Raw genomic sequence first — 482887 nt, 5'->3', positions numbered from 1 at the left:
CAGGAGAAGTAGTGAATATATAAGTGTAATCATACTGTAGCTTTGCCATTTGCTATTGTGAACGTTATTTAACTTGCCCTTCCACTTGATTTCCTTGCTTGTAAAATGAGTATAATGCTACCTTATCTGCTAGAGCTCCATAGTTTGTTTTATTTAAAGAAAATGGTGTGTGCAAGTATATAAACCATAAAATGGTGACTAAGTGTGAGATTATGTTAGTATTGGATTTGAGATCAGAAGATTTTAATTTCCTAGGGAGAATATGAATATAGGCAGTTATTAATTTTGGATGTAACATCCTAAAGTTTCTTAACTCTGCCCAGTGCAAATGGGCAGAGTTAAGAATGTTATTCCCACATTTATGAGGTGGTCAGCACACTTGAGTAAGTAGTGTTTGTTAACTATTGCTGTGCAAGAAACCAAAATTGGGTAGCTAGAAACAATAGCTGTTTTGCTTATGATTTTAGAGAAAACTGGAGTGAATGTAGCTGGGCCATTTTGATCTTCACTGGGTTCCCCTGTCAGCTGCAGGTGAACTGAGAGTTCAGTTTCTGGGAGTTAACTGGATATTGGAACTGAGTTTTGTTGGGGCTGAGCTCTCCTCATGGTACTTGATCCTCAAGATAGGCTATCTTGGCCTTGCTCCATTGTGGGTGGTACTTGTCCAAGACAAGAGGTGCTCAAAGTATTGAGGGTCCTAGTCTCAGAACGGGCACTGAATTATACTCCTGTTGTGTTCTTTTGGCCAAATTAATTATAGTCCCGAATTAAGAAGTGGGAATGGAGTTTACTTCTTGAATTGAGGAAATGTGAAGTTCCTTGAAAGATAGGGATACAGAGCTGGGTGAGATATTGTGACCACTTTTGCAATCAGTCTGCCATACCTCCATTCTGGCTGGCCTGGGATACTCCTGATTGTATCAGTGACCCCTGGGTCTCATTTAGCATTTGTCCTAGACAAAAATGTCCTGGTAAATACTCCGAATTACCATCCTGGTCACAAGGAACTTCTTCCCATCCTTTTTGTGATCATGCTGATTTAGAAGAGAGAAGGGGCAATAAATTTGCAGAAAAAGAGCATTCTCTTAGGCTTTTCCTCTCAATTAAACACTGTAGTCTCTGTAATTGAAGAGAACTGCTTCACTTCTTCCATTTTCAGATTTGTCCATTTTATATTATTCTGGTTCTCTCTCACTTTTGTACCTGTTCATGCTTTGCCACTTCTATCCTGTGTATAAAAGCATATCATAATGCTTCCAGAATATTTTATTGTGAGTTAATAATTACCTTTTCCTATTTCTCTGCCCTTAACATACTTTGTTTTGAATGCAAAATGATTCTTACTGTGTTATTCTGCATTTGCCTTAACAACATACTTTTTCAATAATAATCTTATTTTTTAATTTTTTTATTTTTCAGGGCCTTTTCTTATTTCACATCTGAAGTTTTAACTTCTAAAGCTCTCAGAATCCTAACAACCTGTTTTCTTTTTCAGCCTTTAACTTCTCTTTCTCATGTGTTCATGCTTTTATATACACACCAGGCAGTGTTTTGCATAGTGCCTTAATTAAAATCCAGTTGAGGATTATCTGTCAACTGTATCTCTGAAAATCTCCCTTAATGCATTTCAAAAGGGATTTAGCCTATGTATAGCTGGAAGACAGCTGGAGAAGAACATATCCTCTTGGGAAAAAAATAGGCAAATTGGTTGCTTAAACCTCAGAAGATTAATTTACCACTGAGGATAGAAGCATTGAGACTATACTGTTAATGCTTTAGGATGAAATTAAGAAATGACAATAATTATAGAATTTTAAATTGTGAAATATTTTGAGATTTTGAAAATCTCAATGATTTTCATCAGTAAAATACCCTTTATTATTTACCACTTATTTTTATGCTGTAAATTATCTTTTTAAAAATAAATTGGAATATGAAGTCCTCTAAAATCAATTCAGATTTAAATCTCCATTTCCAACATTTGAACTGAACTATAAACCTGTATATCCAATTTTTACAAGCACCTTACCCTATATTTTGCTGTTTTTTTCAAATATATTATGGATGTCAGAACTGAATTCATTAGCTTCTTTCTCTAATGAATCCTTTTTTGCTCTGCAGTGGTGCTATTTATTTGTACCTGGTTGTTTGGAAATTTTAAAGTTTTCTTCAAATCCCTTGCTTCCTCCTTCTTCTCAAATTGTTGCTCAAATTCTTTCTTTCCTTCAAGTAATTGCTCAGATCAGCCTCCTCCAAGCTCACATGTTTTTAGTGTGGAGGCATCTTCAGCCTGTATTCCAGTAGCCTCCTCAGTTTTTTCTGATGAATCCTCCTGCATGACACTTTCAGAACAGATTTCCCAGAATATGGTTCTTTGATGTCCTGAGACTTGACAGGATATAAAGTGGTGGAAGAGAAGCAGAGCTCAGGAAATACCTTAGGCTAGTCCCAGCTCTGCTTCATCTTCTGGGTGGTATTAGGCAATCAAGTCTCTGAGCCTCACTGTTCTTGTCTGTTACATACATATTAGTTCCTTACCCAACTCTCACCATGTTTGGGATGACGATACACAAGAATGTAGTTTAAAATTAATAAGCAACTTAGAAAATAATTGACTATAATTAAGAGAGGTAGATCACATCAGTATAAAATACATACAGAAATAAATACTGTTTTTATACCCTCCACTATCATAGGTGTGGAAGCATACAGAGGAAAATTTACTCCATATTTTAACTCATAGGTTTTCTGTGTGTAATTTTCTAATACAAAGCCTCAACCATGCTCTCTATTTTCACCAGTTATTTGTTTTAACATTGTTATGGTTTGGAAATGGGATGACACCCCTCTCCCCAAACTCACATGTGAGACAATGTAGGATTGTTTAGAGGTGATATAATTAGATTATGAAAACTAACCTAATCAGTAGATTAACCCATTTTATGGGTTAATAATTTGAATAGATTGATGGCTGGTCACTATAGGCAGGTAGGGTGTGGCTGAAGGAAGTAAGTGACTAAAGAATATTGTGGGGTTTATATGTTGTCCCTTGTAAGTAGGGACAACATATAAACTCAGCTTCCTTACTGTCATGTCCTGAGTTTTTCCTCCACCAAGATGCTCACCTCATCTTTGGGCCAGAACAATGGAGTCAGCCAACCAAATTGAACCTCTGAAACTGATCAAAAATAAACATTTCCTCTAAGTTGTTCTTGTTGTGTCTTTTGGTAACAACAACAACAAACCCTGACAAATACATTATTGAAAAGCCTAATTAATTAATTAAGCAGCTTGGAGGTATTACAGATTTATCACCCCTGAAGAATCTCTCTCATTCCATTGGGCATAAAATGTAAAATCTGTAAAAGGAACTGTAGAGGCATAGATACTCAAACTTGGAACCGAACATAAGAAATAATACATTAGAAACATGACAGCCTGGCTGGTGGCCACTGAGGAAAAGAGGAATGTAGGCACAGAATTTAAAAATGATCATTTTGGCTTGGGGGAACCTCTGTATTAGAGAGGGAAGCTGATTTGAATAAGTACAGAGTTGGTAGTGGGAGGGGTTCAGTTAAACTAACTGAATTTTTTGGTTTGATTTGTTTTTGGGTTCCTCTGTATGGGGCACAGGATTCAGTGGGAACAGATCCTGATGTGGAAATTGACCACAGGCATGGCAGTCAGCAGAGACAAATCAGGATCACATAGCCAGCAGTCACAGTTTATGACTTGTGAAGTGCACCTGAACCTGATTGAAATAGCCAAACAAAAAAATTATACTTGACTCAAGTGTGTGTGTGTGTGTGCTCTAGATGCACCAACAGGCTTGGAAAAATACATATACATTTATATAAATTGACCTTCACATTAATAGTTTGGATTTGACTTCGGTTGCATATAATTATATGGGAGTTCAAGTAGTTTTAATCTCACATTTGTGGGTTTGTTTATACCTTGGTTCCTGTCCCACCTATCTCCTATTTTTTATTCTCTTTCCCCACTAACAGCCACATTTTCCTGTTCCCTCTCCTCTTTTATTCATTACTTTCAGTTAATTATTTCTTGTTTACATTCAACATCTGCTACTTAACTCCTATCTCTCCTCTGATAATTTTCCAAAATATTTCAAACTCTCACCTTCCTACCCCATTTTCTCTTACTTAAAAAATAGTAATCTCACTAAGTAACAGGACTAAATAGTTTATGCAATTCCTACCCCATTCATGGTGTTGTAATTATGGATACAGTGGATGACCTAGTAGACACCTGATTTGGTTCACAGTTTTTTATTCTTGGTGTTGATGCTAAATGCTAACCTTACCATTCCTATATAAATGACAATTAGTGTTAAAGTAGACACTGGATGTGTATATTAAGGTTGTACATCTGTTGCTCACATTAATGCTATCCTTGGTTCCCCCTCTAAGAAGGGATGGAAAATGATTGGAATACTTCAAGATCATAGAGTAGAGCTCGTGCTATTGAGAAATACAACTCAGCAAAACAATTGTGTGTTTCACCCCACACATAATCTAGCTCCACCTAAACCTTACCATTGCTTCAACTCTTAGAAATGGGGAGGCAAAAACCTCAAAACAACCAGGTCCCAAGGAAGAACAACCAGAGCGAGACCTCAGGTTCTACCCTTAACATCTACTCACATATCAAAAACAGAAATCCCATAACAAAAAAGATAACTACACACTAAAGGACATATGTATAAAAGGCAAGAGGAATCCATCTCAGTTGATGGATGTGTAAATCCAAGACCTCTAAAAACATAAGGAAAACAAATCTCCCAAAATTCACAGTCCCCTAACAAAAGATCCCATAGATATGGAAGGACATGGAATTCCAGAAAAAGATTATTTTTAAAAACCTGATTATTGATATGTTCAAAGAAGACCTAAGTAATTAATTAAGTGAGCAAATACAGGAGATGAAAGACTATTTCAACAAAGAAATAAAGATACTGAAAATATACCAATCTGAATTCATGGAAATGAAAGACACAATCAAACCAAAAAATTCACTTGAAATCATCACGAAAAGAGTTGATTGTCTATAAAATAGAACTTTTGCCAACCAGCAAAACCTCTCTCAAATTTGAGGAGGAAATAAAAACTTTCCATGACAAGGATAAACTAAAAAAATCATGAGCACTAAACCATCATTATAAAGAATATTCAAACTACATACAGAGCAACCCAAAAACAAAACTTAAAATTCCTGTATAGAAGATAGATAGGAGAGTAATCTACTAAATGAAAATCAAGGCAGAATTAGATTCAGCAAAAAAATCAAAATGCAGGAAACCACAACCATATATCCATATCAACACTGAATGTACATGGTCTCAACTCCCCAATTAAAAGACATAAATTATCAAAATGGATCAAAAACAAGATCCAACTATATGCTGTTTGCAAGAAACTCATTTCACAGGCAAAGACACAGGCTGGAGGTAAAAGGATGGAAAAAAAGTATTTCATGCAAATGAAGTCCAAAAACATGTAGAACTTTTTATTCTCATATCTGACAAAGCAGATTTCAAAAATTAATCAGAAGAGACAAGGAAGGCCACTGCATAATGGTAAAGGGAATAATCCAAGCAGTATAACAATAGTAAGTATATATGTGCCAAATATCAGTGCACCAAATTACATACAAAAAAAGTACTCCTTGCTATTAATCTCAAATATACCCCAATACAATAATACTGGGAGATTTTGACATATCCTTATTACCAATAGACAGGTCATCAAAACATAAAATCAATAAAAAATTTCCAACTTAGAAATAGTATAAATCAAATGGACCTAATAGACATCTAAAGAATATTTCACCCCAAAACTGCCTGAATCTACCTTCTCAGCAGCTCATGGAACCTTTTACAAAATAAACTATATTCTGTGTCATAGTGTAAGTATTAGCAAATACAAAAATTTAAATTTAAACCAATGTATCTCATTGGATCAGAATTAAATAAAACTAGAAATCAATAACAAAAATAATAGAAACCACATAAACACATGGAGAATTAACAATAATATTCCTTGTGCTTTTTCAGATGAGTTTTTTTTTAAATTGATTTTTTTATTCTTTTTAGTTATATATTACAGTAGAATGTATTTTGACATATCTTCCATACATGGGGTATAACTTTCCATTCTTGTGGTTGTACTTGATGTGGAGATACACTGGTTGTGTATTCACTTATGAACATAGGAAAGTTATGTCTGATTCATTCTAGTCTTTCCCATTCCCAACCCCCTCCTTTTCCTCCATTCCCCCTGTCCAATATGGTGAAACTCCGCTCCTCACTGCCCCCAGCCACAACCTAGTGTGAGTCAGCATCTGCATATCAAGAGAGAACATTTGGCTATTGAGTTTTGGAGATTGGCTTATTTTACTTAATCATGATGGATTCCATTCCATTTTATTTACCAGCAAATGCCAAATTTCATTCTTCTTTTTGGCTGAGTAATATTCAATTGTGTATATGTACCACATTTTCCTTATCCACTCATTGGTTGAGGGGCACCTAAATTGATTCCATAACTTAGCTATTGTGAATTGAGCTGCTCTGAAAATTGATATGGCCACATCACTATAGTATGCTGATTTTAAGTCCTTTGGGTATAGGCCAAGGAGTGGGATAACTGGGTCAAATGGTGGTTTCATTCCAAGTTTTCTAAAGAATATCCATACTGCTTTCCAGAGTGGTTGCACCAATTTGCAGTCCCACCAGTAACATATGAGTGTATCTTTTCCCCACATTCTCTCCAACATTTATTGTTACTTGTGTTTTTGATAATTGCCATTCTGACTGGAGTGAACTGAAATTTAGAGTAGTTTTAATTTGCATTTCTCTAATTGCTAGTGATGTTTAACATTTTTTTTTCATATATTTTTGACCATTCATATTTCTTCTGTGAATTGTCTTGAACAATACTCTTTTATGTATAAATACACACAGACACACACACACACTTGTATATATATGTTTTTGATAGACCAATACTCTTTTAAATGAATAATGTATTAAAGAAGAAATGAGAGAAGAAATTCTTAGAAACAAATAAGAACAAAGATACAACATATCAAAATCTCTGGGACAGTATGAAAACAGATCTAAGAAGAAAATTTATAGCATTAAATGCCTATATTAAAAGAATAAATAAATAAATAAGCTTATGCTTCACCTTAATGTTCTAGAAAATTAAAAACAAACTAATTCCAAAGTTAGTAGAAGACAGGAGATAATTAAGTTCAGAGCCAAAATTAATGAAATTGAGAATTTAAAAAAATGATACACAGGATCAACTCAATGAAAAGTTGTTTTTTTTTTTTTCAAAAGATAAGATTGACAAATCCTTAGCCAAACTAACCAAAACTAAGATATAAAGGACCCAAATAAATAAAATTAGAGATGAAAAAGGAGATATCACCACAGACACTTCTGGTATCCAGAGGATCATTAGAAACTATTTTGAAAATTTATCCTCTGAAAAAACTTGAAAATCTGGAGCACACGGACAAATTTATAGACACATATGACCTGCCCAAATTGAACCACCAGGAAGATATAAAAAAAACCTAAACAGACAATATCAAGTAATGAAATTGAAACAGCAATTAAAATCATTCCAAAAAAGAAAAACCCAGGACCACATGGACTCTCAACTGAGTCTTAGCAGAACTTTAAAGAACTACTAACACCAGTCTTTCTCAAATTATTCCACGTAATTGAAAGGGTAGGAACACTCCCAAACACAATCTATAAAGTTAGTAACCCTGATACCAAAACCAGACAAAGACACATCAAAAAAAAAAAAAAAAAGAAAAGAAAAAGAAAAACAAAACTACATAACAATATCCCTGATGAACATAGATGTAAAAATCTTTAAGAAGACATTAAAAAACTACCTTCAAAAACATATTAAGGAAATAGTACAACAAGATTAAGTGGATTTTATCCTAGAGATGCAAATCAATATATGCAATTCATCACTTATATAGAATTAAGGACAAGAATCACATAATCATCTCAATAGATGCAGAAAGGTCTGTGATAAAATCCAACACCCATTCACATTTAAAAGGCTGGAGAAGGTAGGGATCAAAGGAACTTACTTAAATATTGTAAAGAATATTTATGACAAACCCTAAGCCAACATAATATTGAATGGAGAAGCTCTAAAGTATTTCCTCTAAAATCAGAAAGAAGACAAGGATGTCCACTCACCCCACCTCTATTCAACATAGTTCTTGAAACTGTAGCTAGAGCAATCAGGCAATAGAAGGAATTTTAAGGAACACTAATAGGAAAGGAAGTCAAACCCTCTTTGTTTGCTGATGACAAGATTCTATATCTAGAACACTAAAAACTCCACTGGAAGACTTCTATAGCTGATAGATGAATATAGGAAAGTAGCAGGATACATGATCAACATCCACAAATCAATTACTTTCCTATAATCAAACAGTGATTCAGTTGAGAAAGAAATCAGAAAAACCATCACATTCACAATAACCTCAAACACACACACACACACACACACACACACACACCAAAAAAAAAAAAAAAAAACCCTTGGGAATAATCTAACCAAGGAGGTAAGAGATCTCTACAATGAAAATTATAAAACACTAGAATACTGAAAAGAGAAATTGAAGAAGGCCTTAGAAGATGGAAAGACCTCCCATGTTCTTGCATAGGCAGAATTAATATTGTCAAAATGACCATACTATAAAAAACAGTGTACGGATTCAATGCAATCTCTTATCTAAATACCAAAACATTCTTCACAGAAAGAGAAAAATGTCCTTAAAATCATTTAAAAGAATAAGAGACCCAGAAGAGTCAAAGCAATACTGAACAAGAAAAGATATGCAGGAGGCACCACAATATCTGATCTGAAATTATACTACATAGGTATATTATGAAAAACAGCATGATATTTGCATCTAAATAGGCATGAAGACTAGTGGGATACAATAGAAGAAACAGAGATAAATCCACATACTCACAGCCATCTGATACTGGAAAAGGTGCCAATATTTTTGTTGGAGAAACACAGTCCTTTTAACAAATGGTGCTGAGAAAACTGGGTAGTCACATGTAGAAGAACAAAACTAGATCCCTTTCTCTCATCCTGCACAAAGTGGACCAGAAACCTTGCAACTGCTAGAAGAAAACAGAGGGTCAACACTCTATCAAATTTGTGCTTCCTAAACAAGATACCTAAAGCTCAAGAAATAAAACCAAGAATAAATAAGTAAGATGCTATCAAATTAAAAATCTTCTGCACTGCAAAGGAAACAATTAAAAGCATGATGAGAGAGCCTACTAAATGGAAGAAAATCTTTGCCAGCTGCTTCTGTCATAGCTGATTAGTATCCAGAATATATAAAGAACTCAAAAAGCTTAACACCCCAAAATCAAATAACCCAATCAATAAATGGGTAAATGTTGAAGGCCGGCTGGCTGGGCAAAATAACCTGGGGGTGACGAATAACTTGTGTACGTTGATACAGCAGGAGTAGGAGCCGTTTATTGCAGGACAGGAGCAGTATTTATACATTCCACACAGCTTATCTAATTAGCATAAACTAGATACATCAGTCAACCAATAAGGAATCTCCACACTTAATGGCTCGCTTTTGTTACTTCTCAAACCACTCCCTCTGGCATTTTGCCAGGCACCATCCAGACTTGTTTACGAACTCTAACATTCCCCTGGCTAAACGCCAGGTGTTATTTTGACTTGTTTACAGACTCTAACATTTCCCCCTTTTGTTTAATTTAAATAATGACCATAGTGGTTTTTACACAAACACCACAAATAACCTGCTACAAACAGAAAGGGAGGATACAAAATGCCACAATACCAAGCCAATTGATGGCTCCATGCAAGAAGCCCTTGGAAAAATTATATCAGCAATGACACCATTTGCAAAGATACAAAGAGTTACAATTTGTTGTAGATTACAGTTTGTTGTCTCAGTCCAGGTAAAGCAGTGTCTCAATAGATTAACTCACAGTCCAGGTAAATCACAGTCCAGGTAAGTTCTGCAGGCAGCTAGCTTAAATCACAGTCCAGGTAAGTTCTGCAGGCAGCTAGCTAGATCAGAAGTTTTGTCCGGTTCTCAGCCGAAGTCTCGTCCGGTTTTCAGCAACACTGGAAATTCTTCCACCTTGGTCTTTACCGGCACTGGGACGAAGGCAGGAACTCCGGATGGCTAAAGAAAATCCTGTAGTATTCTACTAAGAAAACAACCTTTTGAACAATTTAGTACATTATCTCAAGGTTTTTTTGCATTTGAAATAAGCATTAATAGTACTCATTATTTATCAGCCTCCAGGTCAGGGAGAACCATTGTAGCTTAGTTATTGGCATTGAAAATGACCAAACATCAGGGACGCTGGTAGTGTCTTCTGCTGGCTGTAGCGCCTGGGCAGCCCCAGATCGCCCTGGGGAGTGTCCCGGACTCAAACTGCTACTGGGCACAGGGAGCAAGAGCCTGCGAGACTGTGCCTCCAGGTCAGGTCTAGATTTGGGCTCACGGCAGTGGAAGAGCCAGCTCCCCGGCCAGGAGGCGGGGAAGGGCCAGTCGATGCCGCCTCTTGGAAAATCCTTGCTGCGCTGTGATCGGCTTGCACACTCGGCAGGCGCCTCTCCGCTTCACGCACCCTCCGGTAACGAAAAGTATTTAGTAATAGCCTTTTGCTGCAACTTTTTTCCTGATAATCCTTCTTCTTCTGAACTTTCTTTTTCTTTCTGACTAGAGTTCCTGGGCTCTTATCAACACATGCCCTAACTATTCTTGGTTCCACTGGGGTGCCTTCTTCCCTTAGTAATTTACTTCTCACCCCTTCCATATTTTCATCACAAAGACAATACAACATTTCAAGACAAAACAAGACACAAACATACTGTATCAATCTTCTCCATCTTCTTAAAATGGCCATTTTTCCTCTCGCCCTATCTGCCTAGGGACGAGCAGATTTGCTCCCGTCCTATCTATGGACGGGCAGCTTTTTTCGTCACTTACCCCCGAGTGTCCCGGGGCTCCCCGTACGGGCCACCATCTGTTGAAGGCCGGCTGGCTGGGCAAAATAACCGGGGGGTGACGAATAACTTGTGTACGTTGATACAGCAGGAGTAGGAGCCGTTTATTGCAGGACAGGAGCAGTATTTATACATTCCACACAGCTTATCTAATTAGCATAAACTAGATACATCAGTCAACCAATAAGGAATCTCCACACTTAATGGCTCGCTTTTGTTACTTCTCAAACCACTCCCTCTGGCATTTTGCCAGGCACCATCCAGACTTGTTTACGAACTCTAACATTCCCCTGGCTAAACGCCAGGTGTTATTTTGACTTGTTTACAGACTCTAACAGGTAAAAGAACTCAACTGATATTTCTCAAAAGATGCATCTGTAAGGGGATCCTGTCAGGGAAGGCAGGAAGAGTAGAAAGAAGTTGAGTCTTTGATGACATAATGTGAACTGCTGGATCAATCTCACTTGATATTGGAGCTGATTCTGAATTTTCAGTTTTGCTTATTAGTAAATTTCTTCCTGATCTGTACTTTTAAACATATATTTGTTTATGTGGCATCCATTCATCATAGTGTCAATTATATTCACTATGTATTTTCTTATTTTATGTACATTATTATGGATGCTTTGGCCTTGGTGACCTTTCTGACTCCAGACAGATTGTCCAGGCCTAGCTATTTTTTAGAAATAGTAAAGGAGACCAATTGCCACACATGTGCCTGGAACCAAAGCCAGGGCTAAAACTAAACCCAGGCCTCCCTCATGGCAGGAGAGAATTCTACCACTGGACCATCCATGTACCTAAAATAAAAACAAACATAAAAACTCTTTAACAAATAAAATAATATATGAAAAATAAAAACTATACTTATTAATATTTGCAAATTTGCAACAGTTTCAATAAAGTAAAGTCAATGAAAGTTATTTAAGATCTTTGCTTAAGAGAAATTGCTGATTAATATCCAGAATATATAAAGAACTCAAAAAACTTAACACAAATACATCAATACTCTTAGTTGAAAGATATGCAAAGAGTAGACTTCAAAAATATCATCAACAAATTTAAACTTTCTTCTTCTAAAGCTAAGAAAATAAAATTATAATAAATTCTGGTTTTGATATAAATATTTAAAATAAAAATAATGTTGAGTTTTAATAGATCTCTCTTTCAAATTTTTGTTATTTTTCAACCTCTTTAATATTCTTTAAGTTAACCTTATTAAACATACAAACATGTAGCTAGGCATGGTGGCATACACCTTCCTAGTCCCAGCTAGTTGGAAGGCTGAGACAAGAGGATCTCAAGTTCCATGTCAGTCTGGGCAATTTAGTGAGACCCTGTTTCAAAGTAAAAATTTTTTAAAATTAGCTTCAGATATAGATCAAAGGTAGAATCCTCCTGGGTTCAGTCCCCAGTAGCATCATCCATCCATCCATCCATCCATCCATCCATCCATCCATCCATCCATGTAAATAGGGTCATATTTTTTTTTTTGCCCCTAGGGTTCCATATGATTTGGCACAGCACTGTCTAATCTTCCCTTGATTTAAAGTTTTGTTAGTTCATCATTAATTCTATGAAAAAACAATTTCACTAAAATTGTATTTACCTTAATTATTAAGCTTTTGTCTTCCTTTAAAATTTTGCATTTGAAGCAAATGCCTCATTTGCCCTACCCAAATCCTGGCCCTGGAAAAGGAGTTAGGTTAATTTTAAAAAATACCATATTCACAACGTTAATACTACTAATTAATTTTCTGAGTGGTTTAACGTGATAATAATTAACTAAATCTAGCCTCACCCTGATGCTAGTAATATAAACATTACATAATGACCAGGCTTATTTAAGCATAATTAAGAATTATTTATTCTTCTACAACCTATTGTATAGCAGGGGATCACAGAATTTTAGAATTTTTAAACCTTAGCATAACTATACTGTAAACTATATTAATATTTTACAAGCCTTGTTTTTTTTTACTTCATTCATTGTAACTTAGAACTTGCATGAAAATAAAATAAATATTTGAAATTTTAGGCTAAGTTTTGAAAAAAAGTATATATGTATCCATGATTTTTTTCTGATTTATAACCCACTAGTTATTTAAATTTTTCCTCAACAATTATATTTTTCTATATTTACAAATTCCATGAATTTACTTAATGATTTGAATCAAGCATTTTAATATATGCCTATTATTGTATTTGTGACTATGGTTATATTTTAAGTGGATTTCTCACAGGTAGCGTATTGGTTGGGTTTCATTTTTTTCTCTACTCTGCAATTTCTTCATTTAATAGGTATATTTAGATCATTAACATTTAATATTGTTGATATGATTGTATTTAAATCTGCTCATCTTGTGAGTTGCTTTATATTTGCACTGATTTTTTTGTTCCTTTTTAAATGTTTTCTCTTGGGTTTCACTTTATGATTCTATTTGAATTCCAGTAATGACTTACTGGTTATAATTATTTTTATAAAATTTTGTAGTACTTCTCCAAGGGTTTACAATACACATCTCCTACTTATCAAATCTACACTCAAATAAAAAATACTATTGCATGTATAGTATAAAAATCTTCAAATAATGTATCTTCAAATTTTCCCTCTCATCCTTTACACTATTCTTGTGACCCATTTCACTTTTACATATGGTTTAAATCTTAGTTTCTTGCCACGTGGCAGTTCATAATTGATTGATTTTCTTTTAGGCTGACAGCCACACATCTCTGCAGCTTCTGTTCCAACTTCTGAATGTCCTTTTCAGAACTCACCTTACTAGGTGAGTTCTACCTAGGATAATCTTCCTTTTGAATTCGACTGATTAGGATCCTTAATGACAATCTGAGAAAAAAAATCACTTTTCATATTCTGTTTTATAGTTGTGCATCTATTGTGCTCTCATATCTACAAATCTCCCCCATACCCAACAAGACAATATGACAAAAGGACTCTCATCATTATGGGTCATCTTGGCATTTTGCCAAGGCTAAAGTTTAAAGTCTCTGTTTTATAGTTCTAATACCTGAATATGTGAGGTGTTCCAACACCTGAATATGGTTCTGGTTATTGTTTTATTTCCTGATAATGGAGTATTTTTTTCTTTGCTTTGTGTATCTATCTTATAATCTTTTTGTGAAATACTGAACATTGTAGGTAGAAGAATTGTAGAAACTGAAGTGCGTGGCATTTACATATGAAAATGGCACCTCCCTTTATCTGCCAGTATATATATATATTTTTGGAGGGGGGCTGAGTAAATCTATTTCAGAATTCACCCAGATTTGGGTTTTGTAGTTGGTATCACCATCTTCAGTGCACTGACCTATCTAATAATATGCTCTTTTCTTCTTGCTCTGTGCTTAATGAAGACACCAAGGTGTCAGAAAGTTTTTCTTAATTTCTGCCTATCCTGATTTCAGTAATTAAGCCTACATTTGCCATGATGGAGGCCTCCTTATCCCTCCTAGCAGAAGACAGGGGTTGTTGGCTAATAAGTACAAGACTTGTAGAAGAAGCAAGCAAGATTTAGTCTCATGTTGTCCAATCTTCCCTTCTCTTCTTGAAGGGGTTTGTACTTCTTCAGAATTCAGTTTGCTTGGCTGCCCTGAACAGTTCTCTGATTTGCACACAAAAAGTTATGATTTTGTAAATTATTTGGTGTTTCTCCTACTTATGAAGAAAGTGACATTTTTTTAAAAGCTTTTTATTTCCTAGGTAGAAGCAGAAGCCCAGGGCTATAAAGAGGAAATACAGTTTTATTTATTGAAATTCATGACCAGATGCTGTGATAAGTAATTTATAAACATTCATTCTCAACTTCATAACAGTATCAAATTCTCAGTATTGTTGTTCCCACTTTACATAGCTTTTTCTAAGGCCAGAACAAAGATTCATGCTTAGTTTTGTTTGCCTCTAATGCTCAAAATTACTTCTGTTCCTTACTCCTTGTTCCCTCTACAACTAAAGAACCTAGAGAAAGTAGTTTATAAAAGAAATTGTATAACAATGGTATATGTGCTGCTTTTTTATTTTTTAAAAATTGCTTTTATTTTTTAAATACATGGCAGCAGAATGATATGTGCTGTTTAAAGGTAATTAGGACATAAAGAGATGAAAAGGAGGGACCTCCAAACTGAATGTCTACCTGAGGATATAATTTCTAGAAAACTTCTTGATGGCAAAGTAGGAATTAGGCACAAAGGGTTTGTGTTTATTCGGCTCCTTTGAATATATTCCTATGTTTATTTCTCACAATATGCCTCCCTAAAATGAAAACCAGTACTCGGTTTCCCTGCCTTTTCTTTTGCTAGTTCGTAGCCTCATTAGCCGATTTCCAAAGGTTCAAATTGGTAAGAAGTGGTTCAGGGAATCCCTTTCTTGAGAAGGTGATGGAACATGTTAAGAGGGATCCTACTTCTGATGCAGTCCAAACAGAAATCCCAGCAGCAGTGTCCCTTATTCAATGTTTTTGCTGCAAATTCTGATATATGTGTCCACTAATAATTGGGATAGATTGGTGACATAATTTGTCCCTTGTTCTTGGCGTCTTTGCCTACAGACCTGGTTCTCTGTCTTTGCCCCTGGGAAACTATCTAATATCCATTCTGTGAACTTTGAACTTTAATTAATAAATTCACTTTTTGCTTAACCAACTTAGAATGGATTCTGTTGATTATAGTTAAGAACTCTATCTGAAATAGACAACCCAATTAGAGGAAATAATTGGAAAATTTTTGAAGGGAAAGAACATGAAGCATTCTGGAAACTGGAATGGTGAATAATTTGGTGTTAGTGTTGTAGAAAGTAGTTGAGAGAAGATGTTGAAGATATGGACAGCCTTCATATAATGGACATCAAATTATCTAACTAGATGGTAGCAGAATTATATTAATGATCATAAAGTTAGCTCTTGTCCTTTGGCACGAATGATTTAAATAGCATACAGGTTGGGTTGGAGTTGTAGCTCAGTTGTGGAATACCTGCCTGGCATGTGTGAGGCCCTGTGCTCAATCCTCAGCACAATATAAAAATAAATACATAAAATTAAAAATAATTAAAAAGAAATAAATAACATATTGGCAAAGATCAATGGGGAGTCAAGGAATTGTAGGGTCAGCGGTCAAATGAAGCATCTGTACTAACCTTTAAGTTGTTCAGGATGGTAATAGAACTTAGGGTGCACTGAAAGAATAAGTCAGATTCCAAAGTCTTTGATGAATGTGCAGCAATGACAGAGAAGTCAGTAGACAAATAGGTAGTCCATATTAGTAGCAGGGTTAGACAATACACTGGCAGAGGTGTCATTTTTAAGGGTTGCCATTTCTTTTCCTTCTGGGTTTGTAATACATGGAGTGATGCTGTAAGAAAATGGGATAGTGCTCTAGGGAGAAGTTGAGGATGTTTGGAGTTTCCTTACTTTGTACCAAGGGCAATAAAAAGAATGGTGGCAACATCAGGGAAAGAGGTTAAAAGTGGGAAAATGAATGTGGAGAAGAAAAATGCAGAAGAATATTGGGAGAAAATGTGGACAAGACACAGAGGGATTATTGGGATGATTTTGATATGAGGTTGTGAACAAGAGTGGTATGGATACAGATCTATTGAGTTGAGCCTTAGGATTTTGAGCAAAACTCAAGTTAATATGTTATAGTTCCTGTGCAAGTCTGAGTCCCAGTGATCCTGAAGCTACCTGCTCTAATGGTGATCTTAGAAACTTAATGATTCTGGAAGACTTTGTGCTTAGATTTAAAAATAGACTATTGATGGGAAATATGACTCTAGAGAAATTCCATGTCTTAGAAGTTTGAAGGTAACCAAAGGATTCACTGAATCTGTAGATGAAGCCATCTATGAACTAAAAATTTCCCAATCCCTTCTTTGTTAAAAAATGTTGAAAACATTCATATTTATGTCAAGAAATTAACTCCAAAAAACTGGCAGACATTTCTATACAGGCAATAATCACTAACTTTTTATCATTAACCACAACAGAGGACTTAGAATTTTCTACTTGATTCCTTCCTTCAAGACAACCATGACATCAATCTGTGCCATGTAAGAAAACTTAAACGAGGTATGCAGATCTTAGGAAGAGAAACACATCAAAATCACACACTTGGAGGTGTAAAAGCCATATGCCAAACCTTTCTGTCTCCCAAGTCCTTTTGACCGCCAGGGGCGTCTTGCTGGCTTTTTACACAGGCTTTTACTTTCTTATGGTCTCCTTTCCCTTTATGTTTCGTTTTTCCAGATTCTTTTGCCGACTTTCCTCACTCACCCCAAGGAAAATAAAATCAATATAAAGCAAACAAACAGTATTTTCTTATTTCAAAGGAAGCAATTTAATTCTTGTTATCTGAGATAATTATCCAGCTCTCAACTTTTTCTCATAATAATTTACCAAAATCTTAAATAGTTCTTTTTTGAAAAGACTACTCATATCAACTGCTTGGGAAAATGTATAATTAAGCCCCCTATTATATTTGCAATTGGTTTTACAAATACTAAGACTCTAGCCTGCTGGACTGTGTGAAACTGAAACCACTTTGTGAACATATATGAAAAGACATACTTCCACACAGCATCTATTAATAAATTTAAGGCAGATGACTTTATCAAATTCGTCTTTTCATCAACTCTCCAGGATACCACTTTTCATTTATTTCTTACTGCTATTACCACCACATTGGGTGGTGCAAATTGGGATAAGAGGTTTTCTTACAAAATTATTTAAACATTTTTCCCCTCCGCTGATACTGACTTAATATATAAAGTTGTGTTCGTGCATGGACAAATAAATGTGACACAGTTATCATGTACTATGCCTTAGGGAAAAAGAATTAATTGATCACCCTCAGGTGGGTAAACCAGGGAACTAATAACCTGAAAATATGCAGCAACCTGAAGCAAGTGCAGCCTTGGTGAGATGGGCATTTCAATGAGTTGTGACTGAATTGAACCAAGTGGTTCTCTTTAGATCTTTCAACTGTGGTCATTGCATATGTATATCCAGCTGATAGAGCTACATAGTTGGCTTTGTCTGGTATGTTCAGCATCACTAAGTTGTGATCTTTTCTTTTTGGTAAATGAGGTTTTTTAACTTTGTAGAATCAAAAATTTTAACTTAAATGTTTTAAACTTAAACATGTTTTAAAAACACATTTCCATGTTTAAGAGCATTTGGTCAGACTGAAATTCAGAGAGGTATCCCTTTTCACCAATGTAAAACAAACAAACAAAAAACCTCCGACTTTTCAGTAAAATTATTCTATTATTCTTTACTGTAAGAAATATAACTCTCCAACTACAATATAAATCCATTCCAAGGCTTCAATGAAAGCTATCCTTAGTAATATATCTAAAAAACAAACCAAAATTCTTGTTCTGAATTAGTTTTCTTATGACAATTTCTCTTGCTAAACAAATTGTACCACATCTTTGTATGATTATATACAGAAACTTCTCATCGGATCAGAAAATTAACCAAACATATTCTTTTGGTTCCTTTAAGCCATATTTTCCAGTGACATAAGGAAATGTCATAAAATGAGCCAAACTTCAGCCTTTATTTTGACCCACTGTATACTTAGTGAACACTCCAGGGAACTTCAGTGAGGAAACAGTTGTCTTTCTGCTTTCCCTTAATTAAATTAATTCAATTCATTTCATTTTTTCATTCAACAAATATTTATTAAGCACCTACAATATGCCAGGCACTGTGCTGGGTGCTGGGGATACAACTGTGAACAAGATAGACACAGTCCCTGCCCTCAAGGAGCTTACAGTCTAGTAGTTTACAGACAAATACACAGGCAATTACAATGCAGTATGGCAAGTGCCGTGATGGGGGAGAAACATTAAGAGTGGCACCTAACTCGTAGGCAGGGGTGGTGGGCAGTCGTGAAAGTCCTCCCAGGACAAGTACAATTCAATTTGAGTACTGAAGGATGAGTGTTAGTCCGGTAAGGAGGAGACAGGGAAGAGTTATAGACTGAGGAAATAATACACGCAGTGTTCCATGTGCTGCTTGGGAGGTTCATTTTCTGTCAGAGGAGTTAGATAGAAGTGAGAGAAGTCCTTGAAGATACACAGCAAGGGCCTGATCACAAAGGGATTCGTTTGCTCAAGAACTTGGAATATTTCTTGAAGGAACAGTGCACTTGTGCATTATCAGATTTATACTTTTAAAGATTGCTCTTCCTGTGGCAGAGATTGAATGAGGGATGGTAATCTCAAGAGGTAAGGGAAGGAAATTAACCCTTCACCTTCTCCATATTATTTTGCATGATTATCACACTAGTGCTCTTGCCAGCTCACCTAGGTGCATACATTCCTCAAGCAAGCCATTGACATGCATGGTGTTGGACACTGCTCATCCATAAGGCTCTCAACACCTTCTCCTCCTTTTAAAACTTGACTCATCCTTCAAGGACAGAGTTTTGAAATCATCCTAACTTGTGCTTTCTGCCAAGATCCCTAAGTATGTGATTTTTATCTGTACTAGAGTACTTATTTATTATTTCAAATGAGCCAAATCTTCCTTTGAACCTTGTTTATTTACTACATGTATAACAAATTAATTTTTATTAATGAATATAGATATAATTTTCATTATAATTTCCAGGTGAAATCAAGGACTAATTATTCATTTGTGATCCACCCCAAACTATTACTAGTGCCTTCAAAGGATTTAAATGGAACAATAGGAATGGGGGAAGAAGCCCACCAAACACATAATTTTATGCAGCAAAATACAGTCAAGTAAAATTTCAGCACAGGTACAGGGTATGGTTGCTGTAGGACAATGATTCATTCCAGACTCAAAGACTCCATCTTTAACAATTTAACCTGCTAACCAAAGATCTGCAACAAAAGGACAGTTTAGTATGCAAAAAGAATAAGGGCTAGCTACATTTTCCAATATGGCCCACCATTTGACTTCTACAATCCTTTGTATACTCTTGTAATTTCTCAAATAATGTTTATAATGATAAAAAAAAAAAAAACCTTTTAAGCTTTGTAGATATTGTAAGAACATCTGCTGTTTTTTTCTTTTTGGTGGGTACAAAAACCACAATTTTGTACACAGAACAAGATTATAAATAAGATCGATAACATGAGTGACCCGTAGTCTCTGTTGATTCTACATTGTAGACTGATGATTTAACGTCAACATTTTCTTCATTTTGTTTTTGTTCCTGGTAGTGGAGATGGATGCAATCTGTGAACCGGCTCATGTGACAGAGTGAAGGTTACAGCAAACAAGAAGATGACCAACAACTTTTATAGAAAAAAGTCTCTAAAGTTTATTACAGTGATGGCATTTATATCAATTATTGCAATGTATTGTTCCCTAAGATGGTTAGAAAAAAGAATCGTGTTGTCCTCTACTGAATTTACGTCAGTTAAAAAGCAAGCATGTTTCAGTATTTTTTTTTTCTCCAAAGTAAGTGTAAATACTTCCTTTAATTTTTTTTTTCACAGGATTTACATGTTTGTTTATTATTTTCTTATCACAGTTTAGTGATTTGTTTCCTCAGCTGGATATTCTTCCATTGACTATATGGGTGTTCTGGAGACGCAGGTTAGCATGTTCATTGACTTCTATTATCTATTTTATCCCTTTCCGTGACGACAAAGGCCTTTCTGAGCAAGAACTTCAGTGTAATGCGCTAACAGGCAAGTCTGATTAGTTTTTAAGTCCACTCAGTGAAATTTGTTGTTGTTAATACACCCGTCCCGGCTCCCCCCCCCCCCACTCCCCGAAAAAACCTAAATTGTGAGTTTTCCTGATATAAAATCTGAGTTTGGGTTTCCGAGCTGAGCTCATGCACACGTTGCTGCTGCGGCTGAGGTCCCCGCGCTTTAGGACGTACTTCCCGCTCTCAGCCAAAAGATTGGTTTAGCAAAGACCCGCGCTTGCGGTGTCCCTCAGGGCTGTGTTTCCATCAGTCACCAACACAGTTTAATTAAGGCACTCAATTATTTTTTTGGTTTTTATGGTAGGTCCGATGCAATGACAGCCAATCCTGAACTTTGTCTAATTGCAGTTCCCGTGTGTACAGCCTTTGGGCAGTCTGGTGTCAAGACGCGGCCGTTTTCTCCCACGCTCCCAGTGATGGATAACCTGGCTTTGTTTCTTATGGCTTCAGAAAAGGTCAGCTGGGTTGCATGGAAAGGAAACAGAGAATGTGGTGTGTTATGATATTACTGTTTGTTCAACAAAATATGACACAACAAACACCGAAATATCAATAATTAGACATCTGCATTTTTTTTCCATATTTTTTGGTCATATGCAAACTGTTTATGAGGGAAAGAAAAGCTGAACTACCCCAAAGAAGCCAAGCTTCAACTACCCTGAAGTTTTTCTCTGCAGTCTAGAGCTTGTGGTCCTACCTATTTAAAAAAACTAATTCTAAAACCAAAAAATTAGGTTCCATTTAGCAAATTTTGGGCAGGAAACATCTTTGAACTTGCTCTGCTCCATACCCTAGAACTTCTAGTGAAACTCAGAAGTTCTTTTAGGTTTTACAGTATTCTTTAAATCATATTATTGTTTTGTTAGACTGTCTTCTTCATGGTGCATGGATTAGACTCTTCAAATTATAATAAATTGCCTAAAATACTATATGTATAAATACTGATGACAGATATTCCTGTTTCTATAACACAAACCTATGCACAGACACTTTCATTCATTCACACCCATTATAGACATGACTCAGAACAGCACAGTTACTGACAGCTGGTTCATTCTATGCCTATTATGGAGGCAAGGGTCATATTTCAAAACTAAGCTTCAAGAGGGGACAGCAAAAAGAGGCCTGTCTCAAGACCTGCTAAATGGCCATCAATAGGAAACTTCCCAGATTAAGGCTAAGGGGTCAGGTCTCTCAACTCCTCATTCCATTCCTATTCCCAATTTATTAGGTAGCAGATAACAGTACTCAGAGGAGAAGCAGACATTGGTATGTAAATCTAATTACTATCCATTCACAACCTCTGAATTCTTTCTAGTAACTGACTTATAATGTTAACTCAAGATGTTCCTCAAGTTTTTTAATGACTTAGATCATAATTCTCTCACAATTCATAATGTAGTAAATTTCCTGTTGTGAATTTAAGTTTATCTAATTTTTTATGAAATTCTATCCCTGTATTTATTCTGCTCTGGATTCTAATATCAGAATAATTATACATTAAAACAAGTAAGTTAATAAGTAGGTTAAAAACTGTTTGAGTAAACAATGTTTGAAAGTAATTTGTCCTGATAACTTCAAAAAGTTGAAATCAAATTGTTGGTAATGATATATTTATGATAAAATCCAAGGTAAATTTCATAGTTCCGTTTTAGTGAACAGTTTAAAAAAATTAATACTTATTTTCATAATCAGGACTTGGCATACATCCTTTACAGAAACATTAATATTTTTTATATTTAGAAATTATGGAAATACAATGAAGATTTTAGGGGAAAACAGCAATATTCCCCTTGCCTTAGCCTGAGTTCCTGGGATTGCATATTGATTTAAATTGAACAGAAGGTGAATTTTAGTATGCAAATGAGGAAATTAGAAATGAAATTATTCCATCCAATTAATATACTGATTGGATTCCTTAATCAAGGACCTCACTCATATGGCAGACTCTTACCTGAGGACTAGAGAATCTCGCCAGATAACAAACATGTCTGTAATAATCTTGTTCTTTGGAGTAAGACTCTTGGGGGGTTGTTATTAGAGATGAATATTTTCCTACTCAATATTAGAGTGAATATGCTTTGGGATATTTGTAAAAAAAAAGTATTATCAAAATAGTACCATCGTATCAGGAAAATATAACAATGGAATCTTACATTTACAAAACAGGCAGGGATTGCTATCATGATTTCTGGATAACTTTCCCATGTTATACTGTTTTTCACTGTTGTGTTAGATGGATAGTTTGGGGGTCAGAGCTATGGGTTCTTGGATGTTTGGAATACTCCAGTGCTTTTTCTATGAGCTTCTAGAAAAAAATAATTTGGGGGGGCAGTTTTGACAGCTTAGGTTAAGTAAAGAAAAACTAGAAAAATGTATATCTATGAGTTTAATCCAAGCCAATATATTAGCCCATCTTCAACATTAGGAAGCTTTGGAATCCTAAGACCACTCAGGCTTGTTTATAGAGGACTCAGTAAGTGGTTCCAGATAATTCAAGTTTTCTACAGATACTACACTTAAATAAAACTGAGGCCAAAGTCTCAATATGTTTCTCTAGATTCCATTTCAATAAAATAGATAATTATTAAAAAGTTTAGATTTGTTTTAATTTTTATGAAACACTAGAATATGATTAATAAAAACAGTATAATGTTTTTAAAGCATTTACAGAGGCTTTTGCCATGAATCTGTTTTTGTTTTCTTTCTTTTCTTGATCAGGTTTGTGAGGAAAAGAAAACCTTCAAAGCTCTGAAAATTTCATATACTCTCAAATAACCTCTCCTCTTTTATATTAATGCAAATGAGTGTATTATTTAATGAATTTTTAACAACTTTCTGTTATCTTTTTAAATATGCTCTGCCATTTTTACATTCTATACTTACATCACCCACTTCTTCCATAAAATGTCTTTTCTATTCCTTTTGGTTGACCCTACGGAGCCCCCTCAGACTGGAAGATGTCCTACAAGTTTATCTATGGTGTGGATTCGGTTACATTATCATGGCTCTCACCGTTATTGTGCATGTTCCCCTTAAGGGATGGTGACTTTTAAGTAGATTTTCCAATATTTCTAGAAATTTGCAAGGTTTTTTGTTTTTATTTTGGTTTTTATTCTGTGACAATATTATCTAACTTATAAATCATTTATATAATTAAGTCAATAGAGTTTTTGAAAGGAAAAAGTCTTTTAATTTTATAGTAAAGTAAAAACTGCTTATGCTCAAGGCTTCTCTACAGGTGCAGATCATTTCATTCACCCTGAATGCCAGTGTCTTTTAAAATTTCAGATCTGAATGCCTTCCTTTTATTTAAAATGTATTGACTTAAAAGTTAAAATTTAGCTTTAAAGGTAATTCATATGATGAACTTCAATGCCAGGTTCTGACTCCAAAAATATTATTTAGTGCAAATCATATATGTATAACCTGGGAATTCATATCACTTTTTAGCAATTTCCCAGAACTTTGTAATAAACTGTTATCCTTGAGTATTTCTTTCTAAAGGTTTTAAATATTCTCTTTCTTTTTCTTTGCTTTCCAACCCTTGGACCTTGCTAATGGCTGGCATGCCAAAGAAACATCAGTTTTAATGAACTAATAACAACAAATTTTAGGCGTCTTGTAAAATTCATCTCAGAATGCAGTCCAAGTAATTGGCTCCACAAACTTATCAGATATTGCTTTCTTAGTTTTGGAGAGTTTCTCCTTAACTCTGTAAAGGTTAAGATGACAGCATTCTCCAGATGGACAAGGTACCTTGACACCATCTCTGTTTGCTCTTTTGCTATTTAGAAGACATGGTCAGCATGTCTTAATCTGAGGGAATTGAGGTTTAGTTCTTAATTCTTTTACACAAAACTTGAAAGAACCACCTTGGAATTATCTGTGTGCAGTTGTTCTCAGCCATTAATTTCTAGATTGTGGATAAAAGCAATTAGATCTTGGTAAACAGGGATGACTTTGTTCTTTAACATGCCAACAAGTACTTGAATAATTTCTATATGAATAAATATCAAAATCGGGCACATTTATTTGGTATAACCTCAGATGTATGTCTTATTACAATTTATTTTGATTTTGAGTTTAGAGTACATCAAGTACTGAATGTCTCTTGAAGGTTCAAAGACTTATTTATCATGTAATCAGAATGAGAAGCCTATTCACTAGACTATTATATGTCATTTTAGAAAATAGTTTTTAAAGTTCTGGTTTTAGGAAGAACAATAAAAAATCCATTCAGGTCTTACTTTAAAATCACTTCCTATCATTAGAGGAAAGAAGAAGTGGACATTTAGATTCTTATAAAAAAAAAAATCTCTATCTCCTGTGTTTTACTGAATGTGTACAATTTTTTATTGTGACAGGATGAGAGAATGTGAATAAGTAAGGCTGACCTGGCTTGTATAAAAGCAATTGAAATAAAAAAAGTATGTAGTAACTCACTGCAATTTTTTATCATTTACTGTATCACTCCTATAGAACACATATATTGCTGACATCTTTGATGGAAAAACTGCTCAATTGTCTAAAATGCCTGTTTATTTTAGTGCAACTGTGTATTGTAGTCAGAATTCTGACAAATACTCCTCCCTAAAGGGTTGACTCAAGGACTTCTGTCATATGAACAAAACCAAGGATTTATGCTTTGAAAATATAGAAAGACCACTAATGGTCAACAAATTAGAATAGGAGCTGAAATTCCTTGAGAACATACTATGTGCCTTGGAGTTTTTACATGTATTGTTTCTCAGAAAACAATATGACCTTATCAAAATAAGTAACTGCCTAGGTTTCCATCATTCAAAACAGATTTTGTTTTCATTTTTTCAGCACTTATCCTAAACATGGGCTATTACAGAGAAGATTTGCCTGGTCTGTGTGCATGGAGGCCCAGATCTAATTTCCAATTTTCCCCAAATTTCAGGAAAATAATACTGTTTAAATCATTTTGCAGAGCAATTCTGGTGCTTTTTTTGTCTTTCTGAACCTTGCAATGCAGATATCTATTGACAACACAAAATTTCAAACAGTACATCTGCAGCCAAAGAAAACCGAACCACTTTGCACTGAAGTTTTCAAAAATATAAAGCTCTAATTAGAAGCAAGCAATACCACCACTGGACAGACAGGTCACAACACTGCGTTCACAGGATGCATCCCCCACTCACTGGAGTAGGCCCTAAGTCCTACCCCTAAATTTTAATACTTTCGGTTCCATATACGTTGTAACCTTCTCTATAGGTTGCTAAATTCTGGGTATTCTGCGAGGAAGTTGGGTTAAAAGTCTGTGCACTCTTTGCCACCTTCATTCTCTTCGCTTCTGCCCTGGACTTGTAACAGAACTCTATCAAAGCCACCAGCATTGCCAAGCCCAAGCCGCCAACCAGAATGTAGAAGACGCCTGCTACGTTGCTCAGGCTCAAGGCACTCGTCTTGTCCTGGGGGGATAAAGACACTTTAGTTAACTGTGGAAATGTCACATTCAAAAGATAAAAGAAATACATGAAATCCAAATAGCCAATTAAAGTAAATGCTTAATTTAAACTGAAATTATCTATAAGTGACTGATGCAGGTTTATAAATTTAACTATAAAGCTTATAACTTTCAGGAGAAGTGAAATTATGATAATTATCAATATATTGAATATAATTGCATTCATTAAAATCTGTATCATTTTACCATTATGAAATATGCAATGAAAACCACTATACTTAGCCATATATAAGCATTTATATATTTACACATAGGGTGCCAGAAGTGGGTTTATTATAGAGTTTGAAAATGACATATTTAAAATCCAATTATGTAAGAAAGGGGACTTCTTTTTGGCTTTGCTTCCTTTAAAACTCAGTTTTAATGTTTGAAATTCCTCTTGAATAAATCTAACTCCATAAATCTCCTACTGAAGGAACAAGGATCTTCTAAGCTGATAGTTTCACATTTTGTTTATCATTACTTTACAAACTATATAAAAACAATATACTATGGTACATATAATTTCTTTCTTTCTGTTATGTCTATATGGGAAATCTCATGAAAAATATCACTTTTGCATATTGAATACTATTTAGGAATAATTATATAGGCATAATACTTGGGTAGTCTTTTTAAGATAATTTTTAAAAATACATAAATTATCATGGTCAATTGAGAAATAAGTTATTTATATATGGACAAATTTATAATTATTTTTAATGCTTTAAAAATACAATTCCATTCCCACTTAAATATATTAGAGATTGATTAATATTTTAGACATTATTCTTCAGTTTTACTATATTACTGTCTCATAATTAATAGTCAAACATATGATTAGAAAATATTAAATTTTAAGAAAAATTCAGAATTTCCTTAATAAATTAAAATAGTTTTATTATATAACATTATTTCCAAAAGTATTTTTTAGACAACCTGGAAGATGCTTTGTGGTCATCATTTTCTCAGCAGTATGTTTTGTTCAAAATGTGAATCAGAACCTTAAATAGTTTTATTAGGAAAGTGTTCATTTCAAAAGATGTATTATATATGTTGTTTACTTAGTCATGATATCAACTAACTAGGCCAAAAATTTAGGGTAATTTCAGTTTTAAAATAATCTTTCATTAATTGTTTGTGTCTCTCAAACTTTACATCAGAATTTGAGATTGGTTCCTTTTCTGGCCAATCTTCTGGTTCAAATGCAGATGAAAGTGGTTGATATGGAGATCAGATCTGCAGAAGAATCAATTAACCTGACTTTCTTTCCTTCTTAAATTAACTGAGGTTCTCCAATTTAAGCCAGCTACTTGTTTAATGTCTTAGAATGACGAATAATTCATTTATTTTCTAGGAGAAGATACAGAAAAAAATAAAAGGGGATTCAAAGAACCTTCAACTATGACTTTCAGGCACTGTTAACTATTTTCTATTAACATGTTTAAGTACCTTATTCAAAGATATACATTATATATTGTTTTCTTCAGAATAAAAATATAGCTGTACTTCACAGAATTTGGTCTATAGGTTTCTGCATTGTTCTGAAAAGAATTCATAAATTAAAGGTCTTAGAACTTGAGGATATTATTTGTAAACATTGATTACTAAAATAACTTTGATTGGAGAATAGAATTGGAAAGTTCATTCTGTTTATCTGTTAGCACAGAAGTATCAAAGGGCCTCTTCAAATCAAAGTGGAGTGTGTGGCAATATGATAACAAAAGATTGAACTTTGGAATAAACATTTATTTAATATTTAGCATCTTTTTTTCTGGATGACTATGGATTAATTTCCCATTTTGAGAATGTATCAGTTCTTGAAATAATTGATTTCATAATCTTTAGCTCCATAAGGAAAACCTAAACCAAAAAAAAGCCACTACTTTTATTAGTGGTACGTAGTTTGAGAATAACAAGGAATTTTGTTATTTTATATATATTTGCAGTTAATTTAAATTATTTAAAAGCCTTAATATTGGGGAGCACGTTGTGATTCCCTGGAAAGTTAATCCCTGTGGTTGGAATTCATGATATTAGCTTCTGATTTAGGCTGTGGTTCAGTGCATAGAGAAATGTTCAGTTTTTAAGGTTTCCATATGATTTTGACAATTGCTCCCGTTTATTGTTTTGTGAACACAAGAGGAGGCCCGAACTGCAGCGACTGACCTTGCTTCCCGAGTCCTTGGGTCCACATTCACCTTTATCGTACCACCATTTGTTTTTCAGCTTGTCTAAGACGCCTGCCTCACTGAGTTTCAAAACGGCAAGGTTTACAGGAGTTCTTCACGTGGAAAATAACATAAATAACATTATATATGTTATTTTATGTTATTCAAGTAAAACTACATTAGAATCGCATGGTAAAGTGACAGAGCAAAGGCCACAGTAGGTGTTATGTCTTGTACTGTAGGCCCAGGTTTAGGATCAGACATAAAACTGGGGCCTGCTCCATCGCTTTAGGTAACAGGCACATACTGCTAGGGAGGATCTTTAAATAAAATGTATGCAATTACTGTGAATCCAAAACTATTGGCCTGGGTTGGGTTCCTTGAGCATTTATAATTTCCCCACATAAATGTGAGTCTCAATATCCAGAAGCTTTCTTCTTTCCTCTTTAAGACTTAATGAAAGTGGCTGCAAGTTGACAGACAGACATAAGCAGAAGGTAGACAGGACTGCTTTCACTTCTGACATGCATTATGATTCAGCTACTAGGACTTTGCTTTCTGCTCTAAAAGTATGTCCACAGTATCCATCAATAGATTGACTCCTTACCCACTGTATTCTAAGACCTCATTGAAAGAAGAGAGTGACTCTAGTGTCACAGACTAAGAGCATCTCATAACTCATGCAAAGATCCTCATAAGTCTAATATGTAAATTATTATTTAAAAATCATAGCCCATGCTGATATTTTGCTTCTGAATTGCAGTATTTACCCTAAATAATATCACCAGAGCCATTTTCATCTATCTTATCTTGAGTTTACTATGTTAATATACTCAAAGTACAGGTGAAGTGATTTTAAGTTAGTAATGATAGGTTAGGGGTTACTAAAATTTTTCTGACTAGAAAATGATTCTTACTATAAAGTCATTTGAAAAATGTTCTTCTGTCTTTGATTCTTTCAATACTAATAGTGTATAATGAGTCTGAGTGAGATGTCAGCTATCATCTAGTATCAATATCTTGAGTAATATAAAATTATCCCAGCCTTTCATTTTCTATACAACAATATGAAAGTCAAGAAGATGAATAGGAAGCACTATCTGCTAGGATCATTTGTTGTTACTATCTTTATGGTTGGTTGGTTTTGGTTTCTTTCTGCTGGAGGTTGGCTACATTCCTATGGACATTTTTCAGGCTGCCACAGTCATTTTGTCTGGTGTATGATTCAGAGCCTTACATCTGATTGAGTGCATTTGGTGAAACACAGCATGCATTTATTTGGCTACCAGAAGATTAATTCCATAAACCCAGCTACATAACTAGGTGATGTATTAATAATGACAGTGATAATGATTAATGCTTATTGTACACTGACTGTGTACCAGACAGTTTAAAAAACATTTTACCTCTTTAATACTGTCATTCAGATTTTGCAAATGAGAAAAACAATGAGAGCTTAACTCAACTATTTACATGGCTAGGTGATAGCTGAATCAGGATTTGTCATAATCTGACTTCATAGCATATGCAATTAAAAATATAACTGAAGAATCAGAAAATGGGTTTTCTGGGTGTAATTAAATTTTTTTCTAAAAGTTAAACTAAAATCTATTACTTTCCATAATTTAGTTTTGAAAAATGTTTCCAAAATACCACTTTTTCATTTTGTTTGTATGGTTTTTGAATACAACTTAAATTTTGTATCAGTGTTGTAAGATCTTACTATGGCTTATATTCACTAATCCATTGAAGAAGTAATATGCATTTGCCAGGATCCCAGAATATTAGGTTGTTTTTTTGGGCTGAAATCTGACATAAGCATGATTTAACACTCTAAATGCTGTTTGGAGATGGGGTAGTTAATTGAAGTGCTTAAGATGAACCAGAGGAATCTAGGTTTTACTAACTATACCGTGCCTCTTCCATACATACTTCAGTTCTACCTCCATTTATGAAATGATTGTTAAAAAGTCAACAAATGGGCTGATGGTAAACTGTGAAGGAATGAATTAAAAAACCCTTACACCTCTAAAATTATACCTTTTCACTTATCCTTTTTGAAAGATGTAGGGCCCTTTCTTCATACCTTTTGTTAAATTTTTATGGCCAAAGATTCCTTCACTCAGAATTTCCTAATACTGGGAATGGCTACCAGGTGAGTAAGGATGCTGATTATCTCACATCGTGGAGTGTGAAATGGAAGCTGAATAGTTCAGTTGTTGGTCATATAAGTAATAAATCCCTTGAAGGAAAGTACAGTGGTTAATTCTCTTTTTCTCCACAGGTTCTACCACACCCCCCAATCAAAGCAGAAGTTACATAATTTGGTGTTGAATGGAAGGTTGGAGATGTGTTCCATTCCCTCAACTCCATCCATTACAATCCTATGAATGACAGGGGATCAATTTTCTTTGTATAGGAACCTTTCCATGTGTGGCACTTGTTTCTGTGTTTTCTCCATTCACGAGATGAAACACTTAGGAAAATTAGTGTTTTCCTACCAAGATTCTATATTTCAAAATCAGATCAGCCAGGACTTTAGCAGTCTTGTGCTAAGATCTCTTGGTATGCTCCCTCTACACTCAGTTGGCAGCAATTGTCTCTCCTGCTTCAGCTTCCCAATCAACAAAAGCTTTAGAGCCAGCTGCATTCCTGGATTCTGTACTTTTCCTTCATATTTTACCTCTTTTGAGGGAGATCAGGTCAAAGGGAGGGGTGAAGTAAGTTTAAAGAGAAGATCAGTCACCCGAAGAAGTCCAAAATGAAAATGAAAAAACAACAAATGATGTCTGATAATTTAGTTTGATCTAAGGTAGGTCAGGCCATTTAAAATAGCACCTTTCATTACAAATTCAAAGTAGGGCATTATTACCATTTAGATTGCAACAACCTATTCTGTTGGTGATAAACTTTAGGTCAATGTACAACCTACTAGGTTTTTTTGTTTGTTTTTTATGCAAACAAAATTCTTGAGGGAAAATAGAACATACTATAAATTTCATTTTAGGTGAACATTTTATGTTAATTTTTATAACATTTTGGAAAGCTACTTGTTAAGATTTGAAATAACTTTTTAAAATAAACTTTTCTGGTTCATATTTGTGAAAGCAATGACTACGCACCTGAAAGAAGAAGCAATTTAATTTTGGAAATGATAAGATTAGATTCACATTTATTCTTTTGGACAACAAATATTTACTGAGTGTCTAGTATATAACAAACAATGTGTTCAACAAACAATGTGTTGAAATTGATTAGATCTAAGTTGTTTAATCATTCATTTAAATCAATTACAATGATTTTTATTACATAATTTTGTTCCCTAATATATGTACATTTCTGCTATATTTTTCTGTTTTTCTCTGGAAGGTCTTAAGTATCCACTAAAATGGAACTTCAGTATATTTTTAGAAAATTTTATCTGTTATAGCTTTGTTATACTTCTTATGTTTGTGATAAAAATAAAGTAAAATTTGCAAACAAAAATTTTCTAGTTGGAATAATATATATGTTTTTATTCTTTCTGGTGTTACTATAGGACTTTTTGATCTTTCTAGTTTACATAGAGGAATGCTAGAATATTAGTATAAACTTGAATAATTTTGTCTGTATATATATATATATATATATATATATATATATATACACTTATTTATACGCTTATAGAAACTATCAGAAAAATTCTAGGTAATTTGGGGCTCCAAAATTAATTAATACTCCTTAAAATGATATTATCATGCAAATGTGATTCTTCTCCCTCAAGGCTCAGATTGAGGCTTAAACTCTCAATGTAACAGTAGTGTGGTGAGAATCTTTAAGAAGCCTTTGGTGATGAGAGAGCTCTGTCCTCACAAATGGATTAATGCTTTTTTTTGAGACAGGGTGTTTCCTCAAGATTAGATTAGGTTTCATGAGACTGGGCCTCTGGGTCTCTTGCTTCCTCTCTTACACAAGACCTCTTTCTCTCTTCTCTTTCCCGCTCTTCACTATGAGATGCCATATGGAATTTTAAGGTGTGTCCAGGTATCCTAATCCACTCTGCTTCGACTTTCTATCCACCATAATGATGAGCCAAATAAATGTCTTTTCTTTACATATTACCCAGAGTTGGGTATTTTGTTGGAGCATTTCAGAATGGATTAAGACAGATGGTGCCTAGGATACAGGCAAACTTTTTACTTCCTCTTTCTGAAGTAGATAGACTCCTAATAACAATTTGAAAGGCTTTTGAGAATGGGTTTAGGAAGGATTAATTGCAGCCACCCCGAGAAAGATACTCCCTGATAACAGTATTGTTGTGTGAATTAGATGGCCAAGTGAGATAACATATAATCCAATGAAGTTGCAGATAAGCAGATTTGGACAAATTTCTAGATTAAAAAAAAATCTATACTCTTAAATAGATACTTTAAAATTTTCATTATTTTTACTTATCAGTTGGAGGTAGTTATTCAGTCAGAATTTTTCCATCTGTGGATTGGTTTCTTTAAGTCTATAAAGAGGAATGCTAGAATATTAGTATATAGGGGACACTATGTAGTATGTTCTGCTAATTGTATTTTTATTGCCACATTATTTTATGAAGATGAAAATATGACATGGATGAAGTAATGATAGATTTGTTCTTATTTTTCTGGCCTGATAATTTTGTAATTGATCCATTAATGGAAGGCAAAAAAAAATGTGTACTTTACATAACTATCTTTGAGTTCTTATTTTTTCAATAGAAGCCTGAGGGTTTTATATGGAAAAAAAAAACTTTCTGGTAGGATTTCTTAGTTCAAGGTGGAGCCATATCATTGCTGTTATTTACAAATAATTGGTAAAATTTCTGGCCAAGTAATGGTGAAGAAAATAAAACAGATTTACCTTCTCTGTTCTTTGTCATCTCTTCACTAAATTGCTCTGCTCTTATAGAAATTTGCATCTCTTCCTGTTTTTCGAAAACATGGCTCTGAGGACTATCAAAAAAAATGTCTGATCCACAGCCTTTTCTAACTACAGTTTTTCAGTGAGTATTTTCATCAGATTTTTTAATGTGTCAACAAATTGATAATAGTTGCAAATATTTTTGCTTTGACAGTAATTGCATACTTAGTTTGTGAAGGGATTTGACAAGCAATTCAACTGGTATTAGTAGGTCCAAACCATATGTCTCCCAGCAGATGCACCTATTACTTTACATACTGTTTACCCGCTTTTGGTGACATTGAGGCTAACCTTGGAGTCACCTCCCCCGCTGCCACATTCTCCTTTGTCGTACCACCATTTGTTTTTCAATTTGTCCAAGAGGCCTTGTTCATTCAGTTTTAAAACTGCGAGGTTAACAGCATTTCTTGAAACGATAAAACATATTTTGTAAGAAACTGCACAGCTGTTAAGATGTTAGAAGGAATGAGGACTTAAGCTCTTTTATAAGCTTCTCCCAGACGCTAAATAAACCTCTCATTTTGCCATCCTGCAGTCCCTTCCACCAGAGTCCAAACCAAAGGCAATTGTAACCAATTTCAAATGTATTAAACATGCAGTATTTGGTGCTGTTCATTTTCATGGTTCTTTTATTGTCAAATAACTGATCTCATCAAACAAATATATGATTTTTTTTTTTTTTGCACAACAGTAATAAACTTGTATTTACTCTTAATTGAGAAAAAATTGTGTCTCTAATTCCTTTACCTCTAAGAATGTCAATGACCCAAGAGAGACTGGAATGAAAATTCATTCTCAGAAGGTAAAACCAAATGGCATAAACAAACCAACAAAGCAGTCATTAATTTTGTATACTGATTTTCTGACAGCAAAGATTATGGCTTAATTACTATTCCCTTTATTTATGTGGGTTTAGTTTGCTTGATTTAATTGGTCTCAGAATCCAGGTTAGCTCGGTTTCATGGGCTGAAAAGGACAGGCTAGTCAAGAGACAGTAGTAGCAGCTCTTAGGGATAAGTTCTTACATATAAAGTTCTTGTTGCTTCTTGAAGGCATTAGATTCTATTTAGAAATTAGGATCACATATCCAATTTGACTGTTTAAATTAAGCAATTAAACCCAGGAAGCAATGCTGCATGTGATATGGACTTTATAAACAAACACTTTAGATTAGATTTTCTCTATGTTTATGGGGGAATAGGGACAGCAAATTCAAATTATTCTAAGAGGATTGAAAAAAAAATGTTATGGGCTTTTGTTTCCCATGCATTTGGTTTCTTTCCTGCTTTCAAGTTACAGTTTTTAATGAACCATTAACTTTTCCAAGAGGTTTCTCCAGAATTTAATGAAATTTCTGTTTTACCTAAGGAGTGGTTTATACACGGAGGAATTCTGGCTACAGTCTGTGCTATTTGAGAAACACTGAATTTGGTGATTACCTAATGCCAAATGAATTACAGAGCAGATGAAACAACTACAACTGTATTGATGAATAGCATGATTTGCAAGTAAAATGTCATTTAGCTGACTAATAAAGTGTTGGCTATTTTACTACTAAATAGCCTGTTAAAGTGTAAAATGTTTTCATGGTATTTCAGGTGAATAATGTACTTTTCCACTGTTGTGATGTGTTAATCCACTTGAAGAGTGGACATTTCCCATGAGCAAACCATACGCTTTAGGAGCATTAACTCTCTTTAAGACTGCCATTTACTACATAGATAATTAAATGATTAGGTGTTCCCACATTCCCAAGTGTCACGTTACTGGCATAAAATAATTAATATATTTCAAAATGAACAATATCAGGTGATCAGTTTAATCACCAAAAGGACCAAATTAAAATGTAAAAATAAATAAATACTCAGTGAAGCTAGAAACATCTATTTTTTTTTTAATTATGTTGGGAATTTTGTATTTATAAGAAACTACATTTGTCTTTCAATGAATTGAAACTACTAAAGTTTTCCTATTTTGGAGAAAATGACTCTTATAATTCACTTTATTTTAGCTTTAAATATTCATTTTAGGTTTTTTTTTTTTTTTTTAGTGAAGCAGTATCCAAATTATTTTATATGTTGGTTTAGACCATTCCTTTGATAAAATTAAAACCATTTCATGAGAGGGTTATTTAACAGGGTTATTAGCCATATCCAAAGACAGTTTCACAGCACAATAAAAAACAAAAAAGCAAAATAAAGGAATGGATAAGGAAAAAAAGCTTTATGTTGGTAAAATTGTTTGGAATCAAGCTATCTACAAAAATTATTCTAAAACATTGTCTTTCTAATACCATATAATAGGCCATGTAAAAACAGATTAGTTTCACACTGCTATCCATATGTGTGTACATATCTATATTTGATTTTACATTTGATTAATAAATAAGTCATTGCCCCGTTCACAAGTAATTCACATTTTCCTTCCAGAAATATGTGCTCCCTCAGTAAAGTCCACTTAATATCATCATATATAAAATTTTCTTTTCTTTGATGATATATAGTGGAAGGCACTTATAATTAATATCTTCAGCATTTCAAAATTTCTTGATAGAGCCTGTTATTTTCTGTAATTGTCAAATTAATATGTCATTTCCTTACATAATAAATTTAGGTCTAAAGGCCTCCTTGGATTGCTATTTATACTGCAACATAAACCACATATATCAGGACCATTTGGACATCTGTTCTATTTTATGGAATGACTAGTCTTTTCATATTGTTAATAAGAATCATTAAATGGTTAAAAAAAGTATAAAGTTGTTTCTGTCACTTTACTACACTAGGTTAAAAAGTATTTTTTTATTCAGCAAAAGTGACAAGGGAATCCTGAAAGAATTGTAGTAAACAAGGTCAGGGCACCCTAAGCAGTCAGGTAAACGAGGGACACAGGAAGAGATCCTTACTGAAGCACATTTAACTACTGCTTTGGAATCTCCTTGATACATCTGAGAACTTGATTTCAAAATCAATGTCAGAAACTCATATCGATTATAAGGGATATTTGTACTTTAGTTAATTATTAAAGAAGGCGTAATAGTGGTCTGCTAAGCAAAATAGAGAAGAAAAATATTGTGGGTTATTTCTTACATTAATTATACCTTTTATTGTATTAAATACAACTTTTACAGAATAAAGTCAATTAAAATGATTTTTTTTTTCCCCATTTAAAAATGGGAGGGAAGGAAGAAATAGTAGCTGAACACATTCTTGCTGGATATATAAACCACACTGGAAAACCCTGGTGTGTTGACAATGGCCTTTTACAGAGTGCAATAGAACCCAGGAAATTTTCTTATTTGCCTTTGCCTTTTATGCATCATGTGAAGTCTACGTAAGAAAAAGTCTCCAATTAGTTTTTTTTCCTAGTGGTGAAATGATACGGAATTTGACTATGGGATGAAAATGCTCACTTGATCAAATTCCAGGACCTCTGGAAAACCTCCAAAGGTTTTATTCCTGGAATTCCCTTCAATTGAGCTTGAGATTATAAAATTTTACCTTACTGCCTGATTTGGGACTTAATTTTGTTAAGGATGTAGTTGAAATGTTACCTAAAACAAAACTTTTAAAGCAGGAAACTAACAGATTTACTTTCTTCATTTATTAATTTTGGGTAAATTTAAAAAATTAAAAGTAAGACTTTTCTTATAAAAAGCATGCTTAACAACAGGCTAACACATTTGCCACTCCCTTGACTCTTCCATAATGACTTATCACCAAATTCTGTAGAGTCGAATATGCTCGGGATTACTTTATGCCTTATGCGTTATATTTACTTCTAAACTATCTGTCTTATAGTGTAATTTCCCGTTGGTGAGGTATTAAAGTGTACATTTGCTAAAACATGTATATAAATTAATGGGACAAATTTATAAAGCTTAAGTTTAGTAAAGTGTTTTTATGATTTCCTGTATTATTGTAAAGAACTGATGATATAAACACTTAGAATTAGTTTCCGACCGATCACAGGATATTCAGGGCATGTGTAGTTTGTAGAATAAATAATTTGCAATAACAGGTTTAGCCTGGCTAAAACAAATTCAATTCTTTTTCACTTACTTGGACAAACACTTTAATGTTGGATGGCCATAGTATGTGGCCCCACTACAATTTATTTCTCTAACCATTGTGTGGTGTTAGTGCTCTATTATCCTGTTAAAAAAGGATTCCTTAGTTTTATACATATGAAAACATCTCACTGATTTTAAGATGGCTGTTTTCACTGACATGCTATCTTTGTACTATGTTCTTTATAAAATTTAAATACCAGGTGTTATGATGTCTAAAATATTTATCAAAACAAGACTGAGATTTTTTTCATAGTTTCCATCCAGCACATCCTAATGTAGTTTAAAACAACTTAAAAATGATGTGAATTAACAAGAAATTGTGTAATGAAATAAGGAAATTCCTTTTGAATCATCAAAGGGCTTTGATAGATAATTTATGCAGGAAGAAATACAAATCATATACAAGTAATTCAATCTTAGTTGGAATTAGTGAGTTAAAGTACTATAAATTCATTTTTCTTCATTCATATTAGAAAAACAAAAGTAAACATGATGTTCAATATTGTCAAGAATTTAATATTGTGGGCAATCTCATAGATTGATGACAGTGTTAAAAACCAGAAAAAAAAATTTGCCTTGATAAAACAGAAGCTTTAACCCAATCCTTATCCTTGATCCAATAATTCCTCTTTTAGCAATCAATCCTAAGAAATTAGTCAAAGATGTTGGCAAAGTAACTTGTAATAAATCTAATGGTATATTTCTTTTTGTTTCAAAACATAGAAGACAATGTGCATGTCCCAAAGAAAGGGAGAATTAAATAATTTTCTGTTCAGACCACTATCTAGAAGCTTGATTTAAGCCTCAAAACTTACAAACACAGATGCTCAGACCTAAGCCTATTCTATCAGATTCTTCTGGATTACATGTAAATGTATGTAGGTTTTTATAAAGCTTTTGAGGTAGTAGTGACAAGTACCATTTATTCCTATGACATATTTCATAACTATTAAAATTTAATGACTAGGGAAAATACTGACAGTATGATGTTAAGTGCAAAAAAAAAAAAAAGAAATTTGTATATTCTTTGTGATATTAGTCTGACAATAAGCTATACATATATTTAATACTAATAAAAATATTGGCTAAAGATACAACAAATTTTTTTTTTTCTGGGTGGAGGGTTTGTGATTAATTTGGATTCCATTTGTTTTTTATGCTTCCTCACTCATTTAAAATTTTTTACAATGGGCAGTGATACTTTAGTAATTGGGAAAAAGCAAACCAAAAGACTATTCTCATTTATTTTATAAATACAATGCCTTATAGAATTGTTCTCTTCAAGCCAAAATTTATACTCTACTTTGTATCAAATATAATTTGAGAGAGAAGTAAAATCTAGGGGTTATTCTTCAGGATCTCAGAAAAACATTAATTGTTCTTAATTATATGATTTGCTTTGGTGCACTTGGTTTTGTGCCTCTGATCACAGGATGGAGAACATGTGCAGTACTTGGCTTCTATCAAGGTTCTACTTTATTTGTGGGGCATGGGTCAGGCAGAGAAGTATGAACACTGTAGGAGTTTCAGGCCTGCCCCATCAGGTAGAATCTGCAGGAGGTTAATAGAACTTTCAGTGGCCCAGAGAGAAGGCTTGCCCTTTCATACATATTTAGATAGACAAGGTGAGTCTTCTCCCTCAGGCTCCATTAAATGAAAGTGACTGAAATAGACTTGAGTCCTGGTAAGTGGGCCATTTATATTAGAAAAAAATGTATATAGATCTATTTCTAGAAAAAGAGGTTTCATGGCTAACAACTCTGTTCTTTCCCCATTAAGTGTTAGGGATCTTCAGAAAAATTATCTTTTTTTTTGGTAGGAATTTTATAAAACACAATTTGTTTTCCATCATACTATATATTGACTATATCCCTTCCTTGAAACCAAATTTAAATTCCGAATTGGAAAACTCATCTGATTTAAAATTCATTGTAATGCAGATACACACACACACAAACACATTCACCCATACATGCTAAATTTTGGGGGGAACTATTTTAATAAGAAAATAACAATTTTATGTAAAATGAATACAAATTAACTGTATATAGACTATTCATTTTGTTATTAAATGATGGCTGCAGTGTAAATATTGTTACAAGAGTTGCATGCATGAAATCCTGTTCCATATAACAATATGAGTTAGGTAGAAGAGCAATATATAGGTAGAAGAGCAAATATCAACTAGGATCTACTTCTGTAATTTCATTAACGATGCTTTTCCAAATAAAGGTGGATGAAGCAAGTTAGCAGAAAAACAGAGTTTATAACTAAAAATCACAACTTTATATTGTCTATTAAAAACCAACTGCAAAAAATAACTTATCAATCAGGAAAATATAAAAAATAAATAAAAATCAATAGAATGGCATATGATAAGAAGTCAAGAGCTAAATATGTCTAAACTTAAAGAAAGGCATTTGTATTCACATTTCTAAACTTTATCGACTATTTAGGCCTGGAAGAGTAACCAGTCCTAAGCATTATCAATGCTCCACTTAGTTTTCAATTTCACTTGTAGCTGTGCTATTACTTTTCTTGGCAAATTATTCCTTTCGATAGACAAGCACAAGGCACTTTTTTGCTTCATTGGATTTGTGCACTCATTTCCAAAAGCAGACTTTGGGCCAAATTGCTCCACACATACATGCAAAAATTTTAAAAAAATGATAATATGTTTTCACTTCAGTTTGCCTTTTCAATGACAAATAAGGTTTGCAAAAGTTTTGTAGGTGAAAAGACAACTCATATCCAGCATAATTTATGAGTATTTGAAAAACAATTTGATAAATCAAGATGGATTTATGTCTTTACATTGGATTTTATATAAGCAAGTTAATATACAGACCTTTGTATTTCATATTCCAAGTACTTGTATTCATATTGATTCCTAAACAAATGAAGTAGGTACTGGCTTAGCTTTCAAAAATTGTCTCTAAATTTCTTATTCTTTGGAATTGCATGACTAATTCTTATTGGAGAATTGAGCCTGAAGGATGTGAATCTTTGAAAGAGCATGGTGATTTTTAGGAGATTGTCTGTCAGCAGTTATAGCCAGAGCATTAGCTAAGGATTGTGATAATTTTAATTGTGTATTTTATGTTGAATGTTTTCAATGGTAACCCTTACATATATTTTATGCAGTTTGGTTTCATGATTTCATCAATTTGAGATCACAGAGTAAATTCTCTAACCTACTTTGGGTCATGGATTTCTTTAAGAATTTAATGAAAGCTGGATACATTCTCAGAAAAATATACATAAACATATAAGAATTGACTGGCATACAATTCTAAGAGATTCACAGACTTTGGAAAGAAAATAATGAATATGGATTTAAAAAATCTGTTCTAGATTTTAGTACACTATTTTAAAATTAACTAATAATTCCTTTTATGTAGAAGAAATTAAATGACATTTTTATCGCAAAGATGTCTCCTTTCAATAGAGAAGGAGTTTTAAGACTGTCATTTTTCAGGAAGGGACTTCTAAGCTAGTGGTCTCAATCTATTATTATTCTGCAAACATATTATGTGTGAGACTCTTCACAAGACTGCATATTAAATTGACAAAATAAAAAACAAAACTGTAGAAGGATACTTTTAGTTATAGTTAAATAAATTGATAGAATATCAAATATTCATTTTATATAGTGTAAATTTTATTTATGGTATCCTTGGGGTACTTTTGAGATTATGAGGGCTAAAGACTTTCATCCAATTCACACTGTTGTTATTATTATCTGTGTTCGAATCATATAAAAGGGAGCTTTGTTTCCAGGTCAAATCATGTCTGCCTAGATTGTGAAGCACTTCACGTATCCTCTGAATATTATTCGCGTTTCAAGTTGTGGTTATTATTAGTCTAAAGTACAATTTCAAAAATGAGAGTGCTGGTCACTGTCACATTCACAGCATGTGGGTGGTTCATCAGTTCTGGGCCTTTCATGCAGATGCCTTCCCTGGACCAAGATGTGCTGTGTGGACTTGCCCCTGTGGCTGACTTGGATGCTTCATCCTCTAAACCATGCTCCTTTCTCTCTTTCAATGATAACCAAAATACAAAACCATTCTATGAACCACAGGTCATGTTTCTTTTTCTAGTCTATGCTGAGGCTAAAAACTTTCATCAACTGCTTTAAAGACTTAGAATCCTAGAATTTTTGAGTCAAAATGTAGGTTAGAGGTTATCTCCAACCTTTTCATTTTACTGATGGTCACTGGGGCCTAAAGAAAGTTAGGTGACTTGTCCATCAAAGCCCAGCTGGACACAGGTCTTCTGCCTTCTGGTCCAGTGCTCTTTCCTAAGTACTGTGATGCTCTTTTGCTTCCTGTTGGTGCCCTTTCCTATATAGTTATGCTATTTATTCAGTCCTTCTCTGTCTTGCTATTTCTCTTTTTTCCTGAGAAGTTTCCTAGGTGTCAAAGAATTTTCCCTAATTAAGCTTTAGAATCAGACTTTCATATCCCCTTTACTAGTAAGTTGGCAACTTCTGATATCTCTGGCTAAATCCTCCTTGAGTTGAGATAAAACCTGAAAGGCAGTTAGTCTTGTTAACTAAATTGATCTTTCCTAAATACCCAAGAAGGAAGAGGAGCAGATAATTTTCTTTAAAAAGCATCCCAATTAATTATATGCTGACTTGATTTAATTAGATGGTAACATTTATTTTCTCCCAAGGTTAAAATGGGGTGTCTATTTAAATACATACAAAATTCTTCATGTTCTAAGTTCTAATCTTTCAGTACATATACTTTTGGATATCCAAGCATAATATCACAAAGAAATTTTCTAATCCAATATAACAGATTAGAACATTTTTCCCCCCAGAAGAAATAGAACTGTAAAAATAAATAATAAAATAACAGCCATAAAAATTCAATTGACTACTTAAATTTTCATTTCCCTTCTTTTCCTAAAGCAAGTTATTCAGTAAGAACTGTTTTTCTGAAAAGTGCCTCCCAAATTCATACTCTCATTTCTACTAGACTGGCATCATGCAGTTGAGGCCCTTCTAACCCAAGACCAATGGTTATTTCGATCCATACTCTGCCACCCACAGTCAGAACAACCTTGCTCTTGTGCTTGTTTATAGTGCTTTGTTAAAAGCCTTCAGCAACTCATGATTACCTTTTTCTGACAGATGAGGTTTCTCAACAATTTACTTATAAAAGCTTTTAAAGTATAAATTTGGTACATTTTATTGAGCCAGATAGTGCATCAAGTTTTCATTGAATTCTAGTAATTGAATATAATAGATTTATTTCTACATTTTATAAATGAGCAAAGTAAAGCCTAAAAATTGCACAGCTAGTAAATGGCAAAGGTGGGATTAGAACCTGTGTCTGTCTAACACGGGAGTCTATTCTATGACACACTAAGCCCCCTGCAGGCTCTCTGCCTCCAGTCATGCTAGTTTTTTTCTAGTCCCAAAGGTATTTTGTTTAGAATTGATTCCACAGTCAAAATAGAACTTTCACCAGGAATTCCTTTTTTCCTTTCCCTTGTTGTTTCTGAATTTCTTATCATTTTCAGTAATCACTCACGACTCATTTATTTAATTAATATTTATCAGCTAATATGTCTGAAACTTACTTACTTGGAGTTATACATTACTTTGTGATGATACATGTGCACATATTTTTTCCCTCTTGGAGGGAAGCAACTGTGTCTTATGGTATATTATACCATTCTCAGCTCCAGTGTAGAGCAAGAAATGCAGATGATATGCAAATGACAACATACGGAATTGATATAACATTGAATTAACTTGAGCTGCTATTTTGCAAGTTACTCATTATAACAAAAGAACAGTGTGCTGGGTGGTGACAGGCACGCCTTCAACTGTGAAACCAAACAGATTTGGGGAAGACCTGATATAAAATGTATTTCAAAATTAAATTTAACAAGATTCTTTAAAACTACCTATAAAATGTTGGCAAGAGGAGCATCAAAATATTATTGACACTAGATCCTATTATAGCAGATAATTTGGTACATTGTGTAAACAAAATAATCTAGGAAGGTTCTTCAGTGAGATTATAGGTGGTTAAAATAAAGGGGTCACCAGTTCACTTCGTGTGGCAAAATAAGAACACTAAATGATTAAATCTATTACAATTTTGGCAGCATTATCTAGGGAAATATGATACTCCCATATAATTTAATTAAAATGAAAGTCCCAAGTAATGGTATTTTTATAAATAAATTTCAATATATTTATGTTTAATAAATAAAACATATCACCTTTGTAAAATTCTTCTCACCTTACCAATTAGAATATTTTAGCCTATTTTAGAAATTAAAAGTATTTATCATTAACAGATACTTAATGCCAGCTGTATATTTGGTTTAACTTGATTAAGATTTACTTCACTGAATAACTCACTAAATATGTCTAGCTAATCTTTGCATTCCAAGATTTTACATTTTCTGTCTGATTCTTGAGAGTAAACAAAAATTCAATTTGAACTTTTTTCTCTTATTTAGGGTTTCAGGTTCCTTAGCAGAAGGCAAGTATTTGGGTATAACTCTTATCATGTCAAATATGTTTTAATTGCTCTTGTTTCACCTACTTTGTTTTGTCTTTGCTTTTGTCTTGGTGGGATGACAGCACAAATAGAAAAAGAAGCTTGGGTGATAAATATATAGCTTTGTATAGAAAGAGGCCTTACAAATCAATGAAAGGAAGCTGTCTGCACTTCCATTAAAAGTTCAGAACTATAGCAATTAACATAAAATCAGGTTTGCACTACACTAAACAACAAAGCCAAGGAAATGGTGTTTTCATCTCAATTTCAGGTTGTCCTAAAGAATGTCACCACCCATTCTTTCCTTGAATGATATTACCATAAAATATTTCATAAGAATTCAAAGCACAAAACAAAGCTTCCTGACATAACTATTGTCCTTGCAGACATCAAATTCAACACATAAACAGTTTACTAAAAGTATTGTGACAATTTCCTTGTATTCTTTGGGTACAATTTCTTAAGCAGATATCCCATATGTCTGGCATATGGAATCAGGAATGAATAATGTGACTCAGATATATCCTGTTCTCTTTCCTAAAGGGGACAATGTGTGAGACAGTCTAACCTAGGTTTTGTGTGATGATCTGACAATAAATGCACCATGTGCTAAAAGTCCAATGCTTAGGTTTCTGGATTTGGCAGCCATTACAGTATAATCATCTGCATGAACAGCATGCATTGATATTAACATCATCTTCTTGATTTGTATATGTCCTTTCATTTATGTTCTCAATCACATGACTACTATTGTTCCTGATCAGAAGACAACAGTCTGTAATAAAAATACAACTTTCTGAAATACTTTTCTTTCATTAAAAATCTCCAAGTCTCTTATATCAGGATTTTAAACACATTTGTAACAAAATGATATAGTTACATTTCTGAAAGATGACTCAATTTTCGTACAATAAATTGATAAAATTCTTGTTCTTTGGGTATGTTTCTTTCTTACAAAGAATCCCTTCTTCTTGAAGCTCAAGTGCTTTATTTAATGGATACTAAAATATTTCTAAAATCTACTTTAATAATATGAGATCTAGCCTCTTTGGAGGACAATGGCAACAAAGAATTCTTGCTGAATAGGATCTAGAAGCTGGTGTCTTTTGTAAATTCCATGTGATCCATACTTGGACAATCTCAAATTCTAGTGGCTTTTTAGATCTCTCACTTGTATCTCCCCTGGGGTTCTCCCCTAAGGAAGGACCAATTTGGAAAAGATACTGAAGTCAGTGATTACTGATGATTTCCAAAGACAACATAAAGATAGAGAGTACAGTGAAAATCACTAAAAGCAATATTAAAGAGGTCTGGGAAGGGTGTATCAGCACTGGGAAATAATGCTCAAGATAATACTTCCTCCCTTTCCTCTTATTTTTCTAATCATTTGAATCATTTCATTAAAAATCTCATTAAGTCTATATTACTTCAGATCAAAAGTTTTGTTTGATTATATTTCAAAATTATTGAAATTATATCAGTGGCTTCTTTTATTAAAAACAATTTTAATAGTGACATATTTCATTGAATTTTAGTTTTAATATTTTAGTGCCTTCTTATTACTCATTATGGTTTTATTGTCAGTAACTATGCATAATTCTACATATAGAGAAATTAACAGCTGAAGAATATAAGCCTTAATGGAAGACTGGTGCTAATATTTAATGATGATGGAAAACACAAAAGTAGTAGCATATAACTGGTATGATTTGTGTGAAAATTTTTCTTTTTGCTTGCTATAACATTTGTAGGTGGATGTTCAGATAACTATTATGCACAGGTGGCAAGCTGGTTTCCTAATGCTGGTGGGTTAAAAAATATAAATGTATAAATAAAAAGGGATTAAAAAATAGGTGGGGGAGGGGTTTCCTTCAAATGGATGGAACCCATTCTTTTGAAAGAAAACTCCCCTCTTACCTTGGTCCTGGAGCTGGTTAGTTCTCCTCTGTCCTCCTCCTAGGGGAGAAATACCCAAAGTTAAACAATAATAGAACATGGTCTTGTATTAAAGTCAAGTTCAGTTCTGGCCAACCCTTTCCTCAGGTCTCACAAGACCCTACCAACTGTCTGATATACTGGGGCTTTCACAGAATTGAATTTTAAACCCGTTTTAAGGATTAAGCCAAAGGGGAATGAACATTAGCTTTGTAAAGGGGGAAAAATGTGTCTGCTTTTCAGTCATTTTGTCTTGTCAGAGAGCTCTTATAAATCAAAGATTGACTAAGAGCATGGAATTCAGGGAAGGGAATTGCTGGGTTAATTTTCATCAGCTGCAGTGAATAATGGAGGCTGTACCATGGGGAGCACCAAGAGTTTCCTAGGGAGCAGGAGGTGTGCTGTGGTGTTCTCTGCCAACCTCCCTGGTATGCTCCTGGTCTGTTGATAATAAAATGATGGTGCTACAAGCAACACCCTGTGTAAAATGGCACTTAATCTCATATGAACAATAATGATTGTAAAAATCTAAGAAATAAAGGCTTATTAGATGTAAATATTAGAAAAAAGTCTGAGAAATGGGTATTATTAGATACTAAGTGCTTTTTAATTTTTTCAAAACAGGGAATTACATATTAAATAAATATAAGATGTTTCCCCCTTCCCATCCAAGTACTAACCAGGCCCAACACTGCTTAGCTTCCAAGATCAGGCAAGTTCAGGGCAGTATGGCCATTATTAGATGACTTTCTTTTCCCCTTAATGTGTCTCTGGCTAACTGGGACTCCAGGTGTCATTGGAGAGAAACAGGAAGCACAGAGAAGGAAGTATGGATTTGGGAATTCAACACTAATGGCCCCAATACTATTTCCGTCACTCATTAGCTATCTGACCTGAGATTCAGTAGCAGCATTTGGCCAGATAAAGATAACGGCACCAACTTCAAGGAGTTTTGGAAGTCGAGTTAGAAATACATTCATATACATATGCTTGGTATTTGGTATTTGGTTATTAAATTTTGACTTTTTTTCATTTATGTAGTCTCTGACATGGTTTTATTTGACTTATCTTTTTTGAGATTAACCCCCAATTAACTGGGCTTAGAGTCAGTTCTTAGTTACCCTTTGGCATAATTTCAGAGAAGGTGGGTGACTGGCTCCCATATAAAATAAAATACCAGACAATCGATTGAATTCTGTGAGACGTGAAGGAGAGTGGAGACCGAGAGTGAACCTGAACCCATACAAGATCATGTGCTATTGTTATTTAACTTTGGGTAACTTATTAAAATTCTTCATCAAGTAAAATGACAGTAGGTGAGAAGATGGATGTGCTTTGGAACCTCGGTGTGTCCCAGTGTATTCCAGAGACATTAAAATGAGGGATGTTGTCATCATTATTCTAATGGCCATCATGAAAATGTGCAGGGAAAAAACACTACATGACAGGTTCTATGTTACACAATGACATCTTGTATCCATATGTTACTGTCACCATTTGTTTTGCATTAGATTAATACTATGATCTTTAGTCACCTTAAAGTTTCATGATATAATATGGTATAATAAAATTCCTATAACTATAATATACATATATTCCCTGTGTTCTTGTCTGGGAACTTTAATTTCATTCATTATCTTTAATGAATGTACTAAAATTGGCTACTTTGACAAACCAACCTTTTACCCACAAAATGCTATAAAATCCAAAAAATGTATATATAAGGAGAATTTCCTTTTTTTCTGAAATAAATACAACCAGAAATTGTAAAGTTATGCTTACAATGGGCAAAAGAATTAAATTGTGTTTATGGAACACCTACTTCATCTACGAAAGTCAATTATATGACAGTTTTAAAGGAAATATCCTTTTATTTAGAAATAAGCTGGGAATCTATGAATAAGAACAACTATAGGTATACTGCATAGATTGAGTAAAATTATAGTGGCTGTGCAATATTCATGCTCCAGGGCATAAACTGATTGCTATTCTTGATGAAGAGAAAAATGGAAAAAGGATTAAATAGTACTGAAGTTGTTAGGGTTATTATGATGTCCTTAAAAATCACCTTCCCAAGCATTTTACATTGAAATGCCACAGGATACAACATTACATCAATATCAGTTTTTATCATATCTAGATGTAGAAATACAAGCTTTGTTTTGAAAAAAATCAGAACAATTCCTTATATACTCATGTGCCTTACTTTTGCTGTTTTATCCCCCCTTTTAAATAATCCAATGAATTTTGTCAGGTTTGAACCTTGTCAACATATAATTTTAAATGTCTGCTATATAGGAGCACAAAACCTACATCTATTTGCAGCTCTGTTGGTTTACACAGAGAAGTGCTCTCCTTAAATATCTTTCCATTTCACAATGTAGTCTGCAATGAAAGTAGCTATTCAATAACAAAATGATTTATTTAATTCCAAAATCAGATGAGCTTCTATCAAGGTTCTGAGATTGAATTTTCTCACAGTCTGATTAAGTGTCCACACTCCAAAGAGGTATAAGAGAATTCTTAGGTTGTTCTGATAAATGTAGCCCAGGGTATACTTCAGAATTGCAATAGTCTCAAAGTAGGAAGAGAATACAGTGGTCACTATCACTATCTCCTTTCTCTGAGATGTGAGAATCTTTTCTGCTTTCACTTGGACAAGTCTGATTTTTGGGGATCCTAAGCCAATTTTCTCCACATTTATTGGAACCAGCTTTAATTGTTGTAAAATCTTTCTTTGTGCTAACCTGAAATCTATCTTTGTGAAAGTTCTTCAACTCAACAAGAATATTCAATTTTTAACATAAATTTGAAATTGGGAAAATCGACCTCTATGTGGGTATTTCCAATATGCCTTGAAATTGCCAGTGTTGTCAAAACTGTAGCAGGGAAGAATCACAGATAGTGTTTAGTAAGTTTTAAGAGTAAACTGTATTTTATATAAGAAATACTTTTCGTTGTTGTTGTTCTTTTCCTACAAGAGCACTGGAGAAAGTCAGAAGATCTTAGTTCTAACCTCAGCTGACAGTGGGCAAGTCACTTAACGTTTAATTTACAGTGTCTCTATGATAAAATGACATCATAAAAGAGTTAAATGGAGCAAGTTATAAAATATATGTGGAATTTGTTTGAAAAGTATAACATTATACTATTATTGTTAATGTTATATTTAAGAAATATAGTGCTGTAATTTTTAGTTTTCTATATATGATATTCTCATTGTATCATTTAGTAAAAAGTAACTTTTTTCTTTTTTTTCAGTCTATATTATTTGCTTTTTTACTCAGGGAGACAATCTGAGGTCAACTGTACTTGTATCCTATTTATGTTTACCTTTACTAGCTTCAAATTTAAGGTAAAGGTTAGGGTACTGTCTTAGGACTCTGAAACCTGCTTACATTTTAAATTTCTCTGTTTTTTTTTTTTTTTCTGCTAAAGACATTAGCAACATAAAGGAGTTGTACTTGCTGATAATGCTTTATGAGTATTTTTTTGTGGTTCTAGTTGTAAATTCCTGGAAAGAGGAGACACTGTGGACTGGGGAGCTGAAGATGCTTTTCTTGGTTACTATTGGAACTTTTGCCTATTACCATGTCAAAGGGGGAGATTCAGAAACTGCAGATCTTTCAGCACCATATATGAAATAACCAGAATTTTATAGCAGCAGAAATCCTATAGGTGGCTCCTGACAATTTTTATATCTTCTGTGAAGTGAAGCAACAAGGAAGAGAATCTGTATATTCTTTTATTTGCTTTAAAATCACAGAACTGTTTTTGTCACATTTGTTTGTTTAACTTGAATTTAATTCTTATTGCAGTTAACTCCCTCATATTTAATGCTTAGAGAAAAGATTGATTTTTTAACATTTCTGTAAGAATGTATTCATGGGTCAGTTTCTTCATTGAGCACTCAGAATTAAGAAGAAATGAAAGCCAAATAAAATCTAATTTATTTCAGCATGATAAGAATAAGACTTAGTATTGTCAATGGTATTTTAAAATCATAGATCTCTCCAACATTTCAGCATTGTACATACACTTAATGTTTTTGTGTCTTTAATTTTTCTTTATTGTTGAGTTGGGTGACATTAAAGGATGCATTTAAAGAGTTTCACAAGCATCTTGAAAGTATATTTCATTATATATATTTTAAAAGTGAACTTTATATTTTCAGAAAGTATGAAATCTGTCCATTTAAAAGAAAATATTTTCAATTATGAAAAAGATTTTATATTAAGGAGGATAAATAATGCATTAGTTCATGGTATATATGAATTTTGTTAGTGTAATTATTGTTTATAGAATATTCAGACAATTAAAATCATTCTTTTTCTGAACAGGCTCAGGACCCAGACTGAATAGTGATTTTCTAAGGTGTTGCTGGGGGGTATGCTGCTATATATTTGTGGCAAAGTTATCTCAGATATATGTTATTTCACTGTGAAAACAGAGCTATAAGACTGATTTGTGCATAGAACAATCTTTAAAATAAATGATCTATGGTTTCTTATTCTCAGCTAAATTAAACTTGAAGAGACATCATGAAGAGAATCATGACCATATTCTAATCCATTCTTTTAAGTGGATGTTGATTATTAGCATAAAACTTCTTTACAGCAGCACAGTATAGAATTCTACACTAAAGAGTAGATTGTATCTCCATAACAAAGTGGACTTTATAGTATTTTATAACAGGCATTTTGGAGTTTTATGGTAAACTTGATTGTCACTCCCTCCAAAGCCCTGTTTTAGTTTAGTGTGTGTGTGTGTGTGTGTGTGTGTGTGCGCGCGCGTGTGTACATAAAACATTCTCTATGTATCTAATTATTGAAAGCATCAAGAGCCCCTTCTACTATTCTTCAGTTTCTCCCCACTTTACCTCCACATTCTCAGCTGAGAGGTGGGAATTTACTTCAGCATGATTTGAATACTTCTCTTTTAGTCCCCATGAAACTATTTAGAGTTGTAAGAGTTATCTAAGAGTTACAATCTCTCTGAGCATCCTGTGCTGTCATCTTCCTGGCATACTTATGTTTAGGAAGGTGGCTCTTGAAGAATAGAATCCTACAGAAGAGATGTGCAAACAAGAGCAACGCAGAACTTGTCCTTGCACCTTTGCTCATGTTCTGAGGATAAATGAAGAACTACTCATAAAATAAATACAGATAACGGTGTAATTGTGAGTGTTTCCTAGCTATAGAAATCATGGTCCCATACCCTGAGATCCTATAGTGAAGAAAATTAACCTCAAACATTTTCTTTAGTTTTGTCTGTTTATTTTTGTTGTGCTGGGGATTGAATCCAGGCCTTTGTACATGCAGGGAAAACTCTGTACCACTGAGCTACTTCCCCACACTTATTTTCTTAAATAATTGAATTATTATTAAAGTGGTTCATGAGTGGCTTTGTAGTAGTTATCAAACGTCATATTATGCAGAGAAAAAAATAAAACACCTTCTTTCTTGGAGGATTTAAATCTTGTTCTGGAGAATTCCAAGAATGAGGAAATGAAAAGAAATTCAATAGCAAGGGAATACTATTGAAATCTGACATATTCAAATCTACTTTGACCACTTCTGAAGGCAAACAGGCACTGCCCTCCATACATGGATCTCCTGCATTTCTTAACTCCTTACCTTTAATCTGAATGCCTGCTCATAATGACATGGCATGCCTTAGTGTCCTTTCCTGTCATGGGAGTGCAGACCTCTTCTGCCTGCACACTTTGTCAATTCCTTGCCAGTTGAATCTGGGGATACTGAAAGCCTCAAATGGATAATTTCTCTGGCGCAGGACTTTTGTCCTCCAGCTAAGACTTAAATGTGAACAACAACATACCCATACAATATAAAAGCCGAAACAGTAGCTCCCACATACTGATATCTGCTGCTCTTCCTTTCTTCAAGCTTTAGGATTCCTGGTTCCATAAATTTCCCTTCCATTTCTTTCTCCTACCTCCCAATTTTTGTTAGACAATCCTTTCAGATGCTTTGCTTTGACTGACTGGATTTCTTTCTTTCTTTTTTTTCCTCATTAGGATGTCTTAGTTGTGCTTCTTTCTAGATCTTAGCATTGCCGGAAACCTCAGGGGGACTGTTTTTCCTCCATTGCTTTATAGCTTTAGTTCCAGAAAACTCATATCTGGGCTTCTGCCCATCAGTAGAGAAAGGGGATCCAAATTCACTGAAAGTTTCACACACTTGTTCTGTTCCCATGCCTCTTCTTAACCTGACTACTGTGTGTGTGTGTGTGTGTGTGTGTGTGTGTGGTGGAGAGGGGAGTGTGAATTGTATCTGGAGATTATTCCTTATGTGGAGATGATCTGTGATCTGTGAAGATCAGTGACATAATATGAAACCTGAATGGCTGCTTGTCATATACCAAGAAAATACTTAAATGTAATATTAATGTATGGGTAAATTCACCTAGAGATTGTTCAGCACACTTATTATTAATCATATTATGAGTTTTGATTTTAGAATGATTTTGTTTCCAAAATACAGTTGGCATGTGGAGGTCCAGGCCACTTAACCTGGTGGCTACAGGTTCTGCACTCATGTCAGGTGTATGCTGCCATGTTCAATTGTATGGGATACAGATATTCTTTGTGTGGAGATTCTTTACAATATTTGTCTATGAGGCAACTGCATGGATCAAAAGAACAACAGTTTGAAACTCTGACTTTTCTTAGAACCATCAGAATTAAGATCTAGTCTGAGATGGCTCATCAAATCAAGTTGTCAATATTTAAATAAGCTGCTAACTTTCTTTTATAGCAGTTTAATCTTATTAAATTTATCATTGTTGAAGTGATAGCAACTAAAATGGTGACAAACTTTCCATTTTCTCAGGAACATTGCTAAAGTAGAATTCTAAGAATAGTGGTGAAAAGAACAAGTGTTAAAAAAAAACAAAAACCACAACAAGTTTAAAAACTTTTCCACCTATTGTTGCAAAACATCCCCAAAGTGAACAATTTAAAAACTACATGATAAATTATCAGCTGGAAACTAGCAACCAAATATTGAATTATTTGTCAAAAGACAGAGTGAAAATCATTTCAGAATTTTAAAAAATCTAATGAGGAGGGCACAAATGTACAGTGCCTGGTTAGTCTAACACAATGTGGAAAAAAAAGTTTGTTTCCTCTTTATGAGGAGTTATGATTTTAGTCATTTTTTAATTATAGGAAAGAAGTAAATGAAAAAACTTGGAATTTTAAATGGTAATAGAAAGTTTTATGTTCCCTATTGTGTTCAGATTCTGAAAGGGAAGGTTGAAGTATACGGATCTTACTGTGCAATTATTTTCTCCTGGGACACATGTCCTATCGATACGTTTACCATGTGACATCTCAGTTTGTGAATGCAAAATACTTGGTGCCCACAATAAATATCAGCATCCCTAACAGCAAACTGAATAGTTATTTAACATAGTACCACAGGGAATTTTGTGTACATTTGTGTGTATGTTGAGAGGCGCAATTGACTTTTTTTCTGTTTGTCTAATCCTTAGCCTGAGAGACTATATTCAAAACATAATGAAATCACAAAAACAAAGTTAGCTGTAGCAACTTTTAATGTGGCACTAAGAAAAATGGCATTTCTTTCCTCAATGTTAATATAAAAAATTGTGTACTAACCTACTGCAATTCCTTCCCAGAAGACATATATAAGTTTATTCATTTGAGGTCAAGAGATGCTTAGTAATATTAAGTACTCAGCCTCACATTTCTATGATTTTAAGCTTTTCTATTATTATGGTGCATACTAATAATTGACTTATTTTTAATAATAATGAAAAAAGAATACTCTTCTCACATACACTGTCTAGCGAATTTCTTTTTTCTAAACCTTCTAAGTACTTCTGAACTTGTGACTTGGTATGTGTTACAGGTTTATATAAGAAAGTGGTTCCTTAGGATAATACACTTTTCATACATGAATTGGAATATTAATTTTAATACATCTACTCTATAAAATGCTCCAAAGTGGAGGAAATACCATTTGTCCTACGGAGAATTCTACTCATTGTGAAGCAGAACTAGACTTGGGCCAAGTATCTGCGAGGTCAGTGATTTTGTTAAATACTGAGAGAGGTGGTATTAGACTTGCCTTTCTTAGTACTTCCTCCCCCCTGCTGTGGTATTTTGTGAGGCAGGGAGCTGCCTGTTGCATAGGAACTGTGATAGGCCTGCTTTCAAAAGCTTAGCTCTTGTTGCCATGGGTGCCTGCAACTGGGCATTGCCAAGTCCAACTGGGCATCATATTCTCCAGAGCTCACCCAGTGATGCAAGTTTCATTCTAGCTATTTTCTATTGAAGCATCTTTTTTTTTTTCTTTTTCCTCCCTCTTTTTTTTTGCTGACACGATATTTGTCTTATTTTTAGACACAGTCCTACAAACATCTTTTCAGCAAGCAAATTTGTATGGGAATTATTTCTATTAAATGGTAAAAGTATAGAAGAGTACAGTATTTAAATTTGCTTTCAAATATAGGGGTCAAGTATATGAATTCTTATAAGGGCCAGCAGAAGTCTTCAGATAAGATCCACTGCCTTGTTCAATGGAGACACTTCTGATTCTAAATATCGTGAATCTCTTTAAAAGGAGTATTCTCATCTAATAGCAGCTTAGTCAGTAAATCTGTGTTAATCAAATTATGATTCACTCTTAACTACTTTTAGTAGGTTTGTTTATTGCATAGTAAAATCAATAGTATAGTAACTAGTGTAGTATGGTTAAAATATAGTAAAGTTGATAGTATTTTGATAATAAAGTATATATTTATTATAGTGTGTATCTATACTATAGTCAATTTATATAATAAAGTTGATAGTGTTGATAGAATTATTAGTAAAGTCAAAATAAATACAATTCTTCTTTCACTTAAATTTTATGTTTCATTACAATATCATCTGAAATGTATATTTTAAAACAACCTTTCACAATTTCTCAGCCAGAAGAAGTCTTTCACTATTCTTTTGGGTTGTCAAGGGTACTGGAGTAGGGAAGAGGAGGAAGACAGAGTATTGATTAAAGTATAAATAGTATTGTGAGTGTAGAAAAAAAAGATTCAGGAGAAATAAAAAGATTGATATACCTGATATTGTTCTGTCACCTAAAAATGGCAGAATTTACGTCAAAGTACAATAAACCAATAATTTCTGGGAATTGTCATTGGCCATCTAATGGATAGGTCAATTGATTTAATTCTCAGGTATATGGCCAGGTAATGCTCGTCTGAAATAGTCTATCTGAGAGCTCTGTATATCATTCTCCACCATAAAGATGTGTGATAGTCATCACTGTTGTGATATTTTTTCAGTCTAGTCACAAATATGCTGTAATGATCCTGACTGAATTTGTTTTAAAGTCTACAGTTAAGACCCAAGTCCTGATTTTCCATCCTGATTGAGTATCACATGCTTCCTTTTTCTGTGACATTTATTTTTAAGCATTTTGAACAGAAAGCAGGGATTGAAAACTTAAAACTCCCTAGACCAAAGGAACATTGCTAGTCATTTGTTGGCATTTTCTGGTTAAGCTTACATAGAAGAAACAATTACTATTTTTTCTTAAAGCCTTATGTTGCCTAATGAATCAAAACAGCAATCTGTGAAAAAGCCATCATTAATGACATTGAAATACACATGTCTGATCATATCCAGAGCAATTAACCTAAAGACCTGGTTAAGAAAAGATAGATCCTATAGGAGAAAAGACCTAAGTCTCTACTGAACTGAATAAGACAGAAGGCTTCAAAGACACTTGATACAGTTATGCCCTCTGGAACTTGTTCTGATGAATACAATTAATTTGAACTTGCTTCTACAAACTAAATAATTTATGCAGATGCCTGTTAGTTCATCTCTATATTAGTTTGTCTCTTTGAAACAAAACAATCCTAGTGGAATAAGAATGAGATTTAAATCTAGCAAGTCTTCTGCTTAGAGGGATGGGGGAGTGGGGAGGGAGGGGGCAAGGTGAACGCTGGTTAGCCTTCAGTGTCCTTCTAATGTTCTAAAAAATAGGGCAAAATAACTGTAGTATTGGCATGCAGGGGCCAGCTTGCTCAGGAAACTGTGGCATATATAAAACAAAGTGCATAAACAAACTCTCCATCCAGGAAGCCGAGTTTAACAATTGCCTCATTAACAAGATCCAGGCAAGGACAGGAAAAGAGGGGGAAGCCAATGGCTGATTATTAAACAGTTCTAGACAGATGAAGCCCTTCAGCATCTTCCCAAACAATCCCTGTAGTGTGGATTTGACAAAGTGGCACATTTAAGAGGGAACTCTCTTGCCATCAATGGCAGTCAGACACTCCGGTATCTTAGGGCCAATTTTAGTCCCTGGAGCTTGACTTTATCAGTACACACAAGACAGAGGACAAGGCAGCTACATCCACAGAGAATTAATTAAGAGCAAAAGAGACATCCAGTGAATGTAATCAATAGTCCTAACACTGATCTACATATCAACCACTGTCTCTTTCACCCCTTCTATTTTTTTTAAAAAAATATTTATGTTAAGGTGCTCTTGTGACTACTATTACAACAGAAATTTATTAGCTTACTCAACCTCATTGAAATTACATATTTTTCATACTGCATCATACAAAATATATCATCAAAGGCCAACTACCCTGATGCCAGTTTAGGTTTCTGAATGATTGAAACCTTTTTGGATAGAATTCTATTATGGATAATTTATTAGTTTGGCTTTCTCCCTGCACATTTTTCCAGTTTTGTATGGGATGTATGTTCAAATAAACCAGACTTCAGAATTGCCAAAGTTCACACCCAAATTTGTCTTTACTAACTTTTATCAATCTTCTTTTGAAAACCATTCCTTTCATAATATACCATAAAACCCCTATTAGTGATTACAGTGTTGCTTGCAAACACACAATATTGGTTTAATGCAACCCTTTTCAGTACTGGTATTTGTTTCTTATATCTCTCAACCCTTCCCCCACCCAATGCACATTTTAAAGTATTCTGTAGTTCCCCTTTTGAAATCAATGAAAACAATCATATGATGTTTATATTGCTTTCATTTGTGCTGGGCAATAGTATAAGTCTTATTACCTTCATTTTTGAATGGCTTACCAGAGACATCATTTTTCAAGACCAGGTTCTTGGTTAAGTCCTTTAGCAAACATTCTGATTTCCTCTTGAATCTGTGCTTTGTGTGCATCTCTCCTAAGCAGCACTGAGACCAGAGTAATCTGTCAGTCATCACTTGTGATGGGCTCTAGCCCCATCAATTCAACAGCAGCCTTTATTGCTTAAGGAAAATAGGAAATTCTGCCTCCTGGACATAAACATGTGAATTTTCTATGTCCAGGACCAAGAGGATAAAAAGGGCAGATTTAACCAATATTTCCATAAGAATGAAAGTCTCACTTTTACCCCACATGTGTAACACTTGACTCACGAAGCACATTTAAGGGGCTTCTCTATAAACATTTTTTGTATTGTCATTGGATCTAATTTTACAGATCTTACTTACACCACACTCCCTTTAAAATAGGTGGGAGTGTGACTTGAGTAAGCACCATAAAACCAGAGCCTGTTTTTCCCTGATCTTGGTTGCTTTTATAAATAGATGTGGTTTTAAACTTAGCACCAATGTAATCTCAAGATAATATAAAATAGAATGACACCATAATAAATGAAACATCAAAATGGAAAAAAAATATAGTTGGCTGGCAAGAAGCCAATTTCTTCTTAGTCAGAAACTAGAGGCCAGGCAATGTGTTTAAAAAAAAATAATGATAAAATGTAGAGTTATTACTGACACAATGACAGTGTAGATTTGGGTGGCCAAAAAAAAATGTTGATGAGATTTAGAAGTATATGCTACCCCTGTTTTAGGCCCACTGGAAACAGCTAGTGTTCAACCAGTTTGGTTTTTATATGGCCTTCAAAGGTTTATATCAACTAGATTATTCTAAAATTAAGAAAAAAAATTTACCTGATTGTTGACCAAAAAATATGAAATGGAGAAAAAGAAAATAAAACAAACAAACATACCATGTTTACACACAAAACAAAATAATTCTTTCAGGGACATCAGGGAAGGTGGAATACTATAACAACACATGTTATATTGTTATACTATTCCACCCACCTTAATGAGGAACCCTTGGGCGTTGCTACTCCATAGCCTTTCGAATCCAGATTTCCTCCCACTTTCATCGTGTCACATGGCTTTCGCTGCTCAATGTATTCATTCATAGTGGACTCCAGGAGAAAGGCAAATTTGCCCTTGGATTTGCGGACACGAGCCACTCCCTCAGCTGTAGTCCTAGTGAACACTGATGGCTCTGCTGATCGCATGTAGGTCCACATCTTTTCATACACTGCTATTTTTGATCTCTGGAGGAAATTAAAATAAAATTAAATACAGGAAAGAAGGGAACAACATGTTAAAATTGATCGAAGGAAAAAGAATGATAAAGCCCTTTAGTATCTTCCCATTGCCCTCTAATTTGCTATACAGTAACATAATAGTAAGGTTATTCTTTCACTATTGGAAAAATATCATTTGAAACTATTTAAGGAAATCACTGAAATGACAAATATTCAAAAATAATATTTTAAGAGGCCTGTACCTCCTGCCATAATAAAAAATTACTATACTCAATTATTTTTAAATACCAACTTATTATTCATCTTAAACATACAAGGCCATGAACAGCAATGAACATTTAAAATCATGTTTTATATCACAGTCATGATAAACTTGAAAAAGACCAGACTGATCTAGTCCTTTTATCTTGACAGAACTCCTTTTAATATTATATCTGAATTAAAACCAATAAGGATAGTTATTTTATTTTTATCTTTCTTCATACCTCAAAGTAAGACATACATAAATGTATGGGTCATATCAAGTCAGTAATTGAACATCAAAGAAAGAAGAGAAATCTGCTATAGTATAAAAAGCAAATATCTACAACATACGAATCAAATTCTAGTTTAGTCAAAACATTTTTTTAGACATTGTCTGACAAAATCTCCAGATAGAATATACATCAAACTTTAAGGAGAAGTGATTCCTGTTTTCCTGCTTTGTGTTTTGATGAGTCATTCTCATATCCTGACTCCAGCCAAGAAACATTTATTTCTATAAATTACTTCTGTCTACCTGAGCTCCGGCTACTTAATTTACCCAGGTCCTTTTATTAGAATCTGCATTGACATATTTTTTTTTTCATTCACACATACATTTTTAATGTGAAATTATACCCAAATGAACTCAAATGTCTTTCAAACATACATTTAGTAAGATACAAAGTCTAACTCCATTTGATGTTTGATAATAGGATAATGCACACAAACTTTTATGATTACATTTTTTTCAATAACAAGTGCAAAAATTTTGTATCTGGATCTAAATAAAAAAAAAGTAATTGAGACTTCATTTAGATTTCATGTGTGAGGCATAACTGTAAATAATAAACACATTTATTTATATTAATATTCCTTTGTTTACCAAATATAGAATCTGATAAAGAAGCAGTTCTTCTTATCCTGAATAGCAAATTTAGGGATACATGTATTTGGGCAAAAGCAAATTATTCAGGTGGACAAAGAAAAAAACTGATAAAAGTGGGATTCAAAGTTTTGACTTTCTAAGATGGGAAACTAGTAATCAATAAACCTAAATAATAAGCAAAACAAGGATTGACTCAAATATTTGAACCAAAGCAAAGTATATTCAAACACTGATAAATGTCAAATGGAAAATAGACATGCTGAGTTGTTCTGTGAAATAGTTTTATGCTACAAACACTTGAAAATATCCCATAATGTGGATTGTGGGGTCTGTGTGTATGTGTGTGTGTGTGTGTGTGTATGTGTGTGTGTATGTGTGTGTGTGTGTGTGTATGTTTAGGTGTTTGACAGGTTAATTCTGGTGGGAAATTCTCATGTTAGGAAATTCTAAGTCAACATGTCAATTCAGTTGCAAATATTCTATGTGCATCCCAGATAGAGGAGTTCTGGGGTTCAAACCCAGCCACAGGATCCATTAAGCCACATTGGTAGGCCTCATTCAGCCTTTCTTTAAAACTAGAGTTCTGCTCCAGAGAATGATCTCTTTCATTTTATAATTAATTCTGAAAAATACAAACTCCATGGATCACATAATAGAGATTGTCCTCATATATTTACTCTGATGATTCCAAAATCAGACAAATGTTGGTAAACAACATCCTTTAGACATATGATCACTTTTTTAAAAATATAACTTCAGAGTTTCACCTCAAAAGGTACAGGTCTCCACATATACTGTAAACCCTACTATGTATAATACATTAAAAACAGAAGAAATAAAATCAGTGAATTGTTTTAATTGAAATATTTTTTGAACATTTTAAGAAATCAGAAACCTGCCATTTATTTGGCAATGTTCCAGTTCCAGTTAAGTAGCATATTAAAGGAACAGGATAGTTAAATTAAACTAGCCTAGCAAAATGGGAAAAAATATTCTTAGGGCTTAGGACTTTTAGTTCACTGATAATTTTTGATAGTCCATTCTTATAATGCCAATGTGAATAAAATTACTGCTGCTTTTGTTTAAGTAAATTGAATTATGTATACTTAAATGAGAAAGAATTGAACTCAAACTTTTTTTTTCTTTGTGGTACTGGGGATTGAACCCAGTGGTGTTTTACCATTGAGCCACATCCCCCAGTCCTTTATATATTTCAAATTTTGAGATAGTGTCTTGCCAAGTTTCCCAGGCTGGCTTCAAACTTCAGATCCTACTGCCTCAGCCTCCAGAGTTGCTAACATCACAGGCATGCAATACCATGCCTGGCTTGATTCGATCTCTTTAAAATCAAGAAAAGGAAGAATCTGTAGAACAGTTGTGCTAAATTTGGGAGGTCTCAGGTACAATAGAAACTGTAAAATACAGACTGTCAGTGAAAAAAATTAGGAAGATGCAAGCAACTTTCTTTGGGTGGGGGAACAGCCCATTTGTCACCATGTTAATATTCAGGAATTCTGATTCTGATTTAAAGGGACATGATGCAGATAAGACCAGGTACATGGTAAAAGAATGAGGGGAAATCAAGAGGCAAAGAACTGGAAATGGCATGCATCACACTGCTTTTTTTGTGACTGAAAGAGAATGTTTGTTGCAGGGTTAAAACAAGCAAATATTTATAAATTTGATGAGAAAGGCTAAGATGAGGAAATTTTTGCAGACTCAGTAAGCTCATAAATACAATGAAAATGGAACTTTTAATTTACTTAAATTTTCCACTGTAGCATGTACTTTAAGGTCAGGCATGGGGAGTAAATATGCTGTTAGGTAATAAGCAAAGATAATTTGAGAGTTTTTTTTTTTTTTTTTGTAATTAGGAAATTAAGCTTGGGTCTATTTGTCTCATCACTATTGTAAAAAATACTTAGGAAGCTATCTGATTTAAAGCATTATTTTATTGTTTAAAACAATTCTTGGAGTTTAAAAAATGTGCTATCCTTTTAATTTCTCAAAAATTAAGTGTTTTTTGCTTGGTACATTTGTAATCTCAGTGGCTTGGGAGACTGAGGCAGAAGGATTGAAAGTTCAAAGCCAGTCTCAGCAACTTACCAAGGCCCTAAGCAACTGAGAGAGACCCTGTCTCAAAATAAAAAATAAAAAGTGCTGGGGATATGGCTTAGGGATTGAGAGCCTCTGGTTTAAATCCCTGGTACAAAAATAGATAAATAAAAATATTTTTCCATACCTTATTTTAATAGAAAATATGTATAAATATAATGCATTACAGTTAATGGTCACGTTTCTATCAGGTGGATTGCTTTCCCCTTCTTGTAGCTTATGCAGCAAGACTGGTATTCTAGTGATAGCTCATCAGTAGTAATTTGATAACATTATAAATCTTGAGATAGTAATCTACCCCACTTATGCATTCATGATTGCAGAAGACAATATCTGAATTGAAATGAAAACCAGTATGCTTGAATCAGGTGTGTAATATGCAAGCGTCTAAACAGCAAAATTACCAGTAAGCGACAAGTACAGATGTTCTTCTAATGTCTCTGTGTTTGTGCTTAAAAAGGTGCAGAGAACATGAAACATATTAAGTGTCATAATGGGGCAAAAACAAGATAAGATAACATATTAATTCAATGTCACCTTGACATGGCCTAATTCTTTTTTCAGTTGATTATAACTGCAACTTTTTTTGAAGTGTTGAGTATAGGTCACTGCCCGAGGCAGCTTAGTGGGGCTGATAGATATGCCATTACTGGGTTCCTAGGTGAAGATATTTTTGACAGGTACAAAAATACCCTTCACATTCCGTTTCTTCCACCCATCAGACAAATCATTTATTGAAACCAGGTCATTGCAAAAAAGAAAGGAAGGAGGCAAACAAGGTAGGAAATGAATGACAATTTTACAAGAAAACTCCAATTTATGCATTCTTGAAAGTGTGCTACCCAGGGAAAATATTATTTTGTTCCATTGGGATTCAGAGTGCTCTACAGCAATAAATACCTATGCTTATAAATTTTTTCCCCCAATTTTAAAACTGAAGTTGTGGAGAGAGAAAGGAAACAAGGCATAGTGCTTGCCCAGCTTGCATGGAAAGACTCTGAACTTGGAAGACATGTTCTGTAGCCCCACACTTCTGATCAATATATTCTCTTGTCCACTTCCCCACTCTTGAGAATTTGAGCAATGCTTTTAAATTGTGTAAAGGTTATAAATACATATTTTAACTGGGCTTGTTGTTAAAGAGCTTTATAATGTGTTATTTGTGAGAAATTTTCAGGAAATCAATGTGACAATTCTTTTTACATTATCACTCAAGGCAGAATGATGAGCCCGCAAATATTTTCTTTATTTAAATGACAATCAGCCATCACTTTTCAGTAAAATGCAAGTGACAGCAAAAACTTGAATTCTATTTTGATATATACACAGAATTGGTTCTAGGCAAAGCCAGTAAATTTTACCCACTTACTTTTCTGTAGAAGCAGTTTTAAACTGACAGACTTTCTGCAAGATACTAAAATTATGCTAAAATGCATTGAGGTAGCATGTTTCTATTAAGCTTTAGTAGTGGGGACATGATTACTAAGTTAAAAGAAAGGTTTGGTCAATTAATCTTATTCATAGGCTATTGTTAGTAAAACCTGCCATCATGACAATTACTTGAGTTTTAGAAAAATCTACAAATACTTTTCCACTACTTTTTAAGTTATATCTATTAACAATGCTTTAAATCATTGAAAATCATGTTGTTCATTGATTTCTTTAAAAAGATGCCCAAAGATGTGTTTGACTGAGTTTTTGAGTGATTTGTTCCTGATTTAATTTTATGTAAACATTCGTAGTATCTTAGGATATCATTATCAAATCTTTTTTGAAAAGGCACTTAACTGAAATTCAAGTACATGAAACTTAAAACTGTCTTAAAGAATAGTTCATTTCATTTTAATTTTACAAGCTGAGTGAGAATATTTTAAATATTAATATATGAAATGAAATGTAATATGTCAAATGTTGTATATAAGCATGAATAATGAGCTATCATTAAAACTTAAAAATAATGAAATATATGTCTTCCAAACTATTAAATATTATTAAAATTCTAGTCTTTGAACAATAGATATTAAATACAAAATGTGTTCTATATTACCTAGTTCAATATTTGTGAAAATTTCAGTCTGGCTATTTTTTTTTTTCTGTTCTGAAGTCACAAAAAAACTCTTCTTAGTGATCAGACATTATCAAGTATATCTCTGGATTTAAGTGGAACCAGAATAAAAAGAGGATACACTGATCAAATAATTGAACCACATAATGAACCAAATATCTACAAACAGCAGCAACAATAAAACTTGGTTATACTGATAGAAAACTCAAGGAATCATATCTATACATGTAAAACAATTGTATAAGTTTGAAAATTGTTATCTGCAAGCAGAGAAGTCTGCACAAACTAAACATCATACAATGTCTTACAGAAGGACCTTGAACTTAATAAGATCTTGCTATTAATATTTTGTGAGAAAACATACATTACTTTGAAACCCATTGTTACAGAATATATTACAGAATAATGAAACTCATAAAAGTTGTATAATCTGCAAATAAGGTTTTCAGGTTCAAATGCAGCAAGTTAAATGTTTCCTTTGAAAGTAAAGCTTGCTTTCATTTTTAGGCTCTTAGTGCAAAAATGTACAGAAATCCAATCTTTTCCAATCCAACAAATTATCACAGCATTACCAACATTGGAAAGTTTTGAATAAATTATTCTATAAAGTTGCTTTAGTTACCTTTTCACTGATATGTCTTAGGGTTCCTCTTGCAATGTGAAAAAATCAATTTGGTTTTACAAATTAAATTAATTAAAAATTCAAGAAGTATTAGCATTAAACACAGTTGTTACCATTGTGTGTGCAGACTCTATAATAACTAAATCAATAATATAATTATTAAGGGAATGCCTGAATTTCAAAATGAGGAACATGTGATTTGTCATTGTTGGTTTTTATTTTTATTTTTTTTCTTAACTTACTCTGAAGAATTCTTTTGTTGACCCTGAATCCAGAGTTCCATAGGCAATTTCTGTTTGTTTGGCCAGGTCTTCTGCACTTTCTATTGGGGAGACCATTCGCTCAACAGTCAGAAAAGCAGCCAGGTTAGCAGTATAAGATGATATAATGATGAGTGTAAAGAACCACCAAACACCTCCAACGATTCGACCTGAGAGGGATCTAAACATGGATAAGGTAATTCATGTTTTTCTTTCTCCAACCAACATAGAAGAAACACCCTCAAGTCACTGAGCCTATTTACAAATAACAATTGCAAGTATCATTTTATTTTCTGATAGTCTATTCAAGAATGATTCTAGTGTTTCTGTATAATCTTATATTTTGTATCTTAATATACAAGTGCCTCTGGAAATATGGAAAAAATTTCCTATTTGTCATTTCATTGACAGAAAAGTGGAATTAATGGAGTTCCTTTAAATAAAGAAGAGAAATACATGCATAAACCCACTAATACCTTATGTCCCTTAAATTTTATCACTTCTGAAATTAGGCTAAGGTTGATGAGATAAAATATAGTATCATAGTTTATTTGGTAATGTTGTTACTCTCTTAATGGTACATAAAACAGCAATACATCTGGACAATGATGGGATCTTAGATTTGATAAAGTCATAGATACAGACCTTGTGTTTACCTTCCATCAGAGCCTGGCAAGGACGGATGGAACACAGGCTAAGGTGAGGCTAGACCAGAGGAGAGCCTAGAATTGGTCTCAAATTGATGATCATAGTTGAGGATAGCTTTTCATTTGGCATTCCAATTCTGAGCCAAGTGGAGGATAAGCCATGTCCTAAAATATCTTTCCATACCGGTATGAACATTTTCTCCCTTCACCTTTTCTCTGGTTATCAAGGATGTATAGGTGAGTGTGAATGCAGAGGAAAAGTTAAAATGGGATGAACCAGAAATCCAGGGAATACACACAATTTATTTCACTCATGGGGATCAGTAAACTATTTAAAATTCTTGTGGAAAACAGTTTTTAAACATGTTTCATGTTAAACATGAAATGTGAAGTATCGTTTCATATTTTCCATGGAATTGGTAACTTTAAAGTGCTCCCTTATTACTCGTCATTATAAAAATGTTGCTGGGCACCAACTGTGCATGCCTGTCATCCCAGCAACTGGGAGGCTGAGGCATGAGGATTGTAAGTTTGAAGCCATCCTAGGTGACTTAGAGAGACCCTGTCTCAAAATTAAAAATAAAAGGGACTGGGGATGTAACTCAATAGTAAAACACCCTTGGGTTGACTTCACTATGTGTGTGTGTGTGTGTGTGTGTGTGTGTGTATGTATGTATATATATATATTTATATATATATATATACATATATGTATATGTATATATATATTTTACTGGTTTTAACTTAATGTTTGCTTTACCTTGTCTTTTTAAAAACACACTACTTGATTTACTTTAATTCTTTCTCTTTTCATTAATTGAAAGTTACTAATTTAGATTTCTATGTTACTGGAAATTAAGCATTTATAGTTTTCCTGGGTCTTAGGAATACCAATTACATTGTGGTTAAAATGCTTTTTTGAGAAATTTATATAAAAGAATGTATTTCCCTATTTCTTTCTGTCTCTCTCTCTGTGTATGTGTATAGTGCTAGTAAACAGTCAATTAAATTCACAAGCTTTGTTTTTGGTGAACACAGTAACTGAGAAATGTCTAAATGTTAGAAAAAGGAAGGGTACCATAGTCCTGTGCCTAAATGGTTATTTTTTCTCCTACTGCTGAGCTTATTTATGTGTTGTTATGTAAAACAATCTCTGGTACAAAGCATATTGACTGAAATTTTAGGAAACTCTACGGCAGAAATTTCCATTAAACTAGTGGGGTTGAATATCAAATGCAACATTAATTTTTTAATGATGAACAGTAAAAGCAACATTTGTTTTTGAAAAGGATACACAATGAAAAGGAGTTCTATTTCAGTTTCCTTCTGTCAAAAGAGTGAGTGAAATATTGATACAAAATGATTTTCAAGAGTTCCTACACGTTTCATAGTTACTTTTCTATTGGTAAACTTGATCTATGAATATATTTATATTAATTTGGGAATTGAATTTTTTTCCCTGAATTTCAAATAATGCTGTGCAGCCAGGAAAAGAACTCAGAGAGATACTCCGTACAACATTTGGAATTACTTGGAAATTAGTGGAGAATGTGAGTTTTGAAACTAACCTGGGTGAGATGTCACATCCTTGCTGCATGAAAGCACCCAGGGAAAACCAGAGGCTGTTAAAGATGCCAAACTCATTGGGAGGCTGGTCGCTGGGTCCTTCTTTTCCATCCTCTGGCTCTTCTGTGTGCCACTCATACGGACTAAATCTACTAACTAGGAACAAGACCACGCTGACACCAATGTAGGCAAAGACTATGCACATCCAAATCTCATAGGCCAGAGGATCCAAGAAGGAAAACACTCCTGGTTTAGATTTCTGAGGCTTTTTGATCATGATAGATATACCCAAACTCATGAAGGGCTTAGAGAAGTCAATGACCTCCTCTCGTACCAAAGTGATTGTCAGAGGGGCAATAGCAATCTCTGCTTTCTATAAGAGAAAAGACACATGGAAACATACAGGTTAATGAATTTCATAAGCAATCAGCTCTGGGGTGATTCATTCAAAGGTAACTAGTCATGCACTCATTCTAATTTCTTTCTTTCTTCTTTTTTTAGTATCAACAACAAATGATCCTAGATATAGGAATAAATATCAATAGTAATTTGTTTCCATAAGATATTACTTAAATTCCATGAAACATTTTAATTGGTGCTGGCAGTTAGATAAAAGGATGAGAAACAGAAAGAGTAAATAAGCAAAAGTAACTTGAACTCCAGTTACTGCTATTAGTCTTTAAAGAACTGGGACAGTGCAGCATTAGAGAAGTAATAGTCTTTCCGTATGGCTGAATTTCGGAATTCTTGGCCAGGAATGTGCTATGCTGCTGCCTTTTCTGTTGCACTTGGAATGTTGCCACTGATTCATTCCGTGGCCAGCCCTTAAGTTTATGAATTGCAAATTTCAAATAGTCTGTTCTTATTTCTTACCAACTCTGAGAAAACCAGTCATAAAGTCTGTGTTTGTATGATAAAAAGAAAACCCATTGTTTGACAATATTTTCCAATTAAGAGCACGCACAAAAATCTGGAAACTGGCATTTATTTCTTGCTATTCACATACTTTATTTTCTACTTCCAATTAAAAAAATAATTTTGGAACAAAGTTTCAATTCTCAGATATTATGATCATAAGACACCAACTTCCTTTTCAGAGTTCTGTGATTCTGAACAAAATTTTGAGCCTGTTTCTGTGTCTCTAAAATGAGGACATTTTTTTTTGCCTGTTTACCTTATTGGGTTTATTGTATTATATATTAAAACCATTAATAATGGCATTTATTAAGAGATTGTGTATCTGATGCTCATTTAAATGTTTTAAACTGCTCATTTAGTCTTCCCAACAATCTTGTGTTTATTGTTGTCTTGTAGATGATGGGACTAAGACTCAGCCTGAGGGTTTCACACATTATGGCAGCTCTGGGGCCCAAGCTGCCTCTAAAATCAATAAAATAAAATAATCAAACAAAATTAAATCCTGCCCCCTCTAAAATCAAACTATGTGAAATATGGTGTAAAAAACAAGCAGTTACATGATCTAGCCGAAAAGCAATTTTGATTACTTCTTTTAAAAAGAAAATATCTGACATAAAAATAGAGTCAGAAACAGCCAGACACAAGCTGCTACTTATAGGCTGCCACTCTTACATTAACTCCTGTACATTCCAAGCTCCTGGTTTGATGCAGTGACCTCAGTTCCATACAAAAGCCAGTGGGATGGGAGTCTGGGTAAGGCACTTGTAGTGATGCTCTCTGCTGGGAGACCAGGAACTGGCCATATATATCTTCATGTGGGATTGAACTTCAATCTCATCACAAATGCTCACAATATGCAAGAGCCAGAATATTAAGGAAAGCTATCATTTTTTCTATAGTAAGATATATGTAATTTTTCTTAAACAAGTAACATATGAACTGGCTATAAAAATTAGTATATAAAAACAGATAGAAAATTAGAAAATTATCTTATTCCTATCACTCTTTTTTATCTTACAATATACCTTACTAGACTTTGCTCTACAAATATTTTTTTCTTTTTTAAAATATTTGATACTACAGAACATTATGCTTTATAATTTCTTTTCTCTTTCCAAAGAATATGACTAACACTTTTCCACTTCAGCTCCCAAATTATAAATAAGTTTTAATGCTTGCAAATATTTTATTAAATGAAAATATAAAATTTTATTCAAACACTCATATCATGGAATTTATTTATTTATTTATTTTACTTTTATGTAATTTAAAACAGTGACTGCAGATATGTTTAAAGGCAAATCCTCACATACATCTTACTATTTAAAATAAATTTCTATGGTTTGAGGGGTAGCACAGCAGTAAAGCACTTGCCAAGCCCTGAATTCAGTTCCCAGTACTGCAAAACCCAAAAGCAAACAAATGAATGAAAAACCAATCCAGTTTCCATAGGAAATTGTTAGTCCAAACAACAATGACCTTTTTAATGCTCATGATATATTTTACTTTACTTTTCTTCAGAAAAACAATGCAGATTTCTACTGGCACCAGCACTATGTGAAAAGCACATATAGCCTTGAACATCTCTTGTTGTTCTTTAATCTTATTTATCATTATCTGTTTTCTTTGTGAAAAATTAAATTTCATTGTTCTGATTTGGATTTTTTAATAAAAAATGGCTACTTTCACCTCTTTTATTCATTAACTATCAGAATCTGGCCCCATTTTTTTCATATAGAGTATTGATTTTTACTTTCCAATTTAAGAGTGGTTTTATTCTTTGTTTTTGTAGTACTGATGATTGAGCCAGGGGTGCATAACCACGGAGGCACAGCACCAGTCCTTTTTAAAAACTATTTCTTTTCATTGTAGTTGGACACAACTTTATTTTATTTATTTATTTATTTATTTATTTTTGTGATGCTAGTCGAGTGCTCTACCGCTGAGCCACAACCCCAGCCCCAGTACCAGTCCTTTTTATTTTTTATTTTGAGACAAGGTATCACTAAGTTGCTGAGGCTGGCTTTGAACTTATGATCCTCCTGCCTTAGCCTCTCAAGTTGCTGGGATTACAGGCCTGTGTGTGTCACCACACCCAGCTATATGTGGTTTTAAATTGATAAAATGTTAACTTTTATTTTCTGTATATGTTTCTATATATTGTTTTGTTTTCACAACTTAGTTAATGGTGTTTTTCCACAATATATATGTTTTAAATTCGTTGTAGCTACATAAAATTATCTTTTTGGGTTAGCAGCCTTTGTTTCATACTTTAGAAAAATCTTTCTCATATCAATATTATTTTTTCTAGTATTTATAGTAAGTTTATAATTTATTTTGGTATATTCCATGATGAAGTGTTACAGAATTACTAATTTTCCAATTGGTTGTTCTGCTGTCCCAAAAGGAATGAAAGAATAATGTTTGCATCCATTCACTGATGTGAAATGTCACTTTAAACATACTTTGTTCTATGTAGCATCTTCTAGAATGTTTTAATTTACACATTATCACTGGTGGCACAAGAAACCTTAAAACAAAAGAAATGTAAACAGAAATTAAGGTGTTTTCAGCATACAAAAATAGATGCAACTGAAGGTGAACATTGGATGAAGGTGGTGAGAACAAATTCCAATAAAAGACATATTTTTGAAGCCTGAGATTTATGGGAGTTCTGAAAAAGACCAGTTAAGAAGACATAAATAGGCTTTCTCTAATAACATTGGGGATGTGTGTCTGCCTTGTCCTATGACCTCTCGGTGATGCCCAAAAGATAGTATGTAATATGTCTCTTTTAGTAGTTGGGAAGATTTGTATTCTTGAACATCTCTGGATGAGAGAGGGGTGAGGCTCATGAATCAACATTTTCATGCAGTAGTAAAATAGAACAATCTTTACATGCCATAGGTAACTGTGATGCTAGTGGTCCATAGTTTGTGTTTTGAGAAATATTTCCTTAAACACACACACACACACACACACACACACACACACACACATATATATATTCACACACACACAGTATGGCAGGGCCCAGTAGAAGGCACCCTAGGGCAGCAGCACATCACAGGAAATCTGAGTGAACTTGATATACAGGCAGGATCTAAAAATGTAAGAGAGGCTCTGAGCTCCTGGGCCTCTGTGTGGTGGGGTGTTGTGTCTCAGATGTGTGTTCACAAGCAAGAAATCTGTTCATACAGTTATAGTAGCAAAGTTGGAAAAGAGCAAGTGAAAAAAAATTGATTCAAAGTAAATAATTCAGCAGTCTAACAGGCTTTGTCTAGAAAAAGAGAAAAGATTGAGTTTTACCTGGAACTCTGTAAAGTGGATAATCATGTTTGTGTTAGCAGTAAAAAAGAAAAAAGAAATCTGAGAAGCAAGGAAGGATTTTGTAGACATCAGAAAAGAAAGTATAACACCTGTGGAAAGTTGAAGAGACATGGAAAAAAGATTCCTTTTGGGACAACTGCGGGCAACTCAAGTGGCAAAGATTGAGGTCTTCAAACACAGGTTAGCTGAAAAAATAGGATGACATTATTAATACCTATTATGTTAAACTTTTCTCTCTCTGAGAACTGGATGGCTTTGGAACTTTTTGTTAATGTGACATGTATTACTGATGTGTTTTTTGGTGTTAATTATGCTATTATCTTCATATCATTTGTTTTCATTATTTAAACAATTGCCCCCGAATAAAATTTGGTCAAAACCCTTGCCAAGAGGTGGTCCTGTGATGCTCAGTGGCTGGGGGAACATTACAGGATAGATGTAATTTGTGTAACAAATGCCCTAGAAAGTAACTCAGCTAGTGGATCCACAGTTAATTAGTAATCCAAGTATGATTTTTTTTTTTTAGATAAAATACTCAGTAGTGTTTTCTGAAGGAATTGATTTACTGCCCATGTTGAACATCCCTAATCTGAAAATCTGTAGTCTGCTAAAATGCTACAAATCTAAATGCTCTAAAATCCAAAATTTTTTTGATTGCCAACATAATACCACAAATGCAAAATTCTATATCTGTCCTCATGTGATAGGTTAGAGTCAACATATGGTTTCACATATAGAAACTCTGTTTCATGCATAACATTATTTTAAAATATTTCATGAAATTACCCTCAAGCTATGTGTATAGGTTTATATGAACCATAAATTAATTTTGTGTTTCAGATTTGTGCCTCCAGGTATCTCATTATGTGTATGTGAATATCCCTAAATCTGAAAGAAATAAAAATTTTAAAAGCCTTCTGATCACAAGTAATTCAGATAAAGGATACCACACTGTAGTTTTGGCAACTTGGATAAGGTCCTTGTCTAAAAGTTGCTTACTGTAACAAAAGTTTAAAATATTAACCAAAGAATCTTTATGTTAGGAGTCCATTTTCCCTGGAACTTAAAACTCAATATGAACTGTCCAGGAATCCTGTGGTAAAATGTGTCTTGCTTTTTGTAAACTGCATTTTCTCCCTCATTTAGGGCCACTTAAGCAGTCAGCAGTTCTTTTCTCATGGATATAAAACTGATTGCTTTATAATGTCAAACAATTTCCTCTTTCTGCTGAGGTTGTACCTGCTGTACTGTGCTGTACAGAAAATGGTCATTGCTTCATGGTCTGAAAAGCAGGATACAGAATCATGAAACTATTGAATTGCAGTTCTGGTTGGAAAAGTGAGTCCCTCTGTAGACTTCAGTAATGTTCTAAATCTTTCTATCTTTACTCTTTTTACACTCTGTGTCATTTTTCATTTCAAAGGAGTCTTATGAGGATTAATCAGATAGAGTATACTTTGAAAATGAGATCTGTGAATTATGAATTGGCTCTTATAAAATTTCAGAATATATTTCAAGTGTATGTTACTTTTATTGATTACTGAATGAATAGAGCTGACTGTAAGCTACAGTTTTGGATTCTGGACTTTTGAAATATCATAGCACCACTAGCATTTGATAACTGCCAGTTTGATTTTGACACTGCAGTGGTAGCCAAAGAGAATGATCCTGATCTTGTTCATTCAGGCACGAATGTCGGCGCTATGTTTGTCCTCAGCTATCAATATATACACTAGATGTCTGACACACTCCAGGGAAGGGAATGGTGCACTTTGTGGGAAGCTCACTTCAGGAAAAATTCTAGCTTTTGTATTTTGCTCTGTATACTAGTGTGAAAAAAAAGATGGCATTATATAAAGTTTAAATATACTGTGTTTCTGCAAAATTGGGAGAATTTTGCATGGTTGATGAATATTTTATAGAAACTAAAGCAGTGTAGTGATTGCTTCATCAGTTACTTTAAAGCTACTAATGAGTAATCACAAACAACAAGGATACAAATAACTAGGTAAAATAATGACCAACTTTATACCATTGAAGGAAGTCTGCTCTTGTAATTATCAAATGACAGACTTTGAATGGATTTGCTTTGTAGGTCTAAGGTTCTCTAGTATACCAGTCTCAAGCTTAAGGGTATCCTCAAGACAGATCCTGAAGCAAATGCTTTTGTTTTTTTCCCTGAATTCCTACCCCCCTTTTTTTCTGATTTTGAAGCTATCAAACATCAGTTTAATAATTTGGAAATCACATTTTTACTGAAATGGGGAAATTATTGAATAACATTATGCCTCTTGAAACATCACTCTAAACTTAATAAAATAGTAATAGACATTTGAAAATTGATATGTGCCCAAGTGAAAAGTAATTTCAGGCCATGTAAGTAAATTCTTCAATAAATTGATTTGCTTACCCCGTAAACAAGTTCTCCTACCATCCCATTCCAGATTTTTGTGTCTGCATCCCTTGCTCCATATTTTCCATCAGGGACAATGGCAATTTTATACTTGATACCAATATGTTTTGCAATTTCAGATGCCAAATCTACACAGTATCCTTCATACTTGTCATTTCCTTCAAACATTTCGTGATTTTTCTTGTACATAACATAGGGGGATTCCTATAATGAGAGAAGCGAAACTGTAAAGGAGAAATTATAAAAACATTTGAAAACCTTTATGTAATTTGCCTTTACATAATTTTCAGAATTTGACATAAATAGTATATTCAGCACTGTTACACATGTGATTTTGAGTGGTCAGAAATTAATAAATAAAACAGATGAATACATAAATATGCTTAGGGTTATATTAAATTGCTTTACATTGGATAATAAAAGTAAATCTTTAAAATAGTTTTCCACAGAATTATTATTACATATCCAGTACTGTGACTGTAATAAAAAAAAAGTCCATTATTAATTCTCTATAGAGCAGCTTAAGTTATCTTCTTTGGCAATGAAATTATATTCCCAAAATATCTCATGAAATTAGAGACTATTGAGTAGTCAGCTTCATTCAAAGTCATGTGTCTTAATATTCTTCTGTACTTTTTTAAAGCTATATTTAGCTGTGACTTCCTTTAGAAAGAGGCCTATATAATTTGTCTTTGATTTCTAATAATTAGTAAGATAATCTTTCTTAGAGCAGGCATTTGTCATACACAAAGTAGAAATAAATCAGTAATTTAAAAAATTTTACATAGTTAGTTATTTGCATTAAATTTACTTTCCTAAAGTTGTCCAGTATTTTGGCTTTAAATGCATGTGCTCTATGCATTTTAAGTCTATTATGAAATATGTTCCTATTGAAAGTTAATAATTTTCCTTCAGCTGTGATGAACACACACTTCAAGTGGTATTTCTATTTAGTTTTATGAGTGAGTTAGAAAATAGGAGCATCCTTACAATGTGGAAGTTTACCAGTGGCTAATAATTATGGGACAGGTTTCAGTTAAAACACATACTCCTAAACTGAAGCATTTAAAGGCCCTAACTAAAGAGACATGTTAGCAAAAGGCATTTTGTTTTTGCAAATGCCACCTAAGGCCTGGTGAACATGAGATAGGGATCTGTCACACTTCAGCTTTTTTTTTTTTAAATATTTTTTTAGTTGTTGATAGACCTTTATTTTATTTATTTATATGTGGTGCTGAGAATCGAACCCAGTGCCTCACACATGCCAGGCAAGTGTGCTACTGCTGACCCCCAGCCTCAGCCCACACTTCAGCTTTTTTAATCATATGCAGATAAGGACTGACCACTTTTGGCCACAGATTTATTGATATAATGCATTTGTATTTTATAAAATTTTATTATAACTTTAATTGTTCCTAAGAATCTTTTTTCCCTAGAAAATTCACAGTCAAGGAAGCTGAGCTCTGGATTAGAAGGCAATTTATTTTATATAAAATAGTAGTCCTACACTAATTCTGAATTTGCTTATAAGTACTTTGCAAATGTTGAAGCCCATTTTAAAAATAATAAAATGTGTGAATTACATGATATTTTCTCATAGAGATGCCCTAAATAATTACACAGTGGGAAATTGTTCATACTATTTTATTAAATACTACCCTGATAGGCATTATCAAGTGACCCAGAGGTCTCCTAATTCTTTGAATTTGATGAATATTCTAACTGGAATTGGGTAAAGAAAGTTTATTCACCTATAAAATTAAAGCACTCTCTCTTCTTCAAAATGAAAATTATTAGCTTACAGAAAATATTCTGAAATTTAAAGCATTTTCTAAATTATGAGTGTGATTATAGAGATTGGTGAATTGCTACAAAGCATTTCAATTTCTAAAATATGGTATAAAATCTTAGTTATTATAAGCCTACTCTTTTGTTTTCTCTTTTTTTATAATAACCTAATCAAAATATGAAAGATAATGCAGAAAAAAGCAAGAGCACATATTTGTAAAATATTTTACATTCAAGTACATATATTGTATAGAAGTTTTCCTGGCTAGCAAATAATCAACTTTACTAAAGTGTCTTTTTACTACATAGTGAAAATTTTGCTTAATTAAAACAGCACATTTATTATTTAATCAGACATTTATTAGACACCCATTGTATGCCACGCAATTTGCTGGGACCTAGGAATATAAAAATAAATAAAATAATAAAATATCCCCCTCTTCTAATCAAATTACTCTAAATTCTTTGTAATAAGGGTAAAAGAGTGTAAATGGGTGAGGAGCAATAATGAAATTTAGTACTAAGAATGATAATAGTTCTTGCTTATTTAGTGCTTACTCTGTATCAAGTATGATGGGTTAATTATGTTCTTTCATTAACATTTTATATTGACATTTTAAAGTAGGCATTTCTTTTTTGCAGATGGAAAAGTTAAAAGACTGAGGGAATTTAAGCATTCTTCTGAAATAGAACTAACAAGTAACCAATGTGGGAGTTAGGCATACATTTTGAAATATCTGGAAAATTTTAAATTTATTATCGTACCCATTAAAAGATGTGCAACTAAGATTTCATATGATTTAACAAGAGAGGTAACAAGAATAAAGAAAACTATTTCTGTATTTTTAGCAAATGAAGTTGTTTATTTTATATTGTCTTTTGAGAAAACTATGTAAACCTTTCATTTCTCCTCATGGTGTCTGCCATATAGAAGGCACTCAATAAATCAGTACTTCCTAAATAAGAATTTCATTGCAAAATAATTATAGTAGAACTTCTGATTTAGTTCTTCAAAAAGGGAGGTAAAAACTGACAAGTGCTAGGTTGTCCCTTTTGAATAAGGCATATGTATATATCAGTGAAATACTTAGTATCTTCTTTCATTTTTTTATTTTATTTTATTTTTGGAGGGGGGTGGAAGTGCTGCAGGTCTTTGTTTTCCTGCCAAACACACCAGCCAAGGCTAGAAAAATCTTCAGCTTATTGAAGATGTTGATTGTGAATTGAGCTAGATGTTTTGCATAACTAGGACCATAAATAATGACTGGGATTCAGAATGAATGATGCATATAGCTTAAAAGAAACAAGATGACCACCCTCCAGGAGGTGGGAAGAACAAAGAGAGAAAAACTAGGCTTTTCTTGCACAAAGTCTACCATGTTGCTCAACTCTACCCAGTTTCTTTGAGTGTGGCTCATTTTGCTTTCCCTGCATGACAAATCCATATGAGTAGCAAGCAAATCCTCAACACTCCCAACTCTATTCGTCTCATCACTAATATGACGAGTTGTTTGCATGTTTCTCTCAGAACACACTATCCTGGGGAAATTTATTACAATGTTTTAGGGTTACTAGGGGTGAACAAAATACCAAATCTTTTCAATATAACAACAACAACAAAAAAAGAATTCTAGAAAACCCTTAAGAGGAACTTGTGAAGTATCTCTGCAAATCAATCCTATTGAGCCCCAAGTGTTCAATTTTGAATCACAATGGAAGGATCAGAGAGTGAAATATAACTTCTTCCTTTCAAACAGTGTAACCTTCCTTATTTATTATCAAGTACTGTGCTCTATGGAACAATAATTTCTTAGAAATTATTTTATATGAATTACTTGTTAGTGATTGTCAGTTTATTAAAACGATTTCCATAATAAATGTTGGTATTTATCTTAGTTTGCACTTGACATTTTTAAAGCTTAATTAGGAGAAACACAGTTGGATATTCTACATTTCCTTTTTTTCTTTTCTTTTCTTCTTCTTTTTTTTAATGTGGCACAGATTTGGATTTGACCTCCTTAGGTTGTTATATAAATGATTACTTTGAAGGCAAAAAGTTAAATCAGTATCATCATCAGTTCAATAATACTACAGATTTTATAAAACTTCTAGTTAATGAGACTTAAAGATAAAAAATTATGATAGTGTCAATTTTATTTTCTATTTAGATTTAGCTATACTATATTCAGTATGGTTATATTCAAGTAAAATAAACTCATCATTAAAATGAAGATCACATTATAGATATATAACACTGTTGTAAGAAAAATAAAATTTTAGCAGTATAAAAAGTGACACCACATTTTGTTTAGGAATGAGAGCTATAATAATCATGGATTATGTTTCTTATCTGCTTTTTCTTACTAGGATATAAATTCCACCGAGTGCAAGATTTTTGTCCGTTTGTTTTCTGACATATCCCCGGGGTCTATAACTGTGCCTAGCACACAGCAGACGCTCAATAAATATTTGTAAATGAATATTGGGAATTTCTCAATCAGTTTTATTTAACAATAGCATATATCATTACAGTGTATCAACATATAAATAACAGCATACACGAAGAAAAGACAAATGTAAAAACAGCAATATCATATCAATTTTGATCAAAATGGATGATTTCCAGTGCTCATTCTCAGACTTCTGTATCTAGAGATCTGTATTGTACATATTACAATGACCAGCGAACTCATCTGTATTGGGTATTTTCAGTTGAACTTGGGGAAGTATTACATGCAGTTATAAATATTAATCTACATGGAATCATATTTCTTTCAAAATGAATGAGGTGATAGAGTTGTCGTAAGTACTGGGCTACCATTTTCCACAAAAGCAAATAAAAATAACACTTCCAGGGAAAGAATTCTAGTATGTATTTTTGAATTACTGAAAGATTATTCAGTTGCAAATACCAGAGGTATTATTTATATGAAGATTACAATTCATACAAAAAAGATAGATACTAGTATTACACTATTCGATAGCAAAAATAATGATGGCATCATTGTCAAACCACAGATAATTTTACAGAATATTCTTCATATAGAGAGAAAACAACTGGATTTTCAGTGACTTTTACTAATTTTTTGAGAGCATGCTTCCTGAAAACTAGCCATGCTTGCAAAATTAATCCAATATTTTGTTTTTAAGAATTTTATATCCAACCCTTTTAATAAAAGGGATGGAAAGGAGATTCTCTACATTGTATCTATAATGCACAATAATACATTTCATTTCACAAAAAAACAAGCAAAATTTTCAAAAATCTCTAAAGAAAACAATTGCATATATTCAGAAAACAAGCACAGGAATTCAGAGATTTTTACTTTTAGAAAATCTACCCTTGGAAATAGGAGTGGTATAGTTCCATCATTTGTATACAAGGACCTCATTTCATGAGATGGGAACTGATATGTGATATCACTAAGTAATTTCTTTTTTGACATATATTTTCTTGGGGAAGATGAGGATTTATTCTTCTTTTCTTTTTCAGAAAAGTCACAGACAATTTTTTTTAAAATTGTTTTCTGGTAGTCCAGAGTTGGTCATCCAAGAAGATTCCCACATGAAAAATAAGCTTAAATTATTACACAGTAGAACAAGACTGGAGCCTTAGTTAGGAATGGTCGAACAGCGTGGAACTCTTTTCTTTCTTGATCAATTTCTTAAAATAGGATTCTTCATCAGAGGCTGAAAAGAGGAGGACTGTACTGAAGTATGACTTTCCATTACTGTGTCTTTTTTTTTTTTTTTGGAAAAGAAATATAAATATATATTGCTTTTCAAGTCCCATGCAAATATTACACAATTAAATTAGAAGGTATACACAAACACTGCAGTTGGTTGGTTTGTATACTAAAATCATAAATTTCCAATCAGGGTTTGTCAGATTACATTAAATTGCTAACTGGTGATCCAACACAGATGTAGCTAATTGAAACATGTAAACGCTTCTCTATGGAATTTTCATGCTTTGACCTCAATGTCAGTTTTAGAAAAAGCGTGACATTACTAAAAACCTAAAGCTAAAAATTAAAATTCTGTAAGCTATAAACTAAGTTATATAAAACACTTCCATTTTATTAGAGTAGGGATTCCATAAATAATTGATGATATATTTTGCCTGAAGAGACAGTAAGCTGAAGACGTTATAGCTTTAGATAGGAAATGTCACTGATTGTTGATCTCCTTTCACCACCATCGATTCTAATGAGCATGTTTGACTTTAGAAAAGAAAAGTACATAACATATTCTATTATTTAAATGATAATTTCATAAGAATCTCTTGGAAAGTATAGCCTTAAAATTTAGAGTGTTTTTTCATTTCATGATGTGAGCAAATGAAGCAATCACATTTTTCTTAATTCCTAGAAGTCCAATAGTTCATATGTGTATTTCTCACTAGACAATGAGAAAAATAATAAGTGCAAAAAACTCTGTTCACATTAAGAATAAATGCAAAACAAAATCAATTACTAAAACATTCGTTGTATAAAACATGCCCATTAAAATCTCTACATTTACATCTTTACTGTTATAAACAGACAATGTAAATCATTATCCAATGATTAAACTACCTGAAAAATTATAATTTTAAACACTATTAACTATTATTACATTGATGTTAAAGAAACATAATGACGATAATAATATGGTGTTTACTCCCAGATATCTTTATGATTGGAAGTTGGCCTTTTGCATGTTCACTGTTTGGTGTTTGGGTCTCAACACTTCACACATTTCCAACTAGATTTTGACAGTCTCATTTTTTTTTTTTTTAACATCCGAGCACTTTTGCAAAAACAATAAATGCAACAAAAGATAACACAAATAACAGTACAGAAAAGACTCAAAGCTCAGGACAAACCTATTCGATAGATTTTGGTGGGTCAGAACACTCCCATCATCACTAAGATTCAGTTTCTGCCCTCCCTGTTCACTTTAGTTGGGGAGTTAATATTGCCTGTGGACAAAACGGAACACCACAAAGCATACACCAAAACTTACCATGATTGTGGTCACAACCACTGTTCTGTTCTCAATGGCTGCTGTGTCATTGCCAAGAGTAGGGACATCCTGAATCAAGACTAATTTGTCCATATCATTCCAGTAACCAACCTGCCAAACAGAAAAAATACTTGAAAACATGGAGAAGTGTTGGCTCTAGCTTTCTTTGGGATAGTGAGTGCTATAAATAACTAAGCAACCCAAACAAATTTAAAATGCAAATAAAAAGGAGTGCTTGCAAGTTTTGTTAATTGATAATGAGCCGGTTTTCTTGGTTTTAAAGATACTGCCTTATTACATATTTACAACTTATTATCATGGTGTAGCCAAGATTTGGGAAGGGCTGGTTCCAAAGGGCATATGAGTTAGATGGAACACCATTTATGGTGATTCTCTCTTCTAGTGGTATAGACTGGCATAGCCTAAAATTGATTTATATGATCTTAAAATTAAAGCTACAAGTTGTATAGTAAAGGAAATAGCCAGCCTTTTAAGCAAAAGAAAATTTCATATTTGTTTATTTGTATATTCATTTATTTGGTACTGGGGATTGAACCCAGGGATGTTTTACCACTGAGCTACATCCCATCTCCCTCCTTCCTTCCTTCCTTCCTTCCTTCCTTCCTTCCTTCATCCCTCCCTCCCTCCCTTCCTTCCTTCCTTCCTAAATTTTGAGATAGGTTCTCACTAAGTTGCTGAAGGTCTTGATAAGTTGTTGGAACTGTCCTTGAATGTGAGAACCTCCTGACTCAGCCTCCCAATTACAAAGTATGTGCTACTATGCTCAGCAGAAACTTGTTTATTTAAAAAAAAAACATAGAAATGGACTTTGTCTTGCTACAATCTAACCACTAGATAATAATAATATCATTTTTGAAATGCTAACTATATCACAAATGAATATTAATGAATAATGTTTACAGTTTCAAAGCTTATATTTAAGATTACTTTTTTTGAGAGAGAGAAAGAGAGAGAATTTTTTAATATTTATTTTTTTAGTTTTCAGCGAACACAACATCTTTGTTTGTATGTGGTGCTGAGGATCGAACCTGGGCCGCACGCATGCCAGGCAAGCGCGCTACCGCTTGAGCCACATCCCCAGCCCCTATTTAAGATTATTATTTTTTTTAAAAAATTTTTTATTGTTGGCTGTTCAAAACATTACATAGTTCTTGATATATCATATTTCACACTTTGATTCAAGTGGGTTATGAGCTCCCATTTTTACCCCATATACAGATTGCAGAATCACATCAGTTACACATCCATTGATTTACATATTGCCATACTAGTGTCTGTTGTGTTCTGCTGCCTTTTCTATCCTCTACTATCCCCCCTCCCCTCCCCTCCCCTCCCCTCCCCTCTTCTCTCTTTGCCCCCTCTACTGACATTCATTTGTCCCCCTTGTATTATTTTTCCCTTTCCCCTCACTTCCTCTTGTATGTACTTTTGTATAACTCTGAGGGTCTCCTTCCATTTCCATGCAATTTCCCTTCTCTCTCCCTTTCCCTCCCACCTCTCATCCCTGTTTAATGTTAATCTTCTTCTCATGCTCTTCGACCCTACTCTGTTCTTAGTTACTCTCCTTATATCAAAGAAGACATTTGGCATTTGTTTTTTAGGGATTGGCTAGCTTCACTTAGCATAATCTGCTCTAATGCCATCCATTTCCCTGCAAATTCTATGATTTTGTCATTTTTTAATGCAGAGTAATACTCCATTGTGTATAAATGCCACATTTTTTTTTATCCATTCATCTATTGAAGGGCATCTAGGTTGGTTCCACAGTCTTGCTGTTGTGAATTGTGCTGCTATGAACATCGATGTAGCAGTGTCCCTGTAGCATGCTCTTTTTAGGTCTTTAGGGAATAGACCGAGAAGGGGAATAGCTGGGTCAAATGGTGGCTCCATTCCCAGCTTTCCAAGAAATCTCCATACTGCTTTCCAAATTGGCTGCACCAATTTGCAGTCCCACCAGCAATGTACAAGTGTACCCTTTTCCCCACATCCTCGCCAGCACTTGTTGTTGTTTGACTTCATAATGGCTGCCAATCTAACTGGAGTGAGATGGTATCTTAGGGTGGTTTTGATTTGCATTTCTCTGACTGCTAGAGATGGTGAGCATTTTTTCATGTACTTGTTGATTGATTGTATGTCCTCCTCTGAGAAGTGTCTGTTCAGGTCCTTGGCCCATTTGTTGATTGGGTTGTTTGTTCTCTTATTGTCTAATTTTTTGAGTTCTTTGTATACTCTGGATATTAGGGCTCTATCTGAAGTGTGAGGAGTAAAGATTTGTTCCCAGGATGTAGGCTCTCTATTTACCTCTCTTATTGTTTCTTTTGCTGAGAAAAAACTTTTTAGTTTGAGTAAGTCCCATTTGTTGATTCTAGTTATTAACTTTTGTGCTATGGGTGTCCTATTGAGGAATTTGGAGCCCGACCCCACAGTATGTAGATCGTAGCCAACTTTTTCTTCTATCAGACGGCGTGTCTCTGATTTGATATCAAGCTCCTTGATCCATTTTGAATTCACTTTTGTGCATGGCGAGAGAAAGGGATTCAGTTTCATTTTGTTGCATATGGATTTCCAGTTTTCCCAGCACCATTTGTTGAAGATGCTATCCTTCCTCCATTGCATGCTTTTAGCCCCTTTATCAAATATAAGATAGTTGTAGTTTTGTGGATTGGTTTCTGTGTCCTCTATTCTGTACCATTGGTCCACCCGCCTGTTTTGGTACCAGTACCATGCTGTTTTTGTTACTATTGCTCTGTAGTATAGTTTGAAGTCTGGTATCGCTATACCGCCTGATTCACACTTCCTGCTTAGCATTGTTTTTGCTTTTCTGGGTCGTTTATTTTTCCATATGAATTTCATGATTGCTTTCTCTATTTCTACAAGAAATGCCGTTGGGATTTTGATTGGCATTGCATTAAACCTATAGAGAACTTTTGGTAATATCGCCATTTTGATGATGTTAGTTCTGCCTATCCATGAACAGGGTATATTTTTCCATCTTCTAAGATCTTCTTCTATTTCTCTCTTTAGGGTTCTGTAGTTTTCATTGTATAAGTCTTTCACCTCTTTTGTTAGGTTGATTCCCAAGTATTTTATTTTTTTTGAAGATATTATGAATGGAGTGGTTGTCCTCATTTCCATTTCAGAGGATTTGTCGCTGATATACAGGAATGCCTTTGATTTATGCGTGTTGATTTTATATCCTGCCACTTTGCTGAATTCATTTATTAGCTCTAATAGTTTCTTTGTAGACCCTTTTGGGTCTGCTAGGTATAAAATAAGATTATTTTTGTATGCTTTTTTTTCTTCCTTCCCGGTACTAGGGATTGAGTCCAGGACCTAGCCCTGGCTAGGCAAGTGTTATACCACTGAGCTCCATCACCAGACCTTTTTTATTTTACTTTGAGATGGGGTCTTGATAAGTTGCTTGCCTTGAAATTGTAATCCTCCTGCCTTCAGCCTCCCAAAGTTATTAAGATTACAGGCATATACCAATATATGTGCACCTGGCAATATAGGTATTTGAAAGTTAACACATGTAGAAAATCTAAAAGTTGGTCCAAATATCTGCATTTTACAGATGAAGATTCATCTAAGAAGGTTTTAAACAAATCATACAAGGTTATGCTTTTGTGAGGCCAGAATTAAAAACCCAAGGTCTACATGACACCAAGTCCAAATACTTAACTCTTATGCTAAACAGACTTCCAAAAATAGTGTTCATTTAATTCTTCCAAACCTCCTTCTTGAATTTCCTGATGCTGTTTTTTTTTTAAATATTTGCTTTGTTTTAGTTGTAGTTGGACATAATACCTTTACTCTATTTTTATGTGTTGCTGAGGATCGAACCCAATGCCCCACATGTGCTAGGCGAGTGCTCTACTGCTGAGCCACAACCCCAGCCCCCAGTAAAATGCATGTATTTGCTCACTGATCTGCATTCACTATTTGTTCTAATATGTTTGAGGAGTCTCTCTCTTGCCTCCTCCAAGTTTCTTAACTGCCATGTTAGTATTCAGGAACATATTACAATAAGGCAAACACTAACATGTCAGCAAGAGGTGCTACAAGTATTGTGTATGTGATTCAGTAACAGAATGGACAGGAGAAAGAACTTCCATTAACATGGCTAACTATACTTTTTGGTTTGACCCAAAATCATGGTATATTTACATTCAGCAATTGTTTTCAATTGTCCATGTGGATCCATTTCTAGCTGACATTTATTTAGCAATTCTATGAAAATTTCAACTTAAAAACAAGTATGCCTTTGAGACTCTCCCTTTACTCAACTCCTGTGTGTACTTAAAAAAATGCCAGTTGCTTCCTCTTAATTCTCCTTCTCACGTGACAGTTGTGTGACATGAAAATGGATTTTACGGTTTAGTGCTTCATTAATGTGCAGCCACCCTACAGATCACAATAGTCCATTTTCAGGAAAGATAATTTTTCTTTATTAATGAGTCCCATCATGGAAAAAAAAACAGAAATCTGGGGCACATTTTGGAGAGTATTCAATTATTGGCAAGACCTTAACATTTTTTACTTAACCTGTGTATTTGCAATGATCCCTTCAAAGAAAAATGATTCAAAAGTGCTGCAAAATTAAAATAATAATCAAAATTTTGTCACCTTGTTTTTTATTTACACGCAATTCTAGTGAAAAGCCACATTGTGGGCTGGTGATATATATAGCTCAGTTGGTAGAGTGTTTGCCTTGCATGCCAAGGGCCTGAGTTCAATCCCCAGCAACACACACACACACACACACACACACACACACACACACACACACAAAGCCACATTGTGAGATATACATTCAATTAATGGTAGATTTCATGAAGGCCATGGATTTATGGAAAAGTTAGCCCATATAGGGGTTATTTCCTAAAGAAAGGAATTTAAAGTTTGGACCTAGACCCTCATTGGAGGTGGAGTTTCCCTCTAGTTAGTTTCAACACATTTTACTTTTAACTAAGAACTTTTCCCTTGCCTGGTCTCATTTAATCACACAGGGAAATAGCTATTTTTGCTAGAGAAAGAAAATAATGAAAAGTGGTTTTGTAAAACTGGAGCAAAAATATGAAAGCATTTAAATCACTAAACTTGTGTCAGATTAAATATCCATTAAATAGGGATGCCAGAAAAATACTTATCTTCTTTAGATTCTGAAAGGTAAATTGTGTGCAAATATAACCAGAACAAAGCATGTGGGTGAAAGTCCATGCATTTGTTGGAGGGTTTGGAGCCCAAAGCTGAGGGATTTGTTTGTATCGAGGAAGCCCCTGTTCCTCCTGTAAGGAACCCCTGTTCTATTTAAAGGTGGTTACTTTGAGAGCAACTTGGAGCTGTCCCGAAAAATCTGGCTTATTCTCCCACCAACCCTAAAAAGAATCTTATTAGCACTGGCACTGATGTTTCATAGCAGTCAAGAGAGTAGTCTCAGGAGGTATAGCAATTTTGTTCTGGCTCCCCTTGTTTCTAGCTGACTATCCATGGGTAGGTTAGTGTCTCTGAGTCTTTTTAGTAAAATGAGAAAAATATATCTTATTTCCATGTCATCATGAGGCTTAAATGTAAGAATGCACATCAATTTCCCATGACAGTGCCTGGTATATAACCTACTCTCAATAAGTCAAAGTTTCACAATTAAATCTGGTCTTGGAACACTGTCTCTGGAGCCCTGGCTGTCACTGTAATGTTAAGAAGATTCCACTGCATGTAGGGGCCTGGACTTAGAAAGAGCTTTGTGGCTTCAGCTTAATGAGACTCTCAATCTGTGTTTCTGTTATTGAAGTCAGACAAACTGATGGGTTGACTCTCTGATCTATTTTCAAAGATTGCTCCCTGGTTGGCAAGTGTTCAATTTACAAGAACGATCACTCACTTTGCAGACATATTGCCTGGTCTCAGCAGCATAGTGTTTCTCACTGTGGCTCATTTTTAAGTTTAATATTCTTGACAGAATGCCCAAGTTGATCATTGCCACAGGTAAAGGAAGACAGATGAATCTGCACCATTTTACACTTCACAGTTCTTTAAAGAGTCTTAGATGAATGTCAGCTGGGTGTGAAGATGTACTGTTCATTACTCTCCTGACTTACTCTAACTTTCTCCTCAAAAAACCCTAATGCTTGTTACCATCATGGTTCAATAAACCATGAAAAGATTCAGTAATATATAGACCACTTGATATTATTGCTCTACTTCCTGCTTCCTTTCCCCATGATTGTTTCTCTTATGGAGAATGATTTGAATTTCTGTACTTACTTTACAAAAGCATAGAGTTGTCTTTTGCCTTTTGAAAAGCTTCTGCTTTATGTGAATTTTGCAAGATCTGGTGCATGATGGGAAGGTGGCCTACCTTACCTCTCCCATTCCTTGGTCAAGGGTTTTAGGGGCCTCTGGAGTGCTCTGTCTGCTCCACAGCTAGTGGTTCTTTCACACTTTGCTGAAAATGGGCCTTTTCCTTTCTTGTTGCTGGTGGTGTGGTAGCAGAGTGGGTAAAGTGGTATTGATGTGGGAACCCATGACTTTCTTTTTCCTTTGCTTTGGGCAGTTTCTTGTGGAGCTTAGAGGTGGTACAGCTAGGCTCCTCACCTGTCATCCAGCTTCCACTCTATCTGACCTACAGCTCCAGCCCAATGTGTGTCAGCGGCAACCTGCACAGAAGAAGATGCATCGAGAGGCCGACAAGCTGGAGGGGTTTCCATGCCAGGTGTCTCCTCACATGGATACAGATGAAACTGAACACCATGCACTGGAGCAAAACACAACTTGGAAAGCCTTGGCCAGTTTCCATGAATGACCACAACTGCCCTGTCTCTAAGTCATTCCTCGGGTTGTTGCCTCTGCCTTGTCTGCCTACCTGAACCCTAGCTTCATGGATAAATTGAAATTCTCCTCCACGCAGCCTTCCTTCATCTCTTTCCCTCCAACTGGAAGTGGCTCTTCCTTTTAGAAATTCTACATGCCTTGTTTCTTTGTCACATGGACCATATATCCATCTCAGTAGAAGATAAACTTCTGGAAATGAGGGTCCACATAAGACAAGGTGTGAGAAGGTTCTGGAACCAGACTAATGAGAATTAAAATTCTCTGTTTTCTCTTACAGGCTTTACATAAGTAACCATAATGTATTTGGACATAATTTTCTTGTTTAGAAAAAGGGAGATAATAATACTCAATTTTTTGTTCTTCTTGTTGTTTTGTTCTTGTTCTTGTAAATTCTGAAAGTACCAGGTCAAGTCCTTGAGACTTAAAAGGAATTTCAGAAAGTACAGGTATTATTATTATTTTATTAAAGCAGGAAAATATATTTTGGAAAGATTTTAAACAGCCAAGTATTGACCCAGAGTATTTATTTATTTACTTATTTTAGTAAATATTTTTACTAAATATTTACTTATTTTTAGACACAGGGTTTTTAGATAAGTTAAACTGAATATCTCTTCCCTTGAAATCCTAGCCAAGCCTAGAGAAAAGGAATAGTAGAAATCACATGTGTTAGCTATAAAATGCTTACAACTAATTACTGTGGTACGATTGTATGGTTCCATTGTATAAAGTACTTTTTTTGATATTGGGAAAACTGCTGATGTATCTTAAGATATCTAGTTATATCTTAGGACCTACAGTTATCTTCTGAAATCCAAGACCCTGAAACCAGTACCTTCCTGAACTCAACTGGGGATTTGCTCTCCTACTCAGCCCAATAATAATAATCCTCATAATCTTATCTTCCACTTGTTTTCTCCTTTGCTCTTTTGAATTTGTCTACTTGCTTATTTCAACATCTATCCTGTTCTAAATACAACCACCCATTAGAACTAGTTTTTAAAACTTTGTACTCTAGTGACTTCATACAAGGTATACAGAGGTGCTATGTCTCTTTATTGAATTGTGTTCTTTCCTGCACAGTAGAGTTATGTTTTGTGGAATTTTTTTTCTGAAGCCCTTCCCCAAATATTGCTTCCATTGTGGAAAAAAATCACATAAATAGTGCATAATAAATTAGTAGTTTTAGCTTTGTCACACCACTGAACATACGATACCAGAATTTACCTCAGCACAGATTATCAAGATAGTACTATTTGTAAGTATTCACATTAAAAAAAGAAAGAAAGAAAGAAAGAAAGAAAGAAAGAAAGAAAGAAAGAAAGAAAGAAAGAAAGAAAGAAAGAAAGAAAGAAGGAAAGATCATGTAGAATATCCAGCTGGCTTTCTCCTAATTAGGCTTTAAAAATGTCAGGTGCAAATTAAGAAACAAGATTTCCTTTTTTTGCAGTTTGATAGTGGCTTACCTTTCGAGGTCCTGTGCTCTTTAGCTCAAACACATCCATTGTGTAATTTACTCTACGTCCATAGTGGTCAAACTGAACATTCCCAGTCAGCCCTTGAATCCGAACCTATGAGAAAAAGAGAAAACCTATGCATGTATTTGTTTGCCACTTCACTACTAGAAATCTCAACTTCAGCTGCTGGGCTTATGACCACACACTGTGTGGAACTATAAGCCAAAACCACTCACTGGAATGCCATTGAGCATTTGAGTTTTGGAGTTAGAACCTGAAAGAGGGATATCACATTGAGGTAAAAGTGATTCTGCTTTATACCTAGAAGATGAATACACTTCATTTCTTTTTATATTGTAAAGTTTCCCTTTTAACAACAAGATTCTTCCTCAATATTGAAGTATTCTTTATAGAATAGAAATGTCATTTGTTTACAGCTAGTTTTCAATTTTATCTACGTATCTACATAATATATTAGATACCCTTATTCCCATGTCAGATCATATTTTCTCCTTGATAATACCAAGATATAAGAAACTAAAAAGTTGAATGTATTTTTGAAAAAATTCAAGTACATTTGATCCCAAATTTCCTTTTCATTCACTTTTACTTATGCTTTACCATGGCATTTAAAAACTTTTAAATTATAATATTTATATATGTAACATTCTGATATAATATATAGCATTATTTGAAAAATGGTATCCATATAATTATAAAAGAACAAAATAAATTGATTACTTAATACAAAGTGACAATTTAAAGATCTTCTGAAGTAGTCATTAGCTGTGTTTGCCAAATATTTCTTGTTCTTCTACATTCTGGGCCCAAGGTAGGCTTGTACTTCCTGAGTACCTTCTGGTTAGCTAGCATTATGTAATTCTTTCTGATATATAACTTGTAAACAGATGTGATGAGCCACGTACAGCATTTAACTGCCAATTCAAAACCTGCCTGTAAGAATCTTTTTTCCTTTGCAGCAATCAAGATGACAGCTGTTTTGCCAGCCTGAGCCCCCTGAGTGACTATAGTGGGCAGAGAGCCCTTGCTAATGTAGAGTGTGGCTAGTGAGCAAAGCTCCTTTGATTTTTGAGCCACAGGGATGGGGGGATTACTATATCACAACCCTGCTTGCTCTGACTATGCTGGTATGTTAAGATTAAAGCATCAAAATTTTTACTCTGCATTTAGAAAAAGATAATGATCCCTTGACTTATTAAATTGGCAATCGTAAATATGCATTTATGCTCAGAAAAATTAGTCAGCTTACTTGAACATTTCACTTAAACAAGATTGTCACATAAATTAAGCTTAATAAAAGTGCGAGTTACCTGTTTGAGTGTCCTCTCCATGTCAATTCCCTGGCCCCATGGGGCAGCAGGGTTTGCCAGACAATCTCCAGCATTTCCTCTCCTTGAGATATCGATTTTCTGCCTTCTGAGGCTTCGGAATGTTTCAGCCATCACCAGGACTCCGTCATAAGTCAGGGCAGAAGTGTACTAATCGAATGGAAGTGATTATAATGGTAAATGTTAAAAAGGTTATTTAACTCTAGAAATGGTCTGTGGGCTCTGTGGGCTCAATGACAAAGCCCAGTGTCTGGAGGATGATGAGATTAATGATGACTGATTCACTCTAGCCTCAAAAATTTGTACTGTCACTTAAATACAAAGACTGTATGCCAAATCTTATCACCCTAATTAAAAAGGCAAAAACACATTCTGAAAAATGGAGGGTATTAAACAGATTCCATCAGATGGGAGAAACAAGACCTCAGATGAAGACTTTCTGTTGTGTCCAAATATAAACAGCAGTGGAATAACAAAATCCTAGGTTCAGCATTCTTGGAATCTTCCTTGTCTGTTGCAGTTGGTAAGCTCCAGGAGTGCTGGGCTGTCTTATGCTATTCCTTCCCCAAAATGTCTATAGGGATTCTCTGAGATTTAATTTATCTATAATGACTTGAAGTGTGTATCTTTGTTCAGTCTTCCAGAAGAATTAATGGGATTGTTTGTTGTTATTCAAAAATATGATGCCAGAAATTACATCTCCTTGCTCAACAAATGTGTATTCACCAGTTACTGCACTAAATATGAACAAGGATCATTCAGGAGGGTTAAATCATTTCTTGTAAGTTTCCATTATAATCTTGGATCAAAGTGCAGAGACAAAGCATAGACCATCTGCTTTCCAATGACCACCCCTGCTTCTTTGCAAAAAACAGTGAATTCCCCAGGAAAAATTATTAAGGTAAGAGAAGACATGACAAAAGACTCAGTAATTTGTTTAAGCTGAAAATGAAAACAATAGGGGGTTACATTTGGAAGAATTTGATTAGAGAGTTACCAAAAACATGGGAAGCAGGATACATTTTTCTTGGTGCAAGGCTGAGCATCAATGACTAAGCATGACAAAAACTGTCATCTCTTTCAGAAATTCCATATGGCCATTTCCATGTGATGAATACCACCTCCACCTGTATGAGAGTAGATTTGTGCTGTGGAAAGTGGAGGATGATTTTGATTTTTACTTGCAAATGAAGAAATTTCAATTGTAGAAAGTAAACATAGGCAATATGACAGAGCAATCACTATTCCAGGGAAGAGAAAATCTAAATTACATATAAAAATAAGTTCTAATGCAGAACCTTTCAATAGTAGAGGACCTAACCATTAGGCTTGTATTAGGATTTATTAAGATTCATGTAAATTAAAAGACTTGCTGTATATATGTAAAGGACATGATAAAAAATAAAAGAAAAATAAACTTAAGAATATGTACTCCCCCTCAAAACTGGGGTAGGATAGCTGAAGGACATTCAGGTGATTAGCAAGGTGATGTATCAACATAAATATGGCACGACTGTCCAAACCAATGCATCTTTCAGTAGAGAAAGTCATCAAATCATCTTTATATAGGACAAGAAAATAAAAAATAAATAAAGTGAAACTTGCCAAAGGCATGAAGGTCAAGAGAAAAATGAATTACCAGTATTTCATGATCTACAGAGAGAAAAAAAGAAATACACTGTTGCTTTTTCAGTAGGAAGAAAGAAACTAAGAAGAGATGACATCAAAAATCAAATGCACTTGCTATGGTTTTAAAAAGTTTATCCATTTTTGTGAAACAAGTACACTAGAAAAAAGAACAGGTATCACACAGGGTGGAGCATTAGCAAAGGAGATAGTCAGAGCAGCAAAGACCTGGGCTTTGACAGGTCATAGAACTGGTAGATAGAAGCTATAGTTCAAATAAGTTTTCCCTTTTCAAGGGAGGTAGCCCTTTTCCATGTGCCTTATTGTATTACAACCCAGGAAACCACAATTATGGGCACACAACTTCTAGATGGCATCTAGAAAATCCCTATTAAATAAATATTTGGAAAAACTTGATCTTGGCTTAGAGTTATTTACAGCTCTAACCAATGATCAGAATGGTGGGAGGAGTTCTGTTTTCCAGGGTATAAGACAGAGATGAGCAGAATCATACTAAGTGGAAAGAATGTGGGCTTTGAAAAGAAAGAACTGAGATGAATTCTAATTCTGCTACTCATGGATGAATGGAAGAAAATGTGAAACCCCTTTTTTTTCAGTTATGAAACATTAAACAGAGGAGTTAAATAAGAAAAGATAACAACAACTATATACCATGGTCTTTTCCAGGATGAAATTTTGTATCATATTTGAGAACTCTAAGAAAGATGTACTGAAACAGTGGGTAGGAACTGGAAGAACGACAAAGGAGAGTGATAGATGGTTATTGCCCCAAAGGAGTTAATAGTTGTGAAACAGTAAGTATGCAAAGAAATAATGTTAAATCCTTGGTGAGAATTACACACTCAAATATTATGGAGAGTACAAAGGAGAAAGAAATGGACATTTACTGGAGAAAAAAGAAAAAGTTTCAAAGAGAAATTGAAATTGAGATAAAGCTTTGGAAGATGGTTGGATCTAGACAGGCAGAAATGAAGGTGGAGGACAATGGAAATGGAATCCCAGTCCTGGAGTGAGACAAGCATAGGGGCAGTTCTGATTGGAGCATTGGAAAGAGAGCACAGGGTCATGAAATAGGAATTGTTTAGCCTGCATTGGTGGAAGATATTTATTCCAGAAGATTGTTTAAAGCAGATATGTTTTAATATCAGAAATCATGCTGTTAATCTTGGCTGAAAAACTAAACAATTAATTACAATTGATCCTCATTATTTGCAGATTCTGTGTTTTTAAACTTGCCTACTTGCTAGTATTTGTTTTGTGATCCTCAAATCAATACTGGCAATCCTTTTTTTTTTGGTTATTTGTGGTCATGTATGGAGTAGTAAAAATCTGAATTCACTCAACATTGCAAATTCCCAGTTGTGATTGAACAAGGAAACACTTCCTTTTCTTGTTTCTGCTCACATATTGGAAGCAAATAGCCTTTCTGTGGTCTATTTAGTGCTGTTTTTGCCAATTTTGTGCTTTTTGTTGATAATTTTACTGTTTAAAATGGACCTAAAGCATAGTGTTGAGTGCTGTCTAATATTTCTAAGTGCAAGAAGGTTGTGATGTGTTTATGAAGAAAATATGAATGTTAAACAAGCTTTATTAAGGCACAAGTTATAGAGTGGCTGGCCTTTAGTGCAATGATAATGAGTCAAGGACACATTAAACAGAAACACATAAACCAAGGTTATGCATTGACTGGTTGATGAAAAGGTTATATCCAGAGGCTCACAAAAGGTAACCCTATATTCTCCTAAGTGCAATGGCTTCATATTTACAGATTCATTATTTGTAGAGACTTTATATAACTATCATAAATACTGAAAATTGACTGTATATATTTAATAATTGGCTTCTAAATGCATAGAATCATGACAAGAGCTATGAATAATTACATATATTTATATGCATATATATTTGATATCTATTATATTGTGTCATAAAAGCTGTGTTTGTGAAAATATTGAAAATTGGCTTAAATTTAAATAGGTGTCAACAAAGTAGATTATCACAAACAAATGCCATAAACTAAGCTGTGGCCCAGACAAGTCTAGTTGGAGATTGTCAAACAGGAGACATTAAAAACGATTCTATGCTAGTATTTCATGAATTTGGTCCTCAATTTGAGGATAGCCAGTTAACATATCCATTTAACTTCTTGCATGTATTAATCTTCAATATCAGAAAGTAGGAATGCAGTGCTTGGCAGAGTGAATTCCCAATAAATGCTTTGTTTTGAAATTCCATGATTTTTTTTTTTTTTTTTTTTTAGAGAGAGAGAGAGAGAGAGAAAAAGAAAGAGAGAGAATTTTTTGAATATTCATTTTTTAGTTTTCGGTGGACACAACATCTTTATTTTATTTTTATGTGGTGCTGAGGATTGAACCCAGCGCCCTGCGCATGCCAGGCTAGCGCGCTACAGATTGAGCCACATCCCCAGCCCTCCATGATTTTTATAGGGTAACCATCCAGATCCCAATATGGTAGTGGGGAAGTTGACAGTAGCAGTATGAAAAATTTTATAATTAAGAAATGGAATAGCTGAGACTCTCTGCGAGTAGATCTTAGTCTGTGCTTGAACGACCAAATTGTGTTTTAAGTCTCTACTGAAAAACACTGTCAGTGAGAGATTAGTAAATATTGATGGTGATGATGTCTTATTATGTGGGAGCTCACAAAACTGGAGTTGATATGTTATGCCATTATTTAATGATGTCTTAGAAAATCAGCTGTCATTTTTGATGAGAAAAAATGTACTCATTACCAGAAATTTACCAGCTTCCTTTGAAAATATTAACAAACACAACATGTAGTCTTTGTCAGAGAAAGAGTCAATGAATATGACTTTTACTGTATTTCTAAAAATAATTTTGCAAAAGTTCTACATTTTGCATTTCTACCAATTTCCCAATATTTCTACTCTTTATAAATAATCATTTTGCAGATATAGTTATTATCAAGGTAGAAAAATTAATAGTGGCCATTCACATTTGAAATAGTTAGAAAACAATGACCTATAAGTAAATTGGATATTAAAAAATAAAGTTATAAGAATAGTGCACTGTTTGAGTTAATATCTAAAAAACCCTTAAATACAGAAATTTAGAAATTTTGCTTGGGCAGTGCAGTATAATACCAAAGAGTTGCTTTCCCGAGCCATGCCATATCTGATGAAATGTTAGAGAAACTGTATAATGAACTTTTTATCATAAATTTTAAAAATACTAACAGTACATGAAATAAAAACAAACAAATACCTTTGGGGGAGTCTCAGATCCTGGATACTCTCTCTGATCTAGTTTCTTCCAGCGATCCATTAATTTGGTTACCATAGGTGTATTAAAATCTACCAACTGGAATCCTGTCACATTGGCTCCACCATGTATAAACCTCTCAAGTGAAATGTCCTTGAATCCCTATAAAATCCATAGAAAAAGTTGTTAAATTTACTTCATAACGATACATTTCAATTCTTTAATAGTAACACAAATTAATGACTAAGATATATTTTAACAGATTTCTAATAGAGCAATGGCTAGTTGTCAGCTATTGAATTATGCCACTGTAGGCATTGAATCTGTCAGTCAAAATCCAATACATGAAAAAGCATATAAATATTTTCAGTTTAGCTCAACACAAGTATTTCTTGGATGCCTCTATGAATGCATGAGGGTATGGGAGACAAATAAAACAACATCAAAAAGTCTCCTGTTCAGGACGTAATTGTCCTCTGATACAGATATGTGCAAATGTGTATTATATAAAGGCAATATCAAGGTATAATGACATTCTGTGTTGCTGATAGGCGAAGTCATTTTAAGTGTTTTTGGTTTAATTGTAAAGTGGTCTAAAAGCAGAGAGAGCTGGGAATTTGAACCAGAGAATATAAAAAACTTTGATTATGTTAGTTACTACCATCCTGAGAATCCTGGGATACACTACTGCAAGAGAGGAGAGCAAGCAAGGCCATGCATGGGTTCCTGTGTTGTGGGAAAAAAGATGGTTTCCACTGGGAGGAATGAAGAAGCCTGGAGGAAAAGCGGTGTTATATTTTTGGCATAGAAATAGTAACCTGGGTTTCAAAAATTCTAGAAAGCTATTAATTTTCTATTGATTGATCAGTTGTTTTCTGTTGTGTATCAATTATATCTCCTCCTTCCCATCTTCCCTCTCTTCCTTTCTTTCTGCTTTCCTTCCTTCCTTTCTTTTATACCTAGCCCCTTTTCTCCATTAAGAATTTAAAGTGTCTTACAAAAATATGCACTCAAAGCAGGAAGAGGGAAAATGCATATTAAGGAAGTAAACTGATGAAGCCCAAAACATTATTAGCTCAGGGAAAGTGAACCACACTCTCACACACACACATACACGTGTACATACGTGCACACATAAACAGGCTTGGAGCATCTGTCATTGCTTTTTGCTTTAATTTCTTTTAGTGTTTTGTAAAGGATTTTAAAAATATATATATACAAGGAAATTTATTGCAGGATAATTTGGAATGGCAAGACCTAGAAACAATCTGGGTATTCTCAATAGGAGAATGATTAACTAAAATCATGGTGTTGATACTTTTTTTATTTGTTTATTTTATTTTTGTTTTTAGATATGCATGACAGTAGAGTATATTTGGGCATATTATACATACATGGAGTATTAAGTTACCATTCTTGTGGTTGTACATGATGTGGACTTACACTGGTTGTTTATTTATATATGAACATAGGAAAGTATGTCTGATTCATTCTGTCTTTCCTATTCCCATCTCCCCTCTCTTCCCTTCCATTCAGTCCCCTTCATCTAATCCATTGAAACACCGACTTTTCAGTTTTCATCTTATGCTCCTGTGTATTTTCTTTATTTCCTTCTTGCTTTATTCCTTCCTTCCTTCTTTCCTTTTTAATTTTTTTTTTATTTTTTCTACTTAGTTGTATATGGTAGCAGAATGCATTTCAATTTATCATACACAAATGGAGTGCAACATTTCAATTCTCTGGTTATACATGGTATAGAGACGCACCATTCATGCAGTCACACATGTACCTAGGGTAATGATATCCATCTCATTCCACCATCTTTCCTATCCTCATAATTCTTTTTCTTTTTGGTTTGGGAGATTGAACCCAGGGGTACTTAACCACTAAGTTACATCCCCAAGCCTTTTATTTTTTATTTTATGACAAGGTGTCTCTAAGGTGCCAAGGCTGGTTTTGAACTTGTGATTCTTTTGCTTCAGCCTCCTAAGTCACTGGGATTACAGGCATATGTGGTTTTGCCCAGCTCTTATGCTTCTGTGCACAAAGATGTGTTTTAATTTTATTAATTATCAAAGCCCTGGCAGAGGCACCATAATACCATCAAAAATAAAATAAAATAATAGCCCTGCCTTTGAATCCCACCTTTGTTACTTTCTAACTTAGGCTTCCTACATGCAAAGTGAGAAGGATTATTCAAAAGTAACTAGCACATCAGATTTGAATTCAGTAATTGATAGCAATTATTAATTAATTCACTCAACAAATATTTATTTCATGCCTTTTTATATGCCAGCTACTTTGACAGATAATCAGTAACATTCTGATTTCATTGAGAAATAAAGTAGATACCAGAAAGCAAATCTGTGTTTTGGAAATGGGAAAAACACTGACCATCAATTTTTAGCTACTAAAATGTCAGTTGAACATTTGTTTGCTTTTACCAGAGTATAGTGCAAACCCACAGGCAGGCAAATAATTTCAATATTTTCTAAAAAGGCACAGTAATTTAACTGTTGCATCGGTTGCTAATTGATGACAATATTATTTCCTTTCAGCCATGGCTGAAATGGAAGGTCTGTCAAGCCTTTTATAGCATTATCCACAGCTGCAAGACACTCAGGCAAAGCTGCAGCCTTCAGAAAAAAAAAAAAAAACAAAACAAACAACAACAACAACAAAAAAACATCTGATGTAAAGCCTGTCTAATAAACAACAGCCTACATTTCTCTTATTCCATCCTATTGTTACACTGAAGATAAGGGAAGAATTACCTTGTCACGATAAACTCATTTTACTTATGATTTGAATGAATGGTGGGTGGCTTAGTTAATTTTTGCTATGTCTGTTCTAGTACAGGAAATATTTTCTCTTTCATATATTTTCTTAAAATTTTATATAGAAAATGGATAGGATCTAGACAGAAAAGCAGTTTCCTTGGAAACAGTTACTTTAGTAGCCATTAAGTTTCAGTTTGTATCCATATAATATTGTGGAACTGAAAGTTCTGGGGCAACAATGTCATAAAATCATTTACTCTGCAGTCAGGGGGAAATCAGTGGGTGAGTGTCTTAAGCAAATTCTGCTTAGGGCTGGGTGATCAGAAGAAAGGCCCTCTACCTGTTGAAATTGGCTACTAAATTGCTTGTATTTCACCATGGTTAATGACCTTTCCAGATTAATTCCCATCTTAGTTTTCCTTAAATTTCCATTTGCAATTCACACATTCTCTAGGGGGAGAGGGGGAAATGTTTAAAATTATTAGCATCAGTTATCCTGCTGACCATGTTAATCTGTAGGTCCAATCACATCACTGATATTTACTAAATGTTCATCCTTTAAGTTTTATCTAATTCATGCAAATTTTCTGCTTCTTTGAATTTCAGGTTCACAGGTTGACTAAATCATATCAAGAAAGTTCCAGTGCAGTTTGCAGAAGGAACATCAAACAGAATGGGGGAAATTCTCTCTCCTCATCTTTTAAAAATTAGTTTGAAGGAATGGACTTAAAGTATGTGCTTTTGATGTACATGTAGATGGTGGAGTGAGACCTGCTCCATGCAGAAAAGTTGAAACATAGGAAGCAGAAAGAAAAATGTAAAACAATATTGCCAAGTTGGTAAAATCTTTAACTGGAGTCACTGGACTTGAATTGCCTGAATAAAAATGTGTTAGATTGGGAATCTGGGGCACTGTTTCTAGGCCCCATTCTGAAATAAACCATACATACAAATGCAGACAAGTCACTTTGCTCTCTGTATATTTGTTTGCTTTGTAGGTGAGACATGAGTAGTATATTACATGTATGTGGCAGGTTGTGTGTGTGTGTGTGTGTGTGTGTGTGTGTGATGTGATGTGATAAGGGAGAGGTGAAGCATAGGTTTAGTTAGTCTTTAATTATATACCCTAAACATGTTATAGTTTTGAATTTCTTTATGTCAGAACCAGGTGTTTGCCTATATATGAAATGAATATATTTTTTAAAAATTAAAAATTCAAGTGATTGCAAGATTCTGACTTTGCCTTGCAGGTGGAACAAATGCCTTGTTGCTGTGGATGGCCACATAACTGTGAAGGAGGAGTGAATATCAATACCGAGCAATGTCCAAAACCAGATTCCCCTCAGGGTGATGTGGGGGATGCTTAAATGAATGGTCACTTTGTGGCATTATTGTCACTGTGTGGCATTTCCCTGGGAGTTTAAATAACTCATATGTTATTTATTCATTAGTGAATTTATTTAATTTTTGCAAGTAGACAGGCCAGAGCTTCAAATTTGTCTTTGAGACTTAATGGTCTGTGTGATATTGGGTAAATTATATTGACCCTCATTTTCCAGTCTATAAAATAAACATCTATTTTTAAGGACTAATTAAAATAATTATAGTAACAAAACAAACACAATGACCATAGCTGGGTTCTGGAGGAAAAGCAGAAGTTGAACAGATAAAGAGGAAGGAAAAAGACCTGTTTCATAGACATTGTAGGAACAACATCTTAAAGAGCCTGTGGTGTGCTAATGCCTTATTCACAGTTGTGCTACAGGCTGTTGGACAGTACTTGCTTCAAAGGAGGTTTTGATAAAGGAGAAAGAAGCCTTCACCAATACCAGTGACATACTATCAAAGGCAAAAGGTGATGTTGAACACAGAAAAGGGGTCATCATCATGGTACTTAAGGACTGCTTTCAAAAAGAAATGGCTGTAACAATTAATTAAGATTGGGTGGGACAAATGCTTTGAAGTAGAGACAGTGGCCAAGCTAAAGCTTCCAAGAGAAAAGCAGGTGTTTGGGAGTCAGTTTGATTAGGAGAACAGTTACACATGGGGTGGGCTCTGCATTGAGTAGGAATAAAGTCATTTCTTTTTTTTCCCTGTGGTACTGGGGAGTGTGTGTGTGTGTGTGTGTGTGTGTGTGTGTGTGTGTGCATGTTAAAGCACTAAGGGTGCTTTAACACTGAGCTATATCCCCAGCCCTCCTTATTTTTTATTTTGAGACAGGGTTTTTGCTAATTTGCTGAGGTTGACTTCCAATGTGTGTTCCTCTTGCTTCAGCCTTTCCAGTTCCTGGGATTACAGGTATGTACCACCACACTTGATAAGGGTGATAAAAACCTTAAAGGGCTATTTGCATTAAATAGTACAAAGAGTTGATCCTAAAGAATTTAAGTAGAGCAATGCTTCACTTTAGAATGCTTATTCTGGTAGAAGATTGTGAAAACTGGGGCAATGACTCAGAGTTAGACAGTATGTCATTTTAGAGAAACGAAAGTCCTATGGAGAGGTGAGACAAGTATTAGCAGGTAGGGCTGCAAGTCCACAGGACAGCATATCATAAAGGGTCTGATGTCTTTAACTCTATTTGCAGTCTGGGACCATGGAAAAAAAATTAAGCAGGGAAATGATACAATCATGCCTGTGTTTAAAAAAATAACTGGCAGATCAGTGAAAGAACTAGAAAAGAGAAACTGTAAGGACTAAGAAATTGATTTCCTTACTTCAGTCTCTGAAAAACAACAACAACACAACAACAAAACAACAACGACATCAAAAAAAAAAAAAAAAAAAAAAAAGCAGACTACATGAACTGACAGATAACATATTCCTACTTCTATATCCTGGAAGAGAACACAATCTATTGAGAAACAATATTCTTTTCTAGTACCGCTAGATGGTTGGTGTATTGAAATAAAACATACATATGCCCACATACAAATCATATACAGGACACAGAAAAGATAAAGAGATTCTAGCAATCTCCCTTTCCTTGTGTTACTTATTCTTAATATGCAACAGTTAATGACAGTGGCAGTGAAGGTCATCGAGAAATTTCAAGAATCAGGGAGAGCTGTACTCCTTCCTTTAGCTATCAGCATAGTTCAAGCCCGTCAGATGATGTCAACTTCCTGTGGAGCTTATTAGACCCACTGCAGGCTGTGTGTGGCCTGAGTAATATGAGAAGGGATTATCATTTCTTTTAATCTGGCTAGAAATGAGATAATAGCACACTGCTGATAGTTGCAAAGGCTAGGGAGATCACTGCATGTAAAAAATGATTTCCTTTTTGTCAGGACAGACTGCTGTATGAGCTGGATGAGGATGATAGTTAATTAAGGAAGATAACTTCAACTCAGATAATGACAAGGCAGACTAAAGCAATGCAAAACAGAATTTCCAACTTACTTGCAGCCTTAGTCATAAATAAACTGAATATTATTTTATTTAAATACTTGGAATCTGTCTTCTTTTTTTCAGCCAAAGAGTTTAATGACCCTTGGGAAGTCAATATTTCTGTGACCTTCTTTACATTGATTCTTGGCTGAGAGGATTATCACCTTAAAAGACTCTAAAGGGTACTTAGATTTAAATTGTTTCTCCAGGGAGTTTAACTTGTGTAAATAAGGGATGTTCTTGGCTTTTACAAAATTCGTGTTTATAAACTGATGATACAATTGCTCTCATATTGAGAGCAATTGTATCATCTCATATCTGCTAGTTTCATTCTTCCCTTTTTGATAAATATAGGTTGGACTTTACACTTTCTGCTTTGATTTTCAACATTGTACTTAAAATATTTGTTAGAATATTTCAAAAGAATATTTTAAATCTTCTGGAATATTTATAGCCAAAGGCAACCAGTAAGAATTGCTCTTTGAAAAATCAGTTCTTACATATTAAATCAGTCTTGAAGAGTTGGTTAATTAGCATATTTTTTAAATTATAAAATCTGAATTGTAAATTTTATATGAAATTATTTTCTTCATTTATTATAGAATGCTGCTATTATGTAGATTTACAATAGATTTTTGACTATTAACCTTGTATCCTGTGCTGGGAGCCATTAGCCAAGTAGGTATGACAATTTCCTTGCCAGCGTACCCCATGTTGCAGTGACATTGAATGTAGGTGACCTTGCTCAAGGACCAAGGCGGATTAGGGCGTTCCCGGTTTAGGTTCCAGGTTTAAGGTTTAAGATTATTCCTGCTGGGAATAGGGCGTATCCTGCTGCCTGAGTTCCCCTTGAGTTCTCACGGGATTCAGACAGTATATTTTGGAGATAGAAGCCCAGTGGAGGTGGATTTGGGCAGAGAACATGGATTTCCCCAGAACGTGATTGTAGACGGCTGGTGTGAGTTCGGGAATAAAGAGTTGCTGTTTGAATCTACAAGCTGTGTGGTGGCTCGTGATTGTGTGCCCAGCCAGACTGCGGCATTTGTGCCCAGCCAGACTGTGGCAATCCTGCAACCCTGCTAAACTCACTTATTGGTTTTATGATAATGTTCTGATTTCTTAGATTTTTTTTTATAACAAAATCTTGTTCCTTTTAAATCTGGATTCCTTTTATTTATTTTCTCACTTAATTGACCTTGATGGGATCCTTGGTATGATATTCAATAGAAGTGGTGAGAAGATACCTCCTTATCTTATTTTCAGATATTAGGGAAATCATTCAGTCTTTCAACATTAAGTGTAATGTTAATGTAGCTTTTTATTTTGATTCTTGATTGGCTTCACATTTAAGACTCTTATGCACATAATTCTCAATAAATAGTTATTGATTGACCAAATGAAACAAAAATCACTCTGGTCTTGTAATTAAGAGTCCTTTAGGGATAAATGAATGTCAACAGAATCTATCTGAGTACACTATATTATACAGACATGTTCATGTCAGTGATCTAATCATGTGATACAAAGATATCAACTGCATATGACAAAAACTTATTTTTAAGTGAAAGTGATGGTTCTATTGCTACCACAAGCAAAAGAGTTTTCCTGCTTCATATGTTGGTATTTTGGATAGCTTAAATATGCTGCCATCTACTAGGGCTGTTTATGACAGGTTATGCTATCCATTAGAGTGCTATAAATATTAATTCTTTCCATTTTGTGCTGGTTTATTTATTTTTGTTGCCAATGTCAGCAACTCACTTCTGGAAAGATAGTTTATAACATTGATTTTTTTTCCCCTGCACTCTGTTGTTTGGAAAGAATAAATGTCAAACCCCTCTATTTGCAGTAAAGTAATTAATTAGAATCTCATTATATAATGTCACTGTAGATACAGACATCCCATAATCATAGGATCTTTTATAGTGATTAATGACAGAATATATTTGCTTTAAGATTTGAATCTTTATAAAAATAATAAAACACATCTATTGGATTATTAAAAGTAATGGAAAAGACAAGTAAAAAATTTCCAGTATTTATATGATAATCCATTAAGTTGCAAAATTATAGTTTATTCAAGAAATGCAATACAGTAATGACTCACAATCTATTGCTGCATTTCATTACCTTAGCTCCACACTGAAATCCTATTCACTAAAGACTAAAAATTTCTATCTTAACATGTGATGTTCCGCTCACTATATGAAATGAGGGACAAAGCTGAATCTCTTTTGTATCCTTTAGTTTCTTTCCTACTTCACTCAAAAGATACTCACCAAAGAAATGTGTCATGGGGGTAGATTAGAAAGGAGAAAGCATTCCTGACTTTTCCAGGATAAGCCACTTTGGGGATCAAGCCCTCAGGGCAGGTGGTACTTTAATAAAGCAAGAGAGAATGAACCTCCAGAGACAATTCCAGTGCATACCCCAACCCACACAGACATTGAAGGGCTAGCAAGAAGTATGTAGTGGGCCTTGTCAAGAGATCTATGAGTCCCTGTCTTAGCCCTCTAAGAACTTCATTAATGTGCATGTATCCTGTTCATTAGCCATCTCTGTGTAATATGTGAAAATTTGATGTAGTTTTTAAAAAATGTATTACTTCCAGTCAAAAGATTCAGTTATAATTATTATATTTTTCTTGAATTGGAGAACATAGGTTATTAGTTTAGATGATTCATGAAATACCCAAGTATTGGCAATCTTCATCCATAGAGAAGCATTTATCATTTAGACAGACAAACCAGTATTTAACTTGACAAGTAATAAACACCACAATGAATTTTTAAGTCTCTTTGGCAGATACCCAGCTAATTTGCATAAAAAATATTGAATTCTACATTAGAAATGTGATGATCATTGTAATAAAATAGTCCATGAGTTAGAAACACAGTAGGCAATGTTGTTTGACCATTTATTGTAGCATTATTTTAAGGCATGGTTAAAATAGTTTTAATGCATGAGTGATTCATATGAAAAGTAGAAAAGAAAGAATTCTTACCAAATTTGCAATGATATAATGGTAGCCTTTAACATGCTTTCCAACACTCACAATCTGTGGAGATATAAGGAAATAAAATAAACTATTGTAGCATAATTTCATGTGGAAATATGATGGGGGAAATAATATAGTTTTCCTTATAAAAGTCAGATATTCTAATTAGAAGAACTTTATAAGCCACACTAAATATAAGTGGTTAAAATAAAAACAAACATTATTTTATTTCATTCATTCACTTTTGCTTCATTTATAACTAACCAATTATTTTATTGTACTTTGTTTCAAAAGTAGTTTAATTTCCTTAGAGAAAATGAAAAAGCTAAGAACCAACGATTTATTTCTAAAGAGAAATAAACTATTTCTAAAGAGAATATATTTCTAAATGTATCTATTTCTAAAGAGATTGCACTAACATAAATAATTATGACCTGAAGAATTTAGATGTAGTTTATTTATTGATAACAACTTTATTTTTCCTTTGGAGATTAAAAAATTCTTATTTTCTATAAAACTGAAAATTCCTTGAATAAGAGAAAATCTAATTGTAATTGCTAATGAGCAGCTTTGCAACCTCTGATAGCCTAAAAAATAAAACAAGATTTTCATACTTTTTCATTATTAAGGAAAAAATTCATTTTTTAGCATTTTGATATCCTCAGAAATTCTTTTTGCATTTGAATGACTTGAGTATGAAATAAAGAAAAACCCCTGTAATACCAGAACTCAATTATGTTTCATGGGTGAAATGAAACTTCTGCCCGTCTTTTCATTTCGATAGCATCATAGATACTCGTTGACTTCAAATTTCTACATTTTCACTATGACTAGTTTGAATTTCTAACTTTTCATTATTCAGGGTTTGTTCTACTGCCTATGAGGATTGCCCTTCAATTCTGGATAATTATCAGCCAAAATCCCTTAAATTATTACCACAAAGTGTTTTGAATTTGGTTCTAATAGATACTATGATACTAGAATCACCAACCTGTGGCTACTTTTTGATAATTTCTCAGATTATAGATCAGTGTGTGTGTGTGTGTGTGTGTGTGTGTGTGTGTGTGTGTGTGTATTCAAAATATAATCTGCATGAAGAAAAAGGCTCTGATAATTTTTGGCGAAATATTTCCCTCACCTCACTCAGCCCAATTGGGGACAGAAAAGACATAACTGACTTCAGGTATACATGGTGGATATTTTTCTCCTCCAGCTTTATTAGATTGTTACCTTTCGATGATTACACTTTATAAGGAGTCTAAGATCTAATTTGTTGCCTTGGCTGACCCCAAAGCTCTTGTTCTTGGATGAGCACTGAATCCCCAGTTGGTTACCTAATCTGGTGAGTTCTCTAAAGCTCTTGGCCCCTGAAGATTTCCTTTACTTTCTCGAAATTCAGCTTTACATTTGTAACTTTATAGAGCTGTTCTACATTTTTAAAATTGCCAGATGTGCCATCAAGAAAAGGACAAGCAATAAAAAGATAAACTTATAAAGAGAGTTGAATAAAGAAGCATTTTAATGAATTGTTGTATTGGATGATCCAAACCTGTGTGATTTAGTATGAGTGTAGCAGGTTAGAGCCATTTTATTGTTTGGGATTCTCAGATATAGCTTGTGTAAAAGGGGAAGGGTAAACTTGATAATTGGTACTTGGTTAGGAAACTGCATACTCTAGTACTGAGTCTACCATAGATTCCTGCACTTTGGCCTCAGCAGGGATTGTTGCATTATTATTTTCTTTCTGATTCACTACCACTTTCTCTTGTATGATTATTTAAGGCTTCTCTGCACTCTCTTTAAGCCTCCATGCCCAACCTGCTTCTTTTTATAACACTCTCAACTTATGGTCTTTGCATGACTACAGTCAAACACTTATGCCAGTTTTATAAAATATTCACTTTAAGGTATAATACAGTTGTAAATGTTAAAATATGTGGAACCACTGGAAAATTGGTACTGGGTATTTCCATAAAAATCATTACTGTCCATCAAAGAACTGTAATCAATTAAAGCCACAAATAACTGAAAGGGATAAAAATCCTGACAGAAAAGTTCTCTCAGAACTCCATATACCTCAAGACAGGAGAATGTAGAGGTGAAGAGGCTGCATCTTTTAAATAGAAACAGATGATGCATCTAGACAAAGAATAACAACCCAGAGTCTGTTTAGAGTTCTGAAGATTAGATGAGGAAGGATACACGTTATATTGATCTCTGCTTTCAAAAGGCCCATCTTCACAAGAATTAAACATGTTATTGATTAATTGAATCCTTTAATTACTTTTTTTGTTTATTTTCAGTAAATAAATAATTCTTTAGAAACATCAATGGTGTTGGCTGAATAATTTAGTTTTAAACTCAGGGTTATGTATATTTATAAGTTAAATACCAGATATAAACACTGTAATTGTTTTATTAACAAATTATGGCTTCATCAGTCTTTGTGAGTGTAACTTCTAAGTCTTTTTTCTTTAATTAAAGTTAGAAAAAAATATATCCAAAGCACCATTTCTTCATGAGTTCACCTGTCAATTCAGCTTAATTCAGTGAAGTGCCTTCTATGTTTCAGTTTTGGGGGTAGGAGATTCAAGGAGCAGGATGGTAAATCAGTCAGTGTTACTGTCACAAGATTGTTTATTATTCATAAGGGGATAAGACCCAAAGAGAAAAATCATAAATATAAGGAAAAGTGAGGAGAGTACTGTGGCTTTCAAAAAGAAAGCTATATTATTTGCTTGGGAGAACAAGGCAGATTTTTTTCCCTTCTTTCCACATTTTTTTTGGTGTATTGTAGTTATATATATTGATGAGATTTGTGTTACATATATGCACATGTACACGATATTAAAATATAGTTTGGCCAATATCACTCCCCAGCACTTCACCCTTCTTCCCCAACTCCCACCCAGCCAACAAGATAGATTTTAAGACAATAGACACTAAATATTGACTGAATGGTTGAATCTTAAGTTTAAGAGAATACAAATGCCACAAATATTAAAATAGTGAGGTTAACTTGAAACATGCAGATAAATAAAAGTTTGGCCTTCAATGCATAGACAGATCTTGTGGTAATTCTTTGTGGATCAATGGTTTATAAAGCACTCAGGAGTCCTTCTATAAGGGATGTCACATAATACCTGAAAGCATTATGAAACTGATTCTGTATCAAGCAATACCTTCTGCTAAAGACATGCAGTGGCACATTCAAGTATGAATGGTTCTGTTTTTCCTTTGAGTGTGATCTTATAAGTCATCTGGAACTTCTCTCAGATGTCATCATGTTCCAGAGAATTCACTGACATCAAGAAAAGAGTACAATGTGTATGGTTGTGTTTGGGTCACTACACTGGTAAATGCTGGAAGCTTACTCTCGTTAATCCTCCTTTATTTTTTATTATTAGTTGTTCAAAACATTAATAGCTCTTGACATATCATATTTCATACATTTGATTCAAGTGGGTTATGAGCTCCCATTTTTACCCCGTATACAGATTGCAGAATCACATCGGTTACACATCCATGTTTTTACATATTGCCATACTAGTGTCTGTTGTATTCTGCTGCTTTTCCTATCCTCTACTATCCCTCCTCCCCTCCTCTCCCCTCCCATCTTCTCTCTCTACCCCATCTACTGTACTTCATTTATCTCCCTTGTTTTTTTCCCTTTCCCCTCACTTCCTCTTATATGTAATTTTGTATAACAATGAGACCCTCATTGTTATACAAAAGTTAATCCTCCTTTAGATAGAGTTCCTAACTCCCACATATCCCCCCAATGTTGATTTTTAAAGTGCTTCACTACACACACACACACACACACACTTCTTTCCTTCCTTCTTTCCTTCCTTCCTTTTTTCCTTCCTTCCTTCCTTCCTTCCTTCCTTCCTTCCTTCCTCCTTTCATCCCTTTCTTCCTTCCTTTGCACATTGAACCTTGAACCTCTGAGCCATATTCCTAGCTCTTTTGATTTTTTATTTTGAGACAGGGTCTGTCCAAATTGCTTAGGGCCTCACTAAGATGCTGAGGCTGGCTTTTAAAAACAAAAACAAAACAAAACAAAACAAAGAAACACCTTTTAGTTGTTAATGAACGTTTATTTATTTATTTATTTTACTTATTTATGTGTGGTGCTGAGGATCAAACCCAGGCTCTCACACATGTGAGACAAGAACTCTCCCACTGAGCCCCAGCCCCAGCCCCAGCCCCCTAGGGTGGCTTTCACTTGGGATCCTCCTGCTGGGATGCTTCACAATATATTTTGGAAACAAAACTTTGGTTTTCACTGAAGAAAAAGGTAAGGCAAGGTGCTTTAGTAAAAAGGTTGCAGACTGAAACTACAATCTTGAAAAATAATATCACAACTTTAGTTTCAAGGAAAGATACATAAATGAAGTGAGGAAAATAAAGTACCCCAGACAAAGAACTAAGGCTGTTAAGTAACCAGAATTTAGGGAAAGAATAGAAATGTGAGTTCTCATCTGATATTTGAAGATAAAGATATGTATGTCTATGAGTATTGCATATGCCTGCATGTATATGTGTATGTGCATATATTTTTTATATTCTTCTATACTTGGAGAGGTTAGAGATTATAAAAGTTTCTAATTAGGAAAAATCCTTTTTTAGTGAAAGAGAAGGGTGCGAGAATTGCATGTAAAAGATTGGCTGCTTCTTAATGTAGTGGCCTTTCTCTCACTGAAGTTCAGTGATTCATTCCCAGTAAAGGATGTTGGGGTAAGGTCCTTCTTTGGGTATAGAGTCCTATGTATCTTTGTGTCTTCATCAGGGACTATAATAGACTCTACTTACCCACCTTATCATTTCAATGCATACACACTCACATGCCCAAATTAGCACCTAGGTTTTCTTTCATCAGAGTTTCCTCTGGTCTTTAGATCCCATTCTGCCCTAGGAAGAGGGAAGTGGTCAGAAGTGACAGTGTGTTAAAGCCCTCTTCTGCTCTAGTAGTCTTCATTCAGTGTCTGACAAGTTGCTGTGTAAATCCTCCAAATCTTTCCCCTTCACAAGAGAAATGATCCCTATCTATGTGTCCTGCACTAGCTTCCTCCAGTAATTAGTTTACACTCATTCCAAACTGGATTAAACCTTTGTCACCCACATGCTAATTTGCTTGATGAATACACCTTTGATCCACTACATTTCTCTACTCCCTTTCCAGTATATTTTTCACCTCCCACACAGTTTGCACAAAAATTCTTGTCTTAAGGCTGGCTTCTGAGGAAAATCAAGCTATGCCAGTCTCCAAGTAAAAATCTCAGTGATATGGGAACAGAATCAGTAATGTAAGGGGTGGGGGAAGCTTACCTTTGTTGGCTTACTGTGTCATACTTTCATCTCAAGTGTAACACCTCTGTGTTATATCTAAGTCCCTAATCTGTATGCATAACCAAGGACTCAAATTGCACAAACTGCCAGACTGTTATTTGGATATCTAAAATTAGTGAAAACTATTTATTCTCTCACATATATAAACAGGAATGATTTAGTGTCATTTTTTGATAATTTCTTTGTATTCTTAACACAGGATCTCCCCCCCACCCCCATATTGTCTTATATACCCATTTTAAGCACTTATTTGTTACTGTTTCTTCTTTACCTTTATCCAGAATGTCTCAACACATTCTTTAGTTGTTATCTTTTCCTGTAATAGAATTTGTATCAGTCTTTACCAATTTTACTAATTAGCAAATTGAAGGCCCTATAAGGTATACTGCACAAAGAGGGTCTTAGAGCTACAGGGTAAAAAGCTAGTGCTGAAATTCCGATGTTTAATTCCTGCTTTTGTGTGACATCCATTCATCCCTCTGTGGTATCCATAACTGACTACAGAAAGCATATTAAAGACTGTGTATACCCTTCCCTCTGCCTATTATGATGGTTCTAAAATTCTACATCCATAAAGCTTGAATAATATGATTCTCATAATGTTAACTATGAACATCCCTTAGCAGATCTTCATTTTGATTTAACAGCATTTTAATTTACTGACTTAGATTATTTTCATAGAAGCACCAAAGATTCTATAGCATATGTGATTATACATTTGAAGCACATATAATAGCTTGAAAGAACCAGTTAGAAACATGCTATTTTTTAATTAAAGACACATTTTGTAAGAAGCAATATAAAAGTAATTTGTATGAGATATAAATGGAAGAGGGTAAACTCTTGAAGGGGGTAAACAAACATATTTTTTAAAGATCAGTAAGTGATGAAACTGGGTCTCCAGTTCAGGTATTTTGAATATAGTTTTTGTATTTCTTTTATTACAGTCTTTCCCTTTAGACCATAGCCATTCACAAAAATGACTAATTTTGGAGCAATGATAATATATTTTTCATGAGAGGAGAATGAATAAAACATACTTAAAAGGGTGACATGCTTTATCACATTTGATATTTGATGAATATCATACTGGTTGATGAGAAAAATCAGCTTTCTCATAATGAAGCAAATGACACAATCCTTTTCTTGTAAATATCTCCTGTTTGAACATACTTCTTATTTGAATAATATATATATATATATATATATATATATATATATATATATATATATATATATATTTGAATAATATACTTCTTATTTGAACAATGTTCTTTGTTCTATTTTGTGTGAGATAGGGATAGAGACATATGGATGGAGAGCTACCAGGTAGGCTTAATGCATCCAAGTGTAGGTTTGCAGCTTCATCATACATCTCTAAGAAAGCTAATTAGCAGAAAAGCTTAAATAACTTAGATTTAATTTTAAATGGCTTGTACTTTACTAGATCTATATTTAAAATAACAGTTTGAGTATACCCCCTAAATTTAATACTCAACTAAATCCAATAAATGATTTATCAATTACAAGTTAAGCCATGTACACTATAATTCGGTATTAAATACCTTTTATGGTTCTCTCTTTGAAAAATGGCAATTCCATAAACAGAAGTACATAGTTAACATTTATTAATCAATAATAATAAGACTATTTCATCTCTTGAGCTGTCCCTTATTGGATATATCATCAACAAATCAACATCCATCCCTGCAAAACTTGAGGGGACTGTTGATGATAGAAATACCAGTTATTTTTATTTATTTATTTTTTCTTTTTTGGTACCGGGGATTGAACTCCCAGGCACTCAATCACTGAGCCACATTCCCAGCCCCATGTTGTATTTTATTTAGAGACAGAGAGTCTCACTGAGTTGTTTAGCAACTCGCTGTTGCTGAGGTTGGCTTTGAACTTGAAATCCTTCTGTCTCAGCCTCTAGAGCCGCTGGGATGAGAGGCATGTGCCGCCAGTCCAGGCCGTAAGTTATTTTTCAATGTCATATATATCCCAAACAAATATATATTTATGATAAAATATTTGCTGAATTTTAAGACCAAATATGCTCAAGATGAAACCATTTGTTCAAACATGGCTGCATAGGCACCCTGTGGACATGGTGGTGGATGGATGACTTCTGAGACCCAGTCTCTCTGAGAGTCTGATTCTGTCACTGGTATAGAGGACTGTGTGAGCCACTAGTTCTGGGAGGCTTCTATTAATATAGCAGATTTCCACTCTATCCCCTTGATTTTATATTTCTTTCTTCATCATATTTGCACTATTATCATCTGAACATTCTTTCCTCTCTCATTTTAATTCAAGATTTCTGTAATCTTCTTGGATGAATACTAGGCAAATAAAATGTAAAGAGTGGCTGTGAAAAAATTGTTCTGTTGCCAATTTTGCATGGAACAGTAGGTTAAATAAGGCTTGGGAGGTTTCTTCTCTTTAGGAATTTTTAGAGACTTTAATATGTTAATGTACACTGAAATCTCAAGAGCCAGATAGTGTTCAGTTGTGTTGAAGTTTTAAAAGGTGGTTTAAGGACATCCTTCCTCCAGCATTGACTTTCACTTACTTACCTCCTTCCTTAACTTTCACATGCAAGTCACACTTTGTTACTTTAGCACAAACATAAATGTTGCTGTAGAAACATTTAAAAATTTTCTTTCAGTATTGATTACTTTTTATCCACATTAACTCAACCAGATCATTTGAAGCATATTTAAAGTAAGTTCTGTCCATAACTTTTGGTAAAGCACCTTCCTCACTCTTTAATAACTTCAGTTAATAACTTTTTGATCACAAGTTTTAAAATTTGCATATGTAGTTATATTCAATGGATGAAAATGTGATCAATTAAATATATAAGACATATGATCCTGAAGTTATACTACTTGCATTTATTTTAGTAGGATAGTTCCTTTGCATTTGAGTTTATTTGGACTTTTTAATGGTACTCATCAAAAAAAGTCAGGTAGTAGAGAATCAGATCCCTATATGGTAAATTCAGAGAGGAAGCAGATAAATGAGTATAAAAGTTTTACATAAACCCTTCACATTTTTTGAATGATTAACCCTAATATTATTTTAAAGAAGAAAAAAGTCATGACTACAGAGATAAAAGCCAGGAAAAAAATACCTCTCATAAATCAGATTGACCTATGTACTATAGGTATGTAATATTTACACCGCAAACTCCATAATAAGCATTTTGCCCGCATTTTATATGTGTCAGTCAAAATTTAAAGGCTATTATCTATATTGACTAATGATATTGTTAAAATTGCCAAAGGGATTTTCCTTTTTTTAAAAAAAACCTAGTTAGGTCAGATCAGTTGTATTTCTCAAAAGCTTAATAAAGTAATGAAAACTATTAATCCCTAAAATAAGTGTGTATCATGGTTCTTGGCAAAGTAGACATTTAGTAAATAAGTTTAGTAAATGTTATGAGTTGAATGTGAGATATCCCAAAGCTCATGTGTGAGACAATGCAAGAAGGTTTGGAGGAGAAATGAATGTGTTGTAACCTTAACCTAATCAGTAAATTAATCCCTGATGTGATTAACTAGTGGTGACTGGAGACAGGTGGGGTATGGCTGGAGGAAGTGGTTCACTGGGGGCGTGGCTTTTAGGTACATAATTTTTTGTATTTGGAGAGTGGAATCTTTCTCTCGCTTTCTGATCACCATGAGAACTGTTTCCCTCCACCATACTCCTCCATCATGATGTCAGCCTCACCTTGAGTCCCAAGAAATGGAACTGGTCTTCTATGAACTAAGAACTCTGAAACTGTGAGCCCTCAAATAAACTTTTCCTCCTTTGAAATTGTCCTGGTTGGGTCTTTTAGTGCCAACAGTGAAAAAGCTGACTAAAACAGTAAATGACTTTTCATTTTCAGCTTTTGGCACCATCAGTTTGCTTGTTTGCCTTGATCATCTCCTTTTTCCCCTGTATTTGATGCTCAGTCACACTTACAAGCTTGCCCTGGATATACAGCTTTCTGTTGCTCTGTATTCGCAGGTCATCTGCCTCAAATTCCCATTCCCTGCTTTCCTTTCTGAGAAATTCTAATTTATCTTTCAACAATTGTATTTCATCTTTTCTTCACTTTTACACATTGTGGTAAATTATTTGTGTTCCTCTTTTTTCTATTTGGAGTTTCTTCAAGAGATGAATTGAACTTTCATAAAAGACTTGGAACTTGTATGTATTAGTAAATTTGGGTAAAATAGTGACCAAAAGGATGAGCATTGCATTCATGTATAAGACAGAAAACTTATTGTATGAAATGGGAAGACATAGAAAATCTGTTTATCTTGTGTTGCCTGCAATATGTTTATATTGTTATGTCATTTTATCATAAGCACAACATTATAAAAGTGAAACATTGGTTCTGGTTCTGTGCTTTTAAAGGGGAGGACAAATGGCGAGTACAGAGGTAATTGAGGATTAGACATTAGAATATAACAATTGTTTGTTATAATTGCTCTCAGAAAAACCTTAAAAAAACAGAAAATAAATATCTTATGAACCATGTTAATCTTCTATTTTTTCATTTTTTTTGCAAAAGCAATAGTAGTTTTATTTCCTTCCATAATATTAAACTTGAAACAAATTATATGCAAGCTTGGAGAAAACCTACATCAGTAGAAAAGTCATGTTCAGTTATGTGGTTTATTTTAAGGGGAGAGTTAAGAATAAATTTGTTTCCTTACCTTTCTGACGGAATCAAAATGATTAAAAATGCATTATTTCATTTATTGGTGGCTATTTTGTTTTGTTGCAGAACTATATAAGTACTCTATGATTTATAAAAGTGTAGTTATATTTTTGATGCTTGAAAGACTCAGGACAGTGTCTTCAAAGGTACTATTGAATGTTTTCCTTCCTTTTTGTTACCCTCACCATCTTTTTAACATTTAGAGAGTAGATGTAAAATTCTATGGAAATGAATTATGAATTTATTTTCTCTTTTCTAATTAATAAGGAGTATTACATGCTTTTTCTTAAACCATAGTTAAATACTGGGGTGCAGCTTAGTCCGATTTAAGGCTAGAGAAACTAATTAATTTTAAACCTCTAAATTATCAAGGAGATTTTGCTTAATCTTTTTTAAAAGACTGAACTTTTGAATCTTCACATCCAAACAACAGAGGAAATTATCCTAAAAACTGTTCTTGTAACTAAAACAATTTAGTTGAACCAAACCTAATCCGAGAATTCTGAATTCTCCCAAGACAAAAAAAAATAATTGCATTCTGACAATCATACTTTTCTTCTTTCTTGAAAAACTTATATCCTTTATTTTCATCATTTAAAAAACTTTATAAATGAGGTATAGCTGCAACATTGCAACAGTTGCTAGGAGACAATGAAACACACCCTGTTTCCATTTGCACTAGTCTGGCTGACATCTGTAAAGGTGTTTCTGTTTTCCATGAGAACAATCAGCTCAGTGTATTCTAATGGGACTTGTCCATTCAAACCAATTCAGACAAAAAGTAAGATTAAAGAAGTAAAATTCACTTTCTTAGAATAATTTTAAATCTTTTGAACTTCTTGTTTTGTTGCAGATCCTGACTGAGCAAAGCTTGATATGCAAAAGGAATTTTATAATGAAGCAAAAGCAGCCAGCTCTGCCAATGCTGCAGTGCGGGAAAACGCTGATATGATTTTTTTTTTGCTGTAGTAATTTCTTTGGGTGCTTAATTTGTTCCTGCTGCATCTCATTCATTGTTACTTTAATATATGGAAATGAAACTCTAGTGGGTTTTTTAGCCTACACAACAAATTCTAGAATACATAGGTTTTCCTTCATTTTTTGGGGGTAAGAGTCTGAATAAGAAAGCTTTCCAGGTAATTGAAAGCTCACCTTCAGGAGCTCCAGGACTGCTGGGTGCTCTTTCCTTAAACACATAGAAGCAATGTCTCCTGCCCATGTTTTCAAGTAAGGCATATTCAGATTTTCAATTATTCGACAATTAGTTTTTGAGTGATATATTGGTAAATGATAAACTCTGCTCTGATGGAAAATGCATTTAATAAGGAAAGACAATTAGCTAAACTGATGCAATATAAGGGACCTACCCCTTTTCTCCCTCTAATCTTTACAACTTCATCCTCAATAATATTCCATTTTAATTTCTTCCTTTCCCCTTTACTCAGCTTTTATCATATAGAATACTCTTCACCTTCTTTGTATTTTTTTTCTGCCCTGGACTATTCTTGCCCCTTTTCTGTACTTGGAAAAACACAATGCAATTTTAATTGAAATACCTGTTTTCTCTCTCAAACATTCCTGATTGCAGTGGACTTTACTTGTCATCCCATCTGCTGACTTCTGGATACATTTCATAATATTTCTGTTCCTGAAGCCATCAAATGGTCTTGTAATGATTCATTCATGCTTTTTAGCTCCCCGCTTGAGTGCAAGTATTCGTTGCAGGGATCTTCTATGACACTGCAGATCCTGCCTGGAACAACATCTGGCACGTAGATGTTGTATGAACCTACAAGGTGTGGAGCACAGAGTTGTTCTTCCCACTGCTATCCAGATGTTTGCTACCTCATCCTTGTATAAAAGACTTGAATGACCAAAGCCATGATCTCTAATTATCAGACAGCTTCTGGAGTGACTCCTTCTCCTCATAACTAAGGATCTTTCTTTTCTTCTTTTTGCTTCTTTTTGTCTCTTCTGTCTCTTCAAGTTTGGTTCTGAGTTTTTAAAAAATTAATTTGATATGAAAAAAGAAAAAGATTTTATAGCCATTAGCCAGTAGCTAAAATTCCTCAACCAACTATGGGGTACAGTGGCTTTAAATCTCTAGCTTAAAAAAAAAATCCTTTATTTAATGTCTTTTTTGGGAAGTATAGGTAGAACATACAGAGTTTCAGATTTGGTATAATTCCTAATGTTTGAGAATTGTAAAAATTTGTAAATGCAGACTGTGGATGTACAATCTTGATCTTTCAGTCAGTGTTGTCATGCAATTGCCAATTTGCCCTAGATTCTGCCTGGGACCTGAGATCTCACTTTGGTGGTGCTAGACATGTAGATATCTCTGAGCTTAGAATAAGTTAATAGGAGCTAAGCCCATATTTCACCCTTATGCAAAAATGGTCACATTTATGTTGGGGGGGGGGAATTTCTTCTTTCTAATTGATCTTGCCCTGAGGTAGGATTATTGGTTTTCTTTGGTGATGCAATAAGCTTCTCAAAGGTCAATCATAGCCTCTAGGGATTTTTGATTAATTTGTAAACAGAATTGGGGAGGTCACTGGGTTTGCCAATTATCTGAGGTTTACATTGTATCTCTTGGGACACTGACTTTCCCTCTCATATAGTGAAACTGGCAATACTGCTGAAAGGGGTGCCAATTAAATCTGAGATATGTCATAAAGAGACAGTTTGAGATATGCATGAGCCAAATGTAGAGCTGTTTCCCCGCCCCCTGTCCTTTTATTAAATATCAGTTTCATACTGTAAGGCCAGCCTTTACTGTCTTTTCCTGATAAATACTAAGAATCCTTATCCAGCCATGGTATGTCCTGGGGTTGATAGAGTTCCTATTCTCTTCCTAATGCCTTTTATGTCATCATCAATTCATGAAAACTGGCATTCATAGCAGATCCCTGAGGCAGTGTGAAATTCTTCTTCTCTTTCTATGAATTATATTTCTAAAAGAAAGAATATATTTTAATGGGATTTTGGCAAACAGCTTTGGTTTAAACTTAAGTAGATAGGAGTTACTAACCAAACATAAAAATTGTCTGTTTAGTTTGTAATTTAGCAGAATATAGTACCTGCATTTATGTGGCTGTGTAGATACCTGAGAAATATCTGAAGAATTAATAACTGTACAGAAAAGGCCACCCAATTGAGGTTTTACATCATACTTCTTTTCAAAACATATTCCATGTATAAAGTTATATATTTCTTCATGATCAAACACAATACATAAATACTCCATTGGAAAGAGCATTATTGATTTTTAGAGCAAGCAAGGTTTTTCAAGACAATCTCAGATAAATTTTTCTTATTTAAAGTGAGAAGACAAAACATAGGTGATTCAAGAATAAAGTAATTCAATGTACTTTTTTAAAAAAATAAGCAATTGAAGATTTTTTATCTATCTCTCAAAGAGTGAAAATACCTCTGTTTTTAAACACTATAGTTCAGTTTATCTGTTCCACAGTATTAGAGTTGGAGGCTCAGTAACAAAAGAAAACCAAACATCTAACTGCAGGACCCCAGGGTGTTTTCACAGTGAAGTGAAAGGTCTGAGCAGTCACTAAGTCTTAAGTGATATTTTGCCAAAATGTATTTTGATGCCAAAAAGATAATTAAGGTCTAGTTTGTTGTTTTTTTGCTACTGGGTTAAAAATGTACATCAAAATCTAATATATTTAAATGTTCAATTGATAAGGTATAATGTAGAAACCCTAGGAATTCTGCAAGTATGAAATTGGGGATTTAAAAGTAATAGAAATGTGTGAAAATAACAGGTAGAAGGCTCTTATTGTAATCTGCTTATTTTGACATAAAAGCAGTTTATTCAATTTCAGTTATATTAACTCATTGTTCGATGTTTTTATTTCTGTGAATATTTTAACAAAATCAACACATGTGCTTTAAGTTGGTTGGAAATCTTAATCTAGAGATTATATATATTTTATGTATATTTTCACGTATAGGAGAAATATGTTTATATTTTTTTCAAAGATTTTAATCATTCACCTATTTTCTTAAATGAATAGAACTCTAAAACATTTATTTATAAAGTTACCATAAGTGCTTTATATGTTGCTCAATTTAAATTGTCATGTGTCCCACCTTAAAGATGATGGGACTTAACAAGTTTGAGCTATTGAAAGCTATTCTAAAACCACTGATGCAAAATTACTCAAGAAAATTACGTGAGATGAATAAAGCTAGTGTCCCAGATGGTACTTTATAATAGTGCTGAGGATTGAACCCTGGGGAATTTACCCATGAGCCATCTTCCCAGCGCTTTTTTTATTTTTTATTTTCAGACAGAGTCTTGCTAAGTTGCTTACGGCCTCGCTAAATAGCTGAAGATGGCTTTGAACTTGTGATCTTCCTGCTTCAGCCTTCCAAGTTGCTGGGATTATAGGCATGTGCTATTGTGCTGGCTGTACTAACTTCTAGTTCAGCTAGTAGTATTAATTCAAGCACAACTAGAGCCTTTTATCAAAAATTAATCACAAATACATCCAACATTTGAAAAATATTGTAAATTTCTTTAAAAAAATTTTTCCCCCTGGAGATGGTGGACTGACTGAATGGTCCATTGAATTTAGAGAGCCAAAAATACAATTTGTTTGATTAAATTTGATACAAAGAAAGTCACAGTAGACCTAACTTTGTAGTTTCATTATATTTCTATTGCCTTAAATGGCCCAGTGGTGTTATTTACACAAATTCTTCCATTTTCTTATGTCATTTCATGAAAGGAAAAAATATCTTAAACTACACTTTCAAATATTTATTCTTGTCAAAAGATCAACATACAACTTTAAACATCTTAATTGACTTTATTTAAGATTCTAGAATTGGACAGGCCCTCAGAACTAGAGCAGGTTCAAAGATTTCCAGGGTTGTAAAGTAGTCAGACAACATTTATGGACAGAAAACAGAAGTGACATAAATGACAGCTTAATTGGTTACATTTCAGTGTTTTGCCTAGTTTTGAAAAAGCTGGCTGCCAGTGACTGTGCAGCTCAGCAGCTGTGGTGGACTAAGCCTCAGCTACCTGCAATAGGTTAGGTTGCACATCACACATCACTCAAGGATTCAAGGAGATAGCCTCAGGGCTAAACTTAATTTAATATTCTGATGCTCACTTTTTGAAATGTTTGAATGGGTATATGGCTAACTGCAATTTTATACAGAAACACATTTATAAGAATTAATTAGTTCATGGCATAAAAATAAGTTAAAAAACATTTACAGAAGATGAAACGCTTCTCTATCCATTAACATATGGTTGTTGTCCATTAATATATGTTGAAAGAATATCATGTGGGCTATTTCTGTTATGTTTTTGCAAATTGATACAAATTAAAGTGTCAGGGAATTGATTACTGACAGCATGCCACATAATGTAAAGTGTGCTTGTCCTTCTAAAAATTTAATAATATATCCTCTTATCTTCATTTGGATTAATTTCATCATCTTCTGAGAGAAGGGCTACTTTTTCAAAAGCAATTGGCTGACTAAGTTTATTTAGCATTTCACCTTTTATTTTTAAAATTTTATTAAAACAATTTTTATTGCTGTAGTAATTGTACATCTTTATGGGTAAAAGTCTGATATTTTGGTACATGTACGTTGTATACTGATCAACCCAGGATAGTTAGTTTATCCATCATACACATACATACACACACACACACACACACCCCCCAGGGATTAAAACCAGGGCTACTTAACCACTGAACCACATCCCCAGCCCCCCCCCCCTTTTTTTTTTGAGACAGGGACTCACTGAGTTGCTTAGGGTTCACTAATTTGCTGAGGCTGACTTTGATCCTCCTGTCTTAGCCTCCTGAGCCATTTGCATTACGGGTGTGCCCCACTGGGCCAGGCTTCAAACATTTATTTTTTTCTTTGTGTTCAGGACATGTAAAATTCTCTTTGGTTATTTTTAAATGTACAATACAACCTTGTTAACTGTAATCACCCAACTGTATAATAGGACATCAGAACTTATTTCTCCTATCTGGCTGTGAGCTCATATTCCTTGACTAATCTCTTCCCATCTCCCCCCTTGCTTCCCTCCCCAGTTTCTGGTAACCACTATTTGAAAAATGGTTGATTCTCTAAAATTATTTAATGGTTGGTTCTCTAAAATTATTTTCTATGTTATCTTAATTTATGAAAGAATTTTAAAATACAGATGTATTGTTGAAACTCAGGGTTATGTACAAATTTCTGACAAAATTTGGATTAGTTCTTCTGTTTGAATAAGAATAAAACCAAGAAATACTAGAAGTCATTTTGCCTAAAACAATGAGGAATTAAATTACATATAATAAAAAATTATGTTCAGAATTGTTTTTAAAGTTTTTTTGGGGGGGAGGAGGGAAAGTTATGGGAAAATTAAGAGTGCATTACTTTCTCACAATAGAATAGGTTTGTTCTAATTTATGAGCTGTGTACCTGAGAGGCAGTTAAAGGGACAAGAGACTATTACCATTCTCATTTTTCCTATATAGTCTTGATAGAAACAAAACCTTTTAGAATTCAGCAAAAAGAATAGGCAAGGTAGGCACTCAAATTTTTACATTTCTTCAGGAAAAAAAAAAAAAAAAAGAAAGTCCAGTTCCCTTAGCAGGAGCTCCTTTAAGGCTTATTCAGAGTTTATCCAAAGCACACGAGTGTGCTGATTTTCTTCTTAGAAACCAGCTAAGCCTCTGAAACGGGTCAGTGTGCTTTGGGCACTCAATTGCCTCCTCCAGACTGCATCTTTTAAGCACAGGTGCTAAGTGGAGGGTCTTTCTGAGCCTTACTCGCCCTCTGACAGGAACTTGGCAATGCAGGCAGTTCTTAGAATTGGCTGTTCTGTGGGATCATCATGAGTTATTTACAAAGCTTCAGTTGTTCAGGTCTAACAACTCAAACTCTCAATACAGGGTCGGGAGTGGGAGGGAAAGAGAAGGGGAGTTGGAGCTCAAGTGACTGCATTGCTTAAGAAAGTAGGGGAGAAAGTTTTTCTTGGATTCTATAAATACTACTTAAAAATGTTCACATGTCTTGAATAGCTGCAAGCTTAATAATTTTGTTTTTGTAATCCTTCAGGAATAAACCTCAGTGATATATATATAAGCTTATAACTAATATTTCCTAGAAAAACAAATATACAATTGTATATACCTTTCTTCAGTGAAGTGTTTTTGTATTTAGTTGGTGCTTTTTCTTCTATAAAGGGATAATAGGAGGTAAATACTTTGTCAACTTCTCTTATAATGTTCTGGATTCAAGTCTTGAAAAAGCAACACACTTTTTACCATTATTATTATTATTATTTTTACAAATGCTAGCATATAGTTGAGGAATAAGACATCTAGTTCAGTGCCTTTAAGTATTAAGGAGGAACCTCTGAAACAATTTTGGTTTTGATGTTTTATAATTGAGTACTAAAATTATACTTAGAAATCAGCCTCCCAATTGCTAAGTTTACTATTACAAATCAAATCACATAATGATGCAGTAAAACAAAGTCATCAACTCCAAATCATGTTGCCTAGCCATTGTAGATAAATGAGTATGCATTTGTAAAACCACTAGAGGGCATACAGTCACTGCATTTTTGCTGAAGACTTCCACAAACCTTTATCATGATATGCAGGATTGGGGGAAAGCAAATATTATCTATTATCGGACAATATTTTCCTATCACTTAATGCAATGGCAAAGCTCAGTTTTATCTTTTCCTGCCTCCTTTAAAGCAAATAAAAATATTTATTGAAAGCTTGATTAAAGGATTCTTCCTTTGCAAAGGAGAGTTAAAGATCATCTTTACCATAGTAGATAATGTATTTACTTATAACATCTAGTAGAAAAATTGACCACACACAGTATTTACTTTAATTTTTTATATCAGTGCTTTGCCAGTTTGTGTTGCTGTTTTTCATGAAGCTGATTCTCTAAAGGATAAAAGGCCTACATTTTAAAATTTTGTAATATTTTCATAGCTGTAATCTTCAAAATTATTATTTCTTTAAAAGAAAGCCAAGAAGGAGCTCATGATGATTCACTGAGGGTACTTCTATTATTAAGAGTTAAAAACTGAGTAGAAATAGTGATCCTAAGTTCACGAGACCTAAGAACCAAAATGGACTTTGGTGATCAAGGAGTATGATTTGGTCCCAGGGAAAAATCATGCAAAACTCACACTCTAAAATTCGATGGTTGGGAGAAGATATTATTTGAGACAAATTGGGCAAAGGTTGCCATTACAAGAATAATTAGATAATAGGACTTACCTGTTCTAATATATTTTGAAGTCTCTCTATCTCACAGTCTATCACAAATTTCTTCTCTTGTCTTCTGTCAAGTTCTTCTAGAAGTTGTCTGTAGCTGACGTCATTAAAATTTTCCACACATATAGCGCTGACATGCCAACCATTTTGTCCTGCTTTTTCCATTATAGCTTGAAGTATTGAGTATCCTATTGGGCAGGAAAAAGAGTTACTAAAAACCTGTTTATACTCTTTTTTAATGACATATGCAGGCAGTGAGTCTCCATCAATATTTTTAAGCTCCAAAATATACACTGATTGCTTAGAAACTTAAAAATCTGAGTGGCTGTTTCAGAATCATTTGATCTTACTTTCTGTATTCAGGGCAAAAAAAAATCTTGTAAGCTATTGATTGAATGAAGTAGCAACACCATTTCTTGTAAAAGCTCACAAAACTGCTCTATTGGAGAATATTCCATTGGTCTAGACACATTTTCGATGAGAAAACTAAAAACCAAGTCTACCATCACTTGTAGTCAATATCAATTTCATAAATGCTTTTTGTTTTTTTGCTCACTAGACAGAATTCATTTTGAAGAAATGTTTTGACTTCCCATTGGAGCAAAGTAGTAACAGCTTCGGTTCCACCATGGCAGAGAAGACGTAAAAGAAACAGTACAATGGTATTCATAGGAGAGCCATTACCAGCAGAGCCTCGTTTGATGATATGGACAGATTTATACTGCAAAGGCTTTATGTATTAAGCTTGTCCTCTCTTTACAGGAGTGATGTAGATTGGGAGTGAGTTGAATAATCACTTGGTAAGGGACTGGGTACTCATAAGACAACAGAAGAGACAGGCATTCAAATAAACAAATGCAACTTAGTTTTTAAAAGTGCAGTGATAGAGTACTCAGGATAAAGTGTTGACCAAAGGGAAGGCTAGGCTATGTCTGCCTGGGCTAGGTTATGTCTGCCTGGGACAAAAACAAACAAACAAACAAATAAACAAATAAACAAATAAAAACCCACAAAGGAGAAACCACTTGCATTGGTTTTGAGGGCTGAAAAGTGCTGGAGGTGAAGGTATTTTTTATGTGAAGACAGGAAGGTAGAACCACCACACAGATCTACCTGTGGGGAAGGAAAAACACCTGGTACAAGCATCTGGTTAAGGGAGGAATTATAAATTTATAATCATAGTACTGGAGTTATATCTTCATACTGCTTTCTCTAGCTCTCAGTTTTGAATTGTAATTTTAGTGAAGAGAAAAGATCCTTCAAACCTATAAATACCCTTAAACATGGATTGGTTAGGATCACAGACTTTAGTAATTTTTTCACTTTACAGCTTAGCATAAACAAAACATTCTAATCCTCTTTAAGAAAATCCAACACTTATTTGAGCTCATGCTATATCACTTGCCTATAATTTCTCCCTCCCTAAATTCTGGAGTTAGGATAGGGAGCTGGTGGTGGTAAAAGTGAAATGAATACACAGTGCTTGCAGGATAAGAGCACATTTTTTTTTTTTTTTTTTTTGGCTTTCTGATTATATGTGAGTCAGATTCAGAGACTTTGATTTTGAGTTATGTTTTCCACATGTCAGAGTTTCAAACATTACGATGCTCAGGTAATATCAACAGATGGAACTGATGATGAGATCATATTTGAAATATAAATTACCTGATATCCTGCCAAATGAAATACTGCAGCAGTCAGGATTCATTTTTAGCTAAATGAAAAAAAAATCCCCAAAGAAGATAAAAGGGGGCATATTAATTACTCTGTTATTATTATGGTGTATCTGTTGCTTTGCTTAGTCTTTCCTTTTGTAATGCAGGCCAGTAATTACCTTTTGAAATCTTCCCTAGCCCTCCCCACCTCTGTACCTTCCTGGAAACTTGGGACTCTTTATCAAAATTCCTATTCAATACATATGTAACATGATGGTATGCAGCCTTTCTTAATGCACATTTTCAGACCTCATTTCTTCTGTTGCTGGGAATTGCTCTCTGATGGAAATGAAGGCAACATTTCTTCTTTCTACTAACATTTTGACACCTATGAATGTGTTCTTTGACTTCAAAGTAATACTTTAAAAAAATGCCTATTGACATTTTCCCCCTTTTCTCCTTTGACTTATTGTCATACAAAAATAATTCTAAGATTTTTTTGTTTGCTTGATTGTTTTAGAAATGATAAAGATGGGCCACACACAGAGAAATAGTTTTTCTACTCCCTGTGATCAATCCACATCTTAGCTTAGTTCTCCAGACATTGCTGCTATTTTTCGGCCTCGTGTGGCTGTCAGGACTCATGTCGGTACTAGGCATCCTTGTTGTTATTCTACTGCTGATGTGACTTGTACAGGATGCAGAGACACACACCTTCTGAACAAAATTTACATGTTTCTACACAGAATAATGAAAAGATTTACAATAATAAATCCATAATTCAAGTTTAGCATTTTATTATCTAATTGATTGGATTTAGAAATGATGCTAGACTTGAAATAAGAAAAAAACCCTCGGACACAATCTTTGTTAAATGTCAAAGAAAGTTGGCCACCTAAAAAGCCCCATTAATCAAAGTCAGAAATGAATGGCATCTTTTCAATGTGGTGCAAAGGACACACAGGTACAGTTTCAGAGCCCTAGCTGAAAACTTACATTCTTTTATAAGCTATGTTTAATTTTAACATGCTCTCATATTATTCATTGCTGCTCAGATGTGTGTGTGTGTGTGTGTGTCTTATTTATTTGCCAAGATAGCTGGGAATAAATTGTAACTAGGAGAAAATACTGCTGTTGAATCTATGATTATGTAACTTAGTTGTTATATAAACTAGAAAGTCACATGTCAGGTCATACTATTTCTACATCTGGCTATAATTTATACCTTCTAGCTATTAAAAATGTGTAATATAATATATTGTGGTCAAAATATGAAGGCTGCAGATTTAGGTGAATTTCAAATGGTTGAAAGGAGATTTTCTACTGTAAAGAATATTTTAAATCTTGCTTCTCCTTAAAAAGCTGTTTTAACACTTTCATGTGTACTATTTACTGAAGACCTAAACCATCCACAATTTTATAAGGTATATCTAGATAAACAAAGATGTGATTCTTGTCTAGTAAAACTGATAGTTAGGTAACTAACCATTAATCAAAATATACAGAATTATATAAATAACTTCAAAGGAATAAAAAAAAATTAGAATAATAGGGAGAGCATGCCATAGACATGATCACATTATCAGATTACAATAAGTAACCAAAGCCTTTTGCATAGACATCAGAGAATACTATCAACTGCACATAAAATATTCTAAAATATGTTATCATACATATAATTATATGCACAATTTTTTTGAAATAAAATGACAGTGGGGTAAGAAGTCCTAAGCTACTGCATTCTTACACATCAACAATTTTTATATCATCCACAGATAATGACCTTTTTGGATGAGTAGCATCTCAGAGTTGCTGCTAACCACACAAATTCAGTTTATTTATTTGATATTCTTTTGCAAGAGTTATTTGATGCAATTGTCTGTACACAGAGCAGCAGGAAGAGAAGCCGGAGATATTTATGCCAGGGAGGAAATAATTTTTGAAGGACAGGAATCGTCCATATGCCATAAAAATTTTCACTTTGGAGAGGACAGAAAAGTGGCTGTTGTATTTTCAGTGAGAAGGACATTGACATATTTAACATGATCAGGCAATGAAATGCTGGATATAGAAGTCATATTTCAGATGGGTGAGACATTGAGGAGAAAACAGGAAGAGCTGACAATATAGAAATTTTCAAGGAATATAGTCAGGATAACAAAGTCATTAGATGAAGCATATGTCATTTTGATGAAGATGAGATAGAGAAACATCTAGGTTACGGGAACTAGTTTGGGAAGGAGAGACCTAACTGTGCCATAGGGTGTCACTTAATCTGAAAAGGAGAAGTAATAAAGGGAGATAGCAGCAGTTTGTACCTATTCACATTAGAGCCACCCTCATTGGTCTTACCAGTTGCTCTATAGGCACCTGCTACTTCATCATCACTTGATTAATACAGTCATGTAGCTAGTATTCTCATCTATCTGCCACAGACTCAAAACTCACTTTATCTGGTCTAGTGGACTTCAGGAGAAAGGTGTGTGTATGTTTGGAAATCTACTTCATGTTGCATATTGACTTGAGCGTAGGAGAGGAATAAAATTCTTCAATCCTCAGTGCATTTAACGTCACCAGACTGGAATTATAGAGCAGATTTAGTGACCATTTAGTTTGGACTCCAGCCAAAGCAACTTAGTCCTGAAATAATGTGTTCAAAGGCCACACTCTGAACCTCAAGTTCTCAGTACACAGAAGGAGTAACCAACATTGTAGCTTGGTTAAAATTATCTGCAGCTGTGACTATGGCATTTACTTATGCCACAGTTCAAGAAGGGCATAATGAAATAAGCAATGATTTTCTTACTTACACACCTAGAAGCTATCTATGTAAACATGAGATAAGATGGAATTTTTTTTTTTTTGCTGCAAATGCAAAAATGGTTAAAAGAATAAATCTATCTTCAGAGATGGATAGAAAATGACTATTTTCAAACATGGTCATTTTAGGTCCTATATTTTCCCCAAGTGTTTTTTAAAATATATTTTTAGTTGTAGATGGACACAAAACCTTTATTTAATTTCTTTATTTTTATGTGGTGTGGAGAATTGAATCTAGTGCCTCACATGTGCTAGGCAAGAGCTCTATCACTGAGCTACAAGCCCAGCCCCTCTTGTATTTTTTGACAAAAAGATTTATTGTCTTGTGACCCTTATATTACAGTGCTCCTACCTAGTTCAGATGACACTTTATGAAGGAATTTGACAGATTAAAATTTTAAAGCATTATAGTAGAGTTTATTTTTTTTTAAACTATCAAATCTCTCTTTATCCAAGACAATGGGATTTCATCCTTCACCATGTAAACAGTCACAATAAATGCATTTTCTTAACTCTTATTCAGCTGGATATGGCTCTGTGACTGAGCTTTGGCCGACAGTTTTGTGTAGAAGCTTCAGGAAATTATCCTCCAAAGAGCATATAAGTATGCTTTATATCTTGTCTATTTGACCCTTCCTTCACCTTGCTGCCTAAATGGGAATTTCTGCCATTTGGTCATGGACTGTGAATGACAGAATGACCACACAGAAGGACCCTGGGTCTCTGGTGGACTACTCCTTCCTGGTCACCCATCCATATTTTCATATGACAGAAATAAATATATTATCTTGTTTTATCTGTTAATATGGCTTAAGCAAAGTTTTCTGTCAGTTACAATTGAACCTAATCTTGATTAATACAATCATGTAGCTAGTATTCTCATCTATTTGCCACAGACTCAAAGCACTAATCATCTCCTCCAAAGAATGCCCAATTTTCTCTTGTTTATCTTGACATGTTCCAAAACTGGGCCACTGGGAAACTCTTATTTCAATATTACAAATGGTTGATTCCCTTGATTCATATGTCCACTCATTTGCATAGCAACTGTATTGATTTCTGTAAACAGAAACTCTAATTATGGCATTTATTTACATAAATCCTTCAATGTTTTCATATTATTTTTATGATCCATACCAACAGCTGGTCATGCTTGTCCCCTACCTCTCTCTCCATGCTCATACTGGATCACTATCCTCCTTTCTCTCTCTAGCACTGGCCTTCTAGAGGAACCAGAAGGCACCACACAGTCTCAACCCAGGGTCTTTACATATACTAGTGCTCCCTTTGAAGGACGACTTCCTTCCTCTTTTGCCTTCTATTTATCTTTAAGATATCATCTAAAACATCACATACTCCCTGACTAAAACACTTTCCACTGAAATAAACTCTCATAGCTTTCTGCACATTTTTTCAAAGATTTTTATTATAGTTTCTAATTATACATTTAAATGATGATCAGATGGGAGTCTTGTTTCTCTTACTATGCTATAGTTTCCATGAAAGTAGAAACTATTTCTGTCCAGTACTTTTCCTGGTAGCTACTCAGCAAAGTGACGTTTGGATGCATGAGTAAAGTAATGGCCAGCCTGGCATGGTGGGCATACCTGTAATCCCAGTGGCTCTGGAAGCTGAGGCAGAAGGATCTCAAGTTCAAAGCCAGCCTCAGCAACTTAGCAAGACCCTGTCTCAAAATAAAAAATTCAAAAAAAAAAAAAAAGGGTAGGGACAGGGGATGTAGCTCAGTGGTTTAGCACCCTTGGGTTCAATCCCCAGTACCTTCCCCCCCCCAAAAAAAAAAAAAAAAAGTAGCAGCCAGTTCACAAACAGAATCAGGGTATCAAAAGGCTCAGAGCTGAGAGGGAGCATGGCAGGTCACATGCAGGACCTAACTACTTCATTTTATCTTCTGTGTTTAAAAGGACAAGGAGTGTATGTGGCATGTGAAAAAACTTCTAAGGCTGGAGAGATAAACAGACAAGTGACAAATCAGAAAAACCTTTTGTATAATCTTAAGGAATTTGGTCTTTGATTCTCAAGGACTTAAGAAGAGATCCACAGTACAGAATGTGTCTTAGAGGGATACTTGTAGCTGAAATGAGGAAAATGTGATATATATGGGTGACGCAGAAAAAGAAAAGTCACTTAAAAGACCTTACTGCAATAAGAGAGATGCAAAGTAATCGGAGTGAGATTTGGGATCATGTAGAGATAGATTCTGGATTAAAAGGGAAGAATAAATCAACCTGGTGATAAATGAAACATAAGACAAAAAGAAAAGGATTTTGAATGCCACACTATGTTCTGGTGTTCATTCTACATTCTACTTTTTATTTTCAGAGGGAAGTCAGGTCTTTCAGGGGATATAGCTTAGTATTAGAGCACTTGCCTCATATACAGGAAATTAAAAAAAAGAAAAGAAAGAGATGGAACTCAGATCTTTTTGGATCTCCAGAAGGAATGCCTATTTTTCTATATGAATTTCAAGTGTCAATTAACTTCTGATGAAAAAAATTTTAGAGCCACCTCTCTTTTCACCCAAAGCAGTATGATAAATTTTGATACAAGTTGAAGACACTCAGTTTTCTCTCTTGCTACAGGAATCAATTATTCCAGAGGTTTGAGTATTCTCTACAAATGCATTAAATCTCTTCAAGTTTGCCTCCAACACATTTTTTAAAAAAATTTTGTCTCATTTCCTGTGGGCCTTTACCAAAATCTTTTTGTAATATAAGCCAAAGTTTTAAAAATAAGCCATTCTTGAAGACTGATTTTCTACTTACAATAAATATTAAACATAATTTCTATATAATTACTGTTTTGCTTATAAAGTGAGATTTTAGCTGGGTATAGTGGTGCATGCCTATAATTGCAACTACTCTGGGGACTGAGGCAGAGGGATCTCAAGTCAGCCTGGACAACTTAGTGAGAACTTGTCTCATGTAAAAACAAGAGGTCTGAGGTTGTAGCTTAGTTGTAGAGCACTTGGCTAAAATATATGAAGCCCTGGGTTCAATCCCCAGTAACACACACACAAAAAGTGAGATTTTTATCTGTTTTCATATCACAGAATGTAAATTCACAATTCTAATTTTATTAATTTTTATATTACACTATACAAAATTTACAACTGAAACTTTCATAAAAACACAGCCATTGTATTCTCAAAAGGGAAGTAAAACATACGTTTGTGAATTGTCAAGAATCTGATGCCTTTGTCTTCTGTTAAGCATTTAAAATCCTTAAGACAAAAATCTTCAATGTTTAACTTATTCAATATCCAGCACTTGAGGGGAAAAAAAAGTGTTAAGAGGGAAAAGAGGGTCAGAAGTGACTTCACAGAGGAAGAATGCTCTGGACTACCAAGTGGTCCTTAGAGAATGAGGAGGGTCTACTGAATGGAGATGGTGAGGAAGAAAGAGCCACTATACCACAAGGCCCATCCACAGATGCAGGAGGCTTGGGGAGCCCACAGTGCACATGAACAGTGGCTAGTTACTAGATTAGCTTGCCTGAGTAGAGGATTTACAAATGACATTCTGACCTAGTAGTGTTTAATAATATAATCAGAAGATCTTATCACAGCCCTATGAAGTAAGAATCATCCTGCCCTACGAAAAGGTTTACATGATTTCTATGAAATCATAACCCCACTAAGTGGCCAAGCTGTAAACTGAACTCAAGACTTCAGTTCTCAAGTTGAAGGAGTTTTCATCACACTTTCTCCTGCAGATGATGAAATTAACAAGGAAGGGTGAGGCCATTTTGTGAAGGCCATTAAATAGCAGACAACATCAATTCTTCTTTCTCTCACAGTCCCAGCCCATATCATATCATATGCTGTCAGTGCTACTTTAAAAATATACCAAGAATTTCTCCTTACCTGAGCCACCTCCACCTTAGCCCAAGTTTTTGGACAGGATTATTTCTAAGTAGCTGCATGGGTTTCTGGCTCAGACTTTGTTCTATTCTGTCAGTGCAGAAGCCAGCTTTGAGAATCAAACTTTTTAAGTAAGCCAATTCATACTACTAAAGGTCAAAACCCTCCAACTGCTTCTGTACACCAGCCTGCAAGACTCCAGAGCTCTGGCCTCCTGTAGGCTATCTCATGCTCAAACATCATGCTCAAACTGACCCCAAGTTTTGCCTTGGAGCGCTGTCCCCAAAGGTGGAGGTTCACTATTTCACTTCCTTTAGGTCCTTATCCAAATGCTGTCTTTTAAGTGAGGCCATCCCAGGTTACTTGATCTAAAATTTCAGCTCCCTCATCCTGGATCTCCTATCCTGCTTCTCTGCTTTACTTTCTCCAAGGCATTTGCTGCTATCTAGTGTACTCTTCATTTTCTTCACTCATCTTGTTTACTTTCTGTTTCTTCCACAGAATGTAAGCTTATGAAGTCAGGACTTTTGTTTTGTTCACTCTGCCTTTCAGGGCCTGGCATTTAAAAGGCATACAATAAACAATTTTAAAAAAATAATTAAATACTGTAAGTTAGAAATTCTTCCATTGATAGTAATAAAATATTGAAGCTTTGGAGGAAGGAAGAGACAGATTTTTAAATCTGCTTTTATCATGTTAGCTAGATATAGTGAAAATGATGGATGAGTGGAAAGAAGGAAGAAAAGGAATCCAAATGGGAGTTGACTAAAATTAACACAGGTATAATTCAATGACTCCTCTCGTCTAGCCTGATTCTGGGGGGCGTGGGATGGGAAGAAAGGAGACTGTCAGTTGCTTGTTTTATTCTAAATTATATTCTTGTTCTCTCATTCTGTACTTATCCATATATGATGAGGCCAATTTTTCTTACATCAACTGAAGCCATATGAAATTGCTATTTCTTCTGATCAAAAATAGTGAAATATCAGCAATATCTTATTGTTTGACCTAGAGATATCTTTTAAATTAATAATAAATAGCACTCAGTGTTGTGAAAATACCTAAAAACTACTTAATTTGCAGTTTACACATTAAATCCTAAAAGAAGTAGGAAAATATAAAAATTCCCAAACCTAGGAATAGGGAGGTCATGAGTTGTAGGACCCAGGAGTATTATATGGGATATCTCAAGTTTTTCCCAAATATTACTCCAGTATTTATTATTCAATATTTATAACAAACATCCTGAGTCATTAATGAAAGTTAAAATAAACTTCAAAAATTTCAGAATTAAAGTAAGTTTGAAATACATTTTAAAGAGCTCCATTCTTGATTCCTTCGAAAGCTTGAAATGGCACCACTATTTGACCCAGCTATCCCTCTCCTCCATCTATACCCAAAGGACTTAAAAGCAGCATATACAGTGACACAGCCACATTAATGTTTATAGCAGCACAATTCACAATAGCTAAACTGTGGAACCAACCTAGATGTCCCTCAGTAGATGAATGGATAAAGAAAATGTGGTATATAAACACAATGGAATATTAGTCAGCAATAAAAGATAATAAAATCACGGCATTTGCAGTTAAATGGGTGGAGTTGGAGAATATAATGCAAAGTGAAGTTAGCCAATCATAAAAAAAATGCTGAATGTTTTCTTTGATATAAGGATGCTGATTCATGATGAGGTTGGCTCAGGGAGCATTGGAGGAATAGATGAACACTAGATAGGGCAAAGAGTTGGGAGGGGAAATGGGGATAAAAAAGATGGTGGCATGAGGTCGATATCATTACTCTAAAAACATGTATGAAGACACGAATGGTGCGAATATACTTTGTATACAACCAGACACATGAAAAATTGTGCTCTATATGTGTAATATGAATTTTAATGCACTCTGCTGTCATATATAACAAATTAGAATAGAAAAAGAAAAAAAATAGCTCCATTCTAAATGATTAAAAACAGAAATACTTTTGGCTTATAAAAACAAAAATGGAAACAATCAGGCATGGTGGCACAAGCCTGTATTCCTAGTGACTTGGGAGGCTGAGTCAGAGGGATGGCAAGTTCTAGGCCGGCCTTGGCTACTTAGTGAAACTCTGTCTCAAAAATAAACAAACAAACAAACAAATAAATAAATAAATAAAAAGGGTTGGGATGTATCTCAGTGTTAAAGCACTCCTGGATTCAATCTCCACTGCTCCAAAATACAAAACTAAAAACAAAATAAAATGATTAATTCTGAAATATTGGCTCATTGGTTGAGCAAGATAACCAATACTACATATAATTCTGGTTTTTAAAAGATCAATTAATTTATTCTACCTATGCTGAAGTTTGAGTCCAATAGATCTCATTAATTAATCATGAAAACAATCACTAGCAACAAAACACAGACATGTTACACAACATATTAAATATCAGTTTGTTATATTCACATGCCAAGCTGTGTACTGTAAATAATATTAATTTGCATCTGGCTTTTATACACAGAGCCAAAACCATTCATTTTGGTTGATTTGAAAGTGATGTTTTAAAATGTTACTTTTGTCTTTTCTTCAGCACAGGAGTAGCAGTACATAATTTTCTTGTGAAGATTCTGGTGAAAGGATTTGCATACAATTATCAAGACAATTTCTGCTCCTAGCAGGAACAAACACAGGATGAAGTAAGTATTCACAATATGATTAGCCTAATTTTCATATCCCACCGAGGCTAGCTCAATTCCAAGAAGTAATTGTAAGCTCGTGTCAGTGACTGAGAGTGAATACATTTGATTACTCACTATTAAATGTCTTTAGTGGGGAAATGGCCCTGAGCTGATCATCTAAACTCAGAGTGACTTCTTGAACGGCATGCCAGGCAACAAATGGTGGGTTCCTTGGCAGACTTAGTTACCTTCAACCATGAAAGCTGAGTTTCTTATTTTCACTCTGGTTCTAAGGCAGGTTATTTGAATTCCTTAACTTTCTACTGTTGCTTTCTATGTAACAAAGATGATTAATGTTGGGTTTTTATCAGTCATGATGTTTTTCATATTTATAATTCTGGACAATCATGGTGTATACTCAATATCCCACACTTCCCTCAAAAAGAAAAACAGAAACCTATCTCTTACTCTTGGTTCCTCATTTGGTTATTAGATACTCAGCCTCTTTATTCAGAAACACAAGAGATAGTCTCAAACTTGTCCCTCTTCTCACCTTTATGGAAACCAGTCCTGCTCTTTCTTCCTAAACTTGATATTTAAGACATTTTGTGACAATTACCTACTTGTTTATTCTTTCATTTTCATTCACTGTTTGTTTACCAAGTGCTGACTGTATGCAAGTCCACTGCTCCAGATGTTGTAGATACACAAATAAGCAAAGTAGTAAGAGGAATCCTCTTTACAAAGTCTATGCTGAGACACACAATTAAAAAATACTAAATACATAAATGCATTTATAATATAATGACAAGAGGTAATAAGTGCTATGAAGAAAGGGTTGTAGGAGAGATGCTTATCTTCCCAAACCAAGTTCTCTCATATCAAAAAGTATAGTTCTCTGAATAAACCAGATTCACTGCTGTCTCAATGCTTTGTGAGGGCTGCTACCTGTGCTAAAATGCCTGCTTTCCCCACACTCTCTGGCAACTTCCAACCTTTCCTTCAGCTTCAGCTTCAGACCATTTTAGAAGACTCCCTTGATGTGTTCTATGTTGAGCCCCTTTTCTTTATAGTTCCCTAGCTAACTGTCTGAATGGTAATCACAGTTCATGCTACCTTGAAAATATTTATTTATTTATTTATTTATTAAATAAGTAAATCCTATATGGTATTTTTGAAAGTACTAAATACAGTACTTGAGCCAGTCACTGATCTCAAGGATGTTCAATTACACAAAGTGTTAATTGCTGGTTTGCCTATTTAGCTCCCTTAAAGTCTAAGACTACTTTATTCATTTTTGTTTTCCTAGTTTTTTCCTAAATATGAAGAATGTATCAATAAGAGTTAATCAAAGGAGACAAGTAAAACTCCTGCCTTTAAAAAATGCCACCCCCCATTTGATCAAGTCTAATAATTATAAAGATAATAACAATAACACTTATGGAGGGCCTGCCTAATCCAGGAATATTGAATTAAGTGCTTTGTGGGAATAGTGTTAGTTTTATTATCTTCATTTTATCTAAAAGAAACTGGTGATAGAGAACTTAAGTTTTTGGCCAAGATCACTTAGCTTAATTGGTAGAGACTCATTCTGTCTGACATTAGAGCCTGCTTTTTATTCTTCTCTGAGATATGCTCTGTAATACAATGAAAACTTAATTCCATTCAGTTTGGGTTAATTTTATTCTCCTATTAAGAATTCATTTTTGGCCAAGAAATATCCCTGACCACAAAGCACTTCTAGGTTCTGTGGGTACTTTCAAGGATTGCTGTGGCTTCTGCTTTTCACATTGGGAATGTGCTTGCTTTTTTCCTCCAAGCTCCCAGGGAACTGATAGCCCCTCCTGACAGCCTCTGCCAGATCTGGCCTCAGTGTTACAACTGCTACCAAGATTATAGTAACAAATACAGTTTCTTTTTCAGAGTAGATAGTTGATGCAGACCTGTGGTCCAGTTTGGTTAATGATGTGGCCCCTGGCACTGCTAAGGACACAACAGCAACTGCCCTCACTCTGCAGGACATCAAACATAAATCTAGAATTAGGTCAACTTTAGTCAAAAGCTTTTGAATCATTACTTAGATCCATCTATATGCTTGCCCAAGTTCTTCCCTTCTAGAAACAGTCACTAAGACCCCATGGGAGTATTTCACAAATTAAATCTGAATCACAGTGTGAAATGACTTGTTGATGCCAGGATTAATGTAGGCAAGTTTTCTGAATAGGTATTAATACAGCAAATCAAAAATGTATTTCTAATTAGGATGAAGTTTTCCTGAAAGTTGTATTATATATTATAATGGATATAGAAATGTTTGTCTATAATTTATAATTTTAACAAATTTGGAGCCAAGTTGGTATTATCAACATGACATATGAGATCAAACTATTTTTAATCAATTATTTAATGTCAGTAAGTCATGATGTCACTCCCTCTTTTGCTTTCTGAATTGATCTGTACTGTTACCACTGACATCTTGGTTGAAACTTAATAAAGTTTTCACTCATTCTGATGAAACAAGGAGGCCCTATCGAATTAGTTGTGCTATTGAGTTTGATTTTATATAGATTTGGGAAAACATTGCTGTGATTTTTTTCTAAAACTGGAGAATTTAGGAAGGCAGTATGATATACAGAACATATAGAAATTATTAAGCAATTTATTAGGCTTGGTTCTTTTTAGAAATTTTGTTTTAAAAAATCCTGAGAACCATAAATTTGCGTGGGACATTTTAGGGTTGTTTTTTTAGGGCTAATTATAAAGTTTGATATTTCAGTGCCTATGATAAATCTTTGGTAACCAAGTTTGCAGGAGGGAAGGGATTGACATTGCTGTATGAAGTTCTATGCTTCTAAGTTTATATAGCTTGTCTCATGTGGGACTCGTATGCTGGTTCTGACTCATTCCATCCACTGCCTGTCAGTGAAGTCTGCTTTGGCTGTGCTGTTGCTGCCAATCTGCTTAAACAGGTAGTCCAGCAGCACTGCCAAATTAACTACTTCAAGCGATGCCTCTGGAAATTTATCTTTAAGCTAGTGGGAAGGTAGGACCACCTTAAAAGGTTGTAATGATTAAATATAACATTTTAGGAAAGAGTGAAGTCAGTGTATTTTTCCCCATGATCCCTTTCCTACCAGGTTCATGTGGGACCTAGTACATCACATAAATACTGACCATCCTCTTTGTTATTCAGTGTTCTCTATAAAACCAGTCGTCCCCTGCCTTGTCCATTCAGACTTATGGTGGTAAAGGCTCTGTGCTGTTGCTCCCTCTGGGATAAGGGCACCACCCTTTTCCTTATTGGTGTTCCTAAATCCTGTCTGCACCTTAAGTAGTTCCATTATTAAGCATTTCCTGATCACCCCATTAGTGCATACCATTGGTTTCCCAACAGCATAGCAACTAATTGAATTAACTTTAGTGTAAAGCAGTAAATTTGGTAGAATGAATATATAGGTATGATTTTTCCATCTATCTCTTCTTGCTTTAATGTAATTTCCAAGAACTGTATGAGACAGTTTGTAACTTTTATTATGTTTTCACATCTTTCAGGAGATAAAAAAGGACAATGCTCAAGACTTATATTCTGAGGTATCACTCCTTTCAAATAAACTACATTTTAATACTGTGTCAAGTATTAAGAATGCATACACATATTGAGTCATATTATATATACAGATATATATATATATATATATATATATATATATATATATATATATAACAATATATATGTATACATTGAATATATACAATCTTCAATAAAATATATATATATATGTGTGTGTGTGTGTGTGTGTGTGTATATATATATATATATATTTTTTTTTTTTTTCTTTTTTTAAAATAAGGTGAGCTGGGTTTGTGGCTCAGAGGTAGAGCGTTTGCCATGCATGCATGAGGCACTGGGTTCGATACTCAGCACCACATAAAAATAAAATAAAGGTATGTGTTCACCTACAGCTAAAAAATATATTAAAAAATAAGGCAAACAATAGTTTATAATTACAGTGTTTTAAAAAAGCTACGTTTCAACCCTCTTTATTTTGGGGTTATACCTTAATTATCTTGCATTCCCTTAAAATTTAGACAAAGGAAAAAAAAAATGTTTTCCATTGTGATCATTATATATTGTTTTTATGAAGTAGATGCGCTAGAATAAAAAGGCTTTTGCTATCCAATTGCTGCCACAAATGATAGCTTACCTGACACAAACATGTCAAAATTAAAATTATTATTTTTGGTAGACATTATTCAAAATTAAATTGGTTAATTCTACAAACCCCTATCCAGCAAGTCTACTAATTAAATTACATGGAGTATATAGTCCAGTTTACTCAGCTGGCAGACACCTCAGATCTTTACAAGGTCTCTAATGAGATGAGATATTTAATAGAGGCATTTATAGGGGATTGTCAGTGGTTCAAGGATCAATTTTAATATCTATTCAGTACAGTTTTCCCAAATCTAAATATCTCTTCATTAGGATATGAAATTATAGGGTCACAATCAAAAAAATATATAAATGTTTGACCTGCCAGATCCAAAATTTCCTTGTGGGGAAAATGCTAGCTTTGTTGACAAGTAGCTTTCCACTGGGGAAGGGCGTTCCTTTTCTGTATGCTTTTAAGCCTGCAAAATAAAACGTCCTACCTTGCCACCTCATCATCTTTTTCTCAAAACATTTGATGCTGACTCAGTAAGTAGCAACAACAATAACAAAAAACCAGTGTTTTAGGCTCTCATTAAGCATACTCTTGAATTATCTGTTATTTTGGTATCAAATGCTGATAGAGGAAAAAAAAAAAAGATTAGTTATGGACTGTTCCCTCTTCAGTTGTTTTTTTATTTTACATACAGCCTATATCCAAGTGAGTTATTGGATGGTATCTGGTCAGCCCCCACTGCACACATGGGTCAACAAGGTAAACAGTAATGTTATAACTTCAATTTTTATTGAAGGTCTTGGCAGTTAGTAGCAGTATGTAGATAATTTCTGATTTGTTGTAAACCTCTTTAAAGAAAATATTCGTACTCAATGTCCTTAAAGAAAGGTTTCATATTTCACCTTATTTTAAGACTTTCATCATCAGGGTGATCCTTGGAAAATTGGCATACTCAACGTGTGTGTGTGTGTGTGTGTGTGTGTGTGTGTGTGTTAATATGAATTAAACAATAAGTAATTTTCCACTTTCCCTACTGATTATCAAGAAGTTCAGAGCAAATGTTATGTTTAATCATTGCAATTGTTTTAGCCTTTATGTTTGCAAGTAAGTTTTTCATTCTTCATGACATTGGCTCCTAATTATTTATAAATACTAGGCACATGTGAAAATGTGTATGTGTGTGATAGTCATATATATATATATATATATATATATATATATATATATATATACACACACACACACATATTGCATATTTACATGTGTCTATTGAACATATATAAAAACATATATGTACATTACATAATATATATTATGTATCTATGCATTCTTTACATTATAAAACCAGCACCCACCTTTTTTGTAGAAACAAGATATAAATATATATGAAAATACTTTCTGAAGTTATTATAGTCAATACTTCACATCTTCCAAATTATAGGTAATTGTCAAAATAACTTATATATAATGGAAATTAGAAAATCAGTAATTTAAAAGAGGACTTTCTTTTCAAAAATCTAAATCCAAGTCTTCTAATTTTTAGAATAAAGAAATATTATATATGTACCAAAGGAAAGAGTATATATAGATTTCCAATGTTTAAATGTTGAGTCAGAAGACTATTCTTACCATTAATTTTACAGATAAACAACATAAATAGTTCTTGATCAATTATTTGTCATTTTTGCTTGACAAAATGTGTTTCTCTATAGTTTGATTTTCTTAATTTTCTCAAAATAACTGTATAGTATAGGTATTTTTATCCACATTTAATTTCAGATGAAGAAACTGGACTAGCAAATCTAATGGCAGATTGTATTTTCCAAGAGAGCTACAACAAAATCTCCTTTCTGACATGCTTCTCCTACCCTGCAACCCTGACCCTCCAAAATGTGAGAGTCAAGATTCACCTCCTCTTGAAACAAGGCAGGCCACTGACCATCAAGGAGGTGATGATACATGGCTTCCCAGATTGATCATGAGAAGCCAGTATTGTTTCTGCCTGGTTCTCTTGAGAAGGCTACTTTCAGAGTGCCAAACAGTCAGAGAAAAGGCTATCTTCATGTGTTAACAGCTAACAATCCCAGATGAAGCTTCAGTTGACAAGTGACAGCCATGATCAACCACCATACAAGAGTGAGAGATCTTTGAGGCCACCCAATTCCAATGACCATCTGACTGAAATTTCATGAGAGATTCCTGAGTGAGAATCACCTGGTTAAGCCCAGTCACCCCTACAACCATATGAGATACTAATAAAATACTGATTGTTGTTTCAAGTCATTAAATTGGAAAGGTTTTCCTACAGTAATAGATTACCAGAAGACTGACCAAATTCACAAACTGGGAGGCAGATCTTGGACATAGACCTTGCCAGTCCTATTTCATCATCTACACTTTCTAATACACCACTCTACATCTAATTTACATCATTTATAAACTGTAGAGAAACTCAGGTTTCTGTGTATGGATGCATGGAGCATTGTGTGTGTGTGTTTGTGCACATGGGTGTATGTGCACTAGAAGTAGCTGTATTAGCAGCAGCTGCAGCAGCAGCAGTAATAGAGTCTAGATGGCTCTGGCAGTAGAAATAATAGTAGTCTCAGGATAGCATCAGTGTATATTCTTTTAAAATGCTAAATAAAGGAAATCATTTCACAGAATAATTTGACTTTTAGAATCTTTAGAGAAATGTCTAGATTCTTAAAATATATTCCAAGTAATATAAATCCTATAAACATACACAGACTACATTATACCCTGGATGGATAGTTACTTTAAAAGCTGTTACCAAATAGTTTGTTCTTAATGCCAAAGGTCTTGTTTTACAATTGCTCTGCAATTCGTTAATTTTCATTTTATTCCCTACAAGGACATTTAGAGTCTGGGTTATACATTTGTAAAATATAGCTCTCACTAGAATTATAATTTACTAGGCCTTAATACTCCATTTGAAGGGGTTCTTGGAACATGATGAGGTCAGAGGAGAATTAAAAAAGAAAACCATTTCCCATATCTAATAATAGACTATTTGTCCACAGAATAATCTGAAATGTTCTCAAGCATGACTGAAGGTGACTTGTATCTCCAATTCATTCAGATCGGTCAATTTATAGGAATTGGAAGAGGAGGTTATATACATTTAATTAAAATTTAGCTCAATGATATTAACTTTGGTGGCTTTTAATAAGTGGGTGACTCTACAATTTATCATACAGTCAGAGACATTTTCAAGAGAGAAAGTAGGCCCTTTTAATATTAAAGCAGGAGATTCTGGACAAACCAGGACTGTGTAGGTAAACCTCTATGCATGAACCAGTTACAAGGCTGAATTGTAGAGGAGAATAGATAAAGACACTGAAAGGAGTTCATAATCTTCAAATTGTCTCTGTTTTCACTGAGAGCTAGCAAAAACATCGACAGAAAAAAAGATGACCAATGTAAAAGGACATGTGAAAATCCAGAGGTCTTATCTGTGAAGATGCTGTAGGTGTCCAGACAACGCTGTGCTTTTCTTTTTTTTTAATTAATTTCTCATTATTATGTGGATTTAGAAGAATTACATGTGATCTCTCAACATTTGTATTTTGTTATCTCAGAAAGTTATGACCATCAGCCTTTCAGCTAGCTAGAGCTGGAGGGAGGATATCTAGTGTTTGAGAACAGATAATTCTAGATCTCCAATGTTTGCAGGATGTTGAGACCAAGATTACTGGGATTGCGTTGCAATTCAATAGCAATGAAGGTTTTCTTAACTTGGGAAGGCAAGGACTTTTCAGTGCCTTCATTTCATCTTTAATGTGTTTGGGTTGAAGAATTTCATGGATTTTATTCCCCCAAAGCTTAATTAATATTTAGAGATATGAGAATGTCCAAACATAGGCTACAACAATTTATATATTGAATTTTGTTGATTGTATTATGTACTCTATGTTTTCAAACCAGTTTAAAAGTGTTGACAAATAAATGTAATAGTAACTTTTACAAAACAACATATTCTAGTAGATTGGAAGATCAAATGACCCTATTACACAAGCAAATTCTACTTCCAATTCTATCCATGTGGAATCAAAGCATCTTCCAGATGGGAAGAATCATAGTGACAATTTAATCAAACTCCTGACATGGACACAAAGGATGAGCAAGAGTGGCCACATGCCTTGCCCAAGGCAGAGTTAGTTATGGGAAAAGATAGTTGTTGGCAGATAAGAATCTTAAAACGTATTCCTTTCTTATGGTTCTGAGGACAGCAGTGTCCTAACCCTTGGTGAAATCAGGGTAGGGAAAAATTTAGAGAAAGTTGTGTCTTCAAGAGAATTTGAGCCATTTGCCATAGTTGATATGAACTTTTGTTATGTCTGGGCAAAAGAGAGTGAAAAAAGTAAAAAGAGCAAAATAAGAATATGCCTATGGAATTTCCATTAAAATAAATCCTTTAAAAAGGCACTTTAAGCGTCTGGGGTTGTGGCTTAGTGGTAAAGTTCTTGCTTAGCATGTTTGAGGCACTGGATTCAATTCTCAGCAACACATGTGAATAAATGAATAAAATAAAAGCCCATCAACATCTTAAAAATATATATAAATATATGCATATATTTAAAAGGCACTTTAATATGATCTAAAACTTTGGTTTTCTTTCGCTTAACAGTATATTCTTCCAGAAATAGAGGTGCATTTAGAAATTCTTGAATCATTCAGTGATTGGCTGGTTCCAGTCTCAGCAGACTAGAAAGCCTACTGTCCTGTGTGTTTCAGGGAAGTAGTCAGCTTTCTCACATCTCATTTGTCTTTAACTCTTTCATTTCATCTTTAAAATTAGTGGTTGCCTCATCATTGGAAGAGATCAAGAGGATGCTGTCTAAGAATTATTACATGATCGTCTGATGGCCTGCTCCAGAAAATTGACAGCTCAAGTATCTGCTGGAAGGTGACCTAGAAAGTGGCCAGTTACCCGTTCACGCCAGAAAAATAAACTTGTCAGTAAATCCTTCTGGATCTGTCTTCAAAATATATCTGGAAGCTTATCAACAGCTCAACAACTACTGTCTGGGTCCAATCCTTATCACCTCTCCTCTCAGTTACTGCAATGGCCCCCAGAGAGCTATTTCTCTTTTGGCCTTGGACCCCTTTCACTCTGTCCTCAATGCGGAAGACAGACTGATGCTTTTAGATTGAGTCATATTATGTATGCTGTGCCTTGCTCAAAATCTTCCAATAGCTCTCCACATTACTTAGGTCAAAAGAAAACATCCTCACAATGTCATTTTCCCTCTGTACTTTTACATCTTGGGCTGCTTCTCTTCTCCTTGCTCCTTGATGTCTCATGTCCTAAGTAAACTGGCTTCATTGCTGAGCCTCAGTCAGCCAAGGCCCTTTACAGGTCTTCACACATGCTCTCCCCTCTTCCAGAAAGCCACTTGGCCCTGTCATCTTTTTCAGATTTCACCCATATAGTTCCTTCTCAATGAGATCTTATCTAAGAACCCTATTTTTAAAAATCAAGTTTAAAAATTTTTCAGAATTCCTATGTCCCTCATGCTTAGGACATAGTAGCCATTCAATAAAGGTTCATTTAGTGAAAGAAGGACAGTTGTTTTTATAAGCTGTGTGCCATTCACAGTTACCAGAACTAGGGCATTTCTTCTAAAATATGTCTGGCTCCTCAAACTTGTTTAGATTTGAGGACTGCAAACCCAGAACTGGAATTAGGTCTTCCTGTGATGTTGGATCCAAGGGCTCTGCAGTCTTTAGGATGGCAACAACAACAACAACAACAAAAATGGAGGCATCCACTTGGATTTGCCAAATTTTTTATCTTAACAAGTTAGGATGAGTTTTAAAAATGCAAAAACTTACAGCTACCCTCCATATCTGCATGGTTTATAAAAGACAATATCTTAAAGGAAAGGTAATTTTAAAATAAAGAATTTTTTTTTTTCAAAATGAAAAAATTAGCTTCAAAGAAAACTCTCACTGCAATTCTGATTTTCTTCCCACCAACTCTGAAGGTAGGTACATAGGAAAGCTGGGCATTGGACTTCAGGCCCACAATCCTGCCTTAACTGAGTCCCAACCATCCACAAGCAGAGATGGCTCCTTCTGTCCACAAGGTCACAAATAAAAAAACATTGTGTCTGAATTTTGTCATCAAAAACCTAAGGGTTTAGGGAAACATGCCAGGGGTAAGATATTAATTGTAGAAATAAGGGTGTAGTACAAAGATGTTACAACTTTTCTTGGGAAAATCTACTGTTCATCCCATTTTCAGTTCAAGTGTCTGAATGTTGACTTTTTTGACTTTTCCAGTGAAAAATCACATCAGAGAGAAATGAGGGCAAAAGAGAAATCATTCAAATATACAGAAGAATGTTAATCATCTGAATTTTGTCATGGAGCAAATTGGATGCTTAAAAACATATTAAGTAGAATCAAACCTGTAAGGCTCCTTAATAAACAAGTACCTATTTCTACACAGGCCAACTTGTTTTCTTGCATTTGCAGCTTTCCATAAGTCATGGAGGGCAGGAGCATATTTTCTGAGGATTTAGGATGGTTGATTATGAAAAGGTCTACAAAGGTAAGGAAAGGTCAAAACCTTGTGGTTAATAATAGATGAAAAGGGAAAATTTATGAAACCACAGACATATTCAAATGGAGGAACACTTCTGACTCTAGCTTCTATATGAGATCGTAAGTTTGTTACTCAGTGCACAATTTTTAATCATTTGAGTTTGTGAGTTGTTTGTAGTATTTTAGGTTTAATAAAAATCAAACTTAAGGAAAAAAAAAAACTTCCAAAATTGTTCAAGGGCCTCTTTGAAGTAGTTTTGGTAGATTTTGTAATATAGTAAAGAAACTACATTATTCAAACCTTCTAAGTACATAAGTGCATGGCATCCAAACAACAATAATACACAACACCATGGGGTATATTCTTAAATGCCACACACACATAGACTGCAAATATATTTGGATGTTTCTGTCAAAATAAATCATTTGGGGGTCCCGCTACCATATTATATTTATTAAATTCCATAAGTTGTGCTGTCAATTTTGAGGCAGTCTTAGAGTTCCAAGCAAAATAATGTACTTAGAGAGCATTTATCTATGGTTCATCTAGTGCAAAAGAATAAATATGTTTTGGTACCAATATGACCCACTTTGATGTGGACAGAAAATTGGATATTGAAAATTTTGGATAGCATCAGAGAGAAAATCTTCTCTCCAAAATTTATAATGGTAGAGAATTTTAAGGTAATTTCTCCAAAGAAAAGTTTATTGCCTAAAATTTGAATGAAGGTCCTCAGGGATTTTAATATACTATTTTAAAAAAGAAACTTTGGTTTGTGTAGTGGGGAGTGAGTGGAGGGGTGGGGTGGTGGGGATGGGAAGGATGGTAGAAAGAGACTGACACTATTACCCTATATACATGTATGATTGCACTACTGGAGAGATTTTGCACCATGTACAGCTAGAGGAACGAGAAGTTGTGCTCCATTTGTGTACAATATGTTAAAATGCATTCTACCATAAAATAAATTAATTAACTAAAAAAAAAATCAAAAAAATTCAGAGACAGAAAGGAGAATTGTGGTTGTCAAGGGCTGGAAGGAAGAAAGAATATGGGTCACTGCTTGATGAGTGCAGTTTTACCTGGGGAGAATGAACATATTTTGGAGGTGGATGGTGGTGATAGTTGTCCAACAAGGAATATATTTAATGCCAATAAACTATATGCTTAAAAACACATGAAATGGTAAATTTTATGGTAAGTATATTTTATCACAAAGAAAATAATATAAAAAAGGAAAACAATTTGAAATGTTATAATTTTATCTGTCAAATATTGGTCAAATTGTTTTAAAGTATACAATTTCTTTAGGTTATTTTCCAGGGTGGGACTGAACTCTGTATTCAGACATTTGTCTGGGGTCCTTGAGAGTTTAAGGTATGTAACTATAAGGTAGTGGACTGCGTCTGTGCATCCCCCAGTGGAAGAAATCCCGTAACTTTATACAGAAGGAAATGGGCCTTGGTCCTATGTAGGCACACAGGCTATATGATCACGCAGAAAAAGGCTAATATGTTGCTTAATTTGTAGGAATCGGACTTCCAAGTTTTAATTTAAAACTTAAACATTTTAACTCATAAAAGAACCATAATTATATGATTAGATTAGAAAACAATGCTAATGTTAGATCATTCCTGAAAACTTTATCTTCTATTACTGAGCATGGTAATCAGCTTTTTATCAAACTGTAATTTATTTTAATGATCGAAACCTTAGCACAGATTTGAAAATTACTAGAAATAGGTCAATAATTTTTAAACAATCCAAGTAAAGTGTCTTCAGATGAGAGGGGCTGAATGGGTTTTATCTTTCCCATCTCATTATAACTGATTGTAATAGAAAAAGAATTAATCATTCTGTCATGTTTTTTTCACCTAGCATTGCAAATCACAATAATAGTTCTTACTTCATAATTATAATGTGCCAACACTCAAATTTTCAATATTGTTGATAAAATTAAAAGATAAAGACAGTAAGTATTATATTAGAACTCAAGGAAAGTGACATTCAGGGGTTTCTGATTCAAAACAACTTCACACTTTAAGAACCTACCTCATGGTATGAAATGACCTCATTGATTTCTGATTGTTCCACCTGATAGTTTTCTTTTCCCTTGTGATTTCAAAATCTACTCTCCCTCTGTCTGTACTAATCTCCCCTTTAGTGCTTGTCCTTGCTGTTCATCCTTACTGAGAAGATGAAGGGCATCTGGATCCATTTCCTTCTGTTACCTTTAGCACAAATGAACATTTGAATCCACACTGTGCTATTATCTTTCCTTCAATAATGAAGGGACTAGGTGTACTTCCTATTCCTAATGCCAATGACTCTCTGGTGGTCTTGGTTCCAGCATGTGAAGATATAGTGTCTTGAGGTATTCATGAGAATATCCTCAGTCCTGGGAAGCATTAATTTTAAGTATGTTACTTGAATTATCCTATTGATAATTCAAGAGTACTATAAAATTGATCAACAAATATATGAAAAAATGTTCAGTTTCTCTAGTAATTAAAGAAATGCAAATCAAAACTATTCTAAGGAGCTGGGGTTGTGGCTCAGTGGTAGAGAGCTCGCCTAGCATATGTGGGGCACTGGGTTCGATCCTCAGCACCACATAAAAAAATAAAATAAAGGTATTGTGTCCACCTATAATAAAAAGATGCTTAAAAAAACTAAGATTTCATCTCATTCCAGTCATAATGGCAATTTTCAAGAATACAAGCAATAAATAAGTATCAGCAAGGATGTAGAGAAAAAGGTACACTCATACAATGCTGGTGGCACTGCAAATTGATGCAAGCACTATGGAAAGCAGTATGAAGATTCCTTAGAAAAGTTGTAATAGAACCACCATTTGACCCAGCTATCCCTCTCCTCCATCTATAGCCAAAGGACTTAAAATCAGTAGTCTATAGTGACACAGCCACATCAATGTACACAGCAGCTCAATTCATAATAACTAAATTGTGGAACCAATCTAGATGTCCTTCAATAGAAGAATGGGTAAAAAAAAACTGTGGTACATACACACAATGGACTATTACTCAGCTGTAAAAGAGAATAAAACCATGGCATTTGAAGGCAAATGGATGGAGTTGGAGAATATCATGGTAAGCGAAGTAAGCCAATCCCCCAAACCAAAGGCTGAATGGTCTCTCTGATAAGTGGATGCTGATCCATAATGAGGAGTGGTGGCATGGGGAGAATGGAGGAACTTTGGGCAAAGGGGAGAGGGTTGAGGGCAGGAAAGATGGTGGAATGAGATAAACATCATTATTCTAGACACATATGTGACTGCTCATATGGTGCAACTCTACATGGTGTACAACCAGAGAAATGAAAAGTTGTGCTGCAGTTGTCTACAATGAATTGAAGTGCATTCTGCTGTCATATATAACTAATTAGAAAAAAAATTAAAAAAAGAAAATGTTGATTGCAATATGGATTATCATACACATAAAATATAAATTCAAAGCTACCATTAGTAGAAGTAAAGTACATATTATAGTAAAGCCATCCTTGCATATTATTTAAGACTACTTCTCAATGTGTGATGTTTAGATCATCTACATCAGAATCACTACTCTGCTTTTTAAAAAGAACATCTTGGGCTGTACATTAGACCTACTGCATCAGAACCTCTCAGTGTGGGACTTAGAAGGTTCACATCTGATCATTATGGAAAATAAAGTTTGTGAATTATTGATTTAATATGATGACAGAGATAGTATCATCTCTGAGTGCTCTGAATGTAAAGTTTAAGATAAAGAAAAAAGTCCATAGCATGAGGTATGAAGATCTGCTAGGCAGGGAACCAGAGTTGAGTGTGCAGATGGCCTAACAGAGAGGACAGGTAACTACATCTTCAGCTAATCTGTGCTCTTCATGTCTCCATATCGCCTCCCAATTACTCCTAGTTGAAAGGTTAAAACCATTCAATTAAGTCACCCCCAAAATAAAACATCTCAATGGACAGCATTCACATTAAAATTAAGTCAGCCCAATATACACTCCCTGTCACTCTACCACCTACTCCCCCTTCCTGCCTTGTCCCAGCAAAGTAAGCTGGTCAAATAGAGCAAGTCAGCAACCTTTGCTTTCTCTGGGTCTGAGGGGAGAAAAGAGGAATGCAATAAAATTGATCCTAAAAGGGCCCCATGCTTCCATGACTATTTACTTTCCTTTTGAGGAGCTTATTTACTAGCCTAGGGGCTTAAACTCTTTACCACTGAGAAAGGCCAAAGAAGCAAGGAGTGAACTGAAATTCCATTGATTCACAATACATCTTTGTTATCACTTTTATCTCCTCCATGATGTTCTGAAACTCCCTTCTTTTATTGCCTCTTAGCTTCTACTCCCCAGTACATTGGAATGCTTCCATCTTGATAAACTTTGTTTTATCCTGTCCCTTTTCACCGTATCAATTGTTTTCTTATTTTTATCCTTTCTTTCTTTACAGATTTCTCAAATGATTAGCATATATCTTCAGGTTCATTTTCTTATAATTCTCTTTATTTTTAGTCCTTCACTTTAATGAGGCTGCTCTCTCAAATATCACAGTGTCTCTACTTTCCCAAATCTAGTAACTTTTACTCTTTTTCATATTAATTAAAAACCGTAAAGAACAATGGAGTTCAATGTGTATCAGCTGGGAATTCTCCAACCAAACTGCTAATTAATTATGAGTCTTAGTATAATAATCATTTCATAAATGCCCATGGATTTGCAGGTCTTTACTTGGATATACATGGATATATGTGGTTGCATTTCATCAACATTTGCTCACTGTTGCATTTAGAACTTAATTTATTTATTATTTCAGGCAGAGGATGAGAAAGGAAAATCATAGCATGATATGAATTAAATATGTCACATCACATAGAGCAATACTTTTATAGATTTGGACCCTTGTCTAATTTATCATATGGTACACTACAAATGTATTATTCACCATGCCAGGAAACAGATGTATCACTCATGCATAAATCAAATTTTACATATCTGGTCACAGGAAAATTCTCTACTAAAACATTGGCAATGTAATAAAAATTTTTGCTTTGTTTTACTCCAATTTTAAATAAGTAAGTAGAAAATGTAATAATAAAATTACATAAAATATTAAGAGAAATTGTTAAATAAACCATAAAAAAGAGGGAAAAAAAGAATAATACATCTTAGCTCTTTTGGATTTTCTACTTAATATTATCATTCCCTTCATATATTATGACAAAATATAAGTAATTGGAAATCTTAACTATCCTCTGATAACTTACATGTACATTGATCAGAAACTCTTAAACCAAATACACTGTACTAATAAACTATAATTACTAGGATGATGTTAAAATTTGTGGAAGACTATTTGCAGCAGGTGACATTTAAACAGCCAACCTGAATAGGTTCTCTCTTTGTCAGTACATCAACTTGCTGCCAGCATGCTCAAGGCCTGGATGTCTGCTCCAACCCAGAGGGAACTGAACTTATAGGCTCCACCACACAGTGGTATCTAAAAATGGTCTTTAGGTAGCAGGATGGCAATACTTACATCTGAAAGTTTCTTTAAATAACTCTTTATGTTCCATTGCTTATTTCTAGGTAAAGGCCACGTTTTCCATAGCTTCTTTGATTCACTTAAGACCTTTTCTATCCTCTTATCCTTAAAATGCCAGTACGCTCCCCACAGAGAATATGAGCATTGTTCTCTCAAAACACACTTCATTAGTGGAGTCCAAGCATAGCTGCATGCCACCATGTCACACCAGTTCGTGTCATCATAGTCACATAGTGTCTGGAAATATTTTAAAATGGTCAGAGCTCTACAATGCATGGGGCAGATGTAAGGGCTCCATCCCTTATCTGTCCTCATGTACTTTTCCACTGATCTTCTATTATACTTGTACAGATTAATTTTTCCATACTAATAATTACTATCCTGAATAAGATAGTAATTTAATCTCTTGGAAGAGATTAAAGATTGATATATGGAGAAGAAAATACATTTACATATATTTACATTATACACATTTTTTTTTCGTGTGGAGACATAAAGACAAAAACTTCTGGAACAATGTCCGCTTCTGTGTAGAGAATGTACATTTTATTTTATCTAATTATGATTTATTCTTGGATATTCCTCTTGGTAGACCATAATGATAATATGGTATCATTCCAAAATCATGGTAATTAACACACCTAATTATAACTGTCATTTACATTGACTTCCTTGACACAATCCAAATAATCAACATGAGAATTAAAAGAAAGTATTCTAGAATGGAAAGGCACAGTAAAATGATTGCTGATGGATATTGATTCCATTAAATAAACAATTGAGACTTAACCAGGAATTATGGCTACAGGAAAGCAATATGAAAGTAATAAATATTAACCGTGTGAGATAATAATGTAATAACATTGGAAGGTGGCTCGGATGGGTGAGAGAATATGTAATGCCCCTCTATTCTGTACCTCTGACAACCCAGAGCCAATCTTGCTTCTTAAAATAGAAACATAGCTAAGAATGATTATACTGACTTCAGCCTCTTAATATTGTTTATGATCTTATTCTTAATATTAAAAGAATTTCAAGGGAAGCAACATCTTCTTCAAAATTTACTTGAAGTTCATTGATTGCTTAAGCTTTTCCCCTTGGTCTGTTTCTATTTATCTATTTATTTAGTAGTGGTGGAGATTGAATCCAGCATTGTGTATTTTGTGGTTGTACATTCAACTCCCTCTCTTTCTGGGGTATTAATTTCAGAGTATGGCATGAAGAAGGTTGATTGGTTATGTCTGTGTTTAGTGGTGCTGCTGAACAAAGCTTACAACTAGGAAAATGAACATGCTGCTTTTGTTGATAGAAGCGTCTGCCATTCTCTTCTCAGCACCCCATGAGAAGGGGCATTGTGCATGGTAGGCAAGTGCTGTACCACTGAGCCAGATCCTTGGACAGTGATTATTTTATGTATAAAAACAGCATTAGTGTTTGAACTCAACTTTGTAAAATTATTTCTATCCTACAAAGTTTATCTTTCTTTCTATCTATATTTTTCATTATATTCACACAGTTTGATTTGCCAGGTTAATAATTATTATATTGGATAATTTAAATGTCATTAAAGATGGAAGAATTGAGATAGAGAATGTGTGTGTGTGTGTGTGTGTGTATGTGTGTGTGTGTGTATAAGAGAAAGAATGATAGCTGAAATAATGTTCACTAAATGCTAACACTGGTTACTTTTGAAAAATACCCTATTGTTACCTAAGACTCTTAGAAAATGTCTAATGTCTGTTCAGCATCCTGTATATATTTGTTGCATGAATGATGAGAAAGGACAAGCTCTGCTCAGATATATAGGGTGAAACCTCTGTAGGGGAACACTGAAAGAAGGGGCTGCTGAAAGATGTGGAGACTTGAAGGAAATAGTATTGTTAGATTGCAAAAAAATTCATAATAATATGTTTATAATTGTATACGTTTGGGGCTGAGAAGATAACGAGAGATGCTTCTATCAATAAAAGCAGCATGTTCATTTTTCTACTTGCAAGCTTTTTTCAGTAGCCTCACTAAAGGCAGAGATAACCAATTAACCTTCTTCATGTCATACTCTGAAATTAATGCCCCAGAAAGAGAGGGAGTTGAATGCACAACCACAAAAGCTCAGGACAGGTGTCAGCCATCCTCAGATCCCAGCTCCTGTGACACCTTCTCTGCCCAGACCGATAACGGTAAGACAGAAAACTCCCAATTTAGATAACCCAGGTATCTTCATGGCCGAATGAAAAGCAAGGATTTGATCCTTAATGTAATCTAGTGGCTTGGCGGAAACAGAATTGAATTGGGAGTCAGAGGACAGTTCCATTTTGGAATAATCACTTCTCTCAACTTCAGTTTGCTCATCTGTAAAATGAAGATACTAATATTTGCCCTTCGTACTTCAGGGGGTTGTGGTAGAGAAATAATTAGATAAGGGAAAAGAACATGGCTTGTAAACTGTAAGGCACTACATATGGCAAATTTATTATTTGAGGTCATCCTTGATGCTCTACAGCAGGAAGAAAGAGAGGAAAGAAAAATCAGCTTTCCTGTCAGTTAACACCTTGTCTCTGGGAGCCCCTCAGGGAGATTGTGTAAAGACAGTGAAAGAAAGCTAATTGTCCCTAAGTAAAGATCTTTATGTTCATTCTAAGGAAATGGCTTTTACTGATCTGTCATTTTAGCAGACAGAGGTCAAGTTGCTGCAGCTTTCTGATTGTTCTTTCTCAGGATGCTTCTTCAGCTCCCACCTTTCCATCCCACCTTTCTATCACATCATTCCAGAGCTATTGTTTTAGGCTCTTCTTCCCCAATTTCTTTTCCTTTAATGACCCTGTATATCTTCTGCGTTATTCAGTTCTATATTAACATTCCTGGTCCATCACATACCTAGATAAGGATGTTGCATAGACCTCTCAAATACAGCCCATTCAAAATGGAGCTCATCTTTTCTACTACACTTCCCCCAGGTTTTGCATAAACAGTTACTCTGCATTTCAATTTGGAAACTATAGAACAAGGGATATGGTGGATGGTTTTGTACTGCAAAATTTTAAGAGGTAGCACTCATGCAGAAGAGTCTCTGAATGGAGCCAAAGCTATGCAGTGTACAATCTGTGTACTGAGCATGGACACCCTCCCAATACCACAGCCATTTGCTTCTTTACTCAGTGGTTACTAATTCCTTGATTTTATTCAACAGAGAAAAGTCTACAGATAATTATTATCAATTTATCAGAGGTGTTCACTTAAACACTAGTGGTATTTCACAATGGGTTCTATTTTCAGTTGATCAGTGCAGGGGAAATATCCTGAGTATGGGTTGTTGTGTGTGAAAATTACAGTGCAGGAAAGTTATTTATTTATTTACTTGGTTCTGGGGATTGAATTCAGGGGCACTCACTCGACCACTGAGCCACATCCTCAGCCCTATTTTATATTTTGTTTAGAGACAAGGTCTCACTGAGTTGCTTAGCATCTTGCTTTTGCAGAGGTTGGGTTTGAATTTGAGATCCTCCTGCCTCAGCCTCCTTAGCAGCTGGATTACAGGCATGCACCACTGCGCCCAGCCAGGAAGGTTTTTAATATTCATTTAAAATGCATATTTTTAACACTATATACAGGTGTGTGTTTGTGTGTGTGTGTGTGTGTGTGTGTGTATGTATGTATGTATTTAATAGAGTCTCCAAAGATAGCCCCCAACAATTTCCTTTCTGTACATGTTCATTCTGCTCCATGAAGCAGACATGAAGAAGTACAGCCAATTGTTCCTCCCTTTGATCTGTCCATGGTAGCCACATGCCTAGCCTTGGCCAAGGAGATGTTATCAAGAGAGTTGCGGCTGAAAGTTTGCCGAGCACTTGCACACTGCAACTTGCCCTTTGAATCACTCCTTTTTTGGCACTTGGATGTCATGTTTTGAGAAAGCTGCAAAGAGGAGGGATTAAAACAAAAAGCAAAAAATGCATGTTGGCAAACAGAACCAGTTGAGATTTCAACTGATTGTACCAACCTACCAGGCATGTGTATAAGTCATCTTGGATGGTCCAGTACCATCAAGTCCCTGAATAAATATGGCCCTAGCCATTATCATAGTGAGCAGAATTGCCTCACTAAGTCAATCACAGAAAGTCACTGGAAATAATAAATGCTTTTTAAAAGTCACTAAATTTGGGGTGGATGATAAACCTTGTATGTTGTGTGTGTGTGTGTATGTGTGTGTGTGTGTGTGTGTGTATGTTTATAAAACTCATGTCTTTTATGAATCTAAGATAGAGAAGATCATGAGCTAAAAATGATATGTATAGTTTTGATTAAAATCGTTTTCAAAATAATTCTCTGCAATATTCAGTGAAACTATTTGTAAAGGCAGTGGGATCAATAACAGGAATGAAGAGGGGAAGGCTCCAGAGATGAGGTAAATGGGCCACTGACCTGAGTGGAAAATGTGGGAGGCGGGTCTCCTAAAGGACTTTCTGGCAACCCTGTAATATATTACGCCTATGTCCAATTGAGTACATAGGACTTAAAGCAAGTGAATATAATCTATGGCTGAGCTTGAAACACTTTTTCTACCATGAAATTCCATAATTAGAGCCCTTATCATCTTCTCACCTATCAGACCTGACAACCTGCTGAAATCTAGTACCATCATCTTGTGTAAGGGAGCTATGATCCAGCCAGCAGAGGAGTCTGCCTTTTTCCTATTAAGTCCTGATTTTGTGTGGAGCCTCCAGATTTCATATGAATAGCCTCATACAAAATATTTTGCATTCAAATAAACTTGATAAATATTAGGTAGAATTTGGAAACCCAAACCCAGCAAAATTCCCATTTTCATTTTCATTATTGTAGTTCATATCCTTGTCACCTTTGAGACTAACCTGAAACACTAATTTCCTACATACCAGTCACCCTGTTTATATATAGTTCTATGTCCTTTTACCAATGTTTCACACTATTACCAGCGTTATTTTAAAAAGACAAATCTGTGACCTCACTGCTCAGTTAGAAAATTTGCAACTGAAATCCTCAACATACAAAATGGTATAATTGTCAAAAGCAGCACTAGACAGTGGATGTCAGGCTAAAGAGTTGGGCTTTCTGCAGCAGGCAATAGGGAGCTGATAATGATTTTTGTGGAGGGGAATGAAAAAAAATCAGTATTTTGCAAATATCCTTTCTATCCTCTCAATTTCAGATTCATTAATTACTATTTATTTTGACAAGGCTTACCCAACTATGTGGTCCAGCTTATAAAAAATTATGTTTTGCTGGCTCCTTTTTTATATTTTTCCAACTTTCAACTGCACATTTTCTCATGCTCTAATTAATATCATATTCATATGCTTCCCAAACTCAGCTCTGCCCATGTCTCTTTGAGTCCATAACTTTAAGCATATATTTCATATAGTTACATATGGATAAAATAGCTTCTGGTAATTTCTATCTTATACAAATTTCTATCATATGCCAAAAAGTGGAGCCATTCCCGGTGGGTGATCTGAAACTCTCCCTTTCCTTTAAGCCTCTCCCCCAAACAAATATCAGCACCTCTGTTATTATATGTTAACATGATGGAAGGAACATGTCTTATAGATGGGCAACTCTAAGGGTCCCTCTGGTACTGGCACAAACTCTCTCGGTGTTGTTGATCGTGTTTCCGTTTAAACTGCCTGGCAAAGTCCTTTCACTTTCCACAAACTCGATTGTGCCGGCTGTTCCTGGAAGCTAGCAATCCTGACTGGTTTTGTCACTGGCAGATAGCAGTGATAATTAAAATCGTTCCATAGCCATCCGCTGAAGTCTGCTCAGTTTGTGGCAGATTGACTGAGTAAGAAGATTAAACATTAGGAGGCATTTCTTTTCCTGAATCTTTATATAACTCCTGCTAAAGAGCTAGTCATTCTTCTTGTGTTGCCAGAAGTTGAGATAGATGTCAGCTCAGAAGGGGCTTGATGTTTCAGTTCCTCATTTTAGGCATGTCTGTATCTCTTCATCTTACTGATTAGATGGTCTGCTGTGATTTACTATCTTAACAAGTCTCATTTTTCTCACCTATAAAAGAGTTACTATGTCATGTGCTAAGAATTAGAGATTATCTCTCTCTGTGTGTGCACTGCTTAATGTAATATGCAATAAATAGTAGCTATTACTATTAGGTGATTCTTACTCTTTCACCTGTTTCGGATCTGTCTCAGAATACTGAAAACTCTCTCTCCTTCTCAATTCAAAGTCTCTCATTTCTAACATCAGCAAGTCATTCTCTGTGGGTAAGATTACAATTTTTTCTCTGAACATTTGGGGTGCTTTAAGTAGCTAACTATAAGGAATTTTATGTCAAAATCATGTCTTGGTATATCTCATGATGTAAGAGATAGTCCCCAAAGACATGAGTCTATGATGCTTTCTGATAAATCATTCTTCAAGTATTGTTCTCATTGTTTGAGAATTTTGTTACACCATATATTGAAAATCAGGTCATGGGGCACATAAAAATTGAAAGTCTGAAAGCTGTAGACTCTTTTTTATAAAAAACACTGGGATTTGTTTCACCAGTCTTTCATCTTTTAGAATGTCTGCTGACTGGCAAAATGTCATGTTTAAATCTGTTCTCATTATGCATTTTGACTGGGAAATGCTAGCTTTCCTAAACGTGGTTTTCATCCATTTTGGTAGGCTCAGTAATATCCCACATTAGTAGTCTCAAGTAGAAACTGCCAATGTGCTTAGGTAGCGTTTCTAACATATGGAATTATCTGGGTACATACCACACACAGGCTCAGTGGTGGCTACTGTGCCAACCACCGTTTCTCATGCATAAGAAATGTATCCTGGGCTATGTCATTTGTCCACCTTTAGAAATCCTCTAGGTTCAGCATGAGTACAGTGGCTCTTAAACAGAACAAAGTGGCTTGGGAGATTTTATTTTCCCTCTACAAAAGCCCTGAGGCTCTAGTTCAGTTAAAAAGCAAATTAAATTTTGTGGAGGAGAAACTAATATATTTGAAATATCCAGAGATGTCCCCCTTCACTTGTATTTAAAAATGGCCAAACTGATTTAGTTCATGTTTGTGATGTCAGTGGTGATACTGGAATAAGATCTTGTGGGCCTCTCTTTAATGAGTAAAAATAGAGTGGAAATAGCAGTTCAACTGAAAAATCTGCCTTGTTCCTCTGATAGTACCTTTACAAAGCATGCTATATAAAACATGCTTGCCACATGGTCTTTTCTATTGTGCACTAAAAACCTTCCTTGTACTAGAAACATAACAAAGTGTCTGGTAGAATATGATTCCTTATTTTAGCCTTGTGCACATAAGAAAGCAAATTTAGTTAATAGCCTATTGATTTAACTAACAATTATTGATTTAAAAAATTTTCTAGAGTATAATAAAATATAAGGAGATTTAATAAATACATATTTTCCTTGTTGGTAACTCAAATAATTTCCAATTAATTGATAGCTTGATTTCTATCTCTGCCCATAGTGCTGAGAAATGGAAGAAGATTTCAATAGTTTTTTTTTTTTTAAAGCTCTCATTGTCTTTTCCTTTTATGAAGGTGGTGGTACCAGAATAGCCAAGCCATTCTCTTCTCTATCATTCTCTAACCATAAAATATAACTGGAGGACATTTCAATAAACCTCTGAAATGAAGATTTATTTTAAGATAAGTTGCTTCAACATGAGAAATATTTTGAAGTAGAAATTCAACATTGGGTTATTTTTTTCCAGTTTGGTGTTCTGTTGGTTTCTTCCAAATATTTTTTTTATGCAGTTAAACAGTAATCTATCTGTAATACAATAACAATCACCACTATACTAATATCATTGATATTAGTAACTGGTCATATATAACACATAATCATTATTTTACTGTGGAAATATTTTCTGAATTTTTAGTTTGAATGAATAGTTTTAGAATTTGTTCAGATTCTAGGTATATATTTGGGAATTATACATGTCTGAAAACTATTTTCACATCCTGTTTTAAAGCAAGAACTAAATATTCTGCAAGGTCGTTAGAAAATAATAGCTGATCTTAAGGTTCTATGTGTGTTATCTGTGGAGCTCTTAAAAGCAATGATGCTAAATGATACTATATGCCCCAATTTCTCCTATGAGAAGTTAGAGTCCTTAATATTTTGCTTCTCCCGACCTCAATAGGCTCTTTATTTCCTCAAAAGGCTGTCATTCTACTTAAACATGGCAGACTGAATATTCAAACATGCATTTTTTCTTCCTCCTGGAATCCAACTAGGATGACATTGTAAAGAGATAAAACTGAGGTAGAAATCTACAAGTGGAGGAAATACAACAGCACATAAGAGATGTCAACAAAATATTGAAAGCTAGAAAGCAGATGGATGAGTGATGACATATTTAGACAAGAAGGGGAAACTGAAAGCCATGTGCTATTTGTTTAGAAAGCTAGAATCAAGACAAAAATCCTGCAAAACACCAAAACATAGGAACTGGAGGAGTCAGATGCTTCTGAAGGCTAAACCCATTAACATAATGGGTTAATCCCCTTTCTTCTGAATTTTGTCAGGAGACAAGTAGCAGTTCAGGTGCTGCACTGGATAGAGGAGGTAAAGTGAATGTGTATAAGTGAAAAGGTGAAGAAGCCAGTCCTTTCCTCTAGGTCGTTTTTGAGAATTCTGGAAACCAGGATAGTAAGAGACTGAGAATTCCTCTATGGGCATATTATCTACCCATGAAGAAAGGCCTAGGAAACAGAAAGAGCTGGGTTCTTGTCCAGTCTTCCACAGTGAGTGGGGCCAACCTCTTGACAAGCTCTACCTTCCCCCAGTGTTTCTAGTCAGCTCATGGTGCCTCAGTCTTACATGAGAGTAAATATGTTAGGAGTACCACACATTTCAAAGACTGTATGATAAAAGACTGACATCAAAACAAACAAACAAGGAACTTGAAGGTAACATGAAAATGTAGGGAACAAAATACGACTTAGGAGAAAAACCCACATTAAAAAAAAATTCTTATTATAGAATTAAGAGAAAACACTATATCCATAAAACAAAAGATAATAAAATTTTGAAAAGAATCTTTTAGAAATTTTTATTAAAAAAACAAAGATTTTCAGAATTAAAAAAAGATAGTGGCCATTAAAATTTTAATAACTGAAACCTGAGGAAGAGAACATTGAGGAAATATCTAAGAAGGTAGAACAAAAAGAAAAGAAGAGAAAAAAGAGAAGATACACAAAAAATTAGAAAATAACTCCAGAATAACCTACACTTAAATAATAGAAGTTTCAGAAATGGAAAATGGGGGTCGGGTTGGAGGGAGGGAGATAGAGAAAAAATTACAAAAGAAACAATAAAAGATTCCCAGAAATGAAGGATATAAATTTTCACATTGAAATAATTTATTCAGCAATTAATTCAAGAACAAATATTTATCTCACAACTTCCATTGAGAGGCAGTTCTCCAAGGATTTCTCAAGTTTTAAATGTCTTGTGAGATTTGACTGCTTTTATTCCAGACTGCCTTTTCAAGGATACTTGGATAGCAAGAAGCTTTGGAAAATAGATAAAGTAACTTCCCCTGGAGCAAAAGGTAGGTTTTTTCTTTCTTTCTTTTTCTTTTTTTTCTTCCTTTATAGTTTTGAAAGTTCGCGTACCTCCATATGGTTGCAGGGCAAGTGTGCTTACTATCCATGATAAAAGATTCAGGATCCCTAAGCTTAGGGTTCCTTTCTTTTGATGCAATATTCTGAGTATTCAGGTGTCATATGATCTTCTTAGTTTCACACTCTGGAAGATTTCACACTTGGAACTCGGGGAACTAGTACCATATAACAGATGATATCTAGTTGTGACAGTTGTTGAGAATAATAAGTAGTCCTCTGTCTTTAAACCAGGAGTCTTATGACATTTGCCAGCAATCATGGAACTATGGAAAGGTAATTTGTCTGCTTGAAGTTTGGGTCAAACCTCAGACCCATCACAGTTGTTGACAATTTTGGCAATAATGATGAAATACATAGAGACATTGTTTTCAAGAAGAGGAAGGGTGGAGATATTACAGGTGATTTTAAGAAATCCATAAGAATCAGTAGCAAAGATGTTGACTAAACTGTATGGTTAACAAAACAATAAATTACCCTCCAGTAGATTGTCTATTAATAAGAAGGAATTGGCATGGTAATAGCTGACCAAGTAGCAGGAGGTAGAATCAAAGACAGCTACCCCAATAGTGCTCTATTGTTCTTAACTCTACTCAGGATGGGAACTATTGCTAATTTGGTGTTAAGTCTCAAGTCTGCCCTCGTGTACCAAGTATAGAATGAATTATAGTGATTTCTTCCTTTTAGAAAATAATACAAAGGTACGCTTGCTGAGTGAGAAAGGAGAGAAATATGCCTAACTGTTATGATCAGAAACTAAATTAGTTGTTGGGACTTTGTGTAATTTGCTTTAAAGATGAGAAATGCAGGTTATGCTTATTAAGGAAGATTGTCAACAGCAAGAGCTTCTAGGGGCTCAGACCCTCTTGTAGAGATAGCAGTCTATCATGATAGGCCTAAATTCATTTAAAAACAATAAAAGATCTAAGAGTTTATTTGTTTTTGCAGTGGGTGTTGGCTGTTATAAGGGGGAACTTTTGCTCTTTTGGAACTCCAGTAGGAAATCAGAAATGAGGCATTGATTAACTGTCAAACTCTTAATGCCCTGGGTTTGGCTTACAATGCTGACACAGGTGTCCTCCTGGAAAATGAGAAGATGACATAAAGAAGTCTAGAATTCTAGCAGCAGCACAGCTTGAAATGGAAATTGAAAGCAAAGCCTTGTTACTGGCTCAGTCTTTCTCTCCGAGCCCTCTCTTCTTTATCCACATCTCTCCCATCCTCCTCCAACTGCAGTTGCTATAAGGAGAGAGATGTTTAGTGGTGGCACTGAGGCCTCTGTCCTCAAAGGGAACTGAAGACTATATACATTCATTTGAATATTTGGGGGAGGGAAAGAACTCAAACTTCTATGGTTCTGTTGTGTTCACATATCCACCATCCCATCTATCCTGCTTGGGAGAACACACACTCAAATTCACCTGATGGGGTTTGGATGGAGTTCACTGTGGGAAGGGAAGGTGAAGTGACCTCATGAGTCAAACCCTTTGGGAGAATTCAATATACTATTCTTGTGGCTTCCACTGTGGTGTATATTAATTGCTAATGTATGTCTCTATTGTGATTGTTCATAAATGCCAGAAGAAATTTTCTCAATTGGGAAGAGCCACAAAATAGCATCTTTGATGCCTCACCATCCTCATGACCTTTTGAGCTAATTGCCTCTGTGACTGATAACTTTTCCAATTGGAGTCATCAGTTACTCCCTGGGGTTTGGGACTCTTTCTCTTTGACACAGCTACAAGGTAGGTATCTGCTTTGGTAAAGCAGCTATTAACTTGCTACTGAATTTTTATTGAAACTGAATGTCTGATGTGTATAAGCCTTGTGACTCTTTGACCTGATATTTCTGTTTTGGAATAGGCCAGCTTCTACTCTGCCTAACAAGGTGAACAGGACCACCTTGATTGTTAGATGGAAGTGATGTATTCAAGACTATAGATGGCTTGGAACGAGTAACATTTTAGCTTTCAGTGAAAGATGGCATTTCACTGCATGAAACCTTCCAGTTCACAGTATTTCCCCTAAATGTCTCAGCCTAGTTCACTGATGGCTCAGCTAAGCTGAAATCCAATGATGTTCTTCAAATGGCCACAGCTGTATGTGCTTTGCCAGCTATGCAAAATTGAAAATAGACATAGTCACTTTGCTCAGTGGGCAGAACTCAGGGCTGCTCTCAGAGGTCTGGCCAATATTCTCCTTGATGAACCTTGTTATGTTTTTACCGACATAATGTCCCAGCTTTTTTGTCTGACGCTTGAAAAATTATACACTGACAATTTGTGAAACCCCTTTTCAGACCATGAATTGTGTAAACAAATTGTGACTGCTGATTGAACACCGCAGTTGCTCACTGGACTCAGTGACTAATGATAGGGAAGGGATGGTTTTCAGAGACTGTGCTTGAAGCCCATTCTCTCTGTTCCTAGAATCTAGAGCTGATCCAGCCTGTATCACCTGGATTGCTACCATCCTCTCTGATGAATCATCACATGGGCCATGGCAACACAAAATGAAGAACTTTAACTGTTGAGACAATCTCCAGCTGTAGCTAAGAGAGCCTACAAATGACTTCTCTCCAAAATGAGAATAACCTTGGTGCCACAGTCTGGCTGGGCACAAATGCCGCAGTCTGGCTGGGCACACAATCACGAGCCACCACACAGCTTGTAGATTCAAACAGCAACTCTTTATTCCCGAACTCACACCAGCCGTCTACAATCACGTTCTGGCGAAATCCACGTTCTCTGCCCAAATTCACGTTCTCTGCCCAAATCCACCTCCACTGGGCTTCTATCTCCAAAATATACTGTCTGAATCCCGTGAGAACTCAAGGGGAACTCAGGCAGCAGGATACGCCCTATTCCCAGCAGGAATAATCTTAAACCTTAAACCTGGAACCTAAACTGGGAACGCCCTAAACACGATTATCTTAAAACCGGGAACACCCTAATCTGCCTTGGTCCTTGAGCAAGGTCACCTACATTCAATGTCGCTGCAACATGTCAGCAACATGGGGTACGCTGGCAAGGAAATTGTCATACCTACTTGGCTAATGGCTCCCAGCACCTTGGTTTCTTGGGAAACCGTCCCTTTTTTTTTAAAGAGAGAGAGAAAGAGAATTTTTTAATATTTATTTTTTAGCTTTTGGCGGACACAACATCTTTGTTTTTATGTGGTGCTGAGGATCGAACCTGGGCCGCATGCATGCCAGGCGAGGGCGCTACCGCTTGAGCCACATCCCCAGCCCAGGAAACCGTCCTTGACTTCTTATTTATGCACACTTGTGAGGCAATTATAATTTCAGAGAAAACAAAATATGGAACAGATATAATCATGCTCTATATGGCTTGACTATCAATAATATTGAAATAGACATAGAAATGAAAACACAAAATATTTTGATCAAGTGCATTGTGAGACAAGAGGAATTTGCATATGGGTGTGTTTTGTAATAGAATAAGTTTTTGAAGAGCTAAATCCCCATCTTCCATTGTAGGAAATCAAGACGCTATCTAATTTAAAATTTGAGAAATGGTATAAAATGCTATTTAAGAAAAAGAAAATATAGCCAGAAGAAACAACTGAAAGAACTAAAAGTGATTGTCTTTGGGGAAATGGAATTGGGGTGAACAGGGGTAGAACAAGAAACTTTGAGTTATTTCTAAGCTTAACTAAACTGACTTTTAAAATCATATTCCCTCTATATTTGTGTGCTTGAGCTGCCACAACAAATTACCACATAATGAAAGGCTTAAATAACAGAAATGTATTATCTCATAGTTCTGGAGAATAGAAGTAAAAGGTCAAGGTGTAGGAAAGTTTCATCTCTTCTGAGGTCTTTCTCCCAGCAGGTGTCCTCACACAGTCTACTGTCTGTGTTCATGCATCACTAGTGTCTCCTTGTGTCCAAGTTTCTTCTATTAAGGACAGCAGTCAAAAAGGATTAGGGTCTACCCTAATGCTTTCATTTTAACTTAATGCCTTCTTCAAAGGCTAATCTCAAATTAAGTTCTGAAGAACTGAAGTTTAGGGTATCCACATATGACTGGGGAGATGAATTTCAACTCAGAACACAAGCATTAATTAAAATTTTAAAATTTCTTTCTCTAAAACATCCTTCAGAACCAGGTATGATGTTGCATGCCTATAATCCCAGCAACTTGGGATGCTGAGGCAAGAGGATTATAAATTCAAGGCCAGCCAGGACAACTTTGCAAGATCCTGTCTCAAAATGAAAAGTTAAAAGGGTTGAGGGTGTAGGCCAGTGGAAGAGTGCCCTGGGTTCAATCTAATTGCAATGTCTGTAGATATTATTATACTTTGCACATTATACCATGACTTGGAAAGTAACTTTTTTTTTTTTTTTTTAAGATTTATTTATCACATTTCAAGGAAAACAGCAGTAACCACAATGCCACACCCACTAATTCTAGCAGTCCTTTCCTCTCAGTCCTGGAAAACAGCTGCTTTTTTTGAGTTCACATCAGTTCTCCGAGCTTCTTATTCATGTTTCTCTGCTATTGTTTTTAAACCTCCTCTCTGGCTTAGGACCTAATTTTTTTCCACAAGAACCTAACTGCAGAATTTTTACTTTTCTTGTAGAAGAAATTGGGTGTTAATGACAAAAGAAAAACAGAAATCTACCTTTCAGGTCTGTAACTAGTTACTTCTATAATTCAAGCTGTGCTGTCTAATAAGTCAAGACTAGCTATGGTTAAATCTGTGGGGAGATATATGTGAATCTGCCAACAAGCATTGCAATTCAAAATGAAGTTTCGTAAGTAATGATAAGAATTCTGCTTTATCACAATGCATTTGAGAAGATCCTGACAGAAATCCTGAAGAAGATTAATGAGAAAATATGAAATAGCATTGAACTGAGGGAAAGTTAATATATTGCCTAGCAGTACTGTCTTTCTAAAATAACCAAAAAACATTCGGAAGAGTCTATAAATACTGAAAAGAAATGAATGCTTAGAAACTACAGAAGAAACATTCAAAAGGATTATTTGCATTAGAGATAGCAGGAAGGAAATGGTCAACAAAAATATATTTATTTGACATTTACATTGTATTTGGACTTTGCAAATAATTTCCAAATTTTATACATTCCCAGGAAAAAAAAAGAAAGAAAGAAAAACTGTATTGGGAACTGTAGGTGTTGATATATCAAAAGGCTAACCAAATCAACTTCACCATAGTTTTTTTTTTTAACTAATTACCAAAACACATAAAATTTTAGTAAACTTATAAGAATGTAAAAAAGCACATATGCAAATTCAAAATGAAAATTCAGGTAGAAAAATCAGTGCTTTCCCTGAGCACTCTACAATTTGCCAGAAAGTATGTTAAATATTATAGACAGGGAAAGTATTCAAAATATATTTCCTTCCCAAGAGTTGACAATCTACTTGATGACATCGATCTGCATAAACAAACACTTATAGTGAGTATTTAACTTGCACATAATTCTCTAAAATCAAACAAAAGAAAAGAGAAAGGTCAATGGACTCCAGATTCCTTTACTCAGAGACCCACTCTGCCTTCCTCTGGAGGAAGCCTCTGGCAACTCTTCTAGCAATGCCTTCTGGCTGGCATTTAAACTTTATCTTGGTTATTATTGCTTACCAGTCCTGAAAGTATATTTATATTATTTGTCAAGCCTTATTACTCTTGAAGAATGAGAGATGCTACAGGAGTTAAAATAACATTATGTCTACAAAGGGATGGCCTGGATTAAAGCTAAGCATTTCAGTTCCACTTAAGCTTTAGGTATTACTCTCTCTTTGTGATGCAAATTGTTCTACAGCACAAGGATTTTCTTGGTTCTGGGAACCATCATGGGGAGCAAAGCTGAAACTAGCTCATCTGCAGTCTGCAACCATTCTGCTGCATTATGTGGATACCTCAGAGCAGCAGTGAAATCAGCCTGACTCTGTTTAACAGGATAAGTCATGGCTTAGGCCAGCCACTGGCCTAATGTGGAGGGTGTGTGTGTGTGTGTAGAATATCTTTTCAGCATAAATTTTATGGAGAAATTGTGAATAAGAAACAAAAGATATAAATTCAAATTATTAAGACCCTGGTACAATTTCTTCAGAAGGAGCAATCTTACAAAAATTAAATTGCTTCAATACAATTTAGTAAAATCAGCACCACAATAAAAATAAATAAATAAAGGGTATTGTGTCCATCTAAAACTAAAAAAAAAGAATTTGGACTTTTTTCTTTGTTTTTCAAGCATTTTTATGAAAATGTTTTTTAAAATATGACTTTGAGTTATAAGTTTTCATCTCACCCTTGTATTGAGACTAAGTGAGCTTTCAGCTAAATATTCAGTAAAATTTTAAATTTAGCAGAAGTTTCGTGATTAAAGAAAAAGGGTCAACCATGATATAAGTAGAAAACAATGACAACAACAACAACAAAACAAAATACTGTAAGACCAGGCCTCATATACTATCCTGATGTTTTCCCCTACTTCCTCTGTCCCTAACACACTACTGATCAATTTCTGGGTTGGAGAATAGGACGAAGATTGCATGCAGGATATTCAAATCATCAAAAACTACATTTCAAAATTGTTGAGTTACATAACATTTTCAGAATCTTAGTTTATTGTTCCTTAAAGGACTATTACCTTTTTCATCTTCTGTCTAAAGACAGACTGCTGTAGACTACTAATTGTGTACAAACACAATGAAAAGAAATTAGAAATAAATGGAATAAGGAGGGATGAGATACAGAAACAAATCAGAAAAAAAGAGTAATTTTGACTATGTAGATAAAAAAAATTCATGAGTTTGGAGCACTGGTGTTGGCAATTAAAGGATGAAGATTTTCATGTGAGAAAATTGGTAGAAAACTCATTTCACGTTGAGAGAACATATGAAGATTGCCTGAGTGATGCCTGCTACGGAGGAGCTAGTTAATAAATAGATTTTCCTTTCTGTGATCAATAAACAAAGCATGACAATGCCTGAATGTTTGAAGAAGGGTTAGTTTGAAGATCATAGCTCGAGTGGACAGTGTGTGAAGGACCCATGAAAAGAGACAAGATGCTGGAAGCGAAGGAGTACAGTTTTTGAAGCCAGAAATAGGTTTCATTATTTACTATTTGTATAATCTTGCATAAATTTCTTCCTTGCGGGCCTGAATTTTCTCATTTGAGACATAGAGATTGTTTTGTTTCTTAGGGGCTATGGTAACAAAGTGCCACAACCTGGGTCATTTAATACAAAATAAATACACTGTCTCATAATTCTGGGGGCCACAAGTCTGAATCTAAGGTGTTAGTAGGGCTATGCTCCCTTTGAAGGCTGTAGGAGAATCCTTTCTTGGCTCTTCATAACTTCCGGTGTTTGTTGCAGATCTCTGATGCTTCATTTTTGCCTCGAGGTTTATAACTCGTATCTCTGCCTTCATTGTCACAAGGCTTTATCTTTATTAGTCTCTGTTTTCACGGCCATCTTCTTTTTTTTTTTTAATTTTTATTGTTGGTTGTTCAAAACATTACATAGTTCTTGATATATCATATTTCACACTTTGATTCAAGTGGGTTATGAACTCCCATTTTTACCCCGTATACAGATTGCAGAATCACATCAGTTACACATCCATTACATGGCCATCTTCTTATAAAGACATTAGTTACATTTGATTAGGAGTCTACCTAACTCTAATATGGCCTCATCTTAGCTAATTATATCTGCAGTGGCCCTATCTCCAATAAAGTCAAGTTTTGAAGTACTTGAGTGTTAGGATTTTAATATTTCCTTTTTGGGAACAGTGATTCTTATGGTTTGGATCTGGAGTGTCCCACCAAAATATCATGTGTTAGGCAATGCAGTAATGTTCAGAGATGAAAATATTGGATTATCAGAGCTCACAAGGGGATTAGACCATTTGATGGATTAATAATTTGTATGGGCTACTACTGGGCAATGTAGTCCCTCTTTCTCTGCCTCCTGGCTGCCATGAGCCAAGCAGCTTTCCTCTGCCACTTGTTTCTTCCATGATGTTCTGCTTCCCCTCAGGCCCCAGAGCAAGACAGTCCCCTGATCATTTACTGAGACCATAAACCCAAAATGAAATTTCCTCTTCTAAATTGTTCTTGTCAGTTTTTTTTTGATCACAGAGATAAAAAGTTGACTAATATAGAAATAAAATTCAACACACAGCAGGAGTAGTAATACCTTCTAATTTCATTATGTTAATAGGAGGCTTAAATATGACAATGATGATGATGTATATATGTTATAACATACAACTTATCAGGTAATCTACATTTAACTTCACCTAAGAGAGTTTCATGCAGCCATCACACCCTTAACCTATGTGCCTCATATGCTCCCTCAGAAATAAGAGAGCCTCCACAAATGTTATGTTTGAAACACTAATATGAAGTACAGTTGTTCCTCAACTGAATTTGTGGGAAATCATCAATGATATCTAATTTGATATATTTTTGTAATGGATTATGATTTCCTGATTGCTTATAAAAACGCAATTAAGAAGAGTTAAAATCAATTGAGTGCATGCTATGTGCTGAGCAAGGCTATGAATGATTTATGAAAATTAACTGTCACCCAAATAGTTACAGGAACACTCTCATTTTAACAAATGAGGAAAGTGAGGTACAGAGATGTTAATTGACTTGCACAAGATCACATAAAGAGTAGAATCCAAAATCCAATGGTATAGATTTACGTCACAGGTTCTAAGATTCTACCCTCTCTGTCTCATAGAGAGCAAACACATCAATAAATAAAGGAAAGAACCATTTCCATTTTTTCCCCCTTAGTTGCCCTAGTTTTTCCTGAAATCATAGGATGTTTCACCATGCCTCCAGGGACAAATTATATACTAAAATAAACTGACAGTGTCTCAACTCAAATGGCTGCTTTTTCCGTCCTTAATCCATGTTCTTTGGAAAGATGAAGGGAACAATTTCTTCCATTGTCCTGATTTCTTTATCTAAAATGCCTGGTCATAAAATTTAACCTAATTCACATAGCTGGACTTCGTTATACAATTATAAAAAGTAAATTAAAAACAGGGTAAGAGTTTAGGTTTAAAATGTGACTTCTAAAATCCCCATATCAAACTTGTAGCAATTTTCAAAGACCTATATTAAATGCATGTCAGCATCATTGAGTAAAGGTTACTTATGCAGGGCTATTAGCTCAAGCCCTCCTTTGCCTGCCTTTTCTGTCCTGCTGCTTGTCCTTTGGCCATTTTGTTCCCATTATGCCCTTGCCAGTGCGTATGAAGGAAAGATATCAGTATATGAAAGTTGTGTTTGTCATGCAATTACTCTAGGCAAGCATTTTATGCTCTAGGCAATTAAAGCTTCATTCAGAGGATATGTTTGTGAACATTCTGAGATTGACATCAACCTAAACTATCTCTGTCACAGTTACTAGGTATAATAAAATATTAATTAAATATTTGGAAAAAAATTATATTTTTTAATTAAAAATTAAAATTTTTTATTTTTTAATTAAAAAAAAGCAAGCAAGGAAGGAGACTAGTTTTTCACTTGTAAGTATTAGTTGTTACAATGAAAGAAATTTTCACCAACCCACATGTATGTTATTGCCACTCTCTGAACATGAAGGAAATGTAACCATGGAGTTGAATTTGACTCTCCCCTAAGTAACAGACCTGTGCTTCTAGTCCTGCAAGAGATGTCCCCACATAAGTACAGCACAGGCAGTTCTAACTCCTTAGGGTCCAAACCAAGCATCATCTTTTCTTAGCCAACATGTGGTACTGAGACTATGCATTTGAGGGATCTCCTTGGATTATCTTCAAAACCTGCAAGATGCTATCTAATCCTTTAAAAATGTTTAGCTATTTTAATTTTGGGTCACTTTTTGTGATCCAAACTATATTTTTGACAATGATGATTCTCTCTTGTCCTTTTAATTTTATCTTTATTTTGGGGGTTTAATTTTTTTCTTTCATTACCTTCTTGAGTTCTATTCTAGAGCACTTGTATCTCTGATTTGTGACCTTGCTTCAAATAGTTGTTTACATGATGAAATTAAAATTATGAATTGTAATGCTTTCTTTTCTGCTGTTATGTATAACAAATTAGAATAAATAAATTTTAAAAAGAGAGATGAAGTTTTGCTTATGAGATTGTTAAGTTTCTTGTGTTTTCTAGGTAAAAAAATAAAATAAAATAAATACTTCCAGTGAAATAAATTTTGCACCTTGTGACATCTGATATGTGAATTAATCATTCAATCAATACATATTTATTGAGTATTTACTTTATGCTTATATATTTCCATGTCATAATAATATGTCTATCATTTAAATTTGTCGTGACTATCAGAATTTTTTTTTTTATTTTGGTAATCTGCAAAATTAGTTAGAAGTCACAAATAGGTAAAAATACACCATAAATGTAACTTACTAATAATTTTCTGCAATATATTTAAAATACAAATTTTCTAAGAATAAATTGCATTTTCATGAAGGATTGTAATTATTTTAAAAATAGTATTTATTCTATTATTTAAAAACATCATTATGAGATATTTTTGTGTCTGAAAATTTCAAAGTATCCTCTTTACATGGCAATTCTTGGAAATGGATGATATACCTAATATATCTAATATCTGACTGACATTTATAGTTATAAAAGGAAAGAATAGAAAAATATTTTTAAAAATTTTAGTGTTTTACTCTGGACACAATACATAAATGCTGTTCAAATTACTATAAAATACAGTGTTAATCAGCATTATATAACTAGAAACACATAAACACCATGAGGGTAAAAGTCTTTGTCACTGTTCTATGACATATACCCCAAACAGGCGTGGGACACAGTAGATGCTTGATAATTCCTGGATTCCCTCTCAGGTCATTCTGTAAGAATGTTCCTGTGTGAGAAGAAAGCAATAGTGTTGCTTTTGTGATAATTCTCTATTATTTCACTATGTAAGTTTTAGGAAAATGATGATTCATCAGTATTTCACTTAACTGCCAGGGCCAATTAATGAGATAGAAGGAGTCAACATTCTTTCATTACAGATGAGGATATTTCAGCTTTGGAAGGATAAATAACTTGTCTAACAGAGCAAATCTTGTAAATATAGGAGCTGGGATTCAAACCCAGGCCACTAGGTTTCAGAGCCTGAGCTTTTTAACCACTACACTCTGCTGATAGAATCTAGTACAGTATGTATGATCCTATTAGACATGATACACGCACTAGTTCTAAATATGAGTAATCTTAAAGGGCAAGTATTATTTTCTTGACAAGGAAACCAATGCTTAAATAAGTAAAGTATTTGGCCCAATGTCACAGACCTAGGGTAAGTGGGAAGGGACCTGGGCATTAGTAACTCAAAGCCCATTGTCACAGACCTAGGGTGAGTGGGAAGGGACCTGGGCATTAGTAACTCAAAGCCCATACGTTCTATATCACACTGTGATGCTTCTTACCACTTGGTGCTTTCTCACATACCCAGAGTGCAAGTTGGAGTCAAAAGCATGGTATGTATCACATGGTGGGAGGGAGTGGATACTGGGGAGCAAGGAGAGGTGGTGCCTTGGTCCATTCCTGGAAACTCATAGATTTACTGCGTGCATAAATATCCTGGCACACTATTAAACCAAACCAACTTCAAAGTGATGGAGATTTTGTGAGATGATAAGATCGTAAAATCATATGCTTTGAAGCTATTGGTCTTTCTATAATATCTACTGAAAATTTAGATACAGAAAAAATTATTTCCAAACTCTGCTCTACTTTAGAAGTAATGAAGAAGATATACTCCTCTCAGGACTTATCCACACATTTCTTCTTTGGTCTTCTTTTTTTGGTCATTTCTTATTCATATAAATGCTTTAAACATAACTAACACTGTATCTAAAAGTTTTGTACTGAGGTTTTAGCAGTAACAGCTGGAGTAGTGTCAACAGCAGATGGAGCAGGAAGCAGAAAAGAGCCTAGAGAACTTTTAAAATTGGGGGTGACCTGGCATGTAAGCGAGATCAGGAGTTGGGTGAGAGGAAAGATAGATGGGAGAAGGAAGAATAGCAAGGCTCTGGGAGGGTAAATCCATTCCCATTTACTTTTCTGTAAAAAGGAAGTATTTTAATAGCAACCCTGTTCATGGAACCTGATAGTATTTCAAGTCCCTTTATCTAAAGCAGGTAAAAGATATAGTTTAGGAAATAAAATTTGTGATCAAAATAGATGAATGTACTTCTAGAACTGATTGTAAATTGCATTAGTCTATTAAGGAGGATTCTTTGATTATTTATTCATACTGGTTTATAAAAGTGGAAATGTTCAGTGGAAAGGGTAGCTTTATATATTGCTTTAGGGCCTTAAACATTGTCACCAGGACTCTGTATCTCTGTCACTTAGCAAAAAGGACTAGTAGTAGCCCCTGAGTCAATTTATATATTCATCCACTCTAGAAAAGTCAGTCTTTTCTTATTGCTGTGCCATAAATGTTCCTGGATGAACTCTTTTGCTTGGGTAACTTGCCCTCTTTGCACCAATCATCATGGCTTATTAAAGAACTGTAGTTTGTCTACTTGTTAAGGGAAAGCAAGGTCTACTTTACCCTTGGTAATGACTCTTTATATACTAATTGGTGGAGATTCCCCATAAGAAAGGAATAAGAGGAAGAACTATGTAAGAATATAAGACAAAGGATGTTTATGCTTAAAGCTTTGCATTTATTTCTGTATGTTTCATGTTCCTAAGAGTCTGAAGCTGAAAAATGTATCCAATTATGTTTTCCCTTTGTGTATCCACTTAAAATGGTAATAATGGGTAACATTTGTTATTTGCTACTATCTGCTGCTACACTAGGCATCTTATATGTTTTCTCATTTAAATCCTACAATAGCCTTATCACCATTTTGCAAATCCAGAGATTGAAGTTCAGAGAGGTTAACTTGCTCAAGGCTACACATAAAGCAACATTTGCTGCAAAATAATTTATTCTACTGGATGGTAGTTACCATGTCATTTTAATTTTGCGAATGGTCATCATGACACGTCGCCATCATTAATACCCTGGGTGTGCATCAATAGTAATATAAAGAATAAAGAATAGTAAAGGTATCATTAAACAAACAAAATAATAACAGACTAATTACTAACATTTGACATTATATGCCAGATACAAATGGCCATTTTCTCTGTAGCAGCCACAGGAATTTTTCAAAACTATGAATCAAATCAGGTCAGCCCCTGTTTAAAAATCTCCATTGACTCACTTTGCAGATAAAATGAAACCCAACCTTCTTATCATGGGATAAAAGGCTCTGCTTCCCTCACTACACTCAACTCACACCCCTCCCCTCCATGCTCATTTTGCAACACATCAAGTTCTTTTTCAGTTCAACACATTTGCACTTGCCATTTTCATCCTCTGGCAAGTTTTTGCCCTTTTTGTGTGCTGCTTTTGTTGTTGTTCTTTGCAGGACTGGTTCCCTCTCACATCAGATTTCAACTGAAATGCCACCTGAAGGAAAAGCTTTCCAGGGCCATCTATTAAAGCCAGTCTCTCTCTCACACATCCTCTTAGTTACTTCCTTCGTGCTGTTTATAGTCTCTTATTGTCTACCTGGGGCTGCTCATGTGTCCTTAGCACCGTGAGCACAGAGCCAGGCACATAAAAGGTATCCAGTGCTTCTAGGGGAAAAGATTATTTATAGCACCCTATGAGTTGGACATTATTGTAATCTTACTTTATACCAATGATGAGATGGGGGCAGGGGTGTGTGCGTTAAAGGGCCCCAGATAAAGTGTCGAAATTTTACCCAGCTAGTAAGCTGTGGAGCCTACATTCAAAGCTCATTTCCTGTCCTTATTGGCTTGGGGCTTTCCTAGATCTTAGTTAGAACTGGAACTAAATAGCATAACTGTATGCTAATACCATTTTCTCTCTAGGGAGCAATATTAGTCATTTATAAGGTATAAGGCAGGGATGTGTCTGTCTTTTAACTCCTTCTAGCAAGTTTTTTCACATTTCAGAACTATTCTTGGCACATTAATGACTCAGTATCAACAACATTGCTTTTTTTACAACTGTTCAATTCCTGAAAATATTTCAGGCTTCACATAGCATTGTTGAATATGAAATAAATTACACTGTGGATGCAATTTTCCTTATTGAAGATCTTCAGTTATGCCATCATTTAACTATGGGTAGACCAGATATACTTTTATGAGCCCTTCTTCTTTTCTCCTTTCCCTCTAGCCTTAAAAATGTCATTATTCAGACTAACTCTGTATTTATTTGCTAGCCTAGATAAGTGACCAGATAGTTATTTCTAATTTTTTTTATAATCATCTTTTAAGTGGGAACTACTGCATTTATATCTGGACTTCCTCTTCAAAATCTATGGAGTTATCTCCATGAAGAGCAGAATAATTTGGAGAGAAGGGTAAGCTCAGAAGCCCAGAATTTTAGTTGGGTTATAACATTATTTGGTTGTGATTTAGCAGTGTAAGAGAGAAGAAGGGGAAAGAAAGGAACACTAAGTCCCCATTCTGTGTTAGTCACTTGATATTTTTATTCTTTTTAAATTTACTCCCAAACCCAATTAGGGCACTATTATCACTATTTCAAAGATGAGAAAAAAGGTTTGTGAATTATTTTCTAAAAGGAAAAGGCAGTGCTAGGTGACAGACACAGGATTCACAGGTAGGTGTCACTGAGTTTCCAGTCTGACAAAAATCTCCACATCACACTAGAAGATGACACCAGGTGGGGGAAAAGGACAGATCAAAATTTGTCTGGGTCTCAGTTCTTTAGTCTGGAACATGAGATGGCTGGGAAAGAGTTTCTAAGGGTCCCATTTAAACAAACTTAGAAAAATTCTCCGTTTCCAATTATTCTTAAATTATTAACAAAGCCCATTTTATCCATAAATGCTTATTAAATGAATCTGAAGAAACTCCGAATGTGACATGGGGAAAAAAGGAGAAGAATAGGCAGGCCCAGAAGGTACTGCACCAGCAAGTGGGCAATGATGCAGAGCAAACAGGAAAGCCAGCTCCCTGTACAAACTCAAAAGTTTGGTGGAATAAGTGACTAAATTCTCACTAAACAGAACTGGTTCTTGGCAAAAAAGTAAGCTAAAAGAAGTTTCGTTTGACTGTTTCATTCTCACCATTCTCCTGGCCTGGCACATGCCCTCTCTGGGCACAAAGGGGCATCTGACTCTGCAAGCAGTCCACAAGTTCCCTTCCTGATAAGCATGGGAGGGCAGAGGATGGGGAGGGAACAAATGATTGCTGGGTCTCTGTGAATCTGAGCCCACAGGAATCAATTAACAGAGGAAGCAAGTATAAGCCCCGAATGTCATTTGCCTCTTTGTGGTTGAGCTTTGTGATACCGTCTCCATCTAGGGTTGCCAGATACAGTGAGTAAAAATGTAATGTGCTCATTTGAATTTCAGATAAATGTGAAATAATTTTTAGAATACCCCATGCAACACTTGTAACATAATTTTCCATAAAAATTATTCCTTGTTTATTTGAAATTCAAATTGAACTGAGAATCTTGTATGATTTTCAGGAAGCCCAATCTAAGTCACTTTTTAGAAATGATAAAACATTCTGGTAATGTCACTCTCTTATTCATAGGTGGGTATTAAGAAAATTCTTTCTGGACTGAGCAATTCATCCACCTTTTGTTCACTGCCTGCCTGGTGCTCTGAAGCTGTGGCGACCACAAGCTGCCTCTGGGGACCTGACATTTGGGACTTGGCACACCAAAAGAATGAGAGAGAACTGGTGAGAGAAAAAAGACCCGAAGAAATGGCTGAAAGGTCTCTCTCTCCTTTGCCTTCCAGATAGACTGCGGGAAGAATTTTCATTTCTGTGCCTTTTAGTCTAAGACTGGGGAAGGAAATTTGAAAGTCACATGTGTTGATTACTCTTCCCTCACCCTTGACTCTCTGGGTTGATTTGTTGATTCCCTGCAGCATTCCTGCCCACTGACTGTTGTGGTAGCCACCTTGCTCCTTTGACCACCTAAAGAATTCCTGCATGGTTAATTTTATAATTTTGGAAAAAGAGGATTATACTCCAGTCAAAAGGCAACTCTCTCTCTCAAATAACTCAGGCTTTTTTCTCTCCTTCCTTAATCTACAAGAGTTCATCTTGCATATAATTTGCTAAAAATTGTAGCACTAGAATCAGTATTACAGTGCATGCTAGAGAACTCCAAAATGGTACCCATATAAGAAAGTAAACAATAATCAGTAATAATTTAAGAAATGTTTATACATAGTAGCAGATATTTCATTTTCTCATAAAAATAATTCTGGAAAAAGCAGCTTACAAATATTTAATTTTTCTTTTTGAGGGTTAATTCAAAAACACCTGTGTACTACTTTCTGTCTTCACATGTTAGGTGAAATTCTAGAAGTTTCTGGGAGGGAAATATTATTTGACTATCCAAGAAAAATTTAATATGTACATTAAAATTTCTTCTTCACAGGAAATTGCTTTGCCTTCGGAAGAAGGTGGAAGTCAGGAATATTCTGGATAAGTTCCTCAGAGTTTCTTTTCCTTCTGGCCCTACTAGCTATCCTCAAGGAGCTGCTTGGATAGGTCATCTCTAACAGTGGACAGATGGCTAGAGAGAGCAGCTCTGACCTTTGTTCTTGGTCAGGTTGAAATCTATTTCTCCCACTCTGCCTTTTCCCCTCAGAGGAAAGAAAGATAGTAACGATTGGCAAGCTGTCTTCCAGAGCCAAAACTAAATTAAATGACTGCAACTGCCATCCACAACCAGGCTGTTACAACATTAATTCATCAGCCAACAGTGTAGTAACAAACAGAATTTGTTCTTTTATGCAGAACAAGTGTCTCTCTTGAATGTTTAAGTTTTTAGGACTGTATTAGTGACCAATGACACAGTGCTTCACATTGATCATTTGAATAAAGATTCTTTTAGGAATCTTTTATCCTGTAATAGTCATGATTATTGCTAATAATACTATTGTAGGTAAAAAAATAAAAACATGGATGCTGTTTGTTTAGGTTCAAAGAAGAATAGTTCTGCCTCAGAGGCCTCAAGCTAAATTCCACACTGGGCATGGGAAAACAGGAGGCACAATAAATTGAGGGCAATCCCTCGGCTTAGAGGCCAAGAGGGATGGATTGTGGAATAGAAACTGGGAAAAAGCGGAAATACTGTCTTTAACCAATAATAAATCTTACCCTTTTATTCATACAACTGCTTTAAACACTGTTAGAAATGATTACTAATTGACGTAGCCTCACTTTTATTTTGTAATCTGAATAAAAAATTTTAAATAATTTTTTGTGTATAAATATTTACCCCAGAAGTTCATTAAATGTTATACTTGTTTATATGTCTTGAATTTAGTCACATCTATTTTTGTTACTTATTTGTATTAATGTTTTATTTTTATTAGATATTAGACTTTTAAATAAGTATTTATTTTAAATTTATAGGCTGAGTCTACATTTTACTACTCTTAAGACAGCATAGAAATTGGCATTAATTCATATTTAGAGAGAAAATAAACTTTGTTCAAATTTGTCTGTTGATTTGCCATGTAACTTCTGTGACAAAGAAGTGAATTATATGCTCAAAGACCTTACCATTTCTTAGTTTCTTTTATTACTAGGAAAATGTTTTAGATCAAATAACAATAAAGGAAAAATGATAAGGATCATTACAAGTCCTAAAAGGATTTGTAACGGATTATTTACTTGCATTTTTCTCTCGGTTTGCTTTTCAACCTTGTACTTGGGGAGAAAGGACTCTAATAGCTCATGCCCTAAGGGAAAAGTAATTAAATGTTGCCCCTGAGGATTGAAATGGAGCAAATTATATTCCAGGAATGTGTGATTATGTAAAAATTGAACCCCACTATTTTATATAACCATAAGGCAGAGTTTAAAAGTTGCCCCAAACATTTTTTAAATGTTTTCTTTTTTTTTTTTTTGTATGGTCCTAGATAGAGTAGGATTTCCTGTTTCAGTCAGTATTCTGATGGTGAGTTTTAGTCCTCCAAATTTGATTGAAATTAACAATGAAGATCAACAAATCAAATTCTTAAATGAATAAATACAAAACAATCACGCTGTATCCATGGAAAAGATATTTAGTTCATGCACAAAAAAGATAAACTATTCTGTAAAAGGTAGTGGAGGATCTATATTCTTAATTAGATTTAATATATTATAAAGAAAAAGATTTCAGAAATGGCTATTTTGTATTAAATAGAAACAAGATTTGATAAAAGAGGAGAATGATGAGATGAAATTGAAATGCAGGCACAGATTGAATAATGATGCTTTGGTCAATGAAGGATGGCATATATATTGGAGGTCATAGAAGATTATAATGGAGTTGAAGAGTTGCTGTCGTATAGTGGCATCGTAGTCATTGTTAACACTGTAGACTGTTTGTGGTGATGTTGTTGTAAACAGATGGACTGTATACACTTCTGGGTAATGATAATAAACGACTGTTACTGGTTCATAGATTTACTATATTTAATCAATATTTTAGAGTACAATCTATATAGACATATATAAAAGTTAACTGTAAAACAGCCTTGGGTAGGTCATCTAGAAGTTTTCTAGAAGAAGCACTGTTAACATAGGAGGTGACATCACATATATGCCTCTTCCTCTGAAGACCTTCCAGTGGCCCAAAATGTGGACCAGGAGGACAGTGATATCAATGATTCTGATCCTGTGTGGCCTAGGCTTATGTGCATGTTTGTGTCTTAGTTTTTAACCAAATGTTTTTTAAAAAAATTAAAAATAGAAAAAAAGCTTATAGAATAAGGATAAAATGAAAATTGTACAGCTGTGCATGGTGTTTATATTTTAAGTTGTGTTATTACAGGAGTCAACAAGTTCATAAACTTAACAATTTATAAAGTAAAAAATGTCACAGTAAGGTGATTTTAATTTATTTTGAAGAAAGAAAAAAATTTTTAATAAATTTAACGTATCCTAGGTATGCAGTGTTTATAAAGTCTACAGCAGTGTCCAAGAGCCTCTGTCTTCCCCTTCACTCAGCCCTCATGCACTGACTCATCGAGGGCAACTTCTGGTCCTGCCATCTCCATTTCTGGTTAGTGCCTGGATGAGTGTTCCATTCTTATGTTTTATATTGTATACTAGTGTACCTTATCTATTTAGGTATGCTCATATGCACAAATTCTTACCACTGTGTTAAAATTTCCCACAGTGTTCACTATATTACACTCACATGCTATACAGCTTGCAGCCCAGGAGCAATGTGCTAGACCACGTAGCCATGGTATATGACAGGCTGTGGCAGTTGGGTTCATGTTAAGATTCTGATGTTTACACAATTTAATCACTTAATGACTCATTTCTCTAAGGGTATCTCCTGTCTTTCAGCAATACATGATTGTAGACTAGACAAATTCATATTGAAAACAGTAAGAGGTAATAGACAATAAAGATTACTTGAAACTAAGCAGAAGAGAAATCTGAGAAAGATCCAGAACATGAAGAAAGCCAAAAATTCAGGGGGAAAAAATAAACAAAGTTATCAGAGTGGAGTATAGAAGGAGGAGACCTACTTTATGAATAACCAGAGTCACTAAAGAATAATAAACACAGTGGACTCAATAATTAGTCATGCAGTAGGATGAAAAATATAGGCTAATCATGTTTTGGAACTGGAAAAAGACTAAAACTGAATATTTATAGGACCCACTGAACGTTTAAAAACCAAATAAGTAGAAATTAATATCAAAACATGCTGCTAATAAAAACAAGTCAAGGTTTTACATGAAGTTAGGCTAACAAGACAATTAGTCCTACATGGACAGAAAGCAAAATATCTTTCTGCTCTAATCTCAATTTTCATCCCTTGGAGGTAGGCACTTGAAATCCTTAGAAGTTTTTGATGGCTTTTTACTTGATTATACATTTCTAAATATATAAGATCTAAGTGTCATATTGCTATTACTAGACTATTTTTAGTATTAAATATTATCTATTGACTTCCTGTATGAAAGATAAGGATCTAGCTGTCTTGATTCTCTTCAGCATCATCTTTTACCCTCTTCCATTCTAATCCTTCCAAGAAGTTGTTACAACTTTGACTTACAGTAATGTTATCCTTGTATTCCCAATTCTGAATCCTAATTATTTACTGTACCATTTTATTACTTTATCTATGAGCAATTAGAGTCTGCTCTTTTCATGCTGTTTTTAAATTACATAATGACATGAATAAGAATCCCCAACCCCATGTATTGAACCATCTGTGAATCTGTTCAATTTGAAAATTCTTATCCTTAGGGTCTATAGATTTTTTAGCTTTGCTCTGTTTTCTTTTAGGAATTCCTATCAGTTGGACATTCAGTGTCATGAATTGGTTCTCAATTTTCCTCATTTTTTGCTTATATTTTTCCTTTTTTGACATTTGTTGATGCTACATTTCTTTTTTACATTTCATTTTATTTTTGTTGTCTTATTTTTAATTTTCAAGCGTTCTTTTTTGATTGGTTTATGAATATTCATTTTGTAGCCCTTTGTTCTTATTTCATGCATATATAGCCGCTCTCTTTGTCTCTCTGAACAAAAGCATTTCAACATTTTAATTTCAACATTTTCCTTCACTAAAATCTTTTCACTTCAAAGTTATTTAAGCTGTTTTATTTTGCTTAGGCGAAAATTTTCCTATTAGGGGCTTTTCTCAAATTTATCATAGAGTGTGTGCTAATATTTAGAAGTATGGCACTAAGACATTCACAAGGAGGAAAATTCGACACAAACAATTTCCTTTCATAGCTTGTTTTCATAATGGCACATCTTCCCTAAATTCCTCATGTCCCCAGGATTAGAATATTCTTGATTTATTCTTTTAAAAGTCATATCCAGATTTGTGTGGGATGTGAGATGGGAAAAATGCCTGTTACCTGATTTAGGAAATGGTGGAGAGTTTCAAGTTTTCGAAACAGGTTTTAAACCATTATACCTATTTCCAGCCCCAGAGGTGTTCGGTGTTCCCCCACCCCAAGAACATCGATGCCTCCATTCTTGAACCTTTCTGGTGGTTTCTGGGATGTAGCATTCCTTCGTTTGTTCTGTCTTCCTTCTCTGGCTCGATGTCTGCTTCTGGTGCTTTGCCAAGTCAGGTACTTGGACTGTCTGCTTTACAGTTTCCAGTTTTGTTCTCCCATTCCTCTTGTTCATGTGGGGATGTGTCCACACTCCTCCACTTACTCATCTCTTCACTGTCAGTAGAATGATGGAGGATAGGGTGGCAAGGAAAAAAATTCAATTTATCTAATTTAAATAGAAATCTAACTATTTAAACTAAAAATAAAGAAGCCTAAAATTCTTTGGTCTAAAAGAAGCAAGGAAAAAGAAATATAGATTACTTCTGTTTGAGTAAAATATCAGGCTAGCTTTGAATTTCTCTTCCGCAATTACAAATTGCTTTGATTCGGTGCTGTTTTAAGGCCTCTCTCTAATCCTTCACTTCTCACCTTTACTGCTTAGATAATGCCAACTTTCCCCTAAATTTCTCGATTAAACAGAACTCTTCCGTCAGGCCCTTGGTTTCCAGTTAAGCCACATTTATGGGTTCCTAAGAAAGGCTCTCTGCCACAAAATAACTTTAACAGAATTTGACATTCTGCCATTTAATAATGGAATATACACTTTGTGTCTAGAAGGCTTTTAAAGTTTCACAAATCCTTATTAAAATGTAAATGTCTATGGATGGGATAACCTCCTAAGCTATTAGCAATTATTGTGGTCAAGAAAGTCCACTGCCTGAGGGAAGTGCAGCTGATCATGTATACTGACCTTTAGCATTCCAGAATTTTTTTTGGTGTGTGTTTGCCCTTTCTGTTGTATTGCTTTAATTTAGTCATTTATTTTATGCAGTTCTTTGACTTTGGTTAGTGCTTTTTGCTTCAATTATGCCAAATTTGGTTTTTGATATGGCTTCATCTTTTTGTAGCTGTTTTCCTTTCTTTTTGTTATTTCTTCCTCTCAATTTGGGTTTTACACTTCTTGGGCATTTTGGAGATTTGATTGACTTAAGGGCTATTTTAGACTCCTAATTGTTCATGTTTTCCCTCTTAATAAGCAGTTACTGGTGAGTGGGCTGTCTTATTAGATCATGGATGACCTCTTCACTCTTTCTATTTTCCATTCCCTGATCAATCTTTTCACTGATGAGTCACATTAATTGATTAATACACATTGTTTGCAGAAACAGTACTCTGAATTCTATGTTAGCCTACTCATTACTAAAAAATATCATGTTACAAGGTAAGTGTAACAGAAATGGAAAAAGAAAAGGCCAGCTTGAAATAATTGATGTAACAGTATTACTTTAAAATATTATTAGCAACCAATCTCAATTCATTATAGAACTGTTTCAAACTATAAAACTCTGTCTGAGGAGGTGGCCCTGAGATCAGTTGCTTTAGCTTATGAGGATACAGAGTCTTTAATGTGTTATTTCCTATTAGGTACTTGCACAAATCAAACCAGTCCTCCCCCACCCCCAGCAGTCATTTTTTGTTCTCTTTGGAAAAAGGTGAACTGCTGTGTTCTGGTCATTTAATTTAATTGAAAAAATTTTTGCAATGATCTTCATATCTAATGCATTTTCTCAGTGGTCAAGAAAGTCCACTGCCTGAGGGAAGTGCAGCTGATCATGTATACTGACCTTTAGCATTCCAGAATTTTCACATAGGATTTTCAAGTAACGCACATTTTCAACCATTCAACAATGAGAACAGTTGAAAAACAAAGGACATTTTTTTAAACACCAGCTATCACCATGTTTTTAGACTTAAAATTATGAATTCATCCATAAAATTTTATTCATCTTTACAATACTTTGTTCCTCATTCCAATGAACTATTATTAACTATGACTTATTTACCTTCTTGACATCCTTCACAATTCTTATCAAAGGCTCCCTATGTCTACCATCATTTTTCTGTGCAAAAGCACACAACCAGATTTGTTTTTTTTCTCTCTCTTTTTCAATATAATTCAGTTTCTTAAATCAGTTAAGAAGAGGTTTCTGTTTTCTTTCCTTTAAATGGAAACATGTCATTTCCTGAGAATGGCTCTGTGTGTGTGTGTGTGTGTGTCTAAGTTCATTGTATGCACAGATATAATTTACTTAAATGGAAGCAAGAACTTTTGATGTTCATAAAGTTATGTTTATTTATTAGGGCAAACTGAACACAGCTTTAAATCACAATATGCCTCTAATAATCAAGTTTGTATGCTTCACAGATTAAGCAAAATCATTATAAGAGCTTATACTATGTGAATCTATTAGTAAGATGTTTAATTAATGTTTCCTATGTGTGTAATGTGTGAGCCTCTAGATCACCAATCTTCCCTTTAAATAAACATAACTTCAAGTCCAATTAGATAACAATGCAGGGTTCAAAAAAGTTTCAATCATATGTTATAAATGAACATGGATGACCTCTTCACTCTTTCTATTTTGTTAATTTTCTGTGCCCACATTCCTTATTTTTTCCATTTTTACAACTCCTTTTGGCTTTTTCAAATCTAAGAAAGGTTAAACATATGAGAGAGAGAGAGAGCTGTTCTCAATTGCAACCTTCAAGATATTAATAGCTGTTGCTCTTTACTTCTTCTGGTTTGGCATCAATGAGAATTACCTGTCTATCTAACCTACTAACCATGTTGTAAGCATATTTTGGAACTGGGGCCACATTTTCTATACCTTTGAAGCCCCAGAAAAAGCTCATTAAGAGTTCATGAAGTATTCCTTATCTGGAAGATACACAATGTGTGTTACTTAACTAATGAAAAATGGAATTATGATGGAAATAGCATTTCAATTTATTTAACTGTTCATGAACATTGATCTAAAATATTACTCAGAAGAGGCTATTGATTTAATCACTTCAATTATGCCTTAATGCAATTAAAACAGATAATTAACTTTTTAGCATAATTAAATTTTCACATTCACATGTATAATAAATGACCTTTGTTTCAATTTGTGAAGCATAAAGTAAAGTACATAACCTACAAGACTCTTATATGTATAAAATATTGTATGTTTACATCTGTATACATGTACATTGAATATAACTTTATTTAAATAGGTTGGCATAAATATATGATTACCTAAGGAAATATCTAGACTTCACAGTGGCAAATAACCTAAAGTCTTGCAGTATGGATTAATGGAAAATTTGTAGTATGGAATTAGTAACATCTGCTTTGCCTATTGTAAGAAACTGTTAATCTTCAACAGAAATTCTGTAAATAAGAATGGTCTGAGGATGAATAAAATCAAAATGTTTCAGGAAACAATCTCATTAAATGTATAAAAATAAACAATTTTCACTCAAATAATGTACTATGCAAAAGATACATTTAAACCCATAGACATTAAATATTAAAATACAAATAGGCATATCTATTTTTCCTGTGACCTGACAAAAGCTACAGTTAGAAAATGGTGGTCATGGAAATTCACATAGATTATCTCTGTTTTGTAACTTTTTATTTTCCAGTGATCTTTCACTGAAAAGTCGTGATTGAAAATTTCAAATGTTACTCACTGGGATGTAAGGTCAGAGATAGGTTTAAAATATCCTTAGTTAAATTCTAAATTGAATACTAATACTATGAGATTCTAGCATGCATGTGTGTGTAAGTGTGTGGTATATACAATGTTACACAATAGCTATGTTAATATTCTTAGCATAAATGTAATAAACCTGATATAAGTTAATAAAACACAGCTCTTAGTTAATAATATACTTTGAAAGAAGCAAATAAAAAAATGTTGATGACTTCATAATGTACATTTGATAATTAATCAGCCTGAAAGATATTTTTTTTAGTAAGAAATGCATTCGATATTCTTATAAAGAAAAAGAATTATGGTAAACAATAAGGTGATATTAAATATTTTTATTTGTAGGGATATCTGATCGAATTAACAAACAACATCTAGGAAACCTTTTAACAGATTCACTGAAATGTTGAATAGACCTAATTATTTTCCTTATTTTGTGCAGAGTTCAATTAGCTATTTCTTTCCACATTTTGATGGCTGAAGTTGCTGAAGAGGTCAGTGAATCCAAGTGTTTGGATTTTATTTTTTTTAAGTTGTGCTTTCTCATCTTCATTTTGTAAGTATCTAGTTATCTCAGGTGGTTTTCCATCTAGGAGACATTGACTCAGCTCTTATATAGGAATGCACAGCAGAAGCTGCATTTCAACATCATCTTGCCTAGTGCGGTCATTCTGGCTCTGGTTTTGGTGATCTACTAGCATATGGGTTCTTGCTGTGTGGTTTCTAGATTCCCTTTGGCTAATTTGTGTTTCTGTGTTCCTTCTACCACTGTCTGCTTTAGGAATATAATTACTCTGCGTTTGTGAGTTTGTTCTAGGTCACTAACTAAACTGATGAATCTCCTTGATGTGGATGCACCTGCCTGCCTGTCCACCTGGGATTTTGTTCACTCACCAATTTGCCTGCCTTGTCTTGCTTGCATTGTCATCCCAGATACTGGCCTTTGCTTCATGATACTATGTTGTGCACGTTTTTTCTTTGTGATGTTTCTAGTTGTCACTCTCATAGTATTATAGAGCATTTTCGTTATCAAACTTCCGGTGATAAGAAGCACAATATCTACCATGGAAACTCATTTTCATTTTTGCTCCACTTATTATTAAAATGTCTTTTCTTATTTTGAGTTTAAATTAGCTTATTCATATTTTTTTCTATTTTGGTCTAACTGAAAATGAACATAATGTTATTAGTACATTGTAGACTATAAATGGTAATTTATGGTACTGGTAGCTATATTTATACCTCAAAGTTTTCAATTCACAAAGTTTTCTCCTCATGTATAATATAATAGTAGAGATTTAAAAAAAATTGCCTCCAACTTTAATGGAACTCATTATGCTCTAAAGTTAAAATTCCCCCATTCCTTCCTTTAAAGTTTATTTGGTTTTTTTTATTCAAAAAATAACAGTTATTGCAATAAAACACAATGCCTTTTAATTTTTCCTGTTAAAATGATCATTTTTTCCATTCTCTGTTTATTATTGAAGTAAAACCCACATGCATTTAATCCAGTTCCTGCAAGTTTATTTTAAATTTTATTGACCTGGAGTTTGCTCTGACTTAATATTTCAGACTATACTCATATGAATCACACATCCCTAAATTCTATTCATTTTAAATGTTAAAGATTTATATATTTCAACAGCTGGATGCATTTTAATAAAGTTTCTTACTCTTTTTCCCCTTTTAGTTTTTAAGAGATATGATTTTGGTTTTTCACAATCTTTATTTTATTCTTAACTTCATCTTCCAAGAATCTTATTTTTGGCATTTTCTTGATTAAATAGCTAAATTTTATTAAGATTTAGTATATCTATTGTAAATAAATTACTGGGAAAAACAGATATATATTACTGTCTATACCATGCTACACTTAGTTAATACTTGATGTTAGCTGATTTAGATTCTGGATTGAATTCATGTATAATATCTACCTATTAATAGATGTACAGCTTATGTTTCAGTATGTTTCATGATTCTAGACTAAAATCAAGAAGCTCATTTATGAAAGCAAACTTTGTTGGTTTATTCATCTATATTTTGGAATTCATTTTTAAAAGTAAGGCATTTTAATGTACCACAAATAATAGTGTCTTAGATGAGGCTTATGAAATACAAAATTAAAAGAAGTTTGGACAGTTTGCTTGTCATGGAAATAAAGAATGAGATTTACTTTCAGCTATATTTTTAAATTAAAATATTTTTCCCAATTAGTTATACATGACAGTAGAATGCATTTTGACACATCATACATAAATGGATCATAATTCTCACTCTTTTGGTTGTACATGATGTAGAATCACACAAGTCATGTAATCATATATGTACATAGGAAATAATGTCTGATTCATTCATTTACCATCCATTTACTGCAAATGCCATAATTTTATTCTTGTTCAAGCTGAGTAATATTCCATTGTGTATATGAACCATGTTTTCTTTATCCGGTCATTTATTGAAGGACATCTAGGTTAGTTCTGTAGTTTGGCTGTTGTGAATTGTACTGCTATAAACATTGATGTAGCTGCGTCCCTGTAGTATGCTGATTTTAAGTACTTTGGGTTTAAACCAAGGAGTGAGATAACTGGGTCAAATGGTGGTTCCATTACAAGTTAAGAATGAGATTTCATAATATATGAGTTCTTATTAATGCAGGATGTATTAATTATTTTAGCTAATTGGCCATATCTAAACTTAAATATGCTAAAAGGATTGATTTTTTAATATTTAGACTAAATTAATATTTATATTCTCTGATTTACAGCCTTTCCCCCTAATTCAGATTTTTGGTAATTTGAAACATCCAAATTCAGTGTTTTAGGGCATATGTACCTCATCTTGTTAGTTTCCAAACTCCTCATAGCTACATTTGGAACTCGGTATTATCTTCTTCATTATAATTATTAAGAAGCTAAAACTCAAAAAGTGTAAGTAATTTGGCAAAAGTTACAGTTAAAAAATGGTGGTAATGAAAATTCACACAGATTATCTCAGTTTTGTAGCTTCCTCTTTTCTGGTGATCTTGATTTCATCCTTTCACATTGGAAGCACTTACTTCCATTTGCCCTTGACAATGGCAAAAACTGTAACCGCTGTCTAATCTCAATTTCAGTCACTCACTTTGTGAATCCCATTGCCTGTCCCTCTGACTAATTCTCTCCACAGCCATTCACCAGCAGAACTTTGACCCTGCTAGAACTCAGTGGTTCATTGGTTCTACTATTTTTGTTCTTTCCCTCATTGTCCTTAAGTGTTTTCTTACTCAAGATTTATGGGTAATCAGAGTAGTGCTTACATACAACTCCCTTTTCCTCTCTGATTTGCCTTATTTATTTGGCAAATTTAACCCAGATTAAGTCCAATTTTCATCACTCTGAACCTTTATCCTTATAGGTGAATGTGGCTGGCGAAAAACAAACAAACAAACAAACAAAAACCAGAAAAACCACAGTCTTAGTAACTTGTCTCCTTTTAAATTCTAAATGGTTTCTGGTGGTCATATTTTGTGTTTGTTTTTCATTATCATTCTTACTTGCCCAAGTACTATTTAAAATATTTTTCTTCTCTTTCCTTAACTTCTCTACATATTCAACTTCAGCACATCATCTTGACTTCTGCTTTATCTAAATATCAAAGCTCTCAGAACAGAACCCCTAAGAACTTCTACCATTCTATCTGCCCATGCATTTATCTTGGTGGGTGAACATTTCACATTGTCTGCTGTTACTAGGGTGAACATTCTGTGCTCTAAGGTAGAACCAAGACCTTTATGTGTAGCGTAGGTCCCAACTTCTGTCACCTACTCAGGGACGTCTCCAGTAATTCTCCCGTCTATCTCCATTATCATTATTATTTTTTATTTCTCTGGTGATCATTTCATTAGCTTGCTTATAAAAGTTGGAACTGAACCCTTTTTTCCTGCAGCTGCTGCCTCATTTTTATCCTTGTCTTTACAGAAAAATGTCTTTGGAAGAGTCCCTTTTCTTGTTGTCTTCATTTTCTTTCTTTCTTTCTTGAACAGCTTCTAATTAGGTGTTTGCCCTGTTCAATGAAGTTGCTCTTGTGGAAAACACCAGTGACCTCCATGTTTTTCCCCAGCAGGCATTTCTCAGAACTCATCTCACTTGATTTACAAAGAGCATTTGACCAAATCAGTCACTCTTCCCTAGAAACCATTTTATACTTGGCATGTAAACTATCACATCACCTAGTTCTCTTTCTACCCTCCCAGCTACTCTTTCCCTAGTCTTTTCACTGATCCACTTTTTACTCAATCATTTCTAAAGCTTAGAGTGGCTCAAGGCACAGTTTATTATTATTTGGATCTATTTTTTTATGTTCCAACTTTCTATCAGCTGATGATCTCTAGAGATGGCTTTAAGCATCATCTTACTACTAATAGCTCTCAAATTTATATCTTTATTCTGATCCTCTCTTTTGAATTGAGAACAACATATCTAACTGCCAACTTGGAATTTGTTCTGGAACAAAATTAGGCTTGGAACTATGTCTACTTGGAATTCTAATGATAAGCATTTCAAAATTAATGTTAAAACCTAACCTCTACCTGGTTTCCCACAAGTACTCTATCCTTTGTCCTCATCTCCTTAATGACAATTCTCTTTTCAGGTTCTAGAGCTCAATATCTCAGCATCATCCTGAATGCCTCCCTTCCTGTCCCACTCTACAATAGCAAACCCTGATGGCTCAACTTTTGAGTAAATTTACTAACTTTCTATATCCTGAACTCAGCCACCTCTCGTTACTCCCAGTGCTGGTCCAAGCATTCCACAATTGCCCAACTAATAATCAGTATCCAGTATCCCTTTTTAATCAGTATCCAGAGAGATGATGCAAAATGTAAGTCAGATTATATCATTTCTCTTCTCAGTCAAGATGAAATTCTTATCATATGCAAAGTCCCATGTGATAAAACATACATTACGTCTCAGATATTTTCTGTCTCTGTCCTTTGTTTTCTATTTCTAACCAATTTTGTTTTTTTCACTTCTCCTCACACACTCTAAGGAAGCTGATGGTTTCTCAATCAAGGTGTCTCATTGAATATTACTCCTGCCTGACAAACTTCCCCAGATAAGTTCTGAGGACGAATTTCCCCATTTTCTTCAAGTCTTTACTAAAAGTTACCTCTTCATGTGGTTCAATCTTTCCTTTCTCAACATTTTTGTCATCTACTTTATTCTTTTCTTTGTTGATCTAAAAACAAATTTATCATTTTTATTATTCTCTTTGCTTGAATGCCAGCTTCATGGGTATAGAAAGTATTGTTTTGTGCGTGTGTGTGTGGGGGGGTGGTGGTGTTGGTTGTGTGTATATGTGCTGTTATTGACTTTTTCTCATTTTTATTGTTGAATCTAGAACAGTTTCTGGAACATAGTGAGTACCCAATAAATATTTGCTGAATAAATCAATGCACAGATGAGGTAGAATTCTAATTTGGAACTATCCTGTTCCAAAATTTCAAGCAATTTTGTTATTTAAATATTAATCGGCAATCAACTAAATAAATGCATTCAGTTTTGTGGTAGACACCCGAAGGCAAGCAGATAGAGTTTGTGTTCTTGCCAGAAAGTAGATAACAACAAGAGTAAATAGTAGAAGTTAGCAGACAATTAATTTCAATGGTGTCATACTGATTCCAAGTCATACGAAGGGGAAAATGGACAAGATATAAAGGAACCCACTACAGTTTCAAAGTGGTAGGGTTATTAACTGATTTAAGTGAGAGGTGACATTTAGCCAGATTATGGAAACAAAGCATTACTTAGATTGAAAGAAAACTGGAGTCCTAACTGCTGAGAATGAATTAGGGTTGGGATTAGGGAACAAATTTTAATATTGAAGATGATGTTCCAAGAAAATTGCAAGGGAATTTAGACTTTATGTAGTGGTAAATAGAGAGCCAGAATGTCCTCACAGACCCAAAAGCTCACTATGTAATCAGGCTACCTGACTATTTACATTGGTAGAATCAAACACTTTGATGTTTTCCCATTTTTAAAAATATTTGTTGTTTTTAGATATATACCACAGTAGACTATATTTTGATATATTATACATACATGCAGTATAACTTACTCTAATTAGGATTTCATTCTTGTGGTTGTACATGATATGGCATTTCACTGGTTGTGTATTCATATATGAGCACAGGACAGTTATGTCTTTTTCATTTTACAGTCTTTCCTATGCTCATTCCTTCCCTTGCCATCATTTCCCTTTGTGTAGTCCAATGAACTTCTATTCTCCTCCTCCCCCTATTGTGTGTTAGTATCCATCTACCAAAGAAAACATTCAACCTTTGTTTTTGGGGGATTGGCTTATTTTACTTAGCATGATAATCTCCAGTTCTGTTTACTGGCAAATGCCAGTTTCATTCTTCTTTATGACTGAATCATATTTCATTGCATATATACCACATTTTCTTTATCCATTCATCTTTTGAAGGGCACCTACATTTTTCCATAGCTTAGCTATTGTGAATTGAGTGCTATAAACATTGATGTGGCTTTGTCATTGTAGTATTCTGATTTTAAGTCTTTTGGGTATATACCAAGGAGTGGGATAACTGGGTCAAATGGTGGTTCCATTCCATGTTTTCTGAGGAATGTTCATGCTGCTTTCCAGAGTGGTTGCAGCAATTTGCAATCCCACAAACAATGTGGGAGTGTACCTTTTCCCCACATCCTTTCCAACATTTATTGTTACTTGTATTCTTGATAATTGCTATTCTGATTGGAGTAATATAAAATCTTGGTGTAGTTTTAATTTGCATTTGTCTAATTGCTAAAGATGTGAACTTTTTAATATATTTTTGACCATTCGTATTTCTTCTTTTAAGAAGTACATGTCCCCCAGTTCCTTTGCTCATTTATTGATTGGGTTATTTGTTTTTTTTTGTTATTAAGTTTTTTGAGTTCTTTGTATATCCTGGATATTAATGCTCTATCTTAGGTGCAGATGACAAAGATTTTTTTAAAAGTTATACATATACCATGATTCTTTTTTAAAAGAAGTGCATCACTAATTGGACCTTTAGGCTATAACTTTATATTGTTAGTAGGCTTGATTTGTGCATTGTTCCTTATCTAGACACAACTTCTTTGGCATTTCTTATGTGTTAGTGCTTCTAATAGAGTGCCTTTTGTATCATCTCTTGGATTTATTTCAGGCTTCTTCTTTTTATCAAGATAAGATGAAAACTTCATTGTAAAAAAAGGGCGATGATAAAAACTTCTTTGGGTTCTTTCTAAGACAAAATTATCAGTAGCTATGGGAGTATTAATCTGAAAGTTAAGTCGAAATCATATCAAAAACATTTGAAGAAAATGGATGCTCACTTACTTACAGAAGATGTTACTTTACTATATACTAAAAAGAACTTTTATTTCTTAATGTTATTTGCTTAGTTTCCCATGTGTTCATAACCACCTACTATTGACTTGTCTTTTCTTTGGTCTCAAAGAATAACGGAGGGACAGAACACTGACGGCAGTCATATCACATTCAAGGGGAAAGTAACAGCAGTACTGATACCATGCTTATTGAATTCTGGAAATGTGACTAAAATTAATATCGATATACATAAGACTATTTACAACAAAAGCTAAGTGTTTCAAGAGGCCAGCTCACATGATTTCCAAGTCTCATGCATTACTGCCAATATATACAATAAATGTCATAGTTTTTCATGTTTCAATGGGTCTGGAAAGAGAAAAAAGATTTAAGATGCGATCAATTGAAAACATCAAAATAAATACATATATGTTAGGAAAAAATAAAGCAATCTTTCCAAAAATTCTGCATTTGATTGTAGGATAATGGATAAGTTGGATAAAATGAATGAAACTATTGAGTTGCATCCTGGGGAGGAGGATGTATGGACAAAAGAGGATTTGGCTGATGATAAAATTGAAATAGAAGCAGATAATAAAAAATTTCATGCAAAATGATGCAGGTTCTTGAAGGCTTAGGATAATGTTAGGAAATGGACATCACTACAGGCAGCATGTGGCTGGCAGGTCTTCCTGCATGGCCTGTCAGTTAAAATGCCACTTGTCATTTGCTGAAACTCCTACTTATTTCCTCACTGAACTTCAATTACTTAAGCCACCCAGTTACTTAAATGGTCTGTATTATTAAGCAACAGCTATAAAGTTTATTGGTTAATTATAATAAATATTAATAACAACGGTAGTAATAATAAAGTTGAGTATAATTGCATAATATGTTCTAGAATCATGTCCATTTTCTTTATTTCCATATTTTTCTGAAGACAATGCAGGTTTCACACAATCTTCTTGAATTAATGCAACCATATTTCTCCTGGCTTAATGCTTACCTCTCCTCAAAGTGAATTCTTTTCAAAGTGATTTTTTTTTTTACTTTGTTTTTAAAAATGCACCAGGAACTTCTCATAATCCTTAGAATAAAGTGCAAAATCTTTTGAGGCTTACCTTACTTGTTCTAATGTGATCTTTTTTTCTTCTTCTTCTTTTTTTTTTTTTTTTACTTTTCAGTTTTCGGCGGACACAACATCTTTATTTCATTCTATGTGGTGCTGAGGATCGAACCCAGCACCCCGTGCATGCCAGGCGAGCGCGCTACCACTTGAGCCATAAGAGTCATAGGATCCTCAAAGTTCATGTCACATGGGTAATGTGCCGATGTCATAACAAGGTTTAGAGGGAGGCACATCTCACACTAGAGCATGAACACCCAATCATCACGCTCATGAACCGAAGGATCTAATGTGATCTTTTCAGCTTCATCTCTTGCCGCCAAGCATCTGTCTACCCACTCACAACTTCACATTCTAGTTCCTTTCCTAACACACTTCCTTTAGTTCCTCGAATGTGTGATGCCTTCCTACTGATTTTCAAGGGGAGCCATAGCATAACTTCTCTGGAAGTCTTTATAAGACCATCCCAATTTACCAGGTCACACATACCTGCACCTAAGGTAAATAAGTATTTTTCCCCTATCATGCATTCATCACATCATACATTAAATAATAATCACTGGTTTAATTAATTTCTTTTCTCTCCCTAGCCTGCAGTTCTTAATAATTTCTGGTATCACAGACCTATTTAGCCTATTTAGCATTCAGATGAGGTCTTTAGTTCCCTTATTTAGAACAATGCTTTTAAGTGCATAAGATGAATTTCATAGGATTACAAAAAAAGTAATTCAAAGTATCAAAAACTAAATTTATGATATCACAAGCTATTTGCTTTTTATTCATGCATTAAATAATAAAATCTAACGGCATATCAATAAACAAGAAACTTAAAAATCAACATGAGCAAAATGGTATTTTTAGATATGAGCAACCCTACAATGACACACGAAATTATCTATGATATTTTTTTAATGTTTGATGAAGTTACAGGTACTGCTAAAATTTCTGTGGTTTGTGACCTATATTCACAATTGAAATTAATACTAAATTCTAATTACATGTTAAGAAAGATAAAAGATGTAATTAAAAGGTAATTATTTTTCCTATATGAGTTACAACTCCGCTCACTTATTTTAGGTTAAAACCCTGGTACTAGAACATTTACACTACAAGGACAGGTACCAGATCTGTCTTGTTTATCTTTGAATCCCTATTTGTTACTAAATAGCCATAGTAAACAAACACCTGCATCAGCTTCTATTCTAGATGCTGGAGGTAGAGCTATGCATAGGGCAAAACCCCATATCATGGGGCTTTGATTCTCATGGGAAAGAAAAGTTTTCCTTAGCATGTCAAAGACACCCATACTGTTTATGAACTTGAGTGCTTCTCTTCTAAGATTAGTAAGTGCCTATAAATACATACTGTAATAGTTTTTAATCAACTACAGAATTTCTGAATTAATTGACTAACAGAGCATTTTAAAAAAATGCACACTGTCATAACTGTTGGCTACATTTAGGGATCCTGGACATAAAGAGTTTAAGTCCTACATCTCTGTTCCCTGATTCACATGATTCTCCCTATTTTAAGTGCCTACTGCTCTGGTTACCTTCTACCTTTTCTAGCTTCACATATCACTTACTCTGGGGAGAGTTCTTTCGATTCTTTCCATACATCTTCACCATTCTGATTAGTATCCTTTTCTGGTTTTCAAACAGCAGGTTGATCAAATGTCAGGGACACTCGACTACTGAGCCACATCCCCAGTCCTATTTTGTAGTTTTTTTTATTTAGAGACATGGTCTCATTGAGTTGCTTAGTGCCTCCCCGTTGCTGAGGTTGGCTTTGAACTCGCAATCTTCCTGTCTCAGCCTCCCAAGCAGTGTGCCACCGCGCCTGGCCAAATGTCTATTTTGGAACACTTTACAGACAGGAGTGAAATTAACTGCTTATGTATTCGTGTCCCCATTTTGCTTCCCCCCGACTCCATGATCCTGTGTCTGCTAAAGCTACAAGGCCCTTGACAAAGCAGAGCTATTGCTCCACCCTCTGAAAAACTGCAACCAAAATTTTACGGGGAGAACAATTTCACAGGAGGCTTCCTAATTTGAGAACATCCTTTCTTGCTTTATTAAGAAAGGTTTAAAAGTCCATTTTCAGAGGGGTAGAAGAGTCCTGCATTTAAAGATCTCAAAATCTTTTAAAATTGACAAAATGTGTACATTTTGAAATCCTGATGTGGGATTCTATGGGACTGTCTCTTTGATAGAGTAGGAGACAGACCATTTACAGTGCTTTGTCTGATCCAGGACTCCAAGGAGTGGTTGCCCAGTACTCTTACCATCCCTGGGAAACAGTATAGTACCTGGCACAAGGTGGTTCTCTATAAATGTCTCCTCCACAGAACCAAGGTGTATTTAATAGGATCATGAAATTTATTAGCTTGCTAGCAGAAGAATCTGTTTTTCTGGTAAGAATGTGTGCTTTTCCTAAATATGAGAATAAAGGAAACTTTGAGACTATGATACGACTTTACATGTATTGCTTTAAGTTTCAATAATTCAGTTTCTGAGTCAACAAGAGGGCTAATAAACAACGTATCTGTATGTTGAACAAATCTGGTTGGCAAACTTTTATAGACCAGACAAAGGCCCAGATTTAGTATTAAATATCAATTTAGTGTCCATCTCCTGATTTAGACTATAAACCAGTTGAAGAGCAGGTCTAAACTCATTAAATGACATTTATTGATCTGAACACTTTAGCTAAAAATCTCAGTTAAAATTTAAAATTAAGCCAGTAGATGCAAGAATAATGGTTATGTATAGTGACTAAGTGCCTTTCCTTTTATTGATAATTATGGAAGAAATAAGAAAATATTTTCAGATATTTTATAAATATATGTTACTAATTTGAAAAACTCACATCTCCAATGTAGAGATAATGCATGCAAAAATTGTTGGGGAGATTGAACATGTATTAGGGTTATGATTAAGCACTTTCCATATGAAAAGGATCTAATTTACTCTTGACAAGAACTTTCTAGAAGGAATGATGCTTTTTATGACATACACACCCCCAAATTGTAATTGTAAGGTGGGAAGATTTTGTTACCACTTTTAATGTCTAAAACTTATTCTCTCCCAGGAACTTTCTTGCATAAATTTATGCAAAATAAATTGCATATCTGACTAAAGCCACACCTCTTGCAAATTACTTTTTATATTTGAGCATACTTAAAATATTTCCTAGATAATTTAAGTCTTAGCTCTTGATGTTGGTTTATTTCTTGTTGCACTTTATGTCTACTTTGTCATACTCTACAGCCTGGGGTTGACTTCTATCCTACAAACTTAATAGTCGTATGCAGTTCAGAATTAGTTTATTTCTGCTTTTCACATGAGAATATCCAAGTATAATTGCACTCTTTCACATTCATGAAATGTTTTCCAAATGTTTTTAACATGCAAAATTTATAAGTAATATTTAAAAAGTGTTCTGTTACCTAAGGGAAAGTGATGTTACTGTTTATATTTTCATTTCAGCCAACATTAAATCAGTTCTGTCTGAACTCCTGTCACGTCTTATGTACCCTCAGAATCTCTCCAGCTCTCTCTAGCTCCTATTGGTCATTCTGGGATAAATACTTAATTATTAAGTTTTAGAACTGATGACATTACCCAAATGCAAATCACTTTGCCATTAAGTTTCTAATATTAAATTCAAATGAATATTTAACTGACAGCAAAATTCATACTATTATGATGTCTTTGGACACTGGATGTATCATCTTCCAGTATTGTCTATGATGACAGAATCTTCTGTGAACTGAGCCAGGTCATTCCATTTGGATAGTTGAAAGGGCCACTGAATGATTAATATTGTGCTGAACACATTTTTTTGTGCAGTTATATGCTCCAAGTAGTTAATAAGACTAAATGTGACGAAATCTTGGCCCTTTGGGGCATATTCAGTAATTGGTAAAGAGAAACAATCAAGGAGAATTCAGGAGTGAAATGGAGGTAGTCTTCTCTACAATGAATATGGAAGACTCACATGCATATGTCTAGATATTTTAACCTTTAAAATTATATTTGAAATAATGTCCATGTCCTCTACATGAGGACACACTGAAATATGCAGCAAAGTATATATTAAATTCAAAATCATTGATTTTTGAGAACAATGCACAAAGCAGACTGCATTTGAACCTGTTAATAGTGATAGATATTCAAACACATATCAAAATTACTTCTCTTTATCACTGAGGAAATAACTTAACTTTGGTGATTATCTTTGAATCTTTTTAAGCTGCACTATAATTCATAAATCTTTTTTTTTTTTTTTTTTTTGCTATTTTAAGCTCTGACCAAACAGCTTCTGATATCTCCTACATTAAATGAGCCAGCTTAGGGGAAAGAAAAACAAAATAAAACAATCCTCAGACATGATCAGCAAGAAGGCCATCTGGGCTAGAAGCTCCCTCAGCACTTTCAGGGATGGATCAGTTGAGCTCATCATCCACCCAGTGGGAGGGCAACACTCAGAGCGGCCACTGGATCTGCTGACACAGACTCTATATGATGATAAATAGAGTGGAATGCTGCCAATATGAAGAGGGTTTTGCAATGGACAGCCAAGGTTCTTCAGGGCAGAAAAGTAAACAAATGATCAAGCCAGAGAAAATGTAAATGGAGGTATATATGGTTCCTCATGCAATGATCTGTTATTTAAACTTGCTTGTCCAAAACTTTGCTCTTCTCATCATCATCTTCAGATCTCAAAAAAAACTTTTTTTTTTTTGGTACACCAAAGCATAAAATTTAAAGTGTCAATAGTTACATGATAATTCTCCTACATCTTGCATACCTGTATAATGCCTCCATGAACTGCCATATTTTTCTATTTATAGCATTGTATCTTATCCTTTTAGTTTTCTGTCTTGAGACAGAAAGGTGGAAAGTAATGGAAGAATGGTGCACAAGGGCACAGGGTTATATTAGGGATGCTTCATGTTTTGTTATTAATGCATTGTGCTTGACAGGGTAGTTTCAAAACTGGAAAGTGAGCTATAGAGGTAGCATGTCATGTGAGTAGCCTGGGAGAAAATAACTAAGCTCATAGATCACTTGCTACTGGGGTCTGAAGTTCAGGATTGGGCAACACATGTATCTCTCCTTAGTGATTGACAGAGCAAAAGAGACTTTCAGACAAAGCTTGATAAACAGATTTGTTTCACAGTGTTGGCACTGAATAACTGAAGCATGACATACACCAATGTGCGTTGGCTTCTGTAAAGGTAACAGATGTCTTTCTGATAGGTTAGCTAGAGAAAACAGTTTGTATAGTAAACTGATGCAAAAAGGGGAACAAAATAAAGAAATCTGGAGAAGTTCCCACCCTGCTTGTGGTTCTTACCAATGCAGGTGGAAGGAAAGAATGAATTATCTTCTCTCTGATTTTGGTAGGCAGTTTTGCATTTGGAATAGCTAAAGGCATTTCATAGCTGTGTGAGAATGATAGAAAAAAATTCTGCATTTGTCTCCTCACTTGCAGAGGCATAAAGTCCCCTTGTGTGACTCAGACTGCCTTGATCATCCATCAATGTTGCTGTCCACTCTGTTTTAAATAGGAGTGCTTCAGAAGAAGCGGCCTATTCTTCAAATTGACATTTAGAACTGTTAAGAATACCACAATGACTTCACTTAGCAATTTTTTTGTGCTGCTTCTTTTGATCAGTAAAGTCACCCTGAGCAACAATGAAATTAAAGACATTCATTTAGAGAATCTGCTTATGTAAGCTTAAATTTAGCTTCAACAGGTCAGGATATTATCTTTTGTGTTTTTCTTTTAAGTAATGTCAACAGAAATAAGGCTCTAATTTCCAGCTGAAAAAAAAAAAAAACAAAAAAACCTGATGTCTAAAGAGGTAGAACTGCTCTTGGTCAGAGGGAAAGTTCATTAATGGCCTCTTGGATCCAACACAGAGAAAGCAGATTATGTTGAAAGAACAAAGCAGAAGCAAGAGGACCCACAGCCTGCCTCTGAACACTTTGAACATCTGTTTAAATATGCATTTTGGTTGGCGGACATAAGTGTTAGATTCGTATTAGTTTTTTCATGTCCTAGATGAATTCAGAAAAGGTAAAAAGAAATGGGAACCCAAGTCATGGAAAGCTTCCTCAGCAGTCTAAGATCTAACGCAAACCTTGAAACCACCGGAAGAGTCTATTTTTCAGGGCCTCTATAGTTGCAATTCCACATCATATCAAGGAATTTACTTCTTAGTTTGTTTTTCATACCTTTTATGTCTTTTAGTCATTATCAGTTCTACCTGTAAAGCAACAAAGTTTAGAATCTGAGTTTTTAAAATATTTACTCTTTAGTTACATTTTATCTTCAGAATGAGGGTGAGATTCATTAGATAGTTTCATATAACTGTGTGTCACCAAATATCTAACTTCCACTTTTGGTTATAGACATTTTAGTCCTAAATCCTAATTCTCGTTGTCTGGAGAATTCTACCATTAACTATTCAATTCACTTAATGTGATCTTCATGTCACTGTCTAGATTTCATATGCATATATTTTATCAACACTCAAAGATTTTTCCTTATTTCACTACCAGTTTGTGTTTTTTTTTTTTTTTTTTTTCATCTAATGAATGTCTTAAGTTTAGAACCATCAGGTACATTTTTTTTTTTTTAGGTTGGGTTACATTTTTTGGGATTGGATTAAAGCACATGAAAGCCATTTTGTATATAGCATGTTACAAAAAAATGAATTTAATGGGGATGTGGCTATTCAACTGAACATTATGCTGAACATTATCTTATTGTCAACAGTTCTATTTGGTTTTAGTTTATGAATGAAGCCTGGGCTAATTCCATGCCTTCCTTTCTTTACTGTGAGGGGGAATGCTTGCTTGTAATGGATAGTCAATCCATAGCTGTTCATCAAATAGGAGCATATTATCATGAAGACTTAATTTTAGTGCTAATATTAATAAAATGAATACTGAAACCAACCAACCAACTACCCAAAGCTGAGGACACTGTCAAATCCATCTTTTTTTATTGAGGAAACAAAAATATCCAAGCAACATTTTTTTTGTATGTATCAATAATCTGAAATGATGCTGCTGGCCTTCAGTTCTCTTGTTTCTGAACTTGCAGCACAGATCTATTACATAGAACTCTTTTTCACCACATACAGACTCTTTTGTGCTGTTTATAGAAAGCTCCCCTTGTCTTAGACTTCTCTAAACTTTCTGACTACAGGGACAATATCTGATGTTTTCTGTATGTTTCAGAGAGTCTATGGTAGCTCTACCCAAACAATGCAGCTTTATAAAATTTTAATTGATTGGGGAAAAATAATCACCATTTCTCATTTACTGAGTCTATACAAATTTGCATTATAAAAATTCACATAGTAAGTTATTATTGACTCTGAGTGTGAATTTATCATAGAGTCAAATGCCTTTAGACCTCCAGCAAAATAGATGGTGAACAGTTCTGGAGCCAATCTGAGATCAGTGTTTAATTAACTACCTTCAGTTTACAGAGACTACTTAGTCCCCAGCCTGGCAGTTTTGTTTTATTTTCAGACCAGAGTCCTCTGCCACACACATGCGTCACCAAGTCCCCAATGAGGCCAAGAAGCATTGATCCAGTGTGAGGCGCTGAAGTGGTGCTGCATGTGGTGTTGGCATCCTTCAACCCAGATATCAGCTCAGACAGAAAGAATCACCCAGATTCCTGGAACAAACTGGGTCCCGGTGATCAATACTTGGTCAGTGTGGATTATAGCAAACTGAAAAAAGGCAGGGTAAGACTTCTAAATGAAATGTTTCCTGTAAGACTGCATAGAATGAAAGCCTCCCAGAAGCCTTTCACACTTTTTTTCACTAACTCAGGAATATTTCTCCTTTAAAAGGAAATTATACTGATTTGTTGGAGTTTCTTATACTAATTAATAAATATCTGAAACTTAAATAAAAGTCTATGTCTTGCTCTACCCTGTTAGGTGGAGTCTGTCTAATCTTTTCAGCAGAAAGACAGAATGACCAGCACTGTGAAGCCTGAAAGGTGAGTGAAGGAAGAGGGTGCTTTCAGCTCTGTCCCGAAGAGGGAGAGCAATGCCCTGTCCTCCTGGTGTGCGTGCTGGTTTGAGGGCCATTTGTTTGTGCTGAAGGAGATTTCTCTCTTTGCTGTGGAAGGCCATTTCTCTTTTCTGAAAGCCCAAGATGAGCCATAACAGCATGTTTGCAGTCTAATTCACAGTGGAATAGCTAGAGTGGTTCAATTAAAACCGCTGTTTTGTAGATTAAAAATCCTAACATGGCTTTCCCTGCAGAGTAAGGGCAACATTACTTTTAAGCTTACCTACAAAAACCAAAACCAAACCAAACTAAACCAAAACAAAACCCCCAAATCCCATTTTAATAGAATACTTTGCCTGGGGGAAAATATTCCCCTCTCTGTACTAAATCAGAAGAGAAAGAATAGAGTATATATTTTATTGTATTTGTCTTTCAACCTCCAGAATCTAGTACACACATAGTACAGAACCCTTATACAACTATTTTTTTTCGGTTAAATGAAGGAATGATTGATTTTTCAGTCTTGAATTCAATTTAATATATATATTTGATACTGGGGTTTGAACCCAGAGGCACTTAACCATTGAGAAACATCCCCAGCCTTTTAAAATTTATTTTGTTTTGAAACAGGGTCTTGCTAAGTTGCTTTGGGACTCATTAAGTTTCTGAGGCTGGTTTTGAACTTGTGATCCTCTTGCCTCAGCCTCCTGAGCCACTGAGATTACGGGCATATGCCACTATACCCAGTTGATTTATTACTTTTATCTTAAAAATTACACAAGGGAAACTATGAATAATAAAGCTAAATGTTTCACAAATTAATGATATATTGAGACATAAAAATCTATATTTCTCAGTAGATTCAGTTTGGAAATTTGCTATAATGAATGAACCTAAGAAGAAACAACTTACTGCCTCAACTCCATTATGACTTGAGAAAATTCTCTGTAATAAAGAATTCAACTTAATAATATATTCTTGAGAATCATAATGGAGCTTAGATATTTTATACAACATTGTCATAAATTGCTGGTCAATAGCAAATATTTCCTTCTAGGCATGGATACTCTTATACTAGTCAATACATTACAATTTATAAAGATTAAAGCAGGAGTGTTCCATTTTCCTTTGTTTTAATTATTTTATTTTAGTACCATCATAAAATATGGATAATAGCAATTAAGAGGGGTTATAAAATATGATACAAATAACATTATGCTATCATATAACCCTGAAGATATGAGATGCCTTGATCCATATGTACATTTCCTATGGGAGAGACTATGATTTAAAAAATATTAGAAGTTCAAGATACATCAAAACATGTCTAATTCATGTGTTAGGAATGTGTGATGGTGATGATTAGTCATGACTCCCAAAGAAACACTTTGGGTCCTTCTGACATTTTATAGCAATCATTGAAATCGATCCTAAATTGTGTCCTATTATTTATCATTTTTCACTCCACCTTTTTATAATGTCTTGCTTATTCTTCATTTAATAATGGATAAAATAAACTGTATTGCCTTTCAAACTGATATAATCAATCAACCTAATAGCAAAAACCAGTTTATGCATATTTATTTCCAGATTCAAAATACTTTCAGTATGTATTGGTGAATTTCACCTCATTTATTTCTCACTTCAAATGAATAAGTTTTGAATTTTCAAATAAGAAAACTGAAGTTTATGAAGATTACTTGCTTTCTCTGATATCTGAATCCCCATATCTATAGTATGCACCAGCAAAAACCTGGGCTTGGAAGCAGGATTCCTGCGTTTGAATTTTGGTACAGGATGAGTTGGGGGATGAATTAGTTAATTTATATAGAAACTTTAAACAGTAGATATAATATTAATTGGGTTTAATACATGTTGATTTTATTATTATTACTTCACGTTTTTCAAATCCAGTATCCAGAATCAACCCAAATGCCCAAGACTGGGGATTCCTCAGAGTCACTGAATCAGAATCTCTAATTTAAGAATCATGACTGTATTCTTCCTAGTAACTGATATTGATCTTTTAAAAAAATCATTTTTCTTTGCAAAAGATGATAGGTTCCATTTAACAATTTTTTTCCCTATGACACAGGTCTTATTTATGCTAGCAAATATTTAATAAGAAGCATAGTATGCTTAAAATTTTAAATATAAACTATGCTGAGGAACAGGAGAATAGGTGATTTGTACAAAAAACATATGAAATTTCAAGAAGCCCAAGCCAATCCACCATTTACTAAATATTCACTAATCATTAAATAGCTCTTATCCATTCAACACATGCTAACCACCTAGCTTCTAAGGCCTAGCACTGTGCTAATCACCAGAGTGACAAAGAAGACTCCTGCACTCACAACATTTTAACAGTTTAATGCTCAGATTTGAAAGCATATATTGCTTTGAATATTTTAACAAATATGTATTTTGAATAGCTATTGATCAAAGCTATAGATTGTAGACATATATAAATTATAGAAATATTGAGGTGTCTACAGGAAATGCTTTTAAAAGTCTTTAATTCTGATTATAAGATCAGCAGCTTACATTGTAGTTAATTTTCTTAAACATTATATGAATGCATTTATGGGAAAGTTAATAAGACTAATACCAACTACCATAACTTTCACAGTGCTTATAATGACCCAAGTACTATTCTAAGCACTTTTTTTTTTTTTCACAGATGTACTCAATCTTCCAAAATAACCATGTGAAGAAGGGAGTATTCTTGTCTGTATTTGACCTGTGAAGCTGAGGGACCAAGAGATGAAGGAATCCAAAGCTGCACAGGTATAAAAGACAAAGTCAGGAGGAAAATGCAGGCAGGCGTGGACCCAAGCCCCTACTCTCCAACAATCCTGTTACATTTAAATGCACACTTAAGAGATTAATCTGTTCCAATGCATCTTTACATAGTCAAATAATGTGCAAGTATATGCTTGTGTGTTTTCTCACATTAATTCTTTCTGGTGATCTGAGAGTTTCAGTCATGAAATAGACTGGTAAGATTTGTACATACACCTTCACACATGTGTACACCCACATATATAACTAGAAGCTGTTTTATTTTTTATTATTTCAAGCTGTAATTTTTTTGAATAGCACAATTCATAAAATGTTTTAATACTGTGTGTAAAAAATTTCTAATATAATTTGAAATTTCAACTATGTCAGGAAGAAACATATGGATAATAAAGAGGAACTTTGCAGCGTTTCTGATGAGCAGCTGTTCTGGTTGGTTGCATCCTTCCTTAGGATGACCGTTATTGAGTCTTTATACTTCTGCACTGGCATTATGCTGCTCTGAAAGGAATTCAGAATTATCTGAATGAATGGAAAGAGATCTATCTGTGTGTAATTGGATAATTCCCAGTGTAACAGCTGTGTGGGGCTAAGACTGAAAGTGACTCTGGAAATGAGATTATGTGACTTTGTGTTCCCTTCATTTTGCATTTCAACTTTCCTAAGTGTTTGGGAATTGCATACATTAAATTGTTCCTACAAGTTGAGTTCAGAATACCTTTTAGTTCACTTCAGTGGTAAAGCTAATATGTAAATTTTCTTTTCTTCATTGACAGTTATATATGTGGGGACAAAAAAACATAGTACAAGATTTTTCTCCCTGGATTATTTTACTCTTGATTATATTCTAGGGCAGCATAGAATTATTAATATACGTATAAGCATAAAATTTGGTGTTGGAAGATCTCAATTTTATATTACTCTTTTAGTAAAGTGGGCATAACCCTTATTAAACAGCTCTTGGGAGTCAGACAGTCGATTGCATGTTGATAAAAGTGTACATTTTCTTTTTTTTAACTTAATCCTCAGCTCCTCCTGATATTTAGGAAGTTGAGTAAACATCTACAAAGTGCTGAAGTCAGAACCCAAACCTGAGCCATGTCTGTTCAAACCCAAAGCCCTTGACCTTCCAATAACACACTACAATTGCCCATCCTGTTCACAAACAATCATGCTGGGCTTAAGCAGAGGAGGAGAAGTGGGGAGTTTCCAAGATCTACCTATAAGTGATCAAATCCCTACCCACTCCTGCTTAGTTAAGTTGCCAAGTTAAGGTAGTGCTTCCTAAAACTTGAGAAATCACAGACCCAAAGAAGATCTTTAGACTTCCAGGAGTCCATGGATACTAATGTTCAGAAACATCATCTTGAAAAGCTGAATGTTTTAACTTTACTTTCTGTTTTAAGGCAGTGTAACGGAGAATAAAAATCTATAAAGTGACAGAAACACTGAAACTATACACTACTTGTTTACAAAGGGATCCATAATAAGCCTTTACTAATTTTCTGTTGTTTGATTGGAATGAAAACACCCATTTTAAAAGTCTCGAAGAAGTTTATAATTTCTGATATGAAAACTTTGGGATATGTAATTTTGTTTCTAAGAAACTGTAAACATCAAACAGTTACCATGGCAGGTAGTACATTTATTCAGAATCATCTATTTGACACTGATTAATTTGTGAGATTACTTAGTAAATGTCTAGCACAATCCTGAAACAATGAGACAGAGGACAGAAATGAGTGAAATCTCTGTATCGCAATGGATCTTGATAAGGAAATAGATCAGAAAACTCAAACCCAGGACACCTTTATCACCCTTGAACTGACCATACAGGTCTCAGATTCAGCTAGGGAAACAGGTTGTGAGCTTTCATCCATGCTTTGGAAAAGATGAATTTTTCTGGGCATCATTTTCTGTTTCAGATTTGTTTATTTCATACTTAACAAAGGGGTTCTGTCTCCTCTGAATCCTTAAGCAAAAGTTCCTCAATTAACTTTTGTTAATTTGTAAAATAAACAAATCTGCAGTGAAGAAATAAATGCCTCCTTTTTTTTTTTTTTTTTTTGAGTGGGCGAGTGTTCTTATTTTAACTGCTCTTTCTAGGCCAGCTGGGTATGATTTACTCTTGAGTTCACTAGGACTTGAAAAGTAAGTACAAATTACAGTGCATATTCTAGCCTTTCTAATTCCTGTGAGTTTAGAAGTGATTTTTAAAAGAAGGATGACTCAAAATCCTACCTACCTATAAATTAGAAGAATATCAATGAGATAACATTTTTCCCCCCTCTAGGAACTAAAATTAATTCTACATGAAAATAGTAACTTTGGCTTTCCACCGAAGCAAAATTATTAACATTACAAAATGAAATGTACCCTGGAAAGAGTGAATCAGGAAAAGGAAATAGGTAAGCAATTTATTTATCTAGAAACTTCATCTGTGATAAAAATGAAATTTAGGTTCCAAACCACAGGAAGACAACCAGAGGAGCCTGCTATGATAAAGGCAGTGGAATAACCAGGAGATTCAGAGACAATATCTCTGTTGGAGTCCCCATACACAAGAATGGAGGTGGTGGGGTTGAGGGGGTCCTGGGAGGCAATTTCAGGTTGTGGCAAGGTCCCATGGAAACTCCAGGCAAATGAAAAAGTGGCAAAAGGGGATCCCAGGGGAACACGTGCTTCATGTTTGACTAATGCAGATGTTTCCAGATGGGTTGAGGTAAATGTTAAATGGGGAGAGACAAACACAATTCTTCAAGTTCCTATAATTAAATCAGTACAAATAAAGTTCAGCAGTTGTTAGCAATTTGAATGTATAGGGATCAATCTTGAAATTGACTTAAAAATCAAATCATTTCTCCCTTTTGGTGGAGTGAAATTGATCAAATTACGCTATGTACATAAATAAATATACCATAGTGAATTTCACCTTTGTGTATATCTAAAAATCACTAATCAAAAGAAGAAAGTCCTATGATGAATAAATAGAAGGAAGTCCAGTAGCAGAGAGGAAGGGGAGCCAGGGATTAGGAGGGGAAGGAAAGGAAACACTGGGGACTGAAGTGGAGCAAACTATATTGCATGCATGTATGATTATGTCTAAATGAACCCCAATATTATATATAAAGATACACTAATAAAATAATAACAAATCAAATCATGACCTTTTTCTTCCACTGCTCAAACATGAGTCAAATATTAATGGCAACTAAAGAGATGAATTAGACAATGTTGACGTGAATTAAGAGATTGAATACCTTCAATTGTGATATGTAAGTGTATATAAAACAAAGGTTTGACAAAGTAATTTCCTGCTATTTTTGTTTTGTCACTTTAAACTGTTCATATCTGTAAAATAAGACGGTTATTTTGGAAGACAAGCAAAAAAAAAAAAAAAAATGGTAGTATTTTGAGTGTGCCAAGCTCCTAAAAACTAACATGCATAAATTTTCATTGTTGATTTATGCTTATGCTTACTCTTCTTTCATTTTATCTTCTAAGCCTTGTAATACACACCCACACATCAGTATGGAAGCAATAAGAAAGGAGAAGAACCATTACTTCTAGCAAGGCTTTGACTTTCAACAGTAGCAATATTTTCACTCTAGTTTATATCCACAAATTAAAAAATCTTAACCTTGAAACCTCTTACTTTTCTTTTTACACAATCCCTAAAATTGAAATAAACTTTAAACATATTTATGAGCAATATTTAAAGCTCAATTTGAAGTGTGAGCTAAATTTCTCTTGCAGTAGTAGAGAATCATGGAATATATCTGTATGAGCACAGATCTTATTCATTGACGATAGGTATTCTATAGTTGGAATGTTGAATAATATTTCCATTTCATAAAACAGAGATTCTTAACTAATTTATCAGAGATACATTTGGTCCCTGGAAAAATTCATGCTTGTTGTTCACATCTGCTACTTTTATGTCTTTTGCTGACACCAGTGCCTAAGTCATGCATCAGTTTTTCCAATGGTCTGTAACTTGGCTTTTTTTTGCCCCTTTTCTTGGTAAGTGGTAAAGTATGAATTCTTAATAGTTATGGGCGAAGACTAATTATAAGGAGACCAGTGGGTGTATCTTTGACTCAGTGTATTGCAACTTATCTTCCTAAGAATGGTCAAACCTTTGTAATTCCACTCTCCTGATATTTTTTTTATTTGTTTCAAATTTATTTCTTAAACCACTTGATCATTTTTAATTTCTTTCTTTAATTTAATTTTTTATTGTTGGTTGTTCAAAACATTACATAGTTCTTGACATATCATATTTCACACTTTGATTCAAGTGGGTTATGAACTCCCATTTTTACCCCATATACAGATTGCAGAATCATATCAGTTACACATCCATTGATTTACATGTTGCCATACTAGTGTCTGTTGTATTCTGCTGCCTTTCCTATCCTCTACTATCCCCCCTCCCCTCCCCTCCCCTCCCCTCTTCTCTCTCTACCCCCTCTACTGTCATTCATTTCTCCCCCTTGTATTATTTTTCCCTTTCCCCTCACTTCCTCTTGTATGTAATTTTGTATAACCCTGAGGGTCTCCTTCCATTTCCATGCAATTTCCCTTCTCTCTCCCTTTCCCTCCCACCTCTCATCCCTGTTTAATGTTAATCTTCTTCTCATGCTCTTCATCCCTACTCTGTTCCCAGTTACTCTCCTTATATCAAAGAAGACATTTGGCATTTGTTTTTTAGGGATTGGCTAGCTTCACTTAGCATAATCTGCTCTAATGCCATCCATTTCCCTGCAAATTCTATGATTTTGTCATTTTTTAATGCAGAGTAATACTCTATTGTGTATAAATGCCACATTTTTTTTATCCATTCGTCTATTGAAGGGCATCTAGGTCTGTTCCACAGTCTTGCTATTGTGAATTGTGCTGCTATGAACATCGATGTAGCAGTGTCCCTGTAGCATGCTCTTTTTAGGTCTTTAGGGAATAGACCGAGAAGGGGAATAGCTGGGTCAAATGGTGGTTCCATTCCCAGCTTTCCAAGAAATCTCCATACTGCTTTCCAAATTGGCTGCACCAATTTGCAGTCCCACCAGCAATGTATAAGTGTACCCTTTTCCCCACATCCTCGCCAGCACTTGTTGCTGTTTGACTTCATAATGGCTGCCAATCTTACTGGAGTGAGATGGTATCTTAGGGTGGTTTTGATTTGCATTTCTCTGACTGCTAGAGATGGTGAGCATTTTTTCATGTACTTGTTGATTGATTGTATGTCCCCCTCTGAGAAGTGTCTGTTCAGGTCCTTGGCCCATTTGTTGATTGGGTTATTTGTTATCTTATTGTCTAATTTTTTGAGTTCTTTGTATACTGTGGATATTAGGGCTCTATCTGAAGTGTGAGGAGTAAAGATTTGTTCCCAGGGTGTAGGCTCCCTATTTACCTCTCTTATTGTTTCTTTTGCTGAGAAAAAACTTTTTAGTTTAAGTAAGTCCCATTTGTTGATTCTAGTTATTAACTTTTGTGCTATGGGTGTCCTATTGAGGAATTTGGAGCCCGACCCCACAGTATGTAGATCGTAGCCAACTTTTTCTTCTATCAGACGGCGTGTCTCTGATTTGATATCAAGCTCCTTGATCCATTTTGAATTCACTTTTGTGTATGGCGAGAGAAAGGGATTCAGTTTCATTTTGTTGCATATGGATTTCCAGTTTTCCCAGCACCATTTGTTGAAGATGCTATCCTTCCTCCATTGCATGCTTTTAGCCCCTTTATCAAATATAAGATAGTTGTAGTTTTGTGGATTGGTTTCTGTGTCCTCTATTCTGTACCATTGGTCCACCCGCCTGTTTTGGTACCAGTACCATGCTGTTTTTGTTACTATAGCTCTGTAGTATAGTTTGAAGTCTGGTATCACTATACCGCCTGATTCACACTTCCTGCTTAGCATTGTTTTTGCTATTCTGGGTCTTTTATTTTTCCATATGAATTTCATGATTGCTTTCTCTATTTCTACAAGAAATGCCATTGGGATTTTGATTGGCATCTCGATAGATGCGGAAAAAGCATTCGACAAAGTACAGCATCCCTTTATGTTCAAAACTCTAGAGAAACTAGGGATAACAGGAACATACCTCAATATTGTAAAAGCAATCTATGCTAAGCCTCAGGCTAGCATCATTCTGAATGGAGAAAAATTGAAGGCATTCCCTCTAGAATCTGGAACAAGACAGGGATGCCCTCTCTCACTACTTCTGTTCAACATAGTTCTCGAAACACTGGCCAGAGCAATTAGACAGACGAAAGAAATTAAAGGCATAAAAATAGGAAAAGAAGAACTTAAATTATCACTATTTGCAGATGACATGATTATATACCTAGCAGACCCAAAAGGGTCTACAAAGAAACTATTAGAGCTAATAAATGAATTCAGCAAAGTGGCAGGCTATAAAATCAACACGCGTAAATCAAAGGCATTCCTGTATATCAGCGACAAATCCTCTGAAATGGAAATGAGGACAACCACTCCATTCACAATATCCTCAAAAAAAATAAAATACTTGGGAATCAACCTAACAAAAGTGGTGAAAGACTTATACAATGAAAACTACAGAACCCTAAAGAGAGAAATAGAAGAAGATCTTAGAAGATGGAAAAATATACCCTGTTCATGGATAGGCAGAACTAACATCATCAAAATGGCGATATCTCCTGATATTTTGACTCTTTAAAGTGATCCCTGTAGCCAGTATAATACGCCCCACTAAAAGTAGCCATTCCACAACTTTCAGATAACTACTACTGAATGGTAATGACTAATGTTCCCTAACCCACAATGGAGGGATAATGCATATAAATGTGAACATTTCACCCTTCTATGGTTAGTTTACCACGATCATATAAATGAAGCATGAGCTAAGAGCTATACTCTGCTAGGATGGGATTTTAAATAGTGACTTCTTATGTTTAATTGGTGTTAAATAGCTCCTATTTTACTTTGTGTTGTTCATGTTTTATTTATACTCATTTAATTAAAATGGAAAGGCAATTATCCAATATATCTTTATGGATTGTGCATAGCATACAATGGTCCCCTTTCGTGATGTGATGTCCCATTTACAAAACTGAATTCCTGAATTTATAATGACAAATGCAGCATAACATAGGCCAGGAGAACTTTAAAAGTGTGGGTGAAGATTACATGTGCATAATTTATGTATCAAGTTGTTTGGGCAAGGGGAATTCCCTATCAAATCCAAGCCAATTGAATTCTCTTTTCTAGAAATTTAGGATAAAAAATAAAAGGTCCTAATCTAGTTCAGTTTGGTTTAATTGCAGCATTTAAATTATGTTTTTAGAGTGTCTATCTTTCAGCTTAAATACAGGGGAGAGAAAAATGAAGCAGAAGAGGATCCTGCTGCCTGGCCCTGATGGTCCTTTCAGCTCTTGATCTCTTTCACTTCCTGAGACTTCTTGGAAGTCCTTGAACTTTAGCTTAAGCTCTGTAAGACACTCCATAGGGACTGCAGGCAGTTTGTGTTGCTTTCAACTGAAGAGTTCAAAAAAGTAGCATTTTAAAAATTATTACTGTATATTTATTATTTCTATAGTTAAAATGATTAAGACACATGGTCATCACTTCTGTTAGGGAATGGATGGAATTACAATGTTGAACTTTCTCAGGCCCTCTGTCCTGTTTTTATGAATGCAGGTTTCATTTTTATGGCATTTGATGCTACAAAATTAAAGAAAAAAGGTATACTCTTTGAAAAATCTATTATTTTTGACATATTAAAACAATTTCAAAGACTTTCCTGGATAGTCATGTATTAACATATATAATATGTATTTTAATCAGGTGATTAAAGCTTTTATTTAAATAAACTATGACAATGTAAGGAAGACATGACACATGAATATTGAACAGAATATCAGACCTCTTCTGGTAATGATATCTTCTAATATTGTAATTATTGGGTAATTTCACAAATCATCCCATTTAAATAAAATTTTCTAGCTTACTGAAGCAAAAACCTAAATTAAAAAAGCATATTTTGAAGGAGTATTTTCTTAAATGTATTACATATCCCATTGCTTCCTATTAAAACATTACTTTTTTAAAATAAAAGTAATATCTGTTCACTGAGGAAAAAATGTACAATAAATATGAAGAAAATATTAAAGTCACCTATAATCTCAATTCTAGAAATCAGCACCATAATAATGATTGGATCATGGATTTCCATTGTAACATTCTCTGTGTGTGTACATGAGAGAAAGAGAGAGAGATATAGAAAGAGGAGAGAGAGAGAAAGAGAGAAAGAGAGAGAGAGAGAGAGAGAGAGAGAGAGAGAGAGAGAGAGAGAGATTATGAGCTAGGTATTATTTGTCACTAAAACCTCCAAGATGGGGTCTCAGTGCTCTGCATAGATGAAACTGGGTTCTATGTAGCTGCAGAGCCAAGAGAACCCTCTGAAGTGTGTGGTAGTAGAAAATTTTATTGTATGTTTGTGTAAAATGCAATTTGAGACCAAATACTTTTGAGGAGGCGGTGCAGGACTTATTTTATTTTATTTTTATTTTTTTCTTTGCAACTTTGGCATTTGTATTATTTTTTGTTTACATATTTTTATTAAGTAAACTTGCCTGTTATAATTACAAAAAATGGACTTAAAGCCTTAACTGTTTGTGGCAATTGTAAATATTTTAATTTCATTTTAGAGAAACAATTGCCTCAAATAATTTTTTTCAGTTGCAAATGGAATTTTATTTTTTAATTTTTTTTTAAATTTTAATTTTAATTTGTTTTAATTAGTTACACACGACAGTTCAATGATCTTGACATATCATACATTTGAATCAGATGGGGTATAATTTCTCATTTTTCTGAGTGTACAGGTTGCAAAATCACAATGGTCATGCAGTCACGTATATACATACAGCACTATTAATGTCTATTTTATTCTGCTGTCCTTCCTTTCCCCCCTTCCCCTCCCCTCCCCTCCCATCACTTCTCTCTACCCAATCTAATATGACACACTTCTTTTTTTCTTCCCCCTCCCATCATCATACATGTATTCTGTATAACAATGAGGTTCTCCTTCCATCTTCCATGCAATTCCCCTTCTCCCTTCCTTTCCCTCCCACCTCTCTTCCCTATTTAGTTACCACTTCTTCTAGTTACCAATCTTCTTCTCATGCTCTTCCTCCCAACCCCATTTTGAGTCACCCTCCTTATATCAGAGAAGACATTTGGCATTTGATTTTTAGGGATTGGCTAACTTCACTTAGCATAATCTGCTCTAATGCCATCCATTTCCCTGCAAATGCCATGATCTTGTTATTTTTTAGTGCTTAGTAATATTCCATTATGTATAAATGCCACATTTTTTTTTTTAATGAGTGATGCTTTATGTCACCTCTCATCACCAGTAAGGGCTACATACAAATGTTTGATGAGTGTCATGTTTCACTTGGACTCTCTGCCAAATGGGGAGAGATGGTAAGTTGAATGCCAGAACCAGGAAAACTATCTGGTTGTTCTAAAAAGAACAACAAACAAACAAACAAAAACTTTGATCCTTGGGTCTTTTCAAACTATGAAATGGTAGTTCAAGGTACTTCAAATGGTAGTTCAAGGAGGCTTAACTTGGTATCTCACATACCTATCTTCCTTGAGCATCACCATGGCCCTGACACTTGGTTAAACAGTTTACAAGATTTATATCACTTAATTTCTGTAAAAATCCTATGTGGTTAATGGTAGACCAGATATTCAAATGTAGGCTATCAGGTTTATGAGTCAGTGTCTCTCCTTACTATTTTCTATCTAGCCATATGTATCTCAAAGAAACTACTGTATTGGCAACTAATTTTCTCTTATTATTAATGTTAATACAAATTTGATATTTTAAAACTTTTTGAAAATATAATTATTCATTTTTACATTGTTTGTAAGTAAGTGCAATATGACTTTTAAATCCTGGTTACGTGCATTTAAGTATTTTTTCCTCTTACAAATAATAATGTAATGAATATCCTAATATTGTATTAAGTGAGAAGCTTTTATTGTCAAACTATGCAAGTCTCGAATCAATAATTCAGTTTTAATTGTCATATGATTTGGGCCAACTTTCTTAGCCTCTTTGTGTCTTAGTTTCTTTTTCTTTAAAAATAAAAAATTTATGAGAACATTGTTAAGTACTATTTACTAAATGCAGAAATGGCATATGGTATAAAAATAAATAATATTTATTTTCTTATTAAATAATTTTTATGAACATATTTTACATTAAATTTGTAAAATTTGCCTGTATGATTTCAGATTATCTTCTTAGGAAAGTTGTGTCAAGTGGAATTCTAAGTATATGTTTGAATCTTAAATTCCTATTTTGTAAATAAAGTTTGTATGATAAAATTTGTAAAAATTAATGGACAGTAGTTGAGAAGTTTTATTTCCTAACCCCTTTTTAAAGCCCAGTATCATTATTAGGAAAGGTGTTTTCTGACTTGATAAGTGTGTAGTAGTTCATCATAATTGGTTAATATGAGGTTGAAAATATTCTTTATATTTATTGGCTATTTATATGCTTTGTATATTTTGAAATGACATTCATGCTTTTTGTCTTGTTTTATAATTGTATTTATTTCATATTGATTTTTAACCATAATTTATATTAATTTCCAGTCATATATTATGAAATAGTTTTTCTGGACTATTTGCCAATTTTGTTTTCATATAGAAATATTTAAAATTTCTCACTTTAAAAAAGTACATATATTTTTAAAATTGTCAATGGACCTTTACTTTATTTATTTATATGTGGTGCTGAGAATTGAACCCAGTGCCCCACACATGCTAGGCAAGAGCTCTATCACTGAGCCACAACCCCATCCCCAATATTGTCACTTTGTTTTCTTAATATTTACTTTTTTTTATGTCTCCTTCAGGAAAAAAGAAAAGAGCATAGGGTTTTTCTCTCCCTTTAAAAAAAAAATGGTATTTAAGATTAAACTCAGGGATAATTTATCACTGAGCCATATCACCATTATCACTAAATTGTTTAGGACCTCATTAAATTGCTGAGGCTGGCCTTGAACTTGCAATCCACCTGCCTCAGTCCCCTGAGTGTCTGGATTACAGGCATGTACTGCTGAGCCCATTGGGTATATAGTTTCTCATGCCTTCAGATTTTACACTTACATATTTACTGTTTTGCATAACAGATTAAATAATGGCCCCCAAAGATATCCAGATACTGATTCCTGGAACCTGTAAATATTACTTTACATGGAAAAACATTTTTTTGCTTCCATGATTAAATTAAGGATTTTGAGATGCCGAGATTATCCTGGATTATCTGAGTGACTCTAACTGTAATCATAAATATCCTTGTGAAAGGGGTGCAGGGAAAAAGATACACAGACAGGAGAAGGCAACATGAAGTTGGAGTATAGAGATTTGAAGATTTAATGCCAGTGGCCTTGAAGGTAGCTAAAGGATGCAAAGACTGTGGCTCTAGAAGCAGGGAGTACAAAAAAATGAATTCTTCTCTACAGCCTCCAGAGGAAGCTTGGCCCTGCTAACAGGTCCAAGTTTTGGCCCAGTGAAACTCATTTCTCTTTTTGACATACAGAAGATGTACAGAACTGCGAGAGAATAAATGTGTGCTGTTAAGCACTGTGTTTGTGGTAATTTATTATAGCAGTCGTGGAAAACTGCACTTGGTAATTTATTATAGCAGCCATGGAAAACTAATATTTATTGATAATGTGTTTTGATAGGAGATACAAGGCAAGGACCTAATTTTATTTTATTTTTCAAATAGCCAAATGACCAAACACCATTTATTGTGTAGCCCAAAAGTTTCCAACTGACCTGAATTGCAAATATTCTCTTTTATTTAATAAATTCTTAAAAAATAATTCATCTTTTAAAATTAATGTTATCTTTTATTGATATGTCTGTGTTTCTGGATCAGGAAGGCATTTATTTGAATGTTTTAACCTTATAAACATTAACATCTTGTAAAGAAGCACCTGCTCCCTGAAAACCTTTGTTCTACCAGCTCATACTTGTTTACATTTTTCATTTGCCTCAAACATTAATACTACATCCAGATGAATGTCAAACCATATTCACCTTTTTGAAGAAACAAGTTCTTGAAATTAAGTTACACATTTCCCTAGTCCTTCTATTTAAGCTTATGTCTTTATTCCTTCATGTTTCTAACTTTTTAAAAGAATTCTTTTGTGCTGTTTTTATTGTGCATATAAGTAATTCTACTTTTATCTTCTGCTGTTTAATATAGTATTTAGTCCAAATTTGCATCTCAGTATTGCTGTGATTCACTGCTTAAGTTTTTATTATTTTGATTTGGTTTTCTATTCATTATTTTTAAATAGTTTTACATTGAATTTTTATTTCTTCTTTCATTTAAGTTACTTTTTCATTATTTTCTTTTGTAATTTACATGAACTTTCATTTCTATTCTAAGTTTCTGTTATTAGCCTATACTTATTTATCCAGCATATGAGAAAATATGGTGTTATGATTTAGATAAGAAGTGTCCCCCTAATGTTCATGTGAGAGACAATGCAAGAAAGTTTAGAGGTAAATTGATTGGGTTATGAGAGCCTTAACCTTATCAGTGCATTAATCCACTTGAATGTATTAACTGTGTGGTTAACTATGGCAGATAAGGTATGGTTGGAAAAGGTAGGTCCCTAAGGGCATGCTTTTGGAGACCCTCGTGAGTCTCTCTGTTCTTCCTTATTGTCATGTCCTGAGCTGTATTTTACAACTTTCCACCATGATGTTCTGCCTCACCTCTAACAGAGAGCAATGGAGTTGGCCATCTATGGACCGAGCTCTTAAATGCAGAGCTCTAAATAAACTTTTCCCTCTCTAAAATTGTTCTCATCAGGTCTTTTGGTCCCAGCAGCAAAAAAGCTGACTAAAACATATGGCTTCCTTATTATTTATTTTTTGATTCTAATAGTTTTTAAAGATAGTCTATTCAAACTGTGTCATGAAGAATTTACTTCATAAAGAATTTATAGTCTTCCTTTATAGAGCAATTCATTTTGTATCTTAAACAGAACATATTAAATATATTATATCCCCTATATCCTTATTATTAATTATTGTATTCTGTTAAAACAGTTAAAACCTTTTTGCATTCTTAGCTTTCTGATGATGTTTATTAGATGTTATGTAAGTTCATGGGTAATCATCATGGCTTTTGATATTAATTATGATTTCAATTATTATAAAGCTGGTTCATTTATTTTAGACATGTAATTTCATGCTTTATGTGAAATTAAAATACCCCTGTTATTTTTTGTTGGTTTCCTAAATAGTTGTTCTATCCCTTTTTTGAACCATTACCAATTTTCTTTTAGATTTTTCTCTTTTTCTCATTCTGCTCTACTTTGTAGTTTCTACCTGTGAGAAGGTCCAATTTCAGCAGATGAATATAGAGGACAGCACATTTAATGTATCCAGTCACTGATTTAAAAAGTAGAATGAGGAAAAGGAGAAGTAGAGGAGATGAAGGAGAGAAAAGGGGACTATTTAGCAATAAATGGGTAACTTAAAATTGTCTGTGGCTTTTAAAATCATGTGTATTCAATTCCTGCCCTTGTTTGCATTATTTAAATTCCTTTTCACATGCTAAGATTTATGATGTTTCTCTCCCTTAGTATTTAGTTTCTTGGTTGAAAGCTTAGCTTATTTGTTATTTTCTTGTTTTATAATAAATGTCTTCAAAGCTATAAAAATTCTACCTCAGTAAAACTCTGGTTACATCCCACACAGTTTTATAATTTTTGCTTAGAAATAAATGTAACTTTACAGAAATTGAAAAATAAAAATAACAAGAGAAAGACCTGTGTATATACCCTTTGTGCAAGTTTAATCATGGTTAACCTTTTACATACATGCAACACATTCCATGGATACTAGACACACTTTCTCTGAATCACTATGTGTATGCAATGGTTCTTCACTCTTAATTATTTCAATTCATATTTCCTAGGTTTGAGCCAACTAATTATCTGTTTTATTTAAAACATTAATTATGCCTATTTAGAGGAACTTATTGGAAAAGGGACTGAAGCATCAGCATGAGCTCACACAGACATGAGGGTTTAGGAATCAGTAACATCAAAATCATAGTGAGAGTGATCCAAGAAAGTACTGACCCTAGAGAGAACACTGAGGGAGCAGAAGAGTGTTACTTACACTTGGGATCAGAAACACCAGGCAGAGAACATGGTATTGAAAATGATCATGGGAGTAGGACATTTAAACTGCAGAATGGTGTCAGATACCAAAGAGGAATTTAATAGGGTGAAGAGCAAGAGGCATTTAAGAGTGTGATGTTTCAAAATTATCTTTGGATTTGGATAGTTGAGGGTTCATTTTTGAAGAGGATGCATTCTGCCTGGTGAGAGTGGAAAGAATTCAAATAGCAAGAAAATGAAGACTGAATGTGCAGGAAAAAGGTTGGTAGAACAAGTGCTCAATGAATGTGATGAGAGAATGTGGAATGATCAGCAAATGTGATGACAGGCTTACAAGAGCACAGGTTTTAAAGGATATGTGATTCATAAGCCAGGGACGTTTGGCAATGTATAGAGTCAGAGCTGGGGAGAGACTGAAGCTTGGAAAGGGAGTATATATAATTGAAGAGAAACAACTTTGCTTATGAGGGTAAACATGGGCTCACTTGGAGGCTCAGCCTTAGATAAAGCGAAGAATGATTTCCTGATGGAAGAAAAAAAAAATAGGAGGGAATAGATGAGCCTGCTGAGCTTTTCTATGTTGTAGAAGATAGAATGGTTCATGTTCAGGTTCTCAAAGTTGTCGGATCTGTAAAGAATTAAGACTGTAGAAAAAGTCCACTTTGATATTTGTGAAAACTGTAAAACACAAAAACAAACATGAGAATTAAGTGTTTTGAGAAAAGAAGTAAGGATTCAACTCAGGATAAATAGAGGAATGGCTCAGCAGGAGTGAGGGTCTTAGTCTATTTGTAATAGAATAAAGTGATAATATTTTATGTCTTTCTTCAGAACTGCTTGACATTCTGGAAACAAGAGGAAATTGGATGACTCGGTTTATTTAAAAACAAATGTTAAATTTAAGGATATTTTAAAACAAGTGCTGTGTTAGTCAGCTTCCCATCACTATGACAAATACCCAATGTACATCACCTTCTAAGGAGGAAAAGTTCATTTTCATTAGCAGTTTTAAAGATCTCAGTCCATCACTTGACCCATTGCTTTGTGCCTGTGGCAGCATATCATGGTGAGAGCCTATGGAAGAGCAGAGGAGATCACCTCATGGCCAGAAAGTGAAAAAGAGGGAGGGGGAAGAGATCAGGCTTCCACAATCCCTTTCAAGGACATGCTGCCTATGATGTCAAACCTCCTATCTGATCCTACCTCTGAAATTTTACACTACCTCTCAGCAATGCCAAACAGGGAACCAATTCTCTAATGCCTAGGCTTTGGGAAACTTTCCAGGTCCAAATTATCACACATGCTTGAAGTAAATTTGGGAGTTATTTTAAGTGAGTGTAGGGAAGGCTGGTAAAATTTGACTAAGTACCCAAACTTATTTAAATTACTCATATGAATGTAAGCAAACTAAGAGAAAAATATAAAATTTGACAAATATGATAAGTTAGTGGGAAAAGATATTGATTGGCCCATTTCATATATTAAACAAATGCTTTAAAGAAGGAAATGATTTTTTTCTTTATGAACTTGTAAAATTCTATAGAGTTAAACAACCAAATCACAAAACTCCTGCTACACTTAAAAATCTCTCTCTAAATAGAGGACATAAGGATTGTCATGATTTAGATGTGGTGTCCCCCAAAAGCTCACATGTGAGACAATGCAAGAAGGTTTGGAGGATAAATGATTGGGTTCTAGTTTTAATTTAATCAGTGAATTAATTCCGGATGAGATTAACTGATTGGTAACTGAAAGCAGGTGGGGTGTGGTGGTTCACTGGGGGCTTAGCTTTGGGGTATATAGTTTGTATCTGGAGAGCAGAGTGTCTCTCTCTGCTTTTCTGATTCATTCTTTATGAATTTTACAAGTTCATAAAGAAAAAAAAAATCATTTCCCTCTGCCACACTCTTCTGCCATGATGTTCAGTCTCATCTTGAGCCAAAAGGAATGGAGTCTGCTGTCTATGGATTGGTATCTCTGAAACTGTGAGCCCCCAATAAACTTTTCCTCCTCTATAATTGTTCTGGTTGGGTCCTTTTAGTCACAACAGTGAAAAAGATGACTAAAACAAGGATGATACATGCAAAGGGTCACTGTAGATTTAGCTCTCTCTGTATTAGGAGGTTAGATGTATTATAAAATTGTAGGAAATTAGAGCACTTTATCATCTGTATTCTATACGTGCATCATGTAAATAGACCAAAGAATTACATAAACAATGTATTATGACATAAGGAAAAAATATGCATATTGATATTTTTACTCATGTGTATAGTACTTATTGAAATATGTAGTGGGTGTAGGAATCCATAAGTTAAAAAAAAAACTCATGATTTATATCTCATTTCTGTTACTTTTGAGTTAAATTAGAAGCAAAAATCTGTAAAAATAAGATCTGGCTCCAAACCAAAATGATAAACTTTGACTAAAGCCAGCCTACTCTGATGACTCATGCTCTTGACACCTTCTTAGCATTTGTGGATATGTGTTTTATGATGCTCATTTTCACTGTTCATGTGTCACATTGTGACTTTTCTGGTTGATTTTCTTGCCCACCAAACCTTCCATAATGGTTTAATGTTTGAAGTATAAATGTTAATCATGTTACTACTTTATCTTAAAATAACTATTGGTATCCTTTTACAATAGGTAGAGAATCCAAATTTTTAGGTAAAGAATTTATAGTCTGACATTACCTGTTCCCATCTGTCCCAAACAGCCAACAGCCACAGAGCTCCATTTTCCCTGCCAGAATCTCCCATCCCACACCCTTTCTTCTCAAGCAATACTGAGTTATTTACTATTTGCATAACATCATACTCTTGTACATACTGTTCTCTTTAAAAAACACCCATCTTCCTCCACTTCATCTGGCAGGCTCAGTGCATCTTTAAGATCTACACAGCTCGAATGCTATTTTTTTTGTATTCAAATTTTTATTGGTTTTTAAAAATAAATGACAGTGGAATGCATTACAATTCTTTATTCTTTCTCCAACTTCCCCCTGACTTTTGTGTGAACAAATGACCTGCTTTCTCTATAACTTTGTGCCATCTTGTAGAATTATGGTTTTACATTGTAGGATGTTTATCTGCAAAGGAGATAGACATTTCATTTCACCTAACATTAACCCAACAGCAATGGTAAGCTAGTATGCTAGCCTCTTACCCAGGTCAGCAGAGTCAAGAGCAAGAGCTAGAACTTGTCTTGTGGCGCATAGTTTTCTTAATAGATTAACACTTCTCATTCAACTGAGCCTGTGCTGCAGAAAATGTGGGCTGCTCACCATAATGTTGACCCTTAACTTCTCTCTTTTTCCTCCCCTCTCCTCCTTCAGTATCACCTCCCTGGGATGCCTTCCTTCTCCTCTGGAAGCCTACCTTCACTTCTTCCTCACCAATTCAAATTCTACCCTCTACTCAGAATGTGTTGTAGCCCCAAATCTGATATGGGGTCATCTTTCTTTGAATTTCAACATTTTCCTTGTACTTCTTTTAGGTTGTATACCTAGGATACATTTTATTACAGGGGTTTGAGCTCAGCTCCACTCCCCCACCCCCCACTGTCTCCGTAAATCCTGAAGTTTACACATAGATGTTTATACATACCTAGCATTGGGACACACAGCAGATTACCAATGGGTATTTATTAAATTCAATAAAATGACTCAGAGTAGGAAGACTCTAGCCTATCACCTAGGCACCACTTATTCATAGTGATTCATATAAGCATTTGTTCATAGAAAGTACCAGGTGTGTGTGTGTGTGTGTGTGTGTGTGTGTGTGTGTGTGTTTAAAAGATGCTGGGTGTGATTTATTTCTTCTCTTTTCTTTTGAAAAGAATTTACATGAAAACCAAAGCAATACTTTGGCATCCTAACATTGAAATACATGGATTCTGAAGGTTGTTTATGTCATCTTCATGAGATGATGTCTTGACACAACTGTCTGATTTTATCACTTCATCTTCTTGATCTTTAAGCAAAATTTTAATTGTTTAAGCCTGCCAATATCACTATTTTTATGTCAATATCATTCTATATCCATCTATAGGTGATGTTTTGTAGAAAATATTGTTTTTCTTCAGTAAAAATACATTTACATGAAAACTGGCATATGCATATATTTCCCTTTCAGTATTAAACCTGGCACTACCTTGTGGGGCTGGCAGTCCCCATGATGCTGCCTGTCACCCAAAATTATGTGCTCTAGTTGTACAGCCAACACCTGTGGCTACACAAAGAACTGTCCATGGCAGCTGCAGGGCTCAGATGTCCATGCTGAAATACATTGCTAAAGCTGAACCACATTGGCAGCATGATGTTGTGGGTAAGAGCACAGATTTTAAGGCCAAACTGCCTGCATTTGAAACCTGGATCTGCTACTTACTTCCTGTGTGATCTGGAAGAGGCCATATAACCTCTATGGCCTCAGTTTTCTCAACTATGAAATGGAAATAATATCATCAACCTAACTGGAATGCTGTGAAAATGAAGTTCAGGTATGTAAAACTTTTAGAACTGTGCCACACATGGTAAGTACTATATATAAGTGCTTATTATTATTAGGTTATAAATTCTTGAAGAACCTCATTTATGATTTAAAAGCAAATTTTCACAATATTTATGATAAGCCCTTTTACTTGTTCAGAGGTTTCCTTTTCCATTTGCAATTCTGTGGAATATGATTCTTGTTCATCCAAAAAATGTACAAGGATCATCAATACATCTTGGTTTTATATCTAATCCTGGTGAATTTAGAACAAAATATCTATGAGTTTTTCCCTTTCTCTGAGAAATCCTTCTAAAGGCATTTAAAAATTTTTATTGGTACATATTAATTATGCACAACAGTGGGTTTCATTGTGACATATTTGTGAGCCATAATACATGGTTACCAACTATTAGGTTCTTAAAAAAATTGCACATTTTCCTTGCTCATTTAAAGAAAACTTTATAGGGGTCAGGGATATCAGATACCCTGTGAATTCCATGCCTGTCTTCTGTGCCAAGTGCTCCTGGTCATTCATTCCTGGGCCTTAGGAGCTACTGAACATCTTATTAATTATTAAGTGACTATACAGGCTCAGTCCTTCCTGACCTTTGTTAATTATTTTTGCCCATGTAAAAAATTGCACTTATCAAATTTTGACAAATATATGTGAAGCCCTTTCTACGTTCCAGGTAAAATTCAAGACCCTGATGATATAGCAAGTGGACAAAGATGCAAAATGCTGTGTTGTAATGGAACTTCTGTTAAATAAGCAAAATGTGTGGAATATATTTTTCTCTATAGGAGAAAAATAAAAAAGGGAAAGGAGGAGGGAGAACAGAAGCCAGAGAGTCCCTCATTATGAGAAGGCAATTTGGAGCAAAGGCTTGAAGGAGAAGAGGGAGCAAGGTGTTGTTACATTTTTAGGAACAGTATTCCAGACAGAACAGAGAGCACACGCAAAGGCTTCAGGGATGTGATGCACCTGGCGTCTGTCACGAGAGCCTTGATTTTACACTGAGTGTGAAAGAGAACACACTGCAGCTGTGGCAACACTGGGTGGCTCTGGGTGGAAAGGTGAGGAGTTTGCCTATTCTAGAAGGTTCACTCTGGCTGCAGTGCTGCAAAGAAACATTGGGGTTAGGGCAGAAGCCGAAATCAGTTAGGAAACTTTGATAACAATCCAGCCCAGACTTAATGGTGCCTCTACCTTTAGCCTGCTTCTTATTTTAGTGTGTAAGTCATCAAATAAAATAAGTCACACACACAGATCCAATTAGGACACTAGAAATAATTCTAAATTCATTTTATAGTTGAAAGTGCTGTTACTACATTACAGTGATTCCAAGCTTAATTTCCAAAGTCCATATGGAAAACTTAACATAAAATACAAGGCAGAACAAAACAAAAATATTAAATATAATTAAGATAAATGAAAACTCATTATTTTGTATAAAATTTTTCTTTAACTCTCATGTATACATAAATTGTAGAAATTACAAATGCCCAGGATTCCTTTCAGAAATAGCTTTTTTTTTTAAACATAGACACATCTCTACATAGATACAGAAAATTAAACAAACATTTGGAATTTAGCCTAGTCCTAGTCTGTGATTTTTTAAAATAGAGGCTTTGATCAGACCTGCAATTCTATGGTATCTTGAAGAATGGAACATATTGTGCATTAAAAAGAAAGACTTGAGTTCTATTTATGAACTTACAGAAAATAATATTTCATCATTATTATGAAAGATGAAACCAAGACTTTGTTAGGGCAGGAATGTAATATATCAGATACAAGCACCTGTGTTTATGATATTGTGGATTTTCAGTAATGTTTCCATGGCATCCATAATTATATCTTTGCATAGATCCTGAAATAAACTTCACAAATATTTATTGAGTTGTTGCTTATGTAAAAATGTTTTAAAGGGTATTTTTGCATTATGCAAATTTGGTCTTCTTAGTGGTAGTGGTAATGAATGCAAGTACAGAAATCAATACAAACTTAAGAATCTCTTCTGTATAAGATCATTCCATTGAAATAGTCAATTTTCAATGAAAATTCTAAGTTTAAGATTGGTAGGTTTGCATAAAGGACCAGTTAATAAATATTTTAGGCTTTGTGGGCTGTAGTCTCTTTTGCACCTATGGGGCTCAGCCATAGTAGTGGGAAAGCAGACAGAGATGACACATAAATGAGTGAACATGGCAGTCTTCTAATAAAACTTTATTTAAAAAATCTCTATTGGTCAAATTTAGCCCATAGGCTGCAGTTTGCTGACTGCTATTCTAGGGTTTAAGAAGGAAAAGTTTCAGACCTATGAAGATTTGTGGAAACCACAAATTCTCTTATTATGTTGTTATCCAAGGGCACTGGTCCTGCATATGCACTTCAGCATCTTCCAATCCATAATGGTTTTCATTTAGATACTCATCTTCTTGTCATTGGTTTCTTTAGCAAGATGTTGGCTTCAGGAATTCTTCAAAGTCTCTCTGGTCTGTGTAATGTACAAGACTTTTCAATACTTTATCTCTTGCTAATGGTTGATACAATTTTACTGTTGCAATTTCTTAAATTATTATTTAATCAACAAATGGGCCAAGGACCTGAACAGACACTTCTCAGAGGAGGACATACAATCAATCAACAAGTACATGAAAAAATGCTCACCATCTCTAGCAGTCAGAGAAATGCAAATCAAAACCACCCTAAGATACCATCTCACTCCAGTTAGATTGGCAGCCATTATGAAGTCAAACAACAACAAGTGCTGGCGAGGATGTGGGGAAAAGGGTACACTTGTACATTGCTGGTGGGACTGCAAATTGGTGCAGCCAATTTGGAAAGCAGTATGGAGATTTCTTGGAAAGCTGGGAATGGAGCCACCATTTGACCCAGCTATTCCCCTTCTCGGTCTATTCCCTAAAGACCTAAAAAGAGCATGCTACAGGGACACTGCTACATCGATGTTCATAGCAGCACAATTCACAATAGCTAGACTGTGGAACCAACCTAGATGCCCTTCAATGGATGAATGGATAAAAAAAATGTGGCATTTATACACAATGGAGTATTACTCTGCATTAAAAAATGACAAAATCATAGAATTTACAGGGAAATGGATGGCATTAGAGCAGATTATGCTAAGTGAAGCTAGCCAATCCCTAAAAAACAAATGTCAAATGTCTTCTTTGATATAAGGAGAGTAGCTAAGAACAGAGTAGGGTCGAAGAGCATGAGAAGAAGATTAACATTAAACAGGGATGAGAGGTGGGAGGGAAAGGGAGAGAGAAGGGAAAATGCATGGAAATGGAAGGAGGCCCCCCCTTTAAATATGTGGCTGAAGGTACCCCTGGTCACATGCTTCTGGGTTTGCTGAACTCCTTGGCTATGGTAACATCTGGCCCAATAGATGGTACTAGCCTCATTCTGATAATTACATGACTTTTAGGGTAAATCTACTTTATTTCAATGTTTTTAGATAAGAAACAACAATTTTTTTGTCCAGGAGCTATTAAGAGGGCTATTTCTAAGAAAAAATTCCTTCTGTTTAGTTTTTCTTTCTCTTTTCTGTTCATCTCTTCAAAAAACTACCTGCCTTCCTACCTCTCAACCCCACCCTAATTAGAAACAAACAAACAAACAAACAGGAAAACAAAAACAAAGAAAGAAAACTACCTGCCTTTCCCCAGTTACAGTAACATAAAAGCAGAACATAATTCTCATGGAAGGACACAAATCATGGAAGACTTATTATCCTAATGGCACAGCCATCTTGGCCATGTCAAACCTGGTAACTTCTTAATGTAATGTAGGTGGCTCCTGTGTAAATCAATGCAGTTATTTTGCAGAGTGTTCTTTCTAGTATGAATACACTTCAAAAGGGTATTCTTTAAACTCAATAGGCATAAGGATTCTATGGTTCTCTATATCATTTTCCCCCTGTGTACTTGAGTAAAACGTTAGATAATATCAATAAGGTAAAAAAAATCACAAAACAAGTTAAGTAAAATTCTTCAAATGATATTTCCTTCAGATAAAAATTTTCATAGGAATTAACATAATTTGTCAAGTTTAATAATGGATTACAGAAAAAAATAATATCTTAGGATATATCAGGGCCCACATAGTAGTGTTAATTTTAGATGCTAGTTATTGCCTATTTCTGAATTGGCCTTTTTAAGATTGTGTTTAAGGTATTTTAAGATACTTACAAATAGAAGAGCTTTTCAAATGAGTCATAGTTCAAATCTTCTCCAAGTGAGAATTGATAGAAATGTAACTCTTACATATCCACTTCTAAAATCCATTTTTTAAAAACATGTGGGGCTGAGGATCGAACCTAGTGCTTCACATGTGTTAGGCAAGCGCTCTACCACTAAGCCACAACCCAGACCCTAAAATTCATTTAAAAAGATCTAAATGGTTCCAAATTGAGTGAGATAGAAAGTAACATGCACTCCCATAAAACACTCCAGGCAAGGTATTGATGCATCTAGCAGACATGCAGAAAGCTGAGAAAATAATAACCTCCACAAAATTCTCTCATCTACCTTTTAAATTAAAGTGACAGACCACTGTAACGATGAGCATTTAAGTTGCTTTTCTCCATTAAAAGATGTTTGTTATGATCTTAATCTGATACCCACGGAAACATACTTTAAAATTAACTTTGAAAATAGTAAGAGAAAAAGATTTTATATGATGATGACCATTTTCATTAGATACTAAAACAGGAAGTATACATGTCATATAAAGGAAAATACAAAACAAAAATGCTGTCTGGACATTGTCATCAGTTCAATAGATCTGTTCTATTCTGATGTGACTGAAGGATTCTAGCTACATCATAGACTTGCTTATGAGTTTTCAAAAGAAGCCTAAATAAACACTCAGTGGCATAGGGGCAAGGCATCCCCCAGTGGAATGTAAGCGAAGCATCATCATGATCACATCGCCAGCTTCAGCTTCTCCCTCCTGTAAACCCTGTGTGCCACAGAGTTTAATCAAATCAGACTTCTTCCCATTTGTACAACTCCATGAACTATTTTACCTCTAAGCAATAGTCTGTGCTGACTGGAGTGCTCTCTCTTCACTTCCATTTCTTCTAGAAAATTTGATTTCTTTAGACGCTTTAGTTTTCTCACAAAGATCATTATGGTCCTCTATTATTATTATTTTTAAAATATTCTTTAGTTGTTGATGGATTTTTATTTTATTTATTTGTATGTGGTACTGAGAATCAAACCCAGTGCCTCACACATGCTAGGCAAGCACTTTGCCACTGAGCCACAACCCCAGCTCTGGTCTTCTATTGTTTTGAAGCTGATATTTACTATGCCCTCTTTTTGTGTTGGATCTGTGCTCTTCACTCAAATTAATACAATACCAAGCACTGAAGAAGGGTCCCTAAATCTGATTCAGCAATCACTTCCCTGATGTAGATCTCAAATATTCTTTATGTCATTTGGTTTGCTATTCTACAAATTGTTAGGATGCAGTACACAGTTGAGTTGTGTGGTAACAAATGCTCACAGCATCTGTGGCAGGTACCTATTCCAAAAGAAATGGGTACAATATAGGATAGAGGTTTGGCTAATGTTGTGATGGATCAGAAAAATATTTTAATTATCAGCTTATCAGAGGGAAAATTCATGAAAAATAATTGTAATAAAAGTTATTACCCTGAATTCAAACAAGAATTTATCAATTTACAGGGTTTAAATATCAAGGCTTTCCAAAAGAATACAAGTAAGAGATATGAGGGGAATCTATGTGCATGCTCACACATGTGGGTAACACCTCTTTCTTTCTTATAATTTTGGAATTACTTCTAAAACATAAGAGAATTTTCTATTTAACACAGATTAACCTTATTAAACTATACAAAATTTACAGCATAGCTTCTTTATGAAAATCTGTATACATATTGAAAATATTGCCCATGAGCCAAGTATATCTGGCCCACTGCCTATCTTTGTATGGCCTATGAGATATGAGTAGATTTTGCATTATTATGTTTGGAGAGGAGGCAAAAGAATAAACAAGTTTCATGGCACATTAAAATTATTGAGAATTCAAATTTCATCATCTGCAAATAGATTTCTTTTTAAAACCCAGTTAGAGGGGCACACAATGGTGCACACCTGTAATTCCACTGACTCAGGAGGCTGAGGCAGGAGGATCACAAGTTCAAAGCTAGCCTCAACAACTTAGTGAGACCCTATCTCAAAATTAAAAATATATAAAAAAGAATAATGTAAGGGGCTGGGGATGTGCCTCATTGATCAAACACTCTTGGGTTCAATCCCCAGTACAAAAAGAACAAAAACAAAACAAAACAAAAAACAGGCATATTAATTTATGTGTATGTATGTGTAAATTTTTTGATTTTTACTTTTGTGGGGATTGAACCCAGAACTTTATATAGGGGGTAAGCACTATACCACAGAGCTACATTTCTAGCTCTCCCCTTTAAAAAAAAATTTTGAAGCTGGCCTCAAACTTGTGATTTTCTTGCCTCAGCCTCCCATTTAGTTGGGGATTTGGGCATGTACCATTATTCTCAGCTTGCATCTGTGTATATTCCTGATTTTCACTATAACATCAGAGTTCAATAGTTGTGACACAAACGATATGGTTTTCAAGGCCTAAAATAACTACTTCACAACCCTTTGCAGAAAGTTCATGGGCCCTGGAACAGATCATGCTCTCTCCTTAAGGTACAACAAATATGATGTAGGCTTCTTGAAATACATTAGAGTATATTGGGCAAAGATTAATAGTTGATTGATAGAGGTGGTTGAGTCCAATTCTATTACTCACCACTAAGTGGCTTTGGGTAAATTATTTAAACTCTTTCAATCTTAATTTTCTTAGGAATTCAATAGAATAATACTTCTATTTACCTTTAGAGCTTTGGGAGAAATAAATATGTAACCCACAGAGTACCCAGAGCATAATGGTAGCGTGAATGTTGAAGGTGGAAAGACAGCAAAAGAGACATTTAGAATATAGGAACCAAAAGAAAGCTTGAGAAGCTATGTTAGTATTGAAAAAAAAATGTAGACCTTGAGACAAAAGGCATTGCAAAGGGTATGGCTCATTACATAGTCTAAAACTATTTGTTTACTAGGAAGATACTAAAGATTCTAAAGTATTTTGCATTAAAATATATCACATGTACCGTAATGGATTTGTAGACCTACATCAAGAAATTGACAAATCTATGACCAAGGTGAAAGATTTCCTTGGACCTTTCTCAATTCAACCAAATAGTCTGAAATGTAATAAAGATGTAGGAAATTTGAACAAACATATAATTTTTTTAAATAGTGGATAACATAATTACCTCATCATAATTTGAGCATAATAATATTTAAGTTATAAGGATGAGCAAAAAAGACCATCATACTATGCAGTATATTTTTCTGTCTTCAAAAAAACAAAAACAAACAAACAGAAAACCACATTACTCACCAATATATATACATATATATGTATATATATTTTAGTTATAGTTAAAACAATCCAGAAATACAAAAGAACCTTAGAAACTTAATGGTCTATGTTCTGTTAAGTTTATTTAGCTACATGTGGATGCAGTGCAGACTTAGTAATATAAATGAACTCTTCTCTGCATGCATGACTTACGCGTCTGTACCTCATCAGTCACAGGACAGTTTTGGAAACTGAACCTCTGCAACATGCATATAACATATAAATTATATAGAACCTTGTAGCCAAAAATTAGAAAATAAATATTCTTCTTAAGTATGCATGAAATATTTTAAAATTTGACCATATGCTGGGATATAAAGAAATTCCCCAAAAGTTTCAAAGAATTATGGTCATAGAGACCACATTTTCTGGCCAGAAATTCACATGAATGCATTTTATGGATCTTACAAATGTAACATAGAAAGAAAAGAAAAAAATTCATAGCCTTAAACTAATAAAAGAAATGGAAGTACTGGCGAGAAAGCCCATACAGTGCAAATGTCTAAGTCATGTTTTACTAAAATGTTGAGGAAAACTTCATTTAAACATTCGTATAAACTCATGTAGAAAACTGGAATATACGCTTTATTCTGAAATATACTCTAGAAGGAAAATATAACCTCACTACACAGTTTGCAAACACATTATGATATATCAAAACTATAGGTCACTGTGGAGCAGCATTCCTAGACAACATATTAGCTGGTAGCTCATCCTGCCAAGTCCAAACAAGATAGAGCTGAGCACAGTACGGGAACCAAGAAGAACAGTCAGTTGATGCAGAACACTGAAGAGGGCCTGAGCAATGGCAGCAGTAATTAGAATAGAGAATAGAGGAAGCATTTAGGTTATTTTTAGGAGATAAACATTTGGCAGGACTGATGATTGGCTGGATATAATTATGCATGCACAAGGAAGAAAAAAAGGAATAAAGACATGCCTTTCTAGCATGTGTGGCAGAGTGCCACCCTGGAAGATAGAGAATGTGCTCAAAGCAGCAAGTTTAAGGGGGCAGGTGGTTGACTGACTCTTGGAATATTGTTTTGAGATACAAATGGGACATCCAGTAGTTACTATTTAACTGAGTCTGGCCCAGGGGAGAGGGCTGAGTTCCAAAAACAGACATTGAAATCATTGCTGCACAAATGGGACTAAGATTGCATGATTTACTCCTTCATATTGATTGAGAATGGCAATATTCAGGTTCAGTAAAATGTGATAAGACAGAGTTCCTGCTGTTGAAAACCTTAAAGAATCTTATGTGAAAGCATAGGATGAAACAAAGCGTTTGATAGAGAAAATACCAATGCTGTAGAAGCACACAGGAGGGAGTTTCACTCATGTGAGGATACATATGTGGGAAAAGACTTCTTGAGGGAGGATCATGGGATGAATAGGAGTTATGCAGCAAAAATGTGTGCAAAAATGTTTGAGGTTACAGGAATGGCATTTTCAGTGCTGTTAAGGGAAGAGAGAGAACACAGGGTGCTCAGAATCTTTAAAAGGTCCATTTTCTCTGGGGCTTGGAGTTTCAGGATATCTGGGTTATGTGATGAGATGGGAAATGTAATCAGGAGACAGATTATGGAACATCTTTTAAGAACTTCGGACTTTATGTGAAGGATAATGAAGAGTCATGAAATGATTCTACTTAGGAATGTGACATATGTATTTTATATTTAAGAAGTTTACAGAGGAGGCAAAGTGGGTGAGGACAGAACCCAGAATTAGAAGGAGTAGTCAGAGGAAGGGAAGTCTACAAAGAAGAATAAGTAAGCAAAAGTTAAGGCTTGGTTTGTTTCTTTATCATTTTAACATTTATAATCAATGCTCATGTTTTTTAAAGGTCCATGTTCGATAAAATATTAATGAAATGACTTTGATTCATGATTAAGAATATTAAAATGATAAATATTTTTGGAGTTTAAGCACAAATGATTATATTAGTATACCACTAATGATGATAACAATAAAAACAGAATAATAGCTATAATTTATATGGTGTTCACTCTATGACAGGAACTTTATGAATATTTTATATATAATTCATAGTGGCCAGTAGACTGGATAAATAATATTATTCTTTTAGACTAGAAAACTGAAATCTAGTGGTGTTAGGGAATTTACCCAAGGTCAAACATGTAATTAATGGTAAATTTGGTATTTGAATCTATGTATTTATTTGTAGTCTCATGACTGTCCTACCCTGACAACATTCCTCTATAGAACTAAAAATTTCTCCCTGGACACGCAAAATAGAAAATTTCTACTTCTATTTGGACATGCAAAAGATTGACAAGTCTGTCATAGCTTCAATCACAGGGAATTTACATATTGCATAGAAGAACTCTGTTTCCTTGCAACAAATAGTAAGTTACTGCTTTCCATAGTCCTGCTATCATACCTATTATAATAACTAATTTATAAAGCACATTGTTGAACAAACCTTATCTCTAACATAGGCTTTCCCCTGTAGGTATTTCAAATTTAATTGTGCATTACCATTGTACACATTTGTTTTATCTTTATAATAGAAAGAAAAATTCACCCAAGCAATCAGTCTGTTATATTGAAGCAATGTGTTCAATCACAGCTCTAAAAGGAAGATCTTTTTCTCCATATCTTCAGATCTTCAAAAATATTTTTTTAAATGAAAAACTTGTAAGGAAAGCATGAGTCATTTGCCAACTTACTACTTTAGAAATTCATGGGTCATTTGAAACACAGAACTGGAGAGCAAGCCTCTACAGCCTACTTCTCTCGACTAAAGGATTCTTCAGCAACATGATCCCACTCCTTAGCACTAAGACATGGCAGAGTAACTTAATTGATAGGTTCAGTATATGCTCAGGCTCTAGCTAAGTGAAAAATAGTTACACAAATATAATATTTTCAATGAAACATTAAAATAGTCTAAATGAGAAAAAAAATCAGAACTTTGTTGTAATCCTATACGTTTATTTTTAAAATTTGCTTGTTGTAATTTTGAAATTCCATGAGTGAGGGCAGAATCACCTTTCCAGTGAGTAGGACCTCCGCTGGCCTTATCCAGATCTTCTCATGTTTCTTATTTGTGACTGAATACTGACAATGAGAAGGAAATAGGAAAGGAAGAACAGCCACTCTGGAGGTTTGTAATTTACCCAGCACAAACATCCATGGAGGAGATACTTTCTATACCAACCCTTCTGATGAACTAGTTGAAGGCTTCCTGTATCTCCACTCCATCTCCAGAATTTCTTTATTCTATCCACACACAACTTATTTTGTTGCTACTTTCCTTGCTCTTTCTTCCTTTGACTACTTTTGTTATAGTATCTTATCATTGTTTTTTGCTCAATCCCCTTGTTTGGCAGTCCTTGTTAGAATTTCAGCACTCCTTCAGGTTGAATTGTGATATCTACTCCAGAATGCTTTGCTCTGTAACCAGGGACAGTGGTAGGTGGCAGGAAAGCATGCACCCCACTTTTCCTTTGCCTCCTCCCACCAGAGAAAAGGGATCCTATACATAACCCTCTTTATAAGGACATCAGCTGTTGTGTCTCCATCCCATTCACTCACCCCACAGTCCATTGTTCCCCTAACTATCCCAAAGTGGTAAAAATCTGTGGAAGGTAGGTTGATGAAGCCAGGGAATAAATGGTGCAGTGATCCAGAGGAGATGCTATGAGGGCAGTCAGGTCTGCCTGGCCTGTTTCTGATTGCTATTTCTTCCTCAGTTACAAGTGAGAATCTCCACACTCATATCTTTCTTTGTTCTCCCACTTGCCTACCTGGAACCTCCAGGCTCAGAAGATAGAGTTCAGTGTTCTCTCCCTCCTGGTGGAATGGATTATCCTCATACTTGGCAACTGGCAGCAAGTAAATATTTGATTTGTCATACTGGCTATAAATGTAATAGAACTTTGTAAGCAAATATATCTGGATGAGTTATAAAAATTAGACTAAATCCGGATAGGTTCACTATAGCACTGATAACAACCTATGATGTCATGGAGATGAAGGAAAGTCCTCCTCTTTCTAGTGAGAGTTTTAGGATTTTTCTTTCTTTGGGTTGAGAAATGAGTTTACTTTTTCTGGACTAGGAAAACAAGGTTTAATATTATCAAGTATTAAAGTTAAATTATTCATCCATTCTTGGATAATACCAGTTGAGAATCTGAAAGACTCTTAATTGTCTTGACTTTATATGTCAATTGTTTTACTACCACTTTTAATTTTATTTTTAATAAGGAAAATGGGTCAGAGGAATTTTAAGTGGCACGATCAATGATAGATGTCTGTTGATGGATTATTAGCAAATGTTGTAATTAGGAATTGGAGATGGAAAGAATAACAGGAAGAATGGTGGCTACAAAATGTGCTGCAGACATTGAACACTCAAGGCCAGCTGGCAAGAGGAGTATGGCTACCCTGATCTACCCCCACTTCACTCCTATCTGAGATTTCAAAGGAGCAGATATCAGTAATTTTACTTTCGTCTGAATTGATTTCAATATGTTATATTTCTCTGAGTTATCAGCTCTGCCATCCTATCCCTCTATATTACTCATGAATTAAAGTTCAGAGGGTTCTTAGGCATTTTATTAATCAGGGCTTTATAGAGAACAGAACCATTAGGAAACACACACACACACACACACTTATTATGAGGGATTGGCTCATATGATTATGAAGGCAAAGTAGTACCATAATCTACTCTGTGAAAGATGGAGGCCCAATGGTATAGTATACATTCAAGCCTAAAGGCCTAAGAACCGAGAGCCAATGGCAAAAGTTTCCATCCAAGTCCTAAGGCCTAAGAATCAGGGAATGAATTGTGTGAGTCATGGTGTCAGTCTGAAAGCCTGAGAACCAAGAGTGCCAAAGTTTCAGCTCCAGCAGGAAGAGAAGGTGGCCCTTCCTGGACCTTTTAGTTGTATTTGGGCTCTCAATGGATTTGATGACACCCACTCACAGGAGTGAGGGTGATCTTCTTTACTCAGTCTACCAATATAGATGCTAATCTTTTCTGGACATGCTCTCATAGACATATCCAGAAATAATATTTTACTAGTTATCAGGGCACTCCTTAGCCCAGTTAAGATGATGTGTGAAATTCACCATTACAGCACCCCTATCTAGTAACAGAAGAGAGAAGGAATCAGATTCTCAGTGTGCCTGAAATCATGTTGCTTATGTGCTCAGTATTTTATGTTCCCAGGGAAGGAGGAGAACAGGGAAGAGAAAAAGGAAATCTGACAATCTAAGAAGAACATGGAGAAGAAGAGAACTGAAGAAAAGGAAAACAGGAAGGCTCTGGAGTGATTTATACAGACTTATTATTGAAGAATAAAATAAACCTAATTTAAAGGTGTTTCATGCCCTTCCTCTTCATTTGTTCATTTTTAGTTACTTAGATCTTGACTTATTCCAAAACAATTTAAGGCAGCATAGAAATAAAAACGTGTGTGCAGTAAAACACAAAACATAAAAATAAAATAAACATCTCCCTTTCCAAACAAGCATACTCCTCTGTCCATCTCCTCATAACCTCTTGCACTGGCTTTCCACTAGAATAGCAGCATATAGACTTTATCCCATCCAAAACATCATTTCCTAGGTTTCTGAAAACATATTATGTAATTCATAGAATATATTTTTGTAAAAGCAACCCTAACAAGAAACAAAACAAACCAAACTAAACAAGCCAAAACAAGTCCAAGGAAATTTTCTACTGTATGCTTTGGCAAACATCTCTCTGCTATGAACAAAATTTATATAATGTTACAATATATGATATTGGATAAAAATATTTAGCAAGTCCTGAAGTAACACCACAAGCCTCAAAAGCATTAATGCACCTAGAACATTGAGAATAAAGCATTAAAGGAAACCCGGATTAAGCAAAATATGCAATCGTTAGCCATCACACATTCTATTAAAATTGCTGTCCATCATAACAAGTTTGGAAAATAGCAATAGTGATCATTAGAATTTAAAAATCTTAGGATTTTTTTCCTCATGATTTCTTCCTTAATCATAAAAATAAAATAAACATCTCCCAGAAATGGCCAAAACCACATCATAAACATTTAAGATTCTGGAGAAACAAACACAAGTAAAAAAAAAAAAAAAAAAATATATATATATATATATATATATATATATATATATATATATTCCTTTGAAAAGATCTATTTCATGTGAGAAAAATGGCCACTTTTCATATTATATATATTTAAATAAATGTCCTTTTTTGCTTGATAAAAAGGACATCATATTAATTAAATTTGAAGAAATGTTCAAGGTTTCCATTACCAGAAAATCAATTTAAAACCCCAAATTTTCTAAACATTTACGTTTAAATTTAAATAAGAATATTACCTTGATCAACATTATAGTCAACATTTTTCATGGTAAGAAAACACATTTAATTCATGAAACATTGTTCTAGATGATTTTTTAAAAATTTTGGCTCTCTATTAACTTGATCAATAGTATAGCAAATTAATAAAAATGAATTATATAATCTGTTATTAGGACCTACTTATTGTCAAGCACTTCACTTGTTTAATTAGTTAATTCATTTTATGTTTATCTCATGCTTATCAGGGCATTACTATGCCAGAAATAAAAGGTAAAAGTGTAATACAATAAAATAACTGCTAGAGTTATACAATATAATAGTTATTGAAGAAACACACTTTTGGGGAAGAAAAGATATGCAAGATATAACTTGCATGTTCACTAAGTTATTTTCTAACAGAAAAAATATTAAGCATGAAGAGATTTGGCAATTTCACTCATAGTGAAATATGCTATCTTGTACAATGTGTTTCCTAATATTCTTAAGATTTTTAATTACTAGAAAATAATGCCATGTGGTATGGCTAGGTTCCCTTATATCCAGAGAGAAGTAAAAGTAGGCTGCAAGCTTATAGAAAGTATAGTGATGATAGTTTTTTGAGCTTGTTTCTGAAAGAGAAAATTACCAAAAATTCTAATACAAGGAATGTACTAGGAATATCATAGGTATGACATCTTAAATGATATACTGCTTCTGTCTAATTAAATACCTAAGTTTTAGGGATAAAGATGAATTCATTTAATGAGTTCATCTCTGAGTAACAGAAATGATACTTTGGATCTTTGAAGGTGGATAACACACACAAAAGATTTATTTTGCTTTTTTATTTTTTTTTTACAAGGGAATAAAGGCATTTATTGTCTTTACTCTTTAAATAGACAGAATTCTATTGAATGATGTTCTCAAAATATTGCCTGTTTCAACTTTTATTATAACTTCTCATCTTCTCGTAACTTTTAAGTCTACAGGAAAAGGACTAAATACAAAACCCAATCCCTAATGTTCACTTTTAAGTATAATATTTTGCTATGATTCTAGTCAATAAATAAAAAATGAACCTGAAAAAAATGTATATATAAACTCTGTAAGTTATGCCTCCAGGTGAATCCAACTATCAGACATTGTACAAAAATGAATGGATTGTCAATAGGGTAGTGTGTTGGTTATTTACCTTGTCTCTCCAACACAAAATCATGACTATGTAATCAAGTTTCCATGAAGACCTACAAGAACAGGGTATGGAGAACTTCTGGATAGCTCAGCATATGGAAATTCCAGGAGAGGGGTGTGCCCAGAGAGATTATGGAAGCCCCTGGCCCCATGTACCTCTTCCATTTGATTGTTTATTTGTATTCTTTGTAATATCCTTTAAAGTAAGTGTGTAAGCACAGGAAAAATGATTTGTGGAATTCTGTGTTTTCCTGGCAAAGTGACTCAACCCAAGAAGGGGTCACGGGAACCCTGATGTGTGGCTGTCAGTCAGAAGCACAGGTAAAATAATATGAAATTTGTGGTTGGCTTCTGAAATGGATGGGACTGAAGTCTCAACCTGTTGAATCTGATGTATTTCCAGGTATATAGTATCAGATCCAAACTGAATTACAGGAAGCCCAGCTGGTGTCTGGTGGAAAATTAGTCAGAATTGTTGTTTAGTGTGTACATAAAAACCTCCGCATATTTTAGTGACCAGAAGTCACAAAGTATTCTGTGTTGGTTATTGTGTGATTATAGGAAAAGCACCTTAGTTTATTTTTCCTATCCACATAGTTATCTTAATTTTAATAAATTTATAGATCATGGTTTTCTTATTAGTATTTTTTTGTGGATTGTAAGAATATTTTTCTTTTTAGTTAGAAGTTTCTCCCTAGAGTCAAGGTAAAAATTCTGATAATACACATCAACTATTTTCTGATTTTAGCAAAGTTAAGGATCAACACATTTTGCTAAATCACACAAGTGATATGAGGCCATTTCACAATAAAAGTGAGTTTCCTTGAGAGAGTAAGGTATTAGGACTTACCCCTGTCTGTGTCATACAGGAAGACAAAACAGTTCCATTCATAGTGATCCAGCAGACTCAGGAGTGCTCCTCGCAATGAAGGTCTTAGCTGCAGCACAAACTGGCTCTCCCCCTCAGTAGGGAAACTTGGTGTGATGAGGGAGATGTGTAAGGCGCTGCAGAACGAGGTCAAGGTATGTACTGACCTCTTATCATAGAGTCCAAAAATGGCAAATACTCCTCTAGAATACTGGGAACAGACTGGAAAAAAAAAAAAAAACACAAAATATTAGCATACTTTAAAATTGTTGACTTTGTATCTATATCCTACAAAATTTAAAAATCACTGAATCATTGATATGTTAGCAATATAATACAGAGTAAAATTAAAGTGTTCAATTAATTAATTTTTTGTTCTTGTACGCAAAACCATGTATTGAATGAAGCTGATCTGATTGAAAAGTCCTCTATTAAAAAGCCCTTTTGAGGGCTGGGGTTGTGACTCAGCAGTAAAGCACTTGCCTAGCACATGTGAGGCCCTGGGTTCGATCCTCAGCACCACATAAAAATGAATAAATAAAAAGCCCTTTTGAATTAAAGGGAAATATAATTAAAATGAGGTAATATATAGCCTTCTGTGATAATGTAGCAGATCCTATGGTAGAGATTTTAAGTGTGATAAATCCAAATGTTTCTCTATACTTTTTCTGTTGCCTGAAAAATATAATGAACTTTTGGAATTTTTGAGTATTAATTGAAGAAACCTTTAAATTATCTTCTTCCTAAGCTATATGCTCATCTTCTCTATTCTTGGATTGGGCAACATTTGTTGACAACTAAATTGTTATGTTTTTCTGCTTTTGTAATCAGTTTTATTTTTATCACAACCTTAGAATTGTCTTGTATCATTTTTGAAAACAGAAGTTGGATTTTTGGGAAAGTCACTCTTAGGATATCTGAGTGGTTTAGTGAATCTGGGAGAACTGCATAGCTATAGCACAAAGACAAAGCAATTCTAAAACCCATTAGACCAAGACTGCCTGAGGAAGAGAAGCAGAGGCAAAGCAGTGCACGACTTCCCCTGCCTTTCTGCACCCTCTGGTTGTTACAAGGACAATGAGGCAACATCACAGAAAGGCTCTGCTCTATTCCTGTCCAATATATTTTGCTCACTCTTGACATGGCTGATTTCAGGAACAAACTTGGGTGACTTTTTCTGGTTTATTTTTAAAAGGCATAGATCTAAAATAGGGGATCCCTGTTTTTGTGTTCACACAGAAAAGCAAGAATGGATTCCAAATTCTTTTTTTTTTTTTTATTTTTTTTATTGGTTGTTAAAAACATTATAAAGCTCTTGACATATCATATTTCATACATTAGATACAAGTTGGTTATGAACTCCCAATTTTACCCCAAATACAGATTGCAGAATCACATCGGTTACACATCCACATTTTTACATAATACCCTATTAGTAACTGTTGTATTCTGCTACCTTTCCTATCCTCTACCATCCCCCCTCCCTCCCCTCCCATCTTCTCTCTCTACCCCATCCACTGTAATTCATATCTCTCCTTGTTTATTTTCCCATTCCCCTCACAACCTCTTATATGTAATTTTGTATAACAATGAGGGTCTCCCTCCATTACCATGCAATTTCCCTTTTCTCTCCCTTTCCATCCCACCTCATCTATCTGTTTAATGTTAATCTTTTCTTCCTGCTCTTCCTCCCTGCTCTGTTCTTAGTTGCTCTCATTATATCAAAGAAGACATTTGGTATTTGTTTTTTAGGGATTGGCTAGCTTCACTAAGCATAATCTGCTCTAGTGCCATCCATTTCCCTGCAAATTCTATGATTTTGTCATTTTTTAGTGCTGCGTAATACTCCATGGTGTATAAATGCCACATTTTTTTTATCCATTCATCTACTGAAGGGCATCTGGGTTGGTTCCACAGTCTAGCAATTGTGAATTGTGCTGCTATGAACATCGATGCAGCAGTATCCCTGTAGTACGCTCTTTTAAGGTCTTTGGGGAAAAGTCCAAGAAGGGCAATAGCTGGGTCAAATGGTGGTTCCATTCCCAGCTTTCCCAGGAATCTCCATACTGATTTCCAGATTGGCCGCACCAGTTTGCAGTCCCACCAGCAATGTACAAGAGTACCCTTTTCCCCACATCCTCTCCAGCACTTGTTGTTGTTTGACTTCATAGTGGCTGCCAATCTTACTGGAGTGAGATGGTATCTTAGGGTGGTTTTGATTTGCATTTCTCTGACTGCTAGAGATGGTGAGCATTTTTTCATGTACTTGTTGATTGATTGTATGTCCTCCTCTGAGAAGTGTCTGTTCAGGTCTTTGGCCCATTTGTTGATTGGGTTATTTGTTTTCTTATTGTTTAATTTTTTGAGTTCTTTGTATACTCTGGATATTAGGGCTCTATCTGAAGTGTGAGGAGTAAAAATTTGTTCCCATGATGTAGGCTCCCTATTTACCTCTTTTATTGTTTCTCTTGCTGAGAGAAAACTTTTCAGTTTAAGTAAGTCCCATTTGTTGATTTTTGTTATCAACTTTTGTGCTATGGGTGTCCTATTAAGGAATTTGGAGCCCGACCCTACAATATGTAGATCGGAGCCAACTTTTTCTTCTATCAGACGCAGAGTCTCTGATTTGATATCTAGCTCCTTGATCCACTTTGAGTTAACTTTTGTGCATGGCGAGAGGAGGGGATTCAGTTTCATTTTGTTGCATATGGATTTCCAGTTTTCCCAGCACCATTTGTTGAAGATGCTATCCTCCCTCCATTGCATGCTTTTAGCTCCTTTATCAAATATAAGATAGTTGTAGCTTTGTGGATTAGTCTCTGTGTCCTCTATTCTGTACCATTGGTCCACCCTCCTGTTTTGGTACCAGTACCATGCTGTTTTTGTTACTATTGCTCTGTAATATAGTTTTAAGTCTGGTATCGCTATACCGCCTGATTCGCACTTCCTACTTAGAATTGCTTTTGCTATTCTGGGTCTTTTATTCTTCCATATGAATTTCATGATTGCTTTATCCATTTCTACAAGAAATGCCGTTGGGATTTTGATTGGCATTGCATTAAACCTATAGAGAACTTTTGGTAATATCGCCATTTTGATGATGTTAGTTCTGCCTATCCATGAACAGGGTATATTTTTCCATCTTCTAAGATCTTCTTCTACTTCTCTTTTTAGGGTTTTGTAGTTTTCATTATATAAATCTTTCACCTCTTTTGTTAGGTTGATTCCCAAGTATTTTATTTTTTTTTGAGGATATTGTGAATGGAGTGTTTTTCCTCATTTCCGTTTCAGAAGCTTTGTCGCTGATATACAGAAATGCTTTTGATTTATGCGTGTTGATTTTATATCCTGCCACTTTGCTGAATTCATTTATTAGTTCTAGTAGTTTTTTTGTAGACCCTTTTGGGTCTTCTAGGTATAGAATCATGTCATCTGCAAATAGTGATAATTTAAGTTCTTCCTTTCCTATTTTTATGCCTTTAATTTCTTTCGTCTGTCTAATTGCTCTGGCCAGTGTTTCGAGAACTATATTGAATAGAAGTGGTGATAGAGGGCATCCCTGTCTTGTTCCAGATTTTAGGGGGAATGCCTTCAATTTTTCTCCATTGAGAATGATGCTAGCCTGAGGCTTAGCATAGATAGCTTTTACAATGTCGAGGTAAGTTCCTGTTATCCCTATTTTTTCTAATGTTTTGAACATAAAGGGATGCGGTACTTTGTCGAATGCTTTTTCTGCGTCTATTGAGATGATCATATGGTTCTTATTTTTAAGTCTATTGATGTGGTGAATAACATTTATTGATTTCCGTATATTGAACCATCCTTGCATCCCAGGGATGAATCCTACTTGATCATGGTGCACAATTTTTTTGATGTGCCTTTGTATCCGATTCGCCAGAATTTCATTGAGAATTTTTGCATCTAGGTTCATCAGAGATATTGGTCTGTAGTTTTCTTTCTTTGAGGTGTCTTTGTCTGGTTTCGGAATCAGGGTGATGTTGGCCTCATAGAATGAATTTGGCAGAGCTCCTTCTTTTTCTATTTCCTGAAATAACTTGAAAAGTATTGGCATTAATTCTTCCTTAAAGGTTTTGTAAAACTCCACTGTATACCCATCTGGTCCCGGGCTTTTCTTGGTTGGAAGTCTGTTGATTGCTTCTTCTATTTCATCTATTGTTATTGGTCTGTTTAAGTTGTGAGTATCCTCCTGACTCAGTCTGGGTAAATCGTATGACTTAAGGAATTTATCGATGTCTTCACTATCTTCTATTTTATTGGAATATAGGTTTTCAAAATAATTTCTAATTGTCTTCTGTATTTTTGTAGTGTCTGTTGTGATATTGCCTTTTCCATCCCGTATGTTAGTGATTTGAGTTCTCTCTCTTCTTCTCTTCGTTAGCATGGCTAAAGGTCTGTCGATCTTGTTTATTTTTTCAAAGAACCAACTTTTAGTTTTGTTAATTTTTTCAATAGTTTCTTTTGTTTCAATTTCGTTGATTTCCGCTCTGATTTTGATTATTTCTTGCCTTCTGCTACATTTGCTGTTGTTTTGCTCTTCCTTTTCTAGGGCTTTGAGGTGAAGTGTGAGCTCATTTATTTGTTGGTTTTTCCTTTTTTTGAGGAATGACCTCCAAGCGATGAATTTCCCTCTTAAAACTGCTTTCATTGTGTCCCATAGATTCCGATATGTTGTGTCTGTATTTTCATTTACTCTAAGAATTTTCTGATTTCTTCTTTTATGTCTTCTGTAACCCATTGATCATTCAGTAACATATTGTTCATTTTCCATGTGATGTAGGATTTTTCCTTCCTTCTTTTATCATTGATTTCCAGTTTCATTCCATTATGATCAGATAAAATGCATGGTATTATCTCCACCCCTGTATATTTACTGAGGGTTGCCCTATGGCATAATATATGGTCTATTTTTGAGGAGGATCCATGTGCTGCTGAGTAAAAAGTATATCCACTTGATGATGGTTGATATATTCTATATATGTCAGTTAAGTCTAGGTTGTTGATTGTGATATTGAGTTCTATAGTTTCTTTATTCAGCTTTTGTTTGGAGGATCTGTCCAATTGTGAGAGAGGTGTGTTGAAGTCACCCATAATTATTGTGTTGTGGTCTATTTGATTCTTGAACTTGAGGAGAATTTGTTTTATGAACGTCGCAGCACCATTATTTGGTGCATAAATATTGATAATTGTTATGTCTTGTTGGTGAATGGTTCCTTTTAACAGTATATAATGTCCTTCCTTATCCCTTTTGATTAATTTAGTCTTGAAGTCAATTTTATTCGATATGAGGATGGCCACCCCTGCTTGCTTACGAGGACCGTGTGCGTGGTATATTTTTTCCCAACCTTTCACCTTCAGCCTGTGTATGTCTTTTCCAATCAGATGTGTCTCCTGGAGGCAGCATATTGTTGGATTTGTTTTTTTAATCCATGTTACCAGCCTATGTCGCTTTATTGGAGAGTTTAAGCCATTAATGTTTAGAGTTACTATTGATATATGGTTTGTACTTCCAGCCATGTTTGATTATTTATCTTCTTCTTTTTTTTTTTTTTAATTTAGTTTGTTTCTCCATGGTTAGCTTTCCCCCCGCCCTCTGTCTTTATAGAGGCACTTCCCACTGATGGTTTTGGTTATTGTTTTTCATTTCTTCCTCGTGTAGTGTTTTGCTCAAGATGCTTTGCAATGCTGGTTTTCTGGCTGCAAATTCTTTTAGCTTTTGTTTATCATGAAAGATTTTTATTTCGTTATGGTACCTGAAGCTTAATTTTGCTGGATACAGAATTCTTGGTTGGCATCCATTGTCTTTCAGTGTTTGAAATACGTTGTTCCAGGATCTTCTCGCTTTCAGCGTCTGTGATGAAAAATCCGTTGTTAACCTTATTGGTTTACCCCTGAATGTAATCTGCCTCCTTTCTCTTGTAGCTTTTAGTATTTTCTCTTTGTTCTGTATATTGGATATCTTCATAACAATGTGTCTTGGCGTTGGTCTACTGTGATTTTGTGTGCTCGGTGTCCTGTATGCATCTACAATTTGTATATCCGTTTCCTTTTTTATTTCTGGAAAGTTTTCTGTAATTATTTCTTTCAGCAGGTTACTCATTCCCTTGGTTTGAATCTCTGTACCTTCTTCTATCCCGATGACTCGTAGGTTTGGTTTCTTTATGTTATCCCATATCTCTTGGATGTTTTTCTCGTGGTTTTTAACCAGCCTTTCTGAGTTGGCTAGGCTCTTTTCAAGATGATATATTTTGTCTTCATTATCTGATGTTCTGGCTTCTACTTGCTCCACTCTGTTAGTGATACTCTCAATTGAGTTTTTAATTTGGTTTATCGTTTCCTTCATTTCTAGAATTATTGTTTGGTTTTTTTTTATAATCTCAATCTCCTGATAAAGATGCTTATAATTCTCCTTGTATGGCTAACTAACACTCATATTTCTCCTCAGTTTATATAGCTAGCTTAAGAAGTATTTAGTGCTATAAAATTTTTGTGTTTGGACTTTAGTTGCTAGTTTTAATTGTTAAATTTATTATGAAGCCCAGAGCATTGGATAAGCTAAAGGTACTTATTTTAGTGGAAGTTTATTATGATATAAATAAATTTTTCTTAAAACAGGCACTTGCAAAAATTATCTTAATAGCATTTAAATCTATTTTGTACAATATTTGGGTTTTAGGAAATTATAAAGCATAAAAAATGCAGATAATTTACTAAAACCTAGAGATTTTTCTTTCATTCTTATTTATTATGCTTCTTGAAATTGCAGAAAGAGTCTAAGCATTCTAATTATGACATGTACTAGAAATGTTTTATATATATTTTGAAGCCTACATAAAGGACCCAAGTCTATATTCAAGTGGATAAGACAAGGAAGAATGATATAATGAGAGCAACTAAGAACAGAGCAGGGAGGAAGAGCAGGAAGAAAAGATTAACATTAAACAGATAGATGAGGTGGGATGGAAAGGGAGAGAAAAGGGAAATTGCATGGTAATGGAGGGAGACCCTCATTGTTATACAAAATTACATATAAGAGGTTGTGAGGGGAATGGGAAAATAAACAAGGAGAGATATGAATTACAGTGGATGGGGTAGAGAGAGAAGATGGGAGGGGAGGGAGGGGGGATGGTAGAGGATAGGAAAGGTAGCAGAATACAACAGTTACTAATAGGACATTATGTAAAAATGTGGATGTGTAACCGATGTGATTCTGCAATCTGTATTTGGGGTAAAATTGGGAGTTCATAACCAACTTGAATCTAATGTATGAAATATGATATGTCAAGAGCTTTATAATGTTTTTAACAACCAATAAAAAAAAAAAGATGGAGAAGAAGAAAATTTTGCTAAGTTCAAATCCTAATATTATCACTTAAAAGCCAGATGATTTGGTGTAAATTATCTTATTTGCATTAACTATGAATACATAATGTGGAAAGAATTAAATGAGAATATGTAAACTTGCTATCATGAGGTCATATGCAGCAATCAGTAAATGGCAGATTTTAGCACAAATTGTATGCATTATTATAGTTTAAGTATTTCTGTTGTTTGATGAGAAAGTAAAAGTAATTGAAGATAGATTACTACAGTTGATTTAAAGTCAAGAAAGGAGATTTCAGAGTCTATATAACAAATGTAATTTATTTTGGTATTGTAGTAGAATTTATAAAGAAGTCTATCAAAACATCCAGTCTAATTCTATGAATTATAATTTGGAACTAGAATTAGGAACTAGAATTTGATCACATGGGTGGTTTGACCAATTAGGAAGGCTTGTTCTGACAGTTTGGCTGTAGTTTCTTGCAAGATACAAGGATCAATCATAATTTAATCATTAGGCATCTTGAGGTTTAGTGTGATTCATTTCTTGTAACATAAGAAAGCCAGTAAACCATTGGCAGGATCAAACTCTAACTTCACGAATACCCCACCTCAGCTTTGGGTGTATTATGCAAATGCTGTGCATATAAGTTGTAACCTGGAGTTACTAAACTCTTTCATATTTTCTTGTTGTCTGGATTTTCATGCAAATTGTGAGTCCACTTTTAATCTCTACATGGTAAATAATCTGATTCAGTTAATTCATTTGTTTTGGGGTGATAACCACTGAACCCAGAGTCTCATGCATGCTAGGCTGGCATTCTATTACAGAGCTATCCTCCCAGCCCCAGGTTCAAAGGGTTTTTATTTTACTCTACTGAATAAAGTCAAGTCAAAGAGCAATAGAATTCAAATCTAAGATTCTGGCTTTCATTTAGTACTGAAAGTACACACAATCTTTAACACTTGTTCAAGAAAATGTAAGCAAACAGGATTCACAAATCATGTACATTAACTTGCTCATGAATAGAAAAAAAGCATTTGCACAATCTTGTCTGCTATGGTACTTTAAAACCATACTAGTTCCATGCTTTGTATTCCACACAGTGTTTTTCTAGGAATCGTAGGAGGTCCCCAAAAGAATCTGTACAGCTCTCCATAGGCCCTGTTGGACAAAATAATAGCATTTGTGGCCAATGCTGGACCCCCTTCCTTGGTGCCCCTCTTACCTCTAAAACACTTAACAGCTGTTCTGCTTTCATCTTTTAAAAATATTAAGCAAATGCCTATGTACAATTTTATATATAAAAAGTATTAAGTACTAAATAAAGTTCAAAAGCAACTAATATGCTATGCAAAAAGTCCCTCTACTGCTTATTCCTATTTTCAATCTAATCTTTATGGCTTCCCACTTTTCTGCTGCTCACTATATTACTTATTGCAGTTTACTCTTCTGGGACTCAACAAATTTAATATTTTCTGATATTTAATCACCGTTTGTTTATCTGTCTTCATTTGCATCATCATACATATTTATTTTTCTCTTTTTCATAGCTATCTGCCATTCTGCTACTATTTTTTATACTTATTTTGAAAATACACTAATGTCTCAGACTACATAACATTGCTTTTGGATGTATTCTGTCACTCACATTTTATTTTCCCTCTGCAAATTTCTAGTCATAACATCATTCTTTCAGACTTTTATTTTTGCTATTTAATCTCAATCCCAGGCTTGGCGGGTGAGGGTTATTGAGTTTTCTGTGCCTGAGAATAGGTTGTCATTAAAACGTTCAGTGTTATTATCTTCATGTGATACCCTGAACAATATTTTATTTGGTCCAATAGTTTCAAATTTTAAAGTATAATTATTTCCATATTTATTATTGTAATCTAGCTTTGAAAGCACTCATAAATCAAAATTTTGTTGGACATCTCTTATGTCATCTCTGGTTGCTTAGCATGCAAGTAATTGTTCAAACAATGGAATTTATTAGACTATACAAAAGTACACATAAATTAATGAAAATAAACAAGGGTAAATATGAATGTGGTCAGAATATATAAAAGGAAAACAAACTGAATTTTAACATTCTCACATAAAATGACAAAATAAGGCAGAATTAATGCTTAGTCACTGAGTAGATGCAATATTAGATTGATATGTATTTTGGGATACAAACGCTAATCAGGATAAAGCTTTCAATGAACTAATCCAATCATAATTTTAAGTGTCTACTCTATATTCTGCTTCACTAATGAGATCACTTGGATCATGTATTATGTAAATAAACACATAATATAAACACATGGAAAAATTCATTCATCTTTCACCTGATGGTGTCAATTAATTATGTCTTCTCATCAGATAATCACCCAGTTTCATTCCATATGCCATATTCCAGATCTTAACTAAGTCAAATTATTATATAATTTGTGACTTGTAGTTCTATATCACATACAAATAAATTGGCATGGTCTTAGCTCGGTATGTCCCCACCTGTGGCACACAATCCCAGAGGTGTGCTGAATTCAGTATGCCCACTGCAGAGTGGCACAGTGGTCAGAAAGAACACAGTCCACTTCTCCTTTGTCTTCAATTTTCCTCCCCTTAATATATTTCTCTAACTCTTTCTTAAACTTAATTCTTTCATTTTTTTTACAAGAATACACAAAACTTTTTAACCCTATGCTTCCTCTCTCATAGCCTTTGCAGTCCCTTTAATTGAAGGAATTTTATATTCAGTTTTTTTAACTCATGTGATGCCTACACTTCTCAGCCACCTAAACCACTCTCTGCTGAGAGCCATTGCCAAGTAGGAATGACACATCGCAATTTCTTTGTCAGCCTACTCCATGTTGCTTAGAGGAAGGACTCTCCATGGTGGACCCAGGTTTTGCAGTGACTTTGCATGAAAGGTGACCTTGATCAAGGACCAGGGCGGATCCGGGTTTAGGGTAGATCAGGGTTTAGGGTGGATCGGGATTTAGGGTGTTCCCGGGTTTAGGGAGGTTCCAGGTATAAGGTGTACCCTGCTGGGAATAAGGTGTATCCTGATGCCTCAGGTGCGCCCGCTCCTTGAGTTCCCCTTGAGTTCTCACGGGATTCAGAGAGTATTTGGGATTCAGAGCCCGGTGGAGAGTGTGGATTTTGCCCAGAACGTGGATTTCCCCCAGAACGTGTTTGTAGAGTGCTGGTGTGAGTTCGGGAATAAAGAGTTGCTGTTTGAATCTACAAGGTGTGTGGTGGCTCGTGATTTTGTGCCCAGCCAGACTGCGGCAACTCTCATCAACTTTGTTAATGACCCAATATATCCTAAATCTTCTAATTTTGCTCCTATATTTCTGGGATCCTCTGCTGTGTTTGATATTTTTGGAAACTTCTTTTAAATTTTTCCTTGCCTTGGGTTCCCAGCACCACAGCTATTCATCTGATACCTGGGCATTTCTTGCTCTCTGCTCCTTTATGGTTTGTGTACCTTGTAATTTTCTTTTCTCTACTCACCTCTTCTTTCTAAATACATATTTCAGTGAACTCATCTAAAGTTTTGTCTTTAATTACCAAGTATGTGCTCCTGATCCCCCAGGTTATACCATCTACTTCAAATCCTTCCTTTGAACTACACAGATCAGTATGTCTAATTGTCTTTCACCACTTGGGCACAATGGTTTGTGACTGCTCTATTAACACAAAACAGTGATTATATGTGACTTCTGAGACTATGACTGTCCTTCTCTGGGGACACATGACCTTTGTATCTAGCAGCCATACTGTCAGGAGAACCACAGGTGATGTGAAGAGGTCCACATGTTAGGTAGTAGGAACCAAGAACATAGCAAGGTCCTGGGTTTTCTTTAAACTACTTTTAAGGAAAATGAATAATCAAATAACTTATAGAAAAATAACAGGTGCACAAACCTTGAGTATAAGCAGGTAGAAACAAAAGGAGCCAATTAAGAAACATGTCAAGAAAGAAAGATCCGTGGAATTAACTCCTGATAGGGTCTATTGGGGTCATTGTAAAGATAGGATTTATTGTCACTGTCTTCTCAATATATTTCAGAAGAGAAATTTCTTTAGTCGTGCAGGTGCACTAAGGTAAATTCTATCAGGCAACTGACCCCAATTAAATTTACACACATTAAAATAGGATTGACATGTAGATGAAGCCTCCTTGAATAAGATGGTTACCATGACAGTTCCAGAGAAGACCAGCTATAATCAAGACCTCCACTGCCAGAGTAAAAGAGGAGCTGAAGACCTGATTGGCAAAGGGTGCAGAAGGTTCTCAAGGTAACCCTAAAACAGCAATAAATTTGGAAACAGCACTGTTTCCTCTGTGGGTTCTCTGCTTAGAGAAGACTCACTCTTCCATTTGAGAATGCTTTTTACCTAAGCCTTATGTTACTTTCACTTTAATTCTAGTAATAAAATTATATTCCTTGGCTTTTCTTGTTTGACTTTAACTTTCCTTTTGTCAGGACACAAAAACCGAGCTTTGTAGCTTCAGCTGTGACCTACTCTTCTGTGACACATGTAGAAAGGCACCAAGACACCTTACTCCTCAGTCATTGCTAGGTTCTCAACTGACAGCTAGACGGATGCTAAAGTGACGGATGCTCCAGCCTCCATTAAGCAGCTTCAGCTAATGTTTTATGAAATAAAGACTAAACCTTGCCCTATATATAAAGTCATGATCAAAAGAAATTATTGAGGCTCACACTTCAATCCCAGTGGCTCTGGAAGCTGAGGCAGGAGGATTGCAAGTTCAAAGCCAGCCTCAGAAACCTGGTAAAGATTTCAGCAATTTAGTGAGAACCTGTCTCAAAATAAAGTAAACAAACAAATAAATAAATAAAAAGGGCTGGGCTCAATGGTAAAGTGCCCCTGAGTTTAAACCTTGGTACCAAGAAAGAAAGAAAGAGAAAAAGAAAGAAAGAAAGAAAGAAAGAAAGAAAGAAAGAAAGAAAGAAAGAAAAGAAAAGAAAAGAAAGAAAAGAAAGAAAGATAGAAAGAAAGATCATTGCTATTATTTTAAACCACTAATATTGAGATTGGTTTGTTATATAAAAATACAAAAAAAAAAAAAACAACTCTATTTGTACAGTACTTAGGAATAAGTGTAGACATAGTATACATTCAACAAATATTTTGTAGACAAATTAATGAATGTTGTTTGAAGTATGTGTAGTTTATGCTAATTCATATCTCTCCCAGTAGGACACTATCTACTGAACTGCTCAAGTTTTTAAAATTCTCCCCCCCAACTCTTTAAGAAATTCTATATTCTATACTCAGTTTTAGTTATTGCTCTTGAGTGTTATATTCATACTTGATACAAAATTATAAATTTAATAAAGGTGTCCACACTATCAAAATAACAAAGGACTTTTAAATATTTTAACCTCAGACTTTATTCTCTTGTTACACATTATTGTTTTTCAGTGTTACAGCTTCACATTTAATCATTTTAAACATTTTGCAGCCTCTTTCAAATATTTCTATTTCTGAAATTCTTGCATCTTACTTTGTATATGTCCCAATTTTTGTTCAAGGGGGATTGAAAATATTTGCTTTATAATTTTGAATTAGGAGCCAATTTTTTTTAATTGGTTGTTCAAAACATTACAAAGCTCTTGACATATCATATTTCATACATTAGATTCAAGTTGGTTATGAACTCCCAATTTTACCCCAAATACAGATTGCAGAATCACCTCGGTTACACATCCACATTTTTACATAATGCCCTATTAGTAACTGTTGTATTCTGCTACCTTTCCTATCCTCTACTAAAGCTCTGTAAGAATTTTAAAACGTCTGTTTTTCAGAAACAATTCTACAAAATAGTTTTTCATTTACTTCTTCTAATTGTTCTGATGTGTTTATATGTGCTATATGTGTTTGTGCATGCACATGTGTCTGTGAATTTCTCAGTTTATGGGTTCCTAGAAAATGTACATAGTATAAATTTGAACAGAAAACTCATGTGACAGCAGATCAATATATAAAAATTATCAAAGGAAACTATCGTGTTTTCCATGCAGAACTCAAGGCAATCCAAAAAGTTTCTGGGTTAACTTTCTAAAACAAATAATTCTAATTGCTCTTATTAAATGTGTTTATGTTACAATATCAGAAACTTATGGAGCTAAAAATCTTTGCAGCCTATGTTTCAAAGATACTGTGCTCTAAGGTCAGAATTTCATTCAACTCTATATTGGCAACACCAAATTATCAATCTTAGTGATCAAGAAATTTCATTTTTCAGCAAACTTCCCCCAATTTCATAAGAATGCATTAGTGGCTCTTCCTCTTGTGTCATAATGCTCCATGAACAGGAATTTCTAAAAATCTGAATTTCCTCAACTATAGTTTTCGTAATTATTTTGATGTTGTCCATCTTTAGGAATAACCATGAGTTTCTTGAGAGTCTTATTCATCTTACATTCTCAAGAGATACATTTTTTTGAATGTACAAGAAAATAAACTTCATATATTATCATTTTCTCAGAGACTCTATTACTTAATTACTATCATTATATTGTAATATATAAATCGCTTTCTTACATACCAGGTTTATGCATGCTAATATGATTAGCCATTACATGTCTCATAAATATTTATAAACATTTAAACTTATTATAGCAACAATTGTTGGGCATTATTATTACCAATTCCTGTCTATTATACTGTAAGGAAGAAATGTACTAGTTTCGGATACCACTAGAAGAATGTGTTGAGTTAGCAAGCAAAACCTTGAGGAGAAACAGGCAAGTTAAGAGAGAGGAGGCTACAGAACATTTACATTCCTAAGACCATGACAGTGAGGTAAGGTGAGAACAAAGTTGAAACTAGGTTAAATAGGACAAATCTCCGCATGGATTGAACTCCCTAGGTTTCCTTCTTGATTGTCATAATTCTGAGGGTTCTCCTCATATTAATGATGTTTTACTAATGCAAGTGGTAGTTAGGACAACATATGAACTAGCAACTACATTTTCAAGTTACCAAAGAGGATTTTGAGATAAGTTTTTGCACCAGACAGAGGTGATCTTGTGAAGACTGTAAATTAACAGCCTGGCACTGGTATGCTAGTTGGGTACTGGAGATCTGTTCTTCCCTCCTGTGGATTAGTCAGTGTAGGAAGAGTGGCTGTTCTGTGCTTATCTGCTCCCTCACTTGCTGTGCCTTGTGGCTGTAACAACATGGATAGAAACCCAAGAATTAACCCACTTCCTGCTATGATGGCTTTAGCAGGTTGACTCAATTTGTTACCATCTAATGCCTTGAATACTCTTCCTAACCTTTGTTGACACCTAAAAGTGTTAGAATAAGTGGACAGAAGGCTACAAAATAACAATGACAACATACTTCTTTTACATAGATGTTTATATTTTACAAAGGACTTTTACATATAGCCAATTATTATGATAATTATTCTGTTGTCATCATCATTTATATTTTGTAAGAAAGAACTTCATTTATTTGTGAAAGAAAAGATAGGTTATGGAAATTGATACAACATTTCAAATTGCTCATTTTAGAACTACTGTGCTCTTCTTAGGTAGATTATAGAATTTTTTAAAAAATTCTGGTATTAAAAGGCTTAATGACTTATTTATTCCCTTTTTAAAACAATTCACTGTATCTATAGCAACAGAAACATGACTAGAGTCAGCAGCTGGAAAATGTGTCATGATGATGGAATCAATAAAAACTAGAAGCACTCTAAGTACTATGAGAAAGTTGACCCAGAATTAGCTGTGTGACACATGATCAGTTTGTGCCTGGGAAATAGGAGGAGAAAGAATATTAGAAAAAGGCAAAGGTGCCGGGCTTGGTGATGCATACCCTTAATCAGAGGGGCTCCGGAGGCTGAGGCAGGAGGATTGCAAATTCATAGCCAGTCTCAGCAAAAGCGAGGCACTAAGCAACTTAGTGAGACCCTGTCTCTAAATAAAATACAAAATAGGGGTGGGGATTTGGCTCAGTGGTTGAATACCTCTGAATTCAGTCCCTAGTACCCCTATCCCCTCCCCCACCAAAAGGCAAAGGTATTAAAAGGGGAAGGGAGGGGAGGAGGGAAGGAAGGATAGTAGAATGAAACAGACATTATTATTGCTGTGTGTATATACGTGACTGTATGACCAGTCATATGATTCTGCAACCCGTACACTCAGAAAAATGAGAAATTATATCCGATCTGATTCAAATGTATGATATGTCAAGGTCATTGTACTGTCATATGTAACTAATTAAAAGAAATAAAAAAAATTAAAAACACACACACACAAAAAAACCACTTTAAATTGCCTTTTGCCTTATATAATTTGTATAGTGTATATAGGGCACATTTACCTAAAAAGTGTCATTTTCTGACCTAAGATAGCAGGAGTTCCAAGTTTTTACAGTGCATCTGCAGTAGGGATCACCAGCTGGAAACCCTGACTCTAGAAAAGATGAGGAAGATGAGTTTTACTTGTTCCTCCCCGTTTGTTTGTTTGTTTTTGGTATGAACACTCAAGGTGAGGTGTTTACTATCCCTAAGCTGCAGCCCCCATTCCCCTTTACTATCACCATGCCACGAAAGGTATTTATGATTCCTGTAGATATTTTGAATTTAGACAATAAACCTTTGGAGTTTTCAACATAAAAACAATTGTTTCTTATTTGAGGGAAAACTGCATAAGGCAGTGTAAAAAGTGTGTTTGGCAGTGTTTCTTCCTTGCATCGTAGAAGAAATACACAGCAATTTTTTTTAAAGGCAATATGGATTTGACATTTCCACTCATTCTCTTATTCAACTAATGCTTGTATACTACCTAGTTTATTTCAGTCACTGTGCTAAGCATTTGGAAGAAAAACACATTTCATATAATATTCCTACTGAAAAGAAGTTCACAGTCTAGTGGAAAAGACTGAGATATGAACTGATATTCCAAGATGTAAATATTTAATGATAGACAGGAAATTAGGAAGCACAGAAAAGGAGTATTCACAAAAGGGGAGGCTGGCAGGAGGAAAGCATACCTGTCTATGAAGGTGGGGCTGAAGAGCAGTGATTAAAGACAGAAGCCAAAAAATGGGACATTGTAGTAAACCCAGAACAAGATAATAATGGGGCAAATCAGAGCAAATGTGATAGGCACAGAGTATAGAGGCTGAGTCTGGGAAATATTTAAGAATTAAATAAGAAGAATCTAGTAAAAAGTATTGTATGAGGGCAATGAATAAGGAGGAAAAGAAAGATGAAAGGTTTGGTTTTCATCTTAGGTGAATGAATGGATAGCTGTTGCTACACATTGGGTGATAGCCAGGAAACTTGGGAAGATTTACTTGGATATTATGAGAGAAGTATGGGTTACCAGGTATTTAAAAACAATGAATTTCATTTCAGATATCAGTTTCAGGTTTCAGGTGTCTAACAGGTAATTGCATATAATATGAAGTGGAACTAAAATAATTGAGTTAAATATGTATTTTTAAGGAAGTGGCTATAAAATTCAATGTAAGATTCAGGAAGAATGTTCAATGAAACTCTTATCTGAGGAGGGGAATGTGGGAAAAAATAATTTCAAAATTATAGCAGTGTAGGAGGCTTGGCAGATGAAATCAAAAGAAGTAGAAGTTTCCAGAGTAAAAGCTCAAAAGTATCAAATATTAGAGAAAATTTTGGAAATTTGCATTCAAGGATCTATTTTTAAATAAAATAATAACATTTTTAAATAAAAAGTCCATGAACTCTCTGTTAAACTTATGAAGTTACCATTAACATAATGTATATTAAAAGTAGTATATGCAAATGGGATGTTGGATCACATAGATGACCACTTTGAAATAGAGAAATACTTTGGGATTTCAGTACCTGCATTTCCATTTTTTATTAGAATCACATTTAAACAATTTAAGGGACACATGGTGTCTAGACATGTTAAAGAATCAAATTATAACAATTGTTTAAATGAAAATATGGTGGGGGGAAGATGGGGTCATCATATGGGCACCTGGTTTAGGTACAAAATAGACAAAAATCTCTCACAAAGCAGTCAACACGCCATGCACTTTTTAAACATGTACATAGAAGTCCTCTCATAGTACAAGGCAACTTTTGTGAGATAATTAACAATATGAGTAATAACAAATTCTTGTAATACATCCTTAGGTTCACCATTCCATCAATTTGATTAGATATCAAAAAATTGAAGATTATGATTCAAAGAAATATAATCTTACAGAATATCCAGTTAGTATGTTTGTGTGTGTGTGTGTGAGCGTACATTAGATGCACAGTTGGTATTTCACATCAGCAGGTTCTTCATTCACAGACTCAAGCAACTGTGGTGTTAATTTTTGATCAAAAATACTTGGAAAAGATTGTGTCTGTACCAAAGACCTATAGACTATTTTTTCTTGTCATCATCACATAAAAATAGAATGTAATAACTATTTACACAGCTTTACATTATACTATGTACAGTAAATAACCTAAAGATCAATTAAAGGGTATGGGAGGATGTGATTTTGTAAGTGTGCCAGCATTTTATATAAGGAACTTGAGCACCCACAAATTTTCATATCCACAAGGGATTTTGGAATCAATTACTGGATGCTAAGGGATACCAGAGATTTGAGCATGTTTCTAGATTAAGGAATGGGATAGATAGGGAGATGGGATACAGAACAGGGAAGACATATTAATTAGGCAAGCTCCAAAAGGACAGAGTACACATGAGCAAGGGTAGATATAAGATTGACCTTGAATGAGATATGCAGGAGTATGGGAGATGCTAGTCCAAAGACTTCATACATCAAAAGGTTAGGTAAGATGTGTGTGGGTTTATAACTTTTACAGCTGTACCAACATAAGGAGCAAAGTGGTAGCAATGAGATTTGATGTTTGAAAGTAATACACATTACAAATAGTTACAAGAGGTAGGAGTGGAAGTTAATGAATAACACATAAAGCAGCTTTTTCCAGCATAAGGATGAGGCCTATTTTATATATAATTTTATCTAACATAACACATGCCACACAATAATTTGCATATGGTAAAAGTCTTATAAATAATTATTGAGTGAATAACAAAACAAGAAAAAGCATATTTTTTTTTGGTATGTGTTTGTGTATGGGTTAATAGCACCTAAATCTACTCTTCTGGCACATTTTCAGTATATAATACAATATTATCAGCTATACTCGTCATGTGTACTTTGACTTATTCGTACTACATAACTGCAAATTTGTACCCTTTGACTTATTTATCTACATTGCCTCACCTTTTCTTGCCCCTAGTAACCATCATTTTTGGTTTTTGACTACTCTAATCATGTACATCTTAAACATATACAGTAAAACTAAATAAAAGAAAACTAAGGTGAATGGGTGAATATTGGCATGTTATAAGATCTGAGGATGTGAATTGACAGTGGCAACAGCTTAGAAATTCACAATTTTTTGCGAGTACAGTTTAAGGACGGTGACCAAAAGGAATAACCGAGGAGCTGGTATCTAGGAGCTCACTCCTTTCCTTCTGCAAGCACAATTATCTCTTGGCTTCCTCAGCAGCACATTTTCTTGAGTTTCTTCTTATCTGAAAGCTTATAATCAGTTTCCTTTGCTTGCAGCTTCCTGTCCAACCAATCTTTAAATATTGAGATAGGACTTCCTCTGCTATACTCTTTCTTTAGGTAATTTCATCCATTTTTACATTTTCAAAGACCTCCATAAACCAGGCATATTGGTGCACACCTCTCACCCCAGTGGCTGGGGAAACCAAGGCAGGAGGAGTGCAAGTTCCAGTCCAACTTGAGCAGCTTTGTCTCAAAATAAAAACTAATAAAGGTTGGGAGTATAACTCAGTGGAAAAGGGCCCTTGGGTTCAATTCCCAGTACTGAAAAAAGAAAAAGGCTGAGGAGGGAGGATTATATAAGCTCATGTGCTGGAGACCAGTCTGTGCAATGCAGTGAGACCTCACTTCAAAAACAAAAAGCAGCTGGGTGCAATGGTGCATGCCTATAATTCCGGCAGCTCAGGAGGCTGAGGCAGGAGGATCTTGAGTTCAAAGCCAGCCTCAGCAATAGTGAGGCACTAAACAACTCAGTGAGACCCTGTCTCTAAATAAATACAAAATAGGGCTGGGGAAATAGGGCTCAGTGGTTGAGTGCCCCCGAGTTCAAATCCCCAGAACCCAAACAAACAAACAAACAAAAAAGCAAACAACAACAAAAAGCCAATTTTTTAATAAAAAAATCTATTGTTTCCATGGTTAATACATTTAGTCTTGTCTTTTTCTTTCCTATGAATTTCAGACTCAAATATCACATCTCCCTTTGATTATCTATTCAGCACATAAAACCAAATGGGCTAAAACAGAATTCTGCATCATCTACCCCTCTGCAAGCCTCTTCTTTGTTTTATCTCATTCCAATAAAAAGCGTGACTGTCTGCCAAATTATTATTAATTCTTGTCTTTATTTCCTTCCCACATTTATCTCATGAGCAAACTTGAATGATTTATATTCAAAATATCTAAATCATCTTTAAATCCATTCTCTCCTCTACTTCCACAGAGCTGCTTTCTTGCTTGAATGGCTGCTTACTATCCTTCCCATTTCCAATTTTTTTTCCTCCCCAATTGCTCTCCACTGAGTGGAGGATATAAGTTTGAGGATATAAGATTGCCTTTTTACTTATGATTCCAGAGCTTTTTCATCATATTTAGAGTAACATGGAGTAACATAGTGGAAAATATACTCTTATTTAAGCTCAGCTTCTTGTCCTACTTTAGGACCTTTGCAAGAGCTGCTGCTCTGTCCTGCCTGATTTCCACGTGGCTGGACTTCTCACCATTCTTATCTCATCAAAATTTTCAAATTCAGAGAGATTCTGCATGACTCCTCCATGTAACCAGGCTCGCAAACCTTCAGTCACTTTCCACCATGTGACCTTGTTTCATTTCCTTTGCCTCACTATCTGATTTGTTTCCTTCTTGATCTATTATCTCTAGGATAATGTATGTTTCACAAGAAGAAGTAACTTGACTACCTTGTTCTCTAAACTTGGCACATGGCAAGTTGTGAGTATTTGTTGGATGAATAAAATCATTGTTTCTGAAAGGAATAATGAAGGAGGGTGTGGAGTGACTGGCTGGAAGCCACAGAAATCTACTTTCAGGTCCCTGAGTTGATTCTGGCAATTAAAATTTTCTGTTTTTACAGTGAGTTCAAGCAATTTATTCTTGGTCCCTATGTGTATTCTCCCTTCTCATTCGACCATGCATCAACTCACCAGTAGTTTTTAATTAAAGCTCAGTTTCTGAACATTGCCAGCTATTATGACATAGACATTTAATGATTCCTACTGAGAAAACCAATTATAATCATAACTATGTATTAATTGTTTAACAATTTAAACTCAAGTAACGAGACAATCTTATTCATAGTTGACAAAAACATGCCTTTATATTTTATGGGTTATTTTTTTTTTAACCAGGGTAACATTATATTGCCATTTTCAGACGCTTAATTTTTCCTGGTTGGAACTTGATGAGGTTGTCGGTGCATTGGCAGCACAGAGATTGGAGCAGAGATTGAAATGCTATTAATTTCAGGTCTTGCAGCCTCTCTCCGCTCTCTCCCTGTAGTCCCCTGGTCTTGGATGTCCTCCTGGACTGTTCTCCACTCTGTATTTATCTAACAGCTCTCTGTTGATTTTCAGAATCCTGCTATTTACCTTTCTTTTAAAAGAAACCTTATTACCCACCTGGGTTTTAAAACTAATTTCTCTTAAAACACTAACATTTTATTGGAAAACTTTACAAAGTCAGGCTCTATTAAGCATTTTCCTCCTATCTCTGATTATTTGATGTTCAAATGACGAGCTCCTCATGTTCAGATTTGAAAAGGCTCAATCAGACGAAGGATAAAGCATGCTGGGGCCAGAATTCATTAATTTATACCCTTAAGGCATTATCATAGGTTATTAATATGTAAATGCTAATTTTCTTAGAATTCTAAATGGTGGTTAGCTACAGTACATAAAGTTACTGAAGCTAATCACCATCAATGACAAGTTGAAATGCAAATTACACGAAAATATTTCACTTTAATTATATCACAATTAAGCACTTTCAGTTTCTCAGATGTCTTTTCTAAAGCTTCCCCTGGACAACACCATCCAAGATGACAATGAGATCCCATCAAGAGCTGCACTTGTACAGCCCTGCTCATGCTCCCTTCAGCTTTATGACATCTCAGCTAAAAAGCACATTGCAATTCTAAATTAAACTAATTGAGAGCTCAGTAAAAATACACAGGCTTGTTTGCACATTTCTTTCCGGAGTCAGGCCATCATAATGGAAACACATGGCTCATTTTCCTTCCAAGGCCTATAAAGGAATAAGCAGAAGGCTATTTGCAGTGCTCAGCACGAGAAGCAAGATTCCATTCAGTGCAAAGATGGCTTCCTTGGCAGTAATTTGAAAGCTGCAAAGATCACATCATTCTTTTATACTACTAATATATAACCATAAAAGCTCCAACAAGTGAGCCCTTGGAAGGAAAGAAGGTGAGAAAAGAGGAAAAAGCAATTTCTAAAAAAGCACCTATATTAAAACAGGTGTGTTTGCTTCTTTACTTCCAATCATGGAGAAACAAAGTACAGCATAGAAAAAAGGCACCTAGGGATTTACTGTTTAGCACTCAATGATTGGGAATATATTTTTACCTGTAAGTGGGTGCTTAATGGAAACATTTGATTCATCATCTATATTTTATACTCTATAACTGAGTTGCCTAATTACAGTAAGATTCTTTTTATGCTAGAAAAACACTTTTTCACGGGTCTAAATAACATGTTGAAAGCTTTCCTTCATCAAAGGAGACACAGCTATCTTCCTAAAAAGCATTTAAATGCATTTTGGAAGTAGATAACATCAATTAAAAATGGAATAGAATAATATTTGGGCAGATATTTGAGTGGGTTTTGGAAACAACTGTTCTCATGAATATTACATTTCCTGAATAACTGAACTGTCATAATTTATTTTGGATATAGAATTTTGTGACATTTGTTTAACATCTATTTGTACCTTTAGATATATCTCGGTGGTAACAAGGACTATGGTTGCTTTAATCAGCTTTTTCTCCTCGAGCATCACCACAGGCTTGGCACATAGTTGGTAGTAAGTAAATACATGCTGAACGAATAACTGAGAAAATGGAGGCAAAGAAGTGGTTATGTGTGAAAAGCACTTGAGACTCATGAAGGTATTTGACCTAATTAATTCACTGAATGAATAATGCCTCATTGTATTTGAGATGATGTAAGCTATCAAGGTTAATTTCTGTACAACTTATTTGAAATTTACAGTTTGCACAATTTTCATGGGACTGTCTGCACTGTAATTTACCTCAAATTTCTAAAGCTACATCTTTAGCATGAGAGGGAACCATTCAGGCAGCTAACCAGGGAATGGAAAAGATTAGCAGTCATTATACACCTACTGTATTCCAGACTTTGTAATTTTTGCATAGTCATTTTATGTTAATTGTCTTATTAAAAATTTATGACATTCTTATAGGTAAATATCATTTTCCTTGGTTTTTCTTTTCATTTTTAAAGATAATATTGGGTGAAGGGCTGGGATTGTGTGCCTCAGTGGTAGAGCAGTTGCTTAGCATGGGTGAGGCACTGGGTTTGATCCTCAGTACTACATATACAAATAAATAAAAGTTATTAAAAAATGCAATTTTTTTAAAAAAGATAAAATTTGGTGAATTTATGCTACTAATATAACTCTATATAGCTAATTGATGAAAGAGCAATGTTTAATATAGGTGTGCTTCCAAAGTTCATGCTTATTCCATTCCACCACTTGAAAAGAAGATCAGCGGCTAAGTATGTCTTCCATCCTGCTGTACTGAAGGGATTTTGGCCATTATACCTTTATTGCTACTGGAAGAGGCACTGTAAGAATACTTACACTTCATGGAAACAGAAGTAGGTCTTAAGGGATTATGGAAAATCGGTTTCTTGTTAAGAAGCCACTTCTTAAAGCAAACTGAGTTTTAGCTGTCAATTTAAAAAGGAGAAACACACATATAACTCAGACTAGTAAGACTGCAGAATCCAATGTTTCAAGATCTCTTTTTTTGTGTGTGTAATTGTGCTTTGCTAAATCCTCCTGCATAAAATCCAAGTGGAGAAGTTGATGCTAACCATGGCTAGATGGAAATATTAAACATTTGCATGGATTAATTTCCTCATAAAAAACCAAGGCTAAACAGTTTTTGCCCTTCTAGAATGTAATGTAAGAAACATTTGTCAGATGTTTAAAAAGTATAACATGTCTGGCTCAATGTATTTAGATATATTATTTTGCCTGTATTCAAATTTCCAGACCAATTTTCAAACATTTGGGACATACACTAAGAAGGAAAACATGAAAAAGAAATAATGAGCCATTTTAGCTCCCTTTTCTGTTAAAGATATATTTTTAAGATAATGGTGTTTTGAATCCTCAAAAACCTTCACAGAGTTTTGTGGTTAAATAAATACTAATTTATAAAGTCTCTCTCTTTATATCTCTAAATTATTAGGATGTTACAGAGCAGAATGATATCTAATAAAATGCTATTTTATTGCATATGGTATTAAACCACAATGTATAATTGAAAGACTAATATCAATAAGTTTAATCTGACTGCACCTCTGTGTGTTTGCATGTGAAGTAAGGAAAATGTTTTTGGGCTTTGGGAAATTATAATAGGATGTGGATTAGTGTAATAATCATTATAATCACAAAATTTGAAGTATACATTTTCTTCCACTTACACAACAGTATTTTTGATAATTTTTTATTTCTTAGGATAATTATAATTACTTATAATCCAAAAAATCAGACATTAAATTAGAACACAGACATCTAAAAAAATGGAAGATATGTACCTCTATTTCCTAGTTTAAAAAAAGTAAAGGAAAGTTTAATCATTCTACCTTAAAGTAAAATAATTACACAATATAAAATTTGATTATGTATTCCAAGTAATTTATGTTAGATGCTGCAGAGATCAGCAGACACGTACATTATACCAAAAATTATACAAGGAGACATTTTTTTCTAAACAACTTGATTATTTTGTATGCTATGTTAGAAAAGTAGAATCTTTCAGATTTGTAAAATAAGATCCACAGTTTTGAGAACAAATGACCACAAATATTTCAAATATAACAACTTTCTAAGTATCCCAGTGTTTCCTTAGAGAGATAAAGAATTATCGACTATTCTTTCAATATGGTTCATCAGCCTCCTAAATATCTATCCAGAGTTATTTTCCTCTAAATGAAAGCTGCAAAGTTCAGCACTCCCAGGGGCTAAGCATGTGAGCCAAGTGGGTGATTAGGCCAAGGGAATGGTGTCCACCTGCAGGGGCTAACTACTCTCATCTCCAGGTACTTCTTGATTGACAAGAGAGATTAAAAAATTTTGGCCACAAATAAAATATTTATTGATTTTAAAGTGGATCAAGCTATATTTTATTTGTGGATGGTGTATTCCCTAGAACTGGTAGTTTTTTGGGGCTGTTGCTGTCTGTCTTCATTGAGGTTTGACAATCTACTGCCAAACTACAGGAGAAGATCTTCACACTGTTGTTTTTAATCTGCTTTGAGAAGTTTGTCAGAATGAAAATGTATCCATGAGTAAGTTAGTGAGTATCTTCTAGTGTCCAGGAGAATTGATCTTGCCTGGATTATGGAACTCTGTGGCTGGAGAAGACTTGAGAGACTATTTAGATGAATTGAAACTTCTCACAAAGGAGGAATGGGAATCCCTAAGGTGTACAGTCACCTGTCTCCAGCTTTTGGACACTGACAAAGTAAGCAGATTTTCTTAGCTTACACAAAAAGCAGAGATGAAAACTCCATTCAGACAAGGGGAACAATTCAACAGAAAGAAACTACTTATAAGTTTACAGACATGCAAAATAAATGTGTATTTCTTGTTTCTGAAAGGAGGCAACACCTGTGAGCATGGAAAGTGTATACTAATCCATGTAATAATAATAATCCATGTATTATTATTAGTTAAACTATCTTTTATAAATTTTTATGTTTTCTCACAGATAATAATAAATATTTCTATAGATTTTTTGCTATGGAGTCTGAATGCATTCCAATTACTCAATTCTTTAATTGGTAATATTTGCATACTACAAAAATTATTCTTTTTTCTTCTGTTGACTAAGACAAATGAAATGCCTTATTTCTCTGATTCACTTACAGGGAAACAGATATAAACACCATGGTTCACTACACTGAGCCTACAGGCAGATTTTTGTGTGTTTTCTTTTTAAACTTGATTTTTCTTTCCTTTTTCTTGAAATTATGTGCAGACTTCATAGGCTGAAGTTTCTAAGCATTTAATTTTAAAGCTTAGTATTTTGAATAATATTTTGTGTTTGATGTATGTTATGTTATAGTTTGAGTCTGGAATATTCCCTCATGTTTTGAAGTCTTATTCCCTAATACAGCAATGTTCAGGAAGGGGGTGCATGGGAAATGATTGAATGATGACAGCTCAAGCTCAGCAGTGGATTATTCATAAATTGAATGGATTATTGGGGAGTAGTAGAGACTGTAGGGGCATAGGACCTCATTGAAGAAAACTGTTTGCTGGTGGCACACCTAGAATGGTTTATCTTGTCCCTATTTCCTTCTCTCTCTCTCTATCTCCTCGCTCTGCTCCTTGGTTGTCACAGGGTGAACAGCTTTCCTCTGCCCTGCCTTGGTGATGTCCCTATCTTGGAGCAAACTGACCATGAACTGAAACTTCTGAAACAATGAGTGAAAATAAATCTTTCCTCTTAAGTTGTTTTATCAGGTGTTTTGGTCACAGCAGTGAAAAGCTGACTAATATAACATAGCTATATACTAATCTAGTATATACTTAACTGATTTGCATATTATGTTTCAGGTGTTTTGGGATGTCCGAATACATAAAAACAGGAAAAACACATTTTATTATTTTGAAAATTTGCAAAATTAATGTTCTATTTAATAGAATTTAATTCCATCATGGTTAGAATAACTATTCATTCCGCAATATTGAGCATCCACTCTAAGTTAGATACCATGATAAGTGTTGGGAAATACACAAAAAAGAATTTAACTCTGATCCTCACTCTTATATTGAACTAATATTGTCAGTGCAATTAATACTTATAAAAGAGGAGGGCAGCTGGGCTCAAGGGTGCAAGCCTGCAATCCCAGGTGCTCAGAGGTTATCACAGAAGGATCATAAGTTTGAGGCCAGCTTCAGCAAGATTCTGTCAAGAAAAGAAGGGATGGGGTGGTAAGAAGAAAGTAAAAGGGCTGGGGAGGGATGGAGTTGTGGCTCAGAGGCAGAGTCCTTATCTGGAATGTGTGAGAACCTGGGTTTGATCTTCAGCACCGCATATAAATAAATAAAATAAAAGGTCTATTGACAACTAAAAAAAAACATTCAAAATTTAAAAAGGACTGGGGATGTAGTTAAGCCTTGGGTTCAATTCCCAGTACTACAAAAAAAAAAAAAAAAAAAAAAAGGATTAAGGAGTGCTGCCAGGATGCAAACTTACTTGGAGTTTTATCTAGGAGTGTGCCAGTCACAAGTTGGTGAAACACTTTTTAGATATAAGAAAACTACAAAGAGCTTTATAGAAATTAAATTATTTTGTTTGGTATCTAAAGCAGGAGGGAAAGTAGTGATTGCTATGGTTGCAGAAGAAGTACAAAGCCAGGTCTTAGAGGAAAGCATAAGAAACATTAAGAAAGTACTTAAGAAAGCATAAGAAAGTTTGGATCTAAAATTTGACCTAGTGTCAAAGGGGCATCAATTTCCTATTCTGAAGCAGAATATGAAATATCTCTTTGTGGTCTTCAGAATGATAGCTGTTATGTGGGAAATTGATTAAACAGGTACAATAATGGTTCTTGTGAAACTTGATAGCTAGTATTGCAGCATTTCACACACACACACACAAAACTGTTGATAGTTTAGAATTTGAAGACTAAGAAGATTGAAAGAAACACCTGGACTCAAGGTGAATACTTAACAAGTAGAATTAACAGATTTTGGTTATCTGTCACATGTGAGCATTTGGCAAATTCACATCTTGGTCTCTTGCTAAAACAACTGGCTGAATGCTGCTATGTTCCCCACACATAAAGGTATGGTAAACTGTAGGAGGTTCATTGAGCCCATTTATGTATATGAGTTGGCAATGCTTGGAGGAAAGTCAAGAAGAAAGAAATGACAACTAGATATCTACCTATATCTGTCTATAGGTGAAGATAGAAATTACTGGAGATACATACACCACACACACACACACACAGGAACACAGAATTTTTGAGAGCAGAAACAAACACTAGGAAATTTTATAGAAGAGGGCATCAAAGGGCCATCAAAGGAGTCTTAGCAGACAAGGCATGAGAAGTGAAAACAAGCCTAGTGTGATATCATGGAATCCAACAGAAAAATGTGTTTCAAAAAGAAGGTGCTTGGGGTTGAAGCTGTAGATCAGTGGTAGCGACCCTGGGTTTGATCCTCAGTACCACATATAAATAGATAGATAGATAGATAGATAGATAGATAGATAGATAAGGATATTATGTCCATCTCCAACTAAAAAAATTATTTAAAAAAGAGGGGGACTGGGGCAGTAGCTCAGTGGTAGGCATTGGGTTTGATCCTCAGCACCACATAAAAATAAATACAGATATTGTGTCCAACTACAACTAAAAAAATATTAAAAAAAAGACGTATACTTATTAGTATCAAATGCTGCTGGGGCAGATTTATCATGCCAGGAACAAGTGGATGTCCTAAGAAATTAAAGAAACCAAAGAATGAAAACTGAAAAAAAACAATTCATTAAACATAAAAAAATATGTGTCACATTACATTGTGTAGAGAGAAGTGATGGGAGGGGAGGGGAGAGGGAGGGGGGATAGGAAGGACAGCAGAATAATATAGACACTATTATTGCTGTATGTATATACTTGACTGTATGACCAATGTGATTTCGCAACTTGTATACTCAGAAAAATGAGAAATTATACCCCTTTTGATTCAAATGTATGATATGTCAAGATCATTGTACTGTCATGTGTAACTAATTAAATAAAAAATTTAAAAAAAAGATAACTTAAAGAAAAAAACATGCAAAGAATATACAAATTCTATATTAGGTGGGATCCTATTAATGTCTAACTTCCAAATTAACATCATTTTAATGCCTGCATTATATATATGTCCTATTCATTTCTACTTGTACACATATATTGACACCACACATTGTTTTATCCAATACTGTGAACTGAAAATCTCACTGCTTATATTTATTTTCTCTGATTTTGTTAATTTTGTGCAGTTAGGTAAAATTTTATGCTTTAATGATCATGAAATACCTGACAAAGATTCTTTGCATATGCACTTTATTATTTACTCCAAGAAGTTAATTTAGGCATGGGAAAGAAAAGATATGAAACATGAGATGTAAATAGAATGCTTAAATATGAGCTCTACAATTTGGAAATCTAGACACACAAAATGAGGTAATGAATGTGAGTGCAATTTGTAAACTCTAAAGCTCTGTTCAATTAATAGCAGCAAGGGTGGTAATGTTGTTAGTCCTTCTTTCGTGCTGCCTGACATCTGAAACACTTGCCTATGTTTAGAAAATTCACCACCCCATGGGTCTGAGAGCCTAAAAGTGCCAGATACTGTTCCCCAGCCCCCCTGGAAACTAAGCTATGTACTTACATACCAGTTACAACTTATTTCCTCTCAGCTTCAAATCTACTTTCCCTTGTCCTTCATTGTGCGATTGGTACTGGAACCAGTAAGCATTGTCCTTTGTCAGCTGGTAGAATACTAGGTTCTATAGAGGGCACAGGAAGGGGTTTTCTTTGGAGCTTGGTCCTCTGTCATTATTTTTCCATCCAAGAATATGGCAACTCACACTGAGGAATTCCAGTAGCACTTCAAACCACTCTTCTCCCTAGCCAAGGCTGCTTCTAAGAATCTCCTTCCCACAGTGATCCACCAGCACAGGGCTGCTTATCTAAACTTTCACACTCCTCTCCCATTGCTTCTGTTACTTTTTATGCTTCTGCTGGCTCACACCCTCCGTTCATAGAGAGCACTTTTATGGATATACTGTGGCCCTCCCATACCCTTATATCAAGGAGCTTTGCCAATTAAAGGTAAAAACTCCTGATAGCCACATCTTCTTCAAAGAAGTCTCAGTTTCAACCTTGAGAGGGGTATTTAATTCCTTGCTGGTCACCCATCCTCAGCCTACAGGTAATAGCTGTGCCTTTACACTTGCTAATTCTGAACATTTCAGAGTCCTCATTTGCTTTTTTTAGCACTTAACATCCTTCTACTAGTTAATTATGCTTTATATTAATTTCCACACTGCAAGTGAATTGTGTGGTTTTTGATTCATGATTAGATGATAACTACTATAGGTCAAAATAAGGAATCTGCCAATCCAAACAGATATGGATAGTATGGAGAGGCAGTGACCACAGTATCTTCTGTGGCTGTGGTAAGGTTTGGCCTTACAGGTTCAGATGCAAGAGGCTGCCTGTTGTGTGCAGTACTGAAACCCAGCAATGTCACAAGGGTCCTCACTGGCCACTCATTTTTGTGTTTTCAGTTTGGGCAATGTTCATTTCTCCTTGTCCTAGATCTAGTTATCCAATCTTCCTGGCAATTGTTTTTATATATATATATATATTTTAACTGAAGTGAGCCAGACCTATGTTGCTAGTTACTAAGAACAGTATTTGAAACAGTTAATGCTGAGGACTTAACTAACTCAGCCACTATGCTAATTACTCTATATGCATTATCATGTTTAGTGGGATAATGCTAATTAATTCTCATGCAAATCATAAATGGTATCAATTATCCACATTTGTAAAGCACAAAGACTTGTCCAAGATCATGGAACTAAGCAATGGAGTTGAGATTAAAATCCAGATGCTGATTTCTAAATCTCATGCTCATAATAGCACATGCAGACAACTTCTTTGTTATTTTTGTGACAGAAGGGTGATCAAAAAATAGTATCTCATTTTTCTCCAACAACATAGGAATTATGCATTTTTTATCAATCTAGAAGTGAAGAATATACTGTATATTATTAATATTCATGCCTGTAGCTAAAGTTTCATTGATCTTTAGGAAAGAACTAAATAGACTATTTCCCTGACTATCTTGTTCTGATCACTGCCTATTTTTCAGAGTTCTACAAAAAAACCTAATAAATCAGGAAGCCCAAGCAAGACAATTAGTTCTCATTAGTTCTGTGTGTAGTGAACAGTCTAGACCAGGAATGAGGAATTTGGGGTTAAGGTTAATTCCTACTTAAAATTAAGGGAAATAAGTTAGTGAGGAAGTAAGAAGTTTTATCCTGCCTTCCTCAAAATCTTAATTTTTCTTCCTAGAATTCATGCACCTAAATTCTCTAATTTATCTCTAATTTATCCTTCAGAACATTATCTGAAGGATAAATTAGAGACAACATAGAGCTGTCCCATTTGTCCTCTGGGAACCAATTTCTGACCAATCATTATTTGGTATAAAAGATATAGTTATATCTTTTATTCTGGACAAACATAAAACTTATATTTTTATTTTAAAAGTATAATGATCTAATTCATTAAGTAATTCTTTAAGGATGTTGGTTCAAAAGACAGTTTAAGACACCAAAACGCTCAATTTCTGTACCTTTTTAGAAAAAGACATGGTTTAAACAATTTAAAGAGCCCATTATGCTCAGCTACATTTTAAAATTGCATAATTTGATTAAATTGACATTTAAATGTCAAGTACTTTTCCAGCATTTCCTTTCTCATGATTGCTCACTACTGAGACGTTTGTATGTAATTAGAAGGGGTTTCTCCCTCTCTTTTTGATCAGTTTTATCTATTCAGTTTTTATACATTGAAAGGTTCCAGTGTCCAGATCTCTTGCCTGGGAAGTGATTATGGGTGGTCAAAACTAACCTGTAATAGTTCTGAAAGTGTTAATATTTAATTAAGTAAAAGTTTTTTAAAAAGATTCATTTAAGTGAGTTGACTCACAGAAGTGACAAATTGTAAATGTGTGAATATAGATTTGGTGGCAATATGACTTCATTATAGCAATGCTTTGCAAGTAAATTTGAATGAAGAGTTTAAATCTTAAATATTTATCAATTTTTTACTTATTTTTTGTAGACTCCAATGGACATGGACTATAGTTATAATATCTTTATAAAATACATATATTATTTATATATATATATATATATATATATATACACACACACATATATATCTAATTTAAAATGTAGTTTCAGGGAAATGCAAGTTAAATTTGACCACTTTGACCTCTGAAATTAAAAAGATTTTAAAGACATAATATTCAATGTTGGCAAGAGTGTAATGAGAGAGGAATTTTGTGTACTATTGATAGAAACATGAATTCATACAAACTTTAAGAAATACAATTTACAACTTCCTATAAGGAGTCCTAACTTTCTAAAAACTAGTACACAAAAGTACTCTCATATCAATAATGTAAGAGTAGAGGAATATTGAAAACTATGTAATTTTCTAGTATTGAAAAGTTTTGCTGTATCATAGTTACATATTGTTGTAGTTTGGATATTAGCTCAAAATCTCATGTGTGAGACAATACAAGAAAGTTTAAAGGTAAAATGATGGAGTGAGGAGAGCCTTAACCTAATCAGTAAACTAGAATGGATTAACTGGTAACTGTAGGCAGGTAGGGAGTGGGTGGAGGAGATAAGTCACTGAGGGAGTGCCTTTGGAGTTTATATTTAGTACCTAGTGAGTGAAACACTCCCTCTGCTCCCTGGTGGCCATGTCCTCAGCTGCTATTCTTTACCAACCTTTTCTGCCATAATGTATGTCACATCTTGGGTCTAGAACAATGGAGCTGGCTGTCTATGAACTGAGACCTTTGAAACCTTGGTACACCAAATCAACTTTTCCTTCTAAAATTGTTTTTGTGAGGTCTTTCAGTCACAACAGCAGAAATGCTGACTGAAATACATATACCACATGATTTCAAATTGGGAAAAAGTGTAGAGAGCATGAGTTAAGATATTAAGGAAAACGTCTCTGAGGGATAAGTATATATATATATATATATATATATATATATATATATATATATTTAAGTATTTATTAATATTTTACATATTCTTTTAAAATTTTCCATTTGCATCAGTTACTAAAATTGATCTTCACTACCTTTATATTTGAAAACAATTATTATTTTGAGTGAAGAAAGAGTGTTTCTAATGAGAGTAAAGCGGGGCTGGAGATGTGGCTCAAGCGGTAGTGCGCTCTCTGTTTCTCTCTCTCTAAAAAAATAAATAAATAAATAAAGAGAGTAAAGCATCTTTTGGATGAAGACTGAAGCCTTTCCCAATATTTCTGCTGCAGTGGGCCATATATGCTTTTCACACCCACTATCAACGCCTGGGAGGATGAGAATTAGTGTCTTGTGGTATTAGACCAGGGAAAAATGGTCTAGACAAAAGAAAAAAATATATAAGGGTCGGGAGTAATAATTGCAGAATTAATTTGTGTAGTTTTTCTCTTCTGTTTTGTTGTAAACCATGCCAGGGGAGGACCTTCTATAGAAGGTCTTCTATAGGACCTTCTGAATTTTGTATAGTGCTTCACACTATTAATAAATTTTTGTAGAATCAAATGAAGCATATCCAATTATAGAGTATTCCTTTTTTTAAATTTTTTATTGTTGGTTGTTCAAAACATTACATATTTCTTGATATATCATATTTAACACTTTGATTCAAGTGGGTTATGAACTCCCATTTTTAACCCATATACAGATTGCAGAATCACATCAGTTACACATCCATTGATTTACATATTGCCATACTAGTGTCTGTTGTGTTCTGCTGCCTTTCCTATCCTCTACTATCCCCCCTCCCCTCCCCTCCCCTAGAGTATTCCTTAATGTGTCACTTGAGTCCAAGTAAATAAATTATTTTTGTAAATAACAAGACACATGTTCCTAGATTTTATGCTAAACTTGACAATAAATTGTAAGAATTTTGGACCTGTTACTTTCCTTGCTTCTTTGTGAGAATAGAGGGAAGCAAGAAGGAAATGAAAATTCAAGCAGAGAACAGGAGAAGGAGGAGGGGTACTCTTGGTTCTTTGGTGCTTCTCGGAAATAAATGTGAGTCACTAATAGAAAAACTGGAATTTTGTCTTTATTTAAAACCATCCTACCTTTAGTAGTGAGCACCTTGTTATGAAATTGAAGGAGGCCACGTAATAGAGACAATTGCCTAGATGTAAAAAGCTCCTAAATATAGGCCCAAATCACAGTGTGATTAACAGGATGAAAAATGAAGAGCAGGTCTCAATTCCAGCAACAAAGCTCTGACCCAGGAGGAAAAACCAAACAACATAGATCTGTCCACGGCCATTTTTCCTCTGGGAACCAACATCCCTTTCTATTTAAAACACTGGATGAACCTCTCATAAATGGAATAGCTCAAATCCAGGTAATCTCTAAATACACTTTATTCCAGATGTCCCTAGATGGATCAGGACACCATTCCAAAGGAGCAGCAATTGGTTGAGAGCTTGAAATCTGTGATGTTGCAAAATCCTGCAGTTTTTCTGTGGCATGACAGGTTGGAGATTTATCTACTCAATCCTTTTGCATACTTCTTATTAATGTGGATAGCCACTTGATAGTGAGTAAACCAAGACATATATTAAAGCATTAATTTAAAACATAATTCCTAAGGCATTGAGCAAGTAAAGTGTGTAAATGAAACAATTTGAATGAGTCAAGAACCAGCCCATTTCCTACTGTGATTGTCTTTACTTCTGTTAAAAATATGAGCTTTTCCCACATGAACAGGGTTTCCTTCCTCATTAATAGTAAGAAATATACATTTTTCATTTTTTAAAAAAAACTCATATAACTTCATAGGCCTTCTATTTTCTCAGGTTGGATATAATCACAAATACAAGAAACATTTCACTCTTAAGTAAGTCTACCATACGAAAGAACACAATTTTTACTATGATGAAGGGTGGCACGAAACTCTAGGCAAATTGAAAAGAGCGTGGCTGACTGAGATCATTTGTTGCTATTCTGACAATGATTGCTATGTAGGCATGTGGACTCAGCAAAATGTTGCATTCTTAAATGTTCTGAGGAAAGTCAGAAATGGCATTTTACCAGAAACCTCACAATTTAAACATACTAGGCCCTAATTTTAAAATATTGTTGTAAAAAATATTGGTCTGAATGCCATGCATTGACAAAATTTTGCTCTTTGGTGTACAAAATCGGAAGAGGTTTTTTCCACAAATGGCAGGTAAATACATTTCATAAGACAGTATTTAAATTAAAAATACAATAATAGGACTGCTGAGAGATTATAGGATGTAAGAGGTTGAGTGAAAAGCTAATTGGCAGGGTTCTTTTTTTGTAGTAATGTGAGCAAATGCCATTTTAAAGGATATTAGTTGCTGAGAAAAATACAGTATAGTACAGGTAACTTTCCACATTTGTAATTTCAATTCTCATTGTTTGGAAAATTATCCATGCCAAGTAAAGCTCCTTTTTTTTTTTTTCAGTGATTTTCCTTGTTCCACAGAGCCAAAACCTATCTGAGTCAGAGTCACTTGTAAGGAAAAAGCTAAATGCCACCTTTATGGTTTGTGCCTGTGTCCCTTTTTACTCAAGGATCTCAAAAAAAAAAAAAAAAAAGTCCAATGGATGTGGAATACTTCCTCATTAGTGTGCAGAATAGACTGAGCATACATGTTTATTAAAAAATATGATCTGTTATGTCTTGTTGTCTGATAAGACATGTCCTGAAGACTAAATAAACTCTACTGCTACTCTTACGTGGCTCATAATTATACATTCATTTTTCCAGCTCATATTTTTCCAATGATTAGCTGTTTCTAATACTAATAAAAAATAACAGCATTCATGTGTACAAAGAAGGATTACTATTTTGATGAGAGGAATATCCACCAATGATCAGAAATCCTAATTTCTCAAAGCATGGCAGCTCATGGAAGGACTCTATTATTACCTAATTCTTCTGATGGTTCCTAATGACAATCATAACTCAAAATTTTGTTCAATATACAATGATTGACAGGGAAAATGGAGGATACTATTTAGTCATTCCTGCCCTTTGGGTGATAACTAGAACTTTCTGCACCAATTACCAAACTCACAATTTAAACATTAAGTTCAGTTTTCTTATTCTAGAAACAACCAACATACTGTTAAATTTTAATCCTTTAACTTTCTTTAAATTAAAAAAAACCCAACTTTTTAAATAATAAGGGCTGCAACAGTTTTAATGCCTCAGTTCTAGAGCTCCAGGAGAGATACCTCTGATGTAAACTCATTCATGCCTAACTTCCTACCTTGTGTTCCTTGGCTGGCTCCAAACTCCTAAGTAGGCAGCTGATTGAAATTGACAAGAATTTTGCTCTAGGTGTTTCAGCAAGCACACATCTTTTCCATTTCAATACTCTAGTAGCTCAAAGGAATGAGCTGCCAAGGGAGCAATGGAATGGAAAGTCAAGTGTACATTCCTTCTTTCACCAGATCCATGTTAGCAGTGAACCCAGGCTCCACACCTCCCTTTAATAATAGTAGTAATTAGTGAGTACAAAAAATAACCATTACCACCACAAACACCAAACAAAATGACCCCTGTGTGTGTAAGATAATTTTTCCATCTACAGTAAACTGAAAAGAGTTTCTTCATTCTTTTCTCTTTATGTTATTGTGGAATAGCAATAGTTTCCTCTTGTTACTTATGTTGGCTTCAAGATCTTTGAAAACTTCATCTGCCTCAAACATCCATCTGCCTATCCATCCATTTATCCATCTAACCAACCAAATCAGTTGACATTTGCTTTATGCAAAGCGTTACAAAACCTAAGGTACTAGATTATTGATATGGCTGCCTGGTATCTCATACTCCAGTACAAGCATCAGCCACCTGCAAATTATATCATGTCCCCTTAAAATAATTACACTAGTACTGTACTCATGTCCCTTTAAAATAATTACACTAGTAAAAGCTTGGCAGTGTTCAACCTATTGTCCCTCAGTCATTACTACATATGCAATTTATACACTTGTGTGATGACACTGAATTTCATACATTAGTTTTATGGGTAATGCATGCCCTTAAATAGTTTAAGACACAACATTTATTCTTTTTCTATACCAGGCGTATGTTTGAGGTGAACCATAGTACATAAATTTGGTTTAAATTTTACTGTACAGTTAACCAATGACCCATTTCTTTTCCAAGAGAACAAAGCCTGCAATTGAAAATATGAGTCAGGTTGACTATTTTACATCTCTTCTTTGTTGTAGATCTTTGCAAAATGGCTTGCAAGTAAGGAAAATATACTTTCACTGGGATTTGTATTTCTCTTTCCCAGAATGATTAGAATCCCTTCCAAGAAAAAGAAGCTAATTTGTAATGATGTTTTCTTAGGAATTCAGAAATGTAATGTATGACATTGGATTAATTAAAGAGAGTCTTGGGTGGAATTTTGCTTTAGGAGAGACAAAGAGGTTTATTTTTGTTTTTGTTCATTCTCTAAAGGATTATCAATAAGAATTCTCTAAGAAGATAACTGGTGGAGTGATTCAGGTAAGAGGAGGATTCCCATTTAGATTTTTTTCCTTTTATTTTTTGTTAGGTAAATATGTCCTATTTATAGTCACAGAAAAATGATCTGTTGGGGAGCATATTGTATTCTACAATGGAAAAATGAATTTTAAAAGGTGGCTTAAGTGACTGGACATGTTCATATTGCATTTCAGGAATTCAGTCTTTTAGTGGCTATTCTGAAAGATAATGTTAACCTCACTTTCAAAACAAGGGAAGATGTACTCACTTGTCATGTATATTTAGCAGATTAATGAATGAATCATCTATTGAGTATTTTGCTAAAATAAACATCTATATAAAACTGAATAATATGTATTACAGATAGTGGAAATGCAAATAGTTTCCTTTTTTATGGAGTAGAGCAAGTGCCTATCAAAAAAATGAGAACAATGTGCTCCTCTGAAAGTAAGGCATGAAAGTAATTTACATTATAATATAGTACCTTCTCTAGTTAAGGACCGAATTACAGTCCATCTGAGTGTGAATTTTTCAATCATTTTTCATTTATATATAATTTTTGCCCTCTGTTACACAGAGATATTTCTGTTGAGTTATGAAACTTCATAATAGTACATGTCTGGAGAAAGTGGTATTGATGTTAAATACCAAGTATTCTTCTCCAGGGGATTGTATTGGGGGACACTGATACACTTATAATGATGTACAGTGCTCTCCTTCCATGGTGATGCACAATTCAGGGGTTTCTGAGAAAGTGTCTACCAGTTACTCTAACTAGAAACAGTATATCACGTTTTGTAACAGTGCAGATATTTTGACTGTGAAAAATGACTATGAAAAATTCCAATTTAAATAATCAAATGTTCTATTTTATTTTAACCATCATCATTTAAAATTATTAAAATTTAGGAAATTGAGGATTTAACTATAATTAAAACCACTAAAGTCACTTGAAATGTATATATTGCAAATGAAATCTAAATAAGTTATTTTATTTGATTATGTAGATGGGAGTTTTTTCATTGTATTCTGTGCTTTCACAAAATTTACATTTAATCTTTGCTGAAATGTATTCCACATGATAGATTGGTTCCTGTCAATCACAATCCTTTAAAAGGTTCTGAAATCTCTGCATATGCAGTTGAAGTTCTTGTCTATGTGGAAACAGGGATGTTTTAATGGACAAGAAATTTATAAATTATTGTTGCTGTCTAATAAAAAAAAATTACAGCTTTTACTATACCTGACTAGTTGCATATATATATTTTTTTCATACCAGTAATTGAACCTAGGGGCTCTTAACCATTGAGCCACATCACTAGCCCCTTTAAAAAATATATTTTATTTAGAGACAGGGTCTCGCTGAGTTACATAGGGCCTCACTAAGACCCTCAGGCTGGCTTTGAACACGGGATCCTCCTGCCTCAGCCTCTGGAGTCCTGAGATTACTGTTGTGCGCCACCGTGCCTGGATGCATTTAAATTTTAATTTGTTATTTTGATATTTGTAAAGGAGACCTCTAACCTCCATGATCCTCTTCTTCCTGGCACTTGGTTCTGATGAATTTTGGAGCCTCACTTGCAGTTAGTTGCAGCTGAGTAAATCCTAACAATGAGAGCTGAGTAGAAGTGTGGTGGGCTACTCTCAGGCCTGACATATTTCACCTGCAGCAGATCCACAGGTACTTTGTATTTTTTTTTTTTTTTCTGACAGCTCCTGGGTTCCTAAAGGCAAGATGAAGAGAAGCCCTTCTCTATAGACTTTAATATCCACTGTAGAGTTACGACTGTTCCTTTATTGATGATTGAGTCTTTTTGTTACTACAGTCGAGTTTATCTTAATTAGCATTCTTTTCAATCTTTTATGCCTATTTACTACCAAAATATAATAGTTTCCCTTCATCCACTGCTTTGCTTTCCATGGTTTCAGTTGCACAATTAGTCTGAAAATGCTGCTATAGTGCAATGAGGAATTAATATACTGAGGTGGGGGTTGTGGGGGGTGGAGAGAGAGGGAACATTAATAGAACTTTTATTTTAATTTTTACTTTTCTTTGCAGTACTGGGGATTGAACCCAGGGCTGCTCTAAGAGTGAACTACAATACCAGCCCATTTTTATTTTAAGATAGGATCTTACTAAATTGCCGAGGTTGGCCTCAAATTTGTGCTCCTCGTACCTCAGCCTACAGAGTCACTGGGATTACAGATGTGAGTGACTGTGCCCACCTTTATCATAAATTTTTACACCATATTATTTTAATTGTTCTCTTTTTATCTTTATTACTTATTGTTTAATAATCTCACTGTGCCTAATTTCTAAATTAAAGTTTATCATATAGGAGAAAACATAGTATATATGGAATTTGGAATTATCTATAGTTTCAGACATCCACTGTGAGTTTTGAAATATATCCCTGAAAAATAAATGGGTTCAAGGTATATTCTATTTTTTAAGAACTACTCAATCTAGTTGTTTCTTTGCAGCCTTTTCCTTGGTCCTTTTGTCTCAATGTGAGTATTTCTTTTTGATCTGGTTTCTTGTACTAATCTCTTGACAACTATTGAGAGGGGAACATTCATCTAGGGCTTCTTGCTCCTCAAAGCAGAAAGGGAAATAAAGACAGTTATATATTCCTATTTCCAGTGTGGATAATTCACACCAGTAACTGGGTTACTGAGAGCTAAATTCTAAAAGATATTTCCAATGTGAAATTTCACACAGAGAAGAGTAGTCAAATACTTGAAAATGTCTTCAATAACATTCTTAGAGCAAATGTAATTAATAGATGTAATAGTATGATAAGTCATAGCACCTTTTGATTATGACCATTGTCATAGTTGGTGACTCTGCAGATGCCAAGGTAACATGTAGCAAACATGTAATTGCTATTTATTGACTACAATCCAAATATCAGATTTACACTGATTTGACAATATACTCAAATTCTCATAAAATATAATAGCTGTTTATCATATTTTCTTAAAAAATGAGAACTGCATTGCAGTCAGTTGTGATTGTGATTGCTTTCAGGTTTGGCCTCATTGACAGTGTGTACTATATTACTGGTTGAAAGTGAATCCATTACATAGGTGACCAGAAAAGCTGATGGTTTCTCTATAAATATTAAGGAACCTGATTTAATCTTTTTACTAAAAGAGTATGTATGTGAAATTGTATTACATTTCTAAATCAGATATCAAATCATAGTTCAAAAAAATATCTGCATTAGCCTGTCTAGTTTCAGCAATATAGATTCTTGGTAAATCTAAACAAAGTAGTTATTTTGAAATACATCTACTAAAATGGGCTTATTATGTATATTTATTATATATGAGTCAATTACATTTGTAAGATAATTAATGCCATTTTGTAAGAGTCTTAGAATAATATTTAGGAAACAGAATTCAATATTGATTGAGGTCATGGCTAATTTGTGGTAGAATGACCATATGGCCATTTCATAATGGGACTTGTCCATCTATTTATTGTAGGGAAATCAGTCTACTAGGTTAACTAAAAAGTTCTATCAGACTGTCTGATGTAAAGACATTGAAAAATTGCACCCAAAACTTTGAGTCTCAACTATATGTTAATTTGAGGGTTTTTTGGTCTGTTTAAAATTTAAAATATTTCCTGATTAATCTTTGTGATTTTTAGTTTAAAGATTACTGAAATAATCGTGAGATCATCAATTACTGAGAGACAAAAACTTCTTTAATTTTATATATCAATGCAGCCTCTAAATAATAATTCCAGAAAATTAAATTTGGAAGTTGAACATAAATTGCATAATTCTCATAGATAAGAAACTCTCCAAATGGTTTACAAAATTTACATCTTAAAGACTGTCTTAAGGCCTAAGTTCAGTGGTTTCTATATTACTGTGGTGACAAACAAAATGAGCTTCTAACAGATCAATTCACTGAAAGATCACACAAGGTCCAAAGCCCGCCAGTGCACACATAATTCTTTCCCTGCAGCTGTTCTCTACATAGGTCCTGTAGGTCTATTGTTAATAATTTTTAAATTGTCCTTTGTTACTTCAGTGGCCTCAAGCTACTTTTAAAATTTCCATTCTGTTTCTGTTTTTGCATCTTTAAAATACTCTATTCTTAATTAGCATATATTAATTAATAAATTCCAAACTATTTCCCTGAATAATTTAACAGCAACCTCAAATTTAAAAGCTCCTTGTACAAGGTACAAAAGTTGAAAATTGATCAAAAGCTTTTATCCCTCTCAGATTATGCAGGAAAGAACAAAAACTTGCAGGTAAAATTGCAATGTATGATGCACTGTAGTGGGTTCCCCCCAACACACAAATTGAGTGTTGCTTTTATTTATAAAAGCACTGGAGAAAAAAAATGGGAAAGAACCCATAATCCTATAATTTTAATAAATGATTTTATTTTATAAATTTCCTTTTGAGTATATACCTATGTGTAATCAATTAAATGTATACTTTTAAAATTCTGTATCATAAAAAAACCCTACTGTTATTTAGTAAAAGAGTTCCATTTATGGTTCTAAAGATAAGTATACATTTTTATATTTCTTCCATGAAATTCAGCATCTTATCATATATTAGAAAATACTGAGCAATATATAACTTTTCTGAGATATTTTAAAAAGAAATATATGGTTTTCCTTTATTAAGTAATTTTTTTCTTTTCTTACATGGTGCTCACACTTTTTGAGCTTTCATGAGTTATGAGGAATGGACTTAGATCAAATGTACTTTAAAATCTGAGCTGCAATGATTTATTCATAGTTAATTCAAAGTTTTTCCACAGTAAACCAACAGAAGACATATATATATTATGTGTATATATATATATATATATATATATATATATATATATTATGTGTATATATATATATATATATATATATATATATATATGGCATTACCCCATTCAAAATAATAATAATGAGGTAAATAATCATTATTTACCTCATTGTTTCATAGGCCCACTAATAATAATAATAATAATAATAATAATAATAATATATTCCATATAATCAACATAGAAAATAATCAGAAGTTTAGACAAACTAAAATACAAATATTCTGTACCATATCGATAAATTATTCTTTTTCTTTTCATCATAGTTTTGTCTTTGGAACCTAAGTTTGGCCCAAATTTGGTAAGTAAATTTGAATTATACAGGTGAGAAATACATTGTGTGTATGTTTACAATAATAATGTCTAGTACTGTCTCACTATCTTAGAAATTAGGAATTATAATCTTCAAATAAATAAATTGTCCTTTGTTTAATAACTTGGCTAATTAAATTTTCTATTATAAGTAATTCTAAATCGCTGATGCTTATTTTACTTCTTGCTTTCAAATAAAAGCAATGGTAAAGCAAAATGAATATATGCTTATTCACCTATTTAATATCAGCTAGATTTTGTCCATTTGTATCTTTTTGAAAACATGTAGAAGAGGTTCTGTACTTGATATTGAAGCTATTTCAAAGAATTCACCATGAATCTTATGAGTAGAGCCTTTAACTCCATTTTACACTCTAGAGAAATGAAGCTTAAATCATTTGTGCCAAGTGTCAATGTTCACAGGTATATATACTGTTGGTTAAGTAGGAGCCTTGAAATTTAAACCCAGACTAGTAGATCCAAAGACCATTCTATCATTCCAGATATTTTAGTATGGTGTAATGTGAAAGGTACTCTTAAGTATCTTATATGTACATAAAAAGTAATCTAAATAAAGTTGACATCATGAATTTAGTTTTAATTATCTTGTACAATGATGTATGATTCAATGTAAATTTTACTAGGTACAATACAGACAGACTTGTTCATTATTTACCTCATTGTTTCATAGGCCCACAAATCAAAGAATCTGATAATAATATTTTAACTAAAACTGTACTTCTGGTTTATCTTCTGCAGTGGTGTGTATTTGCCATTACTGTGCTTTCTTTTTATTGTAAAAATAAAATTAATACAAATGGTGAATAGAAAAGATTTCCTGTAAACCCATTAAACATATCCCAAATTAAAAGTTTTATCATTCATTAATTTTTCAAAATTCAAAATGATTTTCTTGAATGATTTTTTCTTGTACTACTTTTAAAAGTAGTTTTTATTTGTGATGTATTTTAGTACAAATTACCTACTGTTGAACTTATGTAGATAATTTAGTATACTCATGCTTTTATACTTTAATGTCAGAAAGATTGGATTGTTCTGGATTGTACAAAAGGTTTTTAATTTGATGCCCCATTTAATATTTTCCTTTTTTTGTTTGTGCTTTTGATATCCTATCAGTGAATTCTTTGCCATGCAAGAACAAGGTCATGACACTTTTCTCTTGTTTTCTTCTATAAGTTTTACAGATTCTGGTCTTAAATATAAATGTTCAGTCCTTTTCAATTGATGTTGATGTTTATGTATAGTATAAAAGTACAATTTTACTCTTTAACATGTGGATAACCAGTTTTCCCAACATCATTTGTTGAAAGTATTATCTTTTTCCATTGTATATTCTAGTCACTGTTCCTGAAGATTAATTGACTCTGTGTGTGTGGATGAATTTCCAGGCTATTCATGTTCATTGATCTCTATGTCTGTCTTTATGCCAGTACCACAGCAAAGGGAAGAGTTAACCAAGTGGAGGCAACCTTTGAAATTGAGGATATGTATGCAAAAAAGTGTATCTAATATGGAGTCAATACCCCAAATACATAAAGAACTCATATAACTCAATAATAAGAAAACTAATTGTTATGGTTCAGATATCAGGTGTTCCCCAAAAGCTTACACATGAGGTAATGTAAGGATATTAGAGGTAAAATGATTAAATCACAAAACCCTTAACGCCATCGATGGATTAATCTATTGATGGATTTATCAGGTGGTAAATGTAAGTAGGTGGGGCTGAATAAAGCAGGTCACTGGAGGTGTGCCTTTGGGGTTTATATTTTGTCCCTGGCATGCAGAGCTCTCTCTGCCTCCTATTGCCATGCCTCAAACTGCTTTCCTCTGCCATGCCCTTCCTCCATGAGGTTGTGTGTACCTCACTTTGGGCCCAGAGCAATTGAAGTTGGCTATCTATGGACTGAGACATATGAAACTGTGAACCAAAATAAAATTTTCCTCTTCTAATTGTTCCTGTCAAGTCTTTTAGTCACAGTGATGAAAAAGCTAATGGAAACACTAATAATCAATCCAGTTTAAAATGTGCTAAGAACTTGAACAGAAATTTCAGCAAAGAAGGGACACAAATGGCCAACAGGGACATGATAAAGCACTCATTGTTACTGTCAGAGAAATACAATCAAAGCCATAATGCAGTATCACTTCACAACTGTCAGGTTGGGTCCTATCAAAAACAAACAAATGAAAAACAAGTGTTGGTAAGGAGTGGGACAAACTAGAACCTGTTTTAATCAGCTTTTTTTTTTTTTTTTTTGCTGCTCTGACTAAAAGACCTGACCAGTAAAATTGTAGAGAAGGAAAAGTTTATTTGGGGGCTCACAGTTTCAGAGGTCTCAGGCCATAGACAGAAACATTCATTCCATGGGGCCTAAGGTGAGGCATGACATCATGGTGGAAGATAATGATGAAGGGATGCAGCTCACAAATCGTGATCAGGAAGCAGAGAGAGACTACACTTGTCAGGTAATAAATATATACCCAAAGGCATGTACCCCAGGACCTACATCCTTCAGCCACACCCTACTGAGCTTCAGGTACCATCCAGTTAACCCATCAGGGGATTAATTCAGTGATTGTTTTAAGGCTCTCATAACCTAATCATCTCTCCTCTAAAACCTTCTGGCATTGTCTCACACATGAGCTTTTGAGGGACAACCACATCCAAACCACAACGGAACCTTTGCACATTTTTGGTGAAAATGCAAAGTGGGACATCAGCCATGGAAAACAGTATGCAAGTTCCTTTAAAAATGAAAAATAGAGCTATCATATGATCTGACAACTCCACTTTGGGGTACCTATTCCAAATAATTGAAATCAGAATCTTGAAGAGGCTAGCACTTCCATGTTCATTGCAGCAGTTTCTATTATAGCTAAGGTGTCAAAACAACATAAATGTCCATTGAAAGATGAATGGGTAAAGAAAATGTAGTGAGTACATATACCCAAAGGAATACAGTTCAACCTTTAAAAAGGAGGAAATTCTGAAATATGAGACAATGTGGATGGACCTTGAAGATATTAAGTGAAATAAGCCAGATAGAAAGGCAAGAACTGCATGATTCCACTTATAGCATGTATTTAAAATAGATAAAATCATTAAAAAAATACTTTATTAATGGTTGTTACCAGGTACTGGAAGAAGGAAGAAATTGGGAGTTATTAATCAACAGACATAAAGTGTTAATTAAATAAGATAAATAAGCTTTATAAATATGTTCATTGCACCTATAGTTAACGATAGTGTATATTAATTTAACATTTGTTAAAAGAATAGATCTCATGTATTTTGAATATTGTGTTCCTACTATACTGACATTATTTAATCTTAATTGGCTTTTTAATTTTATATACATATATATTTAATATTTCATGTAATATTACCCTTGTATTTTGTTGTATTGCTCCATAATCATCTCATGACTTGGACATATAATTCCATTTTTAATGTAATTTTTTTTATTTATATATGACAGCAGAATGCATTATACTTCTTATTACATATATAGAGCACAATTTTTCATATCTCTGGTTGTATACATAGTATATTTACAACAATTTGTGTCTTCATACATGTACTTTGGATAGTAATGATCATCACATTCCACCATCATTAATTATCTCATGCCCCCTCCAACCCCTCTGCCCTATCTAGAGTCCGTCTATTCCTCCTGCTCCCTATCCCACTATGAATCAGTCTCCTTATATCAAAGAAAACATTTGGTATTTGTTTTTTTGGGATTGGCTAACTTCACTTAGCATTATCTTCTCTAACTCCATCCATTTACCTGCAAATGCCATGATTTTATTCTCTTTTATTGCTGAGTAATATTCCATTGTGTATATATGCCACATTTTTTTTATCTATTCATCTATTAAAGGGCTTCTAGGTTGGTTCCACAGTTTAGCTATTGTGAATTGTGCTGCTATAAACATTAATGTGGCTGTGTCCCTGTAGTATGCTGTTTTTAAGTCCTTTGGGTATAGACCAAGGAGGGGGACAGCTGAGTCAATGGTGGTTCCATTCCCAATTTTACAAGAAATCTCCATACTGCTTTCCATATTGGCTGCACCAATTTGCAGGATCAAGGACTTAGGAATACAACCAGAGACCCTGGGTCTAATAGAAGAAAAAATAGGCCCTAATCTCCATCATGTTGGATTAGGCCCCAACTTCCTTAATAAGACTACTATGACACAAGAATTAAAATCAATCAGTAAATGGGACGGACTCAAACTAAAAAGCTTCTTCTCAGCAAAAGAAACAATCTGTGAAGTGAAAAGAGAGCCTATATTTTGGGAGCAAATCTTTACCTCTCACACATCAGATAAAGCACTAATCACTAGGGTATATAAAGAACTCAAAAAGCTAAACACCCCAAAAACAAATAACCCAATCAATAAATGGGCCAAAAATCTGAAGAGACAGTTCTCAGATGATGATGTACAATCAATCAACAAATACATGAAAAAATGTTCTTTATCACTAGCAATTAGAGAAATGCAAATTAAAACCACTCTAAGATTTCATCTCACCCCAGTCAGAATGGCAGCTATTATGCATAAAAACAACAATAAGTGTTGGTGAGGATGTGGGGGGGAAAGTACACTCATATAATTCTATTTTGATTTGTTTCATTTATATTTAATTTATTATAACTTATCATTGTTACCATAGCTTGGACCCCAGGTGAGACATGTTAACTTTTTCTCAACAAAATATCATTTTATAGTGCAATGGCTATAGAATATGTCTCTATGATAATATATTTAATATTTAGTAAAAATATAAATCAAACCTACCTTTAAGGAAAGTTACCTTAAAATAGTATCAGGTCTAAATGTGATTTATGCTTATAAGTTTGTTCTTCATTTTCTGGTGCTGTCACTTAGATCTAACAATTAGCACTTTAAAGGTGGAAGAAGCTAAGTGAATGTGTAATCTTAATCAATGTATCCCCCATATCATTTAATTGCATTTAAGGAGTTTAAAAATTATGTTTGACTCACACCTGCTGAAACTAACTGCCAATGTTAAATAAATCTTGTTTCATATTCATATGAAAACGTTCTGTTCTATATTAGAATTGAATTCTTGATCATCATGAAATGGCTACACTGTGCTTTGAAATACAGTAACACTTACTTTAAAATTCTGCAGTTCATAGTCTATGAACTGTGCAGAAACTGTGAACTTCCCAAGGAGATTATAAGGAGATGTGATATGGAGTCATACCCTATCCATACCATTGCCACCCATATGGGTATACTTTTATTGCAGTCAAAGATTTATTCAACAAAGCTGAACATTTACTATGTGCCAAGCAAAGTAAGTAAGTAATTTCAGTACTGTGTGATAAATACTATGATGAAAGTAATCATACCATGATAAATGGTCAGAGATAAAAAGCCCCTAATTGAGTTTCAGGAGCAAAAGACAAATCTCTCTGGGTATGAATTTCTGGGAATGAAATTGGAGGGAGGAATAAATTGCAACAAAATGGGAGGCAAGCTTTACTAATCACAGGGGATAAGATGGACGAAGCCCGGATTCAGGAAGAGTAACTTCCCAGGAAACTCAGAACTCAGCTAGATGGAGATTAATTGGGAAGCTGGAAAATTAGACTACTGCATGAATGGTCTTTTGAGCCACATTAAAGAATTTCACTACATTCCAAAGATAATGGTAATCCAACATAGATTTGCATTTTTATAAGACCATTTTGAGCTCTGTGAGGTGAACACATGGGAAAGAAACAGTCAGGAGAAAGTGCACTAGTCCATGCAAAAGTTAATGGTAGCTTGAACTAATTGTATATCAGTGGGATATAAAAGAATAGGGTGGTTTCAAGAGAGAGCTGACTTAGCATGTTGATGCTATGTACTCTCAAGAAGAGAGGAGCCAAGGATGACATCCCAATTTCAAGCTTAAGCATCTGGGTAAATGTAAGCCATCACTAGTGTATAGACATCTGCTGACAAATAAAGGAAAAGGAGAAGAGAGATTCAATGCAGGATTAGACAAATTCATTGATAGCTTGCCAGCATCTGTCTAACTAATAGTCACATGGGATTTGAGCACTTTTGTTGGCAGTGAGGCTTAAATATGGAAGAAAGTAATTGGGCCACATGGGATTGGAACTACTAATAGGAACGATCTACTCTGGTTTAGTAAGATGTGCCTGGCATCGGCTTTCAATTGCCAAAGCAATTGTCTCTCTAATTAAAGAAGAGGAGGATGATGTGGTAGATTTTTGAAAATATTTTCACTTATCTGAGGTTTAAGTATTACACCAGAAATGAGGTGACTCATTGCCCTCTTTCTGCAGTTATATAATTAGTACATCACATACAGTCAGTGGTTACCAGAAATGTTTGTAACTGCAAGCTGTGTCACCCTCCCAGAGGGGTACTAACTGTAGCATCTGCCACAAATAGAGGCACTCTTTATGTATTAACAGTGCCATATAATAAAATATCACAACTCTCTGTTTTGCCAGGCACTATATATTATGCATGAATTTACAACAGATATTCATTCATTCATTCCGCAAATATTTATTGAATGTTCCACTAGATTCTAGGCATGGGGAAAAAAACAGTGAATCAAACAGACTATGTTTATACTTTCATGGGGTTTTTAGGGAAAACAGAAGATAAGTAAATAAGTATGGCAGATGGTGATAAATGTGATGAAGAATGTTAATAAATGTAAAAATAACTGGTGGGATGAGTGATGGTGGGATGGAAAGTTACAATTTTAAGTAGAGCTGCAATGGTAAGCCTCTTTATAAGGTGATGTTTGAGAAAAATAAAGGGAAAAGGGTGAGGGCCATGGGGATATCCATAGATGACTGTTTCAGGGTGCTAGCAAAGATAGGACCTTGACATGTCTTATGCAAGGTGCAGTAAGGGAAGAAAATAAGTAATAACAAAATCCTTACCCTCAGGCAACTTACACTTTAATACAGGAAATAAAAAGGTGAAAAGTCAGTAGGAAGAAAAAGTATTTCTTCTGGCACAATGGACTGGTAAACAGTCTAAATTTAGCACAGGAGCAAAACCTGCCATAAACTGTTTATCCATCTTTGAATGACAAAGTAGATTGACAGTAGCTGAAGTTATGGTAATGTTCAAATTTCCAGATGGTCATATGACACAAACTTGTTCTAAGGAGTACAACTACTTTCCTGAGTAATTCTATCAACTTCATTCACAGGTTACTTTTAAAAATTAATACAGTTAGTTTGGATCTGAAATGGTCGCCCAAGGGCTTGTGTATTGAAGGCTTGGACCCCAGTGCAGCAATGTTCAGAATTACTTGGGAGTTCCCAGTTACTTGGAAAGTAACTGGATCAGAGGGGTCTGACCTCACCGGTGGATTAATAATAAGATGACATTATTGGAGATGGTGGAACTATATGAGGTAGGGTCTAATTGGAGGAAGAAGGTCACTGTGGGCATGTACTGGAAGGATGTATCTAGTCCCTGGCACCTTCTTCCCCTCCCCTCTCTCTGCTTGCTGGCCACCATGAGATGAGCAGCTTTGCTCCACCAAGCCCTTTCAGCTCACAAGCAATGTAGCCAGCCAAATATGGAATGAAAGTTCTGAAACTGCAAACCCAAATAAATCTTTCTTCCTTTAAGTTGTTTTTCTTAAGTATTAGTCACAGGAGAAAAAGGCTGACCAACACAAATGTCACATTTGGAGCATCTGAAAAACAGGATCCTGGAAGGGGTTTGTCTTCTTTCTCCTCTACCTTAAGCATGTAGCACAGAAGTAGGTCCTCAAAAAATACTTTCTGAATAAATAGATAACTGAATTAAAAGAAAAGAAATGCCCAGTATTTAAATGATATTTATGAAAACATGATTTTGTCAATTTCGATATTTATAAAGAGCATAAAGGAAGACGTGTACTTGGGGAAAGTTCTGTGCAACCTGTCAAATGTGTTATAATGGTATGAAGTTGGGGTAACTCAGTGCAAGCAACCAGACTGACAGACACATTCAGGAACAGGGTGGCTCTTTTGTGTAAAGATTTGAGACTGACTTCATATCTAAATGGCTGCCCAGTAAATAGCAGTATGTCTCTGAATAGCAGTTGCAGCTGCAAAATTCAGGGATCTTTAATGGCAATGTGCAGAGTAAAAATGCTCATTGTTCATAAATAAGACTTTGAGCTACATCTGCATGTGCATCATAATTAGTGTGTCTAGTGTCATCATCAATTATAACAGATAACAATGTAAACATAGTCTTATATCCTCATTTCCAAGGTGACCATGCACATTCTCTCTGGTTTTCTAATAGATTATATACAAGAAGTTTACCTCAGTTCTGTTGCAGTCTACTTGATGCCACATTGTTTCTACAGTGATTTGATCAATATCTCCCCTTGTGTCTTAAGGTGAAGCATTTCCATGTTACTAGGCAAACAGATCCAACTCTGAATGTCAATGAATGCCTGAGAGAATAAAAATGTCAACCTGGGTTCAAATGAAGCTACAAGACTACTATCTTAATTTGAGACTTCCCTGTAAATACAAATAATCTCAACATAATCAAGAGATGTCACCTTTTTTCAGTAAGTTTCTGTGAAAGTATCACTTCTGATTTGGGCACTACTATGATTCTTAAAACTGTAATTGTGCAAAATTACTATATTAATTAAGTCACATTAATATTTTTCTGTTACAGTCATTTATTATTAATATAATTAAATTACATTATATGATTCTAAAAGTTATTAAGGACTTCATTTGTTTGCACATAATATCAATACTAATGATAAATTAAAAATGGCTAGTGGGCATAAAATCTGTGCGGGAGTAAGCAGAAACTTCCAAATGAATTCTTTTTTATTATCTCTAACACAGCATATAGTATATGTAAGAAACAGAAGATCTGCCTGGTTTAAAATAATAACTGTTTCTCTCTGAGTTCCAAGTACAATTATTACTACACAGTGGAAGCAAATAAATGTATATTAATTGAATGGGTAAATGAATGGATGAGTGAGTGAGCATAAGTGTTTTGGTTTCAAATAATATAATCATCCTGTTGGGTAGCTTCTAAAATGGGCAGGATTCCACAGAGGCTTGTACAGCACTGGGCATGATTCTTTTCTGAAACATAAGTGTTATAGCCACTTTTTTTCCAGGGTTGGGGATTGAACCCTGTAACAGGCAGGTGCTATACCACCAAGCAACATTCCCAGCTTTCTTAGCTCTTGTCCTTCTACCTTTGTCCCAGCTCTCAGCAAAGCCAATGTTCCTTTCAGGTTGATTTTGCTGTAGGATTTTTTTAAACCTATTTCTCTTGGATGAAATATGAGAGTCCTAAATTGCAGGGAAAACTGCTGAGTATATGAGCACGTGGGCATTTTTCTGGAGAGAGAGAGAGAGAGAGAGAGAGAGAGAGAGAGAGAGAGAGAGGAAAGAGCACACAAGAGCAAGAGAGAGCACACCTATAGCTTTTATTAGTTTTTCAAAGGCATGGTATTTCCCAACACATGTTAAGAACCATCTAAGTACCTTTTTCACATTTTCAAAACCGTCACTTGCTGCTCTACTTTTAAATGCTTGGGGTTTTTTAAAGAAAAAAAAGTAACAAGTATAGAAAATATGAACAATAGCTATTTTAGAAGATGACATATGCTAGTAGGAATGTTTTTGGGGGGAGGGAGTTACTAGGGATTGAACTCAGGGGCATTTAACTGCAAATTACATCCAAGCCATTTTTCTAAAAATATTTTTTAGTTATACATGGACAAAATATCTTTATTTCGTTTATTTATTTTTTGTGGTGCTGAGGATTGAACCCAGTGCCTCACCTGTGTGAGACAAGTGCTCTGCCACTGAACCACAACCCTAGCCCCCATTCCCAGCCATTTTTTTTTTTTTTTGAGCTAAGATCTCACTCAGTTGCCAAGGTAAACTTCTGATTTTCCTTTCTTAGCCTCCAGAATTACTGAGATTACAGGTAGGTGCTACCATGCCCAGAGGAAAAGTCTATTCTTACACTTCTTGGTTATGTATTTTGTATAGAATAAAATAAAATTCAAAAATATTTTTCAGGACTAAACATTTCAATTAACAAAATTTTAGCAAGAAGTGGTATCTAGAAAATTGTATAGCAGTACTTATAGAATACTTATACAGAATGCTTAATATCATTAAATTTTAAATACCTTCAAGAGAGAAATGTCACTTTGATACATACTGAATACATTTAAGGAATGCACAAATATGATGAAATAATTATATACAACAAAACTTTATTTTATTTCCACATTTCAGACAAATGGTTAATTTAACCTGATCAATACTTCCTGAGACCCGCCCCCCCCCACACACACACTTTGTTGCTAGGTTCTATGGGTGTATGTACGACTTGACATATAAGAAATCATCATCTTGCCTTCACGTTTATAGTCCAGTGATGGAGACAGTGGTGCACACTGCAGGGTGAGAGGTCTTACCCTCAAGGAAACAATTGTGAGCAAAGGTCAAGTGCCTACCATGCCTTTGAGGTTTAGGAGGAGCTTTGGAGAAGAAGTAAACTTCTGAGTTTTAAGCATGAATAAACCAGATTCGAGGGAGATGGGATGGGAGAATGTGGTGTGTGATCAATGAATCAGGTAGAGGGTCAATTAACATAAAAGTGCAGATATGACAGGGAGGGTGATGCCTTCAGGAAATTGGAGATTTCCTTGGGAGAGCTGAAATGCTAAAGCATTGAGTCCTTCATGCCCAATAAGAATCTGTCCCTTATCCAGAGGGTAGTGGGGAACTCTTCATAGGGGTGAATTGGACACAAGAGAGACAAGAATGCCATGCCACATGTTACCTGAAGTGTTTAGATGTCAATAGCTGAGAGAAATTACTTTAAATACTGAAGCCTCTAAAACTTGGAATTTGTAATCTTCACTTTTAACTAATAGCTTCTAAAGTAGGAAAAAAAAAAAACAAAAAATGAGGTTCTCATTTTTCTGCCAAGAAAACAGTCATTGTATCAACAAAAACATGTGACTATAAAGAATAAATGACTTTAAGATTGTGCTCCAGTCGCAGATTAGTTCTTCTTAAGTTAAGAAAGAAACATTCATTAATGTTGATTTAGAAAATGCCACTTTTTCACATCCAATTGAGAATAATGTGAGAAGCAAGAAGCAAGCCTGCCCCTGCCCCTATCACCCACCCATCCTGGGTTGAAAAGCATAAAGAGCTCAGCAAGAAGAGGGACAAAGGCCATGCAGATGAGCATGAGTGACATGAGCCATGGGGCAGTGACAGGAAGACACCCTCACAGCAGGAAAGAGAGTGGAAGGGAGTAAATGATGGACATTAAGGCTCTGTGATAGGGCTGAAAAACAAACAAACAAATAAAGCAAACACCAAAACCTGAGAGGACAAATACAATGCTCTGTAAGGCTCATACACAAGTAGAGAACATGTAGTTAATTTTTTTCTAAATTTTTTCAATTTAGTTAAACAAATAATGCCTTAACACGTGAAAGATGAACCAGAGTGGTTAAAGAAAAGCTATGAATTAAGGCAAAATCTGGATTTCAACTCTACTATTCAAAGAGCTATATCCATGGACAAGTTACTTTGTTAACTTTAGTCCCCAGATTCTATATCTATTTAGATTTTTGTGATGAAATAAGTTGTCAGTCACAAAAATTAGTTATTAGAAAGTTTTATTAAGGCATATTAGAAATCATAGAGAAAACCTATTACAAAGCATACTTATGTTTGAAAAAACATGAATATGTGATTTAGCTTTTTGGAGTATAAATTTTGTGAGATTTAATTCCCATAAGAATTCAGCATTCAAATTGAGATGTGTACTAAGTATAAACTACACACAAGATTTTGAATATTTAGTTTTAAAAAGAATGTAAAAGCTTTCATAGATAGTGTTTATGTCAATTGTATGTTGAAATAATGTCTTACATGTGAGATAACATTATTGAGTTACAGAAACATTATTAAAATAATGTAATCTGTTTTCTTTTTAAAATGCATCTACTTGAAAATGTATAATGTGTCCTTCTGTCTGACAATGTTGGTGTGTATATATATATAAATTTTATATATATATATATATATAATTTTCATTGGACTGTGTTGGTTTGCCTGTACAAAACAAGCAATTCTTCAAGGCTTCAGATTAAAAAATAATTACCACTTATTAAGTCCCTGCTATGCTGTAGACCGTGGATTGGCAAACTTCTTTAAAGACCCAAGAGTAAAAATTTGAGGCTTTTGGGCCACAGGGTCACATTCAATAGCCTTTGTAATATGGAAATAGCCATGGAAAGTGCATCAGTGAATGAGCATGGCTGAATTCTAGGAAAACTTAACTTTCAAAAAGAGGTGGCAGGCTGGATTTGGCCTATGGGTTGTAGTTTGCTGATTTCTGTTCTAGATCTTTCTGAAGACATATTTTAAACAATATATCTAATCATTGTAACAGTGCTATCAAATGGAGCCTGTTATTCATACATAGAAAGGAAATATAAAATACTATGCCCTTTAGTAGAGTTTACAATTAATAAAACAAGCGAGAAATTATAAAAGAATGAAATAACATTCTACAAATATTTCCTGCCTATATAAACACACAAGGAAAAAAAATCCCATTTTTTTTTTTACACTGGTCATCAGGGAATGCATCTCTGAGGGAATATTTATACTATCCCTTTTAAAATCCTTGATTTTTTTTTATAAAAAGTGGGCTACTCTGTAATCAAACATTTTGAAAAGTTGCTGTATTTTCTCAGTTAAAACCACTACTTGAGGTTTTTTTTTTTTTTTTCAAATTGACTATTTTCAAAAATCCAAAATCTCAAATAGTGCTCTCTTTTCCCTTGACCAGATGTTATTTGCCAGTTTGCTGGTAACCTGTTGATTAAACAGATGCAGGAATGAAGTTACAGATAAGAATTATTTTATAATTCTTATTATAAATTATTTTATAATTAAATATAATTATTTTATAATTATAATTAACAAACTTTATTATTAATGATGTTTTTACTCTAGTTTTTATTTATTTAGTTTTGAAGGATGATTTGACCATGGTCCTTTATTTTATTTGTTTAGGTGTTTTAATCATTAGTTGCTTAAAAATCTAAAAAATGATTTAAAAAATGACACTGTTAATGACATAAAGTGGAGGGAAATAACTGAAGCCTTTCATTGCATACTCTCTATGAAGTCTGAGGCAGATAATGAACATGCAAGTTGATAGCATAATAAGAAGCCAGAGTCTAGAGAATATGGTTTTTGTACTGTTTTTGACAAACAACACATACACCAAAATGCCATAATTTTCCTTTGCATGTCCACTTATATTTCAGTAATGATACAAAGTCACATCATTTAACTTACATAAATAATATTAGAAATTAAATTAGTAATTTATATTATATTATTTGCATTATCTCATAAATGAAAAATTATTCAATAATGAGATTGTGCTATTTTAAATGATTGAAATTCACACATAGATGTATGAATGCAAATTGTCCACATCCAGAATTCCATATCTTTGGGAGTAGTCAAATTTAAAAGCTGAAATAATGAATTGCCAAGAAGTTACATAAATGTATATTTGGACAAATGGCTATTTTGAGCTTAGCAGTTAACCAAGTATATTGATCTATTCTGAGTTAAGTATCAAGGGGAAGATGTTAAGATCGACTTTTTTCCAGGAAGATTTCCTATGACTGACTTGTATTTTCTTCCACTTTTCCTGTTTTCCACCCTCTCCACGATCCCCTTTCTTTTCTCTATTGGTCTTCATTCTCTCTTTTTCTTTCTTTCTTTTAATTGGTGCATTATACTTATATATAAAAGTGGGATTCATTGCAATGTATTCATATATGCACACAGCAAAATCTGGTGGATTTCATTCTGCATTTCTTCCACTTTCTTTCTCTCCTCCCTTCCCTGGGACCCCTTTTTCTACTCATTGCTCCCACTTTCTAAAAGAGTACTATTCTCCATTATCAGAGTAGAGCCCTAGAGGTGTGGGACAATAGCAAATGTTTAGTGGATGTTTAACTTGTCCCAGTGCCTATAATATGTCACTAACAGTACCAGTGGCCTCAAGAGTAGAGGCTTCACTGAACTCTGAACAGTCCCAATAAAAAAAAATATTTCTTTCTTTCTTTTCATTTTGTTTTTCAAGTAGGGGATGTGTACATGTAAGGTTCCCAGCATGGCTCTGACTCATGGCATGCACTTAATAAATGAGGACTATTATCCAATCTATCAAGATCATTGCCATCACCATAAACATTATCAATTTCATACATTCTCTAATTCTTGCTCCATCCTGGAGATCATGCATCATTCAAATAGGTCAGCATCATGGAGTTCACTTTTATTCAGTTCTTGTTGATTTTTTAGATATTCTCTTTAATGTATGATTTTATAATCTAGCAATGTGTATTTATTATTTAACATGTTCTCTAATTTAAAATATTTTAATAAAAATAACTAATTTTAATCCTCAGAATTATTCTTTGAGGTAATTACATTGATAATGTCATTTTATAGATGAGGAAACTGAGACATGGGTATCTACAGCTAACTTTTATTGATGCCAAAGAAACTATTAAGTATCTGGATGACTGCATAAAATTCAAATTTTACTTTTATGAGAAAATTTAATTGTGCCTTCTGACTAAATAAAGTACAATAAAGGAAACAGACTACAATTTTTCTAAACAATATTTTATTTTGTATTGTTTTTATTTTCTGACTTTTATCTTCTATGTTTAAATGCTACTTTCTGGAAGCTTAATTTGTTGTTGTTTCTGGTTACTCAGGTTTTGTCATTCTCAGGAGGAATACAGCTATGAATCCAACCAAGCTGTTGTTATTTAAAGAAGCAAGTAACACAGAATCATTCCAGCCTGCAAGTCTCAGCATCTTAGTCTTAGAGAACTATATAACTAATGAACTAAGTGTTTAATTAAGTAGTTATTGGAAACACTGGAGCCCTTCAGTGCAGGGCATACAGGACTTTCCTCTCATCCCCAGCTAGGTGCCTGTTTCCTCCTTCTAGTCAGTGCAGACATCTAGGAAGCACCTGATTTTGCTTGTTCCCCTCAGGATTCCACCACCACACTTCTTGGTCTCCTGCTTTCTGCTTTTGTTTGTTCAAGTGCAGTAATTTATTATGAAGGCTTGCTCCACCCAGGAAAAGTATCTATCTATTTATATTTCAAGTCTAATTTTCAAAAGTTTTCATGTTAAAGAAAACTGGTATTATCAGTTATTTTTATATAAGGGAAAGATAACATGATTCATCCCCACACCTTTCACAGAGTATTATAAAAAGCTTATTCTAACCAATCTCCTTATAAGAGAATGGTCAAACCTCAGCATCCAGTGACATGCCCAACCTTCTCATTCTAAAGATAAGGAAATGAAAACTGAGGTCACAGACATACATTCACATAAAGAAAAAGAAGAAAAAGACTAATAATTTATTTCATAATTTAAACACTTATTCTTTTTTAAAAAAAACATCATTATTTCATTTTTATCTGGTGCTGAGGATCCAACTCAGGGCCTTGCACATGATAGACAAGAGCTCTACCACTGAGCCACAATCCCAGCCCTAAATACTTATTCTTGAGCTTCATTATGATACTTTAATAACTGTGCCTTGTTGGGCACAGCGGTGCATGCCTGTAATCCCAGCAGCTTGGGAGGCTGAGACAGTGAGGTGCTAAGCAACTCAGTGAAACCCTGTTGCTAAATAAAATACAAAATAGGGCTGGGGATGTGCCTCAGTGGTCGAGTGCCCCTGAATTCAATCCCCAGTTCCAAAATAAATAAATAAAAACTGTGACTTTATTAAAAGTGTTATCTGAGATGTAATTTTATTCTATTTTTTAAAATTCCTAGAAGAGGTCACATAGTTCAGTCTCCAGCCTTGGTAACATGCTATGCAGGGCTGGTGCATGAATATTCTCTTCTCAAGGTTCTGAGATAAGAGTGTGTGTACCTATCCTTTAATCTCACTGATTTACAAACATCTGTTATTCAAACATCTTAATCACAGAAGTCAGGATACTATTGTGAAATAAGCCTCATCTTCATACTCGATTTTTGTTGTGAATACTTGTTCAGAAATATACTTTCCTTCTCAAGAGCCCCATTCAGACCTTCATTCTCCTATGGTTACTGAGAGTAACCCTATCCAAGATGGTTACTTTCCACTAGGGCATAAGTAACTGGTTACCACTTAAAATACTAAGTCAAACAGAGGAAATTTTATCACATATATTGTGAAGACTACTCAAATATTGTTTGTTCAAGTGCCACTAGTGCCTTAAAAATAGTTGCTTCTCTAAAGAAGTGAATACAAGCTGGGATAAGAAAAATAATGCAAACTCTATGACACAGAAGGAAAAGGTAGGGTAAACGCCTAGACAGGGGCAATGGGGGACCCCATGGAAATCAAGATATTTTGCCTTCTTGATTGGCCACAAAGTTATAGGATCAAGAATGATAAAGGCATAGAATTTCTTCTTTATCTCCCTCTCAATCTTTCTCTCTAAGTTTAAAGGGAAAAAATATGTAAGCATAGGCACTAAGGGCAAATGCAATAAATGATTCTTAGGTCCTGCCAGGACTAGCAGAAGGTCATCCCAGATAAGGGAGTTAGCTAAGGTGTAAGGATAAGCATTAATTAAAAACTTGTGGCCCAGAAGCTGCTGGCAGGAACTTGATGGCTTTTCAGTAGAAATTCACTAAGCTTCAAAATAAGAAATAATCATGTTTCCCAGTATCTATCCGTCACAACCTGACAAGGTCCTACTTTGCAAAAGCCAGCTGCTAGAGAGGCTGGACATTGAACCACAAAGTTTTTTTTCTGACTGCACAGTAGAGACTGTAACACATGGTTTGCTGACACAAAGGAAAAGGAGAGAATAAAATCATAGTAAAGACACATCTTCATTTAAATGTGGTGTATATTATGACTTACTTCTGTAAATGATAATAGCTTGCCAAATAAAATCTGTAATCTCTTTAAGAAAATAATTATGACACTGAAAAATTTAGAGGCCTGTTTATAGAAGGAGAAATTCACTGCTAGATTTAATTTGTTCAAAATTCAGTTCAATTCATATTCATGTGTTTTTACAACAGAACTGAGACTCCAAGTTCTGGGTCACCAAAGGGGTCAGAAAAGATGTACACCTCTCAACAAGCTTTCTTGCAGCATTTGCCTTCTGGTAGGACATAAGCCTCAATTTTTGGCATCAGAGAGCAGGCAGAGCATGGTTTGGACAAATGCCATTTGAGCCCTTTGTTGTCTTTTACACAGAAGTACTGTCCCCTATCCTAATGCATTTTTCCTTTTGCCTAATTAAAATTTCTCCAATTTCACCAAATCCCACTCTTCCTTAGCATACCCTTCAAATAAGCAGAGTCATGAATGATTGCTAGACCACTTAGCATCTTCATCATAAAATACATTTGTTAAATTAAAATAGCAAATAATGTTACATTTTGTTTAATATCAAACAAAGGGGAAATCTAGACATATATTCTCTACCGGTTGCACTTAACTTCTTCTTTTTCTCTTTGGCATTGCTGTTTATCTCCATAGAATGTTCTTCCTTCAGTTCACATACTGGACAAGCCACCCCAAGCTCATTTTTCCCTCATCAAAAATCCCTCTCTTGGTCACCTACACTAGGTCAGACACCTCTGAGGTCAACAAAGCCCAAGACTTTTTCGTCCTCACACTATCATTTTTGCTAATGATCTATCATTTGTCTTTTATGTCTACTGTGTACTACTCTGGTAACAGAATTTCCTTTAAATAATATAGGGTGCAAGTACTATGGATTATAAGCACCATAGGGTCCTGACTATTTTATTAACCGTTTTGTCCTCAGCACTTAACACAATCTCATCTCATATCAGTAGTTTAATAATATGATTAAAGTATGGATTTTTCCTGTTTCATTTTATTTTTATCCATTTTTTTTCTCTATTCTCTTCTACAGAGATCCTAAAGATTTTTGATACGTACTAGTTATATATTTGAGGGGTAGGCAATGTAGTGGGAGGGGAATTTGAATGGAAGTAAACCTTTAGAGTACTGGTTAGTTTCTTCCTGGGTTACAGGGTTTTGTTCTCTACTTAGGGCTGAATATGAAGTCCTTTTTTCCATGGTGATTGAAATTTCATTTCTTTAAAAAAATAACCTATCAACTGATGCTAGTGATGGAAATGAAGAGAAAGTGAAGAGAATTAAATCTTGATAAAGTGACTTTATGAACATATGTGGAAACATTAAGGATCAGTTATGTTCTCTTGTATTTTGAAATCATGTAGTACCGTGATATTAACCATGTGGAGTTTTGAGAAGGTCTAGTGTATCAAACATCTTCTAACTCTGAGCCCTCCCATTATGCCCAGCCCCACACCTGCATCCAACTTCACACCCCTGACCTACATGACCTGAAGTCATTCATCACTGCCTCTCTGAGAACAGTTGCTTTGCCTCCAAGATGTCTTCATTCCTATACAGAGCAGTGCCATTCTCAGAGTTTGGAAATGTTTCTCTAATTACTAAATTTCTTGTACTTCATTCGTTGCTGAGTCATCCTGATGTATCCAAAATCTACAAATATTTGAACATCCAAATAAAATGCTTCCCTCTTTACAAAGCCTATCTGGTCTGTCCCCCAGGAGAAGCTCCTAGAGCACCATGTCTTTCTCGCACAGCCTCACCTTCTGCCTTCTATGTGGAGCACACCTGGCTAGAATCAGCACGTAGGAGCACCACTCAATTTAATAATAATAACAATAAACATGGAATTACTCTTGTTGCCCTCTTCTCTGACCACTAAGATCCCTGGAGACCAAGTTTATATTTCACAGGACTTTACAGAGTATATGGTCTCATAAAAGCAGAGCAACAAATGTGTTAATTCCTTAAAGTCTTCTCATGTACCTCTCTGTCTTTCTCTTTCCTATGTCTTTTCTATGTTAACCACCTTTATTCTAGTCTTTGCTGCATTTATCTACAATAGTTTCAATTATTTTCTTAGTTTTAGTGTCTTCTGTTCCTTTGCCCAAGGTCCACACAATTGCCTTTCTTTCCTTTTAAATTTGTGAAAGTTGGTGTGACTTTTATGACTTGAAAATCTTTTAATGACATTTTCCTATCATATATTAGATTTCAGCATTAGTCACATAATTTTAAGCATGTTTAAAATTGGGCTGCTGTTGACTCTTGTTCTCTTTCCTTGTACATGTATTATCTATACCAGGCTAACTCCTGAAATTTTCCACCTTAATATATTTGTCAATGTTTCTCTCTTTTTTTGCAGAACATCTTTAATCTTACTTTCATTCTCAATCCAATATAATCCACCTTGAAACATTTCTAATCACATATAAATCATAAATGTTGACAGGTGTCTTCCTTTTCTTATATCATTAAGAAAGCACTCTTCTATTAGTTTGAGTTACATGAAAGTGCTGATTCAACATTTTGACCCTCAAAATAGAAATTCCATGTAATTTAACACAATATTTTGATAGTGTAAAAAAGTCAATTTGACAGTGATTTCAAGCCAAGGGAAAAGTGGGGAAAGTTTGGATGCAAAATTATTTGAAATTTAAACTTTAGTTTGAAAATTGGAGTTTTGGGTGAGACTCTCACTTGGAAGACAATCCAATTTCTGAAGAAAGACAGGCTGCAGTTTTTGGGTGTATGTCAGCCTTCTGGATGCACTTGAAGAATGGAAGTCCCCTTTCAATTTTCTGTTTCCTTTCTTCCTACCTTTATTCAGATCATAAGAATCCAGGTGGCAGATAATCCATAGGAGGATCTACCACCTAATTATAAATACATCACAAAGATAACCCTGGAGCATTATCCTTTTTTAGCTAAGAGACCAGTTACAGTACTTTTGACCCACAAGAGAAATCAATGTAAACAGTTATTCAACATTTCAAATTTTCACATGATATGAAAAAAATATATGTACTGAATATTGTTAGGTAATCTTTGTAAAGAGAGTTAGTGAAATAGAAGAGTTTCTGAAAATCCACTTTCCTTATAAGAACATCAGACAATGTAGTGCTTTAAAAATGTACTGCCTTAAAAATACTGATGCAATCAGTGTAACTCCATATCATTTACAACAACAAAAGTGGGAAGTCATACTTTATGTATATGTGATATGTCAAAATACAGTATTCTGTCATGTATAATTAAAAAGAACAAAGAAAAAATAAAAATACCAGTGCATACATTTAAGCAATATTAGCTATTGTGAAAAAGTTAATTCTGCTTCCAAAGTGCCCTTCTTATGAATAGAAAAAATTATTTAATCCAAATTATTTTCCTTTGCCACTAAAATAAGAATGAAAAACACTGTTTGTTTGGACATTGTTAACACTATTTATATTAAGAAAAGAAAACAAATTTTTTTCAAGTGTAGTCACTCTAAATCAATATAATCTTCATATAATTTTATTTTAGCAATAGAATGAAGCCAAAGTTAATCATCCAAACAAATGTCTGAAACAGAATTATATGTAGGTTTTACTGATACATGGTGTGACCACATATCTTGTACACATATTATCACTGTGATCCCCAAGTTTAATCTCATTGAGATATTTGTAGGCTAACAACATATTGCAGACAAAACCAGTCCTCTCACATGAGTCTCCCCCTGAAATGCTTTGTTTGACATTTCCCTGCTTTTAAAGTCAAGCCCATCTTACCATTTCTTATATATTTTGTGCTTTCTCCATTTTCTCTTTTTTCATTCAGTCTGTATGATTTCATTTTTCTCTGCTTTGCTTTTTTTTATAAAAAATTAGATATTTTATAACACACACACACACACACACCCCTTGCCTGTTCCACAAATAGGCTCAAATAGTCAAGTAAATGTATGGAGTGTTGTTTGCTAAAGGTGATGGTAGTCACTTAAGGTTTTACTTTAAAAAGAAACACATGTTGGGGTTGGGGGTATGATTCAGTGGTAGAATGCCTGCCTAGCATCCAGCATGCATGAGGCCTTGAGTTTGATCTCCAGCAATACAGACAGACAGACACACACACACACACACACACACAATCAAATATAAATACATATATTATACAAATATACACAAATACATACACACATATGTATGTGTGTGTGTATATATATATATATATATATATATATATATATATATATATATTTCAACCTTAGTAGTAGGAAATCTTGGCAAATATTCCCATGAATAACAAATGAAATGAAATATTTTATATACAATTTGATGAAAATCTTTCATAGCTGACTCATAAATTAAAACTTGAGGAATATATATAATAATTTTGTATATATATAAAATTATTATATATATATTATATTATATATATTATATATATATAATTTTGTACTGATAAGAATCTTTTGGACTTTACAAGCTTTGATTTTAAGCTTAACTTCAGCTTTAAGTAAACTCTCCTTTATTACACATTTTTCAATCAAAATACAGATTTTTAAATTTCCAAAAATACAAATTATTTGTTGCTTTAGATTAGCTTTGTAGAAGTAGACAAAAAATAGGGATGGGAGTTATTCATTGATATCACATTATTTTAAGATGAATCATATACAAGGCTTTTAAATTTATATAATGTCATGCACATTTAAAGTATAATTGTTACAAAATATCCTGAAATTAAATATCTGAAGAAAACTACCTCACATTTTAATGTACACAGATAAAAAGTATGAATTATTTGGGGGATTTTTTTGTACTTACATCTTTGCTTTAACCTTAGTTTAGTGATTTAAGCCCTTAGAGTTGTAAGAATAGAAAAATCTAGACCCACCACTATTATAAATAGGTTATGGACTTCAAAGTCTCTATTAATATAGAGAACACATTTTTCCTCTCTGAGTAGAATGTAGTTGACCTATCAAAAATAATGAATGACTTGTGGGTTATTTTTATACAATGGGTGAAGGCTTTGTCATTGTTCAAACCAGGACTATGCATTATCACTTCAAGCATAAGATTTTTGCTAAGACACCTACATCTCCAGTTCAGATCATTCATTACCGTTAAGACCAATGCCGTTTCCTAAAGATTAGTACTAGGGATGCAAGTTCTATTCTTTAAATTGTAGTGTTGTTTAATTAATCATCTGAACCAATGGAGGCCCTGAATTAAAATGAGAATGCAAACAGCAAAATCATAAGCGTGGCTGCTTTTTTGCACAGGGCTGGATAATACAGCCAGAATTCTGAGTAAGAACAGGCCTATCCCTAACTCTATTCTAGAAGTGAGTTAGGTGTCACCTGCTTAAATCACTACTAAATAGTTAGACCCTAAGTATTATCTATTAACAACAAAAAAGGAATCTAGATTGAAAACTTGTCTTACCAGAACTTAAATAAATTCTGGTTTCTACCATCATCTTTTCTTCAGGGGTAAGGACAGAGCAATGACCTATAAGAAATGCATTTATTCAAGACTGCTTCAACAAATATTTATTGAATGTAACCAATATGCTAGACCAGCATCGTCAGATAGAAATGTAATGTGATCTGCATGTATAATGTAAAATGTTCTAATAGCAATATTAAAATAGGGGAAAAAAGAGAAATAGGTGAAATTACATTTTTTGGTGGGGAGATACCAGGGATTGAACTCAGGGGCATTCAACCACTGAGCCACATTCCCAGCCCTATTTTGTATTTAGAGACAGGGTCTCGCTGAGTTGCTTAACACCTCATTTTTGCCAAGGCTGGCTATGAAGTCACAATCTCCCAAGCTGTCTCAACCTCCCAAACTGCTGGGATTATAGGCATAAGCCTGGCTTAAAATTACATTTAATAATTTATTTAAACTGATATATCTAAAATATTGTCAATTCAACATAATCAAATAAGATCTTCTACATATGTTTTCATACTAAAATCTTCAAAACATAGCATTCATTTTATACTGCAGCACATTTCAATTCAGACTAGTCACATTTCATATATTCAATAACCACATGTGGCTTATAGCTACCATTTTGGATTGTTCAGGGCTACACACTGAGATTTCATGATAAACCAGACAAAGTACTTAGCCTTATAGAGATAATGTTTAAGAGATATAGATATTTTGATATAATGTAATACAAATATTCCTTTTGTTTGTTTGTAGTACAAAGGATTAAGCCCAGAGACTTGCACATGCCAGGCAAGAACTCTACTTCTGAGCTACTTCCCCACCTTAAAATTCACCTTTTCTAGGAACTTTTAAGTGAAGCCAAATTTATTCTTGACTTTCCTTAAGTAATGTGTTATGATTTAGATATGAGATGTCTCCCCCAAACTCATATGTTTCTGAAGGAAAGTTTAGAGGTGAAATGCTTGGGTTAGGAGAGTCTTAATGCAGTCAGTGCATTGATCCACTGGAAAGGATTAACTGGGTGGTAACTCTAGGCAGGTAGGTTGTGGTTGGAGGAGGTGGGTCACTGTGGGCATGTTTTGGGGTTTATATTTTGTCCTTTTTGAGCAGAGTTCTCTCTCTCTCTCTCTCTCTCTCTCTCTCTCTCTCTCTCTCTCTAGCTCTCTCTTTCTCTGTTTCTGGTGTCATGTCCTGAGTTGCTTTCTTCTTCCACTGTAATCTTCTACCATGATATTGTGCCTCAACTAGAGCCTAGAACAACGAAGCCAGATTTCTATTGCCTGAGACCTTTGAAACTGTGAGCAACAAATACATTTTCCTCCTTTAAATTGTTCTTGTCAAGTCTTTTGGTTTCAGCAGCAAAAATGCTGACTAAAACATACTGCTTCTCAAATATTTAAAATAAAATCTGGTCAAAAACAGTGAACAACTCTGACTATTCCATCTCCTATCTCCCTCCTAGTCCCTCAGGAAATTTCTTTTGAGATCTTTAATTTTAGCAACAAGTACATGTAAAATTACCATTTTACTCCATAGCATTTCTATTTGCTTTACAAACTAGTGTTTTAAATTCCTAACTATTGAGCCAAATGATTCTCTAAGGATCATATGCTGTCTTTTCACGTCATAATGAAAAACATTCTTAAGTCTTGTGGGAGACTCCAGTCTAAGCCACATGGCTTTAGAAATAATGGTATTATAAAGTTGAACTTTTGGATACAGGAATTTAAAAATTTCTCCAGAGAGGGCTTACACAGAGGCCACAGTGGTTGAAATGAACTGTGTGGAAGAATTTGTAGTGTGATAGCAGGGTTGACCATGGATACCTTAGAGAGGATATTTACTTATAAAGAGCAGGATTATTTGTAATTGGAGTATATTATGCACTCTGAGATTGGCACTTGTAAAATAAAACAAGGAGATAGAAATCACTTCCCAGAAACTCACAGAGAAGTAATATTTCCTGCTTAAGAGTCAGTTGAGAGAGCTCATCAGGGAAGGAAAGAGGTTAAATCCAGAACAGAATTTGAGTCAGTCTTTAACCTCTACTGGGAAGATTTAATTTATTTACTTATTTGGTCCTGGGGATTAAGCCTAGGGCATTGCACATGCTAAGCATGTACTACCACTGCAATACATATATTCCCCATCCATGGGTAAAATTATTAAAATTGTGTTCCAAGACCCCATCAGAGACTTACTGTAATGGTTTATTTTTACACAGCATGGTTCCTGATCAATGAATTCACTTCACAATAAATGAATGTGGCAACTAGCCTATATTCACAGTATATATTCCTTTCAATGGAATGACTCCGGTAAAATACAAGCTATGTAGCGATACCTTGCAGATCTGGAGCAAGGATTTCCAAAGTTGTGCAAGCTCTGTATCAGCATCCCAAATATGTTACTATTTCTTCTGTAACAGGTTCATGGGGCTAGTAATTAAGAGATAGAAATGAAATTGCACCACTCAAAATTCTTTGTGCCCACTAGCTAAATTTTTTATTTTGTGTCTCTATGTTCTTATGCTATGTTGCACTAGAAGACTTGTTTTCAAAAGGAGGAGTGCCATCACCAGAAAATTCCACAATGATTTCACTGAATTATAGGTTAAGATTGCCACCCTGCCACTTTGAGCTCCCTGCATCTCTAAATCAAAAGGGAAAGAATGGAGTTACTGCACTGGATAGAATTATTGGTCCTGAATACCCAGGGGAAACTGGATTGCTATTTCTTGGTGGAGTTAAGAAAAAAGTAGGTCTATAATACAAGTGATCTCTTAGGGACTCTCTTTCTATTACCATTCCTTACATTAACATTAATGGAAAACTAAAACATAGTCCAAGCAGGAAGGTTTGGGTCACCATATCAGATAAAGAATTATATGGCTGAAGTGCTTTCTAAAAGCAAAGGGAATATGCAATGGATAGTGTAATAAGGTAATTGAATATACCAGCTATGATCAGGTGACTGTAATTGTCATGAAACATTTCTTCTTTATTATAAATGTTTTTTGCATGTGTGTATAGGTATGCATGTGCAATATCTTTACTTTCTTCTTTTATTCTCTTATGTAATGTAAAATTTATTGACAACTTTATAGCAACATTTAAATATTGCTAGGTTTACATTATAATTTTTTTTAAGTTACACAGTATATCAAGAGGAGTAAACAGTATATCCAGAGGAGTGAAAATTAGCCAAAGATTTTGAATCTGCTTATGAGGAGAATGATTCAGTTGTATGCAGGATTGTATCAGGTTGGACAAAATATGGCTTTGTTATTGTCCCTATTTGGAGATTAGGTATAATTTAAGGAAATGTATATGGGTGCCAAGTTGACTTGGGTGGACTTGTGATGGTTAATTTTATGTGCCAACTTGGCTGGGCCAAAGTGCCCCAATATTTGGTAAATCATGATTCTGGATGCTTCTGTGAGCAGTCTTTTGGGTGTGGGCATGGGAAGAGGGGTGAGGTTAAAAGAGGACTAAATGAAACATGTTGGCTTTCATAATGTGAATGGTTCTCATTAAATCAATTGAAGACCTTAATAGAATAAACCTGCTGTTCCCTAAGCAAGAAAGGATTCTGCCAGTGTACTACCTTTAGACTTCAACTACAACACCTCTTACTTAGGTTTTCAGCATCCCTAGTTGACTGGAGATCTTGGACATTCTAGCCTATATAACTCTGTGAAACAATTCTTTAAATCTCCCTCCTTCTCTCTTTCACATCCTATTGGTTATGCTTCTCTGAAGAGCCCTAATATACCCAATAAACCAAAATATCCTTAGTGGAACCTCCAAATAATTTTTACATGCTGGAAAGGCATTTTGATTCATAGTTAGAACCTCTTAAATTGGGGAAAAAAACTACAACCTCCCTTAATTATAACCTGTCTATCATGAAAAGCCTCAAATAATACCCTCCATGATCAAATAATATCTTCATTTTTATTTCTGTAAATGTATGCACTTAGCTTAAAGATATGAGAAAATTACCCTGGAAAGATTTATTATGATTTTTATCTAGTCATAATTTCTTGATTTGCTCCACTGACGTCAGTATGAATGGGAATTTCAATGAGAGTGTTCTGTGGAAAAACACTTGAAATTAATTTCAAAAGCTGAAACTCAGGAGTAAATATTGAAGCCTACACAAAGAGCCTATTCAAGTAGCAACAGGTTATGAGAGTTGCCTAAACAAGTGTATAGGACAAATTCAGTGTTGCTTACATGAAATCTCCAAAGCCATATTACACTCACAAGGAGACAATTATGAATAAAAAACTAAAATAGAAAAGCATTAGCCTCCCCAATTAAATACAGCATTAGAGTGAATAAACAAGTACAAATAATTTTCAGCTATTACTACTCTCTTTTATCTTCTGTAATACTGGCTTACTAACAATCAGGATAATGGAGATAGCTCATTACAATCCTAAGTGAGAAGAGAAACGTCATAATCAAAGCTGAAATGATTTAACTTAAGGCATTAGCATAATTTGCCCCCCCCATGTGAACATTACATATATTCATACTTTCTTGTTACTACAAGTGACACAAATGGAGCTTACTCACAGGCTATGAAATGTACATAGTTATGATTTCATAATCCATAAACTACAAATCTGAAATCTAACAGGCCCACAAATCTGAAACTCTGTGAGTGTTCACATGATTCTATAAGTGGAAAATTCTACAATTGACTTCATAAAATGAGTTGCAGTGAAAACATAGACAGACAAAAACTATTTTATAAAATTATCTTCAGGTTAATTGTATAATGGATGGGAGACTTAAGTGAATTTTGTATTTACACTCAGGTCCCATTCCCAATTTTATATGCAATTTTCCAAAATCTGAAAAAGCTTCAAAATCCAAAACATTTCTGATCCCAAGCATTTTGCATAAGAGTTACTCAAATGTATAATGTTTACTATGTATACTTCCATAAACATTGTATGCAGAAGCACCAAATTAAATAAACCAACTTGCTCTTCTACCATTTCATGCAACAAATATTTCCTTAGTGCCTACTTCATGCCAAGTAGTTTGTGGATCATCAGTGATATACTAGAAAGTAAGATAGACATGCTCTGTCATACTACATAAAACATGTTTATGTGAGAGGCAGACAAGTAAATAGATGATTCCAATGCAATAATTCTAAATTCCTTCTCATAATCTACAAGTTCTTACACTTTGACCTGATCATTGGAGAATGTCCTCTTTTTTGTTGCACTAGCCATGTTGGATTTTGCAGATGTTTCAAAAACCTAGAATTCTTTTTTCTATAGACCTTTGTATGGCTAGTTCTTTTCCTTCATTCAGGTCTCAATCAAATATCTTCTGTTTGGATTAAAATTCTGCATGATTGTAGTAATTCTTAATTTCAAAGGGAATACTAGGTAGGAAAGAAAGAAGTATGAGAGTTTGCAGGCTAAATTACATAGAAGAGGCAGTTGCAATATTCAGCACTTGTTTTCAGTTTTTGATTGAAATGTTTGCATGTAAGTTATCAAATGAATGTGTTTTACAAATAAAAATAAACTTTTGTCTTATTCATTCAAGTTGTTCTGCAGTATTATAATGTGTAGGAAAATAATCTATTTAGTCATTGCTGACATAAACATTTGATTTATTTCTCTATTTTGCCTGACACAGTTTAAAATAAACTACCAAAACTGTCTCCTGGTGCTTGTGTTGGTTATTTTATAAAGAGGATACCAAATGCTGATTTCTGGGGAATATGTATGCATATGTAACTCAATATGTATTACCAAATATATTGATGTACTTATAATAATGTGTATGTCAGCACTGTATGCACAGATCTACTTTTTATTCTTTCCAACATTTATGTTCCTTATTGTATATGACCTTTTAAAAGAACACTCTTTTATTTATTAACACATCCCCTGCATATATTTTTAAAGTTTAGAGATGCTAACTAAATACTTTTCAGATAAATTAATAGATTTAAAATGCGAGAAGACTAACATAAAAGGATCAAAGAACACTGACAATGTTTTACATAAAATGTAATTATATTGTTGGGATCAATATAGTCAGAACAAGTAAAATGATTCAGTATGTCTAGAATGTGTCTACATTTCTCATTTTTGTTTGGTTAATTGAAATAATATAAAAAGCAGAATATATAGATTCATAGATTATATTTGCCAAAAGTATATAATCCCTATATTTAAAAAGAGGTATTTGAATTCTGAAAGAATGGAGAGTACATAGTAAGCCATCCCTACCATCTGTTATAGGCAATCAAGCAGTACAATGTCAGGTTTTTTAATTCAAGATTAGAGAAACACCCAGATTAATTGGGCAATGACTCTACTAACTGATGTTCTTATAGACCTCATTCTTAAGAAAATAGGCCAAAGACATTAAATTGAATTGTTATTGGGGAATCATATGCCATCTGAGATAGAAAATTTTAATTGTTAAGTCATGTTACCTTGAAGTTTTCTTTTAAAATTTAAGGAAGAAATGGACTCTAAGACTGGCAATTGACTTAAATCCACTGGTCAATAAACCTTTGAGTCCTAAATATTTGCAGCAATTATTCTTTGACCATGTCAATAAGCAGATAATTCAAGTAATTAAATTTTTAATAAATTTAAAATGTGCATATTTCAGTTAAGAATTAAATTGGGTCACAATCACATACAATTTTCTATTTTTTCACATAAATGAATGATAGTTAACTTTTTACTAAGATAGTACCAGTACAAGGGGAGGCAGTTTTTCATAGGAATTTGTTCTACATTGCCATCAATTCATACCTAATTACTTGAAAGTAAAAATCAACGCAAAGCGTGTGCCATTAATTGACTACCTTTCCTGAGTTTCAGCTATAATAAAAATCTTGAAAAGAACACGAACCCTCTGCCTGTCAGCTACTGTAAGAACATATCCCCCGAGGAGCTCTTTTACTGCTTTAAAATGGTCTCCATGCAGAGATTTCCTTTTTTACATAGGCACTTATACCTTCAATTCTTTACAAGTCTCTGAGGATTAAGATGAGAAGGTTAATACCTTCATCTGTAAGATGATGGCTTAGCACTACTGAAGTTTTGATTTTACAACTGAGCTTCTTGCTCAAATCAGCATTTGTTTTATTTTTCATGGAGTAAAAGATTTGTTTTATATTGCCAGATAGTGATACTAAAGTTACCATCCTTTTTGGTTTTTTTTGCAATGCTCCTTTTTTGAACTTGGAGAGTAGGTTTTCCTTTGGATGCACACTTTTAATTCCTAGTAGTAGCAACTATGGTAATAGAATGTGCATAGGCATCCTATGTGGCACACATATCTTAATGGAAATGCTAGAATAACTGAACTTAGAGACAATTTCAAATGTGCTGGCAAATTGGAGCCTTGTGGTCCGGCTGAATAGAAATTCAGAATTTTTGCCAGTAAATGTATTGAAATACAACTTATATTTGGCCACAAATGCTATCACAAATGTTCCTGCTATCTTCGTAGATTGTCTGCTCCATCCTCTTCTTTTAACTAAATCACTTCAAAAATCATTCTAGACAGATGGGTTTGTAAATCTTCCAATATCCATTGTTGTAAAGACTTAACTTGACTACTGGAATAAATTTAAATTCACCAATTCCCTGAAACTCACACACATGCATCATCTATTTTGCTAAATACATCCTTAATTTAACATTGCCAAAATTTTTGGTAAATTTGATTTATTTGCTCAACAAAATGTTAATATACCATGAAATATTAAAGTCATCAAAATAAAAGTTACATATATTTCATAAGTATGATTGTAATAATTGGTAGAATGTTCATTATTAAACAGAAAAAATAAATATTTAGAGTGCTTGCTATCCAATTCTACATATATGCAATATAATCCTTTACACATCTTTCAGGTAAATTATATACTTCAAATTCAAAATATAACATAAATTTGGTTGTATATACAGACGGCTGTGTAAAATTATTTTGAATCTCAGTACATTTAAAAAGCACAGGAACACATAAAAATCCAATGCATTTTTAAAATAGCAGATATCATTTTCCTATTTAAATATTTGCCTCTGAAACCATGACTGTGTACTTTGGTATAGCTAATTTAAAAAGAGTCTTAACAGTAATAAAATTATTAATTATAGTAATAAGTATTTTGCACATATTTTAAATATTTCCTAATTTTTATCTAATTACAGAAATGTTAATTAAATGCTCAAACTTTATTATAAAGTAGAATAGAAACTTCAAAATAAATGTAGGAGAATTTTTGCATGTGTGATGAATGTGGAAACGTGAGAATGGTAAATTATGAGATGATATCTTATTATAATTCATGAAGTTTCTAAAAAGTAGATAAAAGTCTATCTGAAGTCCTACAATAAAAGGAGAAGTGATGAGAAAAACTGTTTCTTTTTTCATAGAGAAGAAAACACCTGTCTTCATGACATAAATTTAAGCAGGGTTTCAACTTGGTTATACACTTTGTCAACTTCAGCGAGAAAGTTAGGTAAATAATCTGGATTTGCAAACCCTCTTTCACATATTCACAGCATTCTATTAATGCTATGATTTAAGCATTTACCACACAGCCCTCAAATCCTTGTTCACAGGTTATTCATTCTTTGAATATTTTGTGAGCTGTGGGAAATAGACACCATCTCAGTCATGTCTGTACTTTCAGCACCTAGGACAGCACCTATCCAGTTGCTCTCTTGGATTCTACAACATATTTAAGGTGCAAGGACAATGTCAGAACATTGTCCTTAGATGTGATAGACAGATAGGTAAGATAACAGGTCATGCTGAGGTCACAAGAGCTGGTAGATTGGCCCTTTATCTGGGCCAAACAGATGATCTAAACAGATTTGTGAGAATGTAGATCATTGCATGTTACAGTCCATGTATATAAGGGAAACTGGTCTTGTGAAGACAGAATATGATTTTCCTATTTAGATATTTGCCTTTGAAATGGTAATATATTGAAATACACCATATTTATTTAAGAAATTAAATTTGAAACTTAAAAATAAGTAGCAAATTTCCATGCAAGATGTGGAATGTTTGTGGCATAGGAAAAAACAAAAACAAAAACAAAAAAAACATGACTATTGGTTTAGAGAAGTGAAAGAGCATATGGTTTCCAGTTACTGGATTTTACTAGTTAGATGGGTAGAGGCAAGTGGTGTGCAGTGAGATCAGAGAGGTAAGTAGGAATCACATGGTATGTAATTTTTCAGCTACATTGAAAATTTTATAGATTACTCTAAGAGCATAGGGACGAATTAGAATATTTTAATAGGAGAAGATAAATTGAACCAATCAACCTGGTTTTCAGTAAGGAATGTTCAGTTTGATTATATTTAATCAAATACAAATAATCTTAAAGTAGATCTAGATTGTCAATCACTTCTTAGCTATAGTAGTCTTAGACAAACATTAATTTTCTGAACACATCATTTCTTATCTGGGAAATAAGATGATGTGGAGATTTGTCCCCTCAAATCTCTGTTCTATTAAAATGAAACAATGCATGCAAAGACAGCTGCTAAAATTCAAATGTTCTACAAATGTAAGATTCAACTGGTCCTAACTTAGAATAGTTTGAGTTAAAATTCCTCAAATTTCTAGCGATACAAAAGTTATATACATTTAGTAGAAACCCTACTTCAAATTTTTAATTTTTTAATGGCTCTAGGGATTGAACCCAGGGCCTTATGAATACTAAGTACACACTCTACCACTAAGTCATACCCCTAGCCATATACATCAAATGTTAAATTTTGATCTTTTCTTAAGTGAGCAGTATTCCAGACAGTTCTCTCTCTGGATGCTGGGCGGTAGCTCTGAGCCACAGTTCCCTGTCAGTCACACAATCATAAAAGCAAACAACCAATATTATTCAATATATTGCATTGCTAAGCTATGATGCTTGGCAAGTTAGGTATATCATATTCATTATTTCAGGGTATTTTAAATTTAAAACATTGGGGTTTAAATATGTAACTCCATCTTAGATCAGACACTTCTAATTTAAAAATATTACAGTAAAGTGGCTATGATAATTAAGCTGCATTAAAATACGTCAACCTACAAAGGAAACAACAGAAGGATTCAATGTTCATGCTCTACTGAAATACAGAAACACAATATATCTTAAAAGTTTTTGGTTACATTCCCAGAATCTAGAAATAAATTTACTTCAAAATGGTATATTATAATTACTTATCTATTCTAGAGGTGTCTTAAATTCTTATTACATCTCACATTTACTATATCCATCTAATCTAAAGGGAAGAACTTGCAATGGTTTGGGAGTCTAAATTTTACAAGCACATCTTTTATTCTCTGAGTCCACATGTTATTTTTGAAGAATCATCCCACTGGGTATAGAAACACAGGTGTCCACTTAAAATAGATGCCTGTTTTACAGATGTACCTACTCAGGATCAGCTGTCTGTAGAAACAACTTTGCAAAACTTGCATCATTGGTCTCACTTAAGGGAATTCTTTAAAAGAAAAATGACTAAAACAGACAAAGAATCATGTGGTAAATGAAACACTTCAACACAGAATGTTTATTTACTCATGAAGTTAGTACCTACCTAATTTGAACAAGCAGGCTACCATGTATCTGAGATAGAAAGGATAATATACATATGTATGTGAAGTCTCTGAGGTCTCTATGTTGCTAGACTCTGCTGTTTAGAAGCAATGTAGCAAGCGTGACAGGCACTAACAAATGACTCCAAGTTTTCTGGGATCATTTGGGAATAGAACTGGGAAGAGGAACAGGTAAAACACAAAGTATGAAACTTGTGATTAGACGATCTAAACAGATTTGTGAGAATGTAGATCATTGCATGTTACAGTCCATGTATATAAGGGAAACTGGTCTTGTGAAGACAGAATTATCTTTTAGACTTTGATTGAAATATTTCTAGTCAGAAAGAATCAAATGGATAAAGACAAAAAGAAATGATTGTGTTTCATGTATGGGTGAATTTGAAGATGGTAAGAAAAAAAATTGGAAATTATACTAAGGAAAAGGTATTAATTTATTTTAAACAAAAGGATAAAATTATATATAACACATATATTAATATATATATTTTAGCTGTATGGATAGATGATAATACAGAGAGACAAGTGTAAATAGTTTTTAAAAATAGAGTTAAAATGCCATTGTAATTGTCCCAGAAGAAGATAATGGTTGAAATTAGGACAGCAGCTATAAGAGTGGAAAGAGGAGACAGTGTGAGAGAAAATGTAGGGATATCACTATAGGAAAGATCAAGATTTGGAGACTGTTTAAATGTAGCAGGTGTGGGAGGCACTAACAAATGATTTCAAGCTTTCTGCACACCTGACTGAAAAGCTCTCTCTAAGAACAACAGCAACAGAATGAGGGGTAAAGGATTTTTGACATAACACCATCTGAGACATCTATGTGGCAGTAGCAAGCAGAAAGTTAGACCCAGTCAATGGAGTGCAGAACAATAAATTAAATTTAGAACAATAAATTTGGAATTCATGTCTTATTCACTATTTTAACTACAATGGCTAGCAAAAAATAAAGAATGAATGAATTATATGATTGCATCAAACTAAAAAAAAAATCTTCTGCACAGCAAAGGAACTAGTCATTAGATAAAAAGACAAATTTCAGAATGGGAGAAAATATATGTAAACCATATGTCTGAAAAGAGGTTAATATCCAAAACATTAGGAACTCAACTCAGTACCCAAAAGTTAATAGCAGCAATGTGTAAATTGATAACTTGGCAGAGTGGCTAGCTAAGGACTTAAATAAATATTACTCAAAAGCGCACATACAAGTATCCAACTGGTGTATACAAAGGTTCTCAGTTTCACTAACCATGCAGGAAATTCAAAACAAAAACATAATAAAATATCACCTTATACTTGTTAGGCTGTCTGTTTCACAATGTATTGGTAAGGATGTGGAGAAAAGAAAACCTTTATAACCTGCTAATGGGAATGTAAGCTGATTCAGATATTATGGAAAACATTGTAGAGTTTCTTCAAAAAATAAATTTATGCTACCTCTGCTGAGTATATGCCCAAAGGTAATGAAACTAGCACCTCATAGCAGTATCATTGCTCCCACGTTCGTTGCTACATTATTCACAATAGTCAAACTGTTTAAAGTATCTAAGTGTCCACTAATGGATGATCAGGTGAAGAAAATGTGACTTGTACACACAATGAATGCTGTTCAACATACAGAAGGACATACTGCCATTTGCAGTGGCAAAGATGAACCTGTAGTGTATTATGCCATGTACAGAAAGACACATACTGCATGGTATCACTTCTTTGTGGAATCTAAGATAGTCAAACTCATAGAAAAAGAGTATAAAATGGGAGTTGACAGAGGTTGGGAGAGGGGGAAATAGGAAGATGTTGGTTGAAGGGTACAAAGTTTTAGTTATGCAAAATAATTGAGTTCTTAATATTTAATTTGCAGCATGGCAACTGTAGTTATAACCCTGAATTATTATTGTAATTTTCTGTGAGGGGAGGTCTTAACATATACACAAAGGTAACTATGTGAGGTGATTGAGATGCAAATTGGTTTCACAATAGATATATACTTATATCTAAATATCAAGTTGTATACCTAAACATATATATTTTTTTGTCAAGTATATTTCAATAAAACTGAAGAAAGAATAAGTGATAGTGATAGATATAAACCATTGGTTAATACACATTTTTCTGACAGATATAGTTCTTCCCAGGTTGTTCTGAACCACGCTTTACTGGAAAATTAATACAAATAGTGGAAAATCACAGAGATCACTAAAATAGGGTAGAAACTGAAGAAGACTTTTAGTTCTCTTAACATCTTCAGATTCCACAAAGGTTGCTTGCATAATTAAAGATACAAAAAAGAAATCAAATCCCATTTCTCTCTGAGATGTTTTTCAAAACAGCCTTGTCAAGTGATAAGAATGGGTCAACTTTCAACATGTTCATTTTCATCTTCATTTCACACCACTTTGATTTCTCAGTATCCAGGGCCTTTTTATATTATCATCCCTAACTGTTTATCATTGCAGCACACATATCATGCCCTCTGATACATATAGGGTATCTTCATAAATAGAACTTTGCTATAAAATTTTTCTTTGCTAGGTACAAATAAAATCCAACATAAAGTACACGATTCCTTTTCTTAATCATTTTTTTTCTAAATTAAATTTCTACAATATGTATCTTTTAAATGGCTCTGAATACACACAGTTATAGGACTTTATATATTTATGCATGTAATTAGAAATGTTCATTATAAGAACCACTTCATGCCATTCATTCATGCTTCCAAAGGAATAAATGAAAAGATCAAATGATCTTGAGAGTATGCACAGACCATGTGCTCCAACATTCATTGGAGATGCAGGTAATTAATTTAGGAATACGCTTAAACCTGATAGTGTAAGTATGACAATAAGAAGTAGAAATAAAAAGAAATAGGGAAAGGAGATGCTCAGAAACAAAAGCAAACAAAGGAAGGAATTTAATAATGTTTTGTGTAAGTCAGCCAGATTATCTCATTAAGTAGTTTTAAAAAAGAGAGAGAAAGAAAGTCAGTATAGTTCAGGTAAGGTAACCACAACATTGGCTTAACTATTCTTTTATAAATAACTAATTCAAAACACATTAAGATAATTTATTGCCATACATTAATGAAATATCTTTAGTAATTTTTTATATAATTTTAATAACACTGACAAAGAATAACTTCAAACATTTATTGAGATTTTACTTTATGCAAAACATTGCTCCAAGTTGACAAGATGCATTGTCTCATAATTTACTTTACTATCTCACATTTTTTAAAAAGGAAATGGAATTACCAAAATATCTTGCTTAAAACCAGACAATTCAGAACCATGAAGGAATCAATTCATTTTAATATGCATATGACTAAATCTTTGGCAAAATATAATTTATTTTTCTCAGTTGTCCACAGATAAGAAAAGACATACCATGTATAGATAAACATTTTAACATCAACATAATACCCGGCACACTAAAAAATGCCCAACATACATTGTTTGAATGGATTAGGGGATAATAAGGTACTATCAATATAAATTAGTAAATTGCTCCTTTGATTTTATAGTCAACTAAGATGATTTATTTCGTCTTTTTCATCTGAGAAAGAGAGACAGTGGTGATTAATGCAGGATCATGAATGTGTACATTTAGAAACTCATAGGCCAATGTTCAAAGTCATTTCAATACACAGCCTCATCTATTTTTAGCCACCACACAGAAAATCACTGAAATAATACAAATTCAGAAAGAATATGAAACCTCTTGCTTTTGATGAATAACTGAATTTTACTTAACTGATATTTCCTGTCTAGGGAAATGTGGGAATGGGATCGTTCTTCATCAACAGCACTGATCCATCACATATGCCTGACTTAAGAAAGAAACCTTTCATAGTAGCACAGAGATGGAGCTCAGAATTTCCTTGTGTAAAAATATTTAACAAGCATTAAGTTCATTAAAAAAGAGTCTCACAAATAGATGTGCTATATTAATGTCTCACTTATTTGAATTGCATAGGATTTTTTAACACAAATATTCTCCCAAAGTAAAAATTTTTAATTCCAGTGATGATTGAGAAATTAGCAGTCTTCGATACATTTTATTTTGGCTTTGTTGAAAGAATAAATTAATGGCTATGTATTGATATTGAATTGGGCAAAATCATCTTACACTCTGTTTCCTATTTTCTGGGCTCTCCCACCTTTAACTCCCAGTGCCCCATTCTGTGCCCTGACTCTGTAGCATAACCCTGGTCTTGGATCTCCATGGCCAATATAACATCAGAGCAGAGTGGTGGTTAAAAACCTGAAATCAAAGCCAGATAGGTTGTGTTCAAATCTTGGTTCTGTCATTTAATGTATGCATAATTGAGACAAGTTCCTAAAGCCTTCAAAAGACCAGGTTTCTTTATGCAAAATAGAAATAAAAATATATAGCTCATAAGATAATTTGAGTGTTATTACTGCCAAAATACTTGAAGGCATGTTTGTTATGAAGGACCAAACCATTATTATTATCCCATAACTAAATATTTTATTCTTTTCATGCCACTAAATAATTACTGGTGAAAGTGTTTTGATAAATAATGCACATTAAGATACTTATTTGAATTGCATAGGTTACCAATTTGATGTATAAAAGAGAGTGTCTATGATACTTTTCTTAAACATTTTTAGTAGTAAACTTACTAGCCAGGTGAGGCCAGAGCCCTTCCTTCTAAATACCTTCAAATTCCATGACAGAGGTCGCCACCTGCTCCTCCCTAGGCAGGCCCATGGTACTAGAATTTGATCTTGTGTTTAACGTTAAAACATTACTTCAGAAAAGCATCCGCTCACAGTATCCATGTATTAGAAAAAAAACAGATGGCCAGGCATAGTGAGACACATTTGTAATTCCAGCAAGTTGAGAGGAGATGGAGGCTGGAGGCAAGAGGACAGCAAGATTGAGGTATGTTTTAGGCACTTTTGGGGGTCCTAAGCAACATAGATAAAATAGAAAAAAAATAAAAATTGGGCTAGGGATGTAATTCTGTGGCAAAGTGCCCTGAGTTCAATCACCAGTACCAAAAAGAAAAATGAAAAGAAAAGAAAGGAAAAATTATTTAGAAAAATGAAAAGAGCAGATAAAGAAAAATTTTGAAGTAGCAACAAAATCACAATTTTGTAATAATGCCTTAAGAACTGTACTTTTTGATATTGAAATAATGTTTGAGAAACAAACTGATTTGTGTTATAAATTGCCTCTCATAAAACCAAACTTGTATTTGACTGCTAACCAATTGAAGGATGTTGAGAAAAATTACAAAGATTTCTTCTCATAAAAGGAAGAATGTATTTTCCTTTTTAAAAATTTGCTAAAGCTAAAATATTTGGTAAATCATATCACGAGCAGGTGCTTTGTCATTATCCTAAATTAATTCTTTTGAATTATCTCCCAAAGATTGCCAAATCATCTCCCAAATAGTGCCAGTTTGAGTTTGAATAAATTAATTGAAAGTGCTTCTGATAATTGCTTATCATTTTTGAAAGAGAATCAAATGTTTGGATCCTTGGGGCATCATTAAACGAAATGAAAATAACCCAATTGATTCTATTGTGAGCCTATTAGAAAAAGACAAAAACCCAAAATATTAGAACTAAGCTTATTTCCCAACCTGCAAAACTAATTGTATTTGAGACCCTGTGACATCTTATCTGATTTAACTCTTGGCCAGCAATGATTTACCTTCTGAAGATTGCCAAGACTATTGCTGTCTTTCTCAGAGGGGTAATTAAATCACACTAGTTAAATAAAATAAGGTTATTAAAAGGTTGTTCTAGCTACCTTTCATGTAAAAATGACTACTGGTTCTGCCATAGAAGAAAGTGCTAGATGATATTACTAGCAAAGTGTATTAAAGCTACAAAATACAGACAGTATAGTAGCTCCCCTTGGTTCTCAACTTTGACTTCCACATTTCAATTACCAATGGTCAACTGCAGTCTGAAAATGATACTTGTCTTGACTCTCAAGGGACAGAGACCATAACACTCATAGTTTTTATTACAGTATGTTATTATAATGGTTTGAGTCTATTATTATTAATCTGTTACCTGATCTTAATTTATAAATTAAATTGTATCATAGTTATGTAGGTATAGGAAAAACATAGTATATATAGAATTTGGTACTATCCATGGTCTTAGGCATCCACAGGGGTCTTGGCCAATATCCCGCATAGGTAAGTGGGGACTACTATATGTATAGCTGAAGTTATCTTCTTAATTTATAAATCAAATTGTGTTGCTTTTCTCCCTTTATCCTTACTTGGGATAGAACTCAAAACTCCTTACTCCACTTTGTAAGGCTCCCACCTCACCCCCCACCACCAGAGCTCTTCTTGTCCTTTGCTCTCATCTGCTTGCTACACAGGTTTTCTTTTTGTTCTCAAGCTCAACAGCTCAGTGTGATCATAGAGCTTTTCATTTGGACTTTTTCTTATCTTCATTTCCCTGGCTCCCAGTCATTCATATCTTGGCTAAAAATGTGACAATGTGAGAGACTTTTCCTAACCCTCCTCATTACTAGAATCTATACCTTGCCTTCAATCCTGTACCTACCACATGATGGACTATGTCGTTAGTGATACAAGCCCAGACTCATGTGGTATTTCTAACTCCAAAACTTATTTTTCTACCAATTTACTATGGAGGGTTAAAAAATATAAGTGCATACTTGAGTACTCTAAATCCAAATCCCACTCTTCATATTTCAAATGTTCTGTTCTGTTCAGGAAAATTTTATTATGACATAAATGTCAATGCCTTCATTCTTATTCCTTAAATGGACCTTACGGAACTTTGGAAGTCTCTCTATGCCAGTTTTAATTTTTTTTACTTAACTTCTCAGTGTCCTTGTAATACAGCTACCTAATGCTGGAATGCTTATCTCCCTGATGTCTATCCACCATCATAAATGACCATTCCTCACAGATCCATCTCAAATGTTAGACCTCCTTTGCAAAGCCTTTTCCAAATTCCTTAGCAAAGCTTGTTCTCTCTCAGTTTCTACTTAAATACAATAGTATAAATATTTCTGTTGCAGTACTTATCACCTTAAAACATATTCACATGTTGATTTTCCACATGAGAATGAGTTGCATGATAGTAATGACTGTGTCTTATATACCTGCATAACTATATAGCAGAAACATTAAATTTGCAATAAATATTTGTTGAAGAGATAGATGAATTTAAGGAATCCCATTTATTTATTGATAACTGAAATAAAATCTAGTTATTGAATTGATGCACTGTGGTGAGTTTTATAATATAATGAACTTTATTAACCAAATAATTGTTAATTATAAATTTTATGTATCTTGAATATATAAATATTTCCATATTAAAAAGTGCTGGAATGAATAGATGAATTTGAAATAAAGAATTTTGGTGTTTTTTTTTTTTTTTTAAATTTTAGACAGTTTCAGTTATCATTCCCAGAAACTAAAGTTTATAGTAATTACTGGTATTCAATGATGATATTTCTTTAAAAGGGGAAAGGATATTTGGATTACCTGCCATGTAAGCATTTTTATCAAGACTGTTTCCATTCATTTTTACATAGTAAATTTTATGTATTTACCTCTGTGTCCTGGCTGTAATACATCAGGCAATTTGCTGTGAGACAAAGTGTGAGTGCTACTGCATGAATGTTGTTATCTGGATTTTAAGAACCAGATATGGCAATCTGCAATACTTCTGCAATACTGAGAAAACCTCAGTAACAGACTGGGAACTTCCTTCTATCTGCCTTTAACTATCTATCTTTTCCTGAAGTGTTTAGCTTCCTGCCACATCATTAATTTTCCTTAATTTATCTTTTTTACAGCGGATAGCCTCTTTTTTTATGTAACACTTTCCATCTCTCAAAATTATACTTCAGTATAAGAAAGTATGTAAAACCCATTTTCCTTCCTAAAAATTTACTACATGCACATTAAATGGCCTTTTACCCTTATGGATTCTTCCTAGTGTCTGAAGGATTCCCTGCTCTCCCCAGTGTAACTCTCCACTTTGGTCTTTTGACTTTCTAACTTCCTACACTATTCTACTCCACCAAATGCCAAGTGCATTTCTGAATTTAATATTTTTTTCCTATAGACATATGTGAGCAGGTTTTTTTTTTTAAATAAAATAGTTAAAAAATAAATAATGATAAGGAAAATCCTATAATGGCAAGGAAAATCTCTCTCCTTAACCTTAATCTTTTTCTTGAGGGTTGGAAAATGTTTAAAATGCTTTCTTTACCCCTATATTCTAGCACCCCAATCTGATAGTTATTAAGAATTTACCATATTGCATATATATTTCTCTTCACATTCTTTGTCTCAGCTAGAATATTTAAAAGCAGAGTACAGATACAATGTTAATTTAGCAGTTTATATATCAGCTTTTATAAAAAATAAACATGCATTTCTTTAAAAAGTATATCTTCATGTGCAAGATGCTGCCTTTATCTAACCTTATAAAATTAATTATTTTTTTCTAATACAGCCATTGTTCATATTTTCTACTTATCTCAAAATTATTATTCCTCTAAATGCTGTTTGAATCAGAATCCAAACAAGGGTCACATATTGCATTTACTCATTTTGAGTAACCTCTCAATCTACAGCAGTAATCTCTCAATCTACAGTCCAGTCCAGGACTGTTTTACACTCACTTTCTAGCGTATTTCACCATATTTAAGTAACGTTCTTGTGCTTCTATTGCCCTATACACTGAGTGAAAGCACAGCCTGTGATAGACATAAATGTGACTCATTTTCTCTACCCACGCCCCACTCCTCCCCTCCCTAGATCCTACCACATAGTGTTTATCTTTTCCAGATATGGATTGGTCACCTATGTATCATTTAATAATATAATTAACTTTTCATGACATCACTCTAGAAAATATCTCTAAGCATTCCACTTGGAAAAATAATATCAATGCTTCTAACTTTTGCTTCAATGTTTCTCACTCCATTTTCTAATTTTGCTCTGTGAATTTTTACTTTTACTCTGACAAGGTTAACAACCTATACCTTTTCTTCAGTGACTACAACTAGGTCTTCTTTACCTTCTCTGCAGACCCATCTACAGGCTGTTTTCTTGCGAGTCTTTCTTAGAAATTTCTTGAAAATTTTTATCAAAGTCTTCAAGAAGATTTTGCTCTTTTCACACCTAAGTCCTAAATTTCTATTAATTTCTTCATGTACAGATTATGTCAACTGTCACTACCAAAATAATTTCTCTCACCTGCCAAATTTTACACAGGACTAATTTTTCCTTCTTATTCTCATTTCTTTATATGTGAAATTACTAATATTTGTGTTCATCTCCTCACTTAAATAACCTCCTTCAATCCCATATCTATTCTTTTTCTTAAATCTAGGATAATAACTTTGTTTTCTTTTTCTAGACACACTCCAGATTTTCCTTTGTTATACAATAGATTATTTTACACATTGCAGTCAATTTTAACTACTCTGTCTAAAGCTCATTTACATGTTATTCTGAACCTGATTTTTATAGTCAAAGTTTTTAAAGATTAAAAGATGATAGGTTTAAGAAGAAGAAAAATTATTCAGGATGAAAAATCAGTTATTTCATATTCTTTATATATAAACTCACCAAAAATAACAGATTCATTTAAAGAATATTTTGCATTTTAGTACTATTCCTAAATTTCTATACCTATTTCAGTAATATGACTAATAATTGGAATGAGGAAAGACCAGACACAGAAACATTCTTTGAGACTACATGATGTTTATATTAATATTTCTCAACCTTTTGATATTCAACTCTATTTTCAAACATTCTGTTAAATTTTTTCTAAGAATAATACTTAAAATGAGAAATTTCTTCTTGATAAACATCTCTAAACACTGACAATTAAAAGACATAATAAAACCTAACATTATTTTTAAACAGACTTCATTTTTATTTTTAGGGGAGTTTAAGATTCCAAGAAAAATATCATTATCATATATTTCCTTTGATACCTTTGATAAATTTGTACCTTTTAAATATTTCTTTTTTGGGGAGGCATACTGGAGATTGAACTCAGAGGCCCTCAACCACTGAGCCACTGAGCCACATCCCCAGCTGTATTTTGTATTTTATTTAGAAACAGGGTCTTGCTGAGTTGCTTAGCACTTCGCCATTGCTGAGGCTGGCTTTGAACTCATAATCCTCCTGTCTCAGCCTCCTGAGGTGCTGGGATCACAGATATGTGCCACCACACCAAGCCCTTTTAAATATTTTAATTTTGACTTTTCTTTTCATATTTCATATGTTCCTGTAATTCCATACAGAGCACAAATTGCACTCCTATCAGATAGACCTCCCTGGTTGAGATTCTCAAATAAATTGCTGCTTATATGGTTACTAAATAAAATGGAACACTCATGCCAAGCCTCAGTCCTCAAGTATACTTGTGTTCAGGTATTCAGGTGGACACTTTTGTATCTGTTGTTGGTCAATCCCATAGCATAAAAGCCACCATTTAAGCATTTATTTCATAACTGCTGCCTTTAGTTATAAGTTTTAAAAGTACATTTTCCCCCTATGGGAATAAGAGTTTTATAAAAGCAACCAATAGATTCTAATATCTGTAAGAACAAAGTGAACATTTTGTCTTCACCTTAAAATCCATTGCTTCTTACTTCTTATTAGCACCTACTTTGTGGCTGTCCAGAACATATTGCAGTGTTATCATTGTGATGTGTTATATATTCTCCTTCAAAATTTACCACACCTTCTAACCATAGATTTAAGAAATGAATAACTATCAAGTAATTCTATGTGATAAGATGTGAGAATTTACAAACCATAAGCAGACAAAGGTATTACATTGCTTTTCAAACACAACCATAAAACCAGTAGAGACGTGTTCAATGTTAAAAGGGCCAAAGAAAACACTCAAAAGAAATTTTTTTTCTTTTATGAAGAGAAACGTTCTGTTTTGTCTGTTTGGGCAGGAAATATATTTCCCCTAGTTCTAGTTTTTCATTTTATATGGCTGTTTAGTTACTTGGGTAGCAACCCTCCATTTTTCCCACAAAAGAAAAAACTACTGATGAGTGGAACCAACAGACTGATTTTCTGAATATCTGAATTACCACTTAGTGCTACCTGAATTATTGCAAATACAAGCTTATAAAGATGAACAATACTTGAAAAGTGGAAGGGAAGAATGTAACACAATTCCACTCATTCTGAAGTATCACCTTAATCATTCCAACAAGTTGTCAAGGTCAAACCTAAGTTCACAATAAAAATATTGTCAAAATGATTGACAATATCACAATAAAAGTGTACTAAGTAGGTTCTCAGTAAATACAATCCATTTTTAAGATTTTATCCTTATGGATTTTAATCTATTTATTGCTAGTTATTTGGGTAATATTATTCTAGTCTTTGGGAGGAACAACAGTGGCCTTAAACTTCAAAGTGCTCCATAAGTAAGTCTTGCACTGTTCATTTAATTTTATTTCAGATTGCCACATCTACTTGGCAAATTTCTGAGTAGTCTATGATCATGAAGTTTGCATGTTAGGGACCATAGAGTTTGCGTATACTATCATGTTCAGAGGAAGATTAGGCATATTACTGTGTAGCACCAGTAGGTGGCTGATTATGAACCTAAAAGATGGTGCAGCAATCAGAAACACATATGAGCCAATTTTCCATAGGACTTGGAGAGACAATGTAGACTAACAATGCCTTAGCAATACTTTTCACTGAGAGTTTTATAGAGAAGTCCTTGTATCTATTCTCAAGTTTTGGTGATCATTCCTAACATGAAGTTAGCAATTCTCAACCAAGAATGGTGTGGGAAAATGAACAGATGACCATTTTGTGTGTGTGTGAACAAGCGGGAAAAAACTTATTCATATATTTGTGTAATATTTTGAATATTATATTGAGTAGCTTTTATAAAGTTTGGTTGTTGCAATAAAATAAGTAAGAAAAGTGTAAACTTCTGTCAATTAACAACAATTACTTCCTTAGTATATTCTTGTTACTTCTGTAAATAAGTGCTTGAAATGACTGATAGCCATCAAAGTTATTTCCTTGATTCTCATATGTTTTCTAGGGTATATATTAGCTTTTAGGATATCAAGAATGCACTTAATTAATTTATAATCTTTTTGTTTCCTAGAGTAATGAACCTGTCTTTATAAATGTATAGATCAAATGTACAGTTTATATTCAGAACTTTAAATTATTTCATTATGAAAATCAGAGGGAACTGTGACCATGCACAGAGCAGGCCCAGCGGCCTGCTGAGGGGCAGAGCTGCCCCACACCTCCCGCGCCTGCCAGGTAGGGGAACTGTGACCACCGACAGAAAAGGCCCAGTGGCCCGCGGCGGGACAGAGCTTCCAATCACTCCTGCAAGGTAGGCAGGCCTGCGACACACCGGCAGAAGAGGAGCAGTGGCCTGCTGAGAGGCAGAGCCGCCCCCTCCCCCTGCACCGGCAAGGTAGAGGGAACTGTGACCACGCACAGAGCAGGCCCAGCGGCCTGCTGAGGGGCAGAGCCGCCCCCCACCCCCCGCGCCTGCCAGGGAACTGTGACCACCAACAGAAAAGGCCCAGTGGCCCGCGGCGGGACAGAGCTTCCAATCACTCCTGCAAGGTAGGCGGGCCTGCGACCCACCGGCAGAAGAGGAGCAGCGCCTGCTGAGAGGCAGAGCCGGCCCCTCCCCCTGCACCGGCAAGGTAGAGGGAACTATGACCACGCACAGAGCAGGCCCAGCGGCCTGCTGAGGGGCAGAGCCGCCCCCCACCCCCCGCGCCTGCCAGGTAGGCGGAACTGTGACCACCGACAGAAAAGGCCCAGTGGCCCACGGAGGGGCAGAGCTTCCAATAACTCCTGCAAGGTAGGCGGGCCTGCGACCCACCGGCAGAAGAGGAGCAGCTGCCTACTGAGAGGCAGAGCCGCCCCCTCCCCCCCGCGCCTGCAAGGTAGACGGAACTGTGACCACCATCAGAACAGGCCAGACCTGCAATCGAGAGACAGAACAGGCCCAGTGGCCTGAGGAAGGGTAGAGCCGCCCCCCCCCGCGCCTGAAAGGTAGGCAGAACTGCAACCCACTGGCAGTACAGCCCCAGAGGCCTGCAGAGGGGCAGTGCCGGTGCCTGCGCCTGCAAAGTAGGCAGAACTGCGACCACTGACAGAACAAGCCTAGCGGCCTGCAGAGGGACAGAGCTGCCGCCCGCGCCTGCAAGGTCGGCGGACCTGCTACCGACCGGCAGAGCAGGCCCAGCGGCCTGCCGGCGTGGTAGGCACATTGCCCCAATTGGAGGAGGGGCAGAGCTGCCGCCCGCGCCTGCGAGGGAGACTTTGCAACTATACAAGACCAATATAAATATATAGGGGGAAAATTCAATAGCACAACAGTTTCACCAAGTAGAAAGGAACGCGAACAGTATGAAGAGACAAGGAAAGAAAGGACCACAAGCAATGCAGGTCAACTCAACGTTAGAAGAGGTAATAGCTGCAGCAGATGGAATGTCAGATAAAGAATTCAGGATATACATGCTTCAGATGATCTGGAGTCTCAAAGAAGACATCAGACAGCAAAATCAGACAATGAAAGATCACTTCAACAATGAATTACATAAACAAATCCAAGAAGCAAAAGATCAACTATACAGGGAAATAGAGGTTATAAAAAACAAACAAACAGAAATCCTAGAAATGCAGGAAGCAATAAGCCAACTTAAAAACTCAATTGAGAATACTACCAGCAGAGTAGAACACTTAGAAGACAGAACATCAGACAATGAAGATAAAGTATTTCAACTTGAAAAGAACATAGACAGCTCAGCGAGACTCTTAAGAAACCATGAGCAGAACATCCAAGAAATATGGGATAACATCAAGAGACCAAATTTAAGAGTCATTGGGATACAGGAAGGGACAGAGTTTCAAACCAAAGGAATGAGCAATCTATTCAATGAAATAATACGAGAAAACTTCCCAGACTTGAAGAATGAGACAGAACCCCAAATCCTAGAAGCCTACAGGACGCCGAATGTGCAAAATCATAAGAGACCCACACCTAGACACTTTATAATGAAGATGCCCAACATACAGAATAAGGAGAGAATTTTAAAAGCTACAAGAGAAAGGAAGCAGATCACATTTAGGGGTAAGCCAATCAGGATAACAGCTGATCTTTCAACACAGACCCTGAAAGCTAGAAGATCCTGGAATAACATATTTCAAACACTGAAAGAAAATGGGTTCCAACCAAGAATTGTGTTTCCAGCGAAATTAAGTTTCAGGATGGAAGATGAAATTAAAACCTTCCACGATAAACAAAAGTTAAAAGAATTTGCAGCTAGAAAACCATCTCTTAAAAACATCCTTGGCAAAACATGACAGGAAGAGGAAATGGAAAATAACAATGAAAACCAACAGTGGGAGGTAGGACACTAAAGGGGGGAAAATAATCAAAGAGGAAAACAAACCATGTTTAGTAACAGAAATAAACAAATATGGCTGGAAGAACAACCCATATCTCAATAATAACCCTAAATGTTAATGGCTTAAACTCACCAATCAAGAGACACAGGCTAGTAGAATGGATCACAAAACAAGACCCAACAATATGCTGCCTACAGGAGACGCATTTGATAGGTAAAGACATACATAGGCTGAAGGTGAAAGGTTGGGAAAAATCATATCACTCATATGGACTTCGGAAACAAGCAGGAGTGTCCATACTCATATCAAATAAAATAGATTTCAAGCCAAAGTTAATCAAAAGGGATAAAGAGGGACACTACATACTGCTCAAGGGAACCATACACCAACAAGACATAACAATCATAAATATATATGCCCCAAACAATGGTGCAGCTATGTTCATCAAACAAACTCTTCTCAAGTTCAAGAGTCTAATAGACCACCATACAATAATCATGGGAGACTTCAACACACCTCTATCACCACTGGACAGATCTTCCAAACAAAAGTTGAATAAGGAAACTATAGAACTCAATAACACAATTAATAACCTAGACTTAATTGACATATATAGAATATACCACCCAACATCAAGCAGTTACACTTTTTTCTCAGCAGCACATGGATCCTTCTCAAAAATAGATCATATATTATGTCACAGGGAAACTCTTAGACAATATAAAGGAGTAGAGATAATACCATGCATCCTATCTGATCATAATGGAATGGAACTGAAAATCAACGATAAAAGAAGGAAGGAAAAAGAATACATCATTTGGAGAATGAACAATAGGTTACTGAATGATCAATGGGTTATAGAAGACATCAAGGAGGAAATTAAAAAATTCTTAGAGATTAATGAAAACACAGACACAACATATCGGAATCTATGGGACACATTGAAAGCAGTTCTAAGAGGAAAATTCATTGCTTGGAGTTCATTCCTTAAAAAAAGAAAAAACCAACAAGTAAATGATCTCATACTTCATCTCAAAATCCTAGAAAAAGAAGAGCAAAACAACAGCAAAAGAAGTAGAAGGCAAGAAATAATTAAAATCAGAGCTGAAATTAATGAAATCGAAACAAAAGAAACAATTGAAAAAATTGACAAAACTAAAAGTTGGTTCTTTGAAAAAATAAACAAAATCGACAGACCCTTAGCCATGCTAGCGAAGAGAAGAAGAGAGAGAACTCAAATTACTAACATACGGGATGAAAGAGGCAATATCACAACAGACACTTCAGAAATACAGAAGATAATCAAAAATTATTTTGAATCCTTATACTCCAATAAATTAGAAGATAGTGAAGGCATAGATAAATTTCTTAAGTCATATTATCTGCCCAGATTGATTCAGGAGGATATAGACAACCTAAACAGACCAATATCAATTGAGGAAATAGAAGAAACCATCAAAAGACTACCAACTAAGAAAAGCCCAGGACCGGATGGGTATACAGCAGAGTTTTACAAAACCTTTAAAGAGGAACTAATACCAATACTTTTCAAGCTACTTCGGGAAATAGAAAAAGAGGAAGAACTTCCAAATTCATTCTACGAGTCCAACATCACCCTGATACCTAAACCAGACAAAGACACTTCAAAGAAAGAAAACTACAGACCAATATCTCTAATGAACCTAGATGCAAAAATCCTCAATAAAATTCTGGCCACTCGGATACAAAAACATATCAAAAAAATTGTGCACCATGATCAAGTAGGATTCATCCCTGGGATGCAAGGCTGGTTCAATATACGGAAATCAATAAATGTTATTCACCACATCAATAGACTTAAAAATAAGAACCATATGATCATCTCGATGGATGCGGAAAAAGCATTCGACAAAGTACAGCATCCCTTTATGTTCAAAACTCTAGAAAAACTAGGGATAACAGGAACATACCTCAATATTGTAAAAGCAATCTATGCTAAGCCTCAGGCTAGCATCATTCTGAATGGAGAAAAATTGAAGGCATTCCCTCTAAAATCTGGAACAAGACAGGGATGCCCTCTCTCACCACTTCTGTTCAACATAGTTCTTGAAACACAATTAGACAGACGAAAGAAATTAAAGGCATCAAAATAGGAAAAGAAGAACTTAAATTATCCCTATTCGCAGATGACATGATTCTATACCTAGCAGACCCAAAAGGGTATACAAAGAAACTATTAGAGCTAATAAATGAATTCAGCAAAGTGGCAGGATATAAAATCAACACGCATAAATCAAAGGCACTCCTGTATATCAGCGACAAATCCTCTGAAATGGAAATGAGGACAACCACTCCATTCACAATATCTTCAAAAAAAATAAAATACTTGGGAATCAACCTAACCAAAGAGGTGAAAGACTTATACAATGAAAACTACAGAACCCTAAAGAGAGAAATAGAAGAAGATCTTAGAAGATGGAAAAATATACCCTGTTCATGGATAGGCAGAACTAACATCATCAAAATGGCGATATTACCAAAAGTTATCTATAGGTTTAATGCAATGCCAATCAAAATCCCAATGGCATTTCTTGTAGAAATAGAGAAAGCAATCATGAAATTCATATGGAAAAATAAAAGACCCAGAATAGCAAAAACAATGCTAAGCAGGAAGTGTGAATCATGCGGTATAGTGATACCAGACTTCAAACTATACTACAGAGCAATAGTAACAAAAACAGCATGGCACTGGTACCAAAACAGGCGGGTGGACCAATGGTACAGAATAGAGGACACAGAAACCAATCCACAAAACTACAACTACCTTATATTTGATAAAGGGGCTAAAAGCATGCAATGGAGGAAGGATAGCATCTTCAACAAATGGTGCTGGGAAAACTGGAAATCCATATGCAACAAAATGAAACTGAATCCCTTTCTCTCGCCATGCACAAAAGTGAATTCAAAATGGATCAAGGAGCTTGATATCAAATCAGAGACACGCCGTCTGATAGAAGAAAAAGTTGGCTATGATCTACATACTGTGGGGTCGGGCTCCAAATTCCTCAATAGGACACCCATAGCACAAAAGTTAATAACTAGAATCAACAAATGGGACTTACTCAAACTAAAAAGTTTTTTCTCAGCAAGAGATACAATAAGAGAGGTAAATAGAGAGCCTACATCCTGGGAACAAATCTTTACTCCTCACACTTCAGATAGAGCCCTAATATCCAGAGTATACAAAGAACTCAAAAAATTAGACAATAAGAGAACAAACAACCCAATCAACAAATGGGCCAAGGACCTGAACAGACACTTCTCAGAGGAGGACATACAATCAATCAACAAGTACATGAAAAAATGCTCACCATCTCTAGCAGTCAGAGAAATGCAAATCAGAACCACCCTAAGATACCATCTCACTCCAGTTAGATTGGCAGCCATTATGAAGTCAAACAACAACAAGTGCTGGCGAGGATGTGGGGAAAAGGGTACACTTGTACATTGCTGGTGGGACTGCAAATTGGTGCGGCCAATTTGGAAAGCAGTATGGAGATTTCTTGGAAAGCTGGGAATGGAGCCACCATTTGACCCAGCTATTCCCCTTCTCGGTCTATTCCCTAAAGACCTAAAAAGAGCATGCTACAGGGACACTGCTACATCGATGTTCATAGCAGCACAATTCACAATAGCTAGACTGTGGAACCAACCTAGATGCCCTTCAATGGATGAATAGATAAAAAAAATGTGGCATTTATACACAATGGAGTATTACTCTGCATTAAAAAATGACAAAATCATAGAATTTACAGGGAAATGGATGGCATTAGAGCAGATTATGCTAAGTGAAGCTAGCCAATCCCTAAAAAACAAATGCCAAATGTCTTCTTTGATATAAGGAGAGTAACTAAGAACAGAGTAGGGTCGAAGAGCATGAGAAGAAGATTAACATTAAACAGGGATGAGAGGTGGGAGGGAAAGGGAGAGAGAAGGGAAAATGCATGGAAATGGAAGGAGACCCTCAGAGTTATACAAAAGTACATACAAGAGGAAGTGAGGGGAAGGGGAAAAATAATACATGGGCGACAAACGAATGTCAGTAGAGGGGGCAGAGAGGGAAGAGGGGAGGGGAGGGGAGGGGAGCGGGGATAGTAGAGGATAGGAAAGGCAGCAGAATACAACAGACACTAGTATGGCAATATGTAAATCAATGGATGTGCAACTGATGTGATTCTGCAATCTGTATATGGGGTAAAAATGGGAGCTCATAACCCACTTGAATCAAATTGTGAAATATGATATATCAAGAACTATGTAATGTTTTGAACAGCCAACAATAAAAAATTAAAAAAAAAAACAAAATCAACAAAACTTTAACATACATTTTCTTTCTTCAGTATCAAATTAATAAGTATTTATTTTTGATAGTCTTCCAACTGACAATTCATTCTAATATCATTTTTGCCTTTTTAAATCAAAGTTGCCTTTTTATAGGATAACTATGAACTCACTTAGTAAATACAAAACCCATAATGATATTACTTTTTAAAGAAAAAAATATCAGTCAAATAAAAAATATATACTTATTTTGATAATTGACATGAGGGTTCTCAAAAGCTACATTAATTAGAAATATCATGACCTTGAGGGAAATAAGTCAAACAAAAAATATGAAAGCATTAGAGAACCTCTAAAGGAAAGATGTATACAAAAACAATGAATGAATGTAATGGCTCAAAGCCTTAGAAATACAAAAAATTATTCCTTTGTTACAACATCATTTACATAGTTATTTCCCTTAAATGATAATATACAAAGAACCGGAAGAGGAAACCTGTTGTGTTAGAATAATAATAATAATAATCAGGAGTATAAAATACATTTTTTCCTTCAGCCAAGCATTATCATTTCTATCATAGCACTGAGGCTGTGTTCACCCAGGAAGATGCCTCTGGAAAACCTTTACTCCCATTCAAATGACAATGACCTAATTGATTGTTCAGTATAGCTAAATAATTTATTAGCATTCTCAGTACATATATGAATGAGCATAATCTGATACTGCTATTATAAAGAAGTCCACTTTCTTGGGGCAGAAAAGACCAGACCGGCGTGGCAGACACATCACCCCAACTGGAGGAGGGACAGAGCCGCTGCCCGGGCCTGCAAGGTAGGCAGACCTGCGACCTACTGGGAGAACAGGCCCAGCGGCCCGCCGGCGTGGTGGACACATCACCCCAATTGGAGGAAGGGCTCAGCTGCAGCCCTCAAGGTAGGCAGACCGCGAGTCCCAGAGAAGGGGCCCAGCGGCCCGCCGGCCTAGTTGAAAGATCACCCCAATTGGAGGAGGGGCACAGCTGCCGCCCGCGCCTGCAAGGTAGGCAAACTTGCAACCTGGAGAACAGACCCAGTGGCCCGCCAGCGTGGTAAACAGATCACCCCTATTGGAGGAGGGGCCCAGCCGTTGCCTGCAAGGTCGGGAGACCACGCAACCTGGAGAAGGGGCCCAGCGGCCCGCCGGCATGATAGACAGATCACCCCAATTGGAGGAGGAGCACAGCCACTGCCCGCCCCTGCAAGGGAGACTTTGCAACTATACAAGAGTAATATAAATATATAGGGGGGAAATTCAATAACACAACAGTTTCACCAAGCAGAAAGAAACGCGAGCAGTATGAAAATACAAGGAAAGAAAGGACCACAAGCAATGCAGGTCAACTCAACTTTAGAAGAGGTAATAGCTGCAGCAGATGGAATGTCAGATAAAGAATTCAGGATTTACATGCTTCAGATGATCTGGAGTCTCAAGGAAGATATTAGACAGCAAAATCAGACAATGAAAGATCACTTCAACAATGAATTACATAAACAAATCCAAGAAGCAAAAGATCAACTAAACAGGGAAATAGAGGTTATAAAAAACAAACAAACAGAAATCCTAGAAATGCAGGAAGCAATAAACCAACTTAAAAACTCAAATGAGAATACTACCAGCAGAGTAGAACACTTAGAAGATAGAACATCAGACAATGAAGACAAAGTATTTCAACTTGAAAAGAACATGGACAGCTCAGCGAGACTCTTAAGAAACCATGAGCAGAACATCCAAGAAATATGGGATAACATAAAGAGACCAAACTTAAGAGTCATTGGGATACAGGAAGGTATAGAGGTCCAAACCAAAGGAATGAGCAATCTGTTCAACGAAATAATATGAGAAAAGTTCCCAGACTTGAAGAATGAGACAGAATCCCAAATCCTAGAAGCCTACAGGAGGCCGAATGTGCAAAATCATAAGAGACCCACACCTAGACACATTATAATGAAGATGCTCAACATACAGAATAAGGAGAGAATTTTAAAAGCTTCAAGAGAAAGGAAGCAGATTACATTTAGGGGTAAACCAATCAGGATAATAGCTGATCTTTCAACACAGACTCTGAAAGCTAGAAGATCCTGGAACAACATATTTCAAACACTGAAAGAAAATGGGTTCCAACCAAGAATTGTGTTTCCAGCGAAATTAAGTTTCAGGACGGAAGATGAAATTAAAACCTTCCACGATGAACAAAAGCTAAAAGAATTTGCAGCTAGAAAACCATCTCTTCAAAACATCATCAGGAAAACATTACAGGAAGAGGAAATGGAAAATAACAATGAAAACCAACAGTGGGAGGTAGTATAGTAAAGAGAAAAAATAATCAAAGAGGAAAAACAAACCATGTTAAGTAACATAAATAAACAAATATGGCTGGAAGAACAATCCATATCTCAATAATAACCCTAAATGTTAATGGCTTAAACTCACCAATTAAGAGACACAGGCTAGTAGAATGGATCTCAAAACAAGACCCAACAATATGCTGCCTACAGGAGACGCATTTGATAGGAAAAGACATACATAGACTGAAGGTGAAAGGTTGGGAAAAATCATATCACTCATATGGACTTCGGAAACAAGCAGGAGTGTCCATACTCATATCAAATAAAATAGATTTCAAGCCAAAGTTAATCAAAAGGGATAAAGAGGGACAATACATACTGCTCAAGGGAAGCATACACCAACAAGACATAACAATCATAAATATATATGCTCCAAACAATGGTGCAGCTATGTTCATGTGTTCATCAAACAAACTCTTCTCAAGTTCAAGAGTCTAATAGACCACCATACAATAATTATGGGAGACTTCAACACACCTCTCTCACCACTGGACAGATCTTCCAAACAAAAGTTGAATAAGGAAACTATAGAACTCAATAATACAATTAATAACCTAGACTTAATTGACATATATAGAATATAGCATCCAACATCAAGCATTTACACTTTTTTCTCAGCAGCACATGGATCCTTCTCAAAAATAGATCATATATTATGTCACAGGGCAACTCTTAGACATTATAAAGGAGTAGAGATAATACCATGCATCTTATCTGATCATAATGGAATGAAACTGGAAATCAACAATAAAAGAAGGAAGGAAAAATCATGCATCACTTGGAGAATGAACAATAGGTTACTGAATGATCAATGGGTTATAGAAGACATCAAGGAGGAAATTAAAAAATTCTTAGAGATAAATGAAAACACAGACACAACATATCGGAATCTATGGGACACAATGAAAGCAGTGCTAAGAGGAAAATTCATTGCCTGGAGTTCATTCCTTAAAAAAAGGAAAAACCATCAAATGAATGATCTCACACTTCATCTCAAAATCCTAGAAAAAGAAGAGCAAAACAACAGCAAAAGAAGTAGAAGGCAAGAAATAATTAAAATCAGAGCTGAAATTAATGAAATCGAAACAAAAGAAACAATTGAAAAAATTGACAAAACTAAAAGTTCGTTCTTTGAAAAAATAAATACGAGCGACAGACCCTTAGCCATGCTAAGGAAGAGAAGAAGAGAGAGAACTCAAATTACTCGGGATGAAAAAGGCAATATCACAACAGACACTTCAGAAATACAGAAGATAATTAGAAATTATTTTGAATCCTTATACTCCAATAAAATAGAAGATAGTGAAGGCATCGATAAATTTCTTAAGTCATATGATCTACCCAGATTGAGTCAGAAGGATATAGACAACCTAAACAGACCAATATCAATTGAGGAAATAGAAGAAACCATCAAAAGACTACCAACTAAGAAAAGCCCAGGACTGGATGGGTATACAGCAGAGTTTTACAAAACCTTTAAAGAAGAACTAATACCAATACTTTTCAAGCTATTCCAGGAAATAGAAAAAGAGGGAGAACTTCCAAATTCATTCTACGAGGCCAACATCACCCTGATTCCTAAACCGGACAAAGACAATTCAAAGAAAGAAAACTACAGACCAATATCTCTAATGAACCTAGATGCAAAAATCGTCAATAAAATTCTGGCGAATCGGATACAAAAACATATCAAAAAAATTGTGCACCACGATCAAGTAGGCTTCATCCCTGGGATGCAAGGCTGGTTCAATATACGGAAATCAATAAATGTTATTCACCACATCAATAGACTTAAAAATAAGAACCATATGATCATCTCGATAGATGCGGAAAAAGCATTCGACAAAGTACAGCATCCCTTTATGTTCAAAACTCTAGAAAAACTAGGGATAACAGGAACATACCTCAATATTGTAAAAGCAATCTATGCTAAGCCTCAGGCTAGCATCATTCTGAATGGAGAAAAATTGAAGGCATTCCCTCTAAAATCTGGAACAAGAGAGGGATGCTCTCTCTCACCACTTCTGTTCAACATAGTTCTTGAAACACTGGCCAGAGCAATTAGACAGACCTAAGAAATTAAAGGCATCAAAATAGGAAAAGAAGAACTTAAATTATCACTATTTGCAGATGACATGATTCTATACCTAGCAGACCCAAAAGGGTCTACAAAGAAACTATTAGAGCTAATAAATGAATTCAGCAAAGTGGCAGGATATAAAATCAACATGCATAAATCAAAGGCATTCCTGTATATCAGCAACAAATCCTCTGAAATGGAAATGAGGACAACCACTCCATTCAAAATATCCGCCCCCAAAATAAAATACTGGGGAATCAACCTAACAAAAGAGGTGAAAGACTTATACAATGAAAACTACAGAACCCTAAAGAGAGAAATACAAGAAGATCTTAGAAGATGGAAAAATATACCCTGTTCATGGATAGGCAGAACTAACATCATCAAAATGGCGATATTACCAAAAGTTCTCTATAGGTTTAATGCAATGCCAATCAAAATCCCAATGGCATTTCTTGTAGAAATAGATAAAGCAATCATGAAATTCATATGGAAAAATAAAAGACCCAGAATAGCAAAAACAATCCTAAGCAGGAAGTGTGAATTAGGCAGTATATCGATACCAGTCTTCAAACTATAGTACAGAGCAATAGTAACAAAAACAGCATGGTTCTGGTACCAAAACAGGCGGGTGGACCAATGGTACAGAATAGAGGACACAGAAACCAATCCACAATATAACAACTATCTTATATTTGATAAAGGGGCTAAAAGCATGCAATGGAGGAAGGATAGCATCTTCAACAAATGGTGCTGGGAAAACTGGAAATCCATATGCAACAAAATGAAACTGAATCCCTTTCTCTCACCATGCACAAAAGTTAACTCAAAATGGATCAAGGAGCTTGATATCAAATCAGAGACACGCAGTCTGATAGAAGAAAAAGTTGGCTATGATCTACATACTGTGGGGTCGGGCTCCAAATTCCTCAACAGGACACCCATAGCACAAGAGTTAATAACTAGAATCAACAAATGGGACTTACTCAAACTAAAAAGTTTTTTCTCAGCAAAAGAAACAATAAGAGAGGTAAATAGGGAGCCTACACCCTGGGAACAAATCTTTACTCCTCACACTTCAGATAGAGCCCTAATATCCAGAGTATACAAAGAACTCAAAAAATTAAACAATAAGAAAACAAAGAACCCAATCAACAAATGGGCCAAGGACCTGAACAGACACTTCTCAGAGGAGGACATACAATCAATCAACAAATACATGAAAAAATGCTCACCATCTCTAGCAGTCAGAGAAATGCAAATCAAAACCACCAGTAAGATTGGCAGCCATTATGAAGTCAAACAACAACAAGTGCTGGCGAGGATGTGGGGAAAAGGGTACACTTGTACATTGCTGGTGGGACTGCAAATTGGTGCGGCCAATTTGGAAAGCAGTATGGAGATTTCTTGGAAAGCTGGGAATGGACCCACCATTTGACCCAGCTATTCCCCTTCTCGGTCTATTCCCTAAAGACCTAAAAAGAGCATACTACAGGGACACTGCTACATGGATGTTCATAGCAGCACAATTCACAATAGCAAGACTGTGGAACCAACCTAGATGCCCTTCAATAGATGAATGGATAAAAAAAAGTGGCATTTATACACAATGGAGTATTACTCTGCATTAAAAAAATGACAAAATCATAGAATTTGCAGGGAAATGGATGGCATTAGAGCAGATTATGCTAAGTGAAGCTAGCTCATCCCTAAAAAACAAATGCCAAATGTCTTCTTTGATATAAGGAGAGTAACTAAGAACAGAGTAGGGATGAAGAGCATGAGAAGAAGATTAACATTAAACAGGGATGAGAGGTGGGAGGTAAAGGGAGAGAGAAGGGAAATTGCATGGAAATGGAAGGAGACCCTCAGGGTTTTACAAAATTACATACAAGAGGAAGTGAAGGGAAAGGGAAAAAAAACAAGGGGGAGAAATGAATTACAGTAGATGGGGTAGACAGAGAAGAGGAGAGGGGAGCGGGGATAGTAGAGGATAGGAAAGGCAGCAGAATACAACAGACAGTAGTATGGCAATAGGTAAATCAATGGATGTGTAACCTATGTGATTCTGCAATCTGTATACGAGGTAAAAATGGGAGTTCATAACCCACTTGAATCAAAGTGTGAAATATGATATATCAAGAACTATGTAATGTTTTGAACAACCAACAATAAAAATTAAAACAAAAAAAATAAAATCTGATCACGTTTTATATGCTCATATGTTGATTGAAAAAAATCATTGTGTTCTCATCTTAAGACAATAAGAACATGGAGTGTTTCTCTTAAAATATAAAATTTCAATCCCTTTTTATGGACATGAGATTTTTCAGTAACTATCTTAAGGACCCTTTACAGAAAAATTCTTTTTGTCTTATTAATAAGTCTAAAATATCAAGAAAGGTGCCCCCCTTCTTTGCAGAAAATATAACTCTGGCAAATTAAGACCCAAATTAAGTTAAAAGTCTGTAATATAACTCACTTTGTGCATGATATTTGGACCTGTTTCATTAACAATACTTAATTACTATGTTGGACATGAAGTGACAGTCCCATTAATTAGCTCAGGGACTGGCATTATTCATTCTTTTGGCATTGAAGCAAATCTCATTACAGTGAAGTTGATATGGGAATGATAAATGACAACAGGCTACTACAGTTGTTGCTATGTATTAAGCCAAAGTCAGGCAACCCCAAAGAGAAGTGTGCAGATGGAAATACTGTAGTGATATGGAGACAATGTGAAGCATTATCAATGTATCTGAGAAATACCCTTTGGTATGTAATGAAGCCAAAAGATAGGACTTCATTAGGAAAGAACAGTTAAAGTGCAGCCCAGCAGGTACACCCAGAAGAGTGGTCTGCAACATAACTGATCTCAAAATTATTCCAGAGAACGGGGAGTGGAGGGGAGAGACACAGAGAGAGATTGAGATTCCTGTATCCTTTCCGCCTGAAGTTTCTAAGTCCACATATCCAAGTATCTTCAACAATATCCCAGGTGCTGCTGATGCAAATTGGAAATTACAGAATATTCAAGTGTACAAATCCTTCAGTGAATCCAACGTAGTTGTATGCTGCAGAGAGTCCATGCACCAAATCAAAGTGGGGAATCATTTGAAGAAAGTATTGTTTGAAAAGCATATTTATATTTTCATTTATAATTGTATTTTATTGACTTTATCAATTGGGCATGAAAATCACATTTTGTGGATGTCTAGATTTACCAAAGTAAAACATAATTATTGTTTTCTATGAGCACTGAATCAGTCACTTAAAAATTGATAAGAAATACCCACAATGAGATAATGGCTTTCTAGAATTTCATTTTTAAAAATTAACTATTTTTTAAAAATTAACTATTAACAACTGATTCCAATTGATTTAATTGCAAAATGTCCACTCAAATATACACCTACTTTAACAGATTCTGACAGATATAATCTTTCCAAAAGAGGGGCTAGAGATAACTTGTAAATATTCACATATTATCTATTTTATTGAAAATATTTATCCTAGATGTTAAAGGAAAATTCAGTTTTGTTATTTGCGAGATTAAAGGCAATTTGGACAAATTGAACCATCTGTATAAATAGCATAGGATGTTTACAAAAAAGATAGTAGCTCCTGTGCCCTCCTAGACCAAATGAATCTGATCACCAGAGACTAAAGTCCGGGAATTCATATTTTTAAGGTGCATCCCCACCTTGACCAGATATTCTTATGTACACTAAAATTCTGATTAGAGTCTAAATTTTTTCTTTGTGTTGATGTTTAAAAATTTTATGTTGTTGTCAAATCTTTTTCAGCCAAGGAAACATTTTTCAAATTCGAGTTATTACATAATAAAATATTTAAATTGTACACGTTGTCATAACTGATGTCCTATTTGCCATTCTCAGGAAGTTGCTTTATGTAAAAGGAAGCCTGAGGGACCGTGTTGGTTTTGGGAATTCCCAGTCTGTGGAAACAAGACACACTACCACATTTTATCTGACAGTCCTTCTCCTTTAGGGAAATACTTTCTCCTCAGAGATCTATAATCTTCAAAGCCTCTCATGAAGAGGAAAAATGGACAAGCCCTCAAAGAGAGAGGGTTCTTGTAAAACAAAAAGAAGCATTTCTGCCATTTTCAAATTATAATTTTGGAACATCTTGAACAACAGTTTACAACAGTTTAATGATGTATCATTTCTTTTCTCACTCTGTGAATATTTTCAAACATCATTATCCTAAATGACTTTTCATATAATTATTTATATGGAAAAGATCATATAATATGCATGTGGTTTGGGGTCTGGATTTATTTTTTTTAACCTTAAGATATTCTCTCATAGCTATTTTCTTAAATATTTTAAATTATAAGCATAATTTCTGTAATGTTTTAAAAAGGGTAAATTTTGTGGGAAATTCATTATTTCAATAATCACAACCCTATATTAAAAGATCTAAGTTGTGAATTAAGATAGTTTTCCATTTTATAAGTAGTGCTGAAACCTATTTCTGAGTTGCTGAAATAGTCATTAATGTACAGGTTGAAACTTAAAAGCATTTTAAAGTTCTTGAAAAATATGATAAAAAATTTGCTTTCGGGAATAATTAAGCTAATTTAAAATCTCACTAGTTATGTGCAGGCAAGAAATTACACAAGTTTAATTTATTTCCTTTTCAAATTTTTGCTAATGTGTTGTGGAATGGGCATGTTGCCTTTGCATAGGTCGTTTTCAGTTACATAACAGGAGGAAGGGTCACATTCACGGGCCAGTGCTCACGAAGAACAAAGAGAAAGCCAAAGTCCTTGATGATTCCTATCTTAAACCTTGTCTGTCAAACATAAGAATTATCAGACCAGTGGAATGATCAAAAAAATTATTAAGATTAAACCAAAGGCCAAGATTTGGACAAAATAATTTTAATAACATACTTATTTTTCTAAATTAATTCCAATTCTATACTAAAGTATTGAAAGACCTTATAAATGAAAATGCGGAAACATTCTTAAAGATCTCTAGCTGAGGTAAACCAAAGAATTAATGATATTTATACATATGTTATAGCTTTACTTTTTAATTCTCTGATTTATTATGGTCTATTACTACTAATGCATTTCTATTGATTTCTTCCTAATATATTTTATGGTTTTTATTTCATGTACATCAATAATTCAATGTTTGGTGTCTAAAGATTTATGAGAACTCCATTGTCACTTAAAATTTATAGATCTGTACATGGCAAGTGACCTCCCTGGTCAGATTTACTGTGTGTTTGCATGAACATTGGCTTTGTCTAATAGCCACAATGGCAGAAGCGTGGTAGTGAAGGCTGTGGGCTGTGTGCCAGGTTGCTGATCTGGAACCCCAGGCCTTCCCCTTATAAGCTGTGGTACCCTGGGCTAGTCAGTTTGCTTCTCTATTCTGCAGTGAGAGAAATGGCAATGATAGTGGAACTGTCCGAAGGCTTTATTAAAGGGCTGTGTTCATTATTAGGCCAAGGGCTTGAAGGACTAATATACCTGTGGTTGGTTTTTATTATTGCGATTTTCTATGCTTTTCCCTGTTTCTCATCTACTTTTTCTTTCTCCCTCCCTCTCTTTTCCCCTCCTTTCCTTCCTTCTTTTTGCATTTCTTGATATCTTCGAAAATATTTAATCTTTAAACCCTCTGAGGCTTTTGAGTCACTTAGGTAACCCTTGGGTTACAAAGTATTTTTATATAACCATAAGGAACAATATTTTAAAAATTGAGCCAATGCAATTATATTTATCATTATAACATAAACATCTTATTCCTATTAACTTATTTTATATTTTTTATTTTTTTATTTCATTAGTACTTCATTTGAAACCTGTTGATATGTGGTTTGCATATTTTTTGCCCCTTTTTTGCTACTGGGTATTTGGAGAGAATATAAAAGTGTTACTTCTATAACTTACGCTTTTGTCTCAATGTATCAACTTCAGCTGTTAACAACCTCTGTTATCATACTTCTCAGCTTCTACTTTTTAAATGTTGTTTTTCTGTAACAGTGAATTGTGTTCAATTTAATATTCTTTAGAACTTATTGTTTTTATTTCAAGAATAAAAATCAGTTTATCCATTATAAAAAAAGTATGAAATTTCCTCAAAAATATGCAATACATACACCATATGCTTTTGCATTTATACCAAAGGCAATGAAATCAGACCACAAAAGAGATACCTATATACTTACATTTATTGCAGCACTGTTTACAATAGCTAAGATATGAAATCAGTCTAGGTATTATCAACAGATGAATGTATCAGGAAAATGTGGTACATATAAACAAGGGAATATTATTCATTCATAAAGAAGAATGAAATCCTGTCATTTACAGCAAAAAGGATGGAACTGGAGGACATTATATTAAGTGAAATAAATAAGACATAAAAAGACAAGTACGACATAATTCTTCTCATGCATGGAAGCTAAAAATGAAAATAAAACCCAAAAAAACCAACCTTCATTCAGAATAGTGATTTATAGAGATTGGAAAACTTATATAGGGGAATGGATCAAGGGGAGGTGGATCATATCATTGCACGCTATATATATGCATGAAAATATCACATTGAACTCCTTTAATATGTACAATTAATATGTGTTAATAAATAAAAAAGACATAAAAAGTTAGCCTGGATCCATTTTTTTTAGTAATAATGATTAAAGCTTTATAACATTAGGAAGGCCCTAAAGTTATGTAAATAATTATATTTATGTCTCGATCATTAATACCATAAGTTTCCTATTAATAAGTTTAAGCATTATAACCAAATTTTCTATTTATTGAAATACAAATTGTTATATTTAGAAACACAATGGTAACTTATGTTCTTACTTACTATATTCTTTATACTGCTTTTAATTAAATCTTGGCTAACACTCATAGTTAATATTTTTCCCTCAGTAGCTATAGTTAATATCACATTGGCATTTCTTTGTTAATATTGGTAAAAATATGTCAGAAACAATCCTGAATTTTTTCTTACTTTTCTTTTTAGGTAACCTCCTTCATTTATGACATATTAGATTCTTTATCGTGATTTCAACCAACTCAATAAAGTATGTCTATTAATTTTTCTTAATATAACAAGCTCAGGCTCTTTCTATATAGATCATTTTGCACAGAGATTGATCAATATAATTTAACCTTATTTGGTACTCATATAAGCCCAAGATAATGCCCAAATTTTAATTTTAGGCCATGTGGCCAAGATAAATTTGACATACCTGCTGTTTTATGGAACTTGGTAAGTAGATGAGTGGAAGAAAGTGTTGGTCCCAATTATCTTTTTTTCCTAAAAATTGAGAATTTTGATGGTATTATCTAATTAAGAAATGCTCCTACATGAATGTAAACATTTAGGGCCCTATTTAGGAAGAAAGTTGCCTCTTAACCTTCCAGAAAGTGTTGGATGTGCCCCCCGCCCCCCCCCCCCCCCCCCCCCCGCTGTATGGATGCAGTTTCATCATAATATTTAAGTGAGAATGTGTAACAGGTAATTTTATGAATAATCAGCTTCCCTCAGGGTTCACGGATGATTCAGTGTAATTAACTGTGGGTTCTCAGCTTGCTACCAACCAGTCAATCCTTATTCCCTAAATGTTGATTTCTTCTGAAATAATTCAGAAATGCTATAAAGATGTTATGGAATAAATTGTGTCTCTCTAAAATTCATATGTTGAGGTCCTAACTCCATGTAGTCAGGATACCAATGTATTTAGATATAAGGCCTTTAAAGAGATGATTAGTTTCAAATAAAGTCATTAAGGAAGTCCCTGATGTGACACAGATCGAGTCCTTATGTAAAGAGATTAGGACACAAACATACAGAGAGAAGAACATGTGAAGACACAAAGAAGATGGCCATCTATAAGCCAAGGATAGAGGGCTGAGTAGAAATCAACTGTGTGACCCCCTGATATCAGATTTCTAGCTTCCAGGATTGTGGAAATAAGTTTCTTTTGTCTAAGCCATCCAATCTGTGGCACTTTTCTATGGCATCCTAGTAAACTAATACTAGGCAGTTTTTATTTTGTGAGAAACAAGCAACCAGTAATGCTGGTGATACAATATGGACTGGAGAAACATTCTCCCTAATGCAAGATAGTGAAGGATGGGGAGGTCACTAATTTTATGTGTGAGAAGTGAAATTGATGAATGACATCACTGTGGAGACTTCAGGATTCATATACCCAAAATGGGAAGTAGCAAAGTATGTGTCACATGGTTGTCCATGTTTGTAAGATGTGCTGTCTCTTGTTTTATTAAGTTTCTCTATAGATTAAACAACAACAAAACAATCATACCCAATGAGAAATGTCTCACCTGGTAGGTCTGCTTCCATTTAACTAACACTCTATGGGGGTTGGGGGCATAGTTCAGTGGTAGAGTGCTTGCTTAGCAGACATGAGGTCCTGGGTTCAATTCCAAGCATTTCAAAACAGCAGAGCAACAACAACAAAACAGTTTCTATTCTAGTCTCAGTTCAGTTAACTAAGTCTCCTGAAGCAAAAAAGTTCTTCCAAGTAGAAATTCTGCTCAAGTAACTGCTATAAGGAGCATCATTAATCCAGAGATGAGAAACATCACAAGAGAGAATAATTGCCATGACGGGTAGGGAGCAAAAGATGAATATAACACAACCATTTAAGTTAACCTCTGCTAGGATTAATTTCTGTTATTCTCAGAATAAAAGTGAACATAGCTACTAATTTCAGAATTTCATTTAACACATGAGGGTACCATTATTTTAACTAGTTAATCATTAAGTACTAACAATTAACTATTTTAATTAGTTATTAAGTTTTAGATGTAAATGATTAATGAAAATTATATTTTGTTTTACTTTTACTTTCTTCAATATCATCATGACAAGTATTGGGTAAATAATCACCATCATAAGCATTACATGTGTTCATTAAAAGCCACAGGACAACGTTCTATGATTTTAAACGTAGTCATTTATCATAAAAAGAATAATTCAGATAAGAATGTTATAAAACATTTGCTTGCAGCTATAAAAGGCTAACTTAGTTTAATTTATTTTTACATGTTAAATGAATGGAAATGGAATTTTAAGAAATTAATTACAAAATAATCAAATAAAACAAAAATAATTTGCTATAATTAGTCATCTACCTAATTAAAAATTAAATAGCAGTTAATGCTCAATGTGATAAAAAAAATCATCACACAATCTCATGGACACATATATCCATTTAGGAAGCAGTTTCATAGTATGTGTCAAGAATCTTTAAAATATGTGCACTCCTTCGTTTAATTCTTCTACAAAAATACTCAAGAGAAGTATGGTCAAATTGTTTCTTAAAATTGTAAATATAGAAAAAAATGAAAAAATTAAACATATTTGCATTAATAACATTCATAAACTAAATTATAACTTGATCATAAAAAGTATTTAAAAGATATTTAATAAAAATGCTTAAATAAAACTTTATTTCAAATAGAATAATGCATATTACAAATGTTTTTAAAATAGCAAAACTATTCTTATAGTTAAATTATTTAAAATTAGGATTATTATTATTATTTGAAATTCTGGGGATAAAACCCAAGGTCTCATGCTTTCTCAGCCCTCTCCCACTGAGCTTCATCTCCAGTTCAAGTAGACTTGTGATTTTAATTGTTTTATTCGTTACAACTGTATTTTTCAATTTCCTACCACAAGGAAACATTTACCTCAGACCCTTAGAAATAAATCTAGATTATATTTCAAATGATTATGTTATGTTGTAGACCTATATTCTACATTACATTTCAAATGGTAACATTATATCATATAACCTACATGTCATTATTCACTAATATAAATATTGCAATTCTGCTAGTGAATTTTAAAATCTCTATGAAAAAATAATGATTTTAGTACCATGACATTTGCTGACCAAGATGTAAGCAGTCTAAGAATATAAAAACATATTTTAGTCAAAATTGAAGTTAATTTATAAAATAACGGAGGTATGGAAAGCAAAGTTTTTATTGCTCTCTAAACTCTATGATTCTTGCTATCCTTATATTAATAAGGCTCCTATGAAATACTAGAAGAACCTGGAACTCTAACTGATATACATGGATTAATAGTCCCAGCTGTGTCCAAATGAGTCATGTCATTTTAAGAATGTCATTTAATTTTCTTGGTAAAAAGAACTACATAATTTAATAGGTACTTTCCAATTTAGCTGTTTATAATTGTTATATTTTAAATATGAAGAGTATAATGTAACATCATTATAAATTAAAATTTTGAAGTAAAATATTATATTGCACAATCTTAAAGTAAAAATATTAACAATAAATATTTAAGATGACCTCAATATTATTCTAAGATAATTTTTTAATTTTTTTTCATTCAATATTATTTCTTTTACTTTCATAATACTGTAAAGTAACCAGGCATAACAGCCCATATCTGTAATCCCAGAGATTCAGGAGGCTGAGGTAGTAGAGTCATAAATTCAAGGCCAACCTCAGCAACTCTGTGAGGCCCTATGGAACTTAACAAGACTCTGTATCAAAATGAAAAGTAAAAAAGGGCTAGGCATGTAGCTCAGTGGCAAAGTATCTCTGAGTTCAATCTCCAGTACTAATAATAAATAAATTACTTACTTAATTAAATACTGTAAAGTAAAGAAATGGTTGACTCTGGCCATACACAAGATGTATTATTGTGATGCTGAGTTTTTTATCAAAAAAGAGGAACTGAGTCCTTTTTACAGTTATTCAAATATTTTCATTTATATATTGCATTCATAAAAATAATTCCATCTGCTTAAGAAAATTTTTAAAATATATTTTGCATTTACTCAGACACTTGTCCCATCCCTAAAACATTTTTTTTTCCTTTTTACTCTCCCTAAAAGCAAATCTGTTGCCTTAATGAATGCAGACATGCTCAATTCAGAGTTGGAAAGAGAAGGAGTAGTAAATTAGATCTGGCATAGCATAAATATTCCCTCCTCCCTATGGAGCTAATGTGATTAAATAAGTATTCCCTTTCCAAGTGAGAGGGAGATAAGATGAATTTTCTACTTTATTCATTTGCTTTCTTGGTTGGTTTATTGTTTTAAGAGAAAATGAAGACACGTTATAAGAATACTGACTATTTAAGAAAATATTTGCTGATTGTCTACTATGTGTACTGCATTGATTTGAAAGCTGAAATTAGATAACAGAAATGGATTTTTAATAAAAATGTAAATGAGGATAGGAAAGGAGAAGAAAGAATAAATATTATTCTGAGAAAGCTAAAGAAAAGGAGAATGGATTCTGATAACTCAAGAAAAAAACAAATAAAGAATGAATCTCCAGAAGAGTAGGGATAATATGAAAGAATAGCACTAAGCTGAGGTATCCAGTTGAGGCAACAATGTGAGAAACTGCAATGAATAAAAGTACTTTGAAATAGGGTACATAAAAAATAATGATTTCTAATAAAAATGGAGACTAAAAATCAAAGATGTTATTTAAAAAGCAGGACCAATAATATGTTCTAATAAAGAATGGAGAAAAACCTGAGGTGCAGATTGCTTTGTTTTATTTTTATTGTTGTTGTTTTGGTACCAGGAAATGAACCCCAGGGCGCTTAACCACTGAGCAACATCCCCAGGCCTTTTTTATATTTTTATTAGAGACAGGGTTTCATTAAGTTGTGTAGGGCCTCCCTAAATTTTTGAGACTGGCTTTGAACTTGTGATCCTCCTGCCTCAGGCCTCCTGAGCCACTGGGATTACAGGTATGTACCTGTGCACTAGGCTGAGGTGCAGATTCCTGATGAGAAAAATCTATATTTGAGCACATCACTACTTTATATTGATTATATTTTGTTAAAGTTATTGATATATTATTTATGGACTGATATAATATGATTTGGAAAAGCAGGTGTTCAACAGATCCAGGGCATTGGATGCACACTCTGCTTTTGGGGTGAATGCCCTGGGCCTTGTATCCTCTAGTTAGCACAATGTTCCTGATCCGTCTCTTCCACTACATCTCTCACTGTTCATATCAGCATGATCTGAATGCTGCTTTGGTTCCACATCAACCACTGTGCATGGCTTCTATCAGTGCTCCAATGCACAGCTTCAGGATTTCTTTGGGGACGTTATTCATAATTCCATTCTTGCAGTTCCCAGAATAAAAACTACTCTAGTTCTTCCAGAAAAAAGCCACCTATATCATCTATCAGGTGACTTAGCGAAATCAGTTCAAATGTACATGATATATTGATAGCAAAAATATTCCATAAGAATTTAGAAAACATTATGTTGTACATCATAAAAACATGCAATTTTTGTTTGCCAATATAAAAATAATTGATTTTTAAAAAAATAAAATCTTAGAATCTTAAATATCGGTGATAAACCATCTTCCTCCATGATTATTAAGAATCTTCACGTTTGAATTGCATTTTCTTCTACTTACTTTCTAAAAGACATGTCATAATGATCCTCAAATATGAGTTATTAAAATCTGTTCAGGTTTAAGATGCAGTGCCAGATTCTCCTGACTTGAAATGCTCTGTTCTTAGAATGTACAGAGCACACTTAACACCATCTAGTTTACATGATAATTACCTATTTACATGTCTTGTTTCTGCTACTAGGCTTCAAACTTCAGGTAGGCAGAGCATTTATATAGCTTTTCTTCGAATCTGCTGTAGTACTTAATATGGATAGGCACTTAATATTAAAGTAAATGAGACTTTGAATAAATAGTCACTTTTAACTTTCAAAGAATCTGACCTTGAGCAAAATAATAAATATTGACAAATAATTATGCTAACAAACAAAAATGTTTTTCTGAAATGATTCATATTAAACAATATGAACTAAATCCAGATATTCTATTCCTCAGAGAAATTCAGTCCAATTTAAAAGAATTACTTTTAGCATAACAATGATATTACAATAAAATTCTTATCATGCTATTGTAAGCAAAAGAATTTTTTATAAGTAACAGCTATGGATTATATTTTTAATATCATGAAATGAATTAAAACTAATTTTGTATTTCCCTTTCTAGCATTAAGAGTAATACAGCTTGTATCCATATATCATACAATTAAAATTATCTAGCTTTCTGGAAAGCATTTCCAAAAAGGTGAATATTTTCTGAACAATATTGAGGAGCCCCAAATACCTAAGTTGAACCACATTTTGGGGAGTTTTAATCTTATAAATGTTCAAAATCCTTCTCTTTCCTTATACTTGAGATTTTAAAAATTAACATTATCATTTTGTATTGCTGCTCATTTTGATATACATTCCATTAAAATCAGCTGGAAAATCAAGAAACTGATTGGAGGGTAAGATTCAACACATCGGCCTGAAGAGAACTGGATGGGTTGGTGGTAGCCATAGACACTAAACTAATTCCATTCTAGCCAAGCACAATGAGAACCAAGCATTTCTGCCTCTGTACTATATTTGCAATGATTTATTGTTGAGGGATACTGTCACTCCATGTCACTGTTTTAGGATTTCTCTTTACAAAGAACTCATGGATTAAATAAGCATCCTTTTTCCAAAGCATATGTTTACAATGACCTTGTCACACCAGTGAGGAAGCATCACCATATGGTCTCACTAAATGAGGCTAGACTTTAGACAATGGACTTCCGAAACCTGGGAACACTAGGGGAAGTGGGGGAGGGTGGCACTCTTTTCCATTTAATCTGGTATTTATTGCTCAGGTAACTTGTTTTATTAAATCTGTGGGGAAAGGAAGAGGATGAAAATACATGATGTTTTGATTGGTAGTGTGTCCAGTGGGCTAAGGAAAGTAAATGAGACTTCGAATAAATAGTCACTTTTAACTTCCAAAGAATCTGACCTTGAACAAAATAAGAATTGTCAAAAGTACTTTAAATGATAAAATGAAAGAAGTGTGAGATTTTAAGCAAAATCAAGAAAATTATACTATCCACACTCTTGCAATTTCTGTCAGCAATTGCCTTAGGACGTTAATTTCATGAACGATACCTTGTCTTTAATAAACATAAAAATTTTATCCTATTAGACATCTTATTTGAGGGATCATTTAATAAAAACCAAACTTATGAAAATGAAGCCAGTATTTGTCTATTATTTGCATTGCCCTGGAAGCTGTTCATTTTGTATCCCAAAACGATCAGTTTCAAGTTCCTAGATTATAAATGCACTTAATAATTAAAAGCAGTGTCTTGAATTCTTGCTGCACATATGCATGAAACGAAGATGTGAAGAAAGCTGGCTTTGGATTCATATGAAACACTCATCTCTCTAGGTCTTCTGGCAGACTTCCACCTGAGCAATACAGAGATCACCTTTTAGAGCTTCTTGTTTCTATATTACCTTTCATACATTTGCTTTTTACATGATTTGAGTTTATGGGAAAAAAAGTTGAAATAAATAAGGTTAAGACTTTCTGGGATATTTAAATTTTAAGTGTGAAAATTAGTTTGTATTACCTCACATTCAAGGGTCAAAGTCTGCCCTTAACTGTAGCACAATTTCCAGGGCAGTGATGGTGAGGGTCACTGGAGGGGGACCATTTGGCTGGATGCTCAGAGCTGGAGGCTCTGCATGGACTGATGCCACAGCCCCAGCAGGCGGGAAGGAGCAGCCTCCTTTCATGTCTCTAATGAACTGTGAAATGGCATGAATCCAGGACAAGACTCAACCCTGTGAGTCCCACTGAAAATTTAAAGTGTCCTTCATAGTATTTCCCTTGTCAAAAAATGTAATTCTCACAATTCCTATTTCAATTTTATTTAGCCGTTTCTGCTATAATAAAACCAAGGAAATATATAATGTAGATTCTTATGCTTGACACTATGTGGCTGTCATTTATCAATACTAAGACAGATTTTCCTCATACTGGCTTCCCCCTTTCAACCACTGGCTTTTGTTCCTCCAAGTTGCAAATGGTATATTTAAACTAAAGTTTCTTGGCATGCTTGTAATTCAAATACTAACTTTTTTAAGTTACTGATACATAAGTCCAAGAAGATATTTTTTCAACCAGAGATAATTCCCACTGTTCTATTTTGTATTCCAAAGAAAATTAAAAATAATCTAAAAGTCTCTAGTATCCTTAAAGAATATTTAATTATGAGACTATTGTATTTTATTGAATATGTATTTTTGATTGCAGATATTTAAGAAAGGAGACACAGATTACAGTTTTAATTTCCAATACGCTCATCTAAAACATTTTATATCACCTAATTTCTTAGTGCCTTATTTTTGAAACACTGTGAAGTACTTACTATACATGCATAGCGTGTTAATTGCATAGATATACAAGGGGCTGCAGATTCCTCAAATCCCATGCCCAAATTATACACCTGAACTCTTTTAATAAAATATTATTGCAAGCTTTCAAGAATGAATGCTTTTCACAATGGATTTTGCTAAGTTTTTTTTTTATCATTTGCCTATACTTAAAAAGTAATTTGCAATTTTTTTTAAAAAAAATATTTTTTAGTTGTCAATGGACCTTTATTTTGCTTATTTGTATGTGGTGCTGAGAATCAAACCCAGTGCCTCACACATGCTATGCAAGCACTCTACCACTGAGCTATAATACCAGTCCATGACCTACAACCCCAGACTTAACTTGCAATGTTTTACTTTCACAATCATGCAGCAAGTCCCGGACGTAATTTCCCATATGTTATATAATAACTCCATATGGGCAACCTAAGAAATCTGTGGACTGTCAGAATCTGAAGTATAAAAAAGTGACAACTTTTAAGAATGTGTAGTTATTTGTGAGAGAGGGAGAACAATTATAGACTTTGGAGTTCGAAGACCTGGATTAGAGTCTGCTTTCCAGGTGAGGGACCTCAGACGTGTGGTAGTCATAGCAAAAGTCATATTACCACGAACAACAGACACAATAATAAGCATTTCTCAAGCACGATCTCCATTAAGCTCACAGCAGGCTGTAGGTTACTACTATTAGTCCTGGTTTTGCAGATTAGGACTGAGACTCAGAAAGTTTAAGAACCTGAATAAAGTTACTAATGCATAAGTCCAGAAAGTGGCAGATACTGTTTTCAACCAGAGCCCTATCAGGAAAGTTCTAGAAGTGGCAGTTTGCAGTTTGCTATTTCTAGTTATCTCTCAGTTTTTTACATTATGCTTATTGGTGGATAAAGATAGTACATCTCTATTATGTCTAATGTGACATTTTGGTACATTTGGTACATTGGTACATATACATTTCATTTATTTGGTACATATACACTTTCAACTTGGGAAACAGTTTACCCATCATGTCAAACATTTATCATTTGTGATGAGAACATTTAAATTCCTTTTTTTCTAGCTATTTTGAATTATATAACACAGTATCATTCACTATAACCATTCTTCTGTGCAAGAGAACATAGGAACTTATTTCTTTTGTCTGGCTGTGACCCACCGCTCCCTGTCTCCCTGTCCCTCTGATTTCCTTCTCCTCTGAACTATAACCGCTATTCCACTCTCTATGTCTCAGAACTGGGTTTTTAGATTCCACATATAAGTGAAATCATGTGGTATTCTTCTTTCTGTGCCTTAGCATAGGTCATATGTTATTTGAAAGATTTTACAAATGGTCAAGTGTTTGTCATTGAAATAATTTGAAAAATGCTATTCTAGGTCTGTTACTTCGATTTTGATATTTAGCTAAACACTTTCCACTAGCAGAATCTGGATTTTTGTGGTGCTAGAGATTTCCAAACTTGTCTTCAATTATTCTAATGAGTAATATCTAGAGACTCCTTGAAAGAAAGCATGGTCATGACAGATAAATTTGTTTTTCTTTAATGGTCTCTAAACTCCAGTGCAATTACACTTGATCTGTGAAGTCACAGCATGAATAATAATGCAAATTTACATTCAGAAATATTTACTGAAATATTTACGGCGGGTTTACAATTATATATTATGTGTGTATGTACTGTTCTCAGAAACTTTAATAGAAAAACAGAAGCAGTTTTTGCCCTCAAGAATCTTATAGTCTACTCAACAGATTTGCAATTTCCAGATATTATAAATTTACACTTCATATGGGAGGTATAGAACACGTGCATTTTTAAAAAGGAAAGTTTTGAAATTAAAGTCATTTGCAAACAAAAATCCATAAAAATGGAATACTAACCATCATCTCTTTAAATTGTCCTCAGTCATTAAGACCAATTTGAGCATCTATGGAAGTTTTATTTCTCATAAAATATGAAATATAGCACACTATGGAGTAATTGCCTTCAAGGAGTTTTTAAGTTTAAATTATAATTTTTTATACATTATAAGTTTCTAGGAAGATTACTTGAGCATGTATCTTTAAGGTGAAAAGTACCTCCTAACCAAAGGCACTTCAGTTCTTACTTTCCACCCCTATCTGAAGTATGTAGTAGGGTTTGTATCCTATGGAGGATTCTGAGAAACTGCCCTCTGCTTATTTGTGACTCTTTTTTTTTCCAAGAGTCATAAAATCAAACCTATAGGAAAAACAAATGTAAAGTACGTCTCCTGTTTTCTAAGGCTCCACTAAGGAGAAGAGACCATATCTTACTGGGTAGGAGCTACTTACTAAAGTCCAGGCAAATTGTTGCCAACAGAAAATCCTGGTGTACTGTAATAAAAATTTTCCAGAAAAGTCACAAATGAAAATTTTCATGAAAATATGCTGATTTTAGGTTGGAAGTAAACTAATTTTTAAGTCTTGTAGACTTTGTATCTTCTTTCTCATGGTATATATCTTAAATAGAAATCTTTGTATTTTTAATGCTAATAATATTTTCAAGATCGGTCTTTCCACAGCTACTTGACTACTTGTCCACATTCAAAAGAGCTCTACCCAACAGAATTTCTAACTCAATCAGCTCTATAATGAATCTATAAAACAGGTGAGTATGACTTATCAGAACTGCTTGGAACCAGAGTATTTCAGATTTTTTTTTTGGTGTATTTGCATTTGCATTTATATAATGAGATACCTTGGGAATATGAACAAAATATGAATATGAAATCCATTTATATTGCATATAAACCTTATACACACAGTTCATAGGCAATTTTATACATAATTTTTAGTGTGCCTGCTTATGACCTGTCACATGAGGTTAGGTTGAATTTTCCATTTGAGGCATCATATTGATACTCAAAAAGTTTTGGATTTGGGAGCATTTAGATTTTGGATTTTCAGATTATGGATGCATAAACTGTTTGCTTCAGCACCTTCTATTCTATCTGCATTTCATGGCAAATACAACTATCCTCTACCGTCTTCCACATGACATCCCTTTTCTAATACTCCCATCAGTCATTAAAGTCTGTATTTTGATTTGTACATATGAAGCTGAGTGATACACATGATTGTTGCAATAATTACTGTGGTTACACAATGCCTGAAATGTATTTCAATACACATCACCTTACATGTTTCTAATTAAAAACAAGGCACGTCCCCCAAGCTTTGATTTTACTCAAAGAGCATGATTAACTTACCAGCAATTTATACAGCTAGTAAGCAGCAAATCTTGGAACTGAACCAAGGTCTAGCTCCAGTGTATGTGATCTCCTCCTATATTAGAGTGCTGGGTTAGAAAGGGTGGAAGTGTTTCTATAGATATAATGTAGGTGAATAAATAGTCAAAACAGCAGTGCTATAAAAACTGGTGTAAGTGTAAAAGAGCAGAATCTGGAAAATGAAAGTGTAAATAAAGAGCTACCTATAGGTAGATGTTCTTGTGTGGAGATGAAATGAGATTTTCAATTAGAAACTGTATGTAGAAACTCTAGAACAATGAAGGACAGATGTGACTTCCAGTTGCTTCATTTCACGTTCTTGAGCCAATCCTCCTTGTTCTCTAAGTTGACCCATGTTGTGGTTTGGATGTGAAGTGTCCCCAAAAACTCATGTGTGAGACAATGCCAAAAGGTTCAGAGGAGAAATAATTGAATTGTGAGAGTCTTACCCCAATCAGTGAATTAATCCCTGATGGGATTAACTGGAGTGGTGACTAGAGGCAGGTGGGATATAGTTGGAGGAAGTGGTTAATTGGGGGCATAGCTATGGGGTATATATTTGTATCTAGCAAGTGGAGTCTCTCTCTGCTTCTTGACTCCATGATTTGAGCTGCTTCCCTCGGCCACACACTCCGCTATGATATTCTGCCTCAACTGGAGCCTGCCTACTCTGGACTAAGACCTCTGAAACTGTGAGCCATCAAATAAACTTTTCCTCTTCTATAATTGTGCTGGTTGGGTCTGAGTCACAGCATCAAAAAAGCAGCCTAAAACAACCCACATACCCATATTAGAATAACAGTCCTCTGACTTTACTTTCTACCATGCCATCTCCCTCCCCAAATCTTCAGATGCCTTTTTAGGTATGTAATAAATATGAGCACTAACCAATCAGGGATAGCTGAAAGTAGTCATAGATTTTCCAATTAAAATCTTCCTTTTGCTGGCTTCTGAGTCCTGGATTTATAATTGCTTTTGCCCTGCCTGTTTTTCCCCACTTGATTCTAGTCTGATCCCATGAGGCATCCCCTGTGTAGCCTCTCCCTTCTCTTTGCCAGAATGTTTGCCTTCTCTCTTCAACACCTCTTTATATCCCTCCCTTTCCTCCTCATTCATTCACTATAAAATCCCACTTCATTAAGATTTATGATTATAAAGTCTGATTCCTCTGATATTTCTTCATTATTATTTTACAATATGGAGCACCTTCTAATTTAACGTATACTTATTTTTCTATCTCCTATTAAGTCAATTCTGTCTCTCCAGCAGATTATAAGCTTTTTTAAAAATCCAGTATCACATTTAACATTTCTTTCTTTCTTTCTTCTTTTTAGTTCAAGATGCACACAATACTTTATTTATTTATATGTTGTGCTGAAGAATCCAACCCAGTGCTTCACACATGCTAGGCAGGTGATCTATTGCTGAGCTATAGCCCCAGCCCTAACATTTCTTTTTAATAAAGAATCTAGCACAATAAAAAATCAAAACTTTCACAAAGTGAACATTCAATTAGCAAAAGTTACAACTGAACACTTACAAAGCTGCACACTAATAGGGGGAGAATAACTTGGTAGCAAACTGTAATAGATGCATAAGGAATCTAGAATACAGAAATGATGGGTAATTTGGTATGAGGGGTTCAGATTCATAACAGTTGAGTCTGATACAGAAATGTGGAAGGATTTCTCTCCATACAAATTCTAGCATATAAATGAGTCCAATCTTACTTCATTAGTCAAGTTATTCTGGGCAACACAGTCTTTTCTTTAACCTATTATCTTGGCTTTATAAGAGAGAGTCTTTCTAGTCTCTGAGAAAAGACAAGAGCACATGCCTTTTTGGTATGTAATAAATATGAGCACTAACCAATCAGGAATAGTTTGCCTCCTTCTGAAAGTAGTCAGAGCTACTTGGATCTTAATTAATATAATCATTTAGTGCTACTTTATTGCCAGGCATTGTACCATGAGCCAAGCAGTAAGAATCACTTTAAAAACAATGGCATTCCAGTCATTCAGAAGCCCATGTTCCAGAAGGTGATGCACAATCAAACAATGACATGATATAACCAGGTGAATCCAAAGTGCCACAGGCCAAGTGAAGATTAAATCAGACTGAGGAGGTCACAAAAGACTCCCCAGAGTAAGTCACCAGATAGTCAAGACCCATCAGTTCATTCATGCAGCTGTTGTCCTTCCTAGAGAATTAAAATAACATGCGCAATTAAAATTGGGGAGTTAACAGATTTCTACTGACTATGACAAAAGCTTGTAATCACAAATTTTCTTGGCTATTTTATTTATTTATTTGCTTTGTACCATTTCCTATTGTTTCTTTTTAGTTATACATAACATTAGGATTTATTTTGACATAATTTAAAAAGCATGGAATATAATTTGCTCTAACTCAGTCCCCTGTACTTCTATGTTTCTTCCCCTCCTTTCTCCTGTTCCCTTCTATTCTGCTGAATATTCTGCTACTTACTTTTAGGTTTTTGTTGTTGTTGTTTTTAGTGTCTTGTGGATGTACATGATGGTGAGATTCACTGTGGTATATCCATATATGCACATAGGAAAGTTAGTCAGATTCATTCTACTGTTTTTCCCTTATCCCATCCTTCCCTCCCACTCAGTCCCCTTCATGGAGTTCATGGGCCTGGTCTTTCTTCTCTTTTGATGGATTTCCCCTCCTTCCCCTTTCTCTCTCTCTCTTTTACCTTTTAATTTGGAATAGCTTCAGTCAACAAATATAATGACAATAATCAAAGTTATTTTCATTTTAAAATAATAAACTTTGCAGAATTACACTGATCATGCAGTCATGTATATACCCACAACAATAATAATGTCTATTTTATTCTGCTGTCCTTCCAATGTGATTCTGCAACCTGTACACTCAGAAAAATGAGAAATTATATCCCATCTGATTCAAATGTATGATGTGTCAAGATCATTGTACTGTCATGTGTAACTAATTAAAACAAATAAAAAATAATAATAATAAATAAATAATAAAGTTTATAACCAAACAGATCAAATGTGAACCAAATATTCTGACAAGACCAGACCCTGGCCAAATATCTTCAGTTTTCTCTAATTTATGTTTTCCATGTGGGAAGAGCAAGACAAATTCAGTACATAATGACAACCCAGCTACATTTTCTTTTATTTCGTTACTGATAATCAGTAAAAGAATAAATATATACTTTTGTATTGGGAAATAGGTAAAAAAAATCAAGGACTATGTAAATGAAAAATAGAAATACTTCAAAAAGCACTAAAGAAAATATAATCACTACCACCATTTTGGAATACTCTTTTCATTCTATTTATTATGGTTCTTATGAAATTGCTATCAAAAGAGAACCAATCTTTTCCACTCATCATTACATGTTATATATTTCTCATATTGTAAACATAAATCATAACATAAACATGAACATCTAAATCATGATGTTTGATCACTATACACTATTCTGTTAAATAGCCCATTATTTGCAGTCTGATAACTAAAGCACTATCACTAAATAGAACATTTCCCTTTGAAATGAAAAAAAGTATAAAGTGTAAGATGTTGCTATTTTGAAAATAAAATACCACTTTAGTAATGGTTCTCTTTCAATAAAAAAATTCACACTTAGTTTCTAATCTGTGATTTTATCACTTCTCTAAAATGAGGGTTATTTTCAAACTTGTTTTGTAAAATGTCATCATTACTAAATCTTGTAAAAACAACAAAAATCAAATGCTACAGGTGTGCACTATATATATATATATATATATATATATATATATATATATATATATATATGAAGTTTTGATAAATGATACAGAGTATAGTTATTTATAGTTATTCTGAACTATATGTATGTGTATAGTATATATATTCTTCTATTTTTATTTTCAAGAAATAAATTTGAAGAATGTTGCACAAAGGTATGCACTTAAAATTTTAGTTTATTATTTTGAAGGGCACAAATAACCATATCTTGCAAATTATATATGATACTATCTTACTGTACTTTTTCTGTCATTAGACTGAGTATAAAGATAGTAACTGTACTAATTATTGTTTTAGCATTACAATTGTTCAACTCATGTACTTAAAACTATTCTTACTAATCTACAGTATGTAAATGGCAAGTTGTAATTTTGGTATAGATTCTTATTTGTGCCAACTAAATTGAATAATTAACTTCCATAAAGAATGAAAACTAAAAACAAGGGAACAGTATGAAATTGAGTCAGGAATAGAATGTATAGTATTCTATCAGTATCTACATTAATCAGTAAGGGGATTTAATTAACTTTACATATAGTGTAGGCAATGTTCACCTTTTTGTTGTTGTTGTTTTTATTTCATCGCAGCAGTGCCAGCTCTTTTACAGTTTATAATCTTTAAAAGATCTGGTTTGCAATTCTGAAGATACATGTTTGAGATTATAAGCTAAGTATTTGTTACTGAATATAACAGTTCTTACTGAAAAATAGCGAGCAGAACACATACAATAATGGGCTTTACAAGCAGCAGCTGAAGTAACACAATTGCATTTCTTGTCTAGCAAACAGTTTCTTAGTGTAGGATTTGGTATGAGAAAGGAGCCATGCTTTGCTATATACATGAATGATGAACAGTGCTGCTGGAAGTCTTTCTAAAACACAAATATAATTATGTTATAAACTGCTCAGAATAATTCTTACTGTCTTCCCCCTCAGAATAAAGGACAGCACCCTCACCCTGGCCTACAGAGCAGTTAACCAGGTTCTCTACCACCTCTCATTGCTATATGCCCCTCCTACCCTTCCTCTCTGCACCTCCTGCCAAACCTTGCCACCCTACTATGCTCTCCAGACCCAGACACATACTGATCCCCAGAGGCATCCAAAAACATTTACACTTTTTTTTTTTTTGCTATTATGCTCTTTTTCTGCCTGGAATACTTGTATTTCTCTTCACAACATGGGCAAATTTCATGCATCTTTCAAGGCCCAAGTAGGGTCACATAATTTCTGAATCTTCTCAATACATTATGAGTTTGGGAAAATGAGAAGTCAGGATAAAGAAACAGAGAACATATTGGGACAAAAATCAACCAAAGTGATTTTTCATATCATTAGTTGACTAGATTGCCAAACATCTGTGCAAGGTCTGGCGTTCCACTTCCTCCAAGACAAAGTGCCTGCTTTTATTTAGACACTAGCCAGGAAAGGTGTGGAAGATCTATGTTCCTCCAAATAATTGATACTTAGAAAATACTTAACTAGACCTATGAACTCCAGAAATCATTATGGTACTTTGAGGACATCCTTTTTTGCATTTGACAAGAGCATTTTCTTCCCCTATGACACTGGTACTTCTGTAAGGGGTGAAAAACAAAAGAAAAAGAAAGAAAAGCAAACCCAAGATAAAATACTAAAAAGAAGCACACTCAAAGAGTCTCTGCATACATAGAAAGAATTATTGAAATCAGAACCGTTGACACAAGTCAGTTGGAGAGCTTTTACAATGGACAGTCTTCCTCAATAGTCTGGTTGGTCTTAATTAATATAATCATCTCCCAACTAAAGATTACTAAGTAATGCTTTCATGAAGAATTTCATGTTTAGAGATTTTTCCTTGTTCATGGTATCAAATAATTCACAATTTTGATGGCTTCTGTGTGTGGCAAACTGATTTTCAAAAATTTTAAATGCCTTAGCTAGCTTGAGTTTAAAATGCTTTCCATATTACTATCTTCAGCTTATTTATTACATAGAACTATATCTCTCATTTTAGTTTTTTCACATTATTGAAGTTTATTTGTAAGATTTATTTATTCTAGTATGAAGTATCTGTTTTATATCATTTGTACATTCTTTCCAATCTAAAAGTTGTGTGTGTGTGTGTGTGTGTGTGTGTGTGTAAGAGAGAGAGAGAATATGTGAGTCATCCTTTATCCTATATGGTTGAAGGAGACATTTTTTTCAAGATTTTCTGTATTCATTTGTTTTAATGTTTATAAAGTACAAATGCAGTGAAATAGCAATCTTAATGTGTAATACGAAGATATTTGATCAAATTAACTATTCTTAGGAGAATTCACATTCAACTGCCAACATATATCTAAAAGTATTGATTCAAATGCTAGTGTCATCTAATATCTATCCTATATTCCAACCTATTTGAATTTTAATCAGCAATATAGATAATAATAAAGAGTCACATAGAATTTTAAATAGTTTATAGCTAATTGAATTAACATTGAGGGTGGTCTTAATGTTTCCAAGCAAGGTGAAAATTAAGAATGTATATATAAAGTCTTTCATTGTATATATTTTAAAAAGCCCCATGGGAAGGGTAGTTTGTAGTGATCCATGTGTGAAAAAGAACAGAATGTGAAGTTTTAATGACCACAATCTTAACATGAACCAACAGAGTGCTAACCTTATGTGTGCAATACCTAAATAACTGAAATTCATACTCTCACCTGGACACTTCATATCAGATAATATCCATGAGTTTAAGCAACCCTGGACAGGAATAACAGGAATATGAGGGTAATCTAGGTCATTATAATTGAGGGAAATTATGGCAAATCTAGAGGATACCTATAACTTTAAATGAAAATGATTTTAGAAACTATGTTTTATAGAAATCTATTAAGCTTAGGAAAGTAGTGAGGGGGAATGTAATATTTGCTTTTTAAAATGTGGAGGGTGTGAGTCACATAGAAAATAAACTAGTTTTATTTTTGTGCTATTAAATTCAGGTTAAGAATGAGCTGTTACCAACTTCCAATCAAGAAATATGTTGTCTCCCTTCTTTCCTTTCTCCAACAATTTTTCAGCAAACAATTATTGAGTATGGAGCATTTATGCTCCCTACACATTGGCAGACGCTCATGGTGAAAATATTAACAAGGTATCATCCTTTCAGTCAAGGAACTCACAGCCTAATGGAGTAGACAGACTCTCTATGTGTTTACCCACCATCCATTTTCTAAGGAGTATACAGGATACAGAGATTTGACCATTCAAGTAAATTCTGACCAATATCTATAATGAATGGGATCCATTTAGACTGTTTTAATTATAACTATAATACCTATGTGTTACTTTCTGAAAATGATTTGCTTATAAGATACATATATGCATATTAATAGAAAGTATTTATGTTATATTTTATATTAGAAAAGTCAAATATATAAAAACAAAGAAAATATTTAAAGTGATTAATAATGTTGTTACTAAATTAAAAATATGGTATTGAGCTTCCTGGATGTAAGAGTAATAAAAAAATATTTATTATATTAGAAAGGAGGAGGCATGCAAACTTTTTCAGGGAAAAAAAAATAATCACTTTCCTTTGATTCTAATTCTTCGGAGCAAAAAAAAAAAAAAAAATCTAAAATGTCTTTCAAATTTGCCCGGGTAGACTGTCTACATGGTTAAACATTAAGTAATTATCTAAAAGATAAGTTAATTTCAAACAGGAGAAGGATAAGGGGCCATGAAAGCTAATCAATAATGAAATGTGTGAGAGAAGGTACAATGAAGAAAATCCTGAACTATTGGGAATGACATTATGTATTTGACTCCCAACCCCTTTGTACAAATGTCTTCAAGTTCCATGAACTTTAAGTGCTAAGGAAGCAGTCAATGTGTGAGATGGGACTCCTGAGTGTGTTCACCACTTCACCTGGCTTCCCAACTGGGCTCTCTCCTACTTTCAAAGTATTTGCTATCGGTATTCTCAAGTTCTTTTGTCAGCAGACATCAAATGTTATAAGTACATAGAACACTCCTCTACCAGACTTAAATTTATCTAAGAGCCATTTGGCTAGCACCATGTACATCAATCTGCATTAATGGTCCCAACTTCTTTCTTACTTATTTATCTTACAAATAGAATCTGACAGAAACAAATGAGAAAAAAATGCTTAAGATAAAGTATGTTACATTTCTTTTGGATGTGATTCCTCATTTTCTTTCTATCCTTTGCTTGATATCTCTAAGAGTACACATGAAAAGTGTTAGATTAAGGCTGTCCCAAAACAAATAAAGAGAAAACTCATTACATATTTCTCATTCATGCATGCATTGATATTTGTTGATTCCTGCTTTGTATCAGGCATTGAGTGACCAGTACGAGGACATACCATTTAACAAATCAAACAAAGCCCTTTATTCTGAAAGCACTTATTCCAGTGGAAAATATAAATGATATATAGGTTAAAAGATAAAAATAGTAATTACAGATTGCAAGAAAAGTAAAGTTAATCATTTGATTGTAGTCTCAAATAGCATACATGGGGTTTTGTTGTGGGAGGGTTTATGCTGGAAAGGTGAGTCAGGAAGGTTTTTCTTAGGTGCTGATATTTGACCTTAGCCTGAAGATTCAGAAAAATTTATCGAAGTAAGTAATTGGATCAGAGGAGTGTAGTAAAAGTGAATGAAGAAAGGCATGAAGAAAAGAAGACCAGAGTAGACTCCACCATGGTAAGAACAAGGTAAGAGTCAAATAATGCAAGACATAGAAAAGCTGGGATTTCACATTAAGGAATGAAAAGCAATTGGAGGGTTTTATGTCAGGAAGACAGTCTCTGACTTTTAAATTCAGGAAGGCAACCCTGGCTCAAATATATAAAGCAGCTGGAGAAAGGCAAAGTATAGAACGAGGAGATTAATTATGAAACCATTGAAGTAGTGCCATTGACTTGTACATGAATGGTAGGGTTAGAAATGCAGAAAGTGAAAATATTTGTGGTATACTTCGGATATAGAAGCAAAAGGACTTAGTCAGATGGTGAGTGATAATCAAAAAAAAAAAAAAAGAGAGAGAGAGAGAGAGAGAAGAAAAAACTAGGAAGAATTAGGAGTAATAAACAAGCAATAAAAGTATCAAAACCAGCAATAGAACTGTCAGGAAAAGGTAGGTACGTAAAGAACAGCAGATAGCAGAACTTTCAAAGAGATAAAATTGAGAATTTTTGTACAAGTTCAAATTCGGTCAAAAAAAGGCACAAGTTGTGCAGAAATGCAGCAGTTCAAAGCAATTGGAAAAGATAAATAAACAGTGAAGAAAAAAATGAAGATTGATTTCCAACATACATAAGACAATATATTCTGGAAAAGTTAATATTAACAATATAAAATGTAAAATCACAAATATACCACAAAATGTAGGATAATCTATTGATACCTTTAAGAATAGAATGCTTTTATATAATCTTAACACAAAACCCAGAGGTTGCAAGGAGAAAGAGCCACATATTTGATTAAATACAAGTGTAAATTGTCTATATAAAAAATATATCAGAAATGGAAGCCAAAGGAAAAGTAGAAGAATACATGGCAAAGAGTTAATTTCTGGAGTATGTGCAACACTCCCACAAATGAAGAAAACTTTCAATGGCAAAAGAAGAACAGACAGTTCACAGAGAAGGAGGTACACAAGTCTTAAGAACAGGAAAATTTTCTCAGCCTCACTATTAATCAAAACTATGCTAATTAAAGCAGCAATTAGATGTCATTTTCACCCATCAGGACAAGTGAAAATTCAAGAGACTGATAATGGCTAGTGTTGGCAGGTCATAGAAAAACAATTATTCCCACATAAATTTGAATAGCATTTTTAAAGGAGACTATATTATTTATTAAAAGCAAAAATTGAAATTTGAGATAGTAATTTCACCTTCAGCAGTTGATGCTAAAGAAATATTCACACAGGTTCACAAAGAGTTTTATTGCTGTTCTGTTTATAATATAAAAAATGTAGAAACAATCTAAATGTTGATAGAAGATAGAGTACATTAATCATATGAATTTCTCACAATTGCAACTTATGTAACCATAAAAGAAAATGAAATAGTTCTTATAAACTGAAATAATTTTATGATTAAGTGAAATATAGCATTGTAAAATATAGGTATAAAATGATACTTTTGTATCAAATACTTACATTTCTAAATATGTAAAACAGTTTATATTTATACTGCTATTCCTCTGTGTGTGTGTGTGTGTGTGTGTGTGTGTGTGTTACTGGATTGATCCCCTATGCACTCTGCCACTGAGTTATAACCCCAGATCTTTTTATTTATCATTTTGAAAAAGGGCCTCTCTAAGTTGTCCAAGTTGGCCTGGATTTTGCGATCCTCCTGTCTCCACCTCCAGAGTTTCTGGGAGTTGGGATTATAAGTGTGCCCTCATTCACCTAGTTTTATAGTACTCTCTTTTTTTTTTTTTGGTACTGGGGATTAAACTCAGGCATACTCAACCACTAAGCCACACCCCCAGCCCTATTTTGTATTTTATTTAGAGGCAGGGTCTCACTGAGTTGCTTAGCACCTCTCCTTTGCTGAGGCTGGCTTTGAATTCGAGATCCTCCTGTCTCAGCCTCCCAAGCTGCATGTGCCACCACGACAGGTGGTTTTATACTACTCTTATCTTTCTAAGTCTTTATAGAAAAAAAAAAAAGAAATACAGAAAGATCTACAATAAACTGTTTGCTCTGATTGTCTCCAAGTGGTAGAATTAAAAATATTCTCACTTTTTATGATGTGTGAATTATTTAAAATTTCCTGAAGTATTTGTTAGCTTTAATATGAAAAATGGGAAGAGCACAAAGTATAAAAATTTTAAAGTTACTGATGAAGAATACATTATGGAATAAGTATATAATAAAAAGAAGCAAACAGTGATTACAGCTTCTGGCATAAATTTTGCTCTATCTGGAGAAATAGATTATTGAATGATGCTATAAATCTTGAATATTTTTCGCCTTTTATTTATAATATAACATTGAAAATTGCATTCACAATATAGCATTTTTATTAAGTTGGAAATAAATGATGATGCTGTAAAGACTAGAAAAATTTTGACTTAGGCTAATATTTTTTAATTATCAACTCCATGTTCATGTGGAATCCAAAAACATGTTAAAAAAAAAACTGACAGCTGAGCACATCTTAGAATATTTCGCTCAGGAAAATAGTTGTGAAATGTATAGTTATTCTGAAATCAAATATTGTTCCTATAAAAAAATTAGCTGGCCAATAGGCTGGACAACTAATGAAGCATCCAACACTGTATAACAGTTGAGTGTCATTTAGTCATTTTTTACACATGGTGGTATTTATGACATGAATTTGGCAATATGCAATAATGGGAGTGTTGCTATTTAGAACTCTGAAATTTTTGTGCTGCATTACAAATGACATAAAAGAATCACAAGTTTCAAAGAACAAGGTGCCATCAGCAAATCCTGCAAATATTCTAAGGCACTGAGGACTAAGAGACAACAATTGGATTTACTAATTTGTAAAGCATTCATGACCTTCAAGAACACAGTGTTCCCAGAGTGGTGATGGTGACAAAGGTAAATAGGGATAAAAATAGAAGGAGCTGAGGTAGAAATGTAGTACTTTTGATAGAAAGGGAAGGAGTAAAAATCACAAGATGACAAGTAGGGATAGATTTTCTGGAAAAATTCCTAGTTGATTTTAAGAATAAAATCCATTTTGTTTCTCAAGTGGCAAAGGGAATGAAGAGCTGTTAATCTAACTTAAGTGTGTCTCTTGTAGGACTGTAGTCCTGGGCCCTTTCTGTGACTGGAGCTCATCAAGGAGTTTAAATTCTCTCTCTGTAAATACATATGAATACAACACACACTACACACAAGCACACACAACTGTGCCTAAAATTAGAAGACTTCATATTCCTCCCTTGATCTACCAGTGAAATAATCCTCTGTGAACTGTTCATAGATCCCAGATAAATTTACCTTCTCATATACTTCAAAATACTTTGGACAAATACAGCTTCAGACTTAAGTCAACTGAAATGAACAGTTAACTGAGAGGTCAGAAAAGTTTCTATGAAACATCAACCATACTCATTCAAAACAAATTGCCTTGTCAAAATATAATAGAAAATATCCCATTTATTGATTTTTAATTTTACTCTTGTGCTTTAAGAGTCTTATTAAGAAGTCAATTCCTGAGCTGACATGTAGGAATGTTGGGCCTACATTTGTTTTTTCTAGTATGTGCAGGGTTTCTGGTCTAATTCCTAGATCTCTGATCCACTTTGAGTTGATTTTTTGTGCAGGGTGAGAGAGAGGGATTAAATTTAATTCTACTACGTATAGATTTCTGATTTTCCCAGCACCATTTGTTGAAGAGACTACTTTTTCTCCAATGTATGTTTTTGGCACTTTTGTCAAGTATGAGATAACTGTATTTATGTGGGTTTGTCTCTCTGTCTTCTGTTCTATTCTGCTGGTCTTCATGCCTGTTTTAGTGTTAATACCATGCTGTTTCTGTTACTATAGATCTGTAGATAATATAAGTAATTTGAAATCTTAAGTTTGCTCAGGAAAAAGTCTACTCCATATGAAACAGAAATAAATTAATTGAGTTCTATCTGTTTGTGGAATATTACTCACTTTTTTACTATTCATAAAATTTATATGTGGTAGGTGTGGTTTTCCTGTGTTGAGAAGAACAACAACAACAAAAAAGCTCAGAATGTTAAACAACTACTCTCAGATTGCAAATTTAAACATATCAGACTCAAAGGTCTGGAGAAGACTACCCCACCCTGTAAATAATAGATTAAAGTATTCTGAACCAATATATATACAAAGGATTATATATAAATTGAATCTACATGGTCTTAAGACAACTCTTTTTTTCCTGGCCAAAATACAAAAGAACACTATAAAGAAAAAACAAAGATTTATGTTCAAGATACTACACATTTCTTTGCAATTCATTATTTGAACTCTGAAGCTTCTGCCATGGTTGATCACTATTGACTTAAAATTCTGCCCCCTTCTGGGCTGTTGTATAATCACTCTTGCCTCAATTTCCTCTGAACTCTCTGACCCATTTTCCTTCAGCTGCTTTTGTTTTACCCTTTTCCTCTCCCAGCCCCTTAGCTATTGGTACTTCTTGGCATTTGGTCCTCCACAGTCTTTCATTGCTGCTGCTCAGTCTGGATGAGCTCATTCATTCTCGTGTCTCTAGCCATTGCCGGTCCTCTGTCCTCAGTTCAGACTAAACCCTGAGCTCCAGACATTCATGCCCACATCTCTACTGAATATCACCCTCTAAATATCTTTTTAACACTGCAAAACCAGTGTGGTCATGTGAAACTCATCTTCCACACTCAAATCGGCTTCTTCTCCTGGATATCCCTTTCTGTGATTAGTACCACTAGTTAAGCATATTCACCTAGGCCAGAAGTCTGAGAAACCATCATTTATTCTTACCTCATTTCTTTGCCACTTTTCCACAGAGACATCCAATCAATCACTAAGTTCTGTCAAAAGTTCTGCATTCCTGGATCTATGAGCTCTTCTCTCTTCTCGGTGCTTCTACTTTTATCCAAGCATCCATCATTTTAAATTGTATTATTTCGACACACAACTAACAGGGCTTTTCCTTTCTGTTTTGTCCTCTTCCAATTTATTCTGTCTCTTGCATCCAGCTTGTTCTTTGCAAAATATAAATCTGATCATGTCATTATCTGTTCAAATAATTTATGAGTCCCTTTTTTATTCCAAAGAATCTCCTTGCCACAGCTATAGATCCTCTGTAGCTATACAAATCTGCATCCCTTAGCACACCTCTCCTCCTCATACTCAATACTACACCCAGTTTAAATGATATTCAGTCATTCAACACCCACCTGGCTCCTATTGCCTTTTCATGTACCATTCCTTTGGCCAGGCATGACTTCCTTCCTCCCTCTTCTTCAATAACTCAACTAGAGCCTTAACACCCAGATCAGACAGCATCATCCTGTCTGGTGCCAGGTCAAGTTTGTTGTAATAATCCTCCCAGTGTTCCTCTCTGTCATAGTACTCTGTTTTTCTGTCAGAGCATTTTACCTTACTGTACTGTAATCAGTAACAACTGGTTTGTTTACCTTTCCCACTGAGTTCTGAGCTCATTGAGGGCAGCAACTACTTTTATAAGTTTTGTATTCTCCTTTTCTAGTATAGTATCTTGAATAGAATTGTTTTTGATAAGTGTTTAATGAATATAGTTGTATGCATTATCTAAAGAATGAACCGATGGCTTCATTGTGTAATATGACTTCAGCCTTCGCTATATCATTCACTATCATGTGATTAAATGAATAAATCGCCCAGAACTGTCTTGCCCTATTTTCTTTAAAATGTTGCAATTAAATTAGAGAAAAGATAAATGGAAATTCTTTTTTTTCTTCCTTAATTCATGCAATCTCAATGAAGGTTTATATTTCTTACACCAGTATGGCCTCTCAGTAGGATACTAGGATGGAAGTAAGAAGATCAGGTTTGAACTTTGGCTTTGCACTATTATTACATAGGCTTTGGCAAATTAATAACTTCCTTGAGACAAAACATGCCAAACAACAAAACAATGCCTGTCTTCCCAGATTGTCTCACTGTGAGATTCACATAGGGTCAAATAAAATCATGTACATGAAGACAGTCTAAGAGTTGTGTGAGGTTATGAAGTGTGTTATATGTATTCTTCATTTTAAAATTCAGAACAATAATAATACTACTCTTCAAATTATGCAGATAGATAGATAGATAGATAGATAGATAGATAGATAGGTTGATTGATTTTCTAATGCCAGGGAGTAAATTCTTTTTCTCTTTGGGAAATGAATAACACTGGAAAGCCAGACTGAAAACAACAAATATTTTTTTTCTGAAGTTTTAGGAAAGATTAATCTTGTGACAACTCTGAAATACATCAATGCAAATTATACATCATCTTATCATTTAAGAAAGGGACAAACCATAGAAATATGACTCATCTTGTCATTAATTTCAGGATGGAAAATTATGGAGAATGGATAAAAATTATAAAACTAAAGAACAGTTTCAAATCAACATAGGATGTTGCTCTCAATTCAAATTAAGGAAACCTAATATGAGTCACAGTAGAGTCACAGCATTATTTCCCTAAAAATAAGCAAAACAGTATATTTAATTCTAACATCTTTACTATCAATTTTGCAGAAATAGAATTTTATCTTTAGCATGTATTATGGTAACATAGTGTAAACTGTTAGCGTGCTTGTTTTGGACACCCTGTTTCTGGAAGGAGAACATACAACAATATTAAGATTTGAATTAAACCCCCAATATTATATTGCTTAGTACACTTAAGTTCAGTGAGTTTTTATTACATACCTACCAAATAAGTGGAAAATCCCGCAAAATCAATTTGGTATAGTGTCACATTTTCCTAAATTAACTAAACAACTGTATTTTACATACCAGGCTATTTTGAAAAATATCACTCTTTTGGATTATTTAGACAAGTAAATTGGTCAGAAAAAGAGAACTAATACCTTACTGTAAAAATAAGACTTTTTCATCATTTCTAGAATATAATATCTAGTGGGTTTGTGATTGTTGCAATCTCTCAATCTATTAAACAGTTGAAAAGAAAGATTTTGACAGAAAAGGAATATAAAATAAACACATCATTAAAAAAATCAGAGAAAAAAATATTGTTCCTTTCTGTTAAGGTTTAAAAAGTTGGAACTAGTCTATATTTTTTTTCTTTTATGAAGATGACAACATGTAAGTACTTGATATATTTATTATATATTTCCAATTACCCACCTGAAATTTAAAAATATTATTTATATATTTTATTATTATTATTATTATTATTATATAGAAACAAAATATGTGTAGATTTCATTTTATAGAGACTGCCTTATTACAGAATTGATTTTTTGTCAAATTTTTAATGTAGCTGGATTAAACAAATAATAGCAATGTCTCAAGTATTTTTGTCTTTTAAAAAGTTTGGTGATAGACATAATTTTATATTTTAGTTATCACTTTTGGTCAAATTTAACATACATTATCCTTCAAACCAAAATATCTCTATTCATTAACTACTAAAAAATACTTTTTAAGTTAGCCTACTTTAGGTTGTCTCAAGCATTTTTGGAAAAGACATTATTATAACTGGATTGTTTGTCTGCAAAGATAGTCACTTTAATATCTATCTCAAGTACAATTGTACAATATTTTCATTAAAATAAATTTCCTATATTGAATTCACTTTTAAAATATTCTTTTTGTCACTCTGTATAAATCACAATAAAGTACATTTAATTACATTTTAAAATTTGATTACAAAGAATATTTATTATACCTATATTTTTGTTAATGAAATAGATCATAATTTTTATTAAATGTATGTCTTATAATTTCAGTTTAATCAGCAAAGTGTGACTTTCCAACAATGGAATAGCTAAGAAAGAAAAACAATATTTTAATTGTACAAAAATATCGCTGAAACCGAAATAAAAGAGTAAGCTAAAATTATTCCTCCAGCAATTTGGGATTTAGACCTGAAATGTAAGTTTGAGTTAATCAGTTTTGGACTTCTGATTATATAAACCCTACATATAAAATAGTTTTTTGCCTACACTTTTCGCAGAGCACTAATTTAACTTTGAGTATAAAAAACAGCATTACAATATATTTGTACAGTAGGTGACCAACACACTTTATTCTTCAATCTGTCTTGAGTGAGTGTACTTTCTATAAAATATTTAAACATAACCTGTATACTGGCCCTTATTCACAAGGAGACTACACTCTGAAGTTTTACAAGGAGCAACTATAGGAAAGTCAGCATGAAAATAAATCTAATAGGCCACTTATTCTATCTTTATATTTAATCCAAGACAAATCTGAAAATCTAGTCTGTATCACAGTGAAGAAAAGTTCAATGTTAATTCTTCATGATAATCAATTTCAAGACTTACTTATACTCTTTCGTATCCAAAGGCAGAGAGCTTGATCCATGAGGTTATCTTACACTTACTGCTTATGTTTCACCTTTAATTAGACTGGAAAATCATGCGTGTGTATCCTTTAAAGTATTCAACAAACACCAATCACCTGACCCAAACTCTCCATTGATTTTCCCAAAATTCAGCTTAGATTTGCTTTGAGGACATATAGTGTACTCATTTGTTAAAATAATTAACATTTTCTTCACTAGAAGATGTTTTCTTTTTTACCATTATTTACATTTTTAAATGTTTGTTAATCCTACACAAAATCATTGAGTTCACTGACATTGTGCTATACTTGGATTCAAAACAAATTTAAAGTTTACTTGTTTTAATTTTCTCAGTGCAAATATATTAAATAATAGCATTCTCTATATTTCATGATTTTCCTCCTTTTTTAAATTACATATACAACTTCCTATCAGTTTTTCATATTTACAAGCCATTTAACAATAATATCTTATTTCATATATATTTCTGTTACATAAAAAAATAAAACTAGTTAAAATGGTCACAAATTAGGTTAACAAATATGGAGGAGGAAAGAATTAGCACTTCATAGTTTACCTAGCTGGAAGTCACTGTGTGAACTTCAGTATATTGAAGATCTTAATTTGTGAAAAATGAGACAAAATGAAACTAAATGATCTGCCACTTTTAAGAAAATCATTCAAAATTTAATAACAATATTTAAAAAATAATATACTGCTGACAAAGTATCATCACATATATTTGGAATATGAATTGTTTTTAAAACTAGTAACATGTATTGACAGAATCTTAGGAGAGACATGAGAAAAATATCTAAATAGACAATTAATTTTCAAGTGTTAAGGAGAGTACTTGCTGAGTACTAGTTGAAGTGTTGGCATCCCTTTTCAACACTTGGAATATAAAACAAATAACTTGAAAACTCTATAAAACTCACTATTCACAAAACTAGCTCTAATTTGTATGCATTTGAGCTTAAAAACAGCTCCCTTTTGCTATAATATTAATTTTATCACTAAATGAAACAAATTACTTTTAAGTAGTACTCATAGGAACTATAGCATTCCTGAAAAATAATATAATTATGGTATTTTATAAAACTGTCAAATGCTTCAAACTCTATAAAACTAAGTTTTAAGAATCAAGGAAAAGTGCTCATATTTGTTAAATGAACCAATGAAAAATAATTGTGAATTAAGATATATAAGTTAATAAAATAGATTTCCTCTAAACATTTAAAAACTCTGTTTTCAATTTCACTTGTTTCTTTGTTCAGTTACTTTCTTGTACTAATAGGATTTTTTAAATTAATATATGTCCCAACTTACTATAATAAAAATGCTCTAGAATTCTGATTAAACATTTTATGGCTGCTATGAAAGTATGCAAAATTTTATATGGAAACCATTCTTATATGTATTAATCTATAATCATGATCTTAGTATATAGAATTCAAGCAATGGTAAATTAACATAAAACTGAGAAAACATTTTAAATCTGCACTTCCTTCAAGCATGAGAAGGCAATACAATGCTATCGACTGATCACGTTTCTGAGTATTTTAAATTAATGCATAGTTTATGGTATTTTTGTACATTTAGTCATATAGGATCTTGATGGGTGAGCACTGTAAAACTGTTTCCTTGTAGCATTAGGTGAGATCACCCATTTAGTTTCAATGTATGGGATAATATATCCAGCTGGGTTGATTTGTGTATTCAGGTGGATCAGAGACTAATTTGGTTTGGCCTCAAGGTAGGATTCATGGAGTTATCCATAGAATATATGCATTACGTGATAGTAAGAGACATTTACAACCCAGAATATAAGAGCAGGGCAGCCTCAAGTGACATCACCAGATCATCGACAGCGTCAACCAACCGACTCAAATATATATCCTCCACAACACACTCCCCTCTCTTTCTCACTATTAGCAACCTTCCATTGCCTTTACCAGTGTAAAGAAGCATGTGTCTTCTTTAAAAGCAAAGCATACGCTTACTCAAGTGAAAAGCAAATAAGAAAAACCAAAGGAAATGAATAAAAAACTAGATGGAGTACAGTTTTCATTAAAGTCACATTTAGATTATAGAATAACACATAAAAGAGAATTTGCCTTGGATATCCAGACAAGAAATAAAGAAAAGAAGGAAGAAAAGGAGAGACAGACCAGCTGCATATCCCTAAGACCAAATTTTGTTTTTAACTCTAATTGTCTCTGAAACAAGGCAACTGTAGGAATCTTGAATTTCTTTCTATAAAACATTAATAATGTTAAAGAGGAAGGGGAGTCCATTCCTTCCTTTAAATTATCTTCCAATTTATCCATAACTTATCTTTTACTTACAGGCATTTGTTACAGCAAAACTGTTGGCTGTCTCAATGTTGTCCACATGAGGTACCAAATTAAAAGGAGCTTCCGACGCATTGGGGCTGGTGTTATGAAGAAAAATTGCTAATCGAAAAGCGGTGTATTCCTGATCTGTGTTTCGGATGAAGAGACCACCTATTAAAAATAGCAGGAAAAGCACATTCACTGTTTTCTCTTGTGAATGTTATACCCACCCCAAACACTGTCAAATCTGCCACTCGAAAGCACATACAATCAAGGAGCTATCTTTGCCACATCTTGGGAGACTGCCCTTTGTCACTAAAGTGCATGCTTAGTATTTTAGTCTTTAGGACAGCTCAGCTTTTTCATGTTCCAATTTGTCATGTTCACAATGACCTCTGAGACCATTTAGTGTGTTTTGCCCTCCCCAGGATTCCCAGCACACTGCTACATCAGCCAGCACAGGGCATCTCTCTTAAGAGACATGCAGATGAACGGAAAAGAGATTTACATTATCATAGAGAAATGATGGGCTGTGGTGACATGTAGGATAGAGGGAAATCAGAAAGGGGAAATGAACTTTGTTTTTCTGCAGCTCGTGGACTCAGCCTAATCTCTGTTTTGTGCACAGTCCATGAGAAATGATGCAGTGTTGAGGCTGGGCTTAGCTGGAAGAAATTCAATAGCTGCGTCCCATTAAAAGACAGGAGAGGAGAATAGCAAGAAAAGCCAAGGATGTAGGGGTTGGGGGGTCCCTGGAAATAGAGAGGAGGTAGAGGAATAAGAGCAAAAGCTTTAAGAGGAAAACAACATAAAAGAAGAGAAGGTTCCTGGAAAGGGATCTAACTTTGGAATCTACTAAAGGGTAGCAAGAAAAGACAGGGAGTGCGAAGGAAACGCTTTTTTTGCCCTGTCTTTCTGTAATAGCTAGAAAGCTGTGGTGTTCAGCATGTGAAGAAGAAGTATAATTCTGAAAAAAATAATAAAAAAAAAAACTCGACCTCTCTACATGCTCTTAGAGAAAAGGATGAAAAGAAATACACAAAATATAATCAACCCCCACTAAGGTTTTTTTTTCCCCCAACTTATTCCAATCCGATTTAACGACTTGAACCCAAGGTGGAAATAGGGTAAGGTCTGAGGAAAGATGGGTGTTCATATTCAAAAGGTACTTGCACCAAGAGGCAGTCTTTTTGTAAAGGAGAGAAAAAAAGAGAAAAGCAGAAGGGAAGGTAGTTGCTGGGGGTTTCCCCGAATTGCTTATCAGCAACTCATTTAACTCACTTTCGGAGGGTATCTGCTACAACCAGCTCCATGCACACCCCACCGGAACAGAGCTTACCTATTTGCACGCTGCTCGGAAAGGCTCCCATGGCGAGTCCCCAAAAGCCAGAAAATAACAAGACAATCTGTCTGCAAATAATCCTCATCTTCTTTTCTCCTCTCCCTGGCGCGCGCTCTCTTTCTCTCACACTCTTCCTAAAGGGTGTTCAGAGAGGCATTGAAGACGATGGCGCTAAAATTAAAAACAACCAAAAAGAAAAAAAAGAAAGAAAAGAAGAAAGGTTTGGGCGGTTTACGATTACGACTATTTCCCTTTAGCAATCCATCGCGAGCTGCCAGATTTTTCCCGCAGTCTCCATAGCCCTGGGAGAGGTTTTCTGTCCGACTGCAAATGTTGCACATGCAAAAGATGGTGGTGGAGCGTCTAGTGGCTGCTCGCAGGGATGAGACATGCGCTCTATCTTTGCCTCACTTGCACTCGCGCTCGCCCCTTGCTTTCTCACACACACACAAACACTGGCGCCGCTGGCGCCGCACGCGCTCCCCAGCTCTCACCCGCTAACATCCCCCCAAGTCTGCACCAGCCCCGGGCTTCAATGCCCTCCTGGTGTCCCCTCACCCAGCGCGCACTCGCTCTGCACGCCCCTTGCCCACGGCTCAGCTGGCTTCACTAGGTGGGTGCTCACCGGAGCGCCCCAGTCTCTCCGACGCTCCGGAGCCAGTCTGGAGACAGGTTTTTCCTTCCCCTCTTCGCTCACTGACTCCTTTTTCTTCTCTCCTTTACCCCCGTTCGCCGAGGGACTGACTCTAGGGATGGGCACCCCCAGTTCTCCCTCGGCGCCTTTGCTTCTTTGCTTCACTTGGCAGGAAACTGACCCGCGAACCCGGTCTGTAAGCCCGGATCAGGGGCTGGGGGTGGGGGGTGGGGGTTAGTACCTCCCCGTGCCCCCGGTCCCCTGCCGCATCCTGCAGGCTCGCGGGGAGGGCGGGCTGTCTCCCTCCTCTACAGTCCTCGCCTTCCCTCTCAGCCTAGCCCTCTTCTGCCACTGGGCTGCGCGCGCGGGGAACTCCGGTCCTCTCTGCAGCAAAGATTTCTCACCAGCAAACAGCCCGGGAATCTGGAGAGCCAGTGACTGGAATGGATGAGGTGAAGGGGCTCAGGGAGAGAGAAGAGAAAAGGGGCAGAGGTCAAACCTCGGCGGGCCAAGGAGGAAAGAATTGGAGGACATAAGGCTTGGGGGAAGATCCAGAGAAGTTTAAATATCCTAGGAAAGAGAGAAGGAAGGAAAAGGTTAATTCAAGGCGCAAAGTTAAGGATAATGAACAGGATGGGGGAAAGACTGAGAAATGAAAATGGGACGGGGTTTCTAACATGTTCTTTGAAAGATGTGAGGCAAAACTATGAATAAGAACTGTGTGAAGTGTAAAGTGGAAGAAGCCATTAAAAAGACTCTACTCCTTTCTTTCCAGGGGCTCCTTTAAGAGGCACCTTTCCCTCTATGCGTGGCCCACTTCAGGAGCAGGATTGCTGCCCTGCAAGGCTGATGGACAAGGCCAGTTCTTGGGGAGGTAGGCACAGATGTCTCCTGGAAAAATGGAGTGTTTTTCATGCACACCTCTCTGTGGCTGGGGCTCTAGAATGCACACTCTATTCCCTGTCACTCCAGGAACTCTTAAATACTTCATTGTTGTCAGTAATTGTTTAACTGTGTGGAAGAAAATGAAAATGAATTATCCTAGACGCTTCTAGGTCTACATTCCTCCCAGAGTCACCTTTAAGATTGTCATTTCACCTGGTTGTCATGGGTGGAAGCCCTGCCACACCCAGAGAAGGTGACTATGTTCCTGTGATAACTGTGGTAGGAACAAATAACAAGTTTCGTATTTCCTCTGTATGTTTTGAGGTTCCCTAATGCCTAATGCCATTAAACTGACAGCCATTAAATGTACAGATTCTTTTCAAAAGAATATAGCCAGAGCCTATGTTTGTCTGATGTAATGTTTGGGAAAAGAGGAAAATGGAATGGTAAATGTGGAATTTTTCAACCCCCCCCCCCCAAGTCATTATGAAATATGAGTTTTGTTTATTCTTTCAAGCCTCCTTTCTTTGAGTTTTTATTTTTTATTTTTAAATTGATAAATGCAATGTTATAATTTATGAATACAATATAGAATAATTAAATCTACATAATTAGCATATTCATCACTTCAAATACTCATCACTATTTGCATTGAGAATGTTTGAAATTTACTCTCAGAGATTTTTTATTGACAAAAATGTAGATAAAAGGGAACCCTTTACACTATTAGTGGTAATATGTGCCAGTATAGCCATTATGGAAAACTGTATGGAGAGTCCTCTATATACCAAAAAGTAGGAGTGCAGTATGATCCAGAAGTCCCACTTTGGGATAGCCTCCACCCATATCCATTGAGACACTATATGCATACCTCCTTTTAATTTATTTTAAATATTTTTATTTGTAGTTGGATATAATGGCTTTATTTCATTTATTTGCTTTTTTAATGTGGTGTTGAGGATGGAACTCAGGGCCTCACATGTGCTAGGCAAGCGCTGAACTGAACCACAACTCCAGCCCATGCCTTCTTTTATTAAATGTCACCAATTATCTGTATTTGTAATTTGTAGATGATGCTTAAAAATCTTTGCCAAAACTCCAGAGTGCTTTTCTATTTCCTAAACTCTGGATTTTGTTTTTAAAATAACATCTTTTTGTGTCATTTATTCATTTTCCTGTTACACTTCATCACAGATTGTTCTGACAAAAACAACCTAATTGTGAGTAATTGGAATACACAAATCATACATTTTTCATTTTAGTTTATGAGGTTTTAGTCCTGCACATCAAGTGGGATTTGAAATGTTTCCCTTCTTATCATTTCTGTCAGTATGAAAACCAAAGCTGCAAATAATAGCATTCTGTTTCCTCTTATAAGAAGATAATAAAATAGGCCACATAAAATTCAAGTTGAATTTAAATTAAATTAAAATTTCAAAACCCTCTAAACTTTTCAACTCATCACCTGCTTGGGTAACTAGTGAAGCTCTGCCTGATTCACAAATGCAATTATTAACTTTTATTATTCTCAAATTAAAAGGTCCGGGCCCTCAAATGTTAATAACACCTTTGCTATTGATGCAGGACATGCTTTATTTCTTATCCAGATGTAGAGAAGACACCTATATGACTACACAGGACACAACTTTATTTTTCCAATAAAGTAGTCTGTCTTTTTAAAATTTACCTTTTGCCAATCAATTATTACCTCTATTTTACTTTATTAATATGAATACCTCTCCTTCTCTGCCATGTAAGAGTTATATCATATATTAAGCACCTCTCATATATTTACTGTCCAAGTACTTGAAATAAAAAGGTAAACAAAACAAAATCTCCGCCATTTTTAGAAGATTCTCCATATTTATGAAAGCTCCATAATGTACATGTGCTCAGGTCTCACATGTACACTTACACGTTATCTGTGGAGAACTTTAGGTATCATTGTATTGATTAGAAAACCCATCTAAGTTAAAATTCTTCCTTATGCTTATTTGCTAATAAATGATAAAGCCAAAAGCTAGCAATGGAAGTCAAATTTTCTAATTTCAGACACTGTGCTATCATTGTAAAAAAAAGAATCCTACTGAATCGATGAGCTTATGGTTTAGTGAAGGGTCTGGGAGCTCAAAAGAAAATTGGAAGAATTCACAACACTGAGAAAGATAGTATGATCTACTCAAATGTCTTTGGGCTTTTAGGGTAATTATCAACATCTGGCTTAAATGACAAGCCCTCATGGATGTTACTTAACTTTTCTGTTCTAACAGAATACATGCAAACTTTTGCCCACTTCTGTCATAGAATAAGTTATTCTTATTAAAGACTGACAGAAAAACCATGATCAAGGTTTTAATAAAAGAAGGTGCAGTGTGCCATGTGAGCAAAACAGTATCTTCTCTGACCTGGAGGGAATTCAGGAAGAACTTACAGGAAAAGAAAATTTAAACTGAATTTTTATGCATTTGTAAAGATTATCAGTTAGAGAAAAGTTAGGTGCAGAACATGAAATATTGTATATCTTTCTGGACACTGTTATTTCAAGTTGTATGGTAGTAAGACCAGAAAGCAAGGGAAGGTTGTGAACCATCTGTCTTAGCAGTTCTGTTTTCATGTCATAGAAGGGGTGCTGGGGTGGGGGACGACAAAGATTATGAGCAAAGAAGTGAGATGATCAGATTTTTTACTTTAGGCTTTAAAATCTCTACATAAGTGTGGTAAAAGTGATACAATGAGTTATAATAAAACAGAAATTTGGAAACTTTAGAGTCACAGTGAGAAATGACCATGTGAACAAAACTGAGAACATAAAGATTTGCTCTTTGACCTTGAAATCATACCTTCAGTTTTTTCCTAAATACATACACAAAATTACAAAATTTTTATACACAAATATATTTTACAGCAGTGTTAAATCACAACAAAACATAAAACAACCTACATACCTTTTGGTAGGAGGCTATTTTACTAACCTATGTCCTACCTAGATGATTCCACCTAGTATAGTTTCCTATACACAAGGAAAAAGAAATACCTCTATTTACCATTACGGAATGATCTCAAGGGTATGTGGTTGCTCATACTGGTCCAAATTTGGACATTGGGAGCTATTGATGTGTTGGAATCCTTTCCTCTTTTGAATATTTTCATGCTTGTTGCTTCTACACGATGTTCCAGAATCATCCGGTATGAACTATTATCTAAGGAGACCTGTTTCCTTTTACAAAATAAAAGGTCTGGACAAGGGTTTGTTCAGTGTACTAGGCTGCCATTCCTTTCAGATTTTTCTCACATAAGACAGTTCTAGGTAATACACACACACACACACACACATACACACACAGAGAAAGATACACAGATGCATATATGTATGTATGTAAATATATATCAGTCTATGTATACATACATAATTTTTCAGTTTATTCATCTACATATATCCATTTTATATGGATATATGTAGTACAGTATTACAACATTCATTCTGGTTTTGCTTCTAGTTTATCTGCAATTTCACTCTCCAATATTAAGAAAACTTGTTCCACATAAATTAAAATATATTTATTATGATATTAAGCCAAAATTTTCCAAAAGCAATTGAAATTTTGATACCATATTTTTGTTTTCAGTCACTGATAATGACCAAAAAGCTATGTCTATTATTGTTAATTTTCTGCCTTCCCCCAAAACATTGAATTTCATAGACATTAATACAAATAGATGAACTTGTTCATGATATTCTGTTCTATAAAAAGTCAAGGCAATATTCAGACTGATATCAACAATTTAATAAATTTATGTATTTATTAGCTAAATCATCCTTTGCAGGGCCTGGTTTTTTCAATGTGTATATGGTTTTGTTTTTCCTCCATTTGAGTTGATACATTTTAATTTTCATATAATTTGCTGCTGTCACTTTCCAATGATAGGAACAGTACCCTGGTGCTTCACAGAGTGCATTGCTTTACCTTTTTATCTATCTGTCAACCTTACTTGAAATCAGCACACTAATCTTGCCCTATAGCAGTTGCTTGATTAATCTTTTGTCATCTATCTACCTCACATGGTCTCTCCATGAAACTGATTGACATTGTGTGTGACTTTAATGCTGATAAAGTATCTCTCTTCCAGGACCACGAGAATCCTTATTACACCAAAAAATTACTTTTCTTGTTTTATGTTCCTCATTCCTCTCTGGAGTCACTGTAATTGAAAGGGGTCACTGAGTAGAACTTGGCAGTCTTCCCCTCATTCACTCATGACTTCACCATGTATTCCTAAAACATTTCCTATGGATCACAATATCCTGAGAGAATGAATAGAAAAGAGTTTTATCCATCATGGCATTGATGCCTACCTATAAAAGGATTCTAAACATAGATACAAGTATATAAACATGCATAAACATGAATACAGAAAATTATGGTGGGAACCTTGTTAATAGAAAAACAAAACCAAAAACAAAACCCTAACATGATCTCGTTTCAGGCAGGGAGCTTGTTAAATTTAACATGGATCTTCTTGTACCCCAGTGCTAGTTCCTAAAATGGAGCTTCCCCCTGGCTTGTTAATAGAATATCGCCTATTAAGTCACAGGCCATTTTTCTTAACTTGGTTCATGTTAGACAGTAGATGGAGACTTGATGACATTATAAATGTCACAAAATACATGTTCAATCTTTTTAAGTTTAATTTTAGTTTGAACAATAAAACAGATGGCTATAATTGTCTTATATGAAGCAACTGCTGTAAGAATGTAATTTTTATTTATTAAAACAGTCCTTTGGTTTAGGTAGCATTAGTTTTATTTTAGAGATGAGAAAATTGGGGTTTAGAAGGACTAAAAATCCAGCTGTGCCATGGTTTGGATGTGAGATGTCCCCGCAAAACTCACATGTGGGACAATGTAAGAAGGTTTGGAGGAGAAATGATTGGGTTATAGACTTAATCTAATCAGTTAATTAATTCCTGATGAGATTTACTCATTGGTAACTGGAGGCAGGTGGGGTGTGGTTGGAGGAAGTGGTTCATTGCAGGGCATGGCTTTGGGATATATATTTGTATCTGGCAAGTGGAGACCTCTCTCTCTTTGCTTTCTGATCATAATGTGAGCTGCTTCTTTCTGCCACGCTCTTCTGCCCTGATGTTCAGCCTCATCTCTAGCCTGGAGGAAACCTTGAGCCCCCAAATAAACTTTACCTCCTCTCAAATTGTCTGGTCAGTCAGATCCTTTAATTGCAGCAGCAGAAAAAGACTAAAAGAAGCTCCATGTCTTAAACCTAGTAACAGGACAGTGGGATTCAAAATAATGTCTTTCTGACTTAAAGCCTGTGTTCTTTAGACTATATTTCTCATATATCTTTATGAGAAAAACCAACTGTTTTTACCAGTTATCTTTGCCTTGGCTGTGACTTAAGCTGAAGTTCAAACAACTTTAAGGTAAGAAAAATATATACATTTACATTTTTAAAGAAATTTTAATAACATTTGAAACACAAATGACACAATGCTATGGTAACAACATTAGAACAATATTTACCTATTTTAGTTTAACAAATATAAATATCTGTTTTGTTAGAAAAAATTAAATATAAAGAAAGAAAATAAAGGTAGATACACTAGTTATGTGATCATCGTAATTGATTTACACTAGAGTCACTCCTCCATTCCTGAGTGTCTATTATTAATCATATGCATCCCTGGTTGTTGGGTTTAAGTCCTATCCTAAATGTTCCCTCGCCTATTTTCTGATTCTTTTTCTCCTTCCCTTTTTAGCACCTAAGATTGAGTTGTATGTATTTAGTCACACTATCCTATGGCCTTCCGTAATGTCTTTTCTGTCAAGAAGGTCCTTCCCACAGAAATCTGTTCCTACACAGTCTTGTATAAAGTATTTTCTAAGCACAACTCTAGTCCAATATAGAGATTGTAGATAAAGTGTTAATGACAGTGTACCTCCATATGGACCATTTATATCTGGACATTATTTCTATATGTTTACTTTACTCTAGAAGAATATGAAAAAGAATTTTAATAAGAAAGCGTAAGATGGTGTGAATTAAGATAGAATTCTACATGTAAAATCAGACGCATATCTAAAAATACATTAGTGGTTATTTGGGGAATATGGGATCATAGGTGGATTTTATTTCTTTTGCATGCTTTTATTTCAAACACTATTCAAATTAAAGTTTGGTGGTGGTGTTGCCATGGTGATGGTGGTGGTGCTGGTTTTATGTGGCCTTTAAAATCATCAAACAAGTAATGAATATAGATTTTTTTAAAAGCCAGTATATTTTAATCTGTTGCACATGAATATTATACCAAATTACTTATACTTTATATGTAATTATTAAAAAATAGATTAGTATATCTACCTATCACATTATTTTTTCTGAAATAGTAGGTGGGGCAGCTATAAAATAAGTTGACAACTATATTCCTCATAGGAATTGTATGGGCGGAGATATGTTATGCAGTATACAAATGTAATGTCATTACTTGGGAGATCCTTTTATAAAGCCACAAATAAATAAGGATAAAATATACCTTAAGAAAATAAAAATTGTGTATGTAATAAGGAGATTACTTTCACAACAAATGTAAAGGTCCATTGAGATGTGAAACTTGCTTTGTAATTGGAGGAAATAAAATGAACAAAACCAAAACAACCAAAATGCTTCCAGAACAAGTATTAAAGCATGTAGATATAGACAAAGCAATTGATTATAGACAAAGAAGATACAAAGCATCCTGTGCATACCTGAATCTTATGAAGGACTTTAATACTACATAGAGATGACAATGCTATCTCAATTTTTTATTTCATTCTTCTTTTGGCAAAATAAAAATGAGAATCCAGACACACACACAATCATTTCAATATATTAATATATTTGGATATGAAACAATATGTAAATTTGAAAGTAGAAAATAATATTTAAGTGTGTTTTATTTTGGTAAAAATAAAATATTTTCTCTAAAATACTGTTTTATAATCTGTTAACCTGATCTAATAATATTGCATGCCTTATAATACTGGATGTTTTTATTTTATTTTTTTTAATTTTTATTGTTGGTTGTTCAAAGCATTACATAGTTCTTGACAAATCATATTTCACACTTTGATTCAAGTAACGGATGTTTTTATTTATTGATATTTTCATGAAAACCACATGATAAAATGTGCTTAATTAGTTTTGAAATTTTGTTTTAATACTTTATGGTACAAATATCTAAAGATATGGTTATGATTTCCATTTGTTTTGGTACTGGTTTTAATGGATATCAAAGCTGAAAAATTCATCATAAAGATATGTGGATCCACATGGAACAAGTTTTGTGTTGTAGTCATCCAGTCACCATTTTTATTTTTCAGTATTCTACATTAAGCATTCAATGTTTGTGTATTGACAGCTTTTATTTGATTATATTCTTATCAAAAACTCTTATTTTAATTCTAGATTAAATATATACTGGGATTGTTTATTTGAATACTATTTGCTTGAGTTTTTCAATTATGTGGGTTTGTGTTGTAAGAGATCCAGCCATTTCTCAGCAATAAAATCATATAATGATAGAAGTACTCTCAAGCATCCATTTTCAGGATGATTTTTCTATAATATGCATTGTTTTTCAAAAACTCATTTATTTTCTCAATGGATAAAGTTCCATCTATACTTTAAAGTGACAAATAAGTGTATCTAAGTATTTGCTACAAAAATACACACATAAAAATATGCTATATCTCATTTTCTGACACCTTTTACCTAATAGATCAGCATATTTGGAATACTATATTTTTTTATAAGCGTGCTGACTCTGTTCAGTAATTTTCCCTAGGTAAATAGCAGTCCTCCATCCTGAATGAAAGATTTCATAGTTAGTGTTCCACTAAGAACAATTACAAATATTGTAGGATTAAATATTTGCTTTTATAAAATTGACTATGAGAGCATTCTGTGGTTAGTAAGCTACTAAAAGAAAACATCCTTATTAACCCCTTTGAATTGTATAAATCCCAGCATTTTGTATTAAAAATATCTATATACTATGGATGGATAAATGGCTGACTAATGTATTGACAGGGTACTTACCCACAAATGTAAATCCATATATTAAAACTTTTAAAACGGTAGCTTCTAATTTTCAAATAAAGAAGTGGCACAGAGACACAGTTGGATTTCATAGATAGCATTGGTGTGGACTTCTTGACAACCTGGACTGAAGGAGGGCATAGGATTTAGAGATCAAGAGAAGGAAAAATGGCTGCCAGGTTTCAGCTTCCATGAGTAAGTTCATTAATAGGAGTACAATATGAGACATTGTATAGGCAGTAGGATGAAAACATTTGGGGTAAAAAATGAATTCAATTTGTGACTTTTCAAATTAATTTGAGGAACATACTTAATAGAGATGTCCAATGGACAATAGGCTAGATGGATCCCAGTCTCAGTTGAGAGTTCTGGACCAGATAACATATATCTAGGGAAGGCCAGCCAAACTGTGGTTGTTCACACCACAGAAAGGACACAAAACTCAGTTGGGCCAAGGATCTACCCTAGAGAATTGGGTTGGGCAAAGAAAAGAAGCCCATGAAGGATTCAGAGGAGTCGGACTAGAGGACAACCTTGAGAAAGTGGTTGCCAGGATTTCAAACAAAAAGGGAGTATTCAGAAGAGAGAGGTGACAGCTGTGCCAAACTCTACAGGGATCAGATAAAATGTAAAATGAAAATTTGTCATTAATCATTAAAAGCTATTGGTGAAGCTCTGAAAAGCAGTCATGGTTTACCAATGTGTGATAGAAACCAGTTTTAGTGGGTTGAGGGAGAATAAAAATGAAGGCATGAAAACCAGTAAAGAGGGGCATTATGTCTTGTTCCTGCTTTTGAACATATTATTTTCTCTACCTAGAACATGGCATTTTTCTTCTCATTTCTCTGTTTCACCTCATATTCACTGTTTCAATGATTCTCTAAGTAAATGCAATTGGTCAGTGCCCTGAATCTCTATAGCACCATAGTTCAAGTAGTTTAATGCTTTACTGAAAACACTTCAGTCTATGTTCATTGAAATCATGGGAGATGAAGCTCTTTTAGAGCTAGTTATGTCTGTGATTGGTCCTGTCCTGTTGAAGAAGGGCATTTCCCTTTTTGTGGAATGGCGGGTGTAAACAGAAACAGATTTGAAGGCATCTATGTTAGGCTTGATGAAAAATCTAACTTCTATAATGTTGAGAACAATTAACCTCAAAGTAGTAAGGGAAATAGTAGATGATAAATTTATATCAAATATGAAAATATTTTTCCAGTTTTTGAGGAGAAACGAGTTTCCTGAATCTATATAGATTAATTTTTTAAAATTAAGTTTTATGCTTCGAATGGATAGATGCAGTTCTTCATGACTTTTCATTTTTGTCAGTTCTTTTCAGTGAGAAACTTTGACCACAGAACTTGATGATAAAAATGTCATCTATTTATTTAATAATCATTTAACAGTTTTTCAGAGTTGAAGTTATTAAATAATTTGTCTTCTTTAGTTGACCACTTGTAATTAAACTCTTATAACAATAGGTATGAATTTTGGATGTAATCAAGGTGTTTCTTGTTAAATCTTAAAAAATAATGACCTTTGGTTTATAGAGCCCATATACACAGTTGGAACAGTTATCCAGAGTCAATGTGAAGCCCATACAAGGTACATCAAGCACAAAGAAACAAAAATATTCAGTGTATGTGAACAAATTTTAGAACAAGTACCTGAAGAGTTACCTGTGAAAAGTCACACTTGAACTTTCTGGCCCACTCCCAGTACCTTGGGCTGAGTGGTACGCTCCATGAGCACCCACTGGAAATTCCATAGGCCCCTCTGTAATGGATAGTGTATGTTGTCTACCTGGCTGCTGAGTTAGATCACCTTGTGGTTGATCTCAATACCTTATATATGAGCATTGAGCACTCATTATCCTTCTTCAGTGTGCTCAGTACCTACAAGAGAATGCCTCCATATCACTCAAATTTCCTTAGAGAAACCAGTGACAAATATACTTTAATCTAGTTACAAATAGGATAAAGATGCTCTGTCTCCCACCTGTTCATCACAAGGACTAGAGCTAATATTTCATGACATATTTATTTACTATAAACTTATAAACAATAAGTACAATATTTTATTTATTGAAGAAGGAAAGGTATGGAAGTGAGGAGAGGAGAGGAAAAGTAGAGAACATGGGAGGACTTGGGAGCTTTTCTGCAGAGACTAGAAATTTAAGGAGTGATAACCATTGTCAATCACAGTTGAGAAGTACAAAGTTTTGCATTATTATTGAGCATGTACAATACCAAGATGCTGTGTTTTAGGGAAAGATGCCAAAATGTATGTAAATATTTGTTTGAAGACATACATGTCACAATAACTATAATACAAAATAAAGTATAGTAAACCTAATGAAGGTTAAAACTCAGTGTTATGAATTTAAGATTGACTAATCTAGACCCATAGGAATTAAGGGATCTCAAATATGTAACCAATATATAATATGAAAAATGGTTTCAATTTTTATCATTTCTTCATATTTTACACAGAAATATCAAATCAGTTTGCAAACTTGGAGGGACTGGGAATAGAATTTAGGGGTACTTTACCACTGAGCTATAATATCCAGCCTTCTTAAAAACCTTTTGAAATTTTGAGACAGGGTCTCACTAAATTGCTGAGTTTGACCTTGAACATGCTATCCTCCTGCCTTAGCCTCCCAAGTACCTGGGATTACAGATATAATATGCACCACTGCACCCAGCAGAATTTGTAAATTTTTAAACAGCCAACAATATTGGTTATGAAAGATAAATGACAAAGACTAAAGAAGCAATACCTGAAAATGAAATACTTTTGATTCAGAAAAAGTATTTTAATCATTTTCACTAATTTGCTTATACTCTGGATGTAACAAGAGACATCTAAACTATGAAACAATTATTATTTTATTGTCTTGTAAAAACATACAAAGATTAAGATTGTTCAATAATTTGGATATTCTGAAGAATTCTAAAAAAGATGTACATTGTATCAGAATTGACATATTACCTTATATTAATATGTGTTCACTACAATACTAAATGTTATTTTCAGAGAAGGATTATACCAAGTTGTAATCTCTGCATGAAAAAATATGAACTTTACTCAAAGCTCTTCATATTTAAGTAAAGGAAAACTCAAACCACATATGCTCTTACACTCATCTCTAAAGGAGTGTTGCAATGACATCACCATTTTCAGCAGAAGGTCACAGTAGCTGGTCATGGAATAATTCTGTTACTATTATATAAAAGAGTGTGTTAACAGATTTCTTAATGTCTTGTCACAAACAATAATTTGAAATGTTAGGTAATATTTTATATAGTGATTCTTGTTGATGAATACATTTTAATAGTTTACATTAAATACTTCATACACTTTTATAGTACGATTTAATACTCACAAAACTATTTCTATTTCCGACACTAATATTAATTTTATAACCTTTTGTTAAGACAAGAAAAATAAAAGGTAAATTAATCATACAAAACTATTTTATCAGATTACTCATTTAATTTATAATTAAATCATAAATGCTGAGAAGGAAAAGGTCTTTTGGTGGTGTTATTGGATCCAGCCTAGGGTCTCAGTCTTGCTAGGCAAGTACTCTATCATTGTACCACATCCCTAACTCTAGATTAAATATTTAAATCATTTCATAACAATAAGCAATGCTTGATATGTTCCAAACTATCTGCTTTTATAATTAAAGATCTGTGCTACTATTGAAAAATAAGGTTATATATTTTGTAACTTAATTTCATTTTTTCTTAAATATGTAACAAATCTTAAATCTTATTTTTTGAGATTTAAAATCCATTATTATGTAATTTTTCATGTATAATATTGACAATTTTAAATACACTAAAAAATCTCATCTGTATTTTTCATGTAATTTTTATTTTAGAGTAGTTTTAGCTTTACAAAAATATTGTATAGTACAATTTCCATAAACCTTATACCCAACTTCCTTCATTATTAACTTCTTGCATTAGTTATAGTACACTGTATTCTAGCTTAGTGAATATTCATGTAAGCCAGAAAGGAATGAGTATCTACTGTTTTTGGATAGAGTATTATGAAGATATCAATTAGATCAAGTTCATCAAACCACTGGTGGATTTGTCTAATTCTCTTTGAGCTTCCATAAATGCTGGCTTCATGTATTATGATGCTTTATTGTCCTTTGTTTGATGATTTTGTGTTGTTGTTTTTGAGATTTTTTTATTATGTAATGCCACTTTGTCTTTGATAGCTTTTCTTGTCCTGAAGTCTGCTTTGTCTGATATTAATAATCAACCCCTACTTTATTTTGATCACTTGTCACCATGTCATATCCTTCTTCACTCATTTATTTCTGAATTATCTGTGTCTTTATAATTAAAGTGGTGTCTTACAGACAGCATGTAGTTGAGTTTTGTTTTATTTACTCTAACAACCTGTGCCTGTAATTGGTGTATTTAAATTAATCAGAATAAAATTTATGATAATATATTTTGTATTTTGCATTCAGGAAGAACTTTTGACTGAGACAATAAGTCTAAAAACTTAAATATAAGTGATAAATATGTCTATGCATATTTGATAGCAAAAATACTATGAACATAAGTGAGGATACATAAATGTTGAGAAAATATTTGTATCATTTAAACAGTTGATAACTATAGTATTCAAAAAGTTTTTACAATTGATATTCTAATGTGACCCTAGCAAAATTATATGAAGAGTAAACCCCAAAACATACAGTATGGTGCTCTAGTGCCCAGAAATTGGGTGAAAAAAATTAAACTAACAATGAGATATGAACTTTAACACTTTAAGCAGTTGGAGAAAAATTAACAGTACTAACATTGTACTGAGACGTGGCAGTCTTACATATTAATTATGAAAAATAAGTATTGGTACAACCATTTTCAACAGCAATATGGCCATTGATTAAAATCAAAAGTTTACATATGCTATAACAATCCATGTCCTTTAGGAGTACCCACAGGCAAAAATGCATTAATATATCAGATTATATGTATAGAAAGATATCAATTGCAGCACTTTAGTATTAGAAAGGAAGCAGAAAGGAAGGAGGAAAGAATGGAAATAAAGAGGGAAGAAAGGAAGGTCTCATCAAGAGGGGAGAAAGATGGAAGGAAGAAAAGGAGAAAAATAAATGGCTTCATAAACTGTGGAATACCCACTCATGAGATATTATACAATTACTAGAAAAAAATATTGAAAGTTTTCTAGTCTATATTGTAAAGTGAGAAAAGCAAGATGCAGAAACACATTATTTTACTATTTCTATAACAAAAACTTTGAAAAAGTTCTGTTTTTATAAACTTTTATACATACATTTATACACATGTGCAAATGTTGTACATGTACACTTATGTTGCATACATATATGTGTGTGTATGCGATTGCAAGCACATTTGAAAGAGGCATAGAAGGATGTACACAGGGTTATTTATGTTTGTTATCTTCAGTAGGAATTTGTGAAGGTAAAATAGAGGAGGTGGGGGGAAGGAAAGAGGCAAGAGAGCAAAATATAAAAATATATTGAATTATATGATATTATATTTATATGCAATTCATAAGGAGAGTTATAAAAATATTCATCAAAGCATTGATTGTTACCTCCAAAATAGGCAATTTTAGAAGATTTTAACCACTATTTTCTTTCATATGCTATGTAAATTATTTACAAAAAAGCATATTGTGGTTGTAATTTTTAAAAGATAATTATATTTAATTTGTATGTTATAAAAATAATTAATAAATTTAAACTCACTTTACAATTTTAAGAGCCTGTTTTTCAGGGTTTTTTATTATTTGTTGATTATATGCTAATATATGTTTTGTAATGAAAAAATAAAATAAAATTTTGGGGGGGTTCTTCTGAACTTTTACTGACATTGTATATTTCTATAATGTTTTTTCTACTATTAAACAGCTAGTTTCCATTTTTCATAATGCAGTAGACATTTCCATAATGTAGGCTTCATACTGACCTTTCCCTCAATAATTGTGTATCACAGAAAAGATAAATTGTGAATCATGGAAAAGATAGTTAAATATTTATTCTTTTCAAAGTTTGAAGCCAACTGAGTGTTTTTGTTTTTGTTTTTTTTTCTAGCTTAGGTTCACTGCCACTGACAAATTAACTTGCCTTTTACAGTGTATTTCAATATCATACTTCTTATTATTTCATGGAGAAAATAAGCTAAAAGACATTTTCAAATTTTGATGTCTGTAGCCAGAGTACAGGACGGTATAATGTTTCAAAAGCACTATCTTTGGGATTCAAAGTTGCACAGGAAATAATTCTTATTTTTTGTCATATTCTAGTTCTCTACTTTAACATGTTGCATAGAGTTTTATACTAATGTACAAATGATGTCACTACAGTCATGATTCTGATTGCTAATATTTTATCTGTTTTCTTTAAAATTTTGTTCCAATGTAATCCTATTGGCAATGGTACTTCATCTATTTTAGTTGCAAAATGTTATGTAAAGGCTTAAAGTGATGGTTTCTGTATTTGGGGAGTCGGAAAGAATTATTACTATGACACCAGTTCAGATCTATGTTGGATTTTAAGGCCTGCGTTATCTCATCTAGCACTAGAATACAAAACACTGCAATATAAAAATGATTTAAAGTAATTAACTAAGTGATAGGGGTCCACAGTGTCTATGCTGCGCCATTCCATCTTAAAATCTGACACCTTTACATGAACATGATGATGGGTTTACTGAGCTGTTTCAGTCCCACAGTGACCGAAGCTCAACCACTGGGGAGATAAATGCTTTTCAATTATTCAAGGATTCACTGGGGACCCTATGGAGCAGAGAACAATTAAGGAATAGATAAATCTAAAGCACAGAATACAGAACACTAGGAATCAAGGATAAAAATAACAGCATGTTGATAAATGCTAAGCACTAAGACTCTTTCCATTTTACCCCAGTCTGGTTATCCGTTCTCACTTAAAATGAGATCTGCTAATTCCTACATGGAGACTTTGAAGTCACCAACTACAATGCTAAGTGTTCATTACTTTCATCAATTCCTTTAGGCCAGAGATATATAAACTAAATTCTCTAAACCAATGAAGCCCCTATGAATACCTAAGCAATGACAGATCAGCATGGTTATTTTATTTATGCATGCTGACCCATAGATATAATATTTAATCTTGGAAATGCAAAAAGGTAACCCATAACTGACTATTCTTATAAATAAATACTCTCACTTTTGCATATTTTTTCAGTCTTTCTATATAATTCTGAAACTAAAAACACTTTATTCATTATCATTTAAAATATTTTGTCAGTATTTTGAATTTCTCTGGATTTTCCTTTGGGTTGGTATTGGTTAGGTGAATGGACTCTAAAGAGAGGAACTTAAGAACGTGGCAAAGCATCTAGAAATCAATCAGAGAAAGCCTACACTGCACACCTGAACATACCTTCTTATTCAGTTAAAGTTTCAGAACTCTGGCTTTTTTGATGTAGGTAAATGGGAAAAAATGGGACCATTTTTATAGCTAATGAAATTATTTAAGGAACTATTTTTCCCTTAAGAAATAGCTAAACATCTTGAGATCAATACTCACCAATCCATCCTGAATAACTTCTTTGCCTATTCTCATTGCTTTTCTTCAACTAATTCTACAAAACAATTATCAATTAAGTGACTATGTAAAATAAAATAGAAACAATATAATATTCACTAAGACATATGAATATAAATGATTACTAAATTTAGTGACCTTTATGAAGGAAAGATATGTAGTGGAAGGGTGTGTGTGTGTGTGTGTGTGTGCGTGCGTGCACACACTTTTAATAATTTTCTAGTGTAAATTCAATTAGTCATGCTTAATATTGCCTTATATGAGTATATAGATTGTATAAATGCACCAGGAATATAGTTTTCAAAAAAACAAAAAATAAAAACTCTCTTCTTGAATAAAATGCCACAAGACTCTCTTAAATCCAGAGGAAAATTATTATGTTAACACTCACTCTTCATTGGAGTGTCACTCTTTTTCCATTCTTAAAAATAAAAATGTTTCCTGAGTCCATATTTTATCTTTTCAGTGTTTTTAAAATGCCATTTTATCATAACATAATGCATTTTTAATTGACAATGGTAACAAAAAGTATAGTTTATGACTAAATTTTTATAAAATATTATAAAATAATTTATTATTATTATTATTATTATTATTATCACTTCCATCTATTCTAAACACTATGTGTTATTAATGCCTTTGTGTCCTGTATGTCCCTTCACCATGGCAACAACAAATATATTGATCCTGGTCCTTATAGGATCATTTGAAAGGAAGTTCTAACACTTTGTAGTCTGTCTTCCTCAAAGCATCTTCAGAAGATTGCTTCATAAAGGCAAGGGGGAGAGGTGAAGTAGGGAGTTTAAATTATAGCACTCTGGTATAAGCAGTAGCAAAAGAAAAAAGTGTTAAATAAATTCTACTTTTATAGGATGTCAGGTTTATTTTCTTCAAGTCTCAGATCAGTTTTTGAATCCTCAATATTTTTAAGGCTACATTATTATTTTTAAAGCTCAATATTTTATATTTGTGAAACATAAACAGGACATTTTTATTGAGCTAAGTAAGAAATAGTAAATGCAGATTATGCATTTTATCTAAGAAAAAAGGAAAGCTGTTAGATATTGTAGAGTTAAACTAATATTTCTGCAAAATTAGCATTATTTAGACTACCTAGTAAATATAATTCATTTACAGATTGTTAAAATTATCATATAAATTTAAAAAAATTCCTGCTTTATGCTATGTATTATATATATATATATATATATATATATATATATATATATATATATATGATATATGTAGATGAGTGGATACTTGCTGATGAAATATATATATATATATATATATATATATATATATATATATATATATATATATATTCAAATATGTAGATGAATGGATAACTTTGTGGCATATGCTTACACGAAGTGCCCCTATATAGAACTAAGTGAATATTGATTATATAATGGAAGGAAAAAAAAGATGGTATAAAGAGTAAAAGCAGTAAGTGCAAAGGAACTGAGTTGGGAGGAAACTTTCATCAAGTTGGGAAGGTAACTTGATGAAACTAAACTAAGGCCCATTTAGCTAAACCCACCCTAAAAAAGACCTAAGTGATCTAAGTTTGGATGCTGCATGGGTATAGACTTATCATATATCACTTCGTGTTCCATATTAAGCTTTAATCCTTAGGTCAATAAAGGATGTCTAAAAGGCATTCATCACAATTTCAATAGAATCTAGTTTGTAATTATAAAAAGTCACTCTGACTGCAATATGGACAGCATACTAGAGCAGAGGATAATGTGGGTATAGAGAGACTATTACAATGCTATTATATTTGTGAAGGTGAAAAAATGATGTTTTAGGAGAGAGTAGTACTTTTGACTGATATTTAGAAGGCAAAATTCATTGGGTGATTGCATTGCATATAGAGACTGCACCCAAGGTATCACAGGTGCCTCAGTGCCAATCTTGTCCAACTGGTTGGTACCAAACCTTGAGATTGAAAACACGTAAACCTCAATGATAGGAAATCCTGTTTTTCTGTTTCTGTTGATTGTTTCAACATTAAAGGCAAATTGTAGTAGGTGACAACAAATAAGTAACACTTGAGGGCAAACATTTTGTATACTGCCCTAATTTCTGGTTCATCTGTATTTGCAATTTCTTTTCTTTCTTTTTTGTTTTTTTTTTGCTATGGAGAATTTAACCTAGGGGCACTCCACCATTGAGCCACAGTTACAGCCCTTTTTAATATTTCATTTAGAGACAGGATCTCTCTGAGTTACTTAGGGCCTCGCTAAGTTGTTAAGTCTGGCTTTGAACTCACCATCCACTTTCCTCAGCCTCCAGAGCACTTGGGATTGCAGACATGTGCCACCACTGTGCCTAGCTCCATATTTGCAAATCTTGATTTTACTTGTCTCATTTTTATTAAATGTTTTCAGGAAAATATGTCTTTCTGAATGGTTGGTACTCTTGCAAGACATCTTAATTATTTTTAAAACAAAATGAAGCATGAAATATTGAAACAAATGAAATCTCAAAATTGTAATAAATTCGTTGATTTTTTTCCAACAGGATGGTCGCAGATAAAGTAGAATATTTATTGGAATATTGGTAGATAATGGGGATAACCAAAATACTTATGAAGCAACTAGCACAACTACCACTACCCTCACCTTATGTCTATTTTAAAAAACACTCTTCCAATTAGATTGCTATTGTTGCATTATCAGGAAAGACCAAAGCTTATTTTAATTTAAAAAAACAGTTAGTAAGCATTTATTCTATGACATTGGCTTCACTGACACCGATAACTTAAAAATTAATAAAATATAGCCTTATCCTTTAGATAATATTGTAATACACATAGAGAAATTTTGGAAAATAATTTTATAAACACCAATAGTAATCACTATCAGTAATAGTAGTAGCAACATTTTCCTACCATGATATACCATGATATATATATATGATATATATTGGTAAAACATTGTAAAGTTGGCTAAAAATAAGCACAATTGCTAAAACCTATAATGTTCATATCATTAATGACCCAAGGAAGTGCAAATCCAAACTTCAATGAGATATTATCTCATACTTGTTAAGATAACCATTGTCAAAAGACAAAAGATAGTAAGTATTTGTGTAGTGTGAAGGTAAAGAAACCCTTATATATTGTTAAACAAAATGCAAATTGTTCAGTTTGGCCATTGTGGAGAACAGTATGGAAGACCCTCAAAAAATTAAACAATAGATCTACCACATGAGCCAAAAATATTTTTGTTGGGTACATACCCACAGAAAACAAAATTGGAACCCCATAGAGATGTCTGTGCTCTCATGTTCTTTGAAGACTTTTTTCACAGAAAATAAGACATGTAAACAACCTAAGAGATTTTTTAACAGATAAATTGTGTGATGTGTGTGTGTGTGTGTGTGTGTGTGTGTATTGGAATACTATATATGGGTGTCATGTATATAACTCAGAAGTAGCCACTGTGACATGAGTACATTATATTAAATAAAATAAGCCAGAATCAGAAAGAAACATACTGTAAGACTTCAAGAATACAAGTATATATATTATATATATATATATATATATATATATATATATATATATATATATATATTATATATATATAACTAATATTAATATATATATTAATATTAGTAAGTTGCTTATAGCCTCTTTAAGTTGCTGGCGCTGGCCTTGAACTTGCAATCCTCCTGCCTCAACCTCCTGAGCCACTGAGATTACCTGCATGTGCCACCATGTCTGGCTATGTGGAATCTTAAATATCAAAAAGAGTAAAATAAATAGAATCATAGTGTTAGTTACCAAATATAGGCAGGAGAAGGAAATAGGCAAAGTATACAAATTTGCAAAAAGGTAGAATGGATAAATTTAGAGGTGGAATGTACAACATGAGGACTATAGTTAACAATAATATATATTAATTTAAATTTGCTGAGAGAAGAGATTTTAGGTTCTCTACACCAAAAGGGCAACTACAGAAACTGATGGATGTGTTAATTTGTCTACAGTAATTGTTTCACTAGTTATGTGTCTATCAAAACATCATGTACAACTTATACGATAAAAATAAAATAGTCTTTGTGGCTACATTAAATGAATGCTGTGTTTGGTTTTGGACCCCATGTTTTGAGATGCATGTAGATAATCTAGATATGTTCAGAAGAGAGCAACTGAGATAATTATTTGTCTAGAAGCAGAAACAACTGTAGAACAGATACAGACTGAGTGATGTTTAGTCTACAAAAATGATGGCTAGCAAAGAGGAGAAACAGATGATTTAAATTGGCTATCAGAAGAAAGTGAATGTTTATTGAACAACCCCACTGCATTCTAGGAAAAATATCAGTTTGTCAAATGCTTTAGGAAGACAGCTTTCACTGAATATAGGAAAGTCATTTCTACTTTCAAAGCCATCCAAAGAAAATGTGTCCTGCCTTGAGGACTACAGACCCTTCAGTGACCTGAGATACTTAAAAATAGGCTGATGCTTATTTGGCATTGTTTAGTAGAATTTAAATATTAGAAGAAAGTTCTCATATTACTCCATTTTGCTTCCTAAAATGAGACTTGTTATCATTAATCTTTATAATATCTTTAAAATTTTTCTATTTTGTCTATGTGTTCTTATTAAAATTTTAACAATCTAAAGGTCAGTAAATACATTCATAATTAAAAGATCATACCTGTCTAGGACACATTATATTGCCAGATATATGTTTATTTGCATATATCATTAAAGATTTATTTGCAAATTTACTGCCCTGAATTTTCAGTTGATCAATAAAATCAAGTAAAACAAATCAATACTGAAAAGTAGGTCCAATTTGAAAATTTCATTAATGTTAAGGCTACTTCAGAAGATTATTTACTTCAAAAAAAAAAAAAAAGATTTCCTTCAAAACTATTTTACAAAGGATTAGGATCAAATGCCTCATGATATTTGTCATGCTTTCTTCCAGCCTACTGTTTGTGAAGTTACTAGTGTTTGCTTTCTTGATTGTCATTTTGATTTTCAAAAGTTTTAAAACAAAGTAATTCAAGGAGTTAAACATTTATATAAATAGTTGTAGAAATAGATTAATGGTTAGAATCCTTATTTTTTCTCATCCATACTTTTCTCCTTGGTGAGCATCTTAATGAGGTCAAAGATGATAAAGATTTAGATTTACTGAATTAAGCACACAAGATGATTTCACCCATAAGGCCACAAGACAGCCCTGAATCCACTCTAAGATAATTAATTTAAATATGCAAATATATTATATATGGCATTCTTCTTATGCAAATATATATTATATATGGCATTTAAAAAATGTTTATTTACATATGAGATTGTAAAAAAACATAATTTATCCTCTTTCTATTCATGGACTATGTGCTAAAATTGTCACTCAGTAATAGAAACTACAGTATATTTATGTCATGCTAACACCTAGCTCCTATTATTGATGTTTTCACCTTACAGATTTTCATTTAATTCAATTTGTTGAAAAATATAACTAATAAATTAATGTTTTTAGTAGGAATATACATGCTAGTAATTTTTCACTTTTGTAATGGGATATATATATATATATATATATATATATATATATATATATATGACAGTGTGACAGAGTCTGATTGTAATGATAGAATATGATTTCATTAAATCTAAGAGAATAATTTGTTGTTTCAATAAGTCAATCAAAATACTTATTAAGCGTCTATTATAATCAGTTCTTAAAATTCTACAATACATTTCCTGACAGTGTTATTTCACTTTGGAAACACGTTCAGGAAATATCATCATATGAATTATGGAAAATTAAAATGTTCCATATTATCAGCATAGTACAGATGAGATCAGTTTATCATATTCAAGGCAACCCTCTTAAGATACAACTTATCTGGGATATATTTTTGGAACTGTAAGATAATAACTTGAAATATATAAAAAGTTTTTATTGAGAATATGATCATATTATACCAATAATATATACATAATTAATACAAGTAGATACAAATACATTCAAGTGCTTCACTACATCAGTAATAAAAGAAATGCAAATCAAACTTCCAATGTCTTCCTCATACTCATATAATTAGCACATATTTTAAATGTAGTGTTTGATACTGGTGATTTCATAATGAGATGAACCCATCATTAGAGAGCATATAACTATGATTACTTTGTGAAACAGGCAAATGGTTATGTTTCTTTGTATAACTCTTATTCTACTTTATAGTAGACAAAAATAAGAAAGTTATTTAATTTATGTGTGGAAATGGTTTTCAGTGTTATTAGTGACAAATATACAGAAAAAAACTCAAATGCTTAATGGTGATGGAAATTCTTATATACCAATTCAAATAAATATTATAAAGCCTTTGAAATAACATTTACAAAAATATTTAGTTATGAGAAAATGCTTATTACATAATGTTGAGTTTTTAAAAAGAAATCAATTCTGATAAATCAAATAAAAAATATAAGAGAAGGTAGATCAGAAATAAAGACGACAAAGCACTAAAAAGTTTGGCACTATGTGATAAGGTCATGGGCATATATTTTTCTGAGCCCTTAAATTTTTATGTCTTTTCCAACATTCTAAGATGAATATTATCCTATCAATCAAGAATGAAAATATAAGCAGATACTTTATATTCTGGTGATAACAAGCCTGCATGAAGAACTAGGTAATTTCCAAATTCAATCTAAAGACTGAAGTGTTTGTGTTTCATTGTCTAATCCAGACAACAGAGTTTTAAAATTCATACAATGGTTATGTGTGAAAGAAATCTTGGGAAGTACAAAAATAAACCCCTATAAATGTATCAGTTACAAATCAATTTCTGAGATATTAGATTGTTAAGAGATTGGAAGGAATCTGCATGAAATCTTGACAAACTTGATCCATCAAAAGAGGAAATATCACAATTTATTTGACACATTCCAGAAAGAAACTTTCTATTAAAATTCTAAATAATGTCATTACTTTTTAAGGTAATAACCCAATCTTCATAATCTGTCCTGAAGAAATAAATTTAGGTAAAGGTTTAGAATTTTTTTGTTTGTTTGTTTCATTTTGTTTTTGTACTGAGGATTGAACTCAGGGACACTTAACCACTGAGGCATGTCCCCAGCCCTTTTTTAGTATTTTAGAGAAGGGGTCTCACTGAGTTTCTTTGGGCCTTGCTGAGACTGGCTTTGAACTCTGCCACCCTGCCTGGCAGGTTTAGATTTTAAAGTAATAATTGTCTTCTTGAAACTAAGGAAGTTTAGGAAACTTTCTCTTGTCTGATGATATTTTAGAAAAAAATAAACTATATTACATGAGCCCAAGTCTATACTATAGTTATTTTAATTATGTTTTAGAAACTATGCATATATTTATTAATTATGAATTATTTATATTATATATTAATAAATACTTAGAATGCAAGGTAAAATGCAGTAAAATTCCAAAACAGTAGATTCAAGATCCCAATGGGATAAAATTAATATGCTCATTTGTATATAAAAGGATGTGAAAGAAACACATGAGGATATTTCCAGTGATTATCTCTGGTTAATGAGATAATAGATTACCTTTTTCTTTACTAAGTGCAATCCACACTTTAAGGTTTTAAAACTTATTGTATCATATCTATTCATTTATTTGGCAATCTGAGTACATATTTTAATAACTTTTATTCTTTTAGGACAGTTCCAAATGTACAGAAAATTTGCAAAGTGTGCAGAAGGTCCTCATATGTCACACTGGCAGTTCCTCCTATTGTTAGTATTTCATTTGTTGCAATTACCTACCTAATGCTGGTAGTTCATTACTAAGTAAGTCTGTAAATTATTCAGATATCTTTAGATTTACCTAATATACTTCTTCTGTTCTAGAATCCTACTCAGGACACCATATTACTTTTAGTGTTTGTGTCACTTTGGGTCCCTTACACCTATGACAGTTTCTCAAACTCACCTTAATTTGATGACCTTGACAATCTTTCAATATTGGTCAGGAATTTTTCAGAATGCTCTCAGTTGTGACTGTCTGATATTATTTTTGTGATTAAACAGACATTATGAGTTTGGATGAAGAAGGCCACAGAGGGAAAGTGCTATTTTTAATCATATCATGTCAAGGGTGTGTACTAACAATATGATTTTATCACTGCTGATGTTGACCTTGATCATTTGGTGAGGTATCCTTGCTCAGGTTTCTCCACCATAAAGTTACTTCCCCCTCATCTCTGCTTGCCTCATTATCCTCCTTGGAAGAAAGACTGTATAGCCTACACTGAAGCAGGGGGAGATAAAGACCACCTGCTTGAGGGCAGAAGATCTACCTCTTAGCACTCTTCTGCATGGAAAATTTGTTTTTTGTGTTACTAAAAATATGGAATGGAATATAACACTAATTCAGTATTGAAATAAGATTAAATAATTTTCTGAGAGAATTATATTTTATTAAGTTCTGATAATTGCTTGCATAAAGTGTAATTTCAAGTACAAACATTTTTATTTTCTTTTGTTTCTTTTGCTGGGATCGAGCCCAGGGCCTTGTGCATGCAAGGCAAGCACTCTACCAACTGAACTATATCGCCAGCCTCAAGTGCAAACATTTTGGTTAGAATTTTCTTTCTGGGGGAAAAGAATAAAATTTACTATGTTATACATTTAAAAAATTTTTTAGTGCTGGGTAAAATATACTTAGGGGAGAAAATAATTTTCCCATTTATATTTCATTTCTGAAATTTCTTTTACAATTGATATCAATAGCTTACAAGGAATACAAATGTTGGATTTCAAAAAAGGACTGGTACATACACAATTATAAGAGAAATTATGTATAATAAAATATTTATACTAAATAGCTAATTTTGGTTATTCTTTATTAGATTAAAAGTAAGTTTATAATTTATTCTATATCATGAGTTCCACAATAAAAACTTCATATTCTTACAATATGACCAAGAAGAAGTCAAATTATTCTATTAAAGATCATACTAATCCCAAGTTACACATCACTATTATCTTAGAATTTATAACAGATGTAAGACAGTTTTAAAAAGAGGAAAACTAAAAACATTTAGATATTAACATACTCCTTACCCCATGCATTAGGTGGTAAAGATTTTATTTTTATACTGTCATTAATTCACATTTATTCAAAAGAGAATCATTGACAAAGAAAATTTAATGTGCAAATAAAATCTGTTTATATTCTAGAGGATCTGAAAAATATTATAATATAGACATTGGAAATCACATTATTACTAGCTTTTCTATTGATATGCAAATATTTTGCTCCTCATGGAAATCTTTCCTCTTTAGGGTTTCTTTACAGGAGTGCAAGTCCTAGAAGCAGGTTGTGTAGGTTGGAATCCCAATTTTTCTCCCTTAATGTGTGATCCTGGGCCAATTACAGATTTCTTAACCCCAAAGGGTTTCTTTTCTCTGTCATAACATGAAGATATTAGGAATACTCCTGTAATTATCTTATAATTGGAAATATATTTAAAGGGATTAAAATAGTTCCTAGCATATGTAGGAATCATTTGCCAAATGTTCCCTATTTGATTATGATTTTAATTATTCCTGTTATGGTTTAACCTATAGTCCAAAGGTGATGGATAGTGAAATGAAAAAAAGGCTTCTTCAGAAAACTGTGGTCATATGAATGTGTATATTTTTAGTATAATTGTCACGGCTTTATAAACATACACATACATGTATACAAGCACATAAATATATATGGAAAGTTTTTATAATATAATGTACTAATATTTTAACAAATTTATTGAGGTTTAAGCCTGGATATTTTGTATCAGTGTTTCCATAGACCTCCTTGGAGTTTTTTAGCATGATCTGAGTGATATTCTGTTATAAATATAATATCTTCTCAAAGACAGTATAAACTTTGAATCTTAAAATATTTCATATCCCTATATATTTAATACACTTATCTAGATATTTATTCTTCTGGCAGTATCCAGTAAATTAAATAGCAATCCTTAAATTGATTTTAGATAGTAATTTTTAAAAACCTAGGCTTAATCAAAGAGCTATTTTATCAATGTTTAAAATATCTCAATGTATCTTCTAAGGTAACAACTGCCATGTTTTATTCATTTATGATCTTCTTTTATTCTTACAGAGATTTTTTCTTTTCTCATTTCCTTAGATTACATGGAAAAAGAGAATTGATTATTACTCCTGAGTCATTTTCAAACTACTAGAAACTCATGGGCTTCTCTTTGGTTAAAATTAATTCAAGACATAAAACATGCAAATGGAAAGACAGACAATAGGCATTTCTATTAATATTTGGGTCTGTTTATGTATGTATGTATGTATCTATCTATCTATCTAGCTATCCATCCATCCATCCCTCTATCTAGACAGATTTTTATATACCATGCTATTTCAGGTAAAGATTAGTGCAGTGAGGAAAAAAATGGTTATGGCAAAATACTAATTTAATATAACAACACTTGCTGAAACCATTTTTTCCTGACCCAATTTCAGTTATCTATCTTCATTCACATACTCACTACCAAATGTTTTTGAGCATTTAATGTGTTTCAGGCATTCCGATATATAATAGTTGCATAATAGTGAGTAAGACAGACAAAATGCCTGCTCCCAAGTATCTTAAAATCTAGTAAAGCCAGGCATGGTGGTGCGTGACTGTAATCCTAGCAGATGAGAGGTTGAGATAGGAGGATCATGAGCTCAAAGCCAGCCTCAGCAACAGTGAGGCACTAAGCAAGTCACTAAGACCCTGTCTCTAAATAAAATACAAACTAGGGCTGGGGATGTAGCTCAGTGGTCGAGTGCTTCTGAGTTCAATCCCCAGTACCTCACCCCTCCAAAAAATGTAGTAAAACCCAGAAATTTAAAATATTGCTGAGCAAATATCATGTTATCTAATAACATGTAATAAAAATACATGTATATAAATGTTATTTACGTATTAAATATAGTAATCAATAATCATTAAGTCTTGTAAAAATGTTCAAATATAATTAGCTTCAAAAGAATTTGGGCTGTAAAAGGAAATGTTGCCCCAATTTGTAAACAGAGATCATTTCTAGGTTCAAAAGAACACTTAATATATATGGATTAAATATATTTTTTTACTTAAGTGCTCCCCAATTATATCTCACTTTGGGAATTGTCTTCTCTAGTCATCCAGGGATTTCTAATAGACTATGGTTAAAATGAGAAGAAAAAATTATTCAAAATATTAAAAACCCTTGTGACTCTCTACTCCCGATATTAATTCAAATCAAAATATGTTAAATATTTTAAAGTTTTATTTTAAACTTACCTATCCACCCACATCCCAACCATTATTTTTTTTCTTTACTATTTCTGGTTTTCTAAAGAAAAATCAGGTTACTTTTAAAAAAATATTTTATTAATGCATTACAGATATACATAATATTGAGAGTTATTCGAGAATAATTATACAAGAATGGAATGTTATTTGTTCCATCGCAGTCCCTACTACTTCCTCTTTCCTTGACTCCACGTCCCCCTGTTCCTGTTGTCTACTGTTATTCCTTTTATTTAACTATTTATTTTTTAATTGGCACTTTATAGTTATACATAGAGATGGAATTCACTGTGGTATATTCATATATGTACATAGCTTAATTTGGTCAACTTCCTACTGCAGATCTTCCCTTTTCCTGTCCCTCCTTACTCCCCATCTATCCTATTCCTCTGCTCCACCCATCTCACTTCTATTTTCATGGGAACCACATCCTCTGGCTACCCCCCCCCCCCTTACTTTTGCTCTAGTTTCCACATATGAGAGAAATCTTTCCATCCCTGACTTTCTGAGTCTGACTTATATCATTTAGAGTGATATTCTCTAGTTGTATCCATTTACCAGGACACACCACGATTCCAGATTATTAACTTCTATTTTTATTTTATTGTTAACAGGCAGAGGTTTCTCAAAATATTTGTAAGATTATCACAAATATGGTGAAGGATAGTTGAAAATGGAGTTTTGGTCCTATGGGGTGAAGAAAAATTCCAACTATATTCAGCCCAGAATATTTAAAAATACTTGAATTGCAAATATCCTCTCAACAAAACTGTCTCTAAGGAGATCAGAGTGGGAGTCCATCCTACACTGCACCTACATTAAATAAAAGGGGCTGACATTTTCTCCAGTTCAGGATTTTATTGAACAAATGTGAAGTCAGGAACATAGAATGTTTATATTTCCTAAATTCTTGATCACTATATTATTTATTCCCAGTAACATCTCTAGATGTTACTAGTTTTATCCATAGTGAGCTTTCCCACAGATATGGTTAATATAAATAGTGTTTGGCTCTATAAAAAAAAAAATCTGGCCTGTATTTTGCCTTCAACAATATTACCTTTTTAGTTCTTTATTTTTAGTCTTATTTGAAAACCTAACTACCATTCATCATATTCTTACATTAGGGAATATTTTTTATGTTCCAAACATTTGATTTTTAGTTATATTTAAGGTACAAAGTTTTGGTGCAATAATTAAAGATTATCTATAATAAAACCTACTTTCCAATCCCACGCACACACACACACACTCACACACACACACATTTTTTGTTAAAAATGTAATTAAAGATTTTATATGACCTCATAAACATATACATATTGCCATTGAGCATATTCATTACAAGAATTAAGAGACAAATGTTTTGTATGTTAAAGGCCAGCATGATCAAAGTCTGATAAAAATTACTTTGCTGACATTTTAAACTTCATACACCTAAAACATGTGTAAGACAAGAAGGGAGAACACGGAAATATTTCCCTATTGATCATAAACTCTTATATCAACACTCAATAACCTAAAGATCTAACTTTTAAATAAGTGTTCAAAACATATGTTGTTTGTTTGTTTGTTTGATACTGGGCATTGAACTCAGGAGCACTGGAACACTAAGCCACAATCCCAGTCCTATTTTGTATTTTATTTAGAGACAGGATCTCCTTGAGTTGCTTAGTGCTTCGTTTTTGCTGAGGATGGCTTTGAACTCAAAATCTTCCTGCCTCAGCCTTGAGAGCTGCTGGGATTATCGGCATGTGCCGCTGCCCCTGGCTCCCCATATTTTTTTCCCTATTTAAATTTTGTTTTGGGGCTGGGGTTGTGGCTCAGTGGTGTAGCACTTGCCTAGCATGTGTGAGGCCCCGGGTTTGATTCTCAGGCACCACATATAAACAAAAAAATAAATAAATAAATTTTTGTTTTGTCTTTGTCATTGTTATTGATTGCAAGATGATTTTACATTATCTGAATACAACTTTTATAGTAAATATTTTGTCTGTGTCACATCTAAACATTTCCTTTTAAAGATTAGTAATTTTTAAATTTGCTGCAAGTTCTGGATTAAATTCCACTTGTGATGTTTTTCTCATTTTATGTATTTGTAGATTATATTTGCCAATATTTGTGTTACATTTATGAGGTATATTTGCAGTTTTCTCCTTACAAACTTCTATTGAAGTTTTTCTTTTCAGGGTTTTATCATCTCCCAAGATGAATTAGGAAGATTTTCTTTCTCCTCTATTTTCTGAAACCATTTTTACAAAATTGATATAATTTCTTCTACTAGTATTTGACCAAAATCTGTTTTGTGAAACCATGTGGACTTGTCCCTGGAAACTATATAAATTGGGAATTCAATTTCATAAATATATGTAAGTTCATTCAGGTTTTCCATTTCCTCTTTTATCATTTTTAGTAGTTTGCATTTCTCGTTTTATCTAAGTGGCTATATGCATTAGCACAAAATTAATCATATTTTTTTTTTATTTTCCTTCTGTTGCTTCCAGTATTTGTGGTATATCTCCTTTTTATTTCTGTTGTTGGTAATTGATTTCTCTCCCTCCCTCCCTTCCTTTTTCTCTTTTATTTCTTTTTTGTCTTGCTAGACGTTTAGCAATTTTGCTCATATTTTCAGAGACAATTGGCTTTCCTATTTTCCTCTATTATTTTCTATTTCATGAATTCCAAAGTTCTCTCCTTTTTCCTCCCATTATTCCACTTCCTTTGGGTTTATTTTATTCTTCTCTTTGTAACTTCTTAAAATGGAAATTTACATAAGAGTGTTCCAGTCTCTCTTGTTTTCTAGTGTAATTATTTAAAGACATAAATTTATTTGTGATATTGCTTTAGATGGACTTCACAAATTACACATTGAATTTTTATTGTCATTTAATCTGCAATATTTTCTTATTTTCCTTGTAGTTTCTTTTTCGACTCCAGGAATATTTAGAAGTATGTTATTTAATTTTCAAATATTTTGCATTTTCTAGGTATCTTGTTATTGCTCAAAAGTTTCATTCCAGTTAGTTGTGAAATATTCTTTAAGATTCCAATGCTTTGAACTTTATTGTCTTATTGATGGCATGGAACATAGTCTGTGTTGGTGACTGTTTCATAATGAAAATAATTAAAATTCTCAAGTGTTGTGTGTATTATTCTGTAGTTACCAATAACAATATATTTTTCAGGAGTGTTGATTTGATTTTTCAAAAAACTATTTTATCAGTTACTGAGAGTACAATGTTAAATATCCAACAAATAATTATTGTAGATTTTTTTATATCTCATAAAATATTTCCCTTAGTTATTTTTTTCATGCATTTTGAGGCTCTGTTATTTATGGCATATGCATTTATAATGGTTATATGTTCATATTAAATTGATTATTTAATCATTTTGTATTATCCTTTTTTACCTTTTTCTGATATTGATGCAGGTATATTAGCTCTGTTATGTTATGATTGATACACAAGGTGTGTGGTGGTCACCTTTTACTTTAAATTGTCCATATTATATTTGAAGTGCATTTCTTCTAGGCAGAATACTATTGGTCTTTACTCTCTTCTTCTTTTGACAATATGTACCTTTTAAATGTAATGTTTAACCTTTTATACTTAATATAATTATTGTTATTATGGGATTTTAAATTGTCCATATTATATTTGAAGTGCATTTCTTCTAGGCAGAATATTATTGATCTTTACTCTCTTCTTCTTTTGACAATATGTACCTTTTAAATGTAATGTTTAACCTTTTATACTTAATATAATTATTGTTATTATGGGATTTAAATCTTCCAGTTTGTCTGTATTTTTTTGTTTTTCTCTTACAGCTCCTGCCTCTGAAAACTGTTTTTAGTTTTTTGCCTTCATTGAGAAAAGTTGAATATTTAAATCATTCTATTTTATTTTCTGTTTACTTTTTAATAAATTTTAAGCTTTCCTTTTTACATTGACATGCAATTTACCACATAATTCCCCATTTCTAAGTAAAAAACTCACTGATTTGTTGTGCAGTTTTTGATTTGAGCTATCTGCATCTTAAACCAGTACAGAGGACATCCCTCAGCCCAGATGGGCTACTGCCTGATTGCAGTTAAACCAAACTTTCTTCCACAGCAGTAGACAACCAAGGCAAATGATAGATTTCTATAGTTTCTACTTTTCTTGGGAAAGTTATGAAATCAGTATGCTATTATGACTATTGGCTTCATGATATAGTATATACTGATACATCATAGTTTGTTCCTTCATCAACTGATAGACATTTAGCTCATTCACAATTTTTGTCATTCAGTAATAATTTGCTATATTATTTCATGAATAATATTGCATGCCAGTTTTGAGATAGACATATGTTTTCATCTTTATGGAGCAAGTTCATAGGGAGGAAATTGCAGGATAACACTAAATTTAATTTTGAAAAAACATTCTGGTTTTACATTACATTGGGGTAAATTTTGACATAATTATACAAGTGTTGACTATAATGTGTTCCATTGCAGTCCCCATTACTTTCTCTTTCCCTCCCCTAAACTTTTTCTGAAATGTATATTTAAGAATTTTTTCGGGGGTGGGTGGTACTAGGGATTGAACTCAGGGGCACTCAACCACTGAGCCACATTCCTGGCCCTATTATGTATTTTATTTAGAGACAGGGTCTCACTGAGTTGTTTAGTGGCTTGCTGTTGCTGAGGCTGGATTTGAACTTGCTATTCTCCTGTCTCAGCCTCCTGAGCCACTGGTATTACAGGTATGCACCACTGTGCCCAGCCTACATTTGAGAATTTTTGTAGGTTGATGTAGTTTTTTCAGCAACAAAATTATGTAACTAGGAGTGCTTTTAATATCCTCTGTTTTCAAAGGTGAAGTGCCATTCTTCATTTTCTCTTGCAAAGGAAGAGTTTTCCAGTTTCTCTGTGTGCTTGCTAGTATTTGGTACTCTCATCCTTTTTATTGTACCAATTAAATATCAGTCATTGCAGTTTTTATTTATATTTCCTATATGACTAATGATGTTATGTTCATTTCTCTACCTATTAGTTACTTATATGTAGGATTTTTTGTAAAATAGATATTCAAATTATTTGTCAATTTTTAAATTTGTGTTGTTTTCTTCTTATTGACTTGTATCCTAGATACAAGTATTTTTAAAATATATGACTTGCAAGTGTTTTCTCCCCATCTGTTACTCATTTTTCATTTATTGAATTATGAATTTTAGGACCAAAAACTTAATTTTACTGAAAGTTCAATTAGACTTTTTAGTCATTAACAGATTGTGCTTTTTGTGTTATAATAATTATTTCTGAATCTAAAATCACAAATATTTTCTTCTAGACATTTTTATAATTTAAGCTGTTGGATGTAGGTGCATGTTCCATTTTGAGTTCAGTTTGTGAATAGTGTATGGTAATTTAAAAAGTTTGTCTGAAAATATACATTTGAGAATTTTTATAGGTGGATATATTTTTTCAGTGACAAAATTATGTAACTAGAAATTATGTAACTAGAAAAGTAATATTTACTCAAAAGTAATGTTTACATAATTTTTTGTTCAATTTTCTGAATCTACCTATTGTGTACTATTGGTGACCACCAATTATCACACACACACACACACAAAGTGTAAATTTTTGAACAAATAGGTAATCACTGCCTGTAAGTATTTTATAGAAGACAACCAGAGAATCTTTGTGTGGTGGAAAACAATACACAATCAGTATTTATCTCATTAGAAATATTTGTTAAGATTCTCCTGTGTGCTTTATTGCATTAAAAATAAGTTAGAATGTCTTTATAGACAATACAAATATTGAATCAAAGAGTTTTCCAGTGTTTGCAGCAGAGATTGAAATGAAAAGTGCCTATAGTTCCTCTCCTCACCTTGACTATTTTTTTTATTTCACTTAGAGAGCTGGCCCATCAATAGAGAAAATTAAATTTTCACCATAAATTTTTTTAATCAAATAAGTAATTTGTTGTTGATTAAATATTTCCCCATAAATCTTTCTTCTTGTACTCAGAGAGGTGAAGTTAACTTATCCATGATTGATGCCCTTCATGCTGGCTTCCCTGAGGAGTTAACCTCCTGTTCAGCAGGACCATTAGTGAGCTGAAATCGTGTCCATTAAAAGACACTAACTAGTGCTTAGATAATCATTCCTAATAGAATGATGAGGTGGTGGGAACAGGGCTTGAAACCACTGGTTCATTATATAACATGTCTACATCCACAGGCTTGGGACCCTGTCTATTTACCATCCCAGGGTTGATGCATGCACACTCAACAGAGGTCTCACTGGTCTGCCTTATTATACTGCAATTAATGTATGATGGACCCTTGTCCTTGATCATTGCCAGAGGAGGGCCTGATGCTTCTCCAAACATGAGTTTAATAAATTAAATTGTCTGAACACAAAGGTTCTTCTTTCAAAATCTGACATCCAGCTTTGCTAGACCCCATTCTATTACCCTAGAGTTGACTGTGCACCTGCCACTTCTCTTGCATTTATATTTTTATCTAAAAATATTGTTCTGAAATTGGTGAGTGTCAATTCATCCTGACATGCTTTGCAGGAACACACACACGTGCGAGCACACACACACACATTTGTTCTTATTATATTTCATTGTTAAAGCAAAATATAGTAAATAAAATAAGTAAAGGGCTATTATAAACACCTGTGCCTTCAACCAATTGTAAAGCAAAACTGCACATTGCATGGTTTTTCTAATACTTGTTTTCTGTTCCTTTAGTAATGTTTTATGTGAGATTTATGATGTTATTGGCTGAGAAAGAAAGGCATTATGTTTGCTGCTCTATTGTTTTCTATGTATTATTTCTATCATTTTTATTGCAGCAGAGAAAAAAATGTAAATTGTGTTTTTCTAATGGTATGTGTCTTTCAATATTAAGTAATAAACCTCAAAAGAAGACTCAAGCACTTATTATTAAGTGCATTGAAACTTTATACAACACTGGACAGAATATTATATGACTTTAAGCACAAAAAATGTAGAGGTTTGTATTGTTTTAGAGTCTATTTACTTACAGTTAATACTTCAAGTAACTAAAACTCAGGGCATACTATGCACATTTTGCATTCTTAATGACAGAGGATGTGGATACTTATTTCATGCAAATATGCTAAAGTCTTACAATGCATCATCATCATCCTGTTCTGGAGCACAGCTCAGATCTTCCTTCCTGAGTTACACCTGATCTTATTCTCATTAAGGGTAAATCCTGAGAAGAATTAAGATTCTGAATTAAGATTCTCTTACAAAGAAAATGCCTAAGTGTATTCACTTCCAAATTTTACATAAGAGAATATTAATTCCATAAGGATAAGAAAGAGTTTCTTCTAATAGCAAAGGATAGTCGAAGGAATTTATGAAGTCCGAAGATCTCAGCTTCTATGTGTGCACAAGTACCTCCACTTGGCTTGGAGTCCCCAATCATTCCAGCTAGTATTTTCAATTTAGTGAAAGATATCTGGCAGGATGGGGCACTGAGCTGATATGACAATCCACAAATCTTAAATCAGTTTTTATTTGATCTGGAGGTATGTTTACCCAAATGAGTGATGACCATAGAAAGTCTCTAAAATCAATATGAATTGACCAGACAATTTCCTTCCCTAACTGGCTATGTGCCACTGTTCACGTCATTCGAGAACATTGTTGACTATGATTCTTGACACCATATGTAGAACTTTGAGACCTGAAGGCCATTGGTGTTATTTTAAGTGCAATTATAACAAGTATTCACATTACCTTATTTGATTTTAAAATTTAACGTTCAGTCCAAATATGTTATATCACTTAATCCTCATGGGTGTTCAATGAGGAAGATATTGTTATTCTGTATTTATAGGTGAGGGAAATTCCTGTCCAAGTTCACAGGGCTCAAAGGCAGGCCCCTTTATCCAAGCTTTTGCTTTCTCACCTATTTCATAGTTGTTTAATTGCTTTTAAAGTAGGATCAAGTGATGCCTGTGCATTGCGAGACATAGATTTATATGTGTCCCTGGGAATACTGCTTCAATGACTAGAGTGATTATTTCAAATAAATAGCTGCAGAGAAGGTAAGTGTATATTCTTTAGAATAGATAAGTGATTGATTTAGAAAGTATTCATTTTGTTGCTGCAGCATTATGTGTAGTTTTGTGTCCCAAAACAGATTATGCAAGGTATCAATGACTCAGCTTTTCTCTTGAGTTATATATTTTTTGTAGGTCAAGCACTTTAAGAGATGCATATACATTTCTATTCATACACCTTTGATTTTTGTGTCTTCAATAGCATTCTATTTTATGATAGGAGTGTTCCAGAATTGACATGTCATGGGATCATAAAATAAATAATCATTGTTTTTAGGTTTTAATTGTTTAAATGAATGTATTATTACTTATTTTATCTAAAAACTAATGGAATTTTTTATATTTTATGTACAAGTGTATTTTTTCAGTTAACAAATCATTAAAACCTTATTTTTCTTTCTCTCTTCTTTTTTTTCCCATGAACTTTTCCACAACAATCTTTTTAAATTCAGAGAAAGCCTTTGTGTGCAGCATTAGTCATTATATTTAAGTATGATAATTAGCTTACTTAATTTTGTTGGCAGATTTGCCTCTTAGGAAATCATTTATTTATTTGGCTAGTAGGTTTTGTAAACATCACTTAAAAAGTAAACAGCACTCAAAAAGATTGATTAATACATAATTTCAAATGCACACATAGGTATCTCTGAAATCTAATTTTAGGATATTTATGTCCTAGTAGAATACAAAGTAAGTAATTCTAGTAGTTATTTTTCATCTCCTTATGCATTCCTCCTCATAAATTCTCTCCTAGGCTCAAGGAATGATGGACCCCAAAATGTATTGAGAAACAAAAGCAGATGCAAATGAACTCTCACATTTTTTCCCTAGTAAGAGTTCTTCCATTGACCGTGGAACAACCTGTAATTTTCAAAACTACAAGGAAAGATTGTTTTATGAAAAATTTTGCTGATGACCTGAGTTGTCCCTCAAGTGTTGGAGACCCTGAAAGTGCAAGGAAAAGGAAACAATTGGATTTGCACCTAGAGTTTCTCTAGGAATCTGGTGTGAATATGTAGGGATTCCCAAAGCAAGTGAAAGCATAATTAAAATCAGCCTCTTTACCTGAGTTAAATAAAATTTATAGGAGGCCATAGATTTTAGGCCAAGCTCCTGAATAAAGCTACAAAGACAAAACTCAAATATAAAATGGAATCACTCATGTTGAACTACCACACCATCAAGCAGAGCCTAAGTTGTTTAACCTTCCAAGAAGTCAGGGGAAGGGGAGGGAAAAGTCAAATTCTCAAACAGGCCAATATTTTTTTGATGTTAAGGACATCTCTGCTTCAGTCTTTACCAGGAGAAAGACTGGAAATGACCAATCCTTTTTGTTTTCTCTAGTCCTTTTCTGCCTATAAAGCCAAGCTCCATTGTTCAGTTAGTTGGAACACTCAATTCATAGAATGAAATGTTACCAAATTCTAAAGTTGCAAATAAAAGCCTATTAAGACCTTTAAGCTAAATTTGTTGTAATTTTGTGTTTTGACACCCGGATATTCTAAATATACCAATTGTACCTGTTTGTTCAACATGAATTACTTTCTTTGTCAGACAGATTAATTAATTCTATTTTCCCATTATCAAAAGTTCACCTGTTTCACTCAGTGAATTTCCATAAGCATGAATAAATTTTATATTTAGGAAAGAGAATGAAAGTTTTTAAATATTCCCACTGGAAAATTTATGATAGTTATACAAATAGACTTATCATAAAAGTTGGTCTTTGAGGGAAAACATTTCATGTCTTGTCCCTGCTTATATACATTTATATTCAAAAGTCATTTTACTCAGTGAAGTGTGTTACTTTTAAAAGAAACGGTTGTTGGAGATAAAGCAAATGCCGCTATTTGTGGGCTTCTTCTCTTCTGGTAGGTAATTACTAGGCTTCTGTGCTGCATCTTTAAAATTGGGCTCATGCATAACCTGTTCTGTAGTATCTTCCATGGTCATTTTTTTTTCTTTATAATGTCCATGATTTCCAATTGCTACCCTTCAATTAATTTTAACATTGAAGGAGAAAAACTATTATATCAACCCCAAATTTAACTTGAGTGATTTTAGAAATGAGAGCTCCTCTATTCCAACCTGCACTGCTCTGAACTGGCTTCTTTACATGTCCTTCTTTATTTATTCATTTTGAATTAAGAGAGCATAATTTTAATCATCAATTAATAAAATAGGTACTATTTTATCAATTAATTACCTCCACAGTGGATATTCAGATGTTTCCTGTGGAAGAAATAGAATATCGCATCTTTTCATGGTGGAGCATAATGATAGCTCTATGTTATTTTATATTTTTATATCAAATATCTTGACACAGACATGCCTTCATGGGTAACTTTCAAGTTTTTCCTTTTAATCTAATAAGATGCTTTCATAAGGAGATAATTTTACAAAAAGTTTTAAGTTGCCGATTTTGACATTCTCAAAAAATAAAATATTTAAAGCTAATATAATAAAATGTCTTTGGCCATTTTATTTTTAATATGTTTTTATGATTTAATATGGGATGATTTTAAGTTGGCCTGTGAACAAAGGTGCAGACATAAAGTATGGTTTTATAAAATTTATTAGAAAATAGGTGCTGTATTTTATGTTGAGGTTTAAGTTGCTGTAGAAAACTTGACCACTTTAAAAAGCAAGCTTTCATCAATGTACAGAGGCTGGAGGGAATAGTACACGTGTTTGATGCTGTGGATGATCTGATTTTCGATTTTCACTTGTGAAAGCTTAATTAGCAGAGAAGAGAAAAGAGAGAGGAGGGGACACTGGCAGAAAAAACTAGCAGATGTCCTAGTCCCTTCAATTGCCAGTTTAGCCTGGGGTCACCAAAGTGATGGCATGATAACATTCCACTTTTAAAATTAAATTCAAGATATTTGCCAGTGGCTTACATCAGGCTTAAAACCTGCTAGCAATGACTTTTTCCAGCAACATGTCAGAATAAATATTCTCTTTCTCTGATTAGGTATGAAACATAATCAGGCACAATCATTCAGCGCTAGGCTCTAGAATCTGCAGGAATTGACTTAAATAAGTTTCCTGTTGTCATGGGTATAATTCTAGAATGCAGCAAAGGCAAAGGATTGAGAAGTTAAATAGAACAGTTAAATAGAACAGTAGTTTCCTAAACATATTCTACAACATATCCCAGTTCATGATCTTATTAATACATTTTGGAGAAAGGCTTTTATGTTACATCAGATTGAGGGACTTTTGCTTAAATTGTTACTGAAGTATCTGTTAAGATTTTTCTGTATAGCAGGAATTTTCTTTTTCTTTTTCAATATCCTAAGGTGTACAGATTTGATGAAATTACATTTGTCCTTGAGCTGCATCTCTTGTACATTCCTATTATTTATATGAAAGATTTCTTAATTTTTGGTCATCTGGAAAACCCTCACTCAGAGAGAAATTTTCTTAGGCTGTTGCTACCCATTGTAACCACCCTGGCAATAGACTCACGTTGAAGGCACCAAGTATGGTCCAGGTGGATACTATTCCACCTAAATGCACTATTTTCCTCTGCTACTGTGAGTCCCAGACTACATTTACCAGGCTCCTTTAGTGCTTGTGGTGATGTAATTACATTCTTGTCCATGGAATATGAATGAAAAGGCAAGTGCCTCTCCAAATGCTGAGCCTTAGGCATTAAACATGCCTCCTCCATGTACTCTTGTCTTCTGGCCAGCTGGAGGATGGCCATGGCTATGACCCACTTTGATTTTACAGACAAAAACAAAGCCCTCAGAAGCAGCAAAACAGCATGAAAACAACCTGAGTGCCTGAATGTCCCAACCAGCTGAGACCACTCACCTTGGAAAAGATGTTTGAAAGAGAAGTAAATCGTATGTTCTTTTGCCACTGTATTATTCAGTCTGTTTTCTTCAGTTCCTTTGTATTTATCTGACTACATCCACCACAGAATAACTACTACCTAGCATTTTATGAGCATTTACCCCATGCAAGGTGGAATTATCATCTTGAATAACTGCATTCTGTGTGATCTATGCACATTATTTAATTTTTAAAGTAATATATTGACCTCTGTGTGTGTGTATTTATTTTTTCTGCAGATGAAGTAACCTAGGTACAAAGAATTTAAGTAGTTCATCTGATGTCCTTCAGCAAAGAAGTAACAGATGTAGAGTTGAAATCATTTAGTTTGGCTCTAAATCTAAACACTTTATATTGTCATTCTCTTGCAATCTTTGAACAAAAATATTTTTCTCATACTTATTGAATATTTGTCAACAAATCATTTCATACAATCATATACATATTCAAGTCATGTAATTATAATTATCTTAGTATATCAATAGATCCACAAAAACATATTAATCACATTTTATTCAACATTTTAATAGCATTTGTATGAAGTTTCCAGAGTTTTTCAACTGTGAGAGATGCAGCTAACATATTCATAGTGCTTGAAATGAAAAGAAAACCAATGATGATTGCTTTTTTCCTTTTTTTTACTATAAACAAAAATTAAAATATATTTGAAGAAGTTAATTCTCAAATAATAGAACTAACCAACTAATCATTTACAGGGATACATTACAGTTGGGCCAACACCAAAGAAAACCTGTCCAATGTAGAATTAAAAGGGAAAAATATCATTTTGAATTGTTTGGTGGAAAACTTGAGTGGCTTAAGGAAACACAAAGTCTAATATTTATTTTCCAAATAAATTTTTAAATTTGCTTGTCAGTTTATTCTCTCTCTCTCACACACACACACGCACACATACACACACACACAAAGTTGGCTAGGATTCTATGATTCAGATACATTTGGAAAATAGTTTTGTGATACTGTTTGTTCCAATCAACAAATGGACTACAGAAAATTACTATTTTACAAAATAATATTATGCATTTTACCGTTTCTTAATTCATTTTTTGCTCTACTTTTTAATACTTATTGCTTTTAGTGCTACAGTTAATATCAGTTTCCTATATCCTTATATATATTAAATATATGTTTGCATATATTTATGTATGCATTTAAGATATGTATGTGTGTGTGTGTATATATATATATATATATATATATATATATATACACACACACATTTGGCATATGGAAATAGAATTTACTTTGGAAAATATTGTACTTATACCTAATGAATTTATTAAATGTGCTTATTCAATTTATTTTAATTGAAGATTATTTTTAATTTTCCAAATTTGGAATTTCTAAATGTTTGGAATCAGAATTATTAAATTTTCTAAGTTTGCAAGAAAATTGTGAATATTTATTATTTTGTTTCTTTTGTTCTTACACTTATATCTCTGCAGTGGGCAGACCACCTAGTACAATGCTGAGTACAAGCAATGATAACAGACCTTCCCATTTTCCTCGTCTGTAATGCAATATTTTATCAAAGAAAGAAAGAGAGAAAGAAAGAGACAAAGAAAGAAAGAAAGAAAGAGACAAAGAAAGAAAGAAAGAAAGAGACAAAGAAAGAAAGAAAGAAAAATAAAGAAAGAAAGAAAGAGAGAGAGAGAGAGAAAGAAAGAAAGAAAGAAAATTGCTGTAGGTATTTTGTTGTAGTTTACTTTTAACAGAATCCTCCTAATTCTATTTTTCAAAAACCATGAATAAATGCTGGAATTTATTTAATACTTTTCCACATTTATTAAACATCCTCATCTTCCTTTTTCATTCTATGAATGTGGTGATTTCTCTAAGACATTTATGTAATGTATTGTATTCCTGGAATCTTCCTCCCTTGAGTATGACATTGAGTATCTGTTTCATGCTTTGTTGAGCATGGATTGCTGTTTCTTTGTTCAGGATAATTCCATGAGACAGGTTTTGTGAGAGAGATTGCCTGGTGATATCCCTTTTTCATACTGTTTTAGTCAGATTTTGATAAAAATTGTAGTTATGGTAAAAATAGAGGACTCTATATTTTGAAAGAATTTAGGTAATATTTTCCCTTTAAGTGTTTCTTACTATAATTGTTTGAAAGAATTAATGATGATGTTATCTGGAACTTAAAAAAATTTATGAAGTTTAAATTGAAAATTTGCTTCTTTCAAATAATTAAAACTTCATATTTTTTTAGTGCTGTCTTATTCTTTGTAAAATGTTACCCCCCAAATTGTCCATTTAATTTAAATTTTCAAATCTTTTATGAGCATGTTCTATAATATTTTCTTATATACATCATAAAATTTGATCTGTACTTATGTTCTGCTTTCCTTTCCTGAAATTGACAAATTAGTCTTTCTCATTTTTTCTTTGTTACTATTATCAGGATTTTTTCAATTTTATCAATCTTTTCAAAGAACCAAATTCTGGCTTTGTCGATTTTTTTCTAACATTGGTTTCTATGTCATAAATAGCTCCATATTAAATTTGCTACTCTTTCTCTAAGTTCTTTCTTTGATTCTCTAAGTTCTTAAGATGGATATTTAGATAATTGATTTTTCAGGTTTTCTGCTGTGGTTTGTTTTTCCTAATAAATGTTTTGAGGCAGAAAAATATACTTCTATGAACTGTTTCAACTGCATTTCACAAATTTTAGTATGGTATGTTTTCACATCATCAATACAAGTATTTACTCTTTCACAATGTTTCTCATTTGAGTAATAAGCTATTTGAAGTTGATTCTCTTTTAAACAGATTTTTAATTTTTATCCTTGTTATTGATTTATAGCTTAATTCTGTGTGATCAAAGGATATGTTTTTCTGAGACTTCTCTATGGCAGCATATATTCATTTTGCATAAATGTTTCACGTTTATGGAAATTGAAAAAGTGTATCATATAGTGGATTATGTAGTGGCTTATACATGGAAATTATGTTATATTAGCCATGATGTTCAAAGCATGTATATTTTTTGTCTACTTGTTCAATTAGTTCCTATGTACTGTGTGCTATAATGTCCAATTATGATTATTTAGTTACATCTCCTGTAAATGTTTCACTTTTTGCTTCCTATGTGTTGAAGCTGTAGTAACAGAATCATGAACAATTAGGAAAGCTTTATTTTCCTTTGTTAAAACTTTAATATGATGGCCCTCTTTACTTCTTAGCTTAAATTGCATCAATATATGTTAACTTATCTATTTTTATTTTCTTCAAGTTTGTGTTTGCAAGGTAGATCTTTTTCCACTATTTTACATTTAATGTTTTTCTATTCTTACATTAAGATAATTTCTCAACTTCATTATGCACTCTTCAACCTTTGACTATTAATTGGGTTATTAACCTAATTTGTAGTCAATATAATTATTGAAACATTTGGAGTAAATCTTCTCTCTTATTATTTGTTTTTAATTTGTCCTACATTCCTTTCTTGGTTTTGACAACTTTGTTGAAATATAATTTAATATTAAAATTTCACCAATTTTATTGTCTATGATTGAGTGGTATATTTAGAATTGTGTTATGATCATGACAATGAAATTGTAGAACTTTTCACTACTCTTAAAAGAATTAGCTCACTCTAAATCCCTACATACCCAAACCTAGGCAACCATTAATATATTTTATGTCTCTGTTACCTATAAGATTTCCAATAAGTGAAATAAAATAATATGTAATCTTTTTTGATTACCTTATTTCACTTAGCATGTTTTTAAAGTTCATTTATATTGTAACAAGTATCAGTACTTCTTTTTTACATGTGACTGAATAATATTTCATTGTGTGATTATAGCACACATTTTATTTATCCACTCCAGTTAATGGACCAGACATGAGCTTTTTCCACTTTTGACTATTATTTATCAAGTTGCTCTGAAGTTTGTTGGGTGTCTATTTTCATTTCTCTTGTGTATATATCTAGGAGTGGAATTGCAGTATCATGGTAATTCTGTATGTAATATTTTGAAGAGCTATAAACTTTTTCAAAGTGGCTATACCAGTTTGCATTCCTCTCAGCACTGCATGAGATTTCCAGTTTTTTCCACATCAACATGAACACTTGTCATTGTCGGTTTCTATTGCAGCCACTCTCCAGTATGTCATTGTGGATTTGATTTGCATGTCCTAAAGTTGAATGATGTTGGCATTGTTTCTGGTGCTTACTGGTCATTTGTACCTTCACTGGAAAAAAATCTTTTCAAATTCTTTACCCATTTCAAAATTTTTGGTTGTGCTTTTTTCAGTTGAGTTCTGAGCTTTTATATATTCTAGATATGTCACTTATGAGATCTATGATTTGCAAATATTTTATCTTACTTTTTGCATTGTCTTTTTAATATTTATTATTAGCAACAAATGTTTTAAATTTTGATTTAACACTGTTTATTATTCTGTCATCTGTGCTTTTTGCATTACAGCTAAGAAACTATTACTTAAACTAAGGTTATGAAGAAGACCCCCCTGTTTTCTTTTAAGAATACTGTACTTTTGACCCTTACATTTATATCTGATATCCATTTTGAGTTCTTGTATAAGGTATGAAGTATAGGTACAAATTCATTCCTTTGCATGCGGGTATCTAATCACTTTAATTCTTTTAAATGGCTTCCCTTAGTTCTTTGTTTATATTCATGAGAGCAGGTTTAAAATTTGTCTAAGGTAGTACAGTGTCTCAACTTCCTCAGGGATAGTTTTTATTTAGTCTTTTATCTATATATACGAATTATACTTCCCGGTTTGTGTGTCTTCTATTTTTGTTAAAAAGTGAATATTTTGGATGATTTTGCCTGGCAATTCCAGAAATCAGAAATCAGATACTTTTCTAATTTCTTGTTTGCTAAGTAAATTTTCTGGACTGATTCTATAAGAACTGTATTTTCTTCAGTGTATATTTGGTTAGCTAAATAGTCAGCTAATGATAAGAGATTTTCTTAAATGTAATCAATAAGACTTTAATCCCTTTATCCAATGGGTTTTGTATTGTTTTGGAGCACAACATCAGCACTCAGTTTAAAACCCTGCTTTAGCTTTTCTTTCCCTCTTGCATAGGGTCTCTATTGCAGGCAGTGGTGACAGAGGGGAACATTGTGGTGTCTCTGGGCCTGCACAAAGCACTACACATTTCATTATCTTCTACATCCTGAGGAACATGTCAGAGCTTTTAAAGCCCCTAGTGGACATTTCATTCCACAAATCTCAAATCTTCCTTTTAGGGGTTCTCTTTGTTTGAAATTATATCATAGACTTACATAGCTGCAATATTAATTGTTGATATTTTTGAACAGCTGCTTTATAACAGGAGATCCTTGGTGGAACAAGCTAAGTCAGGTCAAATGAAAACAAAACCTTGTGAATGGACCTTTCTCAGGGAGAAGAAATACATATCAAATAGTGACAATATTTAGGGTTGGGATCTTTTGAAACTCTCCAAAGCCAGTCTGCCCTTCCCTTAGCTATAAAGCTGCTGCTGTTTCTCACAGTTACGGGGGTAGGATTTCAGATTACTAAAGACCTAAAAGAGGAAGATGAAAGAACATTAAATTAAGATGCCACCAATCCTACTGGATTCACTGAAATTGAGCAGTTTTTCTTGAACTACGATACTCAAATTGCAGCTAGTATTTGGTTAATTTCTGTTATAGTTAGCTTTTGTGTCTCTGTGATCTGGCAAGAATGGCTTACAGAAATAAAAAACTTAAAAGTTTATGTTGGTTCACTGATTCAGAGGTTCACCCAGGGTTGGCTAACTCTATTGCTCTGAGGTCAAGTGGGGCAGAATACCATGATGGAAGGGTATGGTGGAGAAAAGTAGCTCAAGAGATGGCAACCAGGAAGCAGAGAGTAAGCTCCATTTACCAGGGAGAAAATATAAACCTCCAAGTACACCCCACCCACCGTGATCTACTTCTTCCACTCACACCTTACCTATCTACAGTTACCACCCAGTTAGTCCATCAGAGAATTAATCCAAGGATTAAGTTATAGCTTATACTCTGATCAGTTTACCTCTTAAAAGTCTTGCATTGTCTCCCACATAAACTTTTGGAGGGGCACCTCAAATCTAAACCATGACAATTTCTACAGCTTGGAAAATGGATTTTCTAGTGTGTTTTCCTCACTTTTAAGGAGGAGCAATTGTATATATGTTCTCACATCGCTATTCTAGAAGTTATCTTTGGAGTTTTTTATTATCTTTTTTTACACTAATGAAATATTTTGTTTCATGCCATTTCCACATTTGTTTACTTGTTTTAAATCCTTGTTTTTTCTTCATTTAGTAAATTCTTGAGAGTACAATATATTTAAGAATAAATTAATTTAATACTTTTAGTATTTCTCAGATAACTTAAAAATATTAGAAATTCATTTTACCTCTGCTTTAGTGTCATTTTTATCCTGAACTTAAATTCTGTATATAAACCATTGTCTTTGCAGCCAATATTCATTAAATTTTACTCATATGTTAATGATTTCCTTTGCTTTTTATATTTGATTGCTTTATTGTCTTCTGTTTTGAATCATTTTCTTTCTGCTTAAGAACTATCTTGAATGTGGGTCTGTTGATAGTAAATTTCCTTTTGTATGAATAAAATTTTTAAAAATTTCAATGATTCTGCATTGAACACAAGTTTAGGTTGACAAGGATTTTTGCTATTTTTTGCTGTTTCAACTCTTTAAAATGCTCTTCAATTTTGTTCTGGATTTTATCATTTCATTGAGAAAGAAAATTAACTTTTATTTTGTTTTATTTATTTTTTTTTGAAGGTAACATGTCCTTTTGCTCTAGAAACTTTAAAGACTTTCTCTTTGCCTTTTATTTTCAGAAGTCTGACTACGATGTGTCTAAGCATGTACATTTCTTTATATGCATTTTTCTTTGGATTTGTAGAATTTCAGTAACACTTTCAAATACTGCCTAAACTAAACTCTCCTATTTTTTGCTTCTGGGACTCTTTTTACATATATGTTAGACCTTTTCATTAGTATTGAGTTTCTTATTTTCTTTTCTGTTATTCCTTTTTATTTTTGATAATACTTAGGATTGAATGCAGAGCTTCATGCATGTCAAGCCTGCACCTTCCTACTAAGCTATACTGCCAGCCTCTATTCATTACTATATTTCTGTTTTTTCCCCTCTGAACCTTCAGAATAGGTATTTTTTATTATTTCATTTTACCACTTAATTATTTTAACTTCTATGTCCTGTATTCTGTTAGACTTTTAGATGTATTAATTTCAGCTATCAAGTATTATGGCCCCACAGTTTTGATTTTTTTTTCTTTCTTGGATTTTTTTTTTCTTCTTTTTTTTTTTTGTACCAAGGAATGAACTCAGGGACACTTTACCACTAAGCCACATTCCCAGCCTTTTTTGTATGTTATTTAGAGACAGGGTCTCACTGAGTTGCTTAGTGCCTCACTAAGTTGCTTTGAACTCTCTGTCCTCCTGTCTCAAACTCTTGAGCCACTGGGATTACAGATATGTGCCACTGTGCCTGGCTGATTTTGAACTTTATTTAAAAAATTTAATTTTTCTTCTTAAATTCTTCATTCTTGTTATTTACTTTCTTGCTTTCTTGAACAAATGGATGCAAATTATTTTAAAGTCTATTTCTAGATGTGTAAATAACTTTTGTCACCTATAATCTGATTTATATTTTATATATTTTTTTCTAGATTATTATTCATTTGGTCCTCTGTTGTATTTGGCAATTTTTTTTTTTATGGGGAGCCATCTGTTTGATATGAAAACCTGTCAGTTTATCATGATTTTGTCTTGTTGATATTATCTTTATTCAGAGTGTTATATTTTTTCTCTTTGGAAGTCAGTTGAACAAAGGTCAGATCACATTAATGCATGATCAGGTTGAGGCTATTAATTTCAAGTTTGTGAGAGTTAGTCTGTTTGAATTTTGTCCTATTATTGTTTGTTAATTTGCAAGGATTCCAGCTGAAAGCCTGGGGTTTTACCAAGACCTCTCCTTGGGTAGTTCTAAACTCCATTTTTTTTCTCCTTTGCTCCATAGAATGGATTAATATTTTGCTTAGCTTCCCAGTTCTTTGGAAGCCACTTGTTTTCCCTCAGCTTTTAGTTCTTGACTAAGTCTCAGTAGTGACAGCTTTCTTGATGGGCAACAGCTCTTGAAAGCATTGGCTGATCTCTTTACATTTGCTTTTTTCTGTGATTTTTCCTCTTAAGTTCTTTGCCTTCATAGCTCTCAAAAATCTTGAAAATGGTGGAACATAAAATATTTTGTTGAATTTTCCTAGTTTGCCTTTTTGGAACCATTGTGCCAATCAAGCTCATCTGCCATAATTATAAACAGATGTCCTCCACTATTTTTATTTTTGGAGAAAAATTAATGATTTCATAACAATATCTATAACATATTCCTACAGCAAGATCAATAAAATGGCAGAAGTCTAGGAAATTGCCATTTGATAAACAAATGAATTCATTATTGATGAGTAGTATAGAAGAGATAATGTATTCAGATGTTTAAATGATTGTTATATGCGGGAAACAATTATTCTATGTAATGTTGATTCACAAATTATGACCTAAAGTGTTAGAAGAAAATTTATGTTCCATTTAAATAAAGACAATCTTGATAATTCAAATGTTTCTGAATAGAACAAGTCATTCTATGTGTAGTACAATATTCTCTAACACAGGGAATGAATGGATAGTGGTTCATTTAGTCCATTTTGAGATGTTTGTAAGAGGGTATGAAATGAGAAGAGAACCAAATTTTCAACAAGCTTTGAATAATATTTAAAATTAATGCATGATCTAGGTAAAGTGAACTTTCCATACCTGAGGAAGGTCCTGATTGAATGGAGATGAAGAAGTGCAAAGTTCTTTGAGTGGAAAGGGGGAATGGAAGGGGAGCTTATAGTTGCAAATCAGAAATCTGCCTTCTACTAGGAAGAAACTTCCATAGATGCTTTAATAAAATGCATTTATGCTGGCATTTTCCTACCAGATTATAAGGTCTTTACTAGAAGAGATGATGTTTTTCATATCTCTGTCCCTCCCTTCAGACAACAGGGAATCTCAGGAGGTTTGGATTACGCAAGAAATAAGCTAAAATGAGGATTTTGAAAATACCATTTTGAGGGTGACCCAAAGAAAGAACAGAAATCCCTGGAGGCTAGAGGCAACAGGTCTGGCTAGGAAGGTTTCTGAAGTGGAGTAGAAAAAAAATAGGTAGGCATGAGAGATGAAGGAAGAAGAGCTGACATAACTCACTAGACCAATTGAGAGCTGAGGGTAATTTCCACATGATTGGGGGAAGTATTGAATTATTTGTAGAAACTGGTGAAAATCAGTTGCTCATCAGGAGATATTTTTCTCTCATAGGGTTCTGATTTTATCACCTTCCTATAATTTGTAATAATTTACAGTCATATTCTCACTTTCACAGACTTCTGTATCCCTCATTAATATCACATCCCTCTATTTACATAGCATTTATAGTCCTTGACACATCTTTGGGTAATTGCTATCTGATGACATATTGTTTATTACTGTTAAATGATACTACATATGCCTGCAATGGGATTATGAATTCCTGAATGCTAGGAGCTTATTGTTTAAATTCTTCCTTCTTTCATCTTTGATGTGTTCTGATATTGCTGGGGATATAGCTCAGTGGTACTGTATTTGCCTAGCATGCATGACGTCCTGGATCTGATCCCCAGCACTGAAAAGAAAATGATATGCTTTACTAGACTAGAATTGGGCTAAAATGAACCTTCATTAATGGATAGAAATAATTTGTTATCATCACCATACCAAAATATAGGATTTTCTAAGTTTCTTAAACTTTAACTTGAAATCAAAGTGACATAAACAGAAATGTTAGTTTTACTATATTTTCCAAGAGTGCTCTTAGTTTCTAATTATATCTAATATACACTTCCATCATTCCATTTGTTTTCTGCTGCAGCTAACCTTAATTTAATCTCTTAAGTGTTTGCAATTTGGATAGCCTTTTCACTGAATTATAAAGATCAACGAACTGCTTTTTAAAAATATAATAAAGTCCACCTGAAACTGATGTAAAAAATTATTTTGTCTTAAGACAATATGTACAAGTCAAGTAGAACCCAGGTCTAGAATCTCAGGAGTTGATCCTCCTCCATGGGATATGAATAAGAAAAACAAATTATTTTCTTATCAATAATCACAACATTTATGATACTGAATGTAGGTGGGGAGGTTCTCACACCAAAGAATTCTCTGATTTTTTTGTGGACACAAACTAAATTCAGCTAAATTCTGATGCTATAAAAGTGACCAAGAACACATCCAGGTTGTCACCTGTGTTAAGGACTATCTGGCTATAAATTGGAGTTTCCTGTGGCCATGCCTCACTCCACTCCTAGACTATTTGATAGAATGGCTCATAGAATCCAGGAAAGCAGTATACTTTTACTAGAGTACTAGATTACCAGTTTATCATAAAAGGATGTGACGCCGAGCAAGGACTTCTGCCCAATGTGTCCTGAAGCCAATATGTGGCACTGGGGTTTTGCAAAAAAAAAAAAAAAAAAAATCTTTCTTTGAAGTTCAACCACCAAGAGAACAGAAAAGACAAAGCTCAACTCTTTCTCTAGAATAGGTTGGTAGTGGGGGTACTTATAGGAAGGGAGAAGGGAGAAGCTGCTTATTTTGGGGTGGCAAAGGGAACGTTTCAGGTCTGGATGGTCATCATGCCTTTTCAGAGGATGCTTGCTTCTTTTTTTTGGACAATTATATTTTAAGGGGTGAGGGGCAGGTTTTGTGCCCCTAACATGAAAAGGTCATTTACCAGACAAAGGCTACTTTCAAACCCTGAAGTTCTCTGAATGTGTCCTTTTTGTTTTTATGAAGCCTTCATTACAGGGATCATCACTGACCAATGGTGATTAAGTCAATCCAATTCCTGTCACCTCCTCAGACTCTGGGTTAGTTCCCCTGGCAATCACTCCCCACCATTATGTGATCATCCATGGTCATTCCAAAAGTCATTAACTTAAACTCAGGTGTGGTTGAAAAGGATTATTTCTATAATTTAGAAAATTCCTGTTTTAGTCAGATTTTTCACTGCTATTACTAAAAGATCTAATCAGAACAACTGTAGAGGAGAAAAAAAATTATTTGAGGGCTCATAATTTCATAGGTCTCAGTCCATAAGAGGCTGGTTCCATTCCTCTGGGCTCAAGGTGAGGCAGGAGATCATGGTGGAAGAGTGTGGCAGAGGGAAGCTGCTCACATGGTGATCAGAAAGCAGAGAGAGAGAGGTCTCCACTTGCCAGATACAAATATATGTACCTTAAAGCCATGCCCCAAATTCCCACTTTCTCCAGCAACACCCTACCACTTCAATTACCATTGTTAATTCCTATCAGGGAATTAATTCACTGATTGAGTTAAGACTCTCACAAGACAATCATTTCTCCTCTGAATCTTCTTGAATTGTCCCACATGTAAGCTTTTGGGGGACAACTCACATCCAAACTATAACAATTCCAAGGTTTTAGGAGCTCTGGTTAAGAACATGACAAAAACCAGATACATTCACGTGTCAATTTTAAGAACATGGATAGAGAGATAGACTATGAGAAATGCATCTTTAGGTGATTTTGTTGTATGAACATCATAAAGTGCACTTACATAAACCTAGGTGGTATAGCCTACTATACAGATAAGCTATGTGATGTGGCCTATTGCTCCTAGGCTACAAACCTATATAGCATGTGACTGTAGGGAATGCTGTGGGCAACTGTAACACAATGGTAAGCATTTGTGTACCTAAACATGCCTGAACACAAAGAAGTAACAGTAAAGAGCAATGGAGGACAAAGACACGCCTGACCAGTGAGCAATACCCGTAAGTGACTTTTATGTGAATTTAGGTTTTGAAAACTCTTTAAGATAATGCATTATAAAAATCACATGCAAAAATCTTCCAGTTATTTCAGCAATAATTATCTACCTATCTATCATTTATCTATAATTATGTCTATGTATTAGTCTTCTCACCATTGTGATCCACTACAGTATTTTTTAAATGATTTTTTTATTTGTAGTTGGACACAATATCTTTATTTATTTATTTATTTATTTATTTATTTATTTATTTATTTATTTATATGTGGTGCTGAGGATGGAACCCAGTGCCTCACATGTGCTAGGTGAGCGCTTTACCACTGAACCACAACCCTATACCCCCCACTACAGTATTTTTAGGCTTTAAGTCTAATATATGCCTTCTGCACCCAGTCTTTCCCCTCCAGTCTTCCCTGGCATTTTTGTAAAGAAGACATTCTTCAATCACAGAAAAGCTTGGGAGACAATCTGGTTGACATTAAAAGGACATTAGTTGACATTATTTCTCTGTAACCATTCCACTCAGTGACCCTCATCCCCTTTGTATATAGAAAATATATGCACCCTTAGGTTCACTTACTATCTCTTCTGTCTTTTATTAATATAGAACTTTTATCTTTATCTAGATAGCTTTATATTTTTTACATAAAACGAAGGCCCAATGAATATCTAGAGAAAAAAGAACAATCTTGGAGTTAAACACATGATGAACATCTTTTCTTTTGTAGCAGCAAGTGGGTTCCTGTCTCTTTCTTGTGTGTATGTGGACATAGAAGATGCTTATTTATTCTTCCTGATTTCTTTAGAAGTCAGCACCAATTTTGTGGGTTGGAACTGTCCCCAGCTCATGAGACACACTGAGTACTCCTCTGGAACTCTCTGGGTTTGCATTCACTTGTAGGGTCTCATCTTGCTATATGGTTTGTAATTGGTCTGTATTAGACAACAATGTGGATTTTCATTTCATTTCTGGAGAAACAAATGCAAGGCTTCATTTTAGGCAGCTTCAGTTTCCACATTTGGTATCTTGCTACAGTGAGGATGGCTTCAGTGTATAGCAGTGGTAGTGGCAGTGAGATAGGGGCTGTTTAGAATTTACACTTACAACAGAGTTTAGAGACAAATATGGAGGGTAGCTGAGATAGTAAATGTCTAAGCATTAGAATAGCAGTCACTAGAAATTCCACCAGGTAACATTTTTCACTCACTATGAACAGCTGGATGAGAAAAGTGTGACTGGTAAGTGTTATCAAGATTGAGTAATGGGTGCTGGGGGATTAGCTCAGTGGTGGAGTGCTTGTGTAGCATGCATTAGGCCCTCGTTTTGATGCCCAAAACCTCAAGAAAAAAAAAGGAAAATATGGACTACTTATGTATATACTGATTAGCTGGTCAGCTCTGACTAAAATACTGTGAAGGGTGGGAGCATCATTGTACACACAAGCTCATAAAATAATATCAGACCATGACAGTCTGTGGCAACAGGTGATCCTCTGTCATCATATGTGAGACAAAACAGGGTTACATTGTGTGAGAAAATGGCATAGACACTGTTGCTCCTGAAAACCCTAAGCACATTAGCACCATCCCATGCACAAATACCCAAGGAGGAGTCAGTATAGAAAGCAAAAGAAAGTGCAAGTTATATCTGCAGAGGGAATAGAAGACTTCTGAACCCAGGCAAAGTATATGCACACATAAGTTTAAAGCATGTATTTTATTTTAAAACATCCTTTGAATCTCTTGGAATACATTTTAACAGAGAATTTAAAAATTAATTCTAATTATCAGATCAATAACTGCATACCTTCTCTCAAGTTCTTAGCTAGTATATAACTATTATAGTAGTTCATTGAGAACTTACTGATAGTCACAGCACTGAGTGAATAACGTGTATTATTCCATTAAGCTTTAAACTATCCTTAGAAATACACACTTTAATTCTTTCCATTTTACATGTAGAAAAACCAAGGCTAAGATGGGTTAGAAGTCTTCTTTAAGATTACACAGGTTGCCAAAGATGCATACCTAGATTTTTATTCATATCCAAAGCTGAGACACCTAAATAGTTTGCTATAAACCTCATGTAACTTAAGGAAATAATGTTAAAATTGAGTTAGATTTGTTTCCCTCAAGCACATGAACTGTTTTCTCATTCAACTCCCATGCAAATTCTCTAATAAGCTCCTAAATATCTTACATTTACATGGAATTCAGATTCAAAAGGAATGTAGTGGTCATGCTACTTGACAGCAATCTTGACAATTAAGCAGCAGTCCTAATTGGAAGAATTTTGTACTATGCATACGCATTTGCTGGGTTCTCAGTGAGCTTGCAGCTGCTGGCACAGACATCATTAGAATTTAGGAAAACAACTATTTCCAAGTGAGCATCAACATAATGCCAAACATGATATGTCAGGAAGTGAATAAATTTGAATAAAAGTTAGTGAATGGGAAAATAGATTATAATAAACCAAAGTGGAATCCTGCCTGATGCTCATGAAAAAGAGGGAGTAGGATCTTTAACAGAAATGGATGGTCAGAAATTTTGTTTTGCATTTTATATGATAGAAGTTAGAAATATGATGCCACTTTACCTTTTTTTTTTAAACTTTAGGACTATTTGTGTGTACATTTATTTTAACATTTTAGTTTTCATGTCTCTTTCTAATTTTTTTCTGAATAATACATCACTTGATAGACACTGGATGTAAACTTTTATTTTTCTTAAAGCAAGACTATCATCATTCTTCCCTGGATGACAAGGTGGGTGATTTTATAACCTAAGGTAAGTGGAAAAGAAAACATATATTAAAAAACATTTTTCATGTAGTGTCCATTTAAAACTTAAATACCTCTAATTCTCCTTTTCTATATCACAAGTCCCACCCCCATTCCCTGTAGAAATTATGCAGGGACTTGGTTTTATTTAATAGAGTTTACAGTTGTAATTGATCATGGGGTAATATGTTGTTTTGTTAATATTTATTTCAACAAAGAAAACAAGCTACATCTCTGTCTTTCCTGATACTTTCCCCTTCATCCTTTCTCCTCTGTGATTTACCTAAGAAAATGCTGTCACGTTTCCTGTGATTGATAGGCAAGATCTTAAAGCATTTTCTACCACTTCACTAATTGCAGATCGTGGGTATTCCCATTCACTTTTTACTCCTATCCCTGTGAACATTCATAGCCCAGTCCAGAGACCTGTCTTTAAGCTTCACCTCCATTTCCTCCTGGCTCTCTTCCAACTCTAACACAGCTTCTCTTCCAATTACCTTGCTTTCTCTCTTCTATTGTTAGCCAGGTCTTGAAGAGCTGCGGGAACTTCCATTCAGTCCTCAGCTTCCTGCAGTTTGATTTCTCTCCCCCACCTTGCAGGTGAAGCTGCTCCCATAAAGCTCAACAATGGCCTCCATTCAATGGAAACCTTTCCAAATTTATACCTTCAGGTTTCCTGGACACAGTAGGCACTATGAACATACCTTAATTGTTGACATTTTTCATTCGTTTGCCATCAGTATTCCTATGACCTACTGTTAGTGTCCTATGCTTCTGACCTCTCATTCTCTGTTGTCTTGGTGGGATTCTCCCCTTGGCCACATTCTGTAATTGTGTTTGTTCCTTTGCTTCTATTTTTCATCTACTTCCCTGTCCACATATCCCTTGAACAATTTTATCTATTCTCATGTTTTATGTACCTGACATACTTGAAAACAAAACATAGAAAATGTCCCATTATCCACAGTAAGGTGCATATTTGGTACCAAGAAAGTTCATATTTTTGAATACTTATTTAGAAACTACATTAATCTCATTAAATTTTTGCTACAGCCGTCCAAGAAAAGGTTCATTATTCCTATTTTTATAAATAAAGAAACTCAGTCTCAGGGGCTGGAGTTGTGGCTCAACAGTAGAGTGTTGGCCTAGCACATTCGAGGCACTGGGTTCAATCCTCAGCACCACATGAAAATAAATAAATAAATAAAATAAAATAAAATAAAGCTATTGTGTCCAACTACGACTAAAGAAATTAAAAACAAACAAACAAAAAAAACTGGTTAAAAAAGAAAGAAAGAAAGAAACTCAATTCAAAGCATGTAGGTAAATTTTCCAGATAACATTGCTTGTTATTATAAAGATAGGATTGAGAATTATGATTATTTTCTGGCTCCAAAATCAATAATCATTTCATTATAATATTTTATTTTCTTTGTCCTTATGCTTTAATTCTTGCTAAGCAGATGGAGCATCTAAAAATCTGTCATTCAAAAACTTCTCTGAGGCATAAGCTATCTCTTCACTGAAATTTGCACAATCATGTTTATTTCAACCTTCAAATATTTGGTTGCCTGAAAATTGGTAAAGGGTTATTCAGTGCCTAACAAATCTTAACTCATGTGTTCATCTCTACCACAAAACATCTCTAGCTCTTCCTGCTAACATAGTCCTTGTCCTCATGATTCTGAATTCTTACAATAATTTTTTTTTAACTCAAATTCTTGAAGGCCCTATTTTGATGTTCTGCCATTTTGGAGGCTTTAATAAGTGTTGTAGAATGAACTTCTCATAAAATTAGCAGCCTGTGATGGTTAAAGATTCTGGCTTTGCTGCAGTACCTAGAAAAGGATGAACAGAGAACCACTGCTCAATAAAAATATTGTTAATTTTATCAAATTTAAAATTGAAGTAAATTGCTTCATGACCTGATTTAATACTGGAAAGTAGGAGAAAAGCTTAGTAATGTAAAATGAATGCTGATATGCAGGAGAAAGCAACAAATGATTGATTATGCAAGTCTGTAAGAGGAAGTATTTTTGCAGCTATTCCTAGCTCAGGAAATCAAAAATAGCTTGCCAGATGTGACTCCTTGTTTTCTATAATATTCATCATTTTCTATATGCATTTAAAGAAGAAAGGAGAATTTTATATACATCATACCCCCCTCCAAAATTAGGCTAGCTATACAATCTCCTTTCCTTCCTTCCTTCTGTGTATTGTTATGTTTGTGCAAAACACAGTTGAATACGGACATTGAGCTGAGTTGGGCAAGTTTTCAAATTCTGAAAAAATAGATTTCAACATTATAAGGATTTGTAAGACTGATTCTATAACAATACGTGTATAATCACGGTGAATTTTAAAGACTCATCCAGTTCTATGATTCTGTATTTTTCTTAATATAGTGTTTGTAATAACCACATGCTAAATATTTAATAAAACCTAATTTTCAACTTGAACTTGATTGCTCTCAGAGTTAGCAAGCTCTACTTTGTGGCTGTCTTGTCTTTTCAGTTTCCCCATACTAATTAACTTTCATTCAATCCCTCTTGCTCAGACAAACCTTCACCTTGCATCTGCCATAGAAGTATATACCTCCAAAGTGGTATTTTTAGGTCAGAATCATCCATAATGTTTTCAGTTCTTTACATTTCCTTAGTTACCAGGCCATGTAAATCATGGTTTAAAATACAGTCTGTTTGCATATGTTCCCATATGTTGTCCTCTGCTAATAGAAAATTCCAAAACTTCAGTGTTTATAAGAGTCATCTGGGCTATATGTAAAAAGACAAGTTCCTAAGCTCAACCCCAAATATTCCTGTGTAATAGTTCTAAAGAAGAACTGAGATATCTGAATTTTTATTAACCACTCAGGGTAATTTTGATATTGGTTATATGGCTTTCTTTGGAACAAACTTTGATAGCTTCTAGTTTTTGCCATTTGGTTGATAAATTTTTGCATGCCATACAGTAAAGAATTTGACTCAATACTAAAAAATATCAAATATCACAGTGATAGTGATAACATCAGAAACTTTCTCTGTATGTTGACATGATGCTCTCATTAGTGTAAAGACTTCTTATCACAAAACCAAAACCTTTTATGTTGAAAACTGTATTGAGAAATCGTATTGGAGCACTCACACATTATTTATAATCTTATATAGTATACTTTTTAATATTAAGGACTAAACTGATTCACTAAATATCATGATGATATCACATGATTACTAATTAATATGCTTATTTTTAAATTTTTTTGTTGTAACTAGTTATACATGACAGTAGAATGCTTTTATGCACTTTGATATATCATACATAGATGGGGTATAATTTCTCATTTTTCTGATTGTACATGTTGTATAATCACATTGGTTATGCAGTCATATATGTCCATAAATTAATAATTTTCATTATTAATTTCATTCTACTATCTTATCTATCCCTACATTCTCTCTCTTCACTCCCCTCTACCTAATCTAAAGTAACTCTATTGTTCCCTAGTGTTCCCCCTCTTATTGTGAATTAGTATCCACATATTAGAGAAAACAAATGGATCTCTCCATGATTCTGATGTCAACAAAGATGACAACATACTCTGGGCTACCACCTTAGAAGACAAATTGCCTTAAACTAAAATCCTGTGGAAATTTAGAATCCAAATATTATTGACTGTGATCCAAGATAAAACTGCCTTAAGCCAAACACTGGTTCATAGCAAATCCAATAAAGGACATCACTGACTTACTTTAAAGCTTAAATATAGTTTTAGTTAGAACTGCTCAATATATCATAGAGCCAAGTTTTAGAAGCAATGAAACTGAAAGAGCAGAGAAATGATTAACAGTATAATAATTATAACTTCTATCAGGATGACTAGATCAACACAATCTTCAAACTAGAAATAACCTTTGTCACTATCCAGTCTCATGTGGTTTTCAAAATAAGAACTTTCCATTTTCAATCATTCATTTCCTAAACAGAGACAGGGGCAAGGGAATTTGAATTTCTAGGATTATAGGAAAATTCCCCAGAGCCTGGTCAGTTAAAATTTTTTTTTAATCTGATCTAAGAATCTCTATTGTATGAATATTCAGTTTACATTGAATTTCATGCTCATATATTATTTATTTCCATTGACATACCATATTAAAAATGCTTTTCTGACTGCTGCCTTCTTCCTTTCCTTTCCTTCTATTGCCCTCTTCCCCCCACCACCCCCGCACCCCCGTCTTTTTCTTTTGAAGTGCTGGGAAATCAAACCCAAGGTTTTATGCATGCTATATGCATCACGCTATATGCATTCAGCCACTGAACTACATTCCCAGCCCTCAGAAGATCATGAACTGGGTTTTACATCTCATTATAGGTATTATGGATTAAGAATGGGGAGTAAAGACAGATATATTGTAACCTTTCTCTTTTGCAATGAATCCTTAACTTATACTGCTATTATGTTTAGTAACCTACTTTTAGGTTCACCTTTGTCTACTATAATAAAATGATTCATTTTTTGCAAACAATTGTTACTTTTTAATTTTCTATATTTTAGTTTATAGTAAAGACAACTGCGCTGTGGGGCAAGAAAGAAAATAATAGGGATTTTGTCCTCACATAGATGTTCATATCACAATAATACTTATGTTTTCCAACAAGAGGGTTTGTAGATCAGTGTGCAATTATTACAAGGGAGTTTCTGTATCTTAACTTTTACATTTATTATTGAGGAAATTTTTTACATGTTAGGACTAGGCTTTAAGATAACTGTTTGATTTCACTCATTTTACATAAATGATGATAAATTTCAGTTAATCTGTTTAAGGCAATTGTTTTGACAGTATAATGGCTGCAATCTTACCAGATAATGGGCTGGCTCTTTGACATATGGCCTTGAACATGATGGGTAGACTGCTCTCATAAAGATAAGAGAGATACACACAAAAAAATACAGCTTGCTGTGGTTTGAATGTGCCCATCAAAACTCATGTTAAAGTTTAGTCTCTATTGTGAGTATTAAGGGGCGGGACCAAGTAGAACCTTTAAAAGGTGATTAGATTATGTGGACTATATTTTCATAAATGTATTAATCCATCCATAGATTAAAGGGCTGGTGGTCAGTGAGTAATGGGTTATCTGGAGAGTGGGTCTGTTATAAAAGCCAATTTTGTTCTGTCTCTTGAGTGTACTCCTCTCTCCATGTGGTGCCCTGTGTCATCTTTGGATTCTTCAGGGTGTTCCCACTAGCAAGACATTCACCACCTGAAGTTCCTTGACCTTGGATCTCTCAGCTTCCACAACTATGAACTGAATAAAACTTTATTCTTTTTAAATTACCCAGTCTTGAGTATTTTGTCATAGCAATACATAGAAGAGTAAGAAATAGGATCAGCAAATAATGGTAAGAGTATAGTGGAACCATAGGATTGCAAATATAAACAATATACCCACTATTGGAGTTTAGGGAGAGCTTCCTAAAAGCATTCCTAACTAGATTAAGTCTAAAGACTAAAGGAAAAAATTTCCAGTAAAGACTGGAAATGAAGAGCCTTCTAGGCAAGAATACTAGGATGTGTGAAGGCTGGAAAATGGGAGAACATGTGATATTCGAAGAAATAAATAGAACCTAAGTGACTGTTACAAATAAAGTAAGGATAAGGAAATGGGAAAAGTTAAAATAGATGTGGTAGAAAAGATGGAAATCATGCAAAGTCAATGAGAAAATTTTGGAGATTTTTAAATAGAAATTATTAGTCTTTATAGGAACCTATTTTCAGAGCTGATGCAAATGTAAAGATGAAGAATCCTACTAATGCAGAGACATAGTGTCTTTGACCCAGACAGAAATATAATTGGCCTAAGGGAAGAACTATCTCAGGAGCCCATGCACAGTGAGAGATGAATAATAGCTACATCTTCCACATTGAACACTGGGGGTTCTATTTCTCTGAAAGGGACTAAATGATTCTAATGTGCAGATTTAACTATATGGCTGAATAAATCCTCCCCCACATTATATCTTCAAGATATAATGCATACATGTTTTCTCAGTCTGTGAGATGTTTGCCTTAATGAACTGCTGTACTTTCAAAATCTCTGGTTTCTCAGCAATCATCTCACTCAACAGTTGGCTTTTAAAACTCAATAATTCTCATTTCCACCGCATGTGTCTAAGAAGCAAAGCACTCTCTCACACTGCATCTTTCTAGCAACATGGTACCCGCCAACAACGCAGCCAGCACATATGTTGGACACTTGTTTGGCAGCAGGGTACAGCATTGTCACATACTGAACAATTGCTCGAAAGGCATGCATTTCTCAACACATCCCTTGTGGTTAGTGTCTTTTTGCTTGCTGTCATGTCTACTACAATAAAAGTTTTATCAATTCTTCAAGACATAATGCATTTCAGAGTAAGTATAAAAATCAAGGGATTGATTTTGATATGCGTGTTTCCATTTAAATATGACTAGAGGAAGTTATTTATTTGGAGGTAGGATTGTTGAAAATGTTATTAGTTAAGATAGTGTTGTACTAAAGTTTGTTATGCTCTTAATTCAATATATGACTGATGCCTTTATAAAAAAGGAGAAATCTGCAGATAGAATCACATATCAAGAAGAAAATGTGACAAGACAGAGAAGACAGTCACCTACAATTCAAAGACAGAAACCTAGAACGAATCCATCTTTCCCTCAAAGCCATCAGAAGGAACCAACACGGCAGACCCTTGGGTTTAGAATTTCTAGCATCCAGCTAAATACTAGAAGTAAGAAAAGAAAGTGTGAGAAAAGAAATTTCTGTTTGCTAAGCCATGCACTTTGTGACATTTGATTACACCAATACTAGCAAATTAATTAGTGGCATTGTTTCCACTCTTAAAACCATAGCCTTTCCCACAGGTGTCCAAAGGTTCATACATCTCTTATTTCAGAAAATTAATCTCTGGGCTGCTAATTTATCCAATGATTTTGTGTGGTACATATTTTAGGAAATGCTGCATTTTTAGAAGTTCAGTTGGGAAGCAGTATTTTAAAAATTACCAATGCCAGTGACTATATCTTTTTTTGGGAAAAAGTTTCCTTATATTCCTCAGTCTATTCAAATCTCCATTTAAGGTCAATACTGAGGTTTGGGTCAGTATCTCAATTTTTGATGGAATATTTCAGAGAACATTTTGCAGGGGCAAAGCATTTTATTTTCAACACATACTTGGTATGATCATATTTACATAGAACATGAACAGGTGGAACAGACTAGGGGACAAGTTAATTATAACACAAAGAAATTTCAATTTGTCACTAATTGTAGAAACAATTGACAGAACAATTGTACAGCCTGCTGCTCTCATATAAACAGTGGAATAAGCTGAGTTATGGCAACCAAACAATATGAAAACAGGAATTCTAATTAGCATTTTGATATTTCTGCATTATGGAAAGTCATGAGAATAATAGAATGTTTTAATAAAGTCTGTTTTGAATTACCCTTATTTGAAATGATCAAACGCTATTTTGTGTTTAATAGCTTCATTGCCACTGTCACATTAAGTTATGGGAGAATCAAAATACACATGCCTGATTAATAGCATGCCACAGGATTTGGAGCACATCCTTTTCTCCACTACAGAGAGGAGGACAGGTACACTTCTGATCTACAGATAAACATCTGTTCAGATAAGGACTACACAATGGCTCTCAGTAACCAATGCTGGAGTTAATCGTTTTGAAGTGCAAGTGTCACAAATCTTTTGAATCTTATCCTACATATGTTACTTCTTCTTGTCCCTTCAGAGTGGAAATAACTGACAATTGATAACACATAATAAATACACATTGACAGAAAATTAAAAACAAAATATACAACTTTAGCCTATTTTGTGGAATAAAAAGTGAGTTCCTTGAATTAGTGCACGCACACTGAGGACTAAGAGGAGACAGCCCTGTTCTCAGTGCTTGATTGAGAGGTGAGGAGGCAAAGCCCTTCCCCTTCTCTTGGTGGAACTCATATATTCTAGTAAGAGTGAAAGATAATATTGAAACAAATAAGTTAAAAATAACTTCAGGTAATGGCAAGTTCAGTGAAAAAATATAGCAGAATTGGGTATAGCAAAGGGATGAGGTGGGGTTGGGATGGTGAGGAGCTGAGATTTAGTTAGGATGGTTTAGAAAGGCCTCTGAGTACACATGTTAATGGCACAAAGAAACATTCAAAAAATAGTTTTAGACAAAGAACTTTCCAGGTGTGTGAATGTGTGTGTGTGTGTGTCTCTCTCTGTGTGTAAAGATTAAATGCAAAGTCTCCGAGTCAGTAAATACTTAGTTACCACAAGTTGAACCAGAAGGTCAGTGTGTGGCTGGAGAGAATAGCTGAGGGGTAGGGAGGTCAGAGACATGGTCAGAATCCAGAATCCTCACCTCATTGCAGGTTATTTGGCCTAATCATCATCTTTAATTAATAGCTAGGATAAAGTCACTTTATAAAAAATGCGTACTAAATGTTAACATTGCAATAGACAGATTCCCTGTACCCTGAATTGCAATTCATTATGATTTCATGAAACCTTCCTATGGATATAATCTGTTGTGCCTCTAAATGTATGCCAATGAGCACTTACATATGCATGTGTCAAGTTATCTATGATTTGAAGAGAATTTGTCACATTTTTATACATCTTTTCCTGAGAATTAAATTTAGATACTTTTCCCCATAGATTGAAACAATAATACAAAATCAACAAGATACATTATAATAGGAATAAATGGAATCACAATTTTCTTTCAAATAATAAATTATCATCTCTGGGAGTTCAGAATTTCCTAAAAGTGTGTAGGATGTTGCAATTACTTTCAGGCTTTAGGAAATAAGAGGACTAAAGAGATAAAAAATATTAGAGAAGTCTAATACAATCTGATTTAAAGCTTTGAGACTCAATTTGTATCTAATTTTTCTAATTATCTAATCTGGTAAATTTTTATGACATTGCCAAATATTTCATTCATTATATGTTTCACGCTGGATCTTCATTTTTTCTTTTGAGATATAATTCACATATTATAAAATTTACCTTTATAGTGTATGAATTTCACAATTTTATTATATTTACAAGGTTGTAAATCCTTACTACTATGTGGTCATAGAATATTTTTATTGAGACAAAAAGAAAACTTGTATCCCTTAGCAATCAGCCATTTTCCCCTCACTACCCTGTCTGGGGAATCACTGATCTATGTTCTGTCTGTGTGCAGGTATCTATTCAGAACATTTCATACACACACAATCACACAATGGGATCTTTTGTACTGGTGATACTTTCAAGATCTGTCCATGTATCAGTATTTTTCCTTTTTTAGGACTTAATATTATATTGTGTGCTTATTATTTCTCCATTCACCATTTGATAGACATTAGAATTATTTCCACATTTTGTTTGTTATGAATAATGCTACTGTGAACATTTACCTACACATTTTTGTGTAAACATAGGATTTCTAGGAGTTGATGGGTCAGATGATAAGCCTAGGTTTAAATTTTTGAGGTACTACCAAACTATTTTTCAACTTAGCTGTATCATTTTACATTCCAACCAGCAGTGGATTAAGGTTCCAATCTTTTCATATCTTTGCTGACACTATAATTTTTGATTAATCAATAGACCATTCAGTAGAAGAGATAAGAAACTGAATTATTTTTCAGATGACATGAGAGTAGAAGACAAATTTAAATAAATTTTAAATAAACTGTTTTGCAAATACTGTACAATAGTTTATAAAATTAGTCTCCTTTATGGTGAGTCTGAAGAATGAAAGCATGTGGATGCCATTTGGGGCTCTTTTATATCTTCTACAATTAAGAGATATTTTATGTATCTGAAATTCTATGCCAGGGAAAGGAAAATTTATAGAAAATGTCTATCACATCTCAGAATGAATTGATAGAACATGACTACTTAGTGACAAAAAAAAAAAAAAAAAAAAGAGAAAACAGGATTGGAGCCTGTGCTGGACACCACTCAGGTTGGGCTGAGTAAGTAGGGCAGGTGTGGCTGACAGTGGACTTTACTGGGTTCCTGGAATAGTCTAGACCCAGATTGTTTCTCATATATGTGACCAACATCAGGTAGCCAAGAAGCTTCATCTGGGGACCAATAATCTGTGAAAAGTCAATTGGAAGACTTTCCAAACTCCAGGGGTAGTTTTGGGGAAATATGAACAATAAGTAACTATCTCCCTAACTGGGAATGAGAATTTATGGTCACGGTTTATTTCCTGGAGTGTGGACCTGGCAAAAGTGCCATGGTCATAGGAGAAGTTTGATGCACTAAGCAAATTTCTAGAAGAAGCATGTAGGAAAAGGAGCCCGCCCACAACAAACTCAAAGGATAATTATGGCATATTATGGATAATTAGTGCACAAAGCCTCATTATCTAAATAGAAGCATAAGAGTGAAAACTGTGAGTCAGATATCATTGCTCAGCCATAACTTCGCTCCGGGATCAGGGGAAGCAGATTGAATGCCCTGAATCCCAGTGATGGTCTGGGGTCTGATTTCCTTGGTTGCCCTGTTGGGAGGGGCATCAGTCCAGTTAAAACAATTTGTCTGTGACCTTGGGGTTTCACTCAGCTTGCAGTCTAGTTATGTGGCAAAGGAGCTAAATCTAGCCTTACCATGTGTACGTTGCTTCAACTCCTTTCTCTAGTTTGCTCTATTCTGAAAATTGTGGAACTGTTGAAATTCTGGGTGGGTAAGTAGGGCTTGATCTTTGAGAGGTGAAAAGTAGAAGCAGGAAAAAGGAGGATAAAGTGGTTAATATATACAGGGAATCATATTTAAAGAGGAAAACAAGATGAAGGCCATTATCATGATATAATTTAACAAGATGGGACTCATCCTTGGTTGTTTTAATTGTCACACACACACACACACACACAACACAGATTTATCTAGTTTGCTTATTGTTTCACTCATGTTAATGTTTCAAATCTGTTCTTGTCTTACTAGCTTTTACCATCTTTTTAAAAATGAATACAATTTCCACATATTTCTAATTATTTCTTTTTTAAAGAGAGAGAGAATTTTTTAATATTTATTTTTTAGTTTTTGGTGGACACAACATCTTTATTTTATTTTTATGTGGTGCTGAGGATCAAACGCAGCACCCTGCGCATGCCAGGTGAGCACATTCCCGCTTGAGCCACATCCCCAGTCCTTCTAATTATTTCTAATTCTTATATTCAACATCAGTTTTCCCATTATCCCTCAACATCAATCGATACAACACTACTTGAAAGATATTATTGAACCTCAAACATTATTCCCATGATGAATAACCTTTAGAAGATCTGCATCACTTTTAGCATAAAGACCCAAACTCATACACATGTCTAGATTTGTCTTCTAATAACCATTCAGACTCACCATACTTGAGGGCCCATTTTCTACTTCATGTTCTTATTACTCCTAAATAATTACACATTGTCTAAAATAAAAATTTGATCTCCTAGATTCTGGGTATTCACATTTGCTGTTTAACATTCTAGAAAGATTTTGCTTCCTGACCCTTCACCATTAACTCTTTCTATGAGTTTTCCACTATTGTGTAAAACTTATCACAGCATACTACAATTATCTCCTCCTGATGGTTCACCTACATTAATATCACTCTCATCTGTAGGATGTGAGCTCTATGGAATAATAGATTGTATCTATGCATATTTATTTGAATATATTTGTGCTTGGATTATGGTGAATTATCTTTTTTAAAATTTTTATTGTTGGTTGTTCAATAAGACAGATAACTCAATCATGTTTATTCAAAAGTATAGATAATGAAGAAAATAAAACAGAACTTTCTTTTAACCACAAGGTTCTTAGAGTTATACTCTACTATGGTACCTCATCATTAGCTGTATAAATGAGTATATCAACTAGTAACTTTTCTGTGCCTTACTTTTCTCATGTGTAAAATGGGGTTAATAAACATAATTCACCATGAGATGAATGCAAAAAATAAATTAAATGAGATAAAAGGTGAAGGACTGAGAAAGTGTCTTGCACACTTGCACACAGTGAGTATACTTAATTTTTTATTGTTGTTGTTTTGTTATTTACAATACAGAGGGGGTGAATCCAGGGCTTCACAAGATAGGCAAGTACTCTCCCACTGAGCTAAATGCCTAGTCCTTTTGCTTATTTTATTTTGTGATATGGTCTGGCTAAGTTTCCAGGCTAGCCTTAAACTTATGATTCTTTTGCTTTAGCCTCCAGAGGAGCTGGGATTATAGGTGTGCACCCCCATGCTTGGTACATCTTTTTTTTTTTTTGCAGTTTTTGTGCTTTTATTTAAGCACACAAAAAATGTGCGTGTGAACTGTCCACTCATTTTCTTCATTGCTCCGCCTGGCATTGGGATTGGTGACTCTGATGGCCAGTTTGGCTGCCCTTTCAATGATGGCTTTGCAGTTATTGGAGGAAACATTGTGAGCAATGTCAGAATAGTAAGATTTGTTGCACATGAGCAGCACTTCCAGCTCCTTGATATTGTGGACCAGGAAATTCCAGAAGCCACCGGGCAGCATGTGCTTTGTTTTCTTGTTTTTCTCATAACCAAAGTTGGGCATCAAAATCTGGCCTTTGAATATTCTCTGCACCCTGTTGTTAATACCTCTGGGTTTCCACCAGTTGAGCTTAATTTTGACATATTGGTCTGACTGGTGCCCAATGAACTTCTTGGTACTCTTTTTGATGATTTTGGGCTTCATGTGAGGTCTGAGGGCAGCCATGATGCTGGATATGGATGGTGGCCACCTCTGTAGGCAGTGCCAAAGAAGAGAGGGGGAAGATATTGTGCCCATCAACTGCTTTTGATGATGATAATGATGATAATAATGATGATATTGATGTTGATGTGTGCCATTTTAATAAGAAGTTTGTCCTGCATTTTAGGGTTCTTTTTGAAAACTGTGAAAAGAAGGAATGGAGCTAATATGTGTTCAGTTTTCTTCTTCTCCTCCTCCTCTCCTCCTCTTCCTCCTCCACCTTCTCCTTCTTCTTCTTTTTCTTTGTTTGCTTATTCTGATTTTGGGGTTGGAATACAGGAACATTTACCACTGAGCTACATCCCCAGTCCATTTCTCATATATATATGTGTGTGTGTATATATATATGTATGTGTGTGTGTGTGTATTTTTTTTTGAGACAGGTTGTTGTTGAGTTGCTGAAGGTTTTTCTAAGTTGTACAGCCTGGCTTCAAACTTGCAAACCTCATGCCTCAGCTTCTGGAATTGCTGGGATTATAGGTATTTACCATCAGGCCTGGCAAGCGTTCTTATTTTCATAATATTATCTTACTAAATCCATACATCCCATTTGAAGAGGAAGGAAGTTATGAATTAAGTAGGTCATAACTTTCTCTATTTCACAGAGCTTGGAAATGTGTACACATTAGCTTCAGGAAATCTCTTTAAGACTCTAGCATTGGTCATTTTGGATTATCTCCTGTAATTCTGATAACAACTACTTTGCATACCCAAGTATAATTTCATTTCCAAATTTTATAATCATAATTGTTAAAATATTGCCTCTGAGCATTCACAAGGACCTGATCAGGATGATTATGTGACTCAAATATCAGTAATACTAAAAAAAAAAAAAAAACTTAGAAGAAACAATGAGAGTAGATATAAGGAACAACAATAGCTTTCTTTAAATAGTTGATGTGATGTAATGTGAATGATCCTATAGGACTACAAAAGGGAGAAATGAACCTACTGGGTATAAGACACAAAATATTCATATTTATAAAAATTTTAATATAATTGTACAGTATTTGGCCTTTAATATAAGAAGAGTTTTGGTAATTAAAAAAAAATTTAAAAAGATTCACTTATTAGAAACCAAGGTGCCAGTTCAAGGGGTGATTTCAATGGAAATTCACTTCATCTTAAATTAGATGACTATTAAAATTCCTCTTAGTCCTGACAATATCTGTAATATGGGCTAGTCCACAGTGAATAATGCTATTCATAGCATCATCAGCTTCCTTTGCCTCTCTCATCATCTCATTCTGTAAAGATATAATAATTAATTTTGTGCAAAAAAGGAAAGTATCAATTTTTTTCTGTTACAATGTGGCCACAAGTTACATTAGAAATATGAACTTGAAATGGAAAAGAATTTCCTATTCCTAGTTTTGCCATTTAGTACTTTGAGTTTTTCTAAACCTCAGTACTTTTATCTCCAGAATAGGAATACTACCCATTTCATAGCAAAATTTAATAAAGCAACATATGTAAAATGCCTACCAGATGCTGGTGTCGAACAAATAAAGCTCAAATAAACAGTACTGACATGAATGACTGAAAAGGGACAATTTTAATTATTTTTCAAGTTATTAAAGTCTGACATACAAACAAGTGCACAAAGTCTAATGATTGGTTGGATATTTTATCATCATTAAAAAAATCAAGAGACAAGTAAAACAGCATGTCCTTGAATTCCCTCTTTTTCTTCCCCAAAACGTAGCCAAATTAAGGGAACAATAAGAGCAATTCTGGACCAGAAAGTCCAAATACATATTATCTTAAAGGACACTGGCTTTCTCTTATGCACATTGGGAACCAGGCAAGTTAGTGTTGTCTGTAGAAAGCTACCTTCTTGCACATAAGCCAGGACAGTTAGTTCCTACTTGGGATGCTGTCAGGCAATCAAACTTATCAAATCAATGTTCACAATGTTACTGTTTCTGCAGCTGAACATATGAAACCCTCTCTGAGTGGAGCAGGATCAAAAGGGAGGAAAGTGTGGAAAGGATATGTGTCACGCATCCAGCCGCTGCTACTGGACAAAATGCTGTGAGGGAGAGGAGGCACTGCTTGGCAAAGCACTGTGAGGGGCTGAGATGCTATCTGTTCAGCCTGTCACTATTAAACTCTTGTGGAGAATTATCTAATTTTTTTCTATGCTTTCCCTAACAAACCATGTCTCCCATGCTCTCTCTGGGCACTTTCTTTGGCAGATCTACAACCTACCCTCATGCCATGGAACAATTGGGCTGTGGATGAGACAGATATATTTTCTTAAAATAAGTACTACTTACTTTCCCCCAAAAATAAATAAGTAAATTTTATTCTGCATGTAGAAGGATAGCGCACAATTTAAGAAAGAAAATAATCACATATTATCGGACATATGTAATTAAAAGAACTGAGTTAGCATTTGAGTATACTATATTTTACACTATTTTATTATAATGATGCATATAAGTATAAATTATCAAATTCTATGTACATGTTTATGGATTTTGTCAAAGTAGACACCTGGTAATCAGCATCCTAATAGAAAACTACAGCAGGAGTTCCCTTATACTCTCCATCAATGTCTAACCACAGTATTACTCTTGGTTTAGCATAGGATAGCAGTTTTTCATATATTTGCTTTGTTTTATTTTATTTTTGCATATAAATCAGTGCTTCTCAACCTAAACATACATCAAAACTTCCCTGATGATTTTTTAAATAAATTCTTATTTGATTCTCTAAATAAGAATTTGCAGTTCTAACAAATTCCTGTCAGTATTGATGCCCATGGCCTAGAGACACTGCTTTAAAAACTATTGATCTATAATCTTCCAGTTCATAAATGTACCACTTTTGATTATCAATCATACACTTGGTGGAAAGTTATGAATAATATAAACTTGGTTACTCTTATGTGCATGTGGGGGAGGATATATGAATAGATATATAAGTAAAAACTACAGGGTCATGTTTTATCATATAATTTTACACAAATCATATTATCCAAATGTTTACAAATGATATTAACCAACTTATATTTCATCTCTTTAGAGATGTAATTGCTTTATATACAGAACACCTTTGTCATTTTTCAAAATGTGTTAGACAAAATACACAGTCGAATTTCACTGTCAATTTATGATATTTACGATATTGATCATATTTTTACATACTTTATTTTTGAATATCTTCATTTGAAGTACCTTTTCAAGACTACTTTTCTGGTTTGCATATATTTTTTGTGAATAAGTCATATACATTATTTGGATTGGGGGTGTAAGGCAGATAGAGACACCAAATAGTCTCAGGGGTGTCCATGCTCCAGGGCAAAGGGCAGAGGCACCTAATAGGTCCCAGTCATCTAAGGAGAGATAGAAATATGTGAAAAGATCTCCCAAATTTTAAATGAAATTTATGGAAATGAGAAGCACCATCACTCATTCTGTCCAAGCTCAGATGGAAGGACAGGTATCTCCACAGAAACCTACAAGTATAAATGACTTGAAAGTAAAATGACAGCTTCTGCAATTCTTCAGCCTTGTGTAACAATGCTAGTTTTAACCAGAGATGAAAGAAAGGGGTGATCAACATTAAATTTTCCATAACCAGCAGTATAACCATCAAAATGGAAGTAAATTTGTTATTTCCTACTATAATGGATTTATGGATGAAAACTGTAAAGACTGTGGATGATTTCAGTTTCCAAGAAAATTTAGTTTTCACAATTTTAATTTTATTTTCAAAAACTAAATTTTAATATTTCCTGTAATAGATACCATTTCATTGATTATTTCTCAAATTATAATCTATATATTGACTTAAATCAAATATTGATCTGGGAAAGTTAAAGTAACAAAAAACAAATGGATGATAAATTTCCATGTGTCTGTTATCACAGTTTTGACTATACATCAGTATACTGCATGGGGGTGAAAACAGGGTTTTTGAAATTAAATCAAGACATTGCATATGCATTTGACCAATAACTTTTACATATCTTTTAAGGGTGTAGCAGGAGAAGGAAAACTGTCACTTACATGGGTCCTTCTTAACCAGTATCCTCAGGACTCTACACCCTTGACATAGAAATCATACTCTGTGCCCATATAACTGATTTTCAATTAAGAGGCAAATAAAACATAGCAATGAGGATCAGAAAAGTAACTCACTAAATGACTAAATCTTTCTCCTAGAAGAAGTGACATTTGGAAGTATTTTTGATTGAATGGATTTAAATTTCTATGAAAACAAAGCAAGATTAAAATGAAAGCCATGCTCTATGACTAACCTTAGCTGACATCGTTCTTTTCATTTCCTACTGGGTTGTAATGTTCTTCAGCTCTCATAGCGATTCATGAATGAAAGAATTACAAAACAGTAAAATTAGCTAATTACTAATGTTCCAAATTAGAATTCACATTTAAGTTGCAGTTCTATTTTTTACAATTGAAGGAATACAAAGCTTGCATTTTTTTCATCCTATGAACCTTGATTCCTTAGTAGATTTAATACAACTTTATTAAAATAATTTCAAATCAAGAATTATTGAACCATATACAGGAAGTAAAACTATTACAGAGGATTTGCTTCTCTAGCTTTAATTATTTTGAAATAGGCTATCATTTGTTTGCTTCAAGAAGATAATTTATGAATCTGAAATATTTAAAAATCACTTTAAAACTAAAATTTCTGGCATGTTATGATTCCTTAGGTACAGACAAATGTAAGATTCTCCCCTGCGTCCTGCACAGGTAATGGGAGTGGAGTTCCCCTCAGTGGAATGGGCTGGCTGAGAAATAAAAGAAATAAAAAGAAAAATAGAATGGCGAAAAATTCACAGGACACAGAAAAGAATTTCAAAAGCGGGGGCAGGACAGGCAAGCCAATCAGACAGATGGAGCTTCTATACTATGCCAAAAGGGAGCCCTGAACCTGCTTTATTTATATTGGGAAATATCAATGGCTTTCCATAGAATATTCTTCTCTACAAAAGATTAAAGGAGGGCTGTCCAGTTCCCAACGGGTTACAGTCATCTCTGGAGCTACCATGAGGTTATCTCCCTAGCAGAGCTGAGATACAGGTCATGTGCACTAGGCAATCTATTGCCGAGGGAGACCCACAGATAGTATGCAATGCCAAACCTAAATCTCCCTGGCTACCATACTAAGAGAAGACACTGATGTAATTGGCGGATGTCTTCCTGCATAAAATGAAAAGGATTTCCACCATTCTTTGAAAGTTGTAGTGCTTTCTTTCTGTGACAATAAATGTTTTTCAAGAAAGTATAAAATGCATAATATAAGAGTAATATCATAAAGGTCCATGTGAGTCCACAAGCTGAGCTCTTACATTTACTTCAGATAGTTCATTAAAAAAAAAATAAAGTAAAACAATGTAGGTGGAGTTGAAGTTTTTGTTTTAAGATCACTATTTCATTTAGCCCCTCCCTGCCTCCACTTTGGTTACCATTAGTCTGAAAAAGGTGTCTTAGCAAATTGTATTTCCCAGAAGAACTTCAAATAAGAATCCAAAACCCACTTGTGATTCTCCACACCGTCTTGTAAAGCCTGTTATAATGAGTTGGGTTTATTGCTCTTTCTCCTTGAATCAAGCTAATTCCATGACTACTCTGATCAATGGCAGATAGGATATATCATTTCAGGGCAAAACCTTCAACTGGTTGGCAGTTACTGAGTCTTGACTTTCGAAAAACAGCCACCATATAAAAAGCCTGAAAACATTGAGATTACCTTATTGTACAAAGCCTAAATTCCATGGATAGGCACTTAAGGATGGGCCATAAAGAAAGAAAGACCAGGGAGCATTTAGGTACAGAACTTGCTAGTGACTTCAAAGAAGCTGTAATCCTTCCGTAGCTTTATGAAAAATCCAGGCATAAACCATTTAAATCTGCCCACACCCACAGAATAAAGACACAAAAATCAATAAATCATTGTTATAAGCTATCAAATTTTAGGTTGATGTGTTATATTACACTAGTAAACAGAAAGGTCTGTATGATTAATGATTTTATCCATGTTTCTACATATTTATAGGGTATCCAAAATACAGTATTTTTGCTGATTTTTGAAATTTGAGTAAGTATCATCACATTTTACAAATTCTTTTGAAATCTTAAATTCTCTGAATTTAAATATGTTTATTCATTTGCCTCATTTATTTATTTAATTATTTAATGTTATGCCTATTAATGACATACATGTGGCATAACAATGGCAGCTGTGTGGATGAATGAAAATAAAGCTTGAGTCTATTTTGTCAAGTGAATATTTCTGGAAAAATGCACTGTTTTCCTCATTGAATTGCATATGCACTTTGGCAAAAATAATGGTAGTGTTCACATCCATCTATTTCTGGATTATATTCAATTACATTGGTCTAATTGTCTTTTTATTCCAATATCACAATTTATTTGTTTGTGTTGCTTTATATAAGACCTTGAGCTTTGTTCTTCTTTCTGAAGATGATTTGGCTGCTCTATGTCTTTTGGATTCTACTTAATCAAGTAGTGTCAGTTTTGACCTAGAGCAATATGCTTGAATAAATTTTTATTGGGTTTACATTGAATTTAATGTCTCAATACTTGGCATGTATTTTATTTTAGACTGTCTAATTTCTCCTGGAAATTTTTGGGATTTCACTATATAGATCTTACACATTTCATTTAATTTGTTCAGAAATACTTTAAGTCTTTTGATATTAGGCTTTTTGGTAATTATTACTGTAAAAGTCTTACAATTCATTGAAGATATTCATAAGTATTTTATTTTTTAGCCATATTGAAAATTATATTGTTGATTTCTTTTTCCAATTGTTTTTTGCTAGTATGCAGGAGAAATTTTTTTTTGTCCTTTTTGCCAAAATACCCATGCAATCCAATCAGGGAAGTAAGGCAATTTTCAAAGAAATATTGTTGAAAAATATTCAAACTTCACTGTAATCATTAATTTTTTTTTTTTACTTTTCTACCTGCTATCTGGGATCATCTTTCTTTAGCCCAAGGGAAATTTATTTTGTATTTCCTTTATCATTTGTATGTGAATAATATTATCAATCTTGTTTTCCTGACAGATTCCATTTCCATTTTTTTCAGTGCATATGAATTTTTGTGCTGAAAATATATCATTATCATCTTTCTTTTAGTTTTTTCCTTTAGAAGTTAAAAGTTAGGGTTTTTTTTCCTTTAAAAGTAGTATGCTTAATTTATTTGATGGTTTTAAAGTTGTTTCTTCATTTTCTTTGGTTTCAGAAATTAAACTATGTTTCTCTGCTAAATTTCATTTAAAAGTTTTTCATTCTTAGGTCTGATAGGATTTGACTTATGGATTCTTCTATTCTTTGGCTTATTTTAGGAAAATTTAAGCCACTATCTCTTTTTCAATAATACTTTTTCCTCTATACTTTTGCTCCTTTTTTGTGTGACACCATTTAGATATTCCTGTCTTTTCACCCTGATTTGTGTGCTTCTGTTTTTCATCATCATTCCAGGTGATACTTTTTGATTTATCTTCAGTATCACTAATTCTCTCTTTCACTGTGTCAAATACACTAATAAAATCATATTTTGAGCTCTTAGCTTTGTAATTTGGGGTTCAATTATTTAGTTGTTTATTAAAATATAGTATATTACTTTTAATTGCTTTCAGATGTTTACAAAATTTAGAAATTTTTGTCATCTGTTTGAACACCTTAAAAAGATATTTTTAATATCTGTTATATTTTTAATATCTTTGGCCATCTTGTGCAACTTTGAGGGCCTCTTAATTATATACCAATCTTTGCTGGTTCTGTTTATATTGCCTTATCTCCTTCAGTCTTTAGTAATATGTTAAAAGTTTTATTTGGAAAAAAAAAAGTAACAATAATTTGTTCTAGGATGAAGCTTTTCCAGACAGAAGTTTGTTTCCTTATCCAGGCACTTGATGGCACTAGCAATCTAGAATCACCCTAATCCAAAAATCAGAGTAAGGATTCTTGGGAGAAAAAGGAGTTTATTTGCCCAAAGTTGAAAAAGTGTTAGTTTATATATTTACATTATTCTATTCCCAGCATGTAGCCCTTAATCCTGGAAGACTTCTATATCCTATCATATTGTCTGTACCTATATTGCAACTGTTGTTTCCAAGTTCTGAGAGACTGGCAAAAGCTCTCCTGTTGCCAAACACCCAGAGGTAAAACAATCACTAAATTGAGCATACCATCATCTCAGAATCCCAGAACTTCTTCCAGACCTCATTTACTATGTCATAAGTACTCTGCCTTTAAAATGATTTTTTTTTTAAAAAAAAAAAAGTAATGTGGACTGCTATGTTAGTTTTCTACAGTGGGTTTTAATAGTTCAAATTATGTTAATCCATTATAGAATATGGGGAAATTCCATCCACAAAGTCAGACCACCATTATCTTTCCAAGTATTAATTTTCCTTTACTCTTTCTACTTTATGTCACTGAATTGTTACAATGTCTCAATCTGTCTTCAAAGTTTCATAACTTTCCTTTTATGTGGTGGAATTTTTTTTATCTCTTCTCTCACATTTAGGCAGTTTCCTGAGTTGTTTCTTATAATCATCGAAGTTTTTGTTTGATTCTGACTCATCCTCTGTTCAATCCATTAATTGAGAATGTGCTATAAGTTGTTACAATTACTTTAATATTGAAAATTTTCTATTTGTAACTTATTCAGATTAGGTGACCCTTTTCCCAGAATGTTCATTTTTTATTCATTGTGGTTTTCCTTCTATCTCTTACAGCATTTTAAACATATTTTGTCTATCATCTCTTTCATATAAATCTGTGGTTTCTAGTTCTTAATGTAGCGATTTCTTTGTTAGTTATATTGTAAAACTGTCTCTCATACTGGTTTCCAACTATTTAAACATGTTTATAGAAAACTCTCCTTTAGGGTGAGTTATGTCTTGGTTGTCTTTTGCTGTAACAAGATACCTGAGACCAGGTTATTTATAAATGAAAGACACTTTTTTTGCTTCATAATTCTGAAGGATGGGAAGCCCAAGAGCATGGGAATAAGGAGGGTTTCATGCTGCTTCAACTCATGGCAGAAAGTAGAGGACAAATAGGCGAGTGCAGATGAGACTAAACACCATGGTGGGCAGTCTCACATTATAAAATTTGCTTTTGCTCTAACAAATCTAGTTCTGGGAAAACTGCATTTATTTCTCTTAATCACCTAATCACCTTTCTTAAGGGCCCAACACTATAACAATGGCAAATGAAATTTCAGTATGATATAATTTGGAGAAGATAATCCATATTCATACTACCTCTCTTGATTTTTAACTTTCAAAAAACACATATACCCTTGTTGTTGAAGTAGCCTTATATATTAATTTGAATTAATATAATAGATAATTAAATTAACAGATAACTTTTAATGATATAGTAAGAAAGTTGTGAGAGCAGAGAGGAATACTGAGGAGTGAACTATTAAATTTTTTGAAGCTGCATCTCATTATTTTGAAGATTATATATAAATTCATATAAATTATTCTCTGTGATTATCTCTAAGATGCATCATATTTTCCTGAAAATATTGATATATTCAGTGCAACTAGCATAGTATGTAGCCCAGAGTAAATGCTCAATAAATTCGTCTGACTTGTAGAGGGAAGGCATTGTAATGGAAAGATTTCTCCACTACTGAGTTTTAACGCTGAATAAGATTATTCAAGAGTGGTGTATATGTGTGTGTGGGTGGGTGTTGTGTGTGTTGGTGCGGAGAGGAGAAGGTAGTGCTCATGACAATATGGTCAGATGCTGATGGCATATCCTGAATTACAAGGTGCAAGGCAAGAATGGCCTGTGAATACAGACTGGAGATATTAAAATAATAATTTCCATAGAATATTAAGTACACTGCTCTTCATCCTATGAGAAATAGGGAGCCACAGATGGAATCATTCTGGTACCTCTTAAAGGATATTTTGGAGGAAAAGAGAAAGAGGAACAAGAAAATCAGTATACATGTGATACTAAGTGATTCATTTTAAACTTAGATAATATTACTTTTCTGTTCAAAACCCTCATTCCTAGTAAAATCTAAAGTTTGCCAGGGATGACTTACCTGCATCCTGGCCTCATCTTCTGTCAGACTTTGCTTCTCGCGCACTCCATTCTTGCCTCCTTGAAGCATCCTGCAGACATCAGGCAGGATCTCTTACTTAGATTTTCATGCTGGCCCTTCCCCTACCTGGGATATTCTTCCTTCTGCCTGTGGGTTCTTTCTTTTGATATCTCATAGCTTATTCCTTCCTGCAATTTTGTTCAAATGCTATTGTCTGAGTAAAATTACCCTGAATGCCTCTGTAAAAATGGCAATCATCATGTACTCCTAGAGCAGGTACTCCTAATATTATTTTCCTTTTCTATTTCTACTCTTCTGTAATGGTTAATTTGAATTGTCAACTTGATTGGATTAACAGGTACCAAGGATTAAGGAGTTTATGGGTGTGTCAGTGAGGATGTGTCTAGAAATGATTGGCATTTGAGATAGCCAATTAAAATGGAGACCCTCCCTAAGCATGGGAAGCACCATCCAATAGAATAATGGCTTGGATAGAATAAATATTGGAAGAACAAGGAAGTAGCAGTAGATGCAAGCTTGATTCTTCTTCAATGGGTTCTTGATGGCTGCTGAGATCATCTAAGGATATCTGACTCTCATTTCTTCACTCTCCCAAAGTGGACTCTGACAGTGATTCTCCAGAAGCCTTTGGTCTCAAACTAGGGTAGCACCATTGATCCCTCTTGTTCTGGGGCTTCAGTCTCTGGGACTGTGCAGCTACTGGTTCTCCCAGCTCTCCAGTCTGCAGATGGCCATTGTGGGCTATTCAGCTTCTGGTCATGTAAGCCAACATAATATGTCCCCTTTTTATAATTGTACTTCCTGTACATTTTGTTCCTCTAGAGAACCCTAATACACCTCCAAAGTACTCATTACTTAATAACATACTATGGAATTTATTTACTTATCAATTTGCTATTGGTCTGCTCCTTCCCTGCTGCTATAATGTAAGGGATAATGATAAAGAGAGTTATTTTATTTACAGCTGTAATACAACTTCTAAGGGACAGGATCATAGTAGATTTTCAATAAATACTTCAAGAATGACCAATAAAGAAATGACAGAGTCTACTTGTGGAACCTGAGACACTGGAAACTGTAATGAAGTTTTTGTTGTTGCCTGTACCATCATACACTTAGGTAACTGTTCTGCTTTCACACAATGCCAGATTCAAGTACGATTATTAATTAAAGAGGACATAGTAATCTTAAAATATCAGTGCAGATTTTACAACTAGAATGTCTTAATGTATTTTTAAAAATTATATTCCCTTTCAGCCTAATAGAGAATACATTTGCCTTGGTATTCTGTATAATTGATTTCTAGGAAATTAATATTGCTATGAGTTTGGTATTCACATGTAAATAAGCTCTTCACAATCTGATCATCACTAACCTCTCCAAAAACTCTCACTGAACTGTCATATCAAACTGTATCAAAGGTATGCTTCAGCTGCTCTGTGCTACACATCTTTTTTGCTCCTTATTCTATCTTAACTCAAGAATTCTACATGGGCTGTTCCTTTTGCCCCTGTGTAGCTCTTGCTCTTATACCTGCCCCCTTGCCTGGCTTATCAGTACACATTTTCTGGGTTTTGTTTTAGTTTCCTGGCACTGTTTCAGGGAAGTCTTCCTTGACTCTCAATATTTGGATAAGATGGCCTTTTTTACATGTTTTCATGATCTCTACATTTTCCCTATAATACCACTTTTCAACTGAAGCAGTTTATTTTCTGGATTCCATTCACTAGACCAAAATCTCCACAAGGCAGAGAACCTGCTGCTCTAGTTGGCCAATACACACCCAGTGAGTAGCAAATATATAATACACATAGATTATTAATACATAATTTCTATGAAATCAATAGTGCCTCCCCAAAATTCAAGTTTTGAAGACTTAACCCCCAGTGTGATGATATGTGGAGACAGGGCCTTTAGGAAACAATTAAAGTTTAATTATCTCCTTTAAGAGATAATTAAGTTAGTTGAGTTCAAAAGGATAGAGCCCTCAGGAAGGGATTAGTACCCATATAGGAAGAGATAACAAACCTCTCTCCCTCTTTTCTTCTCCACAATATTAAGACAGAAACACTGACAGTCTACAAGTCTGGAAGAGAGCTCTCACCAGAATTCTACCGCGCTAGCACTCTGATCTTGGACTTCAAACACAGGAACTGTGAGAAAATAAATTTCTATTGTTTAAGCCACTCATTACATAAAATTATGACAAATCTAACTGAAAAATACACATTTGATTGATTAAATGAACAACTGAGTGATTATTGATAATATTTAACTTACAATTCAAAGTCACTTTGATGTCTTGGTTGACTTGGTATCTTGGAGTCTATAAATGATATATTTTGTCACTTTTTTTGAGGATGTTTTCTTAATCAATATGGCCTTAACTTCCAGGTTATATAAACAAGATTTTGGATTTTATATTAGTACAGTATTTCCCAAACTTGATTTAGGAAGAACTAGTATCCGACTCTAGAAATATTGGTACTACCAAATCCAACATTTCTGACTATTTATAAACCTTTGCTATAATTACATTGATCATATTAAAATATATCTTTAAGCCAAAAAGACCCTGAGATGAGGAGATAAGAGGTACTTTGCACAGATAAATTAAAAACATGAATAAGATAGAGCATTTGCATTGCTTAAACCCAAAAAGATCAATGTATTTGTGGGCTGGAGAACAGAGGAGGATCATGTTTTGGGGGTTTGGGAAGATGGAAACATTCTCAAGGGAAAATTCATACCGTGTTTCCATATATCTAGAAATAACTTCTTTAAGGAATAAGGCATCTTTACTTGGGAAATTCTGTGATGTTAAGTAAAAAGAATTTGTCTAATAAGTAGGCTTAAGTTTTGGTCAAATATTACTAAGTGGTGGTTTACTAACTCTGTTTAATTCTGTGAAGCTTTTTCCTGCTAAGGTACATATTTACACTAGACTGTAATTTCTTCTCAGGCCACAAACACTCCTCCTATTGAAGGTCTGTACCTCTGGGGTTGGCAGGTTTTGCTCCATGCTATTACTATCTTTTCTAGAATCTAGGCAGAAGGAGGTGTCATTATCTAGATCTTGCTAAGGTTTTTGTTTGTTTGTTTGGTTTTGAGCTTGTAATACCATTATGCATTTAGTTTTTAAATTTATTTTAACTGACATATAAAAACAAAACAATTCATATACATGGAGTAATATGATTTTTTTTTGTACTGGAAATTGAACCCAGGGGCACTCAACCACTGAGCCACATCCCCTGCCCTTTTTTATATTTTATTTAGAAACAGGGTTACTTAGGGCCTTGCTTAGCTTAGTTGATGAAGTTAGCTTTGAACTTGCAATCCTCCTGCCTCAGCCTCTGGGATTACAGGAGTATGCCACTGCATCCAGCTGATGTGATGTTTTGATACATGTGTACATTATGAAATATTTAAATCAGGTTAGACATACCTATCTCTTAAAACACTGATCAATTTTTTTATGGTAAAAATTTCAAAATCCTCTTCACTTTTTGAAATGGATAGTAGATTATTGTTATTTGTAGTCACTCTACTGTGCAATTAGCACACCAGAACTTACTTCTGCTGAGTGGGAGAAGCTCTGGGGTGATTCTTCTGGCAGCCTTTCTTCATATTGTCCACTGACATCCATATACTCTTTATTGACCAAGGAAAGGCAGATGGTCAAACTGAACATCCAAGGTTGTAATAGACTATGCTTTGCCTAGTAGGAGGGAAATTGATGGAGGCAACAATTCAACATACTGCACTACCTCATTGAGTTGTTGAGTAAATTAAATCTTTTCATTTAATCTATTTTCATGAATGGCAATTATTTAAGCATAAATGGTAGCATTAAAAATAATAGAGAGGAACAAGGACATTATTGTGAACTTTAGCAATGGGTTGAAAAATGCCAAGAGGCAAAGAAAAACAACTAAAAATATATGACAAATAAAACTTGATGGAATTAAAAGAACAAAAATTGGAATAAGTAACATAGCTTGTAGTCATATGGTAAAGACTTAAATAAGAGAAAGAAATTTTGTCTTAAACGTTATCTAGTATTGTCTAGGTTGACATAGAGTTTGATTAAAGTAATACTTATTGTAAATTATTTCTATACAATAAATAGTGTGCAATATGTTCTAACAGCCTTCAGAAAAATCTTTTCTGTTGTTAAAACATTGAATATATACCTTATGTTTAATATATTTTTTTTTCTTTCTGAAAAAGTAGGGAACAAGCACTGTGTAATGGTGTGCCTAGAGAGCACCACAATTCACTCTTGGGTTTCCCTGACTCCAGCTTCTAGGTAAGTAGTGACTTTACTGCACATGCATCCTCTAGTGCCAGGATGCTCTGAATTCTTGTAATATTGTTCTCTCCACTAATATCCATTTGCCCTCTTTTCTGTGGCTTCTTATTTGAGAACATAGAAAAGATGAAGCATGTGATATGAATAGTGGAGGGAAATGCTTCCCTCAGATCTGTGGGGTTTTCCTACCTAACACTATCTAAAGCTTGAATGATCAATCTAGTCTTTTTTTTTTTTTTTAGACCTCTATTCCTTCTTCAATCCATTACAGTCTTTTTCTTTCCCTGTTATTCAATTTAAATTATTAAGATGACTGCTGCTAAAGACTTCCTAATATCCAATGCGATAGAAAACTTTAAATTCTTATTTTACTTTGGCCCATTTGATATTTGACACGTTGAGAATCTCCTTTGACATTTCCTTCCTTTCACTGTAGTAACATCTACCATCGCTACATCTTGCACCTCAAAGACCACTCCATCTTCTTCTTTTATGATGTCGGGTTTTTTAAAGATTCACCCTTAAATTTTTTGTAACTTTTATGTGCCCTCATCTACCTCCTAGATCTAATCATTACCATTCAGCTGAAATGCCTAGTCTGAATCTATTTCTGAGCTCCAGACTCATTCCTCTACCTACTGGTTATCTCCACATGGTCAACATAAGTGTCAACCTCATGAGTCTGATTGGATCTCAATATTGTCAACATTTCTCTCTCCTCCTTTCTTCCCCTGTATTTTATATCTCAGTAAATGATGATATTTAGAAGGATCTCAGTCCTACACATTAAATGGAAATAGTTATGGGATAAAATTATTTTCATTCCTCCTATTTTATAGATAATGAAAGCAGAGTCAAATAGATATAGATTTTGCTAAGTAAACATTAATTTTCTACTTGGAAAATGTGCTGAAAACTTTTGTAAGAAATAATTGTGTTCACTGCTCAAAGTGGCTTTACAACTGAAAAAATGTCAGTCATATCAACATGGAAACATTCATTCCTTTAATTTATGTTTTAGCGCCTAATGCATTGCCAATTACAATAGCCACTAAAGTGGAATTTCATTACCGTTTAGCATCACTAAAACATATTTATAGCACTTTGTATTGTATAAAATACCTTCAGCCATCCAGGTTTTTCTTGGACCTTAAACTATTAAATAGAATTATAACTAAAAAATACAAAAGGACACATAAAATGAAAGGAAACAATTGGCAATTTCCATGGCATTAATGTGGCAAAGCAGACTTTCTGAAACTCAATCAGAATGGTGACAACATATGACACTGAAATTCATTGCTATGTGAATGTTGATTATTGAGATTATTGATCAATTAAATAATTTAAGAAAGATAAAGGGAATAAAAAGATAAGACAGACTAAAAATGGGCAAGGACCAAAAAAAGGAGGTTCACTAAAACCTCAGAGTCAGAAAATTCCATATAAACCTTCATTGAACGGGAATTTTCTTAAGTACACTAAAAAGTGAAGGGTGACTTTTGCTTTGCCTTTTATATTAAAAATTTATTTTCAAACATGCTCTTGTGCCTATAAACATGCCACCATAGACTGAATTCTACTTCTGCATAGAATAGAGAATACTAATAGATTAATTTATGCCTTGTGAAATATATGTACTTTGGATTCTTGAGCAAAACTGATTTAGTAAAATCACTTAAAACTAGAAAATGCACCAACTGTGAGGTTTAAATGAAGAAGCTTCTTGGCTTTACACATTCTCAGGCAGTAGAAAAAAAAATGTTTGCTTTGTACTACTTACCAGAATTATTCCTTCAGTATAGCATAGGGTGAAAGAAGAACCCATTTAGATGTAATTGTCCACTTGAAAAATATATTAGAAAGAACTCTATTAACTTTTGTCCCCAGAAATATATAGGTACTCACTTGTATCTGGAGAGGGTCATTGTTTTGTCCCCATCCCCTCCCATTGTTCTTCATCTCTGGGAAACCTGCAGCCTTGTAAAAGGCAATTAGGACTGTCACTTTTCTCCCCCGGGATGGGTAGAAGGACCACGAGGGGCAGGAGTGCAAAAGGGTGGAATTCCTTGAACAGCTAGTTGACTTCATTACCTTCTTACCTCAGTCTCCCAGGATTTAATTTTTCAGCTTAAGAGAGTATTTTCACTTTTTTTTATCTTTCAATTTTAACCTGCAGATCATGTCTCAATTTAAGACAGTTGTTCACAAAAGAAAACTGAAACCTGTATGCCTTGAATAAACTGACATCATGTATATTTCTTAATGATGAGAAAGTCATTAATTTACCCTGGCATTTTCCCATGTCCTATAGTTTCATTGTCTCCATGAAATATTTCACATGAAATACAAGTTATAATAGAGAATAACAGTGTATGTTTTTAATTCTGATACTTTTCATCAGGAACAATTGTTGATAGCCCTTTATATTACCTTAGTCATAAGATTTTCTGTTGTGCTGTTAAGTTCCTCACACCTTTCACTACAGAAGTAATCTATGCCTAATAAAACTGTCTTGGAAACTCAAAAAACAAAGTAAAAAAAAGTCACTCACCAAAATTAGTTGATGTTTTGGTAAATTCATTTTAGTTTCTTTCTTTCTTGTTCTCCCCATATAAATATACACATACATATAAACACACACAACTCAGACACATGTTCATGAACACACACATCATATATTTATATCTATATCTAGATAGGTTAGTCACTGACATAAATAACAGAGTATTTTTACTTTAAACATATGACATTATATCTTCTGTTTTCCACTTGATATAATAATACATTACCCATATTTTATATAAAAGAATAAGGTAGCTAATATTTCTCTGAATTGGTACATCTAGATTCTTTGACAACCTACTAAAGCTTGCAAATGTAGATTCTTTTCAATTATTTATGTTGCATAAATGCTTTTATTCTTAATGAGTTTTTAGAGACTATTTTTCCAAATAAATATTCAGTATCAGTTTGTGAATATTATACAGTTAGCAATAATACCTGATATTAGATTTTACTAACATTATTAATATATAAAAAATACTTTTTACTTCGCTATAGTAGCATTGGGTATTTTCTAATGTAAATGGTTGAAACACTATATTAATATTAATATTTTAAATGTATAATTCTGGTATTATCAAAGAGAATGCTATATGTTCTAGAATTATAATTTTATTGCATTTATTTCTATATGAATTATGAAATTGTTCCCATTATCCATTTACATATTAGAATCTTAGAATTTCTCTTGGCAGTTTGTGTGCTTTCTCTGCTTCTTTTATAGATGAAGAATATTAACTATTTGGGTTGGCCATAGTGGCACATTCTTGTAATGTCAGAGACTCCAGAGGCTGAGGATAGAGGATCAATTTTGCAAGATCCTCTAAAATTTAGTGAAGTCCTGCCTCAAAATATAAAAGAAATAAAAAATGTCTATGGATGTAGCCAGTGATAAAGTGCACCTAGTATCATCCCCCAGTATCACCCCCTGCCCCCTACAAAAAAGATATTAACAATTTCTTAACAAATTCAACCTATAAAAATCCTTATATGATAATGATAACTTTTGATATTGAATTTACTGCAAATGTATTCTTTGTATATTCATTATTTGGTTTTGTTTATTAAAAATTTTCATGATGAGTTGTAGAAGATTTATGGCAGTGAAATATGTTAAAACTCTTTCTATTTTCTCTAAACTTAGAAGTTTTTCTCTTATTTACAAATTTGGTCACCATCAGATCTATTTTTCTATGTGTATATCTATTATTTATGTTTATGGTTTAATTTTCATGTAGTTAACTTTAATTCATTGGAGATTTATTTCAGTCATGAGTGCAAGATATTTGGAATATTTTTTCATTTTTAGTTTTATAAACTGTCTCAACATTTTTTGGTGATTCACTTTAAATTTTATATAGTGCTAAATGTAAATTGTATTAAAGATTAGATTCTCCTAAAAAATTGTATGGGTTAAAATTTCTCTTTCGTTTTCTATTTGGAGTGTAGTTGTTTTTTTTTTTTTTTTTAATCTATCTCAGTTTCCTCATATGTTGAAGGGGAGCAGGGATGATAATAATAAAAACAACTCCTACGACAAATAGTATTTTGAAAGATTGAGTTTAGTCGTGTTTGACAATTATCCCATGACCAGGCTGTTCTTGATGTTATTGCTATTGCTTTGATTAAAAGTTTTACTAGGATTTTTTTGGATTAATAAAATATTTTAATGATCTTTATAGCTGTCCAAATCTGTTACAAGGTACTAGATACATAACAGATGTTCAATAAGTATTTATTTAAATAGTGTCAACTAAATATTAACAAATGTCAAGGATTTATTGCACAGAGATCACAGTCAATCATGAAGGTGAAGAAAACCAGTTCTGAAAGACTGAATATTCAATCACAGGCTCACAGGTAATGAATTGTTCTGATCTCATTGCCTCTCTATTTCAATGGTACAGCCACTCCTTTTCCTAAGAAATATCCCAACAGCAAAGAGGCCCTTGTATGTCCCTTCTTCTCTCTCTGTTTCCCTCCCACCACCCTCCCTAATTATCTCTCATTTATCTGTACTACTTTATAAGCCTATATGACTGGATTAATCTGTTTTAATCAGGACTGTATATTTTGCCTGAGCTGGGCCAAACTTATGTGCTTTGTTCTGGGACTTAGAATTTAAAAGATTATTATCCCTGGCTCTGAAGATAGGGAAAAGCAGAAAGAATTAGTACTAAAAGACAGTATGTATCAGTGAAACAGAAATGGCAAAGGGGCTGGCATTGTTAATGTTAACATGTTAATGGCCAAGCACTGCTCTCTGAGTTGCCAAATTAAATGACAGAAATTATTTTCTTGTGACAGAGAAGAAAAAGAAGTCTGAACTTTGCATAAATTCAATATGAAAAGTCAGTTACATAGTTTTGATAGTCAATTATTCCATGGCAAAATCATTTGTATGATTTGTGTGAAATAAATAAAGTTGAATATAACTGTCTTTTGATGAAACTAAAACTTCCTAAATTGTCACTTCATAAAGATTTTATCCCCTACATAAATGGTACAATTATTCGTTAACACAAAGATAATGGTTAAAAAGGAAAATAAGAACCCCCAGTATCAAATTTAGGGAGATAATATCTGATAATCATTGTGATGCGTATCTATATGGAAAATTTTTTCAAATGTATTTTGAAAAACAACTTCAGGAAAGCTTGTTTATTATTATAACAAAAACTATACATTTGCTTTATCTTAAATTTACTTTGTTTGGAAATACATTAAACACACTACACATTCATTAGAGCTTGAACTACATTAAACACACTATAGCTCATTCATTAAATACTTAACATTTTATGCAAAATATTATATATATTTATATATGGTATATAATTACCATGAGAATTAAGAATCTATAAGTGCTGAAGTGTTGTTTCCATTCTAATGTATGCTACTCTCTTATGTGTGTGTGTGTGTATCTTTCTTGTACATGGTTATAAATCTTTGTATCCCCATCAAACAACACACTACTTGGTTCAATTAGAGATTCAACAATTAATATATTGAATAAAACACATTCTTTGTAATTTTAAAATTTGTTTTTAAAAATAATTTTAAAGATTTTTTCTTGTATTTTCAAATTATATAAAATTCATGCTGTCAGTACTCTTGTTAGTTGGTAATATTTAATTCATACCTCTGAACATTAATGTGCTCTCTTATAATACACTTTATAAAACAGTATAGATCTGCATTTTTTGTCTATTTTTCTAAATTTTGTCTTTCTCGGATGCTCATAAAAATTCTTCAAATTTATGAACCCACAAATTCATAAGTTTTTACAAAACAGATGCATTTGTTAATTTATTTCTTAAATTAACTGCTGTTTAGGTATATTTGATAATATTAATTTGAATTTCCTTTTCATTGATTAAGATTTAGGTCTTTTCAACTTAATTATTTAAGTCATTTTCTCCTAGTTCTGCTTTATTTTATCTTTTAAAGTTTCCTTTGTGGGAACAAATCGCTGACTTTTAAAGGAAATTGATGAAATTTATAGAAAGCCACCCATAGGGTTCAAGGCCTCTCATGACAAGGAAGACCAGGCACAAGAAAAGATGAAGGGTGGTGCAGGGCCAGGGCCTCCACATGCTGGTGTGTGGTTCTTCCTCCTGTACAGCATATTCATGATCACTACCAAGTTATGGTTTTCAGGGTAGGAAGTTATGACATCCTTTATTTAAACAATTTTCTAGATATTTTAATAATTTAAAGAGTTGATTTTAAATTTTAAAATATTTTGATGTATGATGTGTGGAGTTCTTTTATAAAATTGTTACAAGTTCTACAAGTATTAAGGGTGCATCTGAAGCAAATAGATCAAACTTGTGGGCATGCATACAGATGCAATTATGTGTAATCTGAATCTGTTATGAGATCTTTATCAAAGATTGGATAAAACTGAATTAATCTCATATCCAGGACTTCTCTCATAGGAGTGTTATTATAGACTCTCTTCCAGCTTATGTCATGTGTTAAAATACAGTTAACACTTCTTTGGAACCAAAAATTTTTTTAGAAATCCAATATATTTGCACATTCAGCATTACTTCTTCTGTTTGAAGATCTATTACAGATTTTTAAAAATTATCTCAAAATTCAATTTTCTCTAATTAAAAGAAAAATAAAATGTTCTTCTCAAGAAAGATGAAGAATTACCCTTTTGAAATACATTTTTCTCCCCAATATTATCAGGTCAGGGCTATTGCTCTGTATTCTATATCTATCTCAAATGATACCTTCATTTATGGCAGCCTGGGGATTTGGGGAAAAATATAATTGATTAAACTGTCAGATAGAAATAGCCAACACTAATATGAAATCTTACCATTATTCATATCTTAATTAAGAATAGCTCCTCAAAACAGATTTAGTATGTGTATAATGATTTAAATTTCTGAAACATACAATAAGATCCTTCTCCATGAACAAAATTTAAAAAGCTTTGTCTAATATATTCATTAAATCATTTCTTCATATACCTTACCCCGTAATTTTAGAAACAAAGTAAATGTAACAGTAATAACAAAGGTTCATTTCAGCATATGCTTTAAGCTAAACATACTTTTAATCTTCATGAAAGCTATCTTTTATAAATTAACCTAAATCATAAATTTCTGAATGGGAAGAGATATGTTAATATGGCAAAATTCATTTGTAGAACCCAGATGTAGATGGGATAAGGTACTTGAGTGCTTGCATACTTACCACACTTTTTTACCCCATCCAAGCCATAAGAAGTACACTTCTAGTCCATCTTAACATCCACACAAGATAAAAATTTCTTTTGCTATCTATCTCCCTTAACAAATATAGGAGCTTTAATAACTTTTAGTAGATTAGAAACAAAGGAACGTGTTTCTGTTAGACATTCCAGGACATATATAATTGTTCACATAAACTCACTAATTTGGGGTCAAATGTTAAGTATTACTTACATTAACTGAAACAACAGGAAACACTGGATTTCTTTTTGATGACAGAATCAATGATTGACTGCTAAGATAATATATGGAATTCTTTTTAAAATGAAAGGAAACAAAATAAAAGTACTCTTTAGTAACATAATTTTTATTGACTTAGGAAATAGTTATGATGTTTCTTCTCAGAATATCAAATATTTACTTAAAATATTATATTGCAGATATTAAAAGCAAAGTATATTTCTAGGTAAATTTGGAAATTGATGAAAACTGAGTTTCTTAACTCATTTTATAATGAAATTTTATTTGTATTAAAAGTGCAATGTAGAAACAAAATCAAACAATTGTTAAGAAAGAAAATAGGAATGAATATTTGTTAACTCTTTGATATAAGAAGTTTTCTAGTTTAATAGTATTTGAAGTGCATGGCATCACATTGATTACAAGCAAATTGAGATTTTTTTCATATTGGAAGAAAGACAGGAATCTACATTTAAAATTAATAAAATTTATTTGAGAAGATAGAATTATTTGTGCATCAGAAATACAAATAATTTAAATTTCTAACTATAAAATAATTCAATAAATTAAGTTGTTTTTATTTAATGTATCTTAAACACAACTTCAATGCTTTAGCAGAAAACTTTATGGTATTAAAAATGCTAGCAGAGTTGCAAAGAATGCTAGTTTAAGTTTCAGAAGCAAAATAAAAGTTCTAAAGAAAAATTACAGTTGTTCAGTAGTATGAAAACAAAACAAAACAAAATTTGAAAATTCAAACCTAGAGAAGACTTCTGGAAGCCTATTTCTTGTGGATACTCAAGGTGATAGTAATCAGTGATTTTCTCTCTCATATTTTCCCATATGATCTCTAAGTTCTGAGTATTTATTACTTTCAAAATTAAAACTAATTAAACTGTTTAAAAAAGTAGGATTTCTAATTACTATGATGCAGTGAATGCATTTGTATTTTTACTTCACAAAAATCTATTAAAATGGCTATAGAGGTTTAGCACAGGTGTACAAATTGTTTACTACTCCTTCCTTCCAATAGTGGGGATCTCTGTCTTCTTTTCTGACTCTGTGGTGACCTTGATGATTCTCTTGTAACCAGTAAAATGCACTAGGAGTGAAGCTGGGCATTTCCAAAGATAGGTGATAAAAAACAGTACCAAAGTCTCCTGAAGCAGACTCCCAACCATTGAGTCACCCTCCTCTAGCTGCTGCTGAGTCTTCCAGCTGAGGTTTCAGATATTTTAAAGGAGAAAGAAGTCATTCTTGCTGTCTTGTCGAAATTTCTGAGCCAGACACACACACAAAATCATAGCTTTTTATATGATAAGTTGAGGAGTTTTTTTTTTTTTTAATGCAGTGATAATAAGCAAAATGGCAGAGAAAATCATCAGTATCTGTAAGTCAGGTACTGCCATCACAGAACCTCACACATCCAACGTTGACCTTGGAACTGAGCATGGAAGAGCCAGGAGGATCTGCATGCACCTCCCTGTGTTCTTTATCTCTCTCAACAATTGCTAATTATTACCTTAAAACAAAGGTATCCAATCATTACTATTATGAGCAATTCTGTCAAGAAGGTATCTGTTAAGAATAGACATTCTTTGGCTGGATATAGACTTTTGAATAAAAGAAACCAGGAGTACTATGTTTGTAATAAATAATTTTTCTTATGGTTTTAAATATTCTTGCTACACTGTAAAATTATGGAGGCATGTCATAGACAAAAATTCTACACAGAGATGACCAAAGACAAACTCATAGTAAGAAACTTGGTAATGAACAGAAAGACACACTGTGGCTTCCTTCCACTTTCTTCCACACAGAACTGTCGTCATGCAGGAATTATGCCTGTTGGTTCTCTCTACCCATTTATATTTTGCCACTATATGGATAACTTCTCATCTACTTTTGAATTTTATTTTATTTTACTGGTACCAGGGATTAAATCAAGAAGTACTTAACCACTGAGTCATATCCCCAGAACTTCTTATTTTTATTTTGAGACCAAGCCTCACTAAGGTGCTTAGGGCCTGGTTAAATTGCTGAGGTCAGCTTTGAAATTGCAATCCTCCTGCCTCAGCTTCCTAAACCTCTGAGATTACAGGTGTGTGCCACCAGATTCATCTCATCTACTTTTTACAAAAAAGTCAGGAGTTTACTTTTGTTTTTACTCTACTTTTATGTGGGATTTCAAAGAAATTTAAGAAAGCAACAGACAAAATGCAATGAACGTTCTCTATTTATAAGTAAATATATATTTCAGTGAAACATATTTGGCATAAGAGTATGATCACACTCATAAGATCATCACCTGAACAAAATACAGAATGTTGTCAGCAATCCAGAAGCACCCATTTGTACCCTCTCCTGGTCATTTTACCACCTTCTACTATCACTGTTCTGATTTCTTTTAGCAGAACATATTACTTTTATTTGTACCATAAGTAAGTGAAGTTATTCAGTAAGTACTCTTTTGGGTTTGGTTCTTTGTTCAGCATTCTTCTTTTTTAAATACCTGTGTCATTATGCAGTGCAGTAGTTTCTCAGCTTTTTTTTTTTTTTTTTTTTTTTTTTTTTTTTTTGCTGTATACTAGTTGACTATATGAATGAATATACCAAAATGTAACTGTGCATTTAGCATTGAAAAACACTGGGGTTTTGTCCCCAGTTTTTATCCACTACAAATAGTGCTTCTACAAATATCCCTATACATGTCTTAAACATGACTATGTTTTTCTTGCTGCTATATCATTGCCTTTGAATTCTTGAGCTATAGGCAGCTACACATCCTCTGTAGCTTTATTACTTATTTGTTTTTGTACTCCAGATTAGATACAAGGGTACCTTACCACAGAGCTACAATCCCAGCCCTTTATGAGACATGGTCATCATAAATTGCCAAGATTGGCCTTGAATTTGCAATCCTCCTGCCTTAGCCTCCCAAGTAACTGGAATTTTGGGTGTGTGCCACCAAACCTGGCCATTTGCAGCTTTAAAATTTTATTTTGTAAATTTTATCACCTGCTCTGTTACTTGCTTTTTAAATGGCATTTTTTGATGGATGGAACTTCTAAATTTAAACGAAGTCCTTCATCTGTCAAGTTCATTCTGTTAATGTCTTTCATATACACTTTACACCTCCCCCCAGCCCCCACTAAGGTCAAGAGGATATTTTCTTTTGTTTCCTACTGGAAGCTTTATTTAAGTATGCAATTCATGTGAATTTGGTTTTTGATTATGGGTCATTCACAGATAAAGATCCATTTGTTTTTTTCTTGTTTTTCAAATAATTCATTATGTGATTCTCTCTTCTGTTTTTGGTTGTTGTCCATTTTCATACTAGAATATTTAAGTATGTGATAAGATGAGAAATTTGATGTAGATAAAAGAAAATAATTTGAATGTGGAAAGAAATACCTATGTTCCTTCAGTGTTGCTAGTATTCATTTCCTCTCCTTCTCTCTCTTTCTCTTTCATCTGATCATTTCACCAAATTCTGTTGATTATGTTTCCATAGCTATCAGGCCTATCTTTTTCATTTCACTTGCCAATACTCAGTTATTCAGTCTTCTGACTGCTCTTACTTTAATTTCCCTTCTAGTCTTGGTGATTCACTTCTGTTCACTTCTCAGTAGAATAATTTGATTCACAAGATAAGACATAAATAATTTAATAATATTACTTGGTAGCTACTGAATCTTAATTCCTAAACACTTTAATTTCTCACTTAGGATTCTTATCAAGTTTCCAATGCATATAATAAGAACCATTTGCCAATACAACCATGATTCTGTTGCTGGAATAAACATGTGCCGATTGCTTTTATTACCTATTATTAAATAACTTCTTTTAAGTCTTAAAGGCCCACCTGGGTTTTAAAGGCCAAGCTACAGTCGACTTGATCTAGTTTGAATCATGCACCCACTGATGAGAAAGTACAGCAATTTGGTTTATAGTAATACAAAAATTGCAAATAATGGTTATGAAGCATTTTGATACAAAGAAAAGATCAATACTCTTAACAAAGCATGAATTCTAAGCTGATGTAAAACCAATTGGTTATTTGCAATGATGTGATCTGATTCATATTTCAAGAAGATGACTAAAACTATGTGCAGAGAATATACCATATAGGGTAAATGTGAAACATTTTGTAGTTGTCAAAGACAGGAGATTATAAAAGCTTGCTCTCAATAGAAGCTATTAAGATGATGAGAAGTAGTTACACTTGGAACATTTTCTGAATGATTAGCTGGCCAGATTTTTAGATGGTTTGGATGTGGAATGTGAGAAAAAAGAGAAAAATCAAGGAAAACATTTTGAATTGTTCTGTGCAAATAGGTGAAAGGTATTAGAATCTTTTTAAAAGAATGGTAAAAAGCAAAGTTAGATGGATAAATAAAAAAGGAATTTGGAGCTCTCTTTTCCATTTATTCAGTTCAAGATGCATTTTGCATTTATGTGTCAAATAAAAATGCTGAGTGTGATTACTGATGTGAAATAGAGGCTGATTTGGGGAGTAGGTTGGAGATGACAATACAAATTTGGGAGTCACTAACCTTATTAACTGATGGGCTATGATGAGATAAAAAAGGAATGAATATAAATAAAGCAGACGAGAAAGAGAGGGGAATCCCTTTTTTGTTTATCTGTATCCATTCCTCATATGTTTTCATTAATGAAATGAGAAATACAGAGCTATTTGGAACATTAAATACAGGATAACATATACAACCCAGTGTTTGTCCCATAAGAGGTCAATAAATGTGAGATATAATCAAACTGACATGTTTTAATTAAATTTTAAATTTAATTTTAAAATTGTAATTTAATTTTAATTTTGAAATAATAAAGATTTAATTTTGAAATAGTAAAGATTTATAGTGCAAACGTATAAGCCTTAAAATAATTATTATTAAAAATACATGTGGATGGCTGGGTGTGTTGGAGCATGCCTATATTCCTGTGACTTAGGAGGCTGAGGTAAGAGAAATGCAAGTTGGAGGTAAGCTTCAGCAATTGAGTGGACCCTAAGCAACTTAGGAAGACTCTGTATCAAAATAAAAAATTGTAGGTCTGGGGACATGATTCAGTTGTTAAACATATCTGTGTTGAATCCCCAGTACTAAATATGTAGAGATGGAATACTTATATAAATCGAAAAAAGCATTTCACAAAGTGCAACTCATGTATGATTAAAAACTCTCATCAAACTTGGAGTAGATGGGAACTGCCACATTTTGATAAAAAGCACCTACAAATACCTTGTAAAGAACATCAAACTTTAAAAAAAAAGAACATAAAACTTTATAGTAAGACAAAGGATCCTTCTCAATGCAATGTCATTAAGGTAAGGATGTCCTCTCTATTGACATTACATTCACTTAATATTGTTCTGAAAGTCATAAATAGTTCATAAGATTTTTAAAAATGGAGATATGATATAAGATAGACACATACATTGACAGTATATATATTGAAAAGAAACAAAGAAAACTGTTTTTAATTGTAGATAACATGATTATCTATGTAGAGAATCCTAAGGCATTTTTATTGACAAAAATAAAAAGACAGAACATGTGACGATAGTAAGCATGAAGTATGTAAAGCTAATTAGAGAAGCCTATTGCTTCCCTATATACCAGAAATAAACAGGTGGAATTGGTAATTTAAAAAATATTAGCAGCAAAGATGATATACTTAGGTACAAATTGAACAAAATATAGACCTACTATATCGTTAGAAAACTAAAGAACTCAGATTAAAGGAATCTAGGAAGATCAAAATAAATGGCAACTTACTCTGTGTTTACATATTGGAAGACTCAATTTTGTTAAGATGTCAATACTTCTTTATTTATAGTTCCAATGTAATTTTTTAAAAAAAATCCCAGAAAGCCATTTTGTAGATATAAGAATAGTGATTCTAAATTTACATAAGAAGTATAAGTCCTAGAACAATGAGTAAAATAAAATAAAAAATAAAATTGAATATTTGGTCAACCTATCAGCTTTCAAGAATCACTATGAAGTTACAACAGTCAAGATAGTATAACACTGAAACAGAACAGAGAGCCTCCAAAAACACACACAGTACAGATAAATGATATTTGACAGACAAGTGGAGCTGGAACTGTTGCATGTCCATATTCAAACACTTGAACCTGGTCTCAGATCTTATGTTTATCACAAAATTTGACTCAAGAGAATGATAGACTTAAAAATATCCTTAATTGTATGATGCAAAACAATGAATATTCTGGAAGAAGATATAGGAATAAGTAAACCTATTTGACCTTGTGTTTGTCGATGAATTTTATAATATCAAACTAAAAGCATGATCCATGAAAGAAAACAATTGATAAACACTTAAAACTCAACAATAAGAAAATAGCCCAACTGAAATCTGGGTAAATATCTGAAAATACACTTCCCCAAAGGAGATAGATATCAAATAAGCATCTGAAAATATGCTCAATATTATTTGCCATCACATAATTACCAATGAAAACAATGGGATACCATTATATTTATTAGCATGTATAAAATCCAAAAATCTAACAATCCAATTACTGGCAAAGATATGGAACAATCAGAATTCTCATTCATTACTGGTAGGAACTTGAAATGATTCAGTCACTTTTAAACAGACTGGCAGATTCTTACAAAGCTCAACACAATTTTATCTTTGAATTCAGCAATTGTGCTTCTTGATATTTTCCCAGCTGATTTAAAGTTTTATGTTCATATGAAAACCTGCACATGAATGTTTATAGTAGCTTTATTCAAATTTCCACAATTGGAAGTAACAGTTCCTCAATTGGGGAACATGAATACAAAGGAATATATTTAGCAATATCAAGGCACAGAAATATATGTAGGTCACCTGAATGCATACTGATAATTGAAGAAAGCTATATTAGAGTCTATATAACACATTATTCCATTTAGGAATTGCTGGGAATTAAACCTATGCATGCTCACAAGTGCTCTACCACCCACCTACACTCCCAGCCAGTCTAACATATTTTTTTTTTTTTTTTTTTTTGCGGGGGGATGGTACTAGGGCTTGAACTCAGGGGAACTTGACCACTGAGCCATATGCTCAGCCCTATTTTGTATTTTATTTATAGATTCACTGAGTTGCTTTGTCTCCAGATTTTGCTGGGGCTGGCTTTGAACAAGTGATCCTCCTGCCTCAGCCTCCTGAGCTGCTGGGATTACAGGCATGTGCCACTGCACCCCGCCAGTATAACATTCTTAAAAAGGCAAACCTATGTGTTTTATGTGTGTGCATGTGCATGTGTGTGTGTGTGTATGTGATATATATATATATATATATATATATATATATATATATATATATATATATATATATATATAATCTGCAGCCCCTATTAATTTGTGGGGAGGAGAAGATTAAATAGTTTAAATACAGATTTTTTTCAGTGAAAACACTATTCTGTATGATATTATAATGGTGGATATATGACATATATTTGTAAAATGCCACAGGACTTTTATATCACAAAAAATGATCTTAAAAATAAGCAAATTTATAAAAATTATTTAGGAATTTTGGAGAATACAAGGATAGATTGCCAAGTCTACAAGAGAATCTAACTTTGTTTGTTACAAATATATGAAATTACCTCACTAAAGAAGATGGAATAATTCAGAAACTATCTTTTGGTTCTAGTCTAAAATGGATTTTAAGTGTGGGTAACACAGAATAATTTACACTGTACAGAGAATTTTTTATCTTTCCAACTTTTAAAAACATGGTTACATATACCTTTATTTTCTTCATACTGAAGCAGTAATTGGTGTGACAAAATCTCTAACATTTTTTTTCTAAAATCAGCAGTATAAAAACAAATGAGACAAATGAGGTTTTCATAATATGGAGCACAGACAGACGTAGACACCTGCATGTTACAGAGATACAAAGAAGAATGTGGCGGGGGGGTGGCACACAAGAAATTCTTCTATGAAAGTTCTATATGTTGCATATATACAAGAAACCTTCCTCCCTGGAAAGTTTATCTCTTAAATGATTTTGCAGAATGGAATGTATGAATATTTACAACTTAATCAGGTAAAATTAATTTTTAAGCTGGATCAAATACTGGGTATCCATGTTCACCACGTATGTGAGCAATGAATCCATGTTCAACTATATTTCATAGCTTTCATTAGTACTTCCCATTTCATTAACAAGATTGATAATTTCTCATATTTCTTGGCATTTTTTCTATTTGTTATTCTATTTTATGCAATTATTATGTTTCTCATTTTACTATCAAGATGTAAGTTTCTCAACTTTGAGTTGTTTATAATATAGTCTATATGCATGTAATTTGACAATTATGAATAGTAAACCATCTTCCAGTTGGTGGACTATAAGTGCAACAATAATTACTTACAATGTTGTTAATAACAACATAATAAGTTTATTGGTATTTTTCTCTGAATGACATTAAAACCTTCTCTTTCTTTGTTAAAAAAGAAGATAAAATAAAAAGTTGCTGGCATAAGTAACTTTAAAAATGGTTGAATTCTGTAAGACTAAAAGTGATTCTATATAATCATTGTATTCTAGTTGATAAAACCATTTCTCATGGGAGTACAGGTTGAAAATTCCAAGATTTCTGAATAATGAGGTGAACAGAAAACAGTAGGAGCCAGAACTCACAGTTTGATTAGGTTATACAATAGCAATAGGAAGTGACTAAAGTGATCCATGTGGCAGTATATTAGGGTGGAAGATATCAGTATGATTTCACATTTGGTGTATTAAATAGAGATACAGATATTTATATACGGAGTCATTCATAGATACATTTATACACACGGGTTGTTTACACACATATAACTGATTTGTTAGCTGAGGAAGTCTAGAAGCAACAATACCCCAATGGCAATAAGCACAGCTAGTACCTTATCTTCATTTCTAATATTATTCTTCAGTAAGAGGGACCAGACTTTCTTGGAGAAATGACTCATTCTAGGACTGAAATATCCAAAAGGAAATATCCAAAGCTAAACAAAATCCCATTATGATGAGGAATATAAAAAATACAGGAGGATCAAGGTGCCTGCAGGTTTGGTTACACCTGAAGTCTTCCTGCTACATGTTCTAATAGCCACCAACTTGCTGCTTCTTCATATGGTCACTCCTTTGTATGTGCCCATCCCTGGTAGTTTCTCTAATTGAAAATTAAAACAACATTGAGTTCTTGGGACTCCAGCATGCCTGAGCCTACAGAAACTGAAACTCAGGTCTGTGAGTTTGCAGGTAGGACTATTTGGGCTGGTCTGAGCCTAGAAATCCTGTGGAGAGTCAGAAACTGGGAGCATTTCACCCTAGTGAGCACAGGTTAGAGAGGCTGGAGAGAGCTGTCTCTGCTAGTCCTAACATGCATGGGGACTGAAGGAGTTTGCCACAGTGAGTTGGAAGGCTGGAATGTGTTAAGGAATATTGTTATTGGCTTGCTCAGTCAGCTGGTCTGGCAACCACTGGGTTCCCAGGGCCCACTTGGGCCAACACTCGATGGGTCCCAGCAGCAGCCTGGTCCCCAACTCCCATCCCAGTCTGGCATCCACCGATGGATCCCCTGGTCCCACCAGGTCTACCAACAGTCCAGCACCCACATGGCCTTCTGGCTTTCCAATCTCCAGTCTCCCAACCTCTCCCTACCCCCCAACTTGGCCCAGCTCTTGCAACTATGCAGTTAGCCATCAGGTCTCATCATCTGGTCTTGATCCACCCAATACAGAACAGTTCTGTACTACAGGGACCCAGGTACCAATGCCCAGCCCTCAGGACTACCTGGGATAGAAGTGCCTGACCGGGAATTAAAAAAGGCAAGGACAGGAGAGATTGAGTTTGGAGACTAAATCAGAGATCAAGAATTATGGGGTCCAAAGGTGATGTAAGGGGCTAAATTAAGATCAGGCTCCTACATCACACAAGTAGAACTCAAAGGAGATTCCTGGGATGCAGTCTTCCAACATAAATCGCTATACTCCACTCCAGGAGTTTCCTATTCAGGATGAAGCCACCCACCCTAGCAACTCTCACCATTCTGAGGGTAGAGCTACCATCAAACTCCAGATAACCCCACCTATCTGCTAAGATGAGAAGCTGATAAACTTTTGATTGTCAGCAGAAATAATTGTTCAATTTTCCATCAAGAATTTCTCTCTCTCTCTCTCTCTCTCTCTCTCTCTCTCTCTCTCTCTCTCATATCACTACAATTTTTGAAGACAAGTATTTTTTATGCATCAGTTTATTGAGGACAGGAATGTCTGAATAGTATATTACAGTTATGTTGTATGCTCTTTTTACTTTCTTTTTCTTTGTAATTTTGTTTGTATTATGCATATATATTTCTTCTCACTTAACTGTTTGCCTGGATTCTCTTTCTCTCTTTTCTCCTGCTAACAACCAACCTCTATTAATTTCTCTTTCACTCTTTCTTTAATTTTTGACTTCCATCCTCTCTCCTCCTTCCTTGTACACATCACATCCTATACCACTTCTGTTCTCTCTTTGTGTACCTTTGAACTTGTAAACTCTTTTAGAAACTTACTGTTTATATATTGTAGACAATAATTGAACATATCATTTCTATTTATTGCTACAAAACTGTAAATGTCTTAATAGGTGCTTTTTGGTTTAAGGCTGTGTATTGTTTGCATTGGGTGCTGTTAATATTAGTCTCCCTTTAAAGGCAAAGTACTGGAAACCTTCAGGGACACTATAAGTCTACAGGGTAGAAATTATACTGCTTGAGATACACACTGCCAGATGGGTAGAGACACATACAACATTTTAAAAAAAAACAAGGGAACCAAGCACCCCACACAAACCAAGATGCTCCAATATTAGAATCCACTGACAACACAATAGAAGAAATAACAGAGAAAGAGTTTAGGATGTAATACTTAAACTGATCTGTGAGGTAAAGGAAAATGTAGGGGGTGAAATCAGAGATAAATTTCAAGAGGTGAAACATTGCTCCAATAAAGAGATGGAGATTATGAAAAGAAAACAAGCAGAAATTCTTGAAATGAAGGAATCAAGCCAAATTAAGAATTCAGTGGAAAGTAGCATAAAGAGACTAGGCCACTTGGAAGACAAAACCTCAGGCAATTAAGACAAAATATATAGTCTTAAAAATAAATTTGACCACGCCGAGAAGATAATGAAAAACCATGAACAGAACTTCCAAGAATTATGGGATGATATTAAAAGAGCAAATTTAAGGTTTATTGAGATAGATGAAGGAGTGGAGTTACTAACCAAAAGAATGCACCGTCTTTTCAATGAAATAATATCAGAAAATTTATCGCACCTAAGGAATGAAATGAAAAATCAAATACAAGAGGCTTGAAGGACCTCAAATGTACAAAATTACAACAGACCCATACCAAGGCACATTATAATGAGAATGACTACATACAGGGCAAGGATATAATTTTAAATGCTGAGAGAGAAAAAGGTCAAATTACATATAGGATGAAAATAATTTGTATCTAAGCTGATTTCTCAACCCAGATCCTCAAAGCTAGGAGGGTCTAGATTGATAATATATATCAATGTCTGAAAGAAAATAAATGTTAGCTAAGTGTTTTATATCAAGCAAAATTAAGCTTCAGATTTGAAGAGAAATAAAAACCTTCCACAATCAACACAAATAGAAAACATGTACTATAGAACATTCTCAGTAAAATATTCCATGAGGAGAAAATTTTAAAAAATGGTGAAAATCAGCAAGGGAGGAACTACATTAAGGAAAAGTCAATTAAAGGAGAAAGTAAGTCAAATTAAAAAAAAAGAAATTCAAATGATGTTCCAATAATAACTCTGAATGTTAATGGCCTAACTCACCAAACAAGACACATAGACTAGCAAATTGGATAAAAAAAAGACCCAACAGTATGCTGTCTCCAAGAGACTACCTCATAGGCAAAAACATTCACAGACTGAAGGTAAAAGGATGTCCATCAGATAAAGCCAAAGTTAATTAGAAGGGACAAAGAAGAACATTTAATACTGCTTAAGGACATAAAAGTCATGAATATTTATGCCCCAAACAATGGAGCCTCAATGTACATCAAACAAACCCTTCTTAATTTCAAGAATCAAATAGACCACAACACAGTAGTACTGGGTGACTTTAACACATTTCTCTTACTACTGGATAGATCTTCCAAATAAAAACTAAATAAAGAAACTATAGAATTAAACAATACAATCAATAATTTAGACTCAATGGGCACATATAGAATATTCTGTCCATCCATGAGTGAATACACTTTCTTCTCAACAACACATGAAGCCTTCTCTAAAATATATCATATGCCACAAAGCAACTCTTAGAAAATACAAAAAAAATAGTGAATATACCTGTTTTCTATCAGATCATAATGGAATACAATTAGAAATCAATAATAAAATTAAAAAAATAGAAGCTACTCTAGGGCTGGGGTTGTGACTCAGTGGTAGAGTGCTCACCTAGCATGTGCTGGGCCCTGGGTTTGATCCTCAGCACCACATAAAAATAAATAAAATAAAGGTATTGTGTCCTACTACAACTAAAAAATAATTATTTAAATAATTGGAAGTTACTCTAATACCTGGAGATTAAATAATATGTTATCTAATGGTGAATGCACAGAAGAAGATATCAGGGATGAAATTTAAAAAAAAATGCTTAGAGGTAAATGAGAACAGTGATACAACATTTCACAATCTCTGGGACACTATGTAGGCAGTGCTAAGAGGAAAGTTCATTGCATTGAGCTCATGCATTAAAAGGATAGAAATTAAACAAATAAACAACCTAACATTATATCTCAAAGCCCTACAAAAAGAGGAACAAATCAAAAAATCAGCAAAGTCAGAAGACAGAAAATAATTGAAATCAGACCTGAAAGCAATGACATTGAAACAAAAGAAACAATTGAGAAATTGACAAAAATAAAAGATGGTTCTTTAAAAAAATAAATAAAATTGATAAATCTTTAGCTATTCTAACAAAGAGAAAGATAAAAACTCAAATTACTAAAATTCATGATCAAGAAGAAAATATAACAATGGACACTACTGGAATACAGGAGATAATTAGAAACTATTTTGAAAATTTATACTCCAATAAAATCGAAAATCTCAAAGACATCAATCTAACAAAAGAGGTAAAAATGTTTCACAATGAAAACTATAGAATACTATAGAAAGAATTTGGAAAAGATCTTAAAAGATGAAATGATCTCCCATACTGCTGGATAGGCAGAGTTAATATTGTCAAAATGGCCATACTACCAAAACCATTATACAGATTTAATGCAATTTCTATTAAAAATTCAATGTCATTCTTAATATAACTAGAAAAAGAAATCATGAAATTCAACTGAAAAAATAAGAGACTCAGAATAGCCAATACAATCTTTAGCAAGAGGAATAAAGCAGGAGGCATTACAATACCAGACCTTAAACTGCACTACAGAGCCATACAAAAAACAAAAAACTGCATAGTATTGGCACCAAAACAGACACATAGATGAATGGTACAGAATAGAAGACACAGAGACAAAGTCACATAAATACAGTTATCTCATACTAGACAAAGGAGTCAAAAACATAGATTGGACAAAAGATAGCCTCCTCAACAAATGGTGCAGGGAACACTGGAAATCCATATGTATCAAAATAATATTAAATCTATTTCTCTCCCCTTGCAGAAAACACAACACAAAGTGGAGTAAAGAGTTGGGCACTAGAACAGATACCCTGCACCTAATAGAAGCAAAAGTAGGCCCAAATCTTCATCAGGTTTGTTTAGGAACTGACTTTCTTAACAAGATTCCAAAACTGCAAGAAGTAAAATCAGGAATCAATAAATGGGATGGATTCAAACTAAAAAGCTTCTCCTTAGCAAAGGAAACAATCAATAATCTGAAGAGAGAGCCTACAGAATGGGAGAAGATATTTACCATATGCATCTTAGATAGAGCATTAATTTCCTGGATATATAAAGAACTAGAAAAACACCAAAAAAAAAAAAAAAAAAAAAAAAACTAATCAATAAATTGGCTGAAGAACTTAAAACACATCACAGAATAAGAAATATAATTGATCAAAAATATTTGAAAAAAAATGTACAACATCTCTAGCAACCAGAGAAATGCAAATTAAAACTACATTGAGATTTAATCTCACTCCAGTCAGAATGGCAATTATCAAGAATAAAGCAACAGTAAATGTTGGCAAATATATGGAGAAAAAAAATACACTTATACATTGCTGGTTGTACTTCAAATTGGTATAACCATTATGGAAAGCAGTATAGAGATGCCTCAAAAAAACTTATAATGGAACCACAATTTAACCCAACTATCCCACTCCTTGGTTTATACCCAAGTGACTTAAAATCAGCGTACTACAGTCACACAGCCACATCAATGTTTATAGCAGCTCAACTCACAATAGCTAAACTATGGGACCAAACTAGGTGCTCTTCAATAGATGAATTGATAAAGAAAGTGTGGCATATATACACAATGGAATATTACTCAACATTAAAAGAGAATAAAATTATAGCATTTGGAGGTAAATGGATGGAGTTGGAGAATATCATGCTGAGTGAAGTAAGCCAATCCCAAAAAAACCAAAGGTCAAATGTTCTGTCTGATAAGTGGATGCTGATCCATACTGGGGGTTGGGGTGGAAAATAGGAAAAATGGAGGAAATTTGATGAGGCAAAGGGGAGGGAGGGTGTAGAGGCGGTATTGGGGTAGGAAATGTGGTAGAATAAGATGGACATCATTTCCTAGGTACATGTATGACTGCACATATGATGTGATGCTACATTGTAAAGTTGTGTTGCAATTGTGTTCAATGAATCAAAATGCATTCTGCTGTCATATATGCCTAATTAAAATAAAGTAATAAAAGAAAGGGTGGTCTATATATTCAATGTAATATTACTCAGCCTTAAAGAAGAATGAAATTATTGCATTTGACAGAAAAGGATGGAACTGTAGAATATTATGCTAAGCAAAATAAACCAAACCCCCCAAACCAAAGGCCAAATGTTTTCACTGATATGCAGACACTACAAAACATGGGGTCAGGGTGGGTAGGGAAGAATAGAGGTAGTTTGGATTAGGTGGAGGGGAGTGAAATGAGAGGAGGAAGCATGAGGTTAGGAAGGACTGTAGAATAAATCGGACTTTATTACCCTATGTGCATATATGATTACACCACCCCTGTGATTCTATATCATGTATAACTAGAAGAATGAGAAGTTATACTCCATTTATATAACATGTGTCAAAATTCATTCTACTATCATGTATAACTAAGTAGAACAAATAAAAAATAAAACAAAGTAAAAAAAAAAAAAAGATACAAGTGTCAGTTAAAAGCTTCCAGTTACTAAGCTGGAATATCATGAACAACAAAATAATCATGGAATCATTGGATCATAACCTAAAATGCAATATAATCATCTGCGTTCATATTGATGGAAAGAACAAGTGTAAATAAATACATGGGGGAAAGCAGTCAAATCCCCCATGCCTACAAATTCTGCTTATATAGATGTTCTGTTTCAAAGGAGGGAGAATGCAATTCCCATTCCTTAAGTGTGATCTCTGCATGTCACTGTTTTTAAACTCAGTATGGAAAGGCTGGTGGAAAGGGCAGTAACTTGACAGTGGAAAAGCCTGACAAACTACCTCAGCTGGGTGATGAGGGCCATACCAATAGTAGTACATCCTGCTGGTAGTAGGCACCCTTGATATAAATTGATGAAATATCACTTTACCTCAGTAACTGTCCTCACTCCAACTCATCACTGCTGTCTAACAAGGAAGAAAATATCAGACTGAAGGACAAATTGAGAGACATTATGGAATACCGTTCTTCAGTACTCTCAAAACTGTTTGGGTCTTCAGCAATAAGGAAAGTTGACAGACTGTCATAGCCAAGAGGAGCCTAAGGGGATTAAAATATATATATATATATATATATATATATATATATATATATATATATATATATATATACATATACATATACATATATGGCATTGAGATGGAACAAAGAAATTAAGTTACAAACAAAGGAACGCTGAGTAAATCCTGGCTATCATTTAGTAATTCTATATCAAATGATTTTCTTAATTGTAATAAATAGGCCATACTGACATAAAATGCTAACTAGAGAAAACTGGGTGTGGAGCATATGGAAACTCTACTATCCAAGCAATTTTTCCATAAATCTAAAGTTGTAATGAAATTTAAAAATTTATGTAAAATATTTCTATGGACTCCCTGATTATGGTAAATTCCACAGTAATAACCATTACTATAAAGCTCAATTTCTGTTTGCATTCTAAAAACTTGTATGAAATTGCTGATTATCTTGTACTTATAGCATAATTCAAAATAAGGGAAGAGGTGAGAAAAAATACAATATTTCTTAAAAACAACTTGAATAAAAGGCTTTACATTTTATCTAGTTTTGATGTTATCTGCATCTACATATTTTCAAACCCTCTTTCAAGCACAAATAGCAAGATACTTTATATCTAATGATTTTCAATCATAGGAAAAATAGATAAAATATTTCATTTGGGCAAAAAAGGGAGAGAGATTTATAATGAATGTGAGTGTCCTTTTATTAATTTTTGTAGAGTCTTTCTGCATGTTGGATCTCATAATTTTATGTTTGTTACCTAGAAATTTTTATTATCCTTAAACAATTTGCTAATAAGTTGCTGAGTCTAACATACATTAGTCCTCCTTTGCCAAAGGACAGCAAGGAATAGAAATGGCCTTTTTGTTGTAGTTCTTGTTATAGGACTCCATAATCCTTAAAAGTAATAGTCTGTGCAGCTATCAGCATGAAATGAATAACCCCTAAACTTTTATCATAGAGAATTAGTAAGAATTACTGTAATCCATGAAAGTTGTAAGATAAAAGGATGATGTTTTTACTTCCAGGAAACAAAGCTATAATATAATCAGCAAAATATTTTTCCAGAAAATAATTGATGACAAATATAAGAGTAATTTAATTAAAGCATAAACTATTAGCAAATGATATTCTGGGAAGAATGAATACAGTATCAAAGTTATATAAATAGGAAAACTTAGTACAAAGATCTTAGAGCACCTGTATGGAAATAGCGAGAAGTGGGGTGTTGGAAAATTAAAAGACCTTGAATTTGAGTTAATAGCCACCCGTGAAGTTCTTGGGGGAATGAAGCTTCCGGAGTGAAGTTCTTGAGAGAGTGAATTTTTTAAAATAATAATTCTCAGAGAAATGTAAGGAAAATTAGAGTTAGAGAAAAGGAGTGGGGGAGTATTAATATGACAGACTAATCTAGTCATATAATTTCCTTAGATAAATCCATCTTTCTATTGCCCTTAAGTCCACATTTTTTCACATATCTACTTGTTTGTTCATCTATTCAATTATTTAAGAAATATTTGTATAGAAGGAAGACAGATGGAGAGAGAGATGAAATAATCAAATTATGTTGTCAGAAGTGTAAGGAAAGAGGCGCTGAATTGGATATCACAAATCCTGGAGCTGAGATATTCTGAAGGTGACATTATCAAGAATTATTGTG

General features: G+C 34.0%; 2 protein-coding genes and 1 non-coding gene across 5 annotated transcripts; all 3 read right to left on the bottom strand.

The window, feature by feature from the left end:
* Nucleotides 1–21081: 21081 nt before the first annotated feature.
* Gria4 (glutamate ionotropic receptor AMPA type subunit 4) lies at nt 21082–375394 on the bottom strand. 3 transcript variants are annotated; one of them, XM_027930549.2, is made up of 16 exons: nt 375307–375394; nt 373980–374138; nt 237685–237924; nt 122214–122398; nt 103860–103913; nt 94689–94847; nt 89779–89946; nt 88457–88561; nt 80139–80249; nt 73341–73547; nt 66685–67055; nt 64452–64650; nt 58037–58284; nt 33654–33768; nt 26093–26227; nt 21082–21246 (listed from the first exon to the last, which is right to left on the bottom strand). In XM_027930549.2, exons 1-16 carry the CDS (start codon nt 375392–375394, stop codon nt 21082–21084), a joined length of 2709 nt encoding a protein of 902 aa, XP_027786350.1. The 3 variants fall into 3 exon arrangements, with proteins under 3 accessions (XP_027786350.1, XP_027786349.1, XP_027786352.1); XM_027930548.2 differs by lacking the exon at nt 33654–33768 and adding an exon at nt 28432–28546; XM_027930551.2 differs by lacking the exons at nt 21082–21246; nt 26093–26227; nt 33654–33768; ... (2 more) ...; nt 66685–67055; nt 73341–73547 and adding an exon at nt 78789–78821.
* LOC114089069 (small nucleolar RNA U13) lies at nt 192439–192540 on the bottom strand. Its single transcript, XR_003582124.1, has one exon. It is a non-coding gene; the product is annotated as a small nucleolar RNA U13 (small nucleolar RNA).
* Nucleotides 375395–442831: 67437 nt separating the features above from the next.
* On the bottom strand, nt 442832–443275 carry LOC114089013 (large ribosomal subunit protein eL32-like). The gene has a single exon (XM_034635836.2). The coding sequence runs from the start codon at nt 443273–443275 to the stop codon at nt 442832–442834; it is 444 nt and encodes a 147-aa protein (XP_034491727.2).
* Nucleotides 443276–482887: the final 39612 nt, after the last annotated feature.

This window comes from Marmota flaviventris, chromosome 9 (assembly GCF_047511675.1).
Source record: "Marmota flaviventris isolate mMarFla1 chromosome 9, mMarFla1.hap1, whole genome shotgun sequence".
Lineage (NCBI taxonomy): Eukaryota > Metazoa > Chordata > Mammalia > Rodentia > Sciuridae > Marmota > Marmota flaviventris.
The sequence above is the reverse complement of the archived record's forward strand: the minus strand, read 5'-3'. Positions and strand labels throughout refer to the sequence as shown.

Excerpts from the sequence above, each read along its gene's own strand:
- Gria4 (XM_027930549.2), bottom strand. The coding sequence starts at position 375,394 with ATGAGGATTATTTGCAGACAGATTGTCTTGTTATTTTCTGGCTTTTGG. Across the intron at positions 103,914-122,213 it reads TTCAAAATATATTAGAACAG|ATTGTGAGTGTTGGAAAGCA; the intron begins GTAAGTCCTATT and ends ATATCTCCACAG. Across the intron at positions 26,228-33,653 it reads GCGGGGGAGGTGACTCCAAG|GACAAGACGAGTGCCTTGAG; the intron begins GTTAGCCTCAAT and ends TTATCCCCCCAG.
- LOC114089013 (XM_034635836.2), bottom strand. The coding sequence starts at position 443,275 with ATGGCTGCCCTCAGACCTCACATGAAGCCCAAAATCATCAAAAAGAGT.